We start from the raw sequence: 576,716 nt of genomic DNA, 5'->3' as shown, positions 1-576,716 counted from the left end.
ATAAGGGACCAATGGGGCACCAGCTGGGCAGGAATTGGAAATGGAGGCCCATTCCGCTGCAGCAAAGCTGACTTGCTGCACCCTCTCGTTTTTTCTTTCCTCTGAGACATCCTTTGGATCTAAAAGTAACTTTTTCAGTAGCACATGGTTCTCCCTCTCAGGATACCTTGTAAGTTGGACCCACATGGGATGTGAGGTTTTTTTAAAATTCATGTTGCTGTCTGTGGGACTGCCAGGGGCACAGAGCAAACAGCAAGGGAAGAACAGGCTACCTCTGCTCAGCCTGTCATACTGAGGTGCACCATGGTTTGCTTGCTAAGTTCCTCATGACTTTAGTACTGGAGAGTGATGTGGACTCATTCCATTTAATTTTCAGATGCACAAGCTGAAGTTCAAGCTGGAATTGGTGGATGCAAGTTTTCCTGCCCTGCAGAATGAGCTGATTTGACAGGAGCATCAGCAAGGGAGAATAGATACAGAGAGAACCTGTGTGATCATAATCACCCCTGAAGCCCACCTTAATGCTTCTGAGTGAGTTCTTAACAGAAGCAAGTAGGCAAGGGCTTTTCTCTCAACTTGGTCCTATAATGCCTTCCCTCTTCATCTGCCCCCTCTCCAAAATCTCCAGGAAGGCGGTGAAATCTGACAGGCAGTGAGATCAAAGCTCTGTCCTGTTACCAGGTTACCCACCACTAAATCTGTGAGGGACTTGGGGACATTATCTATGACTGAAAAAGTGACTGCTCTGTCCTGGGGGTATAAATCTAACACAAGCTTGTCAGCATAAGCCTTGTATATTTATGGGAAGCTTTCAGAGGAACTGCACGAGATCAGAGTTTCTGTTCGGCTCCAAGACACAGCATCCCCCAGCATGCCTGTGAGTGGGGAGGCATGTCCCAGGCACAAGCTGCTGTCTTGCCCTGCAGAGCAGTGATGCATTTGTACTGATTTGTCACTTCTGAAACCAGTGTAAGAGACCTGGAGTGGGAGCATGAAGGATGGAAGTGACACCAGGGTAAGGGCAAGGAACATTCACACTATATTTAGGGCAGAAGCAGATAGTGGTAACAATTGCAAGGATCATATATAATGCAGTAAAACTGTCTGCCTGAAATATAAACAAAAGCCCTTTCCTGAGGCAGTGAGGGGTGATCAGTCATGTTGACAGTCTCCTCAGCTAAGCAGCCAGGACATCTCATTCAGAAAGCATGGACCAAGTGTAGGTCACTGCTTATTCCTTTAATAGAATCCTGGCAACAGCATCTTTGCTCTGGTGCAGAAGAATGACTCCTCTCCAGACATTTTACATGGGCTTCACGAGTGCATGCTGGCACCTTTGGTGTTTCCTACACCTGGAGCAGCATGAGAGTAGTACATACATGCCAGGATGCAGCACCAAATTAGAGGATTTCACTTAGTTTATGAGTATGCTCTGAATCTAAGTAACTTGTTCAAGGATATATGTTGATCAGCTCTATTAAATCCTGGAACAAAACATGTTAAATTAACTCCTGGATACATTCATTCTGCTCCTAGGATATTTCCTTTAGCAAGCAAACCAGCACAAAACCCAGCAGAATTCAATGCATCACAAATATGCCTCAGAACTGAGGAATGGGCTCTGATCTGCCCTTTCATATACTATTTTTTCAGCTGACATGGAGCAAACTGAAATATTTCAGTATCCTTCATATATTGTTTTTTACCCTTTCCCAAGACATTCCTTGTTGGCCACTCTGATTGAGAAGAAGCCTCTGGGCCTGAGCTAGTACATCTATGCCTGTGTTGTATTAAGAAAGAAGATGGCCCTTGGTCTTTGATGAGCAGAAAGTAGGCAGATGCCTTTCATTGCTTCCCAGGGTAATTCCCGCATTTTGGAGAGCATCTTTTCCGGGCACCACCCTCAGTGCAGACAATAGTGACGGAAAGCTCTGTGAGCTGGAGGCTGCTTGCTGTGCTCCCTGGCTTATGCAAATTCTTTACCTGGTTTACTTTTAAAAGCCTCAGAATAATGAAATACCACTCTGAGATATCCAGATACAACTGAAGAACAAACCCTTCAAAGTGGTAGATGGAAGGTAAGAGATACAGGTGGAACCTGATCCCCAGCCTCCACATACAGGAGGAAAGCACTTGATTGCAGTTTTATTGTTCCTCATGTCAGAACTGATGGCCTGTCAGGAACGAGGCTCTCCCTTGGGATAAGGGGCCTGTGGCTGGGCTAGCAGTGCCTTTTCTGGGTCCAAGAGCAAGTGGCAGGGAAAAACTGGGCTTGGACTGGTGGCAGCTGTGATGCTGAGCTGCTGTGCATTACTGTGGCTCTAACTGGCAAAATACCCCCTTCCTATCAGTTCCCAGTTTTGGCTACCAGCCCTTCATTTACATTCATAATAAATTCACTTGTTAATTGGAAGACATAAATATGATGAGCTTTTGATACAGTTCAAAGAAGCAATAGCCAGTTTCTTGATTTTCAGGTTGGCAGCTATCCTTCCTGTGTGCCCCAGAATCAAAGTGCAGCTCTTGTTTCAGCAACTGTCAGGCTTTTTACAGCTTTTGATCAAGAGCCTGGCTGCAGAAAGAGGAAAAACCAACACCCAACTGTTTGGATCTTTTCCCCTACAATTATTATCACATCCATTACTCAGCAGAAGCCTGGGATGCCCTTTCATTCTTACACAAATACTTTCTTTTGGGATTCATTTAAAGTTTCCTTGTGCATGAAGTGGTCACTTGTCAGCTATCCACCTGAAGGGGTGAGGCAGAGAAAGCACAGTCAGCTAAAAAGGAACCCTGACTTCAAGCATTTATAATGAATATTGACAAAAAGAGGGGGTGGGGAGGAGTGGGAATCAAAAGCTCTAAAATTGCTGATTAGGCAAAACCCGACTGCCTCCTGCCTATGGAGAAAATGGCATCATTAGGAGGGATGCAACAGGGCTGGCATTATGCAACGCCTGGTCAGGAGCAGTGAACAGCACAGCAGTAACTCCCACTCAGACCAGAAAATAGACTGCCCTTTTGTCCAGCTTGTGGAATTTCAGCTCTGGAAAATCCCAGGCTATGGTGGTCTCCAAACTGGATCACACCTGTGGTTTGTGCAGCCCAGCTGCTCCCTACAAGAGGTGCTGCACAGACCAACACCAGGAGCCCTGCAGCAGGCATGGGTTGGATACTTTATCTCCCCCTCACAGATTACAGCAAACCCTTTGCTAGTTAAGCCACAGGGCTTGGGGTTTCTAGTCCTTCTCATATTTTACCTCATCTAAGGGAACACCAATAGACCAAGTGATTCAAGTATGGACCAGGATGGAGCAGCATCTCAGGCTCCTGGAGACCTGCAAAGAGACAGGGACTGGAGACACAGAGAGCTGGGCATCCTGAATAGAGCCTTCCCTCTGCACAGGGTTAATGGTAAGTGGGGCTGGGGATGCCAGTGATGACCAGTTATTATCGGTTATTAGGTGCTTCACAGCTAATGAACAGTGCTCCCAGGCTGGATGTGTGCACAGTATATAGGAAAAGCATCAGGGTTGGGATTTCCTGGTATTGCTGTGCCGAAAGAGATGGAACTAACTAGTTACTTTTTAGATGGCTGGGTTTTTGTTTTGTTTGGTTTTTTTTTTTTTTTATTTTTTTCCCCCCTAAATAGTCTCTAGGCGTTTACTGCAAGTCAGGACTGAGACACTGGAAGGCAAAGCTGCAGCACTGCTTCCCATATACTCTGCTCTGCACTGAGCAGACCCAAGCCCCTGGGATATGGATTTCAAGAGCAATAAATTCACTCTAAAAATTTAAAGAGGATGACGCAGAAAACTTCAAAAAAACAAACAAACCAGCTCCACACAATAAAAGCCATTTCTCTCCTGACGTCTCTCTCTAGTTACAGCGTGACACATCAAGGTCAGATACCCTGTCCCACAGGAGCTCGGCTTTGTACAGGGTGAAAATCCTCCCCTAATGGTGTGTGATGTCTGATGGTTTGTAACTATAAACTACTTATATAAAACTCAGAATTCTCATAGTGGGACATCATTTACAGCAAGCGTTCCCTCTCACAGGGCAGGAAGCACTGAGTTGAAGTGTCTTCAGGAGGTAGGAAGAGTCAAAGAGATATTTAACCTTCCATTCCTAATCCCAGGCCCTGCTGTCTGACTCCTGTATCTCACTGCATTCCTTCAGCAAAGGAGAGCTCACATCTGTAGCTCAATAAATTAGCCATTCATACCAGGAGGTTTCCCTATGGCAGAAGCTGAACTCAACAGCAAGAATAATAATCCATATGTTTGTTATTGTGATTAGTTCCTTTGGAAGATAAAACTCAGAAAGCTCTGCTGAAGCATCACAAATGCTGTAGTACTCAAGCCCCCCGATGCTTTCAGTCAGGAAAGGGAATGGAATGAGAAGCCCCTCCCTGCCTGGAGCATTTCCACCCCATCAGTCTCCTCCATGGCTTGTTTGGCTTCCCTGCCATACTGACTTTTAGAAAAATCTCCTTTTTTTTTTTAATTTTTTTGCTTTTAATGCAGTGGGTTTTCTCGTGCGTAGTCTCCTAAATGAATGCGCAGGCTGTTTCTGGCATGCTTTAAACCTTCATGCATTTTTAATGATTTACAAGGAAAAGAATTTTTTCTCTCTTTCTCTCTCTCCCTCTATTCCTCTCCGCCTTTTCCTCCTCCTTGATTCCCTTTTTCATTCCTTAAAGAAAAAAATCCAACAAAAACAAACCAAAAAGTAATGACTTAATACATATCAAGTGGAATTGCTGGTTTGTGGTGACGGTTTTATAATTCCAGGTTCAAGTTTTTTCTATTTAATTATGCACTATAATTCTCATGAACTATAATGCAATAACAAAAGCATGCACCAGTGTTGGCACAAGTCTGTTCTTTATTAGCATGGGTATGGGTACTGTGCTTTATGTGTGAAATAAAATATTTGGAACTAATGCTGAGCTTGTTTCTTTAGAATTATACAGAACACTTCTTCCTTTTAAACACTGAAGCTGGGGCTCTCTGTTCCCTGTCTGGCCTTCTTCTCCCCTGATACATTCAGTTGTACTTCATTTCATGATCCCTTACTTGTTTGTAACTGCCTTTGTAATACCTTAATTGAATAGAGAGTTCATACATTAACCTGAAGTCCTCTATAGTATCTTAGTTTATGAAGGTTAAAAGTGATTAACTGATGAAAGGCTGCTTGCTGTAAATATTGACATTTCTCCAACCTGCCAGGGTTTTGATTAGCTCTTGAAGTTGCCTTAACATTTTTGTTTATCAGGTTATCAGCAGTTCCAAAAGCTTATAAAGTCAGGACTTTACTTGTGCCAATTAATATTTCAGACAATGAAGGCAGTGCAAAACAATAAATGGTGAGTACATTCATCACCCCTGAGTGGAAGTGTGTGTGCACTATTAAGCTTGATTGTAAATATTTGCACAAATGGAACTAATTGTGCAAAAATTATTCTTGCAGGCTGTATTTCCTTTTCATTCACTTTTGACGATAATGTTTGTAAGTAATTTTGGGTTTTGGAAAGACTACTCTCTGGAGCAAGCAGGACTGCTTTTTACAGCTGCAAATGGTTTATGTGTAAGATTCTGCCTGGCCCAAAAGCAGTTTGGATTTGACAGCAAGTGCTGGTGAACTTTGTAACATTTGTAGCTGGTGTTTTAGAGAATTCCTCGGAAATCTGCATTTGGTCCTTGCTCTGACTTCTCAGTGTTTCCATAAGTATTGCTGGCAAGGAATGTTTAACCCTTCCGTTTACCAGAATGTGCATAGAGATTAAAAACTCCTGAACATGTTAAGAGGCAGAGATTGTTACCTCTGAAATGTCTCGGGAGTAACAAAATGATATCAGGTAACTTAAGTAACCTGTCATGTAGCTTGTAAAGTCAATAATATATATGTGTATATGGATAACATTCACACTATGATAATAATAAAGAAATAATTTTTTTTTAAATGTACTTTTGGCACTCTACTGCAAACTGACCATGTGCAACCCAGGTTCACAAGTGGGGGGGGAAACCCTTCCACATTCAGGAATAAAATCAGGGGCAATTACCCAGGGCAGTGTGGCTGTGTAGGGCTGCTGGGATGTGCAGAGCTCCTGGCAGACCCCCTAGACTGAGAATCTGCCTCTCTCCAGCCTTGCTGCAGACATGCAAAAGCAAAGGCCCTCCCTGCCCCTTGCCAAGCAGCCCCCAACAGCTTTTAGCTTCTTCATTTTAAACCAGACATTGTTATTGAGGGTTCAGGAGCCATCCTTTGCATGCCTGGTCCCCCCTACAGATGTTGGGCAGGGAGCTGTCTTGCTTGTGATCTCCATAATTTGCTGCTGGTGTGACTCAGCCTGTCTTCCCTCAGGTGTTCAGACCATTTCTAGTTCTCCTGCATAATTTCTGTCCTTGTAATGTGTGCCAGGCAGCTTCTCAGCAAGCAGCAGCCTTAGCAAAGTGCAGATGCTAAGGAATGTTAAACTTTGGCTTGCTAGTTTTAATTTTGATTAAAAAAATAATAATTCATAGAAAGCTGTGACTTTATTTTTTAAATTTATTTTCCTACACAGAATGAGTGTTTCATAGTACAGTTGGTAGTAGGGTTTTTTGTAATGTTAAATATCTGTTTTCATGGTTGTGTTTTTCTTTAAAAACTGTGACTTGGCTGTGATGTGACCTGCTTAAAGGTATTTTCTTTCGTGTTTGAGGATTCTGACAATCTTTCTAATGCAGCTGTGATTTCATCTCTGGCCATGGCAAAGATAGACAGATGCACATGAATAATACTTTTGAAGTACTTACAAGAAAAATAATTTGTAATCTAAAAATATTTAAAGTAATTATGTTATTCAGGGCTAGGGGAATTTCAAGGTTTGGGCTTTTACTTTTTTTCCTTTCCCAAACAATTTACTATGTATGTGCTCATTACTGTCATCCTGGTCTGAACTTTTCAAGGGCTTACGTTGCACTAAAGGAATGAATGCTGAAAATATTAGTTATGGATTCATAAAGTTCACCCTTAAAAGCTGAGACATGTTGCAAAGTCACTTGTAAGTGGACACAGAATTTCACAGTTAGTCCCAGAGCTGTGACAACATCAAGGAGCAATTGCAAAAAAAGCTGTGCTGAAACTTGTGGTGAAACATAAAATCAGAGAATTCCTTTTTTTTTTGTTCTTTTTTTTTTGTTAGGTGACAACTCTAAAAATTGTTTAATTACCAAAGTTTCAGCGATTCAGAACAATTTTCAGTAAACAGTGAGATGTGGTTTTACCCGAGTTCTGCTCTCCTGCTCCATCCTTAACTGAATTTGCTTTCCCAATACACCTTAGCTTAACCAAACCTGTATTGTTCCCTATATGTAATTTCGCTTCAACCACAGGAAATAAACAACTGGGCACACACTTTCATTTCATCAACCAGAAGTGCAAGCAAGCACCAGGCAAAGTTTTCCAGCCAACACATTGTCCTGTGTCTCTGAAAGGAAAAGGGGTAAATAAATCACTTTATTTATGTATAAATGATATTTATACTGAAGCAGTGCTGCATTTTAATGAAAACGCTATAGGGCATGTTGCTTTAATCTTAAGAGGACAATATATTTACTTTTTTTTGCTACTTGATGTATTCATCAGGGTGTGCTGCACATTCAGCTGCTGTTTTGCTGCTGATGGAGGACTTTCCATTTTAAGCTGTCTTTGATACCTGTTTCTACTCTTGTGTTCAGGCTTTAAAGTGAACCCACGGGCTGAGTGCTGCCAAGCTGGAGTGGCTTCCTAAATGCTGTCTTTGAGTCTCATATATGTAGAAAAGATGTTTTGCTGCCTGCTTTAAGGGGTGGGCACTGTAATTGGGTGGATAAGATGAAGGCATTGCCAACATCTGCCTGGCATTAAGGCAGGAAGATTTCAAGGCATCAAAGCAGCCAAGTTCCTCTGGAAGTGAATGGGTGTGTGCCATCTCTTTGAACTCCTTGCAAAATCCAGGCTCTGTTTGCTGGGAAAAGGAAGCATAACCTTTCTGTGTCAGCTCCACCTCCGTCACCTCCTTATGATGCACAGGAAAGCAATCCCGAGCCTCCCTGAAAAAGCAGATCTCCCTGAACGCCCATTCTGCCAGGCTGAGCCCCTTGCATGAGTCATGGCTGTAGAGGCTTCTCATCCTTTTGATTGAAAGGTGTTTAATGAACATCAGCTTAAATGTATCCTGAATTAGTAATAGCCAGGCAGATGTAGCTATTCTGGTGTTGAATGTCAAAAAAAAAAAGTAAAACAAAAAAGGCACTTCATGCATCTGAGACTCTGGAAGGATGAAGTCAGGGTGCTTCCCTGGGAGCAGAGCTCCTGTTCTGCCACACTGGAGCCTATCACAGCAGAAACAGCTCCATCTAGTCCTGTTGCCTCGCACCGGTTTGCGGCACCGTGACACCCGGAGCAGCTCCATTCGCTGCAGCGCGGCATTGCCTGCCCCGGTGGGATGTATTATTGATGCTGAGGAAATGTGAGTGTTACAAGGGCTTTGTTCAGAGCTGCTGAGCCAACTAACAGTACAGAAGTAGCTAAAAGCCGGTAGTGTCCATAAATTCACAAATGCACTTGTTTAGCCATTGATTTAGATGTCTGGCCATTTATTCTGGTGGCCCAAACCTCCAGTTGTATTTTTCTTTGCAACTGCTATGAGGACTGTTAAGTGTTACAGGGAATCCTGTGGGGAAAGCAGGACCTCAAGGGCAGCTGCAGAGGAGCACTTCTGGTAAAGCTGCCCTCAGAGGCTAAAGGGGGATGGGGAAGAAAAAGGGATGTACGCATGTGTGTGCCCCCATGAACCTGTTTGCATCCACCAGCGAAAATAACAAGGAAATTCTATAGCTAGAGAAATCTGTAAGGTTTTCACGTCTCTTACGAGTTGGTGAGCATTCATTGTGTAAGCTGGCATCAAAGTTTGGAGAGAGAGAGTCCTCAAGGGATTGGCAGAAGTGCCTGAGAGTGTGGCTGCGGCCCCAACATGCCTCCCCTGTCACTGCTCGTACCTGTCATGGGCACAGCCCCGGCCTCTGCCGCGCAGCAGTGCTGCTTACTGGAGAGATTATGAAAGTCATAAAAATGTCAGCTTCTGTATTTCAGTTCTGTAAACTATATGTGCACAACACCCTCCTCGCATCCTGTACAACCAGCAAGGGCTGCCTTCAGCTTTCTGCTTGAATTACAGCAGGGACGTCTCCCACTGTCCTGACAGGGGTCCCTGGGGCAGGTACCTCCCTGGCATTGCTGCCTTTACACAGCTCTGGAGGGAGCTGAGCTCAGAGGGGTTTGGGGGCAGGAAGGTGTGGCCACTGCACCGCTGCCACCAATTTAAAGCAAGTTGTGAGGGAAAAAAGTCTGCTGGAGTTTTCAGTGACACTGCAGCTGCATGAAATATGTGTTGTTACTGTTGCTTGTGCACAGTGGGTATTTCAGGAGGTTACTGCAGCTCCTGGCTTGCTTTGAGTAGTAGTGGAGCTGTTGTTACAAAAGATATCCATCTAAAATGCATCACTAAAGTAATGTGTAGCTTCTGGCAGTAAAACACTCAGTTTAGGGGTGAATCTTGGCAGCTGCCCACCAAAAAGGAATCCCTACAGGAGGCAGATAAATACTATGTGAATACTGTGGAGCGTGGAGCTGTCTGTGACTGTGGGCACTGAGTTCATCAAAACTATAAATGCACATCTTAGGTTTAATATCCATACTTAGCAAAACTAAAAGAGTTAGGTAGATATCTCCTGGCTCTCTGGGCTGGATGCAGCTGCCATGTAGGTCATCCAGAGATGGCACAGTTGCTGTATCTGTCACCTATACCTGCATCAGGTAGGGCTTACAGCAAACCACAGTCTCTGTATCCTGCAAAGCAGTGGATCAAGGGGAGCTGAAGGAGTTTGGAGCATGTGTTAATGCTGTGAGAGAGGTCAGCTCTTTGGAGCCTGAGTCACGTTCCAATAGACTCCATATGAGCCTCTCCATTGATTTCAGGGCTTTGTATTGGTCCCTTATCTGTGATTAAAACTTTTTTAAAGTAGAACTTGGCATGAAAACCAGGTGTGAGTGTTATGTTCCTGTCATGGAGCCAGAGCAGCCCCTGGTCTCCAAAGGTTGGTGGCCTTGGGTTTTGCACTACTTTGCCTATTGTTAAAGCCATATCCTTCTATTAGAGACTGGGGTTTTTTGCTATTTGCAAAAGTGACTGGCTTTGCTGCACACATGGAAGTTTTAATAATTATTCCCAAGCAGCTCTAAGAGTTTTTTAACATGGAAACAAGTTCTACATTACTCGTTAAATTGGTCAAATTTCAATAAAGTCAGGAAAACATCTTGAAAACAGCATGAATATAATTTACAAAGAAAACAATCCAAGCGTTACTGCCAAAGAGTTTTCCAACAGGAAGGAAGAAAGAATTTCTCTTTCCCCCCACATAGAATGACTGTACTGTACGTTAAATTAGTGGTTTGGGAGTGAAGGAAACCACCACATGATCCACAATGTTAAAAAGAGTGAAGCTGGTACCCGATGTGAAGATAGGTCTTGATTCTTTGTTATCTTCCTAGGTAAGTTGTATGTATCCTGGCTGTTGAAACTCACATTCCTGTAAGTAGCTCTGCATCAGCCTCTTTATCCTAGAGGAGCTCTTGCTCGTTGTGTTTTTAAACGTAGCAGTCAAACTCTACACAGGGGCTGAAGTTGGCAGAGAGGGTCTGGATTCTCAGCAAACATGGAAGTGAATGTTATACCCTCTTTCTCCAAATACCACATTGTCCTTTAATTGATCTGCTGAATCGGATCCTGCATGAACCAAGTGCAAAACCCTGAGCTGATCAGTCCTACTTAAAACCTCTCTGGAGTTCTCAGATCAGCACCATGCAAAGAGGCAGTGCCCGAACTGTGATGCCCTAACTTGGGTTAAAAGGTCTCATTGCAGGTGAAATCATTGACTTTCCTACTCAGAGTAAAAAGACAGGCAGTGTAGCAGAACATTAATAGCAAATATAATGCTTATTTCTTAATGAAGTAGATTAAAAGGCCTACATGCCATGCTACACGTACACATCATGTGAAGGGGTTATTACAAGTAGATACTGACTGGAGGCATTATTGTTGTAATTACTTGTACTATCAACTCCACTACCTGAAAGGGAAATATAAAACAGACCCAAACTTGCCTGATGATAGAACTAGATGTAAAACTACAACTGTGTCTGGTGACCACATTTTGCAATTTTGAGATGCTTTTGCACTGACATGAAAACTAATCTTTCCAAGTTTTTTGCAATATGAAACTGAGACCTCAAGATCAGGATCTGGACAGATTACACATTCTCCCCTTTTGCTGAAAGGGACAAGTTAGTCCACGCTGAACTTTACAAACTTTTCTGCTGAAATCTCATGTGAAATCAATATAATTTTTGCAAAATATTTTAGCTTTGGTAATGGGGCAGTTTTTTGCTTAAAAATAACCTTGACAAACCTTTTAGTAGAAGAAGTTCCAATGCATTTTCCCAGTCAATTTGTATATAACCTTCCCCTGAGGTTCCTTTGCAACTGATACGAACTCAGAGTGAGAGAGTGGCTGTGCAAACTCACAAACACATTTTTGGAAGAGCTGTGTGTTGCAGTGAGGCTGCTGCACTGTTTATTTGACACTTTCAGAAATGTTGTGAGGTTTAATTAACTAAAGCACTTTATCATCATTAGAGAAATCGAGTTCAAATTTATTAGTAGACTTTCTAAGGGCAAAATCTATATAGAAAAAAATTCAAACAGTTTTTGTCACCAATAGCATTGGGGGAAGAAACGTGGTATGGGCACAGCTACTAATTAAGTTATTGTGCACTTTTTTCCTCTTCCCTGTTAGTTTAACAGCTGTGCTCCATCTCTGAGGCATATTTGTCTTTATCTTTGGCCACTTTGTCAGAGCTGGCAGAAGGAATCTTAGGTGGGGTTATTCTCTTAGTGAATTAAACAATGACCAAAAATTTGCTCATTTCTTCCATCATTATTTCAGATTTCCATGTCTTCATTTTGACTTAACAATATAGAGAGAGTATGAATCTTGAATATGGAGCAAGGGGTGGGGACAAGAACTTTAGGGCCTACAAGGGTCTTCCTTTTTCATGAGAGTGTTCAGGGACTGCTCTATGCATGTACCATCCACCTACACACAAAGAGAATATAGTAAAATGCTTTTATGGGATTTTAAAGTACATAAAAGTGATCACGTCTACAGTTTGTGCTCAGGCAGAGTAATGCACTGATGGGATGGATTTTATCTGAGTTAGGTGACTATTAGGGGTAGTAAATACTATTTAATATAAAGTATTTGAGATCCAAACAGTTCCATTACTCTCTATTTCTTCATTTTAGTGCCTAACAACCATCAGAGGATTTAATTTGCCAATAGGTGGTACAAGTACCTAAGCCACCTTCATCTGCAGCTGTGACAGAATATGATTAATAGGAAAAACTCAAGTACTTGCCTTTGCTAATCTCTCAAGTCTCCTTCTGTCCAGTTTGGCAAACTCGTATAAGAAATCTGCCTTTGAAGCTTAAGCTCATATTCAGGCTTTATCGTTTGGTTGTGTCAGTCTCAGTGGAGAATGCAGGCAAGGGGCAAAGGAGCAGGACAAGTAAAAACAGCACTGAGAAATGTCAAGAGATGAATCTGAGTAGAATTCAAGGAAACAAAGTGGTCAGGTAGTGGGAGCAGTGGGAAAACAGGGTCGCAGAAAGTGGGTCCTTGGATGCTCTGTGTCTTTTGTACAGCAAGTCTCAAATCTTTTGTATCCTAGGATCTAGTGGTGATGGCATGGCTGCTGGTCACTGTAACAGACTTTAGGGATGTCCCAGGAAGACCTGTCCATCTGATGTTCAATTGAGCAAAAATAGAAGGCTAGGTTCAAATGTTTAAATAGATGCATGTTCCAGTCCCCTAGTGTCCACTGGCACTGGATCAGTTTGGCTGAAGCTTGTGCTCTACTCTCCTGACATCGGTTTGTGGCTGCTGAGGTCTTGGGCTGAGAGACCTCGATCACAGGGTGTCAGCCACATCCCGGGTTTCCCTTCCTTTTCATTTCCCTTGCAGAAACCAAATAATCAAAAACCTCCTGGGCCACACAGGCTAAACCACCTGCAAATGCCTTCAGAACTATTTTTTTTTTTAAATTGCTCAAAATCTGAAAATATCCATGGATGTGCTGGGCAAGGTTTTCTGGGCCTAACGATCCTGACCAGCAGGTATGTTTTGATGTACCACTGGAGATACCTTAAAGGACTGGAGCAGGACACACAGCCTTCCTCTGAGTGAGCATGACGCAAATCTTCAGGGAAAAAGCATTATTTCCCTCAGCTCCTGACAACCACATCCCTGTGAGTTATTTCCAGCTGTACACCCAGAGTTGAATGTTGGCATGTCTGTGAGGATGGCAGTTGGTCCAGTGCCCATCTCCAGCTGGAAATACAGTTAGTCAGTGCCCACATGTGACTAAAACATCCTGATGTATCCTACTCGCCCTGTATCCCTCACCAGTGCCCCTATCACACTTCCCAGTTTTGTGTTGAAAATTCTGGGTGAATGTTACGATGATCTTTTGGCAACCTCTGATAGAAGAAATAGAACACCAATTTAAAACACAAAGAAAAGGCTCAAAGAATCTATCATTATTAATCCTGCTGTCAGTTTTAATTTTGGGGACATTACCTCACTCAACACTCGTTGGAGAGAGCTGCCAAAAATGGTGATGTCATCATCACCAGGCACATCTGACCCTGGCTGCTGATTGCCAGTGTTGAGTGCAAGTTAATAAATCCCTTGGTACCTGGATATACACTGGAGTTTTATTACAATGCAGGCATTCCGCGATACCCCAGTAATTAAACAGTTTGGGGCAGAAAGAAACCAAATCACTATTTTCTCCTGTTTGGAGAAATTGCAAAATATAATTGTCTTTCAGATCAGCTTCCTACAACTGTCATGTAAATGTGTGTTTCGATTGTGCTGAAAGGCTAGGAGGAAAACTGGGATGTAGGCAGGAATTCAAGATGAAATCTAAGTGAGAAATCAGATCTGCTTCCCCAGATTGCTATTTGCAGAGGAAATTGGCTCCTAAGTTTGAAAGGCTGAGCTCCCAAAGCAGTGAGATGGTGGCTGCAGGTCCTGCTCAAGGCAGGAGGGGTCTGTGACAGTTCCATGTATGTCTGTTAGTGCTGGTGGCCAACAAGCCACCCTCATCAGTCTGCCAGGTTGTCTGTTGTCCTGAAACTCTGTGCCAGGAAGAGGGATTGAATTATTTTGTGATCTGGCTGGTGGAGGCTCATGTGAACTCAGTCAGCCCTCACCAGCTTGAAGCCCTTCTCACACCCTCATACCTGTGGGTGTCTGTACATGATGTAGAGCAGAGTTATGCCAGTCTCTTAGTCTCCACAGCCACCCACCTGCCCAGCCTCCCTTCCCTTAGCAAGGGTGAGCTTCAAGCCAAGCCTGACAGTAAGGGCTTCCACCTCCACAAGCCAGAAGTATTTTCATTTCTGAGGAAAACTGCAATTCTGACATCTACATGTGGACTTGGGAGTAAGGATCCCACCACAGCCATGACTCTGTCTCCCTGCCACCCTGTGAGCATCTTGCCATGGGGATTTTCGTTGCTGCTCTCTACAAGAACAGCAGAGCATCTGGATCTGAACCCAGTCTCAATAGGAGACTGAATAGGAGCAACATATATTGCTTCCGAGTAAGGGTTCTTATCCCTTACCCAAGCCCAGCCACAAAATAAGACAGACACAGCATTCATAGTGTTGCCACATTCCTATGGCAGTAGCAGCATAACTTTTCCCAAGTTTATAGAGGCCATTGAATAAAAGAGCAATTGAAGAAGTCATGTTGATGAAGCAAAGCCTTTGAAAATGGAAGCAGAGCTGGGGACTTTCACAGTAGAGAAAGCTTTCAAGTCGTACTTGTTGGGAGCTGACATCTGTTTACCTTTAAAGGTCTATAAATAATATTACCTTTCCTCTTTACTGACTACTGGGGATGATGCTTTGCTTCTGTTTATAGACCCTCTTCTCTGTCTTGATGCTGGTGTTATCTGGCTGAGCGATTTGACATCATCATAATCATAGACGTTTCTCTATCTCTATAGCAACACATGATGATGCCACAACAGAGGATTATGCAATCTGTGTAGGCTCAGATGGAAGGAGAGTCAGGGCTGGGAGCTCTGATTTAAGCACAAATGTCTCTAATAGCAGTAAGGGGAATACGGAAACTTGTTGGCAAAGGAAATGTTTTTTTGTATAAACATTCTCTTTTCCAAGTTTTGCTCTGGTGGGAAAGTCCCTCCTTAAAGTCCTTTTATACATATTATATATACACATTCACACACAGATATGCATACTTGTGTGTAAATGAATATATGCAAAGGCAATGTCATTCCTAGCATTTGCAGAGGTATTGCCAGCTCCCTACACATAAACTTATGTATCCAGGATCTGCTGTGCTTCACTCACCCTGACACTCCCCCTGCAGCAAAGGGCCGCCCTGGCAGACTCTGTTGAATGTCCTGTCATGTTTGGGGACATTTGGGTCCTTGGCTAGGTGGGACCAGCAGTGTCCTTATTCAGACCCACTCAGGTCCTTACCAGGTTTGTCCTGTGATTAAAGCACAGAAGTGTAAAGAGTAGTTTAAAATCTCTGCCCTCCCAAAAGCTTTTTAGCACAGCCTAATAAAATGCCTTTGAAGCACTCTCTGTGCCTCAGTTTCTCCAACAATAAGAAAAATAAATCTCATTCTTAGGGAGGCAGTGAGGAGAACTTCACTCTTGTTTCTTACAGCTCTGACATTTTGGTGAGGGGATCCATGGAGACTCTGAAAAATATGCTTGTGGGTATTTTTTCTATGTTTATCTTATTTTTATTGAACATATGAATGCATCCTATCTAGCACATGTTGTCAGACTCAATAACTGTGTCTTGTTACTAGTTTTTCCATTTATGGCATATTGTCCTGACATAGCTGTAAAACCTCAATGAATATGGTTTTAATAACCCAATGGTATTTAATGTACAATCGCTGTCTTATTAAGTCTAAATTAAATCCTTACTTGAGACACTTAATTTAAAGTGTGACTGATCTTTTCCTGGCCTGGAAGGAGATACTTAAGTGACACTTCTTCCAATTTGGCCACATGGTTGAGGGGGTGGGATTTAAATAATGTATTTTGATGATACTACTCATCTGGTTAAAGCTGAATTGCATCATTTTATGAACACTCAGAGACAGGATCAAATTAAGCCCAACTTCCCACCAAGCTAACTCAGCTGAGTTTCAGAGCCTCATACTGTATTCAAAACACACACTTATTGTGACTATCCACTCATCAGCATCTGCTTGGCTTTTCCAAAGGAAAAAATGAAGTGCACCATGTTTTTCTACTCAGAGCCTCTTGTGGGGTGCCTTTTGAGTTGACAAAGACAAGGCTTATATTCTGCTGTGGGCACACTAATAAAATAAACCTAATAAAATAAACATTACATGCAATAATGATGCTACTAAATCTAAGTTCAATGTGTAGCTAAAGTGTTACCCACAGATCTATTTAGAGTGATGTGCCTGGACTTTTTTCCATACTTTTTGAACCAAGAGTCGCATAAATATTTACTAAATTGAAAGCATCGTCAGGACCAATGGGAGCTCCACAAGCAATTTTGGCACGTGCAGAGCTGAGGAAGGCACCAGAGCTCACAGATAAATTATGAGCTGTCATTTTGGTGTGCCAAGGCCACCACTGAAGAATGGCCAGACCTGAGGGATTGGAAGAAGATTTCAGAACGAGAGTGCCTGGTAAGACACTGGTCACATATGTTGTGTCTATGCTTTGTGCTTGGGCTACACAATGATTGAATTAATGCACTTGTGTAGTTGAAGGTGCACAGGAAAGGAAAGCATCCTTTAGTACAGACAGATGTGGATTCTTCAGGTTTGTATCTGGGAAGACAATGCAGCCAAATGACTGCACTGGGAGCCAGGAGAATTAGGGGCACTGGGTGGTGGGGTGACTTCAGGCAGGACTTTACTTTTCCCCTCTGACCTTTAGGTCTTTCACAGAACTGATGGGAAGTTTGGCAGTGCCATCAGTATTGTAGCTCACAACTCAAACTGTGGCTGCATCAGAGACTAGTCTCTCTGTAATATTAGTTGATAATAAACTCTGTAATATTTTGGTATAACATTGAAGCTTGTAACAAATAAAAGAACTCCAAACCCAAACCAACCAACCAACCAAAAAAATTTCCTAGAATTGCAGAAATCTTTTTATCTGTGGAAAAAAAATCTGCTAAAAAGCCTCTGTAGTTTGCTGGCTGCAACACCATGGCTCTTTGAGTGCTCCCTGGAAGGATGTGGTGGAGTAGCTGGAGAAATATACCCTTAAGAGGTGCTCCGGACAGGCTCTGTTCCATGTCTGTCTCCACACCAAACAAATTTGATGGTTTGTGTTTGCTTTCTAGTAAGCTTGGTGGTGTTGCCCACTTTTAGAATAAACCTGTACTTGGCAGGATCTTTATTAAAACACCAACTGCTAGATTTATGGGATGGCACAAGAGTTTCTGTTGTCATTCAGAAAACCAAAGGATAACCCAGGTCCAAAAGGTTTCAGGGGAAAGGTTCAAAGTGTGACCAAAACCAGAGGTCAAGTGTGAGGACAGTGTATTCCTCCTTTAAAGACTTCAATGTTATCTGGAGAGCATTGTCCTGACTGCTTTAGAGGCTTGGCTTCATAATGGAAAGTGGTTAGGACTGGCAATATTGCTGCTGTATGCAAGTAAAGGGGCAGGACAAGGGCAAGGATCTCTCTAAGGTGAGAGATTCCATGAAGGTGTTGGAGGTCTGCTTGCAGGCAGCTGCTGCAGAGTTTTCAGGGTTGTCTCTCTGAATTAAAACTTTGGAGTTTTGCAATGCCTCTTAATGGGTGCAACCTCACACAGAATAAAGTAACTGTTATTGCTATACAACCTTCTGAAGAGGGTTTTAAAGCACAGTCTGTCCTGAAAACAAGGAGAATGTGCTTAGTTTAACGTCACCACCAGTACAGTCTAACTGAGGGCAGTATAACACTTTAAGTAAAAATATTTGTGTTTCTATTATGTCTTCCATCCAAGAATTTATTGGCTATTTTTTGGTTCAGTTCAGTCTTGATGATTGATTTCTTCTAGATGCTGGGGTGAGAATTGTTTTAACAGTTTACAGATGGACAAATGAAACAGGGAGGTGTCCCATGCATTGCCCAGCACCATGAACTAAGCCAGTAGCAGAATGGTTGTAACCCTGTTTGATCCCAGACAGATTTGATCCCTCTTTTTTCATTTTGTTACAATATGACTTCTTTCCTATCATGTGTACATTTTAATAACTGAATCACAGCAGTAGAAAATGATGAGGCTGAAGACACTGATGAAGACCTTTCATAATGATATTTATTCTTCTTGTTATAAATATGGAATAATCTTTATTGCAATAATTTCAGTTCTGTGAGATATATTAACTTTGTACAGTTGTTGTTGCTGCTGCTGTGCCTATGTATTTAACAGTTTTCTAAATAATTCACTGAAGCTCACAAGCTTTAAGAGCTTTCCCAGGATGAAAGAGAAGGAAAAGGAACATTCTCACCCAGAGTGTTTTCTCTGCATCTCTATTGTCTATCATTAATTAGGAAGGGTTTCAAGTGATAAAACCAGTTGTTATAAGTCATCCACAGGCTAAATTAAAGTGGGCAAACTGACATGGCAGTTAAACCCTCAAAGCCTGAAATCAATCAATAAAATCTATGGAAAATTACTATGAGCAAATTAACATCCTTTAATATATAAATGCAATTTTTTCCATTCCTCTGCATAATAACTAGTCACAAATTTACTGTCCATTCTATTCTCATCCCAAGATGGGTAGCAGACACTCTTGTCTTTCCACCACTATGTCTTCACAGAAGTTCATAACTCTCTGGAGTGGAGATGCTGGGGTAAAGCAGCTGAACCAGGTCTGTGCTGTGTCCTACCTCTGTGGTAGACTTTCTCCAAAACATCTCTTTGAATCTTTCTTTAAATTTGACAATTCCAACCCCACTGAATGTGCATGCAGAGGAGACAACTAGATGCAAACAGCTTTGAGGATCTGAGCTGGAATATCAGATAGGTTTGCAGAGCAATTGAACTTAATGTTTTCTGGGGGCTAAGGACACACACAATCCATCTTTCTATGTATCCCTGCAATCACTCAGCATTAATATCTGAGGGCCTTTTAGTGCCACTGAAGAATTTATTCTCACAACACCACTGGGAGAAAGGATTTCATAGCTCTAATTTCAGTATCACTAGGAATTTGAGAAACTGAGCCATAGAGGTATTGCTTTCCACTTAGCTCCTGTCTATGGATATTGTCAAAAGATTACAAGATGAGATAGATGAACTACAGAATGTCTCAAGAATTTGTTCCCTTAGTATGCATCAGTGTTTCTAGAACTTGAAGGACTTTGAGTGTATGCAATTGTTTCAGATGATTTGGGCTAAGTCACCCCAGATAGAAAGTGCAACAGGCCAACAAACTAAAGGATTGGAGGTATTTTTAATTGCATGGTCAAACGCTGACAATTTGCTGAAGAGAAAAGAGTCTGAGGTTGTGAAATGCAGCAGTTCATTTCTCTGCCAATAAAGCTCTGGAATGGAGTTTCTAGATGTTTCCTATCAATAAATTGTTCTAATAAAATATTGCCTTTACGCAAATTGAAATTTTCTGCAGGAAAATTCTGACTTTGCTGAGTTGCCCCCTCCCCTTGGGAAAATTTAAACAGGGCTTCCTGGCTTCCTGCTGGGAAGACTTTTGCCAATTTTCTTTTCTGCCTGAAGGGAGAAAAACAAATTGATGCATGTTTTCCAACAGCCAGCAGAGCTGGGAGGAGGAAGGAAAGGCCAAGTGCCCTGGATGTCTGCCTGTCACACAGCATGGTCACCTCTGCCCATTGGGTTGGGCAGGAGAAAGGGAGGCAGGGGTCCTGGAGGACTGGTCTCCAAAACCCACCCTAAATGTTAGTGCCAATTTGAATTTTAACCTATTAAAGCAAGCCATTTTCAAGCTTCCTCTAAAGTTTGTTTTATTGTGTGGATTTTTGTTTTGTTTTGTTGTTTGTTTTTTTTCTTAACATAGAGAAAGAAGGATGCAAATATGTTGGAATTTTTTTCTTCCCTTTGGAATGGATTTGCATTTTCTGGGTTGGCCCCCTCAGACAACAGCTACAAGAAAGCTGAAAGGACAATTACTTTTGAGCAGAAGTCTACAATACCTTGGCAGCTCGAATTCCATCAGATAAGCAATATTTGATTACTATTGGACAGTAGGAGGAAACAAAAAGGGATAGTATGGACATATTGGAAAAGCATTCACAAGAGCTACTCATGGATTTGCAATATTCCAACACAGATTGCCAATGTTGCATTAAAATATTGCCTCTGAAGCAATTCCCTAGACCCAGTGCATGATAAGCTGATGAGCAACCCCCTCCTCCCCCTTTCTACACATCTCCTTCAGTGATATTTCCACCCATCTTCTCTGTCTATTGCCAGTGGCTTGAGCAAGGTTGGTTCAAATGAATTTAAAGCAGGGATAGATATTGTCAATTCAATTCATGACTTTCCAGTCTATCCCTGGGATTGTCCCCAGGGCAGGGATCCCCTGCTGAAACAGATCATTTTCTCTCTGTAGATGAGAAGAATGAGGTGAGTGGAGGCAAGGAAAATGCAGGATAGGGACAAAAACCACTGAGCAAGCAGACAAATCAGAGCAAGGAGGACATTCAAGCTTTTGCCTTCTTTTCTCATTGTAGTTTATTCCAAATCCTGCTACAAGCTTCCTGGAGGAGAGGGAAGGGTATTGGCTGATTTGCATCTTATGTTACTGCTGACAGTAGGAGGTCTTAATTGGGGCACCAAAGAGCAGGTGTATGCTAACGTTAATCTTCCCTTTCACCTGTCACTCATGCAATGAATATGATCTCTCCCTCTCATTAGCAGTCCTCTGCCACATGCTGGGGAGCTTTGGAAGGGTCCCTCTGAAACTTGTTGGGATTGATTTTCCTGCCCATGCTGGGTTATTACTGCCAAACCCTGGACAACCGCTCCCAGGGAACACATCTGCCTGGTGGAGGTATGGAAGAGCACTGCCTAATAACCACAAATTATATGTGCCTCCTGGAAAAAATGAATAGTAATTCATGTATTGGCCTGATGATAAACAGATAGAGACCAGCTCATTTTGAAAATAACACGTTGTGTGCTTGAGTGTTACAGAGATGACTTTAGGAGGAAAGTTAATTTAGCAAAGATACTCCATTTGGTGTTATCTCCAAATGTTGATTCCTGGAATCATTACTCACTTCACAGTCAGGCAAAACTTCCCTGGATTTCAAGGACTCCAGATGGAGCCAAGAGGAAATTGGCCTGGGAGAGGATGAAATAGTAACTCCAGAATGTGAACCTCCATTTCTTGCAGTTCACCTATCACAGCAACAGCAGCCTAATCCTTTTCTTGAATGATGCAGAGTATTAGGAAACAGTTATAAGCAACCAAGAGCAACTAAACCTGCTTTGTTTTCCACTTCTTGCCCCATGAACTCTGCATTTTGTGAGGAACCTGCTGACAGGGCAGCATCTATGTCTCATGGCCATGCATTTGTCACAAAGAGAAGGGACAAAAGAGAAGTCATCTTGAAAAGAATTTATCTAAGCTTTTTACATTCTTCTATTGCTGCTCTGGAACATGTTCCATTTTGGTTCATTCAGAGGTGAAATAAATAATTATCTTTGGGGGAAAAAATTCACATGGTTAAGAATATTAAGTTCAGAAAGCAACAGTTTGTTGTCTGTGAGTAGGATCCGGGGCGGGGGGGTGGGGGATGAGCTTCAGCTGCAGCCCATGTTCTGAGTCAGAGCAGAGTCCTGTGGGAATCACAGCTGCTCCAGGGCTCCAGTGTTGGTGTATTTCCTTTAGGATGACGATGGTTGGCCCTCTTCTTTTACTTTTATCATTCTCCTCAGTTGTTGGGAGGTGGTTTTCTTTATCATCAGATTCCTTCCAAAAGCAGTAATACTGTGATTCAATGGAATGGAAACCAAGAAACAAATGGGACTGAAACATTAGTAATGTAATTTTAACTCATAATCTGTTTTTTTCTTGCTGTGATTGGGTCATGGTATGATACTTTTCTCTCTGCTGAGGTTAGGAGGGGAAACAAAGCCCTGTAGTAGCTAATTGCTCAGCCCTTTTGGGGATAAAATACCTCATATTCAGCTCTTCCGCAGAGGGAAAAAGGACTTTTCAAGAAGAAACAATATTCCATTAAGACACTGTGACAAAAATTGTGAAGTCAATCCTACTTTGATTGTAATTTCTCCATTGGGCAGTGGAAAGCATTTGATCTTAAATTCACACCCTCTTTATTGTCTGTCTTTTAGTGAATTTTAATAAGCATGGTCTTCAATTCCTGGCTTTATCTAGTGTCATATAGTCAAGTGATTATCAAAATTTAAGGGACAATCAGAGACTTGTAATGTCTAATTGTGGGAGAAATAACATGATTGATTTTAAGCATCTGAATATTACAGATTTCATACACTCAGTGAAGTGGGACAAGGAAGTGCCAGATTCAGTGTGATAGCTTGTGTGCTTAACAATAAGCGTGTGCTTAACCATGTTGCTGGATGGGAAGTCTAAAATCTCTTGTTCCCATCTGTGAATGTGTTGTCTTGAAATGTACAGCCTGCAATTAAGAGCTATTGGATAATAACTATGCCATGGAAATGTCCTAAACTATTAAAGAGCTGAAGATGATAGTGTGCTTTTAATGTTTCACATAAACCATTTGGGATTTGAAGAACTTTCAGCGCTCATGAGGAAGTCAGAATATATCCTTGCTTGGGTTAAAGGGAAGGAAAAGAAAAAGCCCTGAATTAAATTTTTGAGCTCAACACCCTCCATTTTTCTACATGTTGCTCAGTTCTAAACAGAGAAAATAAAACAGCTTTGTTCATGAGCATATGCTTTTGACTTTTTTTCTTCTTGGAGCCTGTGAATTATTAATAAACTAATTTCTCTTTATAGTTCAATCTTTGGAGACCTAAAGTGCTCACTCAAATGCACTGAACAAGAGGAATGCTTCAGCTCCAATCAGCTCTCGTCTTCTTTGGAAATGCTGGCCTTGAGGTATCTTTGAGTCTTTGAAATCAATCTCTTATTCAGCCGGGAATTTCTGATGGCTTGGAGGTCTAGCCTGGTAGTTCTGTCTAATGCCCTGTTTAAGTTTGGGGTGTTTCAACAGGATGATTTTCTGCTTTTACTTTGCTGAGGGACTAAGAGCATCCGTCTCCTCCACCACACCACTGTTACTTTGTCACCACGTGGAAACAAAAATGTTTGTTGGGCTTAATAAATAAGTGGGGAGTTGGGGTGATCTAGAAAATACCCAACGTGGCACCTGGATGAGATCTCGTTGAGTTTTTCAAGCCCAGTTTAATACAGCTTGATCTCTAGTATCAGGAGTGTATGTGTCAGAGGGATTCCTCTGCTCTCTCTTGAAGCCTTTTATCAATACTGCCTCAGCCAAGGGTTTATCAGGAGCATTATCACAGTTAAGCCAGAGGGGAGAGGGGAATCAGGGAAAGAAGGGGGTCAGGGTAAAACTCTGAAGTCCTGTGCATGCCAGAATGTGAGGAGCCTGCAGGAACTGGGCTATCTAATTTTGTCTGCTGTCATCTGGCTAATTTGAACCAACATTTGAATTACAGAATAAGCATGGAACACCTTCCACAGAGGGCTAGCATGAACCAGGAATTACAAGATTAGGAGCCTTCACTGACAAATTGTGATTTCCTCTTGCTCAGAACCTGAGCTGAGAGCCCAACAAACTCACTTTTGATCCTGTGAAACAAAAGCTCTCAATCATAAAGCAACATTGTTTGGTCTTTCCATTCTCATGCTTCTAAAAAAAGCTATCAAATGACTGAAAAAGGTCCACATGAAATTTAAAAATAGGCAGAGGGACTGGGTTACAAGTCACTGAGCTTCATGTGGTCAAACAAAAACAACTATAGCAGAAAAATTACAGTGCTAATTTAAGCTATACAACAGAATGTAATTTACCAGAAATATTTAACTGAATAAAAACCATGTTAAGGCAGTGGCTTCATTAACAAAAATGTCCTTTGCAGAAGTGACTTCCCAGTTAAAATTTTTTGGGAAAAAAATCTGGCTCCTCAAAGAAAACAAAAAAAAAGTTAATGAAAAAAATGTTGAAGAGAAAACATTTGGGTTTCTCTCATGTCTGATGTCTTTCTTTTCCTCAGTTCTCATTTCTGGGGTTATTTGCATGAAAACTCTGAGCAAGATTCTTGCTCTCCTTTATGTTGGGGTCAATCCAGAGCAGCTCCATCAGATGCAGAGGTTGGTGTCACCTCAGAGCTCTGGTTGTGCAAACATGTGGTGTGAGCAGGGATAGGGGTGGCACAGAGGGACACGGCAGGGTTTTCTGCATGTGATTTATTTCCAAGCTCCCTCTGAAGCTCTCTGTAAGGCTGGGAAAACACAGTGAAACCTGGAAAAGGGAATATTTCACTTTGCTGGTGTGCAGGGGGATCTCCAGTGAGGGACAAAAGCAATTTGCTTCCAGCTCCCGTTGAGGTTGATGGGATTTGTGTACCTCAGCCCATGAAGGTCTTTGGGAAATTCCAGCCATGAAGGTTAATTATGAGCCTTAATTAATCAGACATTCGCTGTGGGCTGAAGTGGCCTGACTGTCTGAGCTCCAGCCCAGGAGCTGGCAGGTCCTTAACACTACCATGGGCTGGGGGTGGGGTGACTTTGAGGTAGCTGCAGGTCTCTGGTGGAGGTTGGCGTGCACAGGATGGGGAAGGCTGGGATTCATGGGATAGGGGCTGGAGGTGCTGCAGGGTCAGGGCTGAGCACTGGGCTGGGAACAGTGATTTGTGCCATTGGTGTCTGGTGCAGTCTGTGAATGACCCCCATTGAGCTCCCCAATGTGAACAGGAGAAAATATCCAGCAGGAGAGCAGGTTCTAAAACAGGGGTAAAAAATTGAGGGTGTTGTTATACCTCATGCATGAAAAATTAGAATAAATTGGCAATTGGAATTAAAAATCCTAACTGGCTGGCTTACTTGGTGAAGCTTTTTAAAAGGCTTCTTAATTTAAAATTGCCTAAAAACTGAAGTAGCAATAATGAGCATTTCTCAACATCTTTTTTCATAAGTGTAAAGAATAATTACTGAACTAAACAGGAACACATCACCTCTTGGGTTTTCCTGGCCAGTTAAACTCACTAACATGTGGCTGGTGCTCTGGAGGTTCCTGCAGCAGGGAGGGCCTTGAGTCTCTGTCTGCAAAATGTGGCCTGTGTGAGAACTTCTGGCCTCCTTCAATCCAATGGCAAAGTAGCATTAACTTCAGGGGATCTGGGATTTCTCTCAAATAATATTATTAGAAATGCCTCAATGCTCTTTAACTTAATAAAAGTGAAATGGTAGCATTAGGAAGAGATGCTGATGAGGGAGGAAAAAACCCATTTTGTTTCCTGCCAAATTACAGAAACTCTATTTTTTTCTTCAAACATATGCTGCACTTCTAGTAAGAGGCAAAACTATGACGTGAGAGAAAATAACTTTCAGTTGATGCACTGAAACATTTTTAACTACCCCAGTGATGGAAGCTGTATCCATGAGAAAACCAGCAAAGGCTCCTAAACACTATGAAGCTAACAGAAAAAAAATCCCCATTCCTGGAGGATGCCTGTTTCTTTAAGCAGCTGTTTCTTGTCTCTGAGGTAACAAAGTTGTCATGTGATGCATCTGTTACCATGGCAATAATCTGTAATTGTGCAGAAAATCCACCAAAGTAGCGTGCAAGTCCTTAGTGAATTGGACAGAGAGAAAAATCACCCCTGTGCAAGCCTTGAATTGATGATGTTGTGCAACTGCATTGGTCAAGTCAGTCCGGCTTCACCTCCAATGAATTTCCCATATTTATGTGCTCTTGTTCTGGTCTTCAGGGTTTGCTTGATGTTTAAATATCCTCCTGGTTCCTTCCCTCACAGCTGGTAGATGGTGGGAATCTTTGTGTGCAAATCCACCCACCCCTGTCACACTTAGGGCATTTATATAAAGGATCCAGGCACTGCTTTGCCCAGAGGTGCATGGACTGTAATTACTGAGCCATTCTTTTCAAGCCTAGGTGCTTAAATGGCCTTAAATATTGTGCCCTGCTACAGCTGCAATGGGAAGGGCGTTCCTATGTTTATTTTATCTTACTCTCCCAAAGGAGCATCCCCCAACATCTACATTGTCTCTGTCTCCATCAGGATGTGTCATTTCACCAGCACCTTGGGAACAGCTCCCACACACACCCACGTGCACACAATATTGTATTTATATATAATATATAAATTTAAATAATTCTTCTGCTAGCAGGCCAAGTTCAGAATCCTTCAAAACTAACTGAAAATAGAAACACAGAAGGATGGGAAGATGAAATCTGCAAAAGTTTCTTCCCTGCATTAGTCATAAAATAAACTGCTGGAATTTACAAAGAAAATCCTTGAGCATTTTGAGTCATCTGCTCATGATATCATTGGGCTAAAAGCGCTTGCTACTATCCAAATCAAAATGCCAGGGAAATCTCATGAGAATGTGCCTCGTGGGCAAATCCCAAAAGGAGAACATCTGGATTTAAGATGCCATTGCCCTGTACTTAACCCTAAGCCACTGAGAAAAATGACTATTCTCCCGCTCTCACTCTCTCTATGTTATTAGTAAATATTTATACTGTACAAGCACCCAAAGGCCTCAAATGAGAGTAGACTTCCATCTTGAGGCTCAGGCAGGCCTAACAGAGAGAGGATGCCCCTTCTGCTCTGCAGAGCTTGCTCGTTGTTTATTTTCCCTCTCAGCTATGGTGTGATAAGCTGCCCCACTCAGCAACTGAGTGGGATTTCAAGTTATTGGTCATCAGATGAGACCTTCAATTCTTCCACATGGGAAAACAAAGTGTTTTGTTCAGTGAGGTTGATTCAGCTGAGGCAGCTCAGAATCAGAGAAAACTGTTTTAAATTGTGCCCACACCAGCAGTACTACCTTTAGCTTTGCCTGCCCAGGCTCTAATGTAGCACATTTAGCCTGAGTTAATGACATAAAACTGCTTTGTCTTCTCTTGTAGTGTAGAAGGTGTTAATTAGACTGATGTGGATGATTTAATACTGCATCACACTGATATTCAAGCCTAAATCCAGACTTTCTCATAGCCCAGCATTTGCAGTGAGTAGATTGAAATTTCCCCCACCCATGTATATCCCTGCTTTGTTTTTAAGGCAAACACTGGTGCCTCACCTGCAGAAGTGGGGCTGTACCTGAGGTTGAAAGCACCCTACAGAAAGTCATTTGTTCTCTGGCATGAGTCCTGCCAGCTGAACCCAGCTGGGGGTATGACCTGAGATCTGTCTTTGTCCATTTGATTTTGAAAGAGGGATTCTGACATTTTAGTTATGGGACCTTCATCTGATCATAACCTGAGCCTCCTGCAACCAATTCTGAGAGGGAAGGTTCTGACCCCAGGGCAAAACAGGAGCTTCAAAATAGCCATGGGACCTTTACTTCACAAAAACTTTCCTCCAGGCTCTTTTGCTTGGTGGTTTTTGATGAAATGGAAACAACTCAGTAACACCCTGGATGAACCTCCCCATTGCTGGAAATGTTCTACAGCTGCATACTCCTCAACACATCTGACATAGGGAAAATGCAATTAACATAATTCATTGAAGTGGCCTGGCCTGGGCTTCCTCACTTTTTTTAGCAAGGACCCTGTCAGGCTAAGAGAGAAGCACCTGTGGGATCTGAGCTTATAAAGGTTTTGGCTGGAGCAGAGGGGAAGTGCTAACTGAGATGTCCTGCTTGGAGGTAATTTCTTTGGTGGTAATCTTTGCTTTTGCTTGGATATACTATGAGTGCTACCTGAGAATTATCCATATCTGTTATTCCTAAATCCCTCTTTCCCTGGGGAAGCTGCAGAAGAGGTAGGGGAGTGGTGAATTTGGGAGGCCTTCAAGGGAAAGTGTTGACTTGGAACAACATAGATCTGGGTCTTCTTGGGCTTCTGATCTTGGCTCTACCCTGAGGGTCTGCAGCTCTTCTCCCATCTCTTTGCAACTTTCCTGCTGGACATGCTGAGACTTTTCACCTCTGGAAAGAGACCCCTTGAGATGACTCACCACACTTCCCCTGCCCTGTGAGATAGGAAAGCTGGTGTGGCCACTGTGGGAAGCCAGGAAGCAGGAGCCGAAGCAGAGCTGTTCTGAAATAAGTGCTTAGGAATGCTCTGACCTCTTGCTTCACTGGAGCACTACTTTTTTCTTTCAGTATTTTTTTTTCCAGAGAGAACATTAAAAGAGCTGTTTGTACATAGCTTTAATCTGTCTGCACACATATGCAGATTCAGGCTGGGCCAGGGGAAAGGAAAAGGGATCACAGCTCTGCCAGTTGTAGGCGTTTGGGACTCTAGACAGCTGTGACAAACTGCAGCCTTTTTACTACCTCAGAAAACATAATGGACCACTTTTGTAATTTTAGCTGTAAATGCACTTCTGCTGTATCACAGGACAGTGCTTGAGTATGAGTAAAGAGAGAAATACAAGAAGTGCAGAAATTGTGGTGACAGGCCAAAGAACAGAGCTTATAACACACCCACAGAGTGTTTCCTGTGAAAACAATATTCTCCTAGTTCTGTTTGTGATGCTCTTTCTAGCCTGCTTTAAGGAGTAATTTCTCAGAGCTATATTTTAGATGTTCAGCTCTTGTAAACTCTTCATAGTTTAATACATCACAGCTTTTCTGTTTGCCAAGCTTGAGTCACTGGATTAAAATTGCACCCGCCACCACAGTCATCAATGTTACTATTAACTTCCCGTCTCCTCTCGTCCCAGGCTCTACCTCATAATGGCAACCTGTGATCCCAGATCGTGCTGCAGAGATGACAAAAGAACATACAGATCTTAGTCTTTCCATGATTTGGACAAAGTGGATAAATAAGGTGAGTGGTATGTGTGTCAAATGAATTTCAGTGAACTAAGATCAATTCCTTGTGACATGTGGTCATGGCTTGGAAAGGAAGAAGACTCTGATGGTGTCCTGAGCATGCACCTGAGGGAGGGATGGCACTCAAGAATGGTGTCTGCTGGTCTGCTATACAGCAGGAGCAGAAACTCTGAGGTTCCACACAGAATGCAGTGATTTTCAGATTTAGTTGGGAAGGAATTCTCTCCTACAGGAAGTTAGTTGATGTTCTTAGGGATGTAGCATGGAGTATAGTTCACAGGGTAGGATCCCCTAAGGAGGGAGATCTCACCCACTGAATCTCTGCCCTGATTGGGGCTTAAGGTGTTGCTGGCACTCAGTTTTGTGTTTCAATCACAACCCATCGTTGCTGGAAGCTGTGCTGCTGCTGACATTCCATGGGGTGCAGTAAAGGCTCTGTGGAGTGCAAAATCTTGAGTGAGGGATATGACAGCTCCTTCTGGTCTACAAGCCTGTGAAATGGAAATTCAAAGAAAAACTTGACCTAAACAAGAACCTGATTTGTGGCTGTGCTGGATTTTATGTTATTGGTTGATGGTCAGCAGAGACTGGCTGGCAGTGAGATGGTGGTGGAAAAAGGCTCAGGAAGGGCTTCATTAGCACCAGCACAGTACGAGTCCCTGCTGGTAGATAAATGCTCTGGAAACTTGTGCAGTGAGGAAGGCGGTGGTATTTGGGGGAGCCTGAAAGGCCAAAACTGAGCTTTGGGAGGCCTTGATGTTTGAATAAAGCCAATTGGTGATGCACCAAATGCAGCTGGGGGTGTGGGAGCAGAGGAGGAGCCTTTAAGGTTGTTTAAATCTTCTAACAGAAATCTCAAGCTATAAACGGAAATGTTTCACTCTAAGTCAATAAAACTGATCCAGTTTTTGTTCAAAAAACCCCCTCCCGTTCAAGCCATTAAAACTAACAGCTCAAATCCCTTAAGGGAGTCAGCTTCACAGGCTTGTGTTTCCATAGGGCTTACTGGCAGATTGCACCAGTTACCTTCCACGCCTTGTCAAAAAGAATACTGGCTCTCCAGGCACACATTTCTGATGCAAGTCTTCCTAAAAGTGTCTGCATTTGTGTGCAACCTGAATGGTGGTGGCTAAAGTAGTCCATATGGCTCCACACAGGAGAACATGAGGCTGGATGTCCTGGGAGGTCATCTTGTCCCTCATGCTGGAACACTCATTCTCCAAAGGCTGAGCCACTTGCTCAGTTACAGATGTAACTGAGCATTACATCTGTCCCTGCTGGGCTTGTCATGCACTGGTGGTTGGGTCAGCAGGGAAGGACAGAGCTGCAAAGGACAGAGGAGAGAAAATACATATCTTTTCTCAATCTATAGATGTGGATATCTACAGACATCTCTGTGCTTCTCCCCTTCACTTTCTTCCCAAGCCCTGAAGTTTGGGCATAGTGTTTTTATATTCAGAAATCAGTCTGTTTGATAATCTGACTGAGAATAAGTAATGCAGCTGCATACTTCTGAATAGTTATATGTGCACGATCTGTTCGTTTGATATGCTCCAGTCTTCCTAACATCTGGTTCTTGCCAGTTGCTATCAGCCCCTTGGTTTTATAAGCACTAAATTCTCTCAGTTTTTAAGGCAGGGAAAAAAAAATACAGCCCAAAGAGCATAACCATTTACAAGCATTTTTGTGGGAGTGGAGACAGGAGGCCAAGTTCTGCTCTCAGACAAAGTCCAGCATTTGCATTTTTGGGTGGGCCTCCAAAACCATATTTTTTCCTTAAGATGCCTCCTTTTCAGCCAAACTAAACCAATTCCTGTCAACTATTTTCATTTCAGTACAAATGGATTTGGCATTGAGACTTGAGGGAGGGTCAGCAAGATGGTTTTTTGGGATGTTCTTCAAATACTAATTGAACTGTTCTACATGCAGGGTGCATGTGTTCTTGGCTTCTGGGGAGAGGGAGAGGTGGGCAGGGTGGTTTCATGTTCTGGTGGCCCAGCCTGACTGTTTTCTCACCTATTGTCCACTGGGTCCTGTTTGGGGAGCTGGAGGGAGATAACTTGTGACGCTCCAGCAATGTTCATCATCCCAGGGCTCCTCCTCAGGTGTTTTTTTCAGTGCAGTTCTGAACATGCAAGAGAAGCCCTGTATGCTCAAAAGTGACTGGCTCAGGATCAGCAGAGACAACCAAGGATAGATTTTCATTCAGAACACATGGCAGTGGATGATTCAAAAGTGCAAGGCTACCTGAGAGGCTCATTGAAACACATCTATAAGTAAACTAAACATTCCAAAACCACTGCTGTTAAGCCAGTTGCTGGCACAAGCAGCAAATCCATCAATAATGGGATATGCACAAACGTTTGGAAAAGCCAAATTCATGTTATTATTTTGCAAAAGGGTTGTTGGCTTGCTATTGGAGCCAAATTACCTTTTCACTATCATATTATTTTTGTCGTCTCATCCCAGTTTGTCGTTCACTGTCTTAGGTGAGATTCTAAGGGTTAAGAATTGTCCTTAAATATTATAACTAAAAACTATCTTTAATAATTTGAATTATACTGTTAAGGTTACTGAAAACATTTGCAATGCTGATTCTAACACAAATACCACATATCAGTGGTCTTGTTTTCTCTGCTCTGGGGGAGCAGAACTGCATTTGGGGGAGAAAGGAAGATAGCAAGTCAGAAATTGCTCATTTTTGAAGTCTCTGAAGGGTTGCAATTCACATATGGATGAAATTTGGCTCTAGAATAATATAATGTATCTATAAGTGGACTAAATCTGGTCCACTAATTCTTTTTCTGCCTGTTTTGTTTTAAAGACAAACAAGCTTTACTTTGCATATGTATATAATGGGTAACTGTGTGTAAGCTGCTGAGTAGGGTCTTCTGGGTTTTTTGGCCAAGACTCACTTTCTGGAAAGGATAAGAGTGAATAGACAGATCCCCCTGTAGAGGTCCTGCCTATCTGCTCCTGAACTGACTGGTAATGGTGTGGCACTGATTCAGATCCTGCAGAATTGCATGTAGGTTTCCACGGTTATTTTCTCTGTTGTTACCAAACACTTGAAGCAAGGCTATGCTGTGGTCATATAGACAGGAAAATGACATCATGCTTAAAACCACTAATCCAAAAGCTTTGGAATCTGAAAGACAAACCATATTCTAATTAGAAACAAAAAACCAATGACATTTGAAATGGAGAAATTTCTTGGATTATTATTTATTTTTAAATCCTCCCCTGGCTTCCCTTCCAGCCAAAGCTGTGACAAGTGCATTGGAGCTGATAATAAACATACACCTCTAAGGTCACAGCTAGGCTTTTAATTTAAATAAATAAATAAGGATGAATTTTCCAGTCTCCAGGGATCCAGCACTCAGGAACAAGCAGCACAAAGTCTGTTCTGCAGGGTCAGTGTGGAAGATGGCTTTTTTTTTCCTTCTGTTTAGCATAGTTGTTTTTTTCCATTATTTGAAAACACAAAGCAGCCTTATTCTTTACTTCTCCTCCCTCCAAGGTTGGTAGGTGGTAACAACAGGCTTTGGGATGGTGATGCTTGGTAGGAATTATTTACTGCGTGGGAAAGCCCAGAATTACTCACAGCAGCCACAGTGTTTTAGAAGGTCAGCAGATGTGACCAGTTTATGCTGTTATGGATGCCGAGCTAGCTAGAGAAAAGTTGAAGAAACCATATTCCACCAGCTGTTGATGTGTCTTTCAGTACTGCTGAACCTTCTGGAAATGAGTCAACTTTGTTTTCAGGGTGAAAAAGGGTGGTGAAATTTCAATAGTGTTAAATTAACTTATTGACACACACAACATTTTCTTAATTTGAAATATAATTTCTATTAAATTTCTTAGCATTCTGTGGGAGCTAATTGATAACTGATTGAAAAAGATGAAATATTTTAAGGAATAAACCTGCTTTTTTTTTTTTTTCTTAGAAGCTTTTGCGAAAAACTGAATTTTCAGGGAAGTGAAGGGTGTAGTTATTTAGAAGACAACAACACTTTGAACTCCTAATTATACATTCTTAGGGAAATGCACCCTCCATCCTTAAGTCAGATCACCTCATTTCCTACTTGAGTCAGCCATTGTTCAAATGCAGCAAAGCCTGCCATTTTTCACCCCTCCCCAAAATGAGGTATCTGTAATTTGCAAAGATGCATTGCAGATGCTGGTGTCTACAGAGACACTGAGAATGATGCTGTGTGTCATCCCCACTCAAGAAATTCTGTTTGAGTGTCCCTTTGTTTTTGCATGATGAGTTACACTGCAAGAGAGGCAAATGGTCTCCCCAGCTCTATCCTCTGCCTCTGCTCCCTTTACTGCTATCCCCATCTGGAGAATAATATAATGAGAATAGTTATAGAGGTTGTTGCAAGGAATCACCTACTATCATGCACCTGCCAACAGGGTGGATTAACTGTCTGGTTCTTTTAGGAACAGAATAAATCCTGACATATTTTGAAAATGCATCCTCACTTGCTTCTGCATTTCTGTTCTGCTCTGTTTCATCTCGGTCATAGCTGGTTTTCTAAAAGTGCCACTATTCATATTGGATTTGCACCTTGCAGGCACCTGCAGGCTTATTGTTTGGCATGGCCTGTTCTTTATTGATTTGTTTGGGGGTTTTTGTTTTTTGGTTTTTTTTTCCTTTTTCTTTTGTGTTCTGTTTCATTTTATAACATTTCATGGTATAGACAGCAACTTTATGGGTACTGGGCCAGCCTGCTAATTGGTTTCACATCTCCCTTTGAGGGTTGATTTAGCAGGGTCTTTGCTGGTTCTTGCTTATTTCTTTTTCCCATAGAAATGAAAGTGAGAAGCAGCTTGATAATGTTGTAGTACCACTCATTTCTTCCTACAACTGCCTCTGTGCAGACCACCAAAATTATTTAGTTGCTGAGAGAGGGCAGAGATTGCATGAGGGCCCTCTGGACTAAAAGGGGATGACTTTTCCAGTGCCAGTGGGGAGAGAGCTGGAGCATGGCTGGGCTCAGTGCTGAATATCAAATCTATGAGTACCTTTGAAGGACAGTGCAGGAACTTATGCTACTATGAGAAAGCAGCTCCTTAGTGCCAGGTGAAGTTTATGAGAATCTTTCAGTGGGTGTGAATCCATTTTGAATCAAAATGCTCATTATTTTGCTTCTTTAGTGGTTCATCAAGATGTGATGTAAACTTTTGGAAGCACTCTCTTTGCTGTGAGGTGGGACAGCACTGTAACAGGATCATCCAGGGGAGCCTCATGTCTGGCACAAGCAGCCCCTCTGCAGTGAGCTGAGTTCAGTCTCTTTACTTCCAGATAAAGAAGCTGTCACTCCCTGGTGATGGCTGTTCCAGTTCTGACATCAGTCTTAATGTCTTTTTCTAACCTTGTCTAATGCAGACTTTTTAAAAAGTGAAAACCAGATTCTTAGACTTATAAATTACAATTGAGAGAAGAAATTATTTATACCTGTGTATTCATTTACTAGAGTTACGGTTTTGGAAACTAACCATGTCCTGACAATATTACGTCTCCAACTTTGACTTATGTGGCAAGTAGGGTTTTCTAGAGACTATTTCAGAAAATGAACACCAGGTTTTTATCACTGGTTTACTTTTGCCATCTGATAATGACAATGGTGCTTGGTTATGGGGAACAAAAGTCAGATGAAATAGGACATCCTTGTAATAGCATATGCTGTTCTTCATGGTACTTAAGACACACACGAACAACAATAAAACAACTTTAGGTGAAGGGCCAGTGAATGAGAACACTAGGCTTCATTCTTTCCCCTTCAGAATAAATTCCCTTCTGTCTGCAAGCATCTCATTTGCTGTTGGTACAGAAAGTCCTTTGTTACCCATTTCTCATTACAGCTATTGATAAGGCTTGTCCAAAAACATGCCAAAGTGCTTTTGTAAGTCAGATATTTTACATCAAGTACTAACAGCTAGTAATCATACAGTGGGTCTCTATTAAAAACTTTTTCACTGTTGCCTTTTTATTTAGATAACATTGCTGTGATACTTACAGCCAGGGAATAGCGTGAATACTTCAGTATGGTGTTTGGTTGGAAAATCAACTGAGAATGCTTTAACTGTTAGGAAGGAAACTCCACTTTAAGTTAAATTAGCATGATTTCCAATATTGCTAATTGTACAACGTGAATGTCTTGTAGTATAAGAACATTTCTTTCGATAAAAATTGTACTGAAGATGACAGTAACTTTTTTTTGTGTGTGTGTTTCTAAGAAAACATCACAGCAAAAAAAAGTGACTTGTGTTTTCTCACATTTATACAGCTTCAAGAAATATGCATGGAAATATTAATAGTTAATTTATATATTTATTGTATACAAAGCAACTTGCCCCACTCTGTTTAATCTTTTTTGAAAACCTTTGTACATTTGTTTGCAATTCGCAATTTCAGTACTTTCCATTATGGTCTGTTGACTGTCTAAAATAAGCAGTGATATGGAAAAATGATTGTTGTGAGTGATTATAAGCCATTTCTCATAACTCTAACCAGTACCAAATGAATGATTGTGCAACGGGCTGTAAACAAACAGAATCTACTTTTTCACACAATACATAATTAAATTGTGGAGCTTGTTGCCACAGGATGTTGTATATATCTCCAGTTCAAGAAGCAGCTAAGCAAGTGAGTGGAAGCAAAGGTCTCTAAAGGGCTATTAAACGAGATGACGCACATGTAGGCTATGGTTCAGGAAGTCCTTAAACCACAAATTGCTTGAAATGGAGAAGATATTGAGAATTTCATACTTGCATCACTTCTTATAAGCTTTCTCTAAAAATGCCTATTACTGTCCATTTCCAAAGACAGGATGTTGGATGGGCCTTTGGCATGACCTGGTCCAACCTTTCTAGTATGTGCCTGTGTCCCCTGGAGAGCACAAGAAGGCACATTTTGGAGCACAGTGAGGCGAACATGGGGTTTACTTCATGTTAGACACACAGATTTTTTTTTTTCAGTCTAAAAAAAATCATATTTTAGGCATATAACAAATCTTTGAGTCTTCAGCTGCCCAGTACCTTGGGCACTGCTGGTTCCTTTAAGGTCAACTCTTTAGGGAGAAAAACCTGGATGTTGTTATATATCCAGCTGTACAATGTTTACTTGCTTGGGAAAAGCTTTCAACAGTAGTGTGAGAACCACAAGTGAAAAAATATGGTGAGCTGTGCTAAGAACAGGAGGAGATGGTGACAGTGTGGTTGAGTTACTCATCGTGTCTGCTGTGTTGGTTGTGCTGTGGCATGGTGTCCTTCAGGTTCTGACTAACTTTAGTAGCACATCTCCCAAGAGTTTCCTTACTTTGAAAGCTAATCACAGGCTGAAGAAAGAGTGAGAAAATACAAAATGCTTTCCCTGGCCTTAGAAATTTCAGTTTGAGGTCCAGAATAATGAAGTCACTGTAAGAAATATTGGAATTTTTTTTCTGATTTTTTTTAAGGAATATGAGACATTTTCTTCGGCTTGTGATGTACAGTAACAAAGATGGTATTTACTTTTATTTTAAAGTAGCACCACTTATCTCACTTGAAGAACCAAGATAGATGTATCTGCCTCCATCCTGCCTATTTTATATTGACTTAAAGGAAACCAGTTGCGGGAAGCAAAAGACTTTCTCTCCTTAAAACTTTAAGCTCTCCTCATTGGATGTAAAGCACAACAGTTACATTCTCAGCCTGTAACTTCCAAGGACACCTATGAGCATTTTCCTACCACAGACATTTTGTAGGCAATGTGGAAAACATGTCAAATGCCAAAGGCATTATAAGAAGGAGCCAATAATGAATAATTCATTTGGAATCCACTATAATGACATTAGTCATAATGAAACCTATGCCGGTATTAACAAGTGTATAGCAGGTACAGCACTTCCTGAGGTATCACTCTTTATTACAAGGGAATCTGAAGGAGAACTTGGAAAAGGAGTATTGTTTCTACCGTCATAATGCCCTGGACTAGGGATAGCAGTGTCTGATTGTCTCCAGGAAAATATACAAGCTGTGTTGGCTGTGATCAGTTATGAGATCTTCAGCCTCCTGGTTTAAAATGAAATTGTTGCTTACAAAATTGCTATATGGCAGCTGCTTAGAGCAGCATTAGATATGCCAGTAGAAGTGTTGGTCCACAACAGTAAGTGATCTGATCGTATTTCTGTTCCTTTATTGTTCTTCTAACAGGTTCTATACAAATGAGGTGTTTTTGTGAGAGAGTTGTTGTGTGAGGAGATAAGAGGGTTGGTGGTTTGGGCTGGCCTTTGCCCTGGCCAAGCTGCAGGAGGGTGGAACTTGGGTCCCCAAAGGGTGATCCAGAATCAGACAAGCCTTTGAGGAGTTGCTTATGCCCTGATGAAAGCCTGTGATGATCAGATTTGGATTTCTCCCTAGTTATTGAAATAACTGAGCTGTCGGTGTGTGTTTGGAGTTGAGTCCTCTTAACTGGGGCTGTGTAAGGAGTAATCAAAAGCAGAGCCAACAAAGGCAGAGTCAAAATAAGTGGTTCACAGGTCACTGTAGTTGAAATGCGTTTGCATTAAGTTATTATCAGGGTCAATCTGCAGAACAAGATGTGAGTGATTCAGAAACGTGTGCGAGGGCTAAACTGTTCATGCTCAATAATTTGCTTTGCTTTAGCCAAGGCTGTTCTAAATCTCAGCTTTGTCCAGTCATGTTAGACCAGTGTGAGCTCTCAGTTCACAGACAGGGCAGGCTTACAGTCCAATTTTTGTTACCCTTTCCATTGCCATAATCCTTTAACAGTGACCACAGAGCCCTTGCTAAAGATGCCCTGACCTGTCTGCTCAGATAATGAACATCCTGCAAAGTGCCATTATAAGACCTTTGCCTCATGAGGTAGAACTAATTAACCAAATTACTAAAATCATAGTAAAAGTTAACAATAGCTACCTAACACCATTAAGCCCTGCAAGGTGTGTAGTTACAATATCACAAGGCAGGTGTACCCACCACAGTGGGCAAAGCCAGGAGATTGCCATAATGACATGTTAGAGCCTTCCCTGCTGGACATTATTATTTGGGCTTACTGTACACCAATAAATATGGCTCTGTTTCTCCATTGCAAGAGTTTGCAAAATAAAGGATGGGGGAAAGCAAAGCCGTTTCACCTTCCCTTTATTTTTCTGACACCAGAACTACAGCTCTGAAAAAAACAAAGGGCTTGACATTTACCATTTATAAATTCTACAGAAACAAGAGATCCAGGCTCTGAAGCTGCAGGAGTGAAAGAATACAAAGTTCATCACCTGCTGACACTTGTCTTGAAAGGAGAGTGTCAGAGACAAATCCTGCTGGTTAGGACTGAGTGCCCAAGAGAAGTGTCAGGTTCCAGATCTTTTGCAGCATGAATAAGACAGGTCTTCTATTGTGAGCCTGCAGAGATGCCAAGACCTGCACATGTCTGGGCACAAAAGGGAAAAAGTCTTTTTTCCCCCCTCCTTGAAGATTATGACAACTGGGCTTGGTAAGGACCCCGCAGTCATCATAAGGCTGCCCCTCGACCCACCCTGTCCAACACATACCCAAGGGTCATGAGCATGAAAATTAAGCAAGTTTGGGTTTGTTTTATTATTTTCTTTTTCCTGAAGAGGATTCCAGGTTGTGGTGCCTGTCAAGAGACTGATCTCTGTAGAGAAGAGCTCTCCAAGAAGACAACTCAGATCACCTCAGCACAATCCCTGCTCTAAATTGACCACAGATAGATGAGTTTATCCTTGTTTGTTAATTGTAGTGGCAACCTAGAGAGAAAAGTTTCTTTGGACTGAGTACATGTTTTTGGTCTCTAATGACATCTGATTCATTTTCTATTCACATCAGGAAACTCAACTTGCTTGGGGGTAATGGATGGACTCTGGGTGGATTTCCCATTGCTGATGTGACTGAGTGGGTGTGCAATGGACACCCTGACTTCATGCTTGATGGTTTCCTGCATCAGCACTAGTGATGCTGAGTGGTGGCCAGTGACTGCTGCCTTCCATACATTCTCAGGAATGCACAGTTTTCCAAGGAGAGCAGAAGAAAATATGTGTGTATCTTTTATCTCATCACTGCCCCATGAGTTAAGTCAGGCAAACACAGGTGCTTCAGGGAATTCTAGTTCAGGTTATTATGAAGTACTGAGTAATTGCTTCTGTTTTATCTTCCTCACCTTCTCTGCTAATGATACAACCTGTCCCTTAGGGATTTAAACCGATCAGTGTCAGTAAATCCAGGTAATTCCAATAATAACTTTAAACTTTTGTCTATCTCTGCATTGTCAGAGTTGTGTTGGAATCGTTTGCTGGATGGTTGTCTGATACGAGCAGGGTGTGCTTTGGCAGATGTGGAACCTGGGTGGGGTTTGTTATGGAGTAAGGGCAAATGAGGATTTGGATTTCCTTTCTTCTGAATGCAAAATCTTTCCATTCCCATGGGAATCTGCTAGAATTTTCTCTGTGCTACACTCACTTTACTTACTCAGATTGGACTCAACTGCTTGAGATCATTACTCATGTGTGTAGTTTTGAGCTACTACTGATTACAAAAACCATGTGTAGCTGTAAACATCTCTATTTCCAATAACTTTAAACAAAATAATTAGTGGTTAAACTCAGCTTTGCAACAACTTTTTAAAATAGGAATGACTTTTCCAATTTTTCAGATGTTAATTTGTGGTGTACATGTTATGTGATTTACTGACACAGTGAATGTGCAGTTAAGCCAGAAAATGCTTCCAAGACTCCAATGAGGACATGAGTTGTCTCAACAGAGAAATATTTGCACCAAAAATAGAGCTCAGCCAAACATTATTTTGGTGTGGATAGGAGATTGTTTTTTATTACATTTGTCATTCTTTGGGGAAAACTGTAAGAAAAAAGTAACCAGAACGTTATTTTAAAGTCAAATTTTTATTTTTAATTTTGAGAACATTTATTTTAATGTTTTCTCACTTATCTGAGTACTTTTTACCAGTGATTGTGGTAGACTGAATTGTATGCTGAAACTTGGAATCTTATGTTCTTTCATGCCCATAATTTCCAGAGGCTACATTATTTGTGTTTGTTTCTTGTTCTCAATTGCTGCATTAATTCCTCTCTGTGTTTCTATATGTCTCCCTATGATGGATGTTAAGAAAAGGTGTTTTGTTAATGTTCTGCCAAAGTTCTTTGAATAGAGTATGTCTGAAGGAAGCATGATACACGTTTAAGGCTAGATAATGTTGAATGTTTTTGAATTTGTGAAAATGGCAGTACAGGCCAGTGTTCTGTGTAGAGTATTTCCTGTACATTGGTAGTACTTGGGCTGTCTCCTGCTCCTTGCCTATGCTGTGTTGTTTCTGGACTTTTTGGTCCTGTTGATTTCCTTTTTGTCATGTGTTTGCTGTTTGATGGATTTACTAAGCACTTCAAAGATGGGATTCTTTGCTGTCCTATGGAACTGTGTTAGATGAGCTTACTTTTTGTTTTCATTCTCAATTTTCAAGACACTGTCCTTTATGTTATTCAGTACATGAGATAGACAAAAATTCTGAATTTTGATCCAATTTCATGCAAAGTATCCCTCTTTAAGAAAAGTTACTTTGCTATTGAGGAATAACAAATCCATGAGTCAGTGGTTAGGTCAGCTTGGGAAGAAAAGTTCAGGAGACTCACTCTGCTAAAATGGAGGTATTTCTATGTTTTGGAGTGTTACTTTTAAAAAGGTGTTTTTTATATTAACTTAAGTTGATGCCCTGTAGAATATTTTTTTTTTTGTACAATGGCATATGCGAAGGAGCTGTGCTTTGTAGTGCAACATGAAGTACAGGAATGTGTATATCACTTCACACCTGTGGTTTGGACATCCTCATTTTTTATACATATCCTTAGAAAAATGACACCTTTGGTGCTGCCAGCTAAGTGTTGGATTCCCATACTGAGATTTCAAGAAAGATTCAATTATGTAGACATTGTGCTGAGTTCTAGTAGAACTAATAGTGCAAATTCACATGATTTGTGTGAGCATAATTAATTTTTCAGTTAATGATCCCGTTTGTTGTGCTTACAGATTCCACATGTGCTTTGTATACAGCACACAAGAAAACAATATACATGTGGGAGTGCTGCAAAAGCATGAATATATGCAGCATGTTTAAGGCGTTTGAGTGGAATTCCTGGGAAATTTGCTTTAATGGTAATATCATGGGCAAATACAAAATATCTGCAGGGACTGACTCTAAGCAAATGTAGTCCCAGGTAACTTGTCAGCTGCGAGGCAGAACAGTAAAACTGCAAACTTCAGAAACCATTTTAGGAACTGATAACCATGTAGCAAACTGCATTCATTTGGAATGTTACCAGAAACAGAGAAAAGTGTGTAAGCATAATCAAGTATTTCCTCTGCTGTGTATTGTATGTTTAATGGACCACACAAGATTTTACCAGAAAATCCTATTTCACAAGTGTTTTAAATCCACAAATGCCTGGTGATGACATAGCCATAAAATACAGCTTTTAAAATCCTCCATCAAGGGGATAGGTTCTCTGATGCGTTATATCGGGAACATTGATTTAAACAATGAAGAATTGATTAGAAAATTGGATTCCAAATTGAACTCTGAGTAAATCCAGATCTGTGATCAAACCTCAGTCAGAGCTGGAAGATCTGGAGAGTTGTTTGGTTTGGGAAACAGAACCTCTGGTTCTTTGCTGAGGTCCCGCTGCCACTCCTAGAGATGTTGTTTTGACTGCATGTGATGTACAGGATGTAGGTACCCTGCCAACACTTAACCATCTTTTGCAACACACGTAAGTGTTTGTAACACCTTGATATGGATTTAACTGTTAAAATTAGGAAAATACATTTCTGTATCAGTGGTGAATGAGAGCTCTGCTGTTGCCAACACTTTCCTTCTCAGCCTTAGCCCTGATGGACCACAGAAAGTGAAGACATGGGAATGTCAGAGCTCCCCAGCTTCCCTTCCTTAAGGCCATGGCATGTGTGTTTATTGCATAAGTTGCAGCCTGGCTTTAGCTCTGGTTCTTGCACTGTTTCTAAAGAACCTCCTCTCCGTGGTAGAGTCATGAAACCTGTCATCTTTAGCTGCGGAGTGGTCTGACTGTGACAGCTGGCTGCATCAAAGCTGCTTGGTGTGACATTTTGTAGCATGAATCAAGTCTCTTAACGCTTGGCAGGTGGTGCTTGGTCACAGTCATGTTTGTTGCAAAACTTTTAGGTCACTACATTTAAAATGTCTTCCCTCTCTTTGGGCCAGTGTATTGTCAGCTCCTCTGTGCATGTTCTGCTCAAAGGGAAAGTGGAGAAAGCTCTTCAGTGTAGGCATGACAATGATCCCACCCTTTGGGTGGGAAACTGGTTTTGTCATGCTAGTAAGGCAAAAGATGTCTTTATTGCTATGTCAGGGAAGAACAGAGGTTGCAGAATCAACTTGCCCCACTAGAAAATGTGATGCTACTCCTGTGGGGAGCTGTGTGGGAGGGAGTTTGATCCTCCCAGCCCCTCACTTCAGTGCATCTCCAGAAGGTACAATTAACCCTGGCAACACAGAAGAAAATCTGCTAATCAAAAAGTTATTTGCCCCTGCTGGGCTCTGGGTCAGTTGACTCAAAGCACCCCAGAGACTTGCTGTGGTGTGGCATAGCCAGCCCTGTGGCAGCTTGGGGAAATCTGCCCTTGTCCCTGGTAGTCTGACAAAGCAGGTGGATCTAGTGAGCTTTCGTGCATCTCCAGGTGTGTGTTGTCACTGCTTTCCCATGCTTTTGTAGCAATAGAAGGCTTTGCCAGTGCTGAAAGGCAGGAATTCATTCCTGATCCCATGAGTCACCCTTCTATGTCATGGAGCATGCGGTTTCATCACCCTTGCCATTATTTTACGTTTCGGCTGAGCAGTTACAGGTACCATTAATCTATAAAATAGATTTAGGCAGACAGGAGGACGTCATGTAAAGTCTACAGAGACACAAAACCAACAGACACCAAAAGAAAAAAAAAAAGAAAAAGAAAAAAAAGCAAGCTTGAAAACATGACCCCAACTTCTTACTGTTGTGTGTTCCAGGAAAATGATTTATTGTTGGCATGTACCCATGTCACACTGATACTCAGGACAAAGTAAAAGTCATGGTAGTCACTCAGGCCCTTGCTTCTGTCATTGTATTTTCAGATATTTCAAGAAATGAGGTAATGACTTTAAGATCAAGGTCATTTTCAGCTGCATCAATTATTTCACTTTCTCCTGGCAAAAGCATCTGCATACCTCTGCACAATGTGAACTACCAGGCAAACATTTCACTGGAAAACCTGACTTTCCTCAGCCATACAGACTGCCTGGTTCTTACATTAAATTGGTTTAATAGTTTAAACTTTTACTATGTAACTTAGAAACTGGTATGCAGAAACACTGCATGTTACCAATTTAGTGCATTTAAAACAAATTTAAGTGGGTTCCAATCTACTTAGTCACTGCTGCACAAAGGAGAGACCCCATATTTCAAATAACAAGGCTTCAGCAGAGAGATGACGTTAGTGGTGGGTAATAAGCTGAACTATCTATCAAGATATCAAGTATGAAACAGATGGTGAGAAAAAAAAGGTCCAGATACATTTACAAGCCTTTTAACATGCTCACCCATTTAATTCACTGCAAGGTCACAACTTGATGTCTTAGACATGCAATCTTCTTTTCAGCTAGAAATGAAAGCAGGTTAAAAAAAAAAAAAAGACGAGACTGTTATAGAAGACTTTGAGGTGTTTAGTCAGTGTTTCTGGGAAGGGAAAATGCCCCACCATCAAACCTTACAGATCTTTGCTTGCCAGCACTGAGAATACATGATTTGTGGACCTGCATCCATTGATTCCTCCAGTGGTCCAGTGCATTAGGAGTGATTTGCTGTAATGATTCAACTCTGAAAAATTAATTCCCTTTCTTTAGGACAATAATTTTGGGGGTTGGGAGGATTCTTGGTTGTAGTCTTATGTTTTTATGTCCATAAAAATTTGGGGTTAATCAGTCAAATCCTCCAAGACATACCCTAATCTATTAAATCACTGTAATTCAGTCATGTATTTGCAGGGTTATCAGCTGGCCATGAAGGTCAGTCCTCCTTGTTTTGTGGGGTTCTCTCTCTTACACCCCATTCTTGGATTCTGACAAAATACAACCTGTCTATGTACATACTTTCTCATGGCATAGATTAAAATGTTAAAGAACCTCTAGTAAAAGTTATACTTTTAGTTAAATCCTTCATTCTAGTAGCTGGGGAATTGATGTCAGATGGAAAATGATTTCCCAGTGGTTTGGTTTTTGTAGCAAAAGTCTTCAACTTTTATGTAGATAGTCTTTGAAGTTAGAAATTGTTGTTAGACTATCAAATACTGTTTGAGGTGTCACTCAATTTTTTTCTCCCTCTTTCTATTATGGGAATGGGATCTTAGCAGAGAATTATTGTGGTAGAAAATGAATATATGACTGACACTGGAAAGAAAGATGTTTATGGGCCACATACAAAGGGAATTGTTGTGAAACCAAGACCTGTCAATATAATCTCGGTTAATTCTCCAAGTGTCTGGTTTCTCACTCAAAGAAGGCAGGGTTGAGTCTCCAAAGGCATAATACTTGGATATGTCATCCATGGTGTGGAATATTTTCTAAAATGTCTTTCTGCTGGTGTAATTCCATGTTGCTGGTTTATCTGAGTCACACCCGTAGTTTGAAACAGAGGGTGTGACTGCCTTTTGGGCTGGACCTGCCTAGAAAAATACACTTCCTTTCCCTGTTTTCTGGACAGTTTTGCCCTACATGATCTCTGTACAACTCTTCCACCACTGGTTTTGTCTGAAGAAGGACTGAGCATGGGTTGGACCGATAGGTGGCACACAGGGAGTTCTTATATAGGCAGGAAAAAATACATAAGAAGAAAATGTAAATGATAATATTCCAAATACCACAGAAAAAAATTCCAGTTCAGGGCTAGTTGGGTTTTTTCCCATCCTCTGGCTTTATATTTTTCCCCTGCTTCTGAAATTCCAACTGGGTCTGGCTATCCAAATGAATCACTGACACTATACTGCCTGTCCAAAAGTGAATGTGATCCTTCCGTATGAGTATCTAGATGGCACAGCTAGTGCCTTAATTACTTCTGTCACCTGCCTTGCTGTAGCCTCTCAGGCTGGAAACAAAAATCCTGCTCTACTAGCAAAATCCTTCTGTCCTAAAGAGCTTACCAGCAGAGTATGAAATGGGAAGTCAAATGGTATAGGTAAGCTGAAGAGCACAAGATAAAACTGGGACAGTGATAATCAGCATGATGGGCCTTAACAGTATTTGGTTTAACAGCAAACCCTCAAAACTGAGTTTTAGGGAGTTGTAAGTTACCCTTTTTGCAGCAACCAGTGCAAGATTTGCAAACTCTAGGGGAACATTCAGTTGTCGTAAAGTCTTACAGAGAACAATGGTTTGGATTTTTACCAGTGTTTCATAATATCTTCAACATCTGCAGCCTTCCTAAACAGAGCTGTAGCTTAATTAATCTTCTCTAGGAACAAAGGGTTAAATGACTCTTTTGTTTGGCTCCTCTTGGACTCAGACAGCCAGTAAAAGACACATAGAGGAGACATGGGAGCCTATTTCAGACAAGCCATATCGCGACTGGTGAGATGTAGAGAGACTGGATTAATTATGAAAGAAAATATGGGTCTAGGTAATACCACTGCCATAGAACCCAAATCACAAATCTACAAGAGCATTGCTGGAGTTTTCATACCACCCTCGGTGAGCCTCCTTGGGAAGGAGTGCAGTCAGACTCTGTGTATTTTCACATCTCTGAAAGCACAGGAGACAGTCAATAAAAAAGGGATGGCTGTCTTGAGATTACCCCCCCTCCTCTATGTTCTGAAGGCGACAGAACGGAGTGGATAGCGAGCAACCTGCTTGCCTTGGGTGCAGATGGCTTTAATTGTCATTCCCAGATGTTCTGCCTCTTGAAGGTCAAATTCACCTTGTATAAATCGGGCTGGTACCATCCAGGGAAAGCACAGACATTTTATTTGAAAAAATGTAATAAAAGAGTGTCCTTCTTTCTTGTTATTTCCTTCCTTGTAAATTTAAAGGGAACAGATTGAGAGGGAGGCCCGGCTGGCACAGGTCATGGTAATGGGATATAGAAGCTTTTGTCAGGAAGATGCGTGTTCAAATCCAGCTCAATATCACTGTGGATAAAACATGGGTGTATTTTGGTTGCTGTAGCTCAGCCGTAGGTATTAGTCCTGGATTCTTGCTGCCATATTTGACAGTGTCACTGTAAAAACATGGTAATACAAAAGCTAGGCTCAAAAGGAATGACTGGGTGAGGCATCCATCAGGAAAGGGGACATGTCCTAAGGCCAGACATACAGGGAAACTGATGATGCTTTCACCTAGTCTCTGCTTGCTTTATGATCACTCTGGTATCCAAACTGGCAAGTTGTGCATCTCTCACAAAAGTACCAATCTCCATCCTAAAACCACTTTGGTCATTTTTCCCACCCTTGTAGGAAGTGTGGTTCATCAGCTCACTCCATTGGGGTCAAAAACATTTTTCTCCTGTCCAACATAATTTATCAGCAAACAGACATATATCCCCATGATTTTGTGTTAATAATGCACGGTGTATTTTTTAAGTGTACTGTAATTAGGTGGAAACATACTGTTGTGTTGGGCATCGCCAGATGGGGCTTTACACATAGTCTGCAAAGCCTTTTTTTTTTTTTAAAGCGCATGCGCAAGCTGTGACTCTGGGGAGGATGCACTGCAGAGTTGTTTTGAGTTATTTAGGCATCTGTAGAGGCAGCTTTGGAAGCAAGACTGTTCAGTGAGCATTAAGATGTTATTTTTCTTGAGCTTGGATTAGAATCAGTTATTGAGACAGGAACCAAACTTCAGATTTAGATGTCCTCAGATATTTCAAACAGCACTATGTAGGGAGAGGCAGCCAGAAACTACGTATCTTTTAAAATCTCAGATAAAACCTGTATTTTTCCAAGATAACTGTGGTTTTCCCTAACATCTTACTGCAGTTACAAAAGAAATGAATTTTCAGGATTGCAGCCTTATCCTTTGATGGTTTCTTTGGGCAATTTTTGGAAGAAAGGAATGAAGACTATACATATGATAAATGTGGATTTTAATGGGGAAACAGCTAGAAATTCTAAAGGTGATTAATTAAAGGAAAATTAAGATCCCATTAAGCAACTGTTCAGGGCAATTTCATGCTGGAAAATTTAGACTCAAATGCAGCACTTTGTAAATATAAGCTGTGAGATGAATAGGGAATTTTTCTGTGTGACATATATTCCTCTACTTTTCTTGTGGACTGAGATATTTTGCCTCCATGATCTCAGAACTTCTGAAACTCCAAATATTTTTGATTCATATTCCCATATTTTATGCTACAAACAGAGAGCATTGGAATGAGACATTTAGTGGATAATTCAAGATACTGAGAAAATACATCAAAGTTGTGTTGTGCACACCAGATCCTGTACTATAAGTTGTTCAGGGCTAGAGGACTATGTGCTGCATACACAGATCCCAAAGTGCTGCCTGAGCCCGGGGCTGGGAGAGTAGCAGGAAAAGCACTGCAAGGAAGTATTGAAAATCTGATGGAGTCATCAATTCACAGAAAAAAGGGGTTTATGCAATTTAATAAGCATGGCAGTATCTGTATGTGAGTATAACTGAAACTGGGGCCAAGGTCCAGCAGTTTGGAAAACTGGGGTTTGTTGTGCAAGTAGTTGCTGGTTATCCATGGATATCTGCCTTTGGTTTACTGCTTGTGTTGGTGAATGAATATTTCTGCAGGTTATTTGCTGGAGGGGAATGGTTTAGCTACTAGTGAAGGTCTTGGTGGTAGAATCACAGAATCATAGAATGGCCTTGGTTGAAAGGGACCTTAAAGATGATCTCATTCCAGCTCCCTGCCATGGACAGGAACACCTTCCACTAGACCAGGTTGCTCCAAGCCTTGTCCAACCTGGCCTTTCAGGGATAGGGCATCCACAGCTTCTCTGGACAACCTGTGCCAGGGCCTCACCACCCATCACAGTAAAGTTTTCTTTCTTAATATCTAATCCAAATCTACTCCCTTTCAATTTGAAACCATTCCCCCTTGTCATGTCACCCCTTGGTGTGGTGGATATTTGTGAGTGGGGTCAGTGTAGATGAGATTTGGATTAGGGGTTCAGGAAGGAAAAAGGGAAAATCCCAACTGCTGTCTTGCTGCTCTTTTATGCATACATAAGGAGAAATCTTATGCTTGAGGTGGTTGTTTTTGTTCATCTCAGTTTGCCCTCAGAGCAAAGCGTTCCAGGGGCTCGTTTTCTTTCTGATCCTTAAAACATATCATGCAGCCTACAGTCCCCTGCATTTGTCTTTAGAGGTGTCCTGAGCAGAAATGTCAGCACGTGTGGTAATACAGGAGTGCTGGGAGCTTTCCAGATCAGACTCAAGAGTGAACTACCACTGCACTCACACTGGGGTTCTTATTTTCAGTAACACTTTGCAGAGTGATGCAGGGGACAGGATTATTCTTAACACTGCTTGGGGACATTAATGTCTTTGAGAAGCACTTGTTACTTTTCTGAGTGTTTTAAAACTGCCCTGGAAGTGAACTTGACACTTTGAAAATTTTTAAACCATAACCAAACTAACACAGTGGCCATGAACAGATCTGAACTTCTTTTGGATGGTTCCCATACTGGGTTAACACTAGTCCTCAAGTTCTCCAACATCTTGGCACAATAATGGTGAAACCACCATGCTTTAAATAAGCAAGGAGGAAAAGCCAGGATAGAAGAAACTAATAAGTACACAACAAAACTATTCTGCTCAGCAGTGTGTTTGAGGGGGAAGAAAAAAAGATATAAAAAAACAAAAAACCCAGAAGAAACAGATGTATCTGCCAGAAGTTAAATACACATCTGTTAAGGATGCTCTTCTCATATTTGGGGTCAGAAAAATATGTACAAATGTAGCACCTTGCTGATTGACAGAAAATCCTCAGTTCTGGCACTGAGAATCTTGTTTTCTTGACAGCACTTTGTTTTAAGGCTAGAGGCAGAAAAATGTCTTATGCTTGTCCTTAAACTGGAAGGCCCTTTGTTCAGGATACTTATACCATTTGCAGATAATGATGTGCATTGCAGTTTCAGCTGTCTGCATATGCATTTTTATGTTTTTTTATGACAGCTCTGCGTACTGAACTAAAAGGCCATTTAGAGCTGTCAGGAAGTGACAAGCATTACCCTTTACATTTACAATTCTGTTAGCATGCGTTGTCAGGTGGGCTCACCATTCCACCGACATACGATTTTCTTTGAAACCTATGTATGACTTTAATACAGCAGTCTCCAAAAAAATAGGAGAAGAAAAAGAAAAAAAAAGACGCTTATTAAGATTTCCTTTTCCATTTATCAACTTTTTTCTTTCATGTAGTTCTTTTTTTCCACTCTTCCTATCTTTTTACTCTTTTCTTAAGCAAGAAGCAGGGAAAGAGACAAAGGGAGCTGTCTAACCTGGAACACTGCAGCAAGCTCCTCCACTCCAGCCTGTGATGTTACACTGAAAACAGTTGATTTAGTCCATTGACTTAGGAAAAAAAATGCTACCAGCATATGCTAAATATTGAACCAACTTGTGAAAGGAAGATGATCAGAACACTTGTAACTTACAGTCTTGCCGTGAACTGAAATAAAAGTATGTGCCTTTTTTTTCTTAGCTAGTAATTTAGCTATCCAACTACCACCACTTTCCATCCCTATGGATCAATTTTGAATGTACTTGAAATGAGTTGTCCAACAGTCTATTTTCTGTTGGTTTACACTTCTTTTGAGTAACTGCCCTGTCACAAACCCTCCAAGGTCCCCTTTACCTTCCAAAACATCTCTGTCCCCCATCTGCACTTTGAGCAGCAATTGATTTATTAATGATTTTAACAAGGTTCCACCTGAAAAAGACCCACTCTCGAAAGCACCAAGCATCAGAGCCAGTCTTCCCTCTGCTGAATAAGCAGTCCAAGTAGGTGCACACTCAAAGTAAGGAAGGGAAATGAAGCTGAGAGGAAAGTTTCAGCTCTATTCCTCGCTGGAGAGAAAGTAGTTGGGAGCATCCAAGTGACAATTAAAGCAACGATCTTTGTGTGAACACATATTTGGCTTTATTTCTAATATGGTGATGATACAGATATGTTATTTAACTGCTGACAGTATGTTCAGTCTCTGACAAGCCCCACAGAAAATGTATCCAAAAGGACTTTGTAGTCCAGGCAGCAGAAACTGCCTAAACTGGGTTCCCTGGATTGCACACATTGGTATGATGGTTATTGAGGGATGTGTTTGACTGACTCCTACCACTTCAGATCAAGACATTAGTATTGTGTTACTGGAAGGGCTGGATAATATTATAATAACACAAGTATTTTTCACACTGGGGTTTAAGATTGCCAGCTGGATTTGTCCTGAGGGCTTTTTGGATGTTATATGCAGGTTAGCCCAAATGGCAGGGTCATTAGCTCAGCAAATCCGTTTGTTATTGGTAGGTAGTGTGGAGAGATGTGTATGGATGGTTTTGCAGTTCTAGAAGGCATTGTAAGAATTAAGGATCAGAGCACAGTGTGCTTTGGAGTAAAGTAACACATGTGGCTACTTTGACATTGAATTCCTTTTCTTGTCATTGCATAAAGGCAAACACTAAACATTATTTTTTAAGCAGCTGTTTTTACACATACTAGCTGACACATGTGAATCCATGTTTCTGTATTTTCTAAGCTCTTCATCTGTCTTGAATATATGCTACTGACGTGTTGCATACTCAGGGAGCAACAGACTCACTAAGGTCATCTCTAAAAGTAAGCCATTCTCCTTTCCTCCTGAGACCTTCATTTACAAGGTATTTTTTTCTTCCTACAGTTTGTGATTGTGCACAGTGATTTGGGAACTCTAAGTAGGTAACTTGATTCTGATTCACCCAAAGTCAATGACAATATCTAAACCTCAGTAAAAGCAAGCCAGATTCAGGCTTGAAGAAAGAAACTGGCAATAAATATCCATCAGCCTAATTGAGATATAGCTTGATGATCTAAAATACTGAAAGAAATGCCCTGAAGGGACTGGCATAGTGAGGGTGAAATATTAGTTTGTAGTACATCCTCAAAGATACACCCAATCTGAGATTCTGCAACATCCATTGACCTGCAGTGAGATCCCCACATGCTCTCCTTTGAATGCAGGAGGAAAGTAAGAAGTCCTTTAAAATTTCTCTCTTAGTTTGTTCCCTGCTTACAAGGAAAAGCAAGAACTCTGCACCAGCTTCCCTTGCTTCTGCCTGGACTGAGACTTGCTGTACTTAAGAAAAAGGGGAATATTTCCATATATTCATTCCTTCTCCTCCTTTGTCACTATCTACATTTTGCCCTAACCTGTAATACTCTGCAGGGACCAATTACCTTATCCCAACATATACATTTTCCATTAACTGCCTTTACAAGTTTTTCTTATTCTGTTCATTGACATTATGACTTTATATCAAATTTCAGCTGCTTGCAAGTAAAGAAACAGAGTCTGTATGTGCACATAATTCTGTGTCTGCAAATAAATGTGTGTATTGTAGGCGAATATATGTCTTTACAAGGTATCCTTGTATATGGACCAGATTCCCTCTTTGCAGGTGTCCATTCCTCAAAGCCATGAAGAACTTGATGTTTTTCTTCCTGTATTTTTCTCTGCATTTTCCTACAGATAGTTTTTATCCTTCATTTATTGCTTCTCAGGAGGTACTTGGCCTGGTCCTTACCAAAGTACTGTCATAAAATCATGACTATTTTCACTGTTTTTTACTTTGAAGACCGGAAATTCTGTTTTGGATACAGTTCTCCAAAACTAGCTCAGAAGTGTGACCTTGAGACATATTTTCAGAAGTGCTCCAGTACCACTATTCCCTTTTATTAGAAGCTCCAAACTTCAGAGTAACTATTTTAATTGTTTCAAGCTTTTATTTCCTGAAAGCAGTTTGGAGTTAAAACATTCCCCTAATACTTTGGTGGATGTTTTAATAAGATCTTGAAGGCATGAGCAACCACCATGTAACAGAGCACAGAGGAGTGCAAGAGGCACTGAGCACCTCCCTCTCTCCATGAATGTGTTATGTGGGGAAGGAAGGGGAAGAGAGGGATTGTGAGAATAGCTCTGACATGAGAAGACTCAAAACCATTATCAAGAGAAGCCTGGAGATGCTCTGAACTACTTAACACATGGGTCTCCAGCAACATGGGGGTCTCTGTTGCCCAGTGTGGACAGGCCACCAGTCACCTGAGAGCTGGTCGTGCCTAAGATGAGGCTCAGAGTGAGAGATGCTCCTAAAAGGCTCAGGATTTCAGTTTGGGCTCAGACCAAACTGAAATCCCAGAGAGAAAGCATCTGATTGAAGAGGACTCCTCCAGTGCTTCTCTTCTTGATTCTTCCTGCTGACACTGCAGCCTGGTGTACTTCTAAGTGTGTTTTGCAAGGATGAGGAGATAACTTCCAAGTAAGAATGAGACTGAAATAATTACCATTTCATGCAAGTTCACTAAAAGTCAGGGTTCTCTTTTATTGCTGACCCACCAAAGATTCTGGTTAAGGCTTTCTGTGACATCCAAACCTATTAAAGATAAGTTGTAATTTTAATTGCATCTCACTTTAACAGCTTGTGCAGGAAGGCACCTATAAACTGTCAAATATACACATAAATAGTGATGATGACTCAGTTATAAAGAGGTTATATGATCTTTTCTCTTGGAGACACCAGTTAACTTGCATGAAGTGTGGGGGATTTTTTGCAGAAAATCTGAATTATTCATAGCCTCTCTATGGGATCATAGGAATTGCCATGGTGGATCAGATTGCTTGTCCGTCTAGTTCAGTATCCTGTCTCTCACAGTAAGGAGTACAAGACAAGACATTTCAGAGAAGGATCCAAGAAACCTCAGGGACAGCAGCCATGGGATGACCTGCCTATGGGGAAAACGTCTTCCTCCCTACCTTCCCCTCAGGCAGCTGGTGGGTTGTATATGCCCTGCGGCATGATGGCTTGTATCACATATTCAGATTTAATCCCATTATTTTTATTTGTTATTTGGATTGCTGTAGTTTCTAGAGCAAGTCAGCTGGGTCAGGTCCCCTGGTTGTAGGCACTGTACAAACACAGAGAAAATGACAGTCCTTGCATAATGCCATTGTAGCTGGTCTCATTACCCATATTGTCATCTCTACGTATCCATCATTTAAGCTTCCTCTGGAGTTGCTTCAGCAGCTCAGAGAAATTCATTTTGCTATATCTCTAGGATTCTCCTTAAGGCCTGACATGGTTTGTAAGTTAACGAGTCTGATAAAAGATTTCCTTACTGAAGTTTGAGCAGAAGCAGCAGAGCACCAGTGCTGGAAATATGTTGGTACTTCTGAAAGGTTATTAGTCTGAATTAAAGAAGAAGGAAAACACTCAACCCCAAAACCTGTGTTGACTTTCACTCTCTCCAGGAACTTCTTTTCTTCTCTATAATGTGTGCTGAATTCTAAAGCTGAAGTGATATTTCCTACAATACTCATCCCCCCAATGCTCCTCCTTCAACACAGAGGGATGCATTAAGACATTAAGATTTGCACTGTCTTGTTGTTTTCTTTCTGCAACTCCTTTTTCCCAAAACATATAACTTTTTACTAAAACTACTGTTTGATATTTTGATGCCACCACCCAGGAAAAGATGCTTTAGTATCTTCTATATACAGGCACTATCCAAATATTTTTGCACAATAATCCTAGTGGGGCCTCTGAAAATCCATTAGGAAATTGTCCACAGGAAATGCTTTCTGAGAAGGCAACAACTCTACTGCTCTGCTAGTTTCTTCAAAAAATTTCACGGTGCCACCTCTTGCCCAAGGGTATGTGCATGTACTTCCAGAATAGGAGTTGAAGTGGACTTCAGTTGGCTTTTGGGTATTTTTATTTTTATCTTTTTTTTACAATTTAGCCAAATACTTCTGTATAAAGCAAGACCAGACCACAGAAGCTGAAATCAAACTGGCTAAACAAAATCTCACATATTTTCCCCATTTAGGTTTTTAGCTTTTCAATTACCTGAAACGCATTTTCTTTTAAAAATGGCAAAACAAACTCTATGTGTTTGAGAAATATTTTTCAGAACTACTAAAAGACTTTCAGCAGCTTTCAACCATTTCTACTATCTACAGGTATTGTACTGAGATTCCTTTTGCAGGGGACATTTCTCCAGGTGTTTCATACTGCAGCTTTTGGTATTACAGATTTCTGTTGGCCTCCTGTTTTCTCCATTCATGGTTATGCAATTCTAAGAGGATGTGGTTTTTAAGTTCTATTACTTAAATAATATCAGTGCAGAGACCTGCTGAAAGAGTCTCCTGTATTCTCACTATCGTTATCTGCTTTGTGAATGGTGATCATTTGCAAACCTCTCTGAATTTCAATTCAGGTATCAAAAGAAAGAAATTAAACTCCAAATTTTAAATCATAACAAGTACAAATAAGACCCAGAATAGTCTAGATATGATTTATAATGATGGACACTTGGAGTCTGAGAGACATGAACTCCTACAGTAGCTTACAAAATTCCCTTTCAGAGAAAAAGGGGGAAATGAAAAAGTAATTCCTTCAAGCCCAGTGGAGCTTTTTCCCCACATGAAATTTCAGTGGATTCTGAGCATCAAGCGCACAGACAGCAAATGATTATTTTATAGGTTTACTCATTAAATGACGTGTATCTCCACAGCTTGTCAGAGCAATTAGAGTAACAGATAAGATGGCTGAAGACCCCTTGATGTTAAAACTAAAGGTCGGCATGATGCTCAGAAAGCAACTTTGGAGTGTCTCCCAAGGGACTCTCTCCAGGAGCGTGCATGGATGCTCAGGATGCAGCGATAGGACACTGCTTCCCACGGATAATGCGGTCACGGGAACATGCACTTCTGCTCAATTATTACTCTTTAGGTTGACCTTAGGCAGAATAATGGGTCAGCCTTTCTGCACAAAGTGCTCTTGTCCAGCCTCACACATTGTGAGAGCTGGGGTAGCAGGTTAGGGACAGATTTGGTGTTGCTGGTGGGTCTGGTACACTCTGAGTGGGGACAAATATAGTAAAACCTTCCTTTGCTTTAGAAGACTTGCTCTCTGTTTGCATTTGTGTTTCATTTCTGGCTGCTCATTTTCAGGCACAGTTCTATTTATATCCACATCTTTTGGGAAGCAGAAAATTGCTTTACTTGGACCTTTCAATTAAGATCTTTTCCATTTGGGTTGATCTTTGCAATTTTCCAAGTGCAGGCAACTCTTCCTGCAACAACTAGAACTTCTGCCTAATGGCATTTTGCTGTAAGGAGAGATACAAAGGTCTGCTGCAAACAGTGGCCAAGCACAGGCTTCAGTAGTCTCTCTTTTTGTCCTCTGGAACAACTGATTGACACACTAAATTTACTATATGGGGTGTTCCTAATGAGTCCCATACTCACAGATTGCCTGGTTGATGTAGAACAGAAATTTCTATGCTGCGATCTAAGAATTAGCAGTATTTATTTGTACTCTGCAGCAGCCTCAGTCCTGGGGGAAATTCAAGGTCCCACTGTGATAAGGGCCAGGCAAACACAGTGTCAGCATGAGTTGCCCCAAGGACCTGCAGCTGAAGGGGAGAAGATGGAGCCAGGGCTGGAGCAAGGCTTGCTGGTGGTCCTGAGAGCACTTGCTGGAGTTCCTCAAAGCTGATTGATCACCCAGTGCTGGCAGGCCTCCTCCTTTCCAGCTGGTAAATGTCATTAGAAGACAGCTATAAATACATTAAATACTTTCCTAAGATTACTTTTCCGTGTGATCTGCTGCTGCTGTTGCTGCAGGGAAGCTGATCAAGAATGTGAGAGGAGGTGATCTCTGGGAAGGAGGGAGGGCTGTACAGCCCAGTCTCCCCATTCAGCCGAGATCCATGTGGTGCAATAACCTGCAAAGGCAGAGGAGAATTAGTGAAGGAACATTTGTCTGCTGGTTACTACTCATTGATTGCTCAAGACAAAAAAGCTTGGCTCTGGGTCTTTGCTCAGCAAATTATGTCATTCTTGTTCACAAAAGGGAGAGCTTGCAGTACAGTTTCTAAATTAAAGCTGGTGTTTCAAAATTAAAAGCAGACAGGGCAGATGTGCCTAGGAGAAATTTATATCCATATCTGTGGGGAATCAGCTATAATCGCTCTACCAGGACTTCAAATCAGCCTTTCCTGTGTAGGACTCGATTGCACCACACCTATACAAGCCACATTGAATAACGTGGAATTAAAATGTTACCAGATATTTCCTTAACTTTGCCATGTGAAAAATGAGGGCAAATGCTGATGAAACCCAGAAATTCCAGGGCTCCAACAACATGATTTAATATTACTCAAGATGATTTTACAAAGAAAGAGAGAGTTCAGAGTCCAAGCGATCATCTCTAGTTTAATAGACAGACATGTAAGGTACTAAAAGATTTATTAGAACCATCTGAAACTGGAACATATAGTATTACTGATAATTCCTGCAGAGATATTGCAAGGCAGACACTTGTTTTGGATCCTAGGTACAGTATAGTAATGCTATATTATTTTACAGTAAAACTTGGTCAGAGTAGGTTAAAGAAAAGTCATTCTTCTCATCTTTTCCCCCTAAACAGCCATTTTATGGAAGATGCTAAAAATGAGAGTCTGCTCTCAATTTGCAGAGTTTAGAATAGACCCATTTGCTCTTTCAGTTATATTTTCTCACGTTTTCCCCTTTAAGAATAGCCTAATCCAATTTAGGGTTCATTAGTGAATTGGGATATAAGCATGATAAAAATATTAATAAAATCCGAAACATTCACTAAAATAGGAATTTTTAATAAGGTCAAATATATTTGGAAAATGTTTCACTTTCTATAAATGTCATGTTACATTCTAAGAAACAAATTACTTTTTCAAACCTTTACCAAGGCCCTTGCCTGGTGTTATGTTATATATTTAATCTATAAGTATATTAATAAAAATATAGTAAATAGCATGCAGGTAGGCATTTGTTGGCTTCTGATGTTAAACTTCAGCTCCTCCTTGTCGGTGACTACTGGCTGGAAATGGTGGGAATCTGGAGTATCATGTTAGTAACCTTCAGTACAATTCCCAGCATGTCTGATCTGGAACCACCTGCAAAGGATGAGGCTTTATTCCTCTTTTTGAACATGTACTGCTTATGGATCCTATGTTTTAATATTTAAAAAGTATTTTTAAAATATATTTTAAAAATTATTCAGAATTTTTAAAATCACTTGTTAAAAGCTGTGGAACCTTAGCTCTCTGTCAGGGTGTAAAGGGTGAAGAAAAGCACTAATGCATTTTAAGCACATCTGAAAGACAGCATAAAGTAGCTTCTTTATACAGTAAAGATAACACAGCTTTAAAGGCAGTTAGTGTGGACCCTTTCTGGGAATCTCTTCTTCCCAATAATATAAAGTTTGGTGAAGTTTCTAGCCCTGCTGTTTTCATGAGAATTTGAATTGTAAATCTGTTCCTGCTTCAGGAGTCAGACTAAATAATCCAGCCGTGGGCCCCTGGCCAGTGTGAGTACTGGGAGGGGAAATGTTACTCTAAGAAGATGAAAAAAAGAAAGACTTATTTCTCCTGTGGGTTTTTTATTATTTTTATTTTCTTTTTAAATAGCAGCTGTGTGAGTATGCTGATGGGTTTGGAAAGTTGGGAGTGGCCCTTAGAGAATGAATTTTGTGGGCAGCATGCAGGTGGAGAGGAGGGGACTGTGGAGCTATCTGTGCTCCCAGCACCCAAAATTGCAGCCTGCCATGCAGATGCCATGATGCTACATGTGCCTCTCTGTCCCTAGATCTGCACCAAGATCTTTGGCACATACCAGAAAATTCTCCAGCTCCTGCATTGCCACAGAGCAAGTGGCTGTAACTCAGCTGCTGGTGCCTGCTTGCAGCTTCTGGCAGTGCCTGGTCCCCCAGATGGGGTTTTTCTTGGCAGGCTGGTGGCTGGCCCTGCTCCTATTTTTTTCTGGGGTGTGCAGCTCCCTGTAAACAACTCAAGCTGTACAGGAGCCCCTGCCATCTTCTCCAGGGCTTTGGAAGCATAGGGCCCAGCACTGTGCTGGTGCTGGGGTGTGTTAAGCAAGGACAGCAGCTCAGCATGGTTTGTGCCCTTTTGGGATGCTGCCCACCAGCAGCTCCAGTGTCAGTGTCTTAGCTCCCTTACAATAGGTGTCAGGGTGCCACAGGCAATGCCATTGTGACAATGGAAAGCCAGGGGACAAGTGGGCTCCCTGCCCACTCTGGTGCCACTGGAGACAGCACAGGGATGTGCATATGGCATGGATCTTGGACAGCCTAATCTTGCTAGCGAGCACACCTGCACTTCATTGGCAGCATAGGGACATCCTTAGTGGTGAAGATTCCCCAAAGTCCATGAGTGAAGGGGACCTTTAATCCCAGGCAGCGACCACTCTAGGATCAGTCTGCTGATGTTGCTGAAGTACATCCACAGAGCTGCAGCTGGTTTTTGTTTGGTTTTGGTTTGATTTTTAAGGGCTTTTCATCACCAGGAGAACTGTCAGTAAGGCTGCTGTGAGTGCAGAAGATGTGCAATCACCCAGCTCTACAGTGTGAGCACTGACTGCTCATGCTGGCAGCAAGACAGGCTTCAGAAGATACAGCATGCAAACCCTGGGGCACTGTGCCTCCTGTTTCATCCTTCGGTCTAGGAGAGTAGAAGCATCCAACTGAAGTTGGATGGGAAGAATGCACATGCCCTTTGAGCAGGCAATGAAACCCTGCCAAACCTTGGAGACTTGAGAGGGTATGGGTACAAAACAGATAGTCGAGAGTGAAAAAGACACTCTTCCCAAGCCTCAGTGTGTCTGGAGCACAGAAAGCTGAGGACAAGATGGCACTATAGTGCTGGGCTCAAGGGGCAGTTTATGTGCTGTTGACCGTGATGTTGTAAGTTACCCTGTGGCCCTCTGGTTCTCCAAGAAACTCAGGCAAGGCTGATTGGGTGTACCCAGGTCAGAGCAAACACCCTTGCCTGAGAATGCTGTGCCATCCTGCTCTCAACCTCCACGAAGATCAGGTGTGACAAAACGGTTGGCCAAAGCCTGCTCATTCATTACCTGGGAGACCTGAGGCACAACATAAATCAAAGCAGCCCTAAGGGAACCCTAAATTACAGTGGGATTATAACTATCCCTTGCATGGACTAAGGTGTAGGGAGTTTATGGGCAGTTTAGAGTTTTGTGATTTTGCCCTCCATCTCCCAGGTGTTGTCTCTGGAAAGTAGAGTCTGGACAGCAGGATGATTTTAGACAAGAAGGACTTTTTAAACTCATAGGACCCTGATGTTTTCCTAGTTGTGTTAGCTGGTTTTGGGTAACAATATTATTTGCTGTTGGTCTTCTGGGAGTGCCACCAACATCATTAATCAAAACCCCACACTACTTACTGGTACCGAAGTATCTGTACTGCATCATCAATCATAAATGCAGCGAAGGGTGCGCTCTGGATATCTAAAGAGAGGGAACGATAAAATGGTGGGGTGAGGGGAAGGAAAGGGAAAGAGGCTTAATTATCCAGTGGTCTTTGGTCTATTGCTCACATTGGAAACATCTCTACAGCTCTATTTTGGTTGTATCTCCTTTTTAAATCTTTGTAAACAGCAGTTAAGATAGAAAGCTTCAATCCGCTGCAGAGGGTGCCCCACTGCTTCTCGAGCTATTATTTTAATAAGGCCTATTTTACAATTAAGGCACCATGGGCTTTAAATTACATATAAAATAAAATGTGGAAATTGAAGCATTAAGCGCGTGGCTGCTGTCGGAGGCTCAGCAGCCTTGCATTAAGCAGCTGCCTGTTCTGAAACAGAGAGACAGAAGGTAGAGAGCTTGTGCTACGTAAGGAGAGGACCAACAACCCTTTGCCTCTGGGGAAGGCACGGCCATGGGTTTTGCACAGGGTTGTGCTCCCCTTCAGAGTGGGCTGGGTGGGGTCATGGCAGGGATGGTGCTGGAACCCATAGAGGTGGGTTTTCCCTTCACCCTCCTCCTCCATCTCCCCACGAGGTGCCTGGCACAGCCTCATAAAGGCTCATGGTTTCGGTTACGCTCGTTGCCGCAGTCCGCTGTGATATGAAGAGCGACTCTCGCTCCAGATGGTTGTAAAGGTTAACGAGGAATTTATGCAGAGCTATATACAAATCAGACTGAATCTTCTGGCTGGGAACAACAAGCCACTGACATAAATTCAGTTTTCTGAACATATGTAGCTTGGTCACTAAGGGAAACTGGAGAATGGCAAGCTGCTCTGCAGAACGTCACCTCTCACTGCCGTCACGGCGGGGAGGAAACAGCACTGTCCATGGCACAGGAGGGGGCCTGAGGCTCCGAGGCTGCTGCAAAACAGCCACCTCACCTGGAGCCCCCACACTCAGCCTCAGCTGTGAGATGCACAGGGACTAAGGGACACAGCTTGTGTTGCCAGGATCAATGCAGAGGTCAGTATTTCCTGTGTACCCCTTCTCATGGCACTGCTCTGGAGCCAAAGTCATCCAAAGGAGACTCTTTCCTCAGGGCAGGATGTGGCCCTTGCATGAGAGGGAATGAGCTGGATCTTTGGTTCAGAGCAGGAACTCCAGCCTTTTGCCCCTTGCTGGTGAAAGACTCCAGCATCTCCTGTGAGGGACTGGGAATCGAGAAGCCACTTTATCTTCCTGTGTGTGCACAGATCCATTAGGAAGGTGATGGCTGGTTCAGCAAAAAGAAAATTTTAAAACTTAATTTAAATTTCCAGTGAACACCTGGGAAATGCTTTGTTAATGGCAAGCAGGCAAAGCCATTCACAGAGATATCCCCTGCCAGCCCTTACAGACTGTATCTGCCTGTCTCTATATGCAGTGTGCAGATGTCCCTGTGTGAGAGACTCAGGGAACTTCCCTCTGCTACCTCTGGAAGGTGGCTCAGATCCCACACAACTCCTGTGGGAGCTCTATTTACCTTCTCTTCACAAAGTATACTGACTCAGGACATTTGCCTGCTACTGCACTTAGTAAAACCTCTCTCTCTCCTCCTAGAAACAATGATTATGATGGCAAGGGATTTATGTTTTCATTTATTTGTCTATTTTTTAAGTTATGAGTAGATCAAGACAGGATGCAGCAGAGGCAGCTGAAGAGTTTTCCTGTTGTCTTGTTCTGTTCAGGAGCTGATGAGATCCTCTGATGAGCTGGTTGCTTTGTGGACAGCATCATTGTCTGGAATTTAACCTCAGGATTGTGTCATCTCTGCAAAAGCAGGGAAATGAGAGAGAAGCCTCCTGCTCTGCCTCTTTTGGATTCCCCCAGGTCATGGAAGTGTTGGCAAACAATCTTCCCACTGAAAAAGAACTGTATATGTTTATGTGTCTTCTGATATCCAATAGGCGATAAATAGTAGAGTTCTGCAAATTTAGTAGAGTATAATTCTTAATTTTTCTGGGCATTTCAACTCAATATCTGAAGTGCTTTGTTGAATTAATCTTTTTGATTACTCAAACTTTAAGGCTCTCCTGTTTACAGTAGAATCAGTGGAATGGAGTTGTCAATACTTTCCTGTGGGAGTCTTTCTTGGAGCACAGGGTATTGACTTGCTGCTGGCTGGGCCTGCAGCAAGGGCTGAGGTGTGAATCACTGCTGCTCTGTGACAGTGGGATGATGGCTGGTGGCTTTACTACAACTCACACACAATGGAAATGTTCAGTCCAAGATTGCCTTCCTAATCTGTTTTACCTTCTGTATGAGCAGGAATCCTCTGAGCCTGTTTTGAAGCCCATCTTCCCAACATGCTGACGTGCTTTCCTCATCTTTAGGCTTTTTCAGCTTCTTTGTGGCTCCCTGCCCTGTTGCACATTCCTTTCTGCCCTGCAGTCCTATCCGCAGTCACCTTGGCATTGAGCATCACTGAGGTCGTGTGCATACATGGGACTGACAGGATTATAGATCCAGGGCTGACCATCAGCCCAGGAAATGATTTCAATCTCTGTGTCTGAGACTCAGAAAAGCCTCCCACGACCACACAAGCTGCTTAATATTGTAAAATGCTCTGGGCTACAAACCAGATTCATAAAGAGCCCAGCTCCACCCTGTCTGGGCTCACAAGGCTTTTTTGGCAGCATCTCTGTCATTCGAAGATGGGCTAGGGGCAGCCTGGAGAAGACACCTCGCTTTCAAAGAGGCACCTCCAGTGGGAGTCCCTTCCCAAGCAGTTGATGGCTGACCACAGGTAGCTCTGCTTCTGCTTTCTCTGTATTTTTTCCTCTTTTTCTTCTGAAAAAAACAAAGACTCCATTAAATACCCAACAACCCAGGTTCCCTTCCCTTGAGCGGTAAGCCCAGGCAGATTTCCAGTGGCCAGCATTCCCAAGCATACTCCAGTTTACCAGGCTTGAGGCTTTTCAACCCAAGCAAGACTGAGGCATTTCTTCTACAATATTAAAAAAAAAATCATAAATCCTGCTGGCACTGCTGGATCACACCACTAAGTTATTCCATGCCAGCCCTATTGTTAAACTGTAAGCATCAGTTTCAATACTGTAATAAAATACTGCATTTGAAATTTTACAGTTCCCCATTAACCTCCTTTCTCCCTCTCTCCCCCACCTATTACATCATCCCTCTCTCTTCTCCAGGCTTACATTGCTCTGACATAAAACTTGAAACTTCCCCACCTTTCACTTTTCCGTTCTTCCCCTCTCTTTCAGAGCCTTTAGCTGTCACTTGTGCAATAGAACAGCTGAGCCAAAGCAATAAAGGGCTGCATAACGTCCCCAAACAGCCTGAGCAAGTTTTTAAGACATCCAAGCCAAATACTACTGCTTCCCACACTTGTGCACATACATACCCCATCTTGCCCCCAGCTTTCATTCTACTCAGTACATTTACTTAAAAATCAGATTTTTCTCTGTGTGTGTGCCCTGTCAGCCGGTTTGAAAACAAGCCTCTTTCACAACTTCTCCTGCCAAGGGAGTGCTGTTGTTCTTTCTATTTAGTTGCTCTTTTTGCATGAACTGCCAGGTTTTTACTTAGAAGTATGCACCAGACTTTTTATTCTCAGTGACACCCTGTTTGAGGAAGCCTTATGGTCCGCCAGGAAATGGGCAAACACAGCTTCATTCAGCACCATGTGAATCCATGAGCATGTCATGCATCAGTTCTCTCCATCCTGCAGACTTCTTTCTCAGCACAAAGGTAACCTCCTTGAAGTTAGGGAAGCTTCCATAGTAGAGGACTTGGGCTGGTATCTGTTGGTTGAGATCTCCATGAATTATCTCGTTTCACAGGTTCTCTCCTCCCCACTCCTCTAATTTGTCTAATATGAACCAGGTGTAAGGGTAGGCAGGGGGTAGTGCTGCAGCACTGAGCCAAGAGAAGATTTTTCCAGTCCCAGCCTAATGATCTGGTTGGCCAAATGGAGTGGAAACATTGCTATTGACTTTGTTGGTCATTGTGCTCTGAGAGTCTCCTGTGCAGTTTCAGCAACTGAGAAATCTGGGGCAAATAACAGAAATGGACTATGAGGAACAGAAAGTGGCTTTGACTGAGTGATGGTGTGAAGTGGCATTTTTATGGTCAAATAATTACATTGATGTTCACTGTGGAGACTTAACAACCTCATGGGATGGTCTACCCACATGAAATGGGTTTCCTACATGAACTGGGACAGGATGAGGGGCAATTTGTCTTGGGTGCTCAAGGATGTAACAGGGAGGGGTTCCCACACTGAGGATGCTGCTGACTCTCTCCCCGATCAGCCTGGCTGCCAGGTCCATGTTATTAAGAAGCTCCCATCCTAACCCCAACCCTACAGTATGCTCTGACACCAACAACAATGCAGAGCTTGTGAAAATGTTGAACTGAGAATTTTTCTGGTTTGGTGGGGGGGGAATTGGGTTTTGGGGTTTGTATAATGTTATTTAATTTTTTTTTCTTTACCCTCTCTGTTTGGTTATCTTCTACTTTCCGTGTCAAATATGAAGAAATTTTTAAACTGCTGCTATTTGAGCTTTGTTTATCCTGCATAATAATGTGAATTTCTAATTTTTTTTCCTCGTGTAAGAGCTGGAATTATTGAAGACTGGCTGTATTGTGAGCTCTCCCCATTCCTGCTTTTTATACATACACACAGAGACAGAGTCTCACTGATCTGCCAGTGATCTCGAGCCTACCTAGACGGACTGCTCTCTCTAGGGATGTGTCTGCTGCATCCGCCTCAGGCTTTTCCTGAAGAGAGACAACTAATTGGGAAAAATTATGTTGCATTACATGTGGTGTCTCTGTGATGTGGACTGTTGTCTGAGGCCTCCCAAACTTGCTGTAAGCTTACAACTCGGACACACTGTGAGAGTGGAGCAATGGGCAGGTTTTTGTGCTTTTCATCCTGAGGTGTAGGATTTTAAAGATCTGCACTGATGGTTCCAGTTCTGCTTCACAGTTCATTAATGAATGAGTCGAGTGTGTGAGCTAAACTGTTAACATTGGAGCTGACAACAGACATCCAGGCTTTTCAAATACCCTAATTGATAAGTTTACTTTTAGAGGCTCAAGGGTCTTATTTACCTTTCAGAGTTTCAGTCCACACATTGTTTTTATTTTGGGTGGAAAAAAAGTGCTTTGACATCCAGGGTGAACTTAGCTACCTGCATGCATGTGTTTGGCTTGCTTTGCTTTGTTTCCAAACCTCCCCAAGGGTGCAGAAAGGAGAGGGGGGAGAAAATGAAGGAGACAGTGACTATCAGATTAATTACAGATGCTGGGTTAACTGCAAAAAACAGCAGGGAAGGAGGAAGCAGGGGAATAAAGTCTGACCTCATCCACTCTCTTCTCTAAAAGAAATTAGCAGGTAGACTGTCACAGAGAGGCTGGGAGCGAGACCCCAGCATCGCTCTGCTGGTTTCAGCAGAGGATGCCAATTCACATGAGCTGAGGTTTAACCACAAAGGTTTCATAGCCTGTAAATATAATTTAAGACAGTGGGGGAAGAACCATATGTTTGAGAAAAGGGACCGCTTGCCCCAAACAAACAAATACTGTGACTAATCTAAAAATAGCAAAAATGGTTTATGTGGCTCCTCAGTTGCTTTGAATGATGTGGCAGGATGATATTTGTCAAGTGAAGCTTGTCCCATGTCTCTGACCAGTTGTGACAAGGGATATTTCAGTATTTATTTTCTTTCTGTTGATTCCAACCAGACTGACCATGTTCTGCTTAATGTAGTGCCTGCTGGAGAAGTGGGACAAATATTCAATCACATTAAAAATAAACCCAGAAATAGCAGCTTATATATTTGGATTTTTTTCCTATTATTATTTATGGGTGAATCCTGTCAGAGGCATAAATGCAATATATTTGTAGGCCGATGCTGGGGTTTATATCAAAGGGCTTCTAACATATACTTCACATACTCAGCTGCAACTATTATAAGCTATTTCATGTACAGCTAGAGACAAATGATCTCTCCCATGTTTGTCTTAACTTATAAAATGCAGTTGGGTTGCTTGAATTCACTTCCAAACCTCCTGCCTGGGGGAGGAGGACTTAAGATTTATATCCCTTTAATATAATCAATTCTAAGCATATCTTTAGAAAAATAATTTAGAAATCTATGCAACAAGAAACATCTCTATTAATTTCAGGATACACCATTTTATGCATTTTTATGTGCATTGAAAAAAGGGGATTAAATTTTAAAAAATAAAAGCCCTTACTCTGTGAAGAAAGCAAATTCTAACAAGAACATTTTGAAATAAAATCCCAGAAGGCAACAATCCCTCCAACAATTAAACTGGGAGAAGGTCCCCTGAGGGCAGACCAACAAAATTTAGTAAAAATAATTGCCATGCTGGGTCCTTGCTCTATTTTAGCTGAGTATAAGCAGACACACAAAAAATAACCTACTGAGAACAAGAACATTCCTACATGAAGCAGGCGAACAACAGAGCCATGTAACTACCTGGCCACACCACTCGGCTTTTGCTGGCACGCAACACAGATTTTTATACTTCAGCCAATATAAAATAACAATCAGGCTATTTACAAGGCTCTGCCAAATATTAACCTTATATCCAATTCTCTTCAAACCTTTCAAAGTCTCTAATGTGAACCATGCAAGTTCCTCATTACTTGATCATATTCTGTAACTACAATGTTATGGGCTAGTTATATTTTTTAAAAGATGGTGTGTTTATGCAAAGATAATGATGTGGTGCATTTTATGCTGAAAAACTCAGTAATTAATTAATTTATAATCCCCCTTACTCTTCACCCCCTCCCTCCAAAAAGAATAAAATAAAAGATTAATTTGTTGGAGAAAACAGGTTCATGTTTGCCCTTAAGACAGAGCACAGAATTACTTTAGCATGTGTGCTGCAGTTAAAGCAAGTTGGATGCATGCATGTCCACAGCCAGGTGAGAGCTATTGTAAAAGGGAGTTGAGAAGGAAGAAAGCACAGAGGTAGCTCTTAAAAACTGAAGCTTGTCTCCAAAAAGCAACATTGGGCGTGCAAGGAGCTATTCAAGGAGACTAATTATGAGACAAAGGCTTTGTCTCTGGCTGTGGGTAGCACAGTGTAGGAAAGGGGTACCAGCAGAAGTGTGGTGGGAGGGAGGAGAAGGCACGAAGCAATCCTTTAACCACTCTTCAGCATCAGACACACATTTCTGGATTATAGAAAAATAATTTCTGCCTTGCGAAATTTTCTGCCACAGTTTCTTGAAGCTCTTTAATTATTTAAGGTGACTGTTCTTGGGTAGAGAAGGGATAGTAGAGCCACAGCATGCTCTTGCCCATCCATTGCAAAGCTGGGCACTCAGAGGTGACAATGAAAATGCTTGGCTTCAGCTGGCCCCATGCTGCCCCAGCAGCCACAGCACCAGTCCTGATGCCATCCAGGTGCCCAGGGAACCACCTTGGCCCACCACAGCCACTCGTGGGCTGACTCTGTGCCCTCCTGGCACTCTCTGAAACCAGGATCCATCATTTTGCATGGGAAGTGCTTCTTCCCACAGCTCAGTGAGCTCTTTCTAATTGGGGTCCTCTTTTCCCTCTAAACATCTGCAAAGATCATTTTGGAAATAGGCTGTATCAAATACTAGGTTTCTTATTTTAAAGGTAGCCTTTAGGTCTATTTTTTTAGACACATTTTTACCAGCAGTACTTTTAACAATTGGTTACCAGATCCATCACACAATCTGACTAAAAGCCCGTATTTATTTCCCTAATTTTATAAACATTTAATAGGTCCTTATTAAACACATCAGCCAGCATGATTTAATAACACAATCAGTCTAGAAGTTTAAGAAAATTGAAAACAGGATTTGAATGTAATACAGCCACAATTACCGGAGATTATAGGCAATCATTTCCATATGTCTGCAATGGGGAGCTGCTAATCTCTGTTTGCGTGGAGGTGATTTCCTCTGGAACACTTCCCAGCCTTCAACAGCGCTAGTGCTGAACAAATTAGATTTGAAAGTCCCCAATTTTATGACTAAGGTAATATACTCTGTGTATTTAGAGAAACACTGATTTCCTATTTTAACTGGCTTCCAAATGCTGGACAGAGACCTCAGCTTCATTTAGTTTGGCTCTGCTAGGTATATGGTAAAATATTCCTTTTTTTAAGGGTCAGCACATGTATTTTTGGGTGTCTCAGAGACACACCACAAGTTACCTCCATCCATAGGAGTGAAAGAGTTAGCATCCAGTGACATCATGGCTGAGGAATGTGCAGCAATTAGCCCTGCAGTACTGCAGGCAGCCTATGGCCAGGGGACAAGCTGCTCCCTCCTGCTAAACTTAAGGAGTCCTAACACCTTATTCCCTGACCTACTGCTTATGAGATCCTGAATAGCGTCACTTGTGTTTTGTGGGAATTCATCTGGTAAACCGAGCTTTTTGTGCATGGCCTTGGCTCGGCTTTGGCAGTTACTGTTGAAAACAGGACTGCTGTTGGGAAAGATTTCCTGTGTGGAGCAGCCAAAAGCTGGGCTGGTTTCAATAGGAGCCAGTGACTAATGGAGATGGGAGAGTTGCAGGGAACTTCACACTGTGGATGTGCCTACCAGTTTGGGGAATGTCAGGAGCCCACCTGACCTGATGGTGTCCAAAGAATTTTTAGAATTTATCTTGTCACATGATTCATGTTTATTAAATGTTTGTGGCAGAATCATAGCAGAAACTCTAATGAGAGTAGGACAGAAAGGAAATCTGTGGTACCCAGTAATGAGAGAAGAGTAAAGGAATGAGTGGATCCACTGTGTGCAGCAAACTTTTGTCAGTGGCATTGCTCCTTTCACCTCCCCATTCCCAGACCGTGGTGTTGGTGAGGGCCTTGAGACACAGAGGGAGAGGAAGGAAAGGTGTGCAGGCAGCTGAATGTCTGGTGCTTTTATGTCTTGAGTACTTATTTTTGAAAACTCATGGCATTCTTGTGCTATTACAAGAGCCTTTCTTTATGGGATGTGGCCCTACAGACTAAGAATGTCCCTATGCTACTTCACTAATTCAGAAAGTTGGTAATTGTGCACTGGTCTAAGAAATTATAAAGTGGATGCCTCCATTGGAAAGGCTTATTTGTGGCTAGATGATCTCCTTTCTCAGCTGAAGGAGGGAAAAGTGGTCCTTAACAGCCCTAAGCCAGGAATTCAACACAGGCTTAACTCCTTCATTGTTCAAGAAAGCCTCAAACATGCACCTGATAGAAAACACATGCTTAATCCACCTTGCCCTCATTCAAGGTGCAGAACAAAACATGGTGTCTGGACACTGACTTTGCTAAAAATGGTATGTTACCTTTCAGCCAAGCGCATGAGTAAGAACTTTCCTGAATCAGAGCCCTAATCTGAAATTTAGGATTTTATTTTACTGATTTTGATCTTAGCAAGAGTTAGTAAAATTGGGCTGAAAATCTGAAAAGTAAAGAAAGAAGGTAGTTCTCACATTATTCGTGCTAAAAAAACTCAAACCACAGCCCAAAAGATTCCTCTAAAAAATGGCCCAGAATAAAGAAAGAGGTAGTGTGGAAATGAACTTAGATTAGGAGTCAGGTTGTGGCAATTATGAGCAAAATTTTAGGAAGACCAGAGCTAACACTTTTCAACTGCAATAGCACTAGAGAAGCCACCAAAGTGAATTTTGCTACCTGTTGTGCCAATATAATTGTAATGGAAGTGATGAATTCTGAGGTATCAGGGTGACATATGGAATAAAACCTGCCATAAACCAACCTTGGACAAACAGCTGACCTAGACTGAAATTCTGTATAACAAATGAAAAAATGACAGGATTAATTAGATAAATATACTAGGTGTGTCCTTTTCATTCCAGATAATCTGAACGTATAGCATCGTATCCATTTGCAAAGCCTGACCTGTCTTCAGCTTGGTTAGACCAAAAGGAAGAGAACACATTGGCTCTTGTAATAAAATAAATGTACAATCCCTGCACATTACTGCTTTTGTAGTTGCTTTTACCCTAAAAAAGCCCAGCTCTAGTGCACAGTATATTTTTCATCATAAACTTGCTCATGTATGCATTCCAGATGGCGTGAAGAAGGGGTTCAGGAATTCTAGTGGCAACCGCTAGTATTACGAAAATAAAGGTAGGGCCCAGTTTTATGATGAACCTTGATCTTAAGGAGTTTATAACTAGACTGGCTCCAAGTTATGCTTGGAATACATGGATACATTTATTACATCAGTGGATTCCTTTATCCACTTAAAAAAATAAAATCTGCCTTGGTTTTGGGGCTTTTTTTTTTCTTTTTGAGTGAAGAGATTGCTTGCAGTTTTAAGATGTTTCATGGCCTTCATTCCATATAGAAAAAGAGTTGAATAAAAGGCAATTGGCAACCCCCAGTATACTGTAATCATTTTCCACTTGGAAACAAAGCATTCTCCTACATTCCAGCTATCTAGGTTGATTAACTTTGCAAAGCATTATGGTGTACAACAGTGCTAATTCATTTTGTGGTGTATTTTTGATATGAAATATAAACTTTCCCCTAAAATGGTCCATTAATAATTACTTGCATCAATACACAAAAATATGGCAATTAAGGATGCTGGAGTGGTCTATTAGGTTCAACTTTTATGGGAAAAGTTTTTTCTTTCATTTTGTTTTTAGTTCTTGCCAACAAGAAATATGAGCTCAACTGAAATAGGTTTTAGGAAAAGGGAGGTGATAGGCCCCCGTTCAGGAAAGGCTTTCAGCACATGCTTATGTTCCATGGTTTCACTGGGGTTTAAGCACATTCTTAATTTATTTGTGAACAGAGTTGGGGTTTTTTATGAGGAAATCTTTACAGTGGACAATTTTTTATGATAACATGTTCAATGCTGTAGCTTGTAAGCTGGAATAAGGGTGGCACAGTGTGAGGCAGGAACCAAACCAGGAAACAGAGACAGGGACGTGAGGTTGGACATTCTGGAAAGGAACATGGGGTGGACTGTCCATCTGGAGTGAAATCGGATGTGACGAGGAACAGGAATCACCGTGGGTGCAAGTCAGCTGTGTTGAGATGCTGAAGGTTGAAGTAATTTCTTGTAGGTTTTGCCAAAGTAAATTCTACTGCATTGTCTAGACTATGTATAACCCAGAGGGAACCTGCATCTCCTGAGGGTGATCACCTCACCTTTGTGAGGTGCACTTTGCTTAAAACAGATTGCTTCAGGATATGCTTTTCTCTTTCTCATGATGAAGAGTGAGCTCAGATGATGGCTCCAGCTGCATGATCTCATCCCAGCTCTCTGGCTTCATAGCTCTCATTTTCCATTTTCTTGGGAAAAAAGTGCATCAAAAATGTTTATTTACTCCTTCAGAGTAAGAAATGACCTTATTTAGGAAATTATTTTCTTGTTAAATAGTTAAGTGCACTACCTTGAAACAAACTCCTAACATACCCCTGCTACTGAGCATGAAGGAACCAGAAGCTGGTTTGTGTGTCTGCCATGCTTCCTTGATTTCTGATTTGTCTTCTGGACTGTGGCTTAAACATCCAAGCACATCCTGGAGTAAGACTCAAGTGAATGACCTAAACATGAGGCAGTAAATGTCCCAGATTGGGTTTTTTCCCTGCTCTTTGAACTCTTAAAGCAGCTATTTGTCATTTATTTGATATGCCTTGACAATGAACATGATGTCTGTGAAGAACTAGCTGCTGATAAGCTTCACAATAAGGTCAAGACATACAAACAAATGAGAGAAACAATAATATAGTTGTTAACCACTGCATCCTCCTTTTTTCAAAACTTTTTAGCTAGTGCATTACTGTATTTTTGTTGGAAGCTTTTGGTACTATTGCTTCTGCAATAATTTGTCTTCATGCAGAGCAAACAGAAAGGATTTCAGGCATTTTATTTCCTTGTCAGCTTCAATAAATGCAAAACTATTTGCCTAAAAGAGCAGATTATCAAGACCAAAATTTTCAAAGTTCTGGAGGGCTTTTTTGTCATTCAGAAAGCACACTGAAACTCTGTAAGCAAGCAAACAAAACCAGTTCTTTTCTGCATAACTTAAAAGCTCGTTTCCTTTGGTTCCTACTAGTGATGTCATGGAGTCCAGCTGCTGTGTTTCTGCAATGGTTTCCCTTACTCATGTTTCACCCAGTCATTTCAGGCCCTAATGGAATTACTTTGAGCGAAACCTGTTTTTTCATGGTTCACATCCCGCATCAGCTGATAGCAGGAACTCTTCTCTGGGGTGCATGGAGAGGTGGTACAGCCAATTAAGTAGATTTTAAAGAATGCTTTCCTGGTTTGTTTGTAATCAACCCTGGTGCAAATCAGGGGGGCATGAGGATCAGTGAGGGATGCAGGCATAAAATGGGATGTTATCTAGTTTTCATATGCTTGGCTTCTCAGTGAAGTCCAGCAGGCTGGACATGCCCTTTGGCTCCCCAGTTGATGCCTGGGGAGAGTTAAGCCCCTTCTGTTGATATTTGCTATAGTGGAAAGACTTTTGGTAACTAGTTTTGACCAGTTTTATTGGCTATACTTTGTTACCAAAAAGTGCTATGCTGGGGCTGATTCTGGATTCCTAATGCCTGGGCACCTCTCTGGACCCCAGTATAGCACCTTTGCCTCTTCATACAGAGACTTTTCCTCTACTAAATGTTGTCCTAAAAAAAATGGATGACATAACAGTTTTCCTTCCATACCACCACCTGAAGGAGATAGAAGTCCCCGGGTTAGAAAGAAGAACAGTTCAGTGCCCTCTTTGAATGGCTCAGTTCCACATGTTCCCCTCCCAGGAGGCTGACCAAAGCACTCAGGTGCAGAGTTGTCTGACCCAGAGCATAGCAGGCAGCAAATAACAGGAGGATCTGCCGGGCAGTAGATAACTAGGTTAGGGACCTGCAAAGCTGTTTTAGATGCAGAATTTCGGAGCTTGAGACATCATTCATGGTAAAACAAGGCTTTTTTGAAATATATAAGCTGCATGTGTTTTCTCATTAAGTAATTGCATGAGTGATACCTACATAAAATGCTTCCTTTATGTCCCCCATGTCCAACTTTAGCTGGTCTGGAATGAGAATTCTCAGGGCTTCTAAGAGTATAAATTTGCAGCACTTGTAGGTCTTCATGGAGGCATTTTAGAAGGAATATTTAATCTTATAGTAGTCCAAATGTCAGGATAAATATATATGGGAAAGTACCCTGTTTTCTTCACAGTTGAATTTTTTAGGCTTTTTCATATTGCTGTTATTCTTTACCTGCTGCTGAGATGTTTTTATTTTGTTGGGGTTTTTTTCCCCATATTGGTTGGAGGTGTCAGTGAAGACTGAACTAGCATGCCAAAGTGGAAAGATGAGGCACAGGAAGGGGAGCACTTACCTGTGGAGGTGCAGTGAGAAGCCTGCAAGTACAGAAAACAATTTGTCTCACGTTTAGTGCTTTACCTGAGGTACTTGTGTTAAGCACACAGGTATGTTGTGGTTCCTGCAAAATCAGGAGGGAGCTTATCAGCTCCAGAGTGACTTAATGAAAGACCTGAACAGGAGATGCATCTCTATCACCTGTTTAGCAGCTATGGTTACTGACTCTGACTTATGGAGCCTGACCTGCTCTAATATGCTCTTTCACCAACCCTTACGCAGTGTGGACCCTTTCAGTCTGGCTCCTTTCCCATTTATTGTTGGGCCTCTGCTGGGCTTTGGGAAAAAAAGGGAAAAAAGATCCAAAAAATTACAATTAGAAAAAGATGGAGCATGAAGAATTCCAGCCTGAGAGGGGAATGTAAGTGAATTAATCTCTCCTGGTGAGGAGGAAATTATTTTTGTTACAAGAAAAGGTTGTTTTTTCGTTGGTATTTTTCTCTCAAAGCTTTCAGGCATCCATCAAAACCCAACAGCTTAATTTCTGTAGATACAATGTTTCACTTTTTAGTTGCCAAATAACCTCATATATTTAATTTTCCAGATTTTTTAGATGCTTTCAGAAAGTTGTCACAAGAGACCCTCCCTGGATAAATTTCCTTTTCCAAGAAAGCCACTTAAAAAAAAAAAAAGAAAAAAAAAAGAAAAAATCAGAACAAAGATGATTCAAGCAGTTTTGTCGTACCCAGACACAATGCTGCAGCAAAGCCTTGACTGCCTTTTATTAAACTCAGGCAGAATCTTTGTGGCCCTTTTCATGTGCCAAGGGTGGGGGCCATTGATCTGTTACAGCCTGCCCTGGCCCGAGCGAGGACCCAAACTCGCTGCTTTTCAGCTGTGTCTGTCCTCTGCTCCCCCTTTCTTTTTTGTTAAATGGAAGTTGACGTAACAGAAGAGAGGAGCCTGCCAGGAGGGTGTCAGAGTCAGCAATGATCACAATCAGACATTGCAATCAGATTGCTCTACCAACTCCTAGGAAGAAACAACCATCTGTTTCAATGGTTACAGGGGGGAGGAAAAGGGAAAAAAAGAAAGACAGAGCCACGTCCAGAGTTTTGCATTGCAAACAGTGCCTCTGTGCCTGTCAGGAAGTGCTGAAATGAGGTCTGATACTGGTGCAAGGTCAAACCTTTTGCACCAGAGACAAATATCCAGCACTCAGCTAACGTGCAGTAAAATCAGGTATGGTGCTTTATGTATGGCACTTTAACTACTTCTATTTTCCTTCTGGGACCTGAGCTGGACAGTAGCCTGGGACATCTATGGAGTGGCCTTAACCCATCTGTCCAGCTGATTTCCACCCCTTTTTTTTTGTTCAAAAATACTGTAAGAAAAACCTTTTACTGCAATCACTTGGTTTGTTGGGGTAGGTGAGGATCTGCTATTCCCCCTCTCTGTACCCTGTCCTGCACAGGTGGCTGCCTGGTGGTGGCTGCACATTGCGCTCACTGTCTTCCAAGCCCACTAAAGATTCCAGGCCACAGAGTGCTACCGTGCATGCAACAAAGGCAAAATTCATTTATTCGCTCAGGCAGGTGATGGATAGTCTGTCAATGTTTATACAGTAGACACAAGCCTAATTTTCAGGTATTAGTTGATTAACACTTGAGTCATAGTGTGTGTCCTGTGTCCAGTAATGTGGAACATCAAATGTGTGAAAAAGATTAATAGTGTGCACAGATGTTACTCAGAGGATCAATTTGTCTGGGGTTTGAAGAGGTGGTACCCTGCAGATCAATAGGAAAGGAGAAAATTAGAGTAATAAGTTGATAGAAATCCCAGCCGAGTCTATGCATGGCTGGGTTCTCTGCTCCAAATACTCAGCTTCTCGTAAAGGCTTTCAAAGGCTGCAACAAAATGTTAAGCACATTCTCCTGTAAATTTTTGTTGTTTCTTACAGACCTACAGCTTCCCAAATGGGAAGCCCTCAGCAAGGGACACAAAGCAGCCCTTGTGTACAGGGCTGAGCAGCTCAGGAAAACTTTTCCCTGGCATTTTGTATGAGGAACACTTCCCTGTATTATAAATAGCAACAGGGAGGAGGGCACTAGGAATAAATGTTGCTCTGTAAATAAGGGAACCAAAGTTGGACAGTGGAAGGGCTCTCTCTAGATGAGCTCAACTTCTCCTAAATTTTAAAGGAGAAATGTCATGGTGCCTCTTTTCTTTGCTGTCTCCAAGTGCTGCCCAATGGGAGATGCATTACAGTAAAGGATGTGAAAGACTGGAGCAGGTTTCAGCACTCACACCCCCATAGGGGTTACTGTGCTGAAACCCCCCATGAGCTCCCCACCCCCTGACCTGCCTGTGCAGAGGGGTTATAAGTATTGAATGTCCTCAGACCATCCTATAGAGAACTTTTTTCTGCACGGGCAGAACAATGTGTCTTGCATTTAATGACCATTTTTCACAGCAAAGTGCTCCCACCCCTTCATTGAGTGCAGCAAAGGTTGCAGAGCTGCTTAGTGAGTCCAGCCCCATTTCCCATCAGTGTTGCATGGCCTTGGGGAGGAGAGTGCTTCAAGCTCTAGGAGTCTGTCAAAAGTTCTCCCACGGGAGAGGGACAGATTTTTGTTATCTTAAAAACCTAAACCATGGGTGAGTAAAGCTCTGGAGAGCATACTCCACCAGGCAGCCCCAAATCTGCAGGCAGAAGGACATAGTGTTACAAGGGCTGTGCAGCTGTAAAGGAGGGAGAAATGACTGGGGAGTGGGTGATCCCATTGGCAGTGGCAGCCCCATCCTCTGCCTGGACAGTGAGGGGTGTGAGGCTGGAGCCCCTCCCGCGGGACAGCTGTGCAGCAGCAGCCGCCTGTGCAGCGCGGCCGATCGCACACGCTGCCAAGGAGGTTCTCCATATCTGTTTATCTCTGTTACTCAGAAATGGTTCCTTGCCACTGAGATAGAAAGCAGCTTTGGACAGAAATTTCAGCCTATGATGGGAATGTCAGCAGTGTTATGCTCTTTCATATTTTTTTTAAAGCCTGGCTTTCTGCAAACTGACATATTTACATGCTGGCTTTATAACATTGGCAAGGGATTTATGAAATCACTTTAAAATTAATGTCTATTTCTAACAAATTTAAATTAAAAATGACCATACCCACATGAGGAATAGGATAGGAAATTTAATTTAAGGGAAAGCTGGGAATGTGTATATTTCTGTTGCATATATTTCAGGCTCTTTATGTTGCAACCTAATAACATGTGTGAATGAGTGCTTGGTCCTTCCAACACAATCTATGAAGGATTGTACTTACACAAGAAGTTGCTTTATGAAATTAACAGGAAAACTCAAAAATTAAGAATTCCATTTAGCAGAGATTGTTTCAGGTATCCAAATTGATCTGCCCAGGTCCCTACTGCCCCAAAATGGGTGAGGATGGTGAAGAGGGGGCAGGTGCTGGACTGCAAAACCCAGGAGGAAGAGGCAGAGTTAACGACATCCATGTCTTTTTCCTTCCCTGCACCAGGTCAAGGCCAGCTACTCTGTGTAATTCAGAGCCCTTCAAATGTTTTAAGAAACGACCATAGCTGAGGATTGGCATAAACTGCTCTGGACCATCATAAAAATAGTATATTCTGATTTTGTCAGCACAGGCAGTAGCAGTGGAGCTTACATGCCACAGACCAGCGTCCAGAAGCCAGGCTGGGTGATATGTTTCCTGCACAATATATTTATATAGACAGCTAACCCGTCGCTGGTCTGCTGGCAGTTTTGCATTTTCCTTGTAAACTGTTGTTATGTGCTACAACACATCTGGGCATTCTTAATTCTGCCTCTCACTTCATTACCTTTCATAGGAGACTCTGGATTTATAGCAAAAGAATCAATAGTTTGAAAGTTTTAAAAAGTGCAATATTAAAAATTTAAAAGAAAGCAGGAAATCAGTCTCCGCTCAGAGGATTAAAAAAAAAACACAAAAACTTTTTCTTTGGGTAAGGATTGGGGCTCACAATTAGTTATCTTCATACACAGCAGTTTGAGATTTCTTCAGATATTTTGCTAAATCTGTGTGTGAGCACACTTGGGCTTCTGGAATCCATATTAAAAGAGTTCAGACACGGCATGGTTTGTTGGCAGTGTTTATGCAAAGTGGACTCCAGCAAACAATCTGTTGCTGTTTACAAGATTGGAACAAGGGGTTTGGAGGTGGGGGAAGCAGGGTCTGCAGGGCACATCCTGCTGCCCACTGCTGCCTGTGCGGGCAGGAGCTCCGGCCCGAAGGGACTGACTCCCCTGGAGAATCCATTCCCTGCTGCGGTATTTCTTTCCCTCGAGCTGATATAATTGAAATCAGATCTTTGTGCTGTGTTAGGATTCCTCTGGCAGAGCCGGTCTTGGCATTGTTTTCTTTACCATTTTTCCTATTACTGTTAGTACCAATCACCAGAACAAGGCAGCAAGGAACAGAAGAGAAAAGCAACATGCTGTGAAATTGTTGAAATAATTCAAAGGTTTCCACAGGAAACATCATCTCCAAGTGCTTGAACACAGCCTCCCAGATATAAATATAGTGCAGGAAAATAGAGGGAGGGGGTGAAAAGGGGAGGGAGAAAGAGATTTAGTGATATTAAGAGGCTAAAGCAGCCGGAGTGATTTGTAAATTATACAGGCAGCATGTTCCCTGTGTAAGGTAAGGCGCTCCATGGAGCACCAGAGAGAGAAGCAGATGCTTCGACAGTGCTTACCATTCGGCTCTAACTCAGAGCTGTGCTCTGCAGCACCCTCCTTGCTTTAAGGTCTATCATTAGACTCGTTTTGGTTTTGTTTTTGCAAACACAAAAGTTTGAAAAAGAAAAGTTGTTTATGGAATAAACCCATGCTCAGTTCAAAGTGGATCATTCAGCACATGCTGACAACTGCATCAATAACATCCATGTATTTATTGATCAATAACTTTCAATCATTCAAGGAAACATTTTGGTTTTAGCAGATGGCATTCTTTTAGTGCAGTCCATTGAAACTGATAGTAGCTGTACCATTTTACTATCTATAGTACTAAAATATGCTATATTTTAATATTTATAAATTAAATAGTCAATACAATTATTTTAAGAAACGAAGCCAGCTTATTTTTGAAGTCTGATTACGTAGGTTAGATTTCCAAATCAATATTTGGGTTCCTAGATGTAATACATTTGATTTATAAAAGTGAACATTTTAGAGATGGTTAAATAATTCTACATTAAAACTGCTTTTAATGAAAAAATAACTACTCAGTTAATCAGAATTTCCCAGAATCAATGGTTATGCTTTTGGGAGGAAATCTTGTGTTGTTAGAAGAAATGGAACAGTTTTCTGGTTTTGAAACAATCATTTTGGAGTTTTTTTACTTTGGTTGAGCAAGAAAGAGAAATTCTACTCAGAAACATTTTAATAAAAAATCATTTTTATTTCCTTTTGGCTGCAATTCTGTAATGAGAGGGAGGGAACCTTTCTGCAACTAGGGCTCCTGAGTAGCCAAAAATCCCCATGCCATCCATGGGAGTAGATTACACTTTGGAAAGTAGTCATTCGGTCTTTGATGGTAAACAGGTTTGAAGTATTTGCCTTAGGAAGTTGCTGCACAGGAGCAGAAAAATCATCTCCCCTACTGCCTTCAGGAGTGCAGCAATTTCTGGGTTCTCTTTGCACCCCTCCACTGGCTCTTTGTCTATAAACAAACTTCAGCTCGGGTGCCCCCTCTCCAGCTCTCTAATCCTTTGCACGAAGTCGTTACCAGCTACTTGAAGTGAACTTGCCATTCTTCAGCTTACAATTATTGTTGTCAGCTTCACATAACAGTTCATCCCTTCTCTGCTCAATCAGAGGCTTTAGATTTCAGGTATTCATTGAAATGTAGAAGAGTTTTGTGGTTTCCAAATACTTCTTTTAATGAATCTTGTGATATTTTTAACAAAGAGGTCAGAAATACTTATTTTCTTCTTTTATAAATGTTAATAAAATACAGAAAAAGAAAGAAAGAAGGGGGGGAAGTAAGTTTCCAGTGATTTTAGTCTGGTGACTGGTCCTTTGTGCATCTGTTCAAGTATTTTGTGGTTTGCATTTACGTCTGTATTTGCCCAATTTACAGCTTAAAAAAAAAATCAATAGTAATGTTATATTTTCATGAAACCAGCATTTTTTAACAGAGATCTCATGAGTAAATTAAATTACATCCAAGCTGGATTATATCCAAGTTGGATTACAGTTGCAGGCTCTCATTCTGCAAATACTTATGCACATGAATATTCCCACTCTAGTTTATGTCTTGGGTTAGGACTTGAGAGATCTGGAACCTAGTTCTAGATTCTATAGCCTCCCTTCCCCAGGTTGCTTATTTGCTCTGAATCTCAGTTTCTACTATTTACTGAAAAAAAACCAAACAACTAAGAGAAAAAATGCACTAATACTGACAATTGACTTGATGTTGCATATATTTTTCATATATATTTATGAGATATCCCTTTCTGTGGTCATATATGAGCTATTGGATCATAAAATAAACCAATTATATGGTAAAACAGGCTTTATTTTCTAAGCTTGTCCCAGACTTTCCTGAAAAGAGAATCCATCTGTGATAGAAAAGCTCTACTTGAGGATTCACTGCTTTTCCTCTTGTTCTTTGATATCCTGTTGTTTTGACATCCTCCTGCTTCTGGCATAGGCAGACAAATTAAAGTAAGCAAGAGCATGGTTAAATTCTTCCATGCAGGGACCTTCTTTTTAGTTTGTACTTCTTTAGGGGTGACAGCATGGAGTTGCCACATTAGAAACAAAAACTAATAATAGGAATAAATCCTAGTACAAAGCTTCAGAGAAGCAAATGTTATGTCAAAAATGAGAACCACTGGACCAGATGGACAGAAATGCTGTGGTGCAATGTAGAAAACAAAATTGCCCAAGTGGTTGAAAGATGCTCTTTGCTGTAGGCAGTTCTCTAGGCTACAACATAAGGTAGTACATGAATTAAAAGAGGAACCTAAGCCTTGGAGACATTAAATGTGACTTAATGTATTATTACATGTCAGCTGAGCTACTGTAACTGCCTGTGTGTCAACTCTGCTCAACACCTTTCATGCCAGGCTTGGGGAAGCCGTAACACCTTGAGCTGCCATAAGGGCTAAGAGCTCATGTATTGATGGTTGCCATAGCTCAGCTGAGGTATCACAATTTGTTCTGACACAGTAATTTGGGTTTGTTCCTGAAACCCTTGTGGTCTGTGAAGGTCTCAGAAGTAGTTTGAGAGAAAATGGGGAAAAGGAGATTTACCCATGTTTGTTTGGAACAAAATAAAATAGCAGCCTGTCAAGCCACCCTTAAAAAAAAATTGTTGATGAAGAGATTTGCTGATGAAAGTGGGTAATGTCTTGAGAATGTTGTTTTATATTCTTTACAGTGTAGGGGATAACACTTATGGAGTATGCGAGTCCCACTGCAGGCAGGGTAGTAAAAATCCAAATTCCTCAAGAGTTCACAGTGAGTAATGATTAACCAGCCCAAGGGCTTGAAAAGCCAGTATGAAGCACACTGATTGACCTGGTGTGGAAACCAGTGTAGTGCAAGGCATGCACCAAATTTCTTGTGAATGTTCACTAAGGTTCACACATTCTTTTGCAGTTTACAGTTTTATTGTGAGTGTTCTGCGATGCAGCAAACACTGATCACTTTTCCCCAAAGTGGAAAGGAAATTCATCTGATTAAGTGCTAGGAAGTGCAAATAAATGAATAAACATATTCAAAACAGAGAACATGAAATTAATTTTTCTAGTCTCCCCAAATATTTTACATTATTGCTGTCTGTGAGACTCAGCTTTGGAAGGTAATTCAGCTTATCAGATAGTGAACATTAGGTTTACCAAATTATATGCTTATAGTCCTCACCACAACATTAGACTTATAGGTATATAAATTAACTCTTCTTCTATATAAAGCCTATGTATCTGATGGCTCCTTTTCAGTGCATTACATTCCTCCTCACCAAACATCAATGACTGCAGGACAGAGACCTCCTTTCCAATCAATGTATGCACAACCCCTCCTTGAAAGAAGACCATTATCCTATAGTATTAGGTGAAAAAGCACTCGATAGGATCTTAGAGTGGCTGTGGCAAAAAAGATCCACTGTGATTTATGCGAGGTGCATTGGGAGCTGTCTGATGTGAAGTCAGCAGATGAAGGGCAATGAATAATTCAGCAGTAGGATCCGTCACATCATCTCTCTTCCCATGTTATTGCTGTTTTTACGTAATTGCAAAGTGAAAAATAAATTGATGTCATAAAGAAAGCTGCATCATTTGTCTGGAAATACACATAAGAATTAGAGGTACATTTCTGCTGCTTTGTGAGCCCTGCATGATCTTACTGTGTGCAAAATTAAAAACGTGTCTTTGTTAACACCTTCTCTAGGGTTAGATGGGTGATCCATGCAGCATGACATCTTTTACGTTGGTATTAGTGGCCTGCATTGATAGAGAATGATGTCTCTGAATTGCTTCCTTGAAGGCATTGCCCTTGCTCTGTGCTTCCCCAGGAAGGCTGTAACACAGAGCTGGAGCTGAGGCGTCTGCCTGTAGCATAGGGGGAATTCTGAATGCCAAAATGCAGACAAAATTAAAGCTGGGGAAGGGTTTACCTGCCCCAGAGGAGATTTGGAAGGAGAAACTGTGTACAATGCTGCACTATTTTGCTCTGTGGATCCAAAATAAGGAATCCAACAAAAAGATAGGATTTGGTCAGTGGGCTCAGTTATTCTGTACTACATAGAAAGCTCAGCTGACTGGATAGATGCACACACACACATACATCTTTCATAGTGTTTTCAGTGTTCACAGGAGTTGGTGAGCTGAAGAGACACTTGAAGTTCCATACCTATAGGGTAGGATGACATTTTGTACTGCCTCATAAGGTTCAGGTTGTGTGAGAACAAGCAACAGCCCAAAATTCTTGCATTTGGGGCTGGGAGTTTGGGGGTTGCCCCTTTCAGAGGTAGTTCTGAAAAGCCACAACCAGGACCAAAGAGACTGAGACATGAGCTGGGAAAAGTTCTGAATTATTTGTTCCCCTTTTGGGGTGAAGTGCATTATCCATCACTGTGTTTAAGTGTGACTTGTGCTCTGTGCCTGTCTTGTTATTATTTCATGACTGGAAAGAAAAAAGCCAACTTTGGTGTATTTCTGCTTTTAATTTGTGTTGTTCACAAAAACGCCATAGTGAGCTCCAGCTCTGATTCTCCAGTTCCCCTTACAGAGCACAGCCCCTCCTCTGTTCTTCACTTTGTCCTTGCTTCACATCAGTGAGACTGATGTGAGCAAATGCTATTTCTTACGAAAGTTCTGACTCAACAATGTAAGCTTTTCAAAGGAGAATGAATGCAATCTGTGAACTGAATTGGCAATGCAGGTAGATTACAAGAAATGCTATGCAATGCCTAGATCATGCCATTTTAATATCTAAAGATGATTGCTTTTAGGAAGGAGACAATAGGTTTAGCATAGAGGTGACAAAACATATTCTTTTTGCTTTTCCTCTTGGTAAACAAACTTCTTTCAGAAATGAAATGAAGGTGTATTATGCAAAAGTGATGGAAAGGGGAAGACATAGTAAGGGGGCTGTCTTCCAGCTGGTAAGATAATAGGGATTTATCAATGAGAACCGATGGCTGCAGAGACCTTCTGATACCTTTTGCCTTGCAGGGCACATTTTTTGAGTTAGGTTGTCAAAACCAAAGGGCTGTGGGTTTTCTCAAAGTCCACATCAGCTGAAAAGGCTTCAGTTTTAGGGTCAACATCCCTATGAAGCAAGCTTTAAAGGGGGATTGGTGAGTGGGAAGAGAAGGAGAGGGATGAAACAAGGAAAAGATTTAGAGTAAAGTGGTGTGAGGGATAATACAACTTGGAAAAAATATTCATTTAACAGACAAGACCTGCAATTCTTAGCAGTTAGGCAAAGGACCTCTGCAAAAGATTCATTTTGAGTTCTCAGCATTTCCAATGGATCCTGTGAGATCAGAATTTCCCCCAAACCTTCCCTAATTTGTCTCTATTCTCTTTCAGCCCTGCCTTGAAAGGTGGAGGTTGGTGTATCAGACTCAACTCTTATCATTCCAATTGATGTTATTCCATCAGTAGAGAAAGAAATTATTGCATTGTGTATGCTCCTTTCCATTCTCTTAAGTAATGCAGGAGTGGGATAGGCTGATAAAGAGAAAATTCAGATAATATATATTATTACTTCTCAGTGCTTGGGGGAAAAGTCTTGACAGAAGAATTAAAAGAAGGGATTGTAAAGACAACCAGCTGGACAGTGTAATAGAGTTTTCTTGTTTGTCAAATCCTCAACATTGTATGCGAGTACCTTGTGATGATCTCTTATATCACCAACCTATACACACTGGTTGTTAATCCAGTCTGGAAACCTGTGAGGCTTGGTTAATGCTCACAGGCTTATGGTTTCTAAAAAAATATAACAATTCTTTGTTTTTCCTTATGGGTTCCAGACCTTCAGCACATGAGTTTTAAAACATTTCTCAAACACAGTGACACTGGGAAACATCCTGCACTTCCTTTAGAAACTAAAAAAGAAAGTTAATAAAACAGTGAAAATACATCATTACAAAGTTACTTTAATCCAAGAGCTCTTTCAGAAAAGGAAAGTTTGCCATGTTCTCAGTAACATGGTGGAACTTGGCAGAACTGCAGGAAGTTTGAGCTTAGCAATTTCTTACCAGATTTAAAATAGGACAGAAAAAGAAAAAAGTAGAATTTTGGAAGTTTCTTTTTCTCTTATTGCTACTATACCTATTTTGGGAGAGTTTGTTGTGGAGTTCTTTATTTTTTTCACTGTTTTTCTCTCCTGCTGAACCTATTATTTAATACTGCAGGTGTGGTTCTACCCCCCACCCCCTCAGGTGATCCTCCCTCTCATTGTCCTTTAGCTCAGGTTCTTCTGCTTCATTCACAGCCCTTATGTCTCTCTTTGGTCCTTCTGACAGTGCTATCAGCTGATCCTGTTCTAGGTCTTGCTCCAGTATCCTTTTCTTCAGATTGCAAAGGTATCTCTGTCCCATTTCCTACTTCCAGCCACTGTATCTTCCACTGAAGGACAAAGATGGTAAGCGACAACCTTTATTTTCTCTGGTTTAAATGACCCTGCACCATTGCAGTTTTGTTCCTCATCTCCCACTCTGCCATAACAATTTGCAGGTCCAAGGCAGAGGTCACTACAGTGGCCAGCAACAGAACTTAATTCCTTAGCTTAAGCAAAAGATTGCTTTTTTCTCCAGAATTCCTGGAAATTTACTGATAACTGAAGAAATAACCTGCCCATATGAGCAACCCCACAGTGTTTTTCCATGGAAATACAGAAGTCACAAAAATATGAAGTAAGAAGAGTTTGTTGCTAGCTTTCAAAGCCACTTTAAAGAAAAAAAAAGTACTGCTAAAAAAAAACAACTAGTAAGAAACCTGACCTACCAGAAAGTGTCCTTTATAATCTTTTTTTAGAAAAAGTGCTTTGCCTTCTTGAAAATAAAATATCAAGCTAATAACAACCTCCTCCTGCTCGCCCCCTTACCAGCAATCTTGAATATTTCAGAGATTGTAAATAATGAGGACTCAGTTTTCTTCATGGAGACAACGATGTTGTTCTTAAAAACACTTAACTGGGGTCTTGGTTTTAAGGAGAAATATTCCTCAGTGCATTATTGCTGTGAATTGTAAGTGCTGAGTTTCCAAGTATTTCCAAGCATATGTTTCACATTAAAGTGCAGGGCTTTCTTCTAATTTCTCATCCATTAATGGATAAACTCTACTGGGGTTTTGAATGCAAAGACATCAGAAAAACACATGGATAATTTATTTTAGTTTATAAGCAAAGTTTTCCTGAAGTCACTTGAATGCATTGTCTTATAGCTGGTCAGACTAAAAGTAAACCAGAACTTCACCTGAATTCTATTTTGTTGCATGTACATTTAACACTAAGGAACTGTATAATTCAATATAGTTTGTAGGTGAGAAAAGTGTAATCCAAACCAGTATTTGATGTTGTATTCCTTTTTCTGATGCTTAATTTCTAGCAGTTCCATGAAAAGTTTTGTAGACACTTTCCTGATGTGGATAATAAGATCATTTTGATTGTGCATTACCTGGACTGTGCTCTCGAATCTGTTTAGAATAATGAAAAAAATTACTTCTATCTGATGCTAGAATTGTTTTGCCCAAAATATCTGGGGGAATGACACCCACAGCAATTCAGCAGTTGTGTTCTCAGAAGTTTAATATGGAAAGCAATTACATGTTTCCTATAAAGCTTGTTATAGGTGTTTGGGGAGGGGACTGGGAAGAGTCTGGTTTGGTTTTATGCCCAGATTAGTTTCCAAGAAACACCTTCCTTTCCATTCAGACAGAGAAGCACAGCAAAGAATTGCTGAAACTAGAACACCAGTGAGCTTCCCTGGCCTGCTGGTTCCAGTTTGGCAAGAGCCCCAGGGATAAATAAATGCAATTCCTGAAGTTCAGAAAAATCTATGAGGACCAACTATCACTGAGTCAAATCTGTAGGAGCATATTCTTTCTGCTTCAATGGTATCTGACTGAAGCAGGAGCAACAGGAAACTGGAGCACAGGCTTTAAACAGTGACTTTATTGCTTCTGGTGCTGTTGAAATACAGTATGACCACAAATCTTGCAGCCCAGGTTGTAGCTTTGAGGCTCCAGCTTCAGTCTCCATGTACAGCATTTTCATTGATCCTCATCTAAACAAGCAGCTTGTTTTGCTGCTGGGATTATAATCTTCTTTAACAGAGTGATCAGCACAAGCCATGTTCTTTCCTCCAGCACAAAAATATACATTAATTAAAAATGTTTCTAGGCGGCTGACACTGGTGTGTGAGACTACAGGAAGTTCAGCACTTCTGTGGGGAGGAAAGGGAATCCCAGTAATAGAAGAGTTTATAGTCAGTTGTTTAAGGTCAACATGAGTGCTGCAAGGTTTTTGAGTCTTTTGTTCATGTTGCTAATAAGTGCTGTTTAGACTATGACTATTTCAAGCCATTCTTTTCCAATAAGACCCAAACCATATGAAACTGGAGCATTTAGTTCAAATCTGCAATGTGGCATACTAATTAGTCTGTAAAAATTAATTAGTCTAAGGAAGAGTAACATACTGTGGACCAAATTCTTCAATGGGAGAGGTGCCTGTATACCTGAGGGTATTGTTTAGATTGCCCTTTGATCTTCACTTCTGGAGCTCAAGTGCCAAATTGTATTAAAAATTAATTCTTAGAGCCCATTTTTAAAATATGAAGAGCCATTCCCAGAGGCAGATGCATCCAGCCTGTGGCAAGGGGAAAGATGACACTACAGACCTTGTAGAAAGCAGCTTCGTAAGGCTTGGGGGCATTGGCAGTGCTAAAATATGGCTTCAGACCCTGTAACCCTACTTTCTCCAGCAAATAGGCACCTGATTTCTGTTCTCATGAGATGAATAAATGGTGCCATCCCTTTGTACAGTGAGGATAAAAGGCAAGTCCTGTAAAGAATTGCCCTGTCTCATGTCAGTCTTTTGTGGACATTTATAGTTAAAGAAATGACACTGCAAACAGACACCTCAGACTTGGCTCTTCTATGAGGATTTCTTAATTAAATTGTTTTTTTAATTCTGTGTAATTTTTTTACTTTTCCCCATTGTTCTAAGATATTATTTTTTCCTCTCCTACAGCCTCTAAATTTCACACCCATCCCTACCCCAGGGGCTGCTGAAACCCAAATGTGACAAATGTAGAATCAGCAGTTTGCATGGCAGTGCCCTCATGGGGCAGGAGCCTGTGCTATGGCAGAGTAACTATGATAATGTTTTAACCCAGTTTCCTTTCAGATTAATTCTCTGTTGGGTTTGCATGTTTTAAATCTCTGCTATTAGGCAACTGCCTCCCCTCCTACAAGTCCTGCGATAGCCTATTATTGTATTTTGAAAAACATCAGGAATAATTATAAATTTGGATACTTATGTAGTGATAAAGATATTTCACTGTATCATAGGTGTAGTATTAAATACAGTGTGTCAATATTTGATATACATCCTATCATTACCTTTCTGGCTAATGGTTTTTTTTCTGGTGTTCAGATGAGAGGCCACAAAACTCCAGCAGAAATGGAGGTGCTTGACTGTTTTTCTGTCTCTCTCTTTGTGTTACTTGTCCAGAGTGATGAGAGAAAAAGAGGACTGGCTGCAGGCTGAGGTTTCTCAGTATGTGTCGTGGGGTCTGCTCCCTTGCGCTGGGAGTTCTGTCCCAAGGAAAGTTCTGTCTCATGATCTCAGAGACTTGTGGTCAAGAAGCTCTGTACAGGTGGAGGGCAAAGTTTCCCCTACAGCAGGTAGAAAATGACCCATTATAATTTTGGGGGATAATGTAATTTTGAGTTTATGACTCTTTCCTCTCTGATATCAGGTTGGACTTGTTTGGGTGATGATCCCACAGTTCCAGCAGAATTGTGGTTCAAGGGCTTCCCTCTTCTCTTTTGGCAGATAGAGTGTTGGATGCTGATCCAACATCTTAGGAGAATGATCCTTTTCTTCCTTCACATATCTCCTCAGCTGCTGAGCAGCTGAAGAGCTGACAGAATTAAATTACATTGCTGCTGCTGCTATTAACAAAGAGTAAAGAGAAACTGTTACATCTGGCTCCACTTCTTTGCCAGATTCTTCATTTAATTGTTTTCTAATTTGAAGAAAACCACAAATGACAAGATGAAACTGCTAGAAATGTAAATACAAGAGTCAAATTGCTCTTGTCAGATTTCTAGTTCACAAACCACGGAAATGTGATTCTGCATATCTGACCAATAAATAAGGGTCACAGCCAGTGGATGCTGCTAATTTCTCCCTCCAAATTCACAGTCCCCTCACTCACAGTCACAAAAATGCTTTTATTTGAAAGAACATTGAACATGCTGCATTTGAGGAGCCAGCCTGACAGCTGCAGATTTCTTCAGTTCCAGGACAGCATTCCTCCTTGGCAGTAAATGGAGAATCTAGATCGAGCTGGCTGGAAAAGGTTTCATTGTTTATTCTCTGCCACTTTTATAAGGATTTCCCCCCCCTCCTCATTTTAGTCAGGTAATGGTGAAATATATTTGCAAAATAAACAAAGTTTCACAGATTGTGGCATGAAGGGACATCCAATTTCTAAATACAGGATCACAAGTCAGTAGTTATGCTCTTTCCTGATTTTTTTAAATTGTACCACTAGTAAATCTTTTCTCTAATACATTTGCAAAATATTTGATTCTCACATAAGAAATTTAGAGCAAAGTATTGTCAAATAGATTGTTGGTAAAGATTAAGGTGTATCCTTTGGAAAGTCCTTATGAAGAGTGAAGTCTATGTTAGTTTACAAATAGGTTCTTCCTCAAAAATAAGTAGTTGTCAGTTAAAATAGAGAAATGCAAACAAAATCTGCAAGCTAATGTTTCTCTTCCAATTGACGTCTGACACTTATAAACAGTCACAGTCCTGAGTTCTACTGGGCAGGTTTGCACAGTCAAATGGTGAAATCAATCACCACTAAAGGATTCCCTGGCTGAAAGAAATCCCCAGGTAATGTGAGGACCCTTTTTATTCCCTTACAAATACACTGCAGCCTATCAGTGCTGCAGAGGCTGGCGGATAGCTGGCCCTTTGTGAGACATTCCCACTGCAGCTTTGAATGACACAGTTGGCCAAGTTGCTGAAACTCATATATTTCCTTTGAAGCTGCCCCATTGTGGTGGAGAACAACCTCCCTGGGCTGATCTCTATCTGCTGCACGGGTCAGCTGGCAGGGCAGTTTGAAGGACAGCTCGTTGGGGCTGCAATGTCATGTGCAGGGGGTTATCAAAATGCTGATTTTCTGATCTGTTGGAGTTTGGTTTGTTTGCTGTGGAGTTCTTGCAGCAAAGCTAAACATTGCTTGTGATGCGACTTAAACAGAGAGCTGTGAGAGAAGAGATAGCCCGGGGAGGGGCAGGGGGAGCACAGCCAGTGAACACCAGTAGGAAGTGCAGCTGTCACAGAAGACAGAGAAGTTAAAAAGGGAAGGGGAAAAAAAGCCTTGACTGTCCCTCAGGGGCAGGGGCTGCTGTCGTTCCAAATGCCGACAGCTTTCCAAACCTAAACCAAAGCTATAAAATATGAAATATAATGAACAAAAGTTGGCACCCACCCATGTGTAGCTGTCAACCTAATAAAAACAAAATTGTCTGGCAGCTGGCACTTAGGTGCTGGGAGATGCCAGCTCTGGACTCCTGCAGAATAGGTCTTGCCTTTGCCTTCTACTTCTAGGTGTTTGCTAGATTTTAAAATGTACACCAGAGGGTAGGAAAAGAAGCATCTCCACACCAAGACAGACCTTGATCATCAGAATGTGCATCTCCAAACTGTGTGTCCCTTTGCATTTTTCTGCTTAGGGAGGATAAACAGAAAGTGAGTATGGGAGATGGGATGTTATTGTGTTTTCATTCCACCTCTCCTGTCATTTATTTGTTAAGAACTGGCCTAAGGTGTTGAACTGGCCACAGTGAGTGGAACTGATTTACTTTTGATGTGGACAATTAGCAGATTTGGTGGTGCAAAGCTGACGATAGGCATAAGCCCAAATCAGCTCTTGTGAATTTTCTAAAGCAAATCTCAAAAATAAAAATGAAATTATTTTACTATCCCATTTAAGAATCAATCAGATGTGGGATTCAAGTGGGAAAAGGAGTGACCAGTCTGTCCCAATGCTAGCATTAGGGAATGTGTAGATTCTTTCTATATTAATACAATTCCATACAATTAGAGATATGAGTAGGTCAAAACATCTGATGATTACACTTCTACATCTCCAGTCCGTAAGAGTCAGGGGTTTTACTCTGGGTAAGATTTGACTGGATTAGGTGTCATCACATCACATATGTGAAGAGGTCAGGCACTGATCTGGACTTGAGGTTCCACATGAAGTTGGGCCACATTTGGCATTCCCTTGGACTGGGGCATCTCATGTAGTTTTCTTCAAAGCAGATCCCACTCATGTGAAGAAGCCCCTCAGTAACTGAAGACAATGCATGGTGGGTAGAGATGAGCAAAGAATTGACTTCAGAGCCACACTCTGCACCAAGCTGAAATACAAGCATAGGCACAATTGAGGTGCTGCATAATGCTTTAAGCAAAGAACATCTTTAAGAGCAGAATGTGCCATTTGGGAAGAAATGAGGGTGTGATGCTCTGGATTTTTAGCCTGTGTTCACTGGGGAGTCTGGCTCCCCAGTTCTGGCTGAGAGGCAGACTGCTTTCCAAGTTGACGTGAGCAGAGTAAGGTTCCATGTGTGGGAGGAATCATGGCAAAACCAGGACTTTAATTCCAATGCAATCCTAAGATATTATACCTGCTTTGCGCCCCCACACTCTAGGAATAAATAGCTACCTGCAATTGCATTGCTGGTGTATTGTTTTACATTTTCCCTGAAAACTGTTTCTCGTTACAAAGAATCTACCTTGAGTGTGTTTCACTCTTCACAAATTGCTCAGTGGAATCTCCTGTGAACTTCCCTCTCTGCAGGTTAGAAAGTATTTGTTCAGTTTTATGAAAGGCAGCCTCTCGGTATTTAGTGCAAACAGACCATCCTTCAGACACCTGACACTCATGGCAAACAGAGAATTCTTTTGGTAAATGACAGTGCCCCTGCAGAGCGGAGTGAGCAGTTGGTTATAGAAGTGCAGGGGCAGAGACTGGAGCTTTTCCATTGCAGGGACAACACCTTCCTCACTGAGTGCAGCCTCCTCTGTCCGCCAGCAGATTTGGCCATGCTTTAAGGATCTGGACTTGCTCCTGTTTTAACCAAATAGATTCTTCTATGAATTCGTCAACCATCCCCTCCCAGTTTTCACTGACACTGAACTAGTCTATACTACTCATCCCACTGGCTGATGGACTCTGATATCTCCCATGAGAAATGTTGGCTAAATAGTGTGCACGTCAGTTGCATAGATCATCACAGTAAAAATAAAATCCATTCTCTAGTGAGAGAATTTGGGATAATTTCCTGTTGTCATTGTGTACCACAATGTTTGCATTATGGCTTCCCAGTTAAGGGAATTCTGTAAACAGGCACTTACAAATGTAGTGCTTTTCTCTTAAATCTGAAGTAAATATGGCACTCAGAGTGGCCATGAATTACTGGTCCACTCTCCTCTGGAACACTCCACCATGTGCACATCCACACAAGCACATGTAACCCTATCTAGCTATTTAGGAGCATTTGTGTGACCTCAGAGGTTTTCATGGCTGAAAGGAAATTTTCATTACAAATGATCTATGTGAAGACACGATCTGTCATAGCCAACCTCCTAATGGTTAGTTGCAATATACATAAATAGGTGTGCTATGTATTGTTTATCTGACTCTTATGTGTAATTAAGGTTGTTGTAGAAAGATTTGCTTCCAATTCCCTTTGTCTGTGGGCCTGTGTAATGTCTGCCGAGATCCTGCTTTATGTCACTCATTGCAGTGGGGAGTCTGTTGGAGTCTGCTCTTTTATATCAATTATATATCTTGTGTCAAGATAATAAAGGAGCAAAAATGGCAGTGTTTGTATTGCAAATGTGAAGATCCAAATAAAGCTACAAGGCCAGCTAATCTGAGCTTAAACCATGGATCCTTTTCACTTACTGGAATTTTAAATGGTGGCCATGTAACTCCTTTTTTTCCTGACACTAGAGAGTACCTTAATTTTTCACACAAGATGTGCTGCAAACTGCAGTGAAGGGAATTTCTTCATGGATATCATTGATGAAAAATTGTCAGTGATGGTGACCAACCACTGGAACCTGTTCCCACAAGATCTGGGAGACTGCAGGAGCCTTAATGAATAATTTAGACCAGATAGTTAACTTTGAGAGAGCTGATTTTATATTATGTTGGGTTAACCCTGCCAATAGAGGCTTTCTAAGATGTGCTTTCACTGCAGCCCTGGTTTCCTGGTTGAGATGCCTGAATCATTGACTGCAAACTGTGGGATGTGCAATGCAGAATGTCAGGCTGGATAGCAGCTTGGATATCTCAGTGGTCCCTTCCTCCCTTAAAAAATCTCAGATTTTAAGGCAGGGCCTGGACTGCAGTATGCAGTATGCACCTTGGATATTCCATCTATCAAGTCAGAAGTAGAGAGAAGACATATGATGCATAGAGGTGTTATGTGAAGCTGCAGATGCTCTTTCAGACAGAAGATCTGCATATGGGGAGAGCTCAAACAATGGACCATTCAGGAGTGTCTCTCTGGGACAGCATGCGGGTTGTTTTGGCTGCAGAATCAACTTCAGAGAGAAGATATTCTTTCCTCACTCTTAAGAGAGTGAGACAGAGTCATGTCACTAAAACAATGCCTCAGAAAGACCTTCTAGGGAGGTTCCTCTTTAGCCTTATTTGAAATGTTAGAAGACTAAATTTTTGTGTGTGTGTTTCTGTTTTAATGTACATTCTTGCAAGGATTCAATCAGTCATCAGAGAGTGTATGAAATTCCCTCTGAATATTATGGGTGGTTCCACCCATAGATAAAAAAAACCCAAAACAACCCCAAAACCCCCCCAAGCAATAAAAGGAGAAAGAAAGAACTGCTTCCTGCCTATCAGCAGCCCAAGCCCCACATTTGCACTGTGCCAAAGGCTGCACAGCATGTAAGTTGTGATCATTCCCATCAGAAATCAGAACTGTTCGCTAGAAACAACTCAGAAGATTCCACATGGGTAGCACTGCATGCACCCAAATTAATAGCAGGTGTCCTGGCCCATTACGTGTTCAGTTTGTGGTGGAAGGAAGTGCTGCCAGGTCAGCGATAGAAGGGGTTCATGCCTCCTTCCCACCCCCTCCGTTCTCCATCTTCCAATCCACACTTGGCCATCCAGCATGTTTTCTTGTCATCAGCTACATCAGTAATGGTTTCCTCACTTCGGGTATGAGTCGGGTTGTGCTCCGTGCCAGAATGCTTTGGAAGGAAATCATTCCGAGTCAGCCTAATGCCATAACAAGCTCTGCAACAGCTGCAGCAGTGATATGCTGGCAAGCTGTGTTGACCTTTTAAAATGAATAAAGAATGACTATTTCCACAGTACGTATAACTCTTGTCCCAAACCCTATCTGTGTGCCCAGACAGCACAGGCATGCTGCTGAATTTGCAAGGAAGCATTTTTTATTTTCGCTTTTTATTTTTTTCTAATGTCAAATTTTATCAAAGCCTGTAAAATTATTTTACAAAGGTTAATCCTCTGAAGTTTAAAGTCAAAATATCCCATTCTGGAGGGTGGCAAACAGGTTCTGAGAGGTTAAGGAATTTTGTAGTGATCATACAGTGCACTTGTAAAAGGCACGAGAATAAAACCTGGAACTTTCAGGTCTCAGTTCCCTGTTAATCCCGGCTCCATCCTTTAAAGAAATGTGTAATTGAAGAAACAGAGTGTGTATACAGTGAACTTTTCCAGCAGTCTGCAGCCTAGAGATTTCCCAAGCCAGAGAATCTGAAACCCAAATCTTGTTTACTGGCCACTTAACAATCTCCTCCACATGTTTGCCTTTCCTTCAACACCTATCGCTGTCTTCTAAGTCAGGATGGAAGTTAAATGTTTGGAGTTCTTCACTCCTCAGCTGGTAATCTGGTACCATCCCTTGAAGAAGAGAGACTGTACTGAAAAAAATCCAATTTAAAAAGGATGTATCATAATATAGTGGAGACTAATTGATTTTGCTAAGCTGCTGGTTACCTGACTGCTCATCTAGAGAGATTTTGAGAGTCCTCAGCCCTTTAGCACCTCACCAGGCAGACTGCCCTTCTGTTCAGGTCCATGGAGTACATAGGATAGTGGGGCACTCAAATTCTGGAGCCATAAAAATTGCCTTGGGTATGTATTGAATTGTAGCTGTTTCAGTGATGAAGTAGGAAAAATTCATCAATTGATCCAAAGCCTGAGAGAAACCAAGTTTATGGGAAATAAATGTATTTCTGTTAGTGTGCTTTCATATTACACCCACATTCAAAAAATGTTGATGAAATTGTTACAGCTGCGTTGTCAGGAATGTGGATTTACTGAAACTGCTATTTTCTTGCTGGAAAGAGTATTAGTTTAGTAAAATTTTCATCACTAGATAGTTTTTAAAATGTTCCAGATTATCCAAGTGATTCCTTTCAATATTTTCCAAATTAAATCTTTTTTCAACTTTTTTGCAGGAAAAAAGGTCACTCAGTGCCTACAAAAATAGTAATAATTAAATTAAACATTTTAAAACTATTTGAGACAAATTGTTTCACTTGGCCTGCTCTGCATCTCCTACTCACAGCAATTGTCATATTGGACTTTCATCTCAGTTCAGGATAAAACTTTTTCCTAAACCAGTGACTATCTTCATGGATGAAAAAAATTTTCCCACTCAATGTCCACCAAAGATCTGTTTTTTTTAAATGAAGATGCATTAAAATCAGGGCTGTTGTCAATGAATAACCAAAGTGGGCTTCCTTGTTGAAGTTTCCATAAATTTCTAGGAAAACTCTGATTTTCTCCCTCACTCTGTACAGGCAAACAATGTCCGCTGGAGACATTGTGGTCCACATGGAGAGGAATGTTGAACCCAAGCCAGATGTTTGTAAACGTTAACTTTGAAATGTGGCACAATACCACAAGCTGTCAAGTTGTGTAAAAGCTTAAGCAAAGACAAAAACAGAACATAATATTTACCAGATGAGATTTCTCTGTAATCTTGTTGGAATTTTGGGAGTATCCAGCTTTTCATGGATTTTGAAATGAGCCCTGTATCATTTTTTTTCTCTTTTCTCTCTCTCTCTTTTTATGAAGAGGGATAAGGGAAAACCCATGCTAATGAAAAGGAAACATTGTACATGGGCAAACAATGGATTTAGAATGTCCTTGGGCAATTTCAAATTGGTATATATTTCCTTGAAGACTGTATCCCATGAAAGATGCACATTTTTGGCATCATATTTAAAGACTTTTCCTGAAAAAAAAATTCTATTTCTGGAACAATTTACTAAATTAGTAGTAAGGACAATACCATCATATTAACAACATTTTTCACTATGCCTGAATTATTGCAGCAACATATGTTAAAACAGTGCAAAGCTATGCCACATATTTTACATCTTTAGCCAAAAATAATTTAATTCATCCATATAACAAAAAGATGAGTAAAATATTTTACTGCTTGAATTAAAGACATACAACTCAATCCAGAAATAAAGTACCAACTCAAGCAGCCTAAGGTTACATATATTGCTTTCTTCTGAGAAAATTCTTACTCTTGTTGGTTTCCTGCTTTTAATTTTTGAGAACCCCCAGTATTTCCAATGTTCTGTTCTCTACAGCATCAGGTTGGTATCCTATTAGACCTCTTCCCCAATAATTTAAAAATAAAAGTCTGTCTGTAGAGGTGACCTCAGGGCTTTCACACTGTTCACCCAGCCCAAGAGGAGGTGGACTCTGGCTGATGAAGAGTTGCTGAGACCTCACCTGGGGGCGGGGAATGGGTTGTGAAGACAAAATCCCCACTCAACCAGGACAATGCTACCTCTGAGCTTCAGATTAACAGTGTCTGTGGGGGAAAGTGATCAGTTTCTGCCATGTCTCAGCTGGCAGAGGACCAAGAAGGGATTCTGTCCAGCTGGCCAAGTTTGTTGCAGCCACTGGGCTGCTCAATATCACCCTGGATGGGATTGGCAGGGATTGTGCTGCAGAATCTGGGGTTTCTCCAGTGTTTTGACACACCTCCCCAGTACTTACGTTTGCTGTGAGAGAGATACACAGCATATATGTTGTGGTGGTGAAGAAAACATTTGTTGAAAGAGTGACTGAATTGGCACCAGCACTTCTGTCTTTTTCAAAATATCCTCAAGATCCAAAAATAGCAAATGCACAAATCTGTAAAGAATGATGGGCTATTTTGAGAGTTATGTAGGATCCAGTTCCCAGCATCAAGGAAGCAAGAGCGGGCATTCTAGTGAATCTCTGCTCAAACATAACTGGCAACAGCGATTTGTATCACTTCTTACTCACCAGAGTCATAAAGATTGTTGTTTGTGTTGCTTTGTTTTGCTGTTTGTGCCAACAGAAATTGAATTTAAGGACTTCATTTTCCAGGAAGTCTCCATCCAGCTACTGACTAGGTGTGCACAGGGCTTGCATGCTCAAACAATAGAATGTGACTGTACAAACAGTAGCTGTGTACACAAATCCAGTCATTAGCATGTTAGTTAATTTGCATTGCAAATTAAGTGCCAAACTTTCAGTGCTTGGTTCTGGTTAAGGGTATAAGATAGAGAAAGAAATACATAAATCTTGAGACCTTCCTTTTTGAATGTTGTAAAACATGATTATTGACATCTCTCCAGTAGTATTTAGTTGAAGGGAAAAGGCAATTCTATGGGTATATATTCATACTGATCTACTTCATGAAGGCAGAGACCAAAATTATATGGCAAAGTTATGCATGAGGTAAATCTAGGAACAAAGGTGTCTCCAGGTTGTTTATTCAAAGTACATAAATTGGAGGTCTGAAATAGCCAGAAATTTATAATGTGATCAGTTTTTTGCTTGCTACTGTGTTGAACCAATACTGAACTACAAAATAGCTTGTCAGCTCCTTTCCCCTGCCCCCATTTTCTTGAGCATCAGGATGCTGTGAGATCAACTAACAGCTCAGGAGTTTTTTCAGACCGTGACTGCGGGCACAAAGATCTCCCTCATTCTGAGTAAACAGTAGCTTCCATTTTCCCCAGTAGTTGCTGGTTTGAGATTGTAATGAGAGTTCCCACACAGCTACCCCCTCAAGTTCCTGGGTAAGATTTCAGCTGGAATAGTTTCTTCCTGATGGAGCACGGTCCTTTATTTGAATGTTTTTTGATTCCTTTCCTAAAGACCTCGCCCAGTGGGACTTCCACAAGCAAAATTCCAGCAGGACTGCAGCTTGTAGGTCTGGAAAAATGAATATATACTAAATGATTAGTAAGTCATATGTGATCAACAGGCAGCTCACTGCCCTTATTTTCAGTAAAAAATAACTCCTGGAAACTCTCTAATTCTAGGAAAATATTAGGATCATTTTTTCTGGTTGTGCTCAAAGAACAGATAACATTTCACAGGTTGGATCAAGGTTACATATCCTCCACTTCAATATACAAAATCACAGATATTTTTACAGGGAAGTGAGGAATCCCTGATGTCTGTAGATGCTGTCCATTTTCCACCAAGAGCACCTGGCGATGTGTAAGTCCCAAGTGGGTAGGAATGGGCTTAAAACCCAAAACAAGAAGCTCATCAAACCTTCTGGAATCTGTTTATTTTTAAAGTACTTCATTAACATTTATTATCCATTCTTGCTGATGGTTGGAAGTGTCTGTCTTATTAATGAGAAGCAAGAGTAAAGGTCCAAAATTTTTGTGTCTTGAAAGTGGGAATGTTGGTTTGTATCACTGCTATAGATATGAAGTTGTAAGAGAAATGCTTGAGATCCGTGAAGATTTGGGTGTGATTTCCCTTTGAATAAAGGGTTTCATTCATCTCAAGGTGAGCTAATACAGCTTGTGCTAAAAGGATGTATAGAAGGACACTGCAGATGGGGAGTGAGGTGGAAGAAGTGCTGTAGTAATGCCTTTAAAATCACTTTCTACAAAGTAGATTGTTAATTTAGACTTGTCTTAGCTGCTATTTTTTAACAGAAGGCTGGGACAGAAGATGCATGAGATGTAATAATTACCCATCAAGACTTGACTTTTAGAAAAAAAGGAAAAACAGCAATCCAAAAACAGAAATAGAAGTTGTGAGAAAAGATAGGAAAATAGGAAATGTAATTCATTTATTCAATGCTGGTATTAAGGGAAAGCCAAGGTTAAAAAGAGAGGGGAAAATAAGTATGTCTTTGCAAAGCTCTAATAGATATGCCAGGTCCTCTCTTTTGCTTTCAGCAATTGTGGCGCATATTGTTGGCAGTGGTTCAAAGAAATGAAGTGCTTGTTCCCTGGGAATTGTCTTTCACACAAAAAAAGTAATTAGGGGAATAAAAGAATATGATGTATTAGAAAATGGGAGCCATAACAAACTACCAAGTAAACTGCCATGGCTAATTCTTCTTAACATTCTTTTAACCACTCTCAAACTTGTAACTGCATCCCAAACATCTCACATTTTCTATCTCGTCAAAAAATTCTGTATGGCCCATCTCATGAGGGCAGAGATGTCAAACATCTAAGTGCATATTGTGTGTCCTAGTGACAAATATGTTCCCTTGGTGTAGGAAAAGGGCCAGAAGGTACAAAGGGAGAGAGAGTAATCTATTTATAACTTTTACAATGCCCTGTAAGAGGAGATCTTGGGAACTCTTCTCCTGGGGTGGCTGATTGTGCTCTCTCTGATGTGGACTCTGCTAAGTATGGGTAGGAATCCTGTTACTGACCACTACAAAGGACTGTGTGGTTTAGTTCAGAATATAAAATTCATATTATGAATGCTGTATGGGGGCGGAGGAGGGGAGGGAAGTAATATTAGCCTTCTGAAGAAGAGGAGACTGTCATGAATAATGCAGCAGTGGCTCTCCGGGAGTCACACAAATAGATCGGATTTAAGATTCCTTTCCCAGTGATAAGGTCATCCATAGGGATGTTTTACAATTCTGCAGCACTTCCCAGGTACCAGTCTGAAAGCACTACGAAGCCCGGAAAGGACTGTGATTTCACAGAACCCCAGAGGCTGGCAAGTTTAATAGACCAGATGTGGGGAAAGAAAGGCCAGAGGAACAAAATGGCAGAGCTGACCACTGAGTTGGCACAGACTGAACCAGCCCAGCCCAGCTCTGCCCCTGGTTTGTGCTGTGTTTGATCAGAGGGTTGTTTGCCCAGACCCTGTCTCAGTGTGAACCCAATAGTCCATGAGGGTCAGATTGAAGTCCTTGTCAGAGGTGGCCCAAAAATAGGAGGTTTGAAAAACTCCAGGGCAATTTGATATCTGAAATCAGCCACTGGGTCCTCAGAGCTATGAGTAACATCACCAATGATTTTCCATGGCACTGTACAGAGAAGAGCAAAGCTGGATGCTGATGGCACCATCCCAGACATATTCACCTGTAGTACCCCTTACCACAGCCTGCTTTGTGCCTGTACAGCTAAAGGGCTACTGGGAATGCTGAGCCACGTCAGCTGAGGCAAGTGGCCACATTGGCTTGGGACTGTGGCTGGGGAGGGCAGGCAGAGCTATTCCTGCACCCTTCCTGAGGGACGACGAGCTTGGGTGAAGCTGCTCATTAACAATCAAGCCAGCTTTGGGCACCCCTCCCAGTGCTGTCACCCTGTCCATTCAGGGTGATAAAGCAGAAATATCAGGAAGGGCCTGTGCTCTGCTTCACTGCTATGTGCCTTCCACTGCTGCCAGCACCTTGGTAGTCAATACTCAACACAAAAATGTCAACTCCCTGGAAGAAACATGTAACCCCATGGCTCAGTCCCATCAGCTCATACCAGGACTATGGTGTCAGTTGCATGCTGACACCATTTTTCTGTGTGTTTTGGGTAGACAATCAATTTTTTGTTGTGTTTTTTTTTTAATAAACTTGAATTAACAGCAACAATAATGAAGTGCGAGCACAACTTGAGGTCAAAAAATGTCCTTGATAGTCTCTGCTAATGCCATCTGGAACAATTCATAACCTAATGTGAACAAATAGAAAGATATCATCTTCAGACAAGGTTATAACTTGCTTTTTCCTGTGGAGCTGAGTCTATAAGAGGCAAGACCATTTTATTAAGAATAAGCATTTGACCCAGGAGAAAATTGGAAGTAAATACCAGTAATACAATGTGCTTTAGAAAAAAACAGTATTTTTCTGCCCCTTGATCTCACTCAGTCTTAAGCCAATTTTGGCAGGTAGTGCTGTACTAAGTGGTCAGTACCCCATAGTGGTCACACACTGTTTTCCTGGAGGTCTGACAGCAGCTATAGGAGAGATAAAATTAACCCTTTGCCTCCAATGGCTACAATGGATCTTATTGCCCACAACTGGGAACACATCAAGAATTTCTAGCTCCCAGCCTCATGGGGTTAATAGCAATCTGTTGCCGATTTCCCTGGACAATCAGAGTAGCAAACACTGGGCTTTTTAATGAGCCCCAGAGGACAATGCTGGCCCACAAGGCTGTGAAGATCTGGACAAACCAGGGGAAAGTAAAATGAAAACAAACATGGATGTTTATTTTCCTAACTCACCAGTTGCAAACAAAATTTCATTTAATAAACCATGAAATGTTTCACAGAGTTTCTGTATATTATTGTAAGAGCAGCTGGGTAATGTAAAAGTTACTTTCCCTCCTCTTTGTTATGCAGTTCCGTATCCAGCTCTCATCCAAACAAAGTTGTATTTATTTATGTGTTAATGTATTTATCATCCTACTCCTTACCATGCTTTTCTGAAATGAGTTTAGTTGTGACTTAAGGCGTCATCATGCGTAGGATCTCCAATACTGAGCAAAATCAGGGAATCACTGAGTTTGGAACAGACATCTGGAAGACTCTGGTCCAGCCCCCCCTTTACCCTGCTCCAGGCAGAGCCAATTTGGAAATTACATTAGGTTGCATGACAGAAAAGCACTTTTTTGCCATGGAATGGGGCAGGTTTTCTGGTGAATTTAGAAGAGAAAAGTTAGCTGAGTTTCAGTTTGCTTTTTCTTTCATATCTGAAACCAACTGGAATTTACATGAATGTTTTTCAATTATCCTAAGGGAGAAAAATCAGTATATATTTCCCATACCAAAAGATTATCCATACGCAGAGGAACACATAAAAAAGTGATGAATTTGAGTGTGTACTTGAGTCCCACTGTGGTAAATGAGCGCATGCTTTGAGTTAATCTCTTACTGAAGCACTTTACTGATTCAGGCTGACATACAGCTTGTGAACAATTTTTCTTGTACACATCCTTGATGCATACATAATGCTTGGTACCTGCTTTTTTACTGATGCCCCCGTTTTGTTTTTGTTCCTTGATTAGATGAATGTAAACTAGTGGAAAGGGCAATAAATCAAGAGGGATTTCAAGAAGGCAGAGAAAATTCTGTCACTGTAAATCTACAAACTAACATAAGATATCTGCAAGACTTTTCTGTCTCTCAGTGAACCAAAAATTCTGTCACATCAATTCAGGGGTTTCACTTGTTCATATGTTCATAGAAGTCATAGCATTTTCTTAAAGCTAGTTTGTAGTAAGCTGCTGTCCAGAACGGGTGAATGTCAGCTTTGTCTCACAAGTTTTATAAGGTTGCATTGAATTATGGTTGAACAATTAGTTGCATTCCAACACGATGAGGTTCTTATTTCTCTTAAAACTTCCCTCGCTGCCAAATATGCAAGCACATCCACTTAAAACAATGCAATTGCTATTAGATTTTTAAAACCCCATTATATATAGACTCTTTCAGCCAACATCTCCAAAACTTCCCTGCAGGAGAAGATCAATGAGTGTATTTGTAACAGCTCTGTGTGCTTAAGAGTATGGTACTGACCTAATTGTGTGATGTTACTGAAACCCATTTCCACACACCTGGGCATACGAGATAGAACACGAGATAGTCCTGTCCTCCCCTTTTAAGCACACACTGATCCCACTGGACTGAGAAATGAAACAGAAGGGAGTTGGTCCTACATGGCAAATTCAGATAACCATCAAGAAGGCAATAACACCTGCGATTTCACGCGCAATGGCAAATGAATGACCAATTAGCAAGAGGGACAGTGTAATGTGGCACTTTAATTATGCTCATTAATGGCACTGCAGGATTATATCTCCACTCAGTGGTTTCTGTCTTTTGGAAGGAAGTAAAACACAGCTGAAATGCAGGAATTGAAGAGGATTCTGATAGGGATAAAGATAAAAGCAAACTCGGCAGTAGTTTTCAACTTGTAGCCAGTAAATTGATAGAGCTTCATGGACTAGAGACTCGTAAAAGGCAGCTGTGGTCAGTAAGCATGAGCTGCTAGTGGCCTGCAACTCAGAAAAGGGTAGAAGAGTCCTGGGTACTCCATGGATTATGGGCAAGAGCAGCAGAAAAGGACTTGGCTCCTGTTTGCCAATGAACAGGACCAGCAGGGAGGTTCAGCCCCAGCTCTGACAGCAGAAACAGGTTCCTTTCTGACTACACAGTACAGTCACTTTTGCTACCTCCCTCTGAAACACCTGGGCAAACTCAATGGGCAGGTGAGACAAGGTGGGCAGGTAGTTTATTCCAGCTTTTTACACCTGCAGCAGGAGACTCACAGCAGGCTTGTACCTGATCTTTCTGTTTGGTACCACAGCTCACATTGCTGTTTCAGTGGGAAACTGTGCTGTTGGGCAATGAGAGGCCTCGTCTGCCTGATGGGCAGGGATCAGATGATGGGCTGGTTACTCCAGAGACTCTCAGACTGTGTGAAGGAGCAACATCAACCTTCACAATTCTCACAGCCCAAATGACAGCAGGAAAACTTTTCTGGCTCTCCACGTTCACCTTTAATTTAATTTTTAAACATTTAGTAAACACCATAGTAGGGCTTGTCATTAACTTTGGAATCTTATAGTCATAATTTTTGATACACAACATTACTTACCAATTAGCTTGTCTTGTTCGTTTAAATTTCTTCGCTCATATTTTAATGGGAGCTAATGATGCCTTTGTTGACTTATTTAATGTTATGTAAATGTGGCTATAAACTGTGAAGGGTTTAAAGAGCAGTTCTTTTTTTGCTTACTCTTCAGTTTTTGGAGAATGTTTGGCATTCTCACAGTCTGCCCACATCACCCTGATGAATAGAAGTAACTAAGAAGGCAAATAATAATAATTTTGTAAGATAAGCAGTGAAAAGTATTCAGTGTAAAATTTTATTTCTTCACTTTGCTGATGATTACTCTTTTTTTTTTTCAGTGGAGCCTAAAGGGACTTTGTGACAGCTAATCTAATTTATCATGGTATTAAGAAACTGTTAGATAAGGTGGATATTTAGATTATTCCACACTCAGGTTGCCAGATCATGAGGACACCTTATTTAATTTTGTTTCATGGAACAGAACCTCTCATGTGTGGTTGTACAGGGTCTTTTAATTCAATGTACACTTCCCATTAAATTGAGATGCTAACTCATACATATAGGTGCATATGGAAAATGTACACAAACATATATGAGAGGCACACACGTTTGTCAATAGATACATTTAGTTACCTCTGCAAAAACTATAACCTTATTAAAGAGAGCATTGACTCTTTCCCATGTCTGTGACATCAAACCCTCTGGAGAAAGCAGCTTATTCAATATCCCCTTTCTTCTCTACAACTCGGGATTGCTTCCTTTGTTTCCTCTCCACTGTGCTTTCCTGGCTGCCAAAGGTCAGCCAAAAGGGATGCTTAGAAACTCAGAGAGAAGGGCTGGTGCAGCCTGGATTTGGTTACAATTACACCATGACATGTAAAGGCCATTCCAATTGCTAATGAGAAGAAGGTGGGGAGCAGGGAGGCTTGTGAAACTCTTCAGCATGGAGTTTGTAACCAATTGAGCCCTGGATTCTCAAATCTGATGGTAATGCTTTGAAAATGCACTTCAAACATATAATAGAAAATTTAAATATTTAAATATTCATTTATTCTAATTTTCCTTTTGATAGGTACCAACCACTAGGCATACATTTCAGCAACTATGAGGGTCTACAGCAAACTGTCTATCAATGTGGATTTTAGCACAATTCACTGTAAATTAGGGAATGATTTTCATCTTCTTATCAATGTTTCAGGAACTCCTTCAGTTCGATATTTAACAATCTGGGGCTGAGAGGGAACACTTCAAGCAACAAATGAACAAGTTTTATCTCCTATTCCTGTAGAGATCTGTTCTAAAATTTGTGAGCATGTAGTTGTCTTTCTCTAAAACAGATGCTATTTTTACCAGAGTGGATTTACACAGACAACAGGTATAAGAGTACATTGATCATAAACTCTTATAAATTTTTCAGAGATTTGACTTAAAAAATAAGAGTCAATAGATGTGACATTCAAATTATCTACACATTTTATATGATATAAAAAATATCAAAATGCAATATTTTGCTGTTAAGGTGTGTCCCACAATATGTTGTCAAGATTTGAATATTTCCTACCCTAGTAGTCAACTAATAATGAAAGTAATATTGGCATATTAAGTTTGGTGTGTCATAACTGCTAGAGATGCAAGTTTAGTGCAGGAGATGTCAGTGATACTGTAATAATGCTATCTTTGATTACCAGGAAATTGCTTCTTGGATTTTTGCTTTCCTATGACAATTGTCAAATCTTTTATATGCATTTTGAAACTTTCATACTGCTTTTTGTTAATGATGTTGTTCTGCTGAGCATTGAAAATATACTTCACTTTTTGACTTAGCATGAAAAGCAACAAATATTTCTGCATATTTTAGTAGCAGAAATGTGGAAATATGTATGTATTCTTTTCTTGATTAATTGTTTAGTGTTAGATGAGTTCAAAAGCTCATGGCAAAGGCCCTGTGGTGTTTCTGGTTTCACTGGTATAAAATTTACTTGAGCAGCACCCATTTGCAGAAGGCACAGTGCTCATCCCTGGTAGGCTTTGAACCTCATTTGAATGAGTGATGCTGAATCCTTTATATGATATCACAGTACCATCCATGCCAGACATACTACCAATTCTCAAATCCTCTCTGGCATAACAAAACTTTCTAAGATGTGTTGTTCAGTTTGGTTCCCCATGAAGGTAATAGGAGCTAGGCTGGTATGAAGTTCAGTTCTGTAATTACTGGGAACTATTGTCTTGTACTGTTCATTGTCTTATATTTGCTCAACACAGACACAGTGCTAATTTACTGTACGGCCCTTGTCTTTAGCAGAACTCCACTTTAATTCTTTATAAGTCCATTGCTTTCTGGGGTGCTTAACTCTTGAAAGATGGCTTTTTGTGACCACATCATCAGTGTCAAGTTCTTCAAGGAGTACAAAAATATCTGAGCAGATTAATGCAGACTGCAAAACATGAGTGTCTTCTTAAAGAAATGTTGCTATATTGAACTATCTATAACTGATATTTCAAACATATTTATTTCACTCCTATTTTGTTTTATAATCCAGAAGTTGATGAGTGCATGAAAGGAGGTTTTTTCCTAAAACACCTCTCTCTTGTAATAAGCAGATAAATTCTATGGAGGTTACTGTTATGAGTTCTTGGTCTGAAGTCTTAATGAAGGTCAAAGAAGGATGCTTAGATGTTAGTTCTTGAGGGATATTTATTAATCTCTATGTTTACTAGCAGATGTTAGAATTACTGTTTCTTTTTCTCAGATTAAATTCATTCTGCCAGTCTCAGCTGCCCAGCAGTCCCTGGCAGAACACAATGTAGTTTTGGGGAAAAAATGAAGTCTCAGTGCATGGTGATGTGAAGGCAAGTTTATTCAGCCCACAGTTAAATGGAAAATTGTTGGGACTGTGACTGAACATGCAGAATTCACGAGGTCTCAGAAGTTCACATAAATTCAGATCAGTCTCCAGGCTTTTGCTTCTTCTTCAAGTTGATCTAAAGTGTCTTAATCTCAGGGGTTCTCAAAGCAGAGTAGAAAAACCTTACAAAACCAGGGTTCTGTTACCAGACTAATTCAGGCTGCTCCTTCTGGGATTGAAAGTTAGGAAATAATTAATTCATCTGGAGGCTTGATTGGGAGACTAGTATTGCTGTATCACACCCCTCTTCAAAGTGAGAGAGTGTGCAAACAAGGAGGGTGATGGCCAAGAAGGTACACCACAGATCATAACAAAAAGTCATTGCAGCCTGTTTGGGTTCCTTGCTGGGACTAACCAGGCCTTTTGTGCTGCCATCACCTCATGTGTGTTATGCAGGTGTGTTAGCAGTCAGGGAGAAAGATGAAGAAGGTTGAATTTTCTTGCAGACAGGTATAGGTGAGGGTATTTTGTAATCACACACTCAAAGGACAGAGAGAGATAAATAGGATTTTAAAAAAAAATCACAACTTCTGCTGTCAGTATGGAATGAAGCATTCTACCATAGCATTCTTTTTTTACTCTTTCCTTTCTTTATTATACTTCACCACATAATTCGCTTGTGTAACAATTTACATTCATTTTGCCTGGACTAGGCACTTGCGCCTTACCAGAGCTAGAAACACCCTGCAATTTGAGAATGAGTTGTGTCCAGAATATACTAAAAGACCACTATTCGATCTGACTTCTCAAACAGCAAAATGCAGCTGAGATCTGCAGCAGCCCAGCCCTGCTTCGCCCACTCCATCTGCAGCTGCTGGCAAGTGAAACCAGAGGCCATTAAGAAAGCTAATGCCTAGCCATTTTTGTTGATGGATTCAGCACTAGAACAATATTTTGCAGGGAAGCTGGACAAAAATGCTGTTAGTTCTCATTAGAGATGGAAGAACTTTGTGAAGCTAGAGGTTTTTGCAAATCAATCATATTGCTTTTTAGATACGCAAACTGAGTCTGACTTCACAAGCCATTTTTTTTTCCTGTCATTGAATTCTCAGGGGGTTCCCCCCTCCCTACACCACCAATGATTAATAAAAAGGAAAAAAAAATCCAAATGTTTTTCCTAGCTCAGAGGAAACCTATTCCTTGTGTTAGCAATAGTAATGCCACCCTTTAAAAGAGTAGACCTTGCAGAAAATAGGATAGGCTCTCTCAGGTTTGGGTGTTTTTAACTTCTCTTTTTCTCAATTATGTTTTTAATTCTCACTTTCTTTTCCTTTGTGATCACTCTGTTCCCAGTTGCATGCTAGTTCACCTCCTCTCCTCTGCATCCATACTTTCCTCCTCATAAATAATTTTCTCATTGAGGTTTCGATTTGAGTCCAATTTTCAGTTCCATTTTTTCATACCAAATGAGTTTGTGTGTTTACTAAATCTTTTGAGTCCTTAAGTGCCATTGTAATAAGGCCTCAGTGGAAAATGTACATATTTTCTAGAAGCCCATCACGCTATTATTGTAGCTGAGTACCCAAGCCCCCAGTAAGAGAAAACTCAAGGTGCAGGAGAAGGAAGGGGCAAACGCCAGACAGATTTACTGAGGGGCTAAGGGTCCTTTGGAGCCCATAACACTCCTCATCTTTGCAGTGCTGGCAGCCCCACAATCCCAGCAGCTTCTCTCTGGCTGCTCAGTCCCATCAGCTCAATGCAGCTGACTGGCCCGTGACCAATACATCTGGCACAGGAGTTGCTAGAGCATAGAAAGTGCAGCAAATGCTTCTTTTTTTCCTCTCTCTGATTCCTCCCCTCCAACTTGGCTGAACATTTCTCCTCAGAGAGAAACATGCCTGTCCCTGGCATACCATAGGCTGGCTTCATGCCACTCTTTTGGCATGAGCTTTGCATACCTGACCCAAAAGGTGAGCATGTGGGCAGGCTAGAGAGGTTCAGAGGGGTGGACATGCTCTTTCATGAAGTGGCAGAATTGTGGCCGTGCAGAACAGCCTCTTGTGTGCTTCCATCAGAGAATAATATTGCCCATCTTACTGCACAAATTTCATAAATTCTGCAAAGACCCTTGGGCACGGTAGCTCCTGGCATACTGATACCCCACACTTCCTGTGCCATGAAGGCACTGAGCACAACCCATTGGATAGAGGGTTAGAATGTGCTTCAGCTTTGCAAAGCATGCTGTTAAATATTTATTCTAAGTGTATCTGTACCATTGTGTGACTAAACCTTCTCCATTATTCACGGCAATAGATCCGCTTATCATAATGACGTGCTGTCTTTTGAGTATGAAATACAATCTCCAAGTTGCTGTTTGAGGGTTTTTTTCTCCCTTTAAAAATAATACAGAGCTGTAACAGTCTGTTTCTTACTGAATGAGCTGCTGCTCATAAGTGAGCAATCAGCATTATCTAAATAAATGAAATATTCTTTGGGGCTCAACAAAATGCTTGTTAGGTTGAAACTAATCTGTAGGAAATGAATGGTGTTTGTTAGTCTTTGGGAACACAGAAGAGATTCAGTTCGTGTTAGTATTTCCAATAGTGCCAACATAAATGTGCAAGTCTCTAAGATACAGAGCTTGTTATTGTTATCAGATGAGGGCTCGAAAGGAATGTGGCATTATGTAATTCAGAATTACTATTTAACATGGAAATAGGCTGCAGAACAAACTCAGAGTCTAGTTTAAATGTACAGTGGATGCTCTTTAGTGGCAGGAGAGACAGCCCTGTTTGCTGGGGGGTTCCAGACCCAAATTGCTCCACCAAAGTTCATGGAAGCCACCTGGACTCAGCACCCTTGAAAAATTATTCCAAAATATGACTTACTGAGTGGCTGTTGTGTTTCAGGTTGTGTGTTTTCCATTATTGTTTTTGCAAGTTGGGGCAGGCAAACAGGAGCCGCTCTCTCCAAGAACATGAAAAGAGAGTGTTTCTTTGACAGCGCAGCTGGCCTGCACTGCCACAGCATTGGAGAAAGCTGCACCACTTTCAAACCTCATAATTTCCCAGAGACCATCATGCTGCTTTATCATAAAATTTTTAATTGAAAACATACATATTTCATGCCACTCCACAAGCCATCTTTAACTTTTTGAACAGAGCTTGGACCACAACTTGCCCAAAAAATGCTGGTCAGAAACACGCAGTGAACCTGCTGGCTTCACTCTCAACTTCCTTCCACCGTCCTGGTGTTTTCTACATTGCTTCATATTTCATGTCCTGTGTTTCTTTTTATGTCCAAACTACCTTCTTCAGAGTAACAGACAACTTTGTATTTTTGGCCATTCAGAGCTAGACTTTTCAAGAAGTAATGAGAGGAGACGTGGTCAGAGGTTAATCTTGTCTGACAGGATCCTCCTGCGGAATCTTGGCAAGTCATTTAGGCTGAAATAAAGGTGTTGGGGAATGTTAGCCAGGTGAGGTGCCCATTTGAGCTGCTCTTGCAAAGAGCAAGGAAGCTGTTAAATCAGATGTTTAAAGTTAGACTTCTGGAGAAGAACCCCACCTTCACTAATTAAGACATGGCAGTTGGAGGCCTGGCCTGGTTTCTGACCATCTGTTGAATCAAAATGATCTGTTTTCCATGTGGCTCTGAGCTAAGCTATTTCCAATTACAAACTTTTAGGTACAAAAGCAATTTGCAACTTAGAGGGGAGAAGACCTGACAAGGCAAACTATCAACTAAAATAAAGTGAAAGAATTGTTATGTGCATATGAAGGATGGGGAATGAGATATTTGTAAGTGACATATACAGATTGTTCATGGAAAAATGATTGCTATGACTAACACGAAAATTAGTGCTGTACTGCACTTTGGCATTCTCATGCTTTTGTTTCTATCTTTAGAGCTTGTTTCTACAATATGGCCATCTCAGTAATGCCTGGGGTTTCTCTTACTGTCTGTTTTTGAGGATTTTTTTTGGTTTTGTGAAGTCATTAGGTTATGCTACGTAGCACAATTTCTGACACTGGAGTCTCAGAATTGATCTGAAACCTTATAAAGATTTCTGTCACTGTGAAAAGCCTGAAAATTCAGTTGGCAGAATTTCCTGATGACCAGTCAGCTTGTAGACCAGTACTCCCTTCTCTGGCCCTGGATCTATAACACTTTAAAATGAACAATAATGTCCTTCAAATGTGACTTCAATTGAAGGCACCAATGTGCCTTCAAAGCTCTGCAGTCTGTGCTCAACATTTAGCAAGGTCTTATCTACCATCAAAGCCAAACTGAAGCATATCCCTTCATGCTTTGTTGGGCAAAGAGCCTTCAGAGATGCCATTACAGTCCCAGACTCACAGCTCTGTCTTTCCCAGATGTGCTAATTTCCACCATCAGTCTGTCCCTCAGTACAAACACATAGTGTGTTTCTTAAAGAGGAAGTCCATGCTGGAAAGGGGATGAAAAACCTCAGAGGAGGGAAGTGTGAAAAAGTACAGTTATTAGGAGGTTGAAGTCAAAGAAAAATAGAACTGCATTGTCTCTGAACAGTGTGTTTGTGCTAAGAACTTGTAGCACTGCTTAGTTTTGTTTTGCTATCTGCCATTGACTGTCACATTTCACAAGCTAAGAAACATGTTATTTCTTTGTTTATTTTGTCAGTCTTAGTCTCTGGAGGGAAATTATATCACTGTTTCAGTGGAATAGATTTAATTTGTTTGTGTCTTGTTGTCTATAGCATCTATCTAACTACTTATCTCTGAAGTTACCTCTCAGTCAAAGGTTTCCTGTTTTGTTCACATTTTAACAGGAGGGAATTTGCACTTGATTGCTTTGAACACTTCCTAAGTTTGGCCAGCTATCTATGTATTTATTTTTCTGTTCTAGTGAGAGAAAATGGGAATTTAAAATGTATGGAGCCAGCAGAGCTTTAGCTGTGATTTGTTTCTAATGTAGAGGAAAATTGCCCAAGTAATCTTATCCCATTCATACAGCTAATATGGCCATGAGGCTCTGATGTGTTGAACAGTAAACACCACACAACATACCCTTAAGAACTGTGGCTTAAAAGATTTCTTATTTTCCATCACACGGTTCTAGCTTTCGATGAATAAATATCAGGTTCTGCTTCCACTAACGTCCATGGGAGTTTTCATGGGTTTAAATGAGAGTAATATAAGTTCCTAGTTTATAAGCATATTTTATAAAAATGATAGTTATAATGCATTATGGAGTTAAATGGTAACACTGGGAAGCTATGTGAGGAAAAAAAATCTGATTTTTTGCTACAACAGCCAATTCAGATAGAGAATGTATAAACCCAATATCAATATTTGTGCAAGGGAGGTCATGCATTCTCCAACAGATGAGAGCTTGAAATACAAAATGAGTTTTCACTGTATTCTCTAAAAACTAAAAATTGAGGTACCCATGCAGGGAAATGATCTGACCTGTGTGATACAGGAGACATTTTAGATGAATATGGCAATTCGTTTAGGCTTAATGTCTACCTATTGGGTCAGCTCACTCACACCTTCACCAAGAAACATGAGCAAATTTATATATACATGCATATATATAGCGACACACATATCAAAATCCCAGGGCTAAGTTTGGAGAAGGTGCAAAAAATGATGAAGATTTGAGTGGATGGGGGAGAAAAAGCATTATGTGTATCACCTTCAATACCAAACCGCAGGAAGTCAAATCTTGCCCCATCATCATCATTGGCGTGGTTTCCATCTGCCACATGCTTAAATATTTTAATCACTTTAATCAGTGTGAAGCACATAGGTTAGGACTGAATCTAGTCTTCATAGAGTTCTAGTGACTTTCCTAATCTTTTTTAATCAAACTATCTTGTGACATTTGGCTGTGGTATTTCACACCTGACACCAAGCACATTGTTAAGTGGTAATATAACATGTGGTTTTCCAGGACTTTTAATGGATCAAAACTCATACACTGCCTCATCCTTTGCAATGGTGTGACAAATAAGCAGTTGGATAACCTGGGGCCCTTGAGAGGGGATGGGTTTAGGCTCTATCTCCACCGCATTTTGTATTTATATTCTGTAAAATTCTTCCCTGAATATACAGATGTTAAATGTTCCTCAGTCATCTGATGAAATCTGCATATCATTTGACTACAATCCTATTTCTTATATGCCACCTACTTCCCTTGCCGCATGCCCACCATTCCTGTGAATTTTCTCCAGATCTAGTGGTTGTTGAATTTACATTCTTCTCTGCGCTGTTAATGAGTATATTGATTAATACTGGCTCCGGTATCAATCCCTGTGGGAGACCAATTGATACTTCTCTCTCTTTTGACATAAAGCCATTGATGATAACTCATTGGTTCCTAGCTGTTGGATAGATTTTTTTCTATCTCATTGTATTATTATGCAGGCTATGCAACTATTGAGTTTGTGTGTAGAACTAAACTAACAATTTTCTAAAAATCCAACTGTTATGTCTGCCTTAATTAATTAAATTCTCAGTTTAATTGGGTCTGAGCTTCCTTTCACAGACCTGCAACAGCTATTACATAGTTCCACATATTCTTCATTATTTCTGTCAGTTTTAATTCTGTAGAATTGTGGCATAATTTAGATTAGAAGTTCATCTGGTCCAAGCCCTGGCTCAGAACAGGTTCTATTAGATGAGATTGGTGAGGACTGTGTCCAGTCAAGTTTTGATCACCTTTGGTGGTGTGGATTATGCAAGCTCTCTGAGAAACCTGCTCTTGTGTTTGATCATTCCCATGGTAAAACCACTCATGCCCCACTTCCTTGTATTTGATATTCCTTCTATTGTTCCAGCTTGTGCCCACTGCTTCCCAACTTACCGCTGTGCACCTTCAAGAGACATCTCACTCCGTCTTCTCTGATCAGGCAGTTGCAGGCTGCAATACAGTCTCTCTTTTATCTTCTCTCCTCCAGGCTCAGGAAATCCAGCTCTTTCCATTTCTCATCTCCAGCACCAAACCAAACTTGTCACCTCTCTGAGATTTGCTTGAGTATATCCATGCCCATGTTCTATCTGGGAAGCCCAAAGTGGACACAGCCCTGCAGATGTGGTCTCAGAAGTGCCAAACAGAGGGGAGCACATTTTGAGACCACCTGGCTGCTCACTTGCTAATACAGCCCAGGATGTGTCTGACTGTGCTGCTTCCCAGAGATGCTGCCTGCAGCCTGTATTGCTGCATATGGCTCACTGATTCCAGATAGCAAGACCCTGCATTTGTTTTTGCTGGATGTCATGAGGCTTCTGCCAGCCCATTTCTCCAGCCTGTCCAGGTCCCTCTGAAAGGTGTCCTGCCTTCTGGCATATCAACCATTCCCCATGTTTTTTGGTGTCCTCTACAGACTTGCTGAGGGTGCACTTCATCCCATCATCAGGCTGGTAATTAAGGCATTTAGCAGTATTGGTCCCTGTTCTGCTTCCCAAGGGATGCAGCTACTTACTGGCCATTTTACTAGAAACATGAGGGGTCATTAACCTTTCAGGGTGCTAAGAACTTACAGAACAAGCCAGGCATGGTGGAAGGAGATCCCATTGGCATGGGAATGAGAAACTGTGACATACAGCTGAAAGCACTCAGGTTTGCCCAGAGAGCTGAGATGAGGCTCATAGCTGACAGCTGAATCTCAGAGCAGGTATTTTAAGGGGTGACAAAAGTAATGCTGACTTGAAGGGTAGCTTCAATACCCAAACTACTTAGAGAATCTGTGATTCTTTAGATCTGACATTTCATGGTGTTACCATGTACCAGTCTCAGCTCCCAAACTGATGGACAACAGATACAGCAGTGCCTGTTTCCCTTTGTCAAAAGCAGTGTGAACACACCAAGTCTATCTGTGATAGGGAAAAAGTTCCCGTTTCAGCTTTTATGTGGACCAACCAGATCAAAGGACTACCCAAGACATCCCTGCTTTGCACTGTGTGTGCCAGATTGCCTCCTGAACCTGTTGCCATATCAAGCACACTCGGCACAGACTACGTAAATATTTGCTCACTTTGAAGCAAATACTCCTTACCCAAGTATCTTTCTGAATGATGAGGATGTGGGAAAAGAGCCCCTTCTTAATGCCTCTGACATGATAAACATTCAATTCCAGTAACTGAGGTCCTGATTCTGTCAAAACCCTTACTGGGGAGGAGTGCTTAAGCAAATTATATCTCAATGGAATCAATAGGACTTTGGCACTTGCTGAATGTTTAAGCACGTGCTGAAGTGTTTACTATTCAGCCCCTCATTTAGTTCCCATTTAATTAAACAGAATCAGATTCTCACAGAAGTAAATCACTGGAGTTTCTCCCAAAGGAGTTTTTCCAGTTTGCAATAATTGAAGAGTTGATCTAATGTCCCAACTCTACTTTTTTCAAACATTCAGGTATGTCTGTCTATCTACCTACCTACCTAAGCTGTGTTATTTTTACCTCCTAAATGATAAACCATTCAAAGGAGAAATGCTGTCAGAAGCAGCCCAGAGGGACACGGGTTTCATTAGTTGCAAACGAAGTTCTGAGCCTTTGGTAAATGAAACGAAACTTTTCTGATATTATTGTTGTTCAAGTCTACACTGATATAAGCGTCTCTGCTTCTCCTGATACAGGCAAGGATTTCTTTGGAAGTTTAGTGCTTCCACTCCAGATAAAAGCAAGTCATTTGCTGCTTTCATCATGTCACTACTAATTTCCAAACAGTCAAACCTGCTGCTAATTTATTTACTGAACACTGAAGCCCTGTTAGCTGGGGCTGCTACTGAAACTGCTTTCTGGCCTTCGGCTTTTGTTTGTTGACAGCCTGATTTCCCAGTAGGCCATTTCCACCTGTGTTTCTGTTGTTTTTAGTGCATGTCTTTCTTTCTTCTTCCCAGTGAGTGTCTCCCAAATGGCTCCTGAAGGCTTTTCTCATCTTCCCTCACTCTCTCATCCCCTTCTCCCTCCCAGCTGCAAGGACTCTCAGCTCTGCTTTCAGTCATTCTGCAGTTAGTGGTTGTCTACACTGCTGAACTCCCATGGGGTACTAATTTTTGTTTCAAGGACAAGATTCAAAAGAGTTTGCTACACACAGGTTGCAGGGTGCACCTTCAGATGTGCCTTCAAATAGACTTTGGAGATTTGAATATATGAGCTTCTGAAAATCAGTTTTTAAATTGCAAGGGAGGCCTATTAAGTGCTGTAAGAAAAATTTTTTTTTGCTTTTCTATTTTAAAAGCTGCATTAAAAAAGTGATTTTTTTCCCCCCTTCCTTTCTCCCATGACATTGGGTGGAAATAAAAATTAGGAGACTGCCTTTTCCCTTTAACTTCATGCATATCAAAGGCAGAGAGATGACAGGATAAAATGATTCAGAGAGTGGCCGGCACACTCTGTGTCTGGAGGAGCTAGTGAAGAAAGATATTGAGATGTTGCAATGGTTTCTTTGCAACAAGTCAGTGTGCCAGGAGCTTTAAGTGTGCAAGAAAAGTTCTAAGATACTTTCCATGAATTGAAAAATTCAGAGGCTGTACAACTTTAAGGATTTATTTATTAAGATATTATTTTAATTTTGTTACTTACCTCTCTGTGTGTGTGTGTGTGTGTGCTTTTCTTGATACACACTTTATATGTAACTTCTGGTTTGCATTTTATCTCAACCCCAGCAATATCTGTAATTCTTGCTGAGATCCATTTTTAGAGGATCACAACTACTGTCTGGTACACTGGGCTTCAAAAATTTGCCTTTGTTTCTGTGTTAAATCAAGTGGGATTTTACATCTTAAGTTTTACTTGAAAACTTATTTTCTAATGTATCCATAGAACTCAAGACAATTGCATATTTTTTGGCCTAAACTTGGAACTGCAGATTGGGGGACTCTTCTGGTTAAAACTGCTGGGCCCTTGGTCTCTCAAACTGAATGTTCATGTCAAGTCAGTAATTTAGATTTTTTTTCCTACTTTGCCTTATTTTCCCACTTGTAAAACAGAGGTGGTAGTACTATCTGACCCCAAACAGGCACTATGAAATAGTTCAGAAAGAGGTACTGATGGGAAAATTTTCAAAAAAATACTTAGAGCAAAGTTCAAGAAGTGTACAGCGAAGCTCCAATGCCCAAAGACACATATTGAGCCAGGAGGCCATTCCTGCACACACAACCAGAGCCTCAGGATTCCAGCTATAATCTACCGACCTTGAGTAAGTCTCTTAGTTGCTGTGTCTCTCCATTTCTCAATAATATTGCAATAAGACTAATATTTACTTACCTCACAGTCACATAGTCAGAATGAATTAATGTTTATAAAATACTTGGGAGTCCTTGGATGAATGGTCTCATAGAAGTGCTAAGCAGAGTGTGCATTGTCATTTTCTTGTAGATAAATACATATCATTTACATGAGTGTTCATAGCTATTCACACAAGCATATGCAATGTCTCATCTCAGTGCACTCAGTGTAGCACAGGATATAAGAACAAACCCAGCAGTCCTTGACAATTCATGTCATTTTGCTTTGAAACGACTATATTTTCTGTGAGAACAGAGCATATCATGTAATCTCCAATGAAAGTTTTGTTCTGCCTTTTTACAGTTGCCATGATGCAAATGTCATTTGTACTCTCCTTCTTTATGAAAGTTAACAGTTATTTAAGAGATCAAAGTTAATTATCACTAAGGAGATCATTTTTACCTATCAACCCACTTTTGTAACCCCACTATCACAAGTAGAAGCTTTATGCTAATCAGTTTTCTAATTTCCATAAATTACTGATAGAATTACTTTTTTTCAGCATGAAAGTAGATCTGTTGGTGAAAGCTCTTGAGAGGTAAAGAGACAGAAACAAAACGAGTTAGGGTATATTTTCAAGATTTCATCAGCTGAATGTGGTACCAAGAAAATAAAATCCAAATCATTAGTTCCATTGCATCACAAAACTTGTAGATGCTGCAGCTTCCCTGCACTGCAGAAATCTGATGCACACACATTGTTTCAATTTAACATGGTGATAGAACGAAATTGAACGTGAGGATCACTGTGTGACCCTATTACATGTGAAGTGTCTCTATTAGAGCTGCAGAGACAGCATGCCAGAGGAGCTGAAATGTGTTGATAGAAACAAACAGATATACCTTTTTAAAAGCAGCAGTCAGAAACTCTGCAGTGTGATCCAAGCATGTTCTGCAGGAGAGGGCAAGATAGTCTATCCTAGGGGAAGATCATATTAAGAAAAACCTTTTCCACTCCATCACAACACTTTCTCTACAGTGAGCTTGCCAAATGGAAGGTGCTGCTTTGGAAGTTGTTACTGCTATGACTGACAGCTGCTGTAAAATAACCTCAGCTACAGCATGGAAGGAACAATAAGAACTCGAAGGAAACAGATGTGGATATTTTGGGTATCCCCTTGGTCTAAAAGTTGAGTAAAATAATTGCTTAGTAATTAACAAGCCTGTTGCTATGCTGCTCCAGCCTTTTAGACTGATGCTGATGAATTCTAGCATAAATTAAACTGTCTCTAATGCAGAGTCTACAACCTAGAGCTAAAGTTGTATTCATGCATCACCTGAACCACACCAGAGTTGCAGAGCTTCACTGAGAGTTGGTAACAGAGCAGTTCACTTTTCAAAGGGCATCAGTAGATTTCTGCTTGACCACTGGTCCCTATAGTAAGGAGGGACCTGGGCTGTCAGTTTGATGATATTGAAGTCCAGTGTCTTCAATCCTTACTCGGCATCTGTGGCAGTTTCTGCTGAAATGCTGTTAACCCACCTGAAGAGCTCCAGAAAGGAACCAGCAAAAAGGCAAAGACCAGACAGACCATGATCCCTTCTCTCTGCCACAGACATCCCACATCCCTCAGATTACTGTCTGAGCAGCCCTGCAACCCCAACAGGCCTCCAGAGCTAAATGCAAGGGACACCTGAAAGCACCCCAGGAACAGGCAGACACAAAGGAATGTGAAAGGACCTTAGCTTCCCCCCTGGCTGTGAGGTTTTGTGTCACTGCTTAGAGAAAAGCAACACAAAACTATATTCTTTCTTGGTTTTTTATTCCTCGACCTTCACCTCTCCTGCACACATGCACCTATTTCTCTTCAAACACCATCCCATTGAAGTCAGCAGGACTCTTCCGCTACCTCAAGCCAAGCATGCATATGCCTAGATCTAGGTGATATTTACAGAAGGCTCCTTTTGAATTGGCTTTTGATTATACACCTGTGTCAGAGGGTTGTTCCTTATTGCATTTGTGGACAGCGGGATCAGTGTGAGTTGTTTCCATGTGAGAAAGATGGCAAAAGATTGCAAATATAACCTTTAACATTACAGGCCTTCTTTAACTGTCATGTACTGCACTGAACGGTGTATTTGTGGTTGAAAGGGAACATAAACTATGATGCAGAACACTAAAGGATTGAGAAAATGTAACCTTTGAATGGATGGTTTGGGTTTTATTATCCCATTTATTTATTCTGCTGGATATCTGTAGGATAATATGATCAATGAGTTGGAATCCTTCTTGTTTCTACCAACAACAAATCAAACCATTAATAGGCCAATAAAACCCCAGGATTTGGAGAGAGGGGAGGAGGGGAAGTAATTGCATTGTTCTGATGCTAACGAGGAACATCTATCTTGAAATAACTGATTAAACTTGGTGTTGACACAAGGCCTTTGCACACAAATGCACAAAACAAGGTGTGTAGTGCTGGGTTATGGGAATGTGGGAATGTCCCAATGGCAGCTCTGTGTACTCTTCATGCACTGTTCAAGTGGAATGTGAGAAAAACTTCTGTCTGGGGGGAATTTGTTCGGCTTAACCCTTTCTGTACACCACAGGGACAAGCTGGCAGCATGGTGGGACAGGAGCACACAGGGTTCATGGGGCATGTTGTATGGTTGATAAATAGTTCCACAGCTGTGTGATTGCATAATGATAGCCACGTTCATTCACCTGCCTATCAAAAGCAATGCATTAAAGTTTGAGCTCTCTTCCCCTGGGTCCACAAAGAGACATTTGAGTGTTAGCTTATAGTCTTTAACATTCCTCCTAGCAGTGGGCTAAGTGCAGTGGGGTTAAACAGAGTCCCTTTTGCTTAGTAATCCATTAGCTAATGGGTGTGTAAGCCCATCAATTTGCTGTTTATTCCCTAACCCCATTAGGGTACACCTGCTGTGCATAAAAAATACACCTGACAAATCAGAGTGATAGTTGAAATAAAATAAATATCAAGTGTTGTTATAGCTGATCCATAGTGTTTAAGGCAGAAAGGGCATAACAGTGATTTGTGATGGCAGAACAAAATAGCTTGTGCTGGCTCATGGTAGCTTAAGCAGGTTGATATAAATCCTCCTGCAATCCTGCTGGTTCACCTGTAGACTACAGCACTCAGCTGCCTCTTTCTGCAGCCCCATGGGCCCCTCCAGAGGGCTGGAGTTCACCTTCAAATGCCATCTCCAAGCGCCTTCTGGAGAGCCACAGTGCTGCTAAGTGATAAATTAATTATTTGGGGGAGGGAGGGTGAGAGCTCACAGGCTGCTCTTCTACGAAGGCAGCCAGAAGCTTCAAATCTGTCTCTGATACCAGGCCATTTGTTTTGTCACTTCATAGGCTTTATTTATTTATTTATCTTACAGCTTGCCTTGTGATTAAAACTGTTGAAACAGCTGGTAGCTGGTAGCAACTTTCCTTGTGCTATTTCCTGACATTAATCAGGGGCTGTGGCAGTGATGGGACCTGCCCCGCACTGCTCCACTGAGGCTGGGCAAGGGGCAGCAGCATTCCCAACCATCCCTGTCCCCATTCCCGTGGGTCTGCAGCAGCCTCTCACCCCATTGCACAAAGAGTAAATAAAGCAATGAACCTGTGCAACTCATTGCCAAAACCCATTACTGAAATTAAGATATTATCAGCAAATTGATTAAAATCGGGCTTTTATTGAAAAAAAAAGTGCATAATCACAAGTGACTGGAGAGGTTGGTGACAATAAGATGAGCAAAGCCCTTGGTTCAAGGTGGTTGGTTCAGTGTGGAACATTCCCTGTGGCAAATGAATGGGCTTTGAACAAGCCAGTATTAGGCTTTATGGAGATGAGCTGGATGGCCTCTGCTATCCGGGTGCTGAGCAGCCAGACCTGGGGGGCAGATGGAGAACACACAGGCAGAGAGTCACTAGTATCAGGGATAGGAGAGGATGGAGAAGCCTTGTAATCTCTGTGGTTGGGGAAATATGCATAGAAAGCTTCTCACACTAAGAAAAGCTTAGGACCAGGTCTCTTGTGTCAGGGCACACAGTCTAACCTCAGGTGTGTAGGAGGCCATGACCATAAACACTGATAGTCCTTTTGCAGTTGAAGAAAACAAATGTTAAGACTTTCTGAAATCCCTTCAGGTACCTCAGGGCTGGGCATGCTGACTCAGACAGATCTGCTCATGGCTGCAAAATGCACAGCTGAGCAAGCTGAAGAGCTCAACTGATTTAAAAAAAGAGTGAGAGAGACCAGGTCAACCTAGTCCTTCCATGGATCCTGTGAATTGCCAAAACCCTCAGACTGGGTTAAGGTGGAGGAGAGAGGGTTTAGGAATCTGGCTTGGGTTGCCTGAACTCCGTAGTTTGCCATCATTGCTGATGGGCTTAGGAACAAAGAAAGTCATTGCTCCTAGGTTGCATTATCCAAAGCTTTGACATTTTCCAGCCGAGTGCTTGCCTCTTCTTTCTTCCCAGCCCACTGCTGCTATTACTTTTACATCACGACTGTCGAGGAGTGTATCATTCATAACATACATATCACAGAGAGATTCCTTTTTAAATGCTTAGGGAGATGGAGGTCTACAAACCCTGGGAAATCAGCTATACCTAATATATTATGTAGAAGTTCTGTAATCATTATTGAACTAAAGTGCATTGAGTAAGTGGATAAAATCAGTCCCACTGTAGCATAAGTCTCCAGAGATCACAGATAAAAATGCCTCGCACTTAAGCAGAAAAAGGTAACAAAATATTTCCAGTCCCAGCAACAGCATTTTCCCCTCTATATAAATAGGGAACCCTCAGGAGAAGGCAATGATGCAGCAGAGGTTGAAGGCAAAGTTAATGGTGGCGAGGTGGGGGGAGCGAGGTAGTGCCTGGGGCAGGCTGTGGTTAGCAATGTGAGCAAAGCTCTGTGGAAATTATGCTGAAGGCAGAGCCTTTCCTGGCAGGGTGGTGGGCAGGGAGGCAATGGGGCAGTGGGCAGGACCCCTGCAGAGCTAGGGGACAGTGTGGGTCTGGCAGGGAGCAGAGGTAAAAGCTAAAGGGCAACAACCTTCCAGATGAGCCTCTGTGCAATGTTTATTCTCCATTTCCCTCTAGACCCTGAAGAAAAGTCAACTCTTATGACAAGGTTCACCTTGGGGTTTGCTTCCCAGAGGTTATCATGGCTCATACAGTTTCCCATCTCAACACACCCACACAGGTGCACACACAGAGCTGCGTTTTTGTGCCTCCTGTGCTAAGGTCTGGTCTGAGCTGCTGCCTTCAGGGTGTTACTGAGGTATCCTCACTGATAAATTTATCCTGAGGTTATTCTCAACCAGAAAAACCTGTGCCCCTTCAGAGCACACTTGCACAGAGCTGTAGACATCTTTGGTCCTTGCCTTTCTCTTACATTTGGTCAAGAGCTGCCAGGCTGCAGTGAATCAACACGACATGGTGACATGCTCTTGCAAACCCATTTGTAAGGGCTTACAGTGTAAGATACATTTTGACATAAATAAATATGGAAAAATTAGGGATTCATATACTTCAACAAAAAAATTAAGAGAACAATTAAATTCCTCTATAAAATACAGAGTTTGGCTGAAATGGACATATAAGACAGAGTTTGTTATACGTTTCAGAAAAGGGTTAAGTGATCATCTTAATAATTTTTTTATTGAGATCTTCAAATATGCATCCACACTAGTGATGAATTTTGAGTCTTTCAGTGAAAATAAGGAGAAAATGTGGGTTAGAGCACTGTATTTACTACTCCTGTTGTAGACCTACACAAAAAAGCCACCTGGAATTGCAGTCCCTGATGTTAGGCTGTGACCTGGGTAGTCATTGGCACTCCTGTCCTGGAATTACTTTATTAAAGTTTTCTAAGATGTGTGCTCTTTCACATGACCTGCCAATCATGTTGGAGCAGTGCCATAAGCTCTGATCTAGATGTATCCTCAAGGGCACCAAGGAGAGCAAGAGTGAAGAGGGTTGTGGAGTTGGAACTATTATTTATTTGTCTGAAATATTGACCTGACCTCCCCTATTGAAATATCAGCATTAGATGCTGGGGAAAAGTGATGCCAGAGCCAGCTCCTCGGGGGAGGAGAGGAAACAGAGTCAAATGGGGCCCAAATCAGGCAGCATGCCATTGAGACAATGGCAGGAGGTGGCAATGACACAAAGGAGTGAATGCAACTCATGGGTGGGGAAGGAACTAGGGACCAACTGACCAAGTGTCTCAGTAAACTCAATGTCAAGCTGCTGCACAGCTTCTCTGGGATGTGGCCTTATTGTACTGAGTGGACTTGGAATGTTCACTGTTAGGTTTTGGACTTTTCTATTAGTACAATCATAATCAAGTCTATCTGTGAAGGGAGAGAGAAGTGAGTAGAAAGTGATGCTTCTGTAATGTTGCTGTGGGTGGAGATGATCCAGTAAATGGTCACAGCTGTGAGATGATGAGGTCATGGTCCTCATGGAATCTCCATCCCCCAGTATGATATATACAGACAGGCACAAGTAAGAAAAGTACAGAACAAAATGGAATTGGAAAAAAAATATTAATTGGGGTTCTCCATAAAAGGAGGGCAGCTCCTTGCATAGCACAGCACAGCAAAGCAAAGCCTGTCACCGCAGCTCCGTGTTTAACAGGAGAACTAACACAGGTGAGAAGGTGTTCAAAAGCACAGTGATGAAGCAGGACTAGACTGTGTAATGTCTTCCATGGACCAGAAGAATGGACTTCAGTGACAACCTGCCCTGAAGGGTAATGAGGGCAAATAAACTAAGATGTAGTGGGCCCATTTTTGAAAAAGCCTGAGGAATGTGGCATTTCCTAACGCTCTTCCAAAAACTTCTGTCCTGTGGAACTGAAGGAGCCTGGAGCTGAGTTGGGGGCCAGGGACACTGTTGGAGGCTTCAAACCATCAGTAGTGCAGCAGTACAATGTGAATATTCACAAGAGAACTAGGGAACAAGGAGCAGTAAACAGAAAGGCACTCAGAAAATCAATGGTATAACATAAAATGTGTCTTCAGCTGTCCCATGCAATGGCAGGAGGTGCATGGGCTGTGATGCTAAGCAAAGTTACATAAATGATTACACAACACAGTTGTGGCAGGGGCCAGTAGAGACAGGCTTGAAATGGAATAAGCAGAGACACAGACAAGGCCAGGAAACTAACAGTGAAGGCTGCTCATTTTGCTGAGGTTTCTTTAAGCTGAATAAAAAATTAGAGAGTGACCCATAAAACCAATTCCACTGCCAGATGCAAACTGTTCAGTCAAAATGACTACTCCAGTGGCTAAAAAAATTAAAGAAGACACTAGGTTAGAGGGCAGCAATAAGTCATGCTATTATACACCTTATACCCACATTTCCCTAAGTGATGACAGAAGACACTCCTCTCCCTTTGGGCATACAACCCACCATGGGCCACGTTTCCCTGCAGCCTGAATGTGCACCCTGCACCTGGTCCTCATATGGTTTGGGTTTTGGAGGGTTTTCTTTTGGCAACAAGAATGCAATTCATCATCTATTACTGTGCTGTCTCCCAGGTGAGCTCAGTTTGGATTGTCAGAAGAACATCAGTGGGGCTGGCCAGCAAACTCCTCTTCATCTGAATGAGAAGCCTCATCCCATCTTAATCCCCCCACCTACCCCCCTTTCTTTTTAAATGTGGCTGAATTTAAATTTCAAAAAAATCCATTGTCATTGGATCCAAAAGGCTGAAAAAGAGCTCTTGTTCTGCTGCACCTATTACAGGTTATACTACATCCTGAATTTAATCTTTCAGCCTGCTTTTCAGATACATGTGACCCAGCATCTTTGTAGTGAGTCGAGCACTCACAGAGCCCTCAGCTGCAGTGAAAGCTGCCAATATTCACACTATGTGAAAAAGAAGCAGAAGAATTATCTCAGACAGAAGAAACAGATCTCTTGTGCTGACAGAATAAACACATTTAGGGTCTGACTTTGCCAACAGCTTTCCTTTCTCTAACAACTACTGGAGTGGATCTGCTAACATTTAAGAGATAGTCAACACTTTACATTGCAAGAAGCTTCCAGCTGCTCATGATTCTAGCAAATTTAATTTTTTGAAGTAAATTTTAACTGTAACCCCAAACATCCTTATTCCTCCTTGGGAATGCTTGGGGCCTTGAATTAGGTGTGGTGTTTAAAGGGTTTTGATTGTCCCTATTCCTTCCTTGGGAATGTTTGGAACCTTGCATTAGGTGTGATGTTTAAAGGTCTTCTGTGTGACAGAGAAGTTAAGTTCCAGTATGTCAGCTCTCCAAATGTCAGAAGCAAAGTTCCTTAAGATCCTCTCCTGCCAGAGGAGTACAGAGCGAAACAAAATGCCCAGAACCAATTTAGCAGCTGATGGATTTGTCATTAAGGAAAGGTAGCAGAATGGAAACACTTTATGGGAGCCTCCTTCATGGTGAAGTCAAGGAGCCAGTTACAACTCAGCATAGGTAGATGCAGTTCTTGGATCTGTCCTTGAGCACATCAGACCTGGTCCCTGATGTGTTGCCATTGAGTTAAATAATACCAAGATGAAAACTTAAATCTCCCTGTGTCTCTGGCACTGGGTATATCATGCCCTGTACTTCATGTTTAGAGAGAGACAGCTCTTGCAACTGAGTACCTAAAGCCAGAAATGCTCCTGAAATCCACTAGAAAAATATGTTGGCCCTTCAGGCAAACAAGGCTAAAACAATCGAAATAAGATTAATGATAACAGGATAAATTCAGCATTATGAGTGAGGATCTTTCGAAATCCATCAGAGACAGAGGAAAAGGAGTTTCACTGCACCAGCATTCACTATGTTTTATTGTGTAAGTCCATGAATTTCTGTTTCTCCTTATTTCAGGAAGACAATTCAGTAGCCTCTGGCTTCTGTATTTTATTTTTTTCTCATTTACTAGCTAGCAGAGGCAGAAAAATAAACACACAACTAGGCGCTGTATTCACAGACAGGAAGTAACTTTAATTAAATATTGTGAAAGTTGAAAAGTTTTTACAGCTTGAATTTCTGCAAAAAAATTATAACAATCTCTACAGTAGTTAGTTTCTCTAACAATAGAACTGTACAGTGTGTGTGTCTATTCAAAAAGATTTAGATAAGAAGGTGAAAGGTTAGTAGTTTCAGAGATGACTTCATTTTAGCTGCATCCTAGTACAACTGTGAGGAAATAGGCATTACTTTATGCAATCCAGTCATTGTGAAGCTTCACCTTGTTAAAACTGAAATCTTAATGTTTCCACTTAAAGCCATATTCTGTAAACAGCTGCATCTTTTACTTTGTAAAAGACAAGGGTGGTGCAGGGGAGATTTTTGATAAATTCCCGTTCATCAGATCACGATAAATACCTGCAACAAAACCAAATTATGCACACTGTCAAAGGATCTTTGGACACTGGCATAGAGACTACAAACATCATGGCTGAGTGGTGTCAAAATCACTAGGACTGAGTGGAGCTCTACAAGAGTAATCGATGGTGTCACTGGACAAAATATGGCTTTAAATTTGATTACATTATCGTGCTGTTGCTTACTATGTGAATTAGAATAATCACTTGGAATACAGAGAAGCAATAAATTGATGTCTCTCACATTTTCCAGTTTTCTCTTTTATTTTCTCACCATGAAAAAAAAATTCCTGCTTTCTTCCCTTCCCCCCCCCCCAAAGATCACACTGTGACATTCTAGTGAAAACCATTGCAAAATTCATACAGGAAGCATGCACAGTTGCAGCATCGTTGTAAATGATTTCTTGCTTGACTAGAAAAAAGTTATATTGTTTTAAGGTAACAAAACAGTTCTTTTGTGCTTTTCAATTCCTTTTTTTTTTCTTAGAATGTTAGTGATGATTGACAGTTCTGGTGCACAGTACAATGTACAAGTGAAATGAATATGATTTGCATTGTTAAGGCATCCAATCTGCTGGTTTATATTTATGTGAAAGACAGAGAAATATACAAGCAGACTTAAGAAAGAAAGTATTTTCATTGAGTTCTATGAATTTTCTCCCCATATTTAATGCACAAAAATGCGTCACTCCAAAGAGGAGAAATCCCATGCATATTAATAGAGTAAAACAGCATTAGTTTTTGTTAAGCCTCAAAAGCAAAGGATACATTTTTTTTTAAAATCTACATAACTAAATGCTACAAGAATAATATGCTACCTTTTGCCATATATTGGAAAAACTTCTTAACTTACAAATAATACAAAAATAGACAATGGCTTTTGGGTGGAAATTAAAAAAAATGGAAGCATGGTTTTAAACAATACTAAAAAAACAACCCTATAAATGAAATGTATTAAAATCACATTTAAACAGCTAATACAACGGTGAATGACCAAACAAATCAGCACTTTTCACATAGCAAACATACACAATAAAATAAACTTGTAGGGGACAAAAAGCAATGTACAAATTCCAAAGATAAATACATTATTTATATGGATATTTTACAAAATCCCCCATAAAACAAACAAACAAAAAACAGAAACAAAAAGTTTTTTTTTTCTTTAATTAATTTGCAAGTATGTGCAAGCTAAAGGTAGTGAGCTCTTTTTGCAAAATATGCAGTAAAATTCTTTTTTTTTTTTGTGATATTGAAAAACTGTCTTAAGACATTAAAATGTATAAATAGAACAACAACTTTGGCAAAAAATCACAAAAAATCTACAGTATTTATAACTACATACAAAACACAACAGCAAAGAAAAAATATCAGGTAATGCATCTTCAGAGCTTTGCTGCCTCTTTGACTAACAGTTTTTAAGAACACTTCCCAGATAATGATAGCAAAATTTTTGTAAAACAGAAGCTATGGTTTTGATTTGAAACCTTCCTAACAGCCCCATCCCCACCCCCCAAACTCACGTTTCCATTCACTATTCAAAAGCAGTTACCTGTTGCTTTATATAGTATGATACAAACTGAGAGGGTCGACTGATACAGGAACGATCCCAGTGGGAGGCTGATGCAACGTGTGCTTTTAGGTGGGGAGGATGGGGAATGGCAGCCAGGGCTATTCTCATCCTGCCCCAGAAAAACAGATCAAGGGGAGAAGTGCTATGCTGAAAAACCCCACAGGGATGCCCATAGTCTGTGTCCTCAGGCCAAATCCAAACAGCATTTCATGCACGGCTCAGGTGATGCTACACTTCGGGAAGGCCACTTGCTTGGAAGGAGTCTGACACATCAGCTAAAGAGAGAGCTGTGCTCATCTAATTCTGCAGTTTTAGCATCATATCTAGAGGCACTGGATTTTCAGTTCAAGAGCAAATGTGTTTGCTTTTTGCATCCTTACCTTCCCTTTCACCAACATTTTGCCAAGAAAGGTTAGACCTTAAGGTCCCCTTCCAGCCTGGTATCCTATGATGAATTTTTCCTGTTGCATTATTTACACAATTATTCAGCCTGATATTAAAGACAGAGGTTACTAATCCCACCCCTCATCCCACCCTCATCATCCAAAAATATCAGCTTTCTAGGGAGTGGTATCTATTTAATTAGAATATTAAAAATGCATCATAGTAGAAAGTCACCACTGGATAAGCAACATATATGAGCCGACCCTTAATTAAATGGCCATAATTCTTCTACGAAAAACTAACTGGCACTTCTATTCTGTCCCATACAGAATTGTATGTAAATGACACCACTTCATTTTTCTTTACACAGCTTGAAAAAAAAATCATAAATTAAAAATGTGGAGTTTCATCTCTAGTGTCCCTTGTGTGTAATTGTATGATTTATAAAAGACAAATGGGGTTGAGTTAAATCAAGCCGTAAAAAAACACAAAAACCAGAAGGAAATAAAAGCAAGCCCCCACAACGCAAAAAAAAAAAAAAAAAGGTGGATTTTTTTATCAACATACAATAAATATATCTCCCAGGTATTTGGGATGGACAACTTGAATCAACACCTTGCAATTGTAGATTGTTAATTTCAGTATTTGCAAGGATGGTGATTTTTGTTTTGTTTAAAAATCTGCAGTTATTGTAAGATCCTTCTTTATTTCTTTTTTATTTTTAAAAAGGCCTGAGTAAAAAGTTCCGCTCTGGGACTTGTATCAGATTCTCTCTGAAGCAGAATTCAACCTCTTCATTAATAAAATTCTTCAAGGCAATTCTTTCACATGGGGGGAACAATCATGCCAGATATAGCTGTCGGAAGGAAAGGGGAGGAGTGGGGAGGGAAAGAGAGAGAGAGAAGGGAAAAAAGTTAATTTTCTGCAATATCAAGCAACTTTTAAAATCCTCAGAGCTTTAAACATTTACTAGAAATGTATTCAGCTCTACTTTGCGTTAAATCTGTATGTATAAGTATCATTCAAAAGAGACAACTATATACTCAGGAATCATGGGAAGCCTCCTTCGGACTGGAAAGTGGTTTAAATTGTAAGTGACTTCACTGTAATTACTGATTTTCTTGTGGAAAGAGTGTCCTTCCCCAATATCAGTATCAGATCCAAACTTGTTTTTCTGATTTTAGTTTCAAAATCTCAGAATGGACAGAAGGCTTAAGTTTGATCCAGCCATTGCCATAGATTCTGTTACTCTTTTAAAAGCAAAGCAGACAAAGATACTTGCACCACATATATCAAAACAGCTGGAGTCCCACAGGCCACCACTGTTACAGGTCTGGAAGGGTGTCCACTGCACTGTCACACTGACATGGGTCATTCTCCTATGCCAGTTCTCTTACAAGTTCAGTGTTCAACTCTGGGACTCATGTATCCTGAGCACCTATTCCAGGTGCTCAGAAAAGGACTTCAACTTTCAAATCCAATTTTCAAATTGAAATATGTCCTTAACTGGTAGGTTAGCAGACCAGCATCTGATGATTTTATTACACTTGTAGCAGACATCAACTACATAGAGAGAGTCATAATGTTAATTTAGAGTATTTTTTGTTGGGTAAGTTGAATCATCAGTATTTCTTTATTATGCTTCCTAGCTTCACTTTCTATGAAACCACCACCTCTCTTAACAGGGAGATATTTATTAAAAATCAACGGGTATTGTCTTCTATGTAGTTTGACTTTGCAGCTTGATCTCTTTCTGCTTACTGGGTGCTCAATGTAGATCAGACATAGCAAGTGTTCAAGTGACATAGTGTGGGCAAGCATATCATTACATGGGGTAGTCATGCAAGTTTATGATGAAAATTGTAACAAGGTGTCTTTAAAATGCCAGTTGTAAGTTATTTGCCAAAAGGTAGAAAACAGATTCGCCTTCAGTTTGGCGGCACTTCATGGGCACATGATTTAAATGCTGGGACTGCCTGCCATTGCAGACATCTGGACATGTAATTTCTTAAGGAAGAACTCAACCCTGTGACTGGTGCTGATTCATTGTGCTTTAATTACAGCTGCAATTATTTGATAAGAACAGAGCCAAAGTAAAAGACTCACAGATTTGGGGTTGGAGGGGGAGAGGAGGGAAATGTTTTCTCCACAAACACCACCATATGTGCAAGAATTACAAGTCTAATCAGCAAGGAGAGAACAGCTCGAGTAAACTGCACTGATTAAATGAAATAAAATGAGAGGAGAAGGCAAGAATGCAAAACACATCCAACATGTTTGCAACAGGCCATCCTCAGAGGTGACATGATGCAACAGCATTTCAATTATTGGAATTTATCATTCAGCAATGGTTTTATGTGGAATTACTGTACTGATTGTTTCCACCCCATATAAGGGCTCTTCAAGGAGCTGAGAATGAGGATGAAAGGGATAGAAAAGTGAATTAAATTGTCTTAAGCGCTACAGGAAGACACTGATGTGAGATGCAAAGAGGACACTGGTGCAGAAAAAGGTAAAGCTCACCAGAGTGCTCCCTCTTTTTCTGTTCAGGTAACCAAGGACTTGAGGACAAGGGAAGGGGTAGAGTCTTTCTGTATGTGATAAGTGCAACAGAGTTAATTCTCTGTACATACTACTTCATGTTTTATGCTTTTGAGCCCTTTATAAATTCTAAATTTACTGAACCTTTGCTTTCTATTCTCCGGAAAATATTCCAACAAAAAATTCTCAAGCTAAAAAATTCATCAGAACCAAATCAGTTTCACCAATAAGTCGTCAAGAATTGTCTCTCTTGGGACAGCACAGCTGTCTACCCTGGGTAAGTGCCAAAAAAAGGTGAGATAATTGCAATTCCTTCTTCATGGTTTAGACATTTCCCTGTGGTTACAGATCAGCCATGCACCTTTTGCCATTAGAAACAAATAGCACAGATGCAAATCTTAGCTCATTTTTTCAAAGCATTATTATTTTTTAAGAGCTCTGAAATTCTGAATTAAATTACAAGGTAAATGGCAAATGATATCTTTTCTGCCTAAAAGCTTTGATATTTCCATTCTTTCTAAGTCTTCATTTATATCACTCCACTTTTATTCCATAAGTGCTACATGTAGTCATGCAAATTCTCTCAGCAGTAGCATGTTATTGATCCTGAAAACAGAGATATCTGTGGGAAACAGTGTAGATACAAGATCACAGCCCCTCCAAAAAGGGAAGGCAGAGAGTAGAAAAACTCCCACCAATGGCCTTTATTTCTTCTATCATACACTAATTTGTATTTGCTGCTAGCAAATTACAGAAATAATGTATTTTGGGTTTTACAAAATTGCGTGGCAGAGAACAACAGATAAGCCTAGCTGCTGTTTTAGTGAGTTCTGCTGCTATCTAAGCTACATAAGGAAAGCTTGATTGCTTTCTGATGTATCCAGAAGCCCAAGAGAGATAAGACAGCCTCCTTATACATGGTTGTTTATTTAAGCATTAAGGCACAACAGGCAGTGCATCTCTGAGTGATTATTACAAGCCCCAGGTGGTGTCAGAAGGCATGGGACTAAAGGCTGTGTGTCTTTAACTCACCAAGAAGTTCAGTGATGACCTAGAAATGAACCATCTTTTGGTGTATCATCCCTATTATGAAAACTGAATTGCTAAATAAAAATTAGGGGAAACACTCAGATCTGTGTGGTTTCTGGGCATCACAGATGTGGATGTGACATAATGAGGGGGCAATCAGAAAGCCCCAGTTGCATCTGGTGCTCTCAGCCCATCCCATAATTGCTTTTCATAACCCAGTACATGGAATATGAGAATTCTGTGTCTTGTGAAAGGAAAAACAGTGCCTGAAAAAGCTTTCTCCTGTTACTCATTTTTTCTCTCCATCTGTAACAGCAAGTTGGGACAAAGTGAAGAGAGGAAAAAACATTAACATGTTCAAAAGCTTATTTTTTTTTTAATTCAGATGGGAAATATTTTTAGCTGTTGCTTTTTAAATTTGTAGCCTATCAGCAGTGCCAAATCTTTTAAATGTCCAAAAATTAATCTCCTAAATGCTACAGGTCATCTGATAATTTTGTTATGTTTAATTCCTGACACAGTTTGTAGTTATAACCAAGTCTTGATTGAAGGTACCCAAGTTCTGCTTACATCTTCCGAAGTATTTTTACAATTTGTGTGTGAGTGTGTGTGCACCTTCAAGGATTCCTCCTCCCAATTCACCAGAGTAACATGCACTGAGGGACAATGCTTTCCTTCAGGCACAATAGATCCCAGCCTTTATGAATGAATTCCTTCTACTCTGCTTGCATATAGATTTTTTGGCTGTTAATGGTGTTATCAGCATTATGCCTTCAAGCCCAGTGTTTCTCTTTCCAGAGGCCATACAGTGACATGTGGAGTCTGTGGAACGATCTTCCCTTGGCCCTGCGCAGCTCCTTTGGAACCTGGCTTTGACAATGACAGATTTTATTCCCCACTCATGCTCTTTGGATAATTCACACAGGCACGTGGAAAAGAAACAGATCTCAGGTCTGGGAGAAGCACAACACATAGCACAAAATCTTTCCCACCTCTGGCACTGTTGGAGGCAGCTTGGCTGCATCTGCTTATGAAAACTCCTGGATCTAAATGAGCATGAAAATGTCTCTCTCAGCACACTAATGCATAGTGAGGGAATTACACAGGAAGGTTTAGGCACAGTGTTGTAAAACAGGCTGAGCCAAACAATGAGATGGGCAGTGCTGGGCTTTGCAGCACGCTCAGTTTGACAAGCTTTTGTCTGTCATTCCCTTGCCTGCATCAACGCTTCAAACGGATTTAGGTGCTAATGCTGGAATACTTGTAATGAGAGGGGAAGGGAGGCAGAAAAGCAGCAGCCCCTTGATACCAGCAGTTCAATATGCTTTCCAAAAGGCCCTGTGCCATTTATGGAATTAATTGGCACAGAAGTACATTAATCAATGGAAACTAATGTTTGCCCTGGTACAAGTTAAACTGGAAAATGCTACTGTTAGTTTGTAATGCATCTCCTATTTGTGAAAGGAAAGATCTGTGCCAAGCCCTGCAACAGTCTATTTGCTCTCAGTAGGATTTCTGCACAAGTGTACTATGACAAAGGACAAAAAGGAAGGGAAGATTGAGTGACGTACTTCAGGAGAAGGCCAGCCCCTGGAGAGACCCTGCAGTGGAGTACTTGCTAGAGTCCACAAAAGACTGGTCTGATAAAGGACGACAACAGGGAATAAGAGAGGAAAGAAAGAAAAAGGATGGTATTAGTAAGCTGAAATATTACTTGTTTTTATCATAACAGTAGGTCTGTGCTTTAAAAGACACAGCCTCTCAATTCAGCAGCATTAGTTGAGTTAGAGGTAGGGTGGTTGCCAAACACCTGCAACGGCACAATGTGGGCTGGTGGTGGAGTCCAGTTAGTCTTTACAGTAGGAAACTTTGAGACAGAGACCACCAGGGATCCCCCACTGTGTTCTATTCCCTTTGACAACTCAGTGTTGCTTAGAGCCTTGCAAGGCACTGGGAAGTCACAGTTTGAGAGCAGCCACCTAAGCTCCAGACCAGGTTTCACATACCTTGCAGGCTGTTGCCATTGGTGCTGGTGCAGGTGGGAGGAGGAGAAGTTTGCGGTCTCACGACAGGTGCAAAAGCACTCTTCTGTTTCACTGCTGAGACCATGTTGGCTGGTGAGAAGGAGAAAATCCCAGAGGAACTGCTACAGTTTGAGGGGAGGCTAGTGGAGGAGGCCATCGTCGGACTTGATGGCACAACTAGAGAAAAAAAAGACACACCCCCCCCCAAAAGGCATTTCTTAGTATTCAATAATAACAGGCTGCAGAAACAAGAGAATTCTGATTCTTGGATGCTCTCCTTTTTTCCTTTTTTTTTTTTTTTTTTTTAGGGACTGAACTGAGTGCTCAAAATGCAAACCTGCCATATAGGAAGTTCAGTTTTTAAACACAGATATCCTTAAACTATTATTTTACTATATAGTGGAATAAATATCTTCGGATAATGTATTTATCATTGAGTTTTTAAGTGAATTTGTTTTCATGAAACTGAAACCAACTACTTTAATATTCAGAAAGCACTGAGTTACCCTCTTATCAAAAAAAAAAAAAGGGCCAAAGGAAGATCCCATACTTTCATTCATCTTCCTGTTTAGAAACTGCTTAGATACACAAGTGGGCTGTGAATAATTACTTATTATAGAGTAAAATTCTGATCAACTGAGCTTTGAATTATTATTTTATTTGCATTTATGTAGATAAAAATCACCTTATTTAAGTTCTTATTTGAGAATCTGATATCATATTTGTTAACACTGAGGAAATCAATTAATGGAAATTAAACGTTCAAAGTTTCACAGTCTGACAGATACAATCTTAGTCTGAAGTCACTCTGTGTCTGGAAGTACTTGCTAAGGGAGAGCAATCAAAGCACCTAAATTGAATTGCTACTATACAGCAATTAGTTTATTGATTTAATTAAGAATGCCACCTTTTAATTTTCAGGTCATGATTGAAGCATTTTCTGATTCAATGGATTAGGCATTAGCAGAATGACAGATCTACCAGGAAAACCTCCCAAAATATAAATAGAATAGAGAACCAGGGCTAGAAAGTGAAGTGCTGTTTTAAAGAGGACTTCGTTCATAAATATGAAATAATACAGTGCTAGAGTATTTTAAATGCATTACTGGCATCTGCTTCCAAAAGGAGATGTCTCATCAATCATGTTATATTATGAATTCAGAGTGTGCAGATTCTATGACAGTAAATCCAACTTAATAAGTAAGGTACTTTGTAACATTACATGTTACATTATTATTAGAGTACAAAAATAATCACTGGTTAGCAATCCCCAGGTTATAAGTACTAGTTATGTGGGTAAATAATTTCTTCTAAATTTGCAGCAGATAAGAAACCTTGAAGGTTTTTTTTTAATCAAGTTTCCTATCCCCTTTTTAATTCTGAACTCTAGCAATGCAATTCAAAATAATTATTACTGCTGTTACACCTTTAACTTAAATTTGCTGCATAAATCTTGGCATGTTCAGCAAGTCTGTTTGTCCTGTCCATGCTACAGTCTCAGCCTATAAACCCATTTATATGACAAGACCTTCCATCCTGATTCTGCTGTCAGCTTTCTACAGACGTCAGTGGAATCCTTTATGCCACATGAGTAATGTCAGAGGAATTGGGCAGGTCCCATTCATTTAATTTTCCCATGTGAGCAAGGACTACTGAGCTGTGTGAGCAGCTACAGAAGAGGTTCATAGGCCTTTACCAATAGAAATGTATTTATATTTAAACAGGTTACTAAACCTTTAATATCAAAATGCAGAAACTTAACCTTACACATAAATATTTCCATAACTGAGATTGTAGACCATAAGCTCTTCACGCCATGGAATATATGATTTGTATGACTTACATTGTTGTGGCATTCACTGCACAGGCACTAAGACACAAACTCTGAGAGCCATTGTCACATTTCACTGGCTAATACTAAGCTCTCAGTGAAGTCAAAGCAATACTACTTAAAAAGCAAATGGAGTATAAGCAATCAAGCTTAGGTCCAATGGTAATTCATAATTTTTATAAAGGTTATGAAGATATTATTTGCTCAGAAGTCAATGGTGAGAACAGTGTTTCTTATTTACAGAGTGTAAGATCAGTTATGAAACTATCAGACCAAATAATGAGACATAAATATTTTTAAACTGTTATGAGATTCCCAATTTAACAAAATAATAATAATAATAATAATAATAATAATAATAATAATAATAATAATAATAATAATAATAATAACAACAACAACAACATTTATGGCAACACTGGTGTCTTCAAAGTGCATCAAAAGTCAGTGCCTTGGAGAATAAAGGACCAAGTTCTGTTTCAAATGCTCAAAATTCACCACCTCCTTTTAATGAAAATGTGCAAAATACATAAAGCCATGTTATACTCACTGGCATAGGGAGAATTGGCAGCAGATCCATTCAAGAAGGTTGGAGAACCGCCTAAATTTGACATTCCAGCATTCCCATAGCCATTCATGCTTGTTGTGACAGAGTTATAATTTGTCTGCTGAGGGGTGGTGCTTGGCACGTAGCCATGAGGTGACACACTGCTTGAGTTGCGAGTAAAACCTTTAGTGGGGAGGGAATACATTTAGAAATTGGTATCAGCCCCAGAACAGTTTCTTGCACAAACAGCTTCAAGCAAGTGACTATGGTACATGGGCAGCAGCTCAGTGCAGCCAAGGTGTGCACAGGGAGGCCCAGGACTGACCCCGATGACCACCAGGCAGCCCCAAATTGTGAACCCTCCCCGCTCCTGGTCACTGCTGGGGGGAGGAGGAGAAGAAGGGCGGCAGGAGTCTTCAGAGCTCCTCAGGCAACCCATGCCCTCAAGCAAAGATCACCACTGGGTGTTAGAGGAACACTCACTCTGAAAGAGCTGTTTGTAGGAAATGGAGTAAACATGACCTACATTTTCAAAGTGAGGAGCAAATACCGACACAAGGTATGTTAAAAGCACGTGATTGTTGTTAAATCTTCTCTGATGTCACTCTCAGTTAACTCATCTCATATTAGATGTTCACTGCACACTTCAGAAAACGCAGAGTGTATTTCTCCAAGTAGTGGGATATCCTTTGTCGATTTGCCCTGTTCTGATCATTATGTGGTAGGAAACAAGTACTGATTTTGGTAGCAACTTAAAATTTGAATCTCTATCTAATTCTGGGAATGACATTTGAGGAAACTCATATCCAAATATCCATAAAGGAAGATTTGTTTCTAGAAGTACAAAAATGCGAAATGCAAAATGCATCTTTAATCCTAGAAGAAAAAAATGCCGATTTTACTTCCTACCACACAGCACATCCACAAAATATTTCAATTGAGAAATAATTTCTATTTTTTTAGTGTAATGCAAAACAATTTTGTCAGCTTCTCTAGAAAACAGCCTCATTCTAATACTCTTTCATTAAGGTGGATTTTTAAGTTGGATAATATATAGAGCTGAGAAAAGGACTTGGGAAAATGCAAAGTGCTTTTACAAAAATGTGCTTCACCTATTTCTTATTTTTAACTGTGGGAATTAAAACAATATTCATTTTATAAAAAGTGACAATCGCTTTATTCTAAAAATCAGAGAAGCTCTGAAAGTGTCTTTGTAAATATTTCTATTCTTTGCTAGTCATAAAAAATATAATAGTCTCAAACTCTGAGAAAAACCCAGTGCCAATATTATATCTCTTGCAAAAACAAACCAAACCAGATAAATATACAAGGGATAATTTTGTGTTATAAAGAAGTGCTACGCATGGCCCAGACTGAGAAATCATCCATGCTCAGGAAAATATACAAGCAAGTACTTAAATTAAGTATATGCTCAAGTCGATTAAAATTAGTGGCATTTGAACACAAATACATACAAGTATTTTTCTGAGCAAATGAAAAACTATTTAGAGATATGCAGCAGTGCTTTTCCCAAGCTGGGGCAGCCCCATCCCCTGGCACCCATTCCAAGGGTGTGCCCAACCCAGGATGGGGCTGCCTGAACCATCCCTCTGCCTCTGCTCTGAGTATTCCCCTGGCTTTTATCAGAAAAGGTTCAGAGAGAGAGGAAGATGAGCTTTCTCCTGACCCTGGTTGGTGGCTTGTGAGGCTTCGGAAACATTGACAGCTAGTTGACCACTAAAGGAGTTCACTCCCATCATTCCTGCGTGGACTGATGTGTTAGCAAGGGCGGGGAGCTGGTTGTGATTGCGGGGGACACTGTAGAGCGCTTCTGCGATGTCTGCAGCTCTTTTCAGGATGATTTCCTACAGGATAAGGAGAGGGCAAAAAAAGAATAGAAGAGTTACCAATGTGACTGACAAACCTTTTCGTACAGACTCAAATGAAACAGTTCCCTGTCCACAGGCAAAAACTAGATGCTTTTCTTTCTCAACCAGTTGGCTGACCGAGAGTTAATGCTTAAAAGATCTGCTGCCTTGGTGACAAATCCTGACATCTGTGGTAAAAGAGTTGGAAGTTTCAGTCCCAACAGCCACATTTCTGCATAAAAAGACCAACTGGCAGAATGGGGCTGGAGCTGAGTCTTTCGCCACCTCAAAGCTGTTGTTAAGGTAAGATCAAAAAATCACTGGTGGCAAAACATAATGCATATCATCATCCATATTATATAGTATCTGGTGAAAGTGGGCAAATGACTCCAGGGTTAATAACATGTTGTTTTTACATGCACTAAATTCATACCCTTTAAAAAACAAAACAAGCAAACTAAACCCCACTCCAGATATGACATTGCCCTCTACATTTATTCTTGTCTCCCACTGTAGTATCATATATGTTTAGCCCTTGATCTATCTACACATCTAAGAAATAGCCATGTTATAGAATTGCTGAAGTAGAATGCATTTACCTGGTTATTATGTGGCATACCGTAGAGTGCTTCTACTAAATCAGCAGCCCTCTTAAGTATTACTTCCTGTCATGAAAACAGATGCGTTCTGGTGAGTTCAATAAAATCCTTTTGGGACAACAAATATTAGAATCTTTTATTATATTCTATTAGTTCTATTAGTGTTTTGTGGCAGGTTTCTTTGGTTTTTTTCCTCTCGCCAGGTAAACCGTAATTGTAACAACCCTAAGCTACCACTGAATGGTGTTAGATCACTGGTTCATCCTATTCACACACACGCTTAATCAAGTCAAAAGGTGAGAATCGTTGGTGCTGCAAAATAAAATACATCACTCAATTGTCTCTACCATCTGCACTATAAACCACTCATCGGTTTATTGCAGAATACAATCCTGAGGTCATTTGCTAGATTACTGCAATCAATGTCATTCAGAGCATGTTATGAATCCCTTCAATGTGTTTATTTTTTTCCTAATTGCACGCTGCAGGAATTGTGACCTTACCCAGCAGGCCACATTCAGCAGATATCCAATCAGTTCTATGCTACCAGTAATGTAACCTTTCAACTTCTTCAGTTTGTATCCTGATATGATGGGTCAGGGTAGGATCCATGTATATAAAATGATGCCCAAGAGCAAAACACATGCAGTGAGAGAGAATAGCCCAGTATCCTGAAGTGTTTTCTGGAAAAATACCCTGGATTGACAGTAGAATTTAAAACACTCTGGGATTTAGTTCTCCATTTTGGGCAATCTTTTCCCCTCCATTTTCTTATTTTTTCCTTTTAATTTAATATTTCTTAGATTATTTTATATTGGCATTCAAGGAATAATAGCATTTCCTGTGTTCTTACATTTTACAGTGATTTGATAATAATCCTGATTGAAAATACAAAAATGCAGAATTAGCTCAGAATATTTTTCTTCTTCTTGCAAAGCATCTTTCAAAGCAGATTCCCAATTGCCTGATCAAAACCGGTCAAGAACATCCTTTGAGTAAAACAATACATTTATGTAGTTCCCAGCCACTAAGTACTGCTCTAATATTCTAACAAAATGGTATTCACCAGGGCACACTTCTGCAGGTAGCTTACAAAAATAGTACCAATTCTAAGGATTTTACAGTTTTCTACAAAGTTAAACTTTTAAACTTAAAATATTTTACACAATAGCCATATTTTATACCAAAAAGAAACAGTAATGCTCAATTTTCATATACTGTAGACTCTGATCAGAAAATAGAGATATAATTGCGTTCATTTTGCTGTCACCATAACCTCTTCAAAATCCTTGAACAACTCCTCAAATGACAAGCTTTTAGATGCATATTAGCATTTTTTCAATTTTAAATTCTCTATAATATAAGATAAAATAGTTGTCATACTGCAATAACTACTTATGACATATATAATGTCCTAAATTCAAAAATGAGATGGAGGATTTTTGTTCTCCCAGTAAACATTTAGGCTTGCCTTCTGCTGCACACACCCCTGCCTCAGAACACACATCTAAATTATTTTCCACATATGAAGTGAGATGTGATACATAATTGATGGATTTTTAAATCACTACATTTGAAGCAGATTCTGAGATGTTAAGTTGCTACAGCCTCTTTCTGTTGGTTTTTGTTTGGTTTGTTTGTTTGTTTGATTTTTAAGGATGGGTTTGTTTTCTGCTGTGATTGTTGTTTTAGAGTGGGTGTTTTTGTGTAGCTTGACCAGAGCAGTTAGTGGTATAATCATGGACAGACAGACTACAAACAACATCCAGGTACAAACTCCTTGTTCACCAGAGCACTGAGTTGCCCTGTTTTCCTCCCACTGAAGATGCAAACCAGAGAAGAGCAGAGATGGCACTGAAAAAATTCTGTCTTTCTCAGTCCATGATTTTAGGTGGAAAATTACTGCACAGGTGTTTGACTTTGCAAACTAGGATTTATTTCACTTCAGTCGAGATTGTTTGCACTATATATTTCACTGATGGAAAATTAGAATGTGATACAGAGCCCACAAAGTGCTTTGGAATATTGTTAACCAAAGCTGTCATTATGCCAAATTACTAAAAAAAAGAAAGTTTAAATAGTCATTTCTGCTCTATCTGACTAATCACAGTTATTTATGTAATGCTGAGCTAAAAACCTTAGAATGCATCTAAAAAGAGACTGAAGACCATGTTAGAAAATGAGATAATTACATAAAATCTTACAGCTGCTCTACCTAGTATCAAATATATTCCAGTTCTTAACCACTAGAAGTTCTTTGATGCCACATCAAATTGCATGAAAATAAAACTAATTGTCATGATGGTTTATTGAAACATGCCTGACAAGTAGCACTCAATTTTATTAGCTAGTCAATGGTTATATTTTTCAACATTTTCAGAATCTGTAAATTTGAATTTCATACTTTCTCTATATTTTCACACACAAAAAAAAAGCATTTCTTGTTTATGACATTTTCAGATTATACAAAGTAGATGTTACACAAAAAACCTGTGTCAAATAATGGTATCTTCTACTCCAGAGCTGACGGTAGTTCTTATAGACACAAATTAGCTTTAAAAATACACAATAAAATGCTAGTACAGATATGCTCAAGATATTAACTTCTCGTTCTCTGAATGCATCTTAAACCCTTTGCAGCTCTGCCTAAATTACAGTAGAATCTACTGTTAAATTCCACAAAGGATCCCCAAAAGTCCTCTATAAGTTAGAGCAACAGACCTTGCAAGGTGCTTGGATTGCGGTGACCAGAAAATTGTTCTCACCTCCATGTCATTACGCTCACAGTGAAGCAGCCCCCGAGCATGTTTGTGTTCGGGATCTAATATATTGCCTTTCAATCAGAGCTGAGAGCCACTGAACACATAGACAGAACATGACGAGCAGGTCAGGAAAGCAATAAAGATTTTACAGAGCTGTCCAAGGTGCTAAATTTACTCAATAATGGGTTTGGCACCATAGTGTTAACCTCTCATTTACTACCAGTTTGAGGGACTAAATTGAAGTAGCTGACTTCATTTACCTTGAAATGTATATTTTATGACATTATGTAAGTAGATTGAAAGGGCACTGCAGTTTTAACAATTTAAAGGCTAGAGCATGTTTAAGATGAAGCTCGAATATTTATCATATATTGCACTTAAACTATATTGTATATTAAAATGCATTGATTAAATTTGTAAAAGGTATTATAAAAAGGGACAGCTAGTAGAAAAGATCTATGTCTTTTAAAATCCAATTGATACTGCATGTTACCACTGCAGTGGTGATAGATAAACAGATAGAGGTGGACAGAGCAGCAGACATATCAAAAAAGTGAGTGAAACTAACATTCTATAAAAAGAAATCTCTGCATAAGCTCAAGATCTGTTGTTATTCCAGATAATCTTTTGTTCACAGAAATTTTTCTTTGCCTTCATCTCAGAAGCCTAGATTTTCATAGCAGTAAGTGGGCATCATATAAGGTCCTTGCAATTGAATATGCAAGTGGAAATATTTCCTGAGAGAGACAGAGTTTGACTAAAGCTAATATCTAATTTATGGGGGCATTTGTCAAGGAAGATCCACTCTTCTATTAATACTAAAAGTCTGGCAGTTTTTGGTTTAGAATAAAGGACTTTGCAGCATTTACTTAGAGCTAAAGTGCGTGTTTTCTTGTCTCATATTTTGTTCCAAAAGAGCCTAATTTTATTTCTATAAAAATAACAACTGAGCAAATACTAATAAAAGGAAGGATTGCTTTAGTAATTAAATATAATGCCTTAGAAGACTGCAGTACATGCAGCTACACACCAAAAATCCAGAGTCTACTTTTATTCCAAACTGAAATGGATTTTCTACTGAGAGATTTTGACTTTTTTGTTTTTGAAACATAAATGCAATTAAGTATTTTTATCAAATTTTTCTCTTGAACATACCAAAGGGTGTTTACATAAGCAAAAGAGGGGCTGGCTAATGAAGTCTTCTGCAACTTTGCATATTACAAAATTACTGTAGAGATTTTATAAATCACATCAGAATGATGCTTTTGAAGCGCAATGACTGAAATTCAGACTGAATCCACTTCTGACTGAATGTACCTTGAACTCTGGAGCACCTTTGATTGTTTTTTCGGAGGCATACACCCTTCCCTCCAGCAGGAATTCATTAAGACCATGAAACTTGCATTTCAAGTTTTATCATGATAGAAACATTTTGCGTCAAGTTTTATAGCGACAAACACACTTTATGTTAGATTTAAAAGAGATGGGATATTTCTTTTGGTGACATCTGCTTACTTTTTATTCAGCAACTAGTGAAAAAATGCCACTCTGTGTCCCAAAAGGGCTGTGAATCCAGTGAGATAAACAGTTTCAGGAGTTACACTGAGTTGTTAGGTTTAAGTAACTAAATTAGATAATGTTTGAGATTCTTGTTAAATCTAAATGAGTTTTGTCAAGAAGAAGCTGACCACAATATATAATACTCATCAGCCACATATTGTATTATTGAGACCACCAAAGGATTTATGAACTTGTGGAGGGCGTGGGGGAGAAGATGTTCTAGCATACTCTGAGGCATTTATCTTATGTGTTGTCTAGATATCATATCACCTTCTAATGCTCTTTAGCATTGTAATACAAGAGAGAGCTCATTCATCTTCTGAGAGGGTACTTAGGGATGATGATGTCATTCATACTTCCTTGACTCTTATGTCTGACCTCCTGGCTCTGCCTTCCAACTTCCTACTCTCACGGCTACTTGCAAGAAAAAAACACTTCTGCAGAGTTGAAATGCTCAACATCAGACTCCACTTCTTCACCTTGGAAAGGTCACATTCTGAAATTTCTAGTCAAAATTGCAATAATTTGCACTCAATCTTTCCCTTTGGTTTTCAATGAGTCATAGATTAGAATATGGGTTAGAACTATACTTAAAATTTGTGTGTGTATTATGTTTTAAAGGATAAATATAAAATTATGAACACCTCTTTCAAGTGTAAAGCCAAATCCAACATTTCAGTTGGAAGACAATTAACAGGATGCCAAAGATGTGAAATGCCAGTCATTGAGCCTGGTATACAAGAAGTTTAGCCTGTCCAGAACCTCCCATCTCTCCACATCAACACTGAGCACTGCATTATTGTATCATTTTCAGCAATTATAGTTTTATAAAGACTCATAAAAGCCATTCAAAATGTAAAGATCCTCCATTTACTGTAATACTGAAGGAACTGTGCCAGCCTAATGGGAAGTATAAAACAACAGGGCCATTTCTCTAAAAAGATATTGATACTCACACAATGAAAATTTCTCCAGCAAAGAAACAACTGAATTGTTTACATATATAATTGTATCACACCAAAGAAGTAGATGCCATATAGGTATCACAAAGACAGGAAGGCAGAATGAGAGAGAAACACAACATACTTCACTTCAGGGGTGAAAAACCCCTTCAGCTTACCACTGCCCATTGCATAGAAGTACAGTTAATTCCTGTCACTGAATTTCAATGGCAATTTCCAGAAAACAAGTCTACAGTGCGAGCTAGAACCTCAGCCTTTCCAAGCCATTGTAAACTCATCAGCCTCCACCCAAACCGAAAATCACAGCCTAAATCTACAGCACTAAAAACAGTCATGCATAACCTTACCACCTGCTCCACAATGAGCCAACCTTATAAATAAAATATAGAAAGCCTCCATGAGGCAGCAGAAAGAACAAACACTGAAGTGCAAATGCACCCAGGCATCTTGCCATAAACATTGAGAATCGATGATTAAAACACTTCTTAACCACAAAGGTGATGAATGCAAAGCAACAGGGAAAACACACCCCCATCTGAAGAGTCTTCTTTGCAAATACTGCTGACAAAAGAAGGAAGCAAATTATGATGATCATTTTCTAAGTCTGTCCTTGCAAGTCTCCCATCTTACCACTGCTGTCTTTCTGTTAATATAGTGTACTTAGATACTAAAAAATGAATCAGCCTCCTTTTTTAATCCACACCACTCATGCTGGTGGTCTTCATTTCCATAAATGATGGACACATAACAATGGCAACAGAATTAGTAGCCAGCAAAGATGTGTACTTCATCTAGATACAGAGTAGCAGGAATAAACCAGTATTAATACCAATGGTTTGGAATAAGTCTTTGATTAAATTGTCAATTGACAGTCTGGATGCTCCCACTGTATTATCATTGACTGAAGCATCTGGCAAGTAATTGTGATGGTTTTGTTGTCAAAACCTCTGGAGCTGTCTGTTAATGTAAGGTTTCTAAGTTAAAGGGAGAAGAGTGGCTATGTGAAAGTATATATGCAGAGCTCAAACCACTCTGCCAGGACTTAAATCATTGCCGTTAGGGACTTTAGGTACAACAGTGATATCATGACTCACATGTATGTTCCTCTGATAGCTGTAGAACTTTGATTCTCCTAAGTACATTTGCAGCATACTTGCCCCAATCCTTCAGTTCACCAGAAAAAGGGCTTTAACAGCCATCAGCAGGAACCCTTACGAGCTGTCAAATTTTAGCTCATGAGGCCAACCTACATTTCATGTGTACAGTACAGGGCTGGTAGATATTACTACATTGCAGTCTTGTATCTACTCACAACCTATAACACATCAACTGAGAGGTGATAGATGTCAATCCTATTTGGGATTCACAAACATTGCCATGAAGAAATCGACCTCATGGTAATTCTCTGGCACCTGTGACTGCAATTCCAACAGATTATCCTGCAAGTTCACACTGTGGGGCTCTAAGCACAGATCCCCTTGGTCTGAAACGTAGTGAGATCATGAGAGGAAACATATTTCCCATGCTCTAAAAAATGCTGCAGCATTTATCTCAGCATAAAGACACTTTGCTTCAGTTATGCAATCCCATCTTTCATACTATGATCATGAGTTTGTCATATCCAGTGAATCGTTAGAAGACAATGTAAATGAGATATGAACTAGAGTCCACAAAAACTCAACTCAGTGGCTAAATCCTTCGCCAACTTACTTGCTGCTCCTTCCCACCAGATTACAGTGACTCATACTATTCTTCTCTATCTAGACTACAAAAAGATTATTCCTGATTTATTCATGAACATACAAGCGAGCAAATGGCAATATTAGATTCTTTTCTTCTATTTGACCTCAAAGGTTTGTCACAATGACCTAAAAGCACATTTTGCACTCTAAATTTTCCTTATGTACCTTTGCTACCTTCAGCCCCTGGGCAATCTTGGAGAGGAACCTCAGGCATTTACTTTTTAAAATTTACCCCAAACTATTTGTACCAGCATCTACATGAAGTAGATGCTCACTATTGAGATTAAGGAGTTTTTAGGTGTGGGTTATTTTTTGCTTTTTTTTTTTTTCACGTGTAAGATTTCTGATAGTTCTTCCTCTTGCTAGTATTAACATTCCTGTTTCTTGGAAAACATCTGCAGATGAGAATTGTACAAAAAAAGAAAGAGTTATTACTCAAAGTCTTCTCCTGACCATTTAATACCTATATATTTTTGGAAAACTGTCAGCAACCCCTTATGGAAGAAGAAGAGTATTTTGAATTATTTGAAGACTCTGGACTTAGGTAAACTTTAAAAGAATTTGAAGAAATAAACAGAGGCACTAAATTCTGTGACTGTCACTCAAAGATACTGCACAGGCGGCTTCTATGAATCATATTATTGTGATCATTAGAAAAACTCCCTGGAATACTGGTGATTAAAAAAAGATTTAACGTGGCTTGTACTTTCAAGTGTGGCACAACACAGATATCAAATTATGTATTTATAAGAGTGAAAAACATTTTAATTGACAAATAGAGAGGCTGATATCTGTTTTCTATGATTTGCGTACACAGACTTTCCAAACACAGGTCAAGTTGTATCACTTTTAAATTTGTCTCACATTAGGTCAATTCCAGATTGTACTGGGTGGCATAATTCACTTGACTGCATTTAAATCTATAGAGAGATATAATTATGTTTGGCAATGCAAAGCAAGAATTCCTGATGAATTAAATCAGAGGAGCAATCTAGCAATTAAAGTGTAAATTGTAGATATGTATTTTATTTTATTTTCAGAGTTGGTCTTTATTAATGCATTTACTCATATAAATATCTAAGTGTGCCAAATTAACTCTTTTCTGTAAAAGAAAAAACCCAAGCATTCAATCACATTCAGCTAAAGACCCACCCACATTTCCTTTTCATAAAGGAGAAAAAAACCCAAACGAACTAAACCAAACCAAACCAAACGAAAAACCCTCAGCTTATCATTAAGATCTATGAAACTCTCACTTTTCTGGCTTGTATGCTTCAGGTAGGAAGTGTGACTATTTAGAAATTGAGAGTTCAGGTTACTTTGATACATTGAGATTCTGACCTACGATGATATTTCATTAATGTTCTGTGGAGAGTGGATGCATAAAAATGTTGAGATAGAGACTGGAATAATGTTGGTCGGTTTTAGTATTACAGTTAAAACACTGCTCAGTCATAACCCCTACAAATGACTACCTTCACTTACGTTTTATCATCAGTATAATTAAAAGAAGTCTCTTGAAAGGGGCATTCTCATTACAGCCAAGGACCACTTCAGACCCAATTGAAATGAAAAGACAGACCACAGATTAGATGTAGATACCAAGCAGCAATTTCTAGTGAAGGATAAAATGCCAAGTGTATAACAATCATATTTTATAACTAAGTGTTCAAAAGACTTACAGTATTTTATTGTACAAAGAGAATTTGGCTCAGAAAGACAACTTCAATGAAATGAGCCCCTATTAGATATTGTAAAAAAATTTCAACTTTCTTATCAGAAACAAAAGAGAATTTTGTTCCTGAAATTATTATTTTTAAGTTACAATCTTAAAATTCAGTAGAAATTATCCCAAGCAAGTAAAATGTTGAATAACCATGTATTTAATAACTTAAATTTGTCCAACATTTCACAGAGGTAACCCTATATTTGTGTGTACACCTCAACAATTTAAAAGCGAGCATAGCATTTTATATGATCTAGGACTCATTTTTTCAGTGGTGAAGGAAAAGTATTACCCTTGTCACTACATCAACATGTTTTAAAGAATCTCTTCAAAACACTGATTTTTCAAAACACATCAATATTTCAGTAACTTTTTTGATCATGACAACCTCTTAGCTTTCATGTTGATTTAAAACTGAAAAATGAAAGAAAATGCAAATTATCAAAATATTAGTATTAATTATTTCCTATTTATTAAAAATACTTTTACACACATTTTGTCAGATGCTCACATTTGGAAAAATTAAGCTTCTCTATTCTGTCAAATGTTTGGACTTCAAGAGGTTATGTCCAGATAAAATTATGAATCTAGCATTATTAGTAAAGACACTTAGGTCATCCTAAAGAACAAAATTAACAAACTCCCAAATTTCTGTATCTTGGACCACCTGTAATATATGAACAAAAAATGTGTTCCCATATATGTGGCACTGCTTTAAAAAGTGCTTCTGTGTCTTTTTTTCATTCTCTTCCCAGAAAATATATCTTTTGTCATCTATAGGTACAAATATATTCCAAAACATTCTTTAAGATAAATCCCAAATGCATATCACTGTTTGTACAAGTAGGTTGAGACTGTTATTGTACTTAAAGGACATTGCAGTCCAGTTGAGTTATATCACCATAAGTTACATGATTGACTTTTACAACAGAAAGAAAAGGTTGTACTCAAACAACTGTTATTGCCTCAACGGAAAAAAAAAATCAATGAAAGTAAAATGAACAAGAGATTTTGTCCGAGTTGCAGTTAATGCTACTGAAGAGCTATGGATATTAAAAGGTCAACAAATAAATTAGTCCAAGTGTTATGAAATGAATGATTTGGCTTATAATTGTATTGAGTGCAAATTGTTCACTGCCTATTAGACCAGGTAATTTTTAACCATGGTGCCTCAATTACTGTTCCATAAGCAATAATATAGTTGTAAGAGCCACCAGTTCGATCGAGTGACCTACGAGACACACCAGGACAGCTGCCTTTGCTATGATGGATCACTGAGCCTGATCTCCAAATGGTGCCAAACCTTCCCTTCCTCTGAGGAGATCTCATAAAATAAACATTACTGCTTGATTCATTTTACCAAAATGTTTGAGTTTTCTAGTGTCAGCAGCTGGGTATAGATTGTGAAGCTCTGTATTTCTTAGAAGAATTACGACAACAGGCATCCTCTTGCTTCCAGCACTCTCAGCTAAATGGCATCATGATGGTTTGGAGGATGCTTTTTCTGCTACTCAATTGGACTGTGTTGTGAGAAATACATGGCAATCATACTTTACATCACCACGTAAACCACCACATAACACCTAAAACTAGGCTAGAAATGGAAACTGTAGTTGAGATTATAGACATTACTTCACACTTCTGCAATGCCCTGCATTCACAGATCTCAAAGTATCACTTTAATGGGAATAAATTAAACTTCACAACATACTCTGTAGGAAATTATTCTCTTCCCCATCTTCATCAGAGACAGCCTTAAAGTGTAGCTGTTTGGCTGAAGTTACAATGGTCTATGGTTACAACCAAGGCAAGTTTTGTAGGCTGAGGTAGTATCTTTTATTAGAGACACTGTTACAGCCTAGAAAAGGTACAGTCAGCATGCAGGAAACAAGGATGGGCACCCAAAAGCCTGTCTGATCTATTCCAGTTGTATCAGTTAGTCTAAGATATTACTTCTTATAAATCCTGACAGTCTTAAAAACAGAAAAGAAACCAATCTGATATTGCTTTCATGCTACGAAGTAACATCCATGGCAGCAGCTGTGTTTCCTCGTTGCTCCTCAGGGCATGGCGTTCCCTGGGAGCCAGGGCTCAAAATACAGCAATAAAGGGCTCACCAGGCTTCCCACAGGACTGGGCCTTAAAGGTTTGTAACTACACAGTAACTGCACAGATCTGCTCTCTGCCCATATATAAAATAAACTGAAGATGCAAATGCAAATCCTGAATTATCAAATAATCTGTGCAGGAGAAACCACAGTAATAAAAGCCTAATTAGAATAGATTGTACCCCATACAACCAAACCCTGTTTATATTGTCACTCTGCTATATTTTTGATAAATCACTACATTCAAACAGTCTCTTGGGAGGGTGATTTTCCATTTCATCTCTCCATTGAGCAAAAAAGTGCCATGTGACTGGAGTCTGAATTTCCATTTCACCAGCATACAGTTGAACTGAATATTATTTGGCACAATATAGTGTACAACTGAGCCACTAAATGGCTGATTTACTAAATTATTATTAGATGAGCTCTTGCTGTTCCAAGTGAAAGTGCAGTCACTGTCTCTCTTCATGGTGTGTTCAAATTGTTCTGTGTTTAAATATTCAGCATGAGGCTAATGTGAACTGATGAACTGAGACTACAAACGTTCACTTTCAATGCAGACAGAGAGACAGAGATGCAACATATCATGTGGCCTGTGGAGGTGAAAATGATTTATATTTAAGGATTCTGCTGCCTATTTCCATTAGTATACGATATTCTTAATTAGTTTCGTGTTTGATTCAGGCGTTTAGAAATGCAGCTAGAAAACAGCTTCAAAACTGAATTAGCTGTGTGGCTATAGAGGCATCAGAATCTTGGTGAAGTGGTACTTGAGCCCGGATCTCTGTCAATAAAGTGCATGAGCTGCCTCTGCAGTTTCATACTTTGCTACCTTTAATAGTTGAGTTGTAACTTAAAAGTATCACTTGTGATTCCAATCTGAGCATCAGAAATCCTAGTAAATGTAAAGGACTAACTACACTGTGTAATTCTATGACTTTCTGAGGTGAAGGGAGATGGGGAAAAAGGAAATATATATATTTTTTAAAATGTTAATTAAAAAAAAAGAAACAATTTCTTTACTGCCACCTGCTGGAGTTGACAATAACCCTTTGTCCCACTAAAAGAACATGCAGCCTCACTCAGAGGACAGTTACCGTGAGCATTTAAAATACTGTGATCCCAGACACTTACAGTAGATTAGAATTTTTTATTGGTGCTATGTTGCCATAACAACATAAAGACAGCAGATGACTTAAGCTAAGCTTGCAAAGCAAAAGGCTGCTCATCTGGCAGTTAAAATGAATACAGTTCACTTCACAAGTTCCCCATATGGACCCTTAGTGTATGGTAATGAGGATACCATATGGTGGGAGAAAATGCACAGAGAACAATTGTGCTCCACTGGATGAGTGAAGTGAGCGGGAAGTTATGAAGAAACACAGGAGAGAGATTTGTATGTGTATGCTCTCTAACTCAAGGGTTTCTTTCAGAGCGGGGTTCTCTCTCTTCTTAATCTTCTTCTTAATATATACATGCACAGAAATGACAGAGAAACATATTGTACGTTTTGCAACATCATTCATCATAAACTGTCAGCTGTGTTTGTAAATCAGCTTGGTAAGATCTTAGAAATTTGTAATTCTTAAAAGGTAAAAGTGCTAAGTTTTTAGACAAAGTGCAGGAAAATTTAAGCACTTCTGACAAGTAGAAACATTAGTGGTAATCATTTTTAAAATGCTTGCATCCTTCTGCCTGCATGTTTAGCTGTAAATAAAGGCACAATGAAAAAAAGCTTTAAGAAGGGGAGGGAGGGATGAAATGGAATAAATATTTTTTATTTTCAAAAGTATAAAAAGTAATAGATGATCAGAACCATATGTATGCAAAATTCTGCTGTAAATGTACATATGCTATACAGTACGCTGTACTAACCCAATCCTAAACCTGGTAAGACAGCTTGCTAAAGGCTGCAAAGTCAATTTTGTACTACACATGCTTCATAAAAGATGAATATAAATGCATTAGTTAGACACGGTGAGCTAAATTAGAAGGTCAGGCAGGGCTGGAAGGGCTGAAATATCACACAACCAATGACTGTAATTACTCTTTTTTTAAGTCTATTAAGTGGTGTTGTTCTATCAAGGCTCAGGGGTATAGGACATGAAGTACAAGATAAAGTAATGTGTATTTATTACTCCCACGGGATCAATTTACTAGATATTTTCAGCTCCATGGAGCAAAATACACAAATGCAGCCTTTGTTACTTTCTTCAAACCGTGACTTTTTCCTTCAAAAACTCTGGTCCTCAAAGGGACAGTGTTTACCTGTTTGGTGTCTTCCTGTCATCCTCAGTTAATTGTTGTATTTAAAACCAATAAAGATACAGGAACAGAGAAATGTGGGGATTCCTCTTACAGGATGTTCAAACAGGTGGTTCGAGTTGCTCAGATGGAATGTGCAGACTAGAAAATCCAACCCCAGGCATGACTTTTACCCCAAGGCAAAGCAGAAATTGGGAATGGAGAGCAGCACAGAGCTCCTTGTCATCATGTTAGCCCTGATCTATTAAAAGTTTTGTCATAGAGTCTAAATTACACCATCTGCTCTAATCATTTGCTGAGTAAATGCTGACCCACTTATAAAGAAAGCTCACTGAAATGTGTATGCACACTGTTGACCTTCAGAAGGGAAAGGGCTCCTTGCCAGCCATGTGTGTGTGGCTCTGCCCTTCAGCAAGATGTGGCTGTGGCTCTGTCCCTTATCTCTCTCATTTCAGACTCTTTGCGTATTCCCAGACACGCCTCTGACATCCACTATGCCATAAGAGTGATACTTTCACAGTTACCTTGGCATTTTGGTCATCTTCTCAAAAGCTTTGAAACTCTCTCCTTGAATATTTTCAATAGGATAAATAAAATACCAAACCCTGAAAACCAAAACAAGTCCCTCAATCAACTAAGTGCTCAAATTGTTATGAAATTAGAAAAACACCAACTGTTAAGGGTTCAATACCAACCTTAACTCTGGTCTCACATTCTTATAAATTTTGCAGTAGAACACAGAAACCTCCAAGCACATCCTGTGCCCTCATCTGTAGACATGAACTCCAACAGTTCCTTTTCACATGCACCCCCTTTCTGCTCATACTTAGTATAAAAGTATTCTAATAATTCTCCTGTTATACTGGGTGGGAGGAAAAAAAGGTGTTTTCTTTGCTGAAAATTACTCACTTGGGTTAAAATACCCAGTATGTTGAGCTAGCAGATGGAGATCCTTTCTGGAATTTCCACTGGGTCTGTCTGAAGCAGCAAACCTGAACTGCCTTGTCTTCGTTGCTATTTTAACCTCCACTAGCAAGCCTGGGCCAACCACCCACGTTTAGAGACAACCTTTATTTGCAATATAAACAATACCCATGTCACGCTGGATAAAGGGCAGATCTGTGGGATTTCATATGGAAAAAGACAACTGCTTTTGCCAGCCACCTAATAAACACCTGTCTTCTATTAGTGTCCTAAATGAGGAGGTGGAATATATCTTGGGGGAGTTAAATGACTGACCAAAGAAAAGGAGCTGAAGGGAAGAAGGATCCTGGTTATCTGTTCTGTCTGCTCAGCAGGGAGGCCCCTGTGCACTAGAGAGAGAGCCTCCACCTTCATCTACATGAAGAGAAACCAGAAGTAAAGGTCCCTTTCAGGAAGGAAAAGGGGTCTCCAAGAGAGAATTGAAGCAACAGACTGGGAAAGGAGAGGATGTCAGACCACAGAAGGGGTCAATGCAATGACTTGCTTCTCAAAACAGAGTGAACAATTTTGGTCCTTAATCTAGACACAAGTGATGAGTTGTAAGAGTGGTGAAAAGGCAAATAAAATCTAGAAAATTGCATATAAAGAGGAATCTTTACTAAATCATTTAGCATGGGTATGTTTCAAATCTAGCTCACAGTTGAAGCTGTTTTACAGCTATAGCTGCAGAGTTTTAACAAAATTGCAGAATCACAATGTATCTGCCAGGTATTTATTTTAGGGATTGTAGAGTAGTTACATGAATGAACCTTAATAGACTCAATATGTTGTTGTGATCAGAACTCTCCAGTGACCTCCACTCATCAATGTACACAAGAACCAACAACACGTGTGCATCTGTGTGCACATACAAGAACACATGAGATGGAAATGGTGCACGTGCAGGGCTATTTCCCAGCTCCACAGGCAGCTTTCTACAGACTGCTCCCACAGGATGATACAATTTCTTAACATTAGCATCACAGTATTCCTTTGCACTTTTCCCTAGAGATCTCTTGTTTCCTCTGATCTGTCTCCTGTCTGTCTTAGGAAAGATACACTGCCCAGCACACTCCTGGTACCTGATCTTACTCCAAACTTTGGGTGCTAATCCCACCACCTCTTGGCTCTCTTGGTGTATGTGCATGTGGGTGTGTATATACAGATGTACATCTGCTAGTGACATCCCTCCACTGGCTGCTTTCCCTGACCTGCTTTGCACAAGGGAACAGGATTCTGGCTCATAGCTGGCTCCACAGCTCAGCTGCCAACATCAGCTCCCACCCTTCTATAGAAACTATATATTGCATTTCTACTTTGACCACATTTCTACATGAACTGTCAGCCCAGCAGTCCAAAGACTCTAGTTCTCAGGTGCTCCTATTCTCCTCACTGTGGGAGGGTACTCTCCACTGGAATATGGCTACTGAAGCATTGGAAAGGAGAAAACAAAATATTAAATCTGGCTTTTTTCTTTGCCTTCTTCCAGCAAATAGCTGGAACATTTCAAAAAATTCATCCCAAGCGTAAATAATAAGCACTTATGAAAATACTTGTTCTAAACTAGTAGAGATAGACTTCTGAAATAGCCTCAATGGTTTTAGAAATGCTGTTAACTCCCCATCTCTGAAGGGTACAGCATGTGCTAGCACTCAGTTGATGGCCTCAACAGTTCTCCTTCACTGCAGGGGTAGGTCACACTGCAAATACTCTGGATGGTCCATGAGAAGGACAGCAGCAGCATGACCTTATGAACACAAAAATTGTAACCATTTCTACTTCTTGAAAGATGTCTAATTCATCAGTAGCATTTCTCTGGAATAATGGCCACAAACCCTAGCAGCAATCAGAGAAATGTGTTTTGTTTTATTTATTTAATGCATAAGAACAAGCTTTTTAATGAACAGAAAGTGATGATGCACTGGCAGGACAACGGGGAAAATGGAGGAAAGGGTATTGAAAGCTTTGAACACTGATCTCCTCTCTGCTGCTTTTCTCAAACATTTGCCCTCTCTGCCCACGGTTCCACTGTGGAAGCCATATGGCTTCCAACACTCTTCTAAGTAGCCACTGAGAATTGTCTATAGTGGAATACTGCCAAAGCCCTTCCTGGTTTAATGACATGGGGAAGAGCACTGTGCTGAGCTCACCGAGCACAGAGACTCACTGCGTCCTTGATTGTGATCCTGGAGCCAGCGAGTGATGCTGGGAATTGAACCATCAGTGCCTCAAATACAGAAGTCGACATGTGCCAACCCCTGCTGCATTCAGCCTCTGTGCATGGCATATTAATGAGTCTTGAACTTGAGGTCCAACCTTCAAGCTTGCACAGAAGAAATTACCCAAGCCAAAATAAAAGGTCCTCTCTTCGTCCTGTTTGCCTCTAAGCTTGCACAGTGTTTCTTCACTGAGTTTGTTCAACCCTTAAGCAGTAATATTTTTTCAGGCCATCACATTATAGTTCTGCATACATGACCACAATTTCCCTTGATTTAAAGATTTGAAAAAAATAGTTTAAAAGATAGTCCAAGCAAGTGCATTAAGCCAAGAGGGTATATGAGGGGACAGGTGAGTCAGGACTAAACTCTCAATTCTCACACCTTATCCATAAATACCTGCTAAATGCTGGAGTTGGATATGGAGCTAGATGAAGCTCTCTTCTGCTTGCTTTTATGCCCAATGACAATGGGTAGCAGCAACATGTGGTCACAGTCTCTGTATAAATGGGAAATAGGAGGGTGCTCAGCCTGGTGGCTGCACTACCATCCCAGCATTGCTGGGGACCCCCTTGATGCCACAGGTGTCAGAAAAGGAGCCCAATACCTGCAGAAGTTGGTGATGCACTACAATCCCCAGCTTCGTAAGCCAACTTGGAATTGCTCAGTCTTATTTTATTTAAATTTCCTGATTTAGATGAAAGCCATGGCCATCGACTAGTCAGATGGAATGTCAGGTTCAGGCAGGTTTTGCAGCATTTCTATTGGGCCTTGCAAATACCTGGTGCATATTGAAGGCTGGCTTCTTCCCTTCTCGGAAATAATTTTTCTCCATAAGCACATTTGGCAGCAGATGCACAATACAGATGAAAAAAAGGACACTCTCCTTCTTTGGAAAGGGTTGCACTTCTGGATGGAAATTTGACAAGCTGTGAAAGCTGTGTCCTGCTGCAAATCTGTCCAAAAGTTAGGGAAAGGGACAGCTTGCAGAGGGTGAACAGAGCCAACGGAAAATGTAACTCTCCAGGACAGCATGTTTCTGTGGTGGTAAGAGGGAAGGACGACACATCAGCAACCCCAAAACTACAGCCTCCAGCCTTCCTAGGCAAAGATAAAAGACTGAACAAACCTGTGTAAAAGTCACATACTGAATTTTACTTCCACCAAGAAATAAAACAAATTAATTTACAGTGTTCATGGAATCCAAACTTTGAAACACTTTAGCAATTTAACTAATCAAAGCCTACACCAATTGCTGATGAAAATCCATGGACAGCTCAGGAAGTCACAGAAAAAAGGTCACAGGTCCTACCCAGTCACAAAGACTATTCTGGATGTGCATTATTTCAACAATTAATTTGATCGGTGTCTCAGAGTCTGCAGATTCACCTCTTCCTTTCCACAGGAAGTGTTCTGACTCCACAACTCTTCAGTAACAGCCCAGAGCAGATAAAACACATGGTAGCAGTTGGTCACAGTGACTCCAACTCATCACACTATTGCTCTGAGCTCCTGTGACAGTGAGCAACATTTTTTCAAATACCCCACCTCTTTCTCCAGTATAACACAAAACTCACTTCAAATTCTTACCAGGTAGCACGAACAGACCTGAGTGCAGTCCCAGACTGTTTTCACAGTACAAGAAGACTATGTGACCTATGCTGTTTCTCCCACAGCATTTACTTGACAGAAATCAAGAAAAAAACTCTCACTAATTTTCATGGAAACAAATATCACTTCACAATGCTCTAATTATATCAATAATCCTGCAATAAAGCAGTATATAATCATTATCCTAAACCATGGTGCAGCAGCAATTGACCCACATTCCCTCAAGATCCAAATAACTTGATTTTATGAATGGTGAAGTTCTCAAAATTATGCTGGAAAGTACTACCATGATATCAAAACCAAAAGGCATCATTCTCCTATGAACAAGCCCACAAAAGAGTTACCAAAAATATGTTCATTGTTAATTATTTTAGAACACAGAGAAGATTTGTTCTTAACAAAGGCAATAGCTGTTTGACTGAGAAGGTCACAGAAGTCTCCTAAGTCTCCAATGGAAGTTGCTGATCGGGCTTTCTTGGTCATGTCTCTGTTTCAGCTTATCTGGGTTGGGTACCAAACCAGGACCATTACGTTTACAGTCTTGCACTTTCAGACAGAAACATGCAGTAACCATCTTTACCATATTTAGTAAAACAATAAACTTTGTGCTGACCTTTGGCAAGCGTTCAGGGTCACCAGGGTGCCGGGGGATAACCTTCTGTAACCTTTGGAAACCATAGTCAATGGTGGGTTCGTTCAGAGCTGAAACAACAACAAACAACAGCGAGATGTGACAAAGGCATTGCAAGAGGCTCTGCTGGACTGTGACAATGGGCAAAGGCATTGTGAGACCCAGGAAGGATTATGGCAGAATTTCCTTTTACTGACATCAGCACTGACTGTGAAATCTTGGTTCAAGCACCATTTGAGGCTGGTTCTGAGGCTTCAGTTCAAACAGCAAACCAAACCTTCCCACTTCAGCTCCTGCAACGAGGTTGCTGGAAAATCTGGGGATGTTGCATACATCTTCCAAGTAGGAAGCAATTACTGCCTCTGCAAGGTGCAATGAAATTTATTTGATAAATACACCACCATATTTCATGTTGGGATTTTCCTGCTTTTATATTATGAGGAAGGTACTTTGTGATTAGAAGACAAAAATCCTAGCTATTCAAAAGTCTTTCTTGTTCCAGACTTGATTATACATTTAATATGTTCCATGCGCAATATTCACAAATAATTTTGTTGTGAAATACAGGCATTTATCTTGGCAGAGGTTTAATTTTTTACTCATTGACCCTGACTTCAGCAGTGCAGGCTCCAATCAGCACTAAATTGATCCAAAAGACTTAATAAATTTAAAAACAAAACAAAACAAAAAACTATGTTTTTACTTCATCTTTCCCTTGTCCTTGTCCAATAAAATGGAGGAGAGAAATAGTGGAAGTGGAACACTTTAATCTTCATGAAAATGCTGGTCTGCCTGCATTAATGGAAGCTCTGATTGTGTCAAGCCTTTAAGCACATGCTTATCTGTAAGCACATACTTAAACCCATTTGCTTTCAGCAAAGCAAATTTGAGCATATTATGTTTTTTATATGATTGCCTATAATTACAGGGGACTTCACTGAATGACCTTCTAGCTATATTTCCAGTCATATGATCACTTTAAAACTCAGATGTTAGTGAGACTTCAACATGTGCTTAAAATTTCCTAAGTGCTTTGGTGAACTGGAACAACAGTCAAGCATTCTCGAGCATTTCTAAACAACAGTGCATCTTGACTCTCCCATGCCAATAGAGATGGTGAAATTTTCCACAGCAATTTGCTTGTAATTTTTTGAGTTAAATGGGAAAAAAAAATCCAAAGTAGATTTATATATTTTCAGCCTTTTTTTTTGGTGGGAAAAAAATCTTTTTTTTTTTGAGTCACTTTAAAGTTTTTCTTATCTTGTCTTAATTTATCAACAGCATGTGCTATTATTTCTAGCACAAGATCTGCTTACTAATTTATGAATATACCTCACATCTTTATGAGGGTCTTATTTTGAACTTCATCATGTGGCAAATTATGCTATTTAAATATTGCAAAGACAGTTTGCACCAAACTGTGTCTCCCAGCCTCACTTTTGTAAGCACTCTCATGTGACTCAGTGTTGCCTATCCCACAGCACTCTACACTACTCCATCACACAGATCAGCATGGCACAACCTGTGCATACTTCCACGAGTTAAGAGAAGAGAACATTTTTTTGTTCTCGCAACATTAAAGATCTTCATGTTATCATAAAACTAGTATCTTATCCCTCGGTTGTTTTTAATTAATTGGTGTTCCGTAGCAAGCCCACAAAATAATCCCTTTAATTTTTTTTTCAAACCACATTTCTACAGTCGATGGTTGTAGTGGCAACCAAAGGGTCGGATTTTTATCTCCTCCTGAATCCTCCTGGACCTTCAGTGCCTCCCACCTCCATAAGCAAATCCAGCAATGCTACTGCAAATTGAGGCAGAGGAAGGCCGTGTAGAGAAATCCAGACCAACTGTGGTGAAACACAAGTGTGTGGCTGATGGGGCCTGGCTGAAGAGGCACATGGTCCAGCAGAACCTCAACATTCCTCAGGTATCAGAAAGCAATCTTCTAACCATATCCTGAAATTACTCTTACAGTATTACGGTAACGCCAGACTAGAAATCCTTCAGGATTTTACTTTCTGACCTTTTTATTACCCCAGAAATCATGGCATCCCCCTGATTTCCTTGTTTGTTTGTGGGTTTTTCATGCATTCCATTTTATCAGGAATATCTGAATCTGATCTTTTATTTAAATTCAGGCCATTATACGGAAGAGGTGAGCCCTTTTTAGTTCTGGGATGGTTTGGCCTTTTTTCCCCACATTTTCTTTCCCACTCTGACCTCTCTGTTGTGTGGTTGTGCAGAAAATATCACAGTACCTCAATTTGTGATGCACTGATTTCATTACTTCAAGTTTACTTACAAGGCTTCTTATTGGGGACATGCTTAGTTTAAATCTTCTTCAAGTTTTGCAATAAATTAACTTACCACTATTTATATTTACCATCAAAAATAGCTGTTCTCTGAGAAGATTGAAAAAAACCCTACAGTTCAAATTCACATGTCTTTTGCAAATACGTTCAAAGAAATTTGTGTAGTTCTGTCAAATGTGTTTCTCCTCTAATTCAGTCTAGTTTATGGTCATTTTCCCTTTAGATCCTTTGGGAAAGTAGTAACTAAATTCTGCAATATTATAAATGGAGGCCAGTTCTGAAATCCCCCCAGAGTTAGCAGTCATTTTCTCATATCTTCCCACACATTCAACACATTTGAAATCCACAGAGTATTTCCTCTGAGTATTTTCTGAACTAAATGTCCAAAAAAAAAAAAAAAAGATAATTTTATGGTCCAGTCTCACAAGGCATCAAGCATCCTGTGAGAGAGAGTGAAAACTTTCTCCTTCAAATAGGTTCATCTTTAGCTTAGTGGTGGGGAGAGGCTGGACACAGCAATCTGTAGGACTGGGTCCTAAACAGTAGTTGTCAGATACCACTCATTAGTCTATAACCATTCAACCCTTTCAATATTAGACAAAATGAGAAAAAGAAAAAAAAGGGAAATCTTTAGCTGCCTGAACATGTAACCACAAACTGGACAATACCAGTCCTTCATTCCTCGTTCATTTACAATCCAAGCCAGAAGTAATTAGTCATCTCTCAAAGAAAGAGATCAGATTACATACTTAACCCCACCTTCAGCATTCAAGCCACGCCACTTGTGTGTCAGGAGCTGGCAAAACTCCAAAGCAAAGGGGATATTCTGATCACCAAGCACTGCAGCAGAGCCAGAGCTCAGGCCACTGTCAGTGGCCGCTGATGTCCAAGGTCAGACCCAGCTTCCTCCAGGGTTTTCCTCTGCCCCAGTACCGGTGACTGGTCTCTGCTGTTGAAGTCCGTTCACAATAATTCATTTCCTGATGCTGTAATTCAAATACTGTGTCTTTTTTCCCATGATTAGAATAAAATAATTAATAAGAAATACAAACCCTCTATTTGTGTCTTGACATCCATACATTAAAAACAAGCTAACACATATGGTACTTAAAATGCATTCCCATTACTCTGTATTTTAAAAGTACTATTGAAAGTACTACTAACTTTAAAAAACTCTACTAAATTCAAATAGGTCCCAAGGCTAATGGAAGCAATTTGTATACCAACCCAAACTGACTGGCCCACTTTTCAAAATACAGGTATGATAATCTTGTGGTTTTAAAAGGACATTTAAATTGAAAGACTGTGAATTTAGTACATAATTATACCAATAGAACCCTTTAACTTGTCAACTTGTAAATCTAAAAGGCTATCAATCATTGCTAAAGAGGAAATAAACCTTAAAATTCTTTGATTGACAGTGCTTACTTTTTATGTGGAAAAAAAAAAAAAGAGTAAAGTGGCCAGAAATCCATTTACAAAAGTACATTGTTTTACATAGGTGAGTAAAAAGCCAATAATTACACCTTCAAAAGACATATAAATCAAGGTAAGTACTTTTCCCTCACTTACATATTTTAAGTTGCAGTAAACTTCAGGTAACTTTTTATTAAAATACTTTTCCAAATGCAAAGCTTATTGAAGCCATTAATAGAGTAGCATTTTCATTTAAGCTAATATAATCATTTTTGCAAATACAAGATTTAAGCCATTTTTCTCCTTCCAAACAATAAACTTTCAGCCTGTCTCTTGTGTGAATTAACTAAAATTACACCCAGGTGTACAGAATCTGTCTATCTATTCTAGTGTATGAGTTAAGGCACAATATTTATTATTCTTACCATTTTATGAATTACTTCTTAAACCCTTGAGGAAGAACTTTCTTTCAAATTAGACTCTAACAGAATAAGCCATGAAGCTCTTTATGCAGCAAGTCTAAAGCCATAACTCATAAAATCTAGAGCTTTTAATCAAGAAAATGCACAATGTCAAAGGAAATAAGGATGTGTACATTATATTCATCTTTTCAAAGTCCAACTTATTTTTCAACAAAAATGCTGCTTATGCCTCTGAGAAAAAATGTTTCCATCATAACAATAATTTCAAATTCTGCACAAATAATTTTAATAACCCCATGTAGATAATTCAACATCTTTAAAAGTCTCTCTTTTTTAACTATTCAGTGGAGAGCTTTTTTTAATATTTCACATAATGAATTCCTACTGTGTCAATAAAGCTTTGGTCGTTAATTGAATGACTGTCTGATGTATCTGAGAGAGGAATTTGTTTCTCTGGTCATGCTGCCAACTTACAGCAGAATGATCGACACTTAATATCAGCAATTAAAAGGACCTGTTCAAATATCATATGGAATTCGTAGCTTGGGGTAGTGTAGGAGAACTCTTCACCAAGGAAACCTCATTCAGCGAATGCAGAGAGTAATTGAATTAGACACATTTTAACATTATTATTCAAAGAAAAATAAACACACACTACATAGAAGCACTATGGAAATATTCAGAATGTAAAACATATCCACTTAATTTGTTTCCCATGCATTCATGGTTTCATTTATTCCTTTTATTTTTCAGTCCTTGTTTCTTTTTCATTCTGTTTGACCCAAAACCAATGAGAAAACAGCACTTAGACCTATGAACTTCCCATATGCTTTTCTAGTCAAAAACGCTGCAAGGAGAGGGAAGGGATTCTAAGGGCTCAAATAACAAAAACCCAAAAAAGGTTGAAGGCTACAAAAAATTTGCCTCAGGTCCACAGGTCTGACCATCCCTATCTCAGATGAGAAATCTGGTCTCGATTGTTTTAAGTGAAACACTCAGGGAAAGGCTGTATATGGAATGAAATGCCCCAAAGTGATTGCTCTTGGGCTGCACCAGAGTCACTGGTGTGCTTGAAAGGTAGAAACATCTTGGGGTGAGTTTCAAGAAGGTAAGAATGACCTGCGGCAGCTCAGAGCTATGACAGCCTCAGATTATGTTCAGAAAGTTAGGACTGTAACAATGGAATGGAAGAAAATTCTTTAGACTCTACCTTTGTCTCTCCACAAATACATTTCTTTCCGTAAATTTGGCTTCAAAACAAAATTAGACAGCTAATGACAAGTCCTGACCTACAGCATCAAAGAGGTGGGACTTTGGTGTCTACAACATAGCTGTTTTTATTTTCCTATTCAATGAGAGAAACTTGATCAGAATATAAATAAAAAATCACTCTGTGGCCAAGACACACAAAGTTTTGAGTCTCAAAACCTCATAGACACAAAGGAATATGGAGAAATCCATGCAGAAATACGGCAGCACTGCCACAGCAATGAAGGCCAGGAACATATTTGACATGTCTCTCTGTGCCCAGATTAAACCAGGTCAGAACATTTGAAGGTACAGAGAATAAATATTTTAAATCAAACCTAGGCCAGCTAGGAAAGCAGACACTTCAATGGGAGCCTTGCAGCCCTAGCATCTTCAGAGGTATTTTACAGCTAAGGACTTCCCTGCTCTTGGCCATTTGGCCTCTTCCTCTGTCGACTCAGACAGCCACCTCTACAATCAGCTCTCCTGCCTTTTAATCTCTCCTCTGTCTGTATTTCCACACTGCTGAGAAATAGCAGATTGGGGTTCAAGGGCCTACAACTGAGAGTAGTCACACAAAAAGTTGTGGCTTCCAACTCCTCACTGTTACCAAGCACAGACTCTCTGCAGGGATGGAAGCAGGAGCTCCTGCCTCTCGCTGAGACAAGAAGCTGTCACAGAGCTGATCTGGGATGTTTGCCTTCACTAACAGATGTGGCTTCTGTCTCCAGCTCTGGGTGATTTCTGCTACAAGTGCATTGACTCTAAAGGATGGGAATAGGACGGACAGACATAATAATGTCAAACTCCAGGTGCTAAAATGCCTTGCTAAGGCCTTGCAGTACAAGCAGTGATAGTGAAGGATGTTACAAAGCAGTACCTTGACATGGCAGGATGTAAGCAAACCCTACCCAACAACTCTTATGAATAGTGGCCTCTTTATTCCTGCTCTACAAAGACAGCAAAAAAAACACTTCAAAACCCCATCATCAAATGAAAAAAAAAGTCTGTTTTGCAAATCTCCCTGCAAAGACTTTTCCTTTGCTAATTAAGGCTCCTTAAATGAAAACATGCAAGCATTTAAGCTATTTGTTGTTGTTTTTGTGAATTTGGCTTGCTTTTCCTAAAGTTTTCTTTCCACTGACTTTCTCTGGAGTGTTTATTCCCACAAGCGATGGAAAACAGAAGCGGGTGGGACAGTGAGAGCCTGAACAGAAAGGTCTGAGTTGAAAGGCCCTTCCAGTGCTAACCCAGAATTTCCTTGCTTTTCTGGTCTCAGTAATCCCTCACTTAAACATGTTCCTGTGCACTGAATTTTCATTTTTAAAATCAAAGTGTGTCATTTTGTTAAATTGGAAATAAGGATATCTGAAATGTAATTCCTACATTTTTTTGCCCATGCAGTGTCCCAACAGACACCACGTGCATGTGTCAAGGAATAAGAAAAATGCAGAGCTGAGTCAAATGATAAATCTAACACATAGATCTCCTGAGTTTCCCTAGTGACTGCTCTTTACTTGAACTAAAGATGCAATAGGCCAGTGTTTGAGGCAGCTCCACTGTGTTCATCAGTGTTATTACAAATATGATAGACAGCATGATATTTTCTTCCTGAAAACAATTTTTCTCCAGCAACTAAGAAGCAGAGAATTTATTCCCTTCCCACCCAGCCCACTGTTTGCAGCTAGTGGAGGTGCTGAAGATGCAAGGAATGCATGTCTTGAGCCCAATTTTTTAATGAAAGTTATTGGATTAAATTACTACATCTGTCTAGCAAGAATCATGTGTTGGTTTCTCAAAACACATTAACTCCAAATGTTCACTCTTAGCAACCTGTAATCTGACTTGAAAAAAAAAAGTGGAACCATTTGTGAGCTTCACAGTTTCTTCTTCCTCTGTCTGTGCTGACCTCTCATCTAATGGGGAAGATTTGGCCTTAAGGGAGTCTGAAACAGAGTCCAGTTTCAGGAACTGGAATTTAAACATACCAATTTCACAACAGGCTGGTAGAATTCACTGGGGTTATGTTTACAGAGGGCCAGAAGGAAATTAATGCATGTTGATTACTTCATCTAGTTATCTAGCTTAATTGATGCATCTTTGGCTTTTATTATAAAAAGGGAAAGAACAGCATTTACATGTGAATTTTCCAGTTTTTCAGACACATTCTGGTACTGCATGTGAACATGTAGCAAAAGGTTTACTGAAAATGGCTGGCTGTCAATGGCTTGCCCCTTCATTTAAATGAATAAATATATATGTACACATGCACACAAGCACAAAAATACATCCAAGCCAACATTTAAAATAATGGGTGCTTAAGGTTAGCTATAAGCTCTAAATTTAGATCTACTTTAAAACATTTTAAAAATAAAGACAGTGCATTTATTTTTAACCTGTTGGCTCAGAATCAGATACAGAGATGTACCATACAGAGTGCGGGAGATGCTAAACTGTCACCTCATGTAACCTTTTCTTTCATTCCGTCCTATGCATATTTTTCAACAGTTTTTCTTTGCATGAACTCCTCGAATTCTACAGTGTAGGTGCAGACACCTTTAAAATAGTCATGGGGTAATTTTGGATAAAATGCAGGTAGTTGTTTCTTTTTGTCACCCTTCATAAATTCCTTTGTGGTAGACAGCATTGAAAACCACTGTTGAAACATGTTTTCATGCAGAAATATTTCCTTCTGAGTAATGCCTCTCTTGCTTTCAACCTTGTTATTTCTCATCTTCTCTTCAGAATATTAAAAAAGTAATTATTACCAAGGGATGCATAAATGAAAAACTCAGTGTCCTGTCTGAATGCCAAAGGCATTCCTATCAGAAAACATCTTAGCCTAAATTTGGCTGTTTCTCAGAACTGTAGACTTCTGACGTGCAAGTGCACTATGGTCAGAGCAAAAAGAATCTTCAAGAGAGAAAATTGGAAAAACACCAGCTATCACATTCAAAATCTCTGAATATGAGATTCACAGAGAAACTTAAGTAAAGTTGAATCATAAAAATTTAGATGAATTATGCCTAGCTGTAATGAACATTATAGGTGTGGTACTCTTGGAAAGGACTGACCTGCTGTGAAGTTTAATTTAGGTCTTTAATCCCTCTCCATAACTAAGCTTAAATCCCTTGAGAAAACAAGGGTTTCCAAATATTTTTATTTCCAAACATTAGCTTTGATTTGCCTACATGAAATTGCAATAAGGCTACTCACTGGAAAGCAAAAGGATCATTTTGGATATACCCTCGATGATGCAGCAAATTGTTTAAAATTAAAACAATTGAGCTTTTTGTTGGCTAGTTTGGAACATTCAAATAGAAGAAAATAATTTGAGAGCTCTCAGAAGTCTCTGATTTTAGTAGCAGATATATCACCTGCCTGTGTAATTGTTGAGGGTTTGGTTTCTTTTTGCAAAAATTTTGACAATAAACTGTTATCAAGGGTAAAAAAAAAATCATACCAGCCTGTCTGATAAACATGTTTCCCTGCCCTCACACCCCAGTGAGCACTGTGACACTATACTTTTATCATCTAGTGTGTGCTCAGAATGAGCTTAGAACAGCAATTGCCAGGAATAGGCAGGCGATAAACTGCATTGATTTAACACATCTTGTTTTCAATCATGCTCGGATTTTCTGAGCACGCATTTTTCCTGTACTTCAGCTTGTAGCTTTTATCTGACGAGCTGATCCCTTTTCACTGGAAAATGAAAAGGTCGCACAATAAGACACGGTTTACTGGAACTTGAGCACGCACCAGGGAAAGTATTTTAGATAAATACTGTCAGACATAGTGGAGCTGAATTTCAACAACACAATTGCTAAACAACAATACTTATTACTCTCTAGAACAAGCCTACAAGCAACTTATGGCTCACAGCAGGGGAGATCTCAGAGTTGCACTCAATAGTTAAAGCAACCTTATTGAAGACTGTTTAAAGATGCAGTATTGCTTTTGCCTTACATGCACCAACTAGCCATACCTCAGGAGGAAGCTAAATGTCCCCTCAGATGCTTTCAAAGTTAACTTATAAATGAAGAAAAACCACATCAATGATTTTTCTTATTCTTTGGGGTTTTTTTGGTGAAAGGTGATTGACTACATGCTTGATTTAATTTAATCAAATGGAGTACAGTGTGGTGGTAAAAATAAAATTATCCAAATGTGAAAGTAATTTAACTGAAACTAATTCATTAACCAAGGTGAGTTGCTGAGGAGGTCAGTAAACAAGTGAGGACTAATATGGCATGAACCATCTACCAATGGCCAAGGTAAGTAGGCTCATAAGACTAATTCTAATTCATTCCCTCCTCCCTCTGCAATGACAGAACCTGACCAATATAGCAGTGGAAGCAAAATATCCTCATTATTTCTAAAAAAGGGGGCAAAGAAGATTTCCAAGATATTCTTTACTGCATTGATTATACCCAAAGAAAGTTCTCACCAAGTAAACAGGCAAGCTGACTTAATTTTCCTCCTCTGCCTAAGTGGACTAATACCCTTTTCCCCATGAGGGCTCAGTTGTAAAACTGCAGCCAAGGAGGGGTGACTGGTTCACCCCAACTGCAGCCCCCTCAGTACCTCCTTCCCACACTTTGTGTGTATGCAGGCACAAAAACACAGTATGGAGGAGGTCCTCACCTGCTCTCACATCTTGTAATCAGTGCAGCACCTAAACCTACTGCATCCCTTTGAAGCCAGATACAAAACAATGGACTTCCCATACACCTCACCCCTTTGGACTTTAGAAGAGACTCGTCTTTGTCAGTGCTTCCTAGTTTGCTCCCCTCTTGCAGCAGTCTTTCTCAGGACAGGCAGTCTGTTCTTCATGGACCCCAAGCAGTCCCCAGACCTCCTCCCTCTCATTTACAGGTATTTCTGCTCCACTGCCAAAAAGTGTGTAAGCACTCTTACATAGGAATAATATTGAAAATAGGTGAAAATAGTCCTTTCTGCTTTTTCTCGTCTCCTTAGTGTATGTGGTGACCACTGACTCGAGGGAACAGCCTGAAATTGTAAGGGGAGGTTTAGGTTGGATATTAGGAACAGGTTCTTCACCTACAGAGTGGTTGGGCATAGGAACAGGCTTCCCAGGGAAGTGGTCACAGCCCCAAGCCTGACAGAGTTCAAGACATGTTTGGACAATGCTCTCAGGCACGTGGTGGGACTCTTGGGGATGGTCCTGTGCAGGACCAGGAGCTGGACGCAGTGACCCCAGTGAGTCCCTTCCAACCCAGCATATTCTGTAGTTATTCATCATATAGTCTCTGCAAGATGTGGGCAGGAAACTCCAGCCTCTGATCCAATCTGCACTTTTGGAGAAACAGCCATGCTTCTTCAGGCAGCCAAGATACAGCTGCTGGCTCAGCTTAGCTATAGCAGGTAATGAGACACAGGGATACCACCTATTCTTTCAGGAAGTAGCAATACAGAGGGAAGTCCCAAAACCAAAGCATCATCCTCACAAACGTCCTTTTCATTTATCAGCAATGTCAGTGCTAAACAGGTGTGAAATATTTATGTATTCCTCGCTTCTCCTGAATGTGCTTATTAGTCATTTAGGTCCAGTATAAACTCATTTAAATTCACTTTGTCCAAGATCCTGAACCAGTTTAAAGCACAATCATTCTGGCAATTTTTTTGGAACTTTGCTGATACCGACTGGAGCTTAGTCTATTGCATATACACATCAGATAGCCAAGCCTCCAGCTCTAGTCAGATTCATCCACCTTTCTCGGATATTCTGCTCACATTGTAAATCTTACAGAAAAAATATGGCAAATATTATTCAAATTACATTTGGAATTATAATTTTAAATAGGCAAGGCACAAGGAAAGGGATAGACCTCAAGAAAAATATAAAGTGAAATCCAACTTTGCATGGAATGCTACTTTACATTCAGCTTCATGAGCCTGACTGCAAGAGAACTCACATAAGCATCGATTTCTCCCTCTCACCTGGCAAGATTTTTTGCCAGATGAGTAAGTTGAAAATCCGTGCTGCATTTTAGGGTTATCTCACGCAACACAGGCAGAATTCTGATATGTCTTCTCCATTAAGTGCTCATAATCCCAGAAATGAAAGTAACTCATTTCTTCCCAGGGTGCCTGTTAACTGAGAAACTCATCTTAATTGAATGCACAGATCAGTTAACCATCTCCGGATTCGCAAACCATTAGTGCCCCATTTGCACAGCAGCTCTGCTGGCAGGTCTCCTCCCACCCCTGCGCTCAGGGGAGGTTCAGGGAAGGAGGGAGGTGCTGGAGGGGATGAGCAAAAGCACCGTCAAGGGCTTATGCTCATGACAAAATGAGTACTCTGGGGCTGAACAGGCTTTTGCTAAATTATCAGCACTAGATCACCTTGCCAGTCAATTACAGAGGAATCAACAAATACTGCAGTTCTCCCTCCAAATACAGTCAAGTAGCCTCTGAACACGCCTACAGAGAGATCACTAATCTGGAATCTGGAGCTTCACAGGCATCAGAGAAGAGGAATTAAAAATAATTGCTTATATCACTCCCTTCGCATCTTGCCTCTCTTACACCCTCACAATTTACAATCTGGAATGTACTTGGTAAACCAGTGAAAATGAGTATGGAAATTAAAATATCTGAAGTGCAACCGTTTGCCTATAAAGCTGATGCTTCAAAAATAAGCTGTAAAAGGCAAGGAAAACAGGATCCAGACTGAAACTCATAGTAGTGTTATGAAACTGTTCCAATGTTTCATTTACAGTGGGAATGAACTGACCTTCGGTTCTTCAGTGGCCACTGCTGAGTTTGGGATACACAGCGAAACATCTCAGCTGGTTGGTGGCACCCCAAAGCAGTAACCACCTCCCTGTGCTCATCAGCACTCCTTCATCAGCTAACAATCTGTACTGAGATAGATGAAACTTTTCTACATTTCAACAGGGCTCATCAAAATTAACCATTTTTCTTTTAATAAGATTTTTAAAAGTGTTTCGGATTAATTTTCCTAAATTAGAAATACAATTTCCCTAATTCAACAGAGAGGTAGAATAACCAGATTAAAGACTGTGATCAGAAAATGATCAGAAAATAGAGTGAAAAATATAAAGTTACAATGGATAGCCAGTTACCATCACACAGGTTTATAATAACGCATTTGTGCTTGTTTCCAAATTTTTTAGGCATCATTGGCAGGCTATAGGAAAATTCAGATCCCAGCTCTGGATTTACCAATAAAGTCCCTTCCAAGCAGCATAGTATTGCCATTTTCTCATATATAAAACAAATGCCTGCCTTCCATCCAATTCAAAACAAAAGCAAACTCCAGTGTAATGGATTACATTATTCTGCACGATTTTTTTTTCTAGTAGATTTCATAAGAATTGTTGTCATAAAAAATTGCCACCAAAATATATGTGTATCATATTAATATGCTTCAAAGTTCAATACCAACACAAACAGTATCATCAGGTGATAAAACAAAGATGCTGCAAGTGTGACATGAAAAAAATGAGTATTCAAATGTTAAAATCTAATTTAGCAATTTTCAAATTGCCACTCTAAAAGGAGGAATTTAGCATTAATCTTGCTGGAAGTGGCATATTTATCAGTAACTGATTTGTAGCTTTCCAGGCAGTAAGCAATAGATATAAATACACTTCTGGGTCCATCAGCACTATGCAAGAATGCACTTAAACAGACAAACTCACTAAGGCCCTGAGTGAGCAAAGTATTAAGCACCTGCCTGCCAGAGTTAATTAGCCTGTGCAGAGCAAAGCACTGATGCTTCTGCTCTGCTCCAAACCAGCTCCATCACAACTGCCCTGGGGCATCTCTGCTTCCTGCTCTCCTGTGCAGTGTATCAGCAACTCCAGTAAAGCTTCTCCTTCCTCCCCCATGATCCCGGTGCATGCCAAGCCCATGGTCCTGCTACCCAAGGACACAGGGACAGGGATGGGCAGAAGCAGCCTTCTGCACCATCTCTTGGTGTTGCTTCTGTGCAAAGCAGGCACAAAAGGCTGTCGGAAACCGGCTCTGTGCAGGGGAGAATTTGCAAAAATGTCCAGTGTGTCTTGGTCTTCAGAGAAAATCCCTCTGGTTTTGAACTGAAAGCCCATGTTGATGCCCAGAGGCCCATGTATGTCACTGGGCAGGCAGTGCCCATACCTGCAGAGCCTGGGCACAGCCACAGGGGGACGGGCCTCACCTTAGATGGCTCTCTAGGATGAAGATTCCCAACAGTGGAGTTTACTCACTCTGTTGTCATCGATTTTTACATTCCGTGTGGTGTCTTCCTTGCCTGAGCAGGTGATCCACATTCAGTGGCAAAGACAGTTATTCAAAATAAATCTAAGTTGTAGCTGATTGAGTAAAACATGCACACCGCCAAGGTATTGTGCATCCCGCTGAAGCAGATGGATCCTCACTCATCAAAGCCAAAGCTGGTAGAGACGCAGCAATGACATTTAAGTCTAGGACATGCAAACTGGTAGATGCTTTCTCCAAATAGCAAAGGGAAATGTAATGTCACTTTTTGCTTCCAAACTTTGCTTGTTGCACAGAACAAAAGTGAAAGAGCAAAAGAAAAGAGGGGAAAAATTCCCACAGGATTTGCCTGCTCTACCTGTTATTCCCCTTTGTTCTTTTTCCTTCTGTAATTCCCCTCCCACCCCAGAAGCATAACAGAGTCCCCTTCAAAAACTACTATTTCAGTAATTTATCACCAGTATGAAGTAAAACATGTACTGAAACACACAAAAGGAAACTAAATACATCATCTGCTGGGCACCTAGAACAAAACTAAAAATAAATATTTTTTTAACATTCAAATATTCTGATATTAAATAATTGGAAAGGGGGAGGTGGGACTAATCCAACTCTGTTTTAAATCTTGTTACATTGTGAAATACCATATTATTCTATAGACAGCATTCATCTTCCTTCAGCTAAACTGACCCAATGAACTCTGGTGTAAGTGTCAGATGGCAGAATTTAGTTTCAAGTACTCCTGAAAGAGTAGTCAGGGTTGATTTTTGTTACATTTAACTACTAAGCATACAAATCTTTATTTATTATTGGTTAGGGTTTCAAATCCCACTGGATTAAAGAACACATTACATGATCTGATCAGATTTTTTTTTAGCATTAAAAGCTCTGTATTTCAATCAGATTATGGCTGTGGGGACCCTAAGTTTCAAGATATTTCCCTTCTTTGTTGTTTACCTATGCAGTGAGTATTTTCTTAGGTCAAAGAACTCTCCACGTTATTTGGCATCATACATTCCCTATAATTTATAGCAGTCCTGAATTATTTCTCAGTTTTAGAGCTGGGGAACAAACAACCACAGAGCCATAAAATTCAGGTTCCTATACCTATTTAAAATTCCCAGCAGGCACCTAAATGAACTTTCAGGATTCTAAATGCAATTAAAATTCTGACTTTAAGTAACAGAGTCAAAATTACAAAAGAAGCCTGAGACTAAAATCAGGGATTTCTGCCATTGGATGACAAGCTGCTGCTCACCTGTGCCGTGGACCTGCAGCTCGCACTGTCTGGCAGCATCAGGCAACATCGAGATCCTGCTACTGTTCAAGTTTTAGTGGACTAAATCCATGAATAATCACAAGGTTCAAAATTCAAAATCTATTACTCTGTGCTGGGCAAATTGCCAGTTGGGGACAATTTTTCAGTAGCAAATGGCACAAGAGAGGAACTGTGAGTCAATGATAACCTCCCATTCTAAAGCACATAGTTTTCTAACTTCAAAAGGCATTAATGAGGAAAAAGTAGTACATGGTATTATTGCCTTCAAGTAGAATTTATTCTATTTGAAGTTTTTTAATGTATTTATATTCTTAATTTACTCCCTCTCAAGATGAAATCTTTTGGAGACTGGAATATCCCCCCACAAAAATGACACAGTGACTGTTATTAATTTCCCATTTAAATAACAAGATCTACAGAGGAAAGAGCAGCATTTTCCAGCCTGTGGTGTACAAAACTCCAGGACCCCAGAAGTCCTGCAAATATGTCTTGGTGGTCCATGTAAGGGAACTAAGAGAGATGCAAGTCAGTTGTCAGCAGGCTTAAAGTCACTGCACAATTCATTGCTCAAAGGTCCACATTTGTACTGGAAAGTATTTCGCTGTCCACAACCCTGAAAACTGTTGCAAAGAGACTGCAGTAGAAGGTTTGTTGGCACAAGCTCTCCTCCCTCTGGAAGATTTGCTACATACATTGAGGCACCCGCTTGGAAGATTGTGGATATTTTCTGCTGAATGGGGCCCTTGGAGAGGAAATATTTGATTTACTGCAGAGTTCTCATTTCCCTGAATTGCAAATAAAGTGTAATTTGATTAAATGTAAATGAATCCTACAATACTTTTGGTGGCTTGTCTGAAACAATTGATTGTAATGGGCATCCATCATTTGGCTTGATTTTAATTCAGAGACAAAAAAGGCAAAATGAGAAAACTAAAGCAAGTGCCACTAACATTCTAGAGCTGGAGCAGTCGAAATTCCCGGTGTTGGACTGTCATTCCCATTGTTCTCAGAGAGCAAGCAATGCAGTAGAGGGGAAACACAACAGCAAAAGAATAATGTGAAACACATACACAGATCTAGAGGAAAATTAAGCTTTTTCACAACGCATTCTGTTAAATCAGCTTAAGGAGCACAATTTGTTAAATTTATTTTAACATCAATATCCTAGAATGAATGAGTAAGGAAGATGAATATCTTTCCATGTTCCTCAGTTAGGAGAAAAGCATTGTTTTTTATAGATCACCTAAGTCCTTTTTCACCAAGATAATTTCCAAGTGCATAATACTAGTTTCAGCAGTTCTTGTAGTCTGAAATAATAAGAGAAGTGAAATTTCTGATAAACATAAGCTTGATCATCTTTTGGTGTCACTTTCTTCAAATGCGGAACTACTCCAACCACAGAGATAATAATAGATGACCAGATTGTAACTGCTTTATTGCTTCTTTTTCCTCATAAATTTTAATTTTGGAAAGTTAAGTGAAAAATGTGGTTTCAATTTCCTACAAATTGCACACAATTTGGTTTTAACAAGAAAATAGAAAGAGATGGTACATTCTTCGGAGTGAATTAGAGAGAGGACTTTGTTTCTTTTGTCTTTCAGGATCATCAGAATAACTAAGTACAAAATGCAAAAAAGGTGACTGCAGGGGAAAAAAAAGGCAACTGTAAAATGTACTAAGAAAAGCACCAAGTAATTATTTGTCTAAATAAGCTCTGAGCAATTTAACAAGATAATACCATTTCTCCAGCCCTTTTCCCCTCTGTTTTACCAGACTGGAGCTTAAAAGAACTCAAGCTGCATACACATGTTACAGGAAATCTTCTAATAAGAAAACACTGTGTACATAACATCTTGCTCTCTCAGAAGGTATCAGCAATTGTCAAAGTGCCTGTTCAGACCATATTAAAAAGGCTTGGATAAATACTTACATGGAACTAACAAAACAAGAGTAGAGATGAAAGCCAAGAGAAGACAGAGATAATATTTATTTTGCCCAAGAGGTATGTGGGACTCAAATCAGTGTGTGGCTTTACCCATGGTACCCATAACTACAATTACAATACATATATTAAGACCTTAAATCATATTAAAGGTGACCTAGCTCTCCTTCAGCAGCAATGGTCCAACAGAGGTTTGAGAGGAGATGGAAGATGCTCTGGAGTAGGTAAGAGCAGCATCAAGCAAATGTTAAGAGATAATCCTGCCAGTGATACCAACAGAGAAATACGTGGGCTTAACTCAAGAGTGTCCATGAATTCCACCAAGTTGTTTGGCTGCTTCTAAGTGAGGATGTTCTTGAAACTTAAAGGAGACCAATTGATTTACACTTTTTAAAAATGAAAAATACAGTGAAAATTGGGTATCAATGTTTGTAAAAATGGAGCCTTTATCAGTTTTCTTTAAAATGTTTTAAAATGTGCAGAGCTTCTGGAAAAAAAAAAAAGGTTGTAAATAAACAAAAGAGACACATTTGTAGTGAATTTTAGTGCAAAAGAAATGTTCATTATGAGAGCATATATGAAAAAAATCAATTTCCATGAAAAATAATTCTGGCACTGCAAGTAGTACTGGGGGGGGGGGAGGGGGGAGAAACCCAACTTCCATAAAAATCCAAATTACCAAATTTCTGAAATCTAAAGGGACAAAAGTTGTTTGGAAATTACTGCACAAATTTGAGAAAATATCTGTGATGAATTTCATGCAGCTTTTGACTTTATTACATAAATCCCTTGGACATTTTTTCCTTAAGAAAACTTCCATTGGACAGTAACAGCAAGTCTCAGACTGTTTTCTAAAAAACCCCATGTGCTGAACAGATGAAACTGCTTAACTGCTCGGTTGACACCCATGCCATAGTTGTTTCCTATGTTAGCCGTAACTCACATTTTTTGTCTGTCCTATGACTGTAAAAGGCAGAAAAACCCACAGGCATTGCCAGTGCCTTAAAAAGATGCTACACCCCAAACACCTCAACTCAAGGAGAAAATTCTTCTTTCAGTGGATGGAAAGGCACAGTCCTACTTCTTTCCAGAGGCAACAGTATGTCCTCAGATTGCAATTGTCCCTTCCTGACTGTAGATGCAAAGAGTGCAGGAGAAGAGGGTTTTCTTCACCCCACGTGTCTCCACAGAGTCAGAACACACACCTCAGTCATTTATCTTCATGCCAGCTCAGACTGCCAGCTTGACAAAGATTTTCCCCCTGGGGTTTCTAAACCAGAAATGTTATTTAGGTTACGAAAACAACTGCACGTTTTCTGCTTCCTGAGCCAGCACTGATGTGTGAGCATGCAATGAAAGGGGTCTCAAACCTGCCAGGGCTGCAGCCACAGCACAACCCTCAGCCCTCCTTGCCCAGGGAAAGCCAGCGGGATGGAGGGAGAACTCGTGCCTGGGAGAGCAGCACACGGTGAGATACAACAGCCATGGCAATCTCTGCTCTCATTGGTATCGGCGGTTCAAGTCTTACTGCAGGGCCTTGCAGTTTACAGAAAGCAATTTTCTTTGGCCTCTTCGTCAGCCATAGATTATTTTCTTCCTTTCTTTTTTTTCTCCCTTCCCCCCAGTCCTTGAGCAGAAGTGTCTGCTTCACTCCCCACCTCCCTCACTGTGTGGATTAAAGGGGGAAAAAAGGACAACACCCTTGCAAGCCCAACAACACTGAGGATCCAGTGAAAATCCTGCACATCAATGTTAGCCGAAATTTGCAGTAGGCTTGATCTGTTCAGAACTTGCTCATCTAGTCTGGCTCATATTTCTACATAACGATCATGAGGGATGCAGCAAGTTTGCAGCACATACATAGCAGCTTCCTCACAGAGCAGGATGCACATTTGCCTTCACAAGCCCTAAAATGTTGCCCTCTTACAGGAGTTCACTATTTTTTTACCTCACACAATTTGTTACTTCTTAATTTTTTTATTTTTTTTTTACATAGGCAAATCTTATCTGTGCTCATTATAAAACTCTTGCTGCTAAATTATTTATGCCAAACAATCAAGTGAGGTACCTCTGCAGATGTCAGCAGATAAACAGAAATGCAGTGTTGCATGATGGAGTTTAATGCTGTGGAAATGTCGGGGCGCTTATTTTAAAATTCCACTGACCTTTGCTGTCCTTTTTTCAATGTTTGCTTATTACTACCATAAGGAAACACTGCAATGAGATTGGGAATTTTCATATGTGGATGCTGAAAGTCAATATTTAAGGGAAGCATGTTTCCCCAATTACACCATTTTTGATTATGTGCTATCAAAAGAGACAGCACAGAGGTACCATTTGTATCGAACATAGGCAATACATGTGATACAGCAAAGAGAGCAAGAGCAAAACAAGCAAAGCCAAACTACAGGCATGTCATAAGAGGAGAACAGTGTCCGCCCGCATGTTGTTACAGGGCGTACTGTGACATTAAGATATTACAGGTTTGTGGTTATTTTGGGGGTTCCTCTCTTTCCCTGCTGGCAGTCCAGGCTCTGTGGGACCTGTGTAACAAGGCAATAGTGTCTGGGAAATAATGAGCAGGGCAATGCAGTTCTTTCATTGCAATGTTAGGTGCGATGTTGCACACTAAAGCACCAGATCAATACTTCCAGCAGCAAGCCGTTCAATACACCTGAATTATTGCTTCATTTTTCTTCTTATTATAGATGAGTTGTGTTATTATTTTCCCCAAATCGATATTTTACAACCTTTTTTATCCGTTTCTCCATAAATTTTGTGATTACTTTAAACTGGAAGTTCCGGTACACTAAATAAGATGCAGTATCTGAGAGGTAGTGAATGTACCAACACGATTCTTTACTCCAGACACTGCTTAAAGGCAGATGCTAATCAATAGCTAAGTAGGAAAATTTTTACGTAAGGAAGTTGGAAGCAGTGCCACGCTTACAAAATCAAAATTCAGGCTCCTAGAAAATACTCACTACAAAACACTATTCTAGAAATACGAGGAAAGAGAGGTCTGATGGGCACTTTGCGTGGGAAATTTAATTCCAAACAAATATGCTTTTTTACTTCCCCTCAGCTAAAGGGCGACCATAATTCACTGAAATTGTTTCTTACAAAGCAGATAATCCTGTGCACCTTAGAGTGATTTAATTAGCTGCCGTAGCTGTCTCCTGCTAAGTGTTTAAACCATCTGCAAATCAAATCATGTTAACTCATCTGCTGCACCACTTTCTTTGTTCTATGCATAGGACCTTCCTAATAGCATTAATAGAAGCATGAGTTTCCCTGGAGAGGGGAGTAGCAAAGTGAGTTAATTACACAGTTATTGTAAAATTGTGTACGTTATTCCACAGAACACGCTGGGTAAGTATTAAGTTGCTACGCAGAAAATAATGACAATTTTTGGTGATCCCAAAGACCAAAACATTACAATTTGAAAGGAAAATGCAGATTGCCACTGAAGTTGGAGGAATTCTGCCAAATTCCTTCTTGCAGTCTGTCTGGCCTGGCTGCTCATGGACTGCAGTGCAGGATCCTGCCTATTCCCTACACTTCAGCTACAATTTTCATCCTCACATTTACTGCAGGATTACAAGATCAAGCAGTAGGAGGTACAGTAATCTCCATTCAGTGTTTTATAACACTTTAAAAATTTTAACAGGAAAAATAAAATATCCCTGGGATTTTCTGCTATAAATTGGATAGATTTCTGCTCATATCAATTTGGTCTAATTAGGAATGGCATCACAGACCCCTCAAGGAGCAAGTCCAGCAGTTTCTTCAGATCTGGGCATCAGTACTACAGTGGAGTAAATAATTCATAACAAACCATTCCTGCTAAGTAACTGTCCAAAGAGATGTTTTTCTCCAATTATCCTGTTAGATGAAAGTATTTGTCAAATATTTCTTCTGTCTAACCTTATGCTTATAGATAGATAATTACAGAATGGATTGTTACAAATTTTTGATTTAAATTCTCCATTTATAGGATAAGTTCAGAGAGGGCATCACCTCACCTGCATTTGCTGGGTTTGAGTCATGTTTCTTTACAACCGATAGTAAGTTTTATATTCTTTTGTTCAGGCAAAGGCATATAAACCATGGAAAATTCACCTTCTATAACACATTCTGAGTTGTTTCAGCAAACTCACTTGTTCAAACATTCACAGGGAGCAAAACACTACAGGGAAACTGAAGGAAATTCATTGCCAAAAAACAAATGAATATTCATGGTCCACAGAAATACCCTTATTTCCCAGCTCTAATCAGCATGAACATCTGTGAAAAAAAGTCTAATGGGGGAAATTGGAGAGGGGAGGGGGTCATTTCCATCCTTTCCCTTAGGCCCCAATTTAAAAAAGGTTCATTTGTCTTTCTAACAGAACTTGCAAGCATTGCAAGGATGAACAGTTACGGTGAAGAAATGATGTGCAGACTGGCCTTGTATTTGGGAAATTTGAACTAAATTCTTCATTACAGAGCAAAAGATAACTAGTGTATATTCTTGTTCCTGTCTCTGGCATGCCAGACTTGTGCCACCCTCCATCAATAACAGACTCAGCAGACAGAAACACCCAGGATAAATATAATGTAAGGCAAATAGGCAAGGCATGGCTCATTCTCATCCTTTTAAATAAATAACATGCACAGTTCAATGAAAGATCTAGGCAACAAAAAGTACCTCAAAATTAAAAACCTGGAGAAAAAATATTATTGTTTTTCAGTATGATTTTGAGCTGGAGACCTATTTTTAGGAACTACAATGTAATGACTATTTCTAGTAGCTGTGCACAACATGCATGTGAACTGTAGGGAAAATTCTTTTTGGAGTGGTGAAACTAGTCAGAGATCTACATTTGGAAAAAATATTTCCCTTGCTGAAGTGACCTTTCAACATGAATTCATGGTTTCTTCTGGCAGCAAAAGCTTGCCTTTCATTTTTACAAATATAAGCTTGCTGCTAGAACTGCCTGAGCAGACAAACTGTATTTTTCCTTGGTGAGTTTAGTCTTCTGTGGAAAGCATCCAACTGAAAGGTAGGAATGGGATATAAGCTGGGGAAAGAAAAAAGAAAAGAAAAAAGAAAAAAAAAGAAAAGAAAAGAAAAGAAAGAAGAAAAGAAAAGAAAAGAAAAGAAAAGAAAAGAAAAGAAAAGAAAAGAAAAGAAAAGAAAAGAAAGAAAAGAAAAGAAAAGAAAAGAAAAGAAAAAAGAAAAGAAAAGAAAAGGAAAAAAGAAAAGAAAAGAAAAAAGAAAAGAAAATAAAGAAAAGAAAAGAGAAAAAAGAAAAGAAAAGGAAAAAAGAAAAGAAAAGAAAAAGGAAAAGAAAATAAAGAAAAAGAAAAAGAAAGGAAAAAGAAAAGAAAAAGAAAAGAAATAGAAAAGAAAAAGGGGGTCATAAGTACATGTATTTCAGAAACTACCAGGGATTGCAGTATTTGGGGTAATGGTTACTTTCCTACACAGCACCTGGCACATGAGGCACGGAGCATGTAACGCTTCTCATCCAGCCTGTTCAAACTCTGGGTTAGAGCCCATACGCAGACAGAGGACAGAGAGAAGTTTCCTGATGATATTCATCCACATTTAAGGTGATAAATAAGACAGTAAAGGGGGTATCCAAAGGGTTCATTAGGTTTTTATCCTTTAAGCAGACAAGGTACAGCAAGTTTTATAATTATTCATAGGTATCCCAGATTTTCCTCGGTAGTTTTCACAGATTTAAAATGGAGAGTTTGGCACCAATTTCTGTTTTAACAAACAGGTATTTTTGCTAGATGACTTACAACATCTTAAGTTCCATGTGCATTTTCTGTCCTGTGGGGTCTTAAAAATACAATTCTTCGTTGATTGTGTGGGGTTTCTCTCTATGGGGTTTTTTTGGTGTGTTTTTTTGTTTGTTTGTTTTGTTTGGGGTTTTTTTGTTGTTTTTTTTTTTCTTGAGTTCTTTTAGGTTTGTGTGTGTATGTGTTTTGGAATTTTTTTAAGTTAACCCACTATCTGCTGGGCATGGGGTTTCCTTTTTTTAACCACCAGTGCTGACACCTGGTGCTGTCCAACAGCAGTTCTAGTCCACAGCTCTTCAAGCAAAGAGGTTAACCACAATTTATGGCAACAGGAAAAAGAAGAAAAAGTCATGTTTGGGAGGGAAAGGACAGAAATTAAAGAAGACACTGAGAGATGAAGTAACAGCAGATATAGCCAAGCAAATACATTAGGGCAAACTGTGCAAGAGTGTAGGTCCCTAAGCATCAAATTCAGTCTATTTATTGTGATACTGAAGGGATGGCTCCCTTTCCAAGGTAGAAACTGCCATGATTGTCTGGTCCTTGGCAGTCCAAGTTGGGTCTGCAGAAAAGCTGACATACTGCAAAAACACAGTCTAATTTACATCATGCTAACACATTTGTGTTCTAATATATTATATAACTCCTATCCTACCTTTTGGAATAAAAGATCTGCATATGTTTGGCTTGTCAGAACTAAGTAAGGTCCTAAGGAAGTTTGCTGAGATTGTTGAAACTTTCGTGCAGATTGAATCCTCGAGGAAATTCTACTTTCTCTAAGTCATTAGTCAGACATTATCATGAAATAAATGTGGACCATTGCCACATGTCTCACATCATTTAAAACACCATGGTTACAATTCCCTTCCTTTCTGAGTTGCTTCCCTTTTCTTGGCTCCTGTGGCACCTACCAGGGCACGTCTGTGCTCCAGACTGCAGTGCTACATACAAAAAATACTCAAACTGACTTTAAATAAAGTAATGATAGACACTGTAACCTGTGCCAGGAGGCAACTCTGCAGAGTTTTGGGCCAGCCTGAGGATTGATCCCAGTCATCCTGGGACTGAACTGTTTCCAGCAACTCTATCCAGACACCACAGCAGACCACATCCCTTATGCACTTGATATCTTCATAACTAAGCAGAAGAGTCTGTGTGAGTTCTTGCAAGATAGCAGAAAAGTACAAAGAACTTCACACTCCATGCAATAAATTGCTCCTGCATCCACTGAGATGAAAGGCTACAAGTACAAGATTTTCCTTTTATCTATGTATTAACAAAAAAGCCTGAATCTGTAGACATGGGCTATATTGAGGCACATCTACTCTGTAGTCACTGCTGTCAGCGAGCTGTAGCCAGGCTAGATAAGCATTACTGGCTGTGTAGGGATGCTGGTGCAAGCACGAAGCAAGTGAGGCTGCCCAAGTCCTGCCTCCAGGGAACGATGCTGCACATCACAGTGCTGGTCTGAGCCAGCCAGCCTGCCTGCACTTGTGGAACAAAATGCCTAAGCAAAATGAGCCCTCACTAACAAGCACCTCAAAGGATTAAGCACATCTTAAGGAGGCTATTTGGCAGGTAGTGCTATGCAAGAGCGTGCCTCAGGCAGCCACGCACTAAATTCACATCCTGACTCCCTCACCAGAGCCAGCGCACGGGCACCCCTGACAGCCTGGCCCGCAGCTTGGCTGCTTTTCAGCAACACACAGTAAATCCTGCTCGTGCTTCCAGCAGAAATCAAAACCTGCTGCACCCCATGAGAAGCACAGGAAGGATGAGTTAGGTACACACATAACCATGAGGCAGCCAGAATTCCCAGCTAAAAGGCTGTGAAATATGCTGGTGGCAACAAGTAGTCAAGGAATTGTCTGGACGAGCAAAAAGACAGTGTCTTCTCTTTCTTCTCAAGAGTATGGGATCAAAATACATTAAGGGGCTCAGTACAGCCACTGCTGCTATTCTAAACTGTCCATTTTTGTGGCATTTGTCTAACCTGAATACCCATACACTAAGAAACAAGGCAGTGAAGCCCCCTGTAGAAATAAAGTACAATTCAGGCTTTTTAGAAATTCATCTCAGCTCTCTGTTTTATTGGCCATTTTTTTAAAAAAGAGGGAATAATATCTTATTGACTGACATGATCTAAAAGGAGAATAAAAAAATTATTAACAATATCAGTCTGGAATAAGAATTTTGGAGCAAAAATGTGAAAATTTAAAGGGTTTGAAGTGGGGATAAAGAAAATAATTTAGAAGGCCTATTTTGTGAATCCAGAGGGTTAATTTATCATGGAGTAAATCTGGAACTTAAAAAGCAAAAAATGGTTTATTGGCTCTGAAGGTCAGATAACTGTTGTATCATATTCAATAAGTTAAGGTTCCAGGGGGCTACAGGGTTGCATGACAATTGCAGGAATCCTTATAAAGTCTAGTTTATACCTGTATCGTTAATAGCTTTCTAATCCTTTACCACAAATTTATAGTTTAGAAATGGCAACACATCTTAAAGATTAAAGGTATGTGACAAACAGTTCATGTCCTTTAATAATCAAATCACATAGCTTAGATTGGGGGCTTATCAGGCTTTTTCCTACTCCATGGTTTCATAGGTAGAGAATACTTTGTATCCCTATTACATGAATGATGAATGGGACCATTGCTTATGGGCTGTTATTTGCTTGGCTGTAGTCAATATGTTTTCTTTGGACAGGGACTTCAGTGATTTATTTCTCTTTTGGCCTTATCACTTATTAACTCAGGGCAAACAGAAACAGCCAAGGTTGTGAATAAGGACTAGTGCCCATTTAGACTTCTAATATCAGAGAAAATATTCTTTTTAATGATCCAGCTACCCTTTGCTGCGTGGACTCTGATTGCACTTCCCTTTAACTAGAAAATAAAGGTCATATTTCTTGGAAAGTGTATACATAAAATATGCAAAATAATGTTTCCTTCACAGCCAGCTTTATTCTGACGGTTGCAGTAATTGCTTTCATTTTGAAGCTGTCCTACAGGTACACTGAATACTTCTAGTGATTGTTTTTTTACGGTATGTTATGGTACTGCCAGTGTTTAAGAAATACCAAATATAGGAAGGTTCTGTGTTCTTATTAGCACACAACAGGGATTTTCCAGTTTACCTCCATCATCTCCTCACTGTCTGGTAACACTGTTTTTCCTGCAATCAATTAGAAGTCCTGCCAGCTTCCTTTCCTGAATTTCTGCAAATCAAACCAACCACCATAATATTGCTCATATTGCACCCTGGTAACTGTCCATACTTCACTCCACTGGGCATGTCCTAAAAAACTTCTAAACAAACACTTTTGTAACAACATTAATCCCCAAACCCACCACCAAATAATAAAGACTAAAATTATTTCATCTAGAAAGTCTTGTTCCAAAACAATTGAAACCGTTTTTCCTCCCTAAATTTTCCAGGCAGGACAGGTGTTTAGAGCGGCTGACTTAATGGACCAGAACACAGAAAGGGCCAGGTTCAAGCTTAAACTCAAACAGAGATTTCCTGAGAATAACTTCTCTTTTCAAGGGCTGGTAACACCCAGATCATATCAGTGATGGGAAAGCTTGGAGGGAGAGACTGCACCAATCCCTGCATTGTTTTCCCATCTGTACTTTACCTGCAAGTGTCCTGGACACAGCAGTGGTGGACCCAGTTCTCAAGGGACTATGGCATGACTTCCTCCTATGGCATCAGGGAGCCACATGTACAGCTTAACTTCTTCAACCCAACACACCACCACAAAGACAGGTCCATCTCTGAGCTCCACACACCACCTGATGCCTTTGGTGTCCCCATGGCAAGAACCAGCTGGGAATGAACACTCAGCACATAGAGATGAAGGGGGAACCCAGTGAACTCTGCATTAGGATATTTTTTAAACACAGGTTATGAGGATTTTTTGGCTTGTTAAATTGACCAGTAAAAGTTTACATTTACAAATTATTTGATTTCATTCTTCCTTACTTGATTGTGTTATAGTAAGGATTTACCATCTCTCCTCTACAGAGTCTCTCTGAGATCAGGAACAGACTTTATATGGAGCATCCAAAGCACAGGATAACCTGCAGTGCAGGGCTGTCTTGCTTCTAAGAACAGAACCAGCTCTTATTTTAAAGTTAATACATTTCTTTGTATTGAAGGGTTTTGTTCCAATCTTCTGTAGCACTCTGTGACTATTTAACTTCAAGACATTCGACACCTTTTGTTCTACCACTGCTATTAGTATTTACTAGTGAAAGGCAGATAAAAACTGCTGTTAAAAACAATGGCATTCATTGGCTAGCAACGAGATCTCATAGCTGGTCAGTCTTCTGCCAAAATGATGTGCTCTATATTTCATTCCAGCCTAATAATTGTCCTATCTTTGAGGGTGAAGAATTTTATAAACATATCAGGATAAAACCTGAGACAGCATCAGAGAGGCTGGATTTTTTTGTTTTATTTTTATTGTTCTGTTGATGAAACCCTTCTCTCCTCATTTATACTAATCAGTTATTTAGGTACTCATGATTTAATAATAAACACACATGAATGAGGCATTGTAAAACTAATGTGCATTACAGATTTAAAGAGAAACTGCCACTAGGTTTCAACATTTCTCAGGAACTCACAGACATGCAGCTATGGCCAAGGTTAGATGGTGTAAGGGTCAAACTCCAGTCTACAGGGATCAAGAAAGGCTCCAGTGGGGCTACAGGAACCTCTTGACAGTCTGTCTCTTTTCACCACTTCTTTTTTCTTCCTTTTTTTTTAAAATTTTCTTTTTTTTTTAAGTTTGCAAACTCCAGAACTCTCCCTTCTGAAAATTGATTGTTTCATCAGTTATGTATCTTTTGAACTTTGCATAGTTTTTGGTACCTTCTTGAAAGCAGACGATTTTGCTAGCAAAAGAAAGGACTGAAATTTACCAGTCTGGAAACTTCGGGAACTCAAAACCAATCTTTCAGTGATTCCAGTTCTGACTGGATGGCTGTACACGGCTTCAGCTCTGCTTGTAGGGCCATGGAGTGAAAGTTTAAATGGTGAAAAACTAGTTTTTGGTCTCATTCTTGGAGGGTTTTGACTTAAATAAAAAGAGAATGATTCTCAGAAGACAACTACTGTATATTAGACCATTTAAAATTGAAAACCTAAAAATGAAGCCACCTAACACAGAGACTTATTGAAATGTTACCTAAATCATCTGTGAGCCAAAAGGCTCTTCCTGTTTGTACACACACTCAGATGTTTTCAGAAGTAAATAAAGGGTGAAATGAGGATGGAACAGGATTTTTCCACATGAGGCTATTTCTTCTTTGTAGGAACTAGGGGAGCGAAAAGTTCACTGAGAAGCCCTATGACATTTCAGAGAAAGAGGCAGTTCCCAGGAATCCTGTGAATATCCTGACCTTCACAGCACTAGTATTTCTACATCACTCCACACCACATGGCCAACAGAGTAATGCAAACACTGGTCAGCCCCAGCAGTGTCCACTCTGTCCCACTCAGCCCTCACCACAGTTTTCCTGGAGGATCAGCGCTCAGCATCTGGGTTATTCCCACCACACAGCAAGTCCTGTGTGTCTACACTGACCCTCCATCCACCCATTCCTGTTAGCAGCACTTCTAGAGACACAACACATCCCACAGCTTATACCAAACCCCAAATGAACTGGGGGGGATTTGCCTGTGCCCTGTCAGAACACAAAGGGTTTAGCCTGCAGCCTCCTTGCAAGGCTAATGCAAATTAAAATGGTCCCTAAATTCCAACTGTATCCAACCATGTAACCTACTCTGAAAAAGAAGGAGCAGTATTTGGGGTACTGCTCAGCCAAGAATCAGAATTAACCCCATGTTGCACACATAACCTTGGTGACAAAGCTCTGTACTTCTGTCCCCTGTGTAGTCCTTTGCTCTGGTTTGGGAACAAAAGAACAAAATCTTAAACTGAGCAGGTGGTAGAAGACACTGCATAACGCATTTTTATGGACCTTCCATATGTCCTTTCCAATATGCAGTGAGATAAATTCTCCCTTCACTTACATTCATGATGTTCTACTCAAAACCTCACACTTTAGTACCACAGGAAAATTATTCTGTAAAAACCATGCTGTCCTGGATGCCTCTGTTTTTTTAAGTTAAAGCAAAGCAAAAAAAATCTCAAAGGCCTGTCTGGGTATCACAGATTGGTGCCAAATCTCAACCCTTAGTTAATTCAACCAAGTAGTTTGATTCATTTTGCCAAACTACATATGGCTTTGTATCCCTAATGGCTTCTTTCTTTATCCCAGTTTCCCCAGTCCTAAAGTAATGGTAGTGACACATACCTGACTGCCAAGTTGTGACATGAAGCTTAATTCATTCACTGCTCTCCTGTGCCAGAAGAGACTTAGATATGAAGGGGACTCCAGGAAAACAGTGGCCAGCATGTTTGGGTATTTTTTGTGCAATATGGACTTTAAATATTATTCCAAAATGAACACACATGCATGATGTGTTCAGATTTCTGTATTTCTATTAACGTTCTCTCAGGAATGTCAAAGCTTAAAATCTAAGAAATAATTGCTCTCTAAGTGCATGCTAATGGCTTATTCTGTGGATGGAAAATAAAAAACTTATGTTTTCTTGTAAGCACAGGGTTGAACCCTGGTTTATTTCTTTCAGAAATACTCACAAAAGCCACGATTTCTCTGTATATTTGTGACCTTGATTCCTAGATGGCATATGGACTACTTAGAGATCATGTTACTAAGTTATTTGCAGTTAAAGGGGAAAAAAGGGCTAAAATTAATGGGTCACTGGGTATTTTCTTCTGAGAACTTAACTACTTAACAGTAAGAAAAAAACAGTTTACAGCCAGGTGGCTTGAGGGGATATTTTGTTGAACACTGATTAAAAATAATTTCTTCTAAATGAGACTTGACCACAAAATGGGACCATTAACGAGCAGGGACATTCTCACCATAAAGGAAACTACGCTTGATCAACTGCTGCACCGCCCACAAACCCCAAGTCTTTTTCTCTCTCACACACACTTTCTTTTGCTTTCCTCCCCCCCCACCTTTTTCTCCTCTCCCCTTTTCTTGTTCTTAATAGCAGGGTAAATAAGAAGCAAGTGATGCTGAAATGTTTTCGGCCAAAAACAGAGGCCAAGCTCCTCTGAGAAAACATTTGGCCTCTGTGGTTTTGTAATATGTTCCAGAACACTGAGTTCACTGAAGAACATTGTGAAAAACTCCCATCGGCTGGAGTGATGCTGGGGAATGTTACTGTATCCCAACTTCCAATTGGTCCATTTCCTGCAGGCCTTGTTAAAAAAAAAATAGTGCTATGTGGGAGTTAAAACAAGTTCTCATGGGAAAAATGAATGGCAAGAAATTCTAGCTTTAAAAGAAACAGCTAATCTGCTAGTTTGATTGTTCTTCAAAACTTACAATGAACCAATAATCCTAATTAAAACCACTTGGCCTAGTTCTCTAAAGCATCATAGCTTTTTCTATGCTTCGTTTGTACACACCATAGACTATTAGTTTTTTTCTAGTGCTCACTAACAAAGTGCTGACTTTGGTGGGATGGCTGAGCTAATTTCGTGAACTCAGTGTGAAACCTTAGCTAAACAAAATTGTGGTAATTTTCCTTAATTTGTAAAAGTGATTGGAGTGCAAACAAAATTTTCCTCTTGGGTCAATCCTATAATTTTCAATTAACTAAAACTAATCGGCAGGCATGTACTGAACCTGCATTTTGTTTAAAGGGCTGGAAGGCACTTCTGAAGGTCAGGATGCATTAATTGTTTTTATTTTAGTTTCATTTAGTCCTTCTTAAAAAACCACATTTAAGTTCAGGCTGTCTTTAAAAGGAAAATGCAAATGGTGTGAGGTAAGATTTAAATCACAATAGCTTTTCTGTATCTATCCTAACTCCATAAGTAACTGCTTAAGTAAAAGAATTGTCCATGGACTGGAGCACCTTTGATTTTATCCTTATTGTTTACTATTTCATAACTTTCATTTATTCTATTAAAAATACTGTGTTTTAAACACCAACCTGAAAATGCATTTAGGAAAACACCCTCCCTACTGGGACACCTTATTTCCACATGCAGCCATCTGCTTCTGGGCAGACAAGCTAAACTGCTGCCCTCCTTTTTGTGGGAAAAGCTAATTAATGATGATCTGAAAGCAACACCAAAATTAAGTCCAAGTCATTTTTACATTTAAATCACACACACAAAAAAAATCACCAAAAATTTCTTTACAAAGCCTAAGGTTGCAGGTTTCCTCCCTTTCTTCTCTTCTTCTCCCTCCACAAGTGTACCTGCCATTTCACCAACCCCAGGTGCAGTCACCTCAGTGAGGTGACACAAAGCAGGATAGCCCAACTTACTGCAAGTAAGTAAGCGAGGAGTGAAAAGCTTCATGGTCAAACAGTCCAGAGCTCTGGCTGACACTCTCAGGTTATACACGTCATACACCATCAATTTGCACCAGTTGAAATCTGACCCTTTGCTTTTTCTTTTGTTCCAACACATTCAAACTTGAAATAACTTCTTTGATATGGTATGTTATTGTCCAGTATATGGATTTCCCACACACTGTTGAAATCATAATGCTCACAAATAAACACACACAGCCTCCACAAGTACCTGATCCTTGGCCAGCAAGGCAATACATGAACATTTTAAAAGCCAGTTTTAAGAAACCCAGTGCATAATCCCAACTGGGGGAGAGGGTGTTTGAAAAAGACAAAAAAGCTTTATAAGGCACCTTTGTTCAACTGGTTTAGTATTAAAAAAAATTCAAATGAGAGCTTTGCTGCCCAGCTGGAGCACAGAATTCTCTCCTCTGCCTTGAGTCCCTGTGTATAAATTGGCAGCTGGAGCAATAGATGTGCCCAGTAGAATTCAGAATGCCTCATAGTCACAGGTATTTATGATCTAACTTGTTCTTAAAGTTTCAGGGAAAATCAAGAATGAGGAAATGAATTGCACTGGATTGTGCTGAATCACAGTGCAGGCAGTTACAGCAGTAGCCCTGTCTGCATATGTGAACAACAGGCACATCAAAATCTGGACAAAGTCATTAATTCTTGCAGCATGCACACACCTTCTGAAGAATCAATGACACTCATTCTTTTTAAAAAAAATTAGGTTGCTACTTGATTTATTTCCCAGGCCATTCTTATAACTACTGAGAGTGGTTTAACATTGACAGCATCTGCAATGTCCTATTGTGGATTTTTTGTTAATAATTCTTCAAGCCAAATCTCAAGTGTGAGAGACCACCCCAAAACACGCTGCAAGTCACTGTGTCTGCAGCACTGGCTGGGGTGAGAGCTGCTTTACCTGCCTGGAAGTCACAGACAGTTCTGGTGAGATGGGCAGGCAAATAAATGCCTGCTTTGAACACTTTCAACACTTGAGGATTAACATGAGATGGAGATATTTAGAAGACAGGTTTGTGATTGCTCTAGTGTATCTGCTTGCACTCCTCCTCTGTTTAAATACTCCAGTATCTGTTTCCCTCCTTCCTCCCATGTAAAGTGTTGTCCCATTGCAACGGCAAACAAGCAAACAAAAATCCCACACTAGTTTGTCTTCAGATTCATCCTCACAGTCACCCATTTCTGAATCCAGCCTCAAATGGGTGCCTTCAATGATGCCCTCAGCCAACATATTAAAATATAGTACAGCTTTTAATGATGAAGGGAGAAGTCCTAATAATTGTGATACATTGCCTGCCCTATTCCTCCACCTTATATCCAGTACTACTGAAGCATCCTTACCTGTGTAAATGAATCTTCCAGGCGTTCCCTTGCAAAACTGCTTTGACTTGTAGGACAATGTGACTTCTACAACCCCTGGGATATGTCGGGGAGGCGTCTGTACACGGATGGCATGTGGAGTAATCAGCTAGAGAAAACATTGAGAAGGAGAAGAAAGAATAAAAAAGCACTGTTAGATGCTGAACACTTCTTTAATAACAGTTTCCTCTCAGATCACAGTAAACAAGCTTTGAAACATGTAATTAACCTGTCACTGTTTGAATACAATCTTGATGTAACCCACACAAAAGCCAGTGACTACAATATTTACAAGCATTCTCTTCCTCAGCCATAATAACATTATTTCTGTTCTCATATATGGCAGGCACTTGTTTCCAAGTGCAAGCATTAGTCCTGGCTTAATGCAATAGCTTCAGTAACAGCAGCAGGATGCCTGTATTTGCTCAGGTGAACACTGAGGTCATGACAATGTCCAACAAATCTGAGTGATAAATGACACATGGTTACACGTGTGAACAACACACAGCACAAGCCCAGGCTGAGATTCACTGCACAGCCCCAGCCAGGGGTTTCAGATACTCCAGTCCCCAGCTGACTTTTGTACACTGGAAAAGCACCATGTGCTGCTGTTTTAATTTTCTATTCATTTTGTGGAGGTGTAACTGAGTACTGCAGAAATGCAAAGTTTGGCTTCTGAAGGATCTTTCCTTTCAAATGGTCAGAGCACTCAAAAGAGGTGCACCACATAAAACCATCTAACCACCACTTCCAGTCTGCCTTAACTGCAGTGACAGACACACCTCTGAGAGGGCTTCTGCAGCTGTGGATTTAAACAGAAATAAGTGGACAAACTTAACTTTCTTGCTATTGGGGTTGGGGATTTTGATCCTCTTGACACAAAACCTGAAGTGGGTCAGTGCTGCACTTTTCAGGCCCTAGACCATTTTTGCTCTTTCAGAATTCTGGAAGTTCAGAGTTCACTAAGTCATGTCAGGTTGACTCAAATCTCTGCTGCACTCAGAAACGACAGCATATCCTTGCCATCGTCAAAACATCCTCTTCTCACTCATTATGTGTCCTCAGAAAAGAATATTAAAAAGAAGTACATAGAAAAGGTGACAGGATTGTGTCCAGCAATGAAGATACAGCTTTAACATGTGGACAATCCTTTTCTGACTGTGGCACATTAACACACCTCTAAGGCAACAAGACCAAGACCATAACCCGGCTCAACCGTGAGCAAAGTCATGAACACCCCATGAAGACAGTCAACTGTTCTATGCTCTTGATTGAATAATGTCCTGGATTAAGGAATAAATTTCAATAGATTTTTTTAAAATAAAAAGTCAATTTTATGCTTCCTTTTACTAGGAACAAAATGTTTCAGCATTGTTTAAGGTCCTACCAAAAAACAGACTTTTAACAACTTCTTTGTTTAGGGCACAGGACTACAAAAAAAAAAAAGAAAAAAAAAGCACGGAAGGAGAGTAATATCTGTCTGAGAGCCATCTGTGCTATGGAGGGAATGGCATACACAGTAGGAAGCTCTCCATATTTAAAATAAGAAAATTAATATTAAATCAAGCTGAACATTAAAACCAAAACTACCAGCATCAAATGTTCCAAAAGTTATTCAGATCTACAGAAGTCAAAAGCCATATGTCATTTTAGAAATTATGGAGGGATTGATGTCTTCTTTTTTGTGAACTCCAAAGAACATGTTTTCAGGCCCTACTTTGAAATTATGTGATTTAGAAACATTTATTTTTAAAAGAAACCTGCCTATTTGGGTTTTTTTTTCTAAAATACTCACTCTATCAACTGGTTAAAAAAACCAAACAAAACAACAAAAAAAACCCAACAAAACCCAAAACTAAAACAGAAGCAAAACCAAAAAGCAAACTTCCAAGGAATAGAAATGCTTTTACTTAAACTGAGTTGGGCTGACCCAAGCCTAAAAGTCCAAGTCAATTTTCTCTATGTCCTCCAACAGTCAAGAGAGGCAGAAAGCTCTGCCAAGTAGCAATTGATTTCTAGTGCTTTAGATACCTCTCACTCACGTTGGGATGAGCCACATCCTGGAATCATCCACCAAGATGACAAGTTTGGATCAGAGGCTTAACTATAGGCAGCCAAACATAGCAGATAAATCCCATCTTCAAGTGATTCTAGTTAACTGGGTGAACTGGCAAGATGAGTAAAGTTTTATGGCATTTTTAGGGAGAAAATATTCATAAAAACAGTCAAGGATTTCAATACCAAAGGTTAACACGCTCATCTTACTACATCAGCATAAGTCTTTTACCCCTCACTCCCATTCTGGCATGAGCTATACAGGCAGCTTCTGGTTGTATCTTTGAATTTCCCAGCATTTACTGGTCTGTCACCACTTTAATGTTCTTTAAACATAATTTGTGGCATTTTCCAATACTCATCTTCCCTGGTTCCCAGGAAATGTCTGACCTATTTATGGTCCATTGTTACAGAGAGCTGGGGAGAGTTAAGCAAGTTTCCTGGTTTGTTCTCCCCAAACAGTTTGGTTTTCCTTTGTGCTCTGAAGTAAATAAGTTTAACTGTGTTTAAAACCACAAATATACAATAATGTCGCCCACACATTCCCAAAGGGTGAACATTATGTCTGAAGTCCTATGGTTTAGGATGATCAGGATGTATTTTATTCCTCTCTTCTCTAGAGCTAAAGCTTGGGAGGTATACCAGGAGAATACATGTGCCTTTTCTTTTTGGTTTTTCTCCTTAGCATCTGTCATTGCACACTGCCAGGGACACAGTGGTGAGCTAGAAGAACCTTTGCTCTGGGATAGCCTTCAGTTCTCGTGCACACAGAGGGGAACTGGCCAGCTTGGTTATATGCCAGCAGTTCCCTATATTGCTGTCATATCAAGAAATTGTCTTTAGGGACAAACAACATTCCCTTATGCATGAAAACCTGCCCTCTGAAATCCACCTTTAGTCTCATACTCTGAATCCACAGTCCTGCCAAGACCTGCCCTATGGACTGGGACCAGCTTTCCAAATTGTTCTGGCCCTGTTTTGCAATCCCTGTGACCCAACTGGTGCTCCACACATCTGGGCACTCCAGGGTCAACCATGACAAAAGCAAATCTGCCCCTGACTTCAATAACTCCAGGATCACGGGATGTTTTTCTGCCTACATCATCAGCCTCTGGTCTGACACTGGCAACTCACTCCACCTTTCCCAACCATTCTTTCACACTGACATAGCCTGTACTTTCTTCAAGACAAAATTTGCCTCGTATTTGCATGTAAATCATCTGGAAAAGGTGAGCTATTACCATCCAGGGATATTAAAAGTAAAGACACCACTTCTGGAAGCCTCTGAGCCCCAAACAGTTGGTAAAGAGTTTTGGGGAAGCATCACAGCATGCTCACCCTGTTGCTTTTACAGACATCTGTCCTAGACCAACGCAAAACACAAGATACTGAGTGAGATGAACCTCCCTGTGTAACCCAGCAGGGTCAGTTGGATGTTCTAAGCTGGTAACTCTTGGTGGATTAACAGATATCAAAACAACCATAGCAATGGCATTGCAAGCACCAAAAACTCTTAAACATGAGTTATGTACAACTATGAATACATTTTTAAATGTAAATCTTGACCAGTGATTTGGAAATGAACCCACCGGCCAAAATCCCAGATCTTTTTGCTCCTTTCCAGCATTTAGCAAAGTGAGAAATGGTGCTGGATATAAAACTAGCAACTGAACCCCTTCTCCAAAGGGATTTTCAAGTGAATTGGACTGATATTTAGCAACTGCATTAGCTGTTTGGTATAAATTTCTACATGTCAGCTGGGACAAGCAGTGGGTTGCATTAAAACCTGAGTTTGAGATTTTCAGAATGGTGGGAGGTGAATGTCCTTCAAAATCCAAAACACATTTGGGTCATGTGTGTACAACAAGCCTCTTTCTGTGGTTTGCTAATATATTTTAGACATTCTTGTGTGATACAGCATCATTTCACACTCTCCAGAGTGCCAGGTTACTTTCTTTTTTTAAAAGTGACATTTTAAAAGGAGATGTCATTAATCTGAGTCACTAGTTTATTTCTGCATGCTTGAGCTCTGGTTTGTGGTTAGGGAAATGGTGACAATCAGTCATAAATTTGACTTTGACTCTGTGTGAAGAGGACCATTAGGACAGGAATGAAGAAAAATCCCACTAACTGAAGGTAATGTCAGCTTTCAGCAAGAACTGAACCCTTAAGGTGCCTATATTCTAAAAAAACGACCATGCCTCAATTCTGGGCATCCAGATGCTGCTTAATAAGCCTTGGTTTGCAAAAAGAGAGTGCCTACTCATTTTTTAAAAGTGAGTCAGAACTCCAAAATAAGCACTCAAAACCAGAGACTTCCAAAATCAATAATAAACATAAAAAGCAAAATAAAAAACTATGTCACAGAATTTGATTCAGCAGCAGTAAAAAACCCCAAAAAACAACAAACCACCAAACCAAAAAATCATCCTCTGTTTCTGTGCTGTACAAAGGTAAAAAAATGACGTTTCAGTACTTCATCTTTTCTTAATATAAAAGAAAAAGAAGTTGTTTCCAGCTGACTCTGTACAGCTGGAGGAATGTTCTTGGCAGGAAAATGTTTGAAGAAATAGTTCATTTTAAGCAAATCTTGTAGAATATTTATAAGAAACTAATTTTGTCTTCACAATCATGTATTTGCCCCGAAACTTGACTCTTGGATTTTCAGCACCTCAATAAGAGAGAGAAACAACAGAGGATTCTTATCAGCAGCTTGTATTTGGAATACTTGCAACAACGCACAGACACAGAACCTGGGTAAAAACCTACAAACAACAACTCTGTCTGCCTGTGGACTGGACAAACAGACAGACAGAGTCTGTCTGGCAAACAGACCATTTGCTGGGAGTTGTCTGTCCAGATTCAGCATGTGCACACGATATACCAACGCTGTTTGTTTGTTGGTTACGAAAGTCCCTTGGAAAAAAAGGCATTAGATGGCCCATTTTGCTGAATTCTAAAAATATCAAGGGCCCTTAAAGTCATTTTTATAAAGTAATATTGGAGGTAAGGATTAATTGAACCTACTGGCTTAAGGTATCTGCATTTCTGCACAAAATTAATGTGACATATTAAGTTCTTATTTAGTTCTCCCTGGCTGAGAAAGGTTGCAATTATGTTAGTGTTTACGGCTAAAATATATGTTTGAATAATAAATATGTGTTTCAGAAACCATTTTAAACCTCCTTTTTTTAACACAGTCAACTCCATTTCAAGCATATAAATATTTCAATTACAAAACTTGAATACATGTAAAGTAAATTAAAAATATATTATTTACATTTCAAATTATTTATAACATATGCTGCTTGACAGCAACAAATTCACTCTTAAAATGAACATTATTTTTTAGCTTTTAACTTTGTTTCTGAACTGTGGTAGGATTCATATTTTAAATATCCTTGCAGCTCAGGTATTTACATGGATTTTGCTATAATAAAATCTGAGTAATATAGGACCTTTATGATAGTTCTCTTCACAGCACCTCTCCAAAGAAGGTGACTAATCTTATTACTGTGTTAGAGAAAGGGAATTGAACTTTAAACAGATTATATGATTTGCCCAAGGTCCCATGAAAAGTCTGTAGCAAAATGATGCTTAATTTAAACATTAGACTTCATCCCCCAAACCACCTGCAATTATAACTGAAAGTAAATCCAGAAAAATCCATGTGAAAATGCTCTGCAAGACTCACTATTTTTCTTTAGGTTTTGTTTGGGATTTTCTGCAGCTCAGTTAAAATTATGTTTTCTTTGGATTCATAAAACAACAGGATGAACTTTAAAATTCATCCAGAATTCAATGACAAAATAACCTGGCCAGGTTTGCTCAAAACGGCCTGACTGGCAACTCAGAAAGAACCTGCTCCAGGATTGAAATGGACTGAAATTTAGAGGACTGACAGTTCAATTTTATATTAAATAAAACAAAAATATTCTTCATGGGTACTGAAATGCTCTAGACATTTTTGGAAATGGGAAGGCAAATGAAAGAACTTATTTTGTACTTCATAGGTGGCTTGTATGTGTAATTTGAATTATTTATAGATCACTGTTATTTAGGGATCAGTCAGACAGCTCATGCATTTCTGCACTTGTTTATCATGTTTGTCTGCTTCTTTTAGAAAGAATTTCTTTTCCCCTATAGAATTTTCCATTGCTCTCATAGGTTACAAAATGGGGAGCAATTCTGTAAGGGAGAGACAGTGAAACAGTTGTCACTCAATGCCAGCTTGCAGCCCCTCACAGCATTCAGAGCCAACAGACTGGCTTTGGTCTGGATCCCCCCTAACATTATTAATTCTATGACAACACCTTGCAACCATCAGCAACAATGTTTGACCAGCAGTGACTCTCCTGAGATTAGAATTGCCAATTAATGGCTTCTACTAATAAATAGTATCAAGATTTATAATGAAAGATCTAATTCTGCAGTACCAAAATCGGAGCACTTTCCTCCCAGCCTCTTCACCTTTCCCTGCTAAACATCTGTAGACATAATGGCTCAATACTAACACACAAAATGCTCACACGGGACCCAGGGGGCACTTTCATGATCACATAAGGGCTTCAAAATAGGGCTCATTTACTATATCTCCTTTTCTGGAATGCCCTTTCATCCACACTTGTCCTCAAGTGGAAGATTGAGAGAGGGAGAAAGAGAACAGTGAAGCCCATGAAGGACATTAGAGAATACTCTTCACATGGAAAAAAATATGCCATATGTGCAATGGAATCAGTAGGGGGAATGTGCTTGATATGAATTAAGCCATACTGTTGATATAATAATTACATGATAAAAGGTAAAGCATCAGAAGATCCTCTTGTCCTTGGGAAGTGTTGCACAGATATTTCAGAGAGGTTGGTTTGTCTGTTAGTGTGTTTATTTCAGTAGTAAAATCATGAAAAATAAAATTTCTTACTAAACCTCCAAGAGGCTTTTAAAGAGCCATAAATGCAAAATGTAAACCTTTCCTTGGAGCTGCCTCCCTGTACTAGTGGGGGAACTCAGCCACGGCTTCTATGGCCCTGTACACTGGAGGAGACTGTTTGGGTGATGCTGCATGGGTTTTAACTTTTCACAGGCTTCTGGGGAATATCAGACTCCATGATTACGTGCCAGGAGATAAGAGGATTTAAGGAACTGGGAGAAATAGCAACAGCAAAAAATGGATAAGAAACAAAAAAAAGGTCATTGTGAAACTACACAAGGGACCCTTGCTAGGTATGACAAGTCCACTGTGGATACAATACAGTGGATTTGGTTGCCATTAGGATCAAGTTTCCACCCTTCACGGATATGCTCTTCAGAGATGCTGAATTTCTGCAATCTCCAGCTCACAGAGCTGCAGCTACAAGTAGCCAGTTTCCCTGGAAAGCAGGATCACCTAAACGTTTGTTTCCTGTAGGCCCTTAGCTATTGTAGTGCTAAATGCAGAATTATTCATACAGGCATTTTACCCTTCCCTGTTTCTGGAATAAAATCCACTGAGCTAAATTCTGGGCCAGTGAGAGGAGATGCAAATCCCCTGGCTATAATAGATTTCTGCCACAGGTAAATTTGACTAATTATTTTCATAAACCGGAATGAGGAAAGGATTCATATCTCAAGGTTTGTTGCTGATTTAGCATGTGGCATAGAGACAGGACAGGCTGGCTGTAAGCGAGACAAAGCTATTAGACATTACCGTTCAGACAACACCTACCTCACTCCAAACCAGCATGGTGCCGAATATGACCTGTAACCCATCAAAGAAATTGTCTCCTATGATGATGACAGTGGCACCTCCCGTAGTCCATCCTTCACTTGGACTGATGGCTTTGATACATGGTGTAGCTGCTTTTCAACACACATGAAAAAGAGAAGTATTCTGCTGTTAGAACCAGATTTTAATGATAGAAGAAGTGAGAAAAATAAAATAAAAGGAGCTTTCATTTCCCCCCTTACTAACAAAAAGATTTCAGCAATCATATTCTTTCTAGTACATGTGCATGACCTCAAACTATATCTTTAGAAGCACTTTTTTTCTCAATTAATTTCTGTTTGCTTTTATTACCTGCATTAAAAAATATTTTTTTAATCATACATTAACAAAATAATCACAGCATGATGGGGAGAGACCAATTGAAAATCAGGACAAATCCCTTTTTTTATTCTATATGAAATCTGCAAGACCTGTGTTAATAAAACAATCACCAGTAAGTTTGTTTTTTTTTTTTCCATGAGAACCCAAATTCATCAAGGAAATTTCCATGAAGATTATGGAAAATATTGCCTAAATAAAAAAGGGTGTAACCATCATTATTTTTTTAACTATTCTGCAATCAGATCCAAGATGTTTGAGTACTAAAATATCCTGTCCTGATTAATGCTTTGGCTGCTACAAAAAAAAAAAAATTAAAAAATAAAAAAGCCAAACCCCACATCCACATCCCTGCCATCCAGTCATTCCACTTCTGTTGCGTCTACAGGATAAGTGAGAAGCATGTGCAACATATTCTGCTATATCCACAGAATCTGTCCCTGCTTTCACCAGCCACTTTCTTGTCATTATAGGTACTAATTGCGTCCTGAGAGGATGCTGAAAATTCAAATGCTGCTCAAAGTAGTCAGCTCACATCTTGAAGGAAGAGCTTCTGGCTTAAGGCTATGTAAGAATAAGTAGGCTCAGGTCAAATATTGCTGGGCTAGGGCAATATAAACTCTCACATACTGGTTCTTCTCTGCTGTAATGGGGTACCTTAGAATTTAATTGTCCTGAAGCAACAGGAATTACTTGAGTCAGGTAAAAAGCCCTGAGTAACTCTGTTATGGAGTCTCAGAGTGGTCACATATGTTGATGAAAAGAAGCCACTCCACCGCAAAAGCCACCAACTTCTCCTTGAATATGACACCATACCACTAGATAACATTTAAGTAAAGCAGGTACCACAGCAATTTCATTAGTCATGAAAAACAGGTTCAAGGAGCAGCCCCCAACTCCACTAGTCAACGTAAGTGTTAGAAAGATACTTTCCTTTAGATATACCTCTCCTTTTAGGGTTGCTGGCATTTGACTGTGGATTGCTACTTGGTGGGAAGGCAGGCTGAGCTGCTAATTTGGTTTGTAACTTTGAGTATTTGATGACATACTCAAGGAAGAGCACTCAGGCACTTCATCAGGTAAGAATTTACTAGGAAGATAGGAAAGGGACCCACATGTTAGCACCATCCAGGATAACACCCTTGCACCCATCAGTTACTTAATGTGGCTGTGTGGTGAATTACCTAATGAGGCACAACCCCTGTCCTAAATTCTTCTAATTGTAAAGACTGAAAATTAACTTGTTCATGGAAGCCTAATTTAAAATGCTCCAGACATAAAATGCTAAAGAGACCCTGTGCATCTTTATGATTATTTAGTGAAGTTCTGGTTGGTTGGAGCTAATTGCAAGAGTCAGTGTGGCTGCTGAGAAGCTCTTTCCTGCCAGCCCCTGGGCAGGGCAGGCACAGAACTGAAAAGCAAGAGGGAGCTGAAAAGAGAGCTGTTGAGTCACCCTTAGCAGTGAGTGTTCCTGTGGACACTGCTGCCCTCCCAGCACCGGTGATGGCAGGCACGTATGGGAAGCAAACAGACCCCGTCCCTACCTACAAAAGGTTGTGTCAGACACAAACTTTTCCACTACTTAAGCTGAGGGGGATGCCAGCTCCAGTGAAAAACACAAACAGGCAGAAAAAAACCCATTACCCTACTCCAAACTTGGCAGATCACAGCCATTAACTTTTACATGAGCTAACAAAGGAAACATCCTAATATTACCACCATGAAAATGTAGTGCGCACACAGAAGTAACTTCAATATGTTTAATTTGGATTCAAGTTACTTGCATAACAGTCTGTATAAAAACCATTGTAATGTCCAAAAGCAAATGCCTTCCCTTCAGCCAAGCTAACAGCAACGGATTTACAGTGAAAGCAGCTTTTCAAGATGCCATCTAGCCCTTTCACAGTATCAAAGTTTTTCATAAATAAAAATTAAAATCTCTTCCAAATTACACCCTTTACAATATTTCCAGCTGATTGTGGACACAATTCCCCCACAATAAAACCCAGAGATAATCAGTTTCCCATGTGTCAGAGTATGAGCTACTTCTTCTTAAAGGCTACAAGCAACAGTTTTTTCCTAAATATCAGTGAATAAAAACTATCTGAGACCATAAGCCATTAACAAAAAACATATGCAGGCTTTGCTGAAGGGTTGTCAAGCACTGGAAGGAGCTGCCCAGGGAAGTGGTTGAGTCACCATCCCTGAGGGTATTTAAAAGCAGTGTAGATGTGGCACTTGGGGACATGGTTTAGTGATGGGCTTGGCAGTGCTGGGTTTACAGTTGGACTCAATGATCTTAGATGTCTTTTCCAAAGTAAATGATTCAATGATTCAAAATTATAGATTCAATTCATCTTCAAAATGAATGCAAGATACTGCTTTGCAGTTATGGGTCCCCATTAAAGTTCTTCCTATTTACCTTGTGATGTTCTTTGCAGTCCCTGCATTGCACTCAGGAGTACAAGGTGCCTCACTGTCTGTGCTGCCTCATGTATTTGATTCTGGTACTTTATATGTGTATTTGCTTCCTATAAAATGCATGCTAAGTCCCATCCATGGCAACTGGGGGGCCTTTAGCAGACACTCAAATCTCTGAGCTGAACTGGGGCTGTGAGTTGTTCACTGGGACACTCTCACCCACAAAGTCAATGTGACCAATCACACGTGTAATTTCATTTTAATATGTAGAAATTGTGCTGAATCAGTGCCTCATCAAAACTGCTGGCAATAGCCCAGGACATCTCCTCTGAGGATGAAAAGGCAGGACTTGGTGGTTTAATAAGCAGGCCAGGATGGTGCCCTTTGCAGGCACAGAATGAGATGGAGTGATAGCAGTGTGAATTCCCAAAAGATTTCAAGGCATTATTTTCCCATGTCACAAAAACCAGTGGGACTTCCCAACTTCCCTCACACAGGTTGTCTTATTTTAAAATGCAAGTGTCTGTACAGATTGGAAGGGCTGCAGGAATGTGCTGCCCTGCCAGGGAAGAGGTGCTCAAGGGCTGCATCCCAAGGAAGCCTAAGGAGACGTGCTAAGGGAGGCATCCAGACTGCTACCTGTTTTTGAAGGCACAAAACATGTTTATACAATGACATATTTGCAATAACCAGTGTCATTCAGGACATTGGTCTTACTAAAACTTTGCCCTTTCCAGGCCCTTTGCCTGGAGCACCAAGGAGCATGGAAGAATTGGGTCTCATTTGCAGCAGCACCACAGGTAACACTGGGAGGGGGCAAGGCAATGACCTCAGCTCTATTTTTGCCCCTGGTACAAATGTCTGGCCAGTTCAGGCCCTCAGCTCTTCATACTTCTTCTGTTAATCATCTGGCAGCTTCCAAAGTGCTGTCTGAAAGGTGTTTACTTCTGTGAAACCCTAGAAAAACAGAGCTAGGCAGAATAATCTTTTTACTACAGACTTTGATTTTTCTACATTTTGGGTTGGTTGGAAGAGAAACCAAAATACAGAACTTTTTTTTTCAGAATGCAAAGTGCCAGAATCTCTATCTGGAATTAACTAAAACACTCTTTAATATTTCCAAGAAAAACAAAATGTTTTGTTTCAAAATATTATCACTTCTCATGCCCTTCTGTAACACCAAAGCATCATTTCTAAAAGAGTGTTTTTAAAAAAAATAGAAAAAAGTTACATAAAATGTAGTTTTTTCTTTTAGTCAAAAGATAAAACTAAAAAGAGAAAACCAAATATCACCCTCCTACTGCAGGCATGGACCTTGCAGGTCCTTGCTGAAGGTGATGTGGCCAAATCCTCCACCTGCTGAAGTGCCCCAATATCTGAGTCTTAAGGAGCTGCTCTCTTTCTTTGCATAATATCAAGGCAAATCAGCATTCTGACATGTTTCATTGTGCTGCTCCTGTGGGTTGAGCTCACAGAGATGTCAGAGGGAGGCACTGCAATCCCAAACTTATTGAAGCCAATGGGAATTTTTCTACTGACTTCAAAGTTAAGGTCTCCATCAATAAATGTTAAGGATTTATGAGCAAAGACCTTAATGACTTCAAAGGAAACAATATTCTTATGAAATCTTCATCTTTGCTCAGAATGCACATGGCTAAAATCTTATCACTTTCCATACAAAGGATGGCAGGTACCAACTGCAGCACATGGGGAGCAAAACCGAAAGTTTTTTGTTGTGTGCTGTGTGTGTTGATGTGTTCCTGTGTTCCTGCACCTCCCAGCTACTGATATACAGGGGATTTTTCTTCCTTCAAACTGTGACAATAAAATGATTTCCCCGCCACAGTTTAGCATAATGGTTCAGAAATGCTCATGGCATATTGCAGAGTTAAAGTGGAAATTATTAGGTAGCTCTTCTTTGTTATAATAATGATCACTCCACAAATAAAAGCTCTTCTCCCAAAGGTACTGCAAGGCACAAAATGCTAATTCTGAAGATTATGTGTGCGCTTTTATTAAATATTACTATGCCCTGTCTGTTTGAGGGCTTCACTGCTCTGATTGTTTTATGAGTGCCATGTTAATGTCAGCCCCATCTTGCTAGCAGCAGGCACACATTTTAGCTTTTGTATGAGAGTTGATCAAAGGCCACGTGCTGAGGGAATTGCTGAGAAAACACGGACAAGCGATAAAAATCTAACAGATTAATTGGTTTAAATTTCATTTCAGGGCATTGAACTTTGGCTCAGGACACAAGTACTACACTACCAGTCAGGGCCTAATTACCACATTTCCAATTTACCTCTGAACAATGCTTGGCAGGGAGAATAATAACAGTACTAATAGTACTAATAACAATAATAATAATAACTAAACAACAGCAATAACGTCTCCTCTTAGCTTCTTGTACACGTTTAACAACCAACTTTGTGTGCAGACAATTGCACTGGGAAATTCCTCTCTCCCACCCCCCCCACCCACCTGCCCTCTGAGCTTTTCTACCTGCCTCAAATAACACCTGATGACAGAAGAAATAGCAAACACCCTCAGGAGCATCTGAATTTACAGAATTAATAAGCTACACATTCCAGTCCCCCACAAACACACAGTGGACATTTCATACTCTTAATTTGGGAGCTGCATTTCTAGACAGGGATAGCTTTTTATCCTCCAACAGAAATTATCTGTTCCACTGATAGAAAACAGAGGCCAGAGAAAAAAAAACATACTTACCTCGAAGTTTATGGGTGGCCTTGGAATAAGGGTTAATTGAGCTTAGAGGTAAATGTTCACTGAGGTGAATTAGTGGGATGCACAGCTATCAGCAGGGCTCTGGGACTGCTCTTATTTAGCTTCTGAAATGTATTTGCTCTATGATTAATATCCAGTTTGTGCTGGTGACTGTAAGAATGACCTCGCCTGCAGTTTTTATCATGAAGTGTGGTTTCATCCTCTATTATTCCATAGATGAGGCTCTGACAACAGTTGCTGCATCACAACAGGAGTTTAAATGATGGGGCACATGCTTTTATTTTTCTTCTAAGAGTATTGTGACACGCAAGAAGAGTTGCATAAAGGCAGTTAAAACTGGATATTAAGAGGAACAGGGAATTTATGTCTCATCTTAGAGGAAGTACTGAAAATATCTGGAGTTTAATTTAATCTTCCTTTTTTTTCTTGGATAAAACCTAATTCCCAGCTAAATAAATAAATGAGCCACAGATTAACCCACAGTTTATGGGTCTGATCCTGCAACCTGTTAAATGCTTTCGCCAAACTTCTGATTTTCGGAATATCAACACAAATCAGTTTTAAGCACTCAAAACCATGAGTTACTGAGGTTATGATTCAACAAACCACTAAAGTAAGTGCTTAAAAACTCAGCTGAAGAAGTTGCAGAGTAAGGAACTCTATTTTTTAAGATAGTTGGGCAGTGCCCTGTGCAAAGCTGCCCAGAGCTGTGCCGTGTACATGGAGCTGAGGCTTCCTATTTCAAAACACACTGAAGTTACACATAGACCACCCTGTGCAGAGCAGGGCTCATCCAGCCTGACTCAAGAACCAGCAGTAGCAGAACCAACACGCCAATCTTGGGAACTGGGTGCTGTGGCTATGCAGTGTTGGAGACAGTCAAACATAGCAACAGCTCAGTGCTAACTTGGATTTCTACTGCATTTTTATATCATCTGGTGTAGATCTTCCCTCAGGTACCTCACAACTAGTGAAAACATTGAGGGTTTGTCACTCTGAGCAAGGCAGTGCCCAAGAATGGTCCAAGCCTAAATTCTTTTCCCACAGCACTCTGGAGCCAAAGGTGTGCAGCACTCATTGGAAGGCTCAAGGCCTTTTTGATCAACAATTTTAGTTTAGCAAATTATGTTTCTCCTTAAAAGGGAACAAAAATATTTCTGCCCTTCTTCAGTTATAAATTTACATAGGTGTCACACAGGAGGGAATGGTTACTCCATTCATCATTGGTTTTGTGGATTTTAGACATTAGACACTTTAATAGGTCAATTTTATCATGGGGTTTTTCAGAACTGAAAATTGTAATTTTTCCAAAATTGTCCAGCTTGGGAGAATGAACTAAATATTGGGGGGGGGGGGGGGGGGGGGTGAGCTGGGCTGTTTTGTTGAGTAGAAAGACTCTCTGGGGTTTGTGCAGGTTTATTTGTTTTTCCCAAAATTATGTTCTCATTCCTGAGAAGCAGAGTTGCCATAGTCTGCTCACCTACCTTGAAAGGGTGAACCCTGAAAAGTGTGCGCCCAGGCAAAGGTGCCGTTCCAGGCTGGTATGTGGGGCATTCTTGGAGCTGTACCCAGTACAAGCAGCTGACAGCAGCTGAGGTTTGCAAAACCATCTTGGATGGGCAAAGTCTGCAAGACCAGCCCAAAGAGTTAGTCACAAATATTTCGGGAAAAGGGAATGTGGCAGAGTTTTTACATATTGTATTGGAGCATTAAATCTTCACTCTTAAGTTAAACAATGTGTTTGCTGTTTATCTTAGTAAAGTGATGATCTTCCTGCTTTCCTTCTGCGTATCGCAGCCAGCTCTCTGTCCTATTCTCTCCTGACAATAAGCAGCTGCCATGCAGGAAACAGGGTAACAGAGGTTTCCCTCTCGAGCAGATAACTCACGCAGCTTTATGCGACACAGGCACGAGGATGCGATGCCCTGCTGCCCCTTCCCAGCTCTCTCCTTTGCAGCATCTTGATATTTGGGACTTAGCATGTGCAGGCTTTAAAGATTACAACACCCTGCCAAAAATGGCAACCTCCTCCTGGTTCTTCATGACATCTGCACTGGGTGAAATCACTGAACCAAAAATACACGCGCCGTGCAATCCCTCCAGGCTGGGGGAAGGGAGAGAAGGTTGCCTTTGTTTCTGTTTTCCAATAGTGAAATTAAAGGTGTTGGCTGTGAATTTTCTGCACAACATTTTGGATGCTCTGTTTCCATTAACGGGAATTGAAAATGTAAATTATCTGGGATAATATTCCACCTACAATCAATACTTAGGCCAGTGTTTCTCTTTTATCCTTGCTGATGCCTCAGCCAGCAAAGTTACATTTCATGGAGTCCTCTGTGTTTCTCTTTCTTAATGATTTCCAAAGTTCTCAGTTGTTGATCAGTGCCTGAAAATGACTCCATGGAAAAAGGAGGCACCCCAGGATAATGTGACCTGTTACAAAAAAATCTCTGCTGTGTATTTTAAACTATTTCTATAATATAATAATTTAGTTATGTCTATATAATTGCAAGAAATTCATTTTCATTCATTCTCTTAAACCCTTTCACATCAAAGAGGAAGTTCTGGGACTTCTTTTTGCTAACTTTTTTTTCTTATTTGTTTTGTTTTACTTTAGGAGCTACCTCCTGCTTTCCAAAAATTAATAAAACAGTCAGAGTCCTTAATATCTCACTGCAAGTCAGTAAAACTTGACCTTCAAAGAGAGGTTTGCAATGTTTGTTTGGCAAATAATAAATTCCCCAAGAAAAGCGCAATGTTGCAAAAAAACTTACAATTATGTTAAATTAAATATATAGGTTCAGCCAAAACATTAATATATATAAACAACACATGTATTATTATTCTTGAAAAAATATATATGCACTCTCTCTCACTAAATATATATATACAGAGAGAGAGATTTCAAGAAGCCTAACCATTTTATTGTGATTTTTTTTGACACACTGCTCTGATTTTTCATTCCCAGGAAATTTTGCGCTGGTTTTGAGCAATAATTTTTGCATTCATTATTTTTGCCCCAGAATTGGAGAACTTCCATTTTGAGACAGCCATGAAGAAACTGTTGTGGGTGGCCTCAGCCAAACCCTATTCCCTGCCTTAACCAGGGCAGCCTCAGCTCCAGCACTGCCAGCCTCTGTCCTCCTGAGCAGCTCAGGTGCACAGGGATATACACACACTGGATCAGGAGAAAAAACAGCACATCCAAGAATATTGCACAGGGCCCAGTAAATGTTGGCAGCACTTACAGCTCCACAACTGGGAACACACTCAGACTCCAACACCAAACCACTGACCACTCTCATCCCTCAGGGGTGCACAGACATATTTTGATTCCAGGCAAGATAAAAGCTTTCCTATGAGCCCTCAAATCATTGCACTTCTTTTTCTTCCCTCCTTCCTCCAGGCCATGTTGTCACTTGCAAAGGTGCAGGAACAATATGGGAAAGCCAAACACAGTATCATGTAAGGGACTAAGGTGTCATGGGATTGCCCTGTTGTATCTGAATATGGGCTTTAAAAGTTTTATTTGTAAAACAGTGAAAAAATCCTTTATGCCTCCCGCACTTGGATTTCAATGGCTTCCCACTGATTTAACTTCCGCTCATGAAGTTACAGAGCCCAGATAAGCAAATACAACTACTTTAAAAACAATAAGCATGTCCAGAAATGAGACTGCATCTGGTTAAGTGCACTGAAGTTTAAAAATAGTTGTACTGATGCAATTTCTGGGTGAGGATGAAGGTAACCTTGTGAATAGAAGCCCAAAATGTGTAATATAAAATCAACCATTAAAGTTCGTCAAAACAAACATATCCGCATCTCTTGCATACTCCAAAAAATGCTTAATTTTATACACTAGTCCTTCATGACCCAACAAAGCATTTTATAGGATGGAAGCAGCTATTTGCTGAATGTTAAGCCTTTGGTTTACTGTTTTGCTGAATCCCAACCTAACAGCTTTATCATCACTGTGGTCCTGTTTTCTCTCTTTTATCTTCCATTAGTATCTTAACAAAAGAGGAAGTCTCTCATGGCAAATCTCTGCAGAGTGAAAACATGGGACTAAATAAAAGCCCCTTGGCCATAGTATCCCCTCCCTGTAAGGTGTACTGTACAAAGCTCAGAATCCAGAGCACAATCGGGGCAAGCCCTGATTCTCTGACATACACTAGTATGTTATGGCCACAGTGGCAAGGTTTCTTTGATGATATACAGAAACTATTTTAGATAAAACATAGACTTCAATGTAAATATAAATTCTCACTACTGAACTAAATATTAGTATCAATTAAACTTTCATGGATTTTTTCATCATCACAAAACCCCAGAACTCCACTCCCCCCAAAATTAGTTAAAATTGCCTCTATATCATACAGTGCAACCATCAGAAATTCGCTTGAGATGGATTCTACGGAAAACAAAAAATTATTTCCCTGATAAAAACAAGATCCAACTAAAATTAATTTTTAGCTGAGGTTTCTTTGTTCAGCAGAATTGAGAAAGTCTGCCCACAAGAGAAAGCTCACAGTAATCGTCTTTCAGAAACAGAACAACCCGCACAGAAACACAAAGCAGTTCTGCCAGGGACAGGGAGTGCCTGTAATCCAGTTTCTTCAAGGGAAATTCAAGTAGCCTAAGAGTTCTTATTCCTCATCTGATTTCTCTCACAAATCACAGGCTCTCTAATGCAATTTTCTGGAGTCTGAGAATCATAAAGTCAAATATGAACAAGTCTAGTGGAAAATCTGTGACGCTAATCTTGGCCTATGTTGTACTTTTAACAGGCACTGAATTTGTGCACCGGATTATCCAGATGGCCATACAGGAATCATCCTGATAGGATTAAACCTTTGTGCTGCACTCTGCTCCATCTGTTCTCGGAGGTTTGCCTATCGCTATCAGAATACGAATGTTCAGCCTATGTCTAACACCACGACTGAAAGCCCCTATTTACCCCCCACACACACATATGTATATGTGCACACACATATCCTTGAGTACTTGATTAGTAATGTGAGATGACATTACCCTGAAGTTTACCACTGAAGAAACATATTGGTTTTATTATTCTTTTGAAGAACAAAGTATGCTATATCTAAATTCAAACAAAAGAGCACTTTTGTTGTTGTTCTGGGACTTGTTCAATTCATTAAGCCATAACACTGCCATAAATTTATTGATGAAGCCATGACTAAACATAAAGCAGCAAGGCTCTTCATCTTTGAAATCTATTAGTGTATGAGGATGTATGACACAATTGCACTTTGAAGATGTCATAGTTAAATATTTTAGATTAAAAACCAGCCAACAACAAAATACATGCATGCACACAGCACTGGTAGCTTTTATTTGCAGCTTGATCTAGTCACAGCCCAAGAACAAAAATGTAATAACCAGTCCCAGTAAAAGAAAAGCTTATTCCCATTATTGTTACTTTCTGCTTTTATTATCTATTAATGACAGTCTTCTGCATTTCATTGTTGCAGCCTGCCAGATGCAGCAAAGATCCATATTCATCATGTGCAAAAACTGCTTGGGCTGTCTCTGTGACAGGTTACACAGAGCTGCCAATGGAGAGACCAAGGTCCGATGCATGGCCTTGGGTTTCCAGGCCCTGGGCCAATGGAAAAGGTAGAAAACCTGGCTCTTCTGTAGGAAAAGCATCCCAGCGATCAGAAGGTTTAACTAAATTTCTGTCCTGGCCAGAAATACACTGCAAACTATAGGACAACTTGGGATGGAAAAGGCGGATAAGAAAAAAAATATTAAATTTATCACCTTGCAATAATAATAAGAATAGATTCAGCAATGCAATATAATACTTAGTCCATGTTTGTGATGGCAGCAAGACAGCAATGGAGGCAACCTAACCTGAATTGCATTTCAATCAGCAGTCCTGATTGCAGGGCAGAGACTAAGACCCCCTTGTCTCTGCTGTGCAGGCTCTTTCTTACTCTGTTTTTTTGTGCTGCTCTGAGTGCAGAGTGAGGAACCCCCTACCAGCCACTTAGGCCTTACTTGCAAAAACATAAGCATAAAATTATATTTATAGTTCATAGTCTCTGTCCAGCAATGACACTACATAAAACCAGCACGCTGAAAATGTGAGTGAATACTTTGGACTTGAGCCTACAAATGCTTAAAGAAGTTGTTCTTTCAACGTGTCTGATAAAGTCGTGTAAGGTTTTTATTTATTTATTTAAGGCTGTATTCAGACCACCTACCTAAGGCATTGCAGCATGTCAAACATCAAACTCCAGCTCTGGCTGGGTGAGTCAGTCTGCCTAAATTAGGATCCTCTTTCTGCTATACAGTGAGCAGAAATGGGAAGACACCTCTGGAAGCCTGGAGACACAGGGAGTTCCGCACTGGCTCATGAAAGTACCAAGGGACCTCGGCAAGACAGTATCATAGGTAGGAAGCAGCCAGGAGCAACCTCATAAAAATATTTGGCAGCTGACATAAAGCAGGCACCTGACTCCAGGCTTTCCAGCCGGCACCTCTGTTCAGGGTTGAATGAGGAGGCAGCACTCACATTGCCTTCAAGGTTGCAATCCCAGGAAAAGAATAATTTTCCCCAAAGGGCTTCTAATCAGAGTAGCTTTACCTCTGATTGCTTCAGACAGCCAAACCTGGTCAGAAATATTTCTTTCCCCTCCCTTCATCTCCTCCAAGAGCCCACAAAGTTGAGCAATGGTCTCACCTGAATGCATTGCAGGAAAGTGCTGCGACCTCAAACCAAACCCACAAACTAACACTGCCGCTGGAAAGATGAGCAGCACTGCGGTCAGGCCTGCAATTTGCCTCTGAGTGCTGGCCTTCCCTCTCAGCATGGATCAGGTAACACCAAACCTATGGATTCCATATGCAAGCCCAGGTTTCCAAGGAATAGCAACACAAGCTGTCTGTTCAGTCTCCGGCAGCAGAGGAGAGATCCAGCATGTCTGCTGCCATTTCCCTGCCTGAAAGGGACCCCTGTGAGAAATGCACTTTGATTTTTCATGGGATGGATACAGAACCTCTTGAGAAAGCTGCCACAAAACCATAATGATATGGTATTAACCAATCATCATTAATTTGGAAATTCCTTATACTCCCATTGCTAACAGGTATTTCAATGGTAGGACAGTAAACAGCACGAAGGCTCCCTGCAGCACTTGGGACCAGATTTTTGGAAGCACCCACCTATCCAGTGGTTCCAGTAAGCAACTAATGGAATTTTCAAAGTATGTGGGAGACAGACATAGAAATTCTGTAACCAGAATTTTTAAAATCCCATCAAACACCTACCTGCAGCTCTAGGCGCCTTGGAGCTTTGAGAGTTTGGCTTTAGGTCCAAGAATTTCCAAAAAGGTTGCTTTGGCATATCTACACTTTTGGGTGAACACTTGCCTCTCAAAAATGGATCAGAAATTCAAAAAGACCTCAACATCCACTCCATGAAGGGCAGTATCTTGTTAAGCATTTCACTATGGCCATTGTACCTTAACTTGTAGATCTAAATGTCTGAATTACTTTTGAGAAATAATTTTAAACCGCTAAATTTCAGAGAAGTTTTTCATAAAACTTTATTCTTGACCTTTTTAATAAACTTCCTATGCCAATTGGCCTTGCTCAATGAGGCAATAAAGCAGCACTGCTTATATTACAGTCACTTTCACACTAAAGATTTGTTTTGTCACAAAGAGAACTATAAGTTCATGGAATGAAGGTGGAAAGCAGAAAGAACTAATTGTGACAAAGCTTTCTGGTTATGCTCAGCAAACAGTTTGAGCTAAGATTTTAAAAAACACTTTATGAAGTTGTACTACTGGCTTTAATGAAAGCTCACTTTCTGCAATGCCATACACTCCTGAAAATCTTGTATTCTGGATTTGGGCCAAATACAAAGCCTGTCTCCATTCCAATATTAATTATTAGTAGTTTATTTTTATTCTTTACTACTAAATGTTAATAATTTTCAGATGGCAAACCAGATTAGAATAACCACTCCATATATCCCACCCTGGTGGGATCCATTTTCTGCATCAGTGTCCTGATTTATGCTATTAAGTAATTTCCTTACATATGGAGGAGCTTTGTCAAATACTCATTTTGCTGGGGAAACACTTAGAAGACCCCCTGCAATGGACAGTAAGAGAGAGACAAACGCTCACATCAATCTTCTCTCAGTTCAGTGAGAAGATGTACAGCCTGAGGTGCAAAAAATACTGACTTCAATATTTATGAAGTTTTCTAAACAGAATATTCTAAATGCCAGTTTGGTGGAAAATTTTCATCTAAACAAAACCTGAATCCTGAGATTGTTATCACTCAGTTGATTCACAGCTTTGGAAGTAAGTTTCATGGAAGCAGAGACTTTTCATAACCACTGGTTGTTTTGATGTATTTAAATACTGGAGTGCTCGACATGGAACATTTTGAAGTGTCCAGACACCTGTAAAACTGCTGTGAACACCATTCTTTGATATTCATGATATTTTACAACATCCAGATGCGTTCTCAGAAAATCACTAGTTCTTGGCCTTTACTTCCAAACCACAATTCACAAAATTATTTTCCTTCACACTCTGCCCAAATCAGAAGGAGAATGGAGTGGAAAAACATCTTTTTCTAACATTACACCAATAAAGGTATCCTATAATGAAAAAGCTAAACTAGAGGAATTTGTTCAGAAATAATAATGATCATACCACAATAACAGAATGTTTTATCCTTTCCTGGTGTGCCCATTTAGGAAGGTTGGAAAAACATCTGGCAAAACTTCACTGCCATATGGTACAGTATCTCTCAAACATTTCTCTAATCCTAATGTCAGTCTTCTCCTCTATGATGTCATTGTATTAGTGACATGGTGGCCAGCAAAGTAAATTGAAATGAAATGAATGCTCATTCTCTATGAATATTCATTGCCTATTTGAACACTACTGAATGTTCTCCTGTACTGGTACCTGTGAAGTTTCTGCTAAGAGTACCTAATGGTTTTCTACTTGCATAGCTGTATTCCAAATCCTCTGAGGTCTGGAGAGAAACCTCAAACCTCCAGCAAGTGGTTGGTCTAGCTCTCAAAATAAGAGGCAGCTCTTATGGTGGTTGGAGAATTTCCATCTAAACTTTTCTCCCTTATCTGTCTGCTGTAACAAAATGTGGTTTTTCTATACAAATCTGTATCAAAATTTAATGGCAGTTTCCCCCATGTTTTTCTTCTTTTTGCAATTTTTGGAGCAGAGTTCTGAAAGCTCCTCTGGGAAATTCACAAAATGCTCTCTATCTTCATCCAGGTACTATTTTAACATGAGTTCATGACACCCTCATAACAATAGAAGGTAACAACGTATCACAGCTTGACGTCGCTTAGATATTCTGGGGGGGAAGGGCTGTTTTGGGGGGAGTTCTTATTTACTTGAAAACCAAAAAACACAGCTGCTTATGGGTAGAAACTGCCACACTTTGTCTTTTAAAAGGTGTCTCTCACTTCCATTGTAGCATTTTTTCTTTCTCAATTAAATGTGACACTAAATCCCTGATAGGTGAATGTCAGGAATCCTTTCTAACTGTAGTAAGTGAAGTACCCAAACCTGACTTTTCAGAAGGTATTTCCATGGATGTTATGTACCAACAATCCTTTTATTTACAACTAGAACACTTCAAATGGTATCTCCTAAGTTTCTTGCAACATGGCAGCAGCAATGTTAGTACACAATGAAAAAAAATCACAAACTCAAACCTCTAACTCCATGAAATAGGTACAGTCTAATGGCAGAGCTGAAATTCTGGAATCTTCTCATCTAATTCAGACATTAAAAATCCACCTTCATTGTTTAAATCTTGTTTTCATTTAGCCTCAGACTAAAAATAAATTTTGAAGGATTGGACTTGCTGCAGCCAGATACTCTAAGGGTTTGAGTACCTCTCCCTAATGGATGATTTATGATCCAGACAAATAGAAACAGAAGATTTTCTACTTTTTTTTTGATGACTGGCTGAGAGAAGGGCGGCTCCACTGACCCACCCACCCCGTTGTTGTGCAATTCCCAGTAATATCCAAAGAGGAAGCAGAGACTGGACCTGCAGACAGAGACTCTCCTCAGGTGAAAATTTAGAAAGGACAATCAGCATAATTCAGTGGAGCTCAATTTAGTTAACACTGTTTCAGTTACTTAAATGAGAGCTCTACAAATCTTAGCTCTGCTGTATTTTACTGATCTGATTGACCCCAAGATTTCATTCCTGAAGAGATCATTTTTATCACACAGCCTGATGTCCGGCATAGCACCCATCAGAGAACCTCACTCAGCAATTCCTGGATGCGCAATTGCTCAAACCCTTAACCTCTCCCTGACCTGTCATATACTTTTGAGGAAAATACCACTTTTGCAACCTATGGAGAATCTGGTACAGTTTTGGTAACTTACTTCAGGTGGTCCCCAGAGCTAAAATTTTGTTGAGATCATACTGGAGTCTGTATTTACAAATTTTTGAAGTGAAGCACCTTAACTTTCTGGACATGTTTTGTCTCTTCAGAAGGACAAATGCTCTAATTCCATACAAGAACACATACTGAACTAATCCCGTTCTGGTGTACTCATTTATATTAGAAATTCCATCTGAATGTGAGAAAAAACTTTGCTTTGAATGAGACAGAGAATAGGAACAGGCTGCTGAGAGAGGTTGTAGAGTCTCCTTGTCTGGAGTTATTCAAAACCTGACTGGATGTGATCCTATGCAACATGCTCCAATGAACCTGCTTTAGCAGGAGGTCTGACTGGATGATCTATAGAGGTCCCTTCCAACTCCAGCCATTCCATGATTCTGTGAAACATACAGTAAGTCCATAGGGCAGCAAAAAGGTTAATATTACAACTCTGTGAGGTCAAGCTCCAAGAACACATAACAAGCCATTAAGCAAAAAAATTGCCTGAATTTATGAGTCACTGCATTTATGAAGGAACCGATATGAAAAAGACAACTTGGCAAAAATAAAGAAAATTATTTCCAGCTTGAAGTTTTGCAATCCTTCAGTATATCAAGGCTCACTTACTGTTATTACTATCCATGTTGTGCAATGCTCTGAAAGTCACTTTTTTTCCCTTGTGTATGCATAGAGATGTCCAACAACCCAAGGTATTCTTCCCTCATAGAAAATAAATTAGAAATCAGACATAACTCAGAATAACATACAAGATCCCCTCAAGTCGAGTGGCAGAATCCTAATATTTTTTTTCAATATTTTCCTTCTAAATAATAAATCAAGCCCACTGCATTTTTCTATATGGAATGATATAGTGGAGAGAAAGCTTGTGTGTTTATATTTTTCACATAATCACAAAAGCATTCTTAAGCACAGCAGTAAGCTATAACAGGTGCTTCCACTCATAAATGAAACAAGTCAAACTTTAAGGTCTCTTTCTTTAAACCTGGACAGTTTGTGAATCCAGTAGACCCTAACTTTGATTAATGTGGTTAATATTGTGGCAAAGCCACTTAAAGGACAAGAACCAGATCACTAAGTCAGATTTCTAAGCATCTTTCACAAATTGCCCAGCACATGCAGCTAAATTCAAGGTATTCATTTTCAACAATTCTGTTACAATAAGACTGGATAACAATGATATTTAAAGGCAGCCAATCTCGAAAGTTAATTTTAAAGATTACTTTCTCAAAATAGTTCATAAAGTGGGAGAGAACTTTCCTTTTTTTAATAACCTAAATAGAAAATACCTAATTAACTAAGACACAGCCTAGCAATAATTTCTGCTTTCAAAACTGAGGACTTAGTGGAAAATCTGCAGTTGTGCGATGGCTGTGTGCTCTCAGATTGTCCAGGATGGGCAGGATTGTCAAAAAAAGCTCTTTAAATGCCCCACTGCTGACAACAGGATCCACCTGTCATATCCAGCTGAGGCACAGCAACTTCTACTTTTCTTTTACTCTAGGAGATTTTGCACCTGCAGACAAATAGTCTGAGAGTCACTCATTACTGTCATGAGCCAAAACAACACTGTAAAACTGTGACTGTCTCAGGTACCTCAACAGAGTGATCAAATAATCCAGCCATGCACTATCCTTTCCAGCATAAGGCAGCCACTAATAAAGGTTTTGCTCCATAATGCACTATTTTAGGTATACACACACACACACAGATTTATGTATATTTCACATTAAAAGAATGGCAGGACATTGCTTTAGAAATCATGGCTGTCTCTGCTTTCCACCTGTAAATTTTGAGATCCTGTCTTATAATTTGTCCCTCTTTCTACCCTGAATCTTTTCTCTTCTATTACTGTTGAGGTGACTCAGGACCAAATCATCAGCAAACCTCACCAACACCTTCAGTGTTCTCCTATGGAGAAGGAAGGAAAGGAAAAAGAAATAAAACTGTCCCTTTAAAAACTCAAGCATTTAAGCTGCTTGTCAGTCGTCTTCCTGACAAGGCCACTTGAATGTATTCAGGAATATTTGCATAAATGCTCACAGTGAGTTCACCGTGGCAGCTAGTGCTAATGGTACATAAAGTAATTTAGTCACTTCTCTTAGGCATCTTGTCAGGGTGATAAGCACCCCCTCTTTGCCTTGTTGCATATTAGATCATTAGATAATAAAGTGTTAGAGCATGTAAACTGACAGGGTCTCAGGGACTATCATTTTTCGAGGGCATTGTATTCTGCCAGAGAGCAAAAATAATAGAGAAACTGATGCTGCAATTGGCTTTACGTTCTTGTAAAGACATTCAAAGATTTGGGGAGAAAAAAGAATTTTTACTTTGCAATGATATAAGAGTTTTAACTGGAAACTTTGCAGACATCTGCAGTGATGGACTTTATGATGGTAGATTTGAAAAGAGTTGTTGCAAACCCTACCAGAATCCTCCCCTTTCATAAGTTCATCACTTAAATTGCATTGGAAAGATTTTGCTTTTAAATATGAAACCCAGGGATGAACTACAAGCTGAAATATTCTACTGGTTGGGGCCTATTGGCTCTTCACTATACATCTTACTATAGATATATTTAATTTAGAAAGGTCAACCACACCAACTTTCTGGTTTACCATAAATATAAAACAAGTGAGGATCCAACTATTTGTGAATGAAAAAGTGATAATTAATTGAAAACCACAGATTACTGGGGCTTAGCCCATTTATACCACACAGAGATGGCTGAAATAATTGGCCTCTCTGCCAGCTATTACTTCTAAAAGATAGATATATTTATTTGAAAGACGAGCTTCTTAACCTGCTTGTTTCAAGGACAGCATGTGGATACAAAACCATCATCTAACGTCCTGGTTATATTCAGAGACGAGATACGAAAAGGAACTTTACTGTCTGACAAGCAAGATATAAATAGAGAAATGTTGGATGTCCCAAAAATAATCCAGGCTACCTGCTAATGAGATGGTAAAACCCAGATGTGGAGACACCCGGCTCCTGAATGGCTCAGAAGGGCAGGTTTCTTTCCAGCTTTTTGGCACCCAAACTCTCTTCTGGGTGTCACATAAACTGCAGCTCCATGTTTAAGAGCCGTGTGTCCCAACACAACTTTGTAAGGAAAAATAAACTGGATATTGTTTAATAAACTAGGAAACCAACACACCTTCTTGCTACATCCTGTCTCTCCTTTCCCTAGTCCTCACAAAGTCAGGCATTCATCTCTACTGCCATCAGGTATTTGTGTTAAAAAGTTAAACATCTAGAAAAGTCCACAGGAATACATTTGGTCAAGGGCATATTATAGTTAGATCCCAGAATTTACAAACCTATGATCAGAAGTTGCTCACCAGAGCAATGAACCAGAGACAAACTAACCATGACTATGTTCGCGTCCCATCTCCCTGTTTACGGACACTGCTCAGGTCAATCTGTCCTTCCCCTGAGGGAGACAGAAAAGCTGGGAAGAGGAAAGACAAACAAACTGTCTCCTTGATATTATCTGAGACAAAAATTCAAAAAAACTGGAGAAAAATAATATACTTCATGACTAGAACTGAAAGTAAAAATTAATTTCAGTGGAGGAAACTGCCATCTGTTCCAATTGGTCTAAGGTTTGTGAAGGCTGCCCAAAATTCAAGAGCATGAAGCCTTTTTCTTTATTTTTATTTCTTTCGTTAAGCATTTTAGATACCTAAAAACACCATTTAAAACTGGATTTTTCCTCGTTTCTTGGACTCACACATGCACAGAATTCCTGGAGAGTTGGATTGAAGGATTTAGGTTAAAAAGAAAGGCTCCACCAAGCCTTTAGGCAGAGAGCAATTTTGTAGTGTGAAGGTTGCTATTCAAAAGTAAGAATTTACTAGCAGTTGCTTTATGAGGCTGCTTGAGAGGTGCCTGAGAAAGTAGATTAGAAAAATCTCCTTTTCCACAAAATGGACACATGGACATATTTTGCAGATGTTGACTTTTAATATCAGCACAGTAACTAAGGTGTGTGTAGACGTGTAAGCAGAGCGTTATCTTTTTTGGTTCCTTTTGCTAACAGAATCCCTCGGGTTGTAGGACTGGGAAAAATATCTGTGGTAAAATGAGATCTTATCATGCATGTGAGTAAAAGCATTTATATATGAGAAATTAATAATAATAATTTTGCCTTGACCAAAAGCATGCTCTGAGAAGACTGAAATAGGGAAAAAAAGAAAAAAAGAAAAAAAAAGCCAAAAAATATAGCAACTGCTACAGTAGGAATATAAATAAAAGAGTATGAGTATTTTTTGAAAGACTAAACTTAAAGGAAAGATTACAAAGTTGAACTGAGAGAAGTTTCCTTTTGTAATGTTCTGCCTTCTGCTAATTAATAAAAACAGAGTTCAAACATTCCTTATAAATTTCAGTAAAAATTATGACAGTGGTTTGTTTATTAAATTAGGTTGTTGGCAGGATGAAAAAAATATTCTATAACATGAATTATGACTGAAAAGGGCTCATAGCCTACATAAAAAGTTAGAGCTAAATAAATACAGATGTAAGTTATGTTTATATAATGAGAAATGCTGCTGAGCTAAGAATTTTAGGTTAGTAAGTGTGAACTACAGACCCGATTCTGCAAACACTTATCAATACCCTCAGCTTCGCTGACACAAGAAGCCTCATTGATCCCAACAGGACCATATGTGAGCATAATCTTAAATATATGCATAAGTGCTTGCAGAACTGATGCCTGAAAGCATAAACAGAATAGAAAACTATATTCATAGGAATCCTGAGTAGTAGAAACCCACACACTTTCCCATTTCTCAGCATTAATAATTTCTTTTAACATATCTAGTTAACATTTTTCTGAGTGGCATTTGCTTTCCCAGAGAAAATTTATCTGGTTTCTTCAAACTCTTTGGGAAAATCTATTTAATTATTCATCAGATCCTTGGCAAATATTTGTGAAACAAACCAGCATAAAGGACTGGTGCCTTCTACACTCTACTACTTCAATAGGAGCTGAGGGCACACATCTCTTAGAGGGAGCAAGTACCTATTGAATTTAGGATTACAAACAGCTTTGAAGACAAAGAGCTATTCTACGAAGCTGGAACAGAGAGGGGAGTGAAATGCCCTCTGTTTTTGTTTTGTTTTTCAGCAGTAGTCATCAACTTTGAGGACAAAGAGCAAAACAAAACATTAATCAAATCCAGATTTTTCAAAGTACATTTGCACTCAACAGCTCCCATTTTAAGCACCTACAGTCACCAGCAGATGTTCCCTTCTAGGACCAGCTGACCTTACAGAAGAGATTACTGTCCCCCAGGTTACTTCCAACCACGTGCCCACATCCCACCCTTGCTGGGGTTTACTGTCCTTTCAGAAAATCCAAACAAATTGCCTTGCACCATTTCTCCTTCAATCATTTCAGCAAAATAAGCTACATTGGCAAGGAATGGTTATTTAAACAGTTTAATTCAAATGAACTTCATTGGCCTGAAGGAGACCAGGGAGCAAGCAGACAACCATCTTAGCTGGCATGTCCATGGTGAAGAATAGCCTGAAGCATGGAGGAGACACAAACAGCTGTGGCATGCAGGGAAGAACAACATCCTCAGCTGGCACAGCTGGAGCCAGAAGAGAACATTTATCCATGGCTTGAGTAAGCAGATGGATTTCCAAAAGGGCTGTGCTTTCATTTAGGGCAATTCAAACTCCTAGAGAGCCCAGCATTCTATAGACAGAAGAAATCCAATCCAAAATTTGGGTGGTGAGCACTTCAGAAAATATGCAGGATCCTTTAGATGTACAGTCAAAATCAAGGCAATTTGGAAAAAAAAGGCCGGGCTCCAATTTTGGGTGCTGAATAGATGAAATCAACATAAAAACAAAACAAAACCAAAAAAAGAAATCGCCACACTCCACTGACATACAGAATGGCCTTTGCACCCATGTTTGATTAATGGTTTGTCATTTCACTACATTTAGAGCTGAGCTACTTGAAAAATTCCCACTTTGGTCTTTAGGCCAGTCTATAAAATCCTGCCCCAAAGGTATAAACTGTTAAAGGACAATTTGAAACCAGTAGCCAGAGACACAAACTAAGTAAATCCACATTTAAAGCAGCAATGCCAACCAATGAAAATGATATGCCTACCATGTTCCAGATAAGAAGGCGTACCTTCCGAGGGATCGAGTCTTCGAGCTCTCCGCCCGTGCTTGGAATTGTTGTGCACAAACATATTGTCCGACACTGCCAACACATGGCCATCAACATTGACTGTTGTAGACACCACGACCTGCAAGCACAAGAGCAAAATGGAGGAAAAATTGGATATATCTGTATGTTTTTTAAAAAGCACACAGTGTAATAAACTCAGTTAAATAAATAACAGCTGGGAGCTGTAGAAAATTGCATAGCTATTTCGCATAATAACTTGTGCTTATGCTGTACAAATCTAACAAGAGACGCTATTGATGAGTGGGTCTTTGGCATTGAAAGCTTTTGATGCAATTTTAAGTCAAATTGCAGAGTTTGTAGCTGCATGGCAGACAGCACACTGTTAACCATCATTTTAACAAGAGGATCTTTATTAAGTATTTCTTCCCCTATATACAAGGGCAGCTGTGTTTCACCCTAAATTATCCTTCGGTTTCCATGCTGAAGTACATAGAGCTGTTGACACTGCAAACGAGAATAAAAGAAAACAAAAGTGTATTTTGTGAAGTTGCAATGAGAGTTGCTGAGTGCCTTGCCCCCCACCCTTCCCTGCTGCTCTCCCCTCAGTATGGTCACTACAGGTTGTTGGACTTGTCCTAATTTCTCCCAGACTCTATCTTAGGAAGTACGTATAGGTATGTTTGCATACACATGCATGGACAGTGGGGTCTTGATCTGGAGAACACAACCCTATTCATCCAGTGTTGGAATTATTTGTATTTCTCAACTTATCTCAGTGTCAACACCTGGGATTTGGTTTGAGGTGAGGGAGACAGAGCAGGACTGCATGGGAGGCAGGATCCAGCACTTCTGGTCCCCACAACAGCCCAAGATCAGAGAGGAGCCAACCCAGCAAACAGGTAAATGTTGGGTCCAGAGTAGAAAACCCAGTGGCTCAAAGGTGTCCAAAGGGACCTTTCAACACTGAGGCTCAGCAGACACCATCCTAAAGGAAACCCCTGTTCAGGCTGAGGGCAGCTGAGCCATGAGACATCATCGAGGAAACAAGGGGAATCATGGGGCAAGTCCCTTGCAGAGTTACAAGCTCATCATACCAGGTCTCCTCCTATCCTACCCCGACCAAGCAGTCTCGCAGCCTCCATGGCTCTCATTCAGCCACCCCTCCTACAATGTTTTCCAAACAATGCCATTCCCTGGGTTTTACCCCAGCCAAAGATTTGGCCTTCAGCTGGCTGCTAGTTTGCCAAGAGCATGCGTCGCCTTCGAGAACTTTGACTAAAACAATAAGAAGAAATGACCTACACTTCTCCTTACATTAAACAGGGAAAGGGATTAAAGACTGAAACCCACAGAGATATGTTTATTCATGCGACCTCTTACAACCAAATATAATAATTGTCTGTTAATTGCAGTTTCAGCTCCCACCTCATGCTTCGACATGTGAAACAGCAATCAGCAGCTCCTGTTTAATCCACCTATTATGTTGACTAATTAACTTTGCTCGACAGTTTATTTCTTCCTCCATTATCAGCCCCTGTCAGCCGCAAGCACACTGCCGCAAAGGGGGACCTCAGCCCTTTTGATTGATCACCGATAGATTGACATGCAGATTAATTTAATTAGAATCACCTCACTTGAGAAATGAAAGACAATGGCAAGGGGGCTAATAGATCTGCTCTTATAATGAGGCAAGCCTCCAGAGCCACGGCAGAGGATTTCTGATTTATTTTGCTGAATTCCCCAGTCGCCCTGAAAGGCTCTCGCTTTAATTGTTCTTGGTTTTGAGAGGCTTTAGCCTCTGAAGAGGTGAAATGCTTTACAAGGATTGGCAAACATTGCTTCAACTCTCTCAGGAAGCTGCTGCCTCTCAAAGTTGGTCAAATGGGGACGCTTAAAGGATCGCTTACAACTATTCAACTCCATCACTTGAATTGGATCTGGGGGGGGGGGCAGGGAAGTGAAAGAAAAAAAATTTCTATCTATTTCCAGACCCTGATTAAAATACTCAAAAAGTAAGCAAAGCTGATGAACTGCTCATAGCCCATCCCAAAGTCTTAGTCTTTAAAAACAGGAATATAAAAGAGAATAGTTTACGTCAAAAGAATCCTAAACCCATCCCTCAGAATGGCATACCAGGGTTAGATTTTTGTGCATGCTTTAGGTGAAAGTTATTAAAATACAGAATAAATGATTCAAGAGCTCTTATAGATGGAAATTTGGGAAAAAGAAAGCACCTAACACACAGCTAAGTTTTTCTGAAATCAAACTAAGGAAAAAAAAACAAGCCCTATATATAAAATTCCAAAAGGGATTTCAAAAGTAATTTATCCATTGCATACCTGAGGGATAGAATAAAGTTTATGATATTTTCAATAAAATGTGATCTTATAGTAAGTGGCTCTGGGTTTGCAGTCTTAGTTTTGCACTTGCAACCATTGTAAATTCTTTGCAACTGGGATTTTGAGCCAAAGCCTTAGCACTGCCTGTCACACTCCATGATTTATGCCAGCTCTTATCTTCCATGAGTCTGATTAGATGCATATGAAAATTAACACAATTACAATTAAAAACAATGGCTACAAGATAAAAAATTTTCCTCTGTTCTAAAATCCTATAGGTATACACAGATTTCCCCCTGAAGCTGATCAATCCTGTGCTCAAACCGAAACTTCTGAACGTTTCTAGAAATAGGATTCCAGAAAAATAATGGGTCAAGAGCAGTAACAGTAAGGTAGTTCTCAAACCTGTGACAATCCTATATCTAAGTAGTTGCTGCTATACATGTACATTTCTAGAGAAAAACTTGAGGAAACAATCCTAGTGAAGTTTTATGTGAGTAAATCTACATTTAATTTTCCCAACCTCAGGTTTCCAAAGTTGTTGATGCTACATATTTTGAATTACTTAACAGTGTCTTCCCACCTCCCTCCTGAACAGAGGGTTTGATTTACTACAAAGAGACCACATTGGTGTGGTTCTTTGGTGTCGTTAGCAGAAGAAACTATAAATGGAATCCCCAAGAGAAACTGTTTCCAGTTTCAGGAAATGTAGAAAAAAAACTTATGTGGCTGTTTGAAAAAAAAAAAAGGGATTATTCATAGTGCACCTGTAAGAGGCAGCACACATTTACTGCTCAATTCTTTAAATGAAAATTCTCATTAATAAAGGAACACTGAAAAAACACTGCACTAACAAAATATTAATGCCTCTAATTATTAACAGAATAAAAATGCACCTTGAATATCATGTGCCACAGTTACTCAGATTGCTACAGAGCACTTACATACTTACAAGTTCTACTCATATTTTTTAATCTAAAAAAATACTACACCTCCTCATTTTGATTTTGAAATGACTGGGATATGTGCATGTTAAAGCACATGCTAAAACTAATTTGTGGAGGAATCATAAAATTACAGGGAGGGGAGAGCCAAAGTATATGTGAAATGGGCACTGAGGCATCCTAAAACACTGACTGTAGCAAGAGGGAAAGGCACACTACAGTTTAATAAATGATTAATGAGGTGCTGACACATTAATGTAAGCAGAGGGACAACCAGGCCTGCCAAATCTCAAACCTTTCCAAATTTTGTCAACAAAACAGTTTTAATTTGGGACAGGCAAACATGGAAAATGATTTTGAGCTTTAGCCCTTCATAGATTTTGAATTTAAATCCTATATCAACACCAGGAGAGACAGAGGTATGAAAGAAACACATGGGTTTACAACTTTCTTCAATGAAGTTGGCATTATCAACTGCAGTAACGTATCCCGGCTCTGTGAATTATTCTGCTTGCTATTAAATAGTTCAGTTTGTGAATACTTTGGAGTTTATTTTTTTTAAAAAAAAAGTACTCAGAGACCAGAATCCTGAAGATCAAGCTATTTATTCACGTTTAGCACTCAGCCTGTTTATTTGTTATAGTACCTCACCTAATACATCAAAATTAAGCATTGCACGACTCCTCATTTTTAACCACAGCCCATTAAGCTTCGCTTGCTGATAAAGACATAGCATGTTCCTTGTGCTTTCAATTTACTCCAGTGTATGGTGAAGGATCTGATATTTTTGCAATGTCCCCAGTATCCAGTGGCAAAGGCTGAGAAAATCTGGTTAAGATGATTTCCAGGTTTGAAGTGTGTCACTAGTGTTAAACCTGTAACTCCAGTGGTTTGCTACTCTTCTGAGAGCTATAAATGGCTTGAGCACATCTTTATTTTCATCACTACTTGGTGACATCTTCCTACCATGTGTTGAATTCTTTATTCTGGTAACCAAAAATCACTCAGTTTAACAAGACACTCAAAAAGGTGCCAAACTTAAAGCACGTAAGTACAATACATTCAGTAATTTTGCTCACGTGCTCAAGGACAGGCCAGGCACTTAATTACCTTGTTGAATTGGGCCACAGCTCTCACTGCTATTTTTCAGTCTTTTTTTTTTTTCCCTTTCCCTTCTCTGGGGATGGAGCCTTGCATGTCCAAATTCCATTATCTGGGATTCATGAAGCATCATCTCTGTCTCTTATGCAAATTTGCAATAAGACACAAGTGGCTTCAATTCAAACATGAGTGGCAGCATCCCATGGAGGCAAATGAGCAGCCTCGCCTGCGGAAGAGGCTGTGGTAACAGAATCAAACAGCATGGCAATTTCTAAGTGACTTTCAAGGTTTTTCATAATAAGTGAGTGTTTGGGGTTTTATGCAGTGACACAGCCTGAAAAGTTTCCTCTAAATTAAAACTTGACATGTGTCAGTTTGCAAGCAGTTGTGCTAAAACAAGAACAGTAAGATAACTAGGGCACCTGGGTTTCATTAATTACAATAACATGCAAAACTGTTTAGGTTGTATGAATGAGTTTTTAGTCCCGAAAAATAAAATTTGCGCAGAGTTCACCCATGACACCATCTACTCAAAGTATTATTATTATTATTACCACTAATTGGGGCACTGTAGCCCATCCCACCAAGAACGATGACATTGTGATGAATGTAAAACCAGACTGAGCATCTGCTCTGTGGGTTTCTGGAATAAAAAGGCAAGGTTGGACAAAGGTGATAATACTTGATAACACCAAATGTTTTGTGCAATTGGGCTGATGAAACACAGAGAGTAAATTATTTTCTCAAGGACAAGCAGGGAGTCTGTAGCACAGCTGAACGCTCAACTAAGCGATGTGAGTCCCTGCATAGTACTTGACTTCTCCTCCCTGTCTCCTTCTCCTAATAGAGACACAACTAACACAGCCAGGGCCAGCACTGCTCCAGCACGCAGTTTTGCTGGCACTCCACACTGCTCCAGTTGTCACATGCCTGGACATCTCAGACATGCAGAGAAATTTATTTCCTTCCAGGCCCACAACAGCTTTTATGTTAGACTTATCACACTCCTACATTTGCATGCCAAGTTCAGGATAAAACTGCCTAATTCCTTTTTTTTTTCTGAATCTGAATGAAGTTTCACACACAGGTTGCCTGAATCAACACACACTCTGACTCCTCCCTGTACTTCCTTAGCATCTATTATATCAGATGATAATCAGACAATTCCCTGCTGCAGGAAAAGAAAAAAACCCCAAACCTAAAATTGACTCAGAAAGGACATTTTCTGCAGGGCTGGTTCTTAGTGCAAGACTCATGTCCTTGACCCTTCATTGCTTCTCCCACCAAAACCATAATCTGTGTTCCAAGAACTTCTAGCAACTTTTGGGGACTAATGTGTGTTGGACTGTGGCCAAAAGTTGGACAAACCTCTGAGCAGCTTCAAAGTCCAGCACAGATAGGGGAATGAAGGAAAACAAAGTCTTTGGGTTTTTGTGTAAACTGAGTATGCTACTATTTAAAAAGTATCTGGAAATACCTTATCCTTATGGTTTTGAACCAGAAATTTGACATCACGATTAGAGATCTTGTAAGTCACTAGCAACATTTCAAAGGTAGCTGATAGCAAACTCCCCACTGACTTCACAGGGCCCTGGATTTCACTTTTTTCCTACACAATATTGCCTCAAAAAAATCTAGAGGCATCGAATCATTGAGATACTAAGCTCAGTCCTTTTTACCCTAAGAAATGATAAATGAAGCCTGTACTCTGCAAAGCCCAGCAGTTTTCTTTTAAGAAGTCTATTGCTAAAAGAGCAACAAGTTCAAAATTACAAAAAAAAAAAAAGAAGAGAAAAAAACAAAAAGGAAAGAAACAAAAGCAGCTATTGTAAAACAATAAGCCTGGGCACTGAACAGAATGCTGTGAGCTTCAATACCACCCTGTATTATAGTAGGAGTGGTTCTCTTGGCTGAAAGTGATTAATTTCTTGAAAATGCTAAGGTCACGCTAATTGACATGACCTGTGTAATTAAGCAGTCTCTGTTTACACATGGAAAGCTCAACTGCTGTGAAGCTGTGTTTGTATGACAGAATGTCTTTACAAGTCAAGAGATCAACAACCTTTCCTATGTCCTACCTACCCACCGACACAGGCTCCTGATTGCTGTTCTGAGAGAACACGCAAAGGCATTACCATATGAAAATCAGCCTCGAGCCTGGACGAGCACAAACCCAGCAGAGTGTACATGTTGTGAAGCAAGCTCAGACAGGCCCCAGGGGTGACTGCTTGGACTAAATCCCTGTTCTGCTGAGAGTCCTTTTTCCACCTTCTCTCTTAGTGATAATGCTCTCTTGAATCCAGGAGAAATGGGAGGGAGGGAGGAGTGTGGGGTGAGAAGCTGAGGGCTCTGCCATGTAATGCTAGCTTTTATACTGATTAATTTAATCCCTGTGGCCACATCTCATTTCTGCACTTCTATGCTCAGGGACAAATAGCACCTTTCTGCCTTCCAGCATTGCTGCAATTAAGCAGTTCAACAAAAGACGTTTCACACATAAATAATATTGTAATTTACATAACATTTAATGCTTTCATTGAAGTGTGACAGTGCTGGAAAAGAAGCAAACAGGGTCCTGAGTCACTACAAAAGCAAATGTATTTTGGAGTTTTCATCCTCTAGAGACCCATCTGGGTCTATGGAACAAATCTCTTGTTTCTTCCTCAGTAACCTAAGGCAAAACCCCACTGACAGACTCTTCCATGTTTTCTCCCTGGGCTGTATACACTCCTCCCACCAAAAGAGAAGGTCCTTTGACTGTGTACCCCATATTTTTATTCAGCACATACTCAGGTAAAGCATTACTGTCACAGTTAAAGGACCATGTCTTCAATGAAAAGGTTGGAGCAGCTCTTGCCCAGTATTGCCACCACTCCACGCTGCTGTCAGCAGTATCTACAGACTATCTTCCCAAGGGACAGTGATGTTATTGATCCCAAAAGTACCCATGGACATAGGTGTAGCATAAAGAAATGTCCTTGGCCTTCTGAAGTTGTGTTGATAATACAGATCCCAAACCTCACTGCCACATGCTGCAGCAGTGGGGAAATATCAGCCCAAAACATCCCAAGAAAGACACACCCAGTGGCATTTTTTTCCCACTGGTGACTACAGGGATGGACCTTCATCCCACTGACACACATTTATGAGTCTTTACCACTGCTGAAGAGTAACTGCTGAAATGTAGTCATGAGCCTGATTTTATTAATTGTTCTTACACCCTTCTCTCCCCTTTCCAATAAACATGGTGCTCACTTAGTGTTTACATGAAGGGAAATAGTTCTCCAAGCAGAAAGGAGTATCTCAGAGCCCCATAACCAAAAAGAACAGTGAGGTCATTTTGATTTTTCCTAATCATGCTTTCCCTTCCGGTGGAGATGACATTATCTTCAAGAGTTCTCTTGTCCAGAGCAAGAAAACCCAAATACTTCCTGCCAGTTCTGCTGTGACAAGAAGTCCTCAGGCAATATTTTGTGACCTTATGTTTTTAGCATATTCCAATTAATTACTAGGTTAGTTTGGGTCAAAGTACTTCTGTCCTTAACAGCTGCTGACTTTTAAAGGAGGAAGCGTGTCCGACTGACCTGGAATCGACGCATGTCTCGGGGGTTTCCTGCATTTTTTAGGCAATTTTGGTTACATTTGAGGAAAAATTTCAAGAAGAACCTGTGGATAAAGAGAAATGGACATTAATGTCTTATAAACAGTGTGTAGTATTACTATAGGACATCTGCACATTTGGTCCAACAAAGACTTATTTACATTAGTATTCCCAACTCAGGCAAATCACCCCACTGACCATCCAAAGAGGGAGCAGAGCTTGCATGAGCCTCAATCTAGCAAAATATGTAAGCACACCCTAAGCATTTATTATTTATTATTAATAATTATTGGTTATTAAGCAATAATTCCATAGATCTATTGTGTCAGAGCCATTAAAGTTTGCAGAGCCACTCCCTCTACCATGCTGAATGGCCTGGCTCACTGTGCCATCCAGTGTAAGGAAGAGATATGTATTTCAGTACAGCAAAAAGAGGATAGAAAAACATCAGATATGAAAATTCCCTTCTGTATAAATGGGGTTTTGTTTTACAAGTTTGCTGTCATGTGAGCATTGACAAGTCAAGCAAATGTGCCATACAGTTGGAATCTCCTTTCCCTGATTAAACCCTGTTTGTGCATAAAATTAATGCTTAACAGTGGCTAGTGGGAGCCCAAACCCCTGAGCGGAGAAGGGGGAAGTCTTGGTTAAAAGTCTGACTTCATGCAAAAATGAAATATTTTAATGCAGTTTGTTTCCTGATCATACACAGTTCACTTAAGTAGCTATATGACCCTGACATATATCTCTAAGAAAAGACATTGCATTTTACAAAGCCAAAGTAAAGAAGCAAACACTTCACTGAAAATATTTCCTTCAGTGTTATGCATGAGTGGACTGTAAACTCACAAAGACAAGTCAATGAATAATAGTGGGTCTCAGATTCCAGGCTTCCTCCCTGAAAGCCAAAGTTTATCAGCCTTTTGTCCAAAATAAACTACAGACTAAGGTCTACTAAAACTCAACCATGCAAAGTTTAATCCTGCAGCAAGTTTAAAACCCACTGTAACCAGACAGGGCAGCATTACATGTGCAATACCTACCAGTGACTAAGCAGTAGTTAATCTGCCTTTTTCCCATATACAGGAGTGGGGTGGGGAGCAGTTTGATCCTATTTTACTTTAAATCTGAAAGCACCTCTGCTTTAGCACCCAAATTGAACACTAGGTCAGCAGAAATTGCACAGACTGCCACCAAGAAAGGCAATGCTGCAAGGTAAACAGCTTCAGAAAATCCCTTTTTGATGAACAGCATTCTTTGCCCTGCTCTAGTTGTGATGCTGCCCCTCAACAAGGCAAGTTTTGGTGCTCACTCCTCCACATCAAGAAAATCATACTAGACAAATGGCTACAAGGACAAATTGAAACAACAAGGGACTGTTTTCATTAAAGAAATGTAAGGTAATTGACAAGGATTATAAAATGTGATGCTTGGGATTATCAAGGACTGGATCTCCTGACCCAGGAAGTCCCTTCTAGACCTGAGTTCCTAAATAAGAGCAAGCAATCAACACAAAATAAACAGCCACCGAACTTCAACAGGGGTTTGGAGACAGTGTTTGTTTATACTAAAATAAAGAGCAGTGTAAGTCATTGCGTTTTCTCATCAAGCAGGTCCTGATATTCAATAATGGAAAGGTGGTGCTATTTGTTGCACATCTATGTGTCTTCTTAAGCCCCTAATGGCCAGCTGTGACAGCCTGACTCAGATTGTGTAGAAGGAGCTGTCAGCACAAATCTTGGCATCTCAAATCCAGACAACTGCTTGCCACCAGGCGAGGGTTTGTACTCATGCCAGAATGGATTTTGAGAGACAAGCAAATAGGGCATTAATTCCATCAAAGAAAAATGAAAAGCGGGGAGAGTTCAGGATCTTACACTTCAGATGATGGCTTTCCTGTCAACAGCTCGTCATTTAGCTCACAAGCTATGAAGGGCATGGACATCAGATCTCTCTTGCCCTAAGCTGGCCCTGTCTTGTGAAACGCTGGCAGGATCTGGAGACCACCCCTCCATGTGAGATTGCTCACTGAAATAAAAAGCCTGGCCATCTGTTGGGAGGCAAAGACATCCCTGTCAGCTGGTGCCTATGGCCTCGAATAGGCCCTTATGTGGCAAAACCTCTCAGAGCCACTCACTCTTTGGGGAGAAGCGGGTGCTGCCCTGGTTTTGCCAGGGGATTTTGGCAGCTTTGCTGAGAGCCAAGCCCAGAAGCTGTCCCTCTGTCTACCAAAGCCCTGGAGCAACATCTTGGCTCTGAGGGGAGCTGGAACATGCAACAGTTAAAAATATCTGTGCTGAAAGACAGCGTCAGCCACGCAAATGTGGGAAGCACCTTCATGATTTGGCTTTGCATAGCACACAAGTCATAGGTAATGAGGATTGGCGGGTTAATTCAAGAGCTCTCCCAAAAAATGGAAAGCTCTTTGTGAAGCTCTCTGGAAAAACACTAGGTCTTCCCTCCCCTCACAAAGTCTGAGCTCATGCCAACTCGAAGGCTTGGAAAATCATTCTGAAATACAAGATTTGGGGCTTGGGGTCTGCAGAACTCTAACCCAAAGTTTCAAAGTCTAACGCTATTTGCACTGTGCTATATTCCCCAAAGGTTACAGAAGTTTCACCAAAATAAACTGCAAAAGAAATGAAGCTCATCTGTTTAAACCTACCAAAAAACCTCAGGCAAGCAAGCAAGCAAACAAAACTTCCTTTGAATTAAACCAACTCCAGAAAAAAACTAACTTGAAAAAATAACTGTTTTCAGAGCAACCCCAAGCTTACACAGCCAAGCTCACTCACGGCATTTTAAGCAAAAAGTCACCAGTTAACAGAACACATTCTGCCAAGCCTGTATTTTAATTCCACTGAAAGACAAAACAAACTATAGGCTGCACTTTGTTTTGGAACACACTAGAGCTGGAGTCCCTCTGGCTACACAAAAGCATCCCACACTCATTCAGGCAGGAGCTGAGCAGCTCCCGAGCTGGCACAGCACACACGAGCTGACAGTCTCCCCCCACTTTGGCAGGAAGGTGGATGAGAACAGATTAAGACAAAGGTAGAGCAGAGCATTTTGATTCATGGGGTTCAGACCAGTCTCTTGGTTCCTGCTTTAAACCACTTGTTCAGGTGCCTTCATCACTTCAAGTCGGATCCCGCCAGGCTTGCTCATTAACAACACTTTACTCTGCAAATATTTCAGATTTAGATTGACAGGACTGGTCCAGGAGAGGTGCCAACAGAGCTGAGATCTTTGTAAGCATAAACCTTCAGTTTGTTTGCATCTAACTTCTTCACAGGAGGTTATTTTTTTCAATTCAAACTTTCTCTGCATTTGGCAGGGCTCTATAGCATTGATACTAACCACAGAGGATATATAGCATTAATACTAACTACTGGGGTCTGAAATTCATTTCCAAGATGAGAAAAATGTGCAAAACACAGGAGTGTCAATAAAATCTTCAACTTTTAACTCTCCCTACAAACTTATGTCATTGCTGAACACCCGCTCTGCTGCCACGTAAGATTCTGTCATCAATTATACTTTTTGCTACCACTGAAGGTTGGTTTTGGTTTTTTTGCATGAATCCATCAAAACATATTTTCTGTCTCGTTTTCTGACTACGAACAGCCCTGGTGTGAAGAGCATTTGTGAATATGGAGCAAAGAAACACAAGCCAGCTCCATGTGAGTCAGTTCAGGTTCAGAAACACACAAACTTTAAGAAAGCACTTGGATTTACTGTCTTACACTGGTATTAAACCAAATGACTCTGTCTTTCACCCCTTATCCCACAGAGACATGGTTGGAGAATACAGGAGTGAAGTTTTGGGGAAAACCAGTTAATTTTAGATTATATTTAGGTGTACTATGATGTAGCTCAGTGCAGGCTGCAAATACTACTCAAGGAGTGAAGTTGCTGAGCAGTTAATCCATGCCATGGCACTGTGCTACTACAAATCTCTGAGTAACTGCAAGGTCCAATGTAGCAATCTTCAGGTAAACACAAAGCCCCAGTGTGAATCACTTCCCAAAGTAACATGAACTTCTCTCTGCCAGCTCTAACAAACAGCTTATTGCTGTTCTGGGAGTGTTCTCTCCTCTCACAATTCAATATAAAATTCCTTACTGGAGATGAAGTTTTTTATTTTTCTAAAAAAACTGATACATTCCCCCAAAGATTTTGGTGCCAGCAGGACTCTGCTCTCCCCATTACCTCTCTGCTAGGGAGTAATTCTACCCTTCCCTGGTTGCCACAGCTGCCTTCTCCCGTGCTGCAATTTCCCGCCCGACACCAGCTCCCTTCTTGCTCCTGCTCCTTCCATCCTTGGATTCCCCTCATTCCACTGATGAATCCAATGAACACACTACCAGATGGAAGTCACTCCACTTGCAAAAAATCCTCCCTGCCACTCACTGCTGGCCATCTTGTCCATCACGCCGCAAACTGTTTAGGTTTGTGCAATATCCTCCCCAGCAGCATCCCACTCTTTGCCACTGCTAACTACCCCAGGGATTTTAAATATACAGCAAAAATGGAAATCCTAGCAATGAAGATGTAAAAGGATTTTTTCCCTCCCACTTTTCTTGCCACTACAAATTAATACCCATGTTTATTAAAAATAACTGAAGAGTTAAATTAAAGAAAGCAAGCTCTGGCATGATCTACGTTTGCTCTTCTGTCACTCCCCTAAATTTAAAGGAACTCAAACATGAAGGTTTAGCAGTAGGATTTTCTTGCCATTGCCACAATAAATATGTCTGTGGAAGGAGAAAAAATAGTTGGAAAGAAGACCTGCTGCATTCCTGATGCCGAAGAAAAGCTTGTTTGTTCCCAATACATTGGAGAAGTTGTTCATGAACAGTTCCTCCATGTGAAAATACGACAGCTGTCATGCTGCCAAGGTCAGCCAGACCAGGGGCTATCCAGAGAGTGAGTGCTAGTTATATAACTTAAACCTGGCTAGGGCAAACAAAATTGACAAAACACACCTATTCTGAGATATAAACACATTTGAGAGAAAAAGGGCAACTTTAGACTCTTGGATGAAACACAGCAGTAAGTATATGTGAGTTTGTAAAGCCAGTAAGACCAAAATACATGGGCCACAGCAATAATTAGCAACTTTCCATCAGATAAAAGGATTGCATGCCCATTCTGTATGGCACACCAATTCAGCAGAGTACTAAATATGTGCATAAATTTAAATACACAAGCAGTACTGATGGAGACAAAGGTACCACTCAATACTTCAGCACCTCACAGACCCAGCTCTGCTGTCAGCCTGTGATACAACTGTCTAAAACAACATCTGATTGGTATTTTAGCTATGCTGAAAACTGGACATATCAAGAAGTTCCAAACACTTCTCTTGTTCTCAATCAGTAACTTCTCCTGCACCTCCCAGTAAATAGAACTAGTTAGTAATTTGTCACTAATAAAAAATATAGAGAAAATGTGCTGCTTAATGCAGTTTTACTTGGAAAAGTAAATACTCAAAAGGCAGAAAGAGTAGGTTGTGATTAGGTATTAGGAAAAAAATCTTCCCTGTGAGGGTGGTGAGGCCCTGGCACAGGTTGCCCCGAGATGCTGTGGCTGCCCCATCCCTGGAAGTGTCCAAGGCCAGGTTGGACAGGGCTTAGAGTGACCTGGGACAGTGGAATGCATTCCTGCTCATGCCAGGGTGTTGAAACAAGATGATCTTTAAGACTCCTTCCAACCCAAAACATTCTATGATTCTATGAAATGTCCTTGTAAAAATTTCAGAAGGATAAAGTTTGGGGGGATTTCCCCTTTCAAGATGACTCTTCTAATCAAAACTCTTATCTTACAATAGAAAATTACAAACCTTTTCTTTAAAAAAAAAGCTAAAATAAAACATGTATTCTTTCTTGAATAATATTTTTTTCCAACATTTTAAAATTTTACTTGAAGAAGCACTTTTTTATTCCACTTTGACAAGAAAAACTGACAAAATAATGGAATTTCCTACACTACAGAAAACCTGAACTTAACCCAGCTCTACTAATAGGTGCAGAAAAAGGAGGGAGGAAATTTCTTAGTATTTAAGTTATGAAGATTCACATTACTAAAAAGTCTATTGTTGCAGTCTTCTGTTTTGGGGTGGGGTTTTGTTGGATTTTAGGTGGTTTTTTTCCCTGTAGACCTTTTCATATACAACTCACTGATTATGTCAGGTACCCTATTCACGAAAGAATAATTGAGGCTGATATTTACCAACATGAGGCTGCACATGGAAATCAAATACAGGCATGGGGAAAATCTCCTATTACCCACATGTTCACAGCTGGATTTTACTTGGCTCTTTAGTCAATAAACAGCAGTAGCTACCTTTTGTGGCATTTTTACAACAGGAAATTTATTCTGCAGAAGAGAAATTAAACACCAGATACAGCCATCTAACTCTCTTCTAAACATAACCTCTTGAGTTGTCAAACATCCTAATTAAGAAAAAAAAATCCTAAATCTGCCCTCTGTGGATTCAGAGTTCTCACTGATTTAAAATGAAAGAAAAATCAGACATACATTTTGCATTTATGGGATGTGAAGCAACTCACTGGTTTCCAAAACAAACAAATAAACAAACACACACACACATACAAAGCCTAAACTAAAAGCTTGGAAAATTATTTGTTTTACTAGAAAATATATAGCTTCCTCATGAACTGCAGAAGAGGTCCGAAAAAGGCAAAATGACACAGAGAATAATCCTCAAGCAGCTGGAGTCTGTTGACAGAGATTCTTCAGGCAGTGCCATAATAACAGAAACAGAATAGTCTACGTTATTTCTGTGAACTTGCCTGGCTCCTGGAGCTCCAGCACCGCCAGGGTTTGCTGTTATCAATACAGTAAATATTCAGGTCTGCACAGCAAATAGTTGAGGAGGCACCCACATAATCACCAAATCAGGAGGCAGGACTGCCCAAACCAGCCTTTAATTACTCATTGCTCGCTTCAGCAAGTGTTCCCAGTCACTTTTCCTCAAGTCTCTGTGTTCTGCACTATGAAGCACAGCATATCAATTTTTCATCTTGCATCTTGTGGACTTCTCCAGCTCTCTGATACCAACTTATAATACATCAGAGAAATTTAGACTAGTTTGGGGAAGTGTGTTTGGCATTTTCTCCCATGAGTGAGTTAAAATCCCAGTGAGACTGTTTTGGTTTATTTTCCTGGACTTTTAATAAGAAAAGCAAGAGATAACACCACCAAAAAACAGCATCACAAAACAGAATTAAGAATAGTCCAAAGGCAGGTTTGAGTGCTTAGTTTTCTGTAATTTAATTTTGCCTCCAGGTCTGACTTTTTAGTATTTTTTCCTTAAAGTAGTACAAATCTGAATTTTCCTATATATTCTTACTTGTGCCCAGCTCCATTACCTAAAAGTTTTATTAAATTTGAACTGCAGCTACCTTCCTATCACAAAAAAAAGAGAAAAGGTTGAAAGGAGTTTATACCATCTATGTGCAGAATATACATAGTGTATTTGGTTTATGGCAGCTGGATCCAAGATATCTGAACGAACACACATCCTTTACACTCCATTGACACAAACAGTGCAGTGAGATCAGCAGTGGAGCACCCAAGCCCCATACAAAGCTCAGCTGGCAGCTTTCACAGCACAGAAACCTCCCAGCTCTGTCTTTACTTGTACACTTCAAGTCACAGACAGTTCCTTACAAGCTGACGGGCCAACCAGTGCTTTAGCTGAAATTGTGACAGACATTCCAGCATTGAAGTATTTATTATCAAGTAAGTACAGTTATATAACCAACAGAATTTATCATTATTTAGCAAACCCCCCCCCAATATTTGATCAGTTTGTTTCAGTTTAACAAGTTTTACCTTCACTCTTTCCCCATTTCGCTTCTGTTCCAGCCCTCAAATACCAGAGTATAAAAGTGGGTTAATTATTTTTAATTTTTACTGAAGACATTAGACTTCAGTCACTGGCAAAAACTATAACCAGCTCTGTGGTCTGTCATAGTTCACACAATGCCACTGAATTAGCAGACCTGCTAAAGTCATACTTTTCCTAAAAGAACCTCTGTTCAGTGTAAGTGATGACAGATAACAGCATTACTGTTATTGCAACATGATATCAGTATTTGGTTGCCTTCTACCTCAAGGTAAACTTCTGTAACTTTAGCACAGCCACCAAAAAGCAGCAGTGGTAACAAAGTCAGGGGATGTTGGAGAGCAGTGCTAATCCAGCCTTCTGAAGCTGCTTTTCTCACAGCAAGCACAGGACTCTAAAATGTGTCACCTTGAGCTGTGGGTGCTGATGACATAGCTCTTTCATCAGCTTCCTGGGAAGGTTAGAAAGATTCACATGGTAAATGTTTCATGTGTGGGAAACACATCTCCCGCCTTTCCCTGGATCAGGCACATGTAAAGCACCTGCATGTAAAACTGAGTGCAATATGCTGACAAATACAATAATGAATGATTCCTCAAACAACCTGACACCAATAATACCCTTCAATAACATTGACACACCAGTGCAATCGCCCAAATCTGCAAAACCCAGAGGCTGAGGCTATTTAAAGGATGCATGCATTATACCCTCTGGCCAGAGTCTGAGCCTCTAAAGCACTGAGAAATGTTTCTGCACAAGCAGAGATGAAATGCTACTCAAACCCCACCTGAACAGATGCATCCCTGAATGCTTACACCAGGTGTGGACATGATGTTACAACAATTTTCCCTCCCGAGACCTGGCTCAGAACCTGCTCAGATTTGTTCTCAAAAAATTTTTTTTTTTTAAGCAGGAGATGATTTATACTTAAAAAAAGCCAAGAGGTCTGCTTAGACAGACATAGGAAATTATTTTTCACCAGATTTATGTGTAGAACTGATGGCCTGAAGTGTGAGAAAAAACAAAGAGAGATGCTGTTTGACCTCTTATTTACAATAACCTGTAGTGTGCACCAATAATGACTCAGAAAAACGTAAGAAACAAAGAAAGTGATTATTGAGCTAATTCCTGTCTGAAAAAAACCTTAAATACACCATTCAAGGAGTTTCCAGTCCCAGAGAAATGCAACAGAAACTTTGCACACGTACAAAAGTGTGACCACAAGATGCTGACTCTGGGCAAACTCAGGGGCTCTCGGCCATAGCTGCTCCAGTGCCTCGGGATTATCGCCAACAAGACACACATTGCAAGATGGTGGGATTTACTGCTGGAATGACAACCCAGTCTCAGTTTTTGCATCACTAAGGAACGTGCCTCACCTGACCCATCTTGGTGATTACAGAGAAGTATTTGGGAAGTGTCAATATGATGAAAGACTGATGGCATCCCCTCCTAAGACAATTGAGGCTTCAAAGACCAAATTAAGTGTTGGCTTCAAATAAAGTGTTTCCTTCAAGTAAAGGACCTTATGCAGCAGAGAAAAGCATTCACAATAACTTAAAGTTATTAAAAGCTAACTTTTAATAAATTGAAAAATAAACTAAACTAAACAGGGAACCTAGTCAGAGTCAGTGACAAAGAAGAGTCTGACAGAGATGCTGCTGGGAGATGTGATTTTACTTTTTGTAATAATCTTTCTCAGTTGTCTTGGAAAAAAAAAAACAAACAATAAAAGGAATCTTCTAAAATAAACTAGTAGAGTGAATCTGTTATTAGCTGCCCAGAAAAAAAGAAATGCAAATGCATATTTGTATTTATACTAGAAGAGATCGAGTGCTAAAATATGGAAGAAAGTCCAGTGCTGCCTTCAGCTCCTGCCCACAAGCTGGACATTCCATCCAGGGGTTCCCATTGTTTCATGATATTTAAGAGAATAAAGCCTTCGTTTCCTTTGCAGCAGGGAGCTCTGGCAATGAGCACTGGATCCGGAGTATAGGGGCTATTTTGAGTGCTGGAAGGAAGCAGAAGGTTGTTCTGTGGAAAGGCGGAGGCACTTTGAGTTGTGCACATGGTGGTTCAACAGAGATGATTTTCCAGGGTATTTGCAGGGGATCCTGAACTGGCTTCAGGCACAAAACGCTGCAGATTTTTGTGTGTGTGTATGGAAAAGCAACCCAGACACAGTAAAATTCATTGGGATTCATCACAGGAGGGGAAAGACTGAAAGAGGAAAGGGGAAAGAGAGTTTCTGATGTGCTGGTGAAGAGGATCACACCATATGCAATGCTGGAGATGTCATCAATAAATATTGCATATGTCTGCTACCTTTAACATGACATTGAAGGAGCTTAATTAACCGTAGAAGTAATGACCTCTGCAGCAGACATGTAGAATCCAATCATATCTACTTATATCACAAGTTTTGGATTAAATACTTCAGAGCTTTACTTACAGCAATGAGCCTTGAATATGTAGGAAAAAGACTTTTGCTGATGCCCTCTTCTGTGTCAGAGAGATGTGGAAAAGGCATTGTAGCCTGTAGCTACAAAGTTATCTCTTGCACCAGTCAGGAAAGGTGATCCAGCTAACAAGAATATTTTATCTGCCCTTGAGAGGGTACCCAAACTGAAGGACAAAACCCCAAAACTGGAGTGGAATTCAGATCAGAATGCTGGTGACAGTAGAATTCAGATCAGAATGCTGGTGACAAGCTAGAAATAGAACAATGTAAAAACACGATTTGCCTGTAATAAAATAAATTATATTCATGTTACTGTGTACTTTGTTGGCTGGAATTATGAGAAAAAGGATATTTAACACAGAGTTCAACAGACCAAAGACAATGTAAGGACAGAGGCACAGCTTTAGATACCCTACACAGGGAAAGAGGGAACAGCTGTGGACATCTTCCATGGGTGTTAAAACACAGTCAAGACTTGGAATCTCTCCAGTATTTCTGCATGTCTCACTGTGTCACCCAGATGCCTTTCTGTGTGAAAGAAGAGATGATACCTGTGATCTGAAGGGCTTACACCCACAAAACACAGAGCATGAGGGTCTACAAAGTACTATATAAGCACTGCAGAATTATTACTCTTCTGCATCACTGCAGAGGACAGCATCAGCAATAGAAAAAAGGTTTACAACAATGAGCAGTTAAGGAACCTTGCCAAGCAGTCAGGGTTGAAAGATAAAGTTGTTTTTCATCTACATCTTACCAATGAAAGTTACAATTCAATGAACTAGGAAGTACTTGCAACTTAACAACCTTTTACTCTTTAGTTCTCTTTTATGTTCTATTGTTCTTCTTTTGAGAGCATGTGCTGGCAACTGGCAAAGAGTAAAGAACATCAGCAAAAAACTCTACTTCTGCCCCTTCTTTATCATGTCCCTGGAAAAAAAATTCCTCAGTAATGGAAAAATAACTAACAAATTTCACCCCAAATCTTTTTAACCAGACAGAAGCTTAAACTCATCAAGAAGTCAACATGAGTACTGAATATTGATTATTCTCCTTTCACTCAAGTCTGCAGCTCTGATAAAGTTCCACTAAAGACATAATTGCATAATAGTTAACTTAAATGTTGAAACATGTTTCCATTTCTATAATACAGGCATTTCACTAATTAAAAGGCGGAAAGACTTTCAGTTGACTGGCTAAACAATGCGATGACAAGATCAGGGTCTGATCTCAGAGATAATAATATAAACCCAGAGAATACATGAATTTTCATCTTTTCTAGTGAGTTGAGATTGCTGGCCTAGAGTTAACTAGTACAGAAAATAAACCCATAGCCATGTGTTGAAAGGCTCGATGAACCTCATTTGCTGAACATACAATATCAAGTTAGGGAATTGAGGAAACTGGTGGAAGACCTTGCCAAGCCATTCAACCCATCATTTATTTTGCTTCCTTGCTAACCAGGGAGGTCCCACATGACTGCAGGTTGGTCAATATGACTCCAACCTTAATGATTCTATGATTCTAAGTTTTAAATCCCTGCTTAATCTCCAAATAAAAATAAATAGGGAGTCTGAAAAAATACTGTGCAGTGCCAATGACAAACTTATGAGCAGATCCTTGTTAGACAACATGCTAAAATATCCTCAGATCTACTTGGCAACAATAACCACCAACTAACATATAACCCTGACAATGCAATGCTTAGAGTTTGATTCAAAATCAAGGGGGAAATACAGTTAAATAGACATTATCACCTACAAGCTCTGTGTGACTTTGGTGTCTATTAAATGAAATAACATTACTCCACGTTGGGAAGTACAAATCATTCTGATTACAACGGAATGACCACATTTCTACCTGCAAAGATTTCTTGCACTGTGCAGAGTAACTGCAGCAAGTGTAAACCAATTGCACTGTTCTTGTCCCTGCAGTGAAGCTTTTCTGCCATCCTGAAGCTGCTTTGTTGCCTGTCTACAGCCAGGTTTAGTCCTGGCACCTTCTGAGTCTTCCACCAACTTTTTGCACAAAGTTCATGGATATAAAGAGGTTTAGCTCAGTGTATTTAGGAGAGCATGAAGATCCCTTCATCTTAACTATTCCCAATGCTCAGTACAAGCAGCTACATGGAACTAGCAAGGACACTGAGGATAAAACTTTCATCCTTGCTGTAAGTGTCTTGGGACTTGTTACAACTAGATGTGGTCGGACACTTGACTTTGTGTCTCTCCTGAAAGACAGCACCTCCAGCAATGCAGCACTCCCTAGTGTGACACCTCTTCAGCAGCATCTGAAAGGGAAGTAAACCTCCTACTGAGTCACCAAACACTGCTTCCCACACTAGTGAAGCTTTTCCTTAGAGGACTCTTCTTTTAAAATAAAAAATTGTCAGTCTAGTCATGCAGTGCCAATAACTTCATGTGCTGTTGCTTTTATATATCCTGAAGGTTGCTTTTTAAAAATAGGTTTCAATACATAAAGGGTTACAGCAAAGGGATGTCTCACAAGTTTGGAACTGATGTTCTTTTTTTGCAACTGGACATGGTCTTCTTGATCTCCATTCAGTCATTTAGAATGTTCATTTAAAAGTCACTTTTAAAGCAAAAGACAAATAAAGTCTGTATTGCCTAGTAATGGTTTTAGGTTATTCTTTAAATTCCACTTCTAAAGATCACAAAATAATGGGGGGGGGGGGGGGGAGGAAGGAATATTTTCTTTTTATTTATCAGAGGAATCTTTGTATTAACTTGTAGGCAATACTGCATTTGAGATACAGCAACCAAGAATGGAGGTGGAGCTGGCAGAACATCCACAGAAATGCCTTGCCTTCATCCTACAGAGAATCATGTTTTTAAGATGCCCAGGCAGAAAATTTTCAGGAATTTTAAATATGTTAATAGTTCAAAGTAATGATGACTCCAAGCCAAAACCCCAAATTGGAAAGTTCCCGAGCTCTGGGCAAATTTCAGTCTGCAACTGAGAAAGAGCGAAACAGAAATTCAGATGGCAACACGCACACCTTTTGTGAAGTTCTCATCTGAGGTTGGCATCTGACCAGAAATAACCAATTTAGACCCTGCCTTGGAGAGCTGAGCTCAGGACCAAGAAGTCTTTAGAACAAAATGGAAATGTCTTCCTGAAATGCAAGAAAGGTTGTTTTCTCTCTTGTTGCAGTGTCCTTTTCCAAACTATCTCCACCCATTACCTCTTACAGGACATTAGCAAATGGCATCCCTTAGGCTGTATAAATCTCTGCAGAAGGAACAGCATCATTTTTTTTCCCATCACAAACCTTCCAGTCTAATATTTGACAGCCTAGATCAGGTGCTGTCCAAACATTTATTAAAACATTTTAAATGATGAATATATCCAATTATTACTATTAATGCAGCTAATACTGACTAATGAGGGGGAAACATACTAGTTGTGTCCCGCAATTCATTACCCCTGCCTTGTCAACAATTCAAAGCCCAAAACCTAATCATCCATACCGGGCCCTGTTATATTTCACACGTCACATTTAATAAGTCACTCAGTGCCTATAAATTAATGTAACATGTCGGCGTTTATGAGTGCAGCTTTGTCGCTGTTAACAAATGATGTGCTGGCCTGGTCTGCTGCAGCTCAGCAGTGACGAATGATGGAGGATGATTTCCCTCCAAACTGTAAACTACACACTGGGGACCACAGCAAGACAGAGCTACATGTGGGCACGTGTGTGTGCGTATGTGTACACACACACTGGTTGTGGAAACGGAGTAGAACATAGACAGTGTGCACCTGCATGTTACAGGTGTATTTCATGCATTTTAATGCAGAATATTTTTCAGTCCAGTCATTGTATTTTATCAATATATATCTATTCAGACATGCATATATATGAACACTAGATACCGCATAGTATTATGTATATATACATTATATATATATATATAAAATCTTTAGCATGTTTATAAAAAACACATATACTTTATATATCATGTTACAATTTCACTTGCACTAGTCTAAGCCAACCAAGTCAATAGATACTATCATTTACAGCAATACTACATACAGGTAGGGCCGAATCTTTGGTCTGACTTACAATTAGTCTGATCACCCATAATATTTCCATTCTTAGTGCTTCCATAGCCAACTACAACTTGAAACAGAAATGAAACACTGTAGAGTTGTGTTGCAAAATATGATGCTAAACTGCAGATGACTAGCAGGGCACCAATAGTTTCTTTACTACTTCTTGAGTAAAACTGATTTTTTTAAAACAGTATAAATAATGCGTAACTTAATAACTTTGAGGAACAAAGTACAAGAAAGAAAAATGTGCATGTGATATACATGTACTTTTTAATATCCTTCTTCCTATTTTTCTGCAAAAACTGCAAGCACTAGAAAGGACCAGGGCAAATGTTGATGTCTTTTTCGTTACTTTGGTTACAGCTGGAGCAGGTTCAGGATTGATGAAAGACATCTGGATCTACATACGGCTGCATTAAAGTACTATATGCAGTAGTAAAACTGCGTGTTGCAAATGCACACTGTGGCCAAGAGGAAAGTTGTCACTGGAAGCAGCTTTTATACAGCTCAACTGGTTTGTCAGCAGCAGAGGAAGAAGACAGACAAGGAAAAGGACCTCTGAAAGCTGAGTAACTCAACCCTTGGGAAGCTGACTCTTACAAAAGCACAGGACCGGTATGAACGGGTTTAAACTGGTTCGCACCAGTTTGGACAGATTTGAACCAGTTTGGACTGGTTTGGACCGGTTTGAAAGTTCTGGCTCTGTAACAAAGCTCTCCTGACAGTAATGCCAGTTTTGCCCTTATGGTCTCTTTTACATCAACGTATCCTGTTACAGCAACACATTCCCTATGAAACAAAACATACTGGAACACACAGAAAAATTTGAACAGTTTAACTGATATGTGAATGCATTGGTGATGAGCCCAAAGCTGACCTGGGAGTGATAGATCTGATTGAATCATAGAACAAAATATTCTGAGATGGAACAGAGCCATAAAGATCATTGAAGTCCAGCTCTTCACCCTGCACAGGATAGTCCCAAGAATCACACCATGCCTCAATTTTCTGGGGACAATTTTTGCCCCTGTTGGGAAATGACAGTCTGTATCAAAGGAAGATATGTGGGAAAGAATCATGTCTGCAGGTCTGCCAGTATGAAAAAAATCATAAAGAAACTCCACCAGCATGTCAAAACATCATCTTGAGAAAGCTCATAAATGAAAGCTCTTCACTTATTGCCAGCAACAATAACTCAATGCTTCTGTGTCCATTGAAGCAGCAATACTGAACAACAGTGAAGCAGAAATTCACACTTTTTTCCCCAAATCAATCCACCCTGGAAGAGCCACCCAAGGGTTGAAGTACTAGACCAGGACACAGAAGACCTAGATTCCTGTCTCTGATATACTTTGTAAGCCTCCCAGTCACTTTTAAGCTGCTAAAGATGCAATTAAGCCCTCTTGAAAGTCCTACTGCACATTTTACTGCATCTTTAGAAGTCAAAACACCTTTATAAATCTACCTTTAAATCTCTCTGTGTCTTCTTTTTCCATCCTTTAAACAGGGATCATGACACTTCCCTAGCACACAGGTACTGACTGTAAGGATAGATAAAGACAAAGACACTTTCTAAAAGGTGTCACACATATCCAGGATTCTCTCATGTATTGTTGGCATAAAAAAATCTTAGATATTTTTTAAAGACTTCTGATATATAAAGGGGGAAACGATGTAGGATTTCATAGGCTTTAAATGTCTCTAAGAAAATTATTCTGTATAGGCAGTATCAATGAAACAACCACACTTACCAATTTGTTTTTCTAGGTCACGTGCCAGGTTTTTTTGGCACTACCTTTAGACTAAAAGAGATTGTAAAATTCTATCGAAAGGCTTGAGCATTGGTGCTCCAGCCCTCTATGCAACTGGGTGCTACCTGGTGCTGAAGGAAACTTTTGGAATACAGTCCGAGGTCAATCCCCCAAGATATTAAATATTTTAACAGTTTTGCTGAAGAAATTTATTTATCAATTGTCTGATATAATGTGTGGGGGTTTTCCCAAAGACCAATACTGTATTTCTAGCACCTAACTCAGAAATTATATTGTGCTAATCTTCCCTCCAAGCAGCTCTGTGACAACACATAGACCAGCAGAAGTTCAGACCACTATACCTGACCAAAACCAAATTATTTGAGCAGTTCAGCTGTGTGGCATCCACATCACTTGGGGTTTTTTAACCCTTCTTCTCACTATCTTGTCATTCATTTACCATATTTAAGCCTTGGAGTCACAAATTTTGTGGGGCAACACGGTATTATTTGCATAGAAATTTGACCAACCAGAATAAACTTTATCATTTTTTTCCCCCCTTACATACATGCATAGTAAGCTGAGTGCTACCATGAAAGCTTGGTACTATGTGAATGCCACAACAGCCACACTTAGCTCTAAAAACTTTTAAAACTCCATGAGAAAGGTGAAGATTGCAATAAAGTCACCACATGGCACTGATGGAGAAAGCCTTAAAAAAGGGGAAAAGTAGAATTGCCCTGTTGCAAGGGATTCGTGGAATCTCTGAAATATTGAAGAAAAGAAGAGAAATCTGCATGACAATAACATTGTTTCTTTCTCTGAGGGACCCTCAGGGCTCACAAAATCACACAGAAAAGAACACAGCTCTTTTCAATTCAGCCTATTGTACAGAATGGTGAATGTCACAAGGTTTATTTTATAATGATTTATTATAAAGAAAAATAAGAGCTCAGGCAGAGACATATTTTCTCAAGAATTTATTGTTCACCAAAATGGTTTGTTTTGCAGAAACATTTCTTTTTGCTCTATTTTTTTCTGGCAGCTCCTTTTGGCTTCATCCTAGGTCTGCCTTTATCCACACTTTGCTTTGAGGGAGGTAAACTTTCAATCTTCTCCTCTTCTGTTACCTGTGGCCCTCAGCCTTCCCCTGAGCAGGGATGCTGCATCCATAACCATTGCTAAGCCTGCAAACACCTTTCCCTCTTGTCCCATAACTCTGTGGCTTCTCCCTTCCAAAACGTCAGAGATCTGAGATCTTTGGAGAGACACCGGACCAAAGCAGTACCAATGTAAGACTCAGTTCACTGCCACCAGAGGCAGAGGCTCATGCCTGAATCCCACAGCAAGGATCTCCTTGGATCGCTGCTGGGGAACATGGCAGAGGCCCAGGAGGGCAGGAGCAGCCCCAGCCTTGTCAGCTGGAGCAGAAGCTGGTGCTGGTGTTTGGGAACTGGCTCCCTGAGGGAAACAGCAAAACAGAAACTCAGCTGGAAGAACATCCTTCCTAATCCCTGTGTGAGCAAGAAATCAGCTGCACTGAAATGAAGGGCTTTAAGCAGCTCTCTCCTTGCCACCTGCCTGCATGAACCAGCAGCTCTGCAGAGACCCTGGCTGGGCGTGTTCTGCATGACCCTGTGCTATTCCAGTGCCACCAGCAGCCTTCCCTTCCTCTGTGTCCCTATTGTGCTTCTTTATTAGAACAGGGACACAATTTATACTCATTTATTTACATTCTTTATTTATATTCTTAACAATCAAGCCAGTTAAGGAAATGCCAATGCTAAGTGACTACACGAAAACTTGCAAGAGTTTTTGGGAAAAGGAGGGAAGACACTCCAGTGCAGTGCTCTGCTAGTGACTGAATGTTAATTAGAAATTATAAAAGTAGAAGGATTAAAAAAAATAAAACCTACCTCAGCTGCATTTTCCACACAGAATTAGCAGTTGTTTCAGAAAGCAAATAAACCAAGTGCTTTGAATGTCCAAGCTAAACTGATGCAATTCCACATGTTCAGTGAAAAAATAGTCAAAAGTAGGTCAGAAAAGCTGACAGAATTAATCACAGAAGAGATGAATAGGAAATCTGATGGAAATAAGATCACTTTTCATGATGAATTCATAGTCAGTGCTTAATTGAGTAAAATGAGCTTGAAAATACACTTGGTGAAAGTCTGCATTAGCTGGACTTCTGAATGTTTGTAGCAGTTAAGATACACAAACTGATCAATAGTGTAAAACAAAGGAGCTCAGGTATGCATGTGTACTCATACATCACTTCAATAAATTACCCTGGGTGTTACAACCACGGGAAGGGAGGGGGGTGGATTTAGAACAATCATTTTGGGATCAAGAGCTAAATCATTTCAACCGCATCTTGATTTCTGCAAAACTCGGCAGGAATTATGAGGCTTAACAGCATCTCAACAATTAGCATATTATAAATACAAAAATGATATATTAAAGCGAGAGGAGAAAAAGGCCAGCATTTTACACCTACAGTAATATAATTCCACTACTTAATGCAAAGTAACAGGCATTAGAGTGTTTGGGATCCTCTTGTATAGTGTTATCTGTTCTATCAGTAAATGAGACTATGTGAACAGTACAACCTATAAATAATTCAAGGCCTGAGATGGCAATTATAGAACCATGCACAACCAGCATGAATATTTTATGAAGGCTAAAACAGCCCTCAGAATGAATCATGGATAGATGAACACACACACATACACACACACTCAGCTGTTGGCCAAGTATTGCTTCCAGACATGGCTTATATCCTCAGATACATCTAAAAGGAAAATTCCTGAACCCAAAAGTCAGAAGTTACACCTCTATTTTTATATATTAAAAGATATTAAAAAATAAAGTAACTGAGTAAAAAAAAAAAAAGTTAAATTGGTGAAGGAAAATATTTGTTTGTTTTCAAATATCCTGGTAGGAATTCTAAACAACTTTTTCCTATGCACAAAATGTGGCTGCCAAAGCCAACCATGACGTACAAAAGGAGGGCCTGCAAGGGCTGTGCAGTACACTCTCTGCAAGACCTGCCCCTAAAGAAGGACTTGCCTACATGAAGATATTTTCCAGTAGAGATATACTGGTATAACTCCCCATATGGGCACTATTATTGCAGCACAAGAGCATTCACATGGGAGTTACAGCAGTATAACTACTCCAGCATAATTATATGGGTATAATTATGCCAGTAAATTTCCCTGTATTAGCAAGCCCAGAGAAAACCTCCCTTTAAGGAGCATAGCACTGCTGCATCCTGCCCCAGCACACAGCCAGCAGGCCTGCAGCAAAACACTTCTGGGAGCAGAGATCCCCAAATCCTGCTCCCAAGCCAGGGCACTCAGCAGCATGAGAATAAATTAATAACACACGAGCAAAATAATAAAAATATAACCCTTTATATGTGTATTGTGCACCGAGACACAGAGACATGTATGTGCACGCTTACATGCTCTACACATATTTATATTATAAATATACATAGATTTATTTATATGAATTTGTATTTTAGAACATATGTGCTATAAACACTGCCTGATTAGTCCACAGATCACCTCTTTGAAACGAGGATGTATAATTTCTCCCATTCTCCAAGTGGTAGAACTAGAATATACAGTTAAGACACCAGCAGCTATTAAAAGAAACTGTCCTGGAACCTGAGTGACCATCAGGTACCTCTTCTATGCCAAATATAAATACATCTTCGATAGCTTGAAGATTTCTCATGTACAAATATAAATTACAAGACTGGATTTAGGTGAATAGCAGTCTATATACATGCTTGAGAAATAAAAATTAAGATTGAAAACAGAAACTTTATACGACTAAGGAAGCAGCATCAGAGGTTTCTTACTAATCCTAATACGGTTTTGCCTTTATTTTTTAACCTCTTATTGGGTCTTTCATTTGCATCTAAAAAAGGATCTTTAAGGCTACAATTTAAAGCGATGCAATGCAGACAGGCTGCCGAGTCCTGCTGCAAGGATGTGCCCATGAATAGGGTCACAGTGTCACAGACAGCACAGAGAGCACGAACTCACCCACCTCACGGCCTTTTCCTGCACGACCCCTATAATTTTGTGGGTTTGGCAAACACAAGGGGCAATTGTGTCAGCCAGGGTCAAGCTGCCATTGTGGGGGGTTGTGGGCAGGGTCAGTATCTGAGGGAGAGGGGTTGTGTCATGCTGGGTCAAGACCCTGCAATTGTGGGTGCCAATTTGGCAGCTACTGGGTGGGTTGCAGTTGTTTTCCAGGGAGGGAAGAGATGAGCATGCAGGCAGCTCTGGAAGATTTGGGTTGAACTGAAGCTGTTTCTAGAAGGTTTGGCACTGAGAAGAAAGTGAAGTTAGTTGAAGGAAGTGGAGAGATTGCAGAGAGACAAAGCATCTGGGAGCTGGAATGTATTAGGATATCTGTAGGGGAAGATCCAGCTCTAAAGGGATCAGTGCCTTCAGCAACATTTATTGTCATGAGTATATTTTACTCAGCAAATAGATGCATTTTCTCCAGCAGAAGAACCTGGAAAACAGCACATCCCTCAGTGTGCAAACTTGTGTATCAGGAGAGAGGTTTCACCAGCAGGTTTTACAGCCTAATTCTGCTTTGTTTGCAACTACCTCCTAACTCAGCCTTTTTTCTCTCACCTGTCCATGTATTTAGAGATGCCAAACTGTAACTCTGACACAATCAAACTCCTGGTGCATATGGATCCAGCAAAGCAGAACTGTGGAGTTTGGTTTTTCTCATTTAAAGGCGGCAAATTAAAAACAAAAATCATGCACAGAAACGCATACCTTGAGACCACAGTCCAAAGGAAATACTCTGCTAATTGCAAGGGTGTATTAAAGTCATGAACTAAGTAAACTAATTTGCTCTTGGCATACTTTCTATACCTCCCAGGTTTCTGTTTAGAACCTCTGTTTAGACATTTCACAATCTAAATCTGGTGAAGTCTGAAAAAGGCCTTCAGAAGAAGGAAGGGGAAAAAAAAGCCAGGCAGTGGTGTAATAAGCAGCTTTTGAAACTCGATCTGGCTTTCTATTAATGTGCAATATAGATTTGATTTCAAACTCACAAAAATCAGAATGGTTAATCTTTCATTTTCATTATTTTGACATTTCTGTTTACCTTTTAGAAGTGCTATCAGAGGCACAATGTGGCATTGGAAAGCTAAATGCTAACACATGGAGTGCTCTACGACTGCAAAAATTTCTCTCATACTTTTGCAAATACCACAGCCAAAATCAACAGCACAAGTTTGATTTTCTTCATCATGAATTGACAGCTTATTTATCTCTTAGGAAGAACTTTCTAAACCCCTTAAGCTTCCAAACAACTGAGGAAGGATTCTGCTGACTATTCAAAAATATTTGTGCCTCATAAAATTATAAGCTAAATTATTCAATTCTTTGTGTGTTCCTTCCAAAATGAAAGAAGGATGCATTATGAATTGCAACAGACTTCATGAAACAAAAGTCAAAAGATTGATCTGCCAAAAAACTTTCTTATTAGGATTTCTTTCATCTGATATTAAAGCTGTGTTTATTCATACTGTGCATAAAGTCCAGCTAAACAGTCTTCACAGTATCAGCAGATCTTAAGTATATATAGACCTTCAAACACTTGGTCAAGTCTCATTAAAGTCAAAGTTTAACACATGCTTCAGTATGTGCAGAACAACGATGGATTTACATTAAATGCTCAATTGCTTTCTTGAATTACAGCCTTAACCACTTCATAGTCCAGTGAAGGTAAACATGATCCTCCTCATCCTGCTGGATAATGCCAATGCTTTATTACAGCACTGAGAGCACAGGCACTGCCAAATTGCCATGGCCTGCAGCAGAAATAATGGTTTCTGGTGACTGTTGGGCATAGCGAGATGGTACATAAACACCATCCTGAAGCCATGGAGAACATAACTCTGCGGCTGAAGTCCTGACCAGAGCACACTCAGGCTCTGTCAGCCACTAGCTGGGCATCAGCATCTCCCCCAAATGCTGCTTTCCAGTGAGCTGACTGCTTGTTTGCAGTAGAGACTTTAAATCAATACACAGGAACCAAAGAATCCAGCAATTCTAACAGATCAAGTATTCAAACGTGGAATCCAAGTAACGTTTTGCTTGCCAGTAAAACGCCCAGTGTAACTCATTCACCCATGAAAAGAGCTGTGTCTGAAGTCATCTTTATTTACAATGTGTTTGTACCATGTTTGTTTGGAAAGTGGAGGATGAGTTGGAGTAGGTGGCATCTCTCACAGCTTCCTTTCCACACACTCTGAATTCAGACTCCAAAGGTCTGAGCCTCACAAGGCAGTTACTGAGGAGAAGAGCAAGGTACACATTTATTTGCACCAAAACTACATAATATATTTGCTGTGAAAGTGGTGTGTTAGCCTGAGCTTGTAAATCAGGAATTCCCTATGCAAAATGTGGAGCTACTCTGCTCTGAAACTAGTGTAACACAGAAGTCAGACCATGTGTCACTTTACATCCACTGCCCAAACAGTAAAGTGGCCATAAAGTTTGCCAGTCAGCCAGGAATGGGCTAATGGGCTATGTTATGAGTTTTTCTGAATGTCAAAATGGTCAAAATTCAGAATTTTTGTCTGACTTAAAACTCTGAAATTTTGAAATTTATTTTCATCTGAAATCAAAACAAACAAATATGCTATGGAAAACTAGAAATCATGCTTGGATTCACCTAACATAAAGCACGACAGAAGTACCCAATATGGGGGGAGATCTGTAATTTCTTCAGACATTCTGCTGGCCACTGTGACATATACCATGGTCAAGTGAAACTTGATAACAGGAAAAAAACTCAGGCACCAGGTTTTCCTGTTTCAAACTCTCAGCCCACCCTATCCTTGGAGCTAATGGAGAAATCTCAGATAGCAGGAAAGAGCCCACAAGGAAAACATAAAACCGCCAGGAGGTGTCTCCAGCTATGTCATAAGAAGTGTCATATAACATTTTCATCCACTTATTTTTCTAAAGTGAGAGACTCTTTTCCACCACAAACTGCACATATCACACCATACAATAAAATATATGTTAAAACTATGTGTGAATGTATTTGATAAAAATGCAGTTATCTAAAGCACTGTTTCACCCTGAAACTGGTATTTTTATAAGCAATTTCATCCCAAAGGCATGGTTTGTTTCTAGGTTACTCTGCAGAGTGGCTGCCTCGGGAGAGATGAACGAGCAAAGGTAGGTCTTTCCTCTATATCCCTATCAAGATATTAATGGATGTGGTGGGTGAAAGCCTGAAGTGATGTCACTGGAGGCAGAGTGCATAGAGTGCTATATGAATTCCATAATGGAGCAGGAAAGGCAAGCCACAAATCTGGGGGAAAGAAAATGCTGATGAAAATCAGATAAACAATAGCAAGATGGAAATTCTGTTGGAATAGAAGCTTTTGTAAAATGGGATCAATGGACAGAGTTAAGTCCTCCATTAGGGAATATGAACCGTATGAAGGGGCAGAAAAAAAAGAACAGCATCTGATACTACAAAACAAATCCCTACAAGAGACCCCACTATTCAGAGAGTCCTAAATCCACATATCTCTGGGAACACATTAAAAATGCCATCCTGCAGGGCCTTTCTAACCTACCACAAAGCAACACACGTGACATTTTTATACGTCATTTTTGGAGCAACTCATTTTTGAGGATTGTTAGAAAAAGCAGGAAATGCATCTTGCAGCATAAATGGTCATCTAGCATAGAAAGAAGATTTTGTGTTAAATTTATACATGCATACACATAAACCCAGCTCCCTGGGGTAAAGAGACATTACATAACACCCCCACTATTTACTAAATGTAATTTCTGTTTTACTGAAGTAAATGAAGACAGGTAACTACTGTAACCGCAGAATCATAATAATGAACCGGCCAACAGATGGCAGCTGAACCAAATCACCTGATTTAAATAAGATCTGCATTCGCTTCAATCCGGCAAGTTTTGCAAACAGATTTAAGTCAACTGCCAGATAAAAATCAAGCAATTTCAGAGTCGTGCTTGCTTGTAATGGATTATAACTTTATTATGAATTATGTCTCAGAACCTGCGTGTTTACAAAAACAAACATTACTACTGTGGCAACTGAAGGGAGGGGTGGGTAATATCACTATTTAATTTTGCTCACCAGTGATATCATTAAAACAGTGAAAATAATGTGCTGTGCATGAATTCGGTTTCTGATGGCAGCACTTTGGTGAGAGACTGAGAAAATACAAAGCAGAAACAGACTCCTCAGGCAGTCAGTGAATATGAATAAAAAACCCCAAAAAACAAAAAACACAAGAGAGCTTTCTGGCCTGAGGTTAGAGGCAGGGGTTGGCATTATTTTACATTAGAAACAATTCACATTCAAAACTGTAATTGATAGCAGTGAAGTGTTAGGGAAAAGAGACTGTGGTGTTCAGGCAGGCTGACCTGCCAATCAAACTCAACCTTTCTTTGAATGAATAAAAGCTTCATTGCCCTATTATGTGGATCTGGGCAGGCAGCACTAAAGTACCCTGTTTGTCAAGTTTATGTGCACTGCCCCAAGCTACTCAGACACCCATGCTCAATAATAACTTGAAATCATCAGTGATTTTTGATAGGGTTTCCTTTAAAACATTTAGTGTTAATTTTACTAAGTCCCTGGGACTTAAAGAAACAGGAGGGCAATATTTCCACTCTGCTTTGTACAAAGACTGACAGACAATTGTGCTGCTGCTATAGTTAAGGTAGAGAGAGACTGTTGGCTGGTGTTTTTTAAACATCTGTGAAACCGTGTAGTCTGAGTGCTGCAGGCAACAGCTCCTTATCATTACAGGGAGGAAATGCTTGTCTTGATACCTTTTTTTTTTTTGCCTCTCCTCCAGGCAGGAGAGCTCTTGTAAATAGAACAATTGGCTCTTTGCTAACCATTTGATGGGAGGCTTTGGTTTTTCAGGATTCCTTTCCTCTCCCAATTGCTGCCAGTCCATTATGCCCCTTACAGCACCAAATCCACTGCTGCTCACATCAAGGTGGTGCACTTACAAGCACTGGAGACAACAGAATTATTTGCTGCAATCAAGTTGGTCTTTCTGTTTATCAATAGACCCCCTTTAAAGGCCTGTGGTTTTCCAAGAGGGGCAATGAGTGTTCTGTGCTGACTTTGGCCAAAACAATTCATCACCTCAAACTCAGGGTGCAGTTTTTACTCCTTGTGTGGTAAACACCACCTTTATTCATGCAAGTCCTTAAGAAGGTGATCTTTCAGGAGATAGCAGAGAGATGAGAGAAAGGTCTATATGGAGAAGATACATAGTCCCAGGATGTTTCAGAAAGGATCAACGTGCCTTCCTGCACATTTCTTTCCTACAACCCCTCCCTGCTGAAAGACTTTCTCTCTTAAATAGACAGTGAGTGTCTGGCCACCTTAGAACACAGGTCTGTGTTTCTGTGCAATGAGGAGTGTTAGACCTCTGCAAGGTCAGGTGACAGGAGTTTTGAGGAAAGATGTGACACCTCTGTTTGCTGAGGGAAGTGCCAAGGGCTCCTCACTTTGAATATCAACAGTGACAAGCACTTTCCCCACAGAGGATCTGCTGCTGCCTGCACAGCTCACTCCCCGTTTTACTTAACTTGTGTGAGAAGTGCTTCTCACAGCCTCTGCAGTTTATTTTACCTCTGAAATCTTCCCATTAACAAGTATATGAAATCAGTAATATTCAGTCGTGTCCACATTTGGTGTCTTGTAAAGCTGCAACAAAAACTCCAGCTGGGAAACCAGTTTGCTGTGCCCAGATATTCTTCTTGATATATAAATATGATGAATTCCATACAAATAAAAATAAGAACTCCTCCCAGAGCACAAGAACAAAACCAGTGTCACCATGAAAAAGTCACCCTTCAAAGACAGCTCAATTTCAAAACTGATTTAACAAGCAAAGTTTCTGATTACATTCAGGCCCTGCTTTTCCAGTTCTCTTCACAAGTGATTGAGGGGGAAAGCTACTTTTGTAAATGATAACCGAATGTTGCAGCAAACACACGAGGCTAGAAAATGTAGAATGTAAATCTTTCTTAAAATGCTTACAAAACTATTAAAGGAGACACAGAAAAGAAAGTGAAGTGCAAAAAGAGGAGTATTCACTCCATTTCTGCCTTTTAAACCACTGTCCCTCTTCCTTAGCCTATTGTCTCCCGGGTTTGAAATATCTTCTGAGCTGTATTTTCAAAGGGGAGGCTCTGTGTACCAGCAATCAGACAAGCTGGTTGCAAATAGATTCGTCAGGCTTCAAAGGATTATTGTTTGCAAAGAGACAGTACAAACATTACTATTTCGCAGTACAGCTATGACATTATTAACCTACGGTGCAAGGATTTTATTGCCAGATTGGTTCATTTATCAAAAATAAGGGAAATTCAAAGCACCATGAGGAAGGTAACATTTCAGCAGGCCTGGTTTTCACTTAGCATCATTAATCTATCTATTTACACAGGCAAAAGTGGACATTCAGTGGTGTCTTGCAGTTCCATTTAAGAGCCCTGATTCTGTGTTTGAGCTTCAGTACATCAATACTGCACTTGGCAGCACAAGAAATATTAGTATTTCTGCTATGAAATTATTTTTTTTTACAAGCAGGGTCCCTTCCTTAGCTAAGTGCTGGGAGGAGGATGACAGCTGCTGTATGTGAAAAGTGCGTGTATGCACAAATACAGTTAAAACTGAAGAGAAGAAAAAATACTCCAATACTGCAATATTTATGTAATTAACAGAATGAAAACTTTTATATCCAAGAGTCTATCTCTTCATATCATGGTATCACAAGTGAAAGTGAAGAGTGTGCTAGGGGAGGAAACATTGAACAATGACTTTTTTTTTTTTTTTGCAAAGAAACTGATGGCAAACATCTCAATAATTCATGAAGAAGCAATTGATTTTTTTGGCTGGAAGGACTGGCTCCTTTCGACTTGCCCTCTCCAGAGGAAAAGCTCATTAACACCAAGGTGTGGGGGGTGGGGTGTGCATGTGTGCACATGGATATTCTCTGTGCGTGTACATGTCTGTGCACACACTACTTCTGGGCATATTTTTATCTAACTTTGACATCTCACACAAATGTGATAATACATTTTTATCTATACACAGACTAGAGATACAAATGCACAAATACACACACACACACAGAGAATGAAAATACCCTTATGGATTTTTATTACGGTATTCAGACTTCCCAATTCCCAAAGACTTTCATGAAGATCCTAAATTATAGCCTTTTAATTGACCCACCTCCAAAGCATGCAGAGTGCTGAGATCCCAAGATGCATATAGTATTTTTGCAATATATTATGGGTCAAATTCATTTCAGGTACAACCCCTGTGCAGTGACTAGTTATATCTTTGGAGAATGTTAACCCCCAGAGTATAGTGACAGCAATTACCCCTATTTTCCTGCAGGAAACATTACAATATATTTGAACACTACTGAAAGCCCAGGAAAATGTGCTTATAGTCATGGCTCCCTCAGATGCCTAATAATGGAAATTATAATGTCTCCAGGTCAATCTACTGGGTTTTGACCCCAATGGTCAAGACATAATAGAAAGGTTTGGGTTTTTTTCCTCTTAACCCTCTGGCTTTATCATTATTTTAAAGGGTTTTTAAGAGCTTTTTCTTAAAACTACCTGGAAATGTAGCAGTACCCAGTACTATATGATTTGCTTTACTGAATCCCACACAGCCAAGCATACAGAGGTTGAGCTAAAGCTGTGACTTCATCCTCATGTCTCTATACTGCAAGTTCAAGCCCTATAGCAAGTTCATCATCTATAGCAGATGTTGCAATATGTTGTTAGGAAAGTGGAAAAATGAAGAAAATTTACCAGCCTTAGACTTGAAGGACATACTCTCTCCATGATATGCAGGTTATTATTCTCAATGAAGAACATGCAATCTACCTCCTGTAGTCTGAGCTTTAGCTGTAGCTCATGTGATTAGAAGATACTCCAGCATCCCGAGATCCCTTAAGTCTGTGGAACCAATGAATGTTCTCTTCTGCCACACACCACTTCAGTTTCCTCCCAAGCCTCCAATCTCCTTCCCTTCTCTGATCAGATCACAGCACTGAGTTGGGTGGGTGCAGACTGTCACTACACAGTCCAGATTTCCCATGTCCCTGCAAAATAGATTGTACTGTCCCTACTCACATAACTAAGAGTTGAGAGAAGCCTTCAGTACAAGGGCATCGCGCTGGTCAGTGCTCCTCTCCTCCAGGGCTCTGCATACCCAAACTACCTGAGTTCCAAGCTCACTCTCCTCGCCCAATGAGTTCACTTATCCTGGGGCATATTCCCTATACTGGGATGTTGGCATGTTGAGGGACAAATATTGCTATACCAAACATGCCACAAACTCATGGGGAAGGAGTGGATTATTCCTCCTCTTTCCCATTCATGACTATACCACAGCAAAGCAAAGGGAGTTCCGCTATATTTAACATACACCTTTCTGGGTGCATTTCATTGTCTACAATTACTTACTATTAAACAGTATTAGGGAGCAAACAACAACAGTGCCTTTTAAAGTTGAAAGTTTAGCAGCATGTTTTAAAACACAGAAGAAGGGGAATTATTTTGGAGTTTGCTGACTGAATTGCAAACCCAAATGATTAACCTCTCCACTGGGCTCCCTGTTTCCAGGGGAAACAGCAGAAAGGACGATTTCTATGCTTAAATCTCTAAATCAGATTGCACAGAGTAGTGCTGGCAGGTGATAGCCGAGCAGAGGATACATCCTTTTGTCATCAAAACCTTACAAATTATTTATTTGATCAGGAAGGAAAGCTGCAAAAGGCATCATATATTGATAGTTACTATTTCAGGGCAGGCTGCCATCCTTTCCAGTTGCTGTAAGGATAAAAGAACAACCCTTAAAATACACTCAACTCTCCATACATTATATTTTTGGAGTGGATGAACATTGAACTTACAGCTCAGACCACAAAGCTACTACATCTCTCTGTAATGGATTTGTGCAGAACATGATCCTGTCAGCTGTGTCCCAGAAACCCTGGGCTTGGGTTTTGGCTTTGCCACTGATCCATTGTGTGTGTTTGGGCTAATCACTTTATCTGGTTGTGCCTCTCTGTTCTCCTCTTCCTCACTGTTGCCTGTCTTTGACTACTTAGGCACAGTGAGGATGTCTGAGAACAGGGATTGGTTTCTACTCTGTAGAGAAAATGTTATTTAACATCCTGACTTTTGCTGAAGTTACTTCACAATTAAGTAATAACAACATGCCTGTCCGTATTTCTGTTTATGTACCCCTGTTCATTCCCAGCTGGCACACTCTGCATTTTGGGGCCCATCTCCTCACAGGAACCGTTCAATACTGAATAGTTTGCATTAACTTAGGAAGAGTCGTTCGAGCCTGCCCTGGCTCCAATTTTATCTCCAACATCCATCCACAGTGGTGCTTCCAGGGCTCACTAGCGTTATTGAAATTCTCACAATAATGGTTATCTCTTTCCATGTGATTTTTGTAAGGATTTATAATTTTTAAAGCAGGTCAATTTCTGGTTTTCATATGGTGGTAGTAAACAGAAAATATATAAACTGCAAAGTGAACCCTTTACTCACCATCATGCAAGACGACAAATGCAGACAAAAATTGTACTTCTGTATTTAAAAATATTCTGATTTTTTTATTCAATCTAATTATTCTGAAGGGAACCAGTGTTGGAGCACCTTGGATTGTCACAGTCCCAGCCTGACAGAAACAATTTCCCAAGGAGACAAAAAGGATTTCAGATCTGGAACAAACTTCCTCCAAAGGCAAGGCTTTTCTTGGAGTCTTCCAAAGTACATTACCTATGAACTTAATGTCTTCTATAAAGGCAGACACTGAGCCAAGTACCTGTCTCAGTAGTGGCCAATACAAGTTATGGAAAAGAGAAAATAGGAACATGGAAAGTGTATCTGACTGTACTCTCCCAGCTTCCAGCAATGAAAGTTTCAGGGCTCTCCGAGCCCAGAGATTGTATCTGAGCCCTCATATTTAATAGGCTTTGTCAGATCTATCCTCCTTGAACTTGTCTCTCTTTGAACTCATTTACAGTTTTGACCTCCACAACATCCTGTTGCAATGGGTTCCACAATTTAATTATGCATTGTGTGAAAAAGTACTTCCTCTGTTTGTGTTAAACCTGCAATCTGATTATTTAACAGGGAAATTTTTAGTCCTTGTATTGGGAATTGTGAATATTCATTCCATATTCCCTTTGATAATTTCACAGTCTTGATCATATCTTGTTTCATTCATTTCTTTTTCATCCCAAAGGTTCCTAGTCTTTACCGTCTCTTCTCATATATCATTCCATAATCCTCAGTATCCCTCTTCCCACCTCCTATCCCCCATCCCTTAAAATACCTGCTTCCTTCACTTGTTTGTATTTCTCTGATTAACATGCTGAAAAGTGAAAAAGCAGAAGATGGAGGAATCATATTGGTAAATTTTTTGTTCACACAACTCTTTTTATTACTTTTTTTTTCAATTTGTTTCTGTTAAATCTCATTTCTAAGAATCATGAGAATAAAATATTTCCCTAAAATGTGATAGAACTGATATCATCTCACCTGGAGCACCCAAGTATTGGCTTTGAGCTACAGGCCTTTGGCCTGGTCCAGAGCCTTGCAATGAGTTTCATAATTGTCTCCTAATGTGTCCCTCTGCCTCTTTCTCCAGTCTCCAACTTAGTTTTCATTTTTTTTTCCTAAGAAGACTGTTGTGATCATTTCCTTGCTGCAGATTTGAGAACTTGCAGGGCGCAATCACCTGGACCTCCTTCTTCTAGACTGTGATAAATTAACAACTTCACAGCATTTTCACCTTTCAGACCACAGGGACACAATTTGACTTGTCCAAAGCTTCACCTGCTCTTTCCATAACCTGTAAAAGTCCTCCCTATTTCTGTTATTGTATGTATAGTAGAAACATATCACTCAATGGCATCCCTCCAGGATTTTCTCTTGCCAGCTGCAAGGGGCAAAGAAATTTTTGAAGACTTTGCATCAACTTCTTGGTCTTCTGGCAAGAAATTCCTCATCATGAGAGGATTCTGCATCCCCCTTAAGGTTTCTTCTTTTGGATGTGAAATATTTCTGACTGTGGGGGCCTTGGGGCCTTTAGGGGTGTTTCTATATAGAAAGTTCCTTTACCCAGTCGCACTTATGCAATTTCAAAACTTTCCTCCAGTTCATTCTGCAGCCTCAGCTGCCACTTTGCAGCTTTCAGGTCTCCTTACTAGTTTTTTTAATTCTCTTGCTTATTTCTATTGCCTTTTTTATGCTTAGTGTATTGATTACATGGGAGCACAACTAATTCCTCTTTGGCTGACAGCAGACCTTGCACAGCTCGACTCAAAAAAGACTTTCCAATGCCATATCTGGACAGCCACAAGATGGGGACAAAACCCACAGGACCCTCCCCCCCCTCCCCCCTCCCCAGAATAGGCCATACATTTTTGCATGCATTAAATTAGCATAGCAACTCCTGTTACTCATGTGTCTCCCTATTATGCACCTTCAATGATCATAATTTTTCCCCAAACTTTATAAATGTTCATCATCAGACAACACAACAAATATCCTTCACTTCAAAATAAATCCTTTGCATAATGTCAACATTCATAAATTAATCTCTAATTTTCTCTAACATCAGGCTTTAGTGTGGTGTAACAAAGTAGGAATGTGGCAAGGGAATCTGTGCACCAACAAAAAACCTCCAAATAAACCAATAAAAAATACCCCCAAAAATTTCAGATAAAACTAAAAGCATAGCCAGGATTTTACACTCATAGCACCAAAGGTTTTCTGTCATCTGCTTTGCCATTGAAGTTTCATGCATTTCATGCTACCCATAAATTTTCCATTCCTCATAGGCCAAGGGTTTTGGCACAGGAAGAAAGAATCTATACCAGGAGAAGATGCAGCAAAGTTGGCCACAAGTAGAAAAGGAGAGAAGATGGCTTGAAGTTGTGTAAAATGAAATCTGAAGCTTCTTCTCAAATGACAAGCAGCAAAACATAAACAACTGTGTCAGTCATGATGTCCCCTCTAGGGTTTGAGTTAACTGGGACAAAATTCCACAAACTTTTGGTTCAAACACCTGGGGAACTCCAGCAAAGAGCACTGCATCCCCTTCTACTCAGTGATGGAACAGTAGTCCCTAACAATTTGGGAACCAAATCCCTATTACTTGAACCTGCTACTGAGGAAAATGTGATTTGTGTTCTCCTGGCAAAGCTGAAGCAGCTGAAAACATAAAAGCAATGCAGCAACTCCAGACTACAGTGGGGAACAAGAAGCAGGAAGGAAAGAGCATGACTCCAAAGAGAAACAGTTCTTCCAATTTCCAGCAGATCTTCGAAGAGGTGTTACCAAATGAGAAGACAAAAGACTGACCAGAGACCCAGAGCAGGAACCAACAGCTGGGAGAAAATGAATGGATCAGGAAAGAGTATGTGTGATTACTTTGCACATGGTTAATGGGGGAGAAGAGGTCCTTGAACTTGTGTGGGGTGAGGTCACTGTTGGTGACGTTAGCTCTACAAAGCAGCACCATTGTTCTCCCTTAAGTTTTCCCCTTTGGACAGTCAGAACAAAATAACTGTTTTCACCATCTTCTCTTCTAATTTCAAGACACGGTGATTCAGCTCCAGCTGTTTCCACGCCCTGCTTTACATCCATGGTCCATGTGACCTATTCTCCCTACCCACCCCCAGCCATTTCCTCTCTGAGCTCTTCAGAACTGCTTTTACCAAACAATATTTAGCTCTAATTCATTCTTACTCCATTTGGTTACTTCTCTCAGCTACAAAACACAAAATAGCTGCACTTCCCTAATGAGACAAACACAAAAAACCTAATGAAAATTTTGGCACTGTTAAATTCTTCTAATGTGAAATTCAAAGCTGCCCCAGCCCCCTTGGCCCCATTTTCAATCTCTAGCATATATATTATTAACCACCTTTTTTATTTTGCTGCTTATGAAAGAATACATGGTCGATGCTATCTTGTGTCCCTGGGATTAGGAGTTAAGACATCCCCTATAAATCAGTGTAATCTTTGTAACAGGACGTTGTTGCATTGAGCATTCCTGTCTGTATGATGCATTTTCAATTACTCTACATGTTTTCTACTTAGTAAGCCAGCTTAATTCTTCGCTATGTCACAATATTAGAACATGTCCCAGGTTAGAAAAAGGGAGCAATCTTAGAGCCCTTGTAAGTTGTTTAGCCTCTGGCAGTTATAAATCCAAAAACACAAGGGAAATCCCTTTTTCTTGCTTGTAATATGCCTTTAGATTTATTACTTAAAGAATCTGTTCACTTAATCCTCAGCTGAGGTCAGGGTTCATCTGCATTCTAATAAAGGTTTTAGTAAGAAGAGTAAGACAAAACAAAAAAATCAAGGAGCTGCGTATGCCTGTATAAGCAAGCAATACTGCAGACAAAGTATATTCCCAAGTAAATCGTCCACCAGGAAAGAAAACGAAGCAGAAAAAAAAAGCAGGATGCTTTAAATTACTCTACACAAATCCAGACCATCTATCTTGGGCTGCTCTCTTCGACAGCTTGGCCAGGGTGGGCAGGCAAGGCAGAGGCTAAAGAGCTCTTTAGGGACCAAATTACTGTTTCAAAATGGGCCTGCTGCTCCAAGGATATGACAATATTATCTGAGAAATGTTACAGACATTGTGTGTCCTTCAGAGTTCTGCTAACACATCTCCTGTGATTGGAGGCATGTGTCACTACTAAAAAAAATTACAAGAAAAGATGCTTATTATAAATAGATTCAAGGATATCTGGATGTAGAATTAGGAAAATGACCAGAATATGACTATGAAACTTATTAACATTTTATATCAATGATCATGTTTGGATTTCCAGAAAACTAATGCACAGATGTTTTATATTATCTCTGTCTTTTCAGGGGGGGCTTGTTTAATTTATTGGGTTTTGTGGTGGAACAAAACAATGCTACAAATTCCCTAAGAGGCACAATGAGAAGGAAAGAAGCAAAATGATGCAGAAAAGTTATTTTAGCCTGTATTCCTAAAATCTGTGCATGAATGAGCATGTCTGGACACCTGTGTGTGCAATTAAAAAAAAATCATTATTGCAAATTAAATCTCTTCTTTTTGAGGAAAGATATAAAAATTTATATATACCCTTTATAGAACCCTGGGTTCTAGCTGATTCTACTGAAATTCTGACAAATTCAAGTCCACTGAAATCACAATAATTTCTGCGTTCAGAGAAGAAAGCTACTGTAGGCACAGTACACATTCTGCACCTCAACTTTCTGATTTAGGAGAACAGCTCTGCCCCACACACCTTCCCACAACCACCCCTCTGCAAAGATCATAGGTCATGTCCCTGGGGTAGTGGTGCACGACCTTTCCCAGCAGCAAGGGACAGACACTTGCTCACCTGACTGCATCCCATGAGATGCCATACAGGTGTACTGATTTCACCAAGCACCTCACCCAGCTGATGCTCTCTGAGCCAACACAAACCAAAGCCTGGGGATTTGGTTATCAGTGCAGAGAGTAGGGTTTGTTTCCAGTAATACAAGCAGACACTCTGCATCAGAGAACAATTTTAACACATACTCCACATCCAACAAATATTTAACAGGTCACTTGTGCAAATACTACCTGTAGCAAATTCACTGGAATTTTGTTGTTAACCATGAGGTCCTAATCCCTGCCCTGCAGATAAAAGCATCTGTGTCTGCATCTGTGTAGCATTTACAGGATTTCTCCTACTTCTCAATCCAGAGCCAACAGAGAACCTGCCACCCTTAGTGCTACAGATACTTCACCAGTGATGAAAATCCAATTGCAACTATCATCACTGATTGCTATAATGTTGTTATAGAGAACACTGAAGGCATAAAAAATTCAAACACACGCAGTTATCCCTTTTTTCAGAAATATTACTGCATGGAACATCCCTCATCCACATTATTGTGACACAAAACCAGGCTTCTGAAGTGGGAGAGATGGGATAGCAGATTATTCCACTGTTCCTAGATCACCTTCTCCAGCTGCAGACCAATTTTCTAGGGAAAGATGTCGAAACAATTCCTCTCTTTTCACAGGATCCTCCACTTGGCCTTGCCTTGCAGGTTCTGTACCCTGACCTGTCAGTGTGATAGTGCATTTAAACTGGAAGTCTTCTGCATCAGCATAAGGAACCCAATGTAGAAATATGGAACTAAGTTAAAAGCTTTCCAGGACTACATTTAATCATGTTTTCCTCAGCACAAGAATGTTATCTACAGTAACAAACAGAACTTACAAGCTTGAATTATACCAGGTGGAACAGTCATTTATTCATCAGTTTAGGAAAATTGCTAAGTTGTCAGAGGCACCTACTGTGAATGTTTGCACAGAACCATGTTCATCCTTGTTTACAAACAAAAGATAAGATGATTCAGAGGGAAATTTCCATACCATAAGCATCTATTAAGACAGCTTGTTCTGCTGGTATATCGTAAGTCGTTCTTTTCGTTTACTTTGATTCCAGAAAAAAAATTCAATTTAGGAAAAAAAAAATAAAATAAATAAACCACTCTTCAGTGGAGATTTCAGCAATAAGATGCCAAGCTGAGAACATCAGCATTGAACCTTCAGTTCTACACGGACTAATATTGCAAATGGCCTTCCCTGCCTTTCCAAAAGCCAGAAATTGAACCCACTGAAGAAAACCCATCCCCGAGTTCACATTTATTTGAGGGTTTTCTTACACTTATGAGGCCTGAAAGACTCGTTTGTTTTTTTCTTGATCTGATATGTGACTAAGCCCATTTCTGTTCTTACACAGATTTATACCATCATAGCACCCCTGACCTCCCTATCACTTCTCTTCATTTACACCAAAAGATATTACAAGCAAGCACATGTTTTTCTTGCTCACGTGTGTGGTCCTCACTGGCAGACACACACACAGATCGAGGGTCATTACACTGTGACTAAATCACCCTTCCTGAACTGAGCTGTCTTTGTCAGTTGGCACTGGGCCTCTCTCCAGAGCTGTGTGATTGCATGATGTGATGTTTTCATGACATTGAGAACAGAATTGATTAGCTGAGAAATATGGGTTATATTAACACTTTGATATAATTATAAATTCAATTCCCCAACTCTTCGATCAGGCAAATTCTTTACCAATAAGAACATTTCCACTGCATATGACCGAACAGCTTTCTGAAGTATTCCTAATTTTATGGACATAGTTTAAATTACAACTCTTCCTGGGAAGCAAATTGTTCCTATTCTGGTCAGAGCTCATGCTCCAAAGAGCTGTCTGCCTTCTGTTGGCTGCCTTTCCCCAACCTCTAAAGGCCTTATTCAAGCCACTAAAGTTAGTGTCTGGAAACCAAAGGCAATCACCCTTCTCCCGATTAAATCCCAAATTGCCATCTAAAGTTCCCCACATTCAGCTTTCCAATCCCCTTATTAGACTATTTTAAAAGCAAACCACAGTGGGGTTCCAACAAAGACCACGTCTCATTGTTATAGGCTTGACTGTCAGTAACTAAAGATGTCACACATGCAGAGTGTGCCCTGTGATGAGCAACCATGTCAAAGGAGGTTCTCTGTTAAAACACTGATACTTTAAGAGTGGGATTTTCAAAAGCACTCAGCATTCACACAACTGTTCAATGGTAATGCTCCCCAGTTAGGGCAATACTGAACACTTTTGAAAATCCCATCCTACATGTTTACACAGTCTTTTAATCATTTCTGTCCAGGCCGGCAGGCCCTGGGTGCCAGAGGAAGAAGAAAAGGTTTTAACAAAGTAGAAATAAAAATAAAGGGAAAAATATCTAAGGTACAACAACTCCTTTAATAAAAGGTTGTTGTTTTTAAAAGGTAAAATAATTCACATTTTTCACTCCCCAAAAAAGCTAACAGTCAAAAAACATCTACAAATAAACAGCACTCCAACAGTGTCAAATAGTCCAGCCTGGATACATGCTTAAATTCAAAGGCTTAATAACCAAATGAAAGAATACTGAGAATCATTAGAAATGAAGACAACGTGCTCTGTAACATTAGAGAGAACTGATTAAATGGGCAGTTTGTTCTACAATTTGGTCAGTGGCATTTTGGCATTACAGTATAAATGGGTGAGGATTAAGCCATTTCTCAGCTTTCCTTTGGCAGAGTCTTTTATTATTTACACTATTTACTTCAGGGAAGTCTTGGCGTGTGTCATATTTATCTTCCTGAAAAATGGGCCCGTAAATGCATATCACCCCTTGAACAAAGCAAAGCATTGTGATACTAATTTGGTTCATGAAGTACGTAATTCAGCCTCTCTGCACAGGGGCAACATTTGTCTCCTGCTTTATTAAACAACTATAAAACCATTTTTTTTTTACTTGGTACTGAAATAGGCCAGGCCACTGCCACACACATGTTGGCCTTCTGGAAAGCTGCCTGCACACAGGAATTGTCATCTTTCAGCACACACCCACCACCACCACGTGAGCACAGACAGAACTGCGAGAGCAGAAGGAACGTATGGATCAAGCCCTTCCAGCAGCTGGGGATCACAGTGAGGCAAGTCCTCAAAGAAAGCAAAGAGAAACTCTCTGCTAATCTCCCTCCTTTACTTCCATAACAGTCAGCTTTTCCCACCCAAAATATTTAGCTCAGGCAACAGTTAGCCTGGCTAACAAGATCTGGCTCCAGAAGGGCAGGACATGAGTGAGCAAAGAGCCTGTGCATTTCAGAGAGACGATTTGGGGATAACAGCAAACTGAGCCATGCCACGTACTCTCAGAGCATCAACACAGCAACACCCAGGAGCATTACTGACTGGCAAAAAATTCCCTCCCATACCAGCAGAAATGCACAGATTAACTTCCATAGCATCCAGATTTGCCCATATCATTGCAGTCTGTTTTACTTTTCAGTGACATCTCTAATGACCACTCCCACCCATCGAGAGGATTTTCATGCTTCAGTTCAGACCCAGTCCTAAGTAAGATCTTCACTAACCCACCTAGAACATATGTCTTAGAAGCTCTACACCTGCCTGGTGTTTATCACCACCTGCACTATGAAACACATAGAAGTGCTGTAAAGGATTGGGGGAAAAAAGAGATGGAGAAGAGGAAACAGAGAAAGGCAAGCTCCAGTTATGTACCTCTTTTTCTAAAGCATACATCTTATACACAAATGGTTTAAGAGTAATTTGATATTACAGAGCAACCAACTATGGGGGAGGAAGGAATGATGTGTGCAGCTTACAAATGTAGAGAATAAATACCCATATTTAGTGAATTGAGATTGTTTAAAATAATTTCACAGACAAGATTCACTTATCACCACAGGTGGTCTGTGTAATAGATGTTTCAGTTGAAGATGCAAAAATTCGGAGTAGCAGGAATTGTTGATTACAAGCAAGGGTGTTTGCACTTAAAATCCTATCAAAACTGATCTTTGTAAGCAAATAATATTATACTCATCTATTCTCTAGAGGTTATTAAGTATGTATGTAGAAAACAGCATTGTCATAATGTTAATTAATTTGAACAAATGGGTTAAGGGGGAAAGGAACTGCTTTTATGAAAGTTCCTAATTTTATCTTCAGAAATATGTCAGAACAAGAGCTGATCATAATAATAAATACCTAGGTTTTAAGGGTTGTTTTTCCATGAGAAGGATTATGCAAATACTTACTTTACATGCTGAACTATTGCGATTTATATTCTAAGAGATTAACCAGAAGGAGACCAAAACCCCAAAGCAAAGTCTGGAGCTCTGTGTCCCCTCATTATCCAAACTGCATTTATGTACCAACTTAGGACTCACCATCTGGTTTGTTCTGGAATGCTGCTGGGACATACAGCATTCCACACAGGAGAAGATTACAGGGTCAAGACCCAAACTACCAACAACCAAGCTGAGGGCCTGCTCCTGATGAGGCAGTCAGCTCTCATGAAAAAGAAAGAGAAGAGGCAAGAAATTATGGGAAGAGACACATTAAAATAAAGCTTACGTGCTTTAGAGTTTTAGAACAAAAATAGGGGTTTGAGTCCATTTTATCCGCAGCACCTAGTTTATGTAGCTGCCTGAGTGATACCAAGAATTACCAAGTTCTGTCTACCATTCTCCCCCTCCTGTACTCCAGCTTGACAGCCAGTTTCATCCTAGGAAGTTTTAATTGCCATTTGTCTGAAAAACTCCCATAACTCAGCCATTAGTTTTAAGTATTACAGCTTTCCTTAACAGAGGAGGACAAACGCCAGATAACCTCAACACCCTCAAAATCCAATACAGTGGCTTCTGCTAAAGAAAGTGCTTCTGGTTATATCGTTGATTCCATACATGTGGAATATGCCATGAAATAATGGCAATAATGCTCTGAAAATATAGTTATTTTTACTGTTATTACAACCACAAGAGGAACTAAAATTTTCCATTTAACTTAAAGAATATACATTCATGAAGCCACTTTCTGGAAAAAAATAATTGGAAGTGTACTGGGGCCTTGTTTGGTCCCCATGGTCTTGTGAGGATCCTATGAAACGTCTCATGTAGTAAAACCTGCCATGAGCTGCTCAGATGGTATTAAGGACAGGTACATTTTACATCCATCTTGCAAAGACAAGAAACAGAACAAACACAAATAGCATGAAGTGACAAAATACGGATCTAATATCAGTCCATGGTTCAAATCCTGAAACTGTTGTACAAACGGATGATCCAACCTGTGATGGTTTTGCGTCTTCAGACACTGTATGGAGGGGGATTAGCTTCTACCATGTTTACTAAGGTAGTAGATGCAGAATTTTTTCCCCACAGATTTTTCTATTAAAACATATTATGCAGTTACATCATGTATTTATTTTCAGCTGCTAGTAATCAATCTCTTGCTATCAGCTCACAGCAATTACATACAGTGGCCATGAATATATACATACATACGTGCATGAATATCCTATACCATGCTTGCAGTATTCTGAACACCCAAAAAAAATAACAAAGGGGCAGAGTCAAGCTGACTTAATAAACTTGGTAACAAACCAGAATTAAGACTAGAAAATTATCAGCAGTAAAACAGGCATTTCATCCTTCCCTTAGAACAGTGCCTATGCAATGCCAACCAAACCCACACACTTTCTTCCATGCATCAATGCCACTTCGTTCAGACTGGCTGGCTTTTTCTGCAGTGACCCCATCTTGCCTTCTGTATTATTTAAAAAGATTTATAGCTGGGTGTCTCATGTGGTGAAACATGAGCTCTGACCCTCAGGCTTGGAAGTTGTCAGGCAGAAACATTAATATTATGCCACATTAGGAAAGAAAACTCATCAGTAGCAGCAAACCAAACGACAGAGTGAAACATGATGCTTCTTGTCATACATGACACTGAACAGTTAAACATACCCAAAAAGTTGTGCCCTTTTATGTGTCAACTGCTATGCTGCACCAAGGCAACAACCAGAGGTCCAAATTTCAGCTGTTGTACCTCAGGTGGGGTTGTGACTGTTAAGGGTGATACAGGAGAACCTACAGTCACTGCCAACAACAATGCAATCTCACAATGTCATGCAAAAACACAAATATAGACAGTTTTTGCCAAAAAGATCTTTACCTGCAGATGGTCACAATGGAAGGTGGAGAGATAAATAACCTACATATGGGGCATTGGGAATCAGAACTCAAAGATGCAAATGGCTTCTTCAAAAGTGCATTAGAAATTTATGCCTGAGCAAGGGACTCTCCTGAGACCCCCACCCAGTAACCTTACACAACATGACTTTTCTTCACTGAAATTCTCTATGCTTACAGAGCAGGCAAAATCATTTCATCAACAAATGCCTCTGTGTGTCAAGTGCTGCCCACAAAACAGAGAAACCCCTAACATGAGATTCTGGACAGGGGTGGCTAATTTTAATAACTTGTAAAATCAGTTGTGATGCTTCATGTTAAAAATAAACCTAAGCTTCAGGGAATAATCAGATTTCCACACAGGTAAGCAAGGATTTTCCTGCCCCAATCCCATAGACACAGCTTTGGCTTGGCAGAATATCTGAAGGAAGCACATACACATATATGTGATTTTTGTAATCTTTTTCTCCACTTTAATACATACTGATGTCAGTAATATGTAATACTACATAGATTCAAGGTCAGAATTGGGAACACAGACTTCGCAATGTCGCAAATGTAGTAATTAAATATTCAAAATATTATCCACACACACTTAGCTCAGATGTGTATTTTGCACACAACTTATTTGTCAATATTTAACCAAAAAAAAAAAATAAAAAGAGAAAAGGAAGAGAAGGGAAGAGGAAGCAGTAGGAGAAGAATGGGAAGAGAGAGAAAGGCAAAGACAAAAAGAGAAACTTGCTGCCTTTGCTTCCTAGCATCAGTCTCAAAAAACCACGTAAGCTTGAACTACCTTGTTGAAATCAGAGGAGTAAAGACATATATGTTTAATCACTGAGGCAGATATGACTTTTTAAAAACCATATATTTTATTTAAATATTATTTCCTTTTCATGATAAAAAATGTATTAATATATACTTTCTGACTAAGCTCAGCAATGCCTGGTAATTTTCTCATATCTTTAAATATTTCTTAGAACAAATGGTCCTGGGTCTTCACATGTGACATGTGCCTGGGTATATGAGTGTGAACAAGGTCTTGTTCTTCATTTAAAAATCCAAATTTGCATTCTCATGATCTGTTCATTTTATGTCCCTTTTCTAATGTATAGAAAACCAAAAGCTGAGCATGGAGAAGGGTTTTTTTAGACATTGAGAGACTCTAATTCTTAAAGCAAAATGAGGCAGAAGCAAGTATTTTCACCAGCTTCATGTATTGGTTTTGTACCTTACTCAGCACTTCTAAAATTCCAACATGCCAGAAAAGCTGCAGAGCCCTATCATAATTTGGCCCTCTTCTGACACACTGTTAATACCACAACTTATATGCACCACTAGGCATGAACACAGCCCCTCTTCTTCTGAAGGGTCTGCTCCCGAGATGCACACAGGGACATGTATAATGCAGAACCCTACTGCATCAAGAGTGGAGTATCAAGAGTATTTCTGGTCTTTATAAGGTGTACAGAGTAAGATACTATCTTAGTTGCAAGGCCAAAAACCTGGATTCTGGAAAAGGTATATATCAGCAAAGGCTTACATATTCCTTTCAATAAAAATCTGCTCTTGTGATGAAAAGTCTAAGCCAGCTTGTGGTACAACATTTAAATCCTGGAAGTTCTGGGTGCAAATTGTGGTTGCCTAAATAAAGCTAAATAGAAAAACTCTTTTCACTACAATCAAATTTTACATATTCTCCTGACTTTTCCAAAAATTACAAAACCTAAAAAAACTTAAGGAAAGTTTGACCCACAAACACAAAGGCGTGCAGCATACAAGATTTTCACTTTCTGAGAAAATGAAACAACAAAAATACCAAATTTTCCTGGCTTATTCCACCTTTCCTGCTATACTTGTAGAAGGATACCTACCTCCCACTACTTTCAGAAGTTTTATGCAAATAAAATAGAGCATATACATATAGAGATGCAAGGTGTGAAGAGAAGAATGCATATAACTAACACAAGTTAGTCCATATTGCCCTGAGGTAACTGCATACTTAAGCTGTGAGTTTTTTATTTTTCCTGAGTGAATATGGAAATCTATCTCTGGGCTGGAAAGTGTAAAAACTAGGGACAATTTACAAATGTCTCCTATGTGCAGAGAAAAAACTGGCAACCAGAGGACAAGTGCTTGGATCGTGTGCTTCCCAAGCCTGCAGACTTTCAATTAAATTAAGTTCTAATAATTGTGAATACATTAGCAAATATCAAAGAGTGAAATCAGAATACAAACAGAAAGGAAGGGAGTATTTTCAACAGATCTGTTATTTGCAAAATTTAGTCAACTGTCAACAACGATGACAATTCAGTTGAAGTTTCACAAATGATAATTAAGGGTTTTCAACAATTTTTAGATCAAATAAACTGAGAACTTTGGAGATATCTACTACATTTTTAAAGGGTTTTGGCTGATGGGAATTTGTCATGCCAGTCTAAAGATATTTTTTTTTTCTGGGTATTTCTCTACACACAGTCAGGAAATTGGATTAACCCCTGAGAAGGATCCAGCAAGCACAAAACTCGAGCAGAGATGAGAGTTGCACAATGCTGATGCCTTTGTGCATTTAAGAAAGGCAAATAAGGCCTGACATGAAGTGATCAGAAAGAGCACTTGGCCCAGGGAACTATGGATAAGGCCAAGACTGTAAATGTTGCAATCAGAGACTCAGACAGACAAACAGCACATGAACAGGTCTAAGTTCACCACGACCAACAAGCTGAAATTGCTGATCCTGCAGTGAAGTTGCCCTTTGTGCAAGTTGTGACCCTTCTGTGCTGAACTTCCCGCACACAGGTAGGCTGAATGCTGTGAACACACAGTCTCTACTAAGGAGTGCACAACAGCCACATAAAAATCAGGAAAAATGAACAGGGTGTATGGTGCTTGCATGTGGTGAGGAACTTGCCCTTCTACACACTATAAACAACAACTTCTATCCCTGAGTTCAAGAAGCTTGGTGTCAGAGCACCTCCTCTCCTGGAAATTCTTATCCCAAAGCTGAAATGTCTCCTCCCCTGCTATAGAAAATTCAGGGCACAGCAGAAATGGCAACAAAATCTGAGATTTTTTTAAAGAAACCCAAGTCTGATGCAGGGTAACTGGCTAGCCCTGAAGACAGTTCACAGGATGACCAATATTCTCCAAAATCAAGGAGTCGAGTCCATACACTGCATTCACAACATAAAAGCTATTTGCAGTCTGTCAAATGGTTTGCAGGATTTTTTTACATGTCTCTCTTTATTCACAACCACCTCCGTTATCCCTGAAAACACTTCTGTCAGATATCTCACCACTAATAAAGAACTCCTACAAAGACAATACACCCTGTTGTGAGTTTCAGAGTTCATGTAGAAAATCAAAGTTAATAGTTTTTCAATACTATTTTCATTTCCTGCCCATGATCCCAGTGCAGCCAAGTATTTAAGCATGTGCTTTAAACTTTGTTCTAGAAATGCTCACAATGCACTGCTACCTGGTGATTTTCCTGACTCCAGTAAGAAGTGCAGAAGAAGGGTATTATGGGATAATTATCATTTGCAGTACACATTTCATTCATTTGAATTTCACTTTCTGCTCAAAAACACACTTGTAATTCCTACACTGCTATTCTGAGTAACTTTCAATCAATATGACAGTGTAAAAAATTACTTAATGTGATGCATAAACAGCCTGAAACAAATGAATCCAAAAAAAATAAAATATTTTCAAATAGAAACACCAAACAGTTTCATGTCACTCTAGAAAATTAGAAACCTGCTTACAACCAAGTTAAATGAGTAATGTATTTTTCCAAGAAAAGTCTTTTTTTGGTTTGTTTTTCGGGGTTTTTTCAAGATGAATGAGTTGACAGATGTTTTACTAAAACCATTAAGACAAGATGGCAATAATTTCTGGGTATGTTAACTAACCCATTGCTGGCTGGATCATGTGACACAGGGCAACACAGGTTTCACATTCGGTGCAAAAGCAGTTTAAGTTTTAAAGTCAATCGTGTATCCTATGCCTTCAGATTCCCAATCTAGAACACCATCAATAAGGGGACAGATATAAATATACCTGCATGTAACTTTAGCAATAGAATTAAGGTAGGTGCTTATTAATATCATGAAGATATGATTCTTAATGATCTGGGAGCAGAGCCTTATATAGGTTTGAATAATGACACTGTCTCATTGCATGCATAGTTTGTGCTTTTGTCTCCGACAGGTTCATTTTTCACTGGAGGGGAAAGGTTCATATCGCACGAGGGGGGTAACCAGTTGATGTTACAAGGCTGACGATTAGCCCCCTCGCTGTTCCACATGACACTGGGAAGGACTCCAGCAGGCATCCTTAATGCCTGCTTCAGCATCTTGAAGAAATTAATGAACACAGCTTCGATGGCAAAACATTTCAATCAACCCCAACCAGCTGTGCCTACCATTTAAAAAATATAAATTAAAAAATGACATATTTATCTAAAAACAGGCTTATCAAAAGTTTCTTCAAAGGATACAAGTTATTTTGGGTGTGAGAGAGGGAGTAATATAAAGGAAGAAGGACAATGGTGGTTAGTGCCAAAAGATGTGCGATGGCCCCTGTGTTTGTTGAACAAATTAAGCACGTTCTGGTTTTTCACCTGCTGAAGTAGCAGCAGTGCATATGGCCCAGAAGTTAAAAATAAGGAAATATGCATACATTACCATACTTAATGGACGACCCTCTCCATTTAATATGCAAATTTCCTGAAATATTACTGAATGCCGTCTGTTCTAAATGAATAAATTTGAATTGCAATTAGAATAATCCTTTATAATTAATGAAAACTGTCAATTTTGGTTCATAAGTAATTTGATTAACAGGATGATGGGACACTTATCAAGTTCACTGGACTGCTAGGGTATGAGAAAGCTGACAGGGAAAATAAGGTGGTCCAGGCACTTAGGCACCACTGGAATATTATCCTAAATTATTGATAACACAAGCTAATGAACTTCAGAAAGTGAACTCTGCATGCTTTATTTAAAGGGACAGTGCTATGGGGTGGTAAGGACTGGTTTGGTCGTGATAGCCTTCTCCAAAACAGTCATGCCATTATCCACTCTCATAGGGGAAAAAAATAAAGATCCACAGGCAACAACACACACCTACTTAAACCTGAAATTTACACTCCCCAGCTGCTTCCAGAGAGGGAAAAAATGTTCACACCATAAATGTAAGAAAGGGACAATGCAAGCCAGGTGGAATACAGTTTATATAATGTACCACAGCTACTATTTTATGTTGTATTTCCATTGGTTAAAAACTGGCACTCATTACATCTGGTTTTCCATACTTTTTTCTTCCTATCATCTACCATGCAATTGACCAGCAATATTTTTTAAAAATGAGCTTCTGCTAATTGAAAACAGGAGAAATGTTAATGTACCAGTCTTATAAGAAAAGCAATTTAAAAAACCCAGCTACTACACACCCAAGAAAAACCCCAACTCTGAGGTCACCATTTCCCTCAACCCATGTGTTCCCTGACAATGCCATTTTGCCACAAATGGGAAAGATGACTGTAGGCCAAACCTCTGGGCTAATACACCACTCCTTCTGTAATTCCATTAACTTCAGGGGTCAGGGAGGACGTAATCCAATGCAAAAGTTGTCCATAATGGCATTTTAAATCAGTACAGCCATCAGCACACACAGGCTGCAAGTCAGATAATCTACCTAATGAGCCCAAATGTGAGGAATTTAGGTGAATCTTAATAAAAATACCAAATCCGCGGCAGCATCTGATGACATTAAGTTACTCAAACCATTTTAGTTTTTGAACGAAATCTGGATATGATATCCTACCACAAAATGGAACATGGTGAAATTAGATATTTTTTTCTTTTGCCCTCAGTTAGTCTTCTTATATCCTTCTAAAACCATGCTTGACTCCATACTCATCATTCACCTCTATTATGAAACTATATCATATTTTATACACTACATATGGCATTTAGTGTGTGCAATTATTCCCTATCGCCATCACACAGTCAACAGAACAATTCTGAATGCAACTTCAGAGTGAGACCTCTTTCCAAACATCCTGATAAAGCACATCCTGGATACACCCACACAGTATAAATGGAATCCAATGCAATCCGGCCTTTTAAATTTTGCAAACAACAAGTTGAAAATGGTAAAATCGCACGCGGAATGAGCCTGCCCTTCGGCTGAGCGCAGGCACAGTGCCAGGGGATTCTGGGAGATCATTTGGAAAAGCCTGCTATTATATAACAAAAGCCAGGGTGCATGAGCAAGGTACGTTTTTAAACCATTACAGCACTGAGAACTCAAAACAGATTTTCAACAAATCACTGTAAGACACTTCTGCGACCTGGGAACTAAATCTCAGCTGAATTTCAGGTTCATACATTCTAATCACCAAACCACCAGCACTGCCTACAGGAAGGCCACAACTTTTAGTAGAATGTATGCATTCACAAACGCAAGAACAATACCTCGTTTTTAAATCAAACATTCTGATAATGTTCAGATCTTGCCTAATGCAGAATATTTCAACACAGGAGGCAACATTTGTCAAAAGCACAAGCATCTGGAAAAGACTTTTTGGAACTGAAATGCTCCAAACCACAGGTGTGTTGTTATAAGTAGACATTATTAGAATTTGCAAAGCCAGAAATGAGTTCACTTTACTAACCCTGACCTATATTCCTATGTAGCCATTTTAGCTTGTTTCCACAAGCAAGTGTAGTTATTGCAACAGTGAGCAGCACCAGACATACCCAAACACTTCTGAGCTCAGATCTTGGTACAGTGCTCACCAGTATGGCAAATAAACTACATTACAAAGAAAACAATGCCATAATTGGCAAGTGGGCCAGTTTCCTGTCTTCTTCCCTTGAGGCAATCAGGCTTTTTTTTTTTTAAGTCTCATTTCCTAAGGAAACCAGGACCTGTGAGATCACATTGTCTGCTCACAAGTCTCTCCCCCTCTTTTAACCCTTTGTCCATTCTCTACATAAGTCTCAAAAAAAGTAAAGTTTTGATATTTTCATAAAAATGCCTTCACAGGAAAAGAAGCAGGTTCTGCCATGAAAGGAAAGACAGGTACAACTCAACTAGACAAGTAGCAAGTGCAACCTTGTGCGGCCCAGCTGGAAGGGACCACAGGATACGAGTAGCACAGTTAAGGGACAGCTCCAAAGGAAGGAAGGAGAGCACTGGATGTTTGCAGCGGAACTCAGGTTCATAGGAAAGTAGTGAGAATATTGAAGTGAGGGCTAAAAAGGTTATGTCGGTGATCAAAGAACATTATGGTGACAAGCAGACATGATGAATGGAGTTATTGTGATAAAGGAGCACAGGAAACAATACAAATCTGTGAAAAAACAGGGTTTAGTTTCATTAGTTTCACTGCTCATGGAAGAAACACTTATTTCAAGAAAGCTATACTTTTTTTTGTACCTCTGCTTCTCCCATCCCTTCACTGTCCTTTTCAACTACTGGATTTCTTCTTGCTGGTTTCACTGGGGCTACAGAAAAGCATTCTTTGGAAGTAGCAACACATCAACAGACTTTCATAAGAAAAAGCTAAATTACCAGTCACATGTGAGCATAAGAAAGGTTACATTCACGTCACCAGCTTCAACCCTTAATGCAATATGGAAATTATGTGCAACTCTGTCATTCCCCTTCTCACTGTCTTTCAACTTTCATAAACATTTGCCCCAATCTTCTTAAGAAGAGACGTCCTTTCAAAATCCACCAACCATTTTAGAAACTCTAAAGGAGCATTATTACCCCAATTAAGGAACAGGATAAATGTGGCAGTAAGATGCTTCTAACTCACCATGTGACTACAGCAAGACTAACTCTACAATGCAAACAACAAAATTAAGTTCTGTGACTAGACCATGAGACCATACTTCCCCTTTCCCTAGAAAACTACCATTCTAAAGGCAAAAAATTAACCAGCATTATCCATTTGGATATGTGAAGGTTGAACCAGGATAACATGGGTAAGTAAATACCAGCCTAAACAAAACAACTTGGAAAATCTTCCATTTTGTTACATCTGTTACTAAAAATCACAAGGAGTTCTTCAAGATTTCATAAGAGCACTAACAATCTCACATCAGTGAGAAAACACTTCAGCTAAAGCACAGCCAAAAGTTTCTAGTTAAATGTCTTTTTCCATTCATTCACACAACACAGGAGAGTTTCATGTAATAGTTCTATACTGGGGCAAGACTGAACCCCCACTAAACAATTAGGAAAACCACTGGATACAGCTGAAGGACATACCAACATGTTAGACAGAAAAATGCCTCTATTTAATTCTTTGTCATTTGAACAGGAAGCATAAATATTATATTCCCCTGATAGAGCTTCAGCACTATGATGGCAAACAGCAATCCCCAGCAGGTGAGAAAAAATAACTGTTGGGAAAATAACCGAAGTTTGGAAGTTCGTCCCTTGGGTGATATCAGTATCCATTCTATCAAATAGAACCTATCTGTTCTTATCCTACACCTATTATCATGGCATCCAAGAACCATTATCATTTGCTCTTCTTGGTGACTAATGCTGAAACAACCATAGCAAGAGGAAATACAAAATAAATAAAAAAAATAACTCCAAAGCTGATTTTAGCAGCATAAACCCTTCTGAGTACAGATGTAAATAATAAGCTTATTTATTCTTGCTCCTTAAATATAATTTTTGTCATTGTTTTCTGTTCCAAGAAAATTAATAATTTTCAAACTGCTGACGTTGGGAAGGGAAGGTTGGAAGAAGGTGAGTGTTATACAAGGTTTTGCCCCAAACAAATGAAAATCTTTGAGTGAATTATGGTCTGACTAGTTCTTTTTTAAGACACATCAAGGCATTTCAGTATGTGTCAATAAAAACCCACCTGGAGGAAGAAATTACAGAGCACTGGAAAGAATGCCAAGATTACACAAGTCTTTGTATTTTCATTTGTTTTAAATCTGTGTGTTGTTAAAACAAATGTAGAAATTAGCCATATGGGAACTTAGTTTTGGTGCAATATCTTCATCTGTCACCGCATTTGAAAAAAAAGCACACACACAACAAGATCAGTGGCCAGGGAGGGAGGGTGAGAACAGCACACAAGGAAACAATGCTGAACATATGCACAGGATTTCGACCTCGCAGCATGGTGACTAATGATTATTTCATAAATATTGAAGCTGTGATGGATTCTTATTACTGAAAGGGTACATTTTACAGATTATCTAACAGTTATTATAAAGAAAGGGAGCTCATATCTCTCGCTGGGACAATCTACCCCTCTATGCAATGTTTCTTACCCAAATGCAAACCACACACTATTTTCAATTCAAACCTTAGACCCAGTCCATGTAAGACAGGGGCTTAATAGCTTTCCAAACTCTCATTTGGCCTCAGTTATACAACCAGCTGACACTGAAAATAATTAATGCCCTTTAGGACTCGCATCTGCTCCTATGGTTCCATGTCAAGGTTTTTAATTGGGCTATTTTGGCATTTGGAGACAATGGCAAGGTGAAATAACCTTTCTTTAATATTTCTGAGGTCAGAAGTTAGTCCTGCCAAAGGTCATCCTTCAGGTTCACAAATGAGTCATTTGTATCACCTAATGCAATCTGTGACTTGCAAATTGCACTGGGAGATGTTATAGTGCATTAATTAGTCCATGTGGTGAATACTGAATTCATCATTACCAGTGAAGCCTGTGCAGGCGTGCCAATACTCGTTTTGGTGGGTTGCAGTAGCTGATTATATTACATATTCTCCTTCAAACTGTGGCCTTTAATATCAGGCCTTGTTTGCTAAAAGCAAGACAAGGACAAAACGATACTCTCAAAACCGAACAGTGCAAGGAAGAAAACTTACATGCCAGGAATTCTCCAAGTGTGCACGAAGCCATTTCAGCCCATTCATTTGGCTTCTACATCCCAGATACTGTCATCCAGTACACCCACAACTGACACTGGCTGGATTGTACACAAGTAAGAAGACATGAAAACTTCAGAAACTAGGCTGTCATAGTTGGCCTATTCTCATCTGAGTTTAAAGAGGAGTCCTGATTTATTTGAATTTTTTTTAGTTAACTGGTTGGTTGGTTTTCTTCATAACTGTGGCAATTACAAGCTTTAAAAACAGACAGGCATGAGCAGCAACTAACTGCAATTCTCAAGTGACTGCATGTCTACAAAAGCAGGGCCTTTTAGAAAAGCAAAATAAAATTCCAAGAGCAGCACTAACATCTCTCAAAGAAGATCTGGTTATCAGACAAACATCCCAAGTTTCCCAGCTTTTATTTCCAAAAGTGATCTATTGCTATCACCTTGTAGATCTGCATATGGCAGAGACACTCTCTTCAGGCCTGAGACTCCCTCCAGGGGCAGAAGTGGGACTACTTCTCTGTCTCCCCAGACACTTCCATGCCCCAAGTCTGCCCTGCACTGCTGTTCCATGGCTGGTGCTGTCCTCACATTCCTCACAGCAGCCTGCACTGCAGACCCCCTATGTTGAGGGTCCCTCTCTTCCCAAAGACAGGTCAATACCAAACCCAAGCCCACTTTTTAAAAATTAACATTCAGTCCAGCTTCCTTGTTGAGAAGAAACCTTGCAGAGAATTTCACCCGAAGTCACAGTCTGATCTTTCAGCTGGTTGGCAGCTATTGCCTATAATGAAGGGATTATTAATTTCTGTTTCAAAGGGATAGGAGATCAGGATATGGACACTGCATGACTGTACCATCTGTGCAGTTGACATATATTGATTCATACCATCTTCCCATCTGTCCTTGACACTACAGAGCATCAGAGGTCACAATCAACTCTTTGTTGGAATTCCCCCAAAAAACAAGTTTTCATCCAGCTCCCTGTCAAAAAACACTTCAAACCACTTTTACAGAAAATGGATCACCTCTTAAGTTATTATGGAAACATATACAAAGTCCACAGTTTGGCCTTCTAACTATTATCCCACACAAGTGGTATAATAATGAGCAATACTATCAAGCAACAACAAATAGGAGCTTCAAGGCTCAGGCTAAAGTATTGCTCTTGAAATAGCAAGGGATTGAAAAAGCTATGAAAATTAATAAAGTTCTAAAAAAATTGCATACACAGGGCACAATAACCAATCAGAGCAAAAGGTTGAGAAATGTGAAGTTGGGTGGCATCTGCCTACAGAAAGTGATGGAGAAAAAGTGAAAACCTGCAGCTGAGTAAATCATGAAATGTATCAAAGTCTCTGGAGAGGATCTAGTTTTGTTATCATGATAGGTATAATTTTTTTTTCCTGTCATCCTATGTAAATTACTAATAGCTAGGAAATGAAAACTTTTGAAATGGCCATTTCTGGCTTTTGTCACATTAAATATTTCATCTGGCAGAGCCCACAATGTAACTGGAAGCACTAGGCTTAAACAGTGCTCATGCAAAACTGGGTTCTCAGTGAGTTACAGCTGTCTGAAAACAGTCTTGAGTTGAAACATGTCATGCTTTTTTTCTCATTCCAAAGAACTGATTTAAGAAAATCTGACCAAAACTGGAATTTTAAAAAGTCTGCAGTAAAAAGAATAGCAATTAAACAATCCTTTTTTGTTGTTGCTGTTGTCACAGAAATGACTGAACAAGTTAATCCTGAAATTTACACTCAGTAACAGTTTAGTCCTTGTGCACTGCTTTCCTCTTTGGGCTAAACCAAGCTAAACTAACTGAAATCCCGAAAATCTCCACACCACCTTTCTCACATTTACATAATAGAAGGGAAAGAGGACAATGTGGTCTGCCAGGGTATTAAATCTGGTCATGAGCCCTGGTTTGATTTGTGGCCATGGCTCACACTACTAAACTCTACTAGTATCAATTTCTTTACTCAAACATTAGCACAGTCTGAAATCTCTGTACTGTTCTGGAAGTGCAATAGCGAGGAAAAGTCCCAGTGAAAGAGATCAACTGGATACATCTTGCAGTGTCAACATAGCAAGTTCACCTGCTCAGCCAACAAAAATGTCCAAAAATCCATGGATCCGGCCCACTGAGAATTCTCAGGTGACAACAGCACCTTGGCAGGTACATTGCTACCTGGTTACCCACCCCCAGCGCCAGGCCAGTCTGCAGCAACCAAGGACAACCTGACACATTTTACTGCATCTGTGTAAGCTCTCAGGACTTATTTTTTTCTCAACAACCCAGCCACATTCTGAAACAGCAATACCAGCACAAAGCTGCTGTGGTTTACACCTGATACCTCCCATCTGCATCATCTGTGCTCGTCCAGCTGATGAATTTTATGAATCAACTTTTGAGCTCATCCATCCAAGACAGGTGATGGCGCGCTGGGTGCGCTGGCCGCCTGCCCTCCCTCTGCTCCGTGTCAGACACCTTCCTTTCCCCCTGATTGTGCATGCGGGACGGGCGGGCTATGCTGGATGTTTCTGTTTTCTTTCAGGGGATTAAAGCGAATAAACCGGTGGGAAAAGGGGCACAATCCCAAGGAAGACCCGAGGAGTTGGCACAGACATGGCGCGGCGGCCAATGGGCCCGCGCTGCGCTGCCACCTGGCGGCCACCGCCGCGCACTGCGCCCACCCGAGCATCCCGAAAACACCCCCAATTTGTATCTCTCCCCCCGCAAAAAAGCACCATAAACATTGGCCTCATCAGCTCCCTCACACGCTTCCTCACACATGTCCAGCCCGCCAAGCCTCGGGGCGCCTGGCCGTGCAAGGCCAAAGGCTGATAACATGAGGTAGTGGCATTAATGAGGTAAAATATTGCCACATTATGGTTAATCTCTTAATAAATGCATTGGAAACTGGGCACCATCCATTCAAAGCTGCCCAGGGGTCGGGATATGAGCAGACAGGATTTCTCCATGTTAATTTACTGTGGGTAATTTGGAAAGTAAAAGGATGTAGTCGAGTTGCAATCCAGTCAGCTTAAAAGTACACATATGAAACGAGGCTTTGGGATTTACAGTTTGACTCCTTGCCAGCTGTTGAGCTTTCACAATCATGTTCTTCTTATGTGCTCTCACACCACCCCCCCCCACCCCAGTCCTTTCCCCCCACCACCACCTTTGCTTCCACTATGGCCTGTGAAAGCAACGCACCAAGAAACTGGGAAAAGTAAAGCCTTGGTCCATCTCCCATGAAAGCTCTGAGTAATATCTGACACACTGTAAGTCTCCTACTTTTATTAAACAGAGAACTCATCTAAAATGAAACCTTCTGAAAGTACTAGGTGGTTAAGTACCTTGAAAATCGCGTTTCAAGGGTATATCAGGGGATTTGTCTTTGCTGAGGTGGATGAGAAGCCAAACCTTTCAAGATATTTGCTGTAGACATCACAAGAAATCAAAGTCCTGGCGCCTATAGGAGCTGAGGCACCAGAGTGGCTGATCAGAGCCCAGGGATTTACAGTCACAACACTTACTGACAACAAACTCTAGGTACTCTGCAAATCCCTGCGTGTTGACATGCAAAGGGTGGCTGCTAAAGTGCCATGACTGCCCTGAAGTACAATGTTAATGACACTGTCTGAAATTACAGCAAATAAACCAAATAGCAGAGAAACTACTGAAAAGGGGTAAACACCCAACAGGTCAGCTTCCATTATTTTTCATACCTGTCTGAGTCCATGTTATTTCACTTTGTAATAAAAGGATAAAGGATAATTTGTAGTCACTTTACTGAGGTCAGAGAGGGTGATGTGCATCTCGAACAGCCTTCATAACCAAGCAGCAGGAGCACTGCTGATCAGCTCAGAACTCACCTGAGGGCTAAAGACTGAATTTTATTATCTTTTACTTTTGTAAATCACATATAATGCCTGCCATTCAGTTTGCGTATGGGTTTTACCTTTTCCTATGTTTATTCTGTATGTGCTCTGTTCCATCTTGTTACTACAAATGAATGTTGTTTATGTGTTCGTTTGTTCAGGGTTATTTTTAATAAGCAAATGTTTTGTTAATGAATAAATACTCAAAATTTAAAAAAAAATACTTAAAGCCCCACACAGCACCAGATTTCTGAGATTACAAATTCACTTTACCTTTTCTTTACCTCCAGAGCAACAGGGTGATCCAGGAATCAACTATCACTTATCCCTGTAACTTCCTGTAACCTTCCTGTCTGGGCACAGAAAAGATAACCTCTGCCCCAGAAGGCTCACAGTCTAAAAAGCTTTGTCCCATATAACCTCATTGCAGTAACCCTTTCTGTCTCTCCTTCATCTCTTTGCCATGCATACTTTAAAAAAATAATCTGAAGTGCTTTTCCCTGTCTTTCCTTTTAGTGATTCAAAGGGAAGCAAAGACTTTCCATGGTCAACAAGTGAATCCTGCAGAACCCCAGTAACTAATCCTGGCATGTAGGACAAAACTACCCTCAACATATACCTAAGAACAGGAGACATTGCTACAGTATCTCATGATCCCAAAATCTAAGACAACAAAATCAGTGTACATACTTGCCACAAGAAAGCCAAGCAACCACAACAACGTTTTGCCTCCCATGAAGATATTTGAGCAGCTGCAACTGGCAGCAACTAAACCACATAATTCTCTGTTAAATAACTTACTGGAAAATAAAAATAGATAGAAACCCCATTACTTAACATATTCATCCTCACATCTGGATGATAAAATGTAACTCTTATGGCAAAATATAATTTTTAGGCGCTATGTTCCCTATCTGCAATTACATCAAAATCACATTAATTGAGCTATAACACTGTCAAGCCCAGCAGCTGGAAGGCACATCCATACATTCTAAAGAGGTGCCCATTAATTCAGCGCTCCACAGCGTGGCAATGAAGCTGGGATGTCCGTTCCCCAACATGATTTACTGTCTTTCAAGCTGCTTAAGTGGGAACCTCTACAAAAAGATTTAAGTTAAGTGACTCTTATGCCGAGCTGGAGCTCATTTATTATTGAATTAAGTTTTCATTTCTTTTAAAGGGAAAGAGAAATATAGTTTTATTTGAAACAAGGTAAAACAGTTCAAAGAAATCAACTATTACTCTTTAGGTAGTAAGAATATGTATTAGTAGGTGACAGTGGCATTTTGCTTTTATATTCATGTAAAGGTAAGGTAAAAAATTATATATTCACTTACAATATAAATGCAAATATATGGTTTATGTGCATGACTGCATTTAGATTTATATGTATACACATCTGGGAAAATACATATAGAAAATTACAGATGTAGATGAAGATTAACTGTATCTGAGACATTCATGAGCCCAGATCCAAAAAGTAAACATAGTCTTAGTTTTAAGGCTATATATGCCTGTTAACTCACCCCTTTTTTAATATACTAGCATTTCTGTCTCTTTAAGTTTTTTAACCAAGTTCTATTTCAGAAAATGTATTGAGTTTTATTTCATTAAAAAAGAAAAAAGCCTATACCTGACCCTCAAGCACCTTAGTTAAATGTGGGTAGAAAGGGTGGGCATTGTTTTTGTGCTAATAACTGAGTCTGAGGGCAACAGAAATTTACCCTACTCAAGCAGCAGGTACCCAATTTCTGCCCTGGAATTAGAACATGAGAACACAGCAATCAATGCAATATTTGGCCTCTGTCCTCTAACTACATGAAGGAAATACATTGAGCTAAATTTTCTGCCAGCTTAATTTCATTGAAATTAGTGGAGTTTATCCAACAAAATATTTGGCATCTTGCACTCAATGGGCAAAATGTGCCAGTGCAGGGAATGGGATTTGGAGGGAAAGCAGTTACTCTGCATGTTTAAATTGGCTAAGTATTTCTGAATAAAATATACTTTTAAAATAAATAATTAAAATTTGCCAGGACCCCCATAATGGTGTCATTTACACTCCAGTCACATGAGTCTACAGCGCAAGACCCTTTCATAATTAGGAATGTACACTATATAAGCTCCCTCCCTAATTAGCAAATTATGTTGAAAATAGCATCCTGCTAATTAACGGTTATTATGGCATTTCTGAAGCTGAAGCTTTAATTATCACCAACTTAATGATTGTGTACAGAAAAAAACAACTTTTTTTTCCTTAAATTATCAATAAGGGCAGGAGATTATTATCAGGCGAATCTGCTGACGGCTGATTAATTTGTTTGATGCAAAGTTGCTGTGTGTTTCATATTATTTTATCGGAGTTGCAGGAAAAAGGTACATAATTTGGTTTCATTAGCAACTACTGCTATTTATCACTAGAAGATACCCCTCCCTTTTTTGTTGTTTGTTCAATTCCCTCTGTGTTTTTGCCTGCACCAGCATCAAAGTCAAGAGCAGGAAGTTTTAATTAAGTGACACTAATGAGGTCGTTGAAAATGATACTTCAGCAATTCAGCATGCTGTTAAATGTGTTTATTCTATAATGTCATCAAAGGTGATTGTTTTCCCTTGTAATAGATAAAATTCATTACCATAAGCATTGTACTTTTGAGTGTTAGAGATACAAAATGCGAGTTAGTCAGGTGTGTCTGTTGCACATTTCATCTCATCTACCTCTGTAAATTAATTTGCATCTAAAACTATCCCTTAAAAAGGAAATGTAGCATGAGCTGTAGTTGTAAGAGGGTTTTGTTTAGAAATAGCCAGCTTTGAGTAACCTGCTTGGATATGATGATTGTAGCCCTGCTTTTAGATCTGCCAACCCATTCACAAGTGCATCTCAAAATTCTCATGATTGTATCCTATTTTGCAAGTCCAAATCAAAAAATATGAATTAATCATTTCCAGCTTGCAAAATAACTGCAAACTACTAATACAAAGAATTTTATGATTTTCAAATCAAAGAGTAGTTACAGGGCTGACAGGCTGACGATACAGTAAGGCAAGGACATATTTTGTAAGGAGAGGCCAACATTTATCAGACCAACTGAACTAGGGGGAAGAAACACAGTCTTCTTCAAGTCTGAACCAGGACTAGTTATGAGTAGTTATGAGTCTCTGCTGCTCTCTTCCTCACTGGGGATTTGTCATATAGAAATATCCTTCATTTGGCCCCACATTTGCACAGGAAAAATACTTAGAGATGTTTTGTAAGTAAGATATGGCTCCTATAAATGCACATACATACAAAGTAATAATTCTGCAAGCAGAGTTAATGAAGAGATATACTCATGTGTACAGAACAGAATCTGGCATGAACAGGGGTTAAAATTCACAGAGGATTCTACATCTTCCTTAGGTAGAGCTGGGCCTTGTTGGACAATGTTTATATTCATGTAGCATCTGGTCCCATCAATCCTCAAATTGTTTGATACCTTGACAAATACATTTCACAATTAAAAGAAGAAATACTAATCTTAATTGCAACTTGCAGAATTACTTTCAAAACAGCATCTGATTCTGAAGCATAAATCTCAACATAGTAATGGAGCAATCAGCAGACTTACATGGGCTTCAGCTCTCCTGACACCTTGCAGTAGGCTAAAGATGTGAACATTCAGCTTAAGTAAGAATGTAACAGAGCCCACAGTATTTTCTGGCAACCCACTTCAACCCCAGAATTTCACTCATGATTAAGAAAGTCAAAATGTTACTTTTCTGTTCTTGTATGCTAAAAATCAGTAACTAGGTACATGTTAGTACTAAGGCAAGTAAAAATACAGCTCACATTTTCATTGAATACATTCTTTATAAACTAAACAGTTCTAAGATTAAGAAGTTTTCCTTATTTAGAATAACATGAAACTAAAAATCTAGAGAAATAAGTTCTGTGGGGAACATCTCCCTTTTCTTGCCTGGAGAATGCAGGCAATAATTTGTTTCAGTTCACATCAAATTAATTTTTAAAAATTCAGTTTGTTTGCAGTATTTTTTTTAAAAGTCAAATGAGGCAAAACCAAAAAAACTTCAAGTTATTTAGAATGCCAAAGCACCACAAATATTTTTCAGTGGCAAAAGTCCAGTGTTTCCAATAAATAGCACTTGGACACTGCTCAATTGCTAAGTGAAATAAAAAATGGCATATGAGGGTTTAATACTGGAAATCTTTACTTATGGTTCAAATTTAGAGTTGCCATTCAAAGATTTGGTCTCAGTGAGATCTCGTTTTAAACACCTGGCCTATACTGCATGGCCTTCCATGTGGCTGGAGGGACAATGCTCTCAGACTTAACTAGGGTAAAGCCACCAAATTCACCTTGTCCTTTGGCCCTTTCCTGCAGGGTGACAAAGACGGCCAGGGCCAGTTGGTCCTGTAGGTTCAGCCTCTGAGGAACCCAGAGCACAGCATTCCATGACATCATATTGCAAAGAAATGCTTCATCCTGGGAATATGAATTGTCTCTTACAGTGCAAACCACTCACTTCCCACGGTTATCACCCCTTGTAGTTGTTAATGCTGCAATGTGACACACCAGAATATACTGGAGATAAGAGACTCTCATCCTTCCTCCTTGGAGTCAATGGCAAAACTCCTATTGATTCATACAGGACAGGACTGGACCTTTAATAAGGAATAAACAGTTCCTGAAGTGATTTTTAAAAATAAGAGTTACAGTGGCACCACAAACAAGCTGTGATGTCTGGATAAGACATGAGAAGAATTTTTGCTTTACAGTCAGGAGCAGGGACTTAGAAATTGCCTGCAAACTCACCCAGCCACCCATCCCCATGGCAGGAGCCATAAATCATCATTTTGTCCACACAGAGCAAAAAGCAGGAATTGCAGCAAGATTCAGGGAGAGCTGCCCTTCATGCGGACAGCAGGGGACACGTCTGGGTCACATGACCCCTAACCTTATCTTTATTTTTCCATCAGGCTCTGTGACATTTGTCCTTTTTCATTCAATAAGATGCAGGACTATTTGCCATTTTCAAGTAACCCCATTATACAGTACTTCCCTTTGACAGACGCGTCCCCTCAGCACAAGGTGCTTTAACTCTTTCTAATAGGTTTCTTCCTGGCTTCTGCATCCCGAGTGGGATTTCGTGTTTTGTTTGCTTTGACAAAAAGAAGAAAGGGAAAAAAAGAAAGAAAGAAACATACCCCCTGGGAAAGTTAACCTCAAAACATAACATTTCCAAAGCAGGACAAACCACTATCGTAACTGCCGAGGACAACATAATTACAGGCAAAGTCATAGAAAAACAGATGTACTGAGCAAGAAGTCTTGGCAGTCCAAAGTTAGAAGGTCAGTAGGTTGGGTTGCCTAAACCATAGGTTTTTAAAGCAGGCATTAGTTTCCTTCTGCAGATTAGCCACTTCAGAATCCATATTTTGTCTGAAATCACAGGCACCTTCTCATCCACAAGCTCAACTTCTCTAGAAATATAAAAAATTATACCAAACTTTATCCCACCTAGTACAAAGGCCGTAGAAGATAACAATGTGCATCTCCAGAAAGTTTCTACCAGCTTCACAAAATGTTATCTCCTAGTCTATAGCCAAAGCCTGGAGCTGCATTGTCCCACAGTTGTCTTAACAGGCTCATCCTTGTGTCTTTGAGAGAGGACATTCCATCCTCATGTGTCCTCTACAGAATGAAGTTATCCTTATGTGAATAAATACCTTTATATCTGAGCTCCAGCAAATTTTTATGGAAAGCTGAAAGATGTACCTACCTTCTCTTCCCATGATGCTTAAAATTTTTGTACCAGCCCTGCTTACCATCAGTACCACTGCCAATTTTGATAGACAGAAAGGACGAAGGAAAAGCTACTCTTCCCAATTTACTAATAAGAAACTAAGGCCCAAAGAAGCTTTGTAAAAGAAAGCATCCTGACAAAGCAGGGCTTTGAGGAAGAATCTCTCAAATCACAGAGCAGCAGCTCAATGACTCTTAGCAACTTTCCTCTACCTCCACATCAAATGTGTGTGGTCTCCCTGAGCACACATATTTTTGATGAGCCCAGGCTTTGAGGTAAAGAACCGTTGCAGATAAAATAGTTCAGGCAAATCCATTGGTGCCTGCTCAGTCCAAACCATACCCTGCCTCATAATCGGTGGTTAGGTCTTCGCCCACATGCAGAGTAACCATGGGTCATGGAGGAAGCAGGATTTCAGCCTCAATGCAAACAGGAGAGATCAACCAAGAAAATGCCCTATGGGTTTTTCTTTTCCCATGTGATTATAGGCACATTCAGATTCTCTGAGAAAAATTATGCTCTGTTTAGTCACTGCAGGGAGGAAAGCACCACTAGAAGTAGCGTCACTGGGGTGTTCAAACCGCATCTTCAGAGAGGCAGAAACTGAGTCATTTGTAGCTGACTTCTAGCGTATCACTGTGCTCATGGGAGTGGATCCACCTCTGTGGCAAAAATCAGACAATGACCACTTCTGGTTCTGTTCTTTCCGTAGCTTATATTTGACCAGTCTCAAACGCAAGCTCGTCACGTGCTGTAACGCAAGAGATGATGACAATCATGGAAAGAGGCTCACTACAAATTCTCAATGCTTATTCTGTGCCAATCCATCTCTGTACCCTCCTGAAAAGTCCCTGATTTGCATTCGCAACAACTCCAAATGGCAACACTGAGGTGGATGTAGAAAAGTAATTACCACAAAGAGAATCACAACTTCAGATCACGATACCAGTAACTAGAGACTTTCTATGGCAACCAGTAAATACTTGCCACATGTGAAGTATCATGACATTTTCTGAAGGGCAGCTGATGCACGTGTGCACCCAGAATGACTGTCAATGTGATGACTTCCAAAGAAACTTCTGAGATGCCATCAGATTGCTGGTGGACAGCAAATCAAACGTGATATGGCTACAAAATGCGCAGTGACTTGGAGCCAGATGTGTCAAGGTGGCATGCCATGATCAAATGGCACTGGTGGGTATGCACCTACAGCATCGTGAGTTTTTTAGACAGCGAGATTAGAGAAGAAATATTGGAATATTAGAGGAAGATAAAAGTGACCAAAAATTTCAATGATATTCAAGGGAAAAATAGATAAAGTAGCAGATAAGCTGCAGACTCATAGGCACTTATCTATTTTCTGGTGATACTAATTGAATTTGTAGGCTTCTTTTACAATTAAAAAAATAAAACACAACCATAAAAGCAGCAGTTTCATTAGAATGGTGGAATCAATATATGAACTCTTAGGCAGTTGTGATACTGCAAAGACAAGTTCTCAGGGAAAGACTGCAGTATGTTTATCCTTATCACCTCTGACTGCAGTTCAGTTGTTATGCAGCACTGCAGAGCTGACACATCCTGCAGCCTGCTCAGGATGGACACTGGCTACATCCCAGCTGTGGGAAGATATAGTTTACACACTTTGTCCTCCAGTCCTCAGGATTAAAGACCTGTAGAAACATTCTGCTGCTGTTCCTCCCATTGCCCATAGGTAATCAATGAGTGTTGAGGTTTTAATCAGACATACACATAGAACATATTTGTACTATGGACCCAGAGACCCAGGCAGGACACAGAATTGCCTCACAGTAGAGACACAGCCCTGCTGAAGTCAGGTGACTGCCACTGTGCTTCAGATATTCAAAATGCAAGTCAGGAACAGAGTCTCCAGTGATAGGTTTTCAGCAGCACATTTTACACTGACGAATGAAAGTTTCTCTGTGGTGTCACTTCTTACAAATATTCTTACAAAATTTTCAGGCACCTTGGACACAAAGCTGAACTTTAAAGCAAAAAGAGGACTCTGCCTAAAAGCTACTGGATTGAGAATTCTAGTCCAAAACATTTAAAACCTAGACTTAAATCATTGCTCTTACATCCTGCAAAGACTAGAAAATTAAATGAGAAAGCTTCACATTTTTTGCAGACTGGAATTCTTGTTTTTCAGTCAGCCCTGCTGAACCTGCACAGCTGGATTAAGGTTTCCAGGGACCTCTGGAATCAAGAGTTCCTCAATTCCTGTTAAGCTTTTATGACCCCACTCCCAGAAGCCTATAGTATCAGACACGTGCTCAAAAATACACAGCTTTTACAAGACCAGGCATGGATGGTGAGTTTGGTTGTTGAGACCCACCCACAAAGAAAATGTCACAATCTAGTCCCAGGCCAGAAGAATGCATGGCTGGCTCCCATCTAAGGGCTTCATGTCTTGATTTCCTGTTCTTCATTTTCACATTTTATTTTCTCTCAACTTCCTGTCATCTGTTCTCAGCTTGCAAAAGACAGGATGCCATTTGCATTCACAAACTACAAGGAGCCGTTTACTGAACTGTAAAAGTTACATTGTTGGACATTATTTTGGTGGTACCACCCCTGGGTTGACATGCAAAGTTGAAGTTTAATATACAAGATGCTGTTTGGCCCCCTCTTGCATTTGATTTCCATACAGGAAAAGCTAGTCCATAGGCCAGGAATATAGAATTTTATCAGACTATTAAAGAATGGCAAAATGAAGAAATTCAAAATACTGTAGTTGGGAAAACTTGTCAAATATGAAACATATGTTATTATGTATTCAGTATACAAATTGTATTCTTTATTAATTTTTTCAAACTTTAAGATCTGTGTTGCATTTACACTCTAACTATGCTCCACTTCCACAATTTTCCCTCATATTAACCTTACTATATGTTAGACAAAGTGAAAAATAAATTAATATGTTCTATTGATTATCTACTTAATGCAATCTGTTACTAATCCCCACACTTGAGACTCCAGATATGCTGTGGAAACAGTACTTGTACATAATGATAAGGTTTTAAAAATCAGGGAGAATTTGTAGCAGACTTTTCTAATATTAAACAACAATTTCCCATTTTTTCCCTGAACTTTAAGAAGTAGAAATTCTCTTTTATAAATAAGGATTGACAACACTGCAACCAAACACCTTCTTTGTGGTCTAACAAAAAGTAGATTTTACTCTAAACTGAACATTCAATACTGACAAAAGGTGCTCTTTCTGATTGAGAGCACCAAAAGTAAGAACCCAGCATATTAAAATAACTCTTACAAATACGGGTTGTGCTTCAGTAACTTGAAATGCCTTATTTGTATAATTTCTCCCACTGGGTGAATACAATTTTAAAAGGAAATGAAGCATTGTAATATAAACTACACACCACTCACATATATACCTTGTGCTTGCATGTGGGCATTATAAATATTATCAGCACAAAAAAAAAAGGCAGCCAATGCTTTTCTAAAAGAAGAAGACTTTTTTTGTTTCATTCTTTTTTGATCTTTTGTTGTGACTCTCCCTTTGATTGACAGGTGGCATTCTTGTCTTTATGGATGGAGAAGCAAGGCCCTTGATGGTTATCGACATAAGGAAATGTCATGTCTGACTATGTTTCAACAGGATCTTTTCCCCCCTCATTTCCTCATCCTTCCCCTCACTTAGTTTAGTATATTTAATGCCAAGAAGTCTCTCAAATATGAATTTATAATCCAAACATTAATTGCAGTCAGGAACACAAACCTGACATTTAATTGCCATTTGGTATTAAAAGTCACATTTGCAACAAGTGACCAAGTCCCCTTTTTCTTTGCCCCTATGCAACCAAAACACCCCTTGGCCTTAAACCTTTGAGCCAGTGGTGGAAATGTGCTATTGAGTGCCCGGAGCAGCTCTGTAACCAGCACATCATTGTAAATTACACACTGAGTGTAATTCATTCAGAAACCAGAAGCAGGTGGGTGGAAGCACTGGAACAGCTCACTTTGCACTGGGCTGACACAGTTTGAGTGCAACACGAGGGCAATTCTCTCTGAGAGGTGCTCAGTGGCATGGCACACAGTCCTTGCAAAAAGAGGTACCACCTCCAGTTAAGTCCAAAATAACTCTGATGTTCCACCAGCACAGGGCCTGACTCAGTGTCAGGGCTGAGAGCAGGGACTGAGGGAATTGTGCTCTCCCACAAAGCCTGAGTTTGGCTGTGGCAATCTCTATGGTGCATTATACCAGTGACACTAACCAGTACATGCCATAAGTCCACCTCTCTGTTCCTTTTGCCACAGCATAACAGTAACATGGACCATCCTTCCCATCTGTCTTAAAAACACTGTTACCCTCCATGCTATCCCCAGCAAGACTCATTTCCACCTTGTAAACACTCCTTGTTTAAAAAAACACCTCTGCTCCTCCATGCTATGCACAGGTTTCAGACCCCCTCTAACACTTATTTCTCTCCCCCCACTTGCGACCCTCTCCTTGCTTTATGTCTGAAATTAATTTGTTCTCCTCCATTGCAAGCAGGGATCATATCTTTTTATCTGCATTGTGAAGTGCCCAAACAGCATAAAAATTGTATCTTTGGTGATGTCAAATAATAAATAATAACAATAGGGTAGACTGGGAATACTTTGTCTGGGATAATGCATCATTGCTCTCTCTACCATGACCCTAATTCATCTGCATAAATTTCCACATGTTTTGTATGCATTAGGCTAACATTTTGACCATGAACCACAGGGTGAAGAAATGTAACACAGGAGTTGGTTTTCTGCGGCCAAAACTAGGTATCTCTAATTAAAAAATAAAGAGCAGGAAACCACTCCCCAGAATGCACCTGTCCTTTCAAGTGGCTATGTCCTATCCCAGGTGGGGAACCCTGAAGCCTGACTGTACTTCTTACTCCATAAATGGCTCACATCATGCAATGAGCATGTCTTAGCCAGGTGACATGGGCCATCCTCTGACACTTTTGCACAAAGGACTTCACAGTTAATTTTTAGTTGTTTTTCAAGTTAAACTTTGTGTCTTGCTTCTATTTAATGAGCAGTGTTTTGATGTCGGACACCTCTCTATTATGCTCTGCAATAAGGGAGCCAGCCCTTCACACCAGTCATCAGTAGCTGTGGAATCACTAAGACATCTTGTAAAGTTTAGCACTCAGGTTAATAGTTCATTGAATCACCCCAACTGGAGAGCAGAGGCTGCATGTGGTACTGATGGCACCTGTGAAAGTTTCGGAGAACAACCAAACTTTCTTCCCCATCTCCTTGCCCTGCATTTCCCAGCTTTTTAATCCATGTGCTTTCAGGCATGCACAGGGCAAATGCTTCACACAGAAGACTGAATAAAGAATATGTAGGTAATTTTATTACTTTGGCAGTCTCTGCCATTGGATTCAATCTCATAAATGCAAAAAGAACATCTAAGAAGAGAAGAGTCTGTCTGGCCTCTTCTTCTCCATAGTAGGAGAACAAAAAGCAAGTTCAGAGTCAGGTCTACACAGTCTAAGCCCAGTTACATGTTTTGCTACAGATGCCAGAAGAATTCTCCAAGCAGCAGAACAAAGAGGGAGAGAGACGTGAGCCAGTTCTGAAACAATTACATTATTTCAATTGAAGGAGTATTTGGGAAGACAATCACAAGTGGAATGCATGAGCATTCCTATTTCTTCTAGTTAAGTACTTCTGCTTTTCCCTCATCTTGTCACTGAATGCATTTCTACTCCTTTATAGCCAGCCAAGCTATAAAATTCAGCATGAGCTCCAAGTATGCTATATGCTAATTTTGTATCACCCTAATAATGCTCAGATTTACTGGGATCCATTCTCTCACTGATGCGTATTTGTAAGTACTATTAACGTTAATGGCAGTTACCAACTAATTAGAAAGGAGAACAAAATCTAGGCTATAGGATGCAAATTAGAGTAGTGGATGTGTCACTTATCTTCCCACTGAGAAATCACAGAGTAGAGCAAAATCAAGGATAGTGACTCTAAATTCTGTTGACTATTCACCTTACATTTTGCGCCTAGGAACCCACAACAAAACAAAATACTAGAAGGGAAATAGCTAGTCAGGTTATTAAAGTCTATTGCATAATCACAAAAATGTTCAAACTAGTTCTCAAATGGAAAAATATTTGAGAAGTTTCGATCTGGCTGACTTAAACACACTCAGTAGAGAACTGTTGCAAGGTGTAGATAACAATTAATATTTTTAACAAGCTGGTCAAGAGAGTGCAGCTCAGTGAGTCTGTGTATTAAAAGGGCATTGTTAGCACACTGCTTGGCTTTTATGAGGTGAAACAATCCAAACCTACTTCAGTGCATGGAGAGGTTTGGAGAGGTTTTATTTTCATCCTTAAAGTCCAGGGTGGCTTTGGCATAATAAAGGTCATATCTCCTAATCATGGTAATGTTCACACACAGCAATATGAGCTCATTGCAGAGAGCTCCAGCACTCAGAAATCCCCGGTTAGAAGGTGTCACCGATTAAACTATCGCATTTCAAAGGCTTCCATACAGTAAATAGGAAAGAAAAGAAGAAAAGGAACCGTGGCCTTTTGTTATTCAAAAAACCACGGAGAGCGATAATTAACCCATTTTTGTTGAGAAATCACTTGGACAAAAGTCAAGGGATTGCCACCCTGTCAATTGTTAAGTCTAGATAAGGACATTATATTCCACTGTACAAAGAGTGACTGAAGGTACTGAATAGAAAGTAGGCCACTACTATGACTTTCCCTAGTCCATCGAAAAAGAGGTCTATTTTTTCCACAAAAGAGGTAATATAGTAAAAAAATCTCTTCCTACACTAAAAACATAACTACAGTGCTTGTTTTTGCATTTTGTTAAATATTCAAAGTACTGTGCAATTAGCATGTCATTAATGAATAATTAATTACTGCTAAAACAGGCTTCAGATTTTTTTGCAACTAAATTATTTAAAGAGCAAATATAACAATGGAATGCAGCTTCCCCCCCTCCTCCCATTAACTCTGTATTTTCATCAGTGCATTGGTTTGTAGATGAATACGGGATTATTAACCAAGAAAAAAATTATATTTTAGAACATGGAAAGATTGCAGCGTCCCCTCTTGTTCTTCTGCCATCATCCCCTCAAAAGAACTCTGACAAAAAGTCATGTGGTCTCAGCTAGAAATGCATAAGTTAAAGTATCTGAGATGTGTTTCAGAACACAAGATTTGTACATTCCCTGAAGAAAAAAAATTTGAAAACCAACCACACAAAAAACCCAAAAATGCTAAAAACTAGTCCTACCAGCACTTTGCAGCAGTGTACCCCAAGACTGAGCAAGTGCACTGCATTTTTGTTGATCATTCGTCACCAGCTCTAATGACACTTACTGTTTTATTAAAATCTACCCCACTATACAGCCAAGAGTTAAAGAGAAAGTAATTTGTTGCCACTTGCAGATATACATCACTAGTAAGACGTTAGTTTATATTTATAAGCTGCACATCTGTGAATCAGTTGGCCTCCCCATCTGTTAACTGCACCAGTAAACAGTAAGTCTGTGCACTGCGTATTCCTGCATCCATCACAAATTCTTTCTTTAATTGTATGTTTATGCAACAAACCTCCACTTAAGTGTATTTGAGAATGTTTTGAACAGTGATAATTAGTTTTTATGACTCAATACTACTCTTCCTAACACTGATTCAACACTATTATTTTAAATAGAGACAGCACTTTTCTCTGACAGTGTCAAAGCAGGTTTTCTCCACGGAGCAGAATTTGTCCCTACAAAGATACTCCAGGAAAACAAATTTCCTCCCAGTGTTCCCAAGTTACCATTACAGCACACAAATGTGATTCCTCATCTAAAAGGAAAGTTTATGAAAAGAAGTTGTGGTTTTATTTCAGGGACCAAAGAGTTGTGAAAGAGTTTGGATTGCACTAGCCTGGATAACAGGGCTAGAATTGCAATTTTGGACACATATTCAGCAAGGTACAGTACAATTATTATGACACACCTCATGAGTTAAGAATACTACTCACCTATTTAAATTTAAGATACCTGCTTACATATATTGATTCCAAGTGCTGTTTCATTTCCAAGCAGATTTATGCTTGGCTACTTCACTTAATTTCTGTAAACAAAAAGCTAATGGAGGGGGAAAAAAAAAAGAGCCATAAAGTTATACCTCTTACTGTATCTCATTTTACTCAGGAAATATTACATGCACTTTTTTGCATAATAGGGGATTTTCAGTGTTTTTCTTGTAATGGCTTTACAGTGAAGTTGTGTACAATATGGTGTTCAACTTCATAAAGCATTTAGTTACAGCATTGAATTTGTTTGAGGAACTGAAAACACACTTATCTATGTATCATTGTGCTGATGCAAATGGCAAAATTTTCCACATGATTAAACATCATTTTCTCAGGGTATTCGCTGTCCAACTGCCTGCTACTCAGTAAATGTTTAGATCAATGGACGGTTGATCCCAAGTCTTGCAAGTCTAAAATCCTTCCATATCTAAATAAACACGTAGGTTTACTCAAGGCCAAAAAAAAAGGACTCAAGCAGGATCTGGAAAGAATCAGCTGGGTTAAAAAAAAGCTAATTTTTTAAAAACACATATATGCTTGTGATAATATTATGAACAACAGGTTATGTTTCTGTGCATCTCTTCATTTACTCCTTACCAGGAAAGGTTTCACTTAGGGATACTCTTGGACCAAAAACTGCCCACCAGTGAACGGTGGAGCTCTGCAGAAAGTGCCACTGACTGACAGTAGTGACGCCCACTGGCACCGCCGGCTCCAGTAGCTGCCAGAAGCTCCCCTGTAGTTGGTCTTCAGCCACCAAGCTGCTCACAAGTTCAGCATCTGTTCTTTGCTTAACATGACTGGGAGCCGTATGGACACAGTCCTCCTCTCTCATTCCTAGGGGCAGATGCCAGCATGGTCTTATGTCACTTCCAAGAGAAAAAGCCCTGACCTACACAGTGGCCGTCAGACAAACCAGGATCTTCAAGAACAGCAGGCTTGGCAAACCGTGATAGTAATCTTTAGAGCATGTGGCAGTCCAAAGAGAGATTTTCCTCAGTGATTATTGTTGTGATTTTGTATGATTACAGATACGGAGAAAAGTCAGATTGAAATAAACTTACTGAGAATAAGTAAAAGAGTGCAAAAAGAAGGAATCACACTGTTTCCATCTCCTAAATTCTTTGCTCTCAAATCCACCAGCCCCATACACCAACAGTTAAGCTTGGCAGGGAACTGGAGCTCGGTGCTAAAAGTCATGCAGTCTTCAGCTTCTCTATGAAACTGATGACAAGGGCATCAAATTGATGCTTCTGCCAGAACTGGCCAGAGTACAAAATCTCATTCCTGAGCAGATGTCAGGTAGGGCGAACATTCAGTCTCCACAAGGCTTGGACAAAAATGTAGGACAGAAGCACAGAGGTGAAAGAGGTTTGGTGAAAAGAACAGACTCCAAGTCTCCAGCCAAAATATTTCAAAGCAACTTCTGCTGAGGAGACACAATCAACAATTCTAGTGAGAAAGAATGTCAGTTTCAGCACACACAAAAAACCTTCTACTAACATCTCCCAAATGGAAAAGATATTATAAACATTCACCTCACTCTCCTCCCTCCCTGTCACAGAAATGACCATGATTCTTTACGACATACCTTCAAAAACAGTCCTTTGCAGATGAAAAGAAATAAAATCTAACCTTAAGAAGTTCATTCAGAGACCCCCTTTATGCCACCGCTCTGTGTTATGGAAAAATGAAGGTAAAAATCTGTTGAAAAACATTTCCCTGCTGTATTGTGATTGACATCTGACAGTGCTCAGTGGTGTCCTAACTTGGATGAATTTAAATGACAAGCTTTCCTTTATAAGTAACAGAGCTCCTTTTACAATAGAACAGCACGATTACTTCATGGAAAGGAAAAAAAGGAAGAATCAAAGTTTTTCTTCAAATCCCTGGGGGTACCCCTGACCTGTCACCTGGCTACGACCTTCCCTCGTTAATCTATGCAAATCGGATGACTCTAATTTGTGGCACCGTTTATTTTGCCACACCTTTAAATTCAGAGATCAACTACGGGATGATGGCTACATCACACGGAGTTCAGATCACCTTCATGTTTCCAACATTTTTAATGCCATGACAGATGACTTCCCCACCATTCTGGGACAAGGCAGTCCACACAGCCCTCCAGACTACTTTTTGATTAACATCGAGACAAAAGCCAGTGGTGTTTTGCCTCCTCGTTTGTGATTAGCTGCATTGCTGTTGTAAGCATTCCTAAGCTAGAACCCCTGGGAAGAGTATCAGATCCCAGGTCAAGGCACAGACTGCCAATATCACGGCTTCGCTAACAGTCACCCAATCGCTTTTATGGACATGAAAAAAAAAAAAAAGGTATTCACTGTAATAAGCACCGGTTCCAACTGAGAGATATTATGTCAAACTCTAAGGCCTGTTTCAAAACTTTCTCCATTCACGTAACTTAATACACTCTGTAAGCCAAAAAGGGCAATATCACAGAAGATGCTCTATGTTCACCTTCCACGTCACACAAAGGCCACGAAAGCTATTTAGTCTGGGTTCAGTGCAGTATGGGGGTTAAACTTTTTGCTTTAAATTAGGTCCTTGTCAAGGATACACTATTTTTTATTTAACCCTAACCTATTTTATCCCTAGTTTTATCCCTTTTCTCCAGTGAGACTTTTTCTTCATAGTGCTGAAAAAGTGGAGATCTTAATTTATACCAAAAAATGTGTTACTTCTATTATCCATATACACATGTATCCATTCAGAAAGTTACTGGAGAGAAAACCTGAAACCCATTTTCCTGAAAACCAAAAAGCACATAATAAAACATTCCAAGTATTTAATACATGCCCTATGTGATCCATCCATTTAATGCATCAAACAATACACTGTGGGCAATGATCTTATTTGCTCATGCCTTGCAATTCTGACAACACTCAAACCTGTTAAGCATCTTTTCAAACAAACACTGAAGGTTGCCAGTTGTGACAGATTTGGACCAGTGTTGATGGTAACATGGGAGTTAGTTAAAGTGATTTGATAAGCTTGTAGCAGCTTGAGGGGCGGCATCATTCCAAATATGTAGACAAAATTGTCAACAACATAGTCCATCAATAAATGCAGCCTCTCACAAAGTCATTATTAAAATAAAAAAAATAATAATAATACTGAAAATCACAAAGGAAGGCAAGCAGACAAGGGAAAAAAAAACTTTCTTTGCAGCCACAAATCAATGACATATAGCATCAGGGTTCACTGAAACACTGACAAATGTGTCAGGAACACTTGTTTTTAGCATTACTGTTTTCTTTACAACTATTAGGAAGCAAGTATAAGGTTATTATAGGCACAAAGGCTAAACATATAGTGACATACTTCACAAGCTCACTCATGCTTTGTATCAGAGCTTTCACTTTCTATAGAAGTGGATTATCCCATTTTCTCATGCTGATCCAAGTGATCTCATTCCTTACAGAAGAATCCTGGCATAGAAGGATCACTTTGCCAACCATCACTTACATCTTAGCAGCTTGTTTTTAAAGAAAAACAAAACTCTCATATTTTTCTTCTAATGGCTCTTCTATTGGAAAAAAAAAAAAAAAGAAAAAAATAAAAACAAACCTGAAAATAGCTTCCACAGGGATTTCAGCCTTTGGCACTGGGGACGCCAAATGCAATTATGGAGCCAATACTTTTTAACTGCTCCCACTCTGATGGCCAATGAGCAGTTTGGTATTCCCCCGTCTCCATCCCCTAAGTAAACTGATATATATATATATATATATATATATATATATATATATATATATCCACTAGGCCACTGCCAGAGTCTTTGGAGGCTCTGCACCACAAGCATGCTCAGTGAGTCCTGGCCATCTGGTTAGCTGGTTGTATCCCTCCAGGACCTGCAGCTTTGACAGAACCAGCCTCTGGAGTATCTGAGCATGGACAAGGACCATTTTAGGGGATAGTCTGCCTGTGCTAATTGACAAATGACCCATTCCTATGCTCTGTCCTCAAGTGCTTTTGTCAGAAAGTGGATTCCAAAGGTCTTTGAGCATCTCGTGATACACAGAAGCCCTGCCCTTTCCATAAAGTAGGACTTGCCATAGCAGACCTTAAGAACAGACCTGCAAATTAGTGAGGAAAAGTGCTTTAAAATAAACAACAGCATTCAAAACAAACAACAGCATTCAAAACAAACCCTAAAAGCATCTAGGCCCCTATCCAACAAAACACTTAAGTGCTCATGTAGTTAGAGAGGGAAGGCAGCTCACCAAATATGCACAGATGCTTGATAATCAGATTCGCTTTCCACGGCTCTGCCACAGGCTCAAGTGTAACCTCGTACAAGTGATTTGAGCCCTGCCCTGCTTCATTTCCTCCAGCTGTAAAGCTGGGAGAGTCATCCCAAGTTTCGTCATTGTGAATATTGTCTTATATACTGGATGTTTATCCATTGACCAGATATTGGGATGATAAATTGCAAAGAGATGCTCATACATTTAACTACATACATCCAGATTCTTCCTCAAACCCCACATACAATTTCATTGAAATTTCCCATCTAAGTAGAGATTTGCTAGATCTTTAAAAGGACATTGAGTACCATGGGTAAAACTGGCAAGGAAAATAAATTCCATCATGATTTCACTAATGGGCAGTACTAAAATTCTGTCAATGTTTAGGATATTATGATGTGGTTCAAAGCTAACTTCAAGGGAATTTGTTCTTTAACTTCAATTCAAGGGTCTTTTCACCAAGGAAACAGACCATACTGGTTTGCCTTTCTGTTTCAGATGAATAAGAAGTCTTTATTCTATATTTACATATTAGAGGAAGAATGATTCTGTGAGATTTAAGAAATAGTGACTTGGAAAAATTTCCAAAGGACTGGCTGCAGAGTTGATTCATATCCAGAGAGGAAGATCTGTTGGATAGGCAACTACCCAGGAATTTAGAAGATATAGGATGTAGAAAAGGATCCCAGCTCAAATATAGAATTCTTTAGAGAATTGGTTTAATCTCTACTGCAAAATATCAATAAAATAGCACATCACTACTTCAGAGGGAACATAATCCACTACAGTCTCTCAGGTAGATTTGAAATAACAGGTGTTTCATCCATGATACTCTCACTTTTTCTTGCTCTGACTTGCAGCCTATCCAGACTCCATTGGATTCCTAAATCTCTGCCCAAAGTGGTATTAAAATCTCCTTGACAGTGAAGCTATAGGATAAAGACATCTGCTAATTCAGAAAGGGCATATCGACTGCCACTGTCATGAGAGATTGGTGAACCTGAACAGGATGATACGTTGGCCAAGGATGGTTTGGTGAAAGCAGAGCTCCAAAGTTGCCTTTCAAAATCCATAACTAAAGCAACCTCCCAACAACCATGGGGAAACAAAAACATACAGGAAAAGCCATCCATGCAGTTGAGCAATATTGTCTAACAGTTGCCAAGTACTACTTGAAAAGAGGCAAAATTTACCATCACCAACTAGAGCAGCAATGCCTGTTTCTTGTAATTAAATGATTAGTTCCACTTCCAAGCTAAGACTGGAGCCAAAGCACTCACATGGCCCGTGCAATTCCAGTGAGCAATCTAAGAGGCTCTGTGCAGAGACCACTGCGCTTCACTGCCCCCAGCACCAAACCCTCAAGAGTGCAGGTGAAGGGCTGCATTTTACAGGAAGCACAGTCAGAAATCATTGCTGGTTCTCAACGTGCTGCTGCAATCTGTACATTGAAAAGGGTTTTAATTCAAGCAGTAGTTATTAATTGATGGGAAGCTGTGTTCCTGCCCCTCCCATGGCATCTGAGCAGATCTTGCCTCTGAAATAGCAAGGGGTTAAGATTTGCCACAAATGTACCACCTATGTTTTTAAGGTTATAAAAATGGGATGCTTACACTTTTCCTAACCCCTCACCAGTGACCAGACCCATATGTAAATTTCACACAGTAGTATTTAGTAGCATAATTAATCCCTACTTTATGTTATGAGTAATATTTCCTATTCCCGACCCTGCAACGTCCTTTAAGAAGATCCATGTTCCAATTAGACTAGCCCATCGGCACTCTTTTAATGAGCAGATTAATCATTCAGATGGGTACAATGGTGTCATCACAGGTTTTAAATATGATAATCTACATCCTAATGGTGCTGCAAAAGCCTTGGCTTACAGCTAAAAAAGGTAGGCAAAAAATTGGTGATACTTTCTTTTTTGTTCTCTTTCTTTTTACATATGGCTGAAGACATGAGAATACTTGGGCGACACAGAAAGTGCAACAAGAGGGGCTGCTGAGCAGGGTGGCAATTCAGGTGCAATAATTGTTTTGCAAGGGCAGAGAGATGATCAGGTCCCTGGAAAACCTTCTGTCAGGATGAGCAAAAGTTTCAGGTTTGTCTTTTCAGCCTAACACATCAGCTCTGCCCTTACAGCCTTTTCTCAACACTTATTTAAAAGAGATCCAAAACGTAAGACTGTCATTCAGAAATTTTAATAATAATGCAGATCTTTTCAGATCATGCCAGCTTCACCATTTCCAAGGCAGACTGGATATTTTTAAAGCCAAATAGAACCTATTGTATTTATTTAGAGGGAAAAAGGGGAAAAAAGAAAAAAGAGGCAAAATAATTACTTCCAAACTACATTATATGGCTCAATTCCGTGGGACGGGGCGGGGCGGGGGGGAAGGGGAGAAGGCTGTTATAGATTCTCTTGCTCAAATGCAATCTATGATAAGGGTCCTAATAGCATCCTCAAAACAGAAATGCCAGAATTATAAAGCCAGGACCATCCTCCATCTCTACTCTCATTGTAACAGTCAAAAATCTTATGTGCTGCGCCACTCCTTAACTGTGTCTTTGTACTCAACAGGGCTTCTTTTAGCAACTGGTAGAAGTTACATCTGCTTTTCTGTCTTCTGAGCTTGTGTCAGTATGACAAACCCTGCAGAACACCAACTCCTCTGCAGACACAAAACGTTGATTTACACTGTGATTGATTTTGACGTAGCCAGAAAAGAACCAGAAACTCTCAGCTCAAGCAGAGGCTGCCTTTTAAACCCAGCAATAAAGGATTAGCAGTGGATACTTGTCTATGAAAAAGCTAACAGCCAACCATGATCCACTTCTGAGGACTGTCCTCTTGTAAACAGTCCCCATGAAGTCATGACCAAAGTCTGAGTAATTCTTTCATCACTGTCTGAGGATGAACTGAGTAAGGGATATAGAATTTGGACTTATCTCTAATGTGCCCACACACAATCTATGGCAGAAAGCAACCAAAATCTGCCTCAAGATGTCTCAACTTCATTAAAACATGTTTCTGGTGCAAAGGAATCTTTATTTCTCATTATTAAAGCAATATCTCTTCTCCAGCAGCCAAAAACTACTCTGCAAAGTCACTATCAACAGTGTGATTGTACTGTTCAAATCACATTTTTCAGCTAATTGCTCTCCAGAGCCTCCTTGTTTTGCTCAGGTACGTAACTGTAAGAATCAGTCACCCTACTCGATTAAATTGTATCCTTCTTGGCCCTTCTTCTCTTAGGATCTGATCCAGCTCTCCCTGACTACAAAGACAACTGGATTAGAGCCATTTTGCATAACACCAGCAGAGGATTAAGTATTTCAGTCAGGTCTTCAGGTGTACTGCCTGAACTCGATCTGAAACAGCCTGCTTCAGATAGGCTGGTGCAGAGAACTCTCTGCATACAGAAGGAAGCACTGAAATTATAAAAGCATTCTTGTGACCATGTACTTGCTGGGCTAGGAGACATTATTCTTACTAATGCACCTTTGCTAATGTCCACATCACAAGGATACTTTTTTTTTTAACATAACACTAATGTTAGTTGTCCATTATGATATCTGGAGTCATAATGGCCAAAGAATCCCTACAGTGAATGAGCAAAAGGAACAACATTCAGAAAGAAACTCCTACGTGTATTGTGGGAATATTGCTGTGGCAAAATTATTTTATAATTTTTTTTTTACATTTCTTTTTGCAGTGCATTGATTTCTGCTCATTTTGCAAATTCAGGAAATTATTCACAAGGCAGCACTTCAGAAGCACTTAGGAAAACCAGCCTCAATCCTCACATGGTCCCTGCAACATTCCTCTTAAGAGATATCCCACTATGCTCACCCTGGCTGGCTTTTCTGTAGTGATGGATTCCTCTGCATCTGACAGGAGAATCTGATTGTAGCTGTCACTCTTTGCTGAGGCTTTAACACTATCTGTGCAACTCTAGAAACCACATCAAATTGCAGTTTTTCCTGATTTTATAGTAATTTGCATAATAGGTCACCGTTAGCACACTGTGCTGAAGGAGAAACAGCTCAACTGAAATCTACCTCGAATATTTCCATTAAAATATGCTCCATTTTTTCCCTCTGCCCTCAGTTCTGTCAGCCCAGGAGTGAATTAAGGAAATACATATGTAAACAACTATAAAAAATTCAAAAAATAATTTAAAAATTAGTTCTAGATGCAAAATCCAGTGTGATTCATGTTATGTTCCCAGCGTGATCCCAGTTCCAGAAGAGTTAATCAACCATAGCAACCTTCTAATCAGAGCAGTGAACTAATGATCCTATTTCTGAGTAATACCAGTCAGATAAGGCTCTCAAAAGGTAGTTAACATCACTTTGGTGGAAAGGCATGACAAGTGCAAGTTCTAGCAGTGAGTAATGCATCATTCATGCCCCCTCTCGTTCTGACATTTTAACGTTATCTTGTTTTACTGTGTCGGCCTAACACTGCCACTGCTGGCAAATTAAACTGTGAACTTACAAAGTGGGTGGCAATAAATACAAATTATGAGAGTTCAAAAGATGTCCCTGGAGGTGTACTGCCAGACATGGAATGTCTCTGGCTTTTCTGTCACATAGCAATAGACAAGACAAAGTGTAGCATGAGCTGAAAAAAAAGAATTAACTACATCATGCTGAAAAATGAGAGGAAAATGAAAAGAAAAAGGAAAAAAAGAAAACCAAATAAAAGGGAGATGTAAAGGCAGGGCAGGAATGAACAAAAGAGCATACCTTTGGAATATAAAACATAACTCTATTTCACCTTGCAGAATAAAAAGTATGTAAATTAGGAATCAACATATGTCTCTTAGAAACATCGAGCAACTATAAAATGTTGTTAATGTTATTACAAAAATAAGCAACTCCTCCTAAAGAAATTGCCTTACAAAAGCAGCAGCAACATGATATTGCAGTGTTGGTATCTTTTGCAGAAATTCAGAATATCCCACTACACTTACCCACACTAACAAAGATTTCACATTTTGATTTAAATACATGGGGCAAACCCCCACTCTCGTTGACAGGAGGAAAAAAAAAAGTAAAAAATTGAGAGAACTGCCCAAGGTGACAACAAGGAAATCAGAAAAAGGCTCCTTGGGCAGCCTTATCTATTCTGTGTAGGGAGACAACAGGGGCCATGAGTTTCCCACTCGCACCCCCTCAACTCCCAGGAGGTTGATGACCTGCTCGGCCCCACCGAGCCAGGACCCAACACACAGAGCATGACTAGTACTGCACATTTACCAGAACAGAAAAAGTTAACATTTGTTCCTTCCCACAGGAAGATAAAACTTTCCATGCTATTAATGGGGTCAGAAAAAAACCCATGATTTTTAATATACACAAGCCATGAAGCTTATTCAACTTGGTCTAACACCACTAATGAATCTTATAAAACATTTTATCTCCCCCGCCCATGTTCACAAACCATTCACATGAGGCTTGAAAATCACAATAACATCTTCCCAAAGTGCAGATATCACTCACACCATATGCAGCACAACTCTTTATTTTTCCCTATAAACTATTGGTTTCATTGAAACTCATTAGCATCACCTGTGTTAATTACACTAGCAAACCAATCAACAGCTCCTTCTTAATTAGGTTTTCTTTATTAAAGCCGGAAATTACCAAGGAGACAAAAGTCAACTGGGGAAATTATGTGAAAAGGAGTGTTTATGCCAAATTACCATACAAAATATAATAAGGAAAGGAAACTCAGTTTGTTTACAGGAATAACAAACAATATTAATTTTCAAGGTCACTGGCACAATTATTAATTACCTGTCTTACATTTTATTGTGATAGTTTAGTCTGCAGAGGCAGAGGGAGCTCATAAAAAGACCCTTTGGAGTGTGGCTGCTCTGCATTTCAGCTGCCGCGGTCACTGACAATGACGTGGGCAAGGTTTCAGAAGTTACGTTCGTGAGCATTTCCCAGAGGGACGGGCAAAATGGAAACTCTGTAAAGTACATAAAAAGCTTTATGGTCTGACTGCTACCTCCCTCAGAAACATCCCATGGGAAGGGAGAATTCAGCCAGTGCAGTCTAGGTTGCTCATCCCTGGTGGGGCATTTTGGGGTCCAAGAATGTGCCAAGAGAAGTGCTGCTGTTACTGATCCTTAGAACCTCAAAGAGATGCCGTCCCCCAGGCACTGTGTCCCCTGACACCAGTTAAAATGACTCCCACAGCTCCAGGGAACAGAGCTGGCATGGACTGAAACAAACTCCACTCAACATAACTGGTTTTATGAGGTTCAGCAGGGAACACCATCAAACTGACCCTTCTGCAGAGGAAATCTGCTGGTGTACCCAGCTTCTCCCCCTCCACTGCCAATAACAGGCTACCAGGCTTCAATTGTGAGTCAAAAGCCAGACTCAGCAGCATCCTGCTCAGTTGGCATTGGGTTGATGCCAAGATGAAGTCAGGGTGCTGGGCCACAGAGTAAATCCCGTGGCTGTTACTGTAGAAATGTTGCCAGATGCTTTCACTGTACATGCCCACCTACCAAGACAGTCCCTTTTGAGTTTTCTTTACCACACTCTGTCTTCTTTTCAATTTCCTATGTGCCTACACAATCACATGCTCACAAGTTACTGCAACTTCTCTGTAGCTCCACAGCTCTACCAGGATCCCCAAAGAATCATTAGCTCTCACCACCAAAGCAGCTGTCTGTTGAGAAGCCCTCAAACTGGAAAGTGCGATGAAACCTTACAAGACACGCTGCATCAGGAAATCATCATGTGCTGATGTACTGGATCCTCTGAAGCTTTATCTTTGCTCCAGATTAACCACCTTGGAACATATACTGAATTTGCAGCTGACCAATATGAAAGTCAATGCCTGAGCTCTACATTCCTGATCAAACACATCAAAGGGACCTACTGAAGTAAGCCATTCATGAACTGTAGATTATCTGCTTTCCATCTACCTGGAAATCCACCTCAGCAACTGATCATTTCAGAGTTACTCATTGTGCTGCACAATAGTTGAGTTTAGCTTCCCAAAACTGAGGTAACTGTTCCTAGCCTTGCACTGGCTGACATGTCTACAGCTTTACAGAACTTTATTTTGGAAACTCCCTTCTGATTCCACAGAAAGCTCAGAGTCTGCATCATACTCATCACTCTGTTTCCTAAATGGCTGTGAACAGGTCCTTTTGAAGCTGATGGCAGCTAGTTCGGGGTAACATTCATACACGCTGCTTAATATTGTAGCAGACCTTTTTTCTGTTGTTTTATGATTACTTCTATGCTGTTTGAAAAAAACATATCTAAATTTTAATTAAACTTTGTATTCTGTTCTAATATTTTGTTACCTGCATCCTTACTTGATCATACATCAGTCTTTTTGAGTGCTGCTTACACTTGCATTTGGGAAGGATAATATTCTGTAGTTTCATAAATACACAACATCCTTGAAAAAAATTGGTCATCTTCTCAGAGCAACTCTCCTGTAACCCAGTTATCTACTATATCATCAGCATCTCAGCCTGCCATAAGTCCATTTATTAACTGTTCAAATGCACATACCTAAGCTTTATTGCATGGATCTATTACATAATGGGCAATTATCTCATTTCACAGACAGTTGCTTGTAAACTAAGATAATGTGGTTTTCCCTTGAGTTATTCTTGTATGGATTATGTACTTTTTCTTGTATTTTTTCTTGTGTGTTGATCTTACACTTTGCAGTCCTCATTATGGCACCAGGGGAAGATGCAGCAGTCACCGGTGCCAGGACACCTGCTGCATCTGTTCTCTGTGTGGAAAGCATCTGGCACACTGGGGCCTCAATGCTCATCTGGGCTCCCAGGTGTGACCACAGTACAAATATTTCACTTTCTTCAATTTCTTTGCAATGTCATTGAATTCCAGGACAATTTGGAAGCACTACAACCCTTCTCTGCAGCTCTGCAAGGGCTTTTTCCAAACTGACACTTTCTTTGATCCTTTCCTTTAATTTCCTCACTGAAGTAGGTATTAAAGGTGTGACACAGATTCAAGAGGGCTGGAGGGCAACTGGGTTTCCTCCAAGCCTCAGTGAAGTGATGGAGAAAAGAAAAAGCTTATACAAAGACTCAAGTCTGACTCTCCAGAAAACCCTGTACAAACCATAGTGCTCACATAAAGGAATGGAGAGTACTGGGAGAGAAGTGGCTGCCCTGAAGGTGTTTGTATAATTGAGGACATCTCACATAGTCCTTGGCAGGAGTTTCCTTCTCTCCCAAATTCCTGTGAGCATTTCCCCTCAGCTCATCCCGGTCCCTCCCCTGATGCACTGACTCTAATGAAAGGAACACCCAGAATCTGCATTCAGATCACATTTTGTGGTTCAGTCAGAAGACATATCCATCCCTGCTTTGATCTTCACCATAGGCTTCTGGAGAAGAGGCACCCTCCAGCGATTCCCTGAATCTTCCTGGATTTCAAAGTACAAGAATAATTCAGTCTCCATATGCCTAGAAACTGGCTGGAAGAGCCCCTCAGGTGGACATCCAAACTCTGGAAAAAGTTATGGGGGCTCTTCAAACCCTGTCTTATGAGGGAATAATCTGTTAATGCAGACAAGTTCCTACTCAGGCTCTTCCACTCAATGCCAAAAATAATCCAAAAATAATGAGATGTTGCCTATTACACCACCTGCTGTACCAAGCCTTTGCAACATAGGTCATGTCATGGAATGTGACAAGGCTGTCTCAAAAAAAGTTAGATATCATCTGCCCCTAAAGTGGATGGTTTTAGAAATGTGTATTGCACTCTAAAGGTGGAGCTTCCAATTTGTGTATCTTTTAAACCAGACTATCACATTCTGTTTTAAAAAGAGACAGGCATGTGAAAGTGTTCATTTCTTTTATGTTAGTTGGAGGGGGAAGTAGCCCAGGAAAAAAAATCCCCTGTGCTAGAAATGCATCACAGTTGTAATAATTTCAGAATGTGTATTTAAAAGACAATTTTTTTAAAAAAGTATATGATTTCCCTGATAAACCATAATGGCTCTTTAGAACCCATCATGGTCTACTATAAAAAAAACATATTTAAAACACTTTTTAAATATGTGTTATAAAGAACTTTTTTAAAATGAAAATTATTTACCCAGAAGACCATAATGGTTCTGAAATGTATTTTGTAAATCTGTATTCAGGGACTCTTTTTGTTAAAAAGGATTTTTTTTTTTGGCTCAAGAGATCTTGAACAGCTTCCATGGAACTATCAGAATTTATTGTTTTAATAGGGCTGAAATGAAGTTTGGAACATGCACATACAGCAGCAATGTATTTCAGGCAAAAATGAGAAAGTGGGGAAGAAAAAGGCTATAGAAGTGGAAGAAGGAAAAGAAATGGAAGACAAAGACAAGGAGAAAGGAGATGCCCACACAAATAAGATGCTCAGGTATAGAAGAGCCACAGTCCTGGTAGCAGATGCAGTGCAGGGGAGGTCTAGAATTTCCAGGAAATGGGGGGAAAGTATTTCCAGTGCAGGGGAGGTCTAGAATTTCCAGGAAATGCGGGGGGGGGGGGGGAAGTATTTCCTAACTCAAGGAAAAGCAGTGCTCCCACAGACTGCAGCATTACAATGTGCCAGCTCTGAAGGAAATAAAGTAAAAGAAAGGAAACATTGATCTGGGTGAGCAGGAGCTGCCGAGCTGACAGCCACCCTGGGTAAATGCTGGAAATACTTGCACTACAGCATCCCGGGGTTAAATAGTTTTACTATTTACAGAGTCTACTCCTGAGTGCCCATTAGGCAAGCCCAGCCTACACACTGGTCCCAGCTATGGGCTAATGATGCAACAGGAGAAATGGGAGCAGCCAGAATGAAGTAACGTGGCCATGCCTGAGTGTAACATCAGAAGCCATCTCTGAGCCACATCAGGTGGATGGAGAGCCAAGGTAGCCTGTCCATGTCAGTGGGAAGGGTCTGGTTCACACTCTTCAGGAACATCTTCCAGCTGATAAAGAACAGTTATAATGATAACACTTCCATGGTACTTCAGAGTGCAGTGCCAGAGACATCAAACAACCCATCTTCAAAGGCAAATTAGGAAAGGGATAAAGACCCTCAACAAACCACCAGGCTGGGCTGCAAAAAGCAACCTGCAGCAATTAGCAAGGTCTACACACCTAAACATGCACACACATTACTATTTTCAGGAACCATTGCCACTGCCACCAGGTGATTTTGGGCACTATTTTTGATTTTTGTTATCTAAGTACTTTAATTTTTACTTGGGAAGAAAATACTGTACTTGGAATGATACCCAGGGACCAGGAGCCAACTATTTTCATACAGGTGAATCAGACTGTGGATAAAGTCCTCACTCAATGCAGCCTTTCAGTGGCAAAACCAGCTTCTCTCCACTTAGAAAAGTCAGAAATCAAAACTCCCAGGAGCTGCTGGCTTGCACCATGCAAAGCTCCACTGCTCAGTCATAAGTAGGTAATTCTTCTGCTATAGATTGGTGAGTGCCCATAATTGTAACACCACTCCGGGCACAGCATTTGCAGCTAGAGCAGAGGCTCAGCCTCTGAAATAAATCTCATGCAATTCTGAAATGTTAGGTGCCCTCCTTGCTTATATTTCCTTAATAACTGGAATGAGTACCAGTTAAAAGCTAGCAAACATGATTTGCCCTATATCACATAAATGTATCATCAAATCCAACCTCACAATAAGTCTGCTGATGCTGCGAAGGGCATTAATTTAACTAACACAACATATTTTACTCATTTTAATCTATATCTAAATAAGATTTAAAGACAAGACAGTTCCTGAACATTTTTATACAATACATGGTACCTTCTGAATTATGGATACCTAACTCACTGTATTAAGAATTTCTGAGCCTGATCCTTCTCTGACATTAGTGTATTGCCACTGATGAGGAAGATGTCACCACTGCTGTATACTGGTGGACATGTCCCTGTCAGAATCCTTGCAAATGTGTTTCACGCATCCAGCTTGTCCTCCCAAGTGAGGCTCTGGTAATGTGTACATATATATATATATACACACATTATTTTATTTTATTTATTTATTTATTTTTATATATACACATACAGGCTGAGTGGGGAGTTCAGACTGTATCTCTGTGCTCTCTTCTGGCCTTCAATTCTCTACATCTACAAGTCAGGATGAGTGGTGTTAATGGGTGAAGTTTGGAGAACTCTGCACCTGGAGGCCCTCACTCCTGAGGGAATGGGCTCTACATGCCTGCAGAGGAGAGATTTCCTTGGCCAAATGGAGCAGATCTGCCTTAAACTCACAAAGCATAACTTTTGTCCCCAGTCTACCCCATAACACTTCAAGAGCTTAAAATACACTTTGAGGAAGGTTTCAAACACTTTTTACCCTCAAATCTGTCTACGCTTATTCACTGTGGATACCAGAGGAATGACCTGGATTTCCTTGCACACTCTCAAACCAAATTATATCGGTCCCAATTAGGTCATCTGCTACCTGCACCTGCAGCTCAGTACTGCAAAATTCCTTCCCCTATGTATCTCCACACAGTTAAGACAGGTCAGCCAAGCCTTCTGTGTCAGAATAACTACTATAGAACCATATAACACAGCCTAAAAATACAATTATAATTGCAATGCCAAAAGCAAGCCAGTCAATATCCTCAAGATTCTAATAGTTTCAAGCACTATTACCTTAACGGTCTCGCATCACAGTACTGATTAAAGAAACATTTTGTCTTTTTATCTGTATTCAATGGAGAACATAATCACTGGAGTGTAGAGAGCTAAAATATTTATTAGGAAGTATACAGCTTAGGTCAGGTGGCGAAAGTCAATGTTGAAGTGGTGAGCTGCAGCCCAGCTCTAAATCTACATCACAGACCCCAACCCATCATCTCCTTGGGATCTTCTGCTGCACACAGGACAAGCTCAGGACTGAGTTGTGCTGCTGCTCTACTTCTCTGAAAATGCTCACAGGAAGATCCCCCTCAGGAGCTTAAATGGACAGAATCACTCATGGAAGAGATATTTCTATTCAGCTAAGTCAACAAGGCCTGCACATGGAGATGGGATAGAAGTCAGCCTCAAATATGGAAAATACACATTTGGGTTTTTTCAAAAGTAAATGAGCAAATCTGCCTTTACTTACCGTAGCACTGCTCTTCATCTAGAATTAAGGAAAAATAGAATAAAAGAGGCTATGGTCCCATTCTTGTCCTGATAAATTTGTTTTCTCTTTTTGCCTAATTGCTTAACAATAAATCTACACACGCTCTATTATCCATAGCCTACTGCAATATTCCTCAGGGCACATGATCAGCAATCAGAAAGCTTGAATGATGGCCAACATAATCTTAAATATCCCAGTGTATTACCAAATCAGTATTTCAAATTTAGTGGACATACTCAGATATGTTTTCCTCTCTGCAAGAGGCATCATGTAAGTGGCAAACAAGATACAGAAGATCGATTATTTAGCATAATTGCACAATCTAATTGTATGGATTTTAAATGGAACAGGAGGAGAAAGATTAAAATCATACAGCACAGCAGTATACTTTCACAGAGTGCATGAAATAGATTTTCCCCAATTAGCGGAACAATGGAAATATTTACTGTCAATCCAGTGAAGATATTCTGAAACAAGAGTCAAGCAACATCCAGATCTGCACAGGGCAGGTATTTAATCATTACTGGGGGAAAATCCCAAAACCATTGAAAACTTACACATTCTGCTCAAACAGCCACACTCCCATGGTGCTGCTTCATTTCAGAACCATATTTGGGGACGTTAGGAACTGACTGCACTGACTTCCCAGAAGAAAGTAAACTTCCATGGGAATGGGTGAGTTTCGGACCCACATCTGTGCATATGCAGCACATGTCACCATGGGTTGCCAAAAACTGAACCAGTTTAGTACATTCTGCAGATTAACTGTGGGAGTGGAGGGAGCTCTCTTGTCTCAAAAATTAAGTGAAAATGCTAACCTTGTCATATTCCCTGGGCAAACAAAGGCAGCGGCAGCGCGGCTCCGCTCAGCCATACCATGGGTTAACTGGCATTTCTAATACTTTTCACCTAGCCCGTCTTGACAGATGCCTAACCTTCGCTGGGAGTGGAGACAGCCTGATGGGCCCTGGCCATACAGGGGGAAAATTTTTGATGCTTCCCACTTATGACATGATTGATTTTCTTTCAGCGGCCCTTCACTTTTGGATGTGGCGAGGGCTGCCTGCCCGAGCCCCCGCGCGCCCTGACCTCGACATATGGCCGCTGTGAGGCTGAAAACTGATGACGGCAGAAACCTAAAAAATCAATAGGCCCTGTCAGTCAGTGGGGAGGCGAATGTCTCTTAAAAACCCAATCACGACATGTACTTGCTGCATGGTGCGGATCTACTGCACACTTGAGAACACACTGAATTTCCTGGGGGGTTATTTATTTATTTATTTATAAGAAAACAAACTTCTGTGTTAACACATCATTTACCTATGTATTCCTTAACATATTATGCAGGAAGAAAGAGAATGAGTCATCTTGTTAGGATGGAATCACCACAATATTAACAAGAAAAAAAAATCCCTGGAAACTCTGGGAATAGTATGAAATAAATAAAGAGCACCTTTCTGTTGCCAATATAAACACTGACATCATTATTTTTGACATTATCTGGAAAGAATTTAGATATAAGGAGTTCTAGACTCTAAAAACATATTAGTATGAAACTGTTTTAATTTTCTTTGCAGGGGGCGAGGTATTGTTTTGGTTTGGTTTGATTTTTTAACTTTGTTTCTAAAATATGTAAGAAAAAAATGAATACATGATTGGTTCTACACTTCACAGTTCTTGTCATCTTCTGTGTACAGCGAAGAAAGGAAATTATTAGGCCCACTGAAATCAGCTGGAGATTCTGGTGCTCTGTAAATTGCACTGAGCTGTTTGTACCCAGCAGGATTGGACCAACAAGATCCAACTGATCCCTTTGCTCTTGCCAGCTCAGAAACAAAGGCATTTTATAAGAAAGAGAAGCAATATAACACCTAGTGGTTTAATTTCTGGATTTTTGCCCCTAGTCTTCTAGAACTCTGATAAAAAACAAACAAACAAAATAATCCAGCCATGATTAGAAAAATAAAGTATAATGAGTTCTATCCATTGTTAACATTTATCACCTCCATCAAGAGTGTAAATCCCAAACAAGGAATGCCTCCAAGTGATTTACCTAACCTGGGTGAAATTTTAAAGTGAGAGGCTTTATTTGAAAACCACATCTTCATGCATTTAAAAAAAAAAGCCTGGAAGGAGATGTTGACTGGGAAATTGATGCATTACCAGGATGTGTTTTAGAAATCAGCCAAAAGTAAGGAAGATTTTTAAAAAATATTCATCACACAAATAAACAAACTCTAATGCTGAATTCCCAAATTAAGACCAATTAAAGCTTTCTTTATGACTACAAACCTGACAAGCTTACAATTTCACCCTGTTGCAGCGGGGGAGTGTGTGTGTGTTTTAATGTAATATTAATGAGTCAGGATGGAGGGTCATAAAAAGTGATAGGTTTTTGCAATGGTAAATTATAAATCGGTATTGATTTTTCCCGGCACTAATGCAGCCAGCTTATTGTAAGACACCACAGGCAAAGTGCACTTTATCAGATTAGACTGGAGCCTGGTATCAAATATACATGAGAAAAAGGATGCATTTGTGACTTAGACTAGACTTTTTTTTAATGATACATGAAATTTTTAAGGAAAAAAGTCTCAGAATATTAAGAAATTAAATACCATTTTAAAAGATCCCAGATGGTAGCAAATAGATATTAATGTCACATTAGTGTAATTTGTTTTTACACTGATGGAATATAGGCGAATATAGGAATAAGTACGTGAACTAAATCCTGTTCAGATTTAACCATGTGCTTAATCAGTCCAATTTATGATCATCTCAACTGTTCACAAGAAAAGTTTCTAATTTGCATAACATGCTTGAAGAATCAGGCCCTACATCTGCTTATACCCCTATGTAATATCAAGTCACACATACAGAAATCTATTCAGTGAGTATAGATTTTGTCTGAGGTACTTTTCACCTCCTCCACTGCTTTGAAGAAGTTGGTTGTTTTTCCCCCCATACCCTGTGCCACTCTGCCATGCAAGCCAGAGACTATGAAAGAGCTTTTCCTTGTATTACTTTTATTGCTTAAATACTGTGAAGCTTTTCTTTCCCTTTCATCTCAAAATGCATTGGGAGTTGGCCGTGCAGTAAAACTGGGCGTTATTTTTAAAATCAGCTCTGCTTTTCATCTCCTGACCTTCCCACAGTCAGGATTTCCTCATTAAAACATTTCAGTGACGTAGTTAATTGACCAAAAAAAATGAGAGGGAGAAAGAGAAAACAACAACAATAATAAAAAGCACCATTACTTTCTGCAAAGTTGCTCTGGATGGTCAGCAAAGCAGCATCCCTGTTGCTGCACCCAAGAGGGGAAGGGAAAGTTTTGTACAAAGGCTTATGCCCCTGTCCCCACACACAGTCCAGGGACTCTGCCATCCCTCCATGGCCTCTGCCACCCTTTCCTTGTGGCTTTCCTGCTGTCAGCAACCTCCTCTCGCCTCAAACATCCTGCCAGTCTCCCAGAGCAGAGCAGTCCCCCATCTCCTGCTCCCTCATTCTTCCAAGCAGCCTGTGCGTGAAACTCACTATTTTTCCCCAAACCCATATGTTTATTGACAGGTTGTGAACAAACAGCCCCTGCACAGGCTGCCTGTGAAGGCACTGAAGTGAAGTGTGAACCCAAATAAGTAACAAAGAGGTGGAGAATGGAGGAAAAAGGGGTGGGTTGCATTTTGTGAGTATTTTCCACAGGGAAGAAGACATGAGATTGGGGAGATGGGGGATGTTTAGGGGCATTTAAACCCATCAGGAGGTCAAACAAAGAAGCACAAAAGACAATCCTTCATGTTTCACAAAAATGGGCAGGGGACCAAGGAGCCCTTGTGCTGGGCACTGAGGAGGGGTCTCAGTGATGATGGCACAGGGAGATGGAGCATGTTCCTGGTCCTCATATTCCTGTGCCATCCATCACCAGACTGCCCCACTGGAGCACCACTTTGCAGCTTTTTTGTATTTTAGCAGCAGAAACTAATGTTTCTGAAACTATTTACCTTTCTGTATTGAATTTTATTATTCTTATATGCAGATTTAGAAAGACCTGAGAAACTATGAATGGAGATGGAGGGGATGTGGCTTTTTCTTTCTAATAAATGCATAGAGATATGCCCACACAAGCCCAAAACACCAAGATCTCATCACTGCCAGCTCAGCAAGCCCCTCTCTCTGTGCTCAGCCACATTGATGGCCACAGATTTTGGGTTACAAGAGCTGACTCCATGGACCACAACCCCTCAACACCACAGATCAAGCCCACAGCAAGTTACATGGTCTTACAAAAGTACTTATGATTAAAACAACAAAGAAACTCAAACATAAACAGTTTCATTAGCAGATTGCCAGCAACCCTGCTCATCTTGCAATGGTACATTATATCACAGTATAAAAATTTGAGGCCTGATCTTAACAACCATTTCTCAGACAAAATTCCTATAAACTTCAATGGAAATTTGGTCTGTCTCAGGACTGACTGGGCTTTCACCTTGCAACTCTTCATATGCTGAAAGTAATAAGAGGAAACTTTCCTTTTTGACAAGAACTCATCAGGTAAAACCTAATAAAGCTAAAAAGGAAATTAGAAAAATGAAAGGTTGCTCCCAGAGCAGCCTGTTCCTGCCTCAGCCAAAGCCAACTCTGGAGACTCCTTCATCCTGAAGGAGCCAGATTCCCACTCGCACGTGCCCCATCACCGACCCCCTAAACCAGCATCACACCCTGGGCACAAGCCAAGGATGCGACAAACCAAGGGGCACATCACATGTGGCCCACTCAATGGGATGATGAAACACAGCCTCAAATCTGGTCCAAGGAAAGAGAAGTCCCCTACACTGCCTTGTGCAAACTCACTGTGCTCCCAAGCAAAGAGGCACTTTTAAAATGATTGCTCTAAATTTTATTAAAGTTAAACAAGCAATTTTTAAATGTATGCTAATTCCACTTTATTAGTGATGCCAAAGTCCTCATTTACATTTTTCATAAAAATTACACAGTTTTTTGCTGCTTTAGGGATAAAACTAATAAACAAATACATAAATTAGTATATTTTAATTAAATGTTATCCCATGAAGTAATATTGTATCCCTTTGTCTAAAACAAACAAAAAAAGAAAATCTATAAAGCACCTCTAACTCAAAAATTTGTGTTGTATTAAAATACTAGAACTCATTAAAAACTAATTTATAAATCACTTTACCTAGCAATCAGAAAAATTTTGAATTCCATATTCTAATATGTGTTATTTGTTTTGGTACAGGAGATTATCACTGCAGCATGCATTACTATTAGAATATACACGTGTTAGAGGCAACATAATGCCCCCAGATCCCTTTAGAAAATAACAAAGTACTACCTGCAAATTTATCACTGTTTCCATATTAAATACTGTATTATTTCTATTCTGTAACCTCACAGCCTGCACACAACTTATACTGAGCCACAGTGGGCCATGTGTTACCTTGCTTTTAGGTCCATATATCCCACCTGAGCATGTAAAAAATACATATGTATTTTGAGATGGGATATGACATGCCATTGGTATATTAAAATGTTGCTCAGAGTGTAATAAATGTGGCAGGTTAAGCAGAAAGGTGTGGTTGGAGCTGCAGGGGAAAGTCCAACAGGCAGAAAACAATCACATCTTAACATTTTAAAGTAGTCTGTAGAAATAGCTTGAGTATTAAAAAAAAAATCTAGTGTGCATTAGAACATATTCACCTCATTAGAAGGTTTTCCATAACTCTGCTTTCCCTCAGATGGGACAAATAGACCTCAGCTCTGCATTTTCATTACTCTCTACCCTCCACTGTAATTTTTTGTGAATGTAAGATTATTGCTTTTCAAGGCAAGAATTCAAATGAAACGAGCACTTTATTTGGCATTTTCACTGAAAAAGCTTTGTCTCCTACTTGGTTATGTTTCCTAGATATTGAAAGTTTAAAAAAAAAAAGGAATCAAAGGGAAATATGAGGAGGTTTTGTGTATATAAATGCACTTTCTGAAAAAGTACAATCATTTCTTGGCCTACTTGCAAGTGTAATTGACTGCATATTCTTATTAAAACTATCTTACACTATACCCTGTGCTGCTCCAAGGATATCCCATCAGGTATCTGTTTCCAGTATCAGTAAGTGATTTCAATTGCATGATGATGGGCAGCAATGGGGTGAACCTAAAGTAATTAAGCAGTAAGCTTGAGGACTACCCACCTTCAGTGCTCTTTGAAGGCATGTGTAATTACCATGTGGATACAACATGGAGCAGCACATACCATTCAGAAAAATGTATCCCAACACATGGTGGGAGGACTGAGACTCCCACCAAGGTGAATCACTTTGGATAATGTAAAGGAATTGTACACAGAGAAGTATTTAATCTATGGGGAGAAATCTCAGATCATGCAAGTATGGGAGGTTTTCTCCACTAAACTTAGAAGGTTCTTATCTACCCCAAAAGAGGAATTCCTGTAGCTTAAACTCCCTGAATCCTTGTGTTCTACAGAATGTCCAACATTCTCACAGGGGAATTTGGGTTTCTAGAGGTAAAACCAAAAAATGAAAGCCTCCAGTGTCCTGTTCCCTAGCAAATAGTAAGAAAAGAAGAGAGGCAAAAAAGCTTTCTCCTGAACTAGCCAAGGCACATTAAAAGGCTTTAAAAATATTTTCAAAGTGTTCCTTTTAACCCTAATGGCTCATAAGCCACTGTAAGATTAGTCTTAATGTGGAGAAATTACTCATCTGCAGTGACATCAGAGAGAGCCCCATGTCCTCTCTCACTTTACACCCAGCCTTATCACCCCCTTGCCTCACCCCAAGTCTTCCCCGTAAATATTTAAACAAGGAGCAAAGTGATATATTACAGATATCATATTCAAACCCATCTAAGTGACTTGCTTCAACCCAAGATCCATGAAGGTATTTAGAAACCTACACTTCAGTTTGGATGCTTAACTTTCCTTTCAAAGCAATGGAAAATCAGGTTCCTACATAGCAGCCAAGATCCTTATATTTTTTTGTGACTTTGGCATTAGGTTACTTACTAATAGGGCATTCAGCATCCTATCCATCATCTCTGGAGCTGGGAACAGATGGACTAGCAATCTCAGCTCAGCAGACGAGGTGTAGCTGCCTGGTAAAGCACTGCTGGAAGTTGCACAGAGAAGCTCAGCCCCAAACATCTGATGCTACTAAAAGTGTGCCCCTGTGGTACTGACTCCTGAATTTCCTCTCCCCAAATGCAGTGCAGCTGTATCAGCAGCCACACAGCTGTCTGGCATCAAAACCACCCCACATAGCTCTTCAGGGTGGAAATTGTGGATCACAGCTCAACACTGCTCCACACGTTTTTATGTGGAGGAACTCTGAAGGGATGCACTGCTTTTCACAGCAGCTACTGCAAGGTGGCAAGGTTCCTCCAAATCCCCGTGAAGTTTATAATAAGAATGAGGATTACTAGATTCTTGAGTTATCCCCCATTTTGTGCACAGATTTCATGCTGGCAATCCCCCTTTCCTCTGTCTCTGTCCATATGGCAGGGCTCTGGTGCCATTGTCACAGACAAGGCAAAAAGCAAAAGGCTCTGGTTCCGCCATTGCCACCAACATGTCCACTTTGTCACAAACTTCCTGAACACAGAACAAATGCTCAAAGCTAGATATCCAAACCAACAGCCCACTTTTCCCAGGGTCAGGCACATCTAAAGCTCTGCCTAGTTACAGGTAGAAGATTCCCAAATATTCTTTCATGACTGATGTCACTACAGTGCTATAGAACAATTGGCCCCTTTGTTAAAGTGTGGAACTTTGTCGTATCATCTCCAGCATGCCCAATAGACATCGATATAACAGATTCCATCTCAGTCTTTGCTGACACTCCACAAACAAACCAAAGCACAAACTTTATGGTCACTAAAACCTCTCCATTGAGGGATAAAACAGAGTCATAGAATCTCATGAACATCTAACCATCAATGATATGAACACTAAGCAGGCCACATGCATGGAATTTTCAGCAAAAACTCTCCTTCTTTCTTCTTACCCTCCATTGACTCCAATGGAATCATTCATGCACTGGCTGCTTGCTGGACCATTGTGTTCAGCTGGGATTGTCATTCATCCCAAATACCAAATCTCAGTGACAAGGGTTTACATTGAACCTAAAAAAAATGGATGATTAAACCAGTTCCTTCATGCCAGAATAATTATGTTAAACTGAGCTTTTTTAAGGGGGGAAGAGGGCTGGCGGGAGAGGGGGGCAAGTAGTTGCAGACTTTCTGGACTACCCATCAAAATTGCAGGCTGCCTCAAGAGCGTCCAATGTCCTTAAATGCTTTTGACTTGAAAACCAACACACCAGGCTCACAGCAAAATGTAAACAGGCAGCTACTCCAGCAAAGGGAGCATTTCACTTGCCATCAGTGCACTGCTGATTTTGTAGTCAGTCTGGAAGGTTTATTTTTAACTGCGGTACCAACGTTTTACAGAGGCCCAATTGTTCTTTTGAAACCTTGCTAATAGGGCTGATCAGTAATACCAGCACTATATACAGAGCAGAAGAGCACAGCATAATGAAACTGTGCTATGACAAACTATGAACAAGATACTCTTTCTATAAAAAGCACTTTTAATAAAACATGCCATGGCTCCAGAAATTGCTCATCATATTCTGATGAAGGGACTGGTCCTGCAATTGGTGAGTCCTCAAAGCCTCCCCATCTCCTCCAGGCCTCTCCAGTGCTGTTCTTCCCCTTTGAGAGAGAGCATCTGGCAAAGTGAGGACGGGGATTTTTCCAAGCTACTTTCATGTTGACCACACACTTTATAACACTCAGAGCCTGTTCCAAGGAACAAAGGGAGTAAAGATATTCCTTCAATGACTCTTAGGTTGATGTGATATAATACAGTTTCATTTAGGTATTCTGTGCAGATTGCCATGATTCAGATATTCAGTATCATTATCAGAATTTCAACTGTGGGTCCTAAAAATTCACCTACATCTCCTGCAAACTGTTATTTTGCAAACACACTACCTAAAATCTTATTTACTAAAGGAGTTCTTGATACACGTATACAAAAGTGACAGCCAAAAAGTGAACCCAGATTTGTATGGGCTGTAATAATTTGCGCAAAGTCCATAGTTTCTCTTTCTGAGAAGTTTTTTGTTGAGGACAAATTTAAAAATTAATATTGTGGTTCCTGTTATTTGCTAAAATACATAAAAAAGCTAATTCTCTGCTGTGAACTTCATGGACTGGTTGGTCAAAAGGCATCTGAGAAGTCTTTTTGTCCAGTGTCTAGGCTTTTTGGTGCAAGAATGATCTAAATAAATCACACTTCCAAATTATTTCTAGAGACCAAGAGATAAGATAAAGGAGCCCACAGACATTCTGACCCAGTTCCAAAGGTGTTTGCAAGTGACAGGGTGCTCTTCTTCTTGAGCCAAAAGATTTGCACTTGGTTCCCTAACAGTAACTTTGCCTCATGAAGTTTATAAATATCCTACAACTTGATCTCAGTCCTTCTAAGCATTTAAGAAACTTGTGTGTATATGGTTCAGCTCCTATTCCAGTACCATTTTAACTCCTTAGACCATGTAATTTTTTCTTGTTACCATTGTCTAGAGTTACTTGAACAGAATAGTCTTTGCTGCTAATTCAAAATATCTCAGCAGTTTAAAATGCACTAGAAATCTTTATAAAAAGTTTAAATGTATTAAACCACTTTGCAGTCATACTGCACAATTGAAACCCTTTGCTAGATTTGGCTTGTATTTCTAGGTACTTGTCTGCTCCTCCCTGCTGAGCCATGCAAGCACTTCACAGTGATTAGTGGATTTTAACCTCACAACAATGAGGTGGAGGCACAAAACGGTTTAAATGACTTGCCCATGTCCATGCCAAGAGCCTGTGGCAGAGCAGTGAGTCACAGCGGGACAGTTACATTCACTGTGCTGTGACCCAGCCATAAAAGTAATGTTTCTTGTCACAGAATTAAGATTTTTCTTTCAATTTATATTGGGAGGGGTCAAGAAAGAAATGTTATTATTTAACACAATTGCAAAAGGGCACAGTCAGTGACCCCAGAAGTTGGGGTTTTTTTCTAAAGTCAGTAGATTTTAAATCTGTATTTATATATAGAAGAAGTCATCACAGACATAATCCATTTTTAAAACACCCTGTATTTGCCACTGCTGTCTTTCAAGAGGGAGAAAAGGAGAGACTGCATTGTTTTGTTGTCAAGAAAAATATATCTAGCATAAAATGTTAAGGTTGCCAAGAGATGACAGTATTTGGCAGCATCCTAAAATGTTTGTCATTTTAAAAGTATTTATGCTAAGGGAGAAAATATACTATCCAACACTTTTAGTCACTTTAAGTGATTAAAACAAGTCGTTAGAATTTTAGTTTAAAATACTCTTAGATAAAATTTTCCCTTTCCTAACTAGCCAGGTTTTTTTACAGAAGACAAAAACAAAACAAAACAAAACAAAACTGTGTGCAGGTTTTTTCCTCTTAAAGCTTATGCCTTAGCTCTAAGTGCTCTTGTGTGTTGTAGGTAATACAAAATGTGGGAGACTTTGAATATCATTTTCATTTTCATTGGAAACATTTTCAATTACTACACTGCTGAATAGAAAGAACTGGTAAAAAAATTTAAGAACATTTTAAATGCCCGCCAAAAGCGCAAGAACTTCTTGCAAAAAGAATTAAGTGCATTTAGTTGCCTAAGTCTATATTTTAGCATGAATTTGGCAAATTTTCCTGTTAGCGAGTTGCCTTACTTCCACTTATAGTACCATCTTCAAGAGTATTTACAAATGCACATTTCTCATGAAGTTGAAAGTAAATTTGGATCTATTTTTTCATGTTGTAAAGACATTGATGTGTTTTTTCTGACATGCCTCATGAACTCAGTCAATCACAAGTCTTTCTTAATGGAAACCACATGTCTGCCCAGAACTGTGTAATTACAATGCTAGGATTCTTGGCACTGCCAGGAAAAGGGGCATTGTCAAACCAATTAGAGTTTATTTATTTACATACCATTTCTGGATGAGAATGTTCTTTCTTTTATGCTGATGCTGAGAAAATATATATTTCATCGAGTAGCTGTAATTTTTGCTAGATACTGTTACATTTTGCAGCAATTACATCTCTAGTTTTCAGTTACTTTCCACTTAAGGAAACTTTCCTTTAACCGAAACAGCTGGGAATAGCATCATGAATTTTATCAGCCCGGTTTTCATTTGTTTCAGATGAAGAAGGAGATGTGAGGGCGGCTGTTTCCCTAAGCTCTGCAGAGTCAGTATTTCCACCCACTTCCACCCCATTATGAGCTTTTCATTGTACAAGATGTCTTGTTTGTGCATCCATCCTTCTGCAATATTACCTTTTCCACACCCCTGTAAACTGGTACCTGCAGCTGGCCCTGCTAAAGCATCACAGTTTGTCTCAGAAGAAAGAAGGAGTAAAGCTCCCAAAGTGCAGCACTGCTCTAAGGCAGATCCCTCTGGACAACATTAAAAAGAAAGTTATGTGTCTCAGGAAAGCCAAATACCACACAGATTTGCACTGGGCTGAATCATGTGTGCTGCTGCTGGAAGGTTACAAGCAATCAGAAGAGGCTGTGTGGTGGGAAATGCATTCCAGAGACACCAAGAAAAGGCCAGAGCTGGTGTTCCCTGTCTCCCACAGAGCACCCTGCACACTGTAACCTCCTGAGTTCCCTCTGCTCTTCCACAAACACAATTCACTGCTTTGGACTCTCTCCCATGGGCCATTGGAGGCTACAAAGTCGAAATGAAAGCCCCTCTGATGGGATTTGTCTGCAACAGGAGTACAACTGCAAGGGGGTAAAGACTGCATAAGCACTCCTATTTATAGCAATGAAATCAGGAGTAAAGAGACAAGTTTAAGCTACAAGTTTAATGGACATCCCTGTGTTGTTCCCATCTGTCTGAGATGATTCACGGGCTTTTCAGGCTAATGCCTTTCCAGGTCTCTGTTCCTGCACTGCCTGAGCAACCAGTCATCCCTAATGTCCCCAGCCTTTAACTGCACCCTGGAGAGCTGTGACACCCTCACGTAACGGGGGGCTGGCAGGGAGCATGCATGGATGTGCCCCAGAGCAGGCAGAACACTGTAGCCAAGGGGAAGGGTTAACCCAGACCCCTTAAGAGACAGACAAGGTTGTGCCAGGCTGGTTTTCAGGGCCGACCCACAGGAACATGTATTAGAAGGCTCTTCCTAACACAGAACCAACCCTTTCTGTTTATATTTTTACACAAATCTGGTGTTCCATAATTCTAAACAGCAATCTGATGTCAGCCAGCTGAGATGAGTGTCTCCTGTGGCTGCACAGAGTCTGCACCTGAGAGCATACAGTATCTGGTTACACAGAGATGTCAGGCTAAAACCCTCCCATCTGGACCATGCCAGTCCCTGCTGAGATGCTCTCTGGTCACAGGAGGCACCTCCTACCCTGAGGTTGTGTTATGCCCTTCCACTGAAAAAGCAGAGAAAAGGAAACAGCTGTAAAAATCTCCTATTTAAAGCTCCTGAAGTTTCAGAACCTTCTATGAAATCCCTTGTATGGGATTCTTTCTTTTTTTTTAATTTGTTTTTAATTGCTGCCACAACGTTTCATGACTTCCTCGTCTTTAGAAAGTTCCAAAGCATTAAAAGGAAACATTAAGTTCTGACGCCCTCCAACATTATTTTTCAGTTTAATAATTTTTCCCCATTTTCCTCCTCTTTCTGTCTGCTGAGTGAGGGTGGGAAAGAGACAATTAAGGGAAATTCAAAACTCTCAGATGTTTCAAATACAAAAAAGTTTAATAAAAGTTTTCCCACACATAGGCAGAGAAGTAGAAAAAACTATTTTCATATTAAATTCTCAAAGCAGAAATTACCAAAACATTCCTGGGCTTTGTGTTCACCACTCCCTCCCCCATTTTTTGAGCCAGAAGTCTCTGCTTTATCATGCTTGTGTGCATGTCTGTGAGACAAAGCCCTGCCCTGATGATCTTACAGTTTATAGTGACCAGGCAAATGTGGGGTGAGGGCTGAAGCGGCGGTACAGAGAGGGGAAATGACTTGCACAAGGTCGTGCATTGGGGCAATGACTCAAGTGATTTCCAATAACACAGACATTACTGTAAAGGCTTTAAAGAAACGGTGCTTGATTCACTGCCCCGCTGCTCCCGGCAGCCACAGAGGAGTTACAAGGCACAGCGTCAAGCCAAGTGCTCCAGCAAAAGTTGGCGTTGGTTCAGCTGGGAGGGGAGGAGAAGGAGAAAGGATATGTGTGTTTTAGGCTACAGATCCAGAATAAGAAAGGGAGGCATTTAGGTGGCTGTTTTAAGACGTGACAGATGTAACCCACATCTTTCAGAAAGAACAAGTGAGGATGAAGACGAGTTGGAGGGTTGGGCAGTGGACAAAATACTCTTTTTCTGCTACGTCAGATCTTTTATTTCTACTGTGGTCCAGGTCCTGTGCCATCTGACAACTCAGCTGTGGGCATTCATATCCCTCCATCCTCCATCAGTTGGGTGGCCCATCATCCTTCTCACACAGCCAAATGGCAGAAAACTATTTGGTACCAACAACCCTGTTGCAGGCACATGACCAGTCAGCAGGAGAGGGAACCTGGCAACTTCTCCATGCTGCAAGCAAATGGCCCAGAACAAAAAGAAATGCAAGGAAAGGGTGCCCACAGTGAGGATTTTCTGCCTTCACAGAGTAGAGGATGCCAGGGAGAGACTGGATTATAATCCATGTTATGTTTTTGTCTGTGCTCTATTCACAAGGTGCTGCAGCCCTTTGCTGAGCTGTTTCTTGAGTACCGCAAGCAAGATTCATCAACTTCACCAGGAGAGAGGAAAACTCCTGACACCTTGTAAAACAAACCCATGAAAATGACGTGGTAGCGACTGGATTTCAATGCTAATTTCAAATTACAAAGCACAGGAGCAACTTTCCACACACAATTTCTGATTCTGCTTTCTATTCCTGCCGAGCTGCAGCCAGAGTTTTGCCAGTGAAAAGTGCTATAAACAGCCCTGGCCTCTCTGAAAAAAGCAATATGCCGTCAGTCTGACATCTACCTCGCTTTTCCGCTCATTGTCAGCACTTTGATTGATGGTGTTGTTCATTAATGTGGGACGATTGTCAGCTTTTCCTGAATAAATATAAAAAGAAACAAAGAAATCCCCACCCTTTTCAAGCCAGAGTGAATTATTTCCTATTTTCCTTTGCTGAATTCAGGCATGTAACAGTACTCTGCCCTCAAAACATACTGGAGCTTTAACCACAAATTAGGAAATTGGACATTGGATTCAGGAACCAAAACTTTACTTAAGTAGTAGGTACAGTAATTAAATTTTACTATTATTTATTTTCCAAAGGGAAAAAACCAACGGTATGCCCTAAAGGCTTCTCTTTAAAACAGTACTTCAGTTTTGCACAAAAAGCTAAAAGAAATCTATTTGGTGAAGACTAAAATGACATGTGAAAAACAGAGGCAATCACAAGCACCACAAAAGATAGGCAGAGATTCAATTTAGTACAAGGCTGCATCTTAATTCACACTAGGGAGAAGAGGAAAAAGAGATGTGAAAATTCACATACATTAAAGTATTTAAGAGAAGCGTAAGTTTTGTTGGGCTTTCAGTACCCCCAAAACACTGCCCATGACATCAGCTGAGGGATCTTTGAGGTTTGGACAACTTCATTGTCTTTGATTTGTTTCCCATACACCAACAATTAGAAAAGAGGGAGATGCTATAAAACCCATCCTAAACTCTGTCTTAACTTTTGCCATTTTCACTAGACATTTTATCCCCATGAGTTTTTCTTGCACTGGCACCCTTAGCCTTCTGCTTGATGGAGTCTTTCTAATCAGGTCATTGCTTTTATCATTAGCAATATGGTCATTGCTCAACATCTTTTTCAAATTGTACATTGCATCAGTGTGTACAAAACACAACCACAACAATGATGATTACAAAATCGTAACTGGGTGTGGGGGGAAAAAAGGAGGGGAACATCACTGGCTGACCAATGATTAATTCAGCAAATTATGCTTCAGCACAGATTTGCTTCAGAAGCAACATGCTAACAATAATAATATTCTCTGCAAGCACTACATTTGTAGAGTTGAATGGCAAATTATTTTGAATATCTCTGTAAAGAACGGGAAACTGAGAACTGTGGAAAAACTGGCATTACGCCACCAATTGAAGATTCAATCTGACTGTAATAGAAGGTGATTATTGGGGACTAGCAGGCAGATGATGGATGATTTCCTCCTAAAATGACAGCTCTGCTGTGTATCAGCAATCCTCATACAGCACAAACGTACAGGTCGGCTTTTGTGGCTTTTTAATTCTTACCATTGTGGGAAATGGATTTTGAACCTGTGGTGAGCTATTTCAGTCTGGCAGGGCACATTTGTATCGTTCTTCTCTCTTTCCCCCTTTTCTTTTTTTTTTTTTTCCCCTTTTTGCAAACCTAACGAAAGATGCTCACTGAAGTTACCCAGCCATTTACCTCAGGCAGCTGAGGAACAAAAGAGCAGAACCACACAGTCCTCCCATGAGCTCCCTGCTCCAGTGGGAGCACACCTGGGAGGGCATAGCAGGGTAAGCAGAGCCTCCCAGCACCTTCCCTCACAATCCTGCCCCCATCCTGGGGGAGCCTGAAAATTAAAACACCCTCCAAGAATGTAATGCCTTATTTGTGTTCTGCCCTTATTTGCTTTGGTGAAAAATGCACACCCAAATTTATGTGCTAGAATTTGATACCCTATGCAGTGTTTTGTTTCAAAAATACTCATTTAGGGTTTCTAAGACAGCATGGGCAGCCCAGTGGCACAACCAGGGACTGGTATAGCTGCAACACCAACATGACTTCTGTGTTTCACTGCAAAATAAAGGCAGTCCAGAAATCCTTACAAGTTTAGAACAAAAAATATTGCAAGTTCCTTGCATGAAGCTATAAGCTCTGTACAACCATTTGTTTTAAAAGACAAGCTAATCAATAACCCCATCTTTTATTGCTGTGCCCCTCCATGTACTCCGTTAATGATCACACAGCACTTCTAGTACATCGTGAGATCACAGAGAGCAGTTATAGGAAAGACTGCCTCCAAGGAGGAAAAAGTGTCATCCAACAAAATCCAGGCCTTCTACTCTGTGTCACGGTGGCCTGGTGTCCAACGACGTCCTGGCTCCCTGGTCCTCACCATAAATTAGTATGGACATATGTTCTGGTGTCTGTCAAGACCCAGTCCTGACACTCTGCCAGTCCTGCACAAAAGGACAAGGTAATCCACAAGAGCAGTAAATTTATCAATCAAATCCTGTAATTATCCCTCACTGATAACACCAACCGTTTTTCAAATTTCACAAGAAAGTGCAATCCAGCACAGTGGGACGTAAAGGGAACATTCCACCCATGGCAACACCATTGTCAGTATTGCAGAATGTACTTGCCATTCTCCTGTCTGCAGCCAGTTGGATACTGTACTGTTTATTCACTGGCTTCTGAAGTTGGGGGCTTTCTACACCAAAGACCAAAAAAGAAAAGCAGCTACATACAGCTGGTTAATACTGAGACTTTTCCCAAGTAATTAAAAATAATCACATTTTGGCCTTTATTTAAGTCTCAGCAATGGGCAGGTAATTAATTGTTAATTTTATATTTCTGTGCAATCTGCATCATTTTTTTTTCATTATAAAAGCAATTAGGGATGACGGAATAAAACAAGTTGGCCAAAGATGCTGCATAAAACCTGTGAATTAAAAACGATGCATTTTTGGTTCTCTTCTTCACAGTTTGCTGTCAACTTCAGCAACAAAACACAGAATATGATTTGCTGCTGCTTGGAATCGCTGTCTGGTTGCACAAAATTATATCCCAGTAGAGTAGTAGCTGGTGTTTATAGTAAAGTAGAGCAAACCATTATCAGTATGCAATGTCAATTTAAATTTTACTGGAACAGAAACCTTTTGACCCCTTCCAAACTTGATCCATTACTAGGTTTATACATGAAAGCTTAGGAGAGAATTAAATTAGAAGGAACACTGCAAGAGAACTGTATTTGCATCTATTGCACTTAAGACTGCAGATTAGTTGACCTTTGGAAAAGGGGATTAAAGCAGTTTCACCATCAAGAGAAGACAATCTGTGTTCTTAAGGCAATCAGATTGGGAAGGGTAACAGCCTCTGAAAGATGAATTGAACTGAGGAAGAATCCATGCTAATTTGCATGGTTTACACTTACAAATGAATTTTGCAGTGATTTCTGTGAAAGGAACTGTGTGGTATTTGAATTATTCCACGAGTGCTTCAGTGCTGGCATGTAAATGTGGAAACTGTGTCCATTTTTACAATCTAATTTTACAATAGATTAACCTCAGGAAGGGTATCAGTAGATAGTAAAGACGCTGTGCAGTGCATACACCTGGAACAGCAAAATACAGTCACAGGGAAGTTTCTTCTTTTTCCATGGAGAAAAATGTCAAGAACAATAATCACCAAATCAGAGTCACAGAGGAGCCTGCTGCAAGATAATCCAGAGTCAGGGAACAAATAACCCTCACACTGGAAGAGGACCTAAGATGGGGCATAAAATGAGGCTTATCACACAGGTAGCAAGCATATCTTAAAATATATATGAAGCTGTACACAAATGCTGACAATATGGTCCTCAGTGAGTGATGGAGCAGAATTAAAAAATGGAAAGAGAAGGGTGAAATTATGTTCTGTATTAAGCATCATTAGTGGTGTGGTTATACGGAGGGAAAGTCTGTTCTTTCCCCAGGTCAGGAAAATATACCTGTTAGCTTTATTATCTATGCCATAAGATTTCACAGGAAAGCTCATCAATTAAAGCATAATCACATTCTCATTGAAAATTAATGACAAAAAAATTATCTAAGTTGGGCTCTTCCTTACTTTGTAATAACCGGGAGAAAGGAGCAGTGAATGCAGATTTCTTACAGCTTTTGTGTATCTCTGCAAGGTTGCAGCTTTTCAGACTTCAGTGCCATTGAGAAACCTCTGCAAATGCCATAGGATTGATACTGTTTTCTATCAACTGTATTTGAGGTTTTGGAGTGTAATAGGCTCTGAACTGATCGGTGTTGATGCAGTATCCTGGCAATCACAAGAACCAAGCAAAGAGGCCACTAAATATGATCCCATCAATGCAATAAAGTGACGTTGCACACTCATCATCACACAAATCAACAACGAACAGAGGTTTGTTCTGCGAGAGACATGCAGATCTCATGGGAACCTTTCTAAAATAAAATATCCCCATTTTCAGATATAAAGACATACACAACCAAACATGCTTAGGAAGCCATTTCCCAGCACAAAGCTATTCGTCAGCAGGCTTTTAAGAAATGTGACAGAACTTTTCATGCTGAGTATTTATAATTTAAAGGGGCATTTTGCATTCTCTTATACACAGATTGCACTGTTCCATGACCATAGTTACAACACCTCAAAAATAACATCAATAATCTGGATAAAAATACAATTTTCAGCTTCACATCATGGAAAACATACATTCTGTCTATGAAATTTGGGTAGCTTTGTCTGAGGAATAGAGTAAAATGTATTAGGGCTATCCATCTTCTACACATCTCAAAGAAAGATATGGGTCAGAAAAGCATTTGTTAAATGTATTTTCCCCCTGAATGACCAAATGGTGAATGCATTGGTACCCAAGGGAGTACCTAGACCAAAAAAGCAGAAATATAAAAAGAAACATTCATACCTTACAAAGGAAAATATACTTCAGTGAGAAAAAAAACGTCTCTCAGTTTTAACACCAAAAAGTTTACTCCATTAAGTGAGGATGATGGGGACATGCTAACTTAGAAGGTAACATTTCTGCAAGTTGAACACAGCTGGGAATCAAGGATTTCAGATTTGCTTAAAATTTTAACCACAGCGGTCCTGGTTTGTAAGGAGAAAACTGGCTGAGACAAAAGTTACTCTCTGTGCACCTGCGCAAAGGGACAAAGGACAGAGATGCAGTCCTGGCCATGATACCCAACATTTTTGGAAAGCAGGAGCAATCTCACTCCAGAACACCACCCTGGATGGAGGGGCAAATGCAAAGACAGGTTTCCAAGTGCTCAGGCATGAAAGCTACCTCAAGCTTTCAGAAATTCTCAATACTTCCAGTTCTTCACTTTTTCAGAAAAATTTGGCATCCAAAAGGACAAGGTTTTCTCAGGAAAACTTGGGGGGGGCAACCACCTCCAGCCTAGTACAAAAGCCAGAGCAGGAATTAGCTGACATCTCCAGAATGACAAGTCCATGTTGTGTCTCATCTCTTGTCCTCTTCCAGCAAAAAATCCCTTATTTGAAACATTCTGGAGTGAGGGCATGAGCATCAGATTTAAAGGAAAAGTAAATCCTGTAATGCACAAACCACTCCAGAACCACCACTTCATCTATTAAAATGGCTCCCAACTTTTAAAAGTAAACTTACTCAGTGCCTCTAACTTCACTCTCAAAAAATTTTAATAGAAAACAGTTAAGAGAAAAATGATAGGGAAAGATATTATTTTAGAAACCCAAGAAGTGATGGCTTTCTCACTCTATTTATTAAATTGTTCTCTGAATGCTCAGAGAATTCACAAAAAGTCTCTCAGTCCTACTTTGCAGTACTGGCCCCTACGTAAGTTTTACAGCAGCTGCAATCATACAACAAGTCCAGCTCTAGGCCAAACGAACAAATAAATAAAATAAAGATGCAGCCCTAGGCTGTGTCTGACTTTTTCCATATAACAATCTCCAGGATGCCACCTCTAAAAAGCATCAATGTTTCTTTTATATTTACCAGCAGAAAGCCCCTTCCTCTCCATTGCATTAAAGATTCAGCCTGCTCCCAGGGACACACATAAGGGGTCACACACACAGACACTATTTTATCAGTTACTGATTTACAGCTTGGTAGCACAGTGGGCTTAGGCTGACACTTCAAAGGACCTGGGCACCTCACCCCTTCAGCCTCCTTGGAAAATCACAGCAATGTCCCTAACAATAACAACACACACTTGCTCAAGACCCAAACCCAGTTATTACACTTGGAAAATTGGCTGGGGAAACCAATTAAAAGCCCAGTTCAGGTAAAGCAGCAGCAGCAGCAAGCCCAGGCTCTGTAGGTAGGTTTGCATGTCAGCTGCTTCCCATGGGAAAAAATTATAAATTTTAAGCACTGCCAACTGCCCCTTGTTTGTGGCTGATGGGTCTCAGCTGAGGGATTGGGAGCTCATACAGTGACTATTTGCAGTCCTTGCACAGTGAGGCTCAAGGAGGGTCTGCAGGGGCTGCTGCCAATGGGGAGCTGTGAACAGGCTGGGCTGGGAAACTCCTGGTATTGTAGTACCATGCACACACCTCATCTGAGCCTGTCCCAACCCCTCCTGCTTCAGCACATACTGGATTCAATAAGCCAAGGCTGATAAAAAAAACCCACTGAGAATGTCCATGTCTCTGAGAATGGATGGACAGATGGACGCTGAAAATGAAGCCTTTGTGATCTAGATTCCTCACACCAAGAGGAGCAGGCAACAATTAGGGTGGCTAAACATGAGCTAAAGGGGGCAGTAATCCAGCTTGTATTGAAGGAAAACCATGCCAACCTACAAATCTGTTTTCCCTCTCTGGTAGCTTATTAATTAAATGCCCTAAATACCAACAAAATCTCTTTTTCTAATATTGATTTGAGACCACCTGGAAGTGTGGAGCCACTGCTCCCACAAAGAAAATCCTCTATTCCTCTCCCTCTTGCCTCCTCCTCCCCTCAAGATATGACCCCAGGGGTGGCACCCATGAACCATTTCCAGCAGCAGCAGCACCCAAAGCCGAGCCCCAGCAGCTGGAGGCACAGCTCCAGCCGCAGCCCCCCCTCACATGCCCTGCAAATCTCTGCCAGAGATCCCTAAGGCTGTGGTTTGAGGCTAAGCACCTAGGAGATCACTTTCACTCCCAATCTGTCAGCCCATCATTCGGGATCAGCTGTGGCCCTCTTGTTAATTGTTCCCAGCTCTGAGCAAGCGGGGATGGGAAACAGGCCACGACTGATACATGACTCCAGGCTCTGGAATGCTCTTTCACCATCAGCCCTGCAGAGACGAGTTTGTTGAGTTTAAGTCTCAGCTATTTGCCTAAGTCCAGTTTTGAGAGAGACAGAGGTTTGAGTGTTGTATTTTGTCTGCAGATGGGAGCACATGGGTAAAGAGCTGTCAAAAGTTGTGCTTGTTGTTTTAAATATTGGTGTATATTTGGCAAATCTACATTAATTTCTGATTAAAAACGGGAAAAAAGGATTTAGTGTTTCCAAAAAGACAACATGTCTGGATCCACAAGGTAAACTTTCCATGAAAGAACATTCAGCATCTGAATTTAAACCTTTGCGTATTATTTCACTGAACATCTGTTGACCATGAAACTTCAGATAACCAACATTAACATATACAGGCTGTTTATTCAAAAAATAGATTATTCACCCAGAATCAGTAAAGCCCTTAAAGAACCATTTTTCTGTTTGCTTTTTATCCCAGCAACATTTAAAAGGGGAAAAAAGGAGAAACTTTCATAAGCAAGAAATATTTTTTAATGTATGAAAAATGAGACTCTTGGATTAGAAGTGGAATTCCACACAGCATTCAAGATTGCGTTATCAGTTTTGTGGCACCCTATTAATCTGTTACAATAAAATATGGGGGTTTTTTAAAGGGAAATTGTCTTTCAAGAAAGGAAAAGCAAAAGGTCCAACCTTGATAGTAAAGCTTGTGCTTACTGAAAGTAACAGGAAGATCTGTGTCATCTGGCCATCTAATTGAAGAAAGATGCTGAACACAGTGCAGAACTGAGTATCACAAACATGATTTCTTCTCTGAGTGTGGAAATGTTTTATAGATTCTTTTTTTCCTCCTTTCTGTAGGTGTGTGTATGCCTATGTAGACACGTATATCCATTTTTTATAAATATTATTTAGGACTTATATAAAGCTGTCAAAAGCACTAACAAACCAGCAAGATTCAATTAGCCCGAGCTTTTTAGAAAACAGCCTGAAATCACTGAACGCTGCAGCTCCATCCCAGTGAATTTTCCCAGTGCATAATTTCACCCTATGCTCAAGACAGAACACAGTTTTATAAAAGAAAACCTTAAATATTAATGCGTGTTTTGCTAAGGAAGTGGAAGTCGAATCAACTTCCTGATACCCCAAGTATCTGATTTCTAAAACGGTCTGAGGCTGATGGTTGCAGCCCCTCCAGATGTGGGGTGAAGCGGAGCAGCGGAAGCCCAGGTTTGCAGCCCACTGCTGTGTCGGACGCAGAGCTCAGTGGACTGCATCCTCTGAGAGTATATTTTTGTTAGCTGGCTGCCCGGAAACCCTCCGCTGCTCGATTTGTTTTGTGATCCTGCAAGGGCCTTCCCGGTGCTGATGACAGCCCTGAATTCAAGAGCTTGTTTGCTTTGGTGGGGTTGGGGACCAGCAAATGCCTCGCCATTTCATTTATCCTCTGCAGGAGAGGTATGGGAGCCTCATCCTCAAGGATAGAGTCTATTTTGAGAGGTTTGTGCTTCTGTTGCTCACCACATACCAAAAAACAATGCCTTTTTGTTGCCCATCCCGCCTTCTTTTATTGCTTTGTTTATTGACATTTTCAGCACAGGACTTTTTAGGAGCATTTCCTCATATGAGGAGCAAATGTCACAAATACCAAAATTTGAGTGAGGGAGAGAGAGAAATCCCAAAAGGATTACTGATTTCATTACCTCCATTTTGGCAAAGAAATTGGAAAGGAAAACTTCTGCATTTTACTTCATTTTGTCTCCTGCCCTCTTTCTACAAATAAGTATTGGGGGAGAAGCAGAAAAAAAATGCAACAATGTTTGCTTAATCCATCCCAGAAAAACCAAAAACATTTTTAGGACTTGGAGAGCAGAAGAGGTGATGTCCATAAAAAGAAAACAACAAAATAAGAACTGTCCATTTGCCCCTTCTCCCAGTTTGGAGCCGAAATGCCGGCCAGTGCTACAGGGAACAGCTTGTCTGCTCCAGAGATAATTACCAGTGCAGCAACATCCTGGCAAAGCAGCCCGTGTGTTGGACTGGGGATGGGTGCACACTGTCCTCCTTGACTTTTCACTGAACTGTGCCTTAAATTTCATGTTTTAACTCCTTTTGTGTTTACATTCAGCATTACCACATTTCACGCATGTTTCTCACAGAGGGCTGTGTCCCACTTCTGCAAATATTTTCTCCTACCTGTTATACAGAAGTTACTGAACTTTTATTTATACAAATAAATAAATTTATTTATATTTTTGTTACTGAGGACTTCAAATATGTCAATGTCTATCTAGGCATTGCTGATGGCCTTAGTGTTATTTCTATGCAGTGACACTTAATTGGGAGCTCATTACAAGGGATCAAATTATTCTCCTTATTTTAGTCCGTTCCTCAAGCCACATAAAGCGGAGCCAGCTGCCTCTGTAGATGCTCAGCCACCCATCACAGTGAGCAGTACCACTTTTTGGGGTGCACAGGATATATCCAGATACTATCCTATCCAGAGGAATGCTGGCTGTGAATGGGTGGCAGCCAATGCTGCTGAAAGAAGAACATGAGGCAAGAAATTTCACAGTTTTATTCTGCTCTGTGGAATGTACAGCTGAAAATCACTACCCATTCCCAGCTATTGTTTAACTTTGCAAGATCTGGACCTCTGTGTGTATAGTTATCTGTCCACCTCACTTCCACAGGCACTTTTCTTTGGCTTGGCAGGAAAGATAGTCATCAGCATAAAAAATGTGCTCCACATTTATATGTTTTACTCCGTAAAAGCTTAGGAGTGAATTCCTCCCCTGGTTTGCAGAACCCCAGAAGAGAAATAGCACCTGCTCATTCAATAACACAGGTTGGATTTTGTCAGCATGCAATCTCCAAGAACGACACAGTTCCAGCCGGTTAAAAGTCAATACATGAAATGACACAGCAGTACATGGCATGACAACAGAATCCAATTTAACACAATGTAACATATCAGAAATGTAATTTTTTCCCTTTTCAGATTGGTTGTCTACTGGCATTTCAAGGATCAAATAGCCAACAAAAATGTTTTCAGATCTGGGAGCTGTTCCATTAGCATTGTCTGTGGCGCTCCGAGAGCCACTGGCCACAGCATTCCCGCTACAGAATACGCCAGGCGCATGTGCAAGTGTTCCCTGCTCACTTCACTTTCAGTTTCCAAAGAAGAAAATAAGCCTTTTCCAAACTCTTGTTCTTTTCACTGCAACGTATAAAGTAAATCTGTTTAGTATTTTACTTAAATGGTTTAAATAAAGAAAATTTGAAGAAGCTGTTCCTGTTCTCGGGGAATAAACTTATTTAAACTGCAGTGAGTGTTGTCCAGACCACATGCACCTACGGAAGTCACTGATTACTGAGATAACATATGAACAAGAAACATTTTTCAGATTTTTATTCAAGTGCCTTCCTAAAACTATTTAGCATCCAGCATGTGGAAAAATATGTATTTACACAGAACTACAGATGCAGGAAAAGAGGCTATTTTTGCTTATCACTGAAACAGTACAGTAAAATTAGCAAAGTACAATAGAAAATCCACCCGACCACCAAGGCAAAAAGGCTTTTGCTCCATTATCAAACCCACAGATCAAATAAGGACCAGCAGAACTAAATTTTCAGAGTTTCCAAAAACATACCCATAGTGAATGGGTAAATCTGTGCACACTTACACACAGGCATGACCTGATCTTTCCAGCCTTTTCCTCAGCTCAGCCCTCACTAACTCACTCAAACAGGGTATTTACTGAACGAAAAGTTGAGAGAAGGGTACTGTGTGTATTCTGGAAGAATCTGGAGTATTTCCTGGACTACTGCATACAACATTGGAAAGGTGCATTGATTGGCAGAACACTTCAAACAAGACTTCAGAAAGTAAGGCAGACATGACTAAACACGCGGCTTTTCAGCATCGTTTCATTTGCTGCCTCAACCGTGGGACCTCACTGGGCTTACACTCATGTCAGGGGTGAGAGCTTCCAGTGGGGTAAAGAGAAAAATCTGAGCAATATTCTTAGCCCTGCATAACCACTTAATGACAGGCTTGCATTCCTTAGACCAAAATAATTATAGTTCTACTGCTCCAAAAATGCACTTTATTAAAAACTCATTAGGCCCCATTCATTTATATTTACCTAATTCTCCTACAAAAGCATTAATCTTTGTACAATCCCTTCAAGCATTTACCAGAAGAATATTTAAAACAAGAGGTGTCCTGTGACTATAAATGTCATGTTTATTTGTGTTCTATAACTAATTAATATCTCAGACTTCCTGCATGTATCTGGATAACAGTACTGTAAATATATATGAAAAATAAGTAATAATTTATGAAATCCAATTTGCATTTTCAAATATAAAATGTGCAAAATCCAACTAATTAGCAAGAGTGAAGGCCAAGGTGTTTCTATAGCAACTATAAAAATGCTTTAAAACTGTTTTGTATCAGGCTCATTAATGTGCGTGTTCCTCCCTGGTTTTGTGGGTATTCCCTTCGACACAGATTCTGCTTTGCAGTTCAGTTCTGATTGCTGAGTATCATTTAACATCTTTGGCAGAACTCTGGTACTACTTTATGCTGACGCTTCTGTCACAGGCTTAAAAAAATATTTGGTCTGCTGTACAAAAAACTATAATAATAATTAGAATGGGATCCAATGGCACAGGAAAAATCACCCAACCAATTGCCAAAGAAAAGAAAACAATGAAAAACAACCCCTGAGCTTGTCCTCTTTCTCTCTTCTTCCAATTCCCTCTTTTAATTCTGACATGCTACATGTTGTAGAAGGACAGACAGCAGTTTCTGGCAGCGCCCCCCAGGGCTGGTGCCAGTGCTATTCCTGGCTTAGCACACAGCATTGCCCAGCTCAAAGGCCATGCTAAGGAATTCTGATTTTCCCTTCCTAACCAACCCCCTCCCATGCAACTTTCTTGTTAGTAAATTGAAATCAAGGCTCTCATTTTCATCCGTGCTGCACACAGCTCCCAGAAGATTGATTTCTGCAAGAGAGCCAACCGCAAAGCCTAAAAGGCACCACGATCCACTGTACCCCCACGGCCCTACTCAGCCGGTACCTGCCAGCCCCAGAGGCCTGAGAGAAGTAGAAAGGTGACAAGTGTCCTCATAAAGCTGAGAAAGAGTGGGCAGGAGCAAGTCATTCTTCTTTGCTTCAATTACTGAAAATCATTTCAAGCCCATCACTTCTACGCGGGTTATTTGAATGCAAAATAAATTTATGCTGAGTGGCAAAGAAGGGGCCACCAAATAACATCTATTTCTAGGATGGCTTTAATCAAATGCTATTTCCCAGACCCTCTGCTGAGTAATGCTAATATTTTATGAAAAAGTATACAACATTAGGTGTAAAGTATCACAAACTATTGATACATTCCTGAAGTACTGCAGTGTTTACCAAAAAAACATGCACAGTGGCTCCTCATAGTTGGGGCATTAATTACTAATGCCACATGTGTGATCTCTGTAATAGTTTCACACCATTAGACTGCATCAAAACTTTAAATGACCTTAATGGACTCTATAGTGCTTTTCAATTATGGATATTGGCAAAGGTCTATTCCACTCGTGTTACTGCTGCTAGTTTTAAAATACTTGTTTTTTATACACTGAGGGCATTAAAACTAGTGTGTTTAGTTAACTTCCAAACCAACCCATCCTGGGTGCTCACCAGAGTACCACTGACTTTGAAAGAGGGCCTTTTTCTACAGGTCTCTCAGTTGGGTACAGCATGAGGCAGAATATTGCGATGCTGAAAGGTTCTTATCTGCACATTACACTTGCAACAAAGCCCCCACTCCTTCGAAGACTTGTTAACACAAATCTCCTCAAAGGCTCTGTTTTGATAGCTCTGGCTGGTGTTGTCACGCAGCTCAATTAAAGCCAGCAGCAGAACGAACAGAAAGACGCCTCAGCGGCTGGTGGTGCCGCTGCTCCCCAGCTCCCACCACTTCCCGCAGGATGAGCTCTGAGTGACCAGCTGCTTGCCCAAATTTGACACCAGGCATATGGAGGAAAGTCAGGCCTGGGGGTAACGAGCTGGGGCGAGCACCAGTGAGCAATCAATTAGGAGTAGCAGCTCACCCTCCACACCGAGACCGCAGCCGTTTCCACCGCCCAGCCGCCATGCTGCGTGTTTGCACGAAATAAAACTCATAGGGAACCAACTCAAGTGAAACTCTTTAAGATATATGATGAGGATTAGCTGTAAAACACTAATTAAGGATGGGCTGGGGAATTAATGGGAACTTACGAGGCTCTGCATTTTATTTCCCCATCTAAAAGCATTTCTGCTCTCCATTTAATAAAAAGAGAAGTTGACCAAATGGATTTGGGTTTTTCCCTTTGTTTGTTATTCTATTATTATTTTTTTCCTTACCTTATTTTGTAAGAACAGTTCATTAAAGAAGGAACACGGCTAGAAATATCTCTTAGTGAAGACTCATTACATTTTTAAAGCATAAACAAAGGGTCACTTTAAAAAGAAATCCAGTTACTCTGAAACATTTGTCGCTTTACTTCAGTGCATGTGAAATGAATACAGGGCCCAATGCTGCCCTCAGCTTCTGTAATTTTGTAGCAGCTAGATGCTCAGAGACACTGCAGTGTAAAAATATGTATGTTGTTTAATTTATTGCAGTGCGTTTCCATTTTTCTCATGAAAACAAATAAACAAAAAAATTCTAGCAGCTGGTTCCAATACCGCCCACTTTGTTCAAATTTATAGTGAAAACTAGCAGCATCATTAAAAACAAACATATTGCTCCACTCCAAGCATCCTATAGCACAGCTCCCAGAAGATGTGTAACTTCTGTCAGAGGTCCAGGAGACACTGGCCAGCTTGGAGCTCAGAGCTGAACCTCCAGCTATGTTTTCCAGGACAGAAATAACTAGAATTTTATTCATCAAAATAGTTTTCTGGAAAAGAATGTTTTGGACAGAAAAGAACGTCTTAGCAAAAAATTTTCCATTTGCTGAAATGTTCCAATTTTCTGCTGAAAATTAACAATGAGTCCTGTAATTGTGTTTGGGAAGCCAGTGAGCTGAGGGCTGATCTCCACCACAGCTCCCTGCTCTGCTGTCCCTTCCTTCCCACAGTGAGGAGGGGAGGAATGGAGGACAAGAGGACAGATGGAAGAGGGAGAGAAGGGAAGCAGAAGAAAACAAACATATTTTTTGTTTTCAGTTCCCTCCTCCAAACTGATAAATGATGTAAACATTTTCCAATGCTCCTTCAGTTGAGCAATTAATCAGATGTCCTGGAATAAGACAGATCCTCAGGCTTCTTCATGGAGGAAATAAATACTATCTTTTCCTTATTCTTTTCTTACTCAAACTCCTTCCCACCAAACCAATGCCCCTAGACAAAACCAAATGGCTGCACAAAGTGTTTTGGGATGGAGACAGTATTTTCCCACTGCAGAAATACCCATCATTCTGCAACATTCCTACCCCTGGCAGGGAGATGGTCATTGATAGGGACAATCTGGGGCCCCTCTGCAACCTCATGGTCCCAGCAAACAGCAGATGAGATCCAGCACTGCCTGCTGCTGGCAAACCCAGCAGCCTGAAAGCCATGTCAAGACTCATTACATCTTTTCTTAGTATTTCTCAACCTGATGTCTGTCTGTTGGTGGTCTGTAAGTGACGGCAAGCAAACTGACAGAGGGTTTTCAGAAATTATTTGTGTACTTTTGCAGGCACACTGATGAGCAAACAGAATATGGAAAGGCAAAAGCAAAGACAAGTGTTCAAAGTTTAGCTTGGTTGGTACTTTGCTATAAATAAAAAAAAATCATAGGATGAATTGGACTAATATTTTTGCTAGATAAGACAGGTGGAGCTACAACTAAAAAGGTTGAGGACTGGTACTTAAGAGAGGCAAAATAATCTGCCCTCAATCTCCTTTTTGCTTATAAACAAAAAAACCCCAAACAAACAAATAAATCCATGAACCTTACCAAAAGAAAGCTTGACTTGCTGACTGCATTTGTGGTAGAAACCTGGATCACCCCAAGAGTAGCTTGTGAGACCTGCCAGCAATTTTAATAAAGTCAAAATGCCCACTGAGATCACAGCTAAGCATTTTTTGCAGTTCAGTAGCTCTCACCTGCAAATGCTGCTTCAGCCTTAACTTTAGATAAGGCAATACTGATCTTCTTGAGCTCACAGAAACGGTGCCTAAAGATGAAGGACAATGTGCATGTAAGGAGTTGCAAAACTCAGGCCTGACTTACAAAGCAGGTAGAATATTTCTAAGGAGGGAAGCAAGCTTTAAAACTCCTTCCTTAACAATGTTCTAGAAGGCCAAAATTAAGACAAATGCTAGAAACTCTAGAAATAATTCCCTGTCAAGCTTGAAGTTCTGCCTTTTCCTATTTTTAAAAAAATCACAGATGTTAATTACTTTGGAATTAAGATACAAAAAAGCACCAAAGCTCAAATCGTCTCAGAGGACAATGTCAAAACATGGCTCATATTTAACTTCAGGTGCTTTGCTCCTGTTCATAGGATTCTCTTATTTAATTACTTAGTCCACATATGCATTTATTCACTCATTTGCATCCCTCCATTTATGTTTAGAACATTTAGGGAATTCAACTACTTTTTTTTTCCAAATATCTGTGGGAAATAGGGGATTCAGCTTTGCCCTGCAGCATCCTGCACTGCCTGGAGTTTGCCATGGCACCAGCACAAAAGAAACCACGTGGTATTACTGTGGTACGAATTTCTCCAACTGCTTTCCTCCCAAGTTATGACTTTAGTTTCCCCCTTGATATGCCATCCTTTATTTATTATGGCATATTTATCCATGAGGGTTTTTTTTCTTTTATTGTTGGCCTGCTTTTACTTCTTCTTTAACCTTATTAACCCTTGCTAGTATTTGACAGCTTAACACCCTCCATTACTCTGTAACATTCGCTATAAGAACTGACATGGAACTAATAGCAGCCTTTTTATATCCAATCTGCAAGGTCACATGAAACTGCCCTTGTCTGAACCCTGCAAGATTTCCTATAGGTGGTTCTCCTTTTCTCTGGATTTTCTACTTAATATGTCTCTACAGGTCTGTCTGAATGTAAAAAATGGAATCAGATTCCTGCTAACTTTAGTTACTGACAATGTACACCTTAGAAAAGGAGTAAGTTTTCCCTTTAATGAAAGCTCCCAGTAATGTGATTTGAAACAACTTTGTGATATTCTTTTCAAGCATTATGTTACCACTTTTAATGGCATACCCACAGACCTTCCATTTGAAGGGATCTTTGATTTTCCCAGCAAAGGGCCAGAATGGCATGGTCACATCCATGCCCTGAGCCTCAGTGCTGAGTGTAAGTAGGACATTAAAGCGATAGCGTGATAAGGTTGAGGTGTCTGGCTCAGTTGTTCAGCATGGCTTGATTAAATGTAATTAATTTAGGTCTCTGACTTCAGGGGACACCCATCACGCTGCACTGTACAGTTCCAAGCTGTTGTTTATCCTCATGACCAGGTTTGCTGGAGCCTTCCCCCAGCCTGCATTCTTTGACTCTGCACTAAAAACTGTCACAAGATTCTTCAAATGCAAAAGGCTGTAGTAAATATAGCGCTGTGAAACACCTGAAGTGCTGTACAGCTCCACAGCAGCCAGAGGAGGGAAGAGGAATCACCAGGGCTGGATTGCTCAAAAGGGATGCAATGAGAACACCAGTTACTTCTCTGTTTTTTTCCTAGAAGGACCTGAGCAGCAGGAAAGAAGGTGGTTTTTTCATGCACTTATCCTTTGCAAGCATTAGAAATTAACTTTTGCTAAATTGAAATGAAAAGTAAAGCACATTGAGATCTATATAGCTGAGCAAAGAAATACATGGGGGACAAACTGAAATTTAGGAGAACAGGTTTTAAAAGCCTTTCTTGTAAATGTAATACCTGCTCAGATTAGTCTATGATTATCTATTTTAAAATTTAAAAAGTTTTCCTCATGTGCAAGTCTATCATCCTTATTATTGATATTCTAAATGCAGCAAAGACCCTGGGAACAAAATCCTTCACTTGAATCTTCCTTGGGGAATGTTTTTTATTTCAGAAGTCCACTGTTTCCCCCACCCAATTTCAATTTAATAGCATCTAGAGTGATAAAGAGGGAAGAGACAGACATCTGGTAGAGCTAACTAGTAATTTACTGGTTCTGTGAAAGTTTGTGCTTCCCAGTCAGTGTCACATATGAGAAATACAGATGGTCCCAAGTTAGAAAAAACGAAGTGTTGAAACATATACAAATGTTATGAGGACTTCAAGTGTAAAATGTTAACCAGCTGTGAATGTGACATCTCTAGTTTTACTAACTCTGCTGAGATACATCATTACTGCACATGAAATCCATATATTTTCTGTACTGATGGCAATTCCTCCTTCTCCATTTGTTTCTAGTTTTGAGCCAAAACTATCCAGATGAGAATATTAAAAAGATAGGAGTCCAAAAAGAGAAGGAAAAGTGGAGTCTTTCCTAAGAGTTTTTTGCAACCACCCCGATAATTTCCTGTGTTATAAACTGACTATTTACTAGGGGGCGGGTGAAAGTCACAGAGATGTAGAGTTAAAAATAATATATAAATGTTAAAACAAAATCAAAAGGTTACTAATTCACACAAAGTCCTAGAGATTTAGAGTCATCCATTCTATATACAGTTCAGCAATGCCTGGAATGCAATAAGACATTTAAACCACAACACAGCAGTGATCTTGCCCTGTTGCTGGCAGTATCAGTTGTTTCCCACACAAGGGCCTAAATCTGACCCTTTTATGAAACTTTTACATTTGCAAAAATAGAACAGTTGGGAAATCTTGGGCACTTCTAGTTAAATTGCAAACAAAATAACCCTCTCTTTGCTGCTGCTTAAGCTCTAGATAATCATCACATATCAAGACAATTACTTTTTCCCCCCATATGAGTTGTTTTGACAGAGCTTTTCAAATGTTATGTACAATGCAACGTAAAAGGAAAAGAAAATGTATGTTTCAGGATGCATTAAAGTGTATGAGAGGGAGGAGAGACAGGGAAGGAGATGGATTCCCCTCCTTTTTCCTTGGACAAAAGCTGTGAATTGCCATGTCTACCTCTGACATCTCACACGGGCTCACAGCATCGTGATTGACACAGGCCAGAGGAATCACCCGTGACACAACAGAGATGTGTGCGGGGAAGGGCAGCAGCTCCAGGGAGGCTCTGGCTGCACATCCTGCGTGTGTGGTACATTCCCTCTCTCGCCTCATCCCGTCAAAGGCCTCCTGGGAGAAGGGAAATGGGAAGGATCTTGTATCTCAGGGTGGCGTTGGCAGGGAAGGAGCACTCTCTGGGAAGGCAGGAGAGCTCCACTCAGCCCTGCCACCCCCTGCTCCACTCAGCTCCACTGGAAGGAGATGCTCCCTCCCTAGGAATGGGTCACAGGGAGGCAGGAGACAGGGATTTTAGGGTGTGTGTTTGTTTTTCTAGGAGTTGGGCAGCACTGGTAGGACAGTCAGTTCCTCTGTGCCCCTTTCTAAAATGTAACTGGGAGCAGGGACCAACCTTTCACCCTCCCCTCGGCTGCCTTTTCTATGTTTGCTTTTCTCTTTTTTTTTTCTTTTTTATTTTTTTCCTCCGGAGAACTCAGGCAGAACAAGAAAGTTTTAATACAAACTTGCAAAATATTACTCTTGATAGAGTTTGACACCAAGTTTAGATGGGCACAGACCCCTGAGCCAGGATCAGGACATCACCACTTTGGAGACAGGGATGAGCACAACGGTCAGAGAGTTCTGACACTGAAAAAAACTGAGAGCTTCAACTGAGACCCTTTCTTCAGAGGACAGAGCTGCTTCTTTAGGATCCTCTTACAAACAGATTGTTTGCCTGATATTATGGACTTTATTATTGCATTAGCTTGCTTTAAAATGTTATTTGTATAATCAACTTTCCAAATGAGACTGTTCAACTAACATATTTCTTTCAGCACCCACAGCAGAATTATCCTGAGATGCCATCATAAACTTTTTCGAATTGTTTTCCTACCTATTCATGCGTCCCAGCTAGGAAGTTTTTACCTGAACAAAGGAATGGTAACACAGGAAGAAGTCAATTTGTCTTTTCCTACCAGAGACAGAAAGATGCATTTCTTAACCCTTCTCACTGAAATGTGAGGGCAACATCAGAATGATACCACTTAACAATGGCAAAACACATTAAGACATCCCTTAGAGGAATAAATCCCTTTAATACAAACTGGATGTAAAGCAGTCACATAAACACATCAGGCAGAACTGGTGTCACTCAAGTTTAGGCAGGGGCCAAATTTGTGCAGTATTTAGGCACCTCGACAGGAATAAATTCCCGTCAGGACACTCCTACCTACAGCAGCTCCTCTGAAAGCCTCATCGGTAGCACCAGCTGCTCAATCTCCCTCCAAGCTTCACTTGCAGACTGAGCTCTTGCCAAGAGTTACCTGCTGGGCTTAACACAGGGACCAACCCTCGCTGAATTAAACAACCCAAAAAGACTTGGTGGTTGGTGATGAGCCTTTGTGGACACTTCTGACCACAAAAAACCCTGTTCTCTACTGCTTGGGACTGAGGGGGGCTGCATGCAGACTCTCCTGCCTGCGAGGCAGATAAATTGACTTCCCAGCAGTTCATTGTGTGCAGCACTTTAGCAGACAAGTTATAAATTGAAGGCCTGTGTGGATGCAAAATTATCTCTCCCCAGCAGCTGTGCCTTGCTCCGGGTGGGAATCTGTCCCTGGGTGCTCCCAAATCCCGTGGCATTGCCCCTTCCCAGTGCTGGTGACCCCAGGCACAGTCCAGGACGCAGTCAGGTCTCTGAGCCGAAGAGGCTGAAACACTGTTAAATACTATTTGCTATCACGCCATGCTCAGGACTCAGGAAGTTGGCCACCTGGGTAAATGTTAGAGGATCTTGCACATATTATATCTCCATTATTTTCTGACAGACTTTTCCTTCCATTATGCGATACAGGAAAAGAGGTTCAGTATTATAACACCAAGAACATGGGTTTCGAGCTCCTGCTAACTGTAAGGCCAGATCCTGGATACAGACACACACACAGCTATCAACAAACACAAGGTAGCATTGAGACCACATTAGGGTTTTCCTTTACATTTCATTTAAAAAAAAATTAAAAAAAGGCTTCACATAGTTTCCTCCTCTTGACCTAACACAAATTCCATCAAACTTCAAAAACAATACTTTGGGATGCTGGAGGATGCAGGCCGGAAACTGAGGAAAGACGTTACACAAAGTTAGGAAATCTTTTTTGGAGGGAATACTTCAAGCTACTGAACAATTTTATCTAGATGACTAGATCTCGTGGTAAATGAGTATATAATTAAATTTAAGACCTATGCTATTGTGTTTGAGGTCTATCAGCTCATCAACAAAAGAAGGACTATTTAGCTATCCTAAAAGCAATATGTAAATACCCTCCTCTGATAAATAATTGATTATTGCCTTAATGTTTGACAAAGCCATAAAATGCCCTGCAGATTATGTCCAAAACATTTGAAGGTGATGTGAAATCATTTTTATTGTAATGACAGTGAACTGTCCATGGTTGACTGCTTTAAATTTTATCTTTTTATGTTAGGAAAGGTTCTGTTTTCTTTGAGAATTTAATTATCAGAGGGTGTTTAATATGATAGGGAGATTTATGGCCTTCAGGAGCTATCCAAAAATAGTGCTATAAAAATGGACTTAGATCCCATCACAAGCAATAAAGCTGTTATGCAGACTTGATGCTCACAGTGAAAACTTTGCGTATGAATATATTTCATCATCACACATAAAAGTTCACTTTGGAGGATTTTGAATTTTGACCCCGAAATGTGACCCAAACAATGGGGGTGAGGGTAAAAAAAAACCTTCACAAGAGAAAAGCAAGCTCTGTTAGTACGGATGCATTAGTGTTTATTTTGGAAAATGCTGCTCACTGTCCATAAATATTTTTTTTAACTCATTGCCATTAAGATGCAGCAGAGACTAAGTTTTCCAGGAGGAGATAAAACGAACAGCAAAGATACACTCCTATTGTGTAATAATCAGTCCACATTTCAATGAATAAGTAATATTTCTCACAAGCCAAAGTTAGATAGGGGATTTATTTAACCTCTGAGGGTCAGGTAATAAATACTAAGTGAATTATTCAGACCAATGGCTAATCAATACAATTCAGTGATATATTTTTTGTGTTTCATAAAAGGTTGTACACTAAAGGCAGTGAGCAATTATGGAAATTGGGCCCGAGCGGCACTCAATTCTTCTCTTACTTGAAACCCCAGCACCACTACCTTGACAGCAAATCGATTAGTGTGCTAGTGAAGCAGCTCAGCAACCTCTGACCCCTTCCAGCTCTGTCCAACAGCCTGGAGAGTATTTTATATTTATTTTATTGAATTAACCCCCTCTTGCCTGTGCACTGTTTTACACATACAGTAATGTGGTGGGAGAAAAACTAAAGGCTTCTCTCATTTAAATGCTCCTCTGTAGGTCTGAGGAAGGCAAACCTAACAGACTCCTTTGTTCTAGCTTCAAAATACCAGTTTTTGCCACAGCATAGGATTTTCAAGTCCATCCCAAAACTAACATAATTAATAGGATGCAAAGAATATTCTAAATGTACCCCAGGCACTGAATCACTCCTATTCATTCCTGCCCTTGTGCATGGCTACCAACTTTATACAATGCTCAAGTCACTGTTTTGCACCAAAAATAAAATTTCCTCAATAAAAGTAAGTTAATATTGCTATAGGTATAATATCCTGTTTTACACAGTGTAAGGGAGAACACTAGAGATTAACAGCATTTTCCACCAGGAAATTAAAACTAACATAAAGCTACATAAATTGTGTTTTCTGGACATTTAACTCTATAGGCATTAATCCTGTGTCCTGTGCTCGCTGGAGCCCTGTATGATCCCACTGGGAGTTTGCAAATATTCAAGGCAATGCAGCAGAAGACAATTTTAGACCTCAGACCTGCAGGCTTTTCCTTTGCACTGTGCAAAGGGTTCAGCACAGACACTTTTGGTGGTGCAGTGGATCAGGAGCCCTTACCCAGCTGTGGCCATCAAGGTGCCACCTGCCCAGACTTCCCTGTGGAAATCTAAGCCCTGCAAAGAAAAGCATCTTCCTTGCCCAACAAGCATTTGCTTAATACCACAACTGCCTCACATCCCCTTTATACACATCATCAATTGGCTTTGAAAATTATGCACCACCTCCTTTTCCAAAAAACAAGCAAAAGCACAGAGAAAAGGTGATGTAACAGCGGCCACCTTCCCCAACCTCAAGCACAGAACTAAACCCATGATTTTTTTGTGCCTTTGACTGAGAGGTGAGTACTGCAGTTCCATGGAGGGCCCTACCTGAGATTTCCTACCCCAAGTACGAGTCTCTTTATTTTTTCAACATCATCCTTAGGAATAAGCAGGAGTTGCAGCTATTCAAATACTCTCCCTATCACATATAACCAACTCCCCTGCTTCTAGGAAATTTATTCCCAATTTAGACTGGCATAATTGAGAGAAGATTCAGACCCCAAAATTCCTAAATCAGATTCCATTACTGTTCCAGTATTAAAAACTATTAAATGACAGGTAAATACTCAAAAACTTGCAAGTATTGCATCCCGTTTTGTTATGAATTTGTGCTAAAAATATAACAGGAAGTTGTATGCAAATAACAGAAGAAGAGATTTCTCAGGAAGAAATCAATCTGCCCTCCCCTACCCACCATCCTCCCCGCCCCCTCCAAAAAAAAAAGTGAAGACATGATGCTGTCTCCATTAAGGCTAATGGGAAGCAGATTAGATTTCCACTGTAGCTGGTCTGTTCCACACCAAACAAGGATAATCAAAGCAAAACTGGCATTTAGTAGGAGTCCAGAAGCTCGTGTGCTCTGTCTACAGGTCATATTCTGTCACTTCAAGGCTGAATAAAGCCTGCATGCATAGCAGGATACATCACTTTTAATAAGACTATTCACAGAAAAAGGGACCACTCAAAGTTCACTACATCTGACCATAAGCAGATATACAGCACAGGCTTGAGCAGTGTATTTTATAAAACCTTTTTATGCTTTCATATAACACTGCATTGAGTTCTGAATTATTCTTTTCTTCTCTTTTGCTCTCAGAATCCATACAAAAGTGATTACTTCAGTCATTTTTCAATATTACTTTCATTCCTGGAAAATGCATTTTCAAAAGTTATTTATTTTTCACAGCATGTCATGTTGTTATATTATACTAGTTAAAATAAAACCACTGTAGGCTTCGGCATGCATTTATGTTTCTCTTCCAATGGTATGATGTAGGATTTGCAGTTTTTACACTGAATGTATTCTACATATTGCATTATCAATCCTTTATCTTAGGTTTGGTGTAGATTTAAAAAACAAGCTGTTAAATCAAGTTACTAAAGTAATTGAGCTATAAAACTGCCTTCTTATTTATAATCACCATTTCCCAATGAAAAGGAGTTTTTAAAGATCAGCTGTGGTTTCTGTTATGCAATTTTTAAAACAACTTGATGCCACTGATTCCACTTATAACCTAATTAAAATAGTAGAAAAAAATGTATGTTTTCTATATGGAGGCAGTGAACTGGCTTTATTGGCATATTGCAGGCTTCAGGCAGGAACTACCTCTTACCCCTGGGATATGGATGAGCATCTTTTTGGCCTGAGGGACAAACTGGGGCACAGCCTGGGCTGGGCAGTTCTCAGTTTCTGCTCACCTCATATCTCTGCCCCAAAATTCACCCTAGGAACCCTTTCTACAAGTTTTAGTTCTGTTTGTGTTTCTTAATATCTAATCCTGGATAATGCTGGAATGCAGAACACTATTTCTGAGTAGGAAAAGGGCTGAAACAGAATTTATTCAAAGACCAATCCTTTGCCCAGCTGATAGGCAGCTGTGACTATCCTGCCACTCCTCACTGGCCACCTCTTTGCAACCGATTCACTTAAACATCAAGAAAGGGACTGTTTATCCAGCTATTTGCAAAAAAAATAAAAAAAATCCTCTGGCTCCTGGGGTGCAACCTCAAAAACAATGGCATGGATGCCAAGACACAGACTTTCCAGTGGAGGGGACACAGCAGGAGCTTGGGGACTCCTTGTCCCCCTACAGGGTCACTGCCCACCGTGCTGCTGGGACGCTCTGCAGTGGTGGGAAGAGCTTGGATACTCCAGCCCATAAACACAAAACCAGCTGAAAATCCCATGTCCCCAGTGCTGTGATTTGTTCACAGTGGGCAAAAAGGGAGAAACACAGCTGGTTGTGTAGGGAAATGCCAAAACAGACTCATCCAGCTCAAAAGTGGCCAACAGAGTGATAAGACACAGAGATATTGGTGGGATGGGTTTGAGGCAGTTGAGGGTCCCACACTGATGTGTTTTAAAACATCTTATGGGCTGCAATCCTGCTCCAAGCTTGTGTTCCCCCTCCAGCCAAAATCCCTGTGTGACGCTGCCCACCTCTATGTCTACACACACACACACACACACACACAAAGGATTCCTTAAACCATCGATGAAACATGGCTGTGCTATAAAGGCTCATCCTCTGAAAAAATCATGTTATAAGGCGCTAGAGCAGCTGGATACCTTTAGGAAAACTGCTCTCCTTGTGGTGTGACCGAGTTAGGAGCAGAGGAATAAAAGGAAAAAGATTAAATATTTAATAAAGAGTCCCACAAAAACTCTGAGTGCAGCTCTGAAATGTCTCTCCACTCCACACCCACGGAGGTGGCCAGGAAATGGCCGAGGGCCAGATGACAGGGGACTTTTTTTCTGAAATAGCGCTGGCAGAGGCCTATCAGGAAATCTTTCAGAATTGCTTTAATCTTTCATTTTAGTTTGGTCTCTGGCCACACAAGTGCGTCCAGCCCTCGGAGACCCTGGAGGTCACTATCTGCGAGTTTTTAAAAACAGGAAAACCATTACAGAAAAATCAGAAGAGCAGGGGGAAAAATACTTGCTGTAAATATGTGCATTTTTAATACAACAGAATGGTAGTTACATTTTTTGTTCTGCTATTGCTTTTAACTAAAAAGGAAGGGAACCTGGAGTGTTATAAACACCTCATAGTTTTTAGCTCTCTGCCAAAGAATTTATCCATTAAACACAACATGAACTATAAATCTGAATTTCAGTTTCTGCTCACAGCATATGAATCTTTTCTCCCCTTTGATATGCATGTGAAATTCTCGTTGACACTAATGGGAGTTACACATGCTTATTATGGGATAACTAGACCTCTCGGTGTGAATATATACTTTAGACAGATAGCTCTGCATAAGTTTTAAAAAAAAAATAAAGGAAAGAAGAAGATACCAGTGGGGAGAAAAATCCATTATGGGTGTTGTGCAAACAAAAGTACCGTTCTGTGCATTTTTGATCAGCATGCAGGTTTGAAAAAAAGTCATGAGTAGGTATGCAACTGCACACAGGTACATCATTCTTCCTGCATACAGGGACACGTGCAAACACGTGCACAAATGTGTGCAGGTGTGAGGGAGAGTCTTCACTCAGTACTTCTACAGTTTAGTGCCAGTCCCAGCCTCTGAGCTCACGTAAATCAGCTCAGCTCTGGTGAACTGCCCAATTTACACCATCTGAGCAGGTGACACAGGGTCTATGGGAGTGCTGAAAACCCTGGGTCTCTCCTACAGAGTCTGTATAAAGTAGCTGCTGCTGTGAATGCTAATGGGTAAGGGAGCACAGAGCACTGGTATCAGGGAGTTACTTCTTTTATGGGAACATTTCCTTAGATGTTATTTCATTTTTTAGCTTTCTGACTGGAGGTGTTCCCAGGGACAGCAAATAGAGAGGGAGAGTCATGTTAAATTCATAAACATACTCTGTAGAAAGTAAGTGAAGATAGAAGAATATGCTGGGTTGACCCTGACTAGATGCTGGGTGCCCACCAAAGCTGCTCTATCACTTCCTCCTCAGCTGGACAGGGTGAAAAATATAATGAAAGGCTCTTGAGTCAAGATAAGGACAGGGAGAGATCACTCAGCTATCACTGTCACAGACAATACTGGCTCAACTTGGAAAAATTAGCTCAATTTCTTACCAGTCAAACCAGACAGGGTAATTAGAATTAAAACCAAGTCTTAGAACACCTTAAAACACCTTCCTTGCTTCTTCCCTGGGCTCAGCTTCACTCCCAACTTTCTCTACATTCTCCATGGCCCATCAACACAGAAGAAATGGTGGCGGCAGTCAGTTAATCATATGTTGCCTCTGCCACTCCTTCCTCCTCAGGGGAGGACTTCTCACACTCCTCCCCTGCTCCAGAATGGGGTCCATCCCATGGGAAATAGCCCTCCATGAACTCCTCTAGTATTGGACCATTCCCACAGAGTTCTCCATGAGCTGCTCCAGCATAGATCCCTTTCCATTGGGTGCAGTTCCTCAGAACAGGCTGCTCCAATGTGTGCTCCCTGAAGGGTCACAAGTCCTGCCAGCAAACCTGCTCCAGCGTGGGCTCCTCTGTCCACAAGTTCACATGTCCTGCCAGGACCCTGCTCCAGCACAGGCTTCCCACGGGGTCACAGCCTCCTTTTGGCATCCCCCTACTCCAGTGAGGGGCTGCAGGTGGATCTCTGCTCCACCATGGACCTTCACTGGCTGCAGGGGAATCTCTGCTCTGGTGCCTGGAGCATCCCCTGCCCCTCATTCTCCACTGCCCTAGGAAGTCTGCAGGGCTGCTTCCTCTTACATATTCTCACTCCTCTCTCCCAGCTGCAACTGCACAATTTTTTTCCCCTTCTTAAATGCATTGTTCCAGAGGTGCCACTACCATGACTGATGGGCCCAGCCTTGGCCAGAGTCAGGTCCATCTTGGACCTGCCTGGCATTGGCTCCATCAGACACAGGGGAAGCTTCTGGCAGCTTCTCACAGAATACAACCCTGTAGCCCCCTTGCTACCAAAACCTTGCCATGCAAACCCAACACAAAAGAAAATATATGAGTGAGTGTATACCACTTCTGCATTTTTATAACCCAAATGGATCTGTGTATATCTATGTCTATATACAGGGGTGTCAAAATATTGGCACAATTTATAAATTGTCCAACCAGACCAGGTATCTTCAGTATTTTATTTTTTTAATCAAGAGTTTTACTGGAAATATTAGTAAAGGGTCAATCCCTTTCCATGCACCGAGTGACACTTTTGAATAACTGTGTTATGCACAGCATCTTAAGAAGACTTATAGGACTGTCACAATATTTAACTACTCATTTTTGCTTGCATGATTGTGGTTGATATGACCACAGAATACTGATCTATCCAAAAGAGAAAAATTATAGAGTGGAACAGTGGGATTTATGAATGAGATATCTTTGGCTGCAAAGCAGTCCCATTTATAGTACTCAGCCACCACAAAACTGCTGTGTAATTGGAAGAGAAATTTTTCCCATGTACTGAAGCTATAGTTGAACTGCCAAACAATGAGAGACAGTCTTGTCTGAATTAGAGGAGTTACATACCTGATTTTTCTCCCACTCATATAGAAACAGACCTTATTTCCCATCTCACTTCCTCCTATGCTGAAACTTGGGGTAGGAAAGCTGTGTTTTGCAAGTGCCAGAGCTGAAAGCTGATTCCATTTAAGCATCATATCAGAATAAATGTGTGGACAAATCAGCAGGACTAGTCAAAGCTGCCAATTTTAACTTCCTGAGTATCTGCATGTGAAAACTGTTATTTTCCCAAGGAGGCATAAGGGTTTTTGTTATGATTATTTATTTGTGTTATAATAGGCCAAGGAAGACACAGAGAAGACCCTGTAATATGAGAGGACATGCAAACACAACGCTGCCCCAGAACACTCAGGAGATGGACAGATGGTTCCAGGATGAACTGACACACCCAGGACTGATGGATGCTTGTCCACCCACCATGTGGAGCACCAGGCAAGTACCCACGGTGCTCACATGGAGTTTACTGCAAGCCTGGGGCTCTGGGGTTTCACAGGACTCATGACTGCAAAGCCCAGGATTAAACCACTCCCTTGCACAGCCCCACAGCACTGCATGGATGGACAGACAAACACACCAAGTTCTCCTTCCTCTCTGTGCAGACCTGCAGGGCAGCCCTGGAGTGTCAGGCAGGTAGATGCCCTTACAGGACCAGATGTCTGAAGAGCCAGAGGTAAAAGTAGCAGCTTGAGACCAGGAATTAAGTAACCATCAACTCCATTCCTTAGAAAACAGCCACCTCAACTCCTCGCCTCCACATGCAATGCCACCAGCCAGAGGCCACCCAAGGGCATGGTCCTGAGAGCACTGAATTGGGCACATCCCATGGGGACAGCACAGCATTACCCCCTTTGGAGTGAGCAGGACAAGCTGCTTTGCCATCACTCCCCTTTTTTCCTTCCTATTCTCTCCATTATCCCTTGAGTGGCCTCTACCCTGGAGGCTGCTGGCCAGGAAGGGAGAACTGTGCTTGGCCAAGCTTTCTCCTCTCTGCCCAGCACCACTGCAATTTCCATGACAGCCACGTAACAGCACAAGACATCACTTTTACATATAGTTTTGTGGAAGGACAGTTCTCAGACAATCCTTTCCATGAAAACTCCACGGCAGAATGCAAGACAGAGTGAATCTCACCATAAGCTTATGCTGGGAAGCACATGGAAAGAGCTGCAGAGTGGCTCCACAGTCTTACAGCCCCATCAGAATGCAGAAGTCAGGAAACAGTTGTATTTGCATCATTACAACATGATTGCTGCTGGGAACACCTTCCTGTCTAGGTCCCTCTGACCACATCCCTGATCACAGGGACTGCTGAGGATGCTCTGCACGACCTTCAGATCTCAGTACCATGGGAGGTGCAGCACCATCAGCTCCGCTCCTCAGAGACTGACAGTGCTGCAGAGGGGAGAGAAACAAACACCTCAATTAATTGTCTGCAGCAACGGTGAGGAGCAGACATCACCCCAGGGAGGTCCAGGTCGGCTTCCTCCAGCACCATTCCCCACAGCTGGGGCTTCCCAGAGATGCCTGTGGCTGCTTCATCTCTCAAACTCAGTGACTCATTCGCTCAATTGGCTCAGAGGCTTTGGAAGCCAACCTGTGAAACATTGACTGTGGGAAGGAAATCCCTGCTCTGGAAATTAGGACCCTTCCCGAAAACTCAAAGCTGGATACTCCAGAAATTCAAGCACCTTAATGATGCTCTGAAAATTCAGGACAACATTTTCTGCCAATGATGAATAGGAAGGTCCAGAACAGCTTCTCCAACTGTCAGTCTGTTGGGTTGACTTACACTTTCTCTTTTTACATTATCCACAGTGAAAAGAAAAATACCAAAGTACAAATGCAACACAACTTTATGCTTTAGTGAGTTTCATAGTTTTGTCAAGAGTTCTCTAATCCATTTCAAATTATCTTTAACAACAGGATTTCTTCTATGTTTGCATTTGAACTGTGGGTGATTAAACAACAAGCAGCAGAAAATTAATATGTTAAATTCAAAGCCACAAAAAAAATAGATAATCTCATTGTCCAGGGAGAATCCCAGGAATCCTTGAGTTTCCAGGAACAAAAGCTACAACTCACTCAGGCTTAGGTCTTAGAGGATTTAACATTGCTCAATAGCAAGTACTGATTGTGGGGTTTTTTACTAACCTACAATACAGAACTTGGCTAATACTTAAACAAATAAATAAACCTTATTTATATTTAAAGATGAAAAAAAATGAGAGAGGTCAGATGTGCTGCAGGAAGCAATGAATGCTGTGGATTCAGAACCACATCTGAAAACCTCTTCCAAGACCCCAGAGACAACCACAGGACACTGCTCTGAGCCCCTGCCCCCAGCCAGGCAAATTGGAAATGTGAACAATGACTCTCATTGCTTTGTTAAAATTCATTGGTTTATTGCTTGACTGTGTTTTACCAAAGCACATTCTGCACATAGAAACCTCAGTGCAGGCTCAAGGTGCCAAAATCTTTTTGTCTCCTGTTTAGTAGCACATATTGATACCGTAACAGAGTTCCAAGGATGTGACCAAGATCCCCTTATCAAAATGAAGGGATTTTCCTTGGGGCAGTGACACCATGACCAGACCTTACTGATGGCAACACAGTTCATGGGCAACGTGGAGAGACAAGGACCTGAAGGAGTTCAGATGCTGGCAGAAGTGATGACAACTATTTATTTGGAGAAAAAAACCCCATGATTTATAAAGAGCTCCTGGAATCTCTGTCTCTAGAGACTCCTCCTTTCTTGGGACCTTAACAGTTTTCACTTCCACAGTGTGCCACTGGACCAGAAGGATGTGGAGGAGAAAAGCAGACAGGAGGCCACCAATTCCCCTGCCCACAGCAATGGGATCAAGATGCACTCCTGCCGTTGGGTTAAGAGGAGCTGGAGACAGGGTTTACCACTGATGGGAACGGGGAATTCCATATTCCCTGGGCAGGAGGAGGCATTGACCCCTAACAGACATCAGGGGCAGAGGCATCTCTTACATGTGCACTGCCCAAACAGAAATACACAAAGACAGGGCTCAATCAGCCTGTGGACAACTAATGTTATCATTGGAGCAGCCTCATTTGAGCTCAGCCCCACCATCCTTGGCAGCAAGGCACAGAACTGACAGTCACCGCTATAACGTTCATACATTTACATACATATCCCTTGAATGCCCATTGATGTCCCTGTGAGAAAGGACTCTGTAAAACACTGCAAATTAATGATATAAGAAGCAAAATACATTCTGCACTGCATGGTTTAAACAAAAAATAGTCTCAGATGGGGAGACACGAAGTAACAATATAAAGGCAGAATGAAACATTTTGATCTGCTGAATGTCTTTATAAATATTTGAGTATCATTTATTTATGTTTTCCTTCTTTTCATTGTAAAGCAAGGTTTTCTGACAAAAGCCCTCATTTGGAGAACACTGTGCTTTATTATTTAACTTCCTAAAAGCAACATCAAAGGCTTGAGTTTAAAGCTTTAAAACAAATGAACTACTTGCAATATTTTAAAGATGAGAAGAGCAGGAGTTCTCCACAGCTCAGATCTAAAGGCCTCTGTGGTCCGTGCTGGGCAAGGAAGACACAACAGCTCTGCCAAATGCTGGGGAACAAAATCCCTGACATCCTTTTGAAAGCAGCAGCTGTAGCATGTGCCCAGGCTGCCAAGATGCTTCAAGTTCAATCATTCTCCTTCCCATTACTTTTCACCTGCAGTCACTCTGCTCTGCTCTTCCAGCTATCCCATCACAATTGTCAGGACCCTCAGCATGGGTGCTGAGGGTCACCTGAACTACAGGCAGTGGTCCCCAGCAAGGACAGTCAGCATCAGTCACACTACTCAGACATGGATCCATTCCTGTCCTGGCACTGCTGTGATACAGAACAAGTGATCCTGCCAGAAGAAAATTAGCCTGTTCCAGGTCTGGCACCTGTACCTGTCATGGTAACGTGGTTGTTATTGGCATTCACTCAGTGAATAATATGACAAATTTTTCCAGCTTTGTAAGGCATTAAGACAAAATCTGGAAGTTCTGCTGAAAGGAACTTCCAGTGCTGTCCTGGTTGTTCTGGTCCTTAAGACAAGGTGCAAAAAAGGAAAAACAGTACATTGTTCCTCCAGCCTGCAACCACCTCAGCAAACCTTTTTCTGTGGGAGACCAGTGGGACTGAACCCAGGAGACAGAGCCATGCCACCTCAGTCCATTGGAGACCATTTCTCCAGTGAAAAGGCTTTGCTCTGCAATACAGATTGCCACACAGACGAACCCCCTGAAGGTCTCTTCCTGTGGAGACAAACATAACACAGCCCCAAAGGCCTCCACTCCCACTGAAGCCAGAAGTTGAGGGATTGAGCAAGCAGTAGATCTGGTCTTCATTTCATAACCCATCCTCTCTCTAATGCTTAAATCCATGATGTGCTAATATACCATATCTTCCTTCTGTCTTTTGTCTGGCCCCAGGCTCTTCATGGCCAGAACAGCCTGACTTGCACTGCACATATCCTGTTCAGACCTCAGCATCACTCATCAAGCCTCACAGCACTTGCCAGCTCTCACAGCCAAAGAAAGGTCAAGAATCAGAATTTGCACTTTGGTAACACTATGCACCACAGCACATAAAAATCTGCAGAGCTCCGGCAGTTTCCATTGTATATTCAATAAAAATAAAACCTTCATTAGGTGTTATGCAGTTTGTAAGAAAATCCCCAAATTAATTTATTCAGGGAAAAAAATTTAAGAGTATATTAACTTTTAACCCTATGCCAACACCATTTCCTTATTGGTTTACTTTGAGAAAACCTAGTTTAGGTCATCAAACTTAAAACCCCTCAAACACAGTTATGGAAATCTTAAATGCCACCTAAACTGGCTGAAATTATGCAGGCACCTTTAAAAAAAAAAACCTGTTTGCGTTTTAAAGCAGAATGGACTCAGCCATCCATTAAATATGACAAGGTCTGCATTTTATTTAGACATTGCCATTAATAATGAAATGATGTATGATTTCCATTCCTGCAGTTCTTCCTTCCCTACACAATCAATTATGCATTTAAGAAAATATTTACTTGTTATAAAACTATTCTAATTAAGCATTACTGGTATGAGTTTGAACAAATCAGAAGATGATCTCTAAGATGCATGGCACAATAAGATACTCCCCTTCAAAGAGGCATTTATTCCTGTCTGGCAGGGGGAAAAAAAATCCTTAAAGGGAAGCAACGTTCAGTACAATATTGCAGATCCCACCATCCTTCTGAGCTCAGAAGGTAAATCCTCCTTGTTAGAAGGTCCTTGGGGCTACTCATGTTGCTAAAGCAAATAGAATTTGACCCAAGAGAAATCACAAGGATATAAATGTTGACAAGGAAAGCAAAGATCTTCCCAAAGGTGTGGACATTTCCAGGTTTTTCCTGGGTGAAGAAAAGGACCCTAAACACAAATTTAAGTGTGGTGGCAGTGACCAAACTCTCTTGAGACTGCAGAGGTCATTGCTGCCCTGGCAAGCATGAGCTGGAGCTCAGGGCTGCCTTTGATCAACAGGGTGACAATCAGAAATAACTCTCGAATTCCCACATTGCAAATGTAATTCCCTGATTACTGGTCAGCTGGCACACAGGGCTCTTACTGTCAGTAGGGAAAACACCCAAGGGCAGCCAAGCTGAGCGGGTCACCCAGCTATGCCCCAAAGCCCTAGCACAAGGAGCAAGCCCACAGCATTTACAGCTCCTTTCTCTTTCCAGGGTTCGCTGGAGGCCCTGGAAAGCAGAGTATAAATCACAGTAGGCACAGGAAAACTGCTCCAGCCATGCCAGGAGAGCAGCACCCTTCCCAACCATACAGAGAGCTGAATCCTGGCTCATAAAGGTGGTGTTGAAGGTAGGAAGGGAAATGGGAGAGAAAGTGGCTGGAGGCCAGAAAGCAGCAGCCAAGGAGATGGCAATTAGGATGCAGAAGCCGACAGAGATATGGCATCACTGGAGATTTACTGTGCGTACACACCTCCCTCTCTGCTCCCAATGTACTCGTTCTTTCTTTCTGTCCATATACATACAGTAAATCTTCAGTGACTCCTTATCTCCCAGTCTGCTTCTAGATCCTAATTGCTATCTATCTCTGCCTGCCACTTCCAGGTCTCCCAGCCTCTTCTCTTACAGCTCCCAGCCCCCCAGCAGCCTCCCTCATTTTCCCATCCCCTTCTTTGCCTTTCCCTGCAGGCAGCAAGTTTTTATATGGCATTGGGACAGGCAGCCAAAATTTTCCTTTCTCAACTAAACATTTTCCTCCAAAACATGCAAGACAATACTTGGCTCAGCAGCATAAGGCAGGTCAAAGCCACAGCGCTGCAGTATGGAAGGGTGAGCTTGTAACAGAGGAGTCCAGTTCCAGTCCTGCCCCACCAGCCTCTTTCCTTGGCTTCCCTGCACCACCCAACCACCCTCACTCCTTCCCTGGGCATCAGCTGGCACCACCTTCCCCATCCAAGACCAGCGGGGCACATGGAGGGCGACTTCCGCAAGGCTCAGCATGGTGCTCACTTGGTTTCATTTTTATTTACTACTATTCTTTACTACTATTTATTTATTCACTCCTATTTTTATTTCACTTTGAACATGCCCAGCTGTGTCATCTTGGTTTTGCTGGAAATGTAAACAAAAAAGCTGCATTCAAATGCAGCCTTTCATTGCATGAATACATTTCCCATCCAATACAGCTCCCATGCTCCCACCCTGAAATTAGAACTTAAAAAGGCAACACCATCACTGTACATCACATCTATTCCCTGCTCCAATGTTTTCTTTATTCTTTCTATTAATTCTTTTTGAAAAACAAACTTATCAAGACTTTCAATAGCTCAGTTTCCTCCTTGCAAAGCAGGAAGAAACAAATAAATACAACATTTTATATTCTGTATAGCAACAAACCTGAGTGTCTCTGCTTTTTCCTAGCAAAATATCGCAACTGCTTTTACAGCCTTTGACACAGAATTGGTCACCAATTTTCTGTTTTGAGCACCAAGTTCAGTTTTTGTCTTGCGAAATGTAACTTTACTCGAGTGATCTTTAAGGGTTTTTGGTTTGGCTTAACAGTAATTATATGGATGTTGAGAAAGGGAAGAATGTTCTTTACACTTCATAATTTTACCATAGTTCTCTGTTCTCAGCAGAGAAGGAATATTTTCTCTTTCACAGAGATGACAATCCAAAAGAAAGATACAGAACATACTGTGCAGAAGAAAACATCCCTGAAAAATGCTGCAAACCGCAACGCCAAGGCAACATTTGTAATTCTGTTTTTGGCTTTTAGCAAGGGAGCAATTAGAGAGCGAGAGAGGAGAGAGAAAAGTGAAAGAGAGAAGAAAGTGAAAGAAAAAAAAGAGGTTAAAGGGGAAAGTGAAGGAGAAGGAAAGGGGAAGGAGAACATGGAGGAGAGAAAAGAAGCAGGAGAAAGAAAAAGGGTTTAGGAAAAAGGAAATGGGGAAGGGAAACAAAAAATGAAATGTGGGAGGAAGGGAAAGGGGAAAGGAAAGAGAAAGGGAAAGAAGAGAGTAGAAGAAAAGAGAGAAGAGAGAGAGGAAAACAGAGAAGAGAGAAAGAAGAAAGAGAAGAAAAAGAGCAGAGAGAGAAGAAAGAGAGAATAAAGGATAAGAGAAAGAAAAACGGAGAGAATAAAGGAGAGAAAATAGAAGAGACAATAAAAGAAAAAAAAGAAGAAAAGTGAAATATTAAACAAAAAAATAAGAGAGGGGGAAAAAGAGGAGGACAAAAAGGGCAGGGGGAGTCAGAAAGGAGAAAGAAAAAGAAGAAATAGAGAAAGCAGACGGGACAAGAAGGGGGAAACCCCGCACCCCACTCGCCAGCAGCGCCCCCGGCCAGTCCCGCTCCGCTCCCGCCGCTCTCCCAGAGCCGCCGCTCCTCCTCCCGGGGGGAGCCCCGCGACATGCCCGGCCCCGCGGGCGGGATTTACCGCGCGGAGCCCCCGATGTGAGCCCCGATTCACGGCACCGACAATGGCCCCTCTGAGCTGGGAGCCAGCGGGGCGCTCCCGGCGCTGCGCCCTCCGCCCCAGACCCTCCCCTGCCCGCGCACCGCCGCTCCCGCACACGGCCGGGATGCAGAGCCGAGCGCGCTCCCAAATTAGCTGCACCATAAATCTTTTAGGCTCTTAAATAAATAAGTAAATAACACTGCTCCCTTTTGCCCTCTTTTTTCTTTTTTTTTTTTTGGTAGCGTGTAACTCTTCATCAGCCTCAAGCCCTTGGACTTGCCTGACAGCGGTAACAGGAGACCCGTTGAGTCTGAATTTTAGGGGGCTTTGGTTGTTGTTCTTTTTCTTTCAGCAGCAACTGGCTACTTTCAAACTTTGCACAAGGCTTTGGGTTGGTTTGTTTCCCTGCTTTCAAATGGCATTATGATTTTAATCAAAACAGACTGGTTTCTGGAGAAGGCCAGAGCAAACCGGGACGGGGAGGCAGCTCTGTTGGGCGGTTTATAGCAGTTCAGAAGAAGGTTTTGTAAACAAACACGGCTCAGAGGTAGGAAAGCAAATAGGGTGGGTGAAATTTGGCCTCCTCCAAATGTGATGGCATGGCTCAATGAGGCCAGTATTTTCACATCCCCACACAACTTTTTCTCCAGCAAATGCAAAACCAACAGAGATGCATGTAGTGGAGAAAACAGCTCCAAAACTGCATTATTATTAGTGTTGAAACTACTTGATGCTGTCAGAGGCAAGAGCAATAGAAACATAAGGGATGACTGAGTACAAGGAGAAAACATCCTAACAGGTTTTCTGACTAACAGTTCTCCTGACACTGCAATCTCCCCTGAGCACAGGGCAGTATTGTGGCCCCCCAAGCCACGTGGGAGGGGTCACAGCTCCCTTCAGTGCTGACCAGGACTCCTACACACCTAAACCTCAGAGGAACTGTGGACACAGAGGTTTAGCTTTCTATTTTCCAGATATTTCACTTGTAAAGCCTGGAGAAAAAAAATTGGAAATTAGGGGGAAACTAGGAAAGGTTGCAGATTTGGGCCATTGGGGGCAAGTAAGACAGTAAATTCCCCTAGTTAGTGTCAGTGCTCCTCTGGCCATTTCCTTGGGCCATGATTCCAACGAGGAGCTCAGCACAGAGCCATCTGGGATACATATGGCACCTTTCCCAGAACACACAGGTAGTGTAGGAGCCTCTGCATCTGCAGCTCTGTCATGCCACACAGAGGGACACCTGACTGGAAGAGAAGTTTCTCTCAGGAGGAAAAGATGCACGCTCCTATTAAAAAGTACAAATTAATATCCCTCTGCTTGGCTTGAGCCTGTTCCATTTATTTTCCACACCACCAAACTGCACTGAAAACACATCACCCCTACGATGCTGTCGGGGAAAGGGCAAACCACGAACCCCAAGTGAGCTCACCTCGTGAACAACTCACCAAGGGCAGAAAGGGCTCCTGAAGCAAACCCCAGGCTTTAATTTCCAAGGGGAAGACAAAAGCAAGGCAAGAACTACCAAAACTGTGTGCCAGATCCTGGCAGCACTGGGGCCAGCACAGGGAGCTCCAGCAGAGGTGGCCATCCCACTGCTCCTCAAGTCTTTCTGCTAAGGGCTAAGCAAGGTGAGATCTGGCTCCAGTGATAGATGCCTTCAGGACCTCTCAAAGCCAGGAAGACCCCTCCAGACAGGGAGAGCTACCGTGTGATGGTTTTTGACATCGGAGCCATACCCCTTCTACCTTTGTCCCCTACTTCCTACAGAACGGGAGCATCAGATTTAAAAAAAAAAATCAAAGGGAAAACATTAATAAAAAATAATCAAGATCATCTGCAGTTTTAATGATAAGCTATTTAATGAATTATAAAGTACCTATAACTCAAAGTATGAGACTGTACATTGTCAAAACTGGCATTAAAGTGTATGGAGATAATTAGGCAATAATGACCTCCACAGAGGGCTTTTCCTGGGAATTAATGACCAGTCGGGAGGAGCTGATGGCTCAAGGCACAAGCAAGGGCCATTAACCCCAGCTGGTCATTAATACTCAGGAAAGACCCAGCTCTGAGACTGTTATCGTGAGTGTACGATAAAATAAAGGGGGAGCAATTATGAATATCTGAATTTGAGGGCTGATGGGAGAGGTGACACTGGCAGGTACTTGGGTCCATGCCCAACCATCACCCAGTGCTGGTACTCCTGCAACCAGCTGCACTCAGGTGGGCATCCCTGATACAAGCCCTCTCTGGGGACCACCAACACAGGTGTTTGGGGTCTCTGCCAGCACAAACACAGCCCCTGAAGCATCTTTGTGACCAAAAAGAGTAAAAACAAAACATCCTAACTGCAACACAAAACCAGTGTTGGTTTCAATCCAAAATTTGAATATTAGATCCTTGTACTACTAGCAGTCTCAGAGCTCACATCTCAGACCCGTCTGTCTAAACAACACATCATGTAATATAAGACACTTTTGGGATTACCACAGTCAACCTCAGCCCCTGGAGCAGCCCTGGGCACTACTGGCAGTGGGACCCCAGAGGCAAAACAACTTCCTTTCAGCCCAAACTCATCATGACTTCAGGAGGACCTGGAGAAAGAGGAGTGTCACTTTCTGCTGGGGCAAAACAAAAGCTGATCCTGCATGCAGGACTTGCATCCTTCCTGCCACATGTGGCACTGCAGCAGTGGGCTGGCACCAGCTTGGAGCCTCGGCTGGGCATTTAAGACCCGTCTCAGAGCATCCAAACAGAGCCAAATCTCTCCTGTCCCCAGGAAGGCACAGAAGGATTTGAGGAGGCGGTCCCCTGGGATTGATGTCCTGATTCCCCCCATCCCCATTGTAAACAGAGGGAGGAATTAGCATGAGCTGTTTTGCTGTGTAATGAAGGCCAGCTCCCTGCTGCTCCCAGCCCCTTGTTTCTACTGCTCTCCCTGTCCCCCCTCCAACACCAAGGAATGGGGGGGTTGTACCTCTGAAAGCTCCGAGCTGACATGTCCATTTTCCCCTGGCTGGGGCAGAAGGGGAGGGGATGTCCATCCTGCAGCACAGCAACCACCCCCAGCTAGAATTATCCAACCTTGTACTAAATAAACCTGCAGGGAAGTGAAGGGACTTGATTTTCCACTATAGCCCCTCTGGTCATTTATTTACCCCGGTGCCATATTCCTGCACTGAACATACATAAATGTGCTTGGAGGTGACAACCCCAGAGCATTTTGCCCTGTAGGATCACAGCGTATGTAAATTTTCACCTACACAAACAAATCCATGATGGTTGTAAATATTTCCAAATTATTCTCTGCGGTGACTGGCACTAATCAGGCTGTTTGTGAGAACACAACAGCGATGCTTGTTGGCAAAATAAAGGATTTCTAAGTTTCTTACAATCTGGAAAGAAACCCATAGCAGCTCCTCAGCCACAGCGTTTCTCCTTAACTGTTTACAATCGATCAGAAGGAAAAAATTAATTATCCCACTGGCAATACAGAGTTTTCAACAATTATACATTGAAACCAGCTATCATTTAGCAAAGGCAAATCACTACATGAGGAAAATTAGTGCTTGTTAGTACATGTAATATTCAGAATCATGAGTAGAATAAAAGCAGCAATGCAGAAACTGTTATCAGCAGAGAGAAAATTATTCAAGTATGCATTTGAGTAATTCTGCATTTTAATTTAACCCTTTGAAACATTAATCAAACCATGGCTAATTATAGGAATTAAGGAATTAAACGATGGAATCTTCTAAAAGATATTATTTAAAAGGCAGTTTATACAATTACTTGTATAGATGTTTGCTTTAAAGAGGGAAACATTTCTACTGTAATGAAAAGGGTCTTAGAAAATTAAATTAACAAGAGGGGACCAGGCTGATATGAAACTAAATTAGCATCAAATGCAAATTACAGGGTACTTAATGGTAGAAACAGGTGCAGAGCAGGTCCCTAAATGAGATAAATGAATAAAACATCCCTCTGCACAAATGTGGAAGCTGACACAAAGTCAATGATATGAATAATTCAGCAGCCTCAACACTGCTGTTGAGGTCAGCTTTCCTTGACCTTTGAAACAGGAAGTAAAATTCTGTCCAAATTTGAGTGACTGGAAATGCAGCAGTTATTTGTTGGGGAAAAAAAAAAAAAAAAAAACACTAACAAAAAATCCAGATTTAAAAAAAATACCGCACCAAAAATACAGATCCACTGTATGCATGTGAGAATGTATAAAATGTACATAAAAGATTTTAGGTCATGGTATGATCTAAGCATGTTCAGAGCTAAATGGTTTCATCTTTCAAAAAATAATTTAGTTGTACTAAAGGGGACATTAATAGAGTCAAAATCATTGTACTCCAGGCATTAAGGAAATCAAATCATTTATAAGTAGCGGTTCAAAGCTCAGTGATCAGTTATTTTCTTTGCAATAAACTTTTTAAAGTAAAGGAGCAGGAAGAAATCTTTTCCTGACTTTTTACCTAAGCTACCAATTCGGTCACTATTGCATTACAAACATTAAAAAGTCACAATTTAAACTATAAACCACCCTAAAAACAGTGTGCAGAGAAACACAAGTATGCATGGGCATAAGAGAATTCTCAAACTAGAAATTATATGTTTGTATTTTATATTCATGTCTTAAAATGTAAATAAACCCTAGAAAAAAATCCTTGTATTCCAAAGAACAAGTACCTCTTTTAGAAAGACAGAAATTGGAGCAGCAGCCTTAAGTCTAGTGATACATCTCCAGCTTTGCATCTTTATAACTAAATGAAGATTTCTGCGCCTTTCCCTATGACAAAATACTCAGCTAGAATCATTGCTCATATTTTTTCTGACTAGATGTATGGTCTTAATTTTAAATCGAATTTGACACTGAAACAGATTAATAAGGTATGACAAAAAACTAATTTCTCCAAGCTGGAAGAAAGTTCTAGGGCAACAAAAGATGTAAGATAACAGAAGTTATCTCTGCTCTTTCTTTTGTTGCATTAATCTCTCTTTACCTGCTTACATGTCATCTGCAGAACACATGTCTGATATGCAGTTATTTGGTATCAGCGGGTTAATTTTCTTTACTCTGCCTTACTCAGGTGAATACAGGCAAAGGGACTGCAGGGTGCACCTCTGCCTCCAGAAAGTTTGGGGAGGAGTTAAGGCAAGCTCTGGCAGCAGCTACCCTGGAGATGCATATTAATGAGACAAACAACAAATCAGCCCTGATATTGTATAATCCCAAGTGACAAACCCAGCACCGGCAATTTGGGGGTTAGTTTCTGACTCTGCTCAGCGCCAGGTTTCTGAGCGAAGTGGCTCCTCCAAACGCCAGCTCTGAGAACCCAGCTGGTTCTCATTTCCAAACAACCAGTTTCTCTATCCCCAAGTGCTAAAGAAAATAATCCCAGCAATCCATGACTACACGCTTTCACAGGGACAGCAGTGAGAATTTGATTGTAGAGATAATTAAAGTCATTCCTGAAACTTCCAAGGAAAAGAAGCCAGGGGGAGAGGAGGGGGCCAACAGGGACAATGATGCTCATGTTTAAATTGAACTAAGCAACTGCTTTGGCTTGGAGAAGTGGGGACATACACACTAGTTTTGGGGAATTCGTTTTCCTAAAAATTCTCTCTCCTTCTCTCTAATAGTTAAATATATTTGCAAAGAAAATGTAATGGACTGTAGCAAGTAGGAATATCAGAGTGAGGGTTGAAACCTGGATGTTCCTAATTTGGCAAGAGTATCCAGAGGGAAATGCTTTAGCATTCTGGTAAACTTGAATAAAATTATGTGCAGCTACTCCGATTAGAAGGGTTTAAAGGGAAACGGTACCATAAAAGCAATAAACCTCACTGCTATCTGCTTCAAACACTGAAAACATCTTTTTAAAATTAATGTTTCCTGCAGACCTGCCATGAGTGACGTCTGAAATAATTTTAATATTAACAACACTCAGGAGCAGGTCAATCTAGAAGAGCCAGTCATGTGACTGCATTAGTCCTCTACTTCTTTCCAAAACAGTGGAGTAATTTACACCACTCCAGCTGGTGTAAATCAGCAGGGTGTCCCTGGCATCAGGAGAGCTGGGAAGCACTGGCCTTACTGAAAAATAATCACAATGATGATGATTAAAAGGAAAAAGAAAGAAATAAATAAACAAACAACAACAAAAAAAGCCTTGTTCTCAGCAAAGCGAAATTGTACAACTCCCGTGTCACACAACTGCTTTGACCCTCCTCATCCTGAAATCAGTGTGAAATTCAGAGATGGAGAGAAAGAGTTTAAAGCACTTGTAATCTCTCTGTCTGCACTATCTGCCTTGAGCAGGAAGGAGGGATCTGCTCAATGAGAGCTATTCAGGGCCTCTCAATTAACCTGATTAGTTCAGCACGCTGCTCTCATGAATGACACCTTATCTTGGAAATGAGGGGAAAAAACTTCCTTCCTTCTGGAGATACAGGCGGCCCCCAAAGCCAGCCCAGCGGCGCCCAGCGGCCGTCTCCCCATCTCCCCGGGGAACTGCTTTTGGGGTGGCAGGGCCAGGCAGCCCAGGTGGCCCAAGCAGGGAGGGGGTCCCCCTCTTTCAGACCCAATCAGGCACATGATGGGATTTGCTGCCATGGTTAACCCTTCCAGTGCTGTGCAGAGCTCAGCCAGGGGCTGCCGGCAGGTGAACCCCCTGGGAACGCTGCCTCGTGCAAGAGTGTTGTAGTCTGGAACTTGTTTCATATCTGACAGATTAATGAGCAATAACTGGGTTACCATGGCAAAAAGCATTCTCAAAATTCTCTTTTTTTCCCCCAAGAACAGTCTCCCTATTTTTTTTCCCCTCCAACTCATGCCACTTTACAATAACACAAATATTATCTAACAGCGTGCTACTCTTTCAAGTGCATACGGCTGCGGATGTCAACAAAGCTGACTGTTAAATACCAACTCCAAAAATTAATCAGGGAATATAGGTGTCTCAATTACAATTACAGTAGTGAAAACTCAAATTTATGAATGCCCAGCCAGCTTTGAAGACATTTATTAGAGAAATTCCAAAGACTTCGAAAGTATTAATGTACTAATGACAAATTAAGGCATGATGTATTAATGTTCTTGTAATTTCTGACAAATTAAGTTACCACTGTCACAGCAAGGCAATCCTTCAGAAAAAAATAATAGTTCCTCTCTCCTGCCACGTGGTACAAAAATAGATGACAATTTATGTACACATAAATTCAGCAAGAAGTTTTCCTCCTACATCACAGTACAGCTTATTCCGTTGTTCAGAATGCCACAGTCATTATAGAACTCACTGTGTTTAAAAAAAAAAAAAGGTAGGTGTAGCCTAGGGATTGTCTTGCCTAAACAGCTCTGTAGGGTAGAGACTCCCTCACTGTGTATCCATGCACCAGACCATGCTACCAATGGGAAACCGAGACCTAGGGATAAGGAAAAAGAATGAGTTTTACGGAGCTGCTTTTAGCACAGTCTGAGAAGCAAATTCTTCCCCAGAACCCAGAAAAGTCCAAGACACTCCTTTGTAACGCAGCCAGACTTCCTCATTTTAATTAAAAAGAGGCAAATCCTGATCTCAGCTGTGGGGCAGCTACCACAGAACATCTGCAGGTCCTTTACTTCTCCTGTCTGCACAACCCCCAGCAAGATGTGACATGGGGTGTGCTCTTGTCTGCAGCCAAATTCCAGCTCCTGCAGGACTTGTGCTGGCAACATTGATGCACATGGAGGATATGCTGCCATCAGATCTTAATAGCTCTGAGTGTGGCTAATTTTATTCTTCTTTTAGTGCAAAGAACTTTATAATGAATACAGAATACATTTCTCCTCTCCTTGTGTCATCCTTCTACAAAATCTGAACTAGGTAAAGTGGTTTTTAACATCCACTTATCAAAGTGACTTAACATCTGGGAAGTCAGCCAATAGTTATGTAGTGATGCAGATGCCAAAAAATCCAACTGAAAGATTATATTGAGGGAGTTTACAGAAAAGACCTGACTCAACTGGGTGGAAGTGGATCATTATCCTGGTCAGGAAAGCTTGAGAGTGTCCCTGCAAAAATCACGGAAAAAAAAAAAAAGAAAAATTATTATCTTTTAAAAACAGCTAATTTATAACCCATTGTAGACACGGGTTGTATCCTGCACCAATAACCTTTTTCAAAGGCAAATTTTGGAATTAACAGATGAATAGTTTGTCAAAGTCCAAAAGAAGATGAACAGAAAAGGACTTTCTCTCTCTGACAGTTGCTGAAACAACACTGAGAAAGATCATTTTTTTTGATTGCTAGACACTCACAGTGGGATTTCAAGTCTTTCTAACCTTTAGTTATATAAAATTAATTCTTTCCAGGGTCACAATCGTGACACTTGAAAATGTCTTTTTTATTTTTTTCAATTACTCTTTGAAAAAATGACCTAAACATTCAGCTCACTGAATGATGCAATTAGCTGAAACAATTTGCAACTTTGATGAGAAAGCCAAGGTTAGAAGAGCACTAAGAAAACCCAAGCGTCAAGCAAGCCTGTAGGACCCTGGCACTATGGCACTGTAGCATCAATTTTTTTTTTTTGTAACCCCATTTTTCATCTCTTTTTCTAGCCCAGTGTGGCACTGGAAGAGTTAAAGAAAACAATAAAAGAACAACTGAGTGTACAGGGTAGGATTTACTGGCTTTTACTTTTAATTCTATGGTCCTTTGCTCTGTGGCTTATCAGCCCTATGTCAGCCCTTTTTCCTCCTTTATATTTCATGAGGGGACCCACATGCTGGTACTGACAGACAGAGCCCAAGTGTCTGTAAGCTTTTTGTCAGGTAAAAAGAGAAAAAAAAGGAAAGGAACAAGAGGAAAAAGCAAAGCTAAGAGGCATCTATTAGATGTCACTAGGCTTTTGTATTCATGTCAATGATTCAGGATTAGAGTATTTGAAATAATCTTATTGAGAGAACTCAAAAGCCCCACAGAGGGAAAGCCTGCTCGGTAGCATATGGCAGAGCAGCAGACAATATCTTATTAAGGATGTGTTAGCTAACACCATTACTTTTTATATTACATTACTGAACTATTGTGCCTCAGCCGGTTAGCAAGATGCCATAGTTGTGGAATTCCAGATTGGACGTTACCGTGTTGTTACAAAACCAAAGATTTGGCTGGGTGTCCTGCACGGCAGGGGGTGGCAATGGGATGCTGCTCCCTCACCCCTCCCCGGGCCCCCGGTAAGGGGAACCCAGCAAAGGGGAAATGATGTCCCCAAGCAAAGTGGTGGCCACTCTGCCCTCCTAGTGTGTGACACCTCCCAGTGCCCACCCACCCTGCCCACCTCACTCCCCCCACATTCAGGTCACCCCCTCTCAGGGCTGGCTGGGGAAAACAGGGAACATTTTCTGCTCTACCTCCAACAAAAAAATCCCAAACTATTGCCAAACTCGGCTTCTTGTCAGATGAAGGGAATTTAATTTTGTTATAGTGAATGCTGTTAGTCTAAAATTCTTTCTTTGCTCTTGGACAAAAGCTTGTAATTGGAGAAATAGCTCTTTTTAAAGTTATCTTCATCTGCCTACACCTTTAGAGGCAGCAAGAAACCAAAGACAAAACAGCACTGTTCATAGCATTTCAATGATTGCACTGAAAGGCTCTATATCTGGGTCACCTTACTACTGTCCAGTATATAATTTCAGTGACTTGATATAAAGCCTTTTAATAACTAATTTTATATAATTCACATATTAACAGCACCAGAAAATTTGTATTCACATGTCCTATTTCCAGACACTATATTTAAAAAGTGGGTAGAAAACTCTTCGTTCCACTCAAAAAAAAAAAATCCTCTAAAATACTGTCCTTAGCAAAAAAGTAAACATCCGGTTGATACAGTAATATATTCTGATCACAAACTACCTATGCAAAGTTGCTAATGTGACACACTGGGAACTTTGTATGGCTTTTCTGTACTTTTCCAGAACTGTTACAGAAAAAAAAAAGCCCATAATACTAGAGGGACAGAGAAAAATTCATACCAACATTTCCCACTACTACTACAGAGACTTGCAGCTCTCTGAGGACAGTGTTAAAGCCATTTCTACAAAGTTACCTCAGTCATGATTTGCACAGTAACCTACAAGTGTTTCTTACTCTCTTTTAACCTTATTAGTTAGATGTTGTATTAAAATTAAATACTTCCAGCAGGCAGAAGTGCCTTTGAATTTAACATAGTTATTTTTGTAGATGTGGCCAATTACTTATGAGAATACATTTTGTGGCTGGAACATGCAAACATTTATGACTATTCACAGGAAGAAAACTACTCACACACTGCAGCATCTGCAGGATAAGGCGTGGGTTTTATTTTTACCCAATAAACACTGGGATAGAGCTAAGATACATTTTTCATGTTCAGAAGAATTTTAGCTAATCTGCATTAAAGCTGAAGATGATCTTTGCAAATACATTTCCCTATCGCTCTTATTCATGTATGCATTCCCACTGTGACAGCAAATATGGAAATAAATCAGGTGTTAAGATGGAATGGGAAATTTATCCACTCCAGAAACTGTGTGTATATATATATATATACACGAGAAAAAGCCAGTATTTTTTTCCCCACAAAAAAATCCCCTCTCCTGAGACAGAAGAAGAACTGGCACTGAGCTGCAAGGGGCCCGGGAGCCCACTGTGCCAAGCACATCCTCCCTGCTGCAGGACATGCTTTGAAGTAGGAGTTCATATTAAGAAATCGATAGGTATGAATAGCACATTTGAAATTTTGTGACCAGAAACAAAGGGACAGATCACCCTGACAGGCCCTGGGCTCCTCCTGGGACCAACCTGGCACACTTGGAACTTTTCTGGTCCTGCAGTAGGTTACTGCACATAGGCAAACAAACTTTTGGAAGCACCTCTAAACTTGGACACCCAAATTCTGCATCCAGAGCAGCAGTCATCCATGAGGTCTCAGTGGGGCCTCAAGGTGCTGCTCTGCACAAGCAAACCCACAGGGTCTTCAGGATGGACTTTGATGACTAAGACAAACCACAGTGGTCTCCTAAAATTTTTAGTCCTTTCTCACCAAGACTGAGACTTTCAGAAGGAGCCGAAGTGACTTACTGACCTGCTGGCAGCTGGCTCTGCATGCAGTAGGTACAGAGTGACTCAGCCTTGGCTCACCATCCACCCATGACATGGCAGATCCCTATGGACATGGGCATGCTGACTTTGGAGTCTCAGGGCAGCATATCCAGCACATCCCAGGTGTGCACTCAAGTCAGAACTGGCCCAACCCAAACTGGCTGTGGATGAGCACTAATAGTCAAATGCCAAAAGTAACAGACTAGTCTTTTCTTTAATTCCCCTCATCCCCAGGAGATTCAATACAAGCTTTTTATTCTCCATAGAAAAATCTCCATCTCAATTTTAGACTGCCTCAGGAGAACCATTTCTCTACAGGAATGGGATCATCTACCTGCTTAGAGACTACAGAACATCTAGCACAATGAGCCTTCTTTGCAATAAGAGCCTCTGTTACATCACCATGATATTAAATAGTAATAATCAGGCACAAGATAATAGTCAACTAAAGCCCAGAACACTAGCTGCAGATTCAAAAGGCATCACTGAAAGAAGCAAGTAACTATTAGTGTGAAACACTTGTGGTGAAGCCCAAATCCACATAAGACTTGCCTAGTCTGGTGTTTAATAACAAACTGAAAATTCAGAACAGGTTTGCTGAGAAAATCACAAACCTTCTAAGTTCAGATCAAATTAAAGTCTTGCATAACACTTTTGAGATCATACAAAAATGCTTATACTTGGAGATGGAGGGAAGAGAAATCAAACAAAATAAGCAGAAGCTGTTTTGACCCTGACCAAGTTCATTTGGCCCCAAGAGCAAAATAAAGGAATTTAGAAGCAGCAGTGGTATGTGCCAACCCCAATAGGCTGAAACCAAGGGACTTTTGCAAGAATTCTTGCAAAGTTACCCCCAGCTCTACTGATTTCATCACCAGAAAGAGGACTGACACCACATGAGGAGCACTGGTGGAGGGGCAAGCATACATATTTGAATCTCTGTGTGAGAAGCATCTACTGAACAGTCTCCAATTTATCTCACAACAGCTCAAAATGTCTTTAGTTGCCTAAGTCATGTGGGAAATGTTTTGTGTAATGCTTCTCAGCTGCATCAATCACAACCAAATCCTTGAGGATATGTGTTTGGGTCTCTCCCCTCTCAGAAATGTATGGGTTCACAGGCTCCAGGAGCTTGCATGAAGTGCTCAAGGCCCACTTCTGCCTGTCTGGACACCCTGCTCAGAGGCCCAGAGGGTTTAGGCAGATCAGCCTTAAAAAACAGCCTGGGAGACATCTCTGTGCAGTGCTGGGGGTAGTCCTGCATCGCCCAGCTTCTGCTACTCTGATGCCCTCCCTGCTGGATCAACAACTCCCAGGGCACAGCAATGAGGGGGCACTTTCCAGTACAAGACTCCAGATAAACAGCCAATTTTTCAAGCCCAGAAACATTTTTCACCTGGGTCTCAAGATCTGTCAAAGGGCATCATGCCTGCCCTCCTGCTCCTCCTGTGTGCAAAGTTCACCCAAGGACCCAGGACAGATGGGACCCTCAGACTCCTGCAACCCCATCCCTGGTGTAAGCAAGGGGAGAGCACCAGACACACCTTGCCCTGACCCCACACAGCTGGGCTGTGGTACCAGTAAGGCCAGTGGGACCAAGGATATGACCAGAACAGGGCAGGAACTGGGACTCCTGCAAAGGGACCACTGCCAAAGCACTTGGCATCTCTTGCCACTCTGCTGTGATGAACCCATGACCCTGTAGTGGGGATCAGCTACAGCACTGATGCCATTCTGTACAGCAAGAAATCCTAAGCAGCTCCTCACAACCAAAAGCCACCTCATTCCCTCTAGCACCTCTCCTGAAACTGGCAGGCTCTGCCCCTGTCTCCATCATCCTCCCTCCAGGCATGGAAAGGTCCTGCAAAACACATGAATCACCACATCTGCCTAGCTAGTGTGTTTGTGGGGAGGATGCAGAGAGTGTGCTACAGTCCACTCTGTCACTTTTTCACCTTCCTGGTATTTAGGATGAAAAGATGATCAGGTCTGTAAAATATAATCCACTATGTGATGACTTGTAAAGCAGTAAAACAGAGACGTTGACTTTCCATGTCATTGCACAGTGAAATCCTACCCACAAACATAAAATTTTTCAGGGTAAAGGCTGAAAGATTTCAAAACCATCTGTAGGTAAGTTGGCTCTCTCCACAGCCATGGAATCTGGGTGTGCTGGGGAGAGCCCAGCCAAGCATCCTGTACAGCAGGTGTTGGAAGCACACAGGCCTTTCAGACACTGGTAGCAGGCTATGCATTAAACATACTTTGGTGTCATCTGATAATAAAGCATAGAAACTATTACACCCTCCAATCCAGAAGTCCCCACACCTGCTTCAGGAACAAGAAATCTGACGGCATTGGAAATGCAGATACATCTTCAAAGACAGAGGGAGACTCATTGCTCCGAAACTGCATTCAAAGTGGCACACAAAGAACTTTGGTATATTGCCAGAGGAAGACCAGAAAAGACCGTGGTCATGCCCGTGGTGTCCTGCCTCTGAAGGGCACACAGTGTTACTCAGGGGAGCTCCAGCACGAAGTCTCTTGGCTAAAGATTACCTATCCAAAAGATAGTGGCCAGATTTCTTAAGTAGGTCTTGTCTGTATTAGTAAATCTCAGCAAAGCCAATTCCAGGTCACTGTCATCAGCCTGCTCAAGTACTCTAGAAAGGAGGAAAATTTGAGATGAGCCAGCAGTTTCCAACCCTTTTTCCATGCCATGTCACAAGCTGGAGGTATAGGATATATATGGTGTATAAATATATATTTTCTGCCACTATATTTGGGATTGCAGTAGTTATTCCTATTTTACCAGTCAGTAGGACTCCTATTTACTGAATGCAGCCATAAAAGGTAAAGAAGCCCCAGCAGGCAGTGGTAACACCATTAAATATCAGTCCTGACAATGGTAAATTGGGTTTAAACGTTTGGAATAGCATGTCAAGAGAGGAGCCTCCTTCCTGAACCAAGGAATAACATAAAGCCCCACTTTCTCCCCTATGTGACTTTTGTCATTATCATCTTTTCTGATTCTTACAAAGCAAACCTAATTAAGAAGCTCTCTCATTAGTCTTCCAGAAAAATTAGCACAGCTTATGCTAATTACTCCTGTAAAATTTAATAAACTCGTTGAAATGGGAATAGTCTAATGAGGTTTTATTTATTGAACTAAGATAACTGTAAGGAAAAAGGTTAGGACACCAGGATATCCAGAGTGGTAATAAAACTACAATTTATTCAATATCTTCACAGGAATTTTATTGCAAACCTTTTAAATTCAAATATGAGTTACAATTTGAAAGTTAAATCAATCTAGAATTTAATTTAATAACAGGAAGTGCTCTGTGTTTTCTTTAAGTGTGATTACAATACAGCCCTGCCACTGCACTTGTAGGAGGAATTGTGCATTTGTATTGTGACAATAATACCCCTTTTAAAATGAGTTCCTGTTCATCAGATCTTCATTTCAACACATGTAACTGGATTAACAATAAAATATACAGGCTGTGGTATAAAGATGATACAGACACACACCGGTTTCCAAGAAACTTCCTTGGAATGACTGCTCTATAAGCATAATAGATTTATTTTGTTCTCCAGAGAAAATTTAGATCACTATACGAGTACAAATTTCTTTAGATCCCTTTAACTGATGTTACCTGATACTGATACTATAACAGAACAAAGTATAAAGCAATTTTATAAAGGATAAAGTCATATCCTGTTACAACCACAGCTACATACTTTTTTTATCCCATATTTTGATTAAATAGATATATATTATTTGCTTTTCATATATACACAAGGTTTGAAAAAGAATACAACACATGTAACTTTGAAATTGCCAAACAGCCTCTTCTCCAAGTTCACCAAACCACCACAAAGGCAGAGCCCTCTCTATCCCAAGTCTCTCTATCCTTATCAAAGAGAATTAATCAATCCTAAATAGTATTCCAACTTGTCAGAAGAGGACAGCATTTCCATGTAAGTACATGTGTCAAAAATCTCATGGATAGATTTTATGTCAAATTCTATGTTAGGTCAGATTCTGCGGATTCGAAGGATTTGATGCAAGAGTTAGATTAAATCCATAGGCAAAGCCTTCATCAGAGCGTAAGGCATGTGGGAGTGCTTTAGCCCAAATGGTAAACGAGTTCTCTAAGCTCAATGCAAACAAATATAGCTAAATATGGTTTTGCAGATCAATTGACATAATAGTTAAAACCTGTGTGCATGGAGAAGTGACAATGGAGTACAACCAAACACATGGTCTGACTTGTGCAGGCATTTTAATCATAGAACAATTTTAAAGGACTCGTTTTAAGGTAAAAAGGCTCCATATAGATCACTTCATCCTTTCCAAACCAAAGGGGAGGAAAAAATGAATAGGATAAATGTCACAAGAAACATCACTAAAGCCACTAACTGTATAAAGCACATACTTACTTGGCCTAAATTGTTTGAACTAGCCCCGGCCAAGAAAAGGTTTTAAGTACCCTACTGGGACAGATGCGAAGCGGCAACAATAGAAGCCACACTAATGCAATCCAGGTAACACAATCCTGTTTCAAAAACACAGGGAGGGCTAATTACAGTACTGCTGAGTCAAATTTCTTATACCATTGCAACCCACAGGAACAGGTCAAAATCAAGTGTTATTCAAACCACAGTCATATCAACCTTCTGTATCAAAGTCACAATTTAAAAACCAAGTGAAGAACTTAAAAGCTTAACCCGTTCACAAGCCAAGCATGATTCAGTGCGGGTGGTGAGGTAGGGTTTGTATTATCAGCTTTAAATTATGTTTAGCTTGCATTTTTAAAAAAGAAACTTCAAAATTTGTACCAATTGCATCAATTTGTGTAAAGACTGAGAAACGGATCACTGCTAAGAAGGTAAAGCTGTTTTTTTTCCTGTACCTGTTTTCTTCATTTTGCAGGAAGCATGTAACAGAAAGCATGTCTGGCTTTCAAAATTTAAAATTATTTGCAACTAGCAGTTTTGCATACTTGATATTTAAACAAAATATTTCTATAAACCTGCCATTAGCATCTTAACATCTCACTTTCCAGTACAATGAAAAATTCATGTGAATTTTGTAGCTTTCATGTCGCTCAAAATGCCAATCTAACACCATGTTTATAGTGATCAGCTCTACAGCATGCTTATAAAACACAGCTCTATACAGATTTCGCTGGGAGGTTTTCCCACACACACTTTCTCTGGTATTACCTAATGCTCAGACAAGATGAAAATATGCCTAGTGAAAATAGATAGAGATATCTTCTGAGATTTAAACATTCTCAAGATTACTTGTTACAGCTAATCAAAACATCTGCTATAAGCTTCCAATATGTGCACTTTCTGACCAAATTCAACCAAGAACTGCAAGCCTGGGAGCTGGGATGAGCTGTTATGCCCCTGGACTGCTCTCAGTGTGGGGCACCCAACACATCAAACCCTCCTCACCCTTTCTCATTAAATGGATGCACTGGCATGGAAGATACTTAATACAGCAGACATAAGTCAAGAAAGCAAGAAGAACTCCCCTGCTCTGCGCTCTCACCCCTCTGTGTTTAGGTAGTCCCCTTCAGAGTCCCTCTATTCACAGATCAGTGCAAGGGTGTTGCTCTCCTCAGCTGATGACAGACACTTTCAGTGCTTCATGGCCATTTAACTCCTCTAGAGTAATGCTGCATAATAACCTGGTTGTCACACACGGCTTTGTACAGCGCATTTGGACAATTAAAATGTAAAAATAGCTCTTTGGCTACCATTTTACATAATTTGCAAGCACAGAAATTACATGTGGCTCAGAACAACTGAAATAGATATATTTTACTACAATGATTTACTCAGTGATGTCAGATTAGCAATATGGATCTGTTTAAAAACACACTAATTAAGACAGGCAAAAATGAATTAATCAACTGACAATACAGTCAAAATAGTAATCCAACCAAAGAAAATAAGAGAAGGGAAAACCCCCTTACATTGCAGATCTATTTTCTTAACTGTTTTTATGCATAAATAAAAGCCTTAAAATGTAGATGGATTGCATCCAACAGAACTACAGTAGCTAAGTGATAATGATTCAAACATTTTTCAAATAAAAGTTAAATATTTATAAGCACCCAACCACATTTCATAAATCACAAACTATTATTATTTTATTCCTGAAGCTTCCCTGGCATATCATGTGAATTGAGTCACAGAAAGTCAGAAAGAAAAATCTCCTCTTTATGCACATGAATCAGTTACAAGAGCTGGAGCTCTCTACAGAGCAGGGCGCTCCGTTATCCCTACATTATCCCGCATATGGTCCTTCCAAGGCAATCACAATTGCAAAGCACAACTAATTTGGTATCAAAACCAAAATTTCATCTATATATACTCCTAATTCTTCCCCATTAGCAACACAGGGCAGGTGTTTCATTATAATGAGGAGAAGGAGAAAAAAAATGGAAGGAAACAATAGCAGTCCTTACCTGTCAATTATCACGGGATCTGATGGAGTCTCATTTCTGTTGCCACAGCTTTTCTTGTCACAACAGCGGCTACAGAGCAAAAGCGAAAGGATTTAGTGCAACCATTACACTGTAAAATCATCATTACAAACATGGTAGGTTCAAATTGCCGGGTAGAGTTACTGCACTGGCCCTGCCTGGAAATCAGTCAAATGCAGTGGGTCACATATGGGTTAATTACTACGTTTAACTTCTTGCACAGCTGGTTAGCAATGGAAAATATAAAAAGAGAGGGGTTTTGCCCCTTTCACAAATAATAATTCAAGGATCACCCAAAACAGGGAAGCAGGGAGACCTGCCTATTTGCAGCCTCTTTTCCATAGGGTTTAACAGTTGTCCTGCATATGCTGGCACACAAAATAAAGCAGATTTTTCCCTGCTGAGCCCGGTTTTTACATTTGCTTAACACTTATGTTACAAATCCACAAGATATTCCTATTTCTACACAATTCGCAGCTACTGGGAAACCTCCCCCGGAACTCCAAAAGCACAATTATTCTCCCTCTAAGAAACACTGGTGTTAATGGGGGAAGCTAAAATGCAAGCGCCAGCAGCAGCAGCTTTTTATGCTCGAGCGTGCCTGTTTCCCCAAGTTCTCCGAGCATGTTAATGATCACTAATGCCATGGAGAGCACTGCTCTGGCGGCTGGTGCCCTGCGTCAGGTCAGATACAAAGCAGGCATGTGAAATGTAAGCTCCATCTCCCAAAGCACTGCTCCATGGCTGACCCCAAGGCTGGGATTCTTTTGAACTAAGGTGGTTCATTGTTTCCTAAGAGAAGTTAAATTGTTGTTTGTGATGATTCCTTGTCAGGGGTTATTTTCTGTAAGGAGCCATAAATATATTGCAGGTAAGTTCACAGGCAATATACACATCTCTGCTCAGGGTGGGAATCCCTCCTGGTGCATCTAGACCTGTGACTGAGCAATATGAGGGCTGTCCTGCTCTCCCCAACAGAGAAAGTCCCATCTTTACCCACAAGACCAAGTCACAGCTAGGAAGGTGAGAAAAGCCTTTGACGTTCACCCACTCACCCACTCCAGAAAGGAAACACCCATCTTGCAAGGAAAGCTCTTGTTGACATCCCTTAACAGAAAATCTCCCACTGAAGTCAAGGTTTCAAGGAATTAAAAAAAAAATCCAAGAAGATCCTGACCTTCCCAAGCCATTCTTGGTCCTCAAGGACCTGCTGGATGAAGCCAGGGCAGCTTCTGTGGGGTGAGGGCTGCAGGTACCCCATTCCATGGTGGCACCAAGTGACAGGCAGTGAGGACCACCCCGGCTGCTCACCCTGGCCAGACCTGAGCCCATCTCTCTGTTCGATAAGCTCTCTGGTAAACCTCAACCACACACAACCAAATCTTTGGAAACCACCAAGCTTGTTTCCAATGGCATCCCAGGGACCTGCACATCGCCCATATTTCAGCAGCTGTCAGGAGTGACCACTGCTCACTATCCCTCTCAGATGAACTATTTTCCTTTCCCCAGAAGGTGGAAGAACATCAGGGCAGGAAGAAGTCCTCAGAAGTGCCATGCTATATAAATAGCCCTGTTGGGAGTATGACAAAGGTTCTCTTGTGTTGCTGAACAATAGAGTGAATAATATACAGTTACCCTCCAAGATTAGCAATAAAGCAACTAACCACACTAAAGATAACAAAAAAGGGGCCTTTTACAAAAACAGCCTGTTTAAACATGGTTTTAAAAAAATAATAATTTTGTTTTCAAAGAGAGGAAAATACATAATTCTTTTCACCGCAAAAAGCTTCAAGGCAACTATTCAGGGTTGAAACTTTTCACAGTTAACACATGTGCAGTATCTTCATTTCAGTGGAAGTTACATTGTTTGGGATTGCCAAAAAAAACTGCTTAATTTTACAGCACAATACCACAATTGATCCACCAGAAAATGCAAGAGTCTTGGCACCCTGAAAGTATTAAAATTTAGGAAGGAATAAAATATGCTGTAGGTAAATAGTCATGTGGGCGTTTGGGGGCTTTTTTGCCTATAAAAGGACTTGTCATTGGAGTGCAGCTAGAATGTGTGGGGTGAGAAAATTTACCCACAAACAAGGCAATAAAAACTGCTAATCATTTTTAAATGATTAAAATGTAATTAGAAACAGAGTTGGCACAAGTTAAGACAATGCAGTTCTTGTGACTGAAGCAAATCAGGGCTAGTCCTGACATTCTCCCAGCAGACTGGAGGGACAGAAATTACCACACTTACTCAGGCAAGCAAAGGTTCCCAGGCTCCCAGCACGAGATGGGCAGATACCATCATCCATGCACCACTAGGCTCAGAGGCTGGCACCTTCCCGGGGCACTAACCCAGCAGGAGAGGCAGCCACAGGGCCCAGGGATGGGAATGCCTCGATGTCACCCCCTACCACATGCAGGATGGAGTCAGGCACTGACCAGTGGGGACAACCCAGCTGTGAGAGTGGGGGAAACACTTCATTGTTATCAAGTGGCCTCCTCACTTGGGTAGGGCTTTCCAAGTGTGTACCCCAATAGTCCCAAGTGGTATTAGGAGCCCTCACTCCTTGGCTGCAGTTTGAGGGTGATGTGGGAGGGGGCTGCATGGCTGGCACATCCCATCATCTGGTAGCTCTCTGTCATGAAAGGAGGCCCCTAATGTTCCTTCAAGTTCCAGATAATTGTATTTCAAAATTAGTTTGCCTTTTGCATTTTTTTCTCCCCCAAATGCAGAATTCAAGGCCTCTTCACTCTAGTTTTTCTATGCAGAGAATTAAAATGTCAGGTAGACCCTGAGTTTCAGACCTGTTTAAAAGTGCTTTTAATTCAATTTGCCTCAAAAGCTTTGGCTTTTAGTGCCTACTTAACACTTGGAAATAAGTTCCTAAATATTCAGCACCCTTTCTCCTTTCCTTGAAAGAATTTTAAAATTCCCAGGAGCTTCTCCAAACCACCCAGAAACCCTCCAGCTCCCAGCAAGGCTCTGTGAAAGAGCTCTTTGCAGCCAGGAGGAGGAGGACTTGTCTTTGCTGTTCTTCCATGACATCTCTACCCAAGTGGGGCAAGAAGCCACAGCTCAGACACAATGCCTCATTGCCCCAGATAAAAAAACCTACAAAACATTGAATTGTTTTGGGGCATGCTTGTTTTTAAAACAAATAGTTCTTGACAGTAATGCAGCTTCCCATCACAACCTACGCCAGCTCCTGCACCCCATCTCTGACTCCCTCCAATCTCCCTACCTGCTATTGACATCCTCATGGCTCATGCCCAAGCCCCACACCATCCCCATCCTGCTCCTTCTGAGGCCTCTCTGTCCCCTGGCCACCACCCTCCCCAAGTTTTATTGCTGTGTTTGTCCTCATCCCAACCCTTTGGGGACCTCCTGCCCTCCTGTCTTCTTTCCGCACACCTTGCTACTCCTCCTCCTCCTCCTTTCCCTGTGCTGGAGGATCTCTACCTGCACTGCCTGGCCTCACTGAGGGCACACAGAAGATCTCTTGGCCCTGTCATCCCCAAATCCCCCCATCCCCACCCTGGGGTGGTGGCTGGAGCATCCCCCACACGAGGAGCCCTGCTTTGTGTATCCCTTCTGCGGGGACAATGAACAATGAGAAATTACGGGGCCGTGGCACGTGGCCAGCAAAGCAAAGGCGACTTTCCGATCATCAGCTGCCAGGCTCTAACAAGTCGTCAGTGAGTCCATGTGGGAGATTTTGCAGAAGGTCCCCAGCGAGGTGGGTTTCGCCCCACAGAGGATGCACACAGGACAACTCCTGCCCCAAACGGGCTCCTCACCCTGAGGCGTGGAGGTACAGGACCCTCTTGCCAAAACAGCTGTAAGATCTTATTTTACACAGACAAAACCCATATTTTACTCCAAACTCATTCTCAGAAATCACTGAACCATTTTAGCTGAAACTTTCCAAAGAAAGTCAGCCTGAGGCTGACACCCTGCAAAGGATATTTCAGCCAGAACAGTTTAAGTTTGGCAAAGCTGTAAGCCACTGAAGGTTTCATAATGGAAATTGTTGAGGCAATATTAACTATAGATGTCCCTCCCCATGCTGCCTACAATACTAATAAATTCCACTAAGGCTGTGAATTCTCCCTAGCTATTAACATTTCGCCAACAGTGTAGATTTTTATATTTGACAAAACACAATGAAATCCTTTGAAATAAACAGCTACCTGAAGCAAAACTCAGCTCCGCTCTCCTACCACAGCCAGGACTCTCCTATACATTTGAATTCTTTGTCTCCTCTGTGCTGTAGCTGTAGTACACTATAAATACCCAGCTTTGTCACATAAATGCAAAGTTTTATTGTGCAGTTAGCCTTGATAGAAAGCACTACTGAAAGTTGTTTAGAAATTAAATATCTAAAACAAGCTATTTTAAAATACAGAGCCCTCACTATTTCATGTCTGAAATGAAGAAATTTCATCTTAGAGAGAGCAAGCTGTCTTTCACACCATATGGCTAATGGTAGTGCATAGCAATTAGCTGGGCTGATTAATGGGGAACAGACTCTAATTTTATGCTTATAATTGAGGCTGCATTTGCACCCCTGGTGCAAATTCAGCACATCCCAACTTCCACTTACAACAGACAAGAAATCAAGAGAAACAGAATGGTGTGGAGAGAGAGAGGGTTTTTTCCCTTCTAGACCCCTAAAGAGCATCAGATTTGCAATTTAAAAGCGTGCTAGCAGCACAATAGATGACAGATTTGTGCAATAGGGTCAAGCAGCCTGGTAAACAAACAGCACCCTCTTACACATGTATAGGCAGCAAAGGAAATGGGTAATATCTAATATGAGTTATAAGAAATTCTAATGTCTCCCCCAACCCATCAGGCCCACAGCATTTTCCTACTACACTCAGGTATTTTTTTTCCTACTCCTTCACCTTACAGAGATGAAATACAAAGCAAGGACTAGAAGTAAATAAATAGAAGGAGAAGAATAAAACTTCTGTTCCAGTGAATTTTAAGAACAAAGAAAGTGCAAAGTCCTTTAATAAAGGGAATGACTGCACATCTTTCCACATTCTCAGAACAGAAATAATTTTGTCTCAGTCAAAGTATATTGAATGGCTGTAAGTCTATGATGTGGGTATTCAGTCTTCTACTTAAAACTCAACCCACTATATAAAGTTTTAATTTACTTCTTACACTTTATGTTTCTGAAGTATTTGAAAGAAAATCCCTGCATTAGAGCAGGCAATTCTAGCTCAGTGAGTAAATCATACCTCCAAACCTTGCTGATTAAGGATCAGGAGGGTACATCACTCAGGACTAATGACAGATTCAGGCCCTGACACTGCAGACACTTGAACATGTGCTTAATTTTACTCATGTGCCCTGTCTCACTGTTTTACTGGTCTGTTATAGGAGCAAAGCAAAGGGCACTTCAGCCTTATCAGGTCAGGGGCCTCCTTTAATATTTCCATGAATTGTTCCTAGCTAGGTATCCAGAGCGAAAGTGGTGCTAATTGGACCAATGAATTTTAGGGCAATTACAAATTGTCAGCATGACTGGGTTTCTATTTGGAAAGGGATAACTGGCCGGGACTCCTCCGCAAAGCAACACTGCGGCTCTCAACAGCAGCAGAAGCTCAGGCACCTCTTGGAGACACCCATCTGCTCTGATTGTTCTGGGGCTATAACAGGTTGTCTTTGGTTTCCTGGAAGAAGCCAAACCTACTGAATGAAGCAGCCTAGAAAAATACACTGTGAAAGCTAAAATCTCCCAGAATCCTGCAAGGAAGAATTTGAGGGAAGGGCTGTGCAGGGTTTTGCCAGGCTGGTGGAGCAAGGAGAGAAGCTCCTTCTCTGCAGCATCACAGGGTGCTGCCCCCAGCAGGGTTTTATCAAGAGGAGATATCATGGAGGACAAAACATGCAAAAAAACTCCCCAAAACAAAACACAAAACAACAACAACCAAAAATCAGCCAACAGAGAAGTTTCCATCTGAATATTTTGTCAAAGACTCTCCCCTGCCAGGAAACTCTCATCCAAGTTTATTCTCTTAGAAGTGGGTACTAGTTTTTACCCTCAAGTTACTCCTTTTTAGTAAATGTGTTTTGTAAAAGTTACAACTCATGCAATGGCATTTTTACAGTCTTAAAACAACTGATTGTAACAATGAGCTTATGCAAGAACGCCTCGTCTTCCACCAGGGAATTATTTTCTGCCATCGAATAACATGTAACAAATGATTTTTTCAGACATGCAAAAAACACCCACTAACTTTAATGAGACTGAGAGGTCAAGCTCTCCGAGATGTCAGAGGGGTCTGGGCGAAGATGCTTCCTTCTCTGTGGTAAAAAGGAAGTAGAAGAGGCTTCACCGATTTCAGTCAGCCAGAACAGAGAAGGAAGCAGCTGCAGAAGTTTGGGGGAAAAGATATTTGACTGCCCTGAATTTAAGTCACCAACCCCAGGCAGGGCAAGAGAACACGACAGAATCAAATTTGTTTGGGGAAGTTTAAAGAAAATCAAGATGAAGAAATCATTCGTGTGAAGGAGCATCACCTGCTCCACTCCAGCCAAGCAGGGACCTCATGTGAGCAGCAAATGGGACAAATGAGCCCCCGATCTCAGGCATCCAGAAAAAAAAAAAAAAAAAAAAACTGTTTTGTCATTTCACTGAGAAGTTTTTCTTGGGAACTGGGGGCAGAGACATTTATTGCTAGAAGACTGTAATACACTGATAATTTTGGTGAGGAGACCTTTTTGCAAGCTACAGTGTCTAAATGAAAACCAGCAGCATTCTGTTAAGAATAAATCTTTATAAATAATTGAAAACTAGTGTGACGACTGAGACCTTGCTGCTAATTACACACACACCGAACTGTGTTATTTTGGGATTGTTTAATGCAAGAAAGATAAATTTAAGTCCGAAAATAGCAGCAGGTTCAACCTAGATTTTGAGAGACATATTCATCTTCTCATCACTAATTAACTGGAAGCAGGATATTTCTTACCTGCACATTATTTCATGCGTGAGCAGAACTCGGCACATTTCTGGGTTCTTGTCTTGGCCTTCATATACTATCGCCTAGAAACAAAACACATTTTCAGTTGTGCATCAGGTTGAGTCTGTAGAAAATAAAAATGCATCACGGTAAGCAAAGGCGTAGCTGGAGCTTCAAACCATGGCACAGGCTAAAGAGACATCAGTGTCTGCACCGAACCTGCTCCAAGACTTGCAGCTGGAAAAAACACAAGCTGAGTACAGCTAAATTCTCTCCTCTCTGTTGCACATCTCTCAAGCGGTGTGTAGGATGGGTTTTTTTAGTAGTCAAGACAACCACAATTTTCTTTTCAATTCAGAATAAAATAAAAACCTAATAGCATGAAAGGCAGGAAAAAAAATTTAAAAAGCAGCAAGGCTTGGTATACTTTGGGTCCTATTCATTAAAAAAAAAAAAAAAAGAAAGAGACAAAAAAGAAAGAGCTCATGCATTTTTAATTACAAAAGCTGCACAGCCCAGGCATTTTCCTGGTAGCTCCTGAGAAAGCGCCTGGGCCTGATTCTTCCCCTGAACCTCATGATCCATCACTTTCCAGAGAGCATCTCTGGAGTTACAGAGATATAAATAAGTGAGGAGCAGGCCCTACCAGAGCAGGGGAGACCAAAACAAACAGAGGATCAACCAACTTGAGAAATTTGACTCTGAGACAGCATGGGGAGAATCCTTTAAGTTAAAACCGTGGAAAGACAGTGTATTCACATTTCAGGAAGAGCCTGTTTGCTCCCACCAGCAGAACCAGCAGCGAGGGATCGGCGTTACACACTAACTAGGTTAGTGCTCCCAGCCCCCATGGGACAGGGTTTCCATCTCATCACAATAGAGTCATGTTTTCCAACCACTCCTGATCCTGGGCACCAGCCCCCCAGCAGCAAAACAAGAGAGAAAGGAAGTTCCCTTTGCAACAGCATCTTTTGATGGCACTGAGGATCCTAAATCTTTTCAGGTGCTGCTCCAGAGCTGGGATCGGAGTCCCAGCCTTGGAGGGATGACCACTCCTACATCTGAGCATCCACACTACCCTTGAGCTTGGTGTGACCTTTTCAGCTTCTAAAGTACAGACTTTAAGAGAAGAAATTTGGGAAAAAACTCTGCAGGTAAAATGACATCTGTTATGGGTATCCCTAAAGCTAACGATAAAATAGATATTAAAATTTAACAAGTATGATATATGAATGAAATTAATGTTAAGGAATGAGGCCACTTTTATACTGAAGGTTAGAAAATACTGATAGAAAAGTAAGTTGGCATAATACAGAATGAAGCAGGATCATATGAACTGCTGTCCTAGTCCTTACAAATATAACCCACCAAGGGTAAGAGGTTTTGTACCTCAAAAGGGGACAAAAGTCTCATGACACACAATTGTGAAGAAGTATGAGCTGACTTTCAACACCATTTAAATAGTAACATGCAATATTAATACTATGCATTATAAAATTATTTAATAATTCCATAAACATCACAGGAATGTGGCTGTGTTACCTTACCTTTGCTAGTTTTAATATTTTAATTTCAGTTTTGCTGTGTGCATTCCTCTAAAATCCGAGAGCCAGTAAGTTGGGGTTTCATTCCTGATAAAACAGAGGCTGCCACTAATTGGCACAGAGTTTCACCTGATTTGTGCCTCCTCGTTTCCACCAGTGAGACACAACACCTGTGAGCCCAGCACTCCTGTAAAGGGGACACATGCAAAATTCCTCCAGCACAGACACCAGCAACAGCAACAGCAACAGCAACCCCCTGACCCTGGCTGGGCCACCACCTTGAGGTACTTCCCCGTCAGTGCCCAATGGTTTGCGAGAAGCCTTGAAAAATGGCATTACAGTCATCCCTGTGTTACAGCAGGAAATGGGACAAATTCAGAAGATCTTCATTTCCAGCATTAGAGGGGAAGACTGGGAGAAGATTCGTCCAGTCAAACCCAGAGAACTGAAGTAACTGGCTGACACCTGGTGGGGTCGGTCAGCAGGGACATTGCAAAGACTAAAAAACCTCAAATCAGATTCCACCTGGCAGTGGGACAGACCAGGCAAGGAGAAAGCTCACAGCACTTTTTGGACTCGACAATAGCTAATCCACCTCTGAGAATGAAGAGCAGGGAGTAAAGAGCAGATCGGCCCCCACAGCCTTTAGTGGGGACAAACACCTTCAGCTCCCTGTCACCGCTAATCACAGTGTGACATGGGGGTAACAGCATCTGAGAGAAAGCTCCTGGACTTGGCTCATTCTTCCTACACTCTCAAATCTTAAAATAAATTTACTCAGTATTGGCAGTGGAGCCAAGGAAGCACTAGAAATTACAAACCAGAACACAAAATTTACTTTCCCTTTTTCCTCTCCCTTCTTTCCTCCTCTCCCCTTCCTGCTGCTGTGCTTACTTAACCTCCAGGTACCCACTTAAATAACTCAACTAAATAGCAATAATGAACGGGCAGAGTCAACACTGTGGTACATAATCACCTTGTCTGTTGTGTTTAGCATCAGTGATCCCTTCTTTGCGTGCATGACATTCTTCTGCCTTCCTCTACACTAAGGATTTGCTTTTCACTTTATTTGCACTCAATTATCGAAGTTATACCCAAAGCACATTTTGTTTTCTCCGTGTTCAGTGCAGCTATTCCCGCATACCCTATTCCTGTAGGATTTTCTAGGAAAATCTAGGAAGCAGGAGGACTTGCTGAGTTCATTTCTGAGCAGCTTATGCCCACCTCCCATTCCTGTGTCCCAATTTACTTGTATGAACGGGTGTGTAAAGCGCCAACTGTTTACTGCCATGAATGGCTGCCCGAGAGCATTGCAGATACTCGACCGCCTCGCAAACCGCGCTGCTCTAAAGCATTAATTCTACAATTAGTTTCAAAAGGGAAACAGGAACTGCTAAAGTTTCAGATCGTTAGAGCTGCCAGAAGTATTTTTACAGGAAGGGTCTCCTACATTACTGTTGTGAAAATGTTTAACTCTCAGATTTGAAAAGCTACTCTTTTTAATAAAAATGCCTTGATTATTTTAAATTATGTTTTTTTTAAATTTCAGGCTCTAAAGCAGCACGATTGCATCAGGATTCCCTGTGGCACCAACATCGTCGCGATTTTGTCAAATAGAGATCACATTAATGAGAGATAAAGTGAAAGTTACAGTGCATAAACTTAGACCACAGCAGAGCTAAAAATAAGCCTGCAAATACACATCAGGGTTGCACAACAAAACACCAGCAAAGGAAATGCAAAATTATAGACTTTGTTTTTTTTCTTTTTGTTTACTTGGTGTAGTTTTAACTTGGTGTTGTTTCATAAGCGTTTGAAAATAGGTTTTCTTCTCCTGAGCAACTTAAACATTTCCCCACAAAATTCATCTTCCATTTTGCAAGCCGTTACTCACCCAAGTAACCTTTCTACGAGAAGTCCCAGTGAGTAACAATCTCTCATGCACAAACGGAATTCAAAATCAGGCCCCGAAAAATTGGTGTCAAAAATATAAGCCTTCCTCACTTCTACTTTAAATAAAGTTGAATAAAAAGTTAAATCAAATGCAATTCACTGCTTGCCAGCAAATAAAAATGCCTAAATTGAGCACATTGCAGCCAAGTGCGTCCAATGATTAGCCTAAACTTTTCAGCGACAGAGTTCATTACAAAAAAAATTTTAAAAATTAAAAATAAAAGGAAGAGGATAATATAAAAGTCAGGATTATGGCACTCATTTAACCCACTTTTCCCCCAATAAAGATGGTAGGATAAAGCAGTAAAAGAGTTGATGGAAAAATCTAGAGCCAGATTTTGTCTTTAACCATTTCTGAAAAAATCCAGTTTTATGTTGGTACAACTGAGGACAGAATCATCTCATGGTGTCAGTTTGCCAGTCAAGCAATCCTGCTTTAGGAATTGGACAAAAAACAATCTTGAAGGAATGAGATCATGGTCATTATATTACTCAGTTGTGTCATGGCCTTGATTTTAACAGAGTAAGAGAAGGAGAGAAATCACTGACATGTATCTAAACCCACTTGTTTTCAAATTCCTCGGCTGCTTCACAAAACAAAGTACCTTCTTGACAGAAAAAAAGGAGAAGGAAAAACTCCTTAAAATTAGGGTCTTTTCCAAAACAGAACTAAAATTATTTGGAATGACGTATATGGCCATACACACAGGGAGAAAACAAAATCCTGGCCCCACCGAATTCAATAGGCGCTGAGCAATTGACTTCATATGGGCCAGAGTCTCACCCAGAGAGGATTAGGCTTGTATCCACTATATATCTACACCAAAAATACTGTGAATTACATTTATTTGGCTTCAAATCCTTAACCCTTAATTACCCAAGGTTTTACCCCTTTCCCAGGCAAAATTTAGACTCATCCCAGTGAGGTTTATCCCAGACAAGAAGCACAGTGCTGGTCCTGGGGCGAGGACAGTGAGTTCTTGCTCTATCTCTCAATGCACAGTTCAGAAGCATCTAATTATTTTATCCAGTCTCCCTCTGCCTTTGATTCACAGCCTGCTTATCGACATATTCACACAAATTAAATAAATTTATCTCTCCTAATATGTTCATTTTTAATGGTTTTCAAACATTCACATGGAAACAGCTCTAGCGTAAATATCCCAGAACAAATGGCTGTATATTATACAGGAGGGAGCAGTTGGGCTGCCAGACTGGGAATGCACCAGGCCATCTGGCTCAGGCAGTCTCTCCAAAATCCTCAGCTTTGTTTTCACCCTCAGACTCCAAACAACACATTTTCCATTGTGATGAGTTTACATTTTCCCAAACACAGGTCCTGATCATGCATGCAAATTCCAAACTTCTCCATTCCTCTCTGTACAAGAAAATTAAAATCACCTGTGCTTCTGACATCTCACCAAAGGCACAAGAAAGCTGCTAAAATCTGGTGCAGTGTAAACTTTACCCGTCATAGGGGTTAGGTTTTGTTTTATGTTTGTGTGAAATTTCTCCGAGTCTGCTGAAGCTCCTCTGAACTTATTGATAACAATTTTTTCCCATGCTTGTAGCTGCCAGAGAAGGGCCATGCCATGCACAGAATAGGAGCTGATCAAATATCTGCAGACATCAGAGAATGACAGAGAAGTCAACAGAAAACCATTTGCATCTGGAGTTATAGTACTGAAAAAAAGCAAAATATAAACAGGGTTTAAGATTTTTGACTCATGAGGACTCTCAGCAATAGACAATAGCAATTGAGCAAAACTTATGATTTTTAAGATGCCTGAGCCATATTAGCATCCGTTATATCTTATGGATGAGTACGGCAGAAGGAAAAATGGGTGGGGAACAAGTATTTCAGATTTATTTCCTCCATCTTTTCTAATAGTGAAGTATCTCAACTTTATGAAAATACAGCCAAAGAAATAAAAGGCATCTCTTCCTCATAAATATATAAAAATCCTTAGGCTTGCCTAAAAACTCCAGTTTTATTAGAGCAGACATATTTCACGTTTTGCAGACAATTTCAAAATGCATCATTGTTGGGGCCAGACCTACTGCAGGAGAAGCTGCTGCTTTATGGAAAGCAACAGCTATAAACTTTGGGATCCTACAGGGGTTTGAACGCATTAGGAATGTGATCCTGACATAAAATGAGGTGCCAATATAATATAAAATTTAATTAAGCCAGTTTTGACTCCAAAGGTTGTTACCCAAACTAGAAAAGAACTTCCCCACCACATGGATTATTTGTGTGTAGTAGTTACAATTTTTAAATGATGGGGACACATTTTTAAAACTTAGCAAGACCACTGAAAGTCAAGAAATTCTCATCTCACCTAGAACTTCTCTGGGGCGACAACCAAAGGCCAAGCGTGTTATCCCATATACAACTCAAAATGATCCACTTTGAACCAATCCTGCCTGGTTTTGCCCTTTGGAAGTCTCGCAGTCCAGGTTTCCAAGGAGCACACATGCAGCCAAACCTCATGTTTTGGGGCAGAGAGTGCACAGTTCATCCTACAGCCCAGATCTGCCCTGGGATGCGCCTCACAACAAAACCTGTGGTTATTTCAGTAACACAGCTCTCCAGCCTCAGTCCCATCCTGCTCCTTAACTGACTGAAAACACACACACACACACACACACAGACACACACACACACACATACGGACGCACAGGACATGTAGATCCCTCTGTTCTACCCATGACAGGACTCCTGCTGCAAGTTTCTTAGCTGGGCACAGCCACATGAACAAATTCCTGACTTTCATAGATCAAGAATACTTAGAAGGAACATCTATTCTTTATTACACACACTGCCCCCAGTATAGCCAAGCCCTGCCTACCTGCTGGTAGAATCCATGCTGCCAATGGGACATTTACATTAAATCTCTGAGTAGCAATCCTGTGTACAGAAATCAAGGTCTGATTTGCGGAATGGCCTTTATTTTATCTTACCTAACTTACTAATCTGCAACTGTATAAAAACTCGCAATTTTTAACTGTGAGATAAAAGTGAATACATATAAATCTGATGTGTCCGTATTTTTTAAAAAAATATATTAAAAATAGCCACAGATACTTTCCTCTATGATCTGGGGAACCTAGCTCATTCAAGCTTTGCTTCTGTGGGATTTTTAATTGGCCACCAGAAACCTCAGAGTAGCTGTAATTTTAGTCTGGGAATTCACAATTATCGAGTGTGTGAATGTGTGTGTGTGAGGACTGAGAAGATACTTGCCAGCTGAAACGTGTACGCTTCTGCAACAGTTTCATTTAAAAGTAATCATTTCATTATCCAATTTGTTCTGAGAGTCATGCATTAAAATACTACACCTTCAAGTAGACTGACAATATATATTTAACTTTCATTAAAAATTAAAGAATTTTCAGACAGTCTTTGCAATATTTAATTACAGTTTGATGATTTGAAAGTTACTTGAGAATCTTCTATATAATTCACTGTCATAAAATATAAATGATATATTCAACATTTGGGTGAGCTTCTGTCATGTGTTGTACTTCACTTCCTAATAAGCATTCAGTAACCGACGCGATACCAACTTTGCAATAATTTCACTTTTAAAAAGAAGGAATTAAAGCAGAAAAAGAAGAATTTAGCAATCAGACCTCAAAAAAATTCAGAGCGACACATGCCAGTTTTGACATGACAATGCCCTATTATTCATAAGCAATTATAGTTATGCCTAAAGAAATTATATGCATGAAATTAATACGTAAGCAAACATGTTTGTGTCTAAAACAGTCTTTCACTCCCTGTTTTCTAATCTAAGTTCAGAGAGCTTTTGTTCTTAAATCCCCAGTTCTCAGCTCCGCTGCACTGTCCCCAAAATCTGTAATTTGCACTAACTTTGTTTTTCCAAGACTTCCTGAAATCAGAGAATTTTTTTTTCCTTCTTCTTCCTTGTGAACGTGCTTTAAAGCTACACGGTAGGTTTTACAAATAAACTGTATCTCGGGGTTTTTTACCCCCTTCTCTCCAAAGACCCTCTGATGACTTGATAATAATGAGAGACCAAGAGGTCAAACAGTGCCTTAGGATGAACTCTTCATATGCAAGATGCCTTTGTTAAGAAAATTATTTTGAATCCACTGCTCTCCATGAGTCCAGGGCTCTGTTTTCAACAGGATTATGAGCAGAGGCTTCTGCATTTCCGTAACGATAGGAAAGCTTTTTAAAGATAATATTTATTGATAGTTTTGCTCACTGTCTACACTGAAATGCCCAAGCTCCAAAGGACTAAAAAGAATTCATGTATCAAGAAGATTTTGTTACTTTTAATAAAAACTAACCAATTTGTGCCTGAAAAACAAGGAATGACAGCAAAGGCTCTCCAGGATTTTTTTAACAAGAAGGGTAAATTCTTGGTGTTTTAATTCCTGCAGAGAATGGGCTCTGTTTAGAAGTGTACAGTGTAACAGAGTTCAGATGCACAGTGGATTGTCTAGTAAAATTCGTCCAAGTTCCTTTTTTCTTTTTTTTTTTTTCTGCTGAAAGACAGCCTTCAATAGCAGGAAAAGATGTTTAGGGACCATCAAAGAGAGTTTTGTAAAACAAACTCAGCCCTTAGAGATTTATGTTTTTATGTTTTGCTGTAGAAAAGAAACCCAAATACAAGCCGAGAGTTTTGTCTCTACAGACAACATAGGGAGACTGATTTTTCCTGTCAGTACAAAAAAAACTTAATGTTTTTCTTAATTAAATTTTAAGAATTTTCTTTAACAAGTAAAGCAGATTAAGAGGGGAAGAAACATATTTTAAGAATGAAAAGGTTTAAAAGCAATTCCAACTATTTAAAAGAAACGTATTCTAAAAGAAAAATATTCTGACAAGAGCAGAAGAAAAAAACAGAGTAACAATTTAAAAAGAAAAAAAAAGCGAGAGAGAATCGATTTGTTCAGATAGTCCCTTTGTAACGATACTGGTTTTAATAAAAAAAAAAAATTTTACAGGTAGGCACGCAAGTTATTACTCTGTTTGGGAGGCTAAAGTACAAGCTAAAATGAAGATGAATTCCACTGACAAGTCCTGCTGTCCTCCCCGAGTCCGACACCGAGCTCGCCGCTCCCCGCGCCGCGATTCAGTGAACTACTCCGACATGCAAACGTGTCACGATGCAATCGCCCCTCCTTTGACCCACGGACCAGGCGGCAGCGCAAAGAACGGACGGACCGACAGAGCCCCTCGCCGGGGCAGCGGCTTGTGCTGGCGGCGCTCGGGGGCTGGCGGAGGCCGGAGGTTAATTCTTATTAATTAAGCGGCAAATCCAGCCCCAGAGCTGGCTGGGATGGCTGGAGAGTCGCCTCTATTTTTCGCCCCCCGGCCCGGCGGCAGGCAGGGGTCCCGCGGGGACCCTGCGCGCCGCGCCGCAGCCCCGACTGCCACAGAGCGGGGAGTGCGGCCGTGCCCGCGGGAGGCGGCGGCCGCTTCCCTTCGCCTCCCGGCCGGGGCAGAGCCGCTCCGCCGCGGGGGCGGGTTTCGGCTCCGCGGGCCGCCCCGCCGCACTGCCGGGGGCCGCCCCGACGGCTGCCACCCCCCCGGCACCCTCCTCCTCCGCAGGCGTCCCGCAACACCCACCTGCTTGGTCATGGAGTCGATGAGTCGGACGTAGAAATCCTGCTCCGTCCTGATCCCTGAAACAAGGCAGAAGCGTGAGGAGCGGGGCCGGCCGGCAGCAGCGCGTCGGGGCTCGCTCGAGGGCTCGGGCCCGCCGGGGCCGCCCATGTGCCCGCAACGCCTCGGCACCGAGCGCGGGGGTGCGAGGAGCGGAGGGGAGCCGGGGCAGCGGCTCCCCAGCCTCTGGTGGGCTCTGAAGCCACGGAGGCAGCGGGGGGCGACTGGGTTCACTGCGGGGGCTCCCAGCCCTTACCATTGCTGTAGAGCAGCTGCAGGCGGTAGTGGATCCCGTTGTTGGTCTTTTCACTGTTGGCTTCCTGAAGTCAAAGGGAATGCGGGAGGCCGGAGGGAAAAGGAAAAGAGTATCAATGAAGTTTCTCCATCACCCGCGCTCTAGGTGCCCCTGGGGCTGGACGGGGCAGCTTTCAGCCCTCTCTCCTGTCCCGGGCATAGCGCGGGATCAGGGGACATCCCCTCCCCGTCTGTTCTTCGGGATAGGGGACGAGTGAGGCACCCGGGAGGCGGCGATGGCCTCCGGGAAGAGCCGGTGCCGCGGCCCCGGGGGAGCGGGGATGGCCCGGGAGAGGCGGACGAGGCCCGCGGGATGCCAGGTTACTCACCTTCTCCTTCTCCACGAAGCCCACGAAGGCGGTGCGTTCGATCTCCACGGGCTGCCCCTGCCGGTCGTACAGAGCCAGGACGAAGTGGAAAAAGTTGGACTTCCTCAGGTTGGAAGGTGGCTGCTTCTCGAAGTGAGCCCGGGCCAGACCCACTCCGCTGGGATCAGAGACACGCGGGTTAGCGCCAGCACCGACGACGCGGCCTCACTCCCCCCCAGCCGACTCCCGGGCCCGTGCCTTCCCTCGCCGGGACTCGGCTGGGCCCTCCGCGGGCTGAGCATCCTCTCCCGAATCGCCCCGAGGCTTTTTCCTCCGCGCGCGGGGAAAGGCTCAAGCTCGGGGCCCCGACCCCATCCCGCCCTGCGGCGAGCCCGAAGCCCCCAGCAGCCCCCCCGGACTCGGTACCCACCAGCCCTCCCCAGAGGCCGTGCCCGCTCGCAGCCGGCCCTGCATGGCGGGGGAGCCGCGCTCAGCCCCATCGGCGCTTTGCCCTGCGGAGCAGCATCGGTCCTGCCACTTCTCAAACTCGGCTCGGAGCTGTCACCCCAGCGCCCATGTGCCTTATCTCGCAGCCTCAGTCCTGCGAGCCTTTCCTCCCGCCCCAGAGAGGTGGGTAAACACCGAGCCCAGGAGACAACTTGAAATATTTCAGGGTTGTCCCTGCAGAAACTTTCCCTTCCTTAGAGGGCTCCAAAGGGAGGGGTGCGGGGCGAGGTGGGAGACACCGGGAGATGTCAACATTAAACTGATGCCGGCTCCAGGGCTCAGGCTGTGAATGTGGCATCAGTGTTTGGTCCGTGCTTTTTTTTTTTTTTTCGCGAGAAAGAAGATGGGAAGGAGAAATAAGAGAGAAAGCGAGGCTGGGAGCAGCTTCGCCAAAACTACCTCCTGTTTGGAATGACTTCTTCTTTAAAAATCTAAGATAAGTGCAATGGTTTTACAAAGGGGATTAAAATTAAATTTCTCCTAGAGAAAGCTTTGCAAACTCCCTGCTTATCGGAGGAAAAGAAGAATAGCTGCTGATTCTGACGAGGATAGGAAAGCGAGGTAGAGAAATATAGTTTTGATACATCCGTGCACAACTCGCTGCTTATCGGAGGATGAAAGTGTCATTTGGAGATCTCAAGACTAAATCATCAGCAAACATAGTTTTGAAAACTTCTTCCTCCAAGCGAACACAAGGGGCCAGAGAGATGAAACCCACCTATTTGTACCTAGCGAAACTCGCCACTTCCTTTATTATTGTTATCATTATTTAATAAAAAGTAATTCCTACGGGACAGTAGGGATAAATAACTGGCGACATCTACGAGAAACTCACTGCTGGCAGCAGAGCTCCAGACCCAGGTTTTTGTTGGTGCGGGGGGAAAGGCGCTGACCGCGGGGAGCAGCGCTGCGGGCGGGGAGCGCCCCGGGGTGCGGAGCGGGGCGCGGAGCGGAGCGGGCGCGGAGCCTGCCTACCTCTGAGCGGCCGTGCTGGCGTCCAGGACGCCGGCTCCCTGCATCCACGTCCGCACCGCGTTCATCCCCGCGCCGAGGGGCTCTTCCTTCATGCTGCTCCCACTCCGCTGGATGCTTTCCTGAATCCCAAACATGAATCAGAAACAACAGCGCAAATCTTCCTTCTTTACTCAAAATTTTAAAAAGTGATAAAATCGCCAGGCGGACTGTTATATGTGGGTTTTTTTCTTTCTCTCTTTTTTTCTCTCTCTGCAGCTGATTTCTGGAATCAAAGCAAGTCGGAGAAAGCAATCACAGGCACGGACATTAAAAAAAAAATCCAGAGGCAATCAGAGCCCGGTTTTGTTGCTGTTGTTTGCTGCGTGTGCAGTTTGTTTGGGTGCTTGCAGGGGCTGGCGGGGTGCTGGGGGCCGGTTGCAGCGCTCGCAAGCCGAAGGAGTACTTGAAGTCCCTTTTGTATGAAGACACCCCTCGGATGGCAGCAGGCAAAAAAAAAAAATCTCAGATGGCAGTTTAAGAAACAATAGGACGAACGGGAGCTGCGGCAGGCTCTGCTACATCAAGTGTCATTTTCCAGTGACAAGAGAGGCAAGTCCCCCCCCCTTCTCCCCTCTCTCTTTTCTTTCTTTCTTTTCTCCCTCTTTCTTCTCTCCTCTCCCAGTCGAAGCGCTCTCTGCTCCTCTCCTCCTCTCCTCCCTCCTCCAGCCGCGCAGGAAGCGAGTTGCCGGAGCCGGGCGCACGCCGGGAAGGGAGCGAGAGGGGCGCACCCGCGGCGGCGGCGCGGACGGACGGCCGGAGGGAGACCCTGGGGCTCCCCGTGCCCCCTCCCTCTCCCGCAGCGCCGGGCGGACTCGCCGTCTCTCCCTATGGGAGCCACTTTGACTGTCCCCGCCGCCGAACACGAGCCCCGCAGCCCCGGCGGGCGGGGGGCGGGGCCGATAAAGCCACGCCTTCTCATTTGCATCGCGTCAGCGCCCCGCCCTCCATGCGCCGCCGCCAATGGGCGCCCGCGATTCGCCGCCGCGGGGGCGTGGCCGCGCCCCCTCATTAGCATAACCCCGCCCCTCCGGCCGCCGGGCCGCGGGGAAGTTGCCCCGGAGCCCCCCGGGGTGGCGGGACCGGTACGGGCTCGGCCGTGCCTTTGTTCATCGGCGGCGCTGCTCGGGGATGTACCGGGGGGGACACGGAGCCCCGCTCCCTGTACCGACCCCCGAGCGCCCGGGGTCGGCCCTCACCGGGAGGGCGCTGCACTGCTCGCCCCGCAGAGCCGGAACGCGGCACCGCTAGGTGCGAGGGTGGCCGAGCCCTGCCCGCTCCCCCGGGATCCCCCGCAAGCGCCAGGCTGCCCAAAGCCAGGGATGCCCCGCGCCCGCCCCTGCCCCCGCCGGCCGTGCCGCGCTGCTCGAATCCGGGGAGGGGCGACCCCTCGCAGCGGGGTTATCCCCGCACTAGCGCCGCTGGAAACACGCGTGGAGGAAACTTCCAGCCGCAAATCCCCGCTGAACCCCCGGCCGCTCGCCCCGGCTCCTGCCCCGTTCCCGCGCAGCGATGCGCTGCTTTGCAGCACAAGCATACGATTTCCGAACGGGACAGTTTGAAGAAAAAGTTTTTTTTTTTTTTCTACCATAAAAAGTCCGATGTTTGTTTTCCTAGGGAAAATAATAAAACCAGTTCCTGCCCTCGCAAGGTAAGAGCCGGGCTGGCTGCGCGCCGGGGGAGCGGGCGCGGTCCTGCACCTCTCCGCGGGCTTCCCGACCTGCCGCCCGCCGCTCTCCCCGCATCAGCCTCCATCCTTCCTCCGCGTAACTCGTTCCCGTGAGCCCGAGATCTGGCCTCACTCACGGGCTCTTGCTGCGGATGGGAGCTCGCTGTGCCGGCTGCGGGGGTAATACCTCCTCAAACACTGCCTTGCCCATCTTTACACATATAATAAAACAAAACTTCGTGCATCCCGGCAAGCCGGGCTAGTCACCCTGTTCAGGGCGATGTCACACCGCGGAGGCTTGAGGGGGGATCCCCGGTCCCCGCTTTGGGGAAGGTAACCTCTGAAGTGTCTGCCTTATCTCTGAATTGCTCCCGTGTCCCTCTATTCCCCCGCTCCCCGCCCCGAGGTGCGGGAGATGCTGCCCCGGGAGCGGCGGGAAATTCCTGTCCGCCCGCCCAGCGCCCCCGCGAAGGGCAGCGGAGACCCCTGGGCTGCCTCGCCCTGCCCGAAGAACAGCTGAGGGCCCGGAGAACAACCAGCCCAGATGCAACACACTCTGCGGATCGCTATATAGCTCCAGAGGCACCCTAAGGCAGCCCGACAACGATATAGGACCCCCTCCCAGGCACCTGTACATCACTTGGTGTGACAGAGCCGCCTGAGCCCACAGCTAAACCTCGGGCAGAGCGCTGTCACTCCAAATCAGGCACAGAGCCCGTTGTCAGCACCTCGCTGGCTCTGAGAAACTGCACCCGATACTTGGCTTTAAGCGAGTCCACACACAAAACATCCGCATCCCAAGCTTGCTGCGTTCCCACATAGGAACTGTCACAGACAGCAAGTTTTCACATTCCCTGAAAATGATATTTGAATCTTCACATAATGTTACTGTGTCATATCTCAGGGATATGTGGAAAAACATGGACAAGCAGCCATACATGAATATTTACGCCATAGGTATTGCATAGGAGCAGTTTGGCTCCTGCAGTGCTCCAGCTTATTGGTCTTCCTCCGGCTGCTGCTGTATCAGTTGTATCATATCCAGCTTAAATGCCTCCATGGTGAGATACATTTTGCAATTAAAAGCTATTTGCACCTGCACTGATTGCTCCTTTCCCAGGGCAAGGATCTGCCCAGGGAGGAATAATGCATTTGAATCAATATACTGAGCAGTTGGCAGATTTTGCCCTTCAAATCTGTTCAGGGGATCAGGGGACCGTTTCCATGTGTTTTCCTGGATGCTGAAAGGAACAGCACCCCAGCAGCAGTCTGAGGGCACCTCCACCGACCAGGGACAGCCAACTACGACATTAAGAGTGACAAGTTCTCCACTACTTTCCTCCTTGTACAAGACTTGTGCTTCTGTTTCCAGCACACAGGAAGGTCTGTGAGGCTCCTGCTGAAGGCTGGGGGAGATGTCCCATCTGGGACATCGGGTGTTCTTAAAACCACTCACTAATTGCTACAATGATGAAAGAGTTAAACACTGGCTCGACCCCTGCAGGAGGAGTGTGAAAGAAAAGCAGAGGGAAACAGGGAGGGGGTGAGAAAGTCAGGACTTCGCAAAGAAAAAAAATGGGAAAAAAAAAAAGAGCTGGCACCAGGCAAGGAGACTTCTGTGTTCCATCCACCCCACAGGGGCCAACCTGATGTATTGGGGCTTTGCTTTTAAAGAATTCTCAGTTACTTTTAGCACTCACTCTCTGCTCCTCATCTGGGTCCACTTTCTGGACCACCACACTCTGACTGCAGCAGCACACAGACCACTGCCAGGCCAGTTACAAGGCTGGAGCAAATTCATGTGGAAAGCTGGGTTTGTCCTTTCCTCAGTATGGCAAATGGAACTGGAGGACACTCCTCAGCCTGCCACAGGGTAGTCCTCAGTGGGCTGGCTGGGACTTGGTACTTAACTCTTGCTGCAGAAGGAAACAGGCATATTGCAGCGCGGTTTCCCTGCAAGCCTGAGTTAAATGCTCTCAACATTCAACACAGAATAAAACACACACTTGCAGACTTGCAGGCTGTGATTTGCTCCCAGGGGTGAGTAAACGCTTTACTCCCAAAGCAAGAGAGAGCTGCAAAGTTGAGCTGTGGATTTTACCCAGCAACACAAGCCATGAGCTGTAACTTCGCAGCACAGGCATGAGCTGCTTCCAGACAGGACCAGGACATGGTCACAGTGTCCCTGGTCATGACAGATAGCAATGGGGCAATGCTGAGATCCAAATGCCAGTGGAAGGGAACAAAAGAGGAAAAGGCTGGCCCTGGCTTCCTTGTCCTGTGTAGGAAAAAATAGGGTTTCAGGGGAACAAGTGGTTTTGAGGCCTTTGAACAAGGGGACGATGGAAGGAGGCCACACTCTGGAGGACAAACACAACTGCTACAAGCCTGGAGACAGAAAGCCTGGAGCACAAGAGCCTCTCCTGCATAGGGAAAGGCCTCTCCCCTGCCCTGACACTATTTCCAAGTGGGCCCAAGGCCCCTCTCGCCTCTGACCTGGAGTTTATCCAGGACAACTCCCTCCTCCTGCCTCCAGTCCCTGCACCCTCAGCACAGGGGGGACAGTCAAGCCTCGCTTCCCTCTGCCCAGACTCCAAAGGAGGGAAGAAGTAGTTGGAGGAGGAATTTCTGAGAGAAAAGCCTTCTGCTCCCTCCTTCCTGACCTTTGCAGCTGGCTGAGGTTTCCCCAAAGGGACCATGCTCCTTCCTGCCCTTCTTGGGAGAAGGCAGATGAACAACAGACCCATGCCGATGGGGGGAAAGGGAGAAGCAGCCTCTCTTCACAATGTGTGACTGCAAGCAGAGCTCACCGGTCCTGAGCATTTACCTGCACTTTCCCAAGGGTTTGGGAACAGCTCACTTGTGTCCTTCCCAGCAAAAATGCTTTTCATAAGTACGTTCCTTATGGCCAGCAGGCTCCCGTTTTGATCCAAAATCTTTCCATCCACAGATGAATCCAATAGCTGTCCTGGGAGGTGCTTGATGACACTGTTCAGCTACTTGGGGTGTTTTATTCCTCCTACATGGCTTGCTCCTGGAGAGAAGGACAAGAGGAGAAAAAGGCTCAGAGGACTTGGATATAATGCTCTGCCTTTCCTGTTCAGGAGAAAGGAGCCTGGATGCCTCTGGGATCAGCAGAGGATCTGTCACATGGTGGTGACAGCACCCCACTTTTACCCCAGCTGCCATGAAGAAGCAGTAGCAGGCGACCCAGATGGACAGGTTTCATTCAGGAGCATTCCTCCTTTTGCCTCCCTTGAGGGACTGGGGACTTCAGGTTGTCCCTGCGTTCTGATGGGATGTTGGGGCTCTTCCCTCAGGTCAGGCTTAACTCCTGTGGGTCGGAAACAGCGGAGTGCTGAAGGGACCATTTGCTCACACACCTTCAGGAGTCAGGGAAGAAACGGGGATGCACCTCGAGGTGTCTGGGGGTGGAGGAGCACCCCGGGGGCAGGGGCGTTGTCAGAAAGCACCGACAGTGCGGCAGAGCAAACCCTCTCCCAGGGGCTCGCCAGGACGAGGACGGGAGGATGCGCTGTCCCTGAGCTCGCCCCCATTACCACCTGGGGCAGGAGCGCGGGGCGAGCAAAGCAGTGGAATTACGTTGGGGTGAGCCCCGCACGGGAGCGCAGCAGGGGGAGAGGGGAGGGAACCCCAACTGCGCTCCCACCCGGCGGAGGGGACGGGAAGGGAAGGGAAAGGAAGGGGGTCCCCTCGGGTGTCCCCGCGGCGGAGCCGAGACCCCCGGGGGGAGGCGGGGCCGGGGCCGCCGCGCCGCGTGCCCACGGCGCCACCTGGCGGCCGCAACGAGCATTGCGGCACAGGGCACGGCGCGGGAACCCCGCGGGGCATCCCGGGCGGCATCGCGGGGGAACCCTCCCGCAGCCCGAGTCATGGGAAGAGGGAAAGCTGTCCCTACGAGGGGGTAACACCCTCCGCTTTCACCGGTAAGCGCAGGTGAAATCTATTTCCTTAGGACGTGGACCTGTTGGAGTGGGTCCAGGACAGGCAACGAAGATTCTCCGGGGACTGGAGCACCTCTCCCGTGTGGACAGGATGGCAAGGCTGGGGTTGTTGAGCCTGGAGAAGAGAAGAGTCCTGAGATACCTTATTGTAGCCTTTCAGTACTTAAAAGGGGCTTAAAAAAAGAGAAAGGATTACTTTTTACACAGGCAGATAATGATCGGACAAGGGGGAACAGTTTTAAACTGAAAGAGAAGAAGTTTAGATTAGATGACAGGAGGAAATTCTTTACTCAGATGGGTGTGAGGCATTGGAACAAGTTACCCAGAGAACTTGTGGATGCCCAATCCCTGAAAGTGTTCAAGGCCAGGCTGAATAGGGGCCTTGGGCAACCTGATCTAGTGGGTGGCATCCCTGGCCATGCCAGGGGGGTTGGAACTGGATGATCCTCAAGGTTTCTTTCAAGACAAACCATTCTGTGATGCTGTGATATGCTGTTGGAAATGTTACTATAATATAGACAACTGCAGATTTCAAATTCCTACAATATTCACACAAGCTTTCAGTACATTTAAGGCTAGCCTGTATTTATTTGTTTATGCTGGCAGCCACTGGACAGATTAGGGTTGTTTCATTACACAATACTGTGATTTTTTTCTTTGTCAGTTCAGCAGAGCATGTAAACATGTAATCAACAACTACTGGCTTCAGGGAGACCTAAGTGCATGTCTCCAATCAAAGAGTGAAGGGAGAAACCCTCCCTCCTGCTGAGAGGATGAGTTTAAGCATATTACATGGAATGGATTTAAATATCCACTAAAGTTGTCACATGCTTTGCTGAATCAAGACTGAATATTATCAGAAGTATTTAAGTGACTCTGGAATCTGTATCTCCTTTTAAACACTTACATAAACTCTGAGAACTTTGCATCTTGGGATTTCAACTTAGAGGTGCACAAGCTCTTTTGAAGGAGGCCCTCCAAAATCTCAGGCTATTCCATCAAATTAGGGAATTGGAGATTCAATACTTGCTGGGTTGTAAGCATTAAGTTTTCTAGATCTAGGACTGGACTGCTCAGGATTTGGCTGCTCTTTTTGTGCTGACCATTTTGAAGCCTATTTTCTCTGGCATTCATATTAACATCAGAAGGTCTTATAATATCAACAGAAGCAGAACTAAGTTTATCATCTGGCTCAGAATTTCTGATGGAGTCACAGGCATATCTTTGACAAATGAGATTTTACCAGAACACAGCACAGAGGTGCTTTGGTTGCAACGACGTTTAAGATACAAAGAGACACTCACATTTATATGTACTTTCCTGAGCTTTGGACAGCTTGAACTTCAAGTGCTGGCTTTGTGTTATCCAGACCAGGGGATTTCTTTGTTTTCATCTTTGTCCAGGATCCGTGTGATTTGAGCCAGACCAAAGACTTGCCTTTCTCATGTGCCTTCTCAGGACCTTTTGTTGAAAATATTCAACCTGTGTGAAAAAGAAAGAAAAGTTCTGGTAAAAAGAAAAGTGTACAGTCCTGGTTACATGGGAAGGAAGAGAATTCTTTAGGAATTCTGGGTTATTTTGTGTTAGAAAGTTTGTACCTGTTTTAAAGTCTGCATCTTAGCAGAGTTGTACTGTGCTTAAACTCTCTAACACATGGAAAATTTTTAGAAGTTGCTGTTCACTAACTAGCACTTGTAGGGGGAGAGAGACATCACAGTCCTTAGTGAAGCTCAGCTCATGCTGAATTGCACAGGAAAGGGGCAGCCTGTCAGCAGGCATCTGTGTGCATGTGTGTTTGTTCCATATGCACACACATTCATTATGGATGACATACAAATGCTGCTCATGCTTCCTGAGCAGACTGTTATGGTAAGGCTCACATCCCACTGATCTCACTGCAGGGCTTAGGAAGCATTCAGAAGCCTCCCAAAATGCGTTACAAACGATGTATGGAGAAATAACTTCCTTCAGCACTGAAACAGAGTTATTGTCATGGTGTGATGAAGGAACTGTTAAACAGACACAGCAGCAACACTGGAGCTGGAGTCTAGCCAGGGTATTTCAAGCAACTTGTAAAAAGTTCACTGATTTTTTAATGACTCCACCTGGTCAGAGCAGGACCTCTGGTTTATGTGCCTTTCAGAAGATATGCTGCAAGAGAAGTGTGTCTTAGATGATATGAATCAAACCGGTTCCTTTAACATCACGTTGGTCTGGAATAGCTGTTGACCTGATGGAGTGTTAATGGGAACATTTATTTGTTTCTTTATCACTACAAAGATGTCATATATACTTACCCTGCTGCTGCCACTGTTCCCAAAGGGCTGTCAGCACCACAGCCATTATAACATGACTGCCGGAGGTAATATTCTCCCCCCCCTCACCAAACCTCACGCATTATTTCTTCAAATGATTCTGTAAAGAGAGAAAGAACTCAGATACAAAAATTGCTGGTAAAAGAACAGTGCAGTGTGATGTGAGCCAGAGAAGGTTCCCTAAATGCCTGTCAGTCTCTGCTTTTATTGCTTATGGAAACACACACAAAGCCCAAACCTGTCTTGGCATGAGATGTGTGAGCTGTGCCTGGCATGCTGAGGATGGGGTTTGCCACTGAAACTGTGCAGCACTCTCCTCATTCCGGACCAAGTGGGTGACAGTTGTGTGGCATCATGGGGCCATGCAACTGCCCTGTGTGGAGGGGCTGCCTTCAGGTAGTATACCCCACTTTTGTATTTCTTCATATTTCTTATGTGAGAGCACAAAGATTTTAACACAGAGTGTCTTGGTAACACAGTCATTAGTAAATAAAAATCTGACAGAAACCCACTGCCTTTACCTGTGGAAAAAATAATCCCATCGCATTTCATTTCATTTGTGTCATGCAATGACTTGACAGTTTGAGGAAATTGCTAATGGGACCTTTTACTGCAGGGTCACTAGTTCAAACCTGGCTCTGTCGGTAATGACCAAGAGTATCTGATGAATGTTTGATGACGTGAGATTAAAATATGGGTCTCAATCCATTTATCAGTAGAAAAACCCTTCAACAACTCGAGCCCCTTAAAGCTAATCCCGATAGAAAAGCCAGCAAGGCTGGAGCGTGAACAAGCCCTCCAGAGCCCTTTGGTAGATCAAGGTCAGGATGGGGGCATGCAGATGGAAAAGCTTACGGCAGTGAGGGCTGGGGCAGCACCTCTCAGTGCATAAACAAATCTACTAGTTAATGCACTCAAATACTCCTGTAACAGCACCAAACGAGAGAACCAGATCCGGTATTGTTCTCAAAGGGACAATGATCCTGGCAGAGCGGGGAAGATGCAAACATCAGGAAATCCAGGATCAAGAACCAGTTGATACTAGTGCCAAAACTCAGGATATCACAATTTTGCAAGCTGAAAAGTACTATTTGAATTTCTTGATATTATAACAGTACCATAAAGTTGAAACTCAAATATCAAAGTAAGGGTCAAGGAGTTGGTAAAATGTCCCTTTAAAAGGGTCTTTTTTTTCTTTTTAAAATAAGATCAACAGAAAAAGAAGTTATTGCCCTATTTTGTACTTCCCAAGCTGTCCTTTGCTCTCAAAAATTGTAAAGCATCACTGGCAGAATTTGGCAACACCTAACAGGCAAAGACCGAGGGCTGATGTCTGAGCAAGGAGCAGCCCAACCTGCCTCAAACAGGACCCAGGTGCACTCACTGGATGTGTCTGTAACACACACGTGCAAGGTCCAGCCCAACACCACTTTCAGAACCTGCTCTGCACCCTCTTGAAATCCCTCAGTGCTTCTCCTTCAGGACTCACCCCACAGACCCAGGAAAACCAGGGGACCAAGGAAGCTGAGAGGCATCTGCCACAGCACCACCCAGGACCCCACACTGCCTGCTCCCAAAATTAAGTGACCAGAAAGACTTTGCATCCCTTGTTAACTCCCTAACTGCTTGCAGAGCATTTCCCAGCCGTTTAGAGAGAAATTAAAAAAGCATGAGGGCCATCTGGTGGGAGCAGGGAGCGAGTTCCACTCTCTCATTGTTCACAGTTTTGCTATGGGCTAAATCCAGCTGCAGATACCAGTGGTTGAATATTGAGAAACTGGGGAATGTTGGAGAGGGTGTGTTGGCATCATTTACCTCAGTAACATGCCTGGCACCTCAAAAGATCCTTTTTAAGGGAATTACATTTATGTTGACTGTGTCATCACCAAAGCACAAGCTTCTGGCAAGGGTAAGAAAAGGAGGCAGCTGCTGGGGCTGGGGGCAGGTGTGCAAGCACCTGCACAATCACAAAAGCAGCACCGACTGCAGCACAAACACCTCTCAGGGATGGGAAGTTCAGGACTGCAGGCAGAGAAAGGCTTTTCCACACCATTTACAGGGTCAGAGTGGGAGTTTTTTCCAGTAAAGCTCAGCACTGACTCACTGAAATCAGCAGCATTTACCAGGCCCCTGGAAATCCTGAAGGGCTGGGGCTCAGCCCAACTCTGCCCCCGTTCCAGCAGGTGCGGTGTGGACTCAGCGGGAGTGCTGGAGCTACAGAACCCTGTTGGTTCTGTTTCCTTTTGTCAGAGAATATGCTGACTGGAGGTGTGTTGAGCTCTGCAAGGTGCACTCACACAAATCCCACCCTGCCAGTTCCCAGCCACAGCTTCAGAACGAATCAGAACCCAGATTTAAAATGGGTCTTGTGACCCCCCCCAGCTACATTACTTTACTTCACTTCAGCAGTCTCCAAGACTTTACAGTTCCAAGTATATAAAATAATACTCTAATGTTAGTATTTTCACCCAGCTATATAATATTTTCTGTATAAGACACTTCCTGTGTATCTTTGCACATTCTGGGATTTGATCCATATGGATCTGCATGCGCTCCTTCTAGGATCTTTTAAGGCTGCAGAAATCACAATTTCCACACTAGTTACAAAATAATTACCCATAATAATTTAATAATGAGCTTTCTCTTTAAATTATTAACATAGGTAGCCAAGAAAATTGTCAATTTTAACAAGTTTAAATTCAAATGATAAATGCCAAATCTGTGTTAAATGAGACCAGCAAATTAGCAATTAAAATATTTATGCAAGAAGGCAAAAGATATCATATTCAAGGAGCTGCAGAGCAGCCTCACACTGGAGTATGTGGCAGTGGCTCATGTTTGCACATCCCAGCTAAAAAATCCTCTGCAAAGGGAAGAGGAAAAAATATCTGATCCCATAACTGAGCTGGACAGTGTTGAATGCTGTCCATTGGGATTTCATCAGAATTCAAGCAATTCTCATAATACCCTTGGGTTATATTGAGCAGAAATCCCAATCCAAATGAAATTATTTCCATCATACAAATTGTTATCTGTGGGAAGCTCCAAAGGAAGGAATTGCCTTCATGACCTCTCAGAGTTTTGTTGCCTAGAGCAGAGTCAACTATGCTGTGTTTTTTAAGATATGGGGAAAAATGTCTTTCAAGCTGGAAGAAAAATACCAGTGTCAGAGCAGACTCTTGATTCCCCATAAATGTAAATCCCATTTTCCTAGCAAACTCAGCAGCGCATCAGCATCACAGAAGGCGCCGGAGCAGCTCCACTGGCGACTTCGCTGGTGAACTCAAACCTGGATTTTTTTGTTATTATTATTGCTGCTTTTTTCCCCTGTAAAACTCCCGGGCACTATTTAAGTTGGTCAAACCCGCTGCCAGGAGCTCCCGGTGCCGCCGCCGGTCCCGCACTGCCCCGCCGTGGCCACTGCCGGCACCGGCCCCGCCTGCCACACACCTCTTCTTCCCGGCTCCAGCCTCTTCATCCTGCTCTTCTCTGCCACTGAGGAGAACCACCAGCCCTCTGGAAAGCGACCCCGGGCTCCTGGGAAGCCGATAGTCCCACTGCACAGGGCTTAACTTTATCCCGATGTTTATGCAAACATCTTTAGGACCGGTGTAACGGTTGGATCCTCAGGAGCACTCTGGAATTTCTGCCCAGAGGAAAGTTTAATCCCACAGTCTGATAGAGAACATCAGAGGAGCATGAACCCACCACAGCCATTGCTGCTTGGTCCCCTGCAAAGCACAGCACAGCGGGATACAGAGCACACTTGTGTCAAACCCCACAGGGAATAACTCCAAACACATCAGTGACAGGCAGACCCAGCTAATAAAACCCCCATGACTCATATTGTAAGTCTTATATTTTGTGTTGAGAACAATACTGAGGAGAAGATTATGGAGTTTTGAGCAACTTTAGTGTAGTGGAAGGTGTCTCTGCTCTTGGCAGGGAGTTGGACTAGATGGTCTCTAAGGTGTGTCCCAACACAAACATTTCCATGATTCTGTGATTACAGCAGCTGACCAGCAGCAGCCTCAGACCCAACACCTGTCCAGCCTTTAGGAAAAAAAATAAGAGGGACCTGGAAGGTACCAGAGCTGTCTTAAATGCAACCATAACTGGTGAGAAGTAGCTGTGCAGACCCAATTTTTGTGAAAATGCCTGTAACAACTTCAGTGAACCCTCACTGCCATGTGTTAGAGCTGGACACAGGGACAGGCACAGAGCAGAGCCCGCCAGCTGCACCCATGGAGCTCAACAAAGAGCTGCCACGCTCGCTTGCACCTTCTGCAGTGCTTAAAATCAGTATTTAAGCACATCAAAGCATAACGAAGAATTCTAGTCATATCTAACTGTTGGATTTGAGATTCTCCCATGGATTGTTTCCTACCACTTATGCCAATAGAGATCATTACCAGCCTTTTTTCCAGCAAGATGACCAGATCAGCTATACCACAAACTCAATTAAATGCATGCAAAGATTATCTTGAAAACACAATGCATTTTAGCAGGTTATAATTTTTTTATTTTTGTTTTCTTATCAACATGCACTTTCTAACATGGAGGGCCTTTGAGATATTAATTTCCATCTGAAAACAAACAAGGTCTGAAACAGTTTACAAAGGAACCCATCTTTCAAGGACATTTCCTTTTAAATTGCACAATGTGGCTCTTAGCAAAGAAAATAAATAAAACTTAATCCCTCTGCATTCCAGCTGGCATTTTTTCCCCAAGCTAGAAGTGAACAATCAATTTAAACAAAACTGAGAGTATGGTTAATTAAGGAACTGTATATAATTTCATTTATAAATATCAGATATCTATTCAATTGATTATTTTTATCCAATTAAGACAGTTTTATATTTTAAATTCATAAGAACTAAATCATTTATCCATGTCACAGTCCTAGGCCTTTCACATCTGTTGCTGCAAAATTCTGCAGATCGTCTGGTCTTTGGCAATGGTAATAGTCGAGAGTGTTTCAGCTACCAGATTTATTTAAGGATGTGGATTGTAAGCCTCCAGGAAATGGCAGCCACTGGGAAAATTTGTGTCTAATTACTTTTAACACAAAGAAATATTTTCTTTTTTTTTCGGGGGGGGTGGTGCGCGTGGGAGGGGGTGGCACATGCTGGTTTTAGCCATATAAACTGTTCTTCTACTGCATCTTCTCTCTTTAACCAGGATGGTCACCTTCAGGTTTGTGTGTTCACCAGGTCTCTGAGCATGCTTTAATAACCTGCCAGCATCCAGCCTTTGCTTCTTCCCTTCCCAACCTTCCTTTTCCTCCTGACTCCATCATCTTCATCCTGGTCATCATCTCTGCCACAGAAAAGAAGACAACCCTCTGGAAAGCAACCTATGGGCTTTTTGGAAAGTTGTAGAGAGCTCACCAAGTTTAGCAAGCAACTTTTTTCTCTAAAAGTATTTGTTTTCAAGAGAATAACCAATACCTTTGAGCCACAAAATGCATTTGCTGAGTGGTTTATCAACTGAATCACAACTTCCTTTATGAAGAGATGGAATTTCCTGGCCAGTCTCCACACTGGCACTTGTCATTCCCAGGCACAGCTGAACTGCACCGAGGAAAGAAGTCACCACACTTCTAGGTTGTGACTCCAGGAGGATATCAGTAAGTAAAATAATGATAGTTAAAAGAAATAGGCATTGTAAAAAAGATAATTGGTATCTTCAGGGTGTGGAGCTGTGAACTGTGATCCTTAATGTGATTGCACATGCACCAGTCAATTTTAAATTCAGTATTGTAACACTAAGAAAAATTGAGTTTCAAGTTGCATTTACTGACAATTTTATGCAAGAAAAGCCAAATTGGTTAGTAGGGAAATGTATTTTTTAATGGTTAGTAGGAAAATGTATTTTTTAATTCTTTCCTACAAATGTTTTTGTGGAGCGACATAACAGGCAAGACGTAGAATGAGCAATCCTGACTGGACAGACTTGGCTAATACACAACAGCTCCTGGTACTGCAGAGACTGAAACGCTGAAAATCTGAAAGTCTCTGTGAAAAATTAACATGTGGGTGGGAAAAACCAGCACCAATCCCCATGGTTGACTTCACTGCCCTCCCTGGAGCAGCTTAAACCTGCAGTGGTCCACAAATTGTTCCTTCTCGAGACCTTCCAACCCAGTGACCACCACACCATCCGGCCCACTCCAAACCATCCAGGCCTCCCGCCCTTTGCTCTCCCAACCCAAACAAAATCCAGTAGCACCACAATCACTCCCATTTGGTTCCTTTCTTTCTGAATGCTTTCCAGCAACATAACAGGCTTAAAACAGACAGTTGTCCCCAAGTGGGGAGTGTTTTTCTAGACACCTATACCAATGTTCTTATCTTATTTGCCAGAGATAATTTGAATTTTGAACCAACTGAACTCAATTCCTTGCCTGTCCTGGCTAGGAAAAACATACAAGTTTGTTCAGAAGCATTCAGATAGTTCAAGTCCAAATTTTAAACTATATTAGAAAACGATTGAGATTGCTTAGAAATTGAATTTAATCAGAAAAAAGAGGAGTCTGAATTAAGAGATTTTCCTATGCTGGAAAACACTGTGCATTTCAAGAACTCTTAGCCTTGGCATAAAATTAAGTATTTCACTAGAAACAAGGAAAGAAATAGATTCCTCTCTTGCAAAACTGTCAAAAACCAAAGGAGCTGAGAGCAATGCAGTTCAAACCGAGGCTTTCAAATCAAACTCCTCACCACAGACTTGTTTGCTCTTCTCATGGAGTCCTCTCCCCTTGTGTAAATGCACTTCCCTAAGCCCAGAGCAATGGGCTCCATGAATCAGCAGCAGCACTGGGCTATCCAATATGACTGACTAGACACGCCACCACACCATGTGATCAGCGCTCTTATTTCAATGAAAAACCAACCAGCCATAAAATTCCCAACTGTTCCCATTGTATCACCTAGTTGGAAGCATCTTTTTCAGTCCAAATGTTCATCAATCACACCATCATGAGTCCATATGAAAATGATTTCAAGCCTCAGCCTACGTTTACACCCTGATCATAAACACTCAGAAAGCATTTTTTTCCCATTTACTCATGCACATCTGCAAAGAAAAAGAAAATCAACTCCAAGCAGTGTCCAAGAGGAAGTTCTGCACCAATCAACTCAGAGACCAGGAGTGTTCACCCATATGTTCCAAAGAGCACCGAAACAGTTCATTTCATTCCTTACCTCCCTGCCTTGCCCCTTTTCCTCCTGTCCCTCTTCAAGTAATTTCTTCTGCAATTTCTAGCTGGCCTCAGTTTTGCCAGTTCTCACTTCATCACTGAACTTCTTGACCTGCCAGATATGGCCTGCTTGGCTTATCAGTATTTATTTCCTACCCATCCCCATTTCTCACAGGCATATTTTTAAGTGCCTTCCAGAGCTATCTGTCCCTATTGGTATTCTGTCAGCATTTTTGAGTTGTCAAAAACCAAAAATGAAATGAAAATACACACATCACCTCCCTTAAACTTTCTAGACCAGTAGACTTTACTAACAAGTTCACTCTGCCTCGTGCATCCTGCAGCAATCGACACAGGACATGCCACTCTGCTCTTACAAACTCTAATGAGGGGAACTCCCACTCTTCAAGAAAAGCCCTGATCCTATGAACTCTGCAAGCCTCTCTCCCCTCCCTCTTTAAAATATCAATGTTTTCAATAAAAATAATGCATCAGAGTTGTTTCCCTCCCATCATGCCCCTCTTGCCAGGATGTGGGACTCAGATTGCCTGAGCCACCACATTGCCAAGCACCTTCTCCAGCACAGAACAGTTGCTTTTGGTTCACTCCACTGGGAATACTGCACATTTCTCCTAAAAGACAGCCTGTACCTTCCTGGTCTGTCAGGCTCCTTTCCAGTGCCACATCCACGTTTCCAACCCGCAGTCTTGGCAGGCAGTGTGGTTGTTTAACCTACCGTGGGCCTGTTGATTCCTAACAAGCAGTCTCCAGACTGTTGCAGTAATACATAGTCCCTTCCTATAGCTTTTGCATTACCAGTTAGCTATGAAACCAAGAGATCAGTCAGGCTGAGAAACAGCTTCTTGGCATTGAAGGCAAACCTTGGTGTTTTGCTACTTTTTCAATGACTCTTCCTATCCTAATGAAAATGATGATGTGACAGTGTGAGATAGGAATGGCATGGATGACCCCCATAATTCCTTTCTGCCCTACAGACCTCACATAATACCCCAAGTGAGCACAAGTTCCTCTCCCTTCCCTGCATTCACCCCAGTATCTGTGTTGCACACACAACCCTCCAACCTCCCTTCCATGAGGCTGACCAAGCCTGGCTGGTGCTCCTCTCTTCCCAGTCCCTTGGGGTAACACTTGCTTCCTACCATGCAAGTGAGGTGACCTTATACAAAGGAAAAGTTTCCCATCACTCGTGTCACAAGCTTCTGGGATTATTTTTTCATATCCAGGGACAGCAAGCTGAGTTTAGTAGAGTATCCTTCAAAAACACACTCTGTGAATTGAGGGCAAGTCTTTGTTCCCCTGTACTAAGGAGCATCCCCTAACAGTGCTGCCCAGAAAAACACCATTTCCTGCCTCTACAAATTTTTAAGTGTGGTTAGAATGGAAACAGCCTAAATTATGTAGATTGAAAGCTTGGAAACATACAAAACATCTCTTTGAGAAAGATTCAATTCCACAGAAATGCGAGAAGAGCAGGACACAAACCACAGATTGACAAGAGTGAAAAGATGAGTTCATGAAAAATATTCCCAACAGCTTTTTTTTTCTCCTCCTCAAACAGATCAAGCTGTTAATAAAAGATTTGGAATGATCAGTCAAGCACACAGTAAATACAGATTTCCAAATAATATGCCAAAACCCCAAATGGAGATACAGAATCAGAGGATCCCATCCTGTCAGGTGAGAAGGAAATAGGTTTGGGGTTTGGGGATGAGTAGCAGCAGGCACAGCCTCCAGGAGCAAATGTGCCTTCATGTTCTGCATTGGCCAAGACCCAGCGGCAAGAATCAGGAGAGGCCAGGAGGTACCACCAGGACACACAGCACTAAAATGGAAATGGAGGAGAATGCAGATACAGGGAGTTTCACTGATCTCCAAGGTGAACAGAGGGATACTACTGAAAAACAGCCTCTCAACACATACTTAACTCATGGAATTTCAGTGCAAGAATCACATAAACAGGTGTAAAAATCTTCAAATGTAATTTATTAAGACATTCAGCTATGTCTGTCAGTCTACATCCAAATTTACTACTAAAAATAAAATAGTATCACATTTCACATTAGGAATACCAACTTTGAAAAACACTTGAGTCAAGCCTATCGTATAAATAAGTGACTAATTTCTCTTCATATCAAAATTCACATAAAAAAATTGCCTGCCCCCTACTCCCACCTATTTCCCCACCCTAGTCCCTTGTTCTACTTGAAGCCATGATGAATGTAAAAATTTAAGTATGGACATGTCCTTGTCAAAGAAAAAAGGTGCAAACCTATTAACAGCTTTAAAAGTGGCATTTGCGGAGTCTGATCATACACAATAATGTACTCATTCCCAAAGTGCAAATATCGCCAGAGTTTAATACTGTTTTAATTCAGCTGCAAGGATTAAACATTACACAACACAGTACTGCAAGGCCTCTATCCGTGCCCTAAAACTCATCCCACTTTCCTCTCGCACATGGCAGCAGAGGTCAAAGTGTTCATTAGAGCTTTAGTTTACTTCATGCAGCCCAGACTGTGCCCATTATTAGCAAAAGTTTCATATACATCAAAATATTGACGACTCCGTCATAAAAGTCAAGAGTCACTATAGATTACATGAATTCAGATGCAACTGCCCCAAGAACACCCAAAGCATACACACGACGTATTCAGAGTGCTTCCATCTTCTGGTACAATCACTGCTGTTACACTTTGATTTTTGTTTATGTGCCATAAAGAAATGTCAGCAGCCAAAGCTGCACGTCAGTCAGAGACTGGCGACTCACGGCCTTTAACACCCCTCAGGACCCTGGGACATGGCTGTATGCAACACCTCTTCCTGACCAAAACCAAGCCAGCGTTCTGTCTGGCTGGCTACAACTTCTCACAGACCTTTCGCTTCTCTTACCCCTCACCTACGTCTTGAAAACACTCTTTTTCACTGCTATTTATTTCCAGACATCCTTCCTATGCCCACAGTTCAGAGAGCTTCTGGAGTCATTTCTACTACATCACACTGGAGTTACCACTACCAAGCAGCCCATAAAATTCAGCATGGGAGATTACATTTTGACCAGCATTTATAGCTACACTTCTTTCACAGCTGTGGAAGGACTGGTTTTCTTCTGAGTCAAACATGGATCTCTGAAATGTGTTTGTTCCCGTGTCATCCTTTGTAGCCTCAGAGCTGGACACAAACCCTTGGATCTTGAGCAGAGCTCCCCTCCAGGGCTGCAATTAGTTCTGCAGCACAAGCTACTCCCTGGGTGGCCTCACAGGGGCTTGTGTCACTGTCCATGCTGTGAGACCCCCCTGGATGGGCAGAGGCCTCCAGGCTGTCATGTCCATTGGCAGCCTCGCCCTTGGCCTTGCTTGGGCTGTCTTTCAGACTTGGCCTATTGTCACATTCAGCACCAGGTGGCTCAGCTGCATCTCCCGGCCTGGTGTTTTGCTCTGCACTAGGATCTGGCTGTTGCACTGGCTCTGATCCCAGTCCTGGTAGCTGTGAAGGGCTCTTCAGTTGGCAGTGGCACAGAGGGCAGGTTTCTTGCACGTACAGCCATTTCTTAAGACAACCCGCATGAAAAAAATGGCTACATGGTGTGATTACAGCAGTTTTCATATCCTGAAAGACATAAAAGAGAAAGACCTTATTATTTGTAATGCCATTCCTCTCCTCTGGCCCCACACATCTAATGGGTCCACCAGGCATGGAGGAGACAGAAGCAGTCCACAGGCAAGCAAGAGAAGGTTCCTTCCTTCATACCAACAAGCTTCCATATGAGGAGCAGCTGAGGGAGCTGTGGGAGTTCAGCCTGGAGAAAAAGAGGCTCAAGGGGCACTTTCTAACTCTCCACAACTCCCTGGCAGGAGGTTGTAGCCAGGTCTGGATCAGTCTCTTCTCCCAGGTAAAAAGCACCAGGACAAGAGGATATAGGCTCAAGCTGTGCTGGGGGAGGTTCAGGTTGGACATCAGGAAGAATTTCATCACAGAAAGGGTTGTCAGGCATTGGAAGGGGCTGCCCAGGGAGGTGGTGGAGTCTTCACCCCTGAAGGTGTTCAAGGAATGACTGGATGTGGCACTCAGAGCTCTGGTTTAGTTGACAAGGGGGTGAGGGGTCAAAGGTTGGACTTGATTTTGGAGGTATTTTCCAACCTTAATGATTCTGTGATAAATGCACAGTTCAGACTCAGGCTGGGTTACAGGCATTAGAAATTATGCAAAAAATCCTTGTTCATAAGGTATTATTAAATACAAGTTTTTAGAGGATCAGAGTCACAGAATTGGTTGGCTCAAGAAACAACTGTGCAAGTTAAAACAGCACAATTACAGGTACAACATATAACAGCACACCAGAAATCAAGAGACACCCTGAACTCTGTCAGCTGAGACCCACGTTTCAAACACTGTTCAACCCAGTGACTGAAGGAATTTGTATCAAGTCTGGAGTCAATGAAATCATACTCTACTCTACTAATCTTAGGGTGATTCTTTCTCTGTGACATGTAACTGCTATTTCTGTTCAAGAGTAAGAGACTTTGGAGCCAGAAGTGTGATAAAGATAATACTTTCAGCATTAATGTCTAATGTCCTTACATCTGCTGGCTACGTTGGTAAGACCCTTAACCTTTTGATAATTAGGTTTCTGTTACAAAACTGACATTGCACATGAAGCAGTGATGTCTGCAGAGACTGAGCTGCTTCTATGCAGTAATAACAAATCAGCTGCTGAGAACATGTTGTCTTTCATTAACAAAATTTTCCACTAATAAAGAAAGGGCACATTTGCTGCTATTGAGACCAGCTCAACCTAAACATGAGAGGTGTCAAAACAAGAACACAGTGTTTATTGTTTAACTGGAGAAAAAAGAATGACAGCTTAAACAAATCCAAGCAACCTCCTCATTCATAAAACCTTTCTCAGTGACAGCACTCCAACTTTCACAAAGCAGAAAACTGGGTAATTCCAGTAACTTACTAAGCAAAGGATTACTCATTAGACATAATTCAACTAACTTATTCTACTAGTTGCAGACTGAAGTTGACAATATGGAGATAATTCAACTCAAGCTAATCTTTCAACACTTCTATTCTTACCTGGTAGCAGATGGCACAGATATCATTGTGCTGCTCCAACTGCTCTTTTGTGGCCACAGGCAGTGATTTTATCTTATTCACAGCATCTCTTCGAAGAAGGAAACTTTTCCAGCCCAGCTGGGCCCGCAGCCACACATTGTAGTAGGAGTGGATGAAGATGATCACAGAACCCATCACAGTCCATTCACCAAAGATGGTTTCTGAGACTCCATATGCCACCACACAGAGCGCCACCAGGAACTCCAGCAGCCGGTACGTGCCATTGACGTAATAAATCACATCATCCATATTTTCTACTGGTTCTTTTCTGAACTCCTCCACCATAAACAAAACATAAATGAAGAGTGTCCCAAGCACCTGTAACACAGTTTAAGACCATGAGCTCAGCATTCAGTTACTCAGCAATGTCCATCAAGCTCTGTACACACAACACCCCCAAAGTGGACAGAGGGCACCCAAGACCCAGAGCAGTAAAATTGTTGAACTTCATGACAAATAAAAGTCACTCCTTCTTGCAAAGCATTTAAGCTGTTTCTAAGTACTTCCCCTTCTGTACTTTCCTGTGTCCAGAACGCAGCTGAGTTGATTAAACAAAAGTCCTGAGCATCATGAGGGGTGATTTTATAAATGCAGTAATAAAAAAAGATGAATTTACAACAACAAATCACAGTACGAAACATTTCCTGTACTTAAATTGCTGTGTTTTGAACACCAAATTGCTTTCAAAGAGCTACAGCTACGTAATGACACAAAATGAGTACTTGGGGGGAAAAAGTTTTTACTATGATAGTTACACCCTCAAAAGCCTTCTGACTTTACATTTTGAAATAGACTTCCATTCACCTATGAGTTCTCAGCTCACTCCAGGAGCTCCTTTGCCTCAGATACAGTATGAAGGAAGAGATTTTCCACCCCTTCCTGTAATTCTGCCCTTCCATCATCCCTGTTCTCTTCTCATCACATATTTCCCCCCTCAGAGAAACAGAACCCAGTTAATGCAGGGCTTCACAGGACTAACATTCTTACCTGAAGAGAGGTTAGAATACTGCTGGAGATAATGATCAACAGCCAGAAATCCATATGGAAAAACTGACAAATCATGTAGGCCATGTATGCAGGGAACACGAGTAAGAACAGACAGAGGCTGACTGCTCGGAAGTGCTTCCACAGACTCCTAAAAACAATACAATAGGTTTTTATTTTTCAAGTCAGATGTGAGTGTCAGAATAAGAACAGGCTGACTTCTTGGATGCAGACATGTCAGATGTTTGCTCCAGGCTTTAACTTGTTGAAAGGAGTTTCTGTTTTACTTGGGCACAGTCTCATTCCCAGATTGCATGCAAGCCTACAACAACTATGGAAAGTTCCCTCTCATCTGACCTTTGCTGTTTTCAATAGAGAGACAAAAATTATCAGCAAAATTTCACCTACAGTAATTGTCATACTGGATCAAGTCAGTGGTTAGACAAATAAAGTACCTGATATACTGAATGTTTTAGATGGAAGTCCATTACAATAAATTAATAAACCTATAACTGGACACTTTCAAATAAACAAAAGTCTCCAGATTATCTAATTCTTGCAGCTCTTTTATATCTTTTTGCTAACATGTGTGAGGCAAAGCTATTTCCTTTCATCACCAGATTTAACTCTAGTGCCTTTAGAAGTATATTCCCCAATTCAGAGATCACAAAAGAAGACATGCAGCAGGACTTGAACATTCATCTCTGCCAGTCCTTCCTCTGCTCCTGTCATTTATTTCCTCCCAATCTCCTCCCCAGCCTAAACATACCATCAATCTTTCCACAGTCACCCATTTGTGAAGGCTTTCAGAGTATCTCAAGATATTTACTGTACTGCCTCTACTTGTTCCTCACGTTGTATTTTAACCTCATTTAGTTCTCAAACAAAGTGCTGAAAAAGTGGAAGTGTTGGGGGGACAGGACAGCAGCACAAACTGGTTAATCTAATAAAGTCAGAAGAAACATTACAATGCTACACTCTGAGGTCTGAAATTTGGTGTCTGTGGGTCAGGGAGAAAGCAAGAGCTGAAGTGGAATTCATCCTGATCCTGGATGAATTAGAACTGCCTGGGAGATTTAGCAAAAGAGTTAAAACTCACTATCACCACAGACTGCTTGTTTAAGCTGAGCAGATGCTCATATCCTGTGTCTTCTCCCTTTCCCTGTTACTCCACTAGAAGTTAAGGTTGCTGCAGACAGAACACCCTGGGTACAAGTAACCTCAAAGCTAAACAAACTGTACACACAACAAACCTCTTTTCATTTCTTCACTTACAGGTTACAGAAAGGGAAAATCAAAAAGCAACTAACAAAGATACAAACAGATTAACATGAGAACACCAGATACCACCAATACAGCTCTTCAAAACATAAATTAAACTGAACAAACCCACATCATCAGAACATGTGGGTCAATAATGCAAACCTTCAACCTCGCACTTTTGGCCAATAAACCCTATCATTTTGGGAACACAGCCTCAGCAAGAAAACAGATTTTGCAGTATCTAACACCAGGTCACTCCTAGAAACTTCCCACCCACAACAGCTGTGTGAGATCACTGCATTAGAGGGGAAACCCACTCAACTGCAGAAGAGGTTAAAAAAACCCATTCTGCAACTAAACACAATGGACTGTGGGGGGAAAACACAGTCCTGGATTTGCTTAATTGAGACCACAGTGCACTCTTGCTAAGGAGAGTAACCAGTGTGCAGTTTCACCCAGGGAATGGGCAGCCAGCACTGCAGAGCACCGTGGGCTTGCACAGGCTGGATGGACACAGTCCTGAGCCAGAGCAACTGACCCAAGTCAGCCCTGTTTGTCAGCACAGAGTATGGGACAAGTATTAGTGTGTGCCCTTCAGGGAGTAGGACAGAGAGGGAAAAACTAGAGAAATTAGACTAGAAAATAAATCTGCATACAGAAAAAAACAGTAAATTTACAAGCTACTAAAAATCCAAACTAGACCATCAATTACTAGTTTATCACCTCCTAAAAGAGCATTGGGTAACTTTCAGTTTAGGAAATCAGTCTCTTACTTGTCCCTTGAGGCTCCCAATGCCAAGACAATGGGATCAGCAATTTCCAGCATGGACTGAAGTATGGATGCCACCACAATGAAAAGAATAATACTGAGCAGGAACGCCCGATGCACAACTTGGAGCTCAATCAGACCTGTCTGCACAGCCAGGATCAGGAGTGTGACTCCTTCAGTCATTCCCCTGCAGATCAATACAGTCAAAAGAAGAATCAATCACATCTGTGTGTCAATGCTGTTTCAAATGTACATCTAGAAATACCAAGAAATAAGCTTTTTCTGTCACAACTTTTCATACGTCACTGGTTTTAGGTTTCAGTGATGTCCCTGCTATGGCTTTAACAAGAGAGGAACATTTTCAGAAATGCTGAAGAGTTGGGATTAGGAAACAGCAGGTTTCAGAGCCCTGCTCTTGACAAGCAACGTCTGGGCTGCATTCAGCTCAGACACCACCCAGCATGAAGCAGTTTAAGGATCCAGGTTGTATCATAAGAGGAAGAACCCACCAGCCTCAGTGTTGCCTGCACAGCCCTGTCATGTCTATGCCTGGGCACCACTCAGCCTCTTTCCGAGACTCCCTCCCTCCCTCTCCACCTGTTCTATTTCCCCATCACCACTCTCTTGTCTGTCCTTTGGCCTTTGATTTAACACCCCACCAGGTGCCCAGTTTAAGCAAATCAGCAATTTTGCCATTTTTCAGTTTATTTCCCTTGTACCTAAAACAAATACAGCTGTCCACTTCTTTTGGGTTTGGAACCTCAGACTGACTTCAGTACCTCTGAGAATCACCATTTAGCACCACTATTTGACACAGTAAAACACATCACTCAGAAATACACACTTCACCAAAAGATGTTTTTATGTAGACAGCCCAAATTTATACCAGTTTTGCTTCCCCATCTTGGAATCCAAAATGTAAAACTGTTCTCTGCATATGATCTGAACTTTCTATAGAGTTTATGGCTGGAGTAACTGAGAAAGGTACTGTCAGATCTTGGATCCCAATTTCGTATCAGACAAGTCTGGCCAAGCATGAGAAAAGGCAGTTTCTGTATTTTGGCTATTTCCCCTAGTAATTTACAAGCAATCCAGACAATGCTGTGTTTTAAACCTCACAGATTAGTAATGTTTCATACATAACTAGAGGGGAGATGAGGAAATGAAAATATTAAGTGTTTATATTATACAAGTATGTGAAAATTTGTCAGTGACTCATGAAAATGAAAGCATTAAGACAATCAAACTGTGCAATTGTAAATCCCAACTAACAGCCCTGAATTTGTTACAGAAATGAATCATCTCCCAAGAAGTCTGTAACAAGTACTTTCACCTCAAATCCTTCCAATGCACACAAAGACTGGCAAACAAAAAGCCTGTCAAGGATACTCAAGAGTTCAAAAGTTAAAAAACTGCAATGCCACCCATATATTTCTACATAAATCCCTTTTTTGTCTGTTTCTTTCTCAAATCGAGGCACAATGAGGCATTTACCTGTTCATAGCAGGATCATTCATGAATGCTCGATAACCCTGCAAGTAAAACTTGCAGAGAGTCAGAACTCCCAAAGCAACAAAAGAGACTGTGAAGACCAATCCCAGCAGTGAGTATGGAGTGCTACAGCATTCGGCAATACTGGGAAGAGAGAGGGGAAAAGAAACAGAAAGGAAAGGTTTATCAATTAAAAGCAATGTGATGAGCTCTCCCTGTGTCCTGATAACTGTGCAAGTTGGTTTTAAAGCAAAACTGGATCGGTTTAATGAAAATATTAAAAGCTCTACACCACCATTAAATCCTCTAAAGAAGAGTAAGATGAAATGTATTCTATTACTTCTTTCCAAGAGTGAAGTTCGTCCCGGCTCCCCACCGGAGCCAGGGCTGTGCTGTGACATCCCTGTGGTCTCCTCAGCACTGTGCCACGTGGTGGCACTGTCCTGTTGTCACTGGGCTTCAGAACCACAGGCAATCCCACAGCTACAGCTGACTCACTGGAATTCCAGCCAGCACCACTAACACACACTTAAAGCAGATGGATTCGCTCAGGCACGCTCCCCTTCATACGCACAATAATGCAAACAAGTATCAAACAAACAAATCCTGTTGGGAGACTGAGGGCTGTGTGGCAGGATTCACATCAGGTTCAGGGAGGCAACACCTGTCTGGATTTTAGTGGCTTAGCCAGAAGTGGCAGAATAAAACAGTGAAGGACCCTCTCCCTCAGGAGGCTTTTTTCTCCCTGTTACTACAGTACTGGAGTCCCAGAGACTGACACCTCAGACTACACTTAACCATACTGAGAACAGCTGCATCACTTCAGCTCCCCTCGGGCTGCTCTCCTGCTGCTCTGGGCACGGCAGTATCGGAAACGTCAGAACGTGCTTTGGCTTCCAAAACACGGCACTGCCAATGCCAGGTAAGGACTCAGCTGTCAAACACGGCACTGCCAATGCCAGGTAAGGACTCAGCTGTCAGACAGGGGTTACACATCTGCAAATTCTCACATACATCATCCAAGGTAATACATTGACACCTCATTCATTTACAAAAAAACTTCATTTGCTCCTCAGGACAGCAGTCTTGTGAGAGAAGGAACAGTGGCCAAAAACATGTCCTGCTAATTAACCAACTGATGAGTGAAGTAGTCCAGTGCTCTGACAAAGAGTTTTGAGGAAGCTTATGCTTCAAAAACAAACAGTCCATCCAAGAGGCATTTACTTTGTCTCTTTTTGTGACTACTTAAACCAAAATCTCCTTTGAAAACAATTCACAGCAGATAATGTTGATGTGTTTACATACACTATTTACAGTATTTCTGGTAAGCCTTCAAATTTTGCTTTTTTACCAAGTCAAGGTGAGCTGAAAAAACTTTTAAATCTTCCTGCAGATCAAGGTAGTGAGAACACAGTAGTTAAAGCAGTTATTTCTCTAGAATATTTGAGGAACTCTAAGTTTTGCTTCAATATAAATTATCAGAAATCAAGAATCCTGGTTTTCTGTCTGTGATTTAGTTTGTCAGGATACTTTTAAGCCTCCTCTTAAATTCTATCTACTATGTAAGGGTACCAGAAGAGCTTAAGAGCTCAAAGAGAAACCTGGGGATCTCTATTATTTTTATGTGTCAAGAACAAGTTTATAAATTGTTCCAAACCATGGCTTCTCAAAAACAGCAGTTACAGACCTGTGTAAAAAGTTTTAAGATTAACAAGGAAAATGACAGATACACAACACTGTTAAATAGCAAACTTTGTTACTTTGGGAGTTGGGTGCTTTGGCTGCTTGGATGAACTCAAGAATGTGTCTCCCACACCAAAATGGTGAAACAAGACCAAGGCTCAGACAGTAACATGATCATAAATAAAGTATCAGTGGGACTCAACTTCAGCTGAAATATCTCAGACTTAAAACCAATTTATATATTGAAAACATCTTCTGCATCAATGCTCTAATTACAGCTATTCCCTCTTCAAAGGAATATTTCACTTTCTTTGGGTATTTTTCCACAATTCTAGTACTCTCTCTGTTCTGTTTGGGATCCATGCCTTTGCAGGACAAACTTAACAGGGCTTATGTACATGGTCATGGCAATAAGGACTAATATCGGTTCGGTATCTAAGTGCAATAAAGCCAACACACATATCTCACCTCTCAAAGAGCACCAACACTCATTTCAGAAGAGAGTCAAAACAGAAAAGTAACTATTTGCAGACTAGTCAGTTACCTGGTCAAGAAGAGGAAGAGGAGCCTTTCTCTTGAGGCAGGCTGGTCCCGTGTACTGAAATAGGAATAGATCTGAAGCGCAAATAAAACAAGCCAAAATACCATGAAAAGCACTGGGACGACCAGCTGGTTCCACAGGGACATTCCCAGCGCCAGGAGCCCGTACACCTCCACCACCTGGGCAAGACACAAGAAGGCAATTTGTTATTGGGTCACAGCACCTGGGATTTGATGACAAAAGGATAGACAACAATACAGTCACAATAGCAAAGCAAATCTACTTTGCTGACCTGTATTTAAGGAAAAACTTAATACCTCAGACATTTTATGCTTAAGTGCCTCAAAAGGAATGTGTACCTAATCCGAAAAGTGTTTCGAAATTCATGCTTAAGACTTATTTCAGAAGACTCTGAAGCTCAAATTACTTCTTTTGTATTGAAAAGACTAAGTTACAATGCAGTCATTTCCAAGAAGCTGGAGCATCATATAGCTGGACTTATGACAAAAGGAAATCAATCACAACAACTAATTCCTCATCACCTGCTTCCCACAATGACATACAAGCCATAATGGCAATGAAATTTTAGCAGATGCTAAAAAAGCTGCCTGTTTGGTCTTTCATGACAAGCATGAGGGATATTGCATTAGTGGGGCCTGCTGCAAGCAATAAGCTGCTGGCAGGACAGGGTGCCAAGCTCCCGTGCTTAGCTTTGCCCACAGACTTGTGAGGGAAGTGCACCTGCCCTCTGGAGACTCCTCTGGCCTGAGACCAATGTGAGCAATCCTGTGCAGCTCCTGGCAAAGGGCTCCACCACAGTGGAAAAGGGTCATGCTATGCTTATAATGTAGATTCATAACTGTGAGGCATTTCTGGCACCTGCTGCTGCACACAGGCAGCCAAGGGTCTGGGCCTGCTTTTAAATTATACCATTAGGCACAATCTAACAAGCACAAAAAGCTGCCTTGGTCCACTTGTAAGGGCTGTCTCAGTGTTTAACATCCCAATATTCACTAAGCTTTGACACTGATGTCAAAACTGCAATCAAATCCAGCCTAAAATAGCAGTAAACTCACAAACACCAGGATGAAGGACCCACTGAAAACTAAAAACTGCTCAAAGTGATGGAAATACAATTAGGAAAACATTCCAGATAGAATGGCAATACCCTCCTCTGGAATATGCATACTAAGCTTGATTTTTAGTGGAGCTGCACATAGTTACATGAATACACAATGAGCTGATGTATTTTCTGCTCTGGTTCAGCAACACCAAAGAGCAGCAAGCTCTTGAAAAACAAAAATCCTGTTTTACTATATTGTCAAAAGCTACTCATAGACAACTATCATTTCAACTCTATTTCATGCACTTAGAAAAGCAGCATCCAACACTTTGATAAACCCAGTGACATGTTATAAAGTTCCTGCCATTTTTTCTGTATTCCCAGTGAAAAATATCTTCATGGCCTGCACACAAAAAGTCAGGAGAAAAAGTATGATCTGTGTCCAAAGGCCAAGTGCAAGGAATACTTCTTCCTGATGACACTCTAATACGGCCTGGCAGAGAAAGATTTGAAATACTGGTATGGAGCAGGGGGAGACAAGTGATCCCAGAGATAAGGAGGAGAGCTGGGCAACAGCAATATTTAGAACACAGTTCTGAGAAACAAACTAACCAAAACAAATCAGCAAGAAACAACTATTTCCCCTCTGAACCTGGAATGTATTTGCAATTAAAACACTGGCAAGATGCTGAAGTGTTTTAAATGTCTAACAAAAAATAGATACAAGTCTGAAAACCACATCCGATCTGAATTTGACTTCAGGAAGCCAAACTGTGCATCCATTCATGCACCTGGAAAATGGAAGTGCTGGTTCCAACCTGTTGCAAGGCTTTGAGCTGTACAGAGACAAGCAACTGCTACCCCAAAAGTTACCCCTCTAAGCATGATTTTCCTATTCTCCCTGGAGAAAAGGATATTGAAGCTTTGCCAGTGAGCTCCTGAATTAATTTTTATCATCGAATCTACAAGCCAGGGGAGGTTTTGACTGGATATTAGAAAAAATTTCTTCCGTGAAAGGGTTGTAAAGAAGTGGGACAGGCTGCCTAGGGCACTGGTGAAGTCACCATCCCTGGAGGGATTTAAAAGATGTGCAGATGTGGCTCTTAGGAACACGTTTTAGTGGTGGCCTTGGCAGTGCTGGGTCAGCAGTCGGGCTTGATGATCTCAGAGTTCTTTTACAACTTATGCAAGTCTACGATTCCATGGGTAAGGTCAGACTATGCTACGGTGCAGTGCAAACACAGAAGGATAATCCTGCTCCAAAGACTAACTACATACAAAACCTGACATCAATGATCAACATGACAGGCTGAGACCTTGGCACACCACACACCTTCTGCTGCCAAGTTTTTGTTTGCATATGACAGATATGACAGCAAACAAGAGCTTTAAAGAAGGCTTTGAAAGAGCTTAACAAGTTAGTTTGCAGACTACTTCTGGACTGAAGACCAGAAGGAAAAAAAAACCAATGTCTTCATTTGAAAAAAAATCCAGCCAGGGGTGAGAGCTGAAACAGTGGGTCAGTCGAAAGTCAAGTAAGCATCAACCTTTTTATGTTGAAATGTATAGAAGGATGGATATACATATGTATTTTATATAAAAAAATGGCGTGTGACGTTTCTGGAGCACCGAGAAAGTAAATTTTCAACTAAGCATATACCAGATGTCAAAGCATTAACAAAATGGACACATGTCAGATCAGTCTTCTCTCCTGCCAACTTCTGTTCAAGGTCTCAGCAACGCTGCTGTTCTAAAGAAAATACCACAGACCTTTCAAATCACTGTGTGAGTTACAAATCACTAAGTCAGTGATTACTAAGAGTCAAAATCAGTTTCAGTGTTACTCCCTATTTAACACTTCTGTAATTACAAACAGTTCTCATACAGAAGGCATTTCTTGAAATCAACAGCTATGACAATGAATCCACAGCGTTTTCCTTGCTCATCTAATAAGGCTGTAAATAAATTCCGTTCTGGCACAATCATGTCTTTTAGTCTGGATTTGTGAAGGAATAATCAATGTCCAAGCAAAGTGGACATGCTCAGCTGGCCAGCAGCACAACTCAGGCTAATATCTTAACTGCTCACCCATACAAAGCTATCATAAATTTAAAGAAAGAAGATGCCATGGACAGGAACACATCGGGTTTGCTAAAAAAGCAAGAGTTATCACACACACACAGAAGACAGCTAAAATACTTTTTAATTTCTTCCTGCAAAACCAGCTCAGGAAAAGGAAAATAAATTTTTACATTCACCGTTCTACCTGGACAAGCTCTCTGTATGCAGATTTTGCCAAGTTATAGGGCACCAGAAGATTTGATGCCAGAAAGTAGAGAACTTCCAAACCAGTGAAAATCATGGCGAATTTGTTGATGATGACGATGGTCTCCAGCGGGACGAGGCAGAGCCGCGCCAGGAGAGGGAGCATGTGGGCAGAGAACAGCCAGATCTGCTTGGTTTTCATGACGCAGGAGCAGAGCGTGCACACCACCAGCTGCCCTGGAAACGCGACACAGCATTTCAGAATCAAGCTGATTATCCCCTTCAGGAAAAAGCGTATTTTAATACGTTATCTTTCCAGAACACAGTTATCAACATCCAGCATATTATTATGGTTCTAACTAGGACATCTCTGTTATGAAACCAGGCTCCTCCATGTCTTTTGCTGGGTCACTAAGGTACCCTTTTCCAACTGTGCACAGGGCATGCTGCACTTCACAGATTAGTGAGCTGCAAACCCAAAACATATGCACAACCAGATTAATGTGAAGTCCTAGGAATAAATCATACACAGGACAATCCAAAAGTCATCCCTCTTTTTCTTTACGATCCCCATCTCAGCAGAAACACCATACACAGCAATTTTCCCAAATCCCAGCTACTATTTCATCCCAATCCACACACACACACAAAAAAAACCTCACAGGTCCTGAATGGTTTTTAGAACAACAATATTTATACTGTCAAGAGGAATCACTGGCCAAGAACAGCAACAGGAGAACAGCCAGGTCAGCAGCTGAGACTTCAATAATTTCATGACGCCCCAAGGCAGTTGCTCAGAATTATCACTGAAGCTTCCAACTGACAGGTAATTAACAACTAAATCCTCTTTAATAATTGGTGGGGACACAAGCACATCTCCCCTACACGCTCAGAGATTTGGAGGATGGTATTTCCAGGGTAGACCACTCCATTATAACTGCTCCTATTAGTGTCCCTGGAGTTGTATCCATGATCCCAGAGGAAGCAGAATGGGGTGAAATGCACATTGCCTGGAGAAGGACAATTCTCACTAATCATTTTGCAGTAAGAAAAACGTTTACAGCATATTATTTGAAAACAGTCCCTTGTTCACTGTCTATGTCAGCTTATATCCATAAGTCACAATAGTGTGGTATTAACCAAAGTGTTTATGCCCTGTTTTGGAACTACCTCCACTAATATGTGCATTTCACAACTCCTCCTGAAACCAGGAGCTAGGCTTGGCAAAACAGAGGAACCAAGTCAAGGCCAGTAACATCTCCAGGTCAGCATGGACTCCATGTGTTCACATAAACTCACCTTGTAAGCCCTTCTGGAGGGACTGGGGAGGAAAACTCTGAGAGGAGAAACAGCAGTGCCAGGGTTTTGTTTTCACTCTGCCAAGCTTCCCTACCTATTGAAGGACTTCTACTTTCGCAACAACTACAACTGTGCTGAAAGACACCTCTAATCTCTACTGCTTAAGCATACAAAGTTCTCCCTCCTTCACACTGCCCTCTTTCAAGTTTAATTCCTACTGTCAATTTGCTAGATGTATTTCTGAATTAGCAGATGTCTTTTCAGAACAAGCACCGTTGCTCTCAGCAAGACACTTATCAGCCTACTGGGTCTTATAAGCCTCAGAGAAAGTTACTCTACTCATCTTTTTTAACATTCAGACTCCAGCTCTGGAGCATTCTCCCTCTGCTTTGTTGTTCTCTGCCCACACACACGTTGCTACAACCCTATTTAAGACACCACTAGCTCACTGCTGTGCTGTAATATTCAGGAGCCTGCCAGGCAGCTCGCGAGGATTTCTGCGACTCACAGTAACTAAGGCAACCCAGCTTCTTCACACACAAAGGGACACAAATACAGCATCCAATATGTTCTTCAGGATTTACTCAAGAGTGTCGTCATCTGAAATAAAACACTGCGACAGTATCACATTAAAAAATCCAGTGCTCTTTGTGATGACTCTGGAGGTCTCCAATCACAGCTTTGAAGCTCTGAGTTCATCTCATCTCAGTAAACAGCTAAACCTGCTCTCCTCAAACAGCCACGTGCCAGGAATGCTGGTCATCCCTGCTCAACTCTGACCCTCCCACTCTTATGATTTAAACACCGATCAAAAGTTCCTTGTCATGGGAGGAGAGCTGTACACACCATCAAAGGGAACACACAGAGTACTTTCCCTGGAGGTCCCAAACTCCATCCTGAAGGGACACCTTGCCAATTCTCCCTCAATTCTCCCAATTCTTGCTAATTCTTCCCTTTTAGGAAGGGAGTGAATGTCTCCAATGGAGCTTTGAGTGACGATACTTCCCATTTTAAACTGGGGCAGCAGGACCTTCATTTAGGACAGCCAATCTCTACGTGGAGTAAATCACACTTTATCTCCAGGTGGGGCTGCGCAGTGTCAGTCACCAACTTCACACTGCAGGATCAGACAGAGAAATTTGTTTGTACCTCACACCAAATCAGATTTTAACACTCTGGCTTATCTGCTAAGACTATGAAATCCAAGTGATTTGAAATGCTGTGGACTGAAAACTGCCAAACACAGCTAAGGAACCCAAAAGCTGGAATCGTCCTGCAGGACACCAAACGTTCCTCTGCTAGGGAATGAGGCAATAACAAAGAAATCCCTTGTGTGAACTTCCTGTCCATTCTCTTCTCTTCCCCAAACCTCCACAAATACATCAAACGTCACTGACAAGCAGCCAGAGCCTCCCAGCTCATAAGGTAATGGAAAATGTGCATCAAAAAAGCTGATGTGGCACAGCCACTGTACAAGCTGCTTGGAGTAGAGAAATGTCTTTATTTCGTTCCCAGTTTTAGAAAGCTGATGTTAAACTCACTGGCGACATCAGTGACTGTTGCTCAAAAACAGGGCATCTTGAAGTTAATATATAATCCCATTATTGAGCACTGAGAAAAGTCTTCATGGCAGCATCACTTTCAAAACCATGCAGCAGCTTTGTAACATTCACAGCTGATGTGGTCCCAAACTTGCACACACATCCAAGGGGCCACTCCAAAAGAACTTATTTCTTCCATCCAGCATTTAGGAATGTATTATTATCCCTTGTCAACAGTCATCAGGATGCATTAGATGCAGAGGAAGAAATGACTGTGAGAGCCCATTCAAAAAGTACTAAAGAATTAAAGCATTAATAGAGATTAACTTTATGAACCAAGCAGCACACTGTACATCATCCCCTCAATTCTGATCAGAACTTTTACTAACCAGAGCTGTACCAGCAGCACCATAATTCCCTTACACACCTGCTCAGTGCCTTTGTCAACAGAGCTGCAGCACAACACTCTGGCAGAACGTGTGAGGAAAAGATGGAGCAAAGCACTTGTACATACACCGTGCTGTGAAGATGACACTGCTCAGTGCCATGAATTCCTCAGACTTCACTCAACACATACATTGTAAGGAACAAACTTGAGAAAATATTTCAGAGTTATACAAAGCACTGACAAGCCTCATAGCACACTTTCACAGGTCTTTCCCAAAGACAACCTCTTGCCATCAAGACCAAAACTGCACTTTCAAGTTGGCTTTAAAAGAACAGGGGGAATTAAGAATGGGAATATTAAATGTGTCAACGTACACACACTTGCTAGTACAGTCAAAGTGCACCTGCTTCTGAAACATAATTACAATAAGGGGACACGTTAGTGTACACCCCCTACAACTCAAAACGTTGTGGTGTATGTGTGTCCTGTGGTGTAACAGAGAGCACTCTGGACTCCGAATCCCAAGTTGTGAGTTTGAGTCTCAGTGGGACCGTCCCCCTGGCAGTTAAAGCCTCCCTGCCATCCGATCCTGTCAGATCCAGGCAGGGTCAGCCCCTGTTAGTCCCGGGTGCTGTGACAGTCCCGAGGACTTCACTGTCATCACTGTGCCACTGTCGCTCGGCCGTGGCAAATGGACCCTTAGGACTTAAACTGTGGGGCCAGTTCTGTGCACGCTGTGCCTCATCTAAAACATCCACTGTGCAGGCTCAAAGGGCTCACCCATGTGGGGAGAGCCCTTCCCAAACCTTCGTTTGTGAAGTCTGGCCATACATACAATAACAACCCAAAACTATATTGCATTAAACCAGTATTACCCTTTTCCCACTTATTTTTAATCTATATTAAAACATGGATGAAATACAGTGGGTTTGACTCTCGGTTTAATTTCTCAGTGTTACTGATGACATGTTTCCTGACCTCTTCCTGCCCAGGCCTGCCTGCAGTGCTGTGAAGCTCTGAGGGATTCTGCCCTACCACAGGACCCTGCACTGCACCCGAGAGTGATTCAAAGGACTAATTACAAACACTTTCTCATAGAAACATGGTAAAAGCTTTAGCTGTACTTTGGTGTTGTTTGATGAGACAGCAAAATAGATCTAGAAACTCACAAGAAAGAAGAAACTATATCTAAATAATATTTCTTTGAAAATTACCAATGTGATTTCTACTAAAAATATTAAAAGCAAAGACAAATGCCACACTTCAAATAAGGATGCAGGCAAGGATGAAGGTAAGGATGCAGTGTGTGTTCTGACAGACCTAACACGCTGTTGAGCAGTAAACCCATTTCTAGCTGCCAGGAGCAGCTGCAAGTAAACAGAAAGCAGCTGAGTTTTGCCAAAGTACATGGCTGACTAAATCTATCAATAATCTGATGAAAACCACTGATCTTACTGAAAGGAATTAAGGAAGATTTTTCTTCCAAGTTTGTCTCAGGCTTAATTTTAAAACACACACAGTGTGTGTATTCCAATATCCTCTCAGGAGAACATGGTTTCGTGTAACAACCTTAATGTTGAATTTATTCTCCTCCAGTCAAAGTTCAAAGGGTAAGAAAACAGTCTAGGAAGTCTAATTCTTCAGGATTTATTTGGGATTTTTAGGTAGGGAAGTCATCTCTGCCATTATTCACACACAATTTAAATGTAGTTTTGACTTGTAATTCCTTAACTCTTTAATTAGAAATATCCCAGAAACTCTGTAAAAAAAACAGTAGCCTGCAGTCCCCTGCACACACACACAAATATATTCCATTATGTTTTGTAAGAGAATGATCATGTTCATCTATAAAGCCAATAAAGAATTAATACATGTACAACACAAACTGACAAAGGCAGGTTACTGTTGAAATTTCTACAGTACTTTCCACATAAATAATATTAGAGACAAGCCAGTTGTCCTGAATCAGACTTGGGAGTCCGACAACAGCAGAGGCAGAGCACGACAAACAGACCTGGAAAATATTTCAGAGCTGCAAGTATGAGAATATTGGTATATCAGTGACCCACAGAAAAGGCCAGGCAGCACACAGCTATCCTCCCATGCCTCTTGCATATTAGTAAGAATCGTAACTACTAAAAGTAATAAAAGAGATTTGAAACCAAGAGGTAAAACAGGCACAGGTTTCAATGAAAAGAATTAGGCAGAGCTCTGCTGCATCTCAAATATTGAAAGCACTTACCTACTAAAGCAGTCATGAAACGGTTCATAGAGAGAGGCTCCAAGTACATTGGTCCCTCATATCCTGATTCCAATTCGCTTCTCACATAATCCCTAAAAAAATAAATCCACAAACTATTATGATCCAACTGATCAGACAAAAAGCAATTTATCCATTCCATACATATGTAACTTCAGTGTATGTCACAGCCAATTAACTCAATTACAAAAAGCAATATTAACATTACTGTTACAGCAGCTTCACTGATGGAAGGATCTAACTGAAGCATGACTTAAGCGAGAGCAGAATTATCTGTAATTAGACTCACTGGCAGAGCTGTAAAAATCCTTTGGGACATCCAAGCTGTTCTTCAGAGCATGGCCTCAAACTGCTTATTGACAAAGCCTCTTAAGCACCCTTCCATTTTTAAGTATCCTTATTAAGTGTTTTTCTTCCTAACAATAATTGCTTTTTCTACCAGCAATGTGTGAAAAAAATATTTGAGGGCTTGACAGAGAGGTCTTCTAATTTAATGCTCATGGTATTTTGCAGCTAGCAAGTTCTTTGCATTGCAATAAAAACTACGTATATGAAGGAAAAGTGACAGTCATGGACTACAGTCAGGAACAGAGGTGCCATGTAATCCTTGTATGAAACAAGATTTACAAGTGTAGTTCTATCCTGGGCAACTCGGGGGACCCACTGGATACTCTCAAACTGACAAAACACTCTTTACAGACCTAGTTAGTCTGAAAAACTGAAAGGGCAAGTGTAATTTCCCTCAAGAAAAGGTGGGCTGGGAGGGTGGGCTCTGGCTACAAGTAAAAGCCAAGAATCTGAGGGGATTGGGCATTTTGCTGCCATTGGTGATGACCCACCGGCTCTGCCTTCAAGGGTAACAGCAACAGAACTCAGATGTGAAACCCACACTCAGAGCAAGCATTCTGCACTTCCAGATGATCCCCGCAACAGCACAGCAGGAATTCTCCAGTGGCTCCTTAATCCCCTGCCATGGGACAGCGGGCAATACTCCTGACCTTTCGCATCCAGACCTCCAGCCTGGTTTTCTGTCTTGCCCTGAGAACCCTCCTGCTCCACTGCACGACCACTGAGGTTCCATCCCTGTTGGGGCACCACCACCTCTGCCATCAGCAGCACAATTAAGCCTGTGCTCTTATCTGGCTGATCCTGTCCAGACATTCATGTCTACCTGCATCACATCCCGGGAATGCCAGACAGACACACTTGATCTGACCCTGTGTGGAGCCAGGGGAGTCTGTCTGCTCGAGGGGCAAGTCATTCATTACATGTTTATTTATCTCAGTAAAGCAAGCCACACTTGCTGGGAACAGACACAGACAAAACGCAGCAAACAGGACCGGAAACCACAGCCAATACAAGAACTGCCTTTTTGATGTCAGTGCAGAAATAGCTGTAACTCAGTGGTACTGAAAGCATTCCCTTCTCCACAGAAATGTGGAAACACACCTTTCTCCTCGTACTAGCTTGCTAACCCAAGCTAAGGTATTCACACTGTCACTTGCAAAAAATCTCTGGAATTCAAGACATAAATCTCAAAGTACTAAAACAAACACTTCAAAGCCTGTTCTTCATAGCTGAAAACGCTGCCTACTCACAGCAGCTTTTCAAGTGTCAGAGTATATGTGAGGTGTGTTGAAATGGGTTCTTTTGACTGCAACCTACAATTAAAAACATATGAGGACTGAAAAGGCACCTAACACAACTATTCTAGACAGAAATTTTCCCCTTGTTATGATGATATAGCTAAGCACAAGTGCTTTTTTTCCACCCTCCAATATCTGTAACGATGGAATCTTTGAGACAAAGATTTTTTTTTAATTACTGTTATTTATTTATATCATATGATCCAGCAGAAAGCACTTCCAAAAAGCATAAGAAACACAAACAGAAAAATCCATCAGATTTACAAAGAAAGAAAAAAACAAGAGCATTTGCAACATACTGAAGATGGCTTTTTGTATTAGCAATATCAGGCTCCATTCTCAAATTTAGGGTGAAAACACTGGCTATTTCTAAACTGCTGGAAGGAAAGCAGTGAAGGCATCAAGTTTCTTCTATATCTGATAGGAAACAGGTTACAAAATCATCCAGGATCACAGACCTTATACAACTTGGCTAAGAAACACAAAGCTGCATCTAAAGTTGCTTCTTCAACACCAGAAAGCATCTGGAGAAGACCCAAATTCCTTCGAGCTACATTTCTTGTTGCTGGCTGGTTCATTTATCTGCACAGAGCTCTGCACTCGGCTGAATTCTCTAAGTACCTCTCAATCACAATTGAGTTTGAGGCCCACCAGCTCGGAGAAGCAATGTTTTAAGATCTCCTAAATTTTTTAAACAGTATTTGTAGATGATGTCTGAATGAGGAAAGTCAAAGCAATGATTCTCTTATTACCAGGACAAACACAAGTATCTTTTGGCACAGACACCAACCAGAAGATGCCTCGAACAGCTGCAGTGCCATACAAGATGATGAAAAAAACAAGTGCCTGCACTCAATTTTGATCAATTAAAGCAGTATTAATCTGCAGCTTTTACATTTGAGGATTGTTCACTTTACTGCAGGAATGTAAGAAAATAAGAATGCTAAAATCATTATTTACCAGTTAATCAAATGACTGAAACGACATTATTACTTTAGAAAATTGGGATTTAAGAATAACACTTCCATCAGACTGCCTGCTGCTCATCCTGTAAATGCATTCCCAGCCTCATTCAATCCAAGTGCTGGCCACCCCACAGGCACTGACTGCCAGCCATGACTAACCGTGCTCTAAAAGGGTAAACAGATACAACAGTGCTTCACACATGATCATCTTTTTGTTACTGAAAGTGCAGAAAGGTCTTCTGGTACTAAAAATATGCTTTGTAATTGACTGGCATAAGGCACAGTGGTTATCTGACTTAATTGACTCTATTAAATCGCTGACATTTAATTCAGTTGATTAATCTCCACTGTCAACAAACACATTCTCACAGGTTTCCAATGTCTATAGACAACCTTAAAATTGTGTATTTTAAGTTTATCCATAAGAAACACTTCAGTCTCTTCCTCTCAACCTTCTTCCCATTTTCAGTTCTGTGAGGTTCAACACTTGAATACAATCACAAGAAAACTGTAAAACATGATGTGGACTCCAAGTTTTAGCATTAACAGTGCATTTAATTGCATCACCTCTAATCCACATAACTGCATAATTTCCCCAAGCTTTTTTGCAGGAAATGGCTAAAAGAAATGTGATCCTTTTAAGCAAGACTTTTGTTCAACTACATATAAAATGAAACCAGCATCCACCTTCCTCGTCAGGAATGGCAGGACTGTGGTACATTAATTCAGCTGGCTGAATTCTTTTACCTGTATTCTTTTGGATGAACAGTTTTGCTTAGCATGAGTTCACTAAAGCTGCTGGTGTCTTAGGCCACAAGCTGCCAAATCCCACCTAGAAAATTCAAACTTATCTTGAATTTCTCCTCAGTTACACCAAGGGAGGCCCTGACACCAGTGGGAAATGAAGATAAGGCAGCCACGACTGCACCAGAAGCTGCAACTCAGACAGATAAAAGCAGCGAACACCACCTGGAGAAAGAGAAAGAATCCAACAGGGAACAAGAAGATCCCAAAACAAAACCCATCAATGGGCCAAGAGGTGTGTGCAAAGCACAGGAAGAGTGTGTGAAGATCAGGTATGTATAGACTGTACCTGCACAACCGCCCAGGAATTTGTGTGTTCTGGGTCCCTGGCTGGAGGCGCCCGGCTCAAGCTGTTCCTACTGCTGTGTCACTGAATTATTAAACTAATTTTTCCTGGAATTGGAGACTCTGCTGCAGGAAACCTGGGGGAAAGAAACTTCTCTAACTCTTGACCAACCCAGATGGGATCTTAAGCCACCACCTTGACATCCTCTCATCTCCAAATATCCAACTGCTGGCATCAGGTGAGTTCACCTGGGACCTTTGGAGCAGGAGGAATTGAAGGGTGTGTTAAAATGCCCTAAGCAGATTGGGATAAAGTACTGCAGTGGGTTTGAGCCCCCACTGCTGCAGCTCATTTATGTGTGAGCAGCTTGATCAGAAGGTGCACACAGAAAGGGGGTTCAAGTTTCACATGTAAAGGGTGTTCAAGTCACTCTTAGCAGTGGGAAATATAATCCTTGAGACACCAACTGTTGGCCAAGTCTGTGACTAAGGCTGGATCCAGCTGCACCCACGCTCCTCTCTGAGAAGGAGTTTAGAAAGTGAAGGGGTTCTTTCTGAATCTCATGACTCAACAAGAGGGTCTCCCTGAAAGTCTTTTCTTATTGGGTTTTTTTTTTCTTTCTTCTTTCTGGTAATGGGAAATCAACTCAGTGTAGAAGAGGGGATGCCCTTGGCTGAAGTATTGCAAAATTGGGGAAAGATTTATGGTACAGCTCAATTATCTAAAAAGCACAGAATGATCCTGTGCCAGGAGGAATGGCCATATATTACTAGGACAGCTGGTAGGGGCCCCGGGAAATCTGGCCACTACACGGAACTTTCAATCAATTAAGACTCACTTATTTACGACATCACTTAGAGGATAAAAGCCCTGGACAAATGCATTTAGGGAAAGGGAATTGGATACACCATTCTCACATCAAACGGGTGGTGAGTAACCATCCAGCTAATGAATGATGGCACTGGGAAGAGCCGATACACTGAAGGGATGAAGTGGGACAGCTCCCCACTCTTGGTGCTGTTAACCCAGATGGCCACAGCTCCATGGCTAAGTGTAAAATCAATGCATGACCCAGCAGGGTATAAACTCAGCAAGAATAAAGGGGAGGAAGTTTGTGTAGATTTTTATGGGCTGAGTGACCAAACCTCTGTAAAACTGCATGAAGGAGCTCTCATTTTTTGTTGAGAATCAGATACAGCTCATGATCCAGCTTTAACAGAGATAACCAGAGAGACCAAAGTTCATTGCCCCAGTGTTACTAACTGCTGTTTAACATCCAATTCAGCTGTTGTGTGTGGTTGGATACCAGATTTCAAGTAAATAGAATGTATGTCAGTGTGACCTGTGAAAAGAATCACTTTGATACCAACCACTGTCTCGCTGCCCAACACAACAAGCTCAGCTACACCTCCAGCAGTAAGGGAGGACCTGATCCCATAAATTTCTCAAATCAGCACTGACTCTTAGTTGCACCCAAGCACAACTGTGAACACTATGATAGCCAAAACTGTAAGAAGGGGAAGGGGATATCTTTCCCACTGAAATAAAAAAAAATTGGGAAAATGAAACTGATTTTGAGAGAGAATTCCAACTGTAGTGGTATCCAGACAATTTTCTCCACCAGTAATTAGGCCACAGTTTTTGTCTCAACAATATGCAACACATCCATATGCACCACACACCCAATCCCTGCTTTTGACTGAATGATGATGGAACTGCACTCTGTCCATTAGAACACAGAGTACAGGCCCAACAAAACAGTATCAAATGGCAGACTGTCAATGTTGATGTGTGTGTTGTGAAAGCAGAACCATCAAAGCCCAAGACATTTGTTTTGACACCGAACAAAACATCTGTCACTTGAAATACATTCCACAGAAACCCCTGAAACTGAACGTATACGTTGGAAAAGGATGTGTTCGTGTGAGAACTCTGCAGTCTTACACTTGTAAATAACAGCACTTCAGGGACAAATAATCACTCAATTATTTCTAACAGTAAGAACACTGTAGGATGCAATTTTAATTATTCAGCTCCTATTATTTCCTGTCAGTGGTTACAGTGCAATTATACTTAAGCTGAAGATTTATTACCTGCCCCAATTGGACTGAATCCTATTGGTAAGGAGGCTCCTGGACACAATGACCTGCATTAAGTGTTAGAGCATGTCTGAAACAATGGACAAAAAACTCTAATCACCCTTCACTGCGATGCACAAGAGATGCATCAAGTCATGGAAAGAGGGAAGAAGGAGGGAGAACAATGATGGTGGGAAACTCTCCCTGGGTGGTCACCAACAGCAAGAGGAATGTATAATCAGATGATCCACCCAGCAGTGACCTTGTTTGCCCTGATTATATTGTGCCTGTTGCTTGTAATAACATATGCCAGATTAAGGGTCACAGTTAAAGACCTTGAAAGACTTCATGAGCTCGTTTTGACATATTAGCAGGAAATCTTGATAAAAACAATGGGAGGACTGTGGTACATTAATTTAGTTGGCTGAATTCTTTTAACTGTATTCTTTTGGATGAGCAGTTTTGCTGAGCGTGAGTTCACTAAAGCTGCTGGTGTCTTAGGCCACAAGCTGCCAAATCCCACCTAGAAAATTCAAACTTATCTTGAATTTCTCCTCAGTTACACCAAGGGAGGCCCTGACACCAGTGGGAAATGAAGATAAGGCAGCCACGACTGCACCAGAAGCTGCAACTCAGACAGATAAAAGCAGCGAACACCACCTGGAGAAAGAGAAAGAATCCAACAGGGAACAAGAAGATCCCAAAACAAAACCCATCAATGGGCCAAGAGGTGTGTGCAAAGCACAGGAAGAGTGTGTGAAGATCAGGTATGTATAGACTGTACCTGTCCAATGGCCCAGGGATTTGTGTGTTCTGGGTCCCTGGCTGGAGGCCCCAGCTCAAGCTGTTTCTACTGCTGTGTCACTGAATTATTAAACTAATTTTTCCTAGAACTGGAGTCTGCTGCAGGAAACCTAAAGCAAAGAAACTTCTCTAACAAGGATTTTAGTTTTTCAAAGCTGACTTCTCTTTCTTCCATAAACAGATGGCATGTTATTTCCACCCAAATTGCCAGGTTAACACACTACATACAAACGTAACATCTTCTTTGATGCTCCAAGTATTCACAAATATTAGCTAATCTGTCTTTACACATTAAGATAATTCTCAGTTCTGCAGGCAAGGAAACAAACATTTAAGAAATGAAGTGACTTGACAAGGTCACACAGACCTGGAAGTCTGAAGTTGGAGCTTAGCTATAAAATTCAGATGATCTTATTCCCAGACTTGCAGATGAATGGCAAGCTATTTCTGGGGTAGAAAAAAAGCACTGAGAAGTCTTTCAACAGCTCAGAATTTCCAGGACACTGCAGAGTCACAAGTGCCAGCTGATTCTGGTCTTTTTCTATAATTTGCACTAACCAAACTGCCTTAATATGAGACCCTCTTCATTGGTCTTGCATAGTACCCCAACTGATAGTGCATGCAAGAACAGTCCCTGGAATTTTTCAGGTCTAAGCAGAATTGCTAACAAAAACATGAAGGAACAGTTTGCACATGTGACTATGGTATGTTTTGTTATGATCAGGCTGCTAAATAGAAACATCAGTTGGAACTGGATGGCTTTGGCAATAAAAGGAATGGCTCCACCAACAGATTTGTCTTTTACACTCTACCATCTTCAGTATGAAAACTAATGGGATTCAAACAATCTTTTGTAAAGCTACTGCAACTGCCATTCCCCACATATGATTCTCTGATTACACAGAGGCTGCTGCTGAGGATCCCTTACACTGTGCTGCCTTCCAAACCAGATCAGCCTGATGTCTGGGGAATGGGTAAGAGCTCACTCAAAGTGTCAGCAACCACATTTGCTTTGCAGAATACCTCGGGAATACTGCTGGACTATTTGAATCTAAGACATCTTTTAATTAAATATATTTTTGTGCCAGTTGATGCACGATTTAATTAAAGTCTTTATTAACTCACTCCAGAAGCATCAAATAGAGAAAGCTTAGAAAGAACACACGGAACAGTCCAAGAAATAGTTATCAAACATGTTACAATGAAGCCTGTGAAGTCCCAAACCTCACAAAAGCAACAGAAGTGAAAATTCCTATTACACAGAAACACAAACAAAAGGGTATTAAAAGTAAACACAGTGCTACCTGTCCCTCCATGTATCAACAATCTCCCTTTCTTATAAAACATTTACAGATCCAGAGTGGCATATACATCTCTAGCTATAAATGCTCTGGACCAAAGCCCTCTGTCTGATGGGCATTTGTTACTAGCTTTATGTTTATTTCAACACAAGTTCTTAAATAATGTTTAGGTTGCTTTTTCTAATAAGTAAGCCATCAACCCTATAAAAAACACTACAAACTCCATCCATAATAACTCAGAATTCCCCCGAGGATGATAAAAATCCCTCTTTCCTTCCTACTGAGGCAGTAAGAGGCCATAATTCCTCCCTTGGACACTCATCATTTTAGGAAATCATTAATTGCAACTCTGACAGCCACAAGTCAACCTGCCACAAAACCTTCATTAATAGTCCCCTGCAACTGCAACATACCAAGCAAGACACATTCCAGCAAATGGTGCTTTGAAATAACAATTTTGATACAGAAATAACAAAACTATCACTTCCCTTAAAGCAACTGAAAGCACATTTTTAAATGTTTCCCACCAGCAGGCATCCAAGTAAGTGAGGCTCAAGACCTTATTTTCAAAACTTCCCCTATAAAACCTTTAATGTGATGGCACTTGCTTTGGTTCCAATTAAACATCATGTCATATGAGAGTTTACGTTGCCCTTCAACAGACTCAGCTGTGGCCAAAGAAAGATGGTTGACTTTGTCTTGTCTGACTCAGTTCTCCAGCCCCTCGCTCTGCATTTCAGATCCAAGACTCCTGTCTGTGTTTCCATTGTAAAATATATCACACAAAGACGAATTTAAGAATAAATTCCACTATTACTTGCTTTTACCATCTTCAAAATCCCTATTTGCTCTCCAGGTGCCAGGAAACTACAAGTAACATCCTGTCACACTCCAGTGGTGAAAGTGTGGTGAAAGTGTATTAGCTGAGCCATTGAGAAACTCAGATTATTGCATCAGAGGCCACATTTAGTCTTGTGGTTAAGTGCTTTCTCTCCTCAGACTAGTGGACATTACGCTCCACAGAAAAGTAGCTCAAAATTCGTGGTGTATTTTCAATTACTTAAAAGAACGACTTGACTGCGTATTTAACGTAATAAACTTTTCCAAGATAGAGAACAACAAGATATATTTAGGTGTTTGACACAGAAAAAGGTGTCTACAAAACCATTTATATAGAAGATACTAACAAAATAACAGTTAATATTCTAATTCCAAAACCAAACTAACAAAACGAATCCATTTACTCTTACCTGGAAATTTGGTGCCCAGCATAAAGCAGCAGTGCAGTCAGAAAGTACAGGTAAAGCTGAACCAGGTGTTGTCTCGGTAAAGTGAGGAGCACAACACTCAGGATGTAACCTGTAACAAAAAGAGGTTGATATTTCAAAAAACACTACCCAATCCCAGATTTCTTAAAACATGAACTAACACTCAAGTGTTCAAGATCAGATCTGTAATGCCTTTGTTTTCATTTGGCTTAAACTTCAAGTGCCTGCATTTTCCTCTCATCAAAACACAAAGCACACAAAATACCTGCCATTTGTTGTTCTTTCTCCATGACCAGAAATAGCTTTACTGTAGGATCACATCTGTATGTCAAGAAGGGGACTTGATCCAAAGTATTTCAAAATAGCTTAATGAACATAACTTGTACAACAAAGAGAAAACTGGACTAGGTCTCCATCTTCTTCCAAGTGAAAGCAACTTTCAGTGCAGCAGGAAAAAAAGAGTATCCATCCATAAAATTTGGTCCATTGATCCTTCTCCTCAAGCAAGGGACACACAGAACACTTTTCCATGCTGATTAGCTCTACACATTTTAATTCTTCCACCAGATCTTTAGAGCTTGAAGACTCTTGGCATATCCATAATTTGAGGCTGTACCTCATACCAGTAATATTAATCACTGCTGCATAAATCAAAGACAAGACTTGGCACAGCCCAAGATTTGTAGGTATTTGTACCAGAGGTTCCTGCAGTTCTTGTTAGCATTTAGTGAGACTGTGGAAAAACACTCAATGTGGATACAGATTTACTCTGACCATGGCCTGGATCCTCAACAGCCTCTCCAAGGAGCAGAACACTGATCTTTTTTTATGTCTGCTCTCATTTGGATACTCAAATAAAGCCGTGCTTTGACGTCCAGTTCATATCTGGGTGGTCCATGTCCATACTCTGCTCTTTCCCAGACAGCCTGCAGGTCAAAAACCCAGCACATGGTGCCTTACTAATCTTTATTTCCAAGCTCTCCATCACAATGCAGCACACTCCTGCTCTTTCTGAAGGTCAGCTCAAGTGCCTGGCACTGAAATGCATTTAGGAAAACAACCCAGCAACAGCCAAGAGCTCCCCTGAAGCTAGAACAGAATACTGTAAAGAACTGACCCTGACCCTTCCAGCTACACTAGTCATGTTACATTTAAAGTTTCATCCATCTATTCAGCAACATGAAGCACAGTCTTTTCCACTAATTTATACCTTCATATTTTTAAATATACTTAATAATGCAACACTAGATTAAGCACTCATAAGCAGTGCCACAACCAGCTACTATAAAACAGCTTGGGAACACAGCATGTTCCAATACTTGAAAAAGTTACTATGTCATAGTCAGTATTTATGTAGAAGTATCTCAAGGCTGATTAATATCTGGCACGTTCAATAAGCCACTTCTGTAAAATTCTACCAACAGCTTGGTCTTCAAAGAAGTATCTTGCAAGATGCTCCTAGAAAAGCCATCACGCCCACAGGATGCCAAGGAAAGACCAATTCAGATCAGAGAGATGACACGAGCGACAACAGACAGACAAAGCCTATTTACTTACCTTTTTAAAATACCAATATATAATTTATGTATTTAACATTAAAGATAATTTTAAGCACCTTCATGAAGTGGATGTGACAAATTGCACATTTGTCTGAGGATGTGCCTTTCCAAAAGCTGAAATAATTGATAGTTTCTTTGATTACAATGGAGTATCACACAAGTCATTGGCTTCTGCACAGTATCACTCTGATGAGGGGGATGGAGCCCCTCCCCTCTGGGGACAGGCTGAGAGAGCTGGGGCTCTTCATCCTGGAGGAAAGGAGGCTCTGGGGAGGCCTCACTGCAGCTTTCAAGGGGATTATAAGAAAGATGGGGACAGACTTTGTAACAGGACCAGTAGCAATAGGACAAGGAGCATTGGTTCTAACTAGAAAAGAGTCAATTTAGACTAAATATAAGAAAGAATTGAGTGTGGTCAACTGGAACAAGCTGACCAGAAAGGCTGTGGACATCCCACCTCTGGAAACACTCGATGTCAGGCTGGAGGGGTTCTGAGCAACCTGATCAGTTGATGTCCCTGCACTCATTGCAGGGGGGTTGGACCAAATGATCTTCAAAGGTCCCTTCCAACCCAAACCATTCTATGGTTCTAGAATTTTTATTTTAAGCTTTTTTAAAGTGGCCTGAAATACACCACTCCAAGTTTCCTTCTAGCTACTCTTTCATACAGAGTAACATGCTTCTAGTTACCACTGCACAGCACAGACCCTGAGATCAGCTCAGCTGGTTAAAACTTGGTTGCAACAAGGCCAAGGTCATGAGTTCAGTCCCTTGTGTGTGCCACTGACTCAAGAGTTGGACTCAATGATCCTTGTGGGTCCCTTCCAACTCAGAATAGTCTGTGATATATTCTGCACCATCAGCTTTCTTAGAAAACACCTGTATTTTATGGACTTTCTGTTCTCTCTTCACCACCTTCCTTCCACCAAAAACACAAATGACAAGAGCAGGAACTCCTTAGCAGAGTCTCCAGGAAGACATTTAAATAGCTTGCACCACATCACAGCATCATGAGCTGGATCCAGCAGCTCTCACACAATCCTCAGACACTCTTGCATCTCATCTCTCCTGCATTCAACCCCTTTCCCTTGATTCCTTAGTGAGGGACAATTCTCCCTTTTAAATAACCCACATTTAACACTTCAGCACGTGAGTAAAACGTCTCCAAACTTTTCCTCCTCACTGTATAGCCTGTGACTCACCTTCAGGTGAAGAATTAGGTGGAGTTCATTATGCAGTTTTTATTCTTCCATTATTCTATAAATAAGCCTACAGTATCAGTTTACTGTATCTGCATTTAAGCTGTGCCATCTTTACCTTATTCTATCACATGAAAGTTTGCTCCTTGGCCATGTACCTGACAATATACCTGAGACATTTCAGAGGGCAGCAACTGCACTCTAACACAGACAGGTTAGATGGGAGGATTTTAGAGGTCACTGAAGTTCATTCTTCTCTACATGGTCACAACTTTAACCAAAATAGTTGGGATACTTCAAGATACACTGAAGGAGTAAAAAAAACAAAACCAAAAGTCTACATACAAATAAAAAAATAGTAAGACTACAATCACTGTGCCTTCTAAGCAGCTTCCAGACAGCACAGATGCTCCTAACACTGTGCAGGGAAGCAGCACGAGACAGCCAAGGTTACTGCAGAGGCTTAAGCAATGAACTCTACCACTCACAAGTTTGGGCTGGAATTTAAATGTTCACTTTGAAGCAGCCATTTGGTCTAATTGTTAGATTTTGAAGAGGGGGAGAGCAACAGACATTTAAAGTAGTTCCCATTCAACTCTTATTTATACAATTCCCTCTTGTGACTTAATAGGAGGGAGATTTCAACACACTTCATACTGCAATATTTGCATTTTTACTGCAGAGGACCTATTCCCAAAGTGGCACCAACCTCATTTTTACTGACAATGCCTCTGCCAAAAAAAAAAAAAGGCAAATAATTCATTACCAAACCATCTCAATGCAGAAGAAAAGGAAGACAAGCTCAAATTCAGTAATATTCTATTCCTTTTGTTCTTACTCAGACAAATGACGTAATTAGTGTATGGCACAAACAAGATTCCACTTCAAGAAAAAATGGACCAGGAAATGACATTTCCCACAGTAGCTTTCTCATCTAAATCATTACATTCTGTTTTCGTTTGCACCTCCTCTGTCAGAAGAAAACATGATGCTGAGATCATATCTGAAGAGAATCCCCACACACAAGGATTTACAGATGGAGAACAGTCATTTTACTGGGCAGCCTTTAGACATGGGTTAAAAGTAACTAACACTCACTTCCATCCAAAGCTTTCTGAGCTCTGTGTCTGCAGTGAACACTCTGCTCCCTTAATTCGGGCTGTGCTATTTTTGCTCTTGGGACTTGGTGTATTGTCCCTTTTAACTCACCAAGTACATCTCAGTTTAAGGGTAAGTAGCAGGCTCAGAGCAGCTCATTTCCTGCCTCAGTAAAGAAATGGTTTTAACACGCTAAAAAAACAAGACAAGAGAGAATAAGCTCTTTCCTGAATAGAGTCATAGTGCCCTAATGCCAGGCCACCAAAAAAGAGAGTTGCAGCTTTAGGCTTCCAGCTCTAAAGGAGCACTACAGAAGACACTTTATGTCAACCTTAAAAATACACAGATCTCCCATTCGGTTCCTATCCAGGAGCACAAGGAAGCAAAGAACTTCCACCTCTCATGCAAGATGGTACAGATTTAGGCCCCATAAGAGAAAATAAACTATGAAAATAATACTAAGCAGAAAAGCTAAGTGAAACATTGCTGGACAAGAACACACGTGTTAACTGGTTCACAATCTCATTTACAACTTGTTGATTCAGGTCAGTGAAAGTCTCTCCCTGTGCAATGCTCATTGTTCCTGTGAGCAGCAGCTCACACGTTGCCTTTCAGCAACCTCCCTCCATTTGTGCATCACCAAGGTGTTTTCCAGCTTCCCTCATCCAAATTACCTTTGTCAACTCAGAAGTCTGAGGTTTATTGACTGCACACAGCGGAGAGTTCTGGAGCATGATCAAAGTCACAACTCATCCTCTTTATTAAACACTTCAGTGCTCATTTGCATGATTACAGATCCCCTGCGTCCACTTCACATTATTACTCAAAGTTTCCCGCACATTTAGTCTAAAACTGAGAACTTTGCACATCAAAGAGTCCATACATTTCTTAATAAAATCCCATCAACTCTTGGAGTGCCAGAAAGTAAGAGCACAATTAATTGGATTCTATTGTAAAACAATCTTGGGGCCCTAATTTCTCACTTTCCCATACCCTGTGAGGGTAGAGGGTCCATCTTATCATGGTTTGCAAAGTCATGCTGCTCTGAAGCAGCAGGTCTGGAGCCACAGATGCCACCACAGCACCCATCTCTCCTGGCTCAGTGCAGGATCAGGGCACTACTGAGCCAGTCACTTCATTTCTGCCAAATCCCTGACTGCCCTCATTTCAGTTTATTCAGACTGGTCACAACATCAAAGTACCAGGACACGCTTCTGAAAGACTGTATTTGAGCAAGCAGTGTTTTAACAACAACTGGCACCTTTACTTTCACTCTCTAATTCTCAGGACACCAATCACCAGGCTGGTTATAGTACAATTTACACAAATTTAATAAACTGACAATATCTACATATCTCTCTCACTAGCGGATGATGTTTAAAAGACACACTTTAGAGCTTGGGGTAGTTAAAGACATGATGCACAAGTTACCAGGAAGATTCTGTGGCCCCTTCCCTGGAGGTCCAAGCTCAAGCCCCGAAGGAACCCCAACAGCCACTTATTTTTGAGTCATGTAAAAGTGGGGACAAAAAGCACTTGTACATCCTCAGTTTGCATTAAGCATCCTTTGAAGGGTAACTCAGCTGGGGTCTCCTGAATTGCCTGGGACAGCTCTGCTGTTCTGAGAGTTGTCCATCTGCTGTGTTACAAGGGGCAATGTCCCACAGACCCTTCCTGTCCCAGAGGTGACTCCAACACTTGGCTCATGCAGAATCTGCCCCTCCAATCAGCCCATAAGCCAAGGCATTGACAGAGCACACACACCAAAATCCCTCAGCCTTGAGCAGCCAACAAGGCAGCAGAACTGCCACCACAAAGGGGGGCTTTCACCCAGCCTGTGTCACTGCTGCTGCCTGAATGTCACATGTGTGACAGGCTTTATGACATATGGCACTTTTGGGGAGTGATGTTTCTGCATGGCAATGCCAAGGCACTCCTCTTCGTCACTCTGTCACTCAGCCAGAGCTCCTGAACAAATGCTTTTCACTGCAAGAAGTGCTCCACTTGAAACTAACATGGTAAATACTTTGCCCTTCAGAAAATGCCAGAAAATTATTTCCAAACTGAGAAAGTACACAACGAAATTAGTATTTACTCAGTTGTGTCACAGTACAACTGTAAACAGAGATCAGAAATCCTGTTATCAACATCTGCACATCTCAGTGAAAATAATACCAACAAAACAATTTACTCATTACAGGGGTACTGCCATCAACAGCTGTTTCTTCAAGTTTTGAATGCGTAACAGATTGGGCACTCTAAGTATAAATAATCCAAGAACTGAGTTCCTTACAGAGATTTTCAGTATTGTCTGACCAAGTAAAACGGATTTTTGATTCTACTTCTGCCATTTGATTCAGAGGCTGTTGCTATAATACAACATACCTAATGATCAGAGTTCTGGGATTAACTGCAAGAGACCCTGAAGAGTAGTGGAAAAAAACACAGAAGTGGAACCATAAAAATATAAAAAGTCACAATGTATTCTAAATCATTAAGACAAACTGCCACACTGTCATGAGACTGGTACGCAGAGACAAAAATTTTAAGTACCTCCTTTCAAGAAGGCTCCTTGTGGCTTCTTTTTATTTTAAGTAAGAAGAGATGTGGATTGCCAAAAAGAAATACCAGCTTTATACAGAAAAGTTACCTGAAAGTATCCATATGCAGAGAAAGCTGCTTAGTAAAAGCCTCCAACACTAAGGGAGCAGTACAAGAATTGGCAGCCTTGAGTTCAGAAAATGAAAAAAGGATGTGTTGGATTTTGAGCACGGCACACTCTCTACCCCCTTCTGTGCCCACCAACTGCAGCAGGCACTGCACTTTATCCAAAAGGAAAATAAGAGGACATAACAAGCAATTATTTTAAGAACTAAGGACCAAGTCCACGTCATAAAATTGTGTTTGGTTAAATATAGCTGCAGTTTAAAATAAAATAGTAACACTCAGAAAATAGTTCTACTACCCATTTATCTAAATGCTGTTGGCAGGAGAGAGACAGAAGAAACGGGACAGCAAACCCAGAGATGTTGAATCTGAGCAGCGCTTCGTCTTTTTATGCATTAACTGCATCAACACATTTAGTCACATGCTCACAATTTTAGGAAATTTGTTTCTGTAATGAACCAACTACTTCTTTCTTCTCATGCTGAAGCATCACTTGGCACTTCTCGGTGTTTGTAGCAGTGCCCCACAGCTTTTCTCTTAGAGGGGAGCACAAAAAAACAACCCAAAAAGAAGATTTTCTACTTAATGCAGAAGAGCCTGGAGAGAAGTGGGCAGACCAAAGTGTGCAGTCAGCAAACACACAATGGCAGGAAGTTTGACTTGATTCTCCTCCCTCAAGCTCGTTCACAAAGGGAGCATTCATAACAAGGAGTTCACACCTGGCAAGTGATGTGACCAAGAGACTGAGGTATTAACCACACAGTTCAAGAAACTGATTATAAACAGGGTTGTGACAGATGACACACCTTCCACCTATTCCAAATATTTAAATGGTTTTCTTACTCTTTTTTTCCCCCTGAGAATTTCTTTTTCTTTTTAATGGCAAAGAATACAGTTTAAGATAGAAAACTGCTCTATTTTTACTCTTAAGTAAGGAAACCCTGTATTTAGTGCAATTCTGTGCCTCTATCATGACAGTGACTTAAATTCCCAGTCTGACTAATTACAGGTTAAGCTCATGACTCTTTCCATCCAGCTGAGAGTATTTACCAGTTAGCAAGAACAGCATTGCTTTGCCCTTCACAGGAGGAAATTATGTGGTTTCAACTGTTTCCACTTTCTTCATCAAAAGAACAAAAAAGTATCTGTTTTCTCAGAGCTACTCTACAGTGCAGAAGAAAACACAGAAGCAGAAAATGGAGTCTACCCTACAAAGAGGTTTGAGGTAAAAGCCATTTGACTTAGCACTTAGTCGGCTTCCTTTCATGAAGATCAGGCTTCTTAAAATTTACACAAAATTATTTTAACAAAATCTTAATGAAACCCCATTATACCTACAACAGCTGCAGTCAAAAATACTGGTTTGCTTTTTAAGCTTCTTTCCCCCCAGTCGTTCTGTGGGTAACAGAAAATCAACTGTCAGAAATACAGTTGGTTGTACATCCATCCCACTGCACACGTTATCAGGCTCCCTCCTCAGCCTGTCTGGGTGGGTTACCAAAAAAAACTAAATAGGATGACTTGGAGTATTTGGGAGAGTCCTGGGACTGCACTGTTATTGACCAGATATTCCTAAACACTCCAGGAAGAACTATGAAATTTCACAGGTGACATTTGCAAATAAGGCAAATAATTCAGGATTTTTTCAACAGTCTTGGAAGATACAAATATATGTGCACATACGTATTTTACAATACTTAAACAGGTGGCATGAAAGATCCAGGTTACAGAACCAAATCTGCCATCTGACTCCTTTCAGAGGAAAAAAGAATTTTTCCTATTTTAGATATAATTTCTGGTTGGGTATCACTAACATGTGCACCCAAATTTTGGCTGCAATTCCACTTTATTCAATTCTTGCCTGTTTTTACAGATATCCAGTAGAAATAGCAAACTAGAAGAAATTTCATCCAAAGCATCTCTAATAATTTTAAATTAAGTTTTCATCATCTGGCTAGTCTTGTGTAAGATATACCAGAAGTATGTCCAGAACTGGGTTTGATCAGTTAAGTTTTAAGCTTGAGGCAACCCTGTGACCATCAAGTATCAATTCCCACGAAATCAAAACAAAAATCTTTCTGCTGGAGACATTCCCAAATTGTTGTTTAAGTTTGATATTTGTCTGTTAAGCACACTTAAACCTAGGAAAGGTTTCAGAAGTGAAAAACAGTTTGAATATCAAATTCACAAGCAGAAAAATTATAAAATAAAACAACAGGACACAAACTTTACACACTGGAGCCAAAGTGCACATTGAAAACTAGTGCAGGCCTTTCACACCCGCCTGAGGAGTAATCACAGTGCCATTGGATAAAGTTCATAAACAAAATTACTTTGCAATTTTTCCTGTATTAATCTGCTTACATCCACCAATTCTAACCAGAACTTTATCTCTGCTGTTTGCTTTGCTTTATGCACATTTAGTTAAAATTCATACAGTTGAACTTGTGGTTGAGTGGTTATCAGGACTGAGTATTTTCCTTCACTCAATCATATAGGGCTGTTCCATGGAAAGGTATGAAAGGGAAAAGTTGTTTCAGAGAACAAACTGCATCCTAGAGGCTTTTATTGTACTCCCAGTACTGTTAACTGGAATGTGAATCACATTGTAAAATACATCATTTCATTTAATGCATTAAAACAGAAAAGATTCTCCTGTAACCCCCAGTTCTGAGCAAATTTCCAACTCTGTCCCCTTAGTTCCAGGAAAAGGTTCACTGTATCAAGATTGGTAGAATTTATTAATTTTTATGGCTCTCTAATCAAATTGCTCCTCGTGTATCTGCCCAAGATAGATGCACCCAATTTCCTCAGCTGCTGGAAGCTCTTCTACAAGACGGTATCTCACAGTGCCTGTGAAGGAAATTCAGTGATTGTTTGATATTCCAGAGCTGCCACAGCTTTTGCTGATACTGTGTTTTCTAACTGCAAATATGAACCAAGACTTTTTTTCCTGAAAAGAACAGAATAGCACGTTGAAACACATCCACAGTAAATTGTTATTTAAATTATACACTGGCAGTTAATTTTCCCCAACGTATCTTCAAAGCAGCTCAATTCCCCAAACTGATGGAAAAGTACTTTGTTTTCGTTACAAACACAATTTATACATTTTGAAACGTCATTTTAATTAATGTTATACTGCAAACTGAAGCAACCAAATTTAGATAAAATGTCATGTAGGCATGAAAATTGATTTAGCCCAGCCTCACCCTGACAAAATTAGGAAAAAAACCACTAGCAAAGGGATTTGAAACACAACAACTTTATTTGAGAAGTACCAGCAAAGTTTTGTCACTAAAAATTGTAGGAAAATCTTTTAAAACAGGCAACTTGTTTGATGATTTTAAACCTCTTCTTGCTCAGCAACTACCAGCTGGAGCAGTAAAAGTGCAGACACTCAGTTTCTTAAAAGCAAAAGTGAAAGAACTGCTGAGGGATTGTGCACCAGCACAAAAGCATCTCTTGCATGAGAAGCCAAGTCAGAATCCACTGGCTTAGCACTAAAATTGCAACCAGGTGAGAAATACTTTGGTAACAAACTCTCCCCCTCTGTAGCATTTTCTATTCGTGTATCTCAACACAATTCAGCGAGGACAAGATTTCAAATGAGTACAAAAAGGGGCTGTCACAGTTGGAAATACCCTCTGACATCTTGAAAACCTACTGCACAACTGTTAGTTCTGTATCAGAACCTGATCTGATAAACTAATTCCTCAAAGGTACCTGTGTTCACACAAGTGCATAGGAAAGCAGCTGTAGGTACATGTCACCATGTCCTGTGTCACATTTCAGCACCAAACCTGTTTTCTCCCACAGACACAGGAAAAGGGCACAGAACTGTGACACCAACTGTTAGCACTGTAAGCACATTGTAATCCCAACACCAGGACAGTGGAGCCACAACAAAGAAAGCTGCACATATTTTTAATGCAGTAAATAATTTCCAGACAACAGACATTTAATAGATTAAGAAAGGAGAAGTCACATGCACAACAGTTACGCAGTCAGGATGAAATCAGGACATGCTGCTTCAAAACCCCAGTTCTCCAACTCCTTCACTAGAGTGCGTTTCCTTTAGCTGATTGCAGCTCACCTTTATCCTCCAAACCCATCTACAAAGAAGAAACACCGCGGAGAGGGAAAATTATATGGTAGCCATTTCTCTCCAAGCCAGGCAATGCTCAAGCAGATGTTCACTGACTATCAACCTCCAGAGCCTGAATCCAAACCCTAATTAACCCCATATGCAGATGAATCACATTCTCACCTGGAGAGCAGGTCCCAGAACATCAATCCTTTCATCTCCTAAAAACAGACATTTAGCATTCCAGAGCTAGACTTGCAGGCCAAGGTTCAAACCTCAGCTGCCTGAGCTGAGTTAATAATTTTGCCCATTTATCTGCAACACAAGGACTTGTTACCTGCTTGAATCCACTCACAGCACGCAGATGGCTCATAAGGTTGGAAACTGAAGAGACAGACCTGTGCAGCAGTGAAAGCCAAATGTCTGGTGCTGTGGTTACTCTAAACCAGGCCACCTTTTCCAGACTCTTGTTTAATGTCAGTAATAAGTTATAATACTTCTTGTCTGCACAGCATTTCACAGCAGCTTCCTCATCAGTCAGACACAGACGAAGTCACTGTGCAGAATCTCTCAGGGCCTCAGCTGTTTCCAAACACCGTATTTACTCAAGGCTAAATAACCAAGTTCAGTAGAAAACCCTGGACAGGATTCTTTCTTGCTAACATAAACTGTTGCTTAAGCAGAACCGTAATGAACATATTAACGTGTTATTCTTTGTAATCACAGAATCACAGACTATTCTGAGCTGGAAGGGACCCACAAGGATCATCGAGTCCAACTCTTAGGTCAATGGCCCACACAGGGGATTGAACCCATGACCTTGGCATTGTTACAACCACCTTTTAACCAACTGAGCTGATCTCAGGCAAGTTCAATATATTATCATGCTATTACCACATTCTTACAATTATTTTATTAAGGAGAAAGGTATTTAGTACAGTGGTGTTTTCTCTTTCACAGGTGTATACTTACCCACATAATGCATATTAAGGGCCAAGTACTTGTACTGGAAGAGAGGGTTGTTGTGCAGGCTACTTCTTTGGATCTGCTGGAAGAAGGAGCTGACATCCCACCTGTACAGGACATCCAGCAACATGATACTCGGGACCCTCAGGGCCACGTTTAGAACTGCCTCCAACTTCTCCTTTGCAGCCATTCTCTTCCCTTTCTGCGAATTGGCAGCAGACTGTAAATAGCACAAGAGAGAGAGGAGTAATCAGATCAATCCCACTGTACAAACAGCCATCAGGCTTTGTGATCGTGTGAATGGGGCTTCCTGTGTGGCCACAAACGACTGAATGAATAAACTGAGCTAAATTCAAATCTGGACAAGACAACTTCTATTTTTGCTATATAAAGGTCAATTTGCGAGCAGTTTTTCCACAGTGATACTGTAAAATGGGGGGAGGGCAGGTTGATGACATTAAAATGGTCCAAGGATGTGCACTGAATAAACCTTCGTTCTTATTTGTACTAATTTAGCAGCCAAACCCTCAGCCAAAAGGCCCCAAGGTACTGAGTACTACATAAACATTAACAGGATCAGCATTAGAAAGCAAACACCAGCAAAATTCAGATACTACATCCATTTACCTTAGCACTATTTTTATGCCTCTCAAATCAAATAATCACCAATTAAAAGAGTTCCCAAAACATTTTAGATTAACTTCCTCAATGTAAATTGAAATAATTTTCCAAGACCTAAACTTTCAAAAACTCACTTGACAGCCTTCATTAACCTCTGCAAACTTACCTGTTTATGGAATTTGGGGGCTGGATGTTCTGGAGATTTGGACCAATAATGCAACTATTCTACTCATTTTAATGTAATTCATCACAAGGAATTGTACAAACTAAAGCCCAGATCCTCACTCACAAATACTGGAGAGTAACAATTTTGGAGTTTGCCATCAGATAAGATGGATGGTGCAGAAGGGCCCTTTTCTTTTCATAACAGAAAAAATGCTGGTCCACAACAGCATCTACAAGTCACCAACAGAACCACTCTGAAGAGCAAAGGATCAGTTTCCACACCCTGTCTCAGCCAAGACAGGCAGCAGCTCCTGGATGAAATGTGCTGGTTTTCCTGTTCATCACCTGCCCATCCCAGGAACGTGATTCACTCCAGGCTGAGCTTGTGAGCCACCAACTACACACTCAGTGTTAGGGAAGAGCAGCTGAAGCGTTCCAGGCCAAGGTGGGGATGACCCAGCAAGTTTTTATCCACAAGAAACCATTCAAATTAAAATGACAGGCAGCACAACCAACCCTCTGCCATGAGGTCCCAACCCAAATGCCTACGGGGCCAACAGGAAAGAAACTTCATCCTGACCAAAGAAACAGAAAAATCTGCACTTGAATTGCATTTTATTTAAAATAAAGTTTTACAGGACTTTATTCATGTTGCCTTTGTGTAGGTTATAACATTTTTTGCAGCTGTGCAAGTTTTACACCTCAAGTCAACACAGAAGTACAATATGAAGTGAAACCATGCAAATATACAGGAACAAAAAAAAAATCTCATTCACACAACTCAATCCTCATGTGAGGTTTTATTTGTGTTTTCATGGCCCAGGCACCACCACAAACTGTTCATGTGCACACCCCTCAGCCATATTCACACTTGGCAAGGCATGATGGCACAAAAATAATTCAGCTCAAGAAGTCAGGACAGATCAGAACTGAGATGTGGCTCAACAAACACAGGTTACAGGACTGATGTTGCCACTGTCTGGCCCTCAGTCTGACCTTTCAAGTTATGTAAATGCTGGCACTTTTTACAGAACTCTTGCAACAGCTTCACAAACCCCAAGGGGAGCACGTCCTTCCCCTTGCACAGGAAGCGCCTTCCCATCATCAGGCACCTCACACACCACCTGCGACTTCACAAAACTGCTCAAACAAATTAAATGGTCGGCCAGAAGACTACAAATATTTAAAATGCACAATCAGAACTATTGCCCAAGCACCTACTACAGAACCTGAGCATTCACAGTAAAAGCTGGATTGTACAAACAGAAATTGGAAGTTATACAGATTGTACACAAAGAGCTACAAGAAATACCAGGGCACACAGCTGAAATAATTCATATCAAAATATTTTAAATGTCCTGGAATTTTTCAAGGATTTTCTATTCTGTCAACTTCACGAACTTAATTAAAACTTTGAAATTAAGCTGTCTTCTGGTTTTTTTTTGCTGGATTCCTTTTCCAAGTAGATCAGGACACAGGGGTGGGCAGAGACTGAGTGACAGCTTTTCACTCTGTCATAAAAATACCCATGTAAAGCAACAGTAAGTACCTGACTTCAAATTACATTCTCAAAACTGTCAAACCTTTTCCAGTCATCAACAACCACCAAATATGTAGGACAAGAAGGAAATTTTCACTTTAGTTTTTTCTTTCCTTAATTACTCCAAAAGCAAAGTTCCATGGACAACTTCTCTGAATACTGAAATTTACCTGAGCACATCCAAATTAAGCTGGATAATTCTGCCCCCAAAACTCACACACACCTGAGACTTAGAGAACTAAAAAGTGAAGCATTCAGATGATCTAAGAAAACAATCTAAATTTCAAATGCTGTTACAACAAAAGCAAAACAAACTTCGAAAACCACGTCATGTGGCAACAGATGGGCCATGAGGAGCAGCCACTGCAACTCCTCAGCATCTTCTGCCCCTGACTGACAAACCACCCAACACTAATAAGGAACCCTTTGAAATTAACTCCACTAGAAACGTGGATGTGTTAAATAAAGCCTCAGTTGTAACGACTGCCAAGTTCTAACAGAACATAACACAGGCAAGCAACAAAGTCCATTGCTCTAAGCTCATTATATCGTAAAGAGCACTCACAATACATTATTTTGATTGGTGTAAAAACAAACAAAAACCCCACCACAACATTAAACCTCTAAACCCTTTAGATAAATGATGATGATGAGAGTTGCTGAATGTTCAGACATTAGAAAAAATATAGGTCACTTGTTTAATAAAGCCAAAAAATGAACTGGAAAGCCATTTGTTTGTGTTTCAAAATTTTTTTCCCATGATTTCAAACATCTCCCTGTTCCAAGTCAGAAGAAAAAGAACAGTCTTCCTCTCAGGAAGACTGTCATGGTTTAACCCCAGTCAGCAGCTCATACCACGGAGCCACTCGCTCACCATCACCTCTCCCAGTGGGGTGGAGAGGAGAATCAGAAAAAAAGGTAAAACCTTTGGATTGCTATAAGAACATCATAATAATTAAAATACATTAACTACTATAACAATAACTGTAATGAAAGGGAGATCCAAAAAGCAAAACAATAAACAAACAAAAAAGAAACACAAAACTGAAAAAGAGAGGAATATACCCAAGAGAAACAAGTGATGCACAACACCCTTGCTCACCATCCCCCTGACTGATGCCCAGCCTGTCCCTGAGCAGTGACTGGTGGCTCCCAGCCAATTCCCCCTGGTTTTGATACTGGGCATGATGTTCTGTGGTGTGGAATATCCCTTTGCCCAGTTCCTCCCAGCTTCTTGCACACCTGCCCACTGTCAGAGCACGGGAAATGGAAAAGTCCTGATTTAGAGTAAGCACTGCTTGGCACCAAAGAACCATCAGTGTGATATCAGTGTTATTGCCATACTAAATCCAAAACACACCACTGCACCAGCTCCCAGGAATAAAATTAACTCAATCCCAGCTGAAACCAGGATGGAAAACTTCAGACTTCACACCTTGTGATATTTGACCAAAACAACCCCTGAAAATATCCCATCAAAACAGTTTAGGGACCATGGATTGCTCCTTTTTGTTTTCTAACAAGGATTCTTCAAAAGTCTCTTCCTCATCTGACATACCCATTTTGACAAAAGCATATTCCTGGTCAGCTTTAAAGAATATGGTAGAATTAGCAAAAAAGAATGGGAAGGACAGGACAGGACACGAAGGAAGAGACGACACCAAGTCTGTCCCAGTTCATTCCATCAGCAGAGCAGATCACCCTGAGTGTGCTCAGACAGGACATACCCCCTCAAAGACAACACACATTTTCCCTTTGACAGAATTTTCTTTCTGAAGTTTTGTCATGACATAAAATTTCAGCTTAAGCTGTGAATTCTGCCACTTAAACCAGTGTAACTGTTGTTTCTGCCCCAACATAAATATAAATCTATCACATCACAGGCAGAAAATACACCCTGGTAAAAAGCAGTACAAGAGGCCACAAGAAACCCACATCCACTTATCCAAGTAGACACAAAATTACATCAACAGAGAAGAGTTTCTACATTTAGGAAAGCCTTAATCATAAATTTACTTAGTAGTTACACAAATATGCTGGAATATCTGAAAATTTAAGAGTTACTCTAATACTATTGCCATCAAAAATCCCCAGAAAGAGACAGTAATTCCAGACGGGATCAGAACTTCAAAACCAGGCTTGTTACTGCAATATTCAGCCTTACAGCTGTGAACAAGATGCTCGTTCTCCTACAGCATTACAACCTAAAACACTTGGCAAGATTGATTCTGTTTCTCACATCTATGAAGTTCTAGTTACTTTGGATATACCCATTAACAGGCAGTTAGACCTGTAGTCCAGTTTCCACTTTAGACTATTTTTCAGTAATACATTCTGGAGTAAAAAGTATCACCAGGAAAACCTTTTGTCTTCCTACCAGGTCAACTTTGCTAGACAGACTTTGAAGAAAAAAAAATAAACCCAATCTGAAATCTACAACTTTTATCTGCAGCTACAGCAGAATTCAGTGTCCCAGTTCAAAAGCTAAAACTAGACCCATGGCTGGGCTGCACCCAAAATCCATCCCTCTTTATGCCTGCCCTGGTCTGAGGAGCAAAAAGAATTTGAAGTACAGAAGAAATCCATTCTTCAGAGACTTAGATCTTTATGTTACCAGTTTGGGAGGGAGAAAGAAATAGAAGCAAAGGGAACGAACAGGACAAAAATGTTTATCAGATATACACTTAGAAAAGAATTTCCCTGAGAGTCTGTAGGAAAAAAAAAACAAACCTAGAACGCAGAGCATGTGAGTCACCAATCCATCAAAAGAGTTCTTTCCCATGCAGGCAGAGACACGGGAAGGAAAAGACTATACAATTTAAATTGGCTAACAAGGACAGCACTCAGAAATTTCTGCTGAGAAGGCCAGATCGAGCGAGATACCAAGTGTGCTAATAAAGCAGTGAAAGCTGCAGACGTGCCCGGCAACACCGGCACTGGCACCCAGTCAATTAACACTCAGTTCTTGTAGATCACTAGAGTGGTTCAGCAACACCAAGGAATAACCAGAGTGTTTAGCCTTCAATTTAAAGGTTTAGAGAGAGTTGGTCAGCAAACAGATCGATCTTGCTAAGTAAGCATTTAACAAGAACAAACAAATTTTATTTCTCCTTTTTTCCCCTCTTTTTTCCCCTCTGGTCTGACAACATGGATTGCTATACAGCTGCTGCAGTGTGTGACCAGGGAACCTGGAAAACACAGTAATTCCGACATTCCTACTCACTCAAGACTCATTCGGTTGTGAACTGGGACACAGATAAGGTTAACCATTCCAAACAAATACAGAACATATTTTCAAAACACAAATATTACTGCAAAACAAATTAGGTCAACCTCTTATCTGTTCACAGGGACTTCAGTGAACATGCATTCACATTAAAGGCATACTGAAAAAGGACAAAAATAATTATTATTCTCTGCAGTTAACCTTCTCTAATCTATATTTCCAACGTTCATTAATTCTAGTTTTATATGAGCAAGAATAAAGCCAATCCAGGAAAATGAAGATACATATCACAGAGCTGTGAAGTTTTCTTAAAAGATTTATTTCTCGATTACATTTTTACACTATGAACAGTTTCAGCCCACTCTCAATTATACAGCAAATGCATTATATTATTTATAGGCAGCCTGTAAAACATCCTGCGTCTTTTATTTTTCATAATGAGCAGGAAAGACCAGGAAAATGAACCTGGGGACTAACATGTGTTAACAAAGACTAACAGATCCACCAGGTATGCAGCAAAATCCTCCTGTGGATTCCTCCAGGATCCGCATTTTGTCTGGGTACAGTCAGTTCAAACCCAGTCACACCAAGAGGGGCTCCTTGGTTTTGAGACTGTGGCTTAGTCAGACACCTGAAAGACAGGAGTCTAATTCATTAAAATTAAATTATAATTAATAGTGTCTTTAATTAAAATCTTCAGAAGAAAATCTAGATTGAATCAACAAACTAAACTGATCTGAGGTCCTTTTTGGCTCCACTGTTTCTTGCCAGTCCAAGGTTTGGTTTATTAACTAGTTATTCAGCATTTTTTTTGCCATCACAGCCGAGTTTGCAAGCCCACACCTACAAGCCTGCCTAACCACATTTGTATCAGCACATTCTGAGAAAATCTGGGCAGCAATCCCAAAGCGCCTCTGCAGAGGAGAGAATACCCAGAGGACCTGCACGCTGAGCATTAATGACAGCCCGGGGATGATGCAGTCTGTGACATCCCACCTTGGAGAGCGGGATCACCGGACGACCAGACACACAAGTAAAGCTGCCAAACCCCATAAACCTCACAAAAAAACCTGCAACCCAAATGTGTTACCAGGGTGAAGTTACACGACAGGATGAAATATATTTCATCCTCCTCAGTTGCTCAGTTTTTAGCCATTTCAGCTACAGAGGGAGTCTATGTTTAGAATCTGCAGTGCCAATATCTAGGTAATTGACTGATAAGAAGTTAAAATATAAAATAAGACTTTCAAGATTTCTCCAGGTCAACACTGATCAAGTTTCCATTGCTGCTGCTGCTGCTGCCTTATCTGTTTGAGTCACATAAATAAAGAGCATCAGCCTCCAGGCCTGTGAAACAGGCAGCTCAGCTTCCTCCAGCACTCAGGCTTGTGCAACAGAAATACCAAACAAATGGTGAAAATATCTAGAAAAGTTCCTTTTAAAACATGTTCAAACTCAAGACATGCAACCAAAGAATTCTTCCAGAAAAACTCCACAAGTACCGACTCCTGAGTGCTCCTCCCAAGTACAGCACTAATTAGAGAGCAGCAGGGCCTCTCTGGAACGAGAGGAGATGCTGTAAGAGCAGCGAAACGGGCTCAAGTGTCTGAATCACACTGAAGGGGCTGGACTGGAATATGCACTTAAAGAGCAAAACTACAGAGAACCATCCACTCTGACCACATCAAAAACTGCCAGGTGCATTTGGAGCTACAAATGGATTCAGAAGAGTAAATCACCACCCAGGTTCCAGAGGGTGGGAAGAGAAGCCATCGATCTGCACGTCTGTGTGAAGAGCAGGAAACTGACCCAAGTTCAGCAAACACCTCAGAATGTTTTTTGGAGTGCAACATGAAACACCAGACAGGCTGATAACAGCGTTCCAGGACACATCCACTTGTTCAGATCTCACTGGCATGAGGTGCCTTTCTGCATCTGCACCAGCTGCTGAACCAGAGTGAGATACTGATCTCTTTCCACCATCTCCAAAGGAAGGAATTCCCCAGTATTTCCCCAGTGCACGTTGCTCAGTTCGTATCTCCAGCAGAATCGAGTAGCTCTGACATCAGTAGCTCCTCATAAGACTGATAAAAACATGGTGAATCCTGTGCTTTGGACAAGCAGCAGTTTTATATCGCTCTGTAAGATTTTTCATGATCCTTCCACATAATGGTGGTCACAAAGATAACCATTTCCTAATGCTAATGAGTTTCAGAATTAATTAAATCCTTTAGTGATATTATGACTCAAAAACCAGAGCTGATTACCATAGTTATTAAAGATAACTAGAAACAAAAACAGCTTCTCATGCACAGGCAGCTCATATTTAGGATAACAGGCAAATATAAGCCAAGGTTACAGATAAACAGAAGGCTGAAATAGCTTAACAGCTCCCACCTTAAGAAGTATTTTTTTAATATTCAGATCTATCTTCATTAACCTACAAACAAAAGAGATCAAAGAGTAATTATTTTCTGCTTCTTCTCCTCCCACATTTGATTTCTACCGACACGTTACACACACGAAAAACCCTACCTGAAATGCATGTAAAAGTAGGCGAGTCTGAAACAGAAGTTAACAGAAACTTTTGTACTAAAAACTGCATAAGAAATGAATGCTGCAACACCTACAGACTTCAAATAAAAAGTATTCTGAATGAGATCACAAATGGCTAATATTTATGAGTCAAATATATTACAGAAATCCTGCTTTTCTTTGGTAAATAGATGCCTCCAGTATCTAACACTCTCCCTCGTCTGCTGATACTTGCATGCATTACACAAAAGAAATTCAGGTTTTTTCACTTTATTCTCCCAACCACATTATTTATGCACCAGGTCCCACACACACCCTCCCAAAAAGGCAGCACAAGCAGAAGATAAGAATCCCTCTGAGAGCTCCATCTGTCACAAGTATACTTGGTACGCAGAACTACTCTTGAGCACGGAAGAAAAATGAAAATTCTCATCACAAACCTTATTTTAAAAGGCTACAGAAGGTCTCAAAAAACCGACTGACATGACATAAGTAAGGAAGATGGAAAAAGCCCTGTTCTCCACGCCACGGGCAGGCTGCTCCTTACATAAGCATGACCATATGCTGCTCCAGGGCCCGTCTCCAGGAAGGTCCGGGCTGCGCTCCGTGACAGCGCCTGGCCCGGGGGACGCACGGCCGGCCACGGGCACCGGGGCACAGCCGGGGAGGGCGGGCAGCACCGGGGCCCCCCGGCCACGGCAGCACCTCGGTCCGGGCGGCAGGAGCCCGGAGCGCTTCCCCGGGGCAGCACAGGCAGGTGGCGAGCCCCGACAGCCCCGTACCCCGAGCCGAGCCCCGCCGCTCCCGCCCGGCGCAGCTCCCCGCGGGCACCCCGCGCATCCTCCCGGCCCCGCTGAACTCCAGTAACCCCGGCGGCTCTCGGCGCGGCGGAGGAGGGGAGCGGGGAGGGGAAGGGGGGATGGAGGGCGGGGAGAGGAGCGGGGGTGCCGCACACAGGGCAGGCCGGGGAGCCCCGGCACGAGCGCGGACCCGCGGGGGGCGCGGGAATCACCTGAGCCCGCGGGGTCGTCGCCGCCGCCTTCTCCTCCTCCTCCTCCTCCTCCTCTCCCACTCCTCCTGTCGCTGCCGCTGCCCGGTGTCTCCGCGCCTCTCACGCCAAGCGCGGCGGCGGCGGCTCCTCGGCTCCCGGCGGCAGAGCGGCTGCTCGAGGCTCCTCCATGGCCGCGCCGCCGCCTTACGGCGCCGCCGACACGGCGCGGGCCCGGCCCGCCATGGCCCCGCAGCTGCGCGCGCCGCCCGCCCCGCGCATGCGCCCGCCCCGCCCGCGGCCCCGCCCGCCCCGGCGCGGCTGGAACGGGGAGGAGGGGGGAGAGGGCCGGGAATTGCACTAGGAGGGTTTGGGTCTGGGAGGGTTTCGCTCCCCGCCGGCCACCGGGGACTGGCTCTAACCCCGGGACCACTTCGCCCGCTCCCGCCCCCACGGAAGGGCCGAGGTTTGGGTTTAAACTCCGATCGTGGGTCCTCCCGGGACGCGCGGACTCGCCGGGGCAGCTGCGAGCCGGGGATGACTCAGTCGGTCAGCACAATCTGAGGTGGCGTCTGGGCAGATGGTTAAAAGGCAGCCCTGCTATTTTAATAATACTTTTTAGTGGCCTTGTGGAACACAAAGGGCTGTATTAATTTCAAGTGCTAAGGCTGACTCTGTTTTTCCAGTGTTGTACTGCAGAACCTCCAGTCATCTTTGTTGTGAGACCAACCAGAAAACCACCAGAACTTCTGTTCCTGCACTGTCATTTTTCAGCTGCAGACCTGAGCCAGAGGCAGCTCCCTCAGCACAGTTCATGCTTCACAGCCCTTGCATGAAAAGTCTCACAAATACCTACCCATCCTATAAAGGCCCTACCAAACATTCCTAAGTGCTGTGGAAAAAATATGGTTTAAGAGAAGTAATGTTTTTTACTCTAATATTTAAAAAAAATACAAAGCCACATTGTCTGGAATGAGAAAAAAACTTTGCTGTAGTGAGAAATGAGGGAATACACTGAACTGGAAAATCCTGTAGTTCACTAGGGCTGGGCTGGCCAACTCAATAATTGCTCTTTTCCTTCCATCTCTAATGAGAACTGGAGCATTCACACACATACGTGTTAACAATGCGTGGCCTCAACACAGTGTCTAACTCTGTGAAGCAGATACTGAAATAACAGGTTTGGGTGTCCATCCACATTTTGCTTTGCAAAATTACCCTTGTCTGAGTCCCCAAAGGTTTTGAAGCCACCAGAAGGGTGGTTTGAATGTGTCTGTGGTTGGCACCTGCCCTGCTGCATCCTCAGGGGGTTGCGCTTGGTGTTCACATCAGGCCAGACTCCCAAACTCCAGTCAGTCCAGAATGCAGCAGCAGAAGATCAAATGGCACGAGTGATGGGGGTCTCCCAGACCTTTGCAGGTGTGATAGAGAAACTCACCACAATTTTTCACAGGTTTCAGACTTTAATGCTGTTTGAAACAATAATAGGCTTTGTATTGAAAATTGTTAGTTTGAAGCAATCAGTTCATGTAAGGATTCCTAAACTGAGTGAGTCTTCATTTTAGAAAGAACAAACCTGCATGTCCAGCCAAGCTAAGGACATACATGTGATTGTTACTCATAAGTATTCCATGGTCTGGTCAGGCTTAGGAGGTTCACAGAGCCCAGGGCTTCTCTGATTTGCTCAGGGTTTTCTCTTAGCAGTTGGTTTCCTCCTTTGTCAACTAACAGATCCCTGCATGACAAGTGTTGGCATCTTTTATTTATCTTGTTAATAATTATGCCACTATCACTCCATCCTTCTGTTGTACCCGGGGTAAACACACTGCTCCAAACCGTGGACTGTTTCACCAGTCTGCAGCCACCCCACTTTGCTGCCTGGCTCAGCCTACTCACAACTGCACCCTTGTTCAACACTTGCCAGTACCCCACTTCTTATCACAAGGAGTATGAACCAGCTGTCATATAAGGCATAAGAATTTCAGCTTCATTTCTAGGGGCTGCTTGTCTACTCATGCCTTACATGGAAAAAACTCATGAGTCACTTCTTTTCTGTTCTTTGTGGGCTTGGTTCAATGCTGACTGAGGTCAGGCTGATGGTGCAGGACCTCCAAGTCCTACCTCTCTGCAATGCTGCGTGAGGGATGAAAAGACAGAAAGAATCTGAGAGGGACAAATACATATTCACAACTATAGACAGCAATGGGTCTTTACAGGAGTGGAAATATCTATTATTAATAATAATTTTAGAAGTAATTATATCATGAATGTATTGTAGCAAATGCCCAAAGTTCTTGCTTCAATTTGCAAGCAAACATTACGAACTGAACCCCACCTTTATTTCATTCTGTCATCTCTCAGTATATAATTCTGAAAATGTATTACTTCACAAAAGCAAAGGTTTTCTAATGAACAGATAAGGTATGTGGTGTTAGCACTGTTTTGTCAGGCAAGGCTTTTTAAAAGCACCTCAACTTTCTGCTTCATTTCTCTGGAATTTTAAAAGCCTTTCCTGCATTTAACACTGGGCAGCTGAGAATTCTGAACTCAATGGTTGTTCATCTCCCATTATTAACAGAGGCCTTTGGATTCCAAAATTTCAGTGATCAGCAACTGAAGACTGAAGGGCACCACTATGTTGACATCTCATTAAAGCGTTGAAAAGACCTTCTCAGAGTTCAGATAATGTGGAAGCCTGATTTGTCCATGCAGATGGACAAATGCCAGCACCCCAAACTGCTTACAAAGAAAACCCCTCATAAGAATTCTCAAAGACCAGCAAAATATGCTGACATTGCATGCATAAGGTGGACAATAACATGGGCAGTTTTATTTCAAGATTTTTACAAGCAATTGTTTCAAAAAATACTCATACATACACATGTAAAAGCAAAGGAATGTCCTAATGAGTAGGTTACATTGCATAAAGTCAGACAAAAGTTAAATAATGCAAAAATTAAGATTGCCTGTGAAACCTAATTTGGTGCCTCATGTGTATAACACTGATGGCAGCCAGCCCCCAAAGACTTTCTGTTCTCTTCCTGCAATTTTATCCCATTCACTAAACAAAGGCAAGAATAAACTTTAATTAAACTTTAATTCCTGCAGAAATACGTACCTGGGCACAGAAATTGGGAGCATTACTGGGTCCCACAACAGCAACACAGCCAGTGCATTTCTCTCTGATTTACCTGCTCTCACTTTGTATCCCCAGCTCAAAAATTCACCTGCTTTTCACTCTGACCCTATTTTTTAAATTTCTATCCATCACTTATCTTCTCACCAACCCTCATTCTTCCTCTCATTCTCACTGCTTTTCAGAGCTCTTTCTAGAATTCAGCCAGTTACAGTTTGTTTTCTCCCTCTTCAAGAAACCACTTCTGCAGTATCTCTGATAATTAAGAAACTTATGATTACATACATTTTTACCTCTTTCATAACGCTGGAGTGCTGACTCCAAACAAATAGCTGCTGTGATTTTCAATGTACCTAAAGGAAAGCCATAGCAATCTCTGTGTTGAAAAGCTGGAGAGCTGGGTGGTGATGTAAGGAGAGGGATGAATCAGGTTTTGTTCAGTGAACAAAAGCATCACAGTTCTTTCCCAAGATCCCTTGCCAGTGGGGCATAATCTAGAATACAAAGAATCGGAGTAAATAAAATAAAAATCATTGGGCTGAATAGTGGCAGAAGAATAACAGTTGCATTCAGAAAGTGGAAAATCATATGGTACAGGGGTACAAGCCTCTAGTATTTACAGCATCTCACAGTGCCAACATTAACTAAATAATCCTGAAAAAACTCCTGTAAGGAAACTACACAAATATTATTCTAACCTCCCCTTTACTGATAAAGAAGCTGAGGCAGAGATTTATTAGTGATAACTTCACAATGTGCTTAATTTCAAACCTGAGACATTTCCACATCCCCAGCTGAGCTGCCAGCCCCTAAAGCCTCACTGAACACTGGGAACACACTCAGGGGCCGTGCCCGGAGTCCCAGTGACTCAGAATCACAGGGAGCACCCAGTGCTGTGTTTCTGGGGCACAGTGATGGCAGTGCCCAGCACAGCCCGCTGGCTGCTCTGCTGCAGGCAATGATGAGCAGGGCAGGAGCACACACGGCTGAGTCAGGCTGGAAACACCGGGATGGGGTTGGACTTGCAGAGCTTCACATTCTGAGACATCACTGCTTTTAGTGCCTGCTTAGAAAAAATTATGGAACAGAGAAAGAGGACTAGGAACAAGCTATAAAGTATTGTAGGAAATAGGAAAAAGAGGTGTAAAGGGAAGCCAAAGAGCATAAAACATACTAAGAATAAAATACACCGGTACCAAGATGTATTTTAAGGATTCTTCTATTCCTAGTGGAGAATATGGGCTCTGTTCTAGATTTTTTTCCTAATGTGTGTTCGATTTATAAGTGGGGTAGAGAGGCTGGTGCACATTGAAGTGAGTTTTCTGAACCAAAAAGCAATTGGAAGAAAAAAAAACACCTGCAGAACTTTTAAGAAATGTTGAAATCTGCGTGTTGGTCGCTGCCTAGTCTGCAGAACATTAACATCTGCACTGACTCTCCCTCATTAAAGTCACCAAATAAATATTTAGCATCTCTCAGCCCTGCAATGTCATCACCTTTTGCTTTCTAACTCCTTAGTTCACAGAGATGTGATCTAATCTTTTAATTCCCAAAGCATCCTTTTGAGCTTTCCACACGGTTTTCAGCTTTAAATGATGATTTTCAAGGAGTCTTACGCAGCTTCCCGCTGAGTTACTTGTGGGAATTTTGCTCTCTTACATGCAGCATGAACAGCAATTTAAGAGACAAGTTCCCAGGCTGCAGCAGTTCTGCACAGGAGTGTATTGCTCAGAACGCTCAGAAATGCGTGATGAGAACACGAGGCATGGGAAGGGAGCCAGCAGGCATCAATCTGACATGCAGCCACTTCTTTTATTTCACCCTGGAGCATCCCAGGACACAGCAGGGCACATCAAGGTGAAAGGGAACGTGCATTTGCTTTAGAATTTCCCCACTGCTCTTTCTGCCTCTTTGGTCTGCTAATTCACCACAGTGCAAACCCAGAGGGTCCCACCACAAGACACATTCCTCAGTACAAGGAAAAGATTATGGTGCTTGGGCTTTGAATTGTAATTAGAGTCGTATCAAATCACCACTTTGCACTTATTAATGTTAGGATTGAGCACCACCATGTGTTTTCACAGCTAAGTAAAAGAAATTATTTATCTGCACCACATGAATGTTGTCAGGATTAGACCATCTTTCAAGGATGTTCTAAATGCCAGGATACTAAACACCAGCATCATACCAGAAACAAGGTATTCATAAATATCTATAAATACTTTTTCATATTACTCCTCAAACAGAAAAAAACCCAAACTCAAACCCCTGCTGCCTCCTCTTCAAGAGAGCTTTTTAAAAGCCAACCAGAAAATAATAACAAATATTTTTTTAAAAATTACAACTAGAAGAGGCAATCAGACTCTGTGTCAGTTTTGTAGCCTGAATTTTTAAGCAGACCTGGAGGGTGCATATATTCATGACAGGGCATGACTTTAATTACTAGTTGCAGATTTGGGAGCTTTCCAGCACTACTGTAACGTGCTGCCTCCATGCAGAGGACACCTGTGTGTCAGTGGAGCAAAAAGCAAACCCTTCATGACTGGCATTCAAACACAGCAACTGGTTTAATGTGGATTTATGTGCAGTCAGAAACTAAACTTGACACGAACAGTTGTCACAGGAGACTCCTGTTTGCACCACTCTTCTGGAAGCCAAAGAGAGGCTTTTATGCAAAAACTTCAATATAGAACTCAAAATTCATATCCAGACAGGAAATACATTAAATTACTGTCCACTTAGGAAAGAAATCAGGTTTCTACATGTTTTGCTTTATGTTACTGCCCTTCTCCACTGAGATTTACTTACACCAGGAATAGCTCTTAGAAGTTCCAGCAGCCACTCTGAAGAAACTTGTACTTGGTGCACAGCTGTTTACCTCTGTTCTTTTGTTCTCTTCCCTGCTTATCACCAAACTAAAGAGCGAAAAACTACATAACCTCTCGACACAGCAAGACCTAAGGTAATGGAGGACTGAAACCTTCACTTCCTTCCCCAAATTTAACACCATCTTTGCTGGTACCAAGTGGAACCACAGTCTGTGTCACCCCCAGGTGATTTCACATAAGAAACCACACTTAACTGCAGCACAATTTCCTTCCCTTTTAACTATTTCTGCAAAGAGTATGTGAGTGCAAAAGGCCATTTGGGGGCAAAGTACAGTTTTTCTTCTACATCTGTTGTCCTCCCACAAAATCACTGCTAGGGAAGCCAGTTCCCAAGAATCCCAACACAACAGCAGCCAAGAAGTGACACTTGATTCAACAGATACAACAATATGCCTGTAGAGACTCAGCTTAGGGGTTAAGAGAGTTTTGAGTCATAGAATCATGGAATGGTTTGGGTTGGAAGGGACCTTACAGATCATGTAATTCCAACCCTCCAGATGTGGGAAGGGACACCTTCCACCAGACGGGGTTGTTTCAAGCCCCATCCAACCTGGCCTTGAACACTTCCTGGGGTGGGGCATTCACAGCTTCTCTGGGCAACCTGTGCCAGGCCCTCATCACCCTCACAAGGAAAAATATCTTAACATCTAATCCAAACCTACTCTCAGTCTGCCCCTTGTCCTGTCACTCCAGGCCCTTGTAAAAAGTCTCTTCATCTTTCCTTAGGGTCCCTTCAGGCCATGGAAGGCCACATTTGGGCCACTCCAAAGCTTGTCTTCTCCAGGATGAACAATCCCAACTCTCCCAGCCTTTCCTCTCACCACAGCTGCTCCATCCTCTGACCATCCTGGGGCCTCTTCTCGACTCACTCCCACAGCTCCTTGTCCTTCCTGCGCTGGGACCCCAGGGCTGGAGGCAGCTCTGCAGGGGGGTCTCAGTCGGGATCCCCGAATACAGAACAACCTCCCTTCATGGTTAACAACGGGAAAGAGAGAAAGAGACCCTGCCGGCACCGGCTGCCCCTGCAAGGCGCCTCTACGGCCTCCGACACGCCGAGTGGAGCGCGGGGGCCGCGGCTTTACCTTCCACGCCCGCGGCCTTCTGCGCCCCCGCCGGGACAGCCCCGGGAGCTCCCTGTTGGAGCTGCCTGTCGGGACAGGTCTGTCCCCGCCATCCCCCGGGCACGCCCCGGTGGGTCCCCCCCAGCCCTGTCCCCGCCATCCCCCGGGCACGCCCCGGTGGGTCCCCCCCAGCCCTGTCCCCGCCATCCCCCGGGCACGCCCCGGTGGGTCCCCCCCAGCCCTGTCCCCGCCATCCCCCGGGCACGCCCCGGTGGGTCCCCCCCAGCCCTGTCCCCGCCATCCCCCGGGCACGCCCCGGTGGGTCCCCCCCAGCCCTGTTCCCGCCATCCCCCGGGCACGCCCCGGTGGGTCCCCCCCAGCCCTGTCCCCGCCATCCCCCGGGCACGCCCCGGTGGGTCCCCCCCAACCCTGTCCCAGCCACCCCCCGGGCCGCCCCGCGCACTTCCGGCACCTCCCGCTTCCGCCGCGCCAGTTCCGCTTCCTGCGCGGCCGGGCCGGTGCCGCGGCCGGTGAGCGGCCGCTCCGCGCTGCGAGGGCGGATCGGCGGCCCGGACAGCCCGGTGGGTGCGGGGGGAGGCGGGGCCGGCAGGGCAGGGCCGGGGGCGGGCGGTGGGGGCGGCCGGACCGGTGTCGCCGCGGGGCGGGCGCTGCCCCCGGCAAGGCCCGGTCGGTGCCGGCGCAGCCCCGCGAGTTGGGCGAGCCGGGCGGGCACCGAGTGGCTCCCGGCCCCGGCCCCCTCGGCTCATCGGACATTTGGTGTGTTTGGGGGGTGGGATCTGTGTTCGCCTTGCTTAGCAGAACTGTAAGATGCGGATGGCTGTCTTCCCGATCTTCCAAGAAGATTGGAGCGATGCTGCAGTTTAACAGCGTAACTTCCAGCGTTTTCCCTGGCCAGTGACCTTCCACCCCTTGGCCTTGGTGGTCCAGGGGCCTTGAGAGGGCTCGGAAAGTATAATTAACCAGAGGGAGTTGTGGTTTAGCGGGTTTAAGTCCTGCACAGCACCCAGCCCCGATGGCAGAGCCCTCGGAAATCCCCGTGTCTTCCTGCGCTCCTGATCCCTTCTCCTGTATTCGTTGATTCGGTTCCCGTAGTGTTTTGATATGAAATAAAGGTGTCTCATTTCTGATACTGTTCACTGTGACAGGGCTGTAGTTCTGTAGGGATCGAGGGTTGGTCAAGTGCTCAGCTTTGGAGGGACGATCTTTTCTGGACAGAGACTTGAGAAGTTTTCTTACAATTCTTGCCCTGTGCATTTCCTTTCAGAGTGATTTGAGGTGTGTGGTACAGGTAAGGAAATAGACAAATAAACTCTTCTTTCTGTAAACTTAGTCCAAGGATTACAGACAGGAATAATTTATGATAATGACCCTATGTACCAACGTTGCTTGACACTATTACAACCTTAATCTCAGTCCGATCTCTTAGTGCCTTTTTCCATGAGTTGTCTTCACAGTAATACCAGGTCCCTCTCTGATTTGAGAATATTTGAGGGAAAAAATAATTTTTTGTGATGCCATTTTTTCCTCTTCGTTTTCAGGCCTCTTAGAGGCAACAGTGTAGAAGGGAGGCTTGTAGTGTCCTCAGCAGGCAGATTATTTGTAGCCTATTTCTCATCTGGTCTGAGCTTGGTGGGGATGCCTGAGCAATTCTTGTTTGTTCCCAATAGCCTTTACTGTATAAAAGAGAAGTTGTTTGGTCTGAGAGCAAGTCCCCTCTGAGAATACAATGCTAGAGAGGAAAAGGAATCAGATTTTTTGATTCTGAGACTTTTTTTAGAGTTGTCAGACCTGCATTTCTTGGTGTAATGCATTCCCTGAAGGTGGATAGCCCCAGGTTTTTCACAGGTCTGCTCTCTCTTTGAATATCAGTCTCTTGAGGACACTTTCACCATCAGTGGTGCAGAGAGGCCTTCTCTGCAGCTCCTGACAGTCTGTATCAGCCTCTTCATACCTTTCTGGCTCCTTGATTCTCTGTTTCCAAGCCCTAACAGGCAAAACTGTGTTCTTCATTTTGCATTAAGCTAAAAATCTTGGGTTTCTGCTGTTTAATGTAGGACTAAACTGTTAAATACAATTTGTATAAACGATGCTATGTAAATTAAGGATAGTATAATTATGGTTGTTTTGTCAGCACTGCAAAGCAAGTGCAGTTCTTACAGTGTAATTGCATTGTGTGGGTGAGTGTTTTGGCTTTGTTTTCAAATTCCCACTTTGATATTGTTACAGTGAGATGTGACCTGGGGTATCAATTACTGCAGGTACTGCACAGTGAAAGGGATTAGAGAAATGCAGTGCCAAAAGTGGACTACTGAGCTCAGAAAACTCTTTTTATGTGTTCATATATTTAAGGTGTTTAATATTTGCTGGTTTATTATTACGTCTGTAAGGGTATCCATGGCTGGTTTGGTTGCATAAGTGTTGCAGAGGACATTTCTGAGCTTTGCAATGACTTCTGTGGTGCTGCAGAGCTCTGCTGGAGTGCTGGGTGTGCACAGGCTGTACCTGCACAGAACACACAGCAAACACTCAATGTGACATTGCTAAATACATCAAAGTGGAACTCAGAGCCCCAGTTTTAACACTGTTCTTTCTCCTTTTATTTCAACACTTTATCAACATGTTTATCATCCACTCATGCAAAAAAACCAGCTCTTTGATGGGCAATACAATAAAAAAATCAAGAATAGATTTTATGGTTTGTTTTCTGTAAAGAACAGTTCTGTTTCTTCCTTACATGATCTTTGTTTTCCTCCTGCAGCAGATTTTTCAGAAAACAATACTGAATATATGCTTCAAGGATGTCTCTCTCTCTCATAATCAAATGGGGTGGACAGGAGTACACAATAACTTCTCTGTCAGAAGAAGACACCGTGTTTGACCTGAAACAGTCTCTGAAGGGCCTTACTGGAGTGTTACCAGAGCGTCAAAAACTACTTGGACTTAAAATGAAGGGTAACTGTTCCTTTTTGGTATTTATTGAGAATGTGCCTGATATGTTTAAGGACAAATATCCTCTAAGCCTAGACAGGATGTGTGTGCACTAACAGGGCATCTGCCCCCTCCCAGTTCTGGCTCTCAAATGAACATGAGTACAGACATTTTATGCATCACTGGTTGTTGTTTCATGTTACATCTACCTGGTCATTTTTTAGTGGTTGACATGGAAGTGTGGCAAATTTATGCAAAAAAAAGTTGAATTAATGCCAGGCAGACAAGCAATGTGTCTGAATGTTGTGATTTAAACTCAGCCACCAACCAAGGAGCACAGAGCTGCTGGGTCACTGCCCTGTCCCTGAGGGGAAGAGAACTGGGGGTAAAATAAACCTCATGGCTTGAAATGAGGACAGTTTGACAATGGAAACAAAATAAAGTATAATACTAATTATAATAATAAAAATAGTAAGGAAAGGGGGACAGAGAAGCATAAACCCAAGAGAAACAAGTGATGCACAACACCCTTGCTCACCACCCCCTGACTGATGCCCAGCCTGTCCCTGAGCAGTGACTGGTGGCTCCCAGACAATTCCCCCTGGTTTTTATACTGGGCATGATGTTCTATGGTGTGGAATATCCCTTTGCCCAGTTCCTCCCAGCTTCTTGCACACTGTCAGAGCACGGGAAATGGAAAAGTCCTGATTTAGAGTAAGCACTGCTTGGCACCAAAGAACCATCAGTGTGATATCAGTGTTATTGCCATACTAAATCCAAAACACACCACTGCACCAGCTCCCAGGAATAAAATTAACTCAATCCCAGCTGAAACCAGGACACTGTTTATGGAAGAGGACAATAATACAGAGTATCTGCTATTTTACAGGGAGCTTATTCCATATAAGCATGAAATATATTGACATTTTTCTAGAATCTACACCAGTAAAAAACCTCAAACATTGTCTGTTTGCATTATAGGCAAACCTGCAGATGATGATGTTAAGCTTGGAGCTCTGAAGTTGAAACCAAATACTAAAATAATGATGATGGGCACTCGTGAAGAAAGTTTGGTAAATATTTGCCTTGTTTATTAGCTTAAACAGGAAAAAAATGCTTCATGTCTTCTAGTTGTGATTTTAAATTTTGAGTACTTCAGTCATCATTTGAAAAATTGTAGTACAGTAGATTTCTGTTTGCATTTATTTTCTATGTAATCTTTCCTGAAGAGTTCTGAGAGCAATGGATTCCTGAACTCCAGTGTTGCTCTGGGCTTGAAGTACAAACTGACTCTTATGATACTCACTGACTTCTCAAATCTAAACAATCATCAGTATACTTTAGTAATTTATTCCACTAGTTAGGTGAAATCATTCTTAAATAGTATTTTTATCCTATAATGTGCAGTAACAGAAAGTTGATATCCATTGTTATTTTCCTTCTGTGATCCTGGTTATCTTTTCTTGTTATTCCTTTAGGAAGATGTCCTTGGGCCACCTCCCGATAACGATGATGTGGTCAATGACTTTGATATTGAAGAGGAAGTTGTGGAAGTAGAAAATAGGTCAGGAGTTCAGCTATTAAAACAGTTTCTCCTTGAATGTAGAGTGTGATTTGAATTAACTGTAAGTTTTTGCACTGTTACATTAGGGAAGAAAATCTACTGAAAATTTCCCGTAGAGTTAAAGAATACAAAGTGGAAATTCTGAATCCTCCTAGAGAAGGGAAAAAGCTGCTGGTGCTGGATGTTGATTATACACTATTTGGTGAGTTTCTATGCAACTTGTGGTTTTTATTTGTGTAAGAGGTTGGTTGATTTGCCAGTTTTGCTATGTTGTACAACGTAACTTTTGCTTTGTATGATTTTGTGGTCTTCTGTTCACATTTTTAAAAAAGTTAGGATTTTGAAGTGTTGCATGTTGTTGGTTTTAGTGCAGCAACTATTGCCTTTCTGCAAGACACAAAAAAGTAACAACTTCGTGTTCTGTCCAAATAGTCTTTCTCTTGACAACTTGTATTTTGTGGCAGGGCAAGATACTATAAAGTAATGATCCCTCTCTGAACCTGATTGACTTCACTTTTGGGGACAGTAGCTTCAAATTTTATTTACTAAGCATGCACAAAAACATGTTTTGCTTGAAAATTCTGCCCAGCTGATTTTTTTTGGAAGCCAGATGAATTTTCTGGGATGCAGGTGTGTCGTGTTAGTGTGACTGTGAGCAGTAAATAATAGCTTGCTTTATTCCTTGTCCTTAGCTTTCCTTTTTGATGAGATTTATTTCCAATCTGAGATTCAACCTATTACTGAGTTTGAAATTTAAAAGGTCTTGCCCTAACAGATTTTGGCAGCAGTTTTGGACTTGGAACAGGCAATGAAATTAGCTGGGTGTATGTTCACAAAATAACTGGGCTAGGTTTGAAGGAGTCTGTTTCATATTTGTCCTGTTACAAATTTGCTAAGTGCACAGATGAACTATTTGTCCTGACTTTTCAAAGATATTCATACTCAGAGGACTTAGATTAATTGTTAGTTCAAGGACCTCTTAAGAGTAAAGAGATAAATATCCTCTCAGCTTCTTCTTTCTGCCTTTAAAATGGGGATGGTGGTTTGCTGTGAATTCATTCATGATCTTAATGTGCCTCAGTGTTTCGCTCATGAAACTCTTCAGGTCTCTGGATAGATAGGAAAGTCAGACTGAACTTCAATAGCTTATATTTTAATAATGAATTGCTTACATTCTTTATAGACCACAGATCGTGTGCTGAAACTGGGGTAGAACTGATGAGGCCATACCTTCATGAATTCCTGACTTCTGCATATGAGGATTATGATATTGTAATTTGGTGTAAGTTTTATACCCAATACTTATGAGTTTAGTATAAATTGTCATTCAGAGCAACACTCCAGGTGGGAGGGTTTTATATTGCTTTTCAGTGTGAATCTCAAGATCTAAAACAACATAGAAATGTTTGGCTGTAAGTCACACAACTATTAGAGACATTTTAGAAAAATAGTAATTCTTATGTGAAAAAGCACCATGTAATGCTCACAGGAATGGGTCTCAGCATCACTTTACTGCATGTCACTTTGTACAAACAAGTGCTTGAAGTAACAGAACAGTATGATCAACATTCAAATACTGTTTGATAATCCAGACAATACACAGTGAGCTGCCAAATGAAACAAACTGTTCTGTCTACAGGAATAGTTGATCCTTTGCATGCTGGGTTATTTCCTGTCCAACAGCTGGAGAACAGACTTTAGCCAGAGCAGTGTTCAAACCGTATTAAAATTGTATTGCAAAATTTCATTTTCATAGTCTGGAACAATATTTCTACATATCCTTAGATCAGTGGGCAACGTTGACACTTTGTCTGTTCCAGACCATCTGTATTCCTATCATTGTTTCCAGGAGGAAACCCTGCACAGGCAGTGTGGTTCCTCACACCAGGTGTAGCCCATTCCTGTGGTCCTGCAGACTGCAGAGTTCAGTAGCAGCTGATCTAGAAAATGGTTTCAACACTTGCAGTGCTCATCTAGTTGTTCCTTTGAAAAATAAGCTTTTCCAAATAAAAATAGACTTCCATAAAGGAAGACTGTCTTTAAGGCAGTAACCCTACAAGCTGCAATAAGGATGGATCTTTCTGCAATTAAATTTTGTGTAAAAATTTGACATATTAAGTGAAAAATTTCTTGGATTATTTCCTTTTTTTGCCTGCCCATGGCTTATTTAGCTAAATTATTCCTTCTGTTTTCTCTCATTTGTTTCAGCTGCTACCAATATGAAGTGGATTGAAGCCAAAATGAAAGTAAGTTGTTCTGCACACGTGATTTGTTCCTGGTCTGGGTAACTCTTCATGGGTGGGTTAGAAACTGGAAAGGTTGAATCATAACCTGAGTTTTTTAAATTTTCATAGTCATTTTAAATTAACTTTATCACAAAATTAGATTAAATCTAATTTTAGAATTCCACACAAACTATCAGCAGTAGGTGCTAAATTTAGCAGAACTAAACACAAGTCAGAACCTGCTGAAACTTGGATTTGTCACACAGCCTTCACAGTTGCTTTCATCTTACCTCTAATTATAGATCTCTTAGTCTTTAAATGTATTTTTTAAAGGAGAAGACAGATGTGAGATGCTGGAGTAGGTTATCAAGAGGAAACTCTTCATATTGATCTTTACCTCTTGCAGCTGTGTTGCTTCCTCTGCCTTATTATACATCCCGTAAAAGCTCTTCTTTCAATCTTTGTTTCTTCCGTACTGAAATCAGGCAGGAAGCCAGTTTTGCACAGCTGACCTCGTGGTAAACATATTGACAGTCAGGCTTAGCTGTAAATCTGATGAGCTTACTAAGAATTGCTGTGTGTTTGGGTGATAGGTTGGGGCATTTTATGTTTATAAATCAAAGCTTGTTTACATTTCAGGAAAAACTTTTCCAAGTTTAAGCTTTTGTATCTCTGCTTATTATACACAACTTTTTCAGGTTTTAACAGAGCAAAGGATGTTTTTCCAGTGTTCTTGTACTCAAAATAATTATTTGCTGCAATTTTTTCTAAACAAAAACACTTGGGAGTGATCTCAGAAATGAGAACCTTTAATCAGAACTACAAAGTGAACTTAGTGCAAGTACAGTCAGTCTTGAGCCTTGCAAACATTGCACTTCATGTGACAGTGTTATATGTTTGTGTTGTGTCTGTCAGTGTAGGACTTGATTTGCTCAAAATTGGACTGTTTCCCCTGCACTGGTCACTTTTCTACATTTCTAGGTTTCTTGCCCAACCCTTTAAGGTTACTGATTCTCTCTCTGTGCTTGCTCCTGGATCTTGATCCATGAGATTCCTACCACTAGATGCCACCTGCTGTTTCTCCTTAAACTGGTGGCACCAGGGATGCTCATCTCCAAAAGTTTCACTTTTTGTCAGGGAACAATGTTCCCAGCAATGCTTTGCACTGAAGTTTTTGTTTTAAACTACAAAGCAGGAACAGCATTAAAAAGAAGGGAGTATCAGATAACCAAATTTAGTCTTTCATTTACCATCTATTTATGCCTGGAATTCAAGCAGTCTGGAACAGCTGGTCCTGTCAGTATAACAGGATACTGTCCTAGGCAGGTAGTGCTTTTCATTTGCAAGATTCATGTTTTCATATAAAAGCAAATCAGTTACAAGTGGCTGGATATTTGCAGGAGAGCTGCTGCAGTGGGTGTTTTCTCCTTTTTATGTAGCTTTGCATATTACTGCTGTTGAATACGCCATAAACTGTCAGCAGTATTTGTGTTATACCATGTCAGCAGATTTTACTATTACTTTCCAGCATTGGAAAGGAACTGAAATTGAAATGATGCTGTCTCATCTAGTCAAAGTTTTTTTAGTTTTAAAATGGATGTTTTCCTCGTAGTCTTTATTTCAGGAGTTATCAAATGTTTAAGGTGCAGACTGACAGATTTCTGACTTAACGTCTGTCTTGGACATGTGGAGGAGGGAATGGTAACAGAGTATTTCATCTTCAACTGGGCTGTGATTTGTGCAACTCACTTTAAGGAGCAAATAGCAGTCAGTACACAGGTGCTGTAGGTAGTAAAGTTGATATATGTAGAAATTGTGAAAAATGATGCATAAAAGTATGAGCAAAGCCTCTCTGTATTTTGGCTTTTCTGCAAAGTTGCTTTGATTTTATGCTGACATCATTTGTTAAGTTACCGCTCCTAAACACTGCAAAAATAACTTTCTATCAGCTTTTTTCACATGGTAGAACAGTGTGCTTTTATGATTCTCATTGTGTAACAAATTTATATTACCCCAGATACCTATTTTTAGTGTATCACTGATAATCCTCTGCTGCTCACCCCGTGACAGTGTGTTGTCATTGTGGCTCCAATTGTTCAGTTGTCATAATTAGAAACTTTAATAATCTTTGTGGTGCAGGAGCTTGGCGTGAGCACCAACGCCAACTACAAGATCACTTTCATGCTGGACAGTGCTGCCATGATAACAGTGCACACTCCTCGAAGGGGACTAATAGATGTAAGTACCTATTTTCTTATATTTTTCTACATTCAGCTGACTTCTTGCCATACGACTTTGCAATACTCAATAATAAAGTTTTCGTGCAAGAAAACTGCAGGAATTTTGTAACCGTAGGTATTCTTTAGCTACTGAAAGTCTCTATGGATGGGGTTTTTTGAGTAGTACATTTGGATGTCACAGCTTTCAAAACAAATAGTAGGCAGTGATGGCAAAAAAATTTAGTACCAACAGAAAGGTTTTCCTTAGTGTGGGGTATTTATCATGGTATATTATTTCATGTCTCTTATTAAAGCCAAACTAATTGCTAATGTTGAAGCAAAAGAATACAAGTGACCATTTGAGTTTGGACTCAGGTTCTTACAGATGGTATTTTCATCTCCTGCTTATGGTCTGATTTACCTCAGGTATTTGTTGTATTTACAGGTGAAGCCTCTTGGTGTTATCTGGGGAAAGTTTTCAGAATATTACAGCAAAAAGAATACTATTATGTTTGATGATATTGGCCGAAACTTCCTAATGAATCCACAAAACGGACTCAAGGTAATGTAAACTGGAATTTTCATTTATTACTAGTTTTTCTTCATACTTCAAGTAGTACTTTCTCACACTTCTCTGCTGAATCATAAGGAAAGGCTATTCTGAACTAGCAAGAGTTGTGTATTTTATTTTTTATTTACAGTGCCATTTGTCTGGACTAATATTTCCCTAACAGTATTGTTCAACTGGCTTTGTTTCACTATTAAACGAGCATTTAAGAGACCCCCCAAATGAATGAAATTAGGATTTCTGTTTAAGTTATACCTGCAAGCCATAGTTGAGCTGTGCATTGCTGACAGGCACCATTGAAATATATGATAGTCAATCTCAAGAGTGGTCATATTCAGAAAATAAATCAAATAACAAGTGACTGTACTTCATAATAGCATGGCAGTGCAACCACAAGTGTTCTGTTAGAACAAATAATTAGTACCTTGAACCGTTTTGACTGCAGAACAGCAAATATTTCATTTTATACAGCTGTCAACCAGTTTGTGCTCCATTATTAGTGCTGATTCCAAATAAGAATGAAATGTAAATTTCTACTTATATATGATAGAGCAGTGTGGTACTAAAAGAAATGTCATGAATTTCTTTTAAAAAGAAAAGAATGTTTTCAAATGCAGAAATTCGAGATGATATTTCTTTTATGATGTGAAGAGGGTAGCAGTTGATGAGCGCTAACAAGATGATCTTAATTGGAAGGAGAATCAGGAATAGCACGGATCTTGCTGGGAGAGGATTATTCAGAGAGGTCTCTGTAGCTCAGATTTGAAAGATGTTTGTCAAAATGTCATTAACAGCTGCAGACAAAACCTTGAACCACTAAAACAAGGCCCAGGTGTAATGTATTCCAGGCCTACAGCAGCTGTCAGATAAGGTTTATTTCTCACATCTCTTTTCACAGCTCTAATTGTAGTCACAGGCTTTTTGTTGAAAAAAAAGTATCTGGTTCCAATGATGCCACACAACTCATAATGCAGAGCTGAAAACCCCTCCTGCAAAAATCTCTGTGAAATCATATTAGAAAATGTGCCAGACCATTCCAGGTCATTTTATCACTCTGTCTGGGGCGGGAAGGCTTGAAAAAGTGCAAGAGAAAACAAATTTTTTCCTGGGTGGTGCAAAGCAAAAGCCCCACAATCCAGTTTGCCTGAAGAACAGGGCAAATTGGATGCGACCACCAATGGAAAAGGTTTTTCTTCCTCTTACTTGTAAGAAGTTATAACTTGACATAGTACTGAAAATATACCTTAATTAATGGTAAATTATAAAGAATCAGAAACATTTTTTCTGTGAGCCAATGGTTATACCTGGTTTATTTATTTTTTATAGATAAGGCCTTTTATGAAAGCACATTTAAATCGGGATAAAGACAAGGAGCTTCTAAAGCTCACTCAATACCTCAAAGAAATAGCAAAATTAGATGACTTTTTGGAGCTCAATCACAAACATTGGGAAAGGTAAGAACAAAATCAAAATTCTTGCTTCCTTCTGTCCCTGACCCCACTGTGGTTTGCTTGAGGTTATCTCTACAAAGACCAGAAACAATGGAGCTGATGAACTTTGACATCACTTGCAGTTATGAATGTCCTTTAGTTTGAGTAGAATTTTAATAAGGCTGCAGTGTTTGGGCAGCTTCCCTAAAAGGAAAGATTTTGACAGAATGCATCTGTGCTTTCATACTTCTCCAGTATTCAGGACTGCCAATCATGCAATTATGCTTCCCAGAAGGAAGAGAATATTTGAAGAAACCTGGTTCTTGGAAATCTCTCTCTTTCCCTTGCAAAGTTAAGCTGTCAGTTCAGATCCCAGCTCCTTTGTTAGGGGGCAACTTTTCTGGCAGTGACTTCAGAGCTCTGGGGTGTTGCAGGGTGGTTATCTGGCACTACCCAGGTTGTGTGGTATCACAGTATTCATCAGCTCCAAGTTACTGTGTTATGAACAAGGGTTTTCCAAGTGCTCAAGACATCAGTTACCAACCTAACTCTTGCTAGAAAATAATTAGCTGAAGAGTTCGGGCAAAATTCTTCTTAATGGTTTTGTGCAACAGCCTGAAGCTTCAATGCATGTAAAGAGAAGTGTTTGCAGTGTGTTGTTTGAAAATTACTTGTTGGGTGCTTAAATGAACAGCCCTGTGGGCTTGATGCAATTTTCTTTCTTGTTTCTGATGAGACAGAAAGTCAAATGTTAAACCTTAAAAGCAGTGAAATTCACTGGATAATTCACATTGTCAGTGAAGTTGGTTGAATTCTTTTTTCTAGAGTGTTTGCAAAGCCTTCACTGTCACATCACAGATTGTTCCAGCTCTAGTGCTGTGGGATCAGAATACAAGCCATTTAAAGTCACTCAGATTCTCTAAAGAAGCTGGTGGAAGGCTGTTCCTTTCAGGTTATGCCAGATCACTGTTCATTAAAATCCTGAATTTATTTGAAGGAGTGCCATTACTAATGGGCCTTTTTATCTTAAAGGATATAATAGCCACTTTTCCAGCTAATGTAATTTTCCGTCCTCTTTGAATAAAACAGGTTTCCATTTCCTTCCTTCCTTTTGTTTAAAAAGCCTGATAGAGTGTAACTAAAAACATGACTTTGAATTGCCGTAAGATAACCTATCATAGAACTGAAAAATGTTGAAATCAAGTAAAAATCATAAGTGGTATTAATTGCATTTCTAGTTTTTGGTTATCAATAGGGGCATTGTTAGTGAGAAAAGAAAGCAGATTCATACTTTGATCTTAAGATCCTGGATATATTTGTGCCTACCTCGTACTCTGTGAAAAACTGTACTTTTGTTTCTTTCAGGTATCTTTCAAAAAAGCAAGGACAATAACACTAATAAAACTGTGTGGCACTGAGTTGAAGGGAACATCACTAAGATCATTGGACTTCTCCTTGCTTTTATGCTAGAGTATAATAGTGCTGGACACTGGACCCAATGCCAGAATGACTGCTAAACTTGGTCTTCCAGTTGGTTGTGGGTTTTCTAAAAGATCACAGCAATAAGCTAAAAGTGGGAGAAACAAGTCAGTTGCTTTTTCTTGCATTCAGTTCTGGTGTTACCTCTGAAAATACTTTCCTCTCCTTTGCTGCCGAAGTACAACCATAACCATCAAAGACCAGAACCATTCTGAAACTAGAAAAAATATTTAGACCAAAAAGTTGATTAAAAAGCCAACCTTGGAAGTGTATGCATTGTATAAGTCCTCTATTCCCTCCATCTTTAGAAAGTCTCCCTCTCCCATTCCAGTATTTAAGTCTATAAATTACAAGTTGTCTAAGTTTGGTATGTATTAGTATGTCAGTGTTTCTCTGTGCAAGACAGATGGGAAAGAACCACCTCTGTGGCCAATTTACCCCAGTATGTGAACTTGTACTGTAAAGCAGTGTTTACTGGAAAAAAAAGATTGAAGTTTGAGGGAGAGAAGCCCACTGTTATTTGGTCAGTGAAAAGCAGTCTGCCTGAAAAATTCCCCTGTGTCAGATAAAGGGTTTAAACTTCAGTTGAGAGAGTCACATTCCTAACAAAGCATGAACAAAACCCTTGTTCTCTTCTAGCTAAATCTTGTCAAAGTGCAAACACTGTGTTTAAATACAATATCCAGCCATACTGTTCTTAAAATATCATTTACTTGCGCTGCTTATGCCTGCACTAGAGAAGTGTGATGTGACTGCTCTTTGGCATTTCCAACACTTGTGCATTATGGAGTTCATGTATTTGAAAGATGACTGACCCTTTCAAATAAAAATGGTATATATTGTTCTTAAGGAACTATAGCAGTTGTGTAAATAATAAATACCTTTTTCATAATTTGTGTCCTGTGCTGCCTTAAATATTTAGCTTGCATAATAGAGAAACCATTGATAATACCAATTTTGGGGGGTTGGGAGGATTTATTTGGATTCCAGAGACGCTGGGTTTGCGTCAGTAGTTAAGTAAGAGACTGGTATGTGCCACTGCAGATTAGGGCAGTGGTGCTGAATAGTGAAGCACCAGCCTGGCTGGGAAAGGAGCCTTGACAGCACATGTCAGACTGAGAGGACAGCAGGCACAAATGAGCTGTTGGGATGAGCACACAAAGCTCCAGCTCAGTGACCTGTCAGAAAATATACAGTTTCTTATCCACAGCTCTGTGTGGTTTAATGCCAACCCAAGCTGTGTTTTAAACTGGCAAACCAAAAACCTGATGCATAAAAATCATGTTTTAGGTAAGCATGGAGGGTGAATATCTGCAGTTTTGTCTCCTAGTGCTGATATCTGATCTAGAAGCTGACTGACTCCTGTACACATAATGCAGGAAGAATTCCCAAGGTTAAAACAGTGATCTTCTACTGGAAACGCTGCAGCCACATAGATAATGGAATGTGGATCTGGTACATGATCCACTGGAATTCCTTTAAATTTAAACAATTGAAAAAAGTCAAAACATTGCACTTGAATCACCTGTAGAGTTTGTTGTGCTGGGGAGAGAGAGGACACTGAACCAAGGGAATGTATTTAAACATGTGCTTCTATTCTTTTTTTGCTTGAACCTGGTCTACAAACAGGTTACAGTGAATGAGCAATACTCCTTTCTTTTGCTTTATACATGGAACATTAGAAAATTAATCTTGGTTTTTTATTTCAATGACACTGGGATTTTGCCCCAGAATTTCAGAGTATTTGCTGACCTGAGGGGGATGTGCACTCCCCTGTTACAAGCTGAACTGGTACATACAAGTGTCATCTCAATATGATGGTAACACAGAGCTGTTACTAACAAGTCATTAGGTCATTTATGACTAATGTCATTTCCCTGGACAAATTTTATATTTGAAGATTAGTCTTGCAGTTTGATTTGGTCATCTTCTGAAAATGCTGCCAGAATTTACTTGGCTGAGACATGGCTGAGATTTTAAAAACCATGAAGCTGTGGATAAGGCAAACACAAACCTGACATTCAAATGACACAAGAATCAGAAGTCACTCAGGAGAGTGACTTAAATCTGGTAAGGGCAGCAGGAAGAAATCTGAACTTTGTTGCCATGATCTGTTGTGGAGGCAGGTGGCATCAGCAGGTACAGAAAGGAGTTGGCATGAACAAGTTCACAGTCAGAGGATAAAAGGAATAGGCTAAGAAGGTCCATTATCCATAACAGTAGAATTGGGGGTGCTCAGGAAAATTACAGTGGGTCACACACAGCAGCTTCTCACTGTACTGGGTGACTCCTCTGGGCTATACATACCATATGATTCTGCGCCAGAATAACTGCAAGAATAAATGGCTAATTTTCTGCTTTAGCCCCAGAATGATGTGTTTATTACTCATAAATTCAGAGGAAGACACCTGTGCTGATTTTTTTGTTTCTCTTTTTCAATAGGGAGGGCACTTTTTGACCTACTTATATTTCCAAAGTGTAGCTGAGCCTCAGAATAACCACTGACAGCAAAGTCTGAAAGTTCCATGTTAACATTTACTTTCCTTTTAGACTATATTGAGGTGCCTGAGAAGTATTTGATCAATGGCTTTCACAATCTCAATTAGAAGAACTAGGATTGAAGCATATTCAAAGGGAGTGTGTGGCTTAATTACAGACTGCATAATTCACCGTTCTGCAAAACTCTGGAGAAGCATTAAATGGAGTCTGAAATATTCCAAATATTTTCATGTGTCAGAGACTGTACCAGGTTCCCAGTAAACGTCAAACATTTTGTATGTTGTTCTGTCTGATTATTCAGACCAGAAGAGACAGTCCATTTTAAAATGAAGTTATTTCAGTAAGCCCTGGATATCTGACAACTCCAGTGCCTCGCTGTGGCATGAATGCTCATCACTGGAGGTACATGGAGTGACAGCTGAAGCCAAGAACTGAACTGCAAATTCAGCTCCACAAATCCTGCTGCATGACTGTGAAATCTACAGCTAGTTGCCAATTTTTATTCCTGACTTGACATTCAACTGACAGCAAGTGGATGCCAAAGGGTTTAAGACAATTTTCCACTCTGTCTGTTCAGGATGTATTTAAGACTGATGTGAGAAGTGCTGAACACTTGCTCCCAATAAGACAAAGGGCAGGTAAAACTCTTTTTCAGGGTGTAAAGAAAAGTACACAGTTCTAATTCATTACAGCTGCTTAAAAAAAAAAAGAAATGCTGGATGAAGAGGTGTCAGAAGGCAGAATCCTATTTACATCACACTATTTTACATTACACTATTGACCTTGCAGGAGCTGTGCCAGGTCTAGTGGGTAGTAGCTTGGGTGACCACTGCACTCAGTGTAGGGTCCTAATGAAGTGCTTTGGCTGGGGCATTGACAGAGAAAAAATTCAGTGAAAAGAAAACACTGACAGAGAATAACAGGACTAGAAGAGAAAAATGGTGTTCTTTCCTAAAGAAGACCAGGCACATCTTCCAAGTGTTGCAAGTTTCTTGTGAGAGTAATATTAGCAACATGCTGTTACCAATGAGTGGTGCTGACATCTGTGATTTGAATGGACTCTTCACTAATGAGAACATGGTTTAGGTATAAGGAGCCTTGAAAATTCAGTAAGAACTGCATTATGGAGAGATGAACAGCTCTGATTAGGTTTTCCTAGAGAAAAGTGAAAAATGGCTCCAACAGCTCACAATGCTGACAGTCCTGGCTTTATCTGCTGCACCACTCTACTTTATACCTGTATTTCCCAGCCCATCTATATCATCCCCCCTTATCCTTTAGATCACTGGTAATCACACAAGGCTCAATCTCATCATTCATTTAGCAGCCATTTTCTGGTAGTGTTTTACAACAGAGAATTTTAAAGAACTATTTATATTCTGATGAACTCTCTCATACAACCCTGAGCTTCATTATTTATGCTTATTTAGGAAATTGCTCATTTCTGGAGGTCCTTTGATTCTGCTTTGAGCACTTGGATGCTCACTTAACTCTCAGGAGTCTGTGCAGAGTTTAGCCTGTGTCCCTGTCACACACAGACACAATGCCATGCCATTAATTTCCATGTCTCTCCTAGCAAATAGTGTTCTCACCAATTCATTTTCTGTTCAGAATGGGTTCAAGACAAAGGGAACTTGTTCTCAAATTGCATAATGCTCTGAGCACTACAAGTGTGGTGCCAGGCACAACAAAAGGTGCATCATTAACACTGCTTGAAAGTTTTTGTTGGGTTTTTTTCCTTCTTTCCACTCTCCAGTTGGAATTGCACACCTGCTTTGCTCACACCCCACCATTTGTCAAGGTGTTTCTATATCAGAAAAGAGCAGGTTTTATCATTTATCATGGCAGGCTGGCTACAGCTCCTGCATTCAAGGGGACTGGGTGACCTGGAGCAGAGCCTGCATGGGCACTGCTGCTGAGTGATGTTCCCTCCTCCCCTTGCAACACCCCAGGAGACTGAGTTTGGTGTTTTGAAACACTAAGATTGCATCAGATTTTCACTACTGAGTATCTGTGGTGTTGAAGCATTTGGTATTCAACGGCAAGAACCCTGTTCATCACTATTATGCTGCTCTTGAGAGGAAAACAAGTCAAACTCAGAATCAGAGCATCAAAGAAGTCATAGTTGAACATAAATGCTTGAGCCAAACATCTCAACCTTCAGATTTGATTGGGTTTTTCATCTCCAGTCTGTTCTACTTGCTGCAAGATCAACCCCTGGATTTTGAGTTGGATCTGTCATGCTCCTTCCAGAGCACAGACTGCAGAGCCAGACAGCTGGGCATGAGTGATGATGAGTAATTCCTATAATTGTATCATAGTATAGGAAAATGTTCACAGATGAATAAAATTAAAAATTAACAAAGCTGAGCTTGTTCAAGAGTTCTGTATCTGAGCATGTTCTCACAGTAATATTGCAGATAAAAACCTCCTTCCTTTGTTGTTTTTCAGTGCTCTATAATTTTTCCTTCATTTCTTCAAAGGTTCTTGGTGTGGATATCTGTCATATCTCCCAATTTCTGCTTCATTGGCCCAGTGGGCTCCTACTCCATGGCAGGTAGTGTGCTGGGCATGGGCATGACTGAGTGATTGGATGAGCTTTGTAGATTATCACTGGGTTAAAAGACAAGAGATCCATTGGTGAACATCAAACTTTGTCCCTCAGGTGTTTTTCTGCTAGTTTGGAAGAACAAATGGTGGCACAGGAAGAATAATGTAAATTATTTAACAAATTCTAGGAAAGCTTTCTAAGACACCCTGCTTCCTAGGGCAAGCTCAGGTGGCTCTAGAACTGTATTCTGCACAACTTATGATTGTTTATCCAATTTTCTATATTCAGTTCAGATTCCATGACATACACAGGTGTATGACATTTGTGAGCAGTGAAAGCTGCATCAGTTTAGTGGGGGAGCATGAGCAGAATTTCAAGCAGTCACAAAGTGCAACTGATGCACTTTTGGGTCCCTCTGCTGTCCTAATGATGGATATTCCTTGAATCAGGACCAAAATGAGCACATTTTTGGAAAAGTTAAGTGTATTAAACTGCCTCAGAGATGAAAATGATAAAGTGATGTGGGATTTTTGAACTCTGATTAATGCCTTACAGATGTTACTAGACATAACAGGTATGTTGTAAAGCCTTTTTCTATAACAAATGGTATTCAATTAAAAAGTAAATAATTTGTGTCTGACATTTGAAGGAAATTCTGAGCTTCAGATAGAGTGGGTTTGTAACCACATCTAGGCAAGATCCCCACTCCCACAAATAGTAAATTAGTTGAGATAAACACATTCAGAATCTGTTAAGCTGCTTTGTTTTGGATTTAGTGAGTAGCTGCAACTGGAAGAAAGCAGACAAATACTTGAAACTTCTGACTTCTTCAAACAGAATCAACATTTTGCATTTTGTATGTGCATTTCCCCTTTTAAGTGGGCCTAAATTTTAAGAATTGGAAAGACATGTTGAAGACCATATGCCAAAACCCACACAGCTCAGTGCTGGTCCAGGAGCATCAGCTGAGATCCCACCTGCACAGCTGGGATCAGGGATAAAGGTGAGTGAAGGGGAGACAGGCAAGGGAAAATGCTTGTCTGCATCTCTGCTCACCCTGCAGTTAACCCAGCATGTTACTTGCAGAGGTTATGGCAGCTGGCAAGATGAAAACATCAAGGTGAGCAGTAGCTCTTTTGAGATTAACATATAAAATCCCTTAATGGTTATGTAGGTAACACAGATAACTACAGATGCACAGTGCATGACTCAGTCAAGTACAATTCCAGAAACTCTGGAGGGAAAATAACTCACTTTTTTACCTCCAAAGAGACTTCAGTCAAGCCAGAGAGCAGCGATATTAATAAGTTATCAGACAATTTATGCAGCATCAGAGCAAATGGAGACCATGGAAAGAGTTTCCAGCACTGATCAATCTTTCACAAGAGTCAGTAGAGCTTCGCCCCCTCCTCCTGCCTTGCCTTTCCAGAGGTTTGAGCAGAAGCCTTGGGACAGGCATGGGACAAGCACTGTACTATAGTGTGGGAAGGAAACCAGACAGAAGCTTTTGAGCTAAAGCTTCTGCCAGAGCCAATTAGCAGGCAAAGGCTGGATTGCAGCAGCCTTATGGGGGCAGGAGACAGCACAGAGTGACCTGATCTCACCTGGCACAGACAGAGCTGAGCAGGGTGTTCCTGCAGCCCATGTCAAACAGTCTCTCCAGTCCCATAATGACCTAGCAGCAAATGTACTCATTCAAACCATTCCTGGATCCCTGGATCAGTGCATTTCCCCTATTCCAAGTCACAGTGAAACATGAACACAACAGTACTTTCTCAAAACAACACAGATGTACCCCAAAAGAAACAGTGCAAGGTTGAAGTGGTGTTTGCAGGTCCTGCCAGCCCCAGCCCCTGATCATGCTGTAGCTGGGCAGAGGGGTTCATACCCACACATGTCCCAGAGCAGAGTGCCCTGGGCAACCATCTCCCCACAACCACCATGTCTGCTTTCATCCCCATGTCTGGTGTTCAAGACTTTCCTGTGTGGCTGGAGAAAGGCCACAGCCACAGAACCCCTCAGGCTGATCTTTAGGAAGGTTTCTGTTAATTTTGATGCCCAGGCTCAGTGTTGGGCTCATAGAATATGCTGAGTTGGAAGGGACCCACCAGGAGCATTGAGTCCAACTTCTTGCCCTGTGTAGGCAACCCAAAAATCCCATCACATGCCGGAAAACATTGTCCAAATGCTTCTTCAACTCAGACAGGCTTGGTGCTGTGACCACTTTCCTAGGGAGCCTCTTCCAGTGCTCACTCACCTTGAAAAACCCAGGAAAACCCTCTGGGGCCAGCATTGCTCATAAGGGCATAAAGAGCCTCCCACTGCCACACTAGCCCAGTTTTCCTGCTTGCTGGCACAGCTTTACAGCAAGGCTGCTCCCCTGCCCCAGACATCCTCCCATTAACCTGTACCAGTTCCTAAACCTCACATTCTCATGTTTTAAACACAATTTCCCCAGGGAGCTCTTTGGTTCTCATATATCCATCACCTGCCAGCATCCAGAGTGACAGAGCCATGGCACAGCAGGGAAGATCAAGTGCTTTTCACTTCGTGCTCATGAACAAAGTACCATCACCAAGAACTATCCATTTGCTAAAAGCAGAGGTTAAGACTTATCTATAAGTACACCTTGTCACTCACCTCTCCTGCCTCAACAGCACAGATCTATTCTCAAGGGAAGGGGAGGTTTGACTGATCAAAGCTGAATGTTTGACCAGCACACACTGGCACAACTGGGAGTGGCTGGAGGAGCACTCTGGGGAGTCAGGAATAGGTCCCATTGTCAGAGCTTGGCAAGGAGGATCATATTTCTTCTCAGCATCTGTGACATCTGCCAGAGTCCTGGAGCTATTAGAACACTTGCATGACATGACCCAGAGCTAATCAGAATTACAAACAAATCAGGACCTGGGAATTAGTCCACTGGAATTGTTTCTCCCCTACAATACAACATTATGCTAATGTTTCAAACAAGTTTGTTTTTCTGTCTTTGAGTTTTGTCAACTTACTTCTTGAATCATGATTTTATCTTGTATTAGAGGGGCTTAAACTATATAAACGTACGCACAAACACACGTTTATTTAGGGAGGTAGAAGTTTAGGTCTCACCTAATCACTACAGTTCACAAGCTGAGGCTTTACAAAAACCCCATCACAAGGATCACAGCCTGGTGGCAGAAGGGCTCAAAGCTGATCTGCACTGAAAAGACACAACAAAACCACCCGGTCTGTGGGAGCATCCAGCGTCCATCGCCAGTACTGCACTCTGCCCTCTCCAGCGCTCTGCAATGTGCTCGCTAGAGGAGGAGCATCATCATCCTGCCAGGCCTTGGAGAGACAACACCACGGCCTGGAGCATTCCAAGGGATTAGCAGGACATGGAAAGGCCACCAAGACAAAATAGCAAATAGCAGAAGATCCCCTGAGACCTTGTTGGGGTGGAGGGGGTTGCACCAACACTGGCTGTGCTGTCCCACAGCTGCTCAGACACAAGGACAGGCAACGGCTTTCTCCTTTCTCACAGCCTTAACAGAGGGGAAGAGCTTCACAGAGGCAGCATCCAAGTCTCAGCTGGGTTCAGTGAAAAGTGGAGCGAGTGTGTCATGCCTGAAGTCCCACCACTGATGCTAAATCTTAGTATTTGCATTAGGCAGAGCAACCAAAAAGCATTCCCCAAATCCTAGATATATAAAGCCCAGCTCATTTCAGCTGTATTTCTGTCGCCAAAATTTTTCCTCCAGTGTCTCCAGGGCAGGTGAACAATACCCTGGGGAAGACAGGGGATCGAGGAGCCTCAGGCCAAGGAAGTCATTACCTTTTATAGGAAGGGAACATGCTGAGACTGTACCCTGTGCCTGAGTTCTTTGATGGGAGGTAATGGGCCCTGCAGGAGCATAGAAAACTTATTCACAGCATCCTGGCCCAACAGCTCTCTCAGGGGCAGGGGAAGACCAGCTGCTGAGAGAGAGCGCCAAGGCACAAGGAACAAACAGAATCCATTTACTAGGTCAGTTCACAACCCTGGTGCCTCCCTGCCTGCATCTGTCAGTGTGATCCATTCCAAGAACAGTTGTTGAGCTCAGCAAAAACAGGCTAATAGAGACACCTATCCTGAAAAGAAGATGAGTGGTGCAATCTGAGGAAGTTGCATTTTGCTCACTTCCGCAGGACTGACCTGCTCCCAAAGGTCGGCACAACGAAGACGCGTTAGGGCTCCACTCCAAAATGAGCCTGTCCAGGAGGACTAGAACCCGTTCCCAGCTCCCGGGGCCAGAGCGGCACCGCGGCCGGCGGTCACCAGAGGGAGCCCGATGCCCGGGAACGGCGCATCCTCCGGGAACGGATGGACCTGCGGGTCTGCGGAGCGGCGCAGGTGACCTTCCACAGCCTCTCCTGACTCCTTTCTAATGAGCCATCATCAGACAAAAACGAAGACCCTGCTGGCCCGGTGTAACTGTGTGTAACGATTTATGGTATGTCTAGACATGAAGGATGCATTTACAGAGCAGCTCCCAGGCAGCTTTATCACAGGTGACTCCCCAAAAATCATCTTCCCAAAGAAAGGCACAAAATTCCATGTGGAAAAGGCCAGAAGTGTCAGAGCCAGCCCTTGTCACAATATCAACACTTCTGTTCACTCCAAATTAATTGAGCAGTTTTAGCTTAGAAAGGGAAACACTGTATTACACAGCACCAGCTCTTTTCCACATCCCTGGAAAACCTTACTCCACAAACCAGGTACTAAGTCCAGCCCCGCCACAACCACTGAAGCTGTTTGGACCCAGCCTCAGGCTGGGCATAGCATCCCTCAGTCCCAGCACAAGCTCAGTTTTGACCTTATCCTTCAACTCCTGATTGAAACTTCACCAAAGCCCTGCTGTATGCATTGTCTTGAGCAGCAAGACTTCTTTCATGGCCCCATTGGTATTGAAGCCAAAGAGGGGCCTTGAAGCACCATCTCATCATTTAAGCTTTGAAACAAGCACATTTTCCTGTGACATCTGCCTTTTTATAGGGGTAGATCTTATGCCTCCCCTATTCTTTCATCATGTATTGGGATAACTCGTTTTTCACATTTTATAAGCCTTCCTCACCATTTTTAGAGCAGCCTTATAAGACACCTACACCAGACACAATTACTGCAGCTGATCCTACAAGAAGCTCCTAAACTACACAGTTTATTTCAGGAAGAAAAACAAACAAACAACCCACCCACAAAAGCAAGAAACAACCCAACCAATCCCCCAAAACCAACCAAACACAAACGTCAACACAGCCATACCACAAAACAAACCCCTCACCTTCTCTTTGCTCTGCAGTCTGTGAAAACAAATACTTTCCCTGGGCTTCTATTTAAGTCCTTCAGCTCTGATGGGGATGAAGGGAACTGTTGGCTGATTCCCAACATTTGGGAGCCCTTTCACCCCAGAGCAGACTCAGCTGCTCTCTAATCCTTAAAGGACCAAATACATACTAATACCCTCCCTGCAATTGTCACCATCTACATCTTTTCAGTGCTCTCCTACAGCTCTCCCACCTGCTCCCTGAACAGTCATTTTCCCTGTCCCTCCTCTATTCAGTTTTGGGCCCTGTCCCAATATAAAAAAGGCATTGGAAAAGTTGTGTAAGTGAAGTGAAGAGCCTCCAAGGGAGTTGGGGACTGGAGCATTTGCTCAGTGAGAGGAGGTGAGCTTGTTCCACCTGGTGAGAGGAAGACTTCCGGGTAATGTAACAGCATCCCACTGGTTAACAACCAGGTTACTCCTCATGGTGGTACATGGTTTGGAGATGACACAATTGAAAGACAAGAGGTTGAAGCTGGGTACAAGGAAAAATTTATTTACTGTAGTGACAGATGAATGCTGGGACAGGCAGCCCAGGCAGAGTGTACATCCATCCTTTGTGGTTTTCAGTGCTACTCTGGATAAAGCCCTGAGCAACATGATAAGACCTCAGCACTGACCCTGCTGTGAGCAGGAGATTGGATCAAAGTCCCTTGCAACCTAATCCAGCCTGCTTGTCTTAAGGAAAAGAGTGTGAACTGGAATGATAACCAAGTCCAGAGCTTTCTCCCCAGTTGGGTTGTGGGAACCCTGCCATCAGCACCACCACCCTGGGATCATCCCATGGCAACTTGAAAAGCCTTGTCAAATGCTGTGAATGTCAAGGGAAAAAAGTAGGACACAGGATTGAACTGAGTTGTGACAGTGACACGTGCCTGTGCTGGGGGAGGAGGAGGAAGCAGTTGAGCACCCAAGTTAAATGGGCCAAGAGCCTGGACACAATAATGTATCAGCTGCATCACCAGCAGAGTGAAGCGGTGAGGTGGAAATACATCCTTCCCCTGCCATGTGCATGGCCTGGTCACAGGAGGTGCTCAGCTGTGAGCAATGGCTTCCTCTCAGTAAGAGCAGCCAAGCACAGATTTGATTTTTACTGTATTTTAGCTGCTGAGGGGGCTGAGCGAGATGTGGGGAGCATCAGGCCCTCATTCTGCTGCTAGGGGCAGGTCTTGGCAGCGACCCAGCTGCTGGGACAGCTCCCACCCCAGCCTCTGCCCCTGTCCCCAGGGAGAGAAAAAGCTGTGAAGATGCTCATGTTATCTAATAGAAGAGAGATCTCAAATGTACCATGACTCACTCACCTTTCAAAGCTGTCAAAAAAAACCCAACAAAAAACCCTCACAAAAACAACCCAAGCCCAACACAACTTAAAAGGTGGGAGAAGAAAATCAAGGAAAAAGTAGTGGCTGAAGGTTTGGTTTCTGGTTTGGTGTGTGGCAGGGAAGGAGGCCAGACACAGATGGGAGCTCAGGCTGGACACCCTGCAGCCACTGCTGCACTCCTGCCCTGTCCCAAGGATCTGTCAGCTCCATTGGAAAGGTGATCAGCACTTTGAAACAAGAAATGAATGTAATCCAGCACCAAGAAAGTATCCTTGCCTCCTTGGCTAACCAGAGTGAAGGGTCCACTCAGCTGAAAAGATGGACCACGACAGAAGGGGGTCTTTGACTGTAGTGCTGCCCCTGTTGGCATCTCCTAGAGACAAAGTTTTGGGAAGTTTCTCCAAGTAAGGGAAGTAAGTTCCTCAAAGCAGATGACTCCCATTCTCCACTTCCCCAGCACAGCTGGAGTAGATGGTAATTGAGGTTTTGAGGCACAGAGGTGTTTTTGTTCACTATTTTTCTCTGAAAAAGCAAAATACAGGTGAACTCTAAATCTCAGTTTCCAGATGAAAAATTAGGGCTATATATGGGAATATGCTGTGAGATTTTTGGAATCACAGAGGGCCATCTCAGGTATAAAGAGGTCCCATTCCCCCTCTCTCATTAAAATGTTATTTTCCATCTTAAAAATGGTGTATTTTTGCTCCTGTGCTCTGAATATGGTGCGGGTCTGGAGCCACAAAATGTAATAGGATCATCATAGAATAACTCGTGTAGGAAAGGACATGTGGAGGTTATCCTGCTCCAAGCAGGAAGATTGATGAGGAGGATCTTTCCACTTTCCCAGTGTGTCCCCTGTGACCACTTGTGCATCTTACTCACCTCAATCTTGCCCATATTTGAATGTCCTGCTGTTGAGTTTATTAATGTAACATGTGAATTTAAAACCAACCAAATGCCCAGGCTGTACAACTGGGCCACAGAGAGGGTTGGTCTGCTTCAAAGAAAAGGTGACAGTTTTGCAAGAATCCAGTAGGTTGGGGTGGGAAAAAACGTCAGGATCAAAGACAGCTGGTCCGAAAGAAGCTCCAAACCAGCCAACTCGGAACTTTGCCTGTGCAGTTCAACCACTGGCTGGCTGCCTGTGAAGTTACCAAATGACAAAGGATTTGCCAGAATTGGGTTATGTGGATTATCAGAGGAGAAGCTGGCATTAGGTGTGCTGAGCACATTGCTGAGGCCTCTCTTTTTAGGCATTGTGCCCCAGCTGAGTTCAAAGCGGGGATTGTGGCAGGAGAGGAAAACACTCAAGCCCTGTCCAAACAAGGTCCAGAGGTTTAGGTGCTCAGCATTTAGGTGCTTGCAAAATATGTTGACCCCTGAGGCTCATGATAAAATCTAAGGCTCCCTTTGAAAGTTAAGTGTTTAACATGCAGGAGCTGGTGTCCCCTTGATCTGCTGCCAAGGTTTTAACAAGAGGAAGCCACAAGTATTTCCCTCTGAGAATTTTGCATGGTGAATGGGGAGAGAATTAGTTTTCTTGTGTTTACACAAAGAAGGATTTTCCAGCCAGGATGAAGAAGAGAGAGGGCAGCAATGTGAAAAGTGAAGAAAGGAATAAAGGCTGTGTGCAATAAAAATGGTAAATAAATGCAAACATTTGTGCCTAGAAAATCAAGGTCTGTGTGTGATTCAGTGAGAATTTATCCTAGAGGAGGAGAGAGGAAGCCCACAGCTCTTCTCCTCCAGGGAATTTTTTTTTTTTGAGTTATTGACACTTTATACAATCTGGTGCTCTCCTAAATATAATTTTATTAGCATGACAAGCCACTTGGCAGCAGGAAATTAATGCTGGTGAGTTCCCAGTTTTCAAGATAAAGCGTTCTCTTAGAAGGAAGAACTAAAAAGACTGATTTGGGGAAAAGAGCCTTTCAGCCTCTGCCTGAAACCAGCCTCCGCCTGCCATCATCTTGATGCAGGCTTAAATGGAGCAATATTCCCTACCCTCAGCTTGCTTGTCTCTGCTTTCCAAAGGAGATGAGGCATATGCAGTCACACTGTTCACCAGCTCTCCCGTCACCCTCCCACAATAACCTCTTGAGAGAGGAAGGAACACGTTTAGGGAGGCTGGGAAGGGAATCGGGGCGCCCGCTGTCACCCACCCCCTGGGATGGGAAGAGTTGGCCAGGAGTCCCTGAGCAGGAGCTGTTTGGCTGCCCGGCAACCGTGTTCCAATTTTTCAGGCAGGACAGGACAGAAGAGCTGTGGCTGCAGGGGACGGGAGGGCACAGCCCACCGGAACCGTGGGAATCGCCGCTCCGGCACAGGGAGTGCCTTGTTTCCCGGGAGGAGGGTGATGCAATAGTGCAGGATAGGAAAGCCATGCATTAGGCTCCAGCACGGCTGGATCAAAGCGTTTTTTGGGTATTATGGGGTAAAAAAAGAGTCCAGCCAAGGAATTGTGCTGAGGTTTATTTTACTGAGCAGAGACAGCAGGGGTGAGGGCGAGCTACTCTGCTGTTCACGCACATATGTCTGTGGCCGCTGCCGACAGGGGCTCAGCTCTTGCTGGTCGGTGACAATGAGGACTCAGCATTTCCCCAGATGTTTCAGTCTTATTTTCCCTCCACTTCTCCTGTAAAAAGAGTGAGACAGACCAATCACTAAATGACAGACACAGCAGTGTGGGACAGAGAGCTTATCCATCCCAACAGTCCTGACTTGTGCCAGTGTAATCTGATGCCTCACAGGGAACATCAAGCCATTTTCTCTTCTCCTTTTTCTTCTCTAATTTTTCCTATGAATGCACACTAAATGTAAGGATTGCTAAGGAAGAAACAATATTTTGCAAGCACATTCCATCCGGGAAGGCTGGCTCCTGTTGCATATCCTTTAAAAGGTGACAGAGCTCAGGAAAAGGAGAAACACCGTGTTCTCCTCTGACATCTTGTGTCTTGTTCCACAAAGTTCATTCAGACTTTTCAGGAACAACTTGGCATGGCTCAGCTCCCACGTTCCTCCAGGCACTTCTCAGTACCCAGGAGTGTGGGCAGTGAGAGCTGCAGCCTGTGGCATATAGTGGGAATTGTGCATCAATTTACTGCGTGCGGAGGGTACAGGCAGGATGCAATTGCCTCCCAGGCCCCGTGCTGCCTCTCAGCATGGCAACAGCAGCCTGCAACGCCTAGAAATGAATTAAAATTAACTCGCTTTTGCACAGCCCCGCCCCAAGGAGGAAATATTCCGCTTGGCACTATACAGGAGCCGGTCCGTACAACAGGAGCAGCCTGGATGCAGGGCCTCCCCTCCATGAAGGACATCATTAGATACATGGAAATGAAGACAATTCTCTCTTATTTCAGTTCCTTCTGTATCACTTACAGCACTGCCTTGCAGAAGGCGCACTTGTTCCCGTACGTGATGCCATCAGTGCCACAGTGAGGGTTGGACTCCCTTGTGCAGTACACGCTCCTGTTTAGGAACTCTCTACAAATCTGCACAAGGAATAAAAAACCAAACCTTTCAGTACTCCTATATGCTTTGTTTCACTTTCCAAATTGGACACAAGGTCAATAATGTAATGCTTTTTCTGACAAATGCTGACACTGACAGAAAAAGCCCTCTCAGAAATTAGCAAAAGCAGAGTTTCAAGGGAATTTTTGCCCCATGTTTGAGAAGGGAAACTGTAGTCACCTCAGAGAAATCTTGATCTCCCAGTGACAGGAATGGATTAGCCTAGGCATGCAGGAAGAGAATCAGCACTGATGCTCTCTCAGGCATTTGGAGCCAAGCTGCCTCCCTGCTTCACAGCTTCATGTGTCTTACGAAACTCTGCTCTCAGCTTGGTGCTTACTGAGCCTCAGACTTCCCAGAGGAAGGAGGAGAAAAACATAGTCTATGGTGAATTAAAAATGGTGCCCAGGAAGTGTACAGGTATCTTGTCTCTGTTCAAGCCCCAGTGACAAACCTAATTTGGGGGAATAGAACACTCAGTAGCCTATTTGCTTCAAGGAAAGATTGGACAGTGGAGCTAAGTCAAAACTGGTGCAGTGTGTAAACATCTCCCCTGTGCAAGCACCCCAGACCTAACCAGGGCAAGCATTTGCTAAACCAACCATCTTTTTCCCAGTCTACCTGCTAATACAGCCACACATAACATCCCCTGCGTAGTGATGAATTCCCTACCATTGGGAATTCTTGGAAGAATCCATCTATTCTGAGCAGACATTAAAAACTCTTTCCCCAGCACCAAGATTTTGCATAAAAAAACTTTTCTCTAAAGTATAATGCCATGACTGGATGTGGAACTTCGAGCTATGGTCTGGTTGACAAGGTGGTGATTGGTTAAAGATTGGACTCATTGATCTTAGAGATCTTTTCCAACCTTAATGATTCTATGAAGTGCAGATTCAGCAAGCAGAAACAGGAGCACTAACCTCTTCAATGTCTTGACCTGCTACATCTGGAACTATAAAAAAAAAAAAAGAAAAAGAAAAAATAAACCCCAGAGACTTTATGCATTAGCATTACTTTTTGATAGAGTCTGAAACTAAAGTCACAAACCCTTTATGAAAATCACAGTGAAACATAATTCAGGGTTTTCCTACTCCATTATCCTGCACAGTGGAAGAGGGTGCAGGAAATACATTATCTTAATTGCTTTTCAGTATTTTTCTGTTTTGAAAAATGTTACTAAAATACCATGTAATCAGTCGTTCAGCTGCTAACTGCACCTCAGACACATAACCCAATCTCCTGGAAGGCAGCCACTCCCAGGGAAGCAAGCTGCCATAGCGAATCTGGAGCCATGCTTCCAGAGATTTTAAAGCTTTATTGACTTCTTAGGCTTTTAGGCTCCTGCATCTCTGAACAATGAAAATGGCCAGTGCTGCTAACAGGAGCATGGCATGGAGAAAGAGACCCCTTGGTTGGCTTTACAGTCCAGAGACTCTCCCAGAACAGGCTCATCCTGTGTGAGATACAAAGAGTAGTCATGGGGTGATATAGGACTGAACAGGCACTGCCAGTCAGTACAAGTACAAAAATACCCTCTGTAACCACAGGCTCTGGGCTTGGAGCTGATCAGTCCATCCTCTTTATATTTCTTCCCAGCAAAGCTTGCAGTCAGGTGTGTATGTTGAGTCAGAGCTGTGAAATAGGGCGACCCTGCCATGTCTATAAGGGAGAGCCTGACATTTGAGGGTGGCTTGAATGCAGATTGGCAGAATCTGGGTCACAGCACTGTGGGACAAATTCCCAGCATTTCACACAGCAACAGAGGTTCAGATTTGAGGCTGTACCTGCTGGGTCAGCAGGGTCACTGCCAGCTGTGATGCTGCTTGAGTGGCTCTGGGCAGGAGGGAGCTTAGGACAGGAGATGAGAGGACCTTGTCCTACACTCTGCCCTCCCCAAGGGTAATCCCACCCAATCCTCAGTCAGCTCAAACATCATTCATCACCCTCCCCTACTATTTTTGCCATTTCTACTGCCCTTTGCTGGTGCTGGCAAATTTAGCCTGTCCTCAAGTTTGGCTAGGCTGCCTTAATGGTAAAGGCACTGGTATGGCTATCTGCATATTATTTACAAAACAGCTCATTAGATAGGTTTTATAAATATTACATGGAGCTACAGAAGACTTTGTGGTGATGCCTGACATCTGTTTATTTTACAGGAGATCACAGAATTAGTTGCTCTTCTGCCCGGCCTTGGAAGGAAGCTCAAGTCTTCTGACAGAACCCAGACCCAATTAAGACTCAATTAGAGTCATATGAATATTTCATAATGAATAGTGTGTACAAAGCAATTCACCTCTTTTTTTCCATGCACAGCTTGCCATTTTCTCAAGTGATTTCTTTATTCAAATTATTTGCAGAAAAACAAGTATAAATAATTCTTGTTCCACACATTCTTCAATAACTGTTGGCACAAACCTTGTAGAGCTGGGTCTGCTGAACTCAAGTAAGTAATAACACTGACAGGATCTATATGTTCAAAAATCATCACTCAGCTTTCCCACGTCATCAGAGAGATGTGTAAATCTCCAGATAAATAGTTGCTGAATCCTTTTCATTTGCCCTCTTTGTTCTGACTCCTTGAGGACATTTGAAATTAATTTTCAAGCTTTTCTCTGCAACATCAACGAAAGCTGAAACTTTCATCTAATTACGTTTGCACATCTCCAAGGAAAACACCAAATACCAAGATGCTTAGGATCAAAACAAGGGCAGATGACCCTGAGGTGAGTGAACTTCTTCTCTAACTGGTTCAGCAAAACTCTCCAGTGAACATTTGTACCAAAACCTCATTATTACACTTTGCTTTGGTACATTTGCTGAGGAGATGCTCAGAATCTGCTCATTCTGTCTCCCAGTGACACCTCTGGTGCGTTATTCACTGTGGAGACACACGAGGAGTGGAAATATGTCATACGAGTGAGCAAGTCCCGCAGATATTTTCTACTTGCTCAGTTTTATCTTCGAGCCTGTCAGCTGGTGATCAAGGCTCTCTGAAGATTGTTGTCAGGAGAGGTTTTGGGCTTTTTTTTTTCTAGGCTAGGGAAAAGATCACTTACCCGAGAAGAAAGAGAGCAGCAGCAGGCTGAGAAGCACTAAGGCACCTGTTGCCTTCATGCTGCAGGTAGCTCTTTAGTCCAAGCCAAACGATCGGAGAGGGAGGTGTTGTCTCAGCCCCGGAACCCACAGTGTGAACACAGACCTGCATTTCTGTGTATTTATGTGCCTGTCCATAGCTGTCCTCATTCCCCACCTTAATTGTGAGAACTTCTCCACTTTGTTTCTAAAGCCATTATTGGTCCTGGCTGGTTTATTGTGCTTGAAGGAATGCTGCCCTGTCCACATCAAACCTAGAAAGGGATAATTATATGAGTGATAGACAGGCTTGTAATATAATTATTTTTTTTTTCCAAATAGTCACAGGATTCTCACAAGGGTGAATTTTCAAAGCAGTGATTCATCGGGGAAGCTGGTAATTTTCATTCTCTGGGCCCTTGCTGAATGCCAGTTCCGAGCCTTTGAGTGCGGCGTGATGACACTCACTAGACGTTACAAACTAAATCACAGCATGAGAATGTGTTGTCTGTGAAACCAATTATATGTTGTTCCCTGCCTATTTTTGAGGATGGTTCTAAATTTGTTGAGTTGGGGAGGAGAAGCGCTTGGATGTGACATGCTCTCATTGCTGTGTGCACAGTTCCAGATAGGACTGCTGACTCTCTTCCCTGAACTATTTAAACTTTAGGTGTCAATGTTTTCCAGTCTTTCACACTCACAAACATATGTTAGGGCTCTGCTCCCACAGCAAGTGGCAATGAAGGGAATTTGATGGGGAATTGGGAGATCTGAGCTCTATTTCCAGCTGAGGCTGTGCAAGGATTTGTGTTCAGCAGCACCATGCGCCAAACACCTCTTCAGATAAGAATAAGCTTATATGCTTTCCTAAGGAGACAAGGCTTAGGATTGCAATGTGTATAGATATATCTGTTTATTGGTTCCCCTAGTAAATTTTGAATCTGCAAATAGTTCCAACCAAATTTTACACAAGACTGAAAAGAATTAAAAATAGTAAACACATTTTTATACATTTTTCTAGCAATAGAGGAAAGATGCTACTAACAATCCCAGCCAGCAAGGGAGGGAATGTCTGTAGGAGAGCAATGTTATGGATGCCCTACATCTGGGGAAGTATAACAGTTTGAAGCTTGCTAGACATCTGAAAATCCACACAGCAGAGAAACTGTGACTGACAGGTGAATTCTCAGATGTCTACTAAGGGTGAGCTCACAGTGCAGCCTCTCATATAATTTAGTTATCAAGTCCGTCAGCTGCAGTGCTATTCAAAACCACGCTCAGTTCTGCCACTCGCAGCACTACTTGTTTGCCTTTTCTACTTTCATACGTCACTGCTCATAACCACAGCCTTAATGCCTCAGTCCCTTATCTGCCCAAACATTTTGGTTGCTGCAGCACAACTGACTGGCTAAAGCCTCAGCAAACACACTGCAAGGACCAATCCCTTCTGGGCTGAGGAGAGGAAAAGGCTAAATTACCAACCAGGTGATTATTGTTATTACCCATTTCCACTTATTTATAACATCTGAACAGTCCACTTGCTGGTGTAGGTGAGGGAATTCTGTCCCTCTGACAACCTGGGATAGAAGAAAGGCACCTGGACCTGGTTTTGCAGTCTAAAGGTTAGCTGGGCAAAGTCTTGCTGGTGTCAAGCTGAGTACTAACCTGTGCTGGGCCAGTCTTTAGACTTAAACACTACAAACCTTTCCATCTTCTAAAGAGTCCTTGCTTATAGTCTCACGAGGCATCAGGGATACAGTCATATATTCCCCATTTTCCCTCCCTTTTGCTTCAGGTGAGCTGCTCTTCTTTGGGCTTATGGGTTCACCATAAGACCTTGCTATTCCACTAGTCAGTGGCCACTCTATAAACCTTCTTGACCAGAAATTATAGCCAAACTCTGTCCTATGCTGACAGGTCTCTGCTCACATCCACCAGCTACTTGTATTGTTCCTTAACTATTCTTCAGACACACAAAAAGATAAACAGTGGGGACTCCCATGACTCTCCAGTCTGTCATTTCTTAAGAGCAGACACAAAACCTTTATATTGCCTGTACCAATATACAAAAACACCTGAAAATAAGAAGTTCCATCTCTCTTCCTAGGAGCACTGCTATGGGATGATTCTAGGGGAAGGATAAGCCTCTTATCTTCTGGTGGGAAGCACCTACAAAATTCCTGGTAAGAAATTATCTGCTTCAGGAAGCAAGACCCAAAGAAAAGGCTTGGAAGTCACAGATTTTGTCCTAATATCAGCCTTAGCAAGAGGTATTCTTTTACATAACAAGAGAATGGGAGGTGGAGAAAGGTTGACGAAGGGAATGTGTGAGCCATGGCACTTGGGAATTTTTGCCCTTGCTGTTTGCATATTAACTCCATGACTCACCGAAAAGGGTGGCACATCATCATGAACGTTCATATACATCATTGCTCTTCCAGCACACTCTTTAGGCTCCCACAAAGATGTTATCTCCACACCTTTTTTCCCACGATAGAAAGCATGATGGAGCTACTAGCACACCTGCTGGCCCTTTTTTCCTGAAGTTAGAAAATCCAAAACCTATTCCTGAAGGGTCTCTGGCCTTACCTTTCCCTCAAATACCTCCAATACAGCTTTGCAGTTCTCTTCTTCAAGAAGCTGAAAGCCTGAGCCCAATCAGATTTCTCCTCAGGTTCTCATTAGGCTCATTACAGCCTTGCCTAGCTTGTTGCAATTTTCTGCTGATGAGCACAGTCTCGGTGGACACACCCTTCAAGGAAGCAGCAGTTCCTAATGTTCTTCCCTATGAGCTACATCCTCCCTTTGCCATAATCCTCCTTTTCATAACACACCACCAGACCTGCCTCTTTCCCAGGTGAGACCAGGTAGGGCTGACCATGGCCCCCTTTCATAATTACTCAGGACCATCCCCCTACATCAAAGCCCCTAAAAGGACCAGTTCCTCAAGTCCCAGTGCTGTAACAAAGGCAAATCCATTTACACTCTGTAAGACATCAAAATTAGGAAAGCAGCACGACTTTGTAGCTTGGTTTCTCTTCTGATGGTTTGCCATAGAGTGACATTCTCTTGTGAGGACTTGGGGGTGTGTATGATGGGCATTAAGTTTTGCTCTTTCTTGTGGTTTATTCCACAACTTCTCCTGCCTGACAGATAGATACCCAAAAGCCTGAAGACCATTACCCCTACCCTGAAAATAAAACCAAAACCAATCATTCTATGGCAAAGATTGTGGCTGCATTTAATTTATTGATCAATCAAAGCAGAGACCAATGGGTAACAGTTGAGGGAGCAAGGAAGAGCATGTTTGATTGCAAAATTTTAAGGGAAAAGTCATGATGAAGGGTCCAGCTCCAGCGCTTAGCACTCGCCATGGTGACTGAAGAACAGAGTTCCACGGCTGCGGCTAAAGAGAAAAGAGATCAAAGTTACATGTATGAATCTCACTTTCACGGCCTAACTTTACCCAAATAAGATAAATGTCCTTGTTCTCTCCAAGTTATAAAGTATTTCACTCAGTTTTTCATCTCCTTTCTGATTCCCCAGGTTACACATTTTCATATGTCAAAGAGATCTGGGACAAACCCCATAATTTTGGACACTTCTTACAGTCACAGTTTCAATCACTGTCCAGAAGGGACTAAACAAAGCTATGAGCCTGCACACAGGGATCTGGCTTAAATTTCAAGGAAAGGAAAAGACTCACTCAGGTTTAAGATGTGCAGTGCCTGGGGGGTGACACAGGAGTGAGCACTGGGAGAGGAACACAGGGCAGGAATGGATTTACCAAGCAGCTAACAGGAGTTCTGGGACTTCCACAATAGCCGCCAGTGCTGTGTATGTGCTCCAGCTCCTCTATTTCATGGCCACATGGTGAGCTCTGTACTTACGAAACTGCATTGCAGAACTGGCACTTGTTTCCATAAGTTCTGCCATCGGAGCCACAGAGAGGGATGTACTCAGAGGTGCAGAAAGTGTTGCCTTTCTGCTGGCTGCAGTCAATGTTCTGCTGCTGCTAATAGAGAAAAAAACAGGTTTTAAAGCTTTTGTTACCTTTATTTTCCTACATAAGTGCTTTATGTTTATTTAATATTCGTGATATGGCAAAGCATAAAAGCACTTTGCAGGAGCAGGGCTCTGTTATTCCAGCAATTTTGCAAACTCAGAGGCAGAGAATGTGCCTGCCTGGAACAGCCTGAAGTAGGGAGATGTTCAGAGGCAAAAAAACCTAATAAATACTCCTTTCAGTAGTGAAATAACCATGCTGATATTTCCAGACTGGAACTCCCACTGGCTGCTCTGGCTCAGCAGGCAAGCAGAGGCAAGTGAACAGAAAAGAGGTGGTCATAAGCCCCAACACACCAAGTACTTCCATCTGGGAAATCACTGCTGCTAATAGTGTTGGTAGTACAGGACCCTCCTGCTCTCCCACAGACAGGATGACACAGCATCTCCTGCTCATCCAGTTTCCCAGTAAATGAAGGTCTCACCACCCACTGCTTTCTGTGTTCCCAGGTCAGAGAGGGGACCACAAATCTGTGCCATGGATTTGGTTCCATGCTTGTTGACCCTGACATCCTTTAACTATTTTCCTCAAATCCTATCTCCAGACCAAATGCACTAGGACAGTGCAGACATTTCTGTTATTTAGTCATGAATCAGTGAATTTGTGGTGCAAAATGCAACAGCAGTAAAGAGTGCAGATTTCTGTGCCTTACCTGCTGATTGAAGCACTGTCCATAGTTCTTCAGGTTGATTTCCAGTCCGCTCCTTTGGAAAGAAAGGGAATTAAGAATGACTGAGCACAGTGCAGCTGCTTCATGAGTCAAACTACCTTGTTATGCTCCAAATACCAAGAAGAGCAACTACTGATCCAGAAAGCCCGCCCCAACCCAGGCCCTTCACTTACGCCACAGCATTACAGAATTGGCACTTGTTTCTGTAGGTAATGCCGTTGGTGCCGCAGATGGGAGAGTACTCCAGGGTGCAGGGGATAGACAAACCATTGCCGGGCTTCAGGTGACCAGTACAGTCGACCTGAAACAGTCACAGAACTGCATTTTAATCTCTGTTTCTCTTTACATCAGCCCTGTGTAGTGGAGCCTGGTGCAAGAGACATCTCCTCCTTTCCCCAGAGCTGCAAGGGGACAGGGTGTTCCAGCTGCAGTGTGGTGGAGTTGGAGGAGCACAGATGAAATAACTTGCTGTTCTGAAGTGAGTTTCATCCCTGTCATCTTGGGGATTTTCACCCTTTACGCCACCATGAAGAATCATTGCCTAAAATACCTTATGCAGCATCAACTTCTACTACAACGTGCCATTGCCTCTTTAAAATGGAGTTTATGCTCAGCTCACTGTTTCTGCAATTACTTTCAGTGTATTGAAATGGAAGTCATTGTATTATGTTAAATTGCAGAGCCAGAGTGTTTCTTTACTCTCTCTCTCTCTCTAAACTAAAAATAGACATGCTTTGCCACTTCATGGTAGCTCCATATATTGATAAAGAAACTTTACCATAGACATTCCAATAGAACCATTTTTTCTGTTACAAAATTATGATTTAGTCAAAATCCAAACTTCCCCTGGGAATTTCTTAGCTTCAACAAGTCTCTAAGTGTAAATCTAAGAAGAAGCATTTTCATAATGCTGAGTGAAACATTACTGAAATCAAAAGTTTCTTTTCTAAAATGTGGAGTTATACAGAAGATATTTTGCATTTTAAAAGTCACTGATTTTAACAGTTAAACAAAATGTAAATTAAAAAACTTGCAAATTTGAAATTCTTCATTTTCATTCCATTTCTGACAGTAAAAAATTGTGTGGGTTCAGTAGAGAATTAATCCTAGGCAAGGTTTGTGTCTAGCTCTTTGCCATAATTTCACCCACCACTGCTCAGAGCAGCAGGAGAAAGAACCATTCTCAGACATACCTTAACGCATCTTCCATCGTGTTTCTTGTCAAGGAAACGGTTACGGCTAGAGGGAGAAAGAGAGAAGGAAAGGAAGGATTAATCTCTTCATACCATGTAGTCATCTCAATCATTAAGTCTCTCCACTCATAAAGCCCCAGTGATTAATCAGTTTCTGGAGCTTTGACATGGAAGATCAAGAGCATTAGGGAAGGCAGAAACTTCAGAAAATCTAGTCCACCCCATAATTAGTCACAATGCCAAGGACTTTTGCCTGCTGCTTGAATTGGCATTGTAGGTGATTGGGAGACCTTCTACTCACAGGTAATCCTTGCAGAGGGAGCACTCATTGGGGTAGGTTCGGCCATTGGTTCCACAGACAGGGTCATAGTTGCGAGGACAGGCAATACTCATGGTTTTTCCAGACATGCCACTCAGGTAGGCGCTGCAGGAGGCCTGTGAAAGAGGACTTGTAACATCTCCAAGTGGAGATGAGACTGTTCTTGTGCTAATCATGTTTTTGCTGCATTTGGGAAGCTATTGACATTTAAGGATTTTTTTTTCCCTCTGATTCCTCCATGGTGAAGAAGAGAGAAAACAAAATATACCATGTTCCTTACACCAAACGAAAGCACCTTTTCTGCTAGTAAGACTTAAGGTACTTTTGGCAAGAATTACAGGCAAAAATGATCATTCCATGGGGAATCAAGACAGGGAAGATATTTAGGCAGTTATTCAATAGTCATATAGATTTCCTGCTGGCACTCTGTGCTGTGCTGACTAGCACTCTACATTATTAATCACTGTCTTTTTAATCATCAATGTGGTAAGTTATCTTTCCCTGGTAAAGGTATTTTCTTATGTTGGGGAAAAGTGCCCCCAAGTGCACTTCTCTCTTATTCACTCTCCCATTTTTTTAATCTCAAGCCTTCCCTGGAATACAGTGTGAGTATGAATTATTCATCTAGACTTAGAAATCAGGACTAAATGACAAAGAGGATCTACTACTCACCCGTCGTTGAGCAACAGCAAGATCTGCAATAAAAACAGATTATAAAATGTAAAATTGTACAATGTTCTTGACTAAAATTCTTTGGAATTATCAAATCCACTACAGAGTAACCAAATACACTTTCTCATTACTGAGAAATTATTGTTTTCCCAAATGTTTTATCTACTCCAAGTATATGAGAAGTTATATACTGAGATTAAAAAACTCAATTATTTGTGAAACCAGAAATTTTGACTCACTGAAGAAGAAATAGAACATAAAATAGTCTCCTTTTTTTTAGCACTACTATCCCCACTAACTTAAAGCAGACATAGATCTTACTGACCTACAGTATTTATCTGCACAAGGGTGACATTCATTAAAGGGGAGCCCATATACTCCTAAATCATCACATCCCCAAAAGGCTGTACTCTCCTTAAGGATGTATATCGACACACAGAGGATCAGGAGCACTAGAGATGCCAGCACAGACTGTAACAAAAATGACTTACCAGAAAGGCAGGCAAAAAGGAGCAGCCCAAGAAGGGCAACGTTACTTGCCGTCTTCATGTTGTTGGTGCTGTAACAGCTGCTACTGGAGTCGGTAGCCGGTGAGTTCGTGGATGGTTCTCAGCCTCCTCTCTCCCCACTATATATACACATCTCCCCAGCCTTGTGAAGTCATCACAGAAAGTAATTATTTGCTCTGTAAACTAAGAAAATTTTATTGATTATTGAATTGAGCTCTAAAGAATACTTGTTTGTTAGAGAGATGCCCAGAAGAATTAAACAAAAATTTGAGCTACACCCAGCTTGCTAACAAAGGCGCTCTACTGTACAATGAGTGATTTGTACTTTCCAAACAGGAGTACTGTCTCATTGTGGATGTTGTGAAATTACGTATGGAAGTTGGGGAAGGAAAAAAAGCCCATTTGTTGGAAGTGTTTTACTTGTGCACACCTTATCACACATGGTAGTCATGAACGGGGCTCCAGGAGACTTTCATGGTAGAGCAGAGTGAGGGGACAGCATCATGGGACACTCTGAGCTTTTACAGACATCAGATCTGGAGTTTGGCAGATATCAGTGTGCTTTAAAGGATCTCGAAGACTCAATGAATCTCTCCACATTCTCTCCTGTAATTTTATGGTACAGTGGATTTCTCACCAACAGGAAGGAGAAAGTCATCAAAAGAGGAAAGCATTACCTAAAACCTCAGAAGTTTATAAGATAATTCTATTTGGGAGCAAGAATTATTCATCTTTTGCCAATGGGCATGAGTCTGATTAAGAAATTATGAGAATAAGTAGCCTTAAATATGCACGTAAATATGTTTCCTATTAATGGCAAGCAAGTTGTATTCTCTGCAGGTGAAATTGGCTTCTTAATACCAAAGACATTCCAGAAAAATTTCCAGTAGCTGCAAACAGAAGGCAGGCTGTTATGCTCTTCCCTTCCCCCACAATTATATGGCATTAAATTTAGAGTGTCAGCTGAAAGTCGTGTTTTAGGGAAGATAAGTGATAAATAATGTGCTAGGCTCTGCTAAGTGGTTCAACTCTATCACAAGTATATGGAAAAACAAATAAGGGATATTGCATAAAATAATAAATTTTTGATTTAAGGTAGTCACGGAAGGAAATGACGGATGGAACTTGTTTGTGCTTTAGAAGAAGCTTGATTCATACATGTGGCTTAAAGGCAGCCTGAGTTTTAAATAGAAAATCAGAATTGGTTTTCTTATTATCCCGGGAGATGTTCAACACTTGGCATGAGCAGATAAATCATAAAAATGTAGCTGAAAGTGTAAGGGAACTGTAGTCACAGAATAGAGCTTGTGGGATTTGGCCTGATTATATCAATGAAATCATTTTCCTGAAAAATAAATGAATAATGCTATTTGGATCTCATTCACAAATATCACAAGTTGAAGGGTTCCTTTGAAATTGTTTCTGTTGCATTTGTAGCATCCTGAGTGAGTTGACTTTCAGATTCCTTGAACTGATTGCAAGCATATTTGGAAAGGAAGCAGTAGTTGCGGAAGCATTAATATTGATTATTTTCTAGGGGCAAGAATGCCAAACCATGAAAACAAAGCTTTCTCAGAACTTACACCAGCCACTGGTGGATGTGGTGCTTGCCAGCTCTGTGGTGGCTGAGGGGGTTACAGGAACAGAGTCTGTCCCCTCTTCAGCCCTGCAACCTTAGTTTCTCCATACCCACCTCCAGATCTGAGATTCTCAGTTAGCAGAAACTGTGCTGCTTCTCTTGTTCCCTCTCTTGCCGGGCTGAAGTCACACAGGAGCTGTTGTGCGTGGCAGGTATCTGCCAGGGAGTGGCACCGCTCTCATGTTTGCCCAACACCTGCCCTTTCATTAGTTAGATCCGCTGGGAAGATCCCCTGGGAAGTTCCCCTCTGATCCACAGGCCACTTCTGAGGGGCTTGATGGCCAGCCAGGACTGCTCCAGAAGCAGCTTTTCCCCTCCAGCAACTCCTGCCACTTCATGGGGCAGCAGGGAGAAAAGAAGAAGCAAAGAAGGACCCTTGCTACAGGGTCTGTGGATAGGGATGGGAGATAGTGGACAGCAGCCAGGGCAGGGCTGCAAGAGCTGCTGGGGCAGGTGTGACAGGGATTGCACAACGAGTAACATTAATAGGATACAGAAGGAATAGGGCAGGAGTAATTGTGAGGAAACAGATGGGCTGAAAACAGGCATTAGGAACAGTAAAAAACAACTGTTCCCAGGCAGTGAGCCTCACAAAATGTCATACACAAGTTGCAAATGGGAAGGGCAAAATGAATCCAAGCACCTCTTTGATATGTGCGAAGGTGCCAGACTCTTCAGTGGTGCCCAGCAATAGGAGGAGTAATGGCCCTAAACTAAAACACAAGAAGTTTCACCTCAACATGAGAAAGAACTTCTTTCCAGTCTGGGTGGCAGAGCACTGGAACAGGAACCCAGGGAGGTCGTGGAGTCTCCCTCTCTGGAGACATTCAAGTTCCTGTGTCACCTGCTCCAGGTGATCCTGCCTTCGCAGGGGGTTGAACTGGATGGTCTTCAGAAGTCCCTTCCAACTGAAAATATTCTGTGATTCTGAGATTCCGTAATTCTGAGATTCAGGGGTATCGTGATGGGCTTGGTAAAGTGACTTTCAGCATAGGATTATTTTAACATTTCTACAGATATGAGATCCATAGAAAAGCTTAAATAAAACTCTTCCCACTGTTTCAGGTTCCTAGAGGGCAAACTTTCAAGAAGGTTATGGCCACATGAATGGGATGGCACTCATATGATGTGTTCTCTTGTATTAAGGTAAATTTCCAGTAACTCTGGAAGTTCTACCCAGGTTCTAATCCAGCAGCAGCACTGATATTTTCCTGGGAAACTTTTACTTTTGTCCTGAGATTCCCTATCTCGAGAAAATCCATAGTCTACCACAACCTATGGAATTCTTCATTGATGTTCCCTGCTTTAGTTTAAAATTTGTCAGAGGCTTCATCTGTCCACAGAGAGCAATGATACCCAATGATACCCTTTTTTTTTATTTTTTTTCTCTCTCTCTTTTTTTTTGCCTGTGTTTTAAATAAAAAAGTGGATGTGTGCATGAAAAAGTCATGTTGTTATTCCAACAGCGGTATCATTGTCCTTGCTCCGGTACCCTGCTGTCACACCGTGACTGAGGACAAAGCAGTGCCACGCTCCAGTCTGTGCTGCTGTAGAAACAGACACAAACCGCGTTTCTCTGCGGTTGATTGGCGATGTGGAACATTGCAAGAGCTCTCAGACATGTTGCTGTTCCCAGACCTCTGCACACGGGGGCAGAGCTGGATCTTCTATGAGAACATAAATTCAATTTACAGTCAGCAAAGCCCCTGCTCTAAGCCACACTCACCTAATATTTCTCCGTGTAGTTCAGCTATCAGATTGTTGCCTGCGTATCTCCAGTCTTTTAAGAATAGATGGTATCATAGGCAAGGGTGTCTGGAATAATTTGACTGTCTGGGAGCTGCATTTTAACAGCAAAAGGCTGACGATCCCGTTCCCTGAGTGACTCTCAGCTCTGCCTCTCTGCAAGAGCTCTGACACAGACAGCCCCCCAAAATGACTTCTGCAATTGATTTCCTTTTAAAACATAATTTTATTTTTCTCCTCATCAAGAAGGAGCGTAATAACAAACCATTTATCCTGAACAAAGCCTCAGAGAGAAACTGCATTAACAGAAAGGTCTAGACTGGCCTGAGGTATATTTTGGCCAGCAAAAAGAAGAACAATGCAATAAAACAGAAGGATCAATATAAAATAAAGCAAAAAAAAAAGTACATGCCATGTGTTTATCAGGTTGTGAAGTCATTAAATGGTATTTCCTAAATTCATAGACATCAGATAAAGACATAAAGTGCCAAGATACTGCTTCAAGAATTGTTCCATAAAATACCTCAGCAGGCAGACAATGTTTCCTGCCTTGAATTTCCTGGAGGGAGAGTTAGATTGGTAATGGTGAGAGGATTTTGTGCTGTTGTGGCAGGATTTTATTGAGAAGCAATTAAAAAAATAATTTCCAACAAGATGCCCATAAAGGAGGGCTGTCTTTCTCTCCATCCTAAGGAGCAGGATGGGCAGGATGAGCCTACTGGGGCAGGAGGCCGGGGCTGCCACTGGGGTCCTGCTCTGCCCTGAGTTACTCCTGTCCAATACTGCTAACCCTGCAGCAGGGTGGAGGATCCTCTGTCCCTGTCCATTTCTACTCACAATTTCCCTTCAGTTTCCTGATGGATTTTGCTTTTTAGCAGACATAGCCTCTGGAAGATACCATGGTGTGGCTGAGAATCACAAGGATCTTGAGGCATCATAGTTCCTGAAGACCATCCTCATCCTCTCTGCTGTTCCCCAGGAAAGAAAATGAGGGCTGGAGCTGGTGTTCTCTTACCCCGACTCCCATGCTCATGGAAGGGGAGAAGAAGGAACATGAAGCCTCTGAGCCCCACACCCCTCCCAGAGCCTCAATTTATCTTGGACCTCAGAAATTGCATCTGACACTGAAATGCCTTCCTGCACATAGACCTCCCTCTCACACAAGGGACATTCCAGCCCCGGGAAGGCACTTGGCACTAAATGGTTGCAGAGAGTCATGTCTTTCAGAAATAAATTGTCTCCTTTTAGAGAGCTGCTCTCTCCAGTCTCTGGGAAGTGACACATTGTCACTTAAGATCATTAACTATTTGACTGTGAGACTTGCTGCCTGTACAGCACGTGGCACTGCCAGCGCCTCACTGTTAATGAATAATAAATTAACACTATGACTCTGAGACCTTCCTTTCATCAGCCGAGATTTCCAGAGGCCGAAGAATCTCAAAGGATCCTCTACAAGCGACAGTTGACGTAATTACATCCAAGCAGCAGCTAAGTGATGGGTGAGGTGCCAGAACGGGCTGTGCTGGTGATTGTTGGCAGTCCTCTGAACATCAGGTCTGTTAGGACTGGCTGCCCACTGGTTTTCTGCAATACTTCTCAGCACTGAACATTACAAACACTAACAAGGGCAGCAATGTATCCTGTTTGCCCAGGGAAAACACCTTGTGCTATTGCTTTGGGAAACAAAGCAGGTTGAAAAAGGTGGGTTACCAGTCCTGCCTGTGAGGGGAAGAGACACAACTTGGAATCTCACCCTTGCCTCTTCTCTTGTGGCCATAAAAAATGGAGGGTAACCCTGGAAACCAAAACAAGGATGAACAGCTCACGGTGCCAGCAGGACCCTCTGTGCCACCATGGCTTTTGCAGAACAGGCCCAAAACACCCCATTTGCAACTATCTTGGGACTGTGCCTAATTATGTAAACACTGAGATTCACCTGGGGCCTCTTCATGCTGCCAGTCTGCAAAACAGTAACTCTGTGAGGCTGCAGGTATTTGACAGAAGCAGCTGTGGAGGGAGACAGTTCCTCTTGCCCAAGCAGACCATGTGTCTCTGATATACCCTTTGTGGAGTAAATTAACAGGAGCACCAGGAACCAGCCCTGGTTTTCTTTTGGAAAGCTGGATGAAGGCAGATGCCTACAAAATCTACCCATTCCCTTTGCAGTTGGGGTTCATTTTTTGTAGATTGGAACATTGTACTCCCTCTCCCTGGAATAATTTGCCCATTAATTCCCGCACCCCAGGATTGTTGCAGCGCTGTAATCATGCAACAACTTAGGTAAAACCAGAATGAGAGTAAAGCAAAACATAAATGCTAAGGACTTTCTTTATTAAGCAAAGGTTTCAAGATTCATCAGAAGCTTTCAAGGGTCAGACTAAGGCTTTAGGAAATAATCTGCCATGGGGAACATCGCCAGGGACGGATCCTCTTTTTCAGATGAAGGCAGTTGAGAACTCAACAGGATTTGATCGCCTTCAGTTGGAGAGTCTGACGGCTTCTCCTGCAGAAAAGGAAATCAGTAACTCAGAGATGGAACATCTGGGCTTTTACTGTTGATCTGTCTCTCCCCTATACCACAAAGGAACTTCTGAACTCTACTCCAACTATTTCCTTTTATTAGTAACATACAAAGAAAAGATAAATTCTTAATTTAAAAGAACAAATAGTCTGTAGGAAATAGACTTTGTTTGCTTGAAGAAAACTCTTCAGCAAATCACTTAAGACAGAAATGCAGAACTCTATGTTATCTCTTTACACATGCAAGAAGGGAATTCCTGGCAAATTCCCCCAATAAAAGAATTAGCCTTGCTAGTGAGATAACAGGTAAACAAAATAAAAGAACTTTACTTCTCCAACCAGACTCCGAGTCTGATTAGATAATTTAAGCTAAGCTAATTTAGTTAGTGAAGAGATAGATTTCATACATACAGGAATGCGTTGCAGAATAAGCATTTATTGCTGTACGTGACACCATCAGACCCACAGTGTGGCATGTACTCCATGGTACAGAAATTTCTGTATGACGGGTGGTCCCTGCAGTACTGCGATGCAACCTGTATTCACAAAAAAAAGCTCTCAACCAAAGATGTGTAAGAAAGGTGACATTAGGAGACCCATACACCCCCTGATCTCACCACTTATTGTCCAGAAACAGATGCTGAGAAAAAAGCCCAGGGAAAGGGCAGGATACAGCAGTATGTTGCCTCCAGTCATGCAGAGCCTGCATAACCACTGCAAATAATGCTGCAGTAACTTCGTCAATTACTTGGACATAAACTGAATACTGCCCTACTTATTGAAACTATCACCAGATGGAAATGGCAATTTCACCCAATGATGTCTGTGGCAAACATTGTTCAGACAGCTGGATGTCTCAGGATTTCCAAGGCTCGATCAAAATGTGATTAGTAAGGACTTAGACAGAAATTGCATTAAGGAAAAAAAGAATGGGAAGTAGAAAAATCTGTCCCTTACCTGCAGTGCACCAGTAGCTGGGGGGGGAAGAAGAAAAAAGGAAATAGGTTACAAATGTAATTAATGGATTCTGTTAGAGTTAAAATCTGTGAATGAAAGCCCTGAATATACAACTTCCAATTCACTGTGTGCTAGCAAATTACTTCTTAGACAAAAGGAATTTCAGGAAACATTTTGTGCCCTACTGTATGTTGATTCTGTAGTATTGTTTTCTTTTTAATGAGGGTTAAAGTCAAGATGCAAAAGGGTATGCAAAATGGAAAAAGAGAGACAGTTTCCATGGTTCAAAAGAGGGATCAGGACATATACCCAAAGCAAAGTGAGTTATTGAAGCAAACAGGGTCATAAACCTGACAAGTACACAGAGGCAGCATCTTATGTGCATTGCCACAGTTATTCTTAAATAAGAGGAATATTTACTGAGATGTAAATTTATAAAGCTTCTACAGCAGTTCAGGCTCTCAAACTGCATCTCAGTTCAGGATGACTACTTCATTCAGTAAAATAATTTTTGTTTCAGCAACATTTCAGAGGTTAAATACTGGATGTCTGAGTCTCCAGGTTGTACCACGTACATGTCACTTCTTTCATTATGCATAAACTAGCACTGAGAGTAGAGCTGTTCCCACAGTTGTTCTTACCCACTCAGTTCTGTTGCTAAAATATTACCCCATAAGTGATAGTCTTTGATGTCAAGTCTTTTCAACACTATCTTTCTAGGAGTAAATAAGTCCTTGCAGAATGAAGCTCTTTCCAGTCTGAGGATGTTTTTTGTGGTTCTAAAGACAGTCAGCGCTTACTCAAAGGCAGAGCAGGAGGCAGTGGAGCAACTCACCTGAGATACAGCAAAGGGCCAGGGCGATCAGCAGCAACACACCTGTCGTCTTCATGGTGGCTGGAGCGACTGTGAGCAGCAGAGCTTGGCTTTTGCTCAGTGAACACAGTCTTGACTCTGCCCTCAGGTGGTAACTGCACTTATATTCATGCTTGCACGATTGGGTGTGTGTGTGATTGTGCATGTTTGTGCATGTTCATATTTGCCTTATCCACCCTTACTCTGGAATAACATTCCCAGTCTTTTGTTGCAGTGGCAATCTCGATAGAGGGAAGCCATGCTGTAAGCCAGGAAGGATGTTTCTTCATCAACGGGAGTCACAAGAAGTTTAGATGTGTTAGATACACCCTCTGTGTCGTTATTGTAAGTGAAATATATGACAGTTTCTTTCTGAAGGATCATAGAAAATTCCTGCAGGCAAAAGAGCAACTGTACAAACCTGAGCAGCAACTGCTGTCAGATTTTCTCTGTATGCACCTATTTATGTACAGTGTTTTTTCAAGAGAAAAACATTGAATGAAATGCTTCCATAGCAGAAAGTCTCTCCTTTTATTTTTGTGCTTCACTACACTAAAGCGTCATTAAGCTATAGTGAAACCAGGAAAACAATTAACTGGGAAGACAAGAAAGACGGTGAAAGACACTGAAAGGAGTACTTGGAAAGGACAAGGAATGGAGCAACTTTTAGAGGATTATGCAAATTTACAATTGTTATTTTCCATAAAATCCATTAGCATTGCAGTAATAAGCTTTTAGTATGATGATGACAGGATGATGTGAGGCCCTAGCATGGATCCTATAAAAGTTGAACCCAATCTGAAAATTGCTGCTTCATCCATCTGCCCATCTCAACATAAATCCTTTTTTTTACCACCAAAGCATTGCTTTTTGGGATGACCTCATTCCATCAAGGAAAACAAGCACCCCTCTTCCTTTCGCTCCCAGAAGAAACCCATGTGGGAGACAGTACATTTGAGAAGGGATGTGCCCAATTTATTTATGTTACTCTTGTATGGATCATAAAACCACCAATTCAATACTCAAATAAGAGGACAAAAGCAAAATAAATTTTATGGAGAATAGACCAGTGACAGGTCACACTCTCAAAAAACAGGAGGATACTTTGTCCTTGGATTGTGAAACACTGCTGAAATACTTCTTGGGCTGGCAAAGAGCTTTGTGTTATTAAAGACTAAGAGAGAAGACAAGTAGGCAGGAATAGGCACCACCCCTAGGAAGGCATTTATCTTAAAACACTTGGAGATGGTTAAAAGACAATTTCAGGGTGAGAAAAATGTAATAATATGTCAGTTGGAGGACCTAGACAAATAGACTGGGATTATGTACACGTCTGAAAAATAGGGGCCTTGCAGAGTGCTGCAGTTCAGGTGAACAGTGCTGAGGAGGCCAGGGACCAGCTCTGGGCACAGACACCACAGTCTGACCAGGTTTTGCTGATGCTACTTATACAGGGAAAATGCACCAGGAATACCTTAGTAGAGATCCTCCTGTGTCACCACTCCAGCCCTTTACAATGTCAGACATCTAAAGGGTCTGAACACTAATTCAGGATGACTGTCCTTTATGTGCAAAGACACACAGCTCTGGGGTTTATGCATCTGTATTTAATTTTCTGCATTTTATGAGAGGAAGGGGAGCAAGACGTTCTTGTCATATCCCAGAGCTATGAGCACGTAACCTATTCTTCCTGGCATCATGATTCACCAAATCAGAAGAAAATGTTTCATGAGACAACACATGAAACAAGACAAAGAAATGTTGCTGATTTAGTTTATTGAGAAAGAAAATCAGGAGTGAGCTGAGTTCCCCAGAGGGTGAGATGAACTGAGGTGAGATCTTTAGCTGGGATTTGCCAGTGGGGATCCTGTGGTGAATTCTCTCAGCATTGATACTCAGCATTTTCCAAAATGGATTAAAGTGATAGTCCCATTGCTGTCCCTGAAAGCAAGGAGAGGAAAGAATGAATCAAATACAGAGTCCTACCTTCTGTAATCTGTCCTTTTGCTTGGCTCCTAGAGATGGTGTCAGATGGGATCCTACCACAGAGCCAAGGAACTTGAAGACTCAGCATTCCATTAGCTATTTGATTATTAAGAGAAGAGTAAAACAATTTAACCCATTCTTAAGACTGAAAATATTTGTGGGGAAACTATAGTGAAATTTCAAAAGTAATCTTTGCAAAACGCAAGAAAAAACCCATTAAGGTGAAATGGCCCTCAAATCATTCAAGCTAACAAATTAGACATAGGTCTTTGTATACTTTAATGAAAAAAATGAATGGTTGGCATGGTGGCTGGTATTCTGTCCTGCCCCAAATCCCTAATCAACACTGTCCAGCAAACAAAAAAGCAGCGACTGTGCAAACTTGCGTCCATAGCAGGCAACCGATAACACAAACGTGATTCATGTTTGTACATACACAACTGCATTGCAGAAGGTGCACTTATTGCTGTATGTTGTGTTGTCAGAGCCACAGAGAGGCATGTAGTCGAGTGTGCAGACAGGTTTAGGGTAGTCACTGCAGTCAACCTGCAAAAAAAATTAAAAATAAAAGAGTCTGATGTGAAGGAGTCAGTATCAGAAAGGCTTGAACTCTGAGCTACAGCTGCAGTGCTAATGATAACACTCTGACTAGAAATAATTAACTTCCTTGCACATCTGACATAAACTGTGGTGTCAGTTTCTCCTATGCCAGGAGAATTTAATAATATAAAAATAGATCATAATTTCCTGTTTGAAGAGATGCATATCATAACCTGATCACAGCATTCTAAGCAGCAGAAGTTCACTCTGTGAAGGTGCCATGCTTGTGATCACACTGCATTGTGTTCCCAAGCTGTCCAGGAAATTAAATGGAAAAACACTGGTGAAACTCCTGGAGAAGTGTAGGTGCTGATTTCTCTAGAAAGGTCCAGTATCCCTCCTGTAGGCTTAAAACAGGAAGATCAGTACTCAGCTAAATACGGCAAGACTGGCATTCTGTTCTTTAGTGCAATGGGTGCTATGCTTGCAGAGTAGCACTGTAGGGCAAAAAACAGATATGGGTTCAGGAAGAGACCCAGGAAATTCATGGGGGAGAAATCTATTGAAGCTTACTGACTACAAAGAAATCACACCTAGCTGAGGTTCATCACCTGAAAATAGTTGGAGGTCAGAAGAGTAGAAGACCTATAGATACTCTACTCTCACTGTCTCCTACACAATTCTCACAGACCCTGCCAACAGCAGGCTCTGCATCAAGTCATCATGTGCTTGATGGACCATTGATCTGACACCATAAGCCCTTCTCTGTTCTTATCCTCAGTTCTGCCCTAATGGATTATTTCTGCTACTGCTCTTTCACTTATCCCTTCCTGAGCAGTCATCTGCTTCCTTTTCTGGTGTTCACACAAATAAAATGTATTATGTGTGGAGAAAAAATCTTCCCTGTGCTGAAGCAGGTACACTCCTCCAGGTCCCTGCTGGTCTGCGGACTGCTGCAGACACTGGCAGTGCTTCACCTGACAGCAGCAGGTCCAAAACCCAGTCCCTCACCACAAAATTCACTTACTGTGACAATCTCCTTCTTACATTCACCATCATTCTTCTTGCCAATGCTGGTTCCAGCCTCTCTGGGAAAGGAAGAGACCTGCGTTAGGGAGCTCTACAAACAACCTGTTCTGCTGAACCCCATGACCCAGTAATATTGTTCAGCCTCAGGTACAACGTATGGGGTACAGGAGACACATTGGTTCCCCATGGCTCTAGACACCAGCTCAGGTGGTGTCACTGCCTGCCAGAACGCTGTTTCATGGCATGATGCAAAGGACGAGTCCAGAGTGTTAGGGTGAATGAGGAAATAGGTTGTGTGACCATGTAGATACCCTTTAGGTTAGTTGTTGTCCTCTGCAAGGCAGCATCTGTCACACAGAAATTTATAATTTAGATCAGAGAAGCATCCTGTCCTGTGTTAGACTCCTTCCCAGCCCTCTACTTCTCTTTCTAGATCAAAGGCACAATTTTCCTTCTAGTCACAAAATAAAACAAGATCTTGTTATGAGGGAAAGAGGAAGGTCAAAGGCCAAGCACCTTACAGAAGAGGCCTTGGTAGAAGTCCTGATACTCAAAAGAGCAGTTGCCAGGAGCACTAAGCCCTCGTCCCTGTGCACACACAGTACTCACATGTTACGGGCACACAGCACGCACTCGTTGTCATAGGTCACCCAGTCAGTACCACAGACGGGGTTGAGGTCTTTGTTGCAGAGCAGCGCCACTTTGCCTTCTTCACTTGTTGTGTTGGGATACCTACTGCAGTCCACCTGTTGAGGGAGCACATAACAAGGCACTGCTGAAGGCTGGCTTAAAGGAAGCAAGTAGATCTGGTGAGTGTGTCTGTCTGGCCAAGTAGGAAAACACCACGGCAGGAAAAATGATTTTTTGTGTGTCACTATGACAATCCACTTGCAGATTACAAATGCAAGATTCTGACATCTCGTATGTACTATTGTTCAGGATCTGAGTAATTTCTTGGGGGACTCACTAAGTGGCTTTGGGCACTCTGAAGCAGGACATACTCCTTGTTTTACCCTTGATTTCACTTACAGGAACAACTTCCTTGCATTCTCCATCATGGTCTTTGCTGACATTGGTTCCATATTCTCTGGAGAGGAAAAGACAAATGTTAAAAGTTCAGCAAAAATTTCTCTACATCCTAGGTACTGGAAATATGTAATTAGTACAAGGGAAAACTGACTCTTTCTCAGTTAGGTTCATGTATATTTTTGAGAAGGTAGTGTAATTCTCCCTAAGCAGCTGAGTGGCTGGCAGGGATGTAAACCCCTGGGAGCTTTAGGACCATTTTGGACATCTCAGAGCAGAGCATCTCTCCATCCTTTGGCTGTGATGAGATGTGCTCTCAGAGGTGTCATCTGGCTGATCCTTGAGCTGGAGAGTAAAAACCTGAATAAATTACAAAAGCAAAAGAGAGTCACAGTGACTAAAGCAATGTCTAAGCACCGGAGCACCATGCTCTGGTACCCAAGCTCATTTTGAAGGAATTGACATGAGTGACATGTGACAGATCATTGATTGTTGAAAAGTTGTGCTGCCAGGAGCCCTAAGCATTGCTCCCTGAGATCTCTCATGCAGTACATACTTGTTGTAGGCACAGAGCAGGCACTCATTGCCATAGGTGACTCCATCAGAACCACAGATGGGGCTGACGGCCTCGCTGCACACCAACACCTCTTTGCCTTCCTCATTTGTAGTGTTGGGATATGTACTGCAGTCCACCTGCCAAAGGAATGTACAGCAACAGGGTGGTAAAGTCATTTTACATTCACAACTCTCATTTTGTATAAGACAGTGACCAAGTACAACCAGTTTTCACTACCACAGCAAAAACTTATGCTAGAGGGTCAGTCTGGTAAATCCTTCCTGCAGGGATCTCCCCACACAGCAGGAGAAGAGGGGGAGGAGGACAGAGCTATAGACATGTAGCCCCTCGGATGGGGTAAATCGGTGGTGGTCTCTCATGCTTGCTTGGCAACATTTTATAAAGGCTCTCCATTGGTCCCTTGTTTTTCTAATCCTGTGGCCCCTCGAGTGCACTTCTATTTTTACTCTTTCATTCTCAATATTCTGATCATGTTTTTTTCAGAGGATCAAGACTACTGACCTGGTGTGTGGAAGCTGGAGCAGCTCACAGTACTTTAGTGTCTCAGTAGGTTGCCCTCAGATAGGTTCTGATACCACAGTCTATTCCTATCAGTTTAAAACAACTTGCATATGACCAGCTTAAAAGCTTAGACTAGTTGCTGAAAAATTCAATAATCAAAAAAATTCTATCATTATTACTAAAACATTATTAACATACAGCATAAACGTAGAGCCAAGAGGAGTGTAATTTAATGTTTTACATTGTAGAATCTGATTACTATGACACCAGTGTCACACTAGGTGAAAAACTGCAGAACATCTACAGGCTGGAGGTTGTTCCCATTCCTTTGGTTATGATTTTACAAGGCCACATACTTGAGAAAAGTGACAGAAAGAATTCTTCCACTCACCTCAACCCCAAAGGCAGCATCTGGAAAAGAGAGACAAAGTATGAAACAAAGCCAATATGATGTCAGTTAAAGCTGAGAAAATGGGTGTAAAATTCCTATACACAGGACAAAGCTGAATGATTTCCAGTGATTGGTTTTTGAACTAAATAAACTACACTTTTTTTTCACTATGTTGGTAAGTATAATAGCATAGCTTATTGCTGGATGTGATGAAACATATTTTTGAATAGCTTTGTTCTTTTCTGTTTTGAGATAGGTAGACTTATTAATTGAAAACTGAAGAGCTTTTCCTTTCTTATCTTTTTACATATCCGCTTTGACCCAAAAGAGCTGCTATTTGAAAATACACCTGAATCAATACAGACAAATGCAAATAGTCACCTACAGGATAAGCAAATACATACAGCACCTGTTGTCAGAAATATGCATTTTAAAGAAGCCGTGTGAAAAAACATGTCTTTGGCTTTGTCATTTCATCAGTTGTAAATATGCAATGAGATCATCAGACTCTGGCTTGTTTTCATCTTTTGTTGTTCCATTAGTAGAAGAAGTACTGCAGGAAATTTGCCAGGGTCCTGCAAAGAACTTGCTTGTGCCATTATAATATTTTCACAACTAGTAACTGGACGTCTGACCCCCTTCATATGGTCTTATTTCAAGTACTCATCCCTTTGCTGTAATTGTACAAGACTAAGCAGTATAATGGTATTAAAACATCAGTGTACAAAGTGTAACAGCACTAGTTGCCAGCACAGAACTCCACTTGCAGTTATTTGTATTTATGACAGACAACCAGCTACAGCAGGAGCCACTGATGACTGTCCTGAAATATGCTCCTGCATCCTGCACAGTGCCAACACATCAAGGCAGCCGAGTGCTCCAAAGAAGATTTGCTCTCTTTGAAGCCACTATCTTATCATTTTAAAGACAGGTGGGACTCAGACGTGAAGCTTCTATGGTGCCTTGAAAGTTACTCACCTGGGACGCAGCAAAGCGCAAAGGAGAGGAGCACAAATACACCCGTCACGGTCATGGTGGAAATGCCTCCAGTCTGCAGGCTGAGCTCCTGTGCTGCTCACAAGATGGTTTCTCCAGGGCTGACTGCAAATATATACAAATGCAATGTCTAAACTGTTCAACTGTAACATAAAACAACCAGCAGAATCTGTCACCAGTACAATGAGGCTGGTAATATTTATTGAGGTCTTGACTGTTCAGGTAATGGTCTGCGTCTGCTAGGCAATTGATTTTGGCTGGACACCTGGTTAATAGCTCAAGACAAGTATCACAAGATCCCAATGGTCAAAACCAAACAAACAGCATTTTGGACAAAAGAAACATCTTTAGGGTTCCAGTAGAAATGTAAGAAGCCCAAAATATTGAGGGCAGTAAACAGCAGACCTTTCATTTGTCTCTTGCAGAGCAACATCTCCCATCAGGGACCAGCTTAGGCAAGATGCAGTACCATCCTGTTTGCAGATCAGGCCAAGTCTCTGCTTTCCTTTCTGGTTTTGGGTGGGGGTTTTTGCCCACAATTCCCACATATTCACCACTATGTACAAACACAGGTCAGGTGTGGCTTTGCCATAAGCAGAAGTGGTTGATCTTTTTCAGGCAAGTCTGACAGGACTCTGTCTAACCTGTGAAGCCAATGGTATTTAGCACTGGTTTGACTTAAGCAAAGGCTTCTTGACAGTTTCACTGACTGAGTATAGGAGAGCTCAATAGAAGACTTGAAAGCAGGTTTAAAATCTGTCACTAAAAATGTCACTTGAACCTTACCAGCAGGGAGCACTTATTTACAGACCCAGTCCCAGTTAAACAGACCGACCAATTCAGAGTGTTCCGCCAAGCCATCTGAAGAACAAAAGACACTGAGGGTTTGGGAACCTATTTACATAGCACCAGCTATGCTTGAAAGTACAGTGGGTCCTTTCCTCTTGCAGATATTTTAGAAAATGATACTTAAAATATAGAAGCTGTCCCAATTTTCCTGTCTGTCTCACACAACCATTCTTTATGCCATCTCTAAATTGCTCCTTCCTAGGAGGAGGTCTGCACCTCTGCTGTTTTAGTAGCTGTAATTTTGCAGGAGTAGGTTCTGCCTGTAACCTAAGTTTCTCAACCCTTTCAGAGGTCCAAAATGTCAAGTTCCAGTGGGTTTTTTTGGTAGTGGGAGCTAAACATTGTGCTTAGGGTGGACTTTAGAACTGTGGGAGATGCAGAACAAAAGGTGGTTTACAGGTGCTGCCTTGAACAAACAAGGCACTGCCCACTAGACAAATGGAATTTAGCTGAAATCATTGAAATTCAGTGCAAGAAAATATGTTGATGTCTGATATATCATAGTAGTCCAAAGGGTATATTTTGATCCTTAAATGAAAATACTGTAGAGTGTATGGAATCACCTATCCTGATACTGGCACATTCAGAAGGCTGCAGGATGGCTGTGTGGTTACACAGGTTACATTTTTACCTAAAATATTCTTCACAGGGAGAAGCATCAAAATAATTATTCTGGTGTGATTATATTACAGGGAGCATTCATGAATATTTCAGACAGATTTAGCACATCTTCAAGATGTATTGCCCTAGTGTGTCTTGTGGATGGTGTCTGGAAGCCAAATACTTTTCCCTGAGCATGTGCAGGAGCACACTGTCATGTGCCACCTTTGTTGCCTTCATCAGTTCACCCATTAGGCTCTGCACAGTTAGAGGTGGGTACATATTTCTGGGTTAAATATGAACTTTGCCACTGCCATCTCCAGGCACGTAGCAAGACCTCTGAGAATCATCCTCACCAGCTTTCCCAGGCCCAACCTGGCAGATTTTGGCAGGTTTCCTCCTGCCTGGTTCTTGCATGCTGCTCCCTGCCCTGCACTGTGCTGTCCTCTAGGCAGGACCAATCTCTCTCCTGATGAGCAGAGAGCACATTTCTGCCAAAGGCTGGTGTGTGTTTCCTGCACACATCAGATAAAAATTTTCCACTGCAACTGCTGGGTTCAGCAGTGGGTCTGGCACACACTGTCCCTGAGCAACCCAGATTTTCTTTGACCACCACAGTGCCTGTGGTTCAGCAGATCCATTCCTTCACTCTCTCACCTACAGACAATCTAGGGAGACTTAAGTCTGCAACAGTTAAGTGATGACTGGGGAACACCAGTCCCCCATGAGCCATTCAGGTACCTCCCAGGCAAGCCACAGAAGTGACACCCAGAAACCACCAGGTTTCAGACAAATGCACAGCCTCCAGTCAGACAACATCCACAGACTCCCCATCTGGGGTTACAGCTCCAGATTATCCCACCTCTGATAACAACATGGAAAAATCCCACAGCTGGTTAAGCTCATGCTGTAGGACAGATTGCTCAGTTCTTAGCTACTCCTGGAAGAACACTTAGAAAGAGGATTTGGTCTGCAATCCTGCCACTGATCTCATGCTGTAATCCACTTCATTACGGTCTTCTAATCCTCAAAGTCAGATGCAGCATCTGGCTAATGACCATTTGGCTAAAGAAAAATCCTTCTGTGTGCAGCACAGGACAAAAATCCTACAAGAGAGCTGGAGATGGACTTTTCACAAGGGGAAATGGTTTTAAGCTAAAGAAAGGTTAGTTTAGATTGGATATTAGGAAGAAATTCTTCCCTGTTGATGGTGGTGAGGCCCTGGCACAGGTTGCCCAGAGACGCTGTGGCTGCTTCATTCCTGGAAATGTTCAAGGCCAGGTTGGACAGGACTTGGAGCAACCTGGTCTAGTGGAAGATGTCCCTGCCCAGGGTTTGGAAGGAGGTGATCCTTGAGGTCTCTTAACTCAAAAAATTCTGTGATTCTGTGATCTGCAAGTAAGCAAAGGCAGTGCCACATCTCAGGGTACCACTTGTTATGGCTGACACCAGAGCAGGATTTGGCAATCATACAACATTCTTTCTCACTTACTCAAGTAACTTCTTTTTTCATGTTTTCCATGACAATTTATTTCAGCATTGATTTCATATTCTCTAACAGAATCAACAGATGTTGGAAAATTTTCTTAGCAGATATGTGACTTCTCAGCATAAATAACACATTGAAAAATGAACGACAAATTATTTAATGCACTTTCCCAAACACTCCTGGGTTTTGTGGCCTTATTTAACTAACAAACAGCTTTAAAAGTAGGAAATAATAATTAATTGTAGCTCTTTCATGAAAATGCATCTAACCACTTCAAAATGCCTGCTGAACACAATTCAGACTGCAGTTTTCATCTTTGGCTTTCTTTTGGCCACAGTGTGGCCAACAGCTATTTGCACTGAGCCACAAGCTCGGAGAAACTGATAGAGCACAAATGGAAGCTCTGCCTCTTACTGAGTGCCTGAAGGCCCCATTTGAACTGAGTAATAAAGCAAACAAAGTCACTGATATGATTAAAACATCTTGATATCAAAACATATCCATGTTTTATGAACCTATTAAATAGAACTTGATCCAGGTAATGCCGGTGGATGTTTTCCCGAACTAATAAGACCATGTGCAGAACTTTGTACCCTGCAGGTGAAGGCTAACATGGTTTCACATTACTTATGCAATGAATTAAATGTACTTGGCCCCACTGCAAAGGCAGATATTGACACACAGGAACGAGTCCAACAGAGGATGGCAGGGTCCCCAGGGAGTGGGGCACAGGGCATTCCAGGTAAGCTGAAAGAGCTGAGATTCTTCATCCTGGAGAATGGAGGGCTACAGAGATCACATTGCTATCTACAGCTCCCTGATGGGGTTATAGATAAGACAGAGCCAGAGTCTTATCGGAGCTGTATTGCAGAAGGATTAAATTCTGAATGAATGTGAGGAATTATCCTTTGGCATGAGGATGATTAAGCACAGGAACCAGAGAGGCCATGCATGTCCTTCCTCGGTGATACTGAAAACCAAGTTGAACAAGAAAGACCTTGGGCACCTGAGTAGACTTTGACTTTGGCCTTGCTTTAAGCAGAGGTTGAGCTAGAGACCTCTGGAGAGCTCTTACAACCTGAATTATTTTATGTATATGGTACTTTTATAATGCTTTCTCCTATAAATAATTTCATTAACAAAGAAACATAATACTTCTCTATGACCCAGGAGAGCAGCCTCAGTTCTCCTAGAACCTTTACTAAAGGGTCACATGTAAGTTCTTCAAAGAGCTCCCAGGACATTTTTACAGGGAGTGACCAGTAACATGTACAACAAAAAGAGTGGAGTGTAATCATTGTTTTAAACCCCCATATTTGAGGGCATTATTAGCTCTCCATGGTTTCCAAGTCCCTCCACCTCTGAAGCAGCCCAGCACTCTGCCACCACAACCCTTTTCCAGAAGAGCATCTGCAATCAAACCTACAGCAAAGTTATCTGCACCACAGAAAATCAGCTGCCAAAATATTGGCCACTTCACTGCTGTGCTACAGTTTGGAGCAGACGTGGGGCTCAGCAGCATCAGCTCTGAGGACATACCTCCATTCCTCGCTTCTTCAGCTCTGTGCAGTTTGGGATGATGAGGACATTAGGTCAAGACTCCATTGCAGAGGGTAGAGGCTACTCACATGAAAGCAAGAAAATGCTAGAAAGAGCATCAGAAAAAGGAGGCAGTAAACAACACAATTTTGCTGGACACTGACCCGGGTTATCACTCTTTGAAGTGAATGTACTGTGGGGAAGGTGGGCTGGAGGTAATGCAGAGATATTAACCTGCAGCTGGTCAGAGGAAATCATTGGTTTAATCAATTTCCCTGACACTTCAGCAATCTCAGCTCTGCATCACTGAGCACTCGGTTCATCTTTGCCACAGCTCAAGCAGGAACCACGAGGATGTGGCTGCGGGGAAGTAGCAGCTGACCTGGGATTGACACCATTCATGGATGCCTGGCAGGAAAAGTCAATCTGGCAACTTCACTGCTGGGGCCAGGAAAGTCTCCTTCAGGAGCTGGGGTCAGAAGAAAATCTTACAAAGGTAGAAAAAAATAATACATTTCAATAGATTCTTATCTGCAAGGAGACATTATTTATAGCACAATGCAGTTAAAATAGAATGAATAAGCATGTTCTGCCATGAAAGCAAATTGTTTTGAGGTTATATAAACCAGGGGAATAGTTGAACACATTTTCAAACTACCAGTCATCTAGCAGCGCACACATCATCAGAACAGCACACAGCAGGAGGACTGTGGCTGTGTCCCCTGGATTTCAGACAGCTACATGACCCACCAAGGAGTGTCATTGCTGAGAGAGGCTGATAGGCAGAAGTAAGATATTCAAACTGACTAACAAGCAGGGCTGGGAAAAGTGATCTAGTATGGTTGGGATGAGCTCTTGCTGCATGCTGAGCAGCAGAGGGGAAAGTTAAGGCCTCAAGGAAAATAATTTGATCCCTTGACAGCTGCATTCCAGAGTTTGTTTACACAGGGATAAGGACCCCGGATGCAACTGCAGTATGAAATCTGTGGCCAGGCTGGTGGGGGAGCCAGGTTACTGTCTCCCAGGAAGACAGGGATCATCTCTTCACAGTGAGCTGCCAAGTCTCATTAATTTATCATAGGAACATGCCTTCAGTGCTCTCTCCCCTCAGTTCTGTTTTGTAAGATTGACAGATATGTCTATAGACCACAAAGTGTTCTTGACAAGAGGGTAATTAACCTTCAATGTTTACATCTCCATCCTCTTGGTAAATAACACGACAATTTGGGGGTTTGGGGAGGTCTGACTGTAAATTAGTTATAGTTTCCTTTTATGCTCTTGATCAGAGGCCAGGAGGACCAGACTTTTCTTAGTTCTACCTGGAATAGTAGGTGACTGAGAAAGAATTTCCTTTGGTAAATGGCCAAAGCATTGGACACAGAGATTTTAGACCAGCACCAGGTCTGCAATCATGCATCAGTCTGTAGCTCCACAGCCCTTTGGACCAGGATCCGGGAACTGCTTCATGCAAGCTCGGGACAGCATAAGCTGAGGCTCTGCCCAGACTGAAGGAGCTAAGGGGTGAAGAAGTTTACACACAGATAATGACATGTACAAGAGAAGTTATCATAAAGTGGTTTTTAAGTTAGATGAACACTTCAGGAGTATGTCCTACACAAATGCCATACAGGAGGAAGACACCAGGAGTGCAAATCAGCTATTTCTGGAGGTGCCAGTCCACTGCTGCCACAGTAACCTGGAGGCACTTCTTTGCCTCATAACTGCCCCAAGAAAGAACATCGTATCACATCCCCAGGCAAAGTTTTCTTTCCATGTGAAACCACAGGATGAGCGGATGCAAAATAAAAGTAAGTAGAGCACCAAATAAAAACATGCTCCCAGGTATCACCTTATCAACCAAAAAACCAGCAAAAATGCATTTAAGAAACAATGTTTAGAACTAAAGATGAGTCCAGCGGGTTGCTTTCATTTATGGGAAGAAAACCAGAAACCTCTGAGATTTGGGAAGAATGGTGGTTTGTTTTTTTTAAGAATAATCTTCTAAATAAAGCAGAAACAAGGGGTAGGATGCAAGAGGCTAAGAATGAAAATTCACTGCTCACTCTAGTGGGAAAGGCAGGGAGGATAGAGTGAGAGGCAGGATACATCATGATGCTGTAACTTGAACGCTTGGCTGGGATAAGATGAACTGGATGGAAAGAATTTCTATAGTTGAAGGGTTATTAGCATCATAATCACTAACCATGACTTCATTAATCAAAGAATAGCAAAATTTTGTTTATTCTACAGAGGTGAGCTCTAATGAGACCACTGGCTGATTCTTTGCAGCTGGACATGGGTGAAGCACAGTTGGTGCTGACAGAAAGGAACATGCTGCCAAATTACAGGATTTTACTGTCTCACAGTAAAACTGAGGTAGCCAGCAGGTATTCTACCATCTCTTAACTATTGCACTAGCAAAGCATTATATATGTGTGACAACTGTTATGTTATGCATGATTATATGGCCCCTGGCTTGGGCACTGCCCCATTTGCAACCTGACAAAAAGTTCTTATCTCAGGAGAGCTGAATACTGATATCTGCAAAGGTTTTCTGCATCTCCTTTTCTGGTCCTGAAACGGGTTATGCTGCACTTTGCTGTTGCTGCCAGTGAATGTTTTTTGTGAATGCTCCCATAGCAAAGAAATATTTTTGCTACTTGTCTCATATTTTGCATCTTTTTGCCATCCTTCCCTTCCTACATTTGAAAGCAGTCTGTGGAGAACAGCAATATTAGAAAGCTAGCGTTAAATCACTGCCAAATAAAATGTCAACAGAAGGTATACGCATCACTTGCATCCAATCGTGCACTGCCTGCTCAGCATCCAGCTGACACTGTTTGGGATGCTGCCACAGAGAGCAATGGGAGTTCAGGCTGTTTCTTGGTTTGCCTTCCTCCTTAGTCAGTGGGATGACTGCTGTTACTGAGCCCCTGAGTGTCCCAAGTTCTCTGAGGAAGGGGAAGTCTGCTATTAGAGACTCAGTATGACCATTTTCCCAAAGGGGAACTGGTGCTGGGAATGTAAATAAAACTTCCAAATGATGCAAGGGAAGGAGAGTTCATCTGAGTTAACCACCAACAGTGAAGTGGTTTTACTGTTTCTGACTATTATAAACCTATCAGTCAACAAATCTCTGACATCTGAATATGCTGCACCCTTTTAATTTCCACTCTGGATACTTTCTTCAGCTGTTTTCTTTTCTCTGCTAAATCTTCATGATTTACCCCCAAGCACAAACAGCAAGTGAAGAGGGAGAAAAGGAGGATAAATTGGAAAAGCACAGGGAGAGACCAGGGGCAAGGGGACTGTCACTTGGAAAGCATGTTTTTTCCATTGGACTGACACATTATAGGCACTGATCCCACATTCACTGGTGTAAGTGGAACCATCTGTGCCACAGATCTGCTCCAGTGCTTGGTCAGGGGGCCCTGACTGGCCCATGCTCAGTGATGGCCTTGGGGCATGGGCTGCAGCTCAACTTCAAAGGGAACAGTGTAAAAAGAGCTTAAAGCAATACACCCAAACATTCCTCAGTCTTCAGGGGGCTAGAACAAAATTAATATTTTACTTCTATGAATGAAAAATAGGCAGGAAGCAGTACACTGTATAAATGCTTTTTCTTTGCAGATTCACAGTGTGTTTAAAATTACAGGGCCTCGCCTCAGCTGGTGAAAATCTGGAAACCCCTCCTGGGCTGTGTGGATGTCTGCCAGCTGGAGACAGGCTCCTTCCACTGCTCCTTTCTGCTTTGCTCCTATCTACTCATTGATCCGTGGAGAGCATGCAACCAGAGCCCAGGGCATGGCAAAGAATCAAATAAAATTGTATCAAACATTAAATTACAACAAGAGAATGAACATTTCTGAGTGTGAACATATTGATGGATGAAATGGCTGCATACCAGGGTTATATTCCTTTAAACACAGAGGTCGAAGGAAATTTTTTCTGTTCCCAAATTACTTTCTTTGCTAACAGCCAGTTAAATAGACCTGTGTGACTGATACAATGAGTTTGAATAATTATTTCTGGATTTCTTTCCTTTTTTTTTTTTGAGGAACATATGGTTATAAAAGTGCTTTAAAAATAATTTAAATATTCTTCTGAAATGAATATTTAAAAATCAGTGGGATGAGCCTTGTCACTCTGTCGCATCCCTCAAGAGAATGACAGAGTGTCTAGGCCCATCCACATGCATCTAACAAATGTAGTACATGAAAGAAAAAAAAGATAAACCAAGGGAAATTATCAGCAGATGTAATTTGGAAGGGTGTAGATTTTTTGGTGAAGTGTTTGAATGAAGTTTGGGTACAGACACACTTTAGAAAAAGTTGCGAGTTCTGTTTTTCAAGTCACAGATGGGTAAGTGCGGATAAAAGGTGAAAAAAAATAATATGAAAAGACTATTGTTTTCCATATTCCTCTTATCAATCAAAATTTGAATGATTCACCTCATTATTTCCCCTCTTTGTATTGTAAGAAAAATGACTGTAGACTCAGAAAACATTGATAACACTATAAAGATAACTCAGACAAACAAGAAGAGAAGGAGAGAGGACACATATTTTTAAAATATTGCTTCTGTGATATGTACACTTACAGGTCACAAATCCTGAGGCTGGACTGTCACCAGTGTGAAACACATCAAAGTTTGTCAGCCCTTGGCGCTGCTCAGCCATTCTGTCTCTGCTCCAGAGCCAAGGGCTGCAGCCTGTGAGTGGGACCAGCTGTATTTCAGCTCCAAATTTTAGATACCACATATTGGATCTGTAGCAGGCACTGGAAAGTCATTTTTTTCTTCATTGCATTCTTGACTGAGGATGTAAAGCTGCTTTTGTTCATGGCAAGAGTGCAAAAATAAGAATCCACTGAAGCAGGACTAAAACCATGCTTGTATCTGATTCTTTCAGTGCCTCCTTCCAAGTTAAAATCCAAGCTTTCCTAGCATAACTGTTGAGTGGTTTTTGAGAGAAACCTGAACATTTTAAAGTTACTCAGGCTTTTGCTCAAGGTGAGTAAGCAAGTCAGCCTCAGGGCTCTGCAGTATTATGCACTTGAGCAGTGATGGAGCTGCAGGCTGAGCAGCACTAGGGTGTCTGTCACCTACATACTGGAGACGGTTCCTTGAATGTACTTGCAGCCTGGCAAGCACTGAGTTCATGAGATGACTGGGGACCCTGCTTGAGCAGAGAGGTTGGACTAGATGACCTCCAGTGATCCCTTCCATTCTGCCATCCTGTGATTTCTTGCTGTTTCCCACCATGGTAACCTCTGTCTACCCATCTATCCAGATATTCCTCTCTCTATAGCCAAGCAGGCACCCAACTCAGTTAACCATACCTTGAAACCAGCTTTCAAGTCTCTCAGTGACACTTGAAACCTGGTATTGTTCTACCTCTCTCCTAAACCACAAAAATTCAGTGTTTCCTCTTGAATGTGTTTGTCTTTGCCTGATCATTGCTTCCTTGTTATAGAATTGTTTAGGCTGGAAAAGATCTTCAGAATCATCGAGTTCAAACATGACCTCAGCACTGCTACAGCCACCACTAAACCATGTCCTCAAGAGTTACATCTACACATCTTTTAAATCCCTTCAGGGATAGTGACTCAACCACTTCCCTGAGCAACCTCTTCCAATGCTTGACAACCCTTTCTATGAATAAATTTTTCCTAATATCAGATCTAAATCTCCCCTGATGCAACTTGAGGCCACTTCCAACACAAAGCAGAAAGAAATCATCTAAGTAACAAACACTCAGTAAGTGACCCTGGAACAGCTGAAAAACAACTCCAAGGCACAGAAAACTACACTGTCCTATTTTTATAGTTATATTGCTTCATAAAACACTCCTGAGCCTAGGGGATATTTAAACTCCAGTGTCAGGCTTTTCCCATTTCCTGGCCCAGTTTCAGTGATTTATTCCATTATGTACTTCTACATGAAACCTACTGGACAATACTGCATGGATACCTCTGTCTAAAAACCCCTTTGGCTGCTTTACTGGATTGCTCTGACATACCCTCAACTTTGTGCCTCCTTGAATTCTTGTTTGCCTTTGGTGTCACCAGACAATGAGCTCCACAGAGGAGGCCTTGGCACAACTGTGCCAAGCTTATGCCATTCAGTTGCCTCTTGACAGCTTTACTGCAAAGGCTTGAGAAGGCTTCAAAAAGCCAGCGGTCAGAGCTCAGTCCAAGTGAAAGGCTGCCAAAGTCCACAAAAAAAAGTAATTATTCAGGTCTTATCCTTGAGGATAAACCAAGTAACACTTAAACTAGAGTAAAGCAGCATGTTCTGCAAAAGCATCTGAACAGAAAATTACAAAAAGGTTATATAAACCAAAGGAACATTTACTTTAGGACGCAGACCCAAGAAAAGTACAATAAGCTATTGTTAGTTACAAATCGTCTTGAAAATGGACACTACTGGCACAGAGGTACTGTGGCCTCATTCCCTGGTACAATACCCCCAGTATCTCCAAGTCAGAAACATTTGCTTTCAGCCTATTCTTCTAGCCCGACAATTCAAAGAATGACTTTCCAAACTGATCCAAATAATTGTGCTATTCTCTGCTAAACCACAATGGGACATTGAATCAGGGAGGTACTAGCTGAAGTCCAGAAGAAACCCTGGACCCTGAAATAGTGGATTTGCAATAGTTTTGGTGACCTCGTGTGGAGGTAGTGGCAGTGGCTGTACCTGTGTTGCCAACAGATGAAGGGCAGCCTTAAGGTCCCCCTGTCTCCCTTCCACCCATACAGACCACCAAAACAACAACACACGTGTCACCAGGTTATGTGCTCTTTGGCCTCAAAATAGTAATCAAAACAACTAGAGGCAGAATCGTTTTCCTATTCTTATATATTCAGTTAAAACTGGTCACAAGCAAACATCTGAATCCTTTTCCTTACCAAATGGCTTTAGAAAGCAGCTCAGTGAGGCACCAGAGCTGTTCCCCATCTCAGGGATGATCACTGCTAACCAATTCTGGAGACAGTCTGTTGCATTAAAAAATGTGGATATTTTGTGAGTGGACACTTCTGCTGTCTGTGACCCTGACTGGAGCTCAACATACCCCTCCCTGTAGATTATATCTTATAACAGCACTTGGCACTGAGGACAAATTCAGTGGCGACAGACTGGAATCACCTTTCCTGACAGCAGCTGCTGTCTCTTCCATGAGACAGGCTGCACAGCAGGAACTGGGACAGGGGCACCTCTTGTCTAGGCAGACAATTTCCCTCTCTAGCTCAGGTAAAAAAGTACTCTTCTGGAGCCCTAATCAGATTAGGAAATGGCACTGACACATGGTGGGAAAAGTTCTATCCACATCATTTGGTAGAGGAGAACACCAAGGGAAAAATACACACGCACTTAAAGTACCATGTCAGGGAGGAGATGGGCCAAAAGGGATGAGATGCACCATTAAGACAGAGAAACTTTGCCAAGTCAGTTTATTGAACAAGTATTTCAGGAGCTAAGGACACAAGGCAAACTGAAGGAATGTTACTAGGGAAGATCAGCCCCTGGGAAGCCACATGTAAAGGAGCTTTTCTTCCTGGGCTGAATTCTAGCACAGACTTAGCATTCAGACAAACTCATGAGATTGAGAGTTCTCCTTTCCCTGGTGAAAAAAAGAGAGATGAGAATTAGACACAGAACATATTCAGTGCTGAAGCCTTGTTCCTTACTCCATTGGCCCAAGTGTTGATTTAGTGTTGACTGGAGATAAAGAACAGTCTCAAAACCCCAAATACTCGCTTTCATTATCATCATTAAAGTAAAGATGAAGGGTTTAATACACTTGGTATACCCAGTTGGCTTGGTGAAGTCCTTTCCACATGCCCTTATGAGCTTGTGGGACACACTGAATGCTGATGAAAATGAATAAAATACTTTTAAAGTTAACAAACAGAAGGCCAGATACAGATCACAGAAGCGGGCCCCTTGTATTTTTTCCTAAAATGCAAAAATCCCACCTCCTCACACAACTCATGGTGCACCAGAAATGTCCAGTATATGCCCATGAAAAATTAGTCAAAAAGACATCTTGATAATGGCTCTGCATTCATAGTAGGTGCGGGAATTGATTATGAAAGAAAAAGTTTTACACTAATACGTACAGGTAGGCATTGCAGAAATGACATCTGTTGCTGTATGTTTGGCCATCAGAGCCACAGTGGGGCATATATTCCATGGTGCAAATAGGAGACACTACTGTGAAGTCCTTGCAGACCTCCTGCACACAGAAAACAGACATAAGTCTCTCTGCCTGAGAGCAAACTGTGGCCCCACAACATAAGGAATGACACCCCACTGAGAAATGAAAGCGGCTGTAATATTATCATAACCAACTCAAAGTTTCCTCCTGGTGGCAGATGTGATTTTGTACTGTTTCTGCTCACTGCTGTGTTTTTTCTTCATTGTTACTGAGCAGTCGGACAGACATCAGCTGTTGTATGACCAGCATGAAATTGCCAAGGGATCTCCTCAGGTCTGTACACCATCACTACCCAGGTTTGTAACCCAGAGTGATGTCAGTCCCCCATGAGTGTAACAGACACTGAACTTCACTCCTTACTCCCATCCTTTCCACTCACTCTTGTAATGTCCTCTTCACAGCGCCCATTCTTTCTTTTGCCAAGGTTGGTCCGATGCTCCCTGGAGGAAGGAGAGACCATTGTTAACCACGACCTTCCCTAGTACAGCTGCAGAGCAAGAACAAGCCTCACTGCCATAGTCACAGGAGAGTTTCAGATCAACCTGCTTAGCACTGCCTGCACAGCACTAACAAGAACATGACCTTGTGGTTCTGATGTGCCCATGGTTGATGTATCCCCCTTTGTGGGCTCTGGGGTTGAACACCTATGTCAAACACCAACCAAGGCAAGCAGGAAAATGGGGCAGACAGACAGGGCCCCTCCAGCAAAGGGTTTCAGAGAAAGTCCTTGTATTTTACTTGGCACTCACAGATACATCCACCACCAGGGAGAAATAGAGGTACTTACATGTTGTGGGCACACAGCGTACACTCGCTGGCGTAAGTGACACCATCGGTACCACAGACGGGATCGTAGATCATGGTGCAGGCCATCACCTGTGTGCCATCCTTCTGCACAGACGTTCGGTACTGGCTGCAGTTGAGCTGAGGAAAAAGGACACCAAACGCTCTGACACAGGCTCTGCTCTGTGCAAGGGTGCCCAGACACAACCTGCCCTGCTTTTGCCTCTGCCTAAATCTGCCGACGCCAGATCCTAAAAGGATCTGCCAGAGGACAAATTATGGTTATATATTAACTCATTCTTCATGTAAAACTAGCAATTTCCTTTCACAGCCTTATGCTGGAGAAGACTGAATCAAGGCTGGAAAGTAGACATTACTCATTCAGCTTTGCATTTATCACGATGCTCCCTGCACCTTGCTGAACCAGGATATTACAAAGCACAGCTCAAAAATAATCTGCAAATCAAAATAACACAATTCATGCACTTCCTGCAATGGGGCTGACTGTGACCAAGGTGTTTTTTATGGCCCAAAAGAATGGAGGGGGGATGTGCTGACAGGCCTTTTGTTGCAATGAGATGGTTCTGAGCGTTGAAACCTGCCAACAGGACTGACAGCAGTTGAAGCTGATTTACACCAGCTGAAGAGTTGGCCTTGTATTTTAGCACTCCCAGTTTCTCCAGTGTGAGCTCTTCCTTCCTGATTTATGTGTCTCACCCAGGCTGAGCACAGAGTGTACTCGGGAAACAAAGGAATGACATTTCATAGTTTGTTTGTATAGAAATGAAATATCTGACTTGGGATGTTGACTCTTTCAAACACATGCTAATGAGGTGGCTTTGTTCTTCTATTCCTCAATGAGAGTAAATAGTTTAGAGCTTGCCAAGTGCAGTTAATCTGGTATTTTTACAAGATTCATTGTTGGTATACATTAGATTACATTGCATTTACAAAAAAAAAACCAACAGGGATGGGCTTGAATCTGCTGATACACCAGCATTTAAAACACAGGCAATTCTCTAATCTTTGTAGAACATCCTTTTGTAAAACACAAGGCATCCAGGAGGCACTGGAATCCCTCGGTCCCCTTCCCAATATTGCCAAAATGGGCTGCTAAGTTCCTGCAGCAGCTATGATAGACTACTGTGGGAAAAGGATTTCTTCGTGTAAAGCCTTAAATCATTTATGTCTCATAACTGTCTCATAACTCATTCCTCACCTGTCCTCTCCTCTTTCTTTTCCTGACTGCATGCAGGAAGTGCACAATGTTCCTGCTGCCAGGACAGTGATATTCACCCACAGAAGGAAGGACAGCACATACCATGACCCCCATGGAGGGGCAACCCAAACCAACCAGCATTTGTTTAAGGTGTACAGTTGGCACCTGCTCAAACTCTTATATTTCTTTAAGTTTCACTTACCTGAGAAGCTTCCTCTATGCACCTTCCATCGTGCTTCTTGGCAACCTCAGTTCCAAATTCCCTGGAAGAGAAAGCTGAGTTAAAAATGCTTAACAAATAACTCAGTGGAGCTCTGGGGGGTGATCCTCCAGGGCTTACATGTTATGGGCACAAAGTGCACAATCATTGCTGTAGGTGGTACCGTCTGTCCCACACAGCTCACGCAGGATGAAGGGACAGGCCATGATGGCTTCACCTGTTTTGGTATTGCTCAGGTATGTGCTGCAGTCAACCTGGGGAGACAAAACAGCAATACTGGGTCAGCTGCTGTGAGAGGGAAGAGTGTCTCACCTGTGGTCTGTCCACTCTGATCCTCGAGATTTTAAAGGCTTATGTCAGGGGAAAATCAGAAGTTTTTTAAGTTTAGTTTGCATTAGACATCAATTAAGTCATTGCAGTTGGATTTTGTATTTTGTGCGAGTAGAGGGAAGAAAGGAACAGCTGGCCAAAAATATTATTTTCCTATAGTAGTATACATACAAGTTTTAAATCCAGCATTTCATAGAATCATAAAGGTTGGAAAAGGCCCCTAATATTATCAAGTCCAACCGTTAACCCAGCACCACCATATTCACCCACAAACCATATCCCCAAGTGCCACATCCACATTCCTTTTAAACACTGCCAGGGATAGTGATTCCACCAATTCTCTGGTCAGCCTCTTCTAATTACTGACCAGACTTTCAAAGAAGAGTTTTTTTCCTAATGTCTAATCTAAATATCCCCTAGCACAGCTTGAGGCATCTGATTTAAAGTGTTTGATATTAAGTCCAGTTTGACATAGCTTACTGTATCTGAGATTTTGTTTCAAATTTTCCTAAACAGCAACAAGAACTGTTTCATCAGTTCCTGTTACAAAAAATATTTACAAGATATAAAATCCATTAATTTAAATATTCGAGGATAAATAGACAAACACCTATTGGAAATCAGTCTACACTATCTAAGCAAACCTGACACTTCATGGTCATTTTGCAAAGTTTCCTCAATGCAGTGTCGCTTATTATCCATATTTCCCACATGGTACAAGAACAAATTAAAGCAAAGACAGCATTTTAACAACTTGTCTTTTGTATAGAAAATATATTGCAATCCCTCAGGATGCATGAAATTATTTTTGGTGCTTCAGAGCCACTCTGCATAAGCAGAATAAATGTGTTGAGATATTATCAGCACATATTGTTACTGTGCAGGATAATAAAGCTATTTTTGTACACATACCTGAGAGCAGATTTGTCCTCGCTGACCAGAGCATGAGAATTTTTTAACCTGCCTGTCTAGTGCAATGGAAATCCTAGCACTGAATAAATACAGAGACATCTAACACAGCCTTCTGCCTTCTCTCCTACTGTGCTAAAATGGGCTGCATGGTTCTTGGGCTGCCTGTGGTGACTTCTGCTCAGAGATCTGCAGTACTGGATCATTTTGTTTCTGAAGTCCCAGTCTGCCCCTGTCCTCTCTCTTGCCCTCATGCACAGCACATTGGCATCAGCAACTGTGACCTCCTAGAGAGAACCACGGCACCAGCATGAGCCCTGTGCACCACACTCCATCCCATCCATCCATCCATCCATGACAGAGGGTGCACTGAGCCCAGCTAGGGTCTTTCTGGAGACTGGAGAGAGAGAGAGAGTAGATGGTGCTTATTTTATAGCTAAAAGTACACTTACAGGAGTGCTTTCCTCCTTGCATCTTCCCTCATGGCTTTTCTTAACATGAGTCTCGTATTGTCTGAAAGGGAGAGGCTGGGGTTAGCACGCACACCAGCTGAGCCCTGTGACACCTGGGTGCCACAGAAAGTAATCCAAACCCATAGCCAATATGTATGATACAGGAGGCATCTGATTGCCTAATGAACCAGCTTCTTCCAGTCATTAGCAAGCATAATGACTGCAGACCTATCAGGTCTTCTCACTGTGTACTATACAGCTGCCCCATCCTCTCTTTCCTCTGCCCAAACACCACAGTCCCAACCATTCTTTTCCTTGCCCGGGTATCACAACCTCCATAATCTGCTCAAATCGAGAGCTAACTCTCCCATAACTCCCCCAAGGAGCAAAAAGAGAGCATCAGAGAACAAAACCAAGGTTGAAGGAGAAACAGAAAGATACATATAGATATGTTGGCACCAAAAGAAAAGCCATCTGGAGGACTAACCCTGGCTAGTCACTCCAAAAGAGAGTCTTACGTACAATACTTACACGTTATGGGCACAGATACTGCATTCGTTGTCATAAGTAAATCCGTCTGTGCCACAGACTGGGCGCAGGATCCTTGGGCAGCGTACCAGGGCTTTACCACCCTTAACTTTTCTGGCTGGGTATTGGCTGCAATCAGTCTGCAAAAAGCAGCAATGACAAACGTGAGGAAGACTCTGTTCTCCTGCAGAAAAAAAATCCATCATGACCTCCTGCCAAGTCTTTTATGCTGGAATGCTGAGGCAACACTAGTGCTAGGACTCAGTTCTTGCAAAACCAAACTGATTCAGTTCTGCATGAATCCTCTCATGCACAGACAGAACTGCACAGCACTACATAGTTTGTGAGATGCCAGCTCACTGGGGCGAGTAGCTTGGTCAATTCCAAATGCAAGATATGTCTGAAAATCAATTTAAAAAAAAAAAAAAAGGAAAAACATAGTCCCCTTTTTATTGTGCAGTATAGATACAACAAAACACCAAAGCAGTGAAGAAATTTGGACTTTGCATTTGAAGGGCACCCTCAAAGGAAGATCAAAGCACAAAATGACCAAGTTCTACGTTTGTGTGTTGGCATGTCCTAGACACCGGATCTGGGACTTCTCAGCTGATACACTCAGATCAAAACTTCAGGTGTGCTCCATATTCCAGAATATATCCCCACTCCAAAGGCTGATGTAGGTGTGAATTCATCATGAAAACTCTGTGCAGCCCATCTGCCAGGGCTGTGTGAGGACCCAGAGGACACCTGGCTCAGCTGTGATTTGTAAGCATCCTCGAGACAAGAAGCTGACAAGAGTTAATGGATAAGTGGAGAAAAGTCAGGTTTCAGGCCAGCTCACTTTCAGAGTAGATGTCACCTCTGGGAACCTTTCAGTTGATACAGCTAAGAGAAATAAGGCTTATATTGAATACTTACCTCGGGAACCTCCTGACTGCATCGCCCGCTATACTTTTTGCCAACATGGGTCCTTTGTTCTCTGGAAGAGGGAAACAATGAAATTGAGGAACTAAATGCTTAACCTCTTGGTCACAGTCATGTGCAAAATTAAGCAAACTACAGCTTCAGACTCTATAAAAGTGTATTAGAATAGCTACTTTACTCATTAACAAGATCATCCCATCTTCCTATAACATGCAATTTAAAGCAATATTCTGAATCATTTCTTCCTGTGCCCAGTCACTGCCCAGCCCACAGACTAATCCAAGGAGCTGCCTTATGACTCTTCAAGGTTTCCTCTCAGGCACAAAGAAGGTATCAGAAAGAAACTCAAGGTAAATCCCAAACTAATCCAGTTTCCAAGAGACTTGAAGAAATAGGTATAAGCAGAGATGCAGCAGGGTGGTTCTCAGGACTGCACAGCATTGCTGGCTACTCAGAAGGAGCACTCTATGTATGGCACTTACACATTGTGGGCACAGATCCCGCATTCGTTATCGTATGTGTTGCCATCTGTGCCGCAAACTGGATTCAGGTCCCTTGGACAGGATACTAATACTTTGCCATCTTTAGTGACTTGTGTTGGGTACCTGCTGCAGTCAACCTGTCAAAATAAGGACAAATAGCTCTGGTGGGGCCCTTGCTACATGAGAAAAGCTGATGCAAAACCTGTTCATTCTGTATCCCAGCCTCAATGGTATCTGCAACAGGACAAAGCCCTGATAAACTGAAGTTAAATTTCCAATCAGAAATGAGCTTTCTTAATGTTAGCTTAATTCTCTTAGAGTCAAGAAAAAGGACTGTCTTGCTGAAGGGATCCTTCAGGCAGAAGAACATGTACAAAATGTTGGGCCTTTTCTCATAAAAAACCATTCTTCAATTTGATATGAAACATTTTTAACCAGCTGTAAATTTGACTAATACTGTTTTGGTTTGTGTTTGTTTTCTCCGCAATTTTCTAGTCCTGTGATTACTTTTTACTTCAGATTCCCTGTAGTTCAGCACAGGGTTTGAAAGGATAGGAAAAAACCATTATCTATCAGCTGGAGAATGGACTTCCTACATCCCAGAATTTTGGTGCTGAAATTCAGAACCTTCTGTTCCTGAGGCACCAGACTGTTGGCCTCACACAAAGATACAATACACCATGCTCCATAAATATGTGTGCTTAGTGCTCTTGTGAGTCTCACTATGTCTGTGAAAGCCACTAGCATTGGAATTTTGAATCTCTGTTACTCAGGGTGGAAATGCTTGTGATCTCCAGAGAGAAAATTGCCAATTTGCACATAATGTTGGCAAGTGAAATCTTGCCTGCCCTTCCCCCCCCCCCCTCTGGGCACACAAGCCAGCTTAGCATGTGGGAAACTGATTTCTGAGGCACTGACTCACTGCAGCTCCTCATTCCATGCCCCTCTCTATCCTCCTGTCCTCAGTTTGGTATGGTAAGAATGGGGTGACCTCTTTGGAGCAGGGAGAATGCTAAATCCATTCTCACCATGCAGAAAAGCAAAGCCTAAACTGGCACACCTGTAAACCTTGTTCTATAGACCTCTTGTAGTTTCCTAGGGAAATGTGTGAAGTCCTCAGGATTCTATTAGAGATGCATTTTTGACTTCTATTGCACTTACATCAACATATTCCTTGCATTCACCATCGTGTATTTTGGTAACATTGGTGTTATGTTCTCTGAAAGAAAGAAAAGCTTTGGTTAGGAAGGATTGAGAAAAACTTCCCCCATGACACTCCAGGCACTGGGACAATAAGACAAAGTCCCACCCACCTTGTGTGACACTACAACTGCCTGACTTGTCTGAATGCACCCTGCAGATGGTCAGAGTAAATGCACAGTATTCCCATATCCCATGGGAATTAAGCATTAGGAGTAATTCAGTGTTACAAGTAACACTTTGATCTATTCATGACTCTGCTCTGGGTCTTTTGTGATTCCCCTCACGAACACAGACAAAGAATAAGGAAGAAAACTCAAGCTGAGTGAAGAATTTAAAACCAGTTCCAAGGAGACCTACAGAGACACCTGCCTTAAGACTAGTATTTTACAGAAGTGCTTCTGAGAGCCTTAACTCACTCATTATCCAGAAGAACGGTCCATGCACAACACTTACGCATTATAGGCACAGATTCCACATTCGTTGTCATAAGTCAAGCTATCTGAGCCGCAGACTGGTTTCAATATCCTTGGGCATGCTACCACGACATGATCATCTATTACAGCTCTTCGGTAGTTACTGCAATCAATCTGTAAAAATAGCAGGAATAAGGGGGGGGGGGGGGGGGGGGGGGGGGAAGCACACACCTTTTTGAGATAAAGATACAACACTCCTATAGAGTAGGCTTACTCTTCTTCAGCCTTTGGCGATAAATCCAGCAACAAACTAATTCCACTATCAACAGTAGAAACCAGAATCAACTCTGTGAGAATTCTCTCCCACTGAGAAAAAGTGGCATAGCAAGAAGGACTGTGATTTGGGTTTTGCAAGTTCCTTCACACAAAGTTCCTAGAGCTATCCAGGTGGTGAGATCCAGCCTTCAGACAAAATATTATTTTCATTGTATCCCCAATTACAGAGACCAGAAGTCTGAAGCAGAAAATAAAGACATGGTGAAGAGACATGGTATCAGATAGTTTATAAAAACCCTCCCAGCTTTGGTTATCCTTTGATTTTAATTCATTTTGGGCTGTGCAGACCAGCTGTGCCTGTTCTCATTTCTTTTTTTGTGGTGTTTGAACTGTCCCCATTACAGACTTTGTCTTACCACAACAGACTTTGGCTCGCATTCTCCATCATGTGCCTTCTCCACACTGTCACCATGTTCCCTAGAAGGAAGCAGACCTGTGTCAGGGATCTCAGAGCAGCATCACCTCAAGGCTGGTAGTGTTGGCACCCAACTGCTGCTCTTCCCAGCCCATCTCTGGGGAAGAAAGCTGCCACTTTGACCTGGAACCCCTTAACTACAGCTTTCTGTGAGCTTCCCAGCAATACTCACTCATTGTGCAGGCAGATCCCACAGTCATTGCTGTATGTGTTGCCATCAGTGCCACAGACTGGTTTCAAGTTCCTTGGGCAAGCTACCCAGGACCTTCCATCCTTGGTAATGCCACTGGAATACTGGCTGCAATCAAGCTGTGAAAGCAGCACAGAATTAGCCCCAGTTTTTGTTCCCTCATGGAATGAAAACCCCAGCAGCCTCCCATTGCCACAGTGCCTGCAGCTCCTGCTGAGAGGCAAATTAGAGGCATTATTAGGAAATCTGCTCAGGCAGTCAGGAGAAGGGAATCTTCCTACAGAGGTTCCTGATTATGCTTTCCTGATGGGTTACAGGGAGGCACAGCACAGGGGAAGGATCACTGTGGGTGAGATAGTGCCTAATAAAGGCAGCTGGTTAATTGGGAGCCCAGCCCTGTGCCAGAGCCCCTCAGCTCACCAGCAGATCATTTCAGATCATGCTGCACTCTCATGAGTTACAGAAGTCTCGTAGCTGCGTGGGAAGAACCTGCAGACAAATCCATGGCTCAGGCCCTGCTATTTTCCTCTCTGTGATATAGGTATAGAAATTTATGCAAGGAACAGAGTTCTTTAGGTCTTACTGTATGGAAACAATTATCAGAGTCCCAGTCTTTGATGTTTTCAAGCATATCATAAGACAGTATTCCTCATAAGGAGGCAAACTACTGCCTTTGGCTTAGTTATAACTAAATTATGTCTAAGAGTTAATATAATAGGATTGTACAATTACTTCCTGCTTTTCCCTTTTATTTAATGAACTAAAAATATTGTGGAAAATGGAGATCTTTTACTTTCTTGTGAAATTGGCAATATAATTCAGCCATGCACTGGAAAATATTATTTGAATGGCTAAGATTTCATTATATTTAATCCACATGCTCATTGGGTAATTACATACTGTTTCTACTTTATCAGAAACCTGAATAGAATAGAATAATTAGATCTGTAGCTCACCTGAACTCCAAAGGCCGTACCTAAAAGAAAAAAAATTGAGACAAAAATCAAATTATTCATATGCAAAGAATACAAATTAAAAGCTTTTCATGAAACTATTAAATTCAGTGACTGTTGTTGACTAGTTTAGGAAAATATGAAGTTTTACATTATGCTGATAAATGGCCATAGGATGTATTAGAAGCTACTAAATGGAGTTTCATTACATTTCTAAGGGAAGGTAAAACACATGAGAGGACATATATTAATCCATCCCTAAGATGTTACAGGAAGCAATACAGGTATTTTCAACTTTATACTCTTGGATTTTAACCTCTTCTAAGACTTTTTATTTGACTTGCAAAAGTTTGGATGTGTGTGTTTAAGATGACTGTCAACCACTGGCACTGCCCATCTCCAAACACATCCTTCTCACAGAGCAATCCTAGAGGTTAAAGTTTGGATTTATAATGCTCATATGGGTAATGATGCCATTGCTAACAGCTTTGTTTTGCCCTTATACACAGGACATCCATGTGGAAGCTCCTGCAAAGACTGCTTCTTCCAACTGCTCCTACAAACCAAGAAGATGGAAGCAGTTGCCTATGTGACATTTGCTGAAACCTCATTCTTGAAACCTAATTTTTCTGCTACACTCTCTCAAGAAGGATATTTCTCCATGGAATAAAGTTCTCCTCCTTCTTGCAAGACCCAAAGACTTTTTACTGAAATGAAAATTCAGCTCTGATTCAGCTAGATCAATCTCTGCAGTATCCCAGGAAATACTCACCAAAACAGCAACAAAGGGCTAGAGCTGCCCTCAGAAAAACACCCATTATCTTCATGGCAGCCAAGGATACCCCTCAAGTGCAGTCTGCTTGCTCTCTGTGCAGGAGAGGAAGACTGCAGGTAGGAGCAGGAATATATAGCAGATCATGCTATCAAGTGGTCCCACCTTATTAGGTAACGCTCCAAGCCTGTCATCACCACTCAAAGCCAAAAATGTGTTTACCCAGCTCTAGATGTCTAGCTAATGATTGATACAAGTGTGTATGCCAGGAAGGGGATTTCATGTGGCTTGAGGTGAGCATGAACTGTGCCAAGACCCCATTCCTCCCCCTGGATCTGCCCAGCCCTGGGCTGCCCCCCTTATGGCTGCAGCCTGTTGCAGGCTCACATCTACCCTGTGTCTGGCTAAAAGCAATTAGAAATTTCTCCTCCTCTACAGTTTTCAACTGAGCTGACAACTGATAGCCAAAACCCTCATTATTTAACCTCAGAGCATGATTTTTGTACTCTTCACTGCTGTATTTCATCCCAGTTTGAGCCCAGGCAATTTCAGCCCAGAAGGTCACCCTGTGCTCTGTGGGAGGAATCCCGCTCTTCTGTTTAAAAAACCCAGCAGTGCTCTGCTCCGCCTGCCAACTTTTTCTGTACAACAGCAAAGAGCAAAAATATGAAGTTTGATCCTAAAATCCACCATTTTGGCTGTTTATTGATAACTCCCATGGTACCATCTGCTCATCTGCTACCACCCTCACCATGGCCAGTCCCTGACCCACCTCATGAAGTCTAAGTGACACTATTCCACAGGGCAGCAGGCCAAATGCGTTTAATATCTGCATAGACTAGATGTACTGTATTTCCTTTACCTAGGAAGTCAGCCAACTTTGCAAAGATTGGTATTAGCCTATGCATGGTTTCCTTTCTAAAAATTCACTGTGTACATTATCTCTTTACACTTTATATCTTTAGTTTTTTTCAAACATCTCCTTAAGATTTGCCCACTATTAAGGTAATGGAACTTAGATTGGTCCTGAACACTTTGTTTGTCCTTTATGAAAGGAGATTCTTGGTAATTCTTTGGATTGGTCTCAGTTATAGTCTTCTCAACTGAGATCCTAAATTCTCCAAATTTCTTGCTAACTTTTAGTCTTTCATATTCTGTACTTGGTAATCAAAATCCTTACTCGTAGATCTATTTTTGACACAATTTAAGCAGAGTGAGCTCTTGCTGAATCACCGCAGTTTTGTTTTCTAAGAGGAGGACATTTCCAACATCTTTCTCACTTGAAAAGCAAATCCACAATAACACAATTTTGGGGATTGCTTAATGAAAAAATATTTACTTTCATATCCAGGAACTTTGCTAATATTAGTAGTTTGCAGTGTGCATCTGCACAGCTAAAGTCTCTCCAAATGCCAACATTTCCTGCTATGTTAGTCTCTAGGACGTAAGAGTTCATCTCCCTATTCATATACCTTGATTTCATTCCTTCCCTCTGATGTTCTGCCCTATGTTTCCCGTCACTTTCCTTATCTCAGTTCCATCAAGTGTCAAGGACTCCAGACCTTTGGGCCAATCCAAGCTTCAGCTACAAGGACTTCTTTTCATCCCAATTACAATATCCATCTCTCAGAGCTTATTCCAGCCAATACCTGCATCTATTAATGCTTCCTAGCAGTGGAAAATGTATCTTGACAACTTAATTGCCAGGCTCTGTAAAAGCTGTCATGGTCAAGCAAAGTCCTGCCAAATGTCCACAGCAATGACACCTGAACCTTTTTAGGGAAGGAGATATTATTTGCAAACCGAATCTGCAGTTAAAGTAGATTGACTCGGCATGTTCTGTCAAAAGCAAAGCAATTCTCTTCCAATTAAGATTAGATTTGGGGAGTAGTTTGCAATAGGAGACAGAGTAAAGGGACAGAAGAGCAAACATCTGTCAAGGATCTAAAGAAGGAACTAGGATTTAGAAAACATCACCAGAGCTACAGCACATGTCTGCTGTGCCACAGGCACACAGTGCTCAGCTTTTGGCTCCTGCTCTGTGCATAAGGAAGATCCATGCTGTGACCCCGTAAGTGAGCCCCTGCTTCACAGACAGTGATTCAGCAATGCTTTTTCCTCCAACCATTTGCCCATCAGGACAGAGTCTTTCAGGACCAGAGCAGAAGCTGCACCAGCTCATCCCATCCACATTGGACAGGGAGACCTTTGGTTGTGCTTCCACCCTCCTGCTTGTGCAACCCCCAAATGCAGTGATGTTGTGTTGACATATACTTGTTTATTTTTCCTTGATGCAACTCTCACCTGGCCAAGCAGCCCTAGAAATGATCACCCCATTCCTTTCTTCTGATGCCTCTTCAGGTTACCTCCAGTCCGAGCTGTGAATCATGTGCCACCATTTTTGCAGATTTTCACTGACACAGGCCGAGAAAGGAGGCAAGAAGGCAAGAAAGTCAAGTTACCTGTTTTTCAGAGATATATGCATATTGTGTCCATGTTTCCCATCCTCAAACCACCTGGGTAGTTGTTACTACATCAAGCGCTAAATTGCTTCTTTCATGACCTTCTATATCAAGGGTCTGGATTTGTAATTTGCACACGGTTGCATTTACATCTTGTTTTCAGTGAACAGCTTAGGTGGAGTTGCTCCTACCTTCTTGCAAATGTGTGTTGAAAGTGCTTGTGTTGCAGTTCCAGGGGGAGAGCTGGGCAGCAGGAGAGGTCCTGTAGGAGAATGGAGCAGGGACGTCCCAAGGAAATGGCCTGGACAACAGTTCCCTGTAGAAGGGAGACTCTTACAGGAAAAGACAGATGTTCTAACAGATGCCAAACAGAAGGCCTAAAGAGGGGAAAGTGGGAGGCCCATTCACCAGTCCCCAGTGTGAACGCAGATGGGCCACAGAGCAGGAATTGTGATAATCAAGACAAATTACACTGAAATACCCAGGTACCCATACACAGCTGTTGTGTAGTGGGACTGAGCATCACAGGGAGGTAGGGAGAGCCAGAAAAAGAGCTCTGCAACAAAGCCAGAGGGGCTTCCCTGCACAAACAGCATCAGTCTTTTCATGTAGCAACACCCTCAGTTCTTGAAGGAACAAATGCCCTTAAAATGCTGTGGCAGACTGCAGAAGGTGCCCTGGCCAGAGCACACCATGGGGCCATGCCAGGGCTCTCCATGCCAGTGGCTGCAAGAGCAGCAGGGAGTTGGTGGGCAGAGCTTCCAGGCTTCAACTGGACAGACTACAGAGGACTGAAAAACACCATGGTGAGTTCAAGGTCTGCTGAGGGATCTGCCAGAGTCAACAGTCCTCACTGTATATAAGAGTAGTACCTGTACACCATGAAGAATTATGTAAGGTCCTAACACCTTCTATGAAAAAGAAAAGAAAAAATAGTAAGAGTTAAGGTCCCTGTAGAGACTATTTTAGCTCAAAACCCAACCACACTGAGAGGCTGGAGACCGAACCATCAGTTCATAACGACACTTCTGCAAAACCTCAGGAACTGCTGTGAACCACATGGGGTCTGCGGTTATTGGCAAACGACATCCTTAATAAAGTGTAATTTACAGCAAACTGAAGAGTCCCCAGAGCATTGGTACCTTTCCAGTTTCATAGAGGAGTGGTTTGGCCTTGTTACTATTTTAAAGGGCAACACAGAGGGTAACCAAGAGGAAACATAAAAGAAAGGGCTGCAAATCCCCAACACCTCATGAGCCTTTGCCATCTCCCCAGGAGCAACAACATGTGGCTTCCCTCATGCAGACCCCATCGGAGCTCCACCACACGCAGTGCCACTCAGGACATTCCTCACCGGCCAGCACTTGGAGCAACCTGCAAAAGAGGGCGAAAAGCAAGAACAGAATGAGCAGGAAGGCTGCCAGGAGCAGCATACAGCCAGTATTGCTGCCCACAGCAGCACAAACAGTTTTAGCAAGTCCCTGTCCTGCACCTTCTCAGCACACAGTCTTGGAATCTGATTAATGATCCCTTATCACCAGCTGTGATTTTTGTGGATGATAATTTCTGGTGGTAGCTGGAGAAATTAGGAAGGTGCTCAAAGAGGCTACGGGGGCACTGGCTTCATCAGCTCATTGCTTTTCAAGCACATTTAATGCAGGTTTTAGGGGTCATTATTTGAAAACTTAAACACTTGAAATCACTACAAATTATAGTAACTTTCAAGTACAGTAGTTTTCATTTGCAAGAATTTATTTTAAGCCACAAATTGTGCACTGCTTTGATGAAATCATGTAGATGTCTCCGCACATGATTTTAGCTGGAGTCAGTGAGCAGATGTCATCAGAGCACATTTTTACTGACATTCATCATTCTCAGGCTACATAAATGACATTCAAGAATGTACTTGTTTCAACACAGCTCAAAGACAAACTCTGCATCCCCAAAACAGCTAACCAGCCCTCAACTGGTGACTCTCACCCTACATGACTCTACTTGGTGAGAGGATTTTCCGTGTAAAAAGAGGCAGTCATGATTTATTGCTAAATGATAGTGTTTCCTCACATTAGAAATTGGCATAAAAATACTAACAAATTGCTTATGATATCAGAGTCTGTTGATAATAAAAATCAGGTTTTATTATTATCAGCTATGATAAAATGTGATGCACACATAAGCAAAGAGAGTTCAAAATCAATTCTCATTAACTGCAGTAGAAAAAAGGGATTTGATAACTTAATTGAAAAAATTCTGTCTTTGGTGGGAGTGAAATTAATTGGTATGAGGTAAAATCCTGTCAAATTGAAAGAAAAATCAAGTGACTGTGAAAGAAAGTCATTCCAACCTTATCTGCAAGAGAAAGTGTTTACAGATCAGGTCTAAATGGACTCAAACACTGTATGTTCATTCAAGGTCTTTGGAAATGTCCTGCAATAAAGTTTATACAAATAAAGAACATATTTGCTTTAAGTAACAGCTATAAAAGAAAGTACAGGAAGTACGTGCAAACTGCCAGCAGATTTCTGTTAACCATCAGTGTCTCCTGTTTTTCAGACTCCACCCTATTCCCAGATTCATTGACCTCAAAAAGCCAGGGAAACCCTTGGCTCAAAGGCCTAGTTTTATCTTAGCATAACTTCAGAATATAAATTAATTAGAAATGTCTGTAGGTCAGTTACATCTCAAAGCAACAAAACTTTTCCTCAAAAACTTTGAGCCACTCCATACCATGGAAATTCTCACTTCACCTACCCCAGCACCAGGACCCCAAAGGAACGACCCTTGTCTCCCTGCAGGAGATGGATCCCAAGTTCAGGGCACCAGCTGAACCCTTGAGCCCACAGAGAATTTCAGGCCAAGGCAGAAGGTGACCCAGACAGTGACAGTCCCTGGGCCACCACAATGTCTGAGCTTTCTGCACTGCCTTGAGGGTCCCATCAGTGCTTCTGCCCTCTCACAGCAAGAAATACTGCTGGCCAAATTCACACCTTCATGTCCTTCTTGGACATGCCTCCAACTCCAGCTCCAGTGGGGCAAGGCGCAGCACACCATCTAACGTGGCCACTCAAGATGTATCTTCTTCCCATTATTGCTCAAAACAAAGCAGTCTGGATTTCCCAGTGCCTCAGAGGTAGAAGCCTGGAAGAGGTCATTTACCGCAACATCTAAGCTGCCAGCCCAGAGATCGGGTGCTTTAAAGCCAATTTTTTCTTGTAACTTTCCAAATGTAAACCAATTAAATCTCAAACAACCCTCTGAGGTAGGTAAGTATCTTTTAATGTTCATTTTACAGGCAGGAGAAAAGGGCTGATAGGGCAGTGAAGTGATTGACCCAAGACCCCATAAGGAGTCAGGGGGAACCTGACCCTGGTCCCTCCTCACAAAACCCCAGACCACACTCTTCCTCCTTGGGTCCAACATCTTCGCTGGGTATTTAGGGCAGCTGGTGCACCACCTCAGGGTGTTTTTTGTCTAAGGAGCACATGGTGTAAAGCCAGAGTGGAGACTTGGGTGTCCCTCCCATGAGGCTCAGTGAAGAAAAGTGACATGAAGCTGATGAGTTATCTTTATTGTAGAAGCACATTAAGACACAGTGAGGTGGCAGAGACTGCAATGGCATGCAGGGGGCAGAACTGGGAAGACACCACTGAGTCGGCACGGCTTTTCGCCCTCCACCTGAGCAAGGACAGGCCTCGTTTGCTGCAGAAGGGGTTGAAGGCAGCTCTGGCAGTCCTGGGGACTTGGCAGCTCCCCTGATGCTCAACATCGACTCATCCTTTACTTGCCCTATGGAGAGAGAGGAGAGACAGTTCATTACTATAGTCTCAGAAAGCATAGGACATGAAATAACCATGAGGAAAACTTGAAGCTGTGATGCCCTCTTGCTATGCAGGGGGCTCTGAGCCACCCCTGCTTCTCTGTGATGGGGGACAGCAGCACACTGCTCTGCCAGCACCCTCCCCACTCTGCAGGGACAGCCTGGCTGAAAAAACAGAGCTGAGGGAAAAGGAGTGGGCAGAGCCCACTATTGCAGGTTCCCACAGGCTCAGCCAGACCCACCACCCCATATCTGCAAAGAGAGGACGAAGTCTGCAGAGCCTTCTGTCCCAGCTCTGCAGCTTGTCCACCAAGGTGGGACACTCCAATCCTTATGAAACACAACCCCGCAAGGAACAGGCTGGCCAAGCAGGGGTAAGTCACTGCCCCTCTCTCCATACCTTTGGTCACAGCTGATCCCTGGTGTTTCCTAGCAGTTTGAACTCCATTACTCCTGGAAAGGAAGAGCAAAATGTAAGTCCTTCCCACAGCCTGACCACTGCTGTGTGACACTGGTATCATTGTCACAGCCCCTCAGGCCAGCTCAGTCACATAAAACAATTGCAGCAGAGTCTGGCACAAAGGCAGGAACATTGGGGAAAACCAGACTAATTTCAGCCTTAAGCTAGGTGCTTTCCACATCTATTTTCTAACTTGGGAAGGTTCTGCTTTTCTTCTTTTCTTACTTTTGCCACCTTAAAAAGCAGCATGGCAAAACAGAGAACATTGTAAAGAATCTGGGTCTTGCCCATCACAAATCTGAGTTATCTGCTTGTTAAGAAACAGGGTAAAAAAAAGAGAAATTGGATATTCCCTTTTTTCCCCTGACTTATTGACTGATGTGAGCAGACTAGAGACCACTGCCTGGGTGATTTGTGGAAAAATCTTGGAATAAGTAAAGGAACTGTAAGATAATGCAGCATTTAAAGTCAAATCTGCTGGAAAAACCCAGAATCAATTCAAGCATGTGACACAGCATTGCAGGACCTACCAGCCAGTTAACTTACCAAAAAAAAAAGATATCTAAATGCAGAACACCAATCTACATTTCTCATCAGTAAAGCAGAACGCAACCAAAGGAATTCGGTTACAGCATAGACCTCCCTAGGAAGGTAGCAAGACCCAATACAGTGGGGACAGGCTGACTCTGCAGCAAGGTTTTCCACTCAGCCATGCACAGAAACATCCTTTAGTATCAGATCTCTATCAAACCACACTGGTCCCATCCCTTCCTACAAGCATCCTGCCCTGACAGCCACCAGGTTACCAGAGCTGCCAGAAACACATGTAAATCCAGCTGCAGCTTTGCAGGCAGGAGTGGGTGCAGGCACTGAGCTGCAAAGCAATGAGGCAGCTTGAACACACATTTTCTCAGGCAACCTAGCACTCTTCATGGATATATTAAAAATACAACTCAAGGAAACACTACATTTTTGGGGTAACAATTTCTTATCTTCCTCCAAAGCATTTCACATTCTGCACATTGCAACTCCCTAAACCTATTCCTGATGCCAAAAGCACTGCTGGAGCTGGTTTCCTCCAGGTTTTAGTAGCATATATTGAGTGCCTGAATCTTCAGCAGAAAGAAAAATTAATTATACTGAAAGTGAGCATGAATTTCAGTGCTGAAAATAGCTTTACTCTGTACATTGTTTATAAGTTCCCATAAATTTTCAGTCTGATTCTTCAGGTGACAGAATAAATGAAGAATAAATCATTGGTGGGGGCTTTAGTTTAGCTTTTCTTGCCCCACAGAAAAAGCTTATCGCTTTCCCTTTTAATTGCATCCAACTCTCCTTGGAATACTTAATATAGCTACAAGCTGTGACTTTCAGTAAATGGCATCCCCCTCTAATTGCAATAGCTTGAGAGCTGGAACAGCTTGGTAGAACATGAAACAGTAAGGAATTCCAGACCAAACAGTTTTGTGGGAATCCTCTCTACTTTTCTGTTGCCACAGTATATCCATCCAGTCGCATTCTGTCTTGGGCAGCATGAGCACAGTCACTAACAGACTCACGTTCTGCCTGGTCTCCCTGTGCCCACAGAATTCACAATCCAACAGTGGTTCCATCTCACTAAAGCTCAACACACAAAGGCCTCCAGTACCATCACAGGCAAAATTCTTTCACTCTGCACTGCAATTTCTTCAGCTTGAAACAAAGTTTAGAGCACTCTAATGCTTTACAGAGAGGGGGAAAGTAGCCAGGATGTTTAATTCTTAGTATCTTGGGGATCTGCTGGCATCCTGTCACTGAGCAGAGGAAGGCACGGCATTACACTATGGCACGATGATTCTCTCATGTCCCATAGCTCCTTGTTGCCTACAAAGACATGGATACCACATTCATATTTAGAAGACAAAGCTCCATCCAAAACTTTACAGAACTTTTCTTTGGCAGGTTCAATATTTGTACTCACTACAGGTTTAGAGTGGGAACAAATCTATTTCCCTAGGAATGAATATTCTGTTTCTCAAGAGTTCATGCAAATGAGGACAGTCCTCCCAGTTTGCCACAGGGCATCCCATACACTCGACAGACAAACTGGGAGACACAGGCTGCACATCCAGCACTGGAGACTATCAAGCTTCCACTGATAGAAGAACAAAGCACAACTGAGAAATGTTTAACTCATCTGATATGTGGGATTGCATAAGATGTCAAGACTTTTCCCAAAAGTATGCCACCTAGTGAATAATTTCCATTTCCCAACCATCTCCCTGGATATCATTTAGGGAAGGAACCCTTTATAGTTTATGCAGTTATGGTCTTTCTAAGCACACCAAAGACCCAGGAGGAAAGTTAGGTGTTTCCTTAGACACATCACGCTCCTACCATACAACCTAGACAAAACAAAGAAACTATACCCAGGCTATATATTCAATCCAAGTCTTAACCTGTATTTAAATATCTGGACCATGAACACCCATTTCTGGGGTTCTAATGATCCTGCCACAGATGGCAGAGGCCAAATTGGCTCCCCAGTAGGCACTTGGTGCAAAGAATAGGATACTACACACAGTAAAAGGCACTTTTCCCTCCACATCTCGGCAACATCCCCCTCCAGAAAAACCAAGGGTTTAGGGGGAAGAGATAGGGGCTCCAATACCTCTCTTTCTTCCCAACCTATATAGCTGAAGAGCAGCTGCAGAGCACGGCTTTAATTAGCCCACTGTTAAGTGAATGAACAAGTTCTCTCTGTTAGTTAACCTGTCAGCAGGGTCTAAGTGTGGACCGACAACTACTGGTGAAGGGCACCATAGGCAGCTCATGACTAACTACCAGCTGCTTCTCATTCCTCACTCCCCATTGTGGGTGCCTGGATCAGATCCCCACAGGCTGAGACTGTGCCAATGGGGGAGTTTAACCAGAAGAAGGGAAAAGACTGATATTCCACAGCCCAGCCAGGATGTGCCGCTTACCACTTCAGGGGAAGGCTCTCGGCACTCGCCTTGATAGTTTACCGTGATGTAGTTTGACGCTTTCCTGCAAAGGGAGGACAAGACAATGTTTATTATTCACTTGCAATGCCACAGCTCTCTGCCATCGGCATGACAATCCTCTGTGGACTCCTTAATGCTTTGATGCCACTTCCAGTATGATGGCATTTATTACTCCCCAAACAATCTATGATTGGGCAGAAAGGGAATAGGGGACCCTGGCAACTTGTGTATCTTAATTAGCTGTCATCAGATTAATCTCAGGCATTTTGATCTATGTTTGCTTAACAGCAAAGCACCAAGGACACACTTGATAGTGAGTCATGATGTATCAAAACAAACACTGTTCTGCAAAAGACACTCGGGAATGGTGGATGGCCCTGTATTACTGAAATCTCTCCACCTACTCACATGGCAGCTGAACACAAGTCACATTCATTTTTGTATGTTTTCCCATCAGTGCCACAGACCGGTTGTGAGGATTCGCTGCAGAAAATCCTTCCACCCTTTACCCCATGCAGAATTCGATCACAGTCCAGCTGAAGAGAAAGAAATCATATTTGGTGCTTGTTCACTTGCAAGACTCTCTTTCATGTGACTTAAAAGTGCTCATAAACCCAGCCCTGCATGGGACCCCTCTGCCTTACAGCATGCCCATCACACCTCACCCCAGGCTGGACTTGAAAGAGATTGTATCTCTTGTTGGACCAGCCAGTCAGGCTTTTGGAGACAGAGCCCTCATGCCCCACTCATCTAGTCCACCACGATGCTATTGTCCAGGGCAGATTTATTTCTCTCACTATGGATCCACAAGAAGGCAAAAACTTCTGCTACCTGTTTCCAGTCCTCCTTATCAGGGCTTTGATACCATTTCATCTCCAAGAATGAAGATGAAATCCACTGGCCAAAATTAAGGAAAAACGTCTCCAGCAGACTGGTGCTGCCCGAGGGCGGTGCGACACGCAGCACAACGTCTGCCGCCCACTGCACCGAGAGACACGAGCGTGTCTGAGCAGCTATGACTAAGGGGGGGTGCCCTCTTGTTTGCTCTCGAGCATGGCAACGGGAATGTTCAGGCACAGTTCTCCTTACAAACCACACGTGGCACAGCCAGGACAAACTCACAGCACAAGGAGTGACCTTCAAAGACCTCCAAAAAGCCTCTCACACCCCACCAGCAGAGCGGGCGGCTGTTCGCAAAGTCATAGCAGGTTTTCAACAGCAGAGGTCAGGGACAGCACAGCCTGTTCCCTGGCACACACAGCCCCTTCCTCAGCCTCACCACCCACCGCTGCTCCAAGCATCGAAAAAAAGACCGAGACGAAAAAGTGACTAATGAGCTCCCAAACCCATTTCCAGGTGCTACAAAATATGTTGCAACGACTGCAAATGGTGCGATGGGACTGAGAGGACATTCCACTTCCCGTTCCACCTTGACATGCAGCATTTAGCACAAAACCAATGGTTTATCAACAGCCCTACAGGGTGGAAAGTACGACAGAGAAAAAAGATTTCATGCCAGGTGGTATGGGGGGTTTCAGTGACGGTGGGGTGCTGTGATAGCACCTGCTGGTTAAACGCCACTTGCTAATTTCAATAATGTGTTGCTTCCTCCCTCATCTGGGTAATTATTGGTGATGTGAAAGCAGACAGTGCTGACCTTTGCAATCCTCTGGTTAGTGCCTTCCTACACACCAGACATTGCTGCCTACACCACAGCCCAGGGCAGGTGGCCACCCCACCAGCAACCCCACATATCACAGGTGCCAGCAGCCGGCGCCACCACTCCTTTGTCTCTGGAAAATTGCCTGTGACAAAACCCACAGGTACCCCTGGAAAGAGGAGAGGAGCAGATCTCTCTCAATCACCTCTAGTCTGTCAGGCTTATTTGTATCCACTCCCCACCTCTGGTGCTACCACTAAGCCCTGAAGCAGACCAGCCTTATTACCCCTAATGCTTCCACTGGAATGCATCAAAATTGCTGTACCTGAACTACCTACTGGTTTTTAACTCAAATACCCCTTTTCTAAAAGCAGTCAATAACAGACTTCAGGGAGAATTAAGGCAATTGGTAGTAAGGTCTCTCCAAACCCATGGAAACACATTTCCTATCCCTTTCAAAATGTTATTTAAATTCCTATATCCAAATATGCTGGAGGAATTAAAACATCAGGTAATTTTTTTTAACCATCCTATCTCTTGACAACACCCTGTGACAGTGAGATCCACAGTTTAGTTACCCTTTTTAGGGTAACTTATTTTCTCTTATTAGTTCATATTTTCTACTTTTAGCTTTGCTGGAATTATTCCATTTTCTTTCATGAGAAGGGAGAGCAGACACCCTCACCTTCCTCCCACTTTATTCCATACACAGTTGTCATCTACCACTCAGTATTTCCCCCTTTAGCATTCCCTCCTCCTGCCAACCTTGTCCTCATCCCCTGGTCAGCTCCATCACCCTGCTCTAGACATGGCCTTTATCTCAGCACCTCTTCAACATGGGTGGTGGCACTCCTCACCTCATTTTGGCTACATGTGGGGCAATCATCCAGCCTGAGTTCAAAATCAACACCCCTAGAGCTGGTGTACTTCCATAAAGAGCCAAGTCCTTCCCCTGCTTCAGTGCCAGGTGATACATGGCCTGGCATCAGGGTACAGGTACTTTCACTCATTCAAACCTTTTCCAAGGACACAGGGCCAAGTGAGCAGCTTTAGGGTTACTGCAAGAACAGGAGCATCTGCTGGCAAAGGAGCAGGGCAGGGCTCAGCACCAGCAGAGAAGCACCCTTGGGAGAGGTCCCCATTTCCGCCCACCCAGCGGCCATCCAGGGTGCAGGAGCCCCATTTCCGCCCACCCAGCGGCCATCCAGGGTGCAGGAGCCCCATTTCCGCCCACCCAGCGGCCATCCAGGGTGCAGGAGCCCCATTTCCGCCCACCCAGCGGCCATCCAGGGTGCAGGAGCCCCATTTCCGCCCACCCAGCGGCCATCCAGGGTGCAGGAGCCCCATTTCCGCCCACCCAGCGGCCATCCAGGGTGCAGGAGCCCCATTTCCGCCCACCCAGCGGCCATCCAGGGTGCAGGAGCCCCATTTCCGCCCACCCAGCGGCCATCCAGGGTGCAGGATGTGGCTTTACCATCTGGGACTCATTGGTGTTTCTGCTCTGTGCCTTGCGGCCAGGTGACCGGTTGCAGTTCCTGCCACGCTGAGCTGTGTTTCTTTGCGGGCTGGCAGAGAGAGCAAAGATACAGTTCATCATACCACCCCTCCCAAACAGGGGAGCACAGTGCAAACCCATCCTCCCTCCACAGCTCTGAGAGCTGTTTGCACTATGATATCCACCCACCCACCAGAACAGGAGAGGGCCCAGCCACATGCTATCAGGGAGGCAGCCAACACCAAGAAACAACCTTGCCCTGTGCTCAGCCCAAGCGTACTGGTACTGGTACTCGAGGGCTCTGCAACCCTGTGTCTGCTGGCATCACTTGGTGGAAGGGAGATAAAGGAACTGGACCAGTCAAAAGCAAGAAACCTCAGTGTTCCCTAGAAATGGCTCTGAAAAAGCAGCAGCCGAGTCCTGCTTGGGTCCAGCAGCTATGAAACAAAGAGGAAAGCCAGACCAGTGCCCAGAAAGCACATAAAGCATGAGGCACTGCCTCTGAGCTGGGGGATGGGGATGAGGATGAGCCAGGGCCAGGCACACATGAATGCACTGCCAGGAGTCAGAGTTTGCTGGACAAAGTGTCCTGAGAGGGATTTTGAGCACAGCAATCATTGGTGCTTTGTACACAGAAAGTCAAGGCCAAAAAGGAGCAAGGGTTGCATGAGAAACATGCCCCACTGTGTCTCTTTCCCATCACCAGCTTAGCCAGTGGGAAGATGTGCTGTACTGAGCACCAAACAGCACAACACGGACTTCATTACAAACAGTCCCACCTGTATGCTGCAAACCATTCCTGCTCCATTAACCCTCTAACCACCACTGGAAAAATACATGTAGGTTGAAGGGGGCAGAAAACAGTGCCAGGGCTTCTGATGAGTGAGGAGGGACAGGTGCTGAACTCACCCTCGGCCTGATGAGAAGGGACGTCTGTCATTTACACCCTGTTGTGAACCACCACAGTTCTTCTGCAAAAGAGGCAGGGTCACATTCAACAATCACAGAAACAACTTTTATACAACTAGAGAAGTAGCAAAGCTAAAGCAGTTCCCATCCTGTCCCTTCCTCCTCCCAGACCCAGAGAATTACAGGGCTGTTTTCAGAGAAGTAGGCTTGATGCACTCCAGACCCACCAAACATCATCCGAGGGCTTACAGGGTTCTGGGGAGTCTGAACCTGCCCATTATCTCTCATATAGTGTCACACCCCCAGGAAAGTAAGGGACTGTTCTTTCAGGTCCAACCATGTCCATTTTGTATGTTCACATCCAGGTCCACCATCCCACAAATGAGCAAGGCTTTGCAGTACAGCCTGCATCTCCTCCAACATTCACAGCCTACAGCACTCTAATACAGGCAGTCCCTGGCCATCCAGATCCCACAGATTCTTACCAGACCCTTTCTCTGAGTTCAGCAAAGCCTCTGAGCTCCATCTCACCTGGTTTGTCCTCTCTGAAGTGGGCAATCTGTTGCGCTGGCCAGTTCCACCAGACTGACCTCCTCGCTGAGCCTCCTTTTTGCTGGAAGAAGATGAGAAAAAAGGTAGTGCTGTGGCAATGTGAGTGCCACCAACATCCAGGGCTGCCCTGTAAGCCAGCCATTAGGCACCACCTCCCCATCCACAGTCCCTGTTCCTAGTGGCCCTATTCCTAATTCCCACCTCTAAGCATTCTCCCCACCATTCCCACTGTATGCTAAATCCTGGATCCAGGTGGCTGCTTTCGTATCAGGGCTGCTTCTGCATATGCTCTATAGGAGTAGAGAGAGAGCTTCTAGAAGGCAAAGTACACATATGGGAAACTCCTCAGGAGCCACCCACACTCGACAGTCCTCTGGAAAAGGGGCTGCTCTCTGTCAAACTTGCTTCTCCTCCTCTACTCCACACTGCTTCTCACCTGCCCCCTGGGCCCTTAGCACTGAAAGGGAAGTAGAAAGAGGAGCAGGGGCTGGAGCCCTGCTGTCAAGAGTATCTCTTGGAGGGCCAGTGGGAGTCGGGACTCTGCCAGTTATCACCCAGATGTAGATTCACAGGCAGAAGCTGCAGTTTTGTAGCTGGAGGTTTCCCCCTTTGCTGTTGTTGCTCAGAGAAAGCTGTACTCACAACTTCTCGGCACACATGAGACATTTGTTGGTGTGTTGCTTGCCAGAGGCATCCCGGACAGGGTCATTCTCCCTCGTGCAGGACAGTCGTCCACCAGCTTCAAACTGGGAGCGAAACTCACTGCAGTCGTCCTGTAGAAGGATGGCAGCAGTCAGGGCAACCTGTCCTCCTTGCCTTATTGTTCTGATCCTTAGAAACTTGGGGTTCCCTGCCAGGAAAGCACTGAACCATCACAAATGCATCCCAGGAGAGTCTGGGTGGGGGTGACAGAAGAGGATGTGCAGCACCAGCCACTTAGCACATAAACAGAGGAGTGAGTCAGAAAAATTCCAGATCCTTCTGCCTGCACAGCACGTGTTGGGAGTTTTCTAGTATGGTCCAACTAATTATTATTCTCCTCATTGGGCTATCCAAAGCATGCCAGTGATGTGACCGATACAGCAATAAGTCACTCCCTCTTCTCCCTACATCCTTAATACATAGCTACAGCCTCTTCCCAGATAGTAGCTCAGATAATTTCCTTTACAAAGAGAGAAGTGTCCTCCAAACCAGCCACACTTTGGGATCAAAGTCAATCAAGAAACAGCAGTTGACACATAAAAGCACGATACAGATATACTTAATAGTCCACAGACAGAGGAAGGTTGGTTGGAGAGTGGATCATTAATTTGTTCCTTATACAGAAACTGTGTTAACTTGCCCCTGTTATGTAACAGGGATGGAAACATTCAGCCCCACTAATTCCAACTATTTCCCACACAGCCAGCTCCAAAGAGCAAGTACAGAGGATAAGTAACTGAATTCCACTTACTTTTTTCTTTTTACAAAAAAGATTTTAGGACAATTTTCTGCCCATTTTGTGCGCAGAATTTTTGATAGCTTGTATGAAGGGTCCTTAGCAGATCACTGGCCTCATCCTTGGCCTCACTCAGAAGTTTACAGCACCTCATCCTCTGCCAGGAGCAGAATTCCCCAGTGTTGTCCTGTATCCCATCCAGGGCATCTCAGCCTCCAGCTCCTCAGCTTTCCCATTGGACTAACACTGGCAAACCCTCCTGAGTGCAAAGCATGAGTGCAAGTTTCCCTAGAGCCAGACTAGCCATGGGTAGGAGAGATGATCCAGTGCAGGATGAAATTGCTCCTGCTGTGCTCAGCAGCCACAGTGCACTGCTCCCACACAAATAAGTACTACTGCCACTACCGGGGGGCTCCCCGAGAGCCTCACTGTTTCTCCCCACCACCAGCATGTGCTCACACCCCTGTGCAGTTCAGGCAATGCTTTCCCTCCCTGACTAGCCCAGGTCAGCTCTCCCAGTGCATTTGTGTCTTGTTCCCTGTGACCAGCCCAGTTCAGCAGCCCAGTCCTCTGCCTCCAAGACAGATCTTCCTTTCCCTAACAGCCTCTCTCAAACATTCCTCCCTTTGAACCAGCATTTCTGGAGCCCTGTTAACTTCCCAACCTCTGCTGCAAAAATCTCACTGAGTACATTCAAGTTGTGCATTTGCCTTTTTCATGGCTTGTCGCATCCCTGACCCACTAATAAATGCAGGGCTTTCTTACCCCTTGTCACTTTAAACCAATGAATAGGAATTCTTGTTAATCTCTGACTGTGTGATCTTGCAGTGGCATTACATTTTATCTTATTTCTATTACTCCAGGCCTCAGCGCTATCCAATTAGTCTTGAGTGATCTGCTGATCCTCTTTTGCTGATACTGCCTCCCAGCTTTGCCATCAGCAAATTTCACTTACACTTCTATTTTTTGGTGCCAAAGTCATTAGAAAAACACTAAAACAGGATTATCCCCGAGACTGAGACTTAAGGGGCCCGCACCAGTCCCTACCATCATAGGTATCAAGAAGTAAGTGTTGGAAGGTGACTATTTCCCCCCCTTGCAGAGCTGTTACAGCCAGCAAAGCATTAGCACACAGGGACATGGTGGCTGCAGCATCTCAGACAAAAGGTGGTGAATGGCAGCTCCATGAGAACAAGGTTCCCAGCAATGAAAACTAAAACTGAGCCACAGACATGGAGATAGCACAAGCTCTCCTTCCAGAACACAATGATCTGTGTAGAGTTCAAATTTGGTTTTCCACATATATTTTTCCTTTTCACCTAATTAGCACTGTCAGCAGCACTAACCTCTCAACCCTTGAGCTAGGATTCAGGACAGCATAGCACACCTTGTCTCTTACTCTGTTGGGGTCTGCCTGTACCTAGATCCATAGATCAGTGGGACAGACCATAACATTTAGGTACTTGAGGGATTCAAGTGCATGAATAATAAAAAGGGAGGGAAAAGAAAGTGGATCTCAAAATTAAGTCAGAGGAGACCAAGAAACTGAGTAGAATAATATTGCCTTTTCTCTGTCTTGAGTGGAAATCCAATAAAGTTCTATATTGACCTGCCTAATACTTTAATCTTACCTTATCTCTTCCTTGTCTGTCTTTAGATAACTTCCGCTCATTCTCCCTTTTGCTGGAAGAGAAGGAAGATGAGAAAGTGAATACCAGGATGCTCCAGGGAGGAGAGGTTTACCCCATCAGCTGCAGGAGGGGCAAGTGATCCCACATTCTTTTTTCCTCTACTCACAACTTCTCTGCACACATGATGCACTTATTGCTGTGTTGCTTCCCAGAGGCATCCCGGACAGGGTCATTTTCCCTGGTGCAGGAAAGTTTCCCTCTCTTGAACAGATCCCGAAACTCCCGACAGTCATCCTGTGCAAGTGCCAAAAGCATGGGTTGACACGGATATGCTGACAGACATATCTCCCACAAATCCACAAAGGATTATTCACCCAGTGAATTACCTTTCAAACATTATTTTATTTTCTTGAGGCATAACTCAATGGAAAACCATAGCGTGCAGCATAAAACAAATAAATCAGTATGTTTAGATGAGCAGATCTGTCCTTTATATCCAGGGTAGCCTTATTTCTATTTCTAATAGAAAAGACATGCAAGGATGTCCCCAGAGGACCTAAGTTGTGCTTTAAGTATAATATCTACAATTTCAGTGCATTTTAAATGAGAAAGTCAGTTTTCCCATCTCTCATGAGAGAACATACTACCAAGAATTTTAAAGTTTGTGCACAGTAAAAAAGATGAAGCTGCAGGCATAAAAAAGTATAATCCTTGTACACCTCATATTCCCAGGTACAGGAGAGTGAGATGTGGGTGTTTTTATCTTCCCCTTAACGTGACTGTACGTGTTAATTGAACCAAAGCACTCTATTTCACAAAAGACTTTTGTAGCAAAGCCTGCTCAAGCATTTCAGCCTGGCCTTTACTTTCCTCTGAATAGCTTTACTATAACTTTCAGGGCAGGTCTGCAGCATAAATGCATGGTACACATGAAGTCTTTAGGTTCGTTTATGCAGCACTTATCTGCCATGTGATCTGTAATACATTTTTTTGCCTCACACTGTGTAGAGGAGATGGTTTGATAATTTATCCCAGCTCTGCAGATGGGGAAGTCAAGCCTAGAAAATTACTTGCCAAAAGCCAGACAGAAAATCTATAGCTTAACAAAGAAATTCAGTGTAGGTCTCTTCCTGACACTGTAAAACTGTCCTGCCTTCAGGACCACACTTTGGCAAGTTAGGTGTTTAAAAAAAGATCTCCCTTAGGACAGCTATCCTTTACAAAGCCTTTAATTTGTCCAGACACACAAGACCTAGAAAGCTACCCTGGTTACCAGATGTAAAAAAAATAAATAAATAAATCACCACAACCAACAGTATCTGAAGGAAACCAATTCAGTCCTATCTAGAATAAAAACCTAAGGCTAAAAAGACAGCTCCCTCCACATAAAGACCTGCAATCTAGAAAAACAGCTATGGGTAAAAGAAACCAGCCAGGTGCATCAACAAGATAAACAAGGGACAATTAGAGCCGGCCTGTTCCCACACCCTGCTCTAGTCAGAGCTCACATGTGCCAACCTTGCTATTAATTATTTGCCAGAAGCCAGTGGTGTGCCTTATAAACAGGCAGGTATCCTCCTTGGCATGTACTCTGGATCAGGCTCAGACCACATGTGCCATGTTGGTAATTGCCCGATTGGGACGGGATTGCCTGGGAGGAACCACGAGGAGTTTTTGTTTCTTATGCTCATGGATGGCACAAAGCCTCACAATCCTTCAGACCCTCTGCCCAAGGCAGAGCTTGTTTGCCCTGTTCCCACTGCAGGCACATTGCTGGATCCTTCCCCATTGGACAAGCCAGCGTTTTGTGCACTGTGGACAAGGAAGCGCACCTGGGAAGCAGGTCAGAGGCATGAGATGCAAAGCCACTGCATCATCCTGCTCCTGGTGCACCAATAAAACTGGCTTCAGCACTGATGTTTCACCTCACCTTTCCCAAGGAGTTCACATTCCTGTCCGCCTCTCCACCACTCCCTTTGTTTGAGTCTCTTTCCCTGCAAGAAAGGGAGGTGTGAGTGACGGAGCAGGTGCAGTCCTTGGACACAAAGCCAAGACAGGTGGTGATTAAAGGCCAGTCCTGCCGACCCCACCTCCCCATTGCGCAAGGCAGTGGGATGGACCAACACTGAGTGTTTGGCATCTCTGCACTGGGGGCATTGTGCCATCCTTTCTCCTTGACTAAAATCCTGGTCTCTCGTTCTAATAAACACCATCTACAGAAACAAGATCCGTGTCAGTTTTCACTTCGTGTTTGCTCCTCATACCCCATTATGAGTCCCCAGCATGTGATGAGGTGGAGAGAGCTACTGGGTTCACTGGTTTGCTGAAGAGCTACTAACTGGTCTGACTGGCCCCAGACAGCACAGAACCTTCTGAGAGTGGGCTAATCCCTATGGGAGGAGAGTGCATGTAGATGGGCAGGATGGCCACCGGAGCCAGCAGGCAGCCAATACTCACAGCAGCCTTTGGCACATCATGCATTTGTTGAGGTCTCCCTTGCTGTGTGGGCTGCTGAAGGGCTCCCTGGTGGTGGGACAGGAAAACTTCCCACTGCGCAGAAGCGGCCAAATTTTCCTGCACTCGTTCTGAAAAGCACAGAGGGCAGTCAGTGGAAGTTCCCATCAAGATCCTGAGAACGGTTTGTTCACATTTAATCCTTTTTGGGTGTGCTACATGCTCTCAAATAGCACAGTTTGCTCACACCAGGCCTGGGGCTGCCACATTCCTCCTGCCCATCCCTCACCACATGCCATGTGTGGTACAGGCTGTACCCAGAGACCTGCTCATAGCTCCTGAGGCAGAAAAGAAAGTCCAAAACTCATTGCAAAAACCATCACTCATGTGAAAAGGAATATATATTTAAGGAATAAATATTTAATTTGCATATAGATGCAAATTGCTAGCTACTGCAGGGAAGGACTCTATGCTATACAGTTATTCAAGAGCAGAAAATGCAAGCCTAAAAGTGCCAGAGGGATGCAAGAGGAATGAAGGGACCAGAGTTACTAAAGAGCAATTCAGGTGCAAGACAAGCATGGAAAAAGTACAACCCTCTCAGGAAGCAGAGCAGTAATATTGTGTGATGCTGCAGCAGCCCTTTGCCTCTTCTGCTGGGTAACTGAAAGGCAGACTAGGGAGAAGCGATGAACCGTTTAGTTATTTTTGGCTACTCTGTTTTCCGAAAGGATCTTTACCAAGGAGACAAGCTTGCTTGATTAAAACATGAATGGAACTGACTTCTCAGTCATTGAATCAAATTATTTTCTGAGACTCAAAGGACTTCCCTTAATTCTTTTAATTATGAAACTCAGGAATTATCAGAAGCAGGGGTTTCTGCTGGAGCAGAAGCTATATTATAAAATATCATTAAAATTATAATTCACGCCATTTCTGGCTTCATTTCATGAGATTTCCAGCCCAGAGCTGTTTGGATATGTTCTCAGCATCATGCACCGAACACATACTGTCAGCTAGAGTCATTACTGTATTCCAAAAGTATTGTCTCTAAATAACAGAGATTCACAGCTTTTTCCACCACTGAAAGAGCACTATGGTGTCTAAGTATAGTCCATCTAAATGACTTTGCTCAGAGCATGCATTAAGCAGTGTAAGTTGGCAAAACAAAAGGAGAATCAGAATAGAAAAGGTTGGACTTGCCTTAATCGAAGCTTGGCTGGCAACAACTGCAACAGAAAAACCAACAATGAAACCATACAAAAGTCTTTGAAGGGGAATTTTAAGGCAAAAGCATTTAATTAAAATAATGCAGTTTCCTAATCCACCCAAATACCTCTCAATAAAAGCTAATCCAATGCATTATTTCACACTGATAGAAAGGACTGGGCATTAGAGACTTTCTGGAACATTGCACTTTTTGTTATTCAAAATGCAAAAGCATTCAATTTTTTTTTAATCTTTTTCTCCTCCTTTACTGTATTACTTTTCTCAGGCTTAAAATCCAAGTTCCAAGGGTGGTTCAGTAATGGTTTCTCCATCTTTCTACACACCTGCCTTGCTGGTTGTATCAATCTCACACAAATATTTTTGCCTTTCTTCACCATCACTTAGTGAATTAGAACTAGGCCATACCATTGTTGTTTGTTCAAAATCACAAATTCCTTTTCAAGGCCCATTCCATTTGCAGTACCTCACGCAAATTACTAAATTAATACTGAGTCAGTAGGTGAGTAGCTGATACATATTTCTTTCTACTAAGCCACTTAAAGCTGGTATAATATGGTTCCTCCTCTTTTACATCATCAGTAGCATTGCAGGGAACCATCAAGAAATCCTCCATTATCTCTTTTTCAATAGAAACAGGCAGTAAATTGAAAGACCATTGCAGCAAACCTAACTCCTGCTGAAGTCTCTATTGTAGCCAAATTAGTGCAGCCATATAAAAATGCCTTCCTTAGGAAGTGTTGACAAGAAATTACCATTTTTCTGAATTTACCAAAAATTGTATTACATTTGTTTTCAAAGTTGGGCTTCTTATGTAAAAATTCGGTCTGTTTGGAAATTGGTATTCTTCCATTTAGACAAGTGGGGGTTGGGTTGGGGGATTTTTGTTTGGTTTGGGGTTTTGGTTTTTTTTTGTTCTTAAACTGTCAATTCTATTAAAAATAGATTCTTTCACCTACCAATAAAATTTCACCATTTTTACACACAAGAGAAAAAGCCATTATCAGGATGTCTTATATCAAATCAATACATGTAGTTCAACAAAAAAAGGGCAGTCTTCTACTATGACACTATGCTTCTTAAACAAGGGCTCTAATCCTCTATATCAGTGTCTTTATGGGATCTCTGAGGCTACGTCCTCTGCCAGTCCCAGATTCAGCACAGAGAACATCAGAAGTTACTAACCTGAGAAGAAGCAGAAAAATGCCAGAGCAAGGACCACCGAGGCACCTTCTATTTTCATGGTGAGGGTGGCAGCTGTTTGCCTGTGTTGACTCTACTAGTGCATTGCTCAATGAAATCCAAAGAAAGGGCTCAGGTCTGATCTCATATATATAGATGACCAGGTTCTCCGCCTTCATTATGACATAATCTTCCCAAGAAGAGTCATTAGCTGAAAAAACCAGTTTGGTGACACTACTCTAAGTTCTAGTGATCCCATTAACACAATTAATTTCCATAAGGATGGGACATATTTGAGTCACTCCCTGCATCTTGTCAAGGTAAGAAAATTATAAATAGATCATTTCAGAACCCCCACATGGACAAAGGGATTCTTGCCATCTTGCCAGGGTGGTTCATAAAACAGCAGGTACTCCAGTCAGAACACCACTAATACCCTTTCATATCCCAACAAAATAGCTGAAAGGGTTTTATTTTAATAACTTGGCTCCAGAAGAGAGAGCAGGAAGGCCAGGTCACTCAAACCTCTAGAAGTCAGTCTGCTTTTATTAAAGTCCCTCAGTATGAACCTAAGGAGTAAATATTCAGGAAAGGTTGAAAAACATCAAGTTTGAGGTTTTGTTGAAATTCTTTAGGTTTGATGCTACAGTTCACATAGTATCTGTGTTAATGATAAAACCACACTGCCAAATCCTCATCCTTTCCCCTGCTGTCTTCAGAAAAAATTGTAGTGTTATTAGTGAAAACCTCTTCTCAGTCCAGGTGGGACTCAGCAGACCATACAGAATCTCCTCTTCAAGCTGCTCACAGAAATGCGTTGTTATTGATGCTAAAGGGTCCAGTGAAGCAGCCCAGCTCAGATTTTCCCCCAAAGAAGAGACAAAATGAAGGCAATCATCCTGTGCAGGGTTTCTCAGGAGACTCAAGAGGGGAAAATAAAGATGACATCAAAGTTTTGGAATGTGATTTACGTGGGAAGAAGCTCTGTGCCTTGTTCTCCAGTGAAAAGAGAAGAATTTGGAGAGAAAATCCATTTGCAAGGTTTGAAAGAGGATAAATGAGTCAGTAAAGCAGACCAGAGCGATGAGGGACTAGAGCACAGGCTGTGGCTGTGCAGAGAGGCAGATCAGTACCATCTGAGGAAGAAAACATACTTCTGCATGACATATGTGTTTGGCCAGACAAGTCACCACAGGTCAGGATAAATTCTTGTAATAAACTGCTGCCACACGTTTCTGAGATCAGAACAGTTGTTAGTGTTTACAACTGGAGCCAAAGCCAAGCAATTAGAGTCCTACTCCGGTGTGTGGTCATCCCTAACATTTCAACTCAAAACAAAATCATGTGCAGGTTCACACAGGGGAGAGTTTAGAACAGAGAAGTAAACTGCCCAAGGTCATACAGATGGTTCGTGGCAGATGCAAAGATCTGTGTGCTGTCCTGAATCATGAGATGATTTCTGTATGCATATTTGGGCGTGGAATTAGAGGGGAGGCCAACAGGAAGAGAAGAAAACTAAGCTGATATAGCACGTGTCAGTAAATCCTTAGAACTGGACGAGAAAAAGCATAAAAGTATATGGTAGTTTAGAAGTGTTTGGAGCTAGAAAATCTATTTGAAAGACACAAACAAGAGATCTTATTTGCTACTGAAGTGTTTGTTCATGAGTCAGCCATAAGGTGGGAGAGTTTGGGAAGAGGAAATGCATTTTTAAAATGGGCTTTGTTTTTCAAAATTTTCCTCCAAAAGCTCTATTCCTACAGAGAAGTGAAACAATTCCCTGATTTAAGACAGCTGGCTGATTGTCCTGTTCCTGAAGGAAGCAGAGTGGATGCCAGATCCAGTCAGACTGGCCAGGTGAGAGCAGCTCCAAACCTGGTAGGGTAGAGAGAGACAGGAAAAAGGAGCAAGAGACCCAGGCCCTGACCCCACACTGGCCCTGTGGCCACCCCATCTCTTTCTCATATTCCCACCACTGCAGCATCCTGTCCACCAACTACACCCACACTAATACGTAGGAGAAGGTCAGAATGGCCCAAACACACCTCAATACCAAAACCAGAATCATGTTCAGTAGCAAAATCCTTACAAAAAAAGAAAAAACAAGAAAAAAAAAAGGAGGATTTCCATCCTAATTACTACTGCATAACTACAACCTCAAAAAAACCCCAGCAATGGTATGAAATGTTAAGTAAAGGGATGGAAAGAACCCAGCAAAGCCATATGGTTTGAAGGATTTGCTTGTGTGCGCTTGAATTACACAAACCTGAGCAGAATAATGAGGGATGACAGCAAGAGTGTATTAAGCATAAACCTTGCCTGACTCACTTGATTGCCTGTATTGATCGATTTACACTATATTGATCAATTTACACTACAAAGTCTCAATCCTGCACTGGAATCCAGACAGCCCATTAATTTCCATAGGAGTTTGTACTGGAGAATTGGACCTGTAAGAGATGATCCTGATGCTTTAGCAATGCATTTAGTACAGCACCTTGCTAATCTTAATTTAAAAAATTATGCCAAACAGTTGAAGAGCAATACACCACTGAGAAAAGCAGCTGAGGGAAAGAAGAGATACTTCAAAGATTCTTTTGTCCATGTCTCAGTTAAAATTTTGGAAAAGTAAACAGCATATAATGATGCTATGCCTGGTAGGACAGCTCTCACTGGGTCTATTTTTCACCACGTTCTGTGAGAAAAACAGGAATCAGGATAAAAATAACCATGAAGGAGCAACTATGAAAACGCAGGAGAAAATGGAAGCATAACATGAAATTTAGGGAAACTCTCATCTGCTGAAAACCTAAGATTCTGAGGAGCTCCAGGGACAAAGTCATACAACCACCAAGCTGGGCCAGCACTGTGGTGGGCAGGACGCAACCACTGCGGCCATTCACCTCTTCCCTCTCCAGGGCCCCAAGGAGAATGGGGAAGGGAGTCCAAGAAGCAGCCAAATGATTCACACCCCAATTAGTGCTGTACATTACACTCCTTTTCCTATGAAAATTCTCCCCTTTTCTGATGTTCCCACATTGCACTCCTTCACAGTCTGTGTCTTCACAGGAATATATCTATGAAGAGATAAAAATAATTGAGATATCTTGTCCACTCAGGAAGTTATTTATCTTCCCATTATTGGCACTATTTTGCAGACGGGATCACCCGCTTCCTAATTGGTTTATCATCACTTAGGAATAATTTTATCAGGGAAAAGACTCCTGGAAGTATAACTGGTTGGGATGCACGGGGGGGGGGGGGGGGGACAGGGGGCGGCAGGTGTTGTTTATTTTGGGGGGTTGGGATTTTTTTTCAGGGGGTGGAGTGGGTTTGCTTGGGGATTTTTTTAGTTGGTTGGGTTTGGGGTTGTTTGGGGTTTTTTTGAAAAAAAAAAAAAACATTTCTGCTTTGGTAACTCTTTATTTTCTCAATGCCAGTCTCCATCAGGACTTCAGACGCTTACCCATTTTTAATCAGTTTCTCAGCATTATTAACACTTTAGATTCAGAGCAAACTGCCCCTTGCAGCTCATTTTGGTCTCATCTGCAGCTGCCACATAAGAAATGCCAAGGGCAGATTATTGTGCTGCACCACTAACATTGAAGGCAATGCAGCCCTTTGGGCAGCATCTGCAGAAGTCTTACCCACAGGGAAGGTCTGTTCTGCACATCTTGCCTAATGCCTTGGAAAAGGATTCACCTCTGCTGGCAACCATCACATCAAGATGGTTTCCTGTCCAACACACCCAATTATGTACCCACCCTGGGCTACAAGGGGATTTACAAGTCTCACCCATCTTCTCAGCCCAGCTTGGGAGGTTCTTCACACACATCCCGTGGAAGAACAAGGTTTATGACACTGGATAAAGCTCTTTGCCTGCATGCCCTTCTGTGACCAAAATCCTGGTGCTCATCAGCCAACAAACCAGTCAGCCCCAAGTTAATGAAAGTATACTTGAGTTGCTGGCCTGCAAGAGCCACATGTCTCAGAGTTCCCCTGTTTGTACCCTCTGCTGCTGCAGCTCTCAGGTGAATACTGCCCAGATCTCCCAGGAAACAAGTCTAGTTCATCCTGAAATCCCACTGCACTACAGGTACCCACAGTCTACACCACAGTCCCTTCCCTTCAGCCAGGACAAGCTCCCCGCACCCAAAGCAGAGCTCCACCAGTCTGCCCCAGTGCAAAGTTCTTCCCAACAGGCTGCTCAATTCCCACCGTGGTGCTGGGTGCGCAGGCCACCTGCTAACTCTTCACAACACCTGGCTGCATCCCTACGAGTACCTCGGTGAAGGGTGTTAACTTTCTGCATCCCGGTGCACTACTCCCTCTCTGGCAGCTCATCAAGGAGAATTAATTGCTCAAGGCCAGAAGATGAATGATGGGAATTCCCCAATTTCATCCACCTCTCAGAATCAGGTGTACAGTGAGAGGTGGGCATCCTAGACTACACAGTCTCAGTAAAAAGCATTTCAGAAACATGGCCAGAGCACAGCAAGTCTTTACTGAAGACTAAAACACACACACAAAAACCCCAACCAACCAACAAACCCCTATGTCAAGTGAACTTACTGTATTAAAAAAAAAGTGGATAAACCTAATTTGGAACAATTCCTTTGCAAATCTCTGTGCACTAACAGCATTTCAGCACTTAAGAACTTCCCCTAAATCCAGCATCTGCTGCATCCTCCTCTGGACCCAGTGTCTCCTAAGTTACACTCTTCCCTATATCCAGGTTTCCTTTCCCACCCAATTCCACCTTTTTAGCTCTGATCTGAAAGTCACAAAAAGCATCTTGGGACTGTCTGACATGCCACTTGTACATCCCCCAGCACAGAAAGCTCCTGGGTCTCCTAGTCCCACCTGCAATGCCATAGCAGCAATTCCAGCACCCTATGCTTGAACCACAGCATGAGCCTCATCTTTGCAACCCTTCCCAGGCTATGAGCCACCATGACATATAGCTGACTGTCCTGGACAGGCCTTTGCCACTGCTGATTTGGCTTGACAGTGCCAGGGAGGAGGGGGAAATGAATCACAAAGTGAGCAAGAGGTGTAGATCCAAAAGGCAGGGATGAGGCCAACTTTGGAAGATCACAATAGCATGTAATACATACCATCTTCAAAGGACTAATGAATCCCTACAAGGTTCCCCTATTATTACTTGCATTTCACAGATGGACACATTAAGAAGCTGGAGGCTGCATTATCCTCTGGGTCACACCTAATTCAGTCTATTCATCCCTGGTCTTATATTGGAACTCATCCCTGCAGTGCAAGAGATCCTCCCACAAGTCAAAACAACAATGCTATCTCTCAGGCAAGCCTGGTACAGGAATCACTCTTGTGTCTGGTCTGATTTGCACAGCACATCAGACCAACTGGTCCTATTGATCTCTCCTGACCTTGAAAACTGATTAACTTATCAATTCTCCTTCCCTCCCATCAGGTTGAGGAGTACAAGCAGCCCTGGTTCACTGCTGGACTGAACTTTTTTTTTTTGTACTTTTCTTCTAGATGTGAAATACAAGACAGAACTCAGGGAAGAGATGCATCTGAGTGTCTAACACACCATCCAAGTCTCAGTCTACCCACCAAGTCTCAGTCTGGCTGTGGAAAGGCCCTTCCAGCCAGGATCCTCCCTGCAGCTCTACAACTCTTGTTTGCAGAGGAATAAAGCTGCCCTGGGAAACTGTGCTTGCTGGGAGAGCAAAGCTGCTCCCCAAGCTATAACTGAAGCCATGTGGGGTTGGGGATGCTGGAGCCAGTCTCTGCATTCAGAGGGAGATCCAGCATCGAAGCAACAAGCCTTCCCTGCCGACTCTGAGGAAGCAGCCTGCCATTCCTACTGTCAACACTTCCCAGGGCAGTATTTGCTCATTGAAAATTGTGAGGCTGGAGAAGGCAGGAGCCAAGTTTTGATCTACAAGGCCTCAGTAAATAACATCTGCACAGTGAAAGGACTTCCCACGGCAAAGCACCATGACATCCCCTGAAGTTGCCAAGGACTTGCAGCCTCTGAAGGCCACCAAGATCTGTGCTTTGGTAGTCCTTACCAGAGCTAGCTGATTTCACTGCTAGTATAACAGTATTTGTAGCTTAGATAAGGGTAATCAAAACCTCATCATTCAGGGTGTAAACTGATCGCCTGCAGGAGTTAGAAAGGAATTTTACTTCATGTGTAGCATTGCATAACTGCCCAGATTCACTGTTGGTATTCTCCAGCCTCTGCTGAGCACCAGCCGTGGACCACAGCTAGAAGCAAAGCATAGCACACCAACTGAAAAGCCAGAGTGGTCATGCAAAAAAAACACAGTCCTATTGTTTGGGAACAAAGTAGAATTTTTTCTGACTGGTTTCAACTCACATATGGAAATGAAAGACAATGACTGTCAGTGGGCTACTGAAACAGCAGAATTCCAACAGCAGAAGAAAAGTCTGTCTTGAGATCATTTTCCTGCAGACAGTGAGGAGAGTGCCTGAAGAGCACAGTGCACAAAGGATTACACTTGAGTGGCACTGCCCCATACTCTGCTGCCCTTGGACCCTGTAAGTGACACTCCAGTGAGGGATACCAACAACCTGCCCCCCAGGGAGGACTGAGCCCCACCATGTCACCCAACAACCTTCATTCCCAACAATCACCACCTGAACAGCAAGCAACAAGAACACAGTGTTTTCTCTCTGCAAAATTATTATTTATGTTTTAGCAGCAGCAAAGGCTCTATAGTGTTGGAATTGTCCAGAGGGCGTGGTGTCCTAAGTGCTGGTACCCATGGCTGCAGTGACAGCAGGAGGCCAAAAATGCCCGTGTGGGTGTTGGCTGTTCTTAGATTATAGTATCACCACGCCCCACTCTCCCAATTGCTCTGTGAAACTGATCTCTGCCCTATCCCATAACCAGCCTGATGGCAGGTGCCTTGAGCCAGTGTGTGATCCCCCAAGGCACTAGCTGTTCCTCTAGAAGAATCCACATGAAGATCTCAAATTGCCTTGCCAGAAAAGGTAATTTATTCTCAGAAGGTAACTGAGAATAAGGCATTTCTGTGCATGCACGACTGAAGGCCAGTGTCATTACTAGAGGCATCCACTGCCATGGATTGCAACTGGAACTTTAAGTGAATGGAAGTAGTTTGCAAAGAAAAAACCAACAACTTTTTACATCCCACCCCAACCCAACCCCTAAAAAAAGGAACTACAACTGAAAGTAAGATTTTTCAGTACCTAAAAGTGGGGCTACAAGAAAGCTGGAGAGGGACTTTTTACAGGGGCATGCAGCAATAGGACAAGGGAGAAACGGCTTTAAACTGCAAGGTTTAGGTTAAATATTAAGAAGAAATTGTTCACTGTGAGGGTGGGGAGGCCCTGGCTCAGGTTGTCCAGAGAAGCTGTGGTTCCTCCATCCCTGGAAGTGTTCAAGGCCAGGCTGGACAGGGCTTGGAGCAACCTGGTCTAGTGGAAAGTGTCCCTGCCCATGGAAGGGGTGTGGAACTGGATGATCTTTAAGGTGCCTTCCAATCCAAACCCTTCCATGATTCTGTGATCTTCTGGTTCCCCTTCCATAGCCCCTCAGATTTAGAGGGGAGTGTACAACTGACATGAATATTTACATTTGGTAAAAACCCCTTTTTTTAAACTGAAAGCTGCAGAATATCTTCAAGGCACCCATCATGATCTCTATTCAGTCACTGTACCACCTTTTCCCAGTGTGCTGGTGATGTGGCAGTACCTGGGAAAGAGGAGACTTGTCCTTTTATGTGAGATGGAAAAAGGCTTAAACACATTTCATTGTGAAAGGGAGTCACGCTGCTAAACAGCATCATTACATTCAATAGCATCATTCTGGTTGCTGAAGGAATAGTTCAGCCTTAAAGATAATGGCACAGCCCTTGATGCTGCAGAGAGGAATGACTGGAAATGCATTTGGATTTGGGGGAATCACTACAAGTCTAACACACTTAAAGAAAGCATTTCCACTCATTCCCCACTCACACACCAATACCCAAGTTTCGTGAATTCAATATGTAACCCTGGAGTCTGCTCCTCTGTGCTGTGGTCAGATACTCCAGAATTTATATTTGCAGACACTAAATTCCTTGCAAGTTTTACCTCATTTTCAGCTCATACACTAGTGAGCTAATAATCCCTGTGCTTTGGTGGGAGTGCTTGCCAGGCCCTTTCTGGCAGCAGCACCAGGACCCCATGACAGTTTGCATGGCTTCCCCTACACACAAACATGATACTCATGACACACAACTGTTATCCCTGCAGCAGGAATGTGCTTGCCATGGGAAGTCTTGGTTTGCCTGGTTACATTTAATTACCTGTGGCTTTTTGCTTGCATTTAAAAACAACTTCAGACAACACAATTGCCTGTGCATGGTTTCCAACTCACTAAGTATCCCATTGCATTTGGATCAGGAGGATAATGGTGGAGGAGATCAGCTAACAAATGCCTGATGACTGGAGTGGTAATCAGTGTGTTCAGCAGCAATGGCTGATTAGGAAATTAGCTACCAGGAGGAACATGTGGCAGAAAACAGCATCCCAGACCTGAAATAAGGCCAGAAAAAGATCTGAATCAATGCTATTTGAGCTTTTTTTAAGAACATCTAGATCACTGTCCAGCCCTTTTCAACACCAGTTAGTGCCTGGCAGAAGAGCAAAACCAATACAAACTTCAAATAGGCAGCAGAGAAGCCCAGCTCCTGTTTTAAGGGTACCTTATCCCAAAACATCTGGTATTTTGGATGAACATATTCCAGGTGTTTGTCCACAATGGTACAAGAACCACAAAATAGTCTTTCCTGGTGAATTATTGAGATCTGCCAGTCTGTGGTCCTTTCCAGGGCTACAATTGTATTCACCCAGTGTTTCCTAACTGAAAATAAGGTCATAATCCAACATTTGGGCTGCAGGAACAGAGCTTTTCGA

At 41.5% G+C, this 576,716-nt stretch overlaps 9 protein-coding genes across 24 annotated transcripts; 1 reads left to right on the top strand and 8 right to left on the bottom strand.

Moving 5' to 3' along the window:
- Nucleotides 1-124,820: 124,820 nt before the first annotated feature.
- On the bottom strand, nucleotides 124,821-397,885 carry EBF1 (EBF transcription factor 1). Of its 12 annotated transcripts, none has more exons than XM_071570035.1 (16): nucleotides 396,998-397,885; nucleotides 395,537-395,693; nucleotides 395,170-395,233; nucleotides 394,878-394,933; nucleotides 385,785-385,858; nucleotides 378,780-378,848; nucleotides 226,502-226,583; nucleotides 218,510-218,651; nucleotides 196,389-196,522; nucleotides 188,612-188,738; nucleotides 156,149-156,237; nucleotides 137,621-137,686; nucleotides 136,841-137,018; nucleotides 135,157-135,336; nucleotides 132,758-132,952; nucleotides 124,821-128,037 (listed from the first exon to the last, which is right to left on the bottom strand). In XM_071570035.1, the coding sequence occupies exons 1-16, from the start codon at nucleotides 397,129-397,131 to the stop codon at nucleotides 128,006-128,008; spliced, it is 1,779 nt and encodes a 592-aa protein (XP_071426136.1). In that variant the 5' UTR covers nucleotides 397,132-397,885; the 3' UTR covers nucleotides 124,821-128,005. The 12 variants fall into 12 exon arrangements, with proteins under 12 accessions (XP_071426136.1, XP_071426132.1, XP_071426137.1 ...); XM_071570031.1 differs by having other exon boundaries at nucleotides 124,821-125,225; XM_071570036.1 differs by having other exon boundaries at nucleotides 196,389-196,519.
- Nucleotides 397,886-414,166: 16,281 nt separating this feature from the next.
- RNF145 (ring finger protein 145) lies at nucleotides 414,167-462,941 on the bottom strand. The gene is made up of 11 exons (XM_071570004.1): nucleotides 462,697-462,941; nucleotides 453,604-453,817; nucleotides 442,004-442,112; nucleotides 432,852-432,943; nucleotides 427,383-427,618; nucleotides 424,057-424,232; nucleotides 421,833-421,973; nucleotides 420,343-420,525; nucleotides 418,310-418,457; nucleotides 417,284-417,640; nucleotides 414,167-415,810 (listed from the first exon to the last, which is right to left on the bottom strand). Exons 2-11 carry the CDS (start codon nucleotides 453,785-453,787, stop codon nucleotides 415,367-415,369), a joined length of 2,070 nt encoding a protein of 689 aa, XP_071426105.1. The 5' UTR covers nucleotides 453,788-453,817; nucleotides 462,697-462,941; the 3' UTR covers nucleotides 414,167-415,366.
- Nucleotides 462,942-470,234: 7,293 nt separating this feature from the next.
- On the top strand, nucleotides 470,235-483,083 carry UBLCP1 (ubiquitin like domain containing CTD phosphatase 1). Of its 2 annotated transcripts, none has more exons than XM_071570268.1 (11): nucleotides 470,235-470,338; nucleotides 472,540-472,730; nucleotides 473,688-473,779; nucleotides 474,185-474,270; nucleotides 474,357-474,472; nucleotides 475,454-475,552; nucleotides 476,479-476,516; nucleotides 478,635-478,733; nucleotides 479,160-479,276; nucleotides 480,609-480,736; nucleotides 482,078-483,083. In XM_071570268.1, exons 2-11 carry the CDS (start codon nucleotides 472,577-472,579, stop codon nucleotides 482,103-482,105), a joined length of 957 nt encoding a protein of 318 aa, XP_071426369.1. In that variant the 5' UTR covers nucleotides 470,235-470,338; nucleotides 472,540-472,576; the 3' UTR covers nucleotides 482,106-483,083. The 2 variants fall into 2 exon arrangements, with proteins under 2 accessions (XP_071426369.1, XP_071426368.1); XM_071570267.1 differs by having other exon boundaries at nucleotides 472,537-472,730.
- A 13,292-nt stretch (nucleotides 483,084-496,375) lies between these two features.
- On the bottom strand, nucleotides 496,376-500,595 carry LOC139679024 (serine protease inhibitor Kazal-type 6-like). The gene is made up of 4 exons (XM_071570384.1): nucleotides 500,478-500,595; nucleotides 498,342-498,373; nucleotides 497,287-497,399; nucleotides 496,376-496,540 (listed from the first exon to the last, which is right to left on the bottom strand). Exons 1-4 carry the CDS (start codon nucleotides 500,533-500,535, stop codon nucleotides 496,495-496,497), a joined length of 249 nt encoding a protein of 82 aa, XP_071426485.1. The 5' UTR covers nucleotides 500,536-500,595; the 3' UTR covers nucleotides 496,376-496,494.
- A 3,113-nt stretch (nucleotides 500,596-503,708) lies between these two features.
- On the bottom strand, nucleotides 503,709-509,711 carry LOC139678944 (double-headed protease inhibitor, submandibular gland-like). Of its 2 annotated transcripts, XM_071570231.1 has the most exons (9): nucleotides 509,616-509,711; nucleotides 507,905-508,105; nucleotides 507,414-507,436; nucleotides 506,724-506,857; nucleotides 506,423-506,468; nucleotides 505,403-505,530; nucleotides 505,212-505,263; nucleotides 504,384-504,508; nucleotides 503,709-503,899 (listed from the first exon to the last, which is right to left on the bottom strand). In XM_071570231.1, the coding sequence occupies exons 2-9, from the start codon at nucleotides 507,960-507,962 to the stop codon at nucleotides 503,854-503,856; spliced, it is 612 nt and encodes a 203-aa protein (XP_071426332.1). In that variant the 5' UTR covers nucleotides 507,963-508,105; nucleotides 509,616-509,711; the 3' UTR covers nucleotides 503,709-503,853. The 2 variants fall into 2 exon arrangements, with proteins under 2 accessions (XP_071426332.1, XP_071426331.1); XM_071570230.1 differs by lacking the exon at nucleotides 509,616-509,711 and having other exon boundaries at nucleotides 507,905-508,254.
- Nucleotides 509,712-513,617: 3,906 nt separating this feature from the next.
- LOC139678852 (ovomucoid-like) lies at nucleotides 513,618-515,740 on the bottom strand. The gene is made up of 4 exons (XM_071570064.1): nucleotides 515,620-515,740; nucleotides 514,785-514,801; nucleotides 514,239-514,363; nucleotides 513,618-513,810 (listed from the first exon to the last, which is right to left on the bottom strand). The coding sequence occupies exons 1-4, from the start codon at nucleotides 515,672-515,674 to the stop codon at nucleotides 513,765-513,767; spliced, it is 243 nt and encodes an 80-aa protein (XP_071426165.1). The 5' UTR covers nucleotides 515,675-515,740; the 3' UTR covers nucleotides 513,618-513,764.
- Nucleotides 515,741-517,509: 1,769 nt separating this feature from the next.
- On the bottom strand, nucleotides 517,510-522,735 carry LOC139678850 (ovomucoid-like). 2 transcript variants are annotated; one of them, XM_071570062.1, is made up of 9 exons: nucleotides 522,666-522,720; nucleotides 521,688-521,707; nucleotides 520,775-520,911; nucleotides 520,222-520,279; nucleotides 519,802-519,938; nucleotides 519,187-519,251; nucleotides 518,755-518,756; nucleotides 518,060-518,169; nucleotides 517,510-517,578 (listed from the first exon to the last, which is right to left on the bottom strand). In XM_071570062.1, the coding sequence occupies exons 1-9, from the start codon at nucleotides 522,718-522,720 to the stop codon at nucleotides 517,533-517,535; spliced, it is 630 nt and encodes a 209-aa protein (XP_071426163.1). In that variant the 3' UTR covers nucleotides 517,510-517,532. The 2 variants fall into 2 exon arrangements, with proteins under 2 accessions (XP_071426163.1, XP_071426164.1); XM_071570063.1 differs by lacking the exon at nucleotides 518,755-518,756 and having other exon boundaries at nucleotides 519,191-519,251; nucleotides 522,666-522,735.
- Nucleotides 522,736-534,598: 11,863 nt separating this feature from the next.
- Nucleotides 534,599-545,630, bottom strand: LOC139678849 (ovoinhibitor-like). Its single transcript, XM_071570061.1, has 16 exons — nucleotides 545,512-545,630; nucleotides 544,743-544,762; nucleotides 543,769-543,905; nucleotides 543,538-543,598; nucleotides 542,886-543,019; nucleotides 542,391-542,448; nucleotides 541,230-541,366; nucleotides 540,742-540,802; nucleotides 539,827-539,963; nucleotides 539,296-539,356; nucleotides 537,725-537,858; nucleotides 537,587-537,647; nucleotides 536,170-536,306; nucleotides 535,762-535,822; nucleotides 535,285-535,400; nucleotides 534,599-534,785 (listed from the first exon to the last, which is right to left on the bottom strand). The coding sequence occupies exons 1-16, from the start codon at nucleotides 545,564-545,566 to the stop codon at nucleotides 534,743-534,745; spliced, it is 1,413 nt and encodes a 470-aa protein (XP_071426162.1). The 5' UTR covers nucleotides 545,567-545,630; the 3' UTR covers nucleotides 534,599-534,742.
- A 5,890-nt stretch (nucleotides 545,631-551,520) lies between these two features.
- Nucleotides 551,521-567,927, bottom strand: LOC139678758 (serine protease inhibitor Kazal-type 5-like). Of its 2 annotated transcripts, XM_071569845.1 has the most exons (14): nucleotides 567,786-567,927; nucleotides 566,577-566,602; nucleotides 565,377-565,504; nucleotides 564,850-564,913; nucleotides 563,086-563,213; nucleotides 562,920-562,971; nucleotides 560,493-560,623; nucleotides 559,830-559,911; nucleotides 559,299-559,360; nucleotides 558,369-558,459; nucleotides 555,643-555,770; nucleotides 555,214-555,277; nucleotides 552,191-552,243; nucleotides 551,521-551,759 (listed from the first exon to the last, which is right to left on the bottom strand). In XM_071569845.1, exons 1-13 carry the CDS (start codon nucleotides 567,841-567,843, stop codon nucleotides 552,238-552,240), a joined length of 1,020 nt encoding a protein of 339 aa, XP_071425946.1. In that variant the 5' UTR covers nucleotides 567,844-567,927; the 3' UTR covers nucleotides 551,521-551,759; nucleotides 552,191-552,237. The 2 variants fall into 2 exon arrangements, with proteins under 2 accessions (XP_071425946.1, XP_071425947.1); XM_071569846.1 differs by lacking the exons at nucleotides 551,521-551,759; nucleotides 552,191-552,243; nucleotides 555,214-555,277; nucleotides 555,643-555,770 and adding an exon at nucleotides 555,777-557,973 and having other exon boundaries at nucleotides 558,334-558,459.
- Between the last annotated feature and the right edge of the window lie 8,789 nt (nucleotides 567,928-576,716).

The sequence above is a fragment of the Pithys albifrons genome, chromosome 15 (genome assembly GCF_047495875.1).
Source record: "Pithys albifrons albifrons isolate INPA30051 chromosome 15, PitAlb_v1, whole genome shotgun sequence".
In the NCBI taxonomy this organism is placed as follows: Eukaryota; Metazoa; Chordata; class Aves; order Passeriformes; family Thamnophilidae; genus Pithys; species Pithys albifrons.
The sequence above is the reverse complement of the archived record's forward strand: the minus strand, read 5'-3'. Positions and strand labels throughout refer to the sequence as shown.

Bases quoted from the DNA above. Each gene is read 5' to 3' on its own strand.
- EBF1 (XM_071570031.1), bottom strand. From the start codon at position 397,131: ATGTTTGGGATTCAGGAAAGCATCCAGCGGAGTGGGAGCAGCATGAAG. The intron at 378,849-385,784 runs GTAAGAAATATC...TTTGCTCTGTAG, and splicing joins ACGCATGAAATAATGTGCAG to CCGCTGTTGTGACAAGAAAA. The intron at 196,523-218,509 runs GTAGGCATATCA...TGTGTTGAAAAG, and splicing joins GCCTTCTTATCTGGAACATG to CAGCTACACCATGTATCAAA.
- RNF145 (XM_071570004.1), bottom strand. From the start codon at position 453,787: ATGGCTGCAAAGGAGAAGTTGGAGGCAGTTCTAAACGTGGCCCTGAGG. The intron at 432,944-442,003 runs GTAAGAGTAAAT...TTATTTTTTTAG, and splicing joins GCTGGGCACCAAATTTCCAG to GGATTATGTGAGAAGCGAAT. The intron at 420,526-421,832 runs GTAAATGCCTCA...ATTGATCTGCAG, and splicing joins AATGATCCTGCTATGAACAG to GGGAATGACTGAAGGAGTCA.
- UBLCP1 (XM_071570268.1), top strand. From the start codon at position 472,577: ATGTCTCTCTCTCTCATAATCAAATGGGGTGGACAGGAGTACACAATA. The intron at 473,780-474,184 runs GTAAATATTTGC...TTATTCCTTTAG, and splicing joins GCACTCGTGAAGAAAGTTTG to GAAGATGTCCTTGGGCCACC. The intron at 479,277-480,608 runs GTAATGTAAACT...TATTTTTTATAG, and splicing joins ATCCACAAAACGGACTCAAG to ATAAGGCCTTTTATGAAAGC.
- LOC139679024 (XM_071570384.1), bottom strand. From the start codon at position 500,535: ATGAAGGCAACAGGTGCCTTAGTGCTTCTCAGCCTGCTGCTGCTCTCT. The intron at 497,400-498,341 runs GTTAGTGCTCCT...TTCCTTGTGCAG, and splicing joins CAGGTCAAGACATTGAAGAG to ATTTGTAGAGAGTTCCTAAA. The intron at 496,541-497,286 runs GTAAGTGATACA...CTCTTTTTACAG, and splicing joins GCCTTCTGCAAGGCAGTGCT to GAGAAGTGGAGGGAAAATAA.
- LOC139678944 (XM_071570231.1), bottom strand. From the start codon at position 507,962: ATGAAGACGGCAAGTAACGTTGCCCTTCTTGGGCTGCTCCTTTTTGCC. The intron at 506,858-507,413 runs GTGAGTAGTAGA...CCTCTTTCACAG, and splicing joins TTGCTGTTGCTCAACGACGG to GCCTCCTGCAGCGCCTACCT. The intron at 503,900-504,383 runs GTAAGTACAGAG...TTTTCTCTTTAG, and splicing joins CAGTTCTGCAATGCAGTTTC to CCGCAGCCGTGGAACTCTGT.
- LOC139678852 (XM_071570064.1), bottom strand. From the start codon at position 515,674: ATGAAGACGACAGGTGTGTTGCTGCTGATCGCCCTGGCCCTTTGCTGT. The intron at 513,811-514,238 runs GTATGTATGAAA...CCTTTTCTGCAG, and splicing joins TTATTCTGCAACGCATTCCT to GAGAAGCCGTCAGACTCTCC.
- LOC139678850 (XM_071570062.1), bottom strand. From the start codon at position 522,720: ATGACCGTGACGGGTGTATTTGTGCTCCTCTCCTTTGCGCTTTGCTGC. The intron at 521,708-522,665 runs GTGAGTAACTTT...TCTCTTTTCCAG, and splicing joins TGCGCTTTGCTGCGTCCCAG to ATGCTGCCTTTGGGGTTGAG. The intron at 520,280-520,774 runs GTATGTACTGCA...TTTCCTCTCCAG, and splicing joins CTGCTCTGTGCCTACAACAA to AGAATATGGAACCAATGTCA.
- LOC139678849 (XM_071570061.1), bottom strand. From the start codon at position 545,566: ATGAAGATAATGGGTGTTTTTCTGAGGGCAGCTCTAGCCCTTTGTTGC. The intron at 537,859-539,295 runs GTAAGTGTACTT...TTGTCTCCCCAG, and splicing joins GCAAGGAGGAAAGCACTCCT to GTTGACTGCAGCACATACCT. The intron at 535,823-536,169 runs GTAAGTACCTCT...TCCTTCCTCCAG, and splicing joins ACGCTGTGTGCCCACAACAT to GGAGCATCGGACCAACCTTG.
- LOC139678758 (XM_071569845.1), bottom strand. From the start codon at position 567,843: ATGAAAATAGAAGGTGCCTCGGTGGTCCTTGCTCTGGCATTTTTCTGC. The intron at 559,912-560,492 runs GTGAGTACAGCT...ATCTTCTTCCAG, and splicing joins CTCATGTGTGCCGAGAAGTT to CAAAAAGGAGGCTCAGCGAG. The intron at 559,361-559,829 runs GTGAGATGGAGC...CCTCTTTTGCAG, and splicing joins CTTCAGAGAGGACAAACCAG to AAGAACTGTGGTGGTTCACA.